The sequence below is a fragment of the Pongo abelii genome, chromosome 11, assembly GCF_028885655.2.
Source record: "Pongo abelii isolate AG06213 chromosome 11, NHGRI_mPonAbe1-v2.0_pri, whole genome shotgun sequence".
NCBI lineage: Eukaryota > Metazoa > Chordata > Mammalia > Primates > Hominidae > Pongo > Pongo abelii.
This window is the reverse complement of record NC_071996.2, coordinates 69,950,310-70,470,556: the sequence shown is the minus strand read 5'-3', so window position 1 is coordinate 70,470,556 and position 520,247 is coordinate 69,950,310. Positions and strand designations below refer to the sequence as shown.

General features: G+C 37.6%; 1 protein-coding gene, 1 non-coding gene and 1 pseudogene across 5 annotated transcripts; 2 read left to right on the top strand and 1 right to left on the bottom strand.

Annotated features, from left to right (window-relative positions):
- Positions 1–65,264: 65,264 nt before the first annotated feature.
- On the bottom strand, positions 65,265–436,612 carry B3GALT1 (beta-1,3-galactosyltransferase 1). Of its 4 annotated transcripts, XM_054549436.2 has the most exons (5): positions 436,529–436,560; positions 282,044–282,101; positions 115,210–115,331; positions 102,856–103,016; positions 65,265–71,526 (listed from the first exon to the last, which is right to left on the bottom strand). In XM_054549436.2, the coding sequence occupies exon 5, from the start codon at positions 71,295–71,297 to the stop codon at positions 70,317–70,319; it is 981 nt and encodes a 326-aa protein (XP_054405411.1). In that variant the 5' UTR covers positions 71,298–71,526; positions 102,856–103,016; positions 115,210–115,331; positions 282,044–282,101; positions 436,529–436,560; the 3' UTR covers positions 65,265–70,316. The 4 variants fall into 4 exon arrangements, with proteins under 4 accessions (XP_054405411.1, XP_024099686.1, XP_054405410.1 ...); XM_024243918.3 differs by lacking the exon at positions 102,856–103,016; XM_054549435.2 differs by lacking the exons at positions 102,856–103,016; positions 436,529–436,560 and adding an exon at positions 393,019–393,675.
- LOC100451034 (cTAGE family member 9-like) lies at positions 217,743–220,455 on the top strand (annotated as a pseudogene).
- LOC112132459 (U7 small nuclear RNA) lies at positions 297,514–297,575 on the top strand. Its single transcript, XR_002914226.1, has one exon. It is a non-coding gene; the product is annotated as a U7 small nuclear RNA (small nuclear RNA).
- Positions 436,613–520,247: the final 83,635 nt, after the last annotated feature.

Sequence of the window (520,247 nt, the reverse complement as noted above, 5' to 3'; positions counted from 1 at the left end):
ATTGGTTGTGCTATGTGACTTGGTGGCTTATTAAGCTCTGCTATGACTGCATTAGACCTGGGAAAACAAACTACACCTAGCTGCTGTGAACTGCTCATGTGAGGCTAATGTCTGCAGGGACTCCAGTCATCCGTCTCACTGACCACTACTTCCCTTCTATTGTCATTTGTTTCTCTCCTCCCCAGCTGCCTACCCTCAGGGTCACTCACTCTTCCAAAACCACCTGCTCCTCGCTTTTGGGTTCCCAGGTGTCAGCTCTCTAAGATCTGACCTTCGGGAACTGCCAACTCAGAGCTGAGACAGCTTTTCCCATCTGCAGCAAAAGCCATTTCAAAAAAGCAGGGAGAGATCTGGGCTTCTCATATTTTCCTTGCTGGATGTGTTTGAGGCTGCAAAAACCAATTACTGAAGCTCAGCTGTAAGATATGAAATGTATTTAATCACAGGTAAAGTTCATGAACACAGTATTAGCTGCAGAATGTGTGTGGTGGCATCTTTTGCAAATTAATGCATATCCTAGATCCTGCTCCTTTTACAAATAAGCCATCTCCAGAGTGCTGTTGATGGCAAAAACAGAATCAAGTATAATGGACTGGCAGCCTCAATGCTGCTCAGAATAATGAGCTATGGCACACAGCACTTTGTCTTCATCAGATTTTTCCCTCTGCTTGTTTAAAGCATCAGAAGTCCCCATATTCTCTTGGGATCAAACAGGCTTGTAGCCCTGCAAAACAGACTCATTCCTATACACTCTCTGAGTTAATATTTGAAGCTGTTGCACCAAGAGAAATCTTGGGTAGAGAACTCAGAAGGCAGACAAAGGCACATATGGACGACACTTTGGCTCTACTAGAACCGTTTCTGAGAATGATCGTATGTTCCCCTCCCATTGGCCAAAAACCATTTGGGAAGCAAGGAACCAAGCCACCAGATTTAGTTGACTTGTTCACATCTGATGTGAACTTTGGTTAAAATGATTTTTTTTTTTAATTGAGAGGGAAAGTTGCTTTCGATGATTTGTGGTTTCATAAAGAAGTTAAACCCAGAAGACCCCTGAGCATTGAATGGTATTCTAAGTGAAAAGAAAAACTTTCTAATATCATAGATCTAAAAGGATCTTGAGAAATCAGATTTTCCAGGCCGTAGGCTCACCATTGACGAGAGGTGTTTGTGTGGTTCCCTTAGGTCTTTGATGGAGTCCCGGCCTCTGCTGTGGCATGTTCTCCTCAGTTTGCCTCCCGTCAGGAAGCGAGTGGAGTTATTGGGTTGAGGGCTGATTTACACTGCAGCTCCCTATCAATCCTGCTGGGTGGCGCTAAATTAATCCTACAATATTTCCTGATTTTTTTTTTTTAACTCTCCTTTGTTCTTTACTTTCTACTTGGAATCATGATGGAGTAAAAGTCTTGAAAGGCAGTTTAAACTTGAAGAAAATAGAAGTTGTTATGAATCTTTGCAAATGCTTGCAGAGACACCCCATCCCACTCAATTCTTCTCACTTGGGGCCAATGGCCTCATTGCTTCTTTTACTGGGACTTGTTCTCTCTCTGATCTCTTCACATTTCCAACTTCATCTAAATCCTCTTCTCCCTTTTTTTTATTTTGTTTTGTTTTTTGTTTTTTGTTTTTTTGTCTCAGATGGTATCTGACCCTTCTTTCCCAGATTGATTAGTCACCTGAGACCTGTTTTCTTTTTTTTCTGAGACAGAGTCTGGCTCTGTTGTCTAGGCTGGAGTGCAATGGCACAATCCTTTCTCACTACAACCTTTGCCTCCTGGGCTCAAGCTCAGCATCCTGAGCAGCTGGGACTACAGGCACATGCTACCACGCCCAGCTAATTTTTGTACTTTTTTGTTAGAGATGGGGTCTCGCCACGTTGCCAGGTTGGTCTCGAACTCCTGGACTCAAGCGTTCCACCCGCCTCAGCCTCCCAAAGTGCTGGGATTACAGGCGTGAACGCAGTGCCTGGCCCTAGTCACCTGAGTTCTGAAACTCCTGTTCTCCTCTTCCTCCCCTCAGGGACTTTGCTCCTTTACATTTCTTCTTCCCCTTGGCGTCTTTAGCTTCTACTCTTGCCTTGGCTCCTTCCCAGTTGCCTCCAGCTATGCACAAACCTCCGCCTGGGATGACAGGCCAAACTATCCCACTAGTTTACCTCTGCTTTTTCCTATCAAGATCCTTGGCCAAAAGCCACGAAGCATTCACTTATAATAAAAGTAATACTAACAACAAGAACTGATAATATGGAGCACCTACTCTGTGCCTACACTGCTAAGCAATTTGCATACATTGCCCTTTAGCCTTACAAAAACTCTATAAGGTCAGTACTATTATTACCATTACCATCCCCATTTTAAAAATGAAGAAATGGAGGCATAAAAGAGTTAAGCAGCTTGCACAAATCACAAAGCACACTTGTAGCAAAGATAGGATTGAAACCCAGGCAGTCTACTGTGGTTTAAATATTTGTCCCCTCCAAAACTTACGTTGAAATTTAATCCCCAATGTGGCAGTATTGAGAGGTGGGGCTTTTAAGGAGGTGATTGGGTCTTAAGGACTGTGTCTTCATGGATGGACTAATCCATTCATGGATTAATGGGTTATCATGAGCGGGGAACTACTGGGGTGCCTTTATAAGCATAGGAGGAGAACCAGGTATGGTGATAACTGCCTGTAGTCCCAGCTACTTGGGATGGTGAGGTGGGAGGATCCCTTGAGCCCAGGATATTGAGGCCAGCCTGGGCAACATAGCAAGACCCCCATTTCTTAAAAAAAAAAAAAAACAAAACACCAAAGGTAGAGAAGAGATACCTGAACTAGCATGCTTCGCCCCGTTGCCATGTGATGCTCTGTGCTGCCCTGGGACTCTGCAGAGGGTCCCCATCAGCAAGAAGGCTCTCATCAGATGTGCCCCCTTGACCTTGAACACCACAGCCTCCATAACTGTAAGAAATACATTTCTTTTCTCTATAGATTACCCAGTTTCAGGTATTCTGTTATAAGCAACAGAAGATGGGCCAAGACACAGTCTGATCTCAGGGCCCGCTGCTTACGCCACTATCTTGTACTGCTTCTCTATCCCATTCTGCAATCAGCCTTCCTGGTATTCTGAACCCATATGCAGAAAGTGCACTGATCTCCTAAGAGCTGAATCCATTGACATTATCAATTTCTCATTCTCCTTGACCTTTCTGCAGTATCTGATATGTGGATCTTCTGTCCCTACCTTCTTTCTGACCCTCTGCACTCATTTGGCTCTCCTACTACCATACTCTTATAGTTCTTATCCACTCTCTCTGACCTTTCTTTTTCTGTCTTCTTCACTAGCTCTATTTCCTTCAAATAAATATGAGCATGATCCAAGTGTTCGTTATTGAAACATTGCCACTCTCAACACGAAGTCTCTTGGCTCACCTCATGCCTCCAGTGGTGTCATCTGCTAATTAATCTCAGTTCTATAGCCCCAACCCTGTTGTCCCTTGTGGTGCTAGGCTAGAATTTACAAGTGCACAATGAACTTTTCCACTAGCTTATCTCACCTGCACTTCAAATTTAGTATGAATGAATACAGTTGACTCACATTTCCCCCAAAGTGCTAAGCTGTTGTTCTTCTCTGCCCTCCATCTTTGCTTTTGTTCAGTGGTACTATGACTTGTCCAGTCACCCAGGCCTTCAAATGTGTACTTCATCTCTGAAGACTCCCCCATCATCATCATGTCAGCACTATCTAATCAAAATTATGTGTTTTTCAGTTCTTTCTTTTATGTTTCTCATATCAGTCTCCCCTATTTATTCTCTTTTCACTGCTAGCACACTAGTAGGTGCCCTTATTAGCTAATGCTTGGCCTACAGCCTAAGCCAGTCTCCGACATTCTTGCCTCTCGTGCTGACCCCAGGCTATATGGCTGGCTGCCAAACTGTTATCAATCTGAAACACTATTTCCATCATGCTATTATCCTGCCCATAAATCTAAAGAAGCTTCCTATGAGCAAAACCCAAACTCATTAGCCTGGCATTTAATGCCCTCTCTAATCTGACCACAATATATCTTTCCAGCTCTATGTCCTCCACTCCAGGCGGGCCCTTGCTTATATCCAAACATTTTCAGCTCACTTCTGCATCCACCCCATTGCTCTCCCTATCTGGAATGATACTGCAACTCCTTTCCACAGACTACTTACCTTTCAGGATCTAGCTTTAGTTCTTATTTCTTCAATCAATATGTTATGGCCACATTCCCCTAGAAATGATCTCCTTCCTCTGAATTCTGTAGTAATGATTGTCGATGCTATCAATTTAGTGCTTAGCATTTCCTGCCTGTATTTTCATGTGATATGTATTTCTTCCCCAACTATATTTTTAAACAGGAGCAGTTGTTACAGTCTGGGCCCTATATTAGTTACTTTAGAGTCACCTTATTTTAACAATAATCTTGAGAAGTCAGTATTTTATCTGTATTTTACCACCCTGAGGCCAGTGTGCCATTTTCTACCTCCTTGTATACTCTAGGATACCCAGCACAGCTCTTGAACATATTCAGTGCTAAAAAATTTTGCTGATTGAAAGATATGCTGCCCCAAAATAAGAAAATCCAAACGTGATAACCCAAACATGATAACCCATTCATAAAATTAGAAGATAAATTTTGAAAGGAAACTTTATTGTCACATTGAAAAGGAAAAGCATTAACGTCAGTAACATAAAGGGAAAAGACTTAAAAGACTTTTAATGTAAATTTATTTATTCATTTATATAAATGTTCAAAAAAAAGATTCAAAATTCAAAAGGTTCGAAAGAGCATTGTCTTAGGTTTGGTTCTGGAGGGAAACAGAATGGAGGTTTGCATGTAGGAAGTTTATTCGGGAGAGCCCTGGGTATCTCCATCAGAGGGGGTGTGAAGGAAATTGAGCTGGGCAGAAGGAGAAGCTGAACTGTGATGCAATGAAAAATAAAGGCTTCAGTTGATAGCACAATCTGTGACCTGTAGGGAGTCCTAGAGCCGAGATAGTACTTCAGATTTGTTCTGTCCTGAGGCAAGGGGGCCAGCCTTTATAACTCCTTCTCGCCATCAGCTTCATTAGGGCAGGCTGCCCTGGCCAGTTGAGGGCAATTCCCAGGGAGCGACTCAGCTGAGAACCTGACACTTGTGGCAGGTGGGGAAATGAGTGCCTCTGATACTGAAGCAGGTGATGGCTCACCACAGCATCTGCTCCTGTTACACAGTGAATTGTCTCCTTCCTACTCATGTGCCCCAGGCACAAAGTTGCCTCCCCCAGCTGTAACTGGTGTCATCAGTTTCTTTGGTATTTTTCTAGAAATATTCTATGATATTTAAGAAAACATGCATAGATATTATTTTCCTCCTTTTTACACAAATAGTAGCAGACTATACATATTGTTCTGATTCTTGTTCTTTTCATTTAAAATACATTGGTTTTCAGTCATGTCAATTTTTTAAAGAATGTTCTTCATTTTAAAATAATTTTTAAGGGCTGCATTGTATGTGGATGTATAACAATTTAACCCATTCCCTATTGGTAAATATTTAGATTGTTTCTAATCACTTGCTCTTACACTGCTGTAATAAATACCATTGCACTTGCCTTATTTCATCCCTGTGAGGGCCTATATGTAGAAGAAATTCCTAGAAGTGAAATTGATAACACACCAGGTATGTATAGCTGTAATTTTGAGTTTGATGCCTATGGCTAAATTGCCTTCCATGCAGTCTAGCAATGTAGAAGAATGCTTGTTTCCTTGGACCTTCACCAACACAACGCATGATGAAATGGTTTCACTTTTGCATATCTGATAGGTAAAACAATGACAAATCAGTACAATTTTAATTTGTATTTATTTATTTCATTTCTATAACATTATATGGCTTAGTATTCTTAGTATTCTATTCTTAGCATATGCTAGAACTGTCAGAAGCATTTTACAAATACCAACAAATATCAACTCATTTAATCTTCAGAACTACCCAAAGAGATAGCTTCTACTACTTACTGTCCTCAATTTATTGATATGAAAACTGAAGCACACCAAAGTTAAGTAACTTGCGCATGGTCAAAGAACTAGTAAGAAGAGGTGCAGCTGGACGCGGTGGCTCATGCCTGTAATCCCAGCACTTTGGGCGGCCGAGGTGGGCGGATCACGAGGTCAGGAGATCGAGACCATCCTGGGCTAACACAGTGAAACCCCGTCTCTACTAAAAATATAAAAAATCAGCCGGGCGTCGTGGTGGGCACCTGTAGTCCCAGCTACTCGCGAGGCTGAGGCAGGAGAATGGCATGAACCTGGGAGGCGGAGCTTGCAGTGAGCCAAGATCGCGCCACTGCACTCCAGCCTGGGCGAGAGAGATACCCCGTCTAAAAAAAAAAAAAAAAAAAAAAGACGTGGAGGCACCGTCTCAAAAAAAAAAAAAAAAAAAAAAAGACATGGAGGCAGGATTAGGACCAGGGCTAGAAAGACTGGCTCCAGAGTTCATGTCTTATTGTGAGTGAGGTTGAACTGCTTAATTAAATTAATTAATTAATTAACTTAGAGACAGTGTCTCACTATGTGACCTGGGCTGGTCAGGAACTCCTGGCCTCAGCCTCTTGCAGTCGTCCTACCTTAGCCTCCTGAGTCTCTGGGATTACAGGTGTGAGCCACCGCACTCAGCTCTGAATATCTTTTCATGTAAGTTACTTGAATTTTTTTTCCTGCAAAGTCTTTTTATAGCCTTATTGTGTCTTTTAAAAAATTGATTTGTGAGCTTTTTATTTGTTAGGAAAATTAGCTCTTTTGCCTACTCTTCCGAGGTTTTTTTTGTTTTTTTCTTTTTTTTGTTTTTGAAACAGGGTCTTGCTCTGTCGCCCAGGCTAGAGGGCAGTGGCATGATCACAGCACCTGGACCTCCTGGCTCAAGTGATCCTGTGGCCTTGACTTCCCCAGTAGCTGGGACTATAGGCTTGCCACCACACCTAGCTGAATTTTTCTATTTTTTTGTAGAGGTAGATTCTTGCTATGTTGCCCAGGCTGATCTTGACTTCCTGGGCTCAAGTGATGCTCCTGCTTCAGCTTTCCAAAGTGCTGAGATTACAGGTTAGAGCCACTGTGCCTGGCCATAGCTGCTTCATCTTCTTTCTATTTTTATATTTAAATCTTGATGCATTTTGAATTTATCCTAGTGTAAGGTAAGAGGTGTGAATCTAGGCCTAATTTTTTTTTAGTTGGCTTACCAGTTGTTTAAATGACATTTACTAAAAACTTTCTTCCCCATGGATTTTAGATGCCACTCTTATAATATATGAAATTTCTTTATGTATTAGTTTCTGTTTCTGGATTTCTTTTTTCTTTTTTCTTTTTCTTTTCTTTTTTTTTTTTTTTTGAGATGGAGTCTTACTCTGTCACCCAGGCTGGAGTGCAGTGGCGCAATCTCTACTCACTGCACTCTCCACCTCCCAGATTCACACCATTCTCTTGCCTCAGCCTCCCGAGTAGCTGGGACTACAGGTGCCCACCACCATGCCCGGCTAATTTTTTTGTATTTTTAGTAGAGACGGGGTTTCACCGTGTTAGCCAGGATGGTCTCGATCCCCTGACCTCGTGATCCACTCACCTCAACCTCCCAAAGTGCTGGGATTACAGGCATGAGCCACCGCACCCGGCCTTCTGTTTCTGAATTTCTATCACTTTGATTCAACTCTCCATACATCACATAATGTTTCCATAATTATAATTTTTGTCTTTTTGTGTCTCATAGAGCTAGTTGCCCCTCACTATTCTTTGTGTTTTTGGTTTTTTTTCTCCCAGACTTTTCCTGGATATTTTTGCTTGTTCATTTTTCCAATTGAACTTCATAAAATTCATTTTTTCTTTATTTTCTCTCCCTCAAATTATATTGTAATCACATTAAATTTATTAATTAATTTAGGGAAAATTAGTATCTTTATGATGTTCAATTTCTATCAAAGAACAAGTTATACTTTATTATTATTTCAAAATTTTACTTGTTTTACTTAAGATAATTTTCAAGTTCTAGTCATAGAGATTTTATACATTTATTTTTAATTTTACTACTAATTATTTTGAATTTAAATCGAAATTATAAATGGCATCTTTACTTCCATTTTATTTTATTCCTAGTTCTTATTTGTTATCCAAAGATTGTTAATTTCTGTATATTAGTTTTATGTCTGATACTTCACTCAATCCTCTTATTTTTGTAGCTAATTTTCAGTTGATTTGCTTGTGTTTTCTAGGCATAATTTATATAATCTGTATTTAGTTTTATCTTTTACTGCATAGTTTTTATACATATAGTTTATTTTGAATCTCTAATTTTATTGTCTAATACCTACAAAAAAGTTAGGTAATGATGATAATGAAAACATTTGTTTTATTTCTAAATTTAATGAGGATGATTTTAGTATTTCTTCACTGGTCTAATGATAGAAGAAGTATTTCAGCAAGTAGAGATTCAGCTATTTTTAGTTGATTGAGATTCTTTAAAATCACAAATGGACTTTGAAACTTATCATATGCATTTTCAGAAAATCTGAAGGTGTTTATATCATTTTTCTCCTGCTTAGATCTATATGTGTACTGAATTAATATAAATAGCTTTCCTAATACTGAAAATTCTTACATTACTGGAAAAATCTTAATTGGCCAGTATGTAGTTTTCTTTTAATGGGGTGCTTCAGTCTGCAATATTTTATTTAGAGTATTTTGCATTGATAATCATAAGAGAGATTTGCCTATACAATTTTTTATTTGAAATTTTTGTTGAATTTTTGTATTAATTGTTGCTTCATAAAGAAAACATTAAAATTTTTCTCCTTTTCCTATGCTACAGAATTATTTGCTCTTTGAAGATTTGTCAGAAATCCCCACAAAACCATTTGGTCCTTTGTGTGTGTGCTTTTATTGGGGGGAGGAGACTGCCGGGAAGCTTTATGAAATGGCTTTCTATTTTTTTCTATTTAATTAATATGTTTATTTATTTTATCTATACTTGAGTCTGTGTTGGTAAGTTATATTTACCTAGAAAGTTATCTATTTTATCTGAATTTTTAAACAATTGAAATTGAGCAAAATTATGTTTCATGATTCCTTTAATTTTCTCTGTAAATATAATGTCTTCTTCCTCATTATTTCTTATTTTGTGTATTTATGCTTACTCCTATTTTCTTAATGCATTTGTTATGGGTTTATATATTTTTTCAAATAAATAGCATTTGTATTTCTTTTCTCTCTTTTTTTTTTTTTGAGATGAGTTTTGCTTTTGTTGCCCAGGCTGGAGTGCAATGGCGTAATCTCGGCTCACTGCAGCCTCTGCCTCCTGGGTTCAAGTGATTCTCCTGTCTCAGCCTCCTGAGTAGCTGGGATTACAGGCACATGCCACCATGCCCGGCTAATTTTTGTATTTTTAGTAGTGATGGGGTTTCATCATATTGGTCAGGCTGGTCTCAAACTCCTGATCTTAGGTGATCTGCCTGCCTTGGCCTCCCAAAGTGCTGTGATTACAGGTGTGAGCCACAGCGCCTGTCCTATTTGTATTTCTTCATTAGTTCTATTATTCATTTGTTCCTTAATTGATTACTTTCTACATTCATCTGTATTGATTGTTTTATTCTGCTTTCCTTTGTTTTATTTCACTGCTCCTTTTCTAAATTCTTATGTTGAATGTTTAATGAAGTTGTTTTCATTCTTTTTCCCTTAATATAAGTATTGAAATCTCTGCATTTTTCCCAAGTATTGCTTTAGTCCATCACACAGATTCTGACATGAGTATTTATATTCTTATTATTTTCAAAGTATTCTAACATTCATTTTGGAGTTTCTCTTTGTTGCAATAGTTAAGACACAGTGTGTAGATTTCCAGCTAGTAGGGCTTTTAGTTTTCTGGTATGGTTATTAATTTCTGGTCAGTGATTATACCATTTCTACCTTTGGAACACAGTTTTTCTTTATGATCTAATTAAATTTTATGAAAAATATTCTTTAGATTCTTGAAAAGTAGAAATAGTCTCTGCTTCCAGGATACAGATTTTGATATTACTATTTATTGTTTTATCCACTTATTTAGTCATTGCCTGAGAGAAATGAATTAAAGTTTCTTCTTATTTATGTATTTCTGCCTTTATCTCCTTAAATTCCTGAAGTTTCTGATTTATGAAAGTTGCTACCAAGTTGCTTGCTTCATAGATATTCATACTTACTACAATTTTCTTATGCACCTTTAATACACACAAAGTACCCTTCTGTGTCTTGTTTATAGCTTTTGGTCCCAAATTATACCTTTTCTGATATTAAGTTTGTGACCTTTGCTTTCTTTTTGTTTGCATTGCTCTGATGTTCTCCTTTCATTTTCATTTTCAATCTGCCTGAATTACTTTTACTTTTATTATTATTTTTTTGAGACAGGTTCTCACTGTCACCCAGGCTGGAGTGCAGTGATGCACTCCACTGCAGCCTCCACCTCCTGGGCTCAAGAGATCCTCCCATGTCAGCCTCCCGAGTAGCTGGGAGTCCAGGCACGTGCCACCACTACTGGCTAATTTCTTCTTTCTTTTGTAAGTGATGATACCAGCCATTTAGTCCATCCCTAAAGAACTGAGGGTCTTGGGAATTTAACCATATCAGTGGAGTTTTTTTACATTATTGACTGAAGAAAAATGGGCTTTTTAACAGATTTTTAAAGATTAGGAAACAAAAAAGAATTCAGAAGAAGCCAAATTAGGACTGTAAGGTGGATGCCTAATGATTTCCCATCTAAACTCTCACAAAATTGCCCTTGTTTGATGAGAGGAATGAGCAGGAACATTGTTGTGGTGGAGAAGGACTCTCTGGTGTAGCTTTCTTACGCATTTTTCTGCTAAAGCTTTGGCTAATTTTCTCAAAACACTCTCATAATAAGCAGGTGTTATTGCTCTTTGGCCCTATAGAACATCGATAAGCAAAATGCCTTGAGCATCCCCCAAAATTGTTGCCATGACCTTTGCTTTTGACCAATTTGCATTTGCTTTGCCTGGACCACTTCCACCTCTTGGTAGCCATTGCTGTGATTGTGCTTTGTCTTCAGGATCATACTGGTAAAGCCATGTTCCATCTCCTGTTGAATTCTTTGAAGAAATGCTTAAGGATCTTGATCCCACCTGTTTAAAATTTTCAATGAAAGCTCTGCACTTGTCTGCAGCTAATCTAAGTATGATAATTTTGGCACCCATCAAGTGGAAACTGTGCTCAAGTTTAATTTTCCAGTCAGTTGTGTAAACTGAACCAATTGAGATGTCTATGGTGTTGGCTGCTGTTTCTGCTGTTAATCTTTGGTCTTCTTGATTTAAGGCATGAACAAAATGAATTTTTTTTCTCATAAATTGATGTGGATGGTCTGCTGCTGCAGGCTTCATCTTCAATATGATCTCATCTCTTCTGAAAATGATCACTTGTAAACTGCTGATTTTGGTGGGGGGGTATTGTCCCCATTAGCTTTTCATAAAGCATCAGTGATTTCACCATTCTTCCAGCCCAGCTTCACCATAAATTTGATGTTTGTTCTTGCTTTAGTTTTAGCAGAATACATGTTGCTCTGCTAGGGGCTCTTTTCAAATTGATGTCTTATCCTTCTTAGTGCCTCAAACTAGATCCTCTTCAGAAACGTTATAACAAGTTAGTATGAGTTTATTTTGATGCAAAAAATGTTTGAATCCATGCATAGTGTTTTTTTGTCTTTGTTTTTGTTTTTGTTTTTGAGACAGTCTTGCTGTGTCACCCAGGCTGGTCTGCAGTGGCACAATCTTGATTTACTGCAACCTCCGCTTCCTGGGTTCAACAATTCTCATGCCTCAGCCACCCGAGTAGCTGGGATTACAGGTGTGTACCACTTCCCCTGACTAATTTTTGTATTTTTCGTGGAGATGGGGTTTCGTCATGTTGGCCAGGGTGGTCTCAAAATGTTGGCCTCAAGTGATCCTCCCACCTCAGCCTCCCAAAGTGCTGGGATTACAGGTGTGAGCCACCACGCTCTGCCCATACATAGTATTTTTATAATATGCATTTTCCATAAGCATTTGAAGATCCCTCATAGGTTGTATAGTTTGATCCCAATATCAATATCCATATCTTTAATCATACCTATATAACTACATAAGACTGGAAGATGTTTATACACTATTAATAGTTGTTATGCCTAGATGGTAGTATTGCAGATGGTTTTAACTTTCTTCTTTGTGCTTTTCTATATTTTCTGAAGTTTTAATATTCACATATATCATTTGTATAATCTCAAAAAATGATGTTTTTTCTAAAAATGAAAAACCTTTTAAAGGTTCTAATTATTTGACACTAAAATCCTGGCATCAATTAAGGACAGGACTCCCAGCTGGGCATGGTTGTGCACACCTGTAATCCCAGTACTTTGGGAGGCCGAGGCGGGTGGATCACCCGAGGTCAGGAGTTTGAGACCAGCCTGGCCAACATTGTGAAACCCTGTCTCTACTAAAAATACAAAAATTAGCCGGGTGTGGTGGCAGGTGCCTGTAATCCCAGTTACTCGGGAGGCTGAGGCAGGAGAATTGCTTGAACCCAGAAGGCGGAGGTTGCAGTGAGCTGAGATCGTGCCATTGCACTCCAGCCTGGGTGACAAAAGCGAAACTCCATCCAAAAAAAAAAAAAAAAGGATAGGACTCCTTATTACCTACCATTCTTCCCAGTACTCTGGCAGAGGTCTACAAGATATATGGTTTTCCTTGAATGGAATCCTGAAGACTTTGACACCTGAAGAAAACCCAGTCACTGTCCTTGCTTGTCCTGAGGCTGGGCGTGACTCCCTGGAATGGGGTGCAATGGCTCTCTCCTCTCCTAGGTTCCGCATGTTTTCTTGCAGGCATATAGCCTCATTTTATCTGCAGGTTTCTGTAGCTGCTCATTTCCAAGAATTTCTCACAGAATAGTTCCCAGGAGAATGAGAAGTTCTTTTTCTTCTTTTTATTCGCTCACTAGTCTTTGTTTACTTGGGCAACATGAACATTCCTCTGACTAAAAACCTCTCAATTTGCTTTTCTACTCTTTCAATGGGTAATTTAACTGTCTCATTAGTGTTTTTATGTGTGGATTTTACTAGAATTCCTCTGAGTTTTTGTTGTTCTTTTACTAGCTGATGTGGAGATACAAGCTATCATTATAAAGCCTCTTAAGAAATTAAACCTATTTCTCTGCAACAATCTCCTGAAGAACTCCCTCAATTTGTGTTTTACATATCAGGCAGGACTTGTCTTTGATTAAATTCTTCATTTGTCAGTTTCTGAAGCTGAAATGAAATTCATTGGAATGAAATTTCAAATTTTGAGAGGGGCATGAAAGCACTCACGGTATTCACTTATTTGCTGGTTTGCTTTTTGCTCTCGTTTTGGTTTTGTTGTTGTTTTTCAAGATCTAGCTATTTCCATATAGGTTTGGGCAATTACATAACCTGTAAAGGAAAAGAACTGTCTGAAAACGAAACTTGACAAAACAAAATGAACATCCTCAAACCATTAGGCTCCACATCTCTCAGTATAATTGGGCATTGAGTTGACATTCAGAGCAAAAGCCTGTAATTTTGTTGAAAATTTATTATACTCCTTCCTCTTGTGAAATTTCTATATCCAATTCTCCTGTAAATTCTTAGAGCAAGCACTGTATTAAGTTTTCATATAAAATCTGCTGCTAGACTGAGATGAAACTGGCCCAGCTGAGAAAACCAAGTACTTCCTTCTTTTTTGTCTTGTAACCAGGACCAGATCCTGAGAAACAAAATAAAACAAATAGGCACAAGGTGTAACTGTCTCTCCTCCTATTTTGACCCTTGCCTGGGGTCCCCACCAATAAACCTGAAGCATCTGTGATGCCTTGGATGACACCCTAAAGCAAGCACTGTCCACAGCTTTGGCTGACAGATATATTTTGTGTAGCCTCTACAAGGTTAATAATGGGTAAATGTCACATCAAAACTCAATTATCCAGAATCTCTTAGAAAACGTAAAGATTTGGCCTGGTGACAGTGACAAGAACTCAGAGTGCAGAATAGCAGTTTACCCTTGAGGCTGAGCATGGACTTTGCCACAGTCCCCACCACTCCTTCTCATTTTATACCTGTTTCCTTTATACTCACTCATTTATAAAACTTTCATTATCCTTGTGGGCATTTGGTCTGTGTCCTCTGCCTTAATACAGAAATTGAGAGGGGAGGAGCCAAGATGGCCGAATAGGAACAGCTCCGGTCTACAGCTCCCAGCGCGAGCGACGCAGAAGACGGGTGATTTCTGCATTTCCATCTGAGGTACCGTGTTCATCTCACTAGGGAGTGCCAGACAGTGGGCGCAGGTCAGTGGGTGAGCGCACCGTGCGCCAGCCGAAGCAGGGGCGAGGCATTGCCTCACTCGGGAAGCGCAAGGGGTCAGGGAGTTCCCCTTCCAGGGGTGACAGACGGCACCTGGAAAATCGGGCCACTCCCACCCGAATACTGTGCTTTTCCGACGGGCTTAGGAAACGGTGCCCCAGGAGAGTATAGCCCGCACCTGGCTCAGAGGGTCCTACGCCCACGGAGTCTCGCTGATTGCTAGCACAGCAGTCTGAGATCAAACAGCAAGTCGGCAGCGAGGCGGGGGGAGGGGAGCCCGCCATTGCCCGGGCTCGCTTAGGTAAACAAAGCAGCCTGGAAGCTTGAACTGGGTGGAGCCCACCACAGCTCAAGGAGGCCTGCCTGCCTCTGTAGGCTCCACCTCTGGGGGCAGGACACAGACAAACAAAAAGACAGCAGTAACCTCTGCAGACTTAAATGTCCCTGTCTGACAGCTGTGAGGAGAGCAGTGGTTCTCCCAGCAGGCAGCTGGAGATCTGAGAACGGGCTGACTGCCTCCTCAAGTGGGTCCCTGACCCCTGACCCCCGAGCAGCCTAACTGGGAGGCACCCCCCAGCAGGGGCAGACTGACACCTCACACGGCCGGCCAGGTACTCCAACAGACCTGCAGCTGAGGGTTCTGTCTGTTAGAAGGAAAACTAACAGAAAGGACATCCACACCAAAAACCCATCTGTACATCACCATCATCAAAGACCAAAAGTAGATAAAACCACAAAGATGGGGAAAAAACAGAGCAGAAAAACTGGAAACTCTAAAAACCAGAGTACCTCTCCTCCTCCAAAGGAACGCAGTTCCTCACCAGCAACGGAACAAAGCTGGACGGAGAATGACTTTGACGAGCTGAGAGAAGAAGGCTTCAGACGATCAAATTACTCCGAGCTACGGGAGGATATTCAAACCAAAGGCAAAGAAGTTGAAAACTTTGAAAAAAATTTAGAAGAATGTATAACTAGAATAACCAATACAGAGAAGTGCTTAAAGGAGCTGATGGAGCTGAAAACCAAGGCTCGAGAACTACGTGAAGAATGCAGAAGCCTCAGGAGCCGATGCGATCAAATGGAAGAAAGGGTATCAGCCCTGGAAGATGAAATGAATGAAATGAAGCGAGAAGGGAAGTTTAGAGAAAAAAGAATAAAAAGAAACGAGCAAAGCCTCCAAGAAATGTGGGACTATGTGAAAAGACCAAATCTACGTCTGATTGGTGTACCTGAAAGTGACAGGGAGAATGGAAACAAGTTGGAAAACACTCTGCAGGATATTATCCAGGAGAACTTCCCCAATCTAGCAAGGCAGGCCAACATTCAGATTCAGGAAATACAGAGAATGCCACAAAGATACTCCTCGAGAAGAGCAACTCCCAGACACATAATTGTCAGATTCACCAAAGTTGAAATGAAGGAAAAAATGTTAAGGGCAGCCAGAGAGAAAGGTCGGGTTACCATCAAAGGGAAGCCCATCAGACTAACAGCGGATCTCTCGGCAGAAACCCTACAAGCCAGAAGAGAGTGGGGGCCAATATTCAACATTCTTAAAGAAAAGAATTTTCAACCCAGAATTTCATATCCTGCCAAACTAAGCTTCATAAGTGAAGGAGAAATAAAATACTTTACAGACAAGCAAATGCTGAGAGATTTTGTCACCACCAAGCCTGCCCTAAAAGAGCTCCTGAAGGAAGCGCTAAACATGGAAAGGCACAACCGGTACCAGCCACTGCAAAATCATACCGAAATGTAAAGACCATCGAGACTAGGAAGAGACTGCATCAACTAACGAGCAAAATATCCAGCTAACATCATAATGACAGGATCAAATTCACACATAACAATATTAACTTTAAATGTAAATGGACTAAATGCTCCAATTAAAAGACACAGACTGGCAAACTGGATAAAGACTCAAGACCCATCAGTGTGCTGTATTCAGGAAACCCATCTCACATGCAGAGACACACATAGGCTCAAAATAAAAGGATGGAGGAAGATCTACCAAGCAAATGGAAAACAAAGAAAGGCAGGGGTTGCAATCCTAGTCTCTGATAAAACAGACTTTAAACCAACAAAGATCAAAAGAGACAAAGAAGGCCATTACATAATGGTAAAGGGATTAATTCAACAAGAAGAGCTAACTATCCTAAATATATATGCACCCAATACAGGAGCACCCAGATTCATAAAGCAAGTCCTGAGTGACCTACAAAGAGACTTAGACTCCCACACATTAATAATGGGAGACTTTAACACCCCACTATCAACATTAGACAGATCAACGAGACAGAAAGTCAACAAGGATACCCAGGAATTGAACTCAGCTCTGCACCAAGCGGACCTAATAGACATCTACAGAACTCTCCACCCCAAATCAACAGACTATACATTTTTTTCAGCACCACACCACACCTATTCCAAAATTGACCATATACTTGGAAGTAAAGCTCTCCTCAATAAATGTAAAAGAACAGAAATTGTAACAAACTGTCTCTCAGATCACAGTGCAATCAAGCTAGAACTCAGGATTAAGAATCTCACTCAAAACCGCTCAACTACGTGGAAACTGAACAACCCGCTCCTGAATGACTACTGGGTACATAACGAAATGAAGGCAGAAATAAAGATGTTCTTTGAAACCAACGAGAACCAAGACACAACATACCAGAATCTCTGGGATGCATTCAAAGCAGTGTGTAGAGGGAAATTTATAGCACTAAATGCCCACAAGAGAAAGCAGGAAAGATCCAAAATTGACACCCTAACATCACAATTAAAAGAACTAGAAAAGCAAGAGCAAACACATTCAAAAGCTAGCAGAAGGCAAGAAATAACTAAAATCAGAGCAGAACTGAAGGAAATAGAGACACAAAAAACCCTTCAAAAAATAAATGAATCCAGGAGCTGGTTTTTTGAAAGGATCAACAAAATTGATAGACCGCTAGCAAGATTAATAAAGAAAAAAAGAGAGAAGAATCAAGTAGATGCAATAAAAAATGATAAAGGGGATATCACCACCGATCCCACAGAAATACAAACTACCATCAGAGAATATTACAAACACCTCTATGCAAATAAACTAGAAAATCTAGAAGAAATGGATAAATTCCTCGACACATACACCCTCCCAAGACTAAACCAGGAAGAAGTTGAATCTCTGAATAGACCAATAACAGGAGCTGAAATTGTGGCAATAATCAATAGCTTACCAACCAAAAAAAGTCCAGGTCCAGATGGATTCACAGCCGAATTCTACCAGAGGTATAAGGAGGAGCTGGTACCATTCCTTCTGAAACTATTCCAATCAATAGAAAAAGAGGGAATCCTCCCTAACTCATTTTATGAGGCCAGCATCATCCTGATACCAAAGCCTGGCAGAGACACAACAAAAAAAGAGAATTTTAGACCAATATCCTTGATGAACATTGATGCAAAAATCCTCAATAAAATACTGGCAAACCAAATCCAGCAGCACATCAAAAAGCTTATCCACCATGATCAAGTGGGCTTCATCCCTGGGATGCAAGGCTGGTTCAATATACGCAAATCAATAAATGTAATCCAGCATATAAACAGAACGAAAGACAAAAACCACATGATTATCTCAATAGATGCAGAAAAGGCCTTTGACAAAATTCAACAACCCTTCATGCTAAAAACTCTCAATAAATTAGGAATTGATGGGACGTATCTCAAAATAATAAGAGCTATTTATGACAAACCCACAGCCAATATCATACTGAATGGGCAAAAACTGGAAGCATTCCCTTTGAAAACTGGCACAAGACAGGGATGCCCTCTCTCACCACTTCTATTCAACATAGTGCTGGAAGTTCTGGCCAGGGCAATTAGGCAGGAGAAGGAAATCAAGGGTATTCAATTAGGAAAAGAGGAAATCAAATTGTCCCTGTTTGCAGATGACATGATAGTATATCTAGAAAACCCCATTGTCTCAGCCCAAAATCTCCTTAAGCTGATAAGCAACTTCAGCAAAGTCTCAGGATACAAAATCAATGTGCAAAAATCACAAGCATTCTTATACATCAATAACGGACAAACAGAGAGCCAAATCATGAGTGAACTCCCATTCACAATTGCTTCAAAGAGAATAAAATACCTAGGAATCCAACTTACAAGGGATGTGAAAGACCTCTTCAAGGAGAACTACAAACCACTGCTCAAGGAAATAAAAGAGGATACAAACAAATGGAAGAACATTCCATGCTCATGGGTAGGAAGAATCAATATCATGAAAATGGCCATCCTTCCCAAGGTAATTTACAGATTCAATGCCATCCCCATCAAGCTACCAATGACTTTCTTCTCAGAATTGGAAAAAACTACTTTAAAGTTCATATGGAACCAAAAAAGAGCCCGCATCGCCAAGTCAATCCTAAGCCAAAAGAACAAAGCTGGAGGCATCACACTACCTGACTTCAAACTATACTACAAGGCTACAGTAACCAAAACAGCATGGTACTGGTACCAAAACAGAGATATAGATCAATGGAACAGAACAGAGCCGTCAGAAATAATGCCACATATCTACAAGTATCTGATCTTTGACAAACCTGACAAAAACAAGAAATGGGGAAAGGATTCCCTATTTAATAAATGGTGCTGGGAAAACTGGCTAGCCATATGTAGAAAGCTGAAACTGGATCCCTTCCTTACACCTTATACAAAAATCAATTCAAGATGGATTAAAGACTTAAATGTTAGACCTAAAACCATAAAAACCCTAGAAGAAAACCTAGGCATTACCATTCAGGACATAGGCATGGGCAAGGACTTCATGTCTAAAACACCAAAAGCAATGGCAACAAAAGCCAAAATTGACAAATGGGATCTAATTAAACTCAAGAGCTTCTGCACAGCAAAAGAAACCACCATCAGAGTGAACAGGCAACCTACAAAATGGGAGAAAATTTTCGCAACCTACTCATCTGACAAAGGGCTAATATCCAGAATCTACAATGAACTCCAACAAATTTACAAGAAAAAAACAAACAACCCCATCAAAAAGTGGGCAAAGGACATGAACAGACACTTCTCAAAAGAAGACATTTATGCAGCCAAAAAACACATGAAAAAATGCTCACCATCACTGGCCATCAGAGAAATGCAAATCAAAACCACAATGAGTTACCATCTCACACCAGTTAGAATGGCAATCATTAAAAAGTCAGGAAACAACAGGTGCTGGAGAGGATGTGGAGAAATAGGAACACTTTTACACTGTTGGTGGGACTGTAAACTAGTTCAACCCTTGTGGAAGTCAGTGTGGCGATTCCTCAGGGATCTAGAACTAGATATTCCATTCGACCCAGCCATCCCATTACTGGGTATATACCCAAAGGACTATAAATCATGCTGCTATAAAGACACATGCACACGTATGTTTATTGCGGCATTATTCACAATAGCAAAGACTTGGAACCAACCCAAATGTCCTACAATGATAGACTGGATTAAGAAAATGTGGCACATATACACCATGGAATACTATGCAGCCATAAAAAATGATGAGTTCATGTCCTTTGTAGGGACATGGATGAAATTGGAAATCATCATTCTCAGTAAACTATCGCAAGAACAAAAAACCAAACACCGCATATTCTCACTCATAGGTGGGAATTGAACAATGAGAACACATGGACACAGGAAGGGGACCATCACACTCTGGGGACTGTTGTGGGGTGGGGGGAGGGGGGAGGGATAGCATTGGGAGATATACCTAATGCTAGATGACGAGTTGGTGGGTGCAGCGCACCAGCATGGCACATGTATACATATGTAACTTACCTGCACATTGCGCACATGTACCATAAAACCTAAAGTATAATAATAATAATAATAATAATAATAAAAGAAAAAAAAAAAAGAAAAATCATAAAAAAAAAAAATACAGAAATTGATTAAGACTTAACTTTAAATTTGTAGTTGTAAAACTTTAGCATTTAGTAAAATCATCTGAGGAGTTTGTTAAAACACAGATGGCTAGGCTTAACCCCTAGAGTTTCTGATTCAGCAGGTCTCAGAGAAGGCCTGAGAATTTCCACGTAAAGCAAGTTCTTAGATAATGCAGTTACTGCTAGTCCAAGGATGACACTTTGAGGATCACTGCTTTAAGGTCTTACTCCTCTGAAGGATATCGTATGTTCATTCATTGATATATACAATATTTATTATAATGTGCTTTACTCTATATTGAAGATTCAACAGTGATCAAATATATATGGTTCTTGTCCTGATAATCAGGCAAAATTACACAATTTTGTTTAATTGGTACATAGATATAGAGTTATGGCTGTGACAGTGATGTGAAGAGAATTCAGGCATGGCTTCCTTGAGGAATGACATCATGCTAAGCTAGGAAGGGTAAGGGAGGAGAGGGGAGCTTCCCAAGTTGTAGGAAGAACATGTGTGAAGCAAGGCAAAGCTGCCTCCCAGATCTAATTCATAAATCTCTGATGAGATTTCAGAGACTGAAGTCTTTCAGGTTGGGGAGCTTCCTGGTCTTTATTCCAAGGAACCAGCGCCCATTCTGATGACCTCTGAGAGGCTGATTGTTTCCAAAGCAGCAGGAGAGAAGGAACCACCAATACTGGTGAGGGGATCCAACAGCCCTAATGAAGTGGGCTGCATCAGGGAGCAGTGGCAGTTATTTTGAAATCGTCCTGTTCTGGGGTAAATCCCAGTGGTATGTTGGCAACTCATCTTAATTTCTCTCTACTTTAGTTTCTGGGCAGCTGAGCATTGCTAGGGGGAAAAAAAAGAAAAAAAAAGATATCAAATTGGAAGATCAGATAGATCATTGACATTTCAGGCTCAGTTCAGCTGCGTCTCTTCCCTGCTCATTGGGCCTTTTCTTCTTCACTGAAGCTAGCTGGTAACCTCCCACATCATCTGTAGATTCACCTTCCATAAAATCTGAAATCAGTTACTTTTCTTTATTTACCCCCTAATTCTTTTCTTCTGATTTTCAGGGTCTAAATGTAAAAACCTTGGTTTTTGTTTGCTCTCTGATTTTTCTTTTTCTTTTTTTGTAGCAATCTATAAACAAAAATACTTCCTATTTTTAAAAGGTCTTCATTTCCTCTCACATTTCTTCATTTATATTTTCTATTTATGCACATAATAAATTCACTTGGAAATAAGAATAACTAATTCACTCCTCTAAGCCTTTGCTTTACTCTTTCTGTTGAGAAAATTGGATATATGAAACATGACCAGCCACTGTTGGCTTTTTTTTTTTTTTTTTTTTGAGGCAGAGTCTCGTTCTGTTGCCCAGGCTGGAGTGCAGTGGCGCAATCTCAGCTAACTGCATCCTCTGCCTCCCGGGTTTGAGCGATTCTCCTGCCTCAGCCACCCAAATAGCTGGGATTACAGGCACCCACCAACATGCCTGGCTAATTTTTTTGTATTTTCAGTAGAGACGGGGTTTCACCATGTTGTCTAGGCTGGTCTCGAACTCCTGGCCTCAAGTGATCCACCTGCCTTGGCCTCCCAAAGTGCTGGGATTACAGGCATGAGCCACCATGCCGGGCTGGCTATTTTTTTTTTTTTTTTTAAGAGATGCAGTCTTGCTATGTTGCCTAGGCTAGAGTACAGTAGTTATTCACAGGTGCAATAAAGCCTTGAGCTCCTGGGCTCAAGCAATCCTCCCACCTCAGCCTCCTGAGTGCTGGAACTACAGGTGCACACCACCACCCTGCTTGTTGACTATTTTTTTAAATTTTATTTTAAATTTTAGTTTCAGGGGGTACATCTGCACGTTTATTCCATGGGTATATTGCATAATGGTGAGGATTGAGCTTCTGGCGTAACCATCACCCAAATATTGAACATTGTACCCAACAGGTAATTTTTCAACCCTCACCCTTTTCCCACCTTCTCCCCTTTGGGGAATGGAAATAATAGACACCTGATATATATTTTTAAAACTGATTTGTTTTCTCCCCTTCATTACTTCTCATAGATTGTTTTATGTCTTCATTTTCTAATACAGTAGTAGTATGAATGTCCTTTGAGGTCTCCTTTAGTTCTGAAATATGATGATTACAAAGAATGTTCTCCTCTTCCATATGAACGTTGATTGAATTCTCAGCTTTTAATAAATTAATTTTCATCTTTTTCATAACATCATCAAAAAAAGATCATGCCTTTCACTTTACATTTTACGACCTCTCTCCTACCTTGTAAGTTAACTATATTAATACTATTAACCAACTTTCTTTTATGTAATTGTATTCTACAGACTTAAGATGGATACCTAAAAATATGTCCTTTCCTAAAAGATGTATCTTACACTTCAAATATTTAACTTTGGAGATTTTTTTGTTTCCATCCAGGTTTTTCTCAAGGCAGTGGACTTCTGCCATCTTTCTTGTATGCAGAAAGCATAGCAGAGTCTTAAATAACTTTCTTTGTACATTTCTTTTGGGAATATATGTATTTTACCAAACTGAGCATGAGTCCTTCCCAGTTTATATCTGTGTGCTCTAGTTTTAATACGGAGCTTATGGATCTTTCAGTGTCTGACTGATTATGCACAGCCTCACTCAGGAATAAGTCCCTGAGCTTCCTCTTTTCCTAGTACGTAGTTGAAGGAGTTGCTAATCCCCATTCCTAGTTTCCTTGTATCAAGTACATGGTTCTCAGTCTCCTATCTCAAATATAACACTTGCCTTTTTTTTTTTTTCTCATGGCCTGATAGCATGGGCAGTTTTGAGCTTCCTTAACCTATTTGTAATTATTTCTTTCTGTTTGGGTAATTTTTATTTATTCAGATAAGATTTCTTTTTGACCTAACCCTTTTCTCTTTGACTCCTTGGGTTCTTTGGCTTTATTGAGGGTGCTGTGTTCTTCTCTTCTTTCATGTTTGAATTTCTTTTGTCATCTGTCTTATTATTTTCATTTTCTTTCATATTTTTCTCAATGTTCTTACCTTTTCTTCCTCTTCTAAGGATTTCAGGTAGAGAGGTATCATTATTCTCTGATTACTTGTGATGTATACACATACTTTTAAATTCTGTTAGTAGTAATCTTTATGTCAAACATGTTTTGATTGATATTTCTTGAATTGTCAAAAACAAGAAAAGGATAAAGACTTTTGACTCTTTTCTACACAGGCTAAAGACTCTAGCAAATCTTTATTTCCTCTAATTTTTTTTCTAACACATTCTAGTGTTTGTTATAAAGTCTGAACTCTTTCATTCAGATCATTTTCAAATCATTATTAATTGATATTAGATTTTCTCCTTCAACTTCTATTTTTGAAATATGTTTAGTTATGTAGCCATGTTACGACAACTATATTTATGTAATCTTTTGTTTAAACACTTTCAGTGCTAACTATCAAGACTTATACAACCTTGAATTCAGTATTTTTATTTCTTTCTAGATCAACTCAAATATGCATCTAATTTTATCAGAGTTCAGTTAAAATATCTGAGAATCTCTTACTATTTATTTCTCCTTAGAAAATTTGGAAATGAATAGATTTAGGGGGGATACAAATTTTCTCCCTTCAAAGCTGCTAAGTAAAAAGAGCACAGATATATTTAGCATGGGGTTAGTTAACTGTATAGTGGCCCATCAACTCCAAAAAAAATACAGTGACAATATTTTTAAAAAAGAAAACCAAAGAGCTCTCTGCCCATCATATTGAAAAATCTCCACATTATAACCTTGATGAGATGAAAGCATCAGTATGTTATATGTCCATGTTAACAGCAGCACTGTGCACAATAGTCAAGAGATGGAAGCAACCCCAGTGTCCATTGCTGGATGAGTGAATGAATCAAATGAGGTATAAACATGCAGTTGAATATTATTCAGCCTTAAAAAGGAAGGAAATCCTGACATGCTACACCATGGATGAACCTTGAGGACATTATGCCCAATGAAAGATGCCAGTCACAAAAAGACAAATATTGTATGATTCCACTTATATAAGGTACTAGAGTAGTCAAATTCATAAAAATATAAAGTAAAATGATGATGTCCTAGGTCTGAGGGGAGGGGGAATAGGAAGTTGTTGTTTCATGGATAGAGTTTCAGTTTTATAAGATGAAAACATTCTGGAGACTGGTTATACAACAATGTGAATATACTTAACACTACTGAACTGTACACTTAGAAATAATTAACTTAAATTTGATGCATTTTTTTTACCACAATAAAAATTATAGTACAGAGTATGCAAATTTAGGAGTCAAAAATGGGCTATAAAATTTTCAGCTGGTGCTGGAACAACTGGACATCTACATGCAAAAAAAAAAAAAAAAAAAAAAGAATCTAATCTAGACCCAAACCATAAAACTCATAGAAGATAACATGGGAAAATCTAAAGGACCCCAGGTTTGGTGATGACTCTTCAGTTGCAACATTAAAGGCACAATCCATGAAAAAAAGAATTAATAAGCTGGTCTTACTTAAAATTAAGTACTTATGCTTTGGAAAAGACACTGTCATGAGAATGAAAACACGAGCCACAGGATGAGAGATAATACTTGGAAAAGACATATCAAATATAGGACTGTTATCCAAAATATACAAAGAACTCTTAAAACAACGATAAAGGCAGGCACAGTGGCTCATGCCTGTAATCCCAGTACTTTGGGAGGTCAGGTGGGCTGACTGCATGAGCCCAGGAGTTTGAGGCCAGCCTGGCCAACATGCCGAAACCCCGTCTGTACTAAAAATACAAAAATTAGCCTGGTGTGGTGGTGCAAGTAGTAGCCCCAGCTACTTGGGAGGCAGAGGTAGGAGAGCCTCTTGAGCCCAGGAAGCTGAGGTTGCAGTGAGCTGAGATGGCACCACTGCACTCCAGCCTGGGCAACAGAGAGCAAGAACCTGTCTCAAAAAGAAACAAACAAACGAAAAAACAAACGAAAACAACAACAACAAAGAATACACAGAAAACCGAACTCAACAATGAACACAAACAAGATTTAAAAATGAGCCAAAGACCTTAAGAATTATTTCACCAAAGAAGATTTACAGATGGCAATAAAGCAGATGAAAAGGTGCTCCACATCATCTGTCATCAGGTAAATGAAGTGAAAACAACGAGATACCACTATGCACCTATTAGAATGGCTAAAATCCAGAACACTGTCAACACCAAATGCTGTCAAGGATGTGCAGCAACAGGAACTCTTGTTCACTGCTAGTGGGAAGGAAAAATTGTAGATCCACTTTGGAAGACAGTTTGGTGGTTTCTTACAAAACTAAATATACTCTTACCATAAGATTCAGCAATTGTGCTCCTTAGTATTTACCCAGAATAGTTGAAAACTTACGTCCACACAAAAACATGCACATAGACAATTACAGCAGTTTCATTCGCAATTGCCAGAACTTGGAAGAAACCAAGATGTCCATCAGTAGGTGAATAAATATACTGTGATGCATCCAAGCAATTGAATATTATTCAGCACTAAAACAAAGTTAGCTATCAAGCCATGAAAAGACATGGAGGAAACTTAAATGCATATTGCTATGTGAAAGAAGCCAATCTGAAAGCCCCCATATGATGTTATTCCAACTACCTGACATTCCCAAAAAAGGCAAAACTATGGTGAGAGTAAAAAATCACTAGTTGGCAGGTACTGGGGAGTAGGGAGGGAAAAACTGGCAGAGAACAGAGTATTTTTAGGATAGTAAAACTACTCTGTATGACACTATATTTTTGCATTGCATGCATGTCCATATATTTTCATCACTATCCGTAGAATGCAGGACACCATGAGTGAATCCTAATGTAAACCATAGACTTTGGGTGAATATAATATGTCAATGTAGGTTCATCAGTTGTAATAAATGTACCACTCTCATGAAAGATGTGATAATGGGGGAAGCTATGCATGGGTGGGGCAGGAGGTTTATGGGAAATCTCTATACCTTAAGCTCAATTTTGCTGTGAACGTAACATTTCTGTAAGCATATAAAATCTATTTATAAAATATAGATATATTTGTAATTGTGTACCCAAATATGCATAAACTGTATAGTATGCAGAAGAATATGCCAATAGTAGTTGTATTCTATTTTCCAACTATAAGAATAGATTAGTAATTCATTTAAAACAAAGCAACAAATCAAATCCATGAGTATATGGTTCTGTTGTTTATGTTCCCAGTAATCAATCTCCCACTTGCCAGTGAGAAAGGCTGTGTATCTGATAGTGAGGCGATGCTTTTTGGAGCTTCCATACCCAGAATTCAAGACGTTTCTTTTTACTGATAAAACCTGCTTAATGTCTGCAGTAGGCAGAATAAAGACGGCCCCTCTTCAAAGATATCCTGATCCTAATATCCTGGACTTGTGAATACTGTATGTTACTTTACATGGCAAAGGGGAATGAAGGTAGCAGGTAGAGTTAAGATTGCTAATCAGTTGACTTTAAGACAAGGAGGTTATTCTGGATCATCTGATGGGCCCAAAATAATCATGAGGGCTCTTTAAAGTGGAAGAGGAAGGTGGAAGAGGAGGCCAGAGTGATGCAATGTGAGAAGTGGTTAAAGAAAAACTGCAGCTGAATTAAATTTAAAGGAGACTAATTGAGCCTGCAGCTGAATTAAATTTAAAGGAGACCGAGCAATGAATGATTCGTGCATCCGGCAGCCCCCAGAATTACAGCAGATTCAGAGAGACGCCAGGGATGCCTCGTGGTCAGAACAAATTTACAGACAAAAGGAAGTAATGTACACAAAACGGCAGTCAGGTACAGAAACCGCTGGATTGGTTACAGGTTGGTGTTTGCCTTATTTGAACACATTTTGAATACTCAGCAATCTATGAATGGTTGAAGTATGACCGCTGGGATTGGCCAAGACTCAGCCATTGTTACAGGTGCATACTCCTAAATTAGGTTTTCAATGTTGTCTGCCTATTAAACTAGGTTATGATTCATCTGCAAGGACTCAGATATAGAGGTAGGGAGTCCTTCTCAGGCCATATTTAGTTTGCTTTAACAGAAGTCAACCTACTGTTGCTTTTTTTTTTTTTTTTTGAGATGGAGTCTTGCTCTGTTACTCAGGCTGGAGTGCTGTGGTGCGATCTCGGCTCACTGCAACCTCTACATCCCGGGTTCAAGTGATTCTTGTGCCTCAACCTCCCTAGTAGCTAGGACTACAGATGTGTGCCACTATGCCTGGCTAATTTTGTATTTTTTTTAAGTAGAGATGGGGTTTCCCTGTGTTGGCCATGCTGGTCTCGAACTCCTGACCTCACGTGATCACCCACTTTGGCCTCCCAAAATGCTGGGATTACAGGTGTGAGCCACCGTGCCTGGCCTGTTGCTGTCTTTGAACATGAAGGAAGGGGGCTGTGATCCAAGGAATGCAGGTGGCCTTTAGAAGCTGGAAAAGGCAAGGAGATTGATCCTGCACTATCCCCAGAAGGAATGCAGACCTGCCAACACATTAATTTTAGTCCAGTAAGATCCAGACAGGACTTCTGACCTACAAAACTGGAAGATAATATAATACATCCATACTGTTCTAAGCTGCTACATTTTGGTAATTCGTTACAGCAGTAGTAGGATACCATGGCTGTGGGCTGAAGAGATGACCGGGAACAAAATAATTAAACTCCAGCTAGTCTCTCTAGAAATCTGTTGATACATTTTTGGAACTAAATTTGGATAAAGATGAGGGAGAAGTCTCTCTCCTTCCCTTATCCTCCCCTCCTTCCCTCCTACCCCATCCTTTCCTCTCTCTCTCTCTCTCTCTTTTTCTTCAATTTGGAGCTACTCTTCCATCTCACCTGGTAAAGTATTTGTTTTCCACTGTCATTTCCACTACTTGGCCTCACCTGGGATTTGTCTAGTAGAAATTCCTTCCAGAGTGTCAAATTGTTGGTAAGTATTTCTAATTTTCAGTGCTGACACAACTTTGTAACTCATTATAGCCTTTCATTGTTATTGCAATAGAAGGTTGAGGAGGGTGAATTGGTACCAGGACCATAACAGGAAGTCAGCACCACCAAGATAGGTTTCTCTAAGTGCTTCTTATTTTTGTCCTCAGCTGGAGCCATCATCGCTGCATACCATTTTCCATTCCTAGCTAATTGCTCTATTTTCCTTTACCTTCCTCTTCTTCATTTCTTTCTGAAGCCCACTTAGGCTATGTGTTTATACAGCACCAAAGGCTCTGTGTTTAGCTGGGTAGCCATTTCTCTTATCACTTGTCATCTTTAATTGGAAATGTTTGAAACTGGCACTGATTACCTATTTCCCATTCAGGACCTTGAATACTTTGCTTATAGGTGGCCCTCTTTCTTTTTAAAGGTTGAACACAATGACTTTTTTCCAGGGGTTCCAGGTGTGTCCTTTTCTCCAAATCTAATGTGTTTTCCTGACTATAGGTTATACTCAGGTGATTTATTGAGCCTCATCTGTAATATGTCTTTGATTCTCTGAGAACCTTCCATATCCCTAAATGAAAAGCACTTGGCAGGTAGTTAACCTTACCTTCCTTTGCCGCAGTTCTATTTCATGCTTGTGTCAATGAAACCAACTCCTAAACTATCTGCTACTTTTACCAAAACCATCCATATGTCACAATCTCTCTTTAACAACTCATGGAATCTTTGATCCTTAGGGTTGAGAAGGACCTTGAAAGTAACTCAGTTATATGTAATGACATGAGAATAGCATGATATGAAATTAAGCAAATCACGATGTAAAATTACATATACAATATGATGTGTGTGTGTTGTGTGTCCTGGAGGAGTATATACTACAATGTTAATAGGATTGTCTCCGGGTGGTAAACTTACTGATGCTTTTAATCTTCTTTCTTAAGATTTTCCACAATTTCCAAATTTTCTATAATAAGAAATACTAGCTTATAGAAAGTAATGGAAAATTGCTTTTAAGATTCCAAAGGGAAAAGTTTTCAGCCTAGAATTCTCTTATGTAATTACAAGTAATTATGATCCAATTATGTATCAATAGCAGGCTAGAATAAAGACATGTTTAGACATGAAAGTACTGAAAGAATTTAGCTTCAATGTGTTCTTTTTAGGGAACTCAAGGAAGATGATTTATTATAAGACAAGGAAATAAGCTAATAAAGCAAAAGGCACAGGATGTGGGAAACAAAACACCCAAACCAAAAAAGCATTTGAAGAAATTCCTAGGATAACAGACCTGCAACAATCATGGAGAACCGTCATCTTAGAAAGGAACAAGAGCTGAGAAGGATAACTAGTTTTTTTCCTTTGGAAGAAATAATTAGGAAGAGATAGGAAATAGATAAATAATTAGGAAGAAATATGTCCCTAAATATGTTTCCATAGATAGTGTTATTCACACATTTATTCATTCAGCCCTATTTATTAAGCAAGCACTATGTGCCTTTGCTATGTAAGTGCTGGAGACATAATAGTGAACCAAAAATATCCTCTTTTTGTGAAACATAAGAAGATAATGGCTATTATCTCCTTTAATTTTGCCCACAGCCTCATTTTATAAATGAGGTATTCTTCCCATGTTATAAATGAGAAAGTCAAGTTCAGAGGATTTACATAACTTGTCAATTAGCAAATGCCAGGTCTGGAAGTTAAACATGAACTAGAAGCTCATACTTTCTTTGCTGTGCTCAAAGTGGTCTCTTCTGCAGGGAGAAAAAAGTATTTGCCAAGAAATCTACTTTCTTAGAATTGTATACTTAGCAAAAACGGTGAGGAAAATAATTTTGAAAGCTCTCTTGTCTGGCCATTTTGCGGATGGTGTGTCTGGATAAATCTGCACCTGATCGTCTGTGACAAGACACTCCTGTATAGATGGGGGCTCAGCAGATGACGCTGCAGCGCGGCGCCTGAATTACTGCCGCGTGGAGCAAAATGTCTGCTCAGCATAACCTCAAATTGAAAACAAACTTGTAAACCACTGTCAGTGATATAGCTCAAAGACTTTATGTGCTGAAGTGTCTTTAAAGTTGTTTTTCATTACAGTGTGCCCTTTTTCAATGGGCAGAATTCATTTTCTCCTCTTTAAGTGTGCTTAGTGAGGGGAAAACGGATCTTGGAAGGAAAATAGATCTGATTTTCTGGAGCTGTGTGTGAAATGCATCCCGTTCTTCAAAGCTGGGGGTCAATGTTGTCCTTCCTCCCCGGGACTTCATCTCGCCCCCCATCTCCTTTCCCAACAGCCTATCACTGCTCAGGCAAGCAGCTTCAAGGTGCTCAAGCTTGGTACTCTGTCAAGAGACATTTATTTGCAGGGGGTGGACAGATGTCTGCTCAGTCCACAGCCTCCCTGAAGTTAGGTTTGATATCAGCCCCTACACCAAGCTCAGGTTTGGTTAGCACAGTGGCTTCAGGCTTTGGTTCTGACACCAAGACCATCTGGGGTCTAATCCTAGCTTCACCTTTACCTAGACCTTAGACAAGTTACTTAGTGTCTGTGTGCCTTGGCTTTCCATAAAGTAGGAAAGATAATAATAGCCCCTTCTTTGTAGGATTTTAATGAGAACCCTGGTGTGAGTGATTTGGGGTTTTAAGGAATGATTTCCTCACCGATATTCTTTTTACCATGTTTTTCTATCCTCAATATAATTCACCCCAAGATTTCAAATAAAAGATTCCCAAAGGCCAGCACAATTCATCTACATGTCGACTTCGGATGTGAAAAGCAATCAGTTTTCATTTCCAATCTGTTCTCCCTGGTCACACACCGAATCCCCTTAGGAAATGCAGTCAGCTCAGATGCCTCATGTCTGGTGGGTTTCTTCTCCTTGCTGGTGTTAAACCCTTAGCTGCCACACTCTTCCTTGTAGGAGAGTGAGCACCTTTCTCTTTCTAGGGCTGCTTTATCCCCAGCACCTAGCTGTTTTCTCATAATACCTACTTGGAAAATCTGTTTCAAGGATTCTGGCAAGCATTTAATTGGTAACTTTCTCAAAGTTTTAAATCATTAAGAGATTTGTAATGCTGAAGCCAGATTTCAAAGAAAATACTTCCTTAGTAACTCAGAAAATATAACTAGTATTCTGCATTAGCTGTAGGGGCTACTGTGGCTTCAGTCTTGAACACACAAGGTGGTTCATCCATTTGTTAAATCTTCTCTGTGCAATTCTAGGCAAGCTCAAGTTCCCTGTGGTTGGCTAATCAGGAATTAAGAAGAGAAGATGGTGCAAGCGTGGTATTAACCTTCAGAGACTTTGAAAACCAAAGCCATCAAAACCTGTGAAGGAAAAGAAAGCCTGCTCTTAAAGTCTGGGGCTCCTCCAGCATGTGTCCTAGACACCTCTCTATCTCCTTTCATTCTTCTTCCCTCTCGTCCCCTTTCTGCCGTTTACACACTCCTGAGAACTGTACTTACATCCATGGCTTCAGAAATCATCTCTAAATTTGTAGATATTTGGAAAAGAATTCTCCTTGTTCCTCTCCAAGGCAGATGGATACTCATCAGATGGCTGGCCCCCTTTCAAAGTAGGCAAAATCACTGCATACTGAAAGATCAGGTCATGAGAGTGCCTCTTTAATTTGTTTCTTCCTTTCTCTTGGCTTGAATATTAAAGACCAATACTCAATCACTCATGAGAGGAGGCTCTGCCACCTTGCTCTGTCTCTTCTTTCCACGCAGCTGGCTTGATTGGCTGCTCGAGGGCCTACTACTTCCAAGTAGACCTGGCCACCACCACCATCTGGTTGTTGTCAAATTTTCCTGGACTTGCTTCTTTCTCTTCCCCATGCTTGGTATAATTAGGGCAAGGGCCCACTTTGCATGGGGCAGAGATTTAGCCTTCCATTCCTCCCTCTCTCTTTCTGTCTCTTTCTGTCTCTCTCTTTCTGTCTCTCTCTTTCTGTCTCTCAGTTTGGTATTTAAATGTATTTTTTTGGCTACTGCCTCTCTCTCTCTCGCTCTGGATCTGATGAATATTTTTTAGTTGTATTTTGCATGAAACAAATTGAGATTTGTTAGCTTAGAAAGATAGAGTTATAGTGGACCTCTGTTGTTTTTACCTCCTAGCACCCATTTACTCTTCTGGAAATAGTTACCCAGTGTCTGGGAAACTACCCTCTTCCCACCCTCGATTCATGTTCTTTGTGTGTTCATGGAGCATGTGACTCCAGCCTGGGCAATCAGAGCATTACATTGGCCTGGCCACAGCACTTGTTTCAGGGATCAGAAACCAGTGTAATTTTTTTTTCAGGGCTGTTAAGCAAATGCTCTTTTCCACTAGACTTGAGCTGGGAAGATGTGGTGTTGGAACTTCTGGCAGGCATTTTCCAATCACAAGGAGACAGCCTACTTGAGAACAGAGCCAGTACACAGGGTTGTGTTAAGGTATGAATGGAAAGATACCTGGTCTTGTGCCATTGAGCTAAGGATAAAGTACCCCTGAAGCCAGGCCCCTGTGAACTTTTTTTGAGACAGGATCTCACTCTGTCACCCAGGCTGGAGTACAATAGCACTATTTCCGTTCACTGCACCTCTGCCTCCTGGGCCCAGGTGATTCTCCCACCTCAGCCTCCTGAGTAGCTGGGACTACAGGTGTGTACCATGATGCCAGGCTAATTTTTGTATTTTTTGTAGAGACAGGGTTTGGCCATGTTGCCCAGGCTAGTCTTGAACTCCTGGGCTCAAGTGATCTGCCCATCTCAGCTTCCCAAAGTGCAGAGATTTTTGGAACGAGGCACAGTGTCTGGCCCCCCTGTGAACTTTTCATTTACAATCTAGTATATTCTCTGTTTTCTTAAGCCAGTTTAGAGATCATCTGTCACTTAAAATGGGAAAATACCAATTGAAGAAGGGGAATGCAATTTCAAGCTCTCTAGGTTACTAGAGTTTTCATTGTTCAGATTTGGGGCCCATCCCCAGTTAATTACTAAATGGTGCTTTGATTTATTCAGCTATTTTTCATTGTGTTTATATCTTCCCCAGGTTGATGGGGACAGGGTTTGAGTGTTCTTAAATTCCCTAGTGACAATATCATATTGACAAAACCAAAGTTTCATCCCAGTTTGAGAATTCTGAAATTTGTTTTCAGACTATACTTTTGGCTTTTACATTGAGGTCTATGATCCATTTCGAGTGTGGTGTGAAGTAACAGTCTAAAATCTTTTTCCTTTTTTTGGGGGGGGGAGGAGGATGTCTAACTATTGCAGACCCTTTATTTTTTAGGAACCTATCTTTTCCCCATTAGATCGCCTTGGCACCATTGTTGAATATCAATGCACCATAAATGTAAGACTTTATTTTAATTCAATATATGTGACAAACCCAATAAAATAGTGTTACAATTATTTATTTATGCAATCATATCTTTTAACATCATAAAGAAAAGAAAACATTTATATTAGGTTGGTGCAAAAGTAATTGTGGTTTTTGCCATTTTAGTTTGGCGCAAAAGTAATTGCGGTTTAGAAGTAATGGCAAAAACTGCAATTACTTTTGCGCCGACCTAATACAAGGTGTTAACAGTTTTCATTTCTTTCTGTAGAATCCTCTTAACATCTGATGTTATTCCCTGTAATCCAGATAACTTCAGTGTTTATTGTAAGGCAGAACTGATAGCAATATATCTCAGTTTTTATTTATCCAGAAATGTATTTACTTTCATTCTTGAAGAATAATTTTGCTCAATATAGATTAATTCACCAACAGTTAAGAATGTTGAATGTTGTAACAGTGCTTTCTGGTTTCAGATAAGAAGTCAGCCATTAATTAACAATACTGTTGTTCCTGGTGTGTGATGAGTTAGTTTTCTCTTGCTCCTTTTAAGATTTTTTTCTATGTCTCTGTCTTTCAACTGTTTGACTATGAGATGTTTAAATGTGGATCTCTTTGTATTTGTTCTTTTTTTTTTTTTTAAGATTCTTGGATCAGTAGATTGTTTTCATCAAATTTAAGAAGGTTTAGCCATTATTTTTAAAAACAGGTTTCCGTTCTCCTCCCTTTCTAGAACTCCCATTTCATTTATGCTAGTAGGGTTGTCCCACAGGTCTCTGAGGGACATTTTTCTTCAATCTTTCTCTGTGTTCTTCAGGTTACATAATTTCGAGTAACCTATTTTAGTGTTCATTGTTTCTTCTGCCATCTCAAATCTGCTATTAATTTTTTTTAATTTTTCAACTGTAGAATTTTATATTTTATATTGAGTTTTTCTATTCAAGAACCATTGCCATCACATTTTCCTTTAATTCTTTAATTTATTGCCTATATTTCTATGCCTTGAAGCTTTCTGCTAAATCCAACACCTAATGCAACTCAGGGTCAATTTCTGTTGATTGCCTTTCCCCTGATTGTAGGTAATACTTGGCTATTTCTGTTCATTTCTTATGATTATTTTACCTGAACACTGGACATGATAAATAATATTTTAACTACGCTGGATTATGATGATTTTTTTCCCTGCTGGTTGTTGATGGTAATATTTTGTCTGCTTGGATGATTTAGCCCTTTAGAATCTTTCTTTCCTGTGATTTGTGGCTGCTGATGTCTCTGCTCAGTTATTGTTATTTTTTCATCCAGGGTTCTCAGAGGTCACATTTATATCTATATAGCTTAGTGGTCAGCTAATGATTTGTTAGAGATTGTACTCAGACACTTTGAGCCTATAATTCTTCCTCCTCAGCTCATGGGTCTGTATGTGGACTTGGGAAGTATTTTTAAATTTCAGTCAATTGTCCAATCAGTCTCAATTTTTATTCCTTTCTAGGTCCTCCCAGATCTACAGTGTGAGTGCACACATCCTTCCAGTCAACCAGAGGTATGTGGAGAGTTTGTGGCTCCTCTGTGGTGCTCTCATTTCAAATAACTTCCTATTAAAGTTCTGGACCATCCGCTGGTCACATGATTCTTTCCAACTGGAACTATAACTTTAGGCTGCCAGCGTTGCTGACTTGGCATTGGCAGAGCCACTGATTACCAGTGCTGTTACTTTTTGCTGATGGCATAGTGGGATGTGGATTTCCTTGTTCTACTCCAAATCAAGTCATCCTCCCTCCAGCAATGAGGCTCTCACTTTTCATGGCCAGCCTCACCCTGGCACAGTTACTGCCCTGACTGAGCTGGGGAAAGGGAGGAGGGAATGTGAGCCACCATAGGCAAGAAAGCCACAGACTCCTAGTGTTCTTATGTAGAGTTCCAGCAGCTTTTATGAATAAGCATTTCTCAATTTGTTGTTTACCTTTAGTCAATTACCAGAGCTCTGAAATGGTTGTCTATGAGAATTTTAGCCCGTATTATAGTTGTTTTTTGGGGGAATGTATTTGCCAACCTCTTTATTTAGTTGTTTTGGGGGGAAATGTATTTGCCAACCTCTTTACTCTACCACAGCCATTGGTCAGTTGGTTAGGTGTTTTGAAATGCTAAAATTATATCTACTTCATGAATATATTCATATCTTTAATTTCTCCTACCATTTTGAATAAATAGGAAATTCCTCTTGGTCAAAACCATTCCTTTGTAATTATATAAAGGCTTTAAAAGTTTGGTTTCTCCTGTAACCCACTCATCAAAACACTCGCCATACCAAATTGCAAATTACCTACTTAATTATCTTTAACCACCACTAAGCTGTAAGCTCATTATGGTAGAGACTAGGTCTCTTTTGTTCATCAGCTATATTTCCAAGGCCTAGCACAGTCCGATAAGAGGTATCTAGATTCATTTATAAATATTTGCAAAGGAAATGAGTAAACTTCTCCTGCTCTTATGGATCTTCATCTCATGTAGGTGAGGCTGTGCTGAGGTAAAAGGGAGTGCATAGGACATGCAGAAGGCACTGAAACTAACATTCTCCCTCTAAGTAATCAGTTACCTGGGTTTTCTTTGTTTAGGAGAACACTCCTTTGCTCTCCAAGTGAGTGAACATTTAGCTCATTCGCATTTTACTTAGTGAACCCTCAAATTGTTTTTGAGGGCACTTAGCAAGTAGTTATAGTTTTAGGAAGGCAGTGTGATAGAGTGGAAAAACTAGGGCTAGAAATTTTGATCTTGCCTCTGTAAGTAGTTGAATGTCATCTTCTCTGGCTCTCTGTTTTTTCATTTGTAAAATGAGAAAGTTGGACTATTTTATTGGTTTTCAAACCTGGCTGAGCAGGAGAATAAACTATGAGCATTGTTCTGTTATTAGAATCCCCAGGTCTGAGTTGTGGTAATCTGTGTTTGTAAAAGCTCCAATGGTGGTATTTTTTTTTTGTAGTGAGTTTGCACTGGCAAATAGAAGCCATTTGAGAATCCTTGAACTAGATGATCTCAAAGACCCCTTTCAGTCCTAACCTGATTCTCTTCCATTCCTCTCAACAAAAGAGAAACTCTATTTGGGTTATGCACCCAGGGTTACTCCAAGCCTCTGTGTGGGGAGTGTGTCTTTGAAAATGTAGCTTATTCAGAGAAAAGAAAAGACAGTTTCTGGCTTGATTTTTGTGTAGTCACACAAAACTGAGGTTGCGTGTGCCCCCCAGGGTGAAGAACTTAATGAGAAATGGGAGTTGGATAAATAAAATTTACATTGTTTTTGGCTGACTGATAATTGATATAGGTAAGATACTGCCACTTATCTAATAAATGAGGCTAGCAGTGTATTTTGATTTCTTTATCTTTCCAAACCTGCAAGTGAATGTCTGCTATTGTTTCTTATTTCCCAGGCTTTAGAAAAACAGTCCTTCCCAGCATGTACTTACTTTTAAAAATAAATTAAATGAGACCTTGCCTGCAAAGAGGGTACACGGTGTGCTATAAACAGGACTCCTCTTAACCAATTCCCTGCTCTGTTTTTCTGGGAACAGAATGAAATAAACTTGAGCAAAGTATGGCAAATAACTGCCTAGGCCACATAAATGTTCCTGTTCAAATACAGGCATTGCGTTCCTCTTTGTCTGTGAGAAATAAAGACCCACCTAGGTCTCTAAAAGGGAAGCTGAGATCAGTGGAATATTCTGAAAATGCTAGCGATCTCTGTGATGCCAGAAAAGAATGCCTTATCTGGATGCCACAGGCCAGTATTTGCTAAGTCAGGCTTTCACCAGGCAAGCCTAGTTTGTGACACAAGGGATGTTCTCCAAGTAGAACTGCAGACTCTTATTTCCCTACTCAAGGATCCCCAGTGAACTTGATGCTATCGTTTTGCAGGTAGCGATTTTATTTTGAAGGCAGGAAAACAATAAATAGTCTTAACATATAGTTTCCTAACCCAGTGATTCTCAGTCTTCTTGAACTCATAAACCACTTTATTTGATAGAAATATCTGATAGTAGTAGACATTTTGATTAAATTATAACATGTGCCCCAGCAGAAACATAATGTATCCACTAAAAATAATACAGGTTGGCCGGGCGTGGTGGCTCACGCCTGTAATCCCAGCATTATGGGAGGCTGAGGTGGGCAGATCATCTGACGTTGGGAGTTCAAAACCAGCCTGAACACCATGGAGAAACCCTGTCTCTACTAAAAATACAAAATTAGCCAGGTGTGGTGGCCCATGCCTGTGATCCCAGCTACTCGGGAGGCTGAGACAGGAGAATCGCTTGAATCTCCTGGGAGACGGAGGTTGCAGTGAGCCGAGACCGTGCCACTGCATTCCAGCCTGGGCCACAGAGCAAGACTCTGTCTCAAAATAATAATAATAATAATAATAATAATAATAATAATAATACAGGTTGAGCATCCAAAAATCCAAAATCTGAAATGCTCCAAAACCTGAAATTTGTTGAGTGCTAACATGACACCACAGGTGACAATGCAACTGTGCTGCTTAGTTACCTGGAATGCATTCTTTTTTCACTGCATTAATGGTATTTCTTATTTTTATTGTTAAGTATTTGCATGTGAAAAGGTAAGAAAATGATTGCTTATTGCTAGCATATCAATTCAGAGTCAGGAAGGATGGTGAGACCAACTAACCACAGATTGCCCAAATGGGTGGCTGACACAATGATACCTTTGCTTTCTGATAGTTGAACGTACACAAACTTTGTTTTGTGCACAAGATTATTAAAAATATTATATAAAGGTAACTTCAGGCTGTATGTTTAAGGTATGCATATAACATAAATTAATTACATATTTACACCTGGATTCCATCCTTAAGATATCTCATGTATATGCAAATATTTCAAAATCTGAAAAAAATCCATCATTTGAAACATTTCTGGTCCGAAGCATTTTGGATAACAGATATGCAACGTGTATATACAAACAGTGGATCAATATATGAAATGCTTTTGTCTTCAAATAATAAAATGGGATTCAAGATAGTATGGAAAATATTGCTAATACATAAAAATAGACAAAGGAAATTATTTGAAAGGAATGTGCAGTATAATAACTGCATGAGAATGGCAGTATTAATAGGTTTTTCCTTTCTCATACTTCCTGTAAGATGGTTTTAAAAAATTTATCATATGGTTAATTAACAATGAATGGTATTTAAGTGAAGCTCATCTAATGGTCTCAGCAGCCATCTCTACCTCCATGTCTCCTCTTTCCTCATGCACTCCTTCAGTCAAAGAGTAACAAAGAAACAGGACAACTGCTTTTTTTTTTTTTCCCCAGACAGAGTTTTGCTATTGTTGTCCAGGCTGGAGTGCAGTGGCACAATCTCGGCTCACCGCAACCTCCACCTCCTGGGTTCAAGCGATTCTTCTGCCTCAGCCTCCTGGGTAGCTAGGATTACAGGCATGCACCACCACGCCTGGCTAATTTTGTATTTTTAGTAGAGATGGGTTTCTCTATGTTGGTCAGGCTGGTCTTAAACTCCCAACCTCAGGTGATCCACCCGCCTTGGCCTCCCAAAGTGCTGGGATTACAGGAGTGAGCCACCACACCAGGCCACAACTGCTCTTATATGGGAAAGAGACTTACAGGTTTGAGTTGACTGTAGGCTTAATATGAATCTGGCGTTCTCGAGCTTAGGTGATTTTGGGGTGATGGACCACTAAGCACACCTAGACTATTGTACAAAGCATGAACTCATCTATCTCACAAAGAATATTAACAAATTATATTGACAAGGAGGAACTCTGAGACATGAATGCTGAAAATGTTGTTCTACCTGCTCACTCGGTTCTGCACTTGAGTCACCACCTAAACCCATTCTATTCGAGTCCAAATATAGCTCTTTAATCTATTCCAGTCTTCACTACCATACTACCTACTCTGCTTTAAAATCTTTCAATACTACCTATTTTCTGCAGCAGCCAACTTTCAACACGATGTTTCAGTCAAATGAACTTCTACGGCATTTTCGTCTCTGTCTTTGCTCACACCGTTCTCTCTATCTGGTGTATCTGCTCTCTTCCTTGATAAACTTTTACTCATTTACTCATTGGTAAAAAGCCTCCTTGATAAGCTTTTACTCATTTACTTGGCTTAGAAAGTACCCATTCTATAGTGGTTACCACAAAGCTACCATGGAATGACTTGCTCCCCATTTACTCTTCCATTATATTCTTTACATATTGCTGTTACACAAATCATCATGTTATACCACCAGGATTTACTTCCAGTGTTTTTGTTTCCTCTGTTCCCATACATTCAACTCCCTTCGGGAGGGACCCTACCTTGTTAATCTTTGCATACCCAGATTATGAATATACTTCTGACACACAAATAACAATAAATATTTGTTGAATGAAAAAGCATTGATTTATCAGTCACTGTGTGAATGAGTGAATGAATCAATGAAATGGCAGCAATCATTCTCCAGAATAGTGGAATAAGGACCTCTGAAAATCTGCTCAGCTGGGTGTGGTGACTCATGCCTCTAATCCCAGCACTTTGGGAGGCCAAGGTAGGAGGATAACTTGAGCCCAGGAGTTTGAGACCAGCCTGGGCAACATGGCATGGCCTTGTCTCTACAAAAAAAATAATAATTGAAAAAATTAGCAAGACGTGGTTGCATATACCTGTAGTCCCAGCTCCCCAGGAGGCTGAGGCAGAAGGATCACCTGAGCCTGGGAGTTCGAGGCTGCAATGAGCCATGATTGCCCACTGCATGCCAGCCTGGGCAACATAGTGAGACCCTGTCTCAAAAAAAGAAAAAAAAAGAAAGAAAAGAAAAGCTGCTTCTCCATAAAAGCAATGAAAATACTAGCAAAAACTGTTAAGTGTCAAAATTAACTTTGTCAGAACTTTGTAAATTAACTAAAGGCTTGCAACAATTTGAGGACTGTTTATTTAGGAAATATGGCTGACTCTTGATAGGAACAGTGAGCACTGTGGGGTTTTAATTTGCCTAAACCCATCCCTTTCCTCCTATCTCTGCAGTAGTCTTAAAAACCAGCATCCTTACAACTATGTTCACTATGGAAACAAGTAGTCTAGAAGTCATTGGAGGAGACATAATGAATTTGAAGCTCCCCAAATATCCAATAACCAAAGAATTGTCACTATTTGACCTTTCTGGCTCCATTCTCAGGGCTTGCATTAGTTGGACCTGACACAGTTCTCACTTTATGCAAATAGCCCTACATACAGAGCATTTGTCAAAGATAATCAGCAGCAACTGCTTAACAACACAGCTGCCTGAGGCAGGGTTACCAGTTGGGACTAACAAGAGTCTGACCAAAAATCTTCAAAGGAAAACCTTGAGAATGAAATGTCCATAGAGACTTTAAAAAGCTTCAGCATGGCTGGCTGTGGTGGCTCATGCCTGTAATCCCAGCACTTTGGGAGGCTGAGGTGGGTGGATCATCTGAGGTCAGGAGTTCGAGACCAGCCTGATCAACATGGTGAAACCCTGTCTCTACTAAAAAGACAAAAAATTAGCCAGGCATGGTTGCACATGCATGTAATCCCAGCTACTCAGGAGGCTGAGACAGGAGAATTGCTTAAACCTGGGAAGCGGAGGTTGCAGTGAGATGAGATCATGCCATTGCATTCCAGCCTGGGCAACAAGAGCAAAACTCCATCTCAAAAAAAAAAAAGCACAACATATTCCTTGGAATCTGAAAGGCCACATGCATGTACCAGGCTATGCACATGCCCAAGTAGGCCTGATGATCACGCCTCTGGATAACTTTGAAGCTCTCGATAAGCAGGAAGTAAAGGCTAAGGCGGAGCTATAAAGTGACTGCCAGAGCATTGAAAGCATGGCCCATCATACACAAAGGTCCTTGACAAAGTCTAGAAAATATATTGATTGGTTCAAGACATTTAAGGGAAGCTCTGTTCAATCACTAGCTGGTCATTAACCTTACTGATTGGAGACTTCAGTGGCCACACACAATAACAAAATTGAGTATTTTACAGAGTTAGTTCAGGAAAGCCACTAAACAAACAAATATATTAACAACTACCACAACAAACAGCAATAACAACAAACCCTGTGGAAGGAAGGAAGGGAAAATCTGATTTCTTGAGTTGGCACATTATATTATTTAAAATATCCAGCTTCAATAAAAGGTTATGACACATGCAAAGAAACCAGAAAGTATTGCTCATTTAGAGGAATAAAAACAGTCAATAGGAACTGTCCCCAAAGAAACCCATATGTTGAATATACTAGGCAAAGACTTTAAATGAGCTATTAAATATTATACATATATTCAAGAACTAAAGGGAATTATGTATAAAGAAGTAAACCAAAACATAAGAACAATGCCATACCAAATAAAGAATATCAATTAAAAAAAGAAAAATTATAAGAAAGAACCAAATCGTAATTATTTTCAAGAGCACATGAAACATTTTTCAGGATAGATCATGTACTTGGCTACAAAACAACAAATCACAATAAATTTAAAATAAATAAAATCATTCAAAGTATACTTACAAATCCCAGTGCATTTTAATTGGAAATCAGCAATGGAAAGAACATTGGGAAATCATCAAATATTTAAAAACTAAACAACACACTTCTAAAAAATTTGAGTCAAAGAAAAACAATCATGAGGTATTAGAAAATATTTTGAACTGAATGAAAAGAAAATGAAACATATAAAAATTTATGAGATGTGGCTAACACAGTCATTTAAGTGAAATAGCCCAAAGTTGCCCATATTAGAAAAGAAAGAAGGTCTAAAATTAATAATCTAACATTTACCATAAGAAACTAGAAAAACAGCAAAACAAAAACATAAACCAAAAGTAAACAGAAATGTGGAAATAATACAGACCAAAATGAAGATTAATAAAATAGGGAAATAAAATCAATAGGGAAAAATTAATGAAGTCCAAACTTGGTTCTTTGTGAAGATCAACGAAACTGATAAATCTTGATCTAGACTGACCATAGAGAAGACATAAATTACTAAAATTAAGAATAAAAGAGGGACACATCACTACCCAAACTACAGACATTGAAAAGGTTTGTAGAGAATACTAAGAAAAATTTATGCCAATGTGGTACATCCATACAATGGAATATTATTTTTTTTACATGCTACAACATGGATAAACCTTGAAACATTGTACTAAGTGAAAGAAGCCAGACACAGAAGACCATATATTTCATGATTTCATTCATATGAAATGGCCAGAATAGGTAAATCCAGAGAGACCAAAACTAGATTCATGGTTTAGAAAGAGGCCAAAAGGAGGGGAAAAGAGGCAGTGACTGCTGATGAATATGAGGTTTTATTTTAAGGGGTACTGAAATGTCCTGAAATTAGTTAATGGTGACTAGTGTACATTTTATGAATACACTAAAAGGCCTGAATTGAACACTGTAAAGGGGCCAACTTTATTGTATATGAATTTTATGTTGATAAGAATTTCACAAGACTATAACAAAATTAATGGGGAAAATAAAGGCCTCCCTCAACCCCTCCAAAAAAACCTCAAGTGCTTTATATTTGCTTCACTTGAGTCCATTTTCTTTTTTTTTTTTTTCCCTTTATTAGTATTATTATTATTATACTTTAGACTCTATGGTACATGTGCGCAACGTGCAAGTAAGTTACATATGTATACATGTGCCATGCTGGTGCGCTGCACCCACCAACTCGTCATCTAGCATTAGGTATATCTCCCAATGCTATCCCTCCCCCCTCCCCCCACCCCACAACAGTCCCCAGAGTGTGGTGTTCCCCTTCCTGTGTCCATGTGTTCTCATTGTTCAATTCCCACCTATGAATGAGAATATGCGGTGTTTGGTTTTTTGTTCTTGCGATAGTTTACTGAGAATGAGGATTTCCAATTTCATCCATGTCCCTACAAAGGACATGAACTCATCATTTTTTATGGCTGCATAGTATTCCATGGTGTATATGTGCCACATTTTCTTAATCCAGTCTATCATTGTTGGACATTTGGGTTGGTTCCAAGTCTTTGCTATTGTGAATAATGCCACAATAAACATACGTGTGCATGTGTCTTTATAGCAGCATGATTTATAGTCCTTTGGGTATATACCCAGTAATGGGATGGCTGGGTCAAATGGAATTTCTAGTTCTAGATCCCTGAGGAATCGCCACACTGACTTCCACAATGGTTGAACTAGTTTACAGTCCCACCAACAGTGTAAAAGTGTTCCTATTTCTCCACATCCTCTCCAGCACCTGTTGTTTCCTGACTTTTTAATGATTGCCATTCTAACTGGTGTGAGATGGTATCTCATTGTGGTTTTGATTTGCATTTCTCTGATGGCCAGTGATGGTGAGCATTAAAAAACAAACAACCCCATCAAAAAGTGGGCAAAGGACATGAACAGACACTTCTCAAAAGAAGACATTTATGCAGCCAAAAAACACATGAAAAAATGCTTGAGTCCATTTTCGACACAGCCTTCCACGTGGTTAAAACTCAAGTTATGTTGTTCCCCTACTCAAAACCCTTTAAAGGCTTTCCAAGTGTGGTCTGTACCCAGTTGAGATTTCTATTAAAAATGGAGATTCTCAAACAGAATTCTTATTAAAAATGCAGATTGATAGTAGATTAGAATATTTTCATCAGAATCTTCATTTTCCAAGACTCTCTTCTTTTAGTTCTTACTCATACTAAGTTTTAATAACCATTGATCTAAACTTAGATCTAAAAATTACTAATTTGGCTTACAGGGATTTGTATGGCTTGGTCTTCCCTCCTGCTCCAGCATCACCTCTAATTCCACTTTTGGTTTACTCTGCTCTACCCACATTGGCTGTCTTCCATTTCCTTGTATGTCTAGGCTCTTTCCTGATCCAGGACCTCTCTAGATGCTGTTTCCATAGCCTGGAACACTCTTCCCACCATTTTTCACCTGGAGAGCTCCTCTTCTCTGACAAATTTGTAGAGGTATATCTCTTACAAAGTTGTGTGGAAGGCAGGTAATGGAGACAAATCAAGTGAGCTGGGGTGGATAACATCAGGGAGAACACACAGCTCATCTAAAGGACACAGCAGCTACTCATTCCTGTCTACTAAGATTATGCAAAGTGCTCAGGCAGGGTTGACTCATGTAAATTTTATAATGCAGGCTAGAGAATGTGGAGGATTGGAGAGGATCATGGCGGACGGGAGGCAGGACTAGATTGCAGCTCCAACTGGGATGGACAGAGCAGTGTGTGGAGGCTTGCATTGTGAATTTTTGCTCCAGTTCAACTGCAGGAGTAAATCAGGAAACCTGAGAGGACCCACAGACCCCCCTGAAGGAAGCGGATTACTCCTGCAGGACCTGGGAGACACCACAAATACTGTGAGAGCCCAAACTGTGGAAGTGGGAAAGGGAGATCGTCCACCCCCAAACACACACACCCCACTGGGGGAACTGAAGGCCTAGATTACTGGAGAAGATTTTGACCTTACCTGGAGCTGAGTCAATTTAGAGAGCTGAGTGAAATACAGGGGTAGAGGAAGCAGCGGGAAATGCCCTGGGAACTCACTAGGTCCCCAAGCAAGCCGTTTTTGTCTGGCCTCACAGGGGTCCTTCTGGAAGGCAGGCAGAGGTGCTGGGAAAAGGCCACAGAAAGAAGGAAATCTCCAGCTAAACATGTAAAAATTTGAACTGATAGAGAAGCCTCCTGGCCAGAACTCAGGGGAAGGTGTGAATCTGGTGTGCAGACTCCATAGGTGGGGAAAGAAGGAAAGCCATGTTTGTTTTCACAGCTGGAAGGCGGGTAGCCTGGGGCAAGTTCTCAGCCCTGCTCACCCACTGCCTGGAAACAGACTTAGTGCTGTTGGCAGGGGCATGGTGAGAGTGAGACTGGTCCTTCGGATTGCATGGGAACTTGGTGAGGCCTGTGACTGCCGGCTTTCTCCTACTTCCCTGATAGCAGAAGCAGTCATAATCCTCCTAGGAACATAACTTCATTGACTTGGGGCCTTACCCCCATCCCCCACAACAGCCACAGCAAGAACCTCCCAAGGAGAGTCTGAGCTCAGACATGCCTAGACCTGACCCAACCCAAGTGGTCCTTCCCTACCTGCCCTGGTTACTGAAGACAAAGGGCATCTACTCTTGGGAGTTCTAGGGCCCTGCCCACCACCTGTTGCTCCCCATGCTACCACAGCTGATACTCTCTGGAAAGCGCCACTTCCTGGCAGGAGGCCAACCAGCACAAAAATAGTGCATTAAACTACTAAAGCTAAGAACATTCACAGAGTCCTTTTCACCACTCTGCCACCTCCACTGGAACAGGTGCTGGCATCCATGGCTGAGAGACCCACAGACAGTTCACATCACAGGACTCTGGGCAGACAATCCCCAGTACCAGCCTGGAGGCTGGTAGACTTGCTGGGTGGCACAATCCAGAAGAGAGAAAACAATCACTATAGTTCAGCTCTCAGGAAGCCACATCCATAGGAGAAGGGGGAGAGTACTACATCAAGGGAACAGCCTGTGGGACAAAAGAATCTGAACAACAGCCTTCATCCCTAGACCTTCCCTCTGACAGACTACCCAAATGAGAAGGAACCAGAAAACTAACCCTGGTAATATGACAAAACAAGGTTGTTTAACACCCCCCAAAATTCATACTGCCTCATCAGCAATGGACCCAAACCAAGAAGAAATCCCTGATTTATCTGAAAAAGAATTTAGGAGGTTAGTTATTAAGCTAATCAGGGAGGCACCAGAGAAAGGCAAAGCCCAATACAAGGAAATAAAAAAATGATACAAGAAGCGAAGGGAGAAATATTCAAGGAAATAGATAGCATAAATGAAAAACAATCAAATCTTCAGGGAACAATGGACACAATTATAGAAATGCAAAATGCTCTGGAAAGTCTCGGCAATAGAACTGAACAAGTAGAAGAAAGAAATTTAGAGAGCTCGAACACAAAGTCTTCGAATTAACCCAATCCAACAAAGACAAAGAAAAAAGAATAAGAAAATATGAACAAATCCTCCCAGAAGCCTAGGATTATGTTAAATGACCAAACCTAAGAATAACTGGTGTTCCTGAAGAAGATAAATCTAAAAGTTTGGAAAAAATACTTGGGGGGACAATCGAGGAAAACTTCCCCTGACTTGCTAGAGACCTAGACATTCAAATACAAGAAGCACTAGAACAACTGGGAAATTCATCGCAAAAAGTTCGTTGCCTAGGCACATTGTAATCAGGTTACCTAAAGATGAAGGAAAGAATCTTAAGAGCTTCGAGACAAAAGCACCAGGTAACCTATAAAGGAAAACCTATCAGATTAACACCAGATTTCTCAGCAGAAACCCTACAAGATAGAAGGAATTGGGGCCCTATCTTCAGCCTTCTCAAAGAAAACAATGATCAGCCAAGAATTTCGTATCCAGTGAAATTAAGCTTCATATATGAAGGAAAGATACAATCTTTTTCAGACAAACAAATGCTGAGAGAATTCGCCACTACCAAGCCACCACTACGAAAACTGCTAAAAGGAGCTCTAAATACTGAAACAAATTTTGGAAACACATCAAAACAGAACCTAAAGCATAAATCTCACAGGACCTATAAAACAAAAGTACAATTTAAAAAACAAAAACTAAAAACAAAAAACCAAGGTACACAGGCAACAAATAGCACAATGAATGGAATGGTACCTCATATCTCAGTATTAACATTGGATACAAATGGCCTAAATCCTCCACTTAAAAGATATAGAATTGCAGAATGGATAAGAATTCACCAACCATCTACTGCCTTCAAAGACTCACCTAACACATAAGGACTTGTACAAATTTAAGGTAAAGGTGGAAAAAGGCATTTCATGCAAATGGACACCAAAAGTGAGCAGGAGTAGCTATTCTTATTTCAGACAAAACAAACATTAAAGCAACAGCAGTTAAAAAAGACAAAGGGGAACATTATATAATGATAAAAGGCCTTATCCAACAGGAAGATATCACAATCCTAAACATATATGCACCTAATACTGGAGCTCCCAAATTTATAAAACAGTTACTAATAGACCTAAGAAATGAGATAGCAACACAATAATAGTGTGGGACTTCAGTACTCCACTGATAGCACTAGACAGGTCATCGAGACAGAAAGTCAACAAAGAAACAATGGATTTAAAATATATCCAGGAACAAATGGATTTAACAGATACATACAGAACATTCCATCCAGCAATGACAGAGTATACATTCTATTCAACAGCACATGGAACTTTCTCCAAGATAGACCATATGAGGGCCACACCACAAGCTTCAATAAATTTAAGAAAATTGAAATTATATCAAGTACTACCTCAGACCACAGTGGAATAAAACTGGAAATCAACTCCAAAAGGAGCCTTTAAAAACATGCAAATACATGGAAATTAAACATCCTGTTCCTCGGCGATCATTACGTCAAAAATGAAATCAACATGGAAATCAAAAATTCTTCGAACTGAACGACAGTAGTGACACAACCTATCAACACCTCTGTGACGCAGCAAAGGCAGTGCTAAGAGGAAAGTTCATAGCCCTAAATGCCTACATCCAAAAGTCTGAAAGAGCACAAACAGGCAATCTAAGGTCAGACCTCAAGGAACTAGAGAAACAAGAACAAACCAAACCCAAAACCAGCAGAAGAAAGGAAATAACCAAGATCAGAGCAGAACTAAATGAAATTGAAACAAACAAAAAAAAATACAAAAGATAAATGAAACAGAAAGCTGGTTCTTTGAAAAGATAAATAAAATTGATAGACCATTAGCAAGATTAACCAAGAAAAGAAGGGAGAAAATCCAAATAATGAGAAACAAAATGGGAGATATTACAGTGGACACAATAGAAATACAAAAAAATCATTCAAGTCTACTATGAACACCTTTACGCCCATAAACTGGAAAATCTAGAAGAGATGAATAAATTCCTGGAAAGATAAACCCTCCTAGCTTAAATCAGGAAGAATTAGATACTCTGAACAGACCAATAACAAGCAGTGAGATTAAAGTGGTAATTAAAAAGTTACCAACAAAAAAAGTCCAGGACCAGACAGATTCACAGAAGAATTCTACCAGACATTCAAAGAAGAATTGTTACCAATCCTATTGACCCTATTCCACAAGATAAAGAGGAAACCCTCCCTAAATCATTCTATGAAGCCAGTAGCACCCTAATACCAAAAACAGGAAAGGACATAACGAAAAAAGAAAACTACAGACTAATATTGCTGATGAACAACTCTTACCACTCCTCTTCAACATAGTTCTAGAAGTCCTGATTTAAGCTAGGAGGGTTTATCTTTCCAGGAATGTATTCATCTCTTCTAGATTTTCTAGTTTATGGGCATAAAGTTGTTCATAGTAGACTTGAATGATTTTTTGTATTTCTATTGTGTCAGTTGTAATATCTCCCATTTTATTTCTCATTGTGGTTATTTGGATTTTCATATATATATGTGAAGGCATATTAGCCATAAAAAGGAATGAATTAATGGCATTCACAGTGACCTGGATGAGATTGGAGACTATTATTCTAAGTGAAGTAATTCAGGAATGGAAAACCAAACGTCGTATGTTCTCACTCATAAGTTGGAGCTAAGCTAAGCTATGAGTATGCAAAGGCATAGAAATGACACAATGGACTTTGGGGACTCAGCGGGAAAGAGTGGGAAGGGGGTGAGGAATAGAAAACTACAAACTGGGTTCAGTGTACACTGATTGGGTGATGGGTGCACCAAAATCTCACAAATCACCACTAAAGAACTTACTTATGTAACAAAACACCACCTGTTCCCCAATAACCTATGGAAAAAAAATTTAAAAAAATGTATAATGCAGGCTAGAAATTCAGATTTTAAGGGGATTGGGTGGCAGTCAAATTCACATATTTTAAAAATAGTGTCCAGACAAAAAGATCTGCACACCTCTGGGGCAACATGCAGCCAGAATCTCCAGGTAGGATCCCAAATTTGATTGTTTTTATGTCACTTCTTCAGAGTCCACCTCAAACTCTTTAATCTGAAATATATCTCCTCATAGCATCCATAACGCTTTCTTGTATATCTCTTACTGCAATTTGTATTTTTTTTTATTTTATTATTATTATACTTTAAGTTTTAGGGTACATGTGCACAATGTGCAGGTTTCTTACATATGTATACATGTGCCATGTTGGTGTGCTGTACCCTTTAACTCATCATTTAGCATTAAGTATATCTCCTGATGCTATCCCTCCCCCCTCCCCCCACCCCACAACAGTCCCCGGAGTGTGAGGTTCCCCTTCCTGTGTCTATGTGTTCTCATTGTTCAATTCCCACCTATAAGTGAGAACATGTGGTGTTTGGTTTTTTGTCCTTGCGATAGTTTGCTGAGAATTATGGTTAGCAGTTTCATCCATGTCCCTACAAAGGACATGAACTCATCATTTTTTATGACTGCATACTATTCCATGGTGTATATGTGCCACATTTTCTTAATCCAGTCTATCGTTGTTGGACATTTGGGTTGGCTCCAAGTCTTTGCTATTGTGAATAGTGCTGCAATAAACATACATGTGCATGTGTCTTTATAGCAGCATGATTTATAATCCTTTGGGTACATACCCAGTAATGGGATGGCTGGGTCAAATGGCATTTCTAGTTCTAGATCCCTGAGAAATCGCCACACTGACTTCCACAATGGTTGAACTAGTTTACAGTCCCACCAACAGTGTAAAAGTGTTCCTATTTCTCCACATCCTCTCCAGCACCTGTTGTTTCCTGACTTTTTAATGATCGCCATTCTAACTGGTGTGAGATGGTATCTTATTGTGGTTTTGATTTGCATTTCTCTGATGGCCAGTGATGATGAGCATTTTTTCATGTGTTTTTTGGCTGCATAAATGTCTTCTTTTGAGAAGTGTCTGTTCATATCCTTTGCCCACTTTTTGATGGGGTTGTTTGTTTTTTTCTTGTAAATTTGTTTGAGTTCATTGTAGATTCTGGATATTAGCCCTTTGTCAGATGAGTAGGTTGCAAAAAATTTCTCCCATTTTGTAGGTTGCCTGTTCACTCTGATGGTAGTTTCTTTTGCTGTGCAGAAGCTCTTTAGTTTAATTAGATCCCATTTGTCAATTTTGGCTTTTGTTGCCATTGCTTTTGGTGTTTTAGATATGAAGTTCTTGCCCATGCCTATGTCCTGGATGGTATTGCCTAGGTTTTCTTCTAGGGTTTTTATAGTTTTAGGTCTAACATGTAAGTCTTTAATCCATCTTGAATTAATTTTTGTATAAGGTGTAAGGAAGGGATCCAGTTTCAGCTTTCTACATATGGCCAGCCAGCTTTCCCAGCACCATTTATTAAATAGGAAATCCTTTCCCCATTGCTTGTTTTTGTCAGGTTTGTCAAAGATCAGATAGTAGTAGATATGCAGCATTATTTCTGGGGGCTCTGTTCTGTTTCATTGATCTATATCTCTGTTTTGGTACCAGTACCATGCTGTTTGGTTACTGTAGCCTTGTAGTATAGTTTGAAGTCGGGTAGCATGATGCCTCCAGCTTTGTTCTTTTGGCTTAGGATTGACTTGGCGATGCAGGCTCTTTTTTGGTTCCATATGAACTTTAAAGTAGTTTTTTCCAATTCTGTGAAGAAAATCATTGGTAGCTTGATGGGGATGGCATTGAATCTATAAATTACCTTGGGCAGTATGGCCATTTTCACGATATTGATTCTTCCTACCCATGAGCATGAAATTTTCCTCCATTTGTTTGTATCCTCTTTTATTTCATTGAGCAGTGGTTTGTAGTTCTCCTTGAAGAGGTCCTTCACATCCCTTGTAAGTTGGAATCCTAGGTATTTTATTCTCTTTGAAGCAATTGTGAATGGGAGTTCACTCATGATTTGGCTGTCTGTTTGTCTGTTATTGGTGTATAAGAATGCTTGTGAATTTTGTACATTGATTTTGTATCCTGAGAATTTGCTGAAGTTGCTTATCAGCTTAAGGAGATTTTCGGCTGAGACAATGGGGTTTTCTAAATATACAATCATGTCATCTGCAAACAGGGACAATTTGACTTCCTCTTTTCCTAATTGAATACCCTTTATCTCCTTCTCCTGCCTAATTGCCCTGGCCAGAACTTCCAACACTATGTTGAATAGGAGTGGTGAGAGAGGGCATCCCTGTCTTGTGCCCGTTTTCAAAGGGAATGCTTCCAGTTTTTGCCCATTCAGTATGATACTGGCTGTGCGTTTGTCGTAGATAGCTCTTATTATTTGGAGATACGTCCCATCAATATCTAATTTATTGAGAGTTTTTAGCATGAAGGGTTGTTGAATTTTGTCAAGGGCCTTTTCTGCATCTATTGAGATAATCATGTGGTTTTTGTCTTTGGTTCTGTTTATATGCCGGATTACATTTATTGATTTGTGTATGTTGAACTAGCCTTGCATCCCAGGGATGAAGCCCACTTGATCATGGTGGATAAGCTTTTTGATGTGCTGCTGGATTCGGTTTGCCAGTATTTTATTGAGGATTTTTGCATCAATGTTCATCAAGGATATTGGTCTAAAATTCTCTTTTTTGGTTGTGTCTCTGCCAGGCTTTGGTATCAGGATGATGCTGTCCTCATAAAATGAGTTAGGAAGGATTCCCTCTTTTTCTATTGATTGGAATAGTTTCAGAAGGAATGGTACCAGTTCCTCCTTGTACCTGTGGTAGAATTCGGCTGTGAACCCATCTGGTCCTGGACTTTTTTTGGTTGGTAAGCTGTTGATTATTGCCACAATTTCAGAGCCTGTTATTGGTCTATTCAGAGATTCAACTTCTTCCTGGTTTAGTCTTGAGAGGATGTATGTGTCCAGGAATTTATCCATTTCTTCTAGATTTTCTAGTTTATTTGCATAGAGCTGTTTGTAGTATTCTCTGATGGTAGTTTGTATTTCTGTGGGATTGGTGGTGATATCCCCTTTATCATTTTTTATTGCGTCTATTTGATTCTTCTCTCTTTTCTTTTTTATTAGTCTTGCTAGCGGTCTATCGATTTTGTTGATCTTTTCAAAAAACCAGCTCCTGGATTCATTAATTTTTTGAAGGGTTTTTTGTGTCTCTATTTCCTTCAGTTCTGCTCTGATCTTAGTTATTTCTTGCCTTCTGCTAGCTTTTGAATGTGTTTGCTCTTGCTTCTCTAGTTCTTTTAATTGTGATGTTAGTGTGTCAATTTTAGGTCTTTCCTGCTTTCTCTTGTGGGCATTTAGTGCTATAAATTTCCCTCTACACACTGCTTTGAATGTGTCCCAGAGATTCTTGTATGTTGTGTCTTTGTTCTCGTTGGTTTCAAAGAACATCTTTATTTCTGCCTTCATTTTGTTATGTACCCAGTAGTCATTCAGGAGCAGGTTGTTCAGTTTCCATGTAGTTGGCGGTTTTGAGTGAGTTTCTTAATCCTGAGTTCTAGTTTGATTGCACTGTGGTCTGAGAGACAGTTTGTTATAATTTCTGTTCTTTTACGTTTGCTGAGGAGAGCTTTACTTCCAACTATGTGGTCAATTTTGGAATAGGTGTGGTGTGGTGCTGAAAAAAATGTATATTCTGTTGATTTGGGGTGGAGAGTTCTGCAGATGTCTATTAGGTCCGCTTGGTGCAGAGCTGAGTTTAATTCCTGGGTATCCTTGTTAACTTTCTGTCTCGTTGATCTGTCTAATGTTGACAGTGGGGTGTTAAAGTCTCCCATTATTATTGTGTGGGAGTCTAAGTCTCTTTGTAGGTCTCTAAGGACTTGCTTTATGAATCTGGGTGCTCCTGTATTGGGTGCATATATATTTAGGATAGTTAGCTCTTCTTGTTGAATTGATCCCTTGACCATTATGTAATGGCCTTCTTTGTCTCTTTTGATCTTTGTTGGTTTAAAGTCTGTTTTATCAGAGACTAGGATTGCAACCCCTGCCTTTTTTTTTGTTTTCCATTTGCTTGGTAGATCTTCCTCCATCCCTTTATTTTGAGCCTATGTGTGTCTCTGCATGTGAGATGGGTTTCCTGAATACAGCACACTGATGGGTCTTGACTCTTTATCCAATTTGCCAGTCTGTGTCTTTTAATTGGAGCATTTAGCCCATTTACATTTAAAGTTAATATTGTTATGTGTGAATTTGGTCCTGTCATTATGATGTTAGCTGGTTATTTTGCTCGTTAGTTGATGCAGTTTCCTCCTAGCCCTGATGGTCTTTACATTTTGGCATGTTTTTGCAGTGGCTGGTACCAGTTGTTCCTTTCCATGTTTAGTGCTTCCTTCAGGAGCTCTTTTAGAGCAGGCCTGGTGGTGACAAAATCTCTCAGCATTTGCTTGTCTGTAAAGTATTTTATTTCTCCTTCACTTATGAAGCTTAGTTTGGCTGGATATGAAATTCTGGGTTGCAAATTCTTTTCTTTAAGAATGTTGAATATTGGCCCCCACTCTCTTCTGGCTTGTAGAGTTTCTGCCGAGAGATCAGCTGTTAGTCTGATGGGCTTCCCTTTGTGGGTAACCCAACCTTTCTCTCTGGCTGCCCTTAACATTTTTTCCTTCATTTTAACTTTGGTGAGTCTGACAATTATGTGTGTTGGAGTTGCTCTTCTCGAGGAGTATCTTTGTGGCATTCTCTGTATTTCCTGAATCTGAATGTTGGCCTGCCTTGCTAGATTGGGGAAGTTCTCCTGGATAATATCCTGCAGAGTGTTTTCCAACTTGTTTCCATTCTCCCCGTCACTTTCAGGTACCCCATTCAGACGTAGATTTGGTCTTTTCACATAGTCCCGTATTTCTTGGAGGCTTTGTTCATTTCTTTTTATTCTTTTTCCTCTAAACTTCCCTTCTTGCTTCATTTCATTCATTTTGTCTTCCATCACTGATACTCTTTCTTCCAGTTGACCGCATCGGCTCCTGAGGCTTTTGCATTCTTCATGTCGTTCTCGAGCCTTGGCTTTCAGCTCCATCACCTCCTTTAAGGACGTCTCTGCCTTGGTTATTCTAGTTATCCATTCGTCTAATTTTTTTTCACAGTTTTTAACTTCTTTGCCATTGGTTTGAATTTCCTCCTGTAGCTCGGAGTAGTTTGCTCGTCTGAAGCCTTCTTCTCTCAACTCGTCAAAGTCATTCTCCGTCCAGCTTTGTTCTGTTGCTAGTGAGGAGCTGCGTTCCTTTGGAGGAGGAGAGGTGCTCTGCTTTTTAGAGTTTCCAGTTTTTCTGCTCTGTTTTTTCCCCATCTTTGTGGTTTTATCTACTTTTGGTCTTTGATGATGGTGACGTACAGAAGGGTTTTTGGTGTGGATGTCCTTTCTGTTTGTTAGTTTTCCTTCTAACAGACAGGACCCTCAGCTGCAGGTCTGTTGGAGTTTGCTAGAGGTCCACTCCAGACCCTATTTGCCTGGGTATCAGCAGCCGTGGCTGCAGAACAGTGGTGGCTGTAGGACAGCAGATCTTGGTGAATCGCAAATGCTGCTGCCTGATCGTTCCTCTGGAAGTTTTGTCTCAGAGGAGTACCCAGCCGTGTGAGGTGTCAGTCTGCCCCTACTGGGGGATGCCTCCCAGTTAGGCTGCTCGGGGGGTCAGGGACCCACTTGAGGAGGCAGTCTGTCCGTTCTCAGATTTCCAGCTGCGTGCTTGGAGAACCACTACTCTCTTCAAAGCTGTCAGACAGGGACATTTAAGTCTGCAGAGGTTACTGCTGTCTTCTTGTTTGTCTGTGCCCTGCCCCCAGAGGTGGAGCCTACAGAGGCAGGCAGGCCTCCTTGAGCTGTAGTGGGCCTCACCCAGTTGGAGCTTCCTGGCTGCTTTACTTACCTAATCAAGCCTGGGCAATGGCAGGCGCCCCTCCCCGAGCCTTGCTGGTGCCTTGCAGTTTGATCTCAGACTGCTGTGCTAGCAATCAGCGAGACTCTGTGGGCATAGGACCCTCCCAGCCAGGTGCAGGATATAATCTTCTGGTGTGCCGTTTTTTAAGCCTGTTGGAAAAGCGCCGTATTAGGGTAAGAGTAACCCGATTTTCCAGGTGCCATCTGTCACCCCTTTCTTTGACTAGGAAAGGGAACTCCCTGACCTCTTGCACTTCCCCAGTGAGGCAGTGCCTCGCCCTGCTTCAGCTCACACACAGTGCACTGCACCCACTGTCCTGCACCCACTGTCTGGCACTCCCTAGTGAGATGAACCCGGTACCTCAGATGGAAATGCAGAAATCACCAGTCTTCTGCTTTGCTCACGCTGGGAGCTGTAGACTGGAGCTGTTCCTATTCGGCCATCTTGGTTGCACCCCCCTGTAGTTATATTTAATAGGATTTTTTCCAGCATCACCATCCCCAATTCCCCACCCACAGAGAGGCCAAACAGACCTGCAAGAGTTAATCAGTTCCATATCAGGGATTGTTTGAGTAGTTGATGTCATTGAAGGGTAAGATGGGTGATATGAACCTAGCAAAAATAAACCAAAAAACTTTTTGCTCACTGACTTCAGGGGACATGGAAAGAACTTGCTGTATCCTTTCTCAATATAGAAAATAAAAATCCATTTACAGGAGACGTACATATATGCATGCTGTACTGGATCTGGTATTTAAACAGCTGAAGTGTGATCATCAGATTTAGACAGACTGAGTACTTCAGAAGGAAAGAAAAAGAATGTGGCTTAGAATGAGTGGAGAGGGTGTCAGGAAGGGCTTCCAGAAGGAAGGTCTTTAGAGCTGAGAACTAAAGATTGAGAAGCAGATACTAGGTGAAGAGGTGGGAGAATGGAAGAGGGAGGAGGGAGGAGGAAAGTTCCAAGCAGAGAGGATAACATGTGAAAAGCCCTGGGAGAGACAGAGCATGTATTCAGTATGGCCAGAGCACAGAGGGATGGCAGAGACTTGAAGAAAGCAGGGGACAGCTCCTAAATGGCCAGGTAAACTCTGTTAAGGCGCATTTGGTCTTTGTTCTTTTTCTGCAGACATGGGGAACCTTTGAAGAGGGAAGAAGACCCTGTTCACAGGAGGGATTTATGGGTAAAAAAGAAGATTAAGGGTCAAAATGATACATTATTTTATAATAGCTAGAAGAAGGCCAGTGATCTGCCCAGAAAGGGAAAGCGTATCCTTAGGAAGGAATGAGCTCCCTGCATCTGGAGTTAACTAATCAAAGGTGGATGTGCCATTATCTGGATATTGAATATGTTTAATTGAGACACAGAAGGCCCTTCCAACAACTTAGATTTCATGACTTACAACTTTTCTCCTATCAGTCTTAAAGAATAGAATAATTAAAAGGAGAATTAGAGTGCAAGAAAATTGACTTCGTTTTGAGAACTGTTTGAGACTTTGGAATTTCTCTTGAAATAACAGAAAACAGTTAATTTGGTTATTCAACAAGTGCCTTCTTTGTCTGACTCTGTGTTTGGTGTTGAACATACAATGTGGGCTAAGAAGATCTGGTCTCTGCCTTCATGGAGATTGTGGGCTAGCGGGGGAGATAGACTTTAAACGAATAAACACTAAAATAAACATACAATTATAAATATTGGTGCATGCAATAAAGGAATATAATAAGGTGCTATGCAAATGAGTGACACAGGAACTAATTTCAAGTGGGAGAGTCTGGGTAAGTCTCTCTGAGAAATGACACCTCCACCAGATTGTGGATGGAGGGGAAGAGTTTTCGAAATCGAGGAGGAGTAGAACTGTGAGGGAGAAGACCATGCGAGCAGAGCAGAGTAGGGGCTGAGGAAGGAGAAGGCTGGGCAAGTTCCTGGAAATGGAAGTGGGTCAGTGTGGTTGGAACATGAGGAGGGTGTAGTGGGATGAGATGAGGTCCCAGATGTCATCAGAGATCCCATGATGCAAGACCATATTAGGGATTTTGTATTTGATTTTACATTGGAAAATCAGTGAAATGTTTTAAGTTGGGGGGATGATGTGGTCTGGTTTTTGTTTTAAAAAGGCCTCTCTGGCTGCTGTGTGGATGAGGGATTGGAGAAGGGAAAGTGGGATTAGAGAGATGATCAAGCAGGCTACTAACTAATAAAAACCAATCATAACAATAAAAAGAGGACCTCCTGATGAACTCTAGCTGTGGGTAAGGTAGAAGCAGATTCCAGTTGCAGGTGGGAGGAATTCCCAGAGTTCTAACTTGAGCAACTGAGACTTGAGAGCCCAATTATTGAGATGGAAAAATGGGGCAAAAAGTAGATTTTGGAAGAAGATAAGTAATGTCCACAAAGTCCAAGGTTGCTAATCATTGCTTTGATCCATTCCAAAGGAGCTCATCAACTCTTTAAACATAAAGAGAAATAATTCAATAAACCCTTCCCTTACACCAAAGGATTGACATCAGGGGACCTTTGTGACTTTGGCATTATATTTGGTAAACTTTGTATTTAGAGAGTAAGGAGCCTCAACAAATGCGTTGAGAAGCCCTACAACCGTCATAGTGTATGAGTGCCCACACACACATGCTTTCTTGGAATTATAAAGAATTTCATAAATGAATAGCATTTGACTTGGGTCATGAAATTTGGGTACATGGGGATGTGGGGTGAGGAGGTCATCCCAGACCACAGAGCTGCTACCTTGTATGGGGAGAAGACTTTAAACAAGTCCTTATTGAGCATTCATGTGGAGTTCAGTAAAGCTAAGTGAGAGATGCCTCAGTCCTATTGGGGCAATTGATGAAAGGTCTAAAGATTTCAACCATGTTCAGCTGCACATTCATGGCTGTGAGTGCAGATTGGATACAGAGGCTGACTCTGGATAGGTGACAGAGATAGATCTGCTCACCTGAAGCTTTTCAACAAATTCTATTGCTCATTGTGCTATATGCTTATCTTAATTTCACAGAAGTGCATTTTTATTTTAAATCATGAAAGCTGTCTAGTGTTCTGTATAATCTTCCATTTGTTTGAAGAAACGAAAACATCACCACATAATGTAATTGAACCTATTGGTTCTTGGGTGGGGCTAGATCTCTAACACAATTTACTTTGATGAAAACGGGTTTAGTAATTGGAGACCCAAATATATAGGACTAAATATGTGTTACTATTTTTCTTTTTTGGTTAACAGGCACTAATTTAACCTATATGCTAATCTATTAGGTTTACTCATAAAATAAAAAAAATGTTGATTCCAAGAACCAAGTTATAAAGAATTCTGGCTTGGTAAACTTGGAATCACAAGTCCTATTAGCATAAAGCATCATCTGAGAAGACATTCAGGGATTAGGAATTCTAGGAAGCAATTTCTGATTTTGAATATTATAACAAAAAACTTCAGCTTTGAAAAGAATATTGAACAATCACCTCCTAAATATATAATAACACTTGGTGCTAACAGTGTGTCTGGTCCCTGGTCAACCTTCAAGGAATATTTATGAGTGAACAGCTGAATGAATGAATGAATGGATATGCCTTCATATATTTCCATCAACATTCTGCCATGTACCCAAGGGTAATAAAAGCAAAATGACAAGTTTCTCAATTGAAATGATTTTATAGTTTATCAGAAACCTAATGTGAATCTCATTATTTTGACTTTAATGCTAAGTTTAAAGCTAGACTCTAAAGTGAGATTGCTTTAGTTTGTAACAGGCTTCTAATGTTGTAGAGAGAAAGGTCTCCAACAATCTCCTTCTTCACTTAAATCAGGGATTTCGCTTATTATTTTGCCCTTGGAAATCCAAACATGTATAACCTCTGGGATCTAATCTGTAGGACATCTGCAAAATTTAATGCAAAACAATGTTCTGTTTCTGGAATGGGAATCAGAACCAACTGAGTATAATAACAAGGGAAAGGCAAGAAAAGCAAAACAAACAGGCCACTAAAAACTAAACTGATATATGAGAAAATATGGGTTGGTGTCTGCCTCTGGGAAACACCTCCCCCTACCTTTTTTTGTACTCTAACTGAAAGAGAATTTGATGGAAAGTGGACTGAAATTTATGATAGATAATTTTTACAATGGCAAAAGCAGAGAAACATTGGTCAACATAATCTGAAAACAGGTGTGGCTCTTTCCCCATCTTCCGTCTCCCCGTAAATTAGTTCCTTTTGCTCTCTTACTTCCCTCGTCTTCCTGCTTCTTGCTTATTGTCTCCTTAAATTCTCATTGTCTCTACTGCTGATTCTTCTCCTTTGTTGCTTTGGAGTCATTTTCTCTTCGTTTCTTTTGTCTTGGAAATAAACTCATGCAAAGCTATTGTAAAGTGTGTTTTGTGTTCTTGTTGAACACTTATTTTATTTGTGGCGACATCTGATCTAGATTATGTCTAGATTCCAAAGCATTGGACTTTGCGGATCCTGTAGTCAACCCAATTAATGGTAATTAAAAGGTTTCCTGGATGAGAGCTCTGCCTGAAAAATCAGGTTCACTGTGTTGTGTTATTTGATAGTAAGTAAACCTGATGCCTGTTCTGAACCTATTTATCTGACTCTTGCCTAGGTTTTGACCCTGTTGTCTTAGCTATTTGCACACTCTTTGAGCTGCATATCTGGACTCGGGATTACTTATTTTTCTTCTGCTGACTTTTCAGATTTGTTTGTTACTTCAAGCACTGACTGCTCATTTGACCTTGGATATATTGCTGATTCTAACCTTTAAAACCAGGGAGGGTTTGCCCCTACTTGTTTCCAAATTGCAAATAAAATTTAGAGCAATATGACATAATGGAAAATAAAAAGACGGGACTCCAGTCAAAATACCTGGGGTTTGAATAGTATCTTTCCAGTTATTGATTTTTTACATTGAAAAAGTCTCTTGATTTCTCTGACTCCTGGATTTTTCAAGCCCAAAATGGTGACAATAATAAATGCTGGATTCCTTGTTTGGGAGGGACCACTTAGTTTCTCATTAATGCCAAAAAAACAAAAACAAAAAACAAAATAAAACAAAAAAACTTCCTTTCTCTCATCCTAATGATGTTCCTCTGAAAAGGTCAGATTATAAACTTTTTTTTGAGATGGAGTCTTGCTTTGTCACCCAGGCTGGAGTGCAGTGGCAGAATCTTGGCTCACTGAAACCTCTGCCTCCTGGTTTCAAGTGATTCTCCTTCCTCAGACTCATGAGTAGCTAGGATCACAAGTGTGCACCACCACACCTGGCTAATTTTGTATTTTTAGTAGAGACGTGGTTTCACTATGTTGTCCAGGCTGGTCTCGAACTCTTGACCTCAAGTGATCCACCCGCCTTGGCCTCCAAAAGTGCTGGGATTGTAGACGTGAGCCACCGCGCCTGGCTATAAATCTGAATGGTTATATCCTATGACAATAATTTGGCCTCATCTATGCATATGTGGGGTTACTGTTTCTTGCAGATGACATACTTGCGTGGTTCTCTCTGCTGCTTTCCTTCTGTTCCTGTTGTCTCCATTGTCTTGTACCAGAAGCCCTGTAGCCTGGCTCTACATACTTCTCTCTGTCTCCTTTCTGTGCTATATAGTATGCCCACATACTATAAATGGTGGTTGGTGGGAAGATAAAGCCATCAGGTCCGACTTTGACCCGGGGCTACATCATAAGCTCCAGCCTGGTTTTAACATAGAATCCTATATTGGGTTACTGGGTACTGAATCAGCAAAATAATAGTGCGGTATTTTGCTTCCCATTGTTTTTGTTTCTTTGGTGTATCGCTTCCTCTAGGACCTCACCCTTCTCCCATAAGGTCTTAGAGAAAGCTACGCACAAGAAATAAAAAGAGTGAGTTTCTAACCTAAAATTGTACTACAGACTCAAACCTCACTTTAATCCATAATCCCTTCCAACAAGTTTTTATGAATATTTAAAGAGGTAACATAGGCAAAAGTCTCTGGTATGGTAAGCATCTCTGGTATAGACGCTTATTGAATACTAGTAACCCTAGGCTGGGTGTAGTGGCTCACGCCTATAATCCCAGCATTTTGGGAGGTCTAGGAGGGTGGATCACTTGAGCCGAGGATTTGAGACCAGCCTGGGCATCATGGTGAAACCCCGTCTCTCTAAAAACAAACAAATAAACAAACAAACAAAATAATTAGCTGGGCATGGTGGCTGTAGCCTGCAGTCCCAGCTACTCAGGAGGCTGAGGTGGGAGAATCACCTGAGCCTGGGAGGTCAAGATCATGTCACTGCACTCCAGCCTGGGTGTTGGAGACCCTGTCTCAAAACAAACCAAAACCAAACAAACGGAAAAACTAGTAACCCTGTCTAGAATCTAGCCTTGAATTCCAGAGCCCTGTTACTCAAAACACAGTCTATGCACCAGTGGCCTCAGCATTGCCTGGAAGCTCACAAGAAAGAACTGTGGGTTAGACTCCAGAACTACAATTCTGCATTTTCCCAAAATTCTCAGGTAATTACTTGGCATATGCCAGTCTGAGAAGCATTGCTATAGAGTCTCCGTGTCCCTCATCCTGTCCTTTCTGCTCCAGTATCCTATTTTGCTTCCATACTTAATGCCGCCTATGGCTCCAACTCCTGCTAGGACGGAGAGGCATTTTATTGTAAATGACATGCTTTCCAGGTTAACTCAGATGATTCTATTGATAAAGTTTGAAGAGAAGCTTGTAGTGGTGAAATTATCTTTTCCTAAAGAAAATTTGGACTAGCATATGTTGAAGAAACCAACAGTAAGTCAGAAAGCACAAGCAGATACAGAGGGAGAGCTCATCAGAGTGTGGTTTGCGACAGGTGTGGAGCCATAGCCTTGAGTGTAAACAGGGCCTGCCTTTTTAAGGAGCTAGCTAGTGATGGATACCTCTCCAGAGGATCCTTTGCTTTCAAGAGGGAAAAAGGCATAATTGAACTTATAGATCGTACTCTCTATAGAAATGTGAGCTCTGAAGGATAGAAGCTTTGTTAAAGTTCCTAGTGAGCTGGTCTAAATTTTGAGTGACTGAGGTGGTAGATTTTTGACTGGCATCTTCTTATTAATATTTATGAGATTTGGATATTATTGAATTAATGGTGGTTTATTTGTAAATTCCTGAATCTTTTATCTATATTTATGTGTTGCTTAACTATTTTCTTAAGATTCTGTTTTCTTGTTTTATTCTCTTCTTTTCAATTTTTTGCCTTGTTGGATGCTAAGGTGTCATGATGGGTTATTTGAAGAAACTTTTTCTATATATTAAACATTATAGATGATGACTACTAAATAACATGTAAATCTCAAGTAAAATAAAAATTTGGAAAGAGACCAGTGATTGCCAGAGGCTGGGGGAGGGGGCTGATTACAAAGGGTCATGAGAAAATTTGGGAAAGTACTAGAACTGTTGTATTTCTTATTATGGTGGTTGTTACCTGAATGTACACATTTGTCAAAACTCATAGAACTGTACATTTAAAAAGAGGGAATTTTAAAGTATATAAATTATAACTCAGTAAAAAGGGGGCAAAAGTTCCAAACTGAAAAACAAATTAAAATAGCTACAGTGAATTCTGCAGGAACTGGGGCCTGGGGCAGTGTGGAGGTGGGGCGTGGTGTGTGTCCTTATTTTTGAGAAGCAAAATGCTATGTTGGTGATGAACACGGCCTCTAGAGCCAGAGGGCCTGAATTCGCCCTGTAAGTTACAGAAGCCTCTGTTGCCTCAATTCCCTAATCTGTCAATCTGAGATAAGAGCAGCATCTACCTCATGAGGCTGTTGTTAGGATTCAGCAACAACAATGACAAAACAAAAGAATGGGCACTGAAAATATAAGGTTTTGCAATTGGAGAAATTCTCTGAGGCTTTCTTCCCCCTCACCTTATGCTTGGTGAGGTCATCTTCACTTCTGCTGAAAAATAGTCTTCATTACAAACCCCCACACGTAACTCGGCCCAGCCTGCTGTATCAGGCAGCCACTGCTGAGAAAACACTAGAATAAACCTAGAGAGAGAATAAATCACCTCTTGTGCCATTTTCCCTCCAGGTGAGGCCTGAGGTCATTGCAACAGGCCTAACAAATACTTGACATAATGTACTAAAGTGGTAGATTCTAGAAGGTAAACTAAATGGAAAAATTTTCTTGAGCACTAGGCACCGCTGGCTGAAGAGAGTGTGGAGCCAGCGTTATTATCGATGTGGTTGAATCAATAACACTTTTTCATTCATTTCTTCTTCATTTCACAAAAATGCCCATTTTAACCAGCAAGGAGGTAAGGAGATCTTATCGAGGGCGATTTTTCATGCTCACATGGATTATATTGTGGGGCACATCGCTCTTTTAAATATCCCCATTTCTGTTTTTGTTCATTTTTGTTTTTTCTCTTAAAAATGTATTCAATTTTCTCCCAGCAGTGTGAATTCATCTGGAAATCTATGACAATCAATTAAGTAAATGAGAAAATAGAATACTTGCAATTATGATAATCAAGCTATATGAAACCCACCCTTTTAGGTCTAATATGCACACATCTTTAAGCAATATATTAATTAAGATGTGGGTAATTGTGACAATTAGAATCAAGCTTTTAAAATTTAAAAAAATTACTCAGAGAAAACAAGGAAATATTTCAAAAATATATGCAGCTGTTGGTTTTTAATGCAATTCATTATCATGACTACATCGTCATTTTCCTGGCTGCATGGGAAGACATTTCCAATGCTGATGTGATTTTCATCCGTAACTGGAAACGTTTTGTGTGTAGCACCTTTTTCAGATGTTTTCCTGTTTCTCTAGGTCAGAGGCTGACAAACTTTTCCTATAAAGTGCAATAAATATTGGAAACATTTTGTGTGTAGCACCGTTTTCAGATGTTTTCCTGTTTCTCTAGGTCAGATGTTGACAAACCTTTCCTATAAAGTGCAATAAATATTTTAAGCTTTTCAGGTCAAGAAGCAAACTTGAAAATATGTGATAGTACTGGCCGGGTGCAGCGGCTCACGCCTGTAATCCCAGCACTTTGGGAGGCTGAGGCGGGCGGATCATGAGGTCAGATCGAGACCATCCTGGCTAACACGGTGAAACCCCGTCTCTACTAAAAATACAAAAAATTAGCCAGGCTTGGTGGCGGGCGCCTGTAGTCCCAGCTACTCGGGAGGCTGAGGCAGGAGAATGGCGTGAACCCGGGAGGCGGAGCTTGCAGTGAGCTGAGATTGCGCCACTGCACTCCAGCTTGGGTGACAGAGTGAGGCTCCATCTCAAAAAAAAAAAAAAAGAAAATATATAATAGTACATTACATAACAAAAGAAAAAATAAATTTCCTGTTTTTGTATTGATGGGATTCAAAATAATAACTGAGTACAATTTTGTTTATTGGTAATACACATCTACTAATGAGAGGAATGGCATTCTTCCTATTGGGCTAACGTCCTGCTTAGTTGGAGTTCCATGTTAGCATCTGCTGTCATCAAGTCATTGCAGCTGTTCATGGGAACCACTCCTAGCTTGTGGACAGCAGGCCAGATGGAGTTCACAGACTGTAGTTTGCCAATCTCTGCCCTGGGTCAGTGTTCTCAGCTCCAGCGGGCGTTGGAGTTACCTAGAGGGCTCATTAAAATGGACTGCTGAGCCACACGCTGAAGTTTCTGGAGGGACTTGAGAATTTGCTTTTCTAGCAAGTTCCCTGATGAGTCTAGTGCTCCTGGTCTGGAGACTATACTTTTATTTATTTGTTTGTTTATTTATTTATGAGACAGAGTTTTGCTCTGTCACCCAGGATGGAGTGCAGTGGTGCAATCTTGGCTCACTGCAACCCCCGCCTCCCAGTTCAAGCGATTTTCCTGCCTCAGCCTCCCAAGTAGCTGGGATTACAGGAGTGTGCCACCATGCCCGGCTAATTTTTGTACATTTAGTAGAGAGAGGGTTTCCCCATGTTGGCCAGGCTGGTTTTGAACTCCTAGCCCTCAGGTGACCCACCACCTCAGCCTCCCAAAGTGGTGGGATTACAGGCGTGAGCTATCATGCCTGACCTGGAGACTACATTTTTAGATCACTGCTCTTGATGTTGGTCCCTTGAAAAAGTTATGTGGAATACAAATCTGTATATTTTATGTTTTTATTGTTTATTCACATAGTTCCACTCACCTGATAAACTTTACCTTTTTGAACTCCAAGGTATATGGGGAGTAAATCAAAAGTTAAATTTCCATTAAGTAGTGAATATCTGGAATACTATGCAGCCATAAAAAGGAATGAGATCATGTCCTTTGCAGGGACATAAATGAAGTTGGCAGCCATTATCCTCAGCAAACTAACACAGGAACAGAAAACCAAACACCACATGTTCTCATAAGTGGGAGCTGAATGATAAGAACACATGGACACATGGCGGGGAACAACATACTGCAGCCTGTCAGGAGGGGTTCAGGGGAGGGTGCATCAGGAAGAATAGCTAATGGAGGCTGGGCTTAATACCTAGGTGATGGGATGATCTGTGCAGCACACTACCATGGCACACGATTTCCTATATAATAAACCTGCACATCCTGCACATGTACCCCTGAACTTAAAATAAGTTGAAGAAAACAAAGAAAAAAGTGAATATCTGTTTAGCTAGATCAGGATTGATAATAAAAGGAACTTTTGTCTCTTAAATAGCTCTCAGTCTCTTGCTTACACAATCAGGCATCAGCAATCAACATCTACTTGGCTGCTGTGAAGGATGTCTGAATAAATCTTTTCTGATCCAATTAAACTTCTAAAGTAACATGCAGTATTCCAAAGGATACATGCAGATGAAACAGGAATGTCATTTTTGCCTTAGATTTAACATGTCCTAATTTGCCAAACACATTATTAATAGAATGCCCCCCCTGAGTTGGAATTTGTTGGCATGTTTAACCCATAGACTTTAATACAGAGGCTGGTTAAAATGATTCCTTGAGGCCGCCAAGGGGCAAGTGAATCCCTGTTTCCTAAATCCCAGAGTAGCCACTGGTCTACTTACTAGATGGAATAGTCTCTGTGTTGACTGTTAAGTTGCACTGGGCTCTTGAGGGTGAGCTCTGAATGGCATGAACTATTACCTACATTGAGATTGTAGAAAAGGTTAATGGTAAATGGCAGGGCATCAGCTTTTAACAATCACGTCTCACCAAAGAGATTCTTTCTAAAAAAGAAAAGAAGTGAGACGTTTGTTCTCCTTCTGTTTATTTGTCCCAATGGTTTAAAAAAATCAGCTTTATGGAACCATAATCTTCCTCATGACAGATGGGCCTGTACAGAAGCATCGTGCTTTCAGTCAACAGTTTACATTTCAAGAGGAAGGTGAAGAAAATGTAATGATATCTTCAGTGTCTGTCATTTTTAGTTTTATAACATTGATACAAAAAATAGTATTCTGATTAGCAGCTTGATTGGCAACCCATGTAACCCTAAATAGTACTACAAACCTGGAGAGTGCACTTTTACAGACAATTACTTTTGGCAAAACAGTATGTACAATTTTGACAAATAAATACATAAATACAATCATTCATATATAACGTTATACCTAAATGTCAATTATCATCAACAAGCGTTGTTCTAGTAAATTACTTCTTTCATTCACAAGTTACTTTGTTGTTTATAAAAACTATTTTCACCTTTACAGAAGAAATGACATAATCAATTCTCCCACTAAACCCACATATTAGGAAAGGTAAAAAATGAATCCCAGATGCTTTAGGTAAATATTCCATTGTCTTTTGATAGAAGAGATTTGATTGAAAAACTTCTTCCTTGGCTCCTCTGTAAAAAGTTTATTTTCCCCATATCGTGTCACGCAAAGGGGTTTTATTCTTCTGAATTGAATCCAAATTAAAAGTGATCTTCGTTTTGTTGATTCTGGTTATTTAAAAATACAATATTATATATTGAAAGGGACACTTGTTCCAATATAAGAAGACACAAAGCCACCTAAACTAGCCACCGAAGAGAAACTTTTTTCCAAAAAGTAAATTAAAAAAAGGAACTTTAAGAACATAGACACCGATACTATTATTATCCAGTGCATAATGGAAAAAAAGAGTTTTTGTAAAAATTGTCTGAGAGACTCTTGGTAGAATACTGTCTAAAATGTTGCATATTTTATGTCAGGGAAATGAAAAGAATGGCTCAACAGTAATTGAAACAATATTTTGGCCAGTGTCATGTCATAAAATTAACAAAAGTCGAAAGTTAGAGCTTTTTCTTGATCACTTAAACATTTTTTGAACATTCAAAAAACGAAGGGCAAACATGCTTAAGGCTATTGAAACACTGGACAAATGGCCCTGCTTCACCAAAACCTCCATGCAGAAGAAAATGTTACACAGCAAGCAGATTCTAGCTATACATACAGTTGGGGAGAAGAAAAAAATGCCTTTAAAATATATACATGTGGTCTTTGATGAATATTTACATGTTTGTCACATGGGCATTACCTAGCATAAAAAAGTAAGGAAATAGTTCTTTAAGACATATGATTCTCTGATTTTTGCTCCTTTTAAAGATTAGGGCTGTATCATAATGTATGCACACACATATAAAATGATTCATAGGTGTACATAGATGATGTTTATAATGTGTAATTTCTTGACACTAGAGGTGGTTTGACTGAGCATGGGGTAGATGCAAGGCAATAGTATGAGACAGAGGCTTGATTCAGCTGCACAATTCGAAGGTAAACCAAGTAAGAAGTCGTGATTGGAACTCACAGCAGTTGAGACTGCAGGTTGGAGGGTGGTTCACCTTGTGCTGATCCATCTCTCCCCAGGTTACCTAATTGCTATTGTCTAATCAAAACCAGCAGTCCTGCTGACCATAAGATGAAGATGTGTTAAGGGATGGGAAGTCTTGTCTCATATCGAGTCCTTTAGGGTGGGGGATGAGAGATCGTGTTTTGCAGAAACAAGCCATGACTTCCACTTGTTCATTGTGTCTATCTGTTTGCTATCAACTCCTACGGGGGGCTCCAGGGGTCAGGTTAAAAAATAAGTAAATAAATAAAAAAGGTACACTCTTTCAGCTGTGAGGCTCTCTTTGAGAACAAACAGGTGTTTTCTAATAAACGGTAGAAGATGTGCAATGTGCAGGTTTGCTGACTGCCTATTCTGCTGCTTCTGAAAGAGGTGAACTAGCTTTACCTGCGCTCAAAGTTCTTAGAGAGAATTCAGATTCAGTGGTTCCTGAGATCTAAGTTGTCGTGATGCATTTTGCAAAGCATATGCTTCATTTACTGTAATATACCCCCAACCAGAGGTTCCTTTCCAAAGAAAGGCAGTTGCCTCTACTTTCAGCACCTTGGGATATCAAGGCAACACACTGACCTAGTCACTTATTCATTGAAACCAGAAGAAATCGCAGAGAAATGGAAGCTTTCCCAAACACCTAAATTACAGCCAAGGAAAAGTCAAAGCCTTGGCAGAATTAGGTGCAGTGATAGTTCACAGCTGATCTTTAGTTCAGCAGATTTTATATTAAGATGATATTACTGCTACTGATGACCATCATTGTAATTATGCAATTATTTTAGCATTTAGCATAATGCATGATACATTGCATTATGTAGCACCTTTTAAGCTAAGGATCTCAAAATACTTAGCAAATGCCATTTGCTCTCACAGCACCTGTGAGGTAGGTGTTTTTTACAGCCATTTTTATAAATGAACACATTGAAGCACAAGATTATGATGCCTACTCATATGGCCCAATAAGTATGGTGGCATCAACGGGACCCGAACCTGGCCTTCCCCATCCTTCCTCAATCACAGAGCCCCCAGAATACCTCATAACAGCATTGCTGCTGAACATGCTCTGGTATTTTCAGATGTTAGCAAGTAGGGCCAAGTCTTTCAATAATATTGACACCCTTAAAGATTTTCTCATGTGCTTTGCAAATGTGTGTGTGTGTGGGGGGGCATCTTATACTATTGCTAAGCTTATGTTAATTATAATGCATACTTAAATTTGTATTTTCTCAATGTGATTTATTGGTCTCTGGCCTCCAACCAACTTATTTTCTACACAGAGACATATGCCTACCAGATCCAAAAACTGTGAAATGCACTTAGCGACACTGTCTGGAAGGAAGCAGGTGAGATTACATTTGGCAAAGTTTCCTTGGAGGCACCATTTAATGTTTGTTCTGAAAGAGCAAAACAAAAAAGAAAGAAAAAAAAGAAAAAAAAATCTTTTGTTTACTTTGTTAAGTAGCATTTTATACACATTCCACCTGCTGACCAGATTTAATCCTTGGATGAGCAAGCAGAGTTGTCTTCCAAACACATAGAATGTTCGATTCTCAAATTTAAACTCCCATCTATTTAACTGCAGCCACTGTGCAGGTACCAAGTTCATTTCTTGGTGGAACTGCAAATACTGTACATATTACATGGCAATATATGTAAAAATATAATGTAACAACACACACAATATTAATAATCACATCTAATGTGTCTTCCTGACTGTGCATCCTTTCTGAATTGCTTTTGAAAATGGTTTCTATTTGTGTATTAATTTTTGCAGGGATGATATGACATATTACTGTGAGTTTCAGTTTCCCAGAACCAAATTTTTATCTCAGATGCACAGTACGTCAATCCTAAGAGTTGTTTGGAAGTCACTTTTTGAGATAAATAGCAATGCTCTGGGACTGAGAATGAAATCTGGCCCTTCTAACTCATTTATTGTTTCTATGACCAGAGTGTAACATTTATAAATTGATAATCCAAGAAAAGAACTTGTAGCAGGAAGCAAAAACTTTACAAAACCCCTTCACCAGTTCAATTCTTCCGACACCTGGAAAATACCAACACCTTAGGTCCCATTTCTTAAAAAAAGAAAAGAAACATATTTACATTGGTAAAAATCCTAACATCTGAGATGTTTCTTGCTTGACATGTCATTCCAGATTCTGTGCATTTCTTCTGGAGAGATCTGATGCACGGTGATAACTCGGCGATACCTACACAAACTGTAGGCCATTTTCCAGTGATTGAAGCCACTGTTCTGGAAAGGATGTATGCCCAGCTTTCGAAGACACAGTCCCACATATACGTCTTCAAGGTGAAGCAGTCTTGTGTGGAGTGAGGTCTTGTAAATGAGTTCAGCCACATCGGCTGAAAAGATGTAGCCAGTCCCCGAACAGAAAGGTGGGTAGTTACTGTCTGGGTACAAATCCCTGGGCATATACCACTTACTGCGGACGTCCCGAATCGGTCCTCCATTAATGACATATCCAGTAAAATACCTTCTTCGTGGCTTGGTGGAGGGTTTCAGTAATTTATAAATAAGATTGTCCATGTTTACAAAAATGTCGCTGTCTGTTTTCATGACATACTTGGCTTTTGAACAAAAAGTGGCCACCCATCTCATCCCCATTAATGTTTTGAGGGTAAGGTTATGGTAGGAGTCAATAAAGTCCTCCACGATGATATCATGGAAGATTTGGCTCTCTTGCTCCACCATCTGATTGAGAACAGGATCAGCATTCTTGCCCAGGAGGAAGAGGGTGGCTATTTTGATCCCCTTAAAGTTGTTCTCATCCCCCCACGTCTCTCTGATTGCCTGACGGGCATCGAATTCCTTGTGAGTGGTGCTGATGAGGATAACAAGAAAAGGAATGTTTTTCTCACATTTATTGGGCTCGTTGATAAGAAATTCAAAAGAATGTGGGTTGATAGGTCGAGTTCTTATGTTGCCAAAGGTGAAGTTTTTCCTGGCAACTGTTAGGTGGCTGAATGGTTTGGAGCCAGTGTAAGAAGAAGTAGGACGAGTTATACTCAAGTACCAGAGAGCGCTGGCCCAGCACACAACTGTCAAAACATACAAACAGGAGACCTTTGAAGCCATTGTCTTGAGAACACGTCTATTCCAAATATTGAAGAATACGCCTCCTTGGCACTAGTTTCTTTTCATCTTCCAAAGGCAGCATATTACTAATAAATCTTAAAGTTTGATAGAGAAGCGTGAGGTGGAGATTGTCCATGGGCCTCAGTGGCTGTCTGTCACCTATGCGCTCACTCTACTTTCTTCCAAATCTGATGGAGGGTTCCATGCCTCATAAATCTTCCTCTTAACTCTGCAAAATCAATAAAGTACAGTTGTCATTTAGATTTATGTCATCGTTCTACATCCTGAAATAAACATAACAAGGGTATAAGAATTGCCCACAAGGATTAAAATACACATGATCATTCATTTCCATCAGTACCAAAAACTTCCTGTCATAACCATCTCCCCTTTTCCTCTCTCCTTGATAGAAGTTGTGTATGTATATTCATACCCAATTAAGAAATACATAGATTATAAATTCTAGATGAAGATGAAGTAAGTGGTACATTAGTCATTTTTAAAAAAGAATTCCCCCTCTTCACACAGGAATTTTTTTTTTTTTTTTTTTTTTTTTTTTTTTTTTTTTTTTTTTTTTACAGTGAAATACTTTCTGGCACTAAAGTCTTCTTTCAAGATAGGAAATCTCACCCATGGCCTCATATCTCTTTTCCAGTTTCCGAGCCTGAGCTTTTGTTTGCTTGATTCTGGTGAAGGAATTGATTCTCAACATTTCCTTGCTTTCTCTAACTCTCTATTTGAATATGTGTTTATCACACTGGAAAATCTCTGCTAATGCTGTGTCTCTCTTGGTTCAGACTTAGAAGTCATTCCCAACTGTTCCTCCTTTTCTCCTTACTTTGGCTCCCACAACTCTTAGCTCCTAATTCTGGTTTTCTATGAAACTTCATGCAGAGGATATGCTGACCTCTCAAGCATGGAACCCATCACTCAAGTGACCTTTCAGACAGCTGGAAGCATTTATTTTGGAGTTGATCTAAACAGTGTCACTTTTTATGGTTTTCAACAATTCACCCATGTGTTCCCTTGATGAAATTATACTGGCCCTTTTAATTTTTTTTACCTAGTTACATTTGCCTATAAACCCAACATGAGTATAATGAGAGGGAAAATTGAGTTTGGGGGCCACAGATCCAATGAAGATGTGATGGAGACTTCAGCTGGTGTTCAAATTTAGTTTTCCTTTGGAACTCTCATTCTTTCTAGAACTTCTACTGCTTTCTAGAACTTTTAAAACTTCGTGCCAGTTCCTATATGCCTGGTTATGAAGTCCGTTCATGTAAAAAATTGTTTCTTCCTTTCTCGTTAGAGCAGAATGTGGTAGTCCTGGAAGGCAGAGATAGTAGAGAATAGATATCAATTTTAACAAAGTCTGCTTCAAAGAAAACTATGTGCTTACATGTACAGACTGTGTAGAAATAATTTAATTGGGAATATAGATTGAAAATCATGCTTCTAAGCGCAATAGTCATAACGAAATAAAAATACACGATGTGAACAGCAGAGACAATATGTATCTTTTTGTCTAAGCGAAGAGCTGACTGTGAATATATGATCCATATGAGACCAGCAATAACTCAGTGTGGTTACCGTTCTAACTAAATGAATATTAGAATGGCTTCAAGCAGCTTGACTCTAGGCATAGTTAGGCCTTCATCCAACCCATATTAAGTACTTTCTAAATATAGGCTCCTGTATCCTGTCCTCCCGGGAGAAATTTCTGTTCTAAGGTGCACCAAAGCTGATAAAAAGAAGGATGTGATGTGCAGCAAGTTTTGAAACTTTAAACAGTAAGCAAAAGGAAGTGAGAGAAACTAGGAATAGAAAAAAAGAGCTTCTCGGCCGGGCACTGTGGCTCAAGCCTGTAATCCCAGCACTTTGGGAGGCTGAGGCGGGCGGATCACGAGGTCAGGAGATCGAGACCATCCTGGCTAACACGGTGAAACCCCGTCTCTACTAAAAATACAAAAAATTAGCCGGGCGTAGTGGCGGGCGCCTGTAGTCCCAGCTACTCGGGAGGCTGAGGCAGGAGAATGGCGTGAACCCGGGAGGCGGAGCTTGCAGTGAGCCGAGATCGTGCCACTGCACTCTAGCCTGGGCGACAAAGTGAGACTCCGTCTCAAAAAACAAAAAAAAAAAAAAAGAGCTTCTCAACTTGGGATATACAGACATGGACTCCATTTCAATTACAAAAGGTTATAAGTAAGTCCCAAGATGGTACTAGAAAGCAAACTTTCTCTGCCATTGTCCTAGGCTATGTATCTGATTCTTACTGTACTTTTGTCATTATATTGCTCTGTCCTTTTGCATACTTTTCTACTCCATTGTGAGCCACCTCTTAGTAAGATGTTAAGGGCCTCCCCAAAAGCCTCTCCTGGAAGAGGCTCCTGTCAGGTAATATTTGGGAGCCAGTAATCAGGCTATTAATGGAGGATTTTTCCACTTTACATTTTGATCTCCTTTTTATTGTTCCTTCCTCATCTCTGCAGAGTTCATTTCACAAGTTATCCTCTATCTCTATGGTTAAGCCTTCATTCAACTCTTGAATTTATTCATTCATTTGTTAATCCATGCATCCATCAATCAACCAATTAATCAAATGTTTATTGAGTGCCAGTTGTATGTGAAGTATTGGACAAACAGAAACAGAACCCATACTCCTCCCTTAAGAAACTGCTAGACTAGGAGGAAAGGTTTCAAGTAAATGGATAAAATGGTGGAATAAAAATTTACATTAGGAGGCTACTGGAATACACAGGGGAAGAATGCTGGGCAGAATGTGGGAGAACAAGGTTAAGTCCTGCAGACTGTCCACAGTACCACTCCAGAGGGTGCCATTCACACAGGCCGTAATGTGAATCTCACTCCTCCACCCATGCCAGAGTCAAACAATGAGGGAGTCCTGGGGAAGATGCTATGGCAAGTTCACTAAAGGGAAGCCAAGTTGAACCTTTAAGGATGGCTAGAAATTATCTGGATGGGGGTCAGGCATTCTGGGCAAAGGAAACAGCATATGCAAGGGCATAAAATGAGAGAGAGCATGGTGTGTACCAGGACTAGTTGAGTAAAAGAAGAGTATAGGATGATGGGGAGGAGGATGGGGGAAGGCAGGTGGAGAGATTAACAGGGGTCAGATGGTGAGTGGCTCTCAGACACGGTCCTGAGCTGAGTAGCTAGTTACCCATCTGTGAAATCTAAAGGGTGTGAAGGAGGATCTTATCTTCCCCAAATCCTGTTCCATTTATTTATTTATTTATTTTTTTTGAGACCGAGTCTTGCTCTGTTGCCCAGGCTGGAGTGCAGTGGCGCAATCTTGGCTCACTGAAAACTCCGCCTCCCGGGTTCACGCCATTCTCCTGCCTCAGCCTCCCAAGTAGCTGGGACTACAAGCACCCACCACCACACCCAGCTAATTTTTTGTATTTTTTAGTAGAGACGGGGTTTCACGGTGTTAGCCAGGAGCATCTCGATCTCCTGACCTTGTGATCTGCCCGTCTCAGCCTCCCAGAGTGCTGGGATTACAGGCGTGAGCCACCGTGCCCGGCCCCATTTATTTCAATAGCAGTTCACTCATTCATATTAAGGATTTCTCCTCTTGCATAGTTCTATTTCTTAGAAGAGTGAGAATTTGGTTTTGTTTTGTTTTGTTTTTTGAGATGGAGTCTCACTCTGTCACCCAGGCTGGAGTGCAACAATGCGATCTCGGCTCACTGAAACCTCCTGGGTTCAAGTGATTCTCCTGCCTCAGCTTCCCGAGTAGCTGGGATTACAGGCGTGCACCACCACGCCTGGCTAATTTTTGTGTTTTTAGTAGAGATGGGGTTTCACCATGTTGGCCAGGCCAGTCTCCAACTCCTGACCTCAGGTGATCTTCCTGCCTCGGCCTCCTAAAGTGCTGGGATTACAGGCATGAGCCGCCTTGCCCAGCTGAGAGTTTGTTTTATCTGATACTTTTCCGCATGATTTTCTGGGGGAAGGGACTGCATAAACATAGGTAGCTGGGAGGTTTAGAAGGAGCTAAAAAAGGAGAAATATAATAGAAATAGAGGAGAACATGAAAAAAGTTTATAAACACCTTTTTTTTTAACAGAAGATTGAGCATTCTTTTCTGGACAGGTAATAAATATAATACTTCTTACCATTATTACTGTAGCTCTCATTTTAAAAGGCCTATAGGAAGCACTGTGCTGTGTGCTGCATTCCATGCCATTCTATTCTGTTTATATTTTAGAGTTTCATTCCTTACAGTGTTATAAGAGAGGTACAATTTTCTCCATTTGACAGGCGAGAGAATGGAAACTCAGACACATTCAGTAGCTTGCTCAGATCACACAGCTAGTGAGTGACTATATAAATAGCCACTTCCAAGCTTCCTAAGGCCTGTTGAGACATAGGCAATATCTTGGATGGGAAAGGGCAGGGAGTCAGGGAGCATCTCAGGCTGCTATTCGCCCAGTGATATATGCATTTATTTTTTATTAACTTGTTAATACAAGGTCTCACTCTGTCACCCAGGCTGGAGTACAGTGGCACAATCACAGCTCACTGTAGCCTTGACCTCCTGGGCTCAAGTGATTTTCCTGCCTCAGCTGCCTGAGTAGCTGAGATTACAGGCACATGCCACCATGCCTGGCTAATTTTTTAAAAATTTCTATTTTTAGTGGAGACAAGGTCTCACTGTGTTGGCTAGGCTGGTCTCAACCTCGGCTGGGCTCCAGTGATCCTCTGGCCTTGGCCATCCAAAGTGCTGGGATTACAGGTGTGAGCCACCACTCCTGTCCTCATGCATTTATTTTCTTAGATGTGTTTCCATTGCTTGGATTTTTTCTAGTTCATTCTAGTTTCCTACACACTGTGCTATACCAATTCTGTAGGGATTCTTGATAATCAAAAAGTGCAAAAAGGGATGATTTGCAAAGAGCACATTAAAGCTTGAAGATGCTGAGGGCAGGGTGGGGAAGCTGAAACTGTTAAAGAGGTTTAGAAACACGTTGCAGGTTCTTTTCTATGAAGACCTGAAACATACACACACACATACACACACAAACGCATGCATGCACACAGAATCACTATTTCTACTAACCTTTTTTCCTGTTGTCTTCAGATGTGAGAACAAAAGTAGGCACAGTATTACATCTTAGACAATACTGAATGCAAATTAGAATCTAGTAAATCCTCTGTTAAAAAAGCAGAGAATTTGAAGTGTGAAAAGAAACTCCCTTAAAACCTAAAGAGTGGCTAAGGACAATAAGAACTCATAGCAAGGGGTACTAAAAAATAGCCTTTTTGCTTATAACCAAACAGATTTCTCAGGTGGCAAAACAGTACAAAAATATGTCCATGGGTCAGAAATAGTAATGTAACTAAAGACAAGAAAGAGTAGCATGATGCATGGAACTCTAAAGATTCATTTCATGTATGTTGGATAAAGTAGTTGGTAATGGGTATGTCCGTGGTTACTCCTTGAGTAATTCTGACTTGTGGTGTGGATTTTCTGTGTCTCAGTAGCCTTAAACATAAAGAGAGGGCACAAATAAATCTGTTTTATCTCCAAATACATCACAGGTATTAACAACCATTGCCAAATCATTTGAGCTTCCAGGGAAAGGGTTCTGTCCAGGCAGATGGTATTATGATACAAAGTGCAGGATCTATTGTGAGTGAGAGGATTATGTCAGTTCATCAGTTTATGGTTTTAGATCCTGAGGACATATATTGATCAATTCTTCTAAAGAAATAGTATTGCTGTTAGTGTTTTGGTTTGTTCATCCAGCTTAGTGAGTATACTGTACAGGTTTTTCTGCTTGAGAAATCTGTCTCCTTCCTGGAAAACTCAAAGCCAAAAGCCCACTGAAAAGAAAAAAAAAAGAGAGAATACTGCAGAAGCAGAAACCTCTGGAAAGTTCTCTCAGTTTTACAAGATTAAAAAAAAAATCCTTTTTAACAGACCAGTTAGTGTATCAGTAAAATAGAAAGTTGCATGTGTAACACTTGTCATTTTCCTAGCAGCTTCACCACAGCCACAGACACTGATGACACATTAACTTGTCATCCATTAAATACAAATCCCTCTAAATAGACACACTCAACTGGAACACTTGAAAGACTTTTTCCCCAGGGGCCTTACTGTATTTCAGATTACCTCATTCACAGAACTCTTCAGTAACTATCCACCTTCATCTTTCAGGAAGTTAGTGGGGCAGAATTTTCAATTTAAGAAGCACATATTTCTCCTAGAAACTGCATGGTAGATTGTCTGTTATTCTGAATAATTTATTTCAAGAAACCCACAGAATTGCTGAAATTTTTTTATACAGCCAGAGGTAACGCCTAGGAGCGGGTGGGTAGTGTGTCTCTGGTGAACTGTGCATTGTTTGGGATGCCAGCTTCATGTCCATCTTCATGGTTCAGGCAGTGTGATGGTTAATTTCATGTGTTAACTTGACTGGGCTAAGGGGTGCCCAGATAGCTGCTGAAACATTACTTCTGGGTGTGTCTGTGAGGGTGTTTCTGGCAAAGATTAGCATTTGAATTGATAGGCTGAGTAAGGAAGACTGCCCTCACCAATGTAAGTGAGCATCACCTAATTCACTGAAGGCCTAAATAGGACAAAAACTTAGAGGAAGGGCTAATTTGCTCTCTCTGCTTGAGCTGTGACATGCATCTCCTCCTGAGCTCAGACATCAGTGCTTCTGGTTCTCAAGCCTTTGGGCTCAGACTGCGATTTACAACATTGGCTCCCCTGATTCTCAAGTTTTTGGGTTTGGACTGAAACTATTCCACTGGTTTCTTCTTGGGCCTTCAGCCTGCAGAGAGCAGATCATGGGACTTCTCAGCCCTCATAATCTCATGAGACAATCCCTCATAATAAATCTCTTTCTCTATATCTAACTATATCCTATTGGTTCTGTTTCTCTGGAGAATCCTAACTATAGGCAAGTACAAGTCGACACTGATTTCCTATGTCTTGGTTGCCAGTTACACCGAATTGGCTTGGCAATCATTTGAGCTTCCCTTCACCATGGGCAAGGTTGCAGGAGCCTCACCAAGCAGCTTGCTTCCATTCTCTGGTGTCTCAAGGAATGTCTCCAGTTTCTTATTTCCTTTGCATTTCCAAATCTACTTCATTTGTTCATGAAGGATGCACTGAACACTACTAGGTGCCAGGCAGTGAGCTGGTAAGACATCTGAAATATGTTGAAAACAAATCTACAAATGAAGTAGATTTGGAAATGCAAAGGGAATGCAAATGTCTCCTGTCTCTTACTTTCTAGGAGAGGCAGAAGATAAACAAATGCAAAAACAGTTTCAGGTAGTGGTAAGTGGGGTAATCTGATAGAGACTAAACAAAGGTGGGATGGGGGAGAAGGGCTACCTTAAATTAATCACTCTCTAAGGACGTGACATCTGAGATGAGAACAGAATGACTTGCTATCTCTGGTTCAGTCTTTGAATCTTTTACTAAGTTTTTGTCTCCTTTGCTTGGCTTTTTTTGATTCATGCTATATTACGAGCATCTTTTTGGTTTTTGACCTCTACCCCTACTGTTTTTTTGGCTCTTGCTATCTTTGTGTTTCCCAGCTGTGGCCATTCTGCCCACTCCTGCAAACTCTTCCAGCCTCCAGAGCCACAGGTTATCTACTGTATTAGTTTGCTAGAGCTACAGTAACAAAGCACAAATGCTCCTCTATTTATGATTGGGTTACATCCCAATAAAAACATTGTAGATTGAAAATATCCTAAGTTGAAAATTCATTTAATACACTTAACCTACCAAACATCATAGATTAGCCGAGCCTAACTTAAACGTGCTGCCTGGTTGGACAAAATTATCTAACACAAAGCCTATTTCTTAATAAAGTGTTGAATAACTCACATAATTTATTGAATGCTGTACATTACTTGAAATCATGATGGTTTGACAGCATGGTAATGTCAAAAAATCCTAAGTCGGCTCATCAAAGTGGAGAACTGTCTGTACTTTGCTCTGCAAGACTTCACTCCTTTACATTTTAATTTTCCTGATTTGAGCAAGTAATTTCTTGGGTTTCGGTAAACCAACTTTCAAAGGGTGAAAAATTTGTAATTAGCATTCAAAGAAGAATGAAGCACGAGTGTGAAAAGGGATGCAAAATTTGCTTTATTTTTAGATGAAAAAAAAGAATAGCCAGTTGAGATTCTTTTCCTAAGACCATGTGAAGAATATATCATAGTTTAAAGCGATTCCTTGTTCCTGCCACCTTCTTTTCTCTGATCCCTTTAAAAACTCAGATTAGTTGAGAAACTCAAGCTGGGATTGAGGCACATTTCCCAAACCAGCAGTTCCTGATGTACTGGCTTGGTTTTGGAGGATACAAACAATTCTCCTGTCTCACTGCAAACTACTACTACATCTTATACTATCTCAAACTACTACTCAGAATAACTTCTGTTAAAATTGACTCTGAATAACTTCTGTTAAAATATTTACAGATCACATATGGCATACACAAGTGGCTTTAACATAGAGATTTGCATAGTAACTTTAAAAACATGGTGAAGAAAGATAAAGCAGTTGAAAAAAAATAAACCCAACATTAACCAGCTAAAAGGGAGGCAAGACAGGAAAAGAAAGAGCGCGCGCAAGAGAGACAGAGAGAAAGGGTTAACTATTTGTGCTATGAAATGGTCTTGAAATGAGTGAGGAGCTGGCTGTACAGTACATCATGATATTGAAAAGGGGAAAAGAGACCCTTTCTGAAAAATGTTTTGATCTCAAATGACTTTCCTTGGAGATGGCATATGAGTGAAATCAAAGTATCTTCATTCTGTGGGGAAAAACAGAAACTCAGATTGTAACAGAACTAATTGATAAACAGGCCCCAAGGGCCAGAGATTCTAGTTGGCTGCATTAGTTTGGCATATGGTTATTGTGATACCCAACTCCTCCCTTTTTTCTCACTCTTCTAATTATGCTGTAAATAAGCACAGGAGAGGAAGACATAAAACACTATTAGCACTAGATAACGGTCCTTGAAGGAAGAATTTCATAAACCATTATGCTATCCAGTTTGCTAACTTATTATCTCTCCAAATCACAGAGGGCTGACTCTCTCTCCTAGCCTTTCTTTTAAGTCAGCCTCCTTGGCTATTTAAGGAAATCTACCCATAGATGTTGAAATCTCTGAACGCTCATAGGAATAAGTGTTCTGACTCCTCTGCCTCAGATAGACAAAGAGCTAATTTGTTCCTTTTAAAAATTTAACTATGAATCTTTTCCAAGAGACCCCATAATTGAACTTACCTAACTCACTCATTTGCGATGAGGCAGTGGTGTAAAGCAAAAGGTAATATTCATCATGACTTGGCAGTTGAAATCATTTCCCTCCCAAATCTGGAAGAAATGATTTGAACCTTTCTCTTTTTTAGTTCAATATACCTTGACATTTATTGAAAAGGTCTTTATAAATCCCTGCCTTGGGAAGAATGGGGCCGACCTGAAAGAGGAGTGGTTGGGATGAGGATGTCTTTGTGTGTGTGGGCCTAGGGCTCTTGCTATTCTGAAAGCCACACTTTATTTCACTGAGGAGAAAGTACACTTCAAATTAGAAGGGAAGATTACAGCTTTCTTCAAATCAATGTGTTGCCCTAGTTCTAGAATTCAGAGAATTTTTTAACATCACTACAATCCTCTCAGGGAAAAATGAAAATGAGGATATTTCATTATTTTAAATAAATGCTTGGCTTCCTTTACAGTGATGGATATTGTGTCTTGACTGCCTTATATAAGACACATTTTTAAGGCTAGGCAGAGCAATCACTTATTTAATCATTAGAGCCTAGAAGCCTGGCAATGTGATTGGGCTTCGGGTGGGGCTTCTCCACTGGGAAAGGAAATGCCAGTATTTTTTATTAGAAATGTGGAAGAGGATGAGAGGAAAGACATCCTACTAATATAAACAGCAGCTGGGAGAATTTAAAAATGATGAACTATGTGATAACAAAAAGAGTATTCATTTGGCCCATTATTTTGGGGGAGGCTGATATTAATGGATATTCTTAGAAACCAGAAAGCTGTTAGTGTATTCACTAACTAAAATTTACAAATTCTAGGGAGGTATTTCTCAGCTCACCGCAGAGAGGTAGTATTATTTTAGATCATATTTCAAAGAATGATATTGGTACTATGCAGCGACTGATAATACATGGAACAGACTTGGCGATTTTTCTTTTTTCTTTTCTTTTCAATTGTTCCTTTATATAATATCGATTTATTGGAATCCATAATAGCCAAACATAATTTTATGTAGCTGCTGTCAGTGGAAATTATTTTGGAGGCAGTCAGCCTTATGGCATTGGAAGACCCAGATTCAAGTTCTAGATTTTGAGTCATCAGCTCTGAAGCCTGTGCAACTCTATGCCTTTGTTTCCTCATCTATAAAATGAGAATGATAATGTCTGGCCAGACTTTGCCAGTAAGGATCACTGTAAAGATCAAATGAGATAACGTATTTGAAAATACTATATAAGTCAAATGGTGCTACATGAACATAAAGTATTATCATTATTAATGTAAACATGATAAATAAAGACAAATTCAGAGAGGATTGCCTGTAAGATGTTTCATAAGGAATGATCAGTCAATGCATCTTGACTAATTCGTGCAAAAGCAGTTTTTTTTTTTTTTTTTTTTACTTCGCTGTTGTTCAAAAGAAAAACAAAAACTTGGCACCTCCAGTTGACTGTTTTCATAAGAAGCTTTCAATTTTACTTGACAGAGCCTATATTAAAAAGTCTTGCACTGTTGTAAAAAAAATGGGGAGGACATATACAAGTTAGAGGAAATGTCATTATGACTATTGTCATTACTAGCACTAATGTGACATAGAATTATGTTTTCTCAAATATAACTTTAGGATATTAAAAATCTACCAGATTTAAATAGCCTTCCGAATAATATTTACATAGCCATAATTAACATTCTGTGTGTATGAAAACAGCCTGAAATGGCTATACCACGATTATTTTACAGAGGTTTAAGACAAAGCCACTATAAAATATAACTTTGTGATTTTGTGATTATTTTTTCCTCATAGGCTTGTCAAGGTTGTAATGAAACTTAATCCGAAGTGTAATCTTGCCAAGAGAATCATCATTTAATCACTTAATGGAGGGACTTACCAATTTTCAGCACTAGAATCAGATTTATAAATTGTTCTAGAAATGCACCCAAAGGAATGCCTGGGTGACAATGACAGATAGTTTTATTTGGCAGAGTAGCTTTTTAACCAAGCCTTTTTGTTTCTGAAATCTGTGGTTATGTGTACAATTTTCCTAAATTAGTACTTACTGGCCAATCAGATGAAAATGCTGTGCTTTGTTTTGTTCCCATGCTCAGTCATTTATGCTGGCTCTCCACAGTCCTCCCCGCTGCCAATCTCCAGCATTGCTTGGATTCACAAGCTACACACCAAACATTTGCTCAGCTTCACTCTCACTGGATACCATTTTATGCTTGAGATTTCTATTTCTAGGCATTCTCCTCTTTTACAATTTCCTTTTGGCTAATGATTCTTACTGCCCCTGTGGCTAGAGACAGCCTGCCAGTTTTCATCCTACTGGTGCCTTGAACTCTTCGCCACAGTCTATTCACATTGCTCTTGAAACTCTTTCAGGCTACGTTGGACTCTTCTCATTTGGACTCTGTGAAGAGGGATTACAATCTTAATCTCTCCCAAGGCCTTTGCTTTTCAAAGCAAAGGAACTCCTGTTCCTTTATCACTTCTCTATGCTCTCTTCCCCACTGCATCAATTCCCATTACTATCCATCATCTGTATTTTTACTCTTGAGCCTTAAAATATTCTGGGGTTAAGGTCTCATAATCAAAGAAACTTGAAGGTAAGTTGGTCTGCTGGACAAAGCACAGGGTTGTCAGTCAACAGAAAACTGGTGGTAGCTCTGCTATAAAACCATAAAACCTCTTTGGAAATGTTTTCCCCTTAAAAATATCTCTTAGTTTCAAAATTGCATTATTCCTCATGGATCAGAAACTCTGTCACTAGTACATGCTTTCTCAGCCCCCTTAATGAAGGACTCTTATATTCTGTGTTTTTAGTCTCTCCATTTCCATTGGCTCCTGTTTTGTCTCTAGAAGTGCTTGTCTTCCTTTGCTTAGAAAAATAACAAGAACAGCAAAACCTTCCCTTGACCCTGGCATCACTGCCAATTACTGTCATGCTTTCCTCCTAGGTTTCATAGCTAGGGGCCTTAACTGGGTACTCTCTCCTGCTTTTTCCCATTTCCTTACCAATTTAACTCCTACAGTAGATCAACATGGCACTTGATGCTATTCTCAGTAAAGCGTACAACTTTCCCAGTCCAAGCTTTCCTGGTCTCAGCTGCTTTGGACACTCTGAGTCACTCTTTTCTTTCACTCCCACTTTGGATTCCTTCCGATTGCACCCTCATGTCCCTCTGCTCACTTTGCTGGTGGTCCTATGTGTTTTCTTCTCTTCACACCTCCTCAGCCTGCTTTTTGCAGCCTCCAAACCAGTGCTCATCCCTCCTTCCAGTCTCATCAGCATGGAGTACTCATGCTCTTGAGAACAAGACTTCTGCTATTGACTCTCCAACTATGTTCACCAGCAAGGTGGATCAGAGACCAATGCACTTTATAGCCCTGCGCATTTTCAGCACTGCTTTCTTTCTCTCTTAAATGGTATAAATGTAAGTTTATACCAAAGGAAGGAGAAGTTTGCCTTCCTTCTGCTTTTTGCTCTTGTTTTTCTTAAATAGAAAACATATTTTAGAACATGAGTGTTTTGAGTTAAATTTCTTGGGATATTTGTATCATAGACAAACTTAGTAGGCATATAAGACAGGTTTTGCTAATGACAACAAAAGGTCAAAAAACAATTCTGTAGTTTTTGTTCATCAACATAGATGTGAGTTTTATTTTTCTTTATATTTTAGATGTCAGCTTGTTTCTGAAATTGTTAAAATGTTGTAAAGTCCCATTCAAAGGATGTTTTTACTTGACCCTTTAGAGATGACTTTCCATGAAATTCTGAGGCTATTTTTTTGTTGTTGTTTAAAGACTATTAAAGAAACGACATTTTAATAGTCATTTCTTCAGTAAGTTCTGAACAGATGGTATAGGTGATTTTTCTAAGAAATTCCAAGCTATTTGCTTTCCCTTTCCCTTAGTACATAATTTGAAAGTCCATCAGACAGTTTGAAAGTTTGGTAGAAGTAGAATTTAGGGAAGGTCTCTAAGTATGACTGCAAACAGGTCAGCTGTGAAAGGAAATAGTCCTTGTTTTAAACACATGAAACCATACAAACTATCAGAAATCAAAGGAAAAATATCTCACTTGCCGTTCTCTATATCTGTACACTCATAAGGTAACCATTTTCATAGCTGGATAGATTACTACAGCACATATTTTTAAAGATTTGTTAAATCAATGTTGTGACATTTAGTAATTACTTCTTTTAAAGTAATGTTAAACAGTAACTTCTATTTAATCAATACCTTCTGTATGTGACACTCTATAAAGTGCTTCACAAATAATGTATACAATCTCACTCATAATTACTTCTACTAAGAAGTAGGCATGGTTCCCATTTTACAGAAGAGAAAACTGAGGCCCGGAAAGATTAAGCAACTTGCCCCAGCTTTACATAGCTAATGAGTGATTAAACCTGGTTGAACACTAGTCTATCAAACTGTAATATGTAGGTCCATATACCATATTCTGCGTTTCACTTTTTACATGGTCATCACAATCAAATTTATTTTCTTATTTCCTTTAATTATCCATGAATTAATGTGACAGGTAGGGAAAATGTAGTCCAGCGCTGTGCATTTCACCTTGGCTTAAGGGTTCATCTAGCTCTGAGCTTCTCAGTTTCACAGTGTAGGTGTGCTAGTATTTTTAAATGAAAACTGGACAGAGGATGAAGAATTCATCCCCATTCACTGGGCTACTTCCTTAACAATATCAAGATATCTACAAAGCCAAATCAGTAATGACACTTGCAGTTCATGCAATCCTAGGTTAAAAGGCAACAGTTGCTCTTAAGGTATATTTCAATTAAGCTCTGAGAGACAGGTGACCTGCTCATCTCTACTACAATGAGGCACTCATTTTATCTTGGGAAGAACCTAAGAGATGGCATCAGAAGGCTCTGCCCCTTACTAGCGATGTGACTATGGTCAATAAATTCTCCACTTATGGCCGATTTGGCAGTTTAGCCAACTCATCTCCTGTTCCAATTCCCCTTTAGCTTTTCTTCCTGGAAATGGGCCAGTTGTAAAAGAAACTGACATCCATAATGAAGTCTCCCAGGCTCCTTTACAACTAGGATAAAAGTAAATGACCTAGTTTCCACCCATCAGATACCTCTGGGCGAGACACAGATGGAGAAGTGAGCAGCATGAGATGGCAGCTGTTTTCTGGTTATTTGGATGTTCCAGAAAACACATGGAGTGACAAAGGTCCCTGGTTCTACTGAAGCAGCTATGATAGAATTTGTAGCCTCCAAATGTGAACATCACAGTTGTGAGTAAAGGCAATAGAAGCAATAATGTGTCCACTAAAACAACTCCAAAGAATTATCAGGTACTTTTTGGGCTGCATTGTTCATGGCCATGTTGTTCTGGCTGGTTAGTTAATAAATCCAGATCAAGCCCTTCAAGAGAGTCCATGAGCTCCTTGACACTTTTTGATAAGTCCCTTTCTCCTTAGCCTGGTTGAATAGATTGCCCTGTTTACAACCCTTAGCCACACACCATTGTCTCTATTTCCTTAAGTATAAAATGAGATGAAGATAATCTAATTTACAGGCTGGCTGTGAGGTAAATAATAAACTTTAATATGGTACAGAGTTTAATTTTGGCTATTATTAATTGCTGGTCATTTTGGCATTGTCCAAGAGAAATATCAACCACCATAAACTAAATAAATCAATCCCTACTGTGCTCATCTTGGAAAATGCTACTTAGCATTGTCCATGTGAGGAGCAGCACTTTGAATTGAAGATTATATCTGAAAACCCTATTTCTCTTTTCATGTTGTCTAAAAATGGCATGTGTCTTTTGACTGGATGTCACATGGCCCTCTTGTGAACTTGTCCTGGATGACAACTGATTACCTCTCTCAGGTAACACTTGCACACCCTCCCCCTAGGTGAATTAACTGAAAACCACAGAATCTTCATTTTAAAGTAGGCCACCATAAATGTACTCTCAAAGATTGCTGAGAATTTATTTGGTTCATTTATTGCGATGTGTTAATTTTTATTTATAATTACATGTGCCAACATACATGTGCCAGTTGGTGAGTCTGGAGACATGCTGACACCTTATTATTCTCTTTCCATTTTTTGGTACTGAAAACCACTATGCTTTTGTTTGCATTTATTAATTCATCATATTTGATAATCCCACTATTAATATTTATTAACATTATAATAAATATACAAATGAAAATGCAAATTTCCTACCTTTAAGGAGCTTCAAGTTATATTAACTATAATCTATATGGGAAAAAATAAGGAATCATGAATGGTACCACTTGTATGATACTACAGTTGAAATAGTTAATTATTGATAAGGATAATTGTGTTAGATTCATGGAAGAGACAATATTTGACTTGATTCTCAAATTAAAAAAACAGAGAACTCTCAATAGGAGAAAAATCGATTGTGGGGGAGAGACATTCAATGGTAAGGTAAGAACATTTGCAGAGACACAAAGGTGTTAAATTATTTGATTTATTTCTAGAGCAGGGAGCTGAGTATTTGATTTATTTCTAGAGTACGAGAGAATGCTGGATTCATGGTAGAATAAAGTTGAAATTGACAATGCGAAGGGAGGTTTTGATCATCTGAATATTTTTTCCTCCACCATACCTACATCATTTTTTCCTTCAGTAATCCTTTGTAGCTTTACAATTGATTGTATTTTAGGTTGGTTGTTTCCTTACATCAAATGGGAAAATAACTCAATTAATAGGTTAATTTTTCAATTGCTTTGAACTGTGACTCTTTGATAAACTTTAACCTCTGTAAGGGCAAAGATTTAATCTAGTTTTATCATTATTTTTGTCACTCTCATTACTATTTCTATCCTTATCATTTTTGCCTTTGCATACTAGCACAGTGCAAGAAACATTGTTGAGGAAGAAATAATCTGAGTAAATGGCTTCCAGATAGCCATAAACAGCAATTCATCATCCAGTATTAGCTTCAACAAGAGTCCTTTGCTGAGATATCATAGAAAAGTGGACTATATTCTAGAGTAAGTTTTTATGTGATGTGCTGGAAAGGTGTATCAAAAGATGTTTTATATTCATATTTTGAGTATACAGTATCTTTTCCCATGCCTAGCCCTTTTCACTGTGCCATTCAAGGCAAATTTCTGCCTCTGATTTAATTCTTGAACTCATATAACTTCATTATGTTTGTAGATTAAAAATAAATTTTCCAATAAAATAAAATTTCCTGTGTTTAGGAAAATAATCCTAGTGGAAGATGATAAGCACGTGCACACACACACACACACACACACACACACACACACACACCCCATCATGAATGAAAGAGACAGTTGGGAAACCTAATAGAAAATCTGAATCTTTTCTGTGATGAATGGTTGTCAACTGCCAAATCCTTGAATTATTCTTTCTTAAATGTCTTTCTGAGCTGATTTTTAATAAATTTCTGATTTGCTGTTGTGGTAGGTCATTTGTGATTATATCCATCTTATCCAGTAAGAGCAGTAATGTGTAAATTGCGTCTCTAAGAAGTGATAAAGTGCTGCAAATGGTGCTTTTCACCTTGGATGACCATAGCCACAGTCATTATTTGCAATAGCTGCTGTGCTGTCTTCTCTGAAATCTCCTAACAAGATGCTTCACCTCATGTCACACCCAAGCTACTGATAAGAATATATACATTGAAAAGTTTGCAGACAACATAACTTCACTGCCAAATTGCCCTTCCAAGAAGTTATCAGCAGAGCTATTGGTAAGTTGGTTTTAATATGCTTGAAAATTCTTTACATAGGCTGAATTGCATTTTCGGGTAATAGGAGCAGGGTGAAGAATAACCGTCCAGCAACTGGAAAGTTTTCAAGGCATGATGCACAACAGCAATAATGTGCTCCGTGTCTCCCCAGGCACATGTCAGTCTCAGAAGACTAGTAGAGAAGTGCCAATGTTTCTGGTTCCCCGAGGAACTCTAGGCGATGGTTCCCGGAACAATTGTCAGAAATCAGGATTATTATTTATCTTCTGCTTGGGCTGGAGAGCTAAGCACATAAGTAAATGCTCAATAGAAGTAAAACATTCATGGAGTTCTAAAAGAAGTTTTTCTAGTGCTGGCTTATAGCTAGAGTGTATTCCAATATCCTTATTACTTTGGGTAGTGAGGTGCTAATGGGTAGAAACAACGAGTTAAACAATGTTCATCAGATTTATTTATGGAAAGACTGCTTAGAGCCTTTAATATGATCCATTCCTTTGAGAAACTCAAGACGGAGACATAACATGGCTCACAGATTTTTGTTTTTACTCACAGCTTCTTGAGAAGACAGTTTGGGGTGTCATGCCCTGGTGGACAGTTAAGATGTTCTGTGACTTCCCTTGTGGAATTGTAAATGACTGTCATCACTTTTTTGTTATTGTGTTTTTTGCTTTTTAAACAAGAGGTCTAATAAAATGTGGGGCTGGTTATCACCTTTTGGTTTGCCTTATGGGGTAAACCTAATCACATGTATTTTTTTTAATTCTTGTAAATTTAGTAGCTTACTATTCTTGATTTTTTTTAACCTCTCTCTAACAGTGTATTTGACGACTTTATTGCCTTTGAGAAAGCTTTTGTTTTAGTCTTACAAAAATGATGCATGCTCAAAAACAGAAAATCTAAAGGATAAAAACAAATAAAAAGAAGAAAATAAAAATCACCCATAATCCTATCAAGTATATATAGGCACTATTGACAAGTAGATGTAGATAATTTGCTTTTTTTGTATCTTATATATTTTCATTTATTTATTTTTTGTATTTATTATTTTTCCATAAGTTATTGGGGTACAGGTGGTATTTGGATACATGAGAAAGTTCTTTAGTGGTGATTTGTGAGATTTTTGGCACACCCATCACCCAAGCAATATACACTGCACCACATTTGTAGTCTTTTATCCCTCAGCCCCCTCCCACTCTTCCCCCCAAGTCCCCAAAGTCCATTGTATCATTCTTACGCCTTTACATCCTTATAGCTTAGCTCCCACGTATCAGTGAGCACATGCGATGTTTGGTTTTCCATTCCTGAGTTATTTCACTTAGAATAATAGTCTCCAATATCAGTTTCTTTATCCATTCCTTGATTGATGGGCATTTGGGTTGGTTCCATGATCTTGCAATTGTGAATTGTGCTGCTATAAACATGCGTGTGCAAGTATCTTTTTCATATGACTTCTTTTCCTCTGGGTAGATATCCAGTAGTAGAATTGCTGGATCAAATGGTAGTTCTTTTAGTTCTTTAAGGAATTTCCACTCTGTTTTCCATCATGGCCGTATTAGTTTACATTCCCACCAGCAGTGTAGAAGTGTTCCCTGATCACAGCATCCATGCCAACATCTTCTGTTTTTTGATTTTTTGATTATGGCCATTTTTGCAGAGGTAAGGTGGTATGACATTGTGGTTCTGATTTGCATTTCCCTGATCATTAGTGACATTGAGCATTTTTTCATATGCTTGTTGGCTATTTGGATATCCTCTTTTGAGAACTGTCTATGCATGTCCTAAGCCCACTTTTTGTGGGATTGTTTGTTTTTTTCTTACTGATTTGTTTGAGTTTGTCGTAGATTCTGGATATTAGTCCTTTGTCAGATGTACAGATTGTGAAGATTTTCTCCCACCCTGTGGGTTGTCAGTTTGCTCTGCTGACTGTTCCTTTTGCTGTGCAAAAGCTCTTTAGTTTAATTAGGTCCCAGTGATTTATCTTTGTTTTTACTGAATTTGCTTTTGGGTTCTTGTCATGAAATCCTTGCCTAAGCCAATGTTTAGAAGAGTTTTTCCAATGTTATCTTCAGAATTGTTGCAGTTTCAGGTCTTAGGTTTAAGTCCTTAATCCATCTTGAGCTGATTTTTGTATAAGGTGAGAGATGAATATCCAGTTTTGTTTTCCTATCTGTGGCTTGCCAATTATCCCAGCACCATTTGTTGAAAAGGGTGTCGTTTCCTCACTTCATATTTTTGTTTGCTTTGTTGAAGATCAGTGGCTGTAAGTATTTGGGTGTATTTCTGGGTTCTCTATTCTGTTCCATTGGTCTATGTGCCTATTTTTATACCAGCACCATGCTGTTTTGGTGACTATGGCCTTATAGTATAGTTTAAAATCAGGTCGTGTGATGCCTCCAGATTTGTTCTTTTTGCTTAGTCTTGCTTTGGCTATGCGGGCTCATCTTTTGTTCCATATAAATTTTAGAATTGTTTTTCCTAATTCTGTGAAGAATGATGGTGGTATTTTGATGGGGATTGTGTTGAATTTGTAGATTGCTTTTGTCAGTATGGTCATTTTCACAATATTGATTCTACCCATCCATGATCATGAGATGTGTTTCCGTTTGTTTGTGTTGCCTGTGATTTCTTTCAGCAGTGTCTCATAGTTATCCCTGTAGAAGTCTTTTGACTCCTTGGTTAGGTATATTCCTAAGTATTTTATTTTTTTTTGCAGCTATTGTCAAGGGGTTGAGTTCTTGATTTGATTCTCCACTTGGTTGCTGTTGTTGTATGGAAGAGCTACTGATTCATGTACATTAATCTTGTATCCAGAATCTTTGCTGAATTCTTTCATCAGTTCTAGGAGCTTTCTGGAGGAGTCATTAGGGTTTTCAAGGTAAATAATCATATCATCAACAAACAATGACAGTTTGACTTCCTCTTTACCAATTTGGATGCCCTTCATTTCTTTCTTTTGTCTGATTGCTCTGGCTAGGACTTCCAGTACTATGTTGAAGAGGAGTGGTAAGAGTGGGCATCTTTGTCTTGTTCCAGTTCTCAGACGGAATGCTTTCAACTTTTCCCCATTCAGTATTATGTTGGCGGTGGGTTTGCCATATATAACTTTTATTACATTGAGGTATGTCCCTTATATGCCGATTTTGCTGAGACTTCTAATCACAAAGAGATGCTGGATTTTGTCAAATGCTTTTTCTGCATCTATTGAGATCATCATGTGAATTTTGTTTTTAATTCTGTTCATGTGGTGTATCACATTTATTGACTTGCATATGTTAAACCATTCCTGCATCCCTGGTATGAAACCCACTTGATCATGGTGGATTATCTTTTTTGATACATTGTTGGATTTGGTTAGCTAGTATTTTGTTTAGAATTTTAGAATCTATGTTCATCAAGGATATAGGTCTGTAGTTTTCTTTTTTTGGTTATGTCCTTTCCTGGTTTTGGTATTGGGGTGATGCTGGCTTCACAGAATGAATTAGGGAGGGTTCCTTCTGTCTCTATCTCGTGCAGTAGTGTCAAAAGGATTGATACCAATTCTGCTTTGAATGTCTGGTAGAATTCTGCTGGGAATCTATTTGGTCCTGGACTTTTTTTTGTTGGTAATATTTAAATTACCATTTTAATTTCGCTGCTTGTTATTGGTCTGTTCAGGGTATCTAATTCTTCCTGATTTAAGCTAGGAGGGTTGTATTTTTCCAGGAATTTATCCATCTCTTCTAGGTTTTCTAGTTCATGTATGCAAAGGTGTTCATAGTAGCCTTGAATAATCTTTTGTATTTCGGTGGTGTCAGTTGTATTATCTCCTGTTTTGTTTCTTAGTGAGGTTATTTGGATTTTCTCTCTTCTTTTCTTGGTTAATCTTGTTAACGGTCTATCAGTTTTATCTTTTGAAAGAACCAGCTTTTTGTTTCATTTATTTTTTGTATTTTTTGTTTGTTTGTTTCAATTTCACTTAGTTCTGCTCTGAATTTGGTTATTTCCTTTCTTCTGATGGGTTTGGGTTTGGTTTGTTCTTGTTTCTCTAGTTTCTTGAGGTGTGACCTTAGAATGTCAGTTTGTGCTCTTTCAGTCTTTTTGATGTATAGGTGTTTAGGGCTATGAACTTTCCTCTTAGCACCATTTTTGCTGTATTCCAGAGGTTTTGGTAGGTTGTGTCATTATTGTCATTCAGTTTGAAGAATTTTTAAATTTCTGTCTTGATTTCATTTTTGACCCAGTGCTCATTCAGGAGCAGGTTATTTAATTCCCATGTATTTGCACAGTTTTGAAGGTTCCTTTTGGAGTTGATTTCCAGTTTTATTCCTCTGTGGTCTGAGAGAGTGCTTGATATAATTTCAGCTTGCTTAAAGTTACTGAGACTTGTTGTATGGCCTATCATATGACCTATCTTGGAGAAAGTTCCATGTGCCATTGAATAGAATGTGTATTCTGTGGTTGTTGGATGAGATGTTGTTTTTGTTCCAAGGTATAGTTTAAATCCATTGTTTCTTTGTTGACTTTCTGTCATGATGACCTGTCTAGTGCTGTCAGTGGAGTATTGAAATCCCCCATGATTATCGTGTTGCTGTCTATCTCATTTCTTAGGTCTACTAGTAATTGTTTTATAAATTTGGGAGCTCCAGTGATAGGTGCATATATGTTTAGGATTGTGATATCTTGCTGTTGGACAAGGCCTTTTACCATTATATAGTGTCTCTCTTTGTCTCTTTTAACTGCTGTTGCTTTAATGTTTGTTTTGTCTGATATAAGAATAGCTAGTCCTGCTCATTTTTGGTGTCCATTTGCATGAAATGCCTTTTTCCACACCTTTAGTTTATGTGAGTCCTTATGGGCTAGGTGAGTCTCCTGAAGACAGCAGATGGTTAGTTGGTGAGTTCTTATCCATTCTGTGGTTCTGTATCTTTTAAGTGGAGGATTTAGGCCATTTACATTCAATGTTAGTAATGAAATGTGAGGCACCGTTGCATTTATTGTGCTGTTGGTTGCCTGTGTACTTTTTGTTTGTTTTTGCTTTTTTAATTATATTTTTGTTTTATAGGTCCTGTGTGATTTATGGTTTAAAGAGGTTCTGTTTTGATGTGTTTACAGGATTTGTTTCAAGAAACAGAGCTTCTTTTAGCAGTTCTTGTAGTGGTGGCTTGGTAGTGGTGAATCTATCATTTGTTTGTCTGAAAAAGACTATCTTTCCTTCATATATGATGCTTAGTTTCGCTAGATACAAAATCCTTGGCTGATAATTGTTTTGTTTGAGGAGGCTGAAGATAGGGCCCCAATCCCTTCTAGCTTGTAGGGTTTCTGCTGAGAAATCTGCTGTTATTCTGATAGGTTTTCCTTTATAGGTTACTTGGTGCTTCTGTCTCACATTTCTTAACATTCTTTCCTTTGTCTTCTCTTTAGATAACCTGATGACAATGTGCCTAGGTGATGATCTTTTTGCGATGAATTTCCCAGGAGTTCTTTGTGCTTCTTGTATTTGGGTGGCTAGGTCTCTAGCAAGGCGGGGAAGTTTTCCTCGATTTTTCTCCCAAATATGGTTTCCAAGCTTTTAGAATTCTCTTCTTCCTCAGGAACACTGATTATTCTTAGGTTTGGTCATTTAACATAATCCCAGACTTCTTGGAGACTTTGCTAATATTTTCTTATTCTTTTTCTTTGACTTTGTTGGATTGGGTTAATTCAAAGACCTTGTTTTTGAGCTCTGAATTTTTCTTCTACTTGTTCAATTCTATTGGTGACACTTTCCAGAGCATTTTGCATTTCTATAATTGTGTCCAATGTTTCCTGAAATTTTTATTGTTTTTTCTTTAAGCTATCGATTTCCTTGAATATTTCTCCTTTCACTTCTTTTATTGTTTTTTGATTTCCTTGCATTGAGCTTTGCCTTTCTCTGGTGCCTCCCTAGTTAACCTCCTAAATTCTTTTTCAGGTAAATCAGGGATTTCTTCTTGGTTTGGATCCATTGCTGGTGAACTAGTGTGATTTTGTTGTAGGAGGGCGGTGTTAAAGAGCCTTGTTTTGTCATATTACCAGGATTACTTTTCTGGTTCCTTCTCATTTGGGAAGGCTCTGTCAGGGGGAAGATCTAGGGCTGAAGGCTGTTGTTCAGATTCTTTTGTCCCACAGGATGTTCCCTTGATGTAGTACTCCCCCCTTTTCCTATGCATGTGGCTTCCTGCGAGCCAAAATGCAGGGAATGTTATCTCTCTTCTGGGTCTAGCCATTCAGTAAGTCTACCTGACTCCAGGCTGGTACTGGGTGTTGTCTGCACAGAGTCCTGTGATATGAATCATCTATGGGCCTTCCAGACGTGGATACCAACAAGCACCTGTTCTGGTGGAGGTGGCTGGGGGGTGCAATGGACTCTGTGACGGTTCTTAGCTTTGGTGGTTTAATGCTTTATTTTTGTGCTGCTTGGACTCCTGCCAGGAGGTGGCGCTTTCCAGAGAGCACCAGCTGTGGTAGTATGGAGAGGAACTGGTGGTGGGTGGGGCCCTAGAACTCCCAAGATTATATGCTCTTTGTCTTCAGCTACCAGGGTGGCTAGGGAAGGAGCATCAGGTGGGGGCAAGGTGAGGCGTGTCTGAATTCAGACTCTCCTTGGGCAGGTGTTGCTCCAGCTGCTGTGGGGGATGGGGGTGAGATTCCCAGGTCATTGGAGTTGTGTACCTAAGAGGATGATGGCTGTCTCTGCTGAGTCATGCACGTTGTCAGGGAAGTGGGGCAAAGCCGGCAGTCACAGGCTTCACCCAGCTCTCATGCAAACTAAAGGGCCAGTCACACTCCCACTGTACCCCCTAACAGCCCCCAGTCTGTTTCCAGGCAGAGGGCGAGCCAGGCTTGAAAACCTGCCCCAGGCTACCTGCCTCCCAGCTGGGAAAGAACAAGGCTTGGTTCTTTTCCTGCCTGTGGAGTCTGCACACTGGATTTGCGCCCTCCCCTGAGTTCTGGCCAGGAGGCTTCTCACCCCATTCAAATTGTTATACAGTTCAGCTAGAGATTTCTTTCTTTCTGTGGAGTTTTACCTCCTGCTCCTCTGGCTGCCCTCTCGATGGATCCTTGTGGTGCCCAGCAGGAAGGGCCTGTTTGGGGACCCAGCGAGCTCCCAAGGCCTTTCTGCTGCTTCCTCTACCCCTGTATTTCGCTAGGCTCTTTAAATTGACTCTGCTCCAGGTAAGGTCTGAAGCTTCTCCTGCAAACAGACCTTTAGTTTCTCCAGTAGGGGTGTGTGTTTGGGAGAGGAGGGTCTCCCTTTCCCACTACCGCAGGTGGGGCACTCATAGTACTTGGGGTGTCTCCCGAGTCCTGCAGGAGCAGTCTGCTTCCTTCAGAGGGTCTGTGGGTCCTCTCGGGATTTCTGGTTTGTTCTTGCAGTCGATCTGGAGCTAAAATTCATAATGTGAGTCTCTGCATGCTGCTCTGTGTGGAGCTGCAATCTAGTCCTGCCTCCCGTCCACCATGATGATCCTTGCCTCCTCTTATATATTTTCATTTATTAAAACGGGATCATGTAGTCTGCAGATTTTCATGTGCTTTTCCCCCACTTGGCAAGCATCATCAACACTTTTGCATTTGACTATGTACTCTTGTGCCATTCATTTTCAATGACTGCCAAATTCCAATCATGTAAGCATCTCTCCACTGTTATTAGATATTTCGTCTAATAGGCTTCCTATTCTTCCCACATTTACTCTGTGAGCATTATCAGAGAATCCAGTGGTATGAATATTGGGACAGATGACATTGTTCTTGGTTCTATAAAGCCTTCTCCTAGAAACTTCACATGCCTCAGTTTTGGTGTCAGAGAACAGAGGCACTAACAGTGATCTGCTGTCTGGAGTCCTCAAATCATACTCATAGTGCCACTGAAAGTCATAACTTCCCAACCTGGCTCATCATTCTGCAACTTCAACTTATTCCCAGGCCACTAATATTTCAGAGGAACAATACAGGCAATTGAAACCTGCAGTTTATGGGTCAAGTACACAGAACGGCACTAAGTCAACCCTTCTGATGTTAGGATGACAATAGTATGTGATCTGGGGTCTTTAGGGTGGCAGTATAAGACAGTACCATGTTTGGTTTGAAGTCTTCCTGGTTATTTATCTCAGAGCTCGTCCAGGAATGACAAAGACACATCACTTCTATCCTAGGTAGTGTCTCCAGCACCATAGCGGCAGTTATTAAGAGGCTGAAATCAGCAATCCTGGCAGTCCGTCTGATTAGCCAATAGAATAATGATTTGACCTGACTGCCAAGCACTGAGGATTCCTATCTGGGGATTCACCACAGAGGTCCTTCTGGGCATCTGGTCAAGTGTGGCATGATGGAGTCTGACAGGCTGGATTTCCCTGGTCTAAATGGAGTTCTACTCCCGGTATGTTATCTTGATTTCCTTTCATCTTACTTTCGTGAACTGTGAAGTATTTTGAAATAATCTTTCATATACAGGCAGTCAAATTAGACCAAAAATACATCAGCTTTCTCTAAGTGTTAAATACTTATGAAAATTTACAGCTGCAAACTTTTATTTTTTACTTATCAGGATTTTTAATTTTGTCAGTAATTTTGAAGACCATTTGTTAAGGGACTTATTCCAGGAGGCAGTATTGTGAATTGCTAAAACTACAGACCATGTGGTCAGGCATCCTGGGTTCAAATCCTGCCATTTACTAGCTGTATCACTGCTCTGCAATCATTTCTTCAGCTTCAACATGAGAAAAGTGTGCCTATTTCAGGTTCACGAAAATGAAAGAAATAAATGTCAGAAAGGCACTTAATATCAGCCTTGGCACCCAATAGTGCTCAATACATATTATTATTATTATTATTATTATTATTATTGATTCAGGGTCTGTTGTGCAGGCTGGAATATGGTGGCGTGATCCTACTCACTGCAACCTCCACCTCCTGGGCTCAAGTAATCCTCCTGCCTCAGCCTTCCAAGCAGTTGGGACTACAGGTGTGTGCCACCACACCCGGATAATTTGATATTTTTTTGTAGAGACGGAGTTTCGTCATGTTTCCCAGGCTGGTCTCAAATTCCTGAGCTCAAGCGATCCTCCTGCCTCTGCCTCTCAAAGTGCTGGGATTACAGGTGTGAGCCACTGCACCCAGCCAAATATTAATATTATTAATTTTAACATTTAAAGAAAATTATACATACAGTTAAATATTTAATACAACTTATTAGCAATCTAGGTGCTGTTATTACTATTGTCTCTACTAAGTGCAGGTGCTCCTGTCCTCTAAGGAGTTGAAGTCTAAACAGTAGTCACTTACGATTTATTTCAGTATACATTCTACAGAAACTGATGAAATAATGACATAGAAGTAAGTATGAAATGTGAAGATGCACTGCTCAGCTTGAACAGATGTGGGAAAGAATTGCTGGAGTCAAAAGGCACATTGCGCAGTGGAGTTTTACTTGGCCGGGCAGCAGCATGGGTAACTGAAAGTTCGTGGTTGCTACTTCTCTCTAGGATTTTAAACTCAGGCTCAACTCTAAAGACCTGGAGAGAACTCATGTGTTTCTATTTTGCTTTGTTTTGACCATTGGCTTTTATTGTCTGGAAGATATGATAAAATAGGTCCCTACCATAATAGGTGAAAAGTAACTTTTGTAATAATATGTGTCTTTATATAGCCCAGTTCAGGGAATACATTTTAATTCATTTGGTCTTTTTTCAGCTTCGTTAATATTTATGCTAAACCATGTTCTAATAAAGTGCTTAAAAACCTGGATAAAGTCAAGTTAATAGGTAATAGTGTTGAAGTAAAAACAAGCAAAAAATTTTATTGTTTTTAAAGGAAGCACATTATTGTATGAAAAGTTACTTAAATATAGTCTTTCTATCATTATTTCCTATGGTTAACCTTATTTTCCCCTTTCCCTGAAATATTCACTTGGCAAATATAGAATCTGAAAAGCTATATTCACTGTAACCATTCTGATTTCTAGTATCTTGGTCAGGGCATTTTACTTTCCTAATTAGGAGCATGGCTCAGTGGCTTCTGGCTAGAAAAACAAACAAACAAACAAACAAACAAAAACAAACAGCCTGGAACGCGCTCCTTATTCTCTTAGGAGAAGGGGGAGGCTGGAAGGGGCCTTCTATCCTCATTAGGTGGTGGATACATTTCATTTGTATATTTCACCGATGCTGCTCAGGCAAGTGTGGTCACATCATTGCAGCCAGGTTTGCTAATTGGAGAATGTGAAAGAGTATACATATAATCTCAGTATCTCTGGAGAATTTGTGAAATAGGAGGTTTAATCCCATTGTCTTTATTGGCCCAAAGGCATAGAAAGGTACCAATCCAAATTTTGGGTCTCCATTTAGACCCTGAGGTGGTCACAATGATTAAATGTCAGATGTGAGGAACCAGAAAGTCGACCTTCCTGTTGTAAGGCTGAGCATGTTGTGCTGACCTGTATTGTGCTCTAACACCGTGGGGCAGGAGACAGCTCTTGAATGGCTTTTCAAAAAGGCTTTTCAAGGAGGTTATGACTATCACATAGGCATATCTATCAAGTTGTCATTTTCAGTGAAATTAATGACAAGATGTAAGATAGAGGCATAAAAATGTCAGCCCTCTCCTCGGGCACAGTGCTTGTATCAGAGGATCTCAACATATTTATGAGTGTAACTAGTTTAGAAACTTTATTTTTTTTGAGGTGGAGTTTTGCTTTGTTGCCCAGCCTAGAGTGCAGTGTTGCAATCTTGGCTCACTGCAACCTCCACCTCCTAGGTTCAAGCAGTTCTTCTGCCTCAGCCTCCTGAGTAGCTGGGATTACGGGTGTGTGGCACTGTGCCCTGCCAATTTTTGTATTTTTAGTGGAGATGGGGTTTTGCCATATTGGCCAGGCTGGTCTCAAACTCCTGACCTCAGGTGATCCACCTGCCTCAGCCTCCCAAAGTGCTGGATTACAGGCGTGAGTCACCATGCCCGGCCTAGAAACTTTATTACTATATCTTATGGGGAGAACATGTGTAGAAGGTCTAACCATTTGTAACCAAAGTAAAAGAACCAGCAGAATCTAACCTAGAACTGAAGTCTCTATCAGGAGACTTGTCATCTTCTGGAAAAGAGACCACAATGGCTTTCAAGGATAGACAAGCCAGGATAAGCCAATCTTTCTCCATCTTCTCATTTTATGACCTTACAAAGGATGCACAATAAGGAAACCATTATTCAGACGCTGCTGGCTTTTTATAAAGAAAAACCTAGGCTCCATTTGGGTGCTATTTATTATTAACTTCAAGCTTAAATTTTCTACTGTGGGCACAGATGTTTATACCGAAGACTGTGACATGTACCCAGTCTTCATGATACAAAGTGGAGGCTCCTTTTAATCTGAGTATAAAGACATGATGACCCACAGGAACACCACAGCTCAGATCTCATTCTGTTTATTTTTGAACTCTGCCGTTTGTTAAAGACAGTTTTTGAAATAGAGACCAGCACACCCTATTTTGTGCAGCAAAGTTCCTTTTTTAGATAAGAATCTACTCTGCAATAGAGTTCTACTCCTCACTGATATAGAAATCCAACATTGAGCTTGTTTTTTTAATCAAAAATTCTGATTTTATCCTTACACCTCAAATTTCAGTGTTCGAAGTAGTCTTAGAGATAATTTATGACAATTATCTACTCTAGGTATAAACAGCACCTTAGATACAGATGTATCTTAGGAATTACAGCAGGAGCTTCCAGTATTTCCTTTGGGAATTTGTACTCAGATCTGATCATATTTACTTAAACATGTCATTTTTTTCATGGATAGAATAGCTATTTGTGTAGTTTGAGCATGTACCTTCCAGTTTTATTTTGGGACTTGGTCCAATCAATTATCTTTTTATAGTACCTATGTTTAGATAAATAGGTAACTTTCAGTTTTCCTTTCTCCAGGTTAAGACATGCCCATTTCAATGGTGGGAGAAAAGAAGAATTTACATCACGCATAGTTTTTCTGTTATTGCCCAGTGTCACTTTTCAATGAGCAAATCAGGAAATAGCTACCTTGGGGAGTGATTTTCATCTGATTCGTTATCACTGAAACATCTTTGGAATCTTTCTGAATCTTAAGGAATTGAATTTCCCTGAGATATCCACTGTATGACCTGCAATAATCCCTAGTGCCTCTATTTTTGTTTTTGTTAAATTAATTTCCTAGCCTGTGAGTTTCATATTCATAACCTCTGCAGGAGATACTGCCATCTGCCATGCAGCTAAGCCTCTGAGCTGTGGGCTTGAAAGAATCTATATTTATTTCAAGGACAAAGAAGCCAAGGAGGGAAGGGAGACATGTTTATTTTCACTTTTCCCAGACCACAGTGAGAGTGAATCTAAACTCTGGCAGGGAGACTGCATTAGCTGCCAAACTGCCACAGCCATTTGCATAATGTGTAATCTAAGGTGTTGATCATCTCTGATAAACAGGCATGTTCAGTGAGGGGAGGAGAAATTACACATTGCCCCTCTGCCTGTGCCTTAAGAAACCAATCACACTGCTCTCCATCAACTCTGCAGAGCAGAAACCTTTTTGCTCCATTGAACTTGCTTCCCATTTCTACTTAGCAAACTGACTAATGGCCCTGGCTCGTTCCCTGCTGTCACCTCTAATGGTGCCACGTGCAGCCGCTCCTCCCCCAAAGGAAGGAACCCATGTTCATATAATGGATTGCTTTGGGCTGCATTTTTACTTTACGTTGCTTTGTACATTTAACTACTACACTGCACTACCCCCACTTGCCCCTATATAGAACTTTTGAAGATTGTGAAGGAACATGTTTGTTAGGAAAGCACTTTGCTGTTAAAAATCTAACCATTTGATGTTAATGCAATTTTTAATAGAGCATTTGTTGAGGGTGGGTGTTCAGCATAAAAATTTGGTTTTAGAAACTGGACATATATTTGTTTGCGTAGTTATGCAAATGCCTTTGCTTTAACAAGTGAGTCCTCATATTTAGTTGAAAGTCCTCATATTAACTGTTCAGTGAAATTTGTATTTTTAAGTATATGGTGGTTAAAAGTGAGATTCTCATAACTTTGGATTTTGCTGCATTGACTTATTTTGTCCCCATTCCCATTATACAGTAATGGTGTCATTTTGCTGGGGGATTGACAGTGGGAGGTTTGTACACCTCTTCTGGCATGTGTTTATGTGGTAATTACAACTTGTAATAACAATACTACTTTTGCTAATAATGTGTAGTACCTTGGTGTCAGAAACTATTCTGTAATTCTCAAGTTATCATCCTTACTTTTAGAAATAATGAAACTGAAGGCTGGAGTATTTAGAGACTTCTAATTCCATTTGGTGGAAGCCCATGAAATTGTCATTTATGTAGCTTAAAAATGGTTGAACATCAGCAGCTCTCTATGGCTCTTCAGGAGAGCCAGAATTCAAATTAGTGTCAGCCACAATCTATAGTCAGCCTTCCTTCCATGGTGCCATGCTGCTGCCTTATTTATTTATATTTTGTCTTATTTCAAGAATCTCACCTTGTATACATTACACACAATATAATATATGGCTACTGTCTGTTGACTGGCTTTTTAAAAGGGAGTTTGGAGAGTGCCACAGATTCGTGTTTGGTAACCATCTGGCGAACTATTAGGTCTCAGGTTTTACCACTGTAAATCTAGATGATTATAAAGGACTATTAGACATTATCTTTTAAGTCATTATTTTCTCTCCTCTCTACTTATGTTGCAGTTTTCCAAAGTCCAAATAGCTGTCACCAGTGATGGGCTCTTCCTGAGACAGGTAAAATCTTGCATCTCTGTTCTCTCTTCCTCATTTATATTTTTCTGTGTTTTCGCCAACCAGTGAGGCTCAAAAATGTCACAGATTTCATGAGATGACTGAGAAAGCACTTAGTAATCCACCTTTAAAGAGTCCCTCCCATCTCTTTCTCCCTCTATTCATATCTCCTTTCCACATTCTCATTTCTTCCCGCTGCACCACTTTCTCTTTCTCTCTTCTGGAGATAATACTCTAATTTTTTGGCCACAAGTGTTTACCTCAAATCCTTATTTTGGCCATTTTAAGAACATACCTGCCCATTTTGAAAGAACCCAGGTGGTTTTAATATTGAGTATGTCCCAAAGATATGAATTTTGAGAGCAAACCAGTGACTACACAATTCATAGTGTGATTACATAGTAATTACTCAATTTGCTTATGAACACTGAATCCTCTCCATGGGTTCCAGACAGATGTCACAGCAGATGCACCTCATATAAAGGAGAATTTCCATTAACTGCAGTTGTAGTTGGGCTTATAACTAACTATGGGAGTGCTGAATTACATTGTTAATAAAGGGCACTGTTGAGAACTATTAGGAAGTATGATTCAGACAGGAGATGGACAGCAGTTGTTAAGCATGGGAAGGTTCCCGTGAATAAGTGTGTCAAATATAATGCTGACATTTCAAAGAGTTGATGAATACTTGGCTTTGGGGCTATGTGACAGTTATTGATAGTAATAACTGGATTTTGTAGAGAACTTGGTAGCATACCAATTTATTTCTACTTACACTATGATTATCGCCAGAATCCAGGAGGTAGAGGCAAATGTCCAGAGGCTCAGAGGCTCACCCATGTTCTTATAACTGGTGTGCAGTGGAGTCCAAACCCATGGCAAGGCTGCCCTGATATTCAAGCCACTTCTCTTAGCATCACCTCACGCTGCTTCTTCCTGGGAATGGTCAGTTCAGTCAACCAATCAATTCGACTGTGCATGTATTTTTAATGAAACTGACTTGTTGACTTGCTAATTTAAAATCAAAGTGATTGAATCAGCTGTTTGTGAAAACACAGGTTAAGGAAGCACTTGCTTATTTTTACATCAAACTTTTTGGTAGTATATATTTTCAAATGGCTACAGTTTGAAATCAATTCTTTGTGCAACAGAGGAAACAGCTGAACATGCAGCAGTCTTTTCAACTAAATTCATACACATCCAGGATAATCAACACTGGTAGCATCTTCAAATAGGCAGCACATGGGCCCATATTGATATTGACAGTTCACAATTGTGGACAAGTTTGAAGTAAATTAATGTACAAACTTTTCAGGTGAAAGCCTGAAAGCATTTCACTGAAGGCTGGGAAACATTTGCACGTCTCCTTGATTTTCTCACAAAACTTTTTTTTTTTTTTTTAAAGTATGAACGAATCCCTACCCTGCCCTGTTCCCACTTAATGTCTTTCCTCATCCAAATGACAATGGTATGTTTGCCACACAGCCTGCCCACTACTGACCCCTGCTCCCAGGTCTGTGAAAAAGACCTGGCCTTAGTGAGGTTTGTCATTCAGGAAGCTGCTCAAGTGTTGAGGGCTGCAGAGAATTCACTTCTGCTCAGTCCTTGAAGACATTTCTCTGGGCGTGACTTCCAGACTCTGGTGGGCATTGGTGAGAACGACAGAGAGAAATGATGCAGTGGTCAACAGGACTTCCACACAAATGTCAATGCTTGGTGAGGAAAAAACTGCTTTTAATCTTCCTGTGCGGTTCTTCTTCATAAAAGAACATCCGTGCTTTCTAGACATTTCTTTTGCCTTTTCCTCTCCTCCCAAAAGACTCTGTGGTTACTTGTAGTCAGCCCCTTCTCCTGGCCTTTCCACTTTCTCCTCAGAAGGACCACCACTCCATTTCATTTACCTACATGGGCTTTGCACCCCTCCTTGGAGCACTCGCCCTGCTATGGCTTCTCTTTCTCGCATAACTTCCCACCCCATTCTCCCATGAATCTCAGAGGACTGTTCTCCCAGATCATCTCATCCTGCCCAGCAGGAAGCCACAGCTCACATCTCAGCCAAGGGGAGGGGTAGAGATGATGCCAGTGGAGAAGGATATCAACAAAGGAGGAGAGAAGGAAAGGCATCAACTGAGACTTTTCAAGAGTGGTCAAAAGAGACATGAAAGGCCTCTGGAGCCTGAAAAATGAAACTCATAAGTGGGGAAAAGACTTGGCTCCCCTTTCTGTCCTGCTCCAACTTTATTTATCATACTTTAGATATCTATTTTTTTTTCTTTCTTTTTTTTTTTTCCTTGAGATGGAGTCTCGCACTGTCACCCTGGCTGGAGTGCAATGGCATGATCTTGGCTCCCTGTAACCTCTGCCTCCCAGATTCAAGTGATTCTCCTGCCTCAGCCTCCTGAGTAGCTGGGATTACAGGCACCCCCGCCACCAGGCCCAGCTAATTTTTTGTATTTTTATAGAGATGAGGTTTCACTATGTTGGCCAGGCTGGTCTCGAACTCCTGACCTCATGATCCACCCAACTCGGCCTCCGAAAGTGCTGGGATTACAGGTGTGAGCCACCACACCTGGCTTGGATATCTATTTTTATTAGAAATAATTTTTGAAAAATGTCTGATATAGTGAGTAGGACATTACAGACAATCAGTAAGAGACAGTTATTAACGTATTGCTTTGTAAGACCCAAGTAACTCAAATCAATATAGGACAATTTGGTTCAAACCATGAAGCAAAAAGTTAGTTTTGATAAAAGCAAGACCGTACTTTTGGTAAAAGTTTCTCTCTGTTATAGTACACAGATTGTGGCAGTCAGTTGTGAGGGACAGCATGACAACTTATGATGATAGTCACCAAGTACTGAAATTTGAGTATGATAATTTTAGAGACAGGACAGTGTTAATGTCAAGACCTGCATTTCAGTCCCACACACATATTACTCCTGGAAATGTTCTGTAACCTCTATAGGTTCCTGTTTCCTAATCTGCAAAATGAAGATCCTACAAAACAAACCACACAGGGTTGGTTGTTCCTAGCTCAAATGGGATCATATATGCAAAGCTCATGACACAGTGCTTAGCACAGAGTAAGCACTCAGTAAAGGCTGTCCATTATTAGGATTGTGATTTTTAAAAAGAGAGCACATTCAAGTTTGTCCTTGTGAAGATATCAGTTTTATGCATTTGCTTTCTGATTTACTTTCCTGAGAGACAAAGAAAGGGACATGGTTTAAGCGTGCCTGTTGAGAATGTAGGAGCCATGAGAAATTCATCTCTTATGCAGACTGTAGCAGGAAAAATATCAGAAACCACACTGGTAGGTTTCCCATCCACTCTATGACCTCTGCCAATCATATTTCTGACCATGTCACATTCCCACAGAACACTTGCCATGAAGTGGTGTTTATTAATTCATTTGGCAGTTCATCACAGGTTAGACTTATCTTACTCGAGCTTGAGAGCAATTTTGTGCTATTAGGAAAGATGTGAGAAGTTATTTATGGGATGGCAGGTAGACTCAATTGGTGACAGGGGATTTGTTGACCGTTTCACATTATAGGGCGTTTTCCAAATTCTGGGACTAGATGGTGTATGCTAATTCATTCGACTAACAACTGCAGAGCATCCACTTCTTTTAGGCCCAAGAATAGGTGCCAGGGAATCAAAGGTGCATTACACAGCATCACACTCTGGTGAGAAACATGAGGCCTTATACACAGCTGAATAAATATTTGTTGAGGCAACTGGGAAATAAACCCTTACTTAATTCTGTGTGTTTTTAGAGAGCTTAGAGCAACCTACCCTAAGAGGGCAGGGGAGGGGGCGGAATGCTGTGGTTGTGATGGGTTTCTTGCCTGTCTCTGCTGTGCTTCGAGAGCCCTCTGTGTTGACCTTCTAGCAGTCTCTCTAGGGCTCAGTGAAACCCTCTCAGAAATAGCTGTAACAAAGTCCCAGAAAAGCACACTGGGATGTGGCCAGTCTCAACCCCAACAAACCACTCTTGGTGCCTTTCAAAGTCTGTAAACCCAGGAATTGTGTAATGCTCTGGTTTCCATTCCAGTTTGTTCAATGGCTGAAGCACAGCTTGCGACGGACTTTGGATATAGAGCATCCGAGGCCATAAGCAAACATGCCATCAGAAAGTGCACTCTGTACAGCAGCCACGCACTGAGCAGGGACTGCCGGAGAGGGAAGGGGTGGGGTGGGCGCTATTTGCAGAAAGCAGGCCTGACTCCCTGCTCCTTAGCTCACTACTGCCCATAGCGAGAGCTGCTTGGCTTCATCTTGCCCATTCAGTCTCACCTAGGTGCCAGTCTAGACCAATGCAGTTCCCTAGTTAGGGAGAATTTAGGGGGCCCAAGGGCAGTAACACAGTGGCAAGGATCTTGTCATATTTCCAACTGACCGTGTGCTCAGCCTTTAGGAGCTGAACCAACTGCATTTTGTTTTGTTCTTTGTGACTAAATAGACCACCTTGTACCCTGCTTACTGTGACTGGCACTTGTCTTGTTCTTTGTACCCCAATCTTTGGAGCCTTGTTTCTTTAACTGGCAGGTGAATCTTTAAGCACTGACTTGAAGGGCTGTTTTGGGCAGTAGATGAAATAGCTTGTGAGGCATCTGGCACACAGAATATGTGCCATTTGTGCTGGTGTCTGAGTCTTGACCTTTGTACATTCTGTCCCACTGGTGTTCTTGGAGCCTGGAGTTCTGCCTCTGAACAGGAAGCATGATTGCTTTGGTGTCGAGGACATTTGGTAGAGTACAGTGGAAAAATATGTGATTTATTTACCAATACTGTCATCCTTGGTATCTGATGGGGATTGATTCCAAGATTCCACCATACAAAATCAGCAAATGCTTAAGTTCCTTATATAACATGGTGCAGGATTTGCATATAACCTACATGCATTCTCCTGTGTGCTTTAAATCATCTCTAGATTACTTATAATACCTAATACAATGTAAATGTTATGTAAATAGTTGTTATGCTGTATTTTGTTATTTATATTATCTTTTACTGTTGTATTGTTATGTTTTATTGTTTCTCTTTTGCAAACATTTTCAATCCACGGTTGGTTGAGGCCTCAGATGTGGAACCTGTGGATATGTGGATTCATATGTGCCATAAACATCCCTGACTCTCACCCCATCCTTGACTCCTTCATTCCTTCTTTGAGCCTTATTCAATACTGGCCATCACCTGATCCCTTACACTCACCCCATTCCTGACAGGGTGTCTTCTAATCAGTGCTTGAGTTTCTTCAAGGGCTTAAGCCTCAGAGACCTCCTCAGGGGCATAGGGAGCACTAGGCTGCTATGCTAATGTGCAGGGAATTGAGTCTAGCCCAGCATCTCCTGTAGCCTTCTCTTCCTCAGCTCTGGCTCAGCTGCTTGGGGAGATGTCCCAAGAGAGATCAGGGACCAAATGACACTGGTCCCTGTCCTTCCTGTCAACTCCTCTTCCTTAGGCTCTGGAGGCTTGAGGGGAAACCTGGCCAGGTTGAGGCTGGAGAGGATCAAGCCATGAGCCCTGGAGGGTGGAGTGTTAGAGAGGACTGAGCGCAAGACCGGGAGTCAAGTGACCTGACCCATTCCCCGCTGTGTGACCTAGGCTCACCCCACATCACTTTAGGAAATGTAGGCAAGATGTAGAAACCAAATGCAGAGGTGGGGTCTGCTACTCTGTTCAGCTGAAGAATGTCAAGGAAAGCCCATCTTGAGGGAAATTGTATGGCACCAATCTCTGCTCTGAATAAAAATAAATGATGCTGAAATTAAGGCCTTAGCTTACCGGACTGAAAGAGAAGGAATCAGAGGGAAAACATTTGTAACATTGGCACTGAATTTGTCATGGTCTAAGATCTTTATCAGTATTTAATTTAAAAGGAAAAATAAAACCACCTGGCAACCTCACAGTGGATATTGAATTACAAGCTGGATAAGTTGTTAAACACCTATGCAAGGCTACAGAGATAGAAGAGTGGAGCCAAGGGCTGTGGCACAGACTCCCTGTCCAAGCCCAAGATGAAGTCAGAGGGGCAGATGCACAATCACAGTGTCTCTAACTTGTACAGCAGCTGGAGTCAAGAGTGGTGTGCTTTCTGAACAACTGCCCTGGGTGGGTCAGCGAAAAGGGATCGATCCCTATCTCAGAAGTGAAAATGAAAAAGGTGCTCTAAGGGGAAGAGTCTGACAACATGGAATTAGTAAGAGAATTGTCTTCCATTGGTAGCCTGTATATATAATTTATATATAATCATATATATGATTTATATATATGATTATATATATGATTTATATATAAATTCTATATATGATTTATATATAAATTCTATATATGATTTATATATAATATATAATTTATATATATGATTTATATATAATATATAATTTATATATAAATTATATATGATTTATATATAATATATAATTTATATATATTTTTTATATATATATAACACACACACACACCCCTGCATATATCTTATTGGTTCTTTTTCTCTGGAGAGCCCTGACTGACATTGTCTCCTTTGCTAACAAGTTCCTCAAGGCAAGGTCCTAGGCCTTCTTTTCTTCTCACTCTTAGTTTTGCTTGTTTTCTTTTTTCTTTTTTTGAGACAGAGTCTTGCTCTGTTGACCAGGCTGGAGTGCAGTGGCGCGATCTCGGCTCACTGCAAGCTTCACCTCCCAGGTTCACGCCATTCTCCTGCCTCAGCCTCCTGAGCAGCTGGAACTACAGGTGCCCGCCACCACGCCTGGCTAATTTTTTGTATTTTTAGTAGAGACGGGGTTTCACTGTGTTAGCCAGGATGGTCTCGATCTCCTGACCTGGTGATCTGCCCACCTCGGCCTCCCAAAGTGCTGGGATTACAGGCAGTTTTGCTTGTTTTCTATGCAATTTTTTTTTCTGCCCATGACCTCAGTTGCCATCTGCATGTGAATAACTCTTACGTTTATATTCTAGCTCAGAGATCTCTCTCTAAGGATCTCCAGACCCATGCATCTAATTGTGTACTTGGATATCTGAAGGGCATCTGAATGCAACATATGCAAAGGTAAATTCATGATCCTGCAACCCTGATCTTCTTTCAGGGTTCCCCACTTCTGTGAAATGTACCTCTCTGTATCGGAAAGACCTGGAGCCATTCCTAACAGCTCTGGCTCAGCTGCTTGGGGAGCTGTCCCAAGAGAGATCAGGGACCAAATGACACTGGTCCCGGGCCTTCCTGTCAACTCCTCTTCCTTAGGCTCTGGAGGCTTGAGGGGAAACCTGGCCAGGTTGAGGCTGGAGAGGATCAAGCCATGAGCCCTGGAGGGTGGAGTGTTAGAGAGGACCAAGAGCAAGACCGGGAGTCAAGTCCCGGTTTCCCCCCGTAACTCTGTATGTACCTAATCCATCACCACATCCTGCCAATGTCACTTCAGAAATTTCTCTTAAATCTCTACTTCCCTCAAGCTCCACTACCACTACTTAAGCTATGGGTATCTCTTATCTTGACTCCTATATTAACTTTTCAAGTTGCAAGTTCCAAGTAGCTATGTATTCTCAGTCTGTCCTCTAACTCTCTTTCTTTACACTCCAGCTACAGTGATCTTTCTAAAAACTAAATCTGATCCTATCATTCTGTGCCATTACCCGTTGGAAATCATACCATGATTGGTCCCCAAGGCTCTGCATGGTCTTATCCTGCTGCAGTTTTCCCCTTGCTTTCTAGACTCCAGCTAAAATAGCTTTTTCTTTTAACTCCTGAAAATGAAGTCCCCATCATGGGTTCTTTGAATATACTGTTTTTACTCTAGTTTTAAAAATTTGGAATATTCTTCCCAACTTCTCAACTATCAATATCAGGAGCCATTTCCAGAGGAAACTGTTGTGTTCCACACACCCCTTCCTCAGCCTAGTCAGATTCCTTTATTATACAATCTCATAGTATTTCTCTAAATCAAAGCAAATAGTAATAGCTAAGAATTATCATGTGCTTGCCAAGTTCAAGTGTCAAACACACTGCTAAATATTTTATAACTGTTATATCTAAATATTATCTAATTAAAAATTAGAGAAATAGCCAGTATTATCATTCTTATTTTCCAAGAGAGGAATCAGAGAACCTGGGTGATATGCTGAGAACATATTCAGCAGTGTGATGAGTTTAGTGGATATTTGGTTCCCCCACTGGCCTGTGTACTAGGAATGAGCTGGGGCCACTGTTAACGGATCAGCACTGTTAGAGGACTCCCTCGCATGTAGAATGTGTTCCATGTGTACTTGTTGATTGAAATAATGAATATTCGAATGAGAAATGAACCAGGGCACATTTTAACATGAAAACTAACTAGGTATTCCTTTTGTTCTCTATACCAAATTAGTCACCTATGAGATTGTTTACAAAATTCTAGACAGCTGCTTGCAAATGAGAAAATGGCATTCCCAATATTGGAGATGCTTTAGAGTATCCTCCACTCTTCATTTTAATGACCATCTGCTCCATTTCCAAATGAGGCACCAATTCAGTTTAATTTTACACACAGTTAAGAATGATTTTTTTTAGTTCCAGTCCTTTTGGGGCTTATAAAAGCACACACACTCAAGGACACACTTAGAAAGATGCATACTCTCTGTTAGGTCCACACCAGCAGCTGTAACAAATAAGCCCTAAATTTTTAAGCCTTAACACAATAGGTGGTTATTTCTTATTTGTGCAACAACCTAGCGTTGCTGCTTGGCCAGAAAGCTGCTTTTCGACTGGTGATTTGGGAACCCAGACTTTCTTCACTCCATGGGGCCCCCACCTGGGGGGTCTCAGAGTTCCTTTACTGATGGCAGCAAGGCAAAAAGCATAGAGGAGACATACCTCCTTCCTCAAAACCCTGGCTTCCAAATGAAGCATGTCACTTCTACTCATTTTGCATTGCTAGAAATTTATTATGTGGTCATGCCCAACTCTAAGGAAGGCTAGGAAATGCTATCTATCTATATGCCCAGGAAGAAAAAAGAGAAAACTCATTTGATTGAATCATCAGCATTCTCTGTCCCACCCTTGTCCTCATAGTACAATGCAGAGGGATGCTGTAAGATTAGTAAAAAGTGCTCTTGGGTAAGGGAAGAAGGAGCTTAATTTTCACTGTGGACATCTGAAAAGGCATGTGGAGGAGTAAATTTTGAGTGGGGCTTGAAGAATAAGCAAGTCCTTGATAGGAAGAGATGGCAACAGGCATAACTGAGATGAAAACCGGTGTCACGAGAGATGAGGTCTGAAGCCAGGTGGGAGTGAGTGAGAAGGTGAGGAGAAATGTATGCCTGTGCCTTGGCCTGTGTGTAGGCAACTCACAGTCAAGTGTAAACATTATTTTAACAATCTTTTTGTCTTGGTTTTCCTGTGCTCCTTCTTTAAGTAATTAAATAACAAACAGAATTGCACCCTCCACCATGAGTATCTTGGTCCCTAATGTGAAGATATGAAATAATTAGAGGGTGTGCTGTGTAAGAATTTTAATGTCATGGAAACTTCTACTTTCAAGACTGTGCTAATTACACAGGATGGGGCGGAACAAAGGGAAGATGCACAATTAGCAGAGCACAGCTTATTATAACCAGCTCTGTTTAGAGCCTCTTCTGAACCTGGATATGTAATAAATCAATATGTAGTAGTGATCTAGCATTTATGTTTTAGAGAACTCTTAAATTTTGGAAATGCAGGATTTTTGGAATGCGAGATTTGGCCATTTTGGATTTGACTATGGGGATGGTACAGGAGACGTTTACATTCTAGTCTACATAATAAAGAGGAAAAAGCAGGGTCTTTAGAGGGAGAAGACCTCTTCCTTGGTCTGCCACTCACTGGCTGGGTGATCGTAACTTCTCTGAGCTGCTTCCTCCACTGTGTGGGGAAAGGGGACAGTAATGCATATGAAAGCACCTAGTGCTAAGCCTAGACTATATTAAGGGCACAATTTTAATTTTAGATCCATTTCCTTTCCCCTTCCCAACTTTCCTTTTCTTTAGTGAGATTTCACTCATCTCAAATAAAAATCCTTAAGACTTTAAGAACTGTACAAGAATGACTATAATAACCGACAGATGTACTTCCTCTGAAGCTACCAAACTACAATAAAGGCAGTTATAATATCAGTGTCAAGGATAAAAAACAGTGTCAACTATCTGAGCAGTGTCAAGGATAAAAAAATACCTTCCTAGGCTGGGTGCAGTGGCTTACACCTGTAATCTCAGCACTTTGAGAGGACGAGGCAGGTGGATCACCTGAGGTCAAGAGTTCCAGACCAACCTGGCCAACATGGTGAAACCCTGTCTTTACTAAAAATATAAGAATTAGCCAGGCATGGTGGCACATGCCTGTAATTCCAGCTACTTGGGAGGCGGAGGCAGGAGAATCACTTGAACCCGGGAGGCAGAGGTTGCAGTGAGCAGAGATCACGCCATTGTACTCCAGTCTGGGACACGAGTGAAACTCTGTCTCAAAAAAAAAAAAAAAAAAAAAAGTACCTTCCTTGTCAAATCTCATCAGGGCTGACTCAGCTCTTCTTTTCTTCCAAAGAAGACAAATTGTGTATCATCATGCAATTTGCTTTCTGCTCGGGGGTTTGGTTTTGTTTGCAAACAAGATCTTAAGTGCAAAAGACTTAAACAAACATTCAAGGGCCTATGATGAGTCCCATAAAAGTTGGGCTTTTCACTAGCTTCTGTTGCCAGAATATTAGAAATGGATATGAAAAACTGAGAGCTTAAAAATTGCACAGTATTACATATGATTCAATTGCAAAGTGCTGTGAACTGCCCATCCCAAGCCTCAGCTATGAATGGCCTATACACCCAAGTGCATCTCAGTATTGACTGAAAGGATAGAGGCTCTTAGCTCTTGGGAAGGCATTAGGATTGCATTGTCATATCAATAGCCCACATGCAAAGTTCTTGATAAAAACTATCATAATCCAGAGGCAGAGATAAAATATGAGAGTTTGATTTGTGTAAACAAATCAAAAGCATTTAGAGTCAAGCTACTTAATCTGTCTTAAAGCATTGCCAGGAATATAAACATCAGAACAGCCTGAGGCAGGCAGCCTGTAGTAGAAGGAGAACTCTAATTTGCTACTTTTTCTTGCTGTGCTATAATCCAGCCATACTGGCTATCTTTCAATTTTACAAACCAGCGAAGCTTAACGCTTTTTGTCTTAAAGCCCCTAATAATAATAGTCAGGATAGTCTCAGTTACGCTGCACTAACAAATAGCTTCCATATTTTAGTGGCTTAAGACAATTAAAGTTTGTTGTTTGCTCAGGTTACAGGTCCATTGTGGGTCCATGGGTGGAGGGGACGGAGGGGGGCACTCTGTTCTTTGCAGTCACACAGGCTCCAGGCTGAAGGAGAAAACCACACCTTGAGCCACATCACCAGTCAGAATGCCACAGGGAAAGGGAGCCAGGGAGTCTTGCAACAGCAATTAAATGCTCCAGCATGGAAGTGCCATAGATCCTTTCTACTCACAACTCACTGGTCATCCCTCATCCCATGGCCCCAAGCTGTCTGGTCCTTTCATGTGCCCAGAAGGGAAGGAAAGCAGGGAGAGCTCTCTTGACTCTCACACCTCTCCTAACCACCCTTTCTAAAGCAGGTTCCACCTCTTTACTACCTGAGCACCCTGTTTGTTTTCTTCTTCATAGTGCTTATCGCAATTTGTAATTGTATTATTTATTTATTTTCTGTTTTGTTTTTAGTCTGTTTCCTCCATTGGATGCTAAGATCCCTAAGAGGAAGTATTATTTATACCAGCAGGCTGATTCCATAAAGCTGTTCTCAAAAGTACCCAATCGGCTTCATATATTTAAAATACTCAGTATATTTGTCTTGAACTTAGAGAATCCTTATGAGCATAATCTCATGTCTCTTAGTCTGTGTCCACCCGTTTAGGCTGTGTGCTGACCCTGCTCCACTGCTCCTCATCAGAGGGTCCTCTTGCTACTCACTGTCAGGGGCTGAAACAAACTGCACATTCCTTCCAATGCTGTCAGTAAGATGAGGGAAAAAAACTATCAACTGAAACCTTATGGAAATCTCCAAAGGCTGTGAAAACCAACATATCCAGTGCAAATTACTATGAATTTTATAAATAAGGACCAGGAGAAAGGCATTGGGTGAACTGGAGTTTTGTTGAACTTGCTTTTGGCAAAATAGCTCACAGAGAATTGTCTCAGAGCTACCCGCCACCTTCCACTAACAATTGTATTTCAGGGTCCAATTCGGCTTGGCATTTTGAAGACACTGAAATAACTGTCAATTTCATGGACAAGGAAACTGTAGTTTAGAAAGGTTAAGTAAGTGGCCCAAAGTCACAGAGGCTATGATGGGAAAGACAGGAGTGTCATCCAGGTGACCTCTTGCCAGCATGGTGCTTCTTTCCCTGAATCACAGTCCGGATAGGCTGCAATCATTTTTATTTATTTAATGTGCCATTTAGTGTATAAAGGAATATTCTAAGTATTTATCTTGCTTTTTATCACTTTAAATAAAAACATTTTAACAATTATTCACTATTTTAGAGACTTTTAATAACTGTACCATCATTTTCTAGGCAAAATCCTATTATTTTCAACTGAAGTAAGAAATGATTGAAGCACAATTGCCTGTGGGATGAGTTTACTTCAGCAAAGAAGATTCAAGAATCAATTAGTGATGGCCTTGGAGAAATGGGTTTTAAACAGGAATTGTCTTAGGTCATCTAAAGCATATCTTCAGTTACCTAATAGTTTATCTTAAAAGAGGCCACCACTAAAATGTTTCATAGACACTTGTAAGTATGAATTTTTTAAAAAGACACTTTTTTTTAAGCTATGAGTTTTTTTCTCCTGTATCTTTCCAGAATAAAGGCTTTTTCCTGCACGTCCTACACATGTATCCTGGAACTTAAAATAATTAAATAAAAATTTTAAAAAAGAAATAAGGCTTTTATAGCAAGGATATTTTGCATACTATAGCAGGTAAACATGAATAAAGAAAAAAACCTAGACTTTTCTCTCTGCTCATTAGTCCTTAGACGCTGATTTCTGATTTTGTAGAGTTGCTGTTATTTTTCCTTGACGCTGGGCTGCATAACTGAGAAATGTGTTTCTCGCCTACCTGTTGGCCCCAGCGTGCTGTGTTTTCCTTCTTCTTACTACAAGTTCAGGAAATCAAGCATGGTCTCCATCTGTGTGAGGAGGAGATTCAAGGTGCCCGTGCCAGGAGCAAGCTGCGTAGCCCTAAGTGGACACCAAGAAGAGAGAAAAATTTAGAAATAATGGAAATGAATTGGGTTCCGAGAAATGAAAACAGAACTGCCACTTAAAAAAAAATATTTCTATTTAAGTACAATACAATACAAAGAATGGCATGTGGGTAGGTGTTGAATAGAGGTGGACTGAATGAAAAAAGAATGAAGAAATTAACCTCATTTAGGGTTTCAACTGGTACTAGGATTACAAACTCAGACGCCTTCAAGCCCATGCAGGTGGTATCAATGAGCCAGCAGACTGGGTGTGAGATAATAAGGAATGGTGGGCACTGTGATGAGCTAGTGAGCCCATGCCCCATCTGAAGGGGCAGCTAGTGCTCAGGTCTAGTTGATGATTTTGACTGATGCCACAAAGATAAACAGGCCCAATGATGTCACAACGTCCAATTTTTAGGGAAAAACAAATACAGATTTTTAAATGTGAAATATTTTGAGTTTTGTACTTTAGGATCTAATTTTAAAAATAAAACAAACAAAACTGCACAGGTCAGACAAGGCTAAAACCAAAGTCCATGTGAGGGGTCAGGATTGGCACATGGATGGCCAGCTTTTACCTAAGGTCTACTGCAACATCTTAACTTTCCAAGTGATAAAAAAAGGTCCAGAAGGCTGAAGCTGCCTTTGGGCAAAGACATTTGGTTCATTCACGGCACAGCTGGGATTTTAGGCATGCGCACCTTCCCTTTCACTTAAGACCTTTTAGTGTCACTTATGACCACTCTGCCACTGGCTGAATCTGATCCAGACCTGTTTAAATAACAGGATGGAAGCCAACTAGACCTGCCTTCTATTGATCAGATTCTTGGGTCTCAAGCTATATGTGTACAAAGCTTCATAATAAAAGGTGGAATGTTCTATTCTAACTGTGCATGTATATCATAGAGTGAGTTCTGGGTAATGCTGAGTGACTGAAATGTGATGGGTCCTCATATGAAATAAAACTCTTATTAAAGGCATTTGTTTGGGATGGTGTTTAAGCATTGTGGCCCCATGTGAACAATATGGACGGAGGCACAAGTGGGTTCCAGTGGATCCATTTGCTGGTTCCAGTTTCTGTTAAAACACTCTCTGTTTCTATGATAATCAATCACTGTAGTGTGATGGGTAAGTGTATGGGTTGGGTTTAGAGACTGACTCAGCCACTGATGATACTTAACCTCTCTAGGTCCCATGTGCAAAATCATGATAATGGTACCTGAATCCTAGAGTTGTCTTGAGGTTCAAATAAATGAATACATAGAAAGTGCTTAGGATGGTGCTTGCATAGATAGTCATCAACGTTAGCTAGTATTTGTAACAACTACCAACATTTACTGAATGCCTACACCAAGTTACTTATACGTATTATCTGTCATCATCTCCGCAATCCTCTTAGTTTTGTATTACTACCTTCATTTTAATAATAAGAAAACATGACTGAGGGAGAGCAAGTCTATTGTTCAATGTCATCCTGGGATTAGTGGAGCCAGTGTTTGAACTTAGATCTACTCAGCCTAGACAGTTGCTTAACCTACCTCTCCAGTGCCTTGTCATTTGTTCAATTGAAGACAAATTTCAGAACTTTAAAGGAGAGCACATCTATATGGCCAAACACCAATTGCTTATCAAGTCAAATACCAAAGCAAAAGAAAGAGTCCCAGAAACAATCAAAAGTATTGCAACACTTAGGAATCTTTTGCCTTATGTAAAAAATGTCTTATTCTAATAATGGGAGTGTACCATGTAAGTAAGCATAAGACAGGAGAGCATGTAGTCAGTTTTTAGTCTGCATGAACCCTCATTCTGCTCTTTAAAGTGCTATATCTCTTACTAGATTATTTGCTTAATATTGATAAAATAATGGAGGTAGCTTTTAAGAATTTAAACATGTACTGAATGTTGACATTGGAAAAATAGCACCTGAAAGATTTTACTCTATGATATTTTTAAAACATTTCCTTGCTTTTGTAGAATTTACTATGGAAAGAGTGGAATAAAACATACACATTATTGAAATATATGAAGCCTTAATATGAAGCATCCTCTATAAAATATTATTGAACGAAGAAAAGGGAAGCAAGGAATGAAAGAAATGAGAAGTTACTGAATGCCGTCATGAGACAGACCCTATCCTAGGTATTATTATAGTCATCATAGCATTCACTGAGTGAAAAATAACCAAACCAGGGCCAAAAAAAAGTGTGGAAAATGTGTAAATAGCTAACTCATTTTTCCATGGGCAGATGCAGGTTTAAAACTTAAATCTTACTTAGATATAACTTTTATCTTGAATATCCATTCTGTTTTGTTTTGGGATTTTTCTTTTCACACATTAAAAAATAATTTTAGCAAAGCAGAGGCAGGAAAGGAGGGTGTCCTTTTAATCAAGATACTTAATTGCCATCAATGCAGGAAAATATACATGCAAATTTTCTCTGCCTTAGAATGAACTGAACATTATCCTAAGAGATAATGACATCTATTCACAGGAATAATATAGAAAGTGGGAATGTATCGTACAAGAAAAGATGAAAAATATAAGCTACTTTCTTTAGTCTGATTTCTAAAGTGTAATTTTAGTACTTACATTAGAGGCACTGCAACTTTCCAGAATATAAAATGCATCTACATTCAAATGTTGGTTTTAGAATACAAAATAATATTTCAAAGTCAAGTAGAAATGAATTTGTTCATTATCTACTCTTTTGGATAACTGCCATTATTGCTATTTCTCCTTGGGCAGATAATTGAAAATTGACTATATAAATTGTTGTGTTTTTCTGGGGAACTAGCTTAGACTCAACATTTGTCACCCACATTTTAATCTAGTTTACAATTTTACCAGGTCTAAAAATTACAGCTATTCTAGCACATTATTCCATTACATTTCATTAATATCACCCCTTCTTTTTAGCTTCATGTGGCCAAAAGGAATTTTGCTGGTGCTGTTTATGGCTGAGAAATCCATTCTTTCTGTATACCGACTTATGAGTGCTAGCTATGGGAGAATTTAGTGACATAATAGGATAAACAAGACAGTAATAATATTTGGACATGAGATTTAGTCTTCCCAGTTTTGCTACAGCCCTCTGTGGCAACAAAGGACTTTATACTGTGGATCTCTAATGTCAGCATCTGGCTACATTTGATCCTGGTTTGTGTGTGGTCTGTTTGAGATAAAGGACTTAAATAAAGACAGACCAACAGAACAAAACACAAAGCGCCACTGAGTTGCCCATTTATTAACTTATCAAGGTAAATTCTATGACTCATTAGGGAACCAGGTGGAGGCCATAGTTGATCTAATTAGTTAATGAATTTAGGAGAGAGAACAGAGGACTTTCGCTCTCTATTTTTCAATGATCATGAACTTAACTTTCAATTTCTCTTCACTGTAGGTGGGATCGCTTTGGGACTCTGAGATTCTCACGCAGGAAGTTTATTGGAGCATGTTCTTAGGAACAACACCTGTCTCTAATGTGAGAGGAGAAAGAAGAAGGCAAAGGGAGAGTCTGAACCTTGATGCAGTCACAGCACAGACCTGAGCTGACCCTGCAGGGAGCTCTGGGGCTGGGATGGTTCTGCAGAGTCCAGTGGGTGCCAGGCCAGCTTGCATGGGCTTGGGCAGAGCTGGTGGTACACACTTCTTCCCAACTTCACATTCAATGACATCATGTTGATATCTTGCAACTGGTGGCACATACATTTATAACACAGTAACAGGCAATGCTGGAAACCAGGGGTTCTCCCACTTCCCTTGCCTAGAAAGCTGGTTTGCCAGAAAACCCACAGTGAAGAAAGATTGCTTCCATATCTCTGTGCCCAAATTCATGCAATAAGTTCTTCGTTGTTGTTGTTGTTGTTTTTGAGATGGAGTCTCACTCTGTCACCCAGGCTGGAGTGCAGTGGCGCGCTCTCGGCTCACTGCAACCTCCGCCTCCCGCGTCCAAGCAGTTCTTCTATCTCAGCCTCCCAGCTAGGTGAGACTACAGGTGTGTACCACCAAGCCTGGCTAATTTTTTTTTTTTTTTTTTTTTTTTAGTAGAGACGGGATTTCACTGTGTTAGCCAGGATGTTCTCAATCTCCTGACCTCGTGATCTGCCCACCTCAGCCTCCCAAAGTGCTGGGATTACAGGCGTGAGCCACCGCGCCCAGCCCCAGTAAATTCTTCATTGTTAGCAGCGCCAGAGTAGAAGGAATTCTATACAATAATCCTAAGTCTTGTATTGTTATAGCTTCTCTAGGCCAAGCCTCCTCTGTTCTACCAAGTATTAATCTAATCTCAGGATTTCTATCCCTGCCATGCTATCAGTGATTTTTCTTACTGCCTTTCTGAAAGAGGTAACTAAGCTCCCATGAAAATGGAACAGTCTCTTTAAGATACAACTTAGTGATATGACCTCCCAAGCCCAAGTGACAGAGTTATCAAAGAAGTATTTAATAAGTACTAAAATGATCAAACAATATCCTGAATAAAGTACTTAGAAAGAAAAAACAAACCCAGCTGAAATGATTACTGAAATGATTTTGTTTAAATGTATTGCTATGCCTTTACTTGTAAACATGGTCATTCATACTAATGAAGGAGAATAAAAATAATTATGGCATGTATTTGTTTAATGAAGTCATAAAATATTTTTGCAGCCAGTTTAGGGTGCAGAAGGTAGGAGAAGATTTTAGACACATTAGCTAAGAATTCAACCAAAGAATTTCAGTTAAAATCACTCCAGCTATTTTAAAAGTTGATTTTAAACTTAGTCCATCCTGAGAAGGATATTGCTGTATGCAATTCAATATCCAATTGCTGTATGCAAATACTATTATCTTTAGGAAACTCAGAGAGTTGGTATGGGAGAGTTCATCATCAGCTTGGGTAGCAGAAATATTTAAGGGTACTATTCTGAACAAAGCTGCACATGTATCAGAGTTCTTTCTTCTTCTGAGCTCTTTACAGAAAAAGGCAACTAAAGGAAGATCCAAGATTTGACTGGCACAGATTATACAGAATTTCTTCTCAGCTTTGCACCTTACATCCTATACCCATATTAACTCCTGGCAGTGTGGTAATTGCAAAAACATCAGTTAGTTAGGCAATCAATTTATGAAAAAGAAATAGGCATAAAATGGGGGTAGGGGGGGAAGTTGTCCTGATTTTAAATAAGGCTAGAATGTGGAAACTCAATACGACAGGCATGGATGATTCTGAAATTTAGCAATTAAAAAGTGACTCCATATTGACTATTCTATCGGCTACCACATTTCTACAACAAGCATCAAAGAAGACAGAAAGTGAGGACTCCAACAAATATTCTTCCATGACATAAAATCATTGTGAGCAAACTGTCTTACACATCACAACTCAGCACAGAGTCTATTTCAATATCTTCTTAAATGAATTGATGAGATATAGCTAGGGCCACATTTGGATTCTGTAATCAGTTTCTTATTTCCTCTCCTGTTATATTCATTGCTTCATTCAAAAAAACTGTGTTATTTTCTGTACTGTCATATTCTACTAGGGGCTAGGGATACAGAGAATCTTGTGTCTTTCTGGAGACAGATATCATCCAGATAATAAAGTATAGTAATGGAGATAATAAAAAACAGAGGGACCCTGAACTGTGTGGTGTGGTGGTGGTGGTATGTGTGTGTGTATGTATGCATGTATGTCTTGGTGTGTGATTAAATGCATTTTTCTCTTGAATGAGGTATTCAGAATATTGATAATTAAGAGCAAAGCTTCCCTTTTTTGGACTGTAAAATATAAATCCAGTTACTGTTTCTGCTGATCAAACAGGGGATATTGAGAGGATGAAGGAATGTAGCCTGGAGCCCTAAAAATAATCTGGCCTATTTTTCCTGATTTTAAACTGAAACACATCTGAGCCAGTCTTTCAACAATTCAGCAATATTTTTATTTTCCTTTTACATGGAATTCACATACTAGGTGCTGAGGACTTAAAGAGGAATGGAGAAAACCCAAGTTGTTCTCAAAGTCTTACTAAGCAATAAATTCCAAATATCTGGCATACCATGAGCCTTTTAAAATTTTGATGTAATTTTATAATGCCATTCAGGAATATAAATGTTCTAATTTATATCTACCTATAAAATTTTAGCCTAGATAAATGAGTTGTTTCACAAATAATTTTGGTAGAACATGCATTTACCTTTATAACAAGCAAACAGAACAATGGGATAGATCCTTGTTCATGTCTGGCTGTCAAACTTTTTACATACAGCTTTAAGTCTCTGCCTTTACAGATGGAAGAAACTAGTTCTTAAAATTAAGTCCATTCCAGGGCGTATGTACAAATGAGTTTTGGAAAGTTTACATATTGACTGAGTCTACTTCTGCCCAGCTGGATTTCTCAGGTCATGCTCAGCATATCTTGCAAACACTGTTATAGGAAACTATGCCTTGTAAGCTCATGGAATTTGAATATGACTTCTGATTTTAACACAGGCTCTCTGCAGCCAGTTAGCTCCAGTGAGAAATGACACTGACCATCTGTGGGCAGTTGTTTTGCTTTTGCTTATTTTTCTATAGGCATTTTGTTCTAGATCAGTCTTTTTAGAAATGGATATTGTATCTGTTGATAGGGAAAATGGGCGAGAGAATAGTCCAACATCTGTACACATATATCACCACCACTGAAAAACAGCAAAACAAAACCAAGAGCTTAATGATTATGCCCTATAACAGCTGAAACAGCAACAGTATCTCTTAATTTAAAGGATGGCCTCTTGACCTGATATGTGCTTGGAAAACAATCCTCCTCCTGACTTCAGTGGTTCTCCATTATATATCCAGGAATTAGATATCCAGGAATATTTGGTACAGATGCTGGCAGCTGTATTGACCAGAGAGGCATAACAGGGAAGCTGCAGTAGCCCCCAGAAGGTAGGAGATTGGGAGGTGGCGCTTACAAAGAAGCCACCCTTTGCCCTTAATCAATCGTACTAGATGGGGATTTGTATTTTGCAAACATCAATGAGATCAATGAGATCTTGAATGAGAATTGATCAAGATCAAGGAGATTTGTTGAAGTTGTACATGGCAAGCAATAGGCCTAGTATAAGAGCACAGTGCCCTTTCCTCTGAAGCATAAAGTTCTTTCCTCACCATAGGTTTTTATTGATGAGCACTAGAAAGTGAACAGAAAATGCACATCTGTTACTTCCAAATTGGACACATTTTCCTTAGTAGACCTTCAAAAGAAAAAGGGAGTTAAATCTGCCCCTGTGAAAGTGTTTCCCATGCCCTGGCTAAGTTGTGAGATAAATCAGTTTAGAAATGCCATGGGTAGACAGAGAAATGGTTAGAACTCATGCTCAAAAACACAAGTCCTTTGATTGGAAAACAAAGATAGGTAAAGCCTGTAGACTGAAGATCCCAGAAGAACTTGATCTGAATGTCAGACACTCAAGAAATAGGTTTATAAAAGAAGGCTTACAATTTTCATTACAATTAGGTGACATGAATGCAATTCTATACCTATTCAGTACTTTGATTAATGCTATTTTTTCCAGGTTTTTTGATCTAGAATCTCTTCTTTGCTAAGCGTCCAGGATGCCACTTCTTGCTACCTCCACAGCAATATATCACCTGGACAGCTTGCCACTCTTTGTTGCCTCGAACTTCTCTGATGTTTAGGCAGCCCATTCTAGTACTGAGAACACAGTGAATGAGCTACATCCTCCTGCTTTCTTCTTCTATTATTACTTTTACCTGATTTCTTCCCAGGAGGAAGCTATACATTTTAACAGGACAGATAGGAGGGAAAGCAACTATTTTTCTGCTGAGATAACAATCGACAACTTGGGGCAGTATGTGCAGAGTTTTTCTGGAGTTCTATTAAAAATTATCTGATAAGCTGCCTTTGGGTCTGTGTGTTGTTTTCTTTGTGTGCGGCAAGCAGTGGGATCTATGAGGCTTAGCAAGCTTAGTTGGATGTTAAACTTAGGTAGTAAACAATGACGTACTTTGTAATACACAGATGGCTGGAATGGTCAATGTTGGAGTTAAAATTTACATTAAGATTCCTGTTGCTGCCTACATTCATTAAACTTGGCACAACAGTAACCCCAAAGATATGATACCTTAAGCAGTCAATCTGTTCCTTCTTTGTCTGGCTCCCAAATACCAATCTGTTCACTTTTCTCTTTCAATGAAAAAACAAACAAAGGGTGGAGCCAAGATGGCTGAATAGGAAGAGCTCCAGTCTACAGCTTCCAGGGAGAGCGACGCAGAAGACGGGTGATTTCTGCATTTCCAACTGAGGTACCAGGTGGGTGCAGGACAGTGGGTGCAGCGCACTGAGTGTGAGCTGAAGCAGGGCAAGGCATTGCCTCACCCGGGAAGTGCAAGGGGTCAGGGAATTCCCTTTCCTAGTCAAAGGAAGGGGTGACAGATGGCACCTGGAAAATTGGGCCACTCCCACCCTAATACTGCGCTTTTCCAATGGTCTTAGCAAACTGCACACCAGGAGATTATATCCCGTGCCTGGCTCAGGGGGTCCTATGCCCACGGAGCCTCGCTCATTGCTAGCACAGCAGTCTGAGATCAAACTGCAAGGCGGCAGCGAGGCTGGGGGAGGGGCGCCTGCCATTGCCGAGGCTTGAGTAGGTAAACAAAGTGGCCAGGAAGCTCGAACTGGGGGGAGCCCACCGCAGCTCAAGGAGGCCTGCCTGCCTCTGTAGACTCCATCTCTGGGGGCAGGACATAGCCAAACAAAAGGCAGCAGAATCCTCTGCAGACTTAAATGTCCCTGTCTGATAGCCTTGAAGAGAGTAGTGGTCCTCCCAGCAGGCAGCTGGACATCTGAGAACGGACAGACTGCCTCCTCAAGTGGGTCCCTGACCCCTGAGTAGCCTAACTGGGAGGAACCCCCCAGTAGGGGCAGACTGACACCTCACACGGCTGGGTACTCCTCTGAGACAAAACTACCAGAGGAAGGATCAGGCAGCAACACCTGCTGTTCACCAATATCCACTGTTCTGCAGCCTCCGCTGCTGATACCCAGGCAAACAGGGTCTGGAGTGGACCTCCAGCAAACTCTAACAGACCTGCAGCCGAGGGTCCTGACTGTTAGAAGGAAAACTAACAAACAGAAAGGACATCCACACCAAAACCCCATCTGTACGTCACCATCATCAAAGACCAAAGGTAGATAAAACCACAAAGATGGGGAAAAAACAGCAGAAAAACTGGAAACTCTAAAAAGCAGAGCTCCTCTCCTCCTCCAAAGGAACACAGCTCCTCACTAGCAACAGAACAAAGCTGGACAGAGAATGACTTTGACGAGTTGAGAGAAGAAGGCTTCAGATGATCAAACTACTCCGAGCTAAAGGAGGAAGTTCGAACCCATGGCAAAGAAGTTAACAACCTTGAAAAAAGATTAGACAAATGGCTAACTAGAAAAACCAATGCAGAGAAGTCCTTAAAGGACCTGATGGAGCTGAAAACCAAGGCACGAGGACTACATGACGAATGCACAAGCCTCAGTAGCTGATATGATCAACTGGAAGAAAGGGTGTCAGTGATGGAAGATGAAATGAATGAAATGAAGCGAGAAGAGAAGTTTAGAGAAAAAAGAATAAAAAGAAATGAACAAAGCCTCCAAGAAATACGGGACTATGTGAAAAGAGCAAATCTACGTCTGATTGGTGTACCTGAAAGTGATGGGGAGAATGGAACCAAGTTGGAAAACACTCTGCAGGATATTATCCAGGAGAACTTCCCCAATCTAGCAAGGCAGGCCAACATTCAAATTCAGGAAATACAGAGAACACCACAAAGATACTCCTCGAGAAGAGCAACTCCAACACACATAATTGTCAGATTCACCAAAGTTGAAATGAAGGAAAAAATGTTAAGGGCAGCCAGAGAGAAAGGTCGGGTTACCCACAAAGGGAAGCCCATCAGATTAACAGCTGATCTCTTGGCAGAAACTCTACAAGCCAGAAGAGAGTGGGAGCCAATATTCAACATTCTTAAAGAAAAGAATTTTCAACCCAGAATTTCATATCCAGCCAAACTAAGCTTCATAAGCTAAAGAGAAATAAAATCCTTTACAGACAAGCAAATGCTGAGAGATTTTGTCACCACCAGGCCTGCTGTAAAAGAGCTCCTGAAGGAAGCACTAAACATGGAAAGGAACAACTGGTACCAGCCACTGCAAAAACATGCCAAACTGTAAAGACCATCGAGGCTAGGAAGAAACTGCATCAACTAATGAGCAAAATAACCAGCTAACATCATAATGACAGGATCAAATTCACACATAACAATATTAACCTTAAATGTAAATGGGCTAAATGCTCCAATTAAAAGACACAGACTGGCAAACTGGATAAAGAGTCAAGACCCATCAGTATGCTGTATTCAGGAAACCCATCTCATGTGCAGAGACACACATAGGCTCAAAATAAAGGGATGGAGGAAGATCTACCAAGCAAATGGAAAACAAAAAAAGGCAGGGGTTGCAATCCTAGTCTCTGATAAAACAGATTTTAAACCAACAAAGATCAAAAGAGACAAAGAAGGCCATTATATAATGGTAAAAGGATCAATTCAACAAGAAGAGCTAACTATCCTAAATATATATGCACCCAATACAGGAGCACCCAGATTCATAAAGCAAGTCCTTAGAGACCTACAAAGAGACTTAGACTCCCACACAATAATAATGGGAGACTTTAACATCCCACTGTCAACATTAGACAGATCAACCAGACAGAAAGTGAACAAGGATATCCAGGAATTGAACTCAGCTCTGTGCCAAGCGGACCTAATAGACATCTGCAGAACTCTCCACCCCAAATCAACAGAATATACATTCTTCTCAGCACCACATTGCACTTATTCCAAAATTGACCACATAGTTGGAAGTAAAGCATTCCTCAGCAAATGTAAAAGAACAGAAATTATAACAAACTGTCTCTCAGACCACAGTGCAATCAAACTAGAACTCAGGATTAAGAAACTCACTCAAAACTGCTCAACTACATGGAAACTGAACAACCTGCTCCTGAATGACTACTGGGTACATAACGAAATGAAGGCAGAAATAAAGATGTTCTTTGAAACCAACGAGAACAAAGACACAACATACCAGAATCTCTGGGAAACATTTAAAGCAGTGTGTAGAGGGAAATTTATAGCACTAAATGCCCACAAGAGAAAGCAAGAAAGACCTAAAATTGACACACTAACATCACAATTAAAAGAACTAGAGAAACAAGAGCAAACACATTCAAAAGCTAGCAGAAGGCAAGAAATAACTAAGATCAGAGCAGAACTGAAGGAAATAGAGACCAAAAAAACCCTTCAAAAAATCAATGAATCCAGGAGCTGGTTTTTTGAAAAGATCAACAAAATTGATAGACTGCTAGCAAGACTAATAAAGAAGAAAAGAGAGAAGAATCAAATAGATGCAATAAAAAATGATAAAGGGGATATCACCACCAATCCCACAGAAATACAAACTATCATCAGAGAGTACTATAAACACCTCTACGCAAATAAACTAGAAAATCTAGAAGAAATGGATAAGTTCCTTGACACATACAACCTTCCAAGACTAAACCAGGAAGAAGTTGAATCTCTGAATAGACCAATAACAGGCTCTGAAATTGAGGCAACAATTAATAGCTTACCAACCAAAAAAAGTCCAGGACCAGACTGATTCACAGCCGAATTCTACTAGAGGTACAAGGAGGAGCTGGTACCATTCCTTCTGAAACTATTCCAATCAATAGAAAAAGAGGGAATCCTCCCTAACTCATTTTATGAGGACAGAATCATCCTGATACCAAAGCCTGGCAGAGACACAACAAAAAAAGAGAATTTTAGACCAATATCCCTGATGTACATCGATGCAAAAATCCTCAATAAAATACTGGCAAACCAAATCCAGCAGCACATCAAAAGGCTTATCCACCATGATCAAGTGGGTTTCATCCCTGGGATGCAAGGCTGGTTCAACATACGCAAATCAATAAACGTAATCCAGCATATAAACAGAACCAACGACAAAAACCACATGATTATCTCAATAGATGCAGAAAAGGCCTTTGACAAAATTCAACAACACTTCATGCTAAAAACTCTCAATAAATTAGGTATTGATGGTACGTATCTCAAAATAATAAGAGCTATCTATGACCAATATCATACTGAACGGGCAAAAACTGGAAGCATTCCCTTTGAAAACTGGCACAAGACAGGGATGCCCTCCCTCACCACGCCTATTCAACATAGTGTTGGAAGTTCTGGCCAGGGCAGTCAGGCAGGAGAAGGAAATAAAGAGTATTCAATTAGGAAAAGAGGAAGTCAAATTGTCCCTGTTTGCAGACGACATGATTGTATATCTAGAAAACCCCATCATCTCAGCCCAAAGTCTCCTTAAGCTGATAGGCAACTTCAGCAAAGTCTCAGGATACAAAATCAATGTGCAAAAATCACAAGCAGTCTTATACACCAATAACAGACAAACAGAGAGCCAAATCATGAGTGAACTTCCATTCACAATTGCTTCAAAGAGAATAAAATACCTAGGAATCCAACTTACAAGGGACGAGAAGGACCTCTTCAAGGAGAACTACAAACCACCGCTCAATGAAATAAAAGAGGATACAAACAAATGGAAGAACATTCCATGCTCATGGGTAGGAAGAATCAATATCGTGAAAATGGTCATACTGCCCAAGGTAATTTATAGATTCAATGCCATCCCTATCAAGCTACCAATGACTTTCTTCACAGAATTGGAAAAAACTACTTTAAAGTTCATATGGAACCAAAAAAGAGCCTGCATCGCCAAGTCAATCCTAAGCCAAAAGAACAAAGCTGGAGGCATCATGCTACTTGACTTCAAACTATACTGCAAGGCTACAGTAACCAAAACAGCATGGTACTGGTACCAAAATAGAGATATAGATCAATGGAACAGAACAGAGCCCTCAGAAATAAGGCCGCATATCTACAATCATCTGATCTTTGACAAACTTGACAAAAACAAGCAATGGGGAAAGGATTCCCTATTTAATAAATGGTGCTGGGAAAGCTGGCTAGCCATATGTAGAAAGCTGAAACTGGATCCCTTCCTTACACCTTATACAAAAATTAATTCAAGATGGATTAAAGACTTCAATGTTAGACCTAAAACCATAAAAACCCTAGAAAAAAACACAGTCAATACCATCCAGGACATAGGCATGGGCAAGGACTTCATGTCTAAAACACCAAAAGCAATGGCAACAAAAGCCAAAATTGACAAATGGGATCTAATTAAACTAAAGAGCTTCTGCACAGTAAAAGAAACTACCATCAGAGTGAACAGGCAACCTACAGAATGGGAGAAAATTTTTGCAATCTACTCATCTGACAAAGGGCTAATATCCAGAATCTACAGTGAACTCAAACAAATCTACAAGGAAAAAACAAACAGCCCCATCAACAAGTGGGCAAAGGATATGAACAGACACTTCTCACAAGAAGACATTTATGCAGCCAAAAGACACATGAAAAAAATGCTCATCATCACCACTGGCCATCAGAGAAATGCAAATCAAAACCACAATGAGATACCATCTCACACCAGTTAGAATGGTGATCATTAAAAAGTCAGGAAACAACAGGTGCTGGAGAGGATGTGGAGAAATAGGAACACTTTTACACTGTTGGTGGGACTGTAAACTAGTTCAACAATTGTGGAAGTCAGTGTGGTGATTCCTCAGGGATCTTGAACTAGAAATACCATTTGACCCCACAGTCCCATTACTGGGTATATACCCAAAGGATTATAAATCATGCTGCTATAAAGACACATGCACACGTATGTTTATTGCAGCAGTATTCACAATAGCAAAGACTTGGAACCAAGCCAAATGTCCAACAATGATAGACTGGATTAAGAAAATGTGGCACATATACACCATGGAATAGTATGCAGCCATAAAAATGAGTTCATGTCCTTTGTCGGGACATGGATGAAGCTGGAAACCATCATTCTCAGCAAACTATCGCAAGGACAAAAAACCAAACACCACATGTTCTCACTCATAGGTGGGAATTGAACAATGAGAACACATGGACACAGGAACATCACACACTGGGGCCTGTTGTGGGGTAGGTGGAAGGGGGAGGGATGGTATTAGGAGATATACCTAATGTTAAATGATGAGTTGATGGGTGCAGCACACCAACATGGCACATGTATACATATGTAACTAACGTGCACATTGTGCACACATACCCTAAAACTTAAAGTATAATAATAATAAAAAAAAAAACCAAAAAAGAAATTTTGAGGGTGGGCATGGTGGCTCATGCCTGTAATCCCAGCACTTTGGGAGGCCGAGGCTAGCAGATCACTTGATGTCCGGAGTTCGAGACCAGCCTGGGCAACGTGGTGAAACCCCGTCTCTACTAAAAATACAAAAATTAGCTGGGCGTGGTGGTGCCCACCTGTAATCCCAGCTACTTGGGAGTCTGAGGCAGGAGAACGTCTTCAACCTGGGAGGTTGCAATGTGCTGAGATCACGCCTCTGTACTCCAGCCTGGGCAGCAGAGTGAGACTCCATCTCAAAAGACATTTTGAGAAGAGTCATAAATCAGGGCAAATGTGTGTATACTTCATGCAATACATATTCCCCTGGAAAAAAGTGGTCACAAATACAAAAGGACCTGTGAAATATGCCTCCATTAAAGTAAAATACAACTCTTTCATGGGGCTAAATGCCTACCCTAGAACTGCTCACTACTCAATAGGATTGTGCTGTGTGTGACAGAACGAGAGTGTGAATGGGTCAGTAAGAGTGTACTTTATATAAAAAAAGTATTCCTTAGGAGAGTTTTGGATAAATGGACTGAATGTTCTTTCATTTATAAGGCTTTTGCTCAGGAAGCCAGTGATGCCAAGTACGCACAGCAAAACCATCTGCTAAAGGTCAAAGGGATGGGTGAGCTGCTACATACAAGACCCTGTTTTGATGAGGCTCTGCAGAGTCACAGAACCAGCATATTTCTCCTCTTCCTTACCTGGAAGACTGCAGATACCTTAAATCATCCAGAATCCAACAACATATTTTCCAAAAACAATAGAGCTACGCCTGTTGTGAAATCTCAGGGACGACAGAAAACTCCACATATGCCCATACTATACCACTGCCACAGCAAGTTTTTATTTTTGTAAAGTAATGATCAATTTATGTATAAATGATTACAGTATTTGAGATCCAAGATCCTTGGAAAATCTGATGTTGCAATCAAAACATAATTGAGCTATTTTGGAATAGGAAGTCTATTTGTTCTTCAAAACGCATAAGTATCTAAAAATTAAATGATGACCCATTTAGCCATCTTGTTTAGTGCACTGTTGCTTCACCGCAATTTTTTTAAGGATTGGCTCTAAGTAGACTTTCCTGTTTGATGGAAAATTTCTGTATTCTGAAACCATTCCCCATCCCAACCAAGGGGTGTGTGTGTGTGTGTGTGTGTGTGTGTGTGTGTGTTAGGGTCAAATGAACATTGTCAGCAGTGATGAATTAATTAATTTCCTCAAGTTACCTCAGAATCCATCTGCACATCAATCATTTTTTGCAGCCTAAATAACACATGTGTAGGTACTATTATTTTTTCCAATGTGAATATATACCTTTGTGATAAAAAAAACTAATTTATTTAAAAGTGTTGTCAACTTCATTGTACATTTTTGTTATTGCTATTTTTCAATCCATCGATTAAAAAAACATAGCAACTATCTATGGGCAATCAGAACAATTTAAACGTTAAGAAAGGGCTGTCCTTCTTGGATTAGATGCATTGCTCTAACCTGGGGTAATGTATTTCAAGAGTTACTAATAAAATAATTGTAACAAGGGCTTAATAGGGGCATGTAATACGATGGAGATATGATAGATATAATAGGATTTTCAATTACGAATGAGTTCCATTATAAGAATCATTAAGCCATTTGGTTATACTAAGATGAAACGTTTAGGCTTAGCCCCAAAGTAAAACATGTGTAAAACAATAGGTATTAACTCTGAGGATAAAAGTGAAATTGTGCGAGGAGCTGGTGGTGCACAGGGATTTCTTTTCATTCTCTAGACCTCTGTATTGTTTGAGGTGTTTACAACAATCATGCATTCAAATATTACTTTATAATTTAAAAAATGATGAAAAACCACCACACAAAATGAGATCAATAGCCTATTTGGGGGCCAGTGAGGTCCTGGCTCCAGGGCCCCTCTCTCAGTCTGTTTTCTTCCACAAGGCTTAAGTTCAGATGCTGAGAATGTTTTCATTCCTTGTAACTTCAGAGGCTGCCCCCCAAATTGACAATCATGTTCACCACATGCTAAGTCTGTGTGCTGGACACTTCACAATGAAGTCTGTCTGAGCTCACAGGGAGGACTGCAGTACAAGCTGTCATCTCAATACGTCACTTGTAGTGTGGCTACAGGTCTACAGTATATTCCCACCCAACTGTGCCCTGTGGCACAGCTGCCTATGTGTGCAGAGAGAAAGAATGATTCTTGCCTCCTGCCTCCAAACATGTGAAGGGATACCCCACAAAGCTTGTATAAAATCCCAGTCTGTCAGACACCAGGAGATTGTAGTTGGCTGATCCATGGTAGCTTCTCCTCAGTGTAACTCTATGAGAGCTGGTATTTGGTGTTAGGGATGCACTGAAATCATGTGACATTTAATGCCTTTAAACTTGAGAGGCTGTAGCAAATTCCATGCAACACTTGCTAATATGGTAAATCAATCTAAAATACTTGAAATTCTTTCCCCACAAATGTTGCCATGCTGAATTACTCCAGGTTAAGTGTTGTCATGTTGTATTATGGCATGACATTCAGGTAACTCATCATAGCAGATAAAAACATTTATGTCCTTTAGAAAATTTAATGGAAAGCAAATGCACTATTATTTTTTTCTGAAGAATCCAGTCAGATTTTAATAATGCATTATTTGCTACTTGACAAAACACACTCTTACCTAGATTGCAGAGTCATAGTACAGTCTTGAATACTGTAGTGCAAACATCAGGGCCTGGGGCTTTGACAATATAGGTCCTTCAGGGCAAAAGTGAAAATAAAGCCAGTTGAATGAGACCAGTCTTTGATGTGAAGTGAATGAAAACATCACAAATATAAGACTCAAGTTTCTCATTTTATGTTTAAGCTACATCTTTAAATTTAAAGTGTGGTCTGGAGGAAATGAATTATTTAAAATGAAGATTCACATTTTTTTCTTCCATCTCCTATGTCTACAATGATTTCTCTTATTCATTCAGAAAGAATACAAACAAAATGGGGTGAATTTTCCAGGGATGGGTTCTTTGATAGACGACAAATACACATCAACTGGTTTTGTTTTCACTATTGCTCTGAAGGATCTATATTCAGGGCTTCAGGCCCGGATGTTTGCAGTATAGTATTCAAGACTACGTCTATATGCATTCTAGCCAAGAGCCTGTTTTGTCAAGTACTAAATAATGCATTTACTCATTATTTACATGTCTGATTGGCCCCTTCACCTTTCACCCTGATGAATTTCTGTCAAATAGAAACAACCCTCAATGGATATATTCACTGAGTGGCTCTTTTGAAATCATTTCTCATGTATGGTTTCCAAACATGGGTGTTTAGACACTGTCTCCTTTCTACAAATGCTTTCTCTAGACTCTGCCTGTCAAAGCTAAATGAGCTTGGGACCTCTAGGCGAAGACATGAAAGCTGTCCATCTACCCTCTTTATGGTCTCTAAGGACTCACCAAGAACTGGTCTCATTCATTCAGACAACAATTGCCCATCCCCAGTCACTGACAGAGACAAGGATCAACAGACTTTTTTTGGTTCCTCAGTGGAAACCTCTCTTTTGTGAAACTGAAAAGATGAGTTTAAATAGTGTGGGGCCAGGTTTCCAAAGGCTGTCCAATAGTGAAGAATCATTTCAAAGTCTCAGGGATCTGTGGTCAGGTAGGGAAGCTGAGATGCAGATACTACTAGGCAGATAGTACTTTTAGTGTATTAAGTACTTTCTTTTAGGTTGGAACTTAATTGTATTTGTATGTCTTTATGCTTTATTTGATCTTGCTCTGTTGAGAAGAAAGTTTCAGGGGAAGGTTGTGAACAGGGTAGAGTGATAATGGTGTGGGGAGGGTAGCTCAGGTGGGAGTTTTTCCTTCCTAAACATTTTACTTAATGGTGAGAAAGTGTTCCAGAAATTATTTGATCGTGGGGATAAATAATCTTGGGGTTCCAAATTTTTGGAGGCATCATAAAAGGATGCTGAGCACTGACTATTCTGGGAGCTACTTGTATATTCCACGTTTCTCCTCTGGGGCTTCCTGTCCCAATGATTTTATGTCCATGGGAAAAGTTTAATTGGACTGCATTAGAGCTAATAGTGAAATTCTATCTTTCACTCAGCATGAACTTTTTATATTCATTCAACAAATGTCTACCGAGAATAGATTCATGTCAGGTCCTATTTTAGGCACTTGGAATAAATTAGTGTACAAAACAGATAAAAATCCTTGCTCTGGTGAAGCAAATGTTCTAGCGAAGAGAAACTATGTGTATACATATGTGTGTACATACACATTGCATTAATAGAACTTCTATTGAAGTCAGACAGAAATTTTGTTAAAACTAAGAACCTTTGTCTGTGGGTCTTGAACACATTTCACATTTCACAAAGTAATTAGATTGCCCTTTAACATTTGCTTTAAACTTGCCCCTCATTTCTTAATGAGATTACAACCTCTTCACAGCTTGACAGGAACAGAAGAAATAAAGACAGGCACAAGAAATAAAACCACTAAGAGCCATTTAGAGTGCTCTAGAAAGCATGACTTCTCAAAACTTAAAATTGGGTTTAATGATTTGGTTTGAAACAATTGTTCAAACTCTCTGTTTATATGTGCTGGATAATCACCACTATTTTTAGGAAAAGTTAGTATAGTAAAAACAATCCTTTGCAATATATTGTGTTAATTTTTCTTGGGTTCCGAAGATGACACAGTCTGTCTTCAAGAGTTGATTTTGGTATATTTCATCAACAACGAGAGAAATGCTTGGATGCAGGCTTCTTTTAATCTGAAAATGTCCTACTGCATGTTCTCACGTATAAGAGGGAGCTAAGCCAAGGGTACACAAAGGTATACGAAGTAACATAATGGACCTTGGAGACTTGGAAGGGTGAGGGTGGAGGGGGCTAAGGATATAAAAATCACCTATTGGGTACAATGTACACTGTTCAGACGGCAGGAGCACTGGAATTGTATAGACTTCACCACTATACAATTCATCCATGTAACCAAAAACTACTTGTACCCCTAAAGCTATTGAAATACAAAAATCTGATAATGTCTTGCTCACAGGTGAAATGATTTCAAAACCAAGGGACTGCATCAAGTACTATATTAAGGAAATGGTATCTATGGCAACATAAATAAGAGGGCATTCATTGCAATCACAGGATTGGAAAGCACCTTGAAACATTAAGACAGGAATGCCTCTGAATATATGAAAACTCACTTGACATTCAGAAATATTTATTGAAGCCCTACTATGGGTCACATATTGTGGTATCTACTGGGAATGACTAAATCACGGGTCATACCCTCAAGAAGACAACAGCTTTTAGAAAAGTCAGAAATATAGACAATCTGACTGTAATTTAGTGGTATAATGATGGCATATTTAAGGTGATGTGAAAAAATTGCCAAAACTATCCTTTACTTCATGGCCTCTTGAAAATGTTCCTGCAAACCAAAAAAGAGCTTCAATAGCCAAGACAATTCTAAGCAAAAAGAACAAAGTTGGAGGCATCATGCTACCTGATTTCAAACTATACTACAGGGCTACAGTAACCAAAACAGCATGGAACTGGTATAAAAATAGACACATAGACCAATAGAACATAATAGAGAACTCAGAAATAAGACCCACACCTACAACCATCTATCTTCAACTAACCCAACAAAAACAAGCAATGGGGAAAGAATTCCCTATTTCATAAATGGTGCTGGGAGAACTGGCTAGCCATGTGCAGAAAATTAAAATTGGACCCCTCCCTTACACCTTATATGAAAATTAACTCAAGATGGATTAAAGACTTAAAGGTAGAACCCAAAACCATAAAAACCCTAGAAGAAAGCCTAGGCAATACCATTCAGGACATAGGCATGGGCAAAGATTTCATGATGAAAACACCAAAAGCAATGGCAACAGAAGCTAAAAATGACAAATGGGATTTAATTAGACCAAAGAGCTTCTTCACAGCAAAAGAAACTATTATCAGAGCAAACGGACAACCTACAGAATGGAAAATTTTTGCAATCTATCCATCTGACAAAGGTCTAATATCCAGAGTCTACAAGAAACTTAAACAAATTTACAAGATAAAACAACCCCATTAAAAAGTGGGCAAAGGACATGAACAGATACTTTTCAAAAGAAGACATTCATGCAACCAACAAACATATGATAAAAAGCTCAGTGTCAGATCATTAGAGAAATGCAAACCAAAGCCACAATGAGGGGCTGGACATGGTGGCTCACGCCTGTAATACCAGCACTTTGGGAGGCCACGGCGGGTGGATCACGAGGTCAGGAGATCGAGACCATCCTGGCTAACGTGGTGAAACCCCATCTCTACTAAAATTACAAAAAATTAGCCAGGTGTGGTCGCGGGCACCTGTAGTCCCAGCTGCTCAGGAGGCTGAGAAGAATGGCATGAACCCAGGAGGCGGAGCTTGCAGTGAGCCGAGATTGTGCCACTGCACTCCAGCCTGGGCGACAGAGCAAGATCCCATCTCAAAAAACAAAACAAAACAAAACAAAACAAAACCCACAATGAGATACCATCTCATACCAGTCAGAATGGCGACTATTAAAAGCCAAGAAACAACAGACGTTGGTGAGGTTGTGGAGAAAAAGGAACACTTTTACACTGTTGGTGGGAGTGCAAATTAGTTCAACCACTGTGGAAGACAGTGTGGCAATTCCTCAAAGATCTAGAAGCAGAAATACCATTTGATCCAGCAATCCCATTACTGGGTAATGGAATATAATCATATAATCATATAAAGGAATATAAATCATTCTATTATAAAGATACATGCACTTGTATATTCATTCCAGCACTATTCACAATAGCAAAGACATGGAATCAACCCAAAATGTCCATCAATGATAGACTTAATAAAGAAAATGTGGTACATATACACCATGGAATACTATGCAGCCATAAAAACGAATGAGTTCATGTCCTTTGCAGAAACATGGATGGAGCTGGAAGTCGTTATCCTCAGCAAACTCATGCAGGAACAGAAAACCAAATAATGCATATTCTCACTTATAAATGGGAGCTAATGATGATAACACATGGAGACAGGAGGCGGGGAACAACACACACTGGGGCCTGTTGGGGGATAGGAGGAGGAAGAGCATTAGAAAGATTAGCTAATGGATGCTGGGCTTAATACCTAGGTGATGGGTTGATCTGTGCAGCAAACTACCATGGCACACGTTTACCTATGTAACAAACCTGCACGTCCTGCACATGTACTTCAAAACTTAAAATAAAAGCTGAAGAAAAAAATGCTCGATTTAAAAAGAAAAGAAAATGTTCCTGCAGTCTCCCTCATCAACCTAGCCTCACTGGAGAAAAATCTTTAATTTTACTAATTGCTTGTTAATGTCTACTATAATCTATCATATTCATTTCTATTCTTCAATATTTTTAAAAGATAAAATATTTGATTACAATTTCTTTATAAAACCTTCATATGTTTCATTTTATTATTATTATTTTTTGAGACAGAGTGTCACTCTGTCACCCAGGCTGGAGTGCAGTGGCGCAATCACAGCTCACTGCAACCTCCGCCTCCTGGGTTCAAGCAATTCTTGTGCCTCAGCCTCCCGAATAGCTGGGATTACAGGCAAGCACCATCACACCCGGCTAATTTTTTTGTATTTTTAGTAGAGATGGGGTTTTGCCATGTTGGCCAGGCTGGTCTCGAACTCCTGGCCTCAAGTGATCTGCCCACCTCATCCTCCCAAAGTGCTGGGATTACAGGTGTGAGCCACCATACCTGGCCTATAAAACTTTCATATGTTTTAGAATGGGAAAATGTTATTATGCCAAGATAAGAATAATTTAATTTTTGCATTTTCAGACACATCATCTCTTACCAAAAAATATTTCAAGGATATAAGGCAGAAGAGATAATCATAAGGCACATAAAAAAGTGAAAAATCAGACCCGATTTAGGAAACAATCAAATAAGTTAATCATAAAAATTATTATTGTCATGAATGGCCACAGGCCTTGTTTAGATTTGCATTGAGCTTCCTGGCAGCCAGTGCAAAGGTGAGAAATGTGACAAGTTAGTCACATATTTTTTAAAAAATCTGAAAGTAATAAACGTGTTTCTCACAGGAGACTAAGTTATTTTGACATTAAATTCTAGAATAATTTTTGCATAAAGAGGGAAGATTAAATTATATAATGAGCACTATCCAAAAGTTGAAGTGTATTTTACACAACCAGTTATTAAATCAACTGAAAGCCATGAGTAAACATTAAAGCACAATTTAGTGAAGGCAGTTCCAGGAGAAACCAGATCATTATGATATGAATGCATTGCCCAGGATATGAATACATGAATCAATCAATTACCCTCCATTTTCTCTTAAATCACTCTTTTATCTGGTGCTAGAAATATCTGCATTGCTGACCATTCAAAGTTCATTTTCTGGAGGAAACCTTGGAGAGCTAGTTTTCTATAATGCTGATTGGTGATGGATCTATAAGCTTCAGAATTTAAATCAACCGGTGGTAGGACACTCAGTTTCCTGTGAAAAATGAGAAAACCAACCAGCATGGATTCCTGTTGGTAGAGGTTGTGGGGGCAACCTATCTTAGCACAGAAATAAGTGAAGGCATCAGGATTCTCCTCAGAGTACAGCATTGGATTGATTCTAAGATTTGAGGAAATGTCCTGAATATTACCAAAGAACAGAGGAAAAAAATGGTTTGGGGAGGGAGTTATTTTTAAGGCAGATATAAAATAACTGATTATTTTAGTGAATTCAGGCAAATACAAGGGCAATTCTGCCAAAAAAGCAATGATGACTTTAACCAGGGCAGAAAGGAAGCAACCCATAGGCAAAAGTGAGTTATTTGGTGGCTTTTCCTAATTAAAATTTTCAAAAGGGAGCATTGGTGTGATGTGGTCACAGAATACTCTTCCCCTTAGATTTCTGTTTTGGAGAAAATAACATGAAATTATTTCTGTCTTGCCTTAGAGTTTTGGCTCTCTTTAATTCTCTTAACCATGTATCTTCTACATAGGTTCATGGGAAAGTATAAATGATAGTTTTCCAATAGAACTTTAATTGAAATAATAAAAAAGCAAAGGGCAGCTGAGTTTGGTAGTAGAAACCTGTCCAAAGTGCACCATGCTATCGTGGTACTCACTGAGACTACCTAGTAACTGGGTTACCTCGCCTTCTACTCATCCATGTTATTTGTTCTTGTTCAGAATCAATTGTTTGCAATCAGAAATAAAGGACTTGAGGCTATGAAATGTATTTTACATACATCCATACATAATTTCAAAGATAGGAAAGGAAAGCTATTTCTTTTTTATCTTGATATTGGTAATTGGAGCTCTGTGTGACTGTTTACCTTCCCTCTTCCATGGAGGCAGCAAGATTTTTAAAGCAAGGTGAGAAATCACTTCGTCTTTGATCATTTTGACTTTGTGGAATTAAATGACCAGGATGAAAGTCAACAGTTTATCACATTAGTGCATTCCAAACTAAACTTTTTTGGAGGAGAAATAAGAAGGATTTGCTCAACAAATAGCATGTTAGAAAAACAGTGACAATGCAATTGACCTTTCTATTACATCAAAGGGGCTTTACTAATGCCTTATGTATAAATTTCAAGGTTGAGGAAAATAACGGGTATGCAGCAAAGCTTTCTGGTTTTCTCTTCTGTTAGGTTGGCTAGGGAGGAGTCAGAATTCTAAACTATCACTTAATATCACTTAAATTGGTTTCCTGCTAAATGAGGGAATTTTTGTTTATTAAATGCTCTGGTTATTGTTATACGAAGTACAACAAAGTAGCTGGCACTTCTACAATTTTTTATGCAACAGTAAATCAACAGAAATAATTTTATTCTTTTACTTCCTGAACTAAAGCAACATGTTCCAGACCGTGTGTTTCTTTATTAAAAACATCAAATTCAACCAGACTTATTTGAATAAAACATACATTCATTAGGCTCACTGTAAGGTTTTAGTTTATTCAGTGATAATAAAGCTGAAAAATAATTGAATCAGACTAGTGTTAAATGCAGAAGAACACGTTTGTGTTTCAAGAAATACTAGAAATATTTCAAAGCAGTTAGAAGCAGAGTCTTAGAATGTGAGAACGGCTCAGAGGACTGAGAATTCCAAGGTGCATATGGGGTTTGAAGAGCAAAAAGTGCATCATATGTTTGCTGTGGCTCTTCCACTAAAATATCTGGTGGTGGAGAATCCTAAATTTCCCCTTTTTGGAAAATCTCATTTGAAACATAGGCTGGTTTTGAAGTAAAAAGGGAATCAGCTGAGTGGTAAAGTGGGGTCTGATTGCTTCATCTCTTCCCTATGCGGAGGGTGTGAAGGGAAGAGTCTTTGAAAGAGGAAATGTGTTGAGGGAATTTATAGAGAGACACAGTCTGTGGTCTGTAACATTTGCAAAAGGCAAATGAATGTCCATTATTCATATGTTTGCTAAGTATTTGGGACTAGATGCCATGCAAGTCAAACATTAGGTTAGGGGGCTGAATTTTTTGTTTCTAAAAATAAAAATGATTGAAGATGCCTGCTTTATCTCCCGAGTCTCCAAAATATTGATCATGTGGGTTATTTATATTGGGGAAATTTTACTTAACACTTTACTTCAGAATTTTCCTTTTCCTCCATGCACCTTGCCTACACAATTGGAAATGTGGAAGAAAATCCGAACTAATCATCTTCCCAGCAGTAGACCAGGTTAATTCTAGTTCCTACCTGGTGTTATTCTTCTCTAACCCTTCCTTAGTAATAACAGCATTTTGTTCCTATCTGTACCCTCCCCGTGATCCAGGACGGGGCGAACCCAGCCCCAGCAGTCACAGTGATCTAAGCCACTCTGGGGGCATCGTTTCCTTTGTCAGCAATTGGGTGAGGCAGGAGCATTTGACTCCATTCTGGCACTGTGACTTGAGATCTGCTGTGAGATTCTGGAAATGGCTTCCTTTATCTGAAAAAGAAGCACTAGGTGCACGATGCTCCCTTTATGCTGTCACGTGTTGATGCTTGGAACTGTGGGCACTATCCTGTGCCTGCGAGCAGCATGGAGAGTGAAAAGATGGAGGGAAAGGAAGCCTGGGCCCTGGTGGACTTGTTCAGTTGACTAATTCTGGGCTTACTTGACTTCCACACTTGTGGTTGAGATAATAAACTCCTTTTCTGTTTATATCATTGTCATTGAAATTCCTGTTATTTGCTGCTGAAAGCACCTTAACTGATAAATTCTGTCCTAAGCTCAGAGAATAGCACTATTCTCCCAGAACCACATAAGTGAGTAGTCATCTTCCTTTATTTCCTCCTTCTTCATCTCCCCAATCCTATCCATTTTACCTCCTTAGTTAAAAAAAAAAAAAAAATTCTGTTCCCCATCTTGCTTTTGTTCCTGAATGTCTTTCTTTTCAGCTTTTAGAATATTTTCTAACTGACCTCCCTGTCTGCAGGCTGGGGCTCTGTGTCTATCCAGCAATTGTAACCATAATATCCTTTCCAGAAGGGAAACTAAATCCCATTATTCTTCCACTCAAATTCCTTAACAGTGTCTTACTGTTAGAAGTGGTCAACAAAGTCCAAACTATTTTCATGATATTTACAAGGTGTTCTACCATCTGGTTCCTGCCAAGTTTTGTATCCTAAAATGCTCTTTTAGGACACTGTTCAACTGGCTCCTACTTATCCCTCAAGACCTAACTAAAAAGAAAGAAGTGCCCTGTACGCTACTGCTGACCCATTCTGGTCAATGGATTACTCCCTCTTTGTACCACTTCAGTATCTTATAGGTAACTTTACCAGTACTTGTATCAAAATATCCTTGGTATTTGTTTGTAATTCTGTCTTTTTCAGTAAACTACAAACGCCTTGGAGCCAGGGGCCATGACTTACTTATTTTGGAATCTGTAATGTGCAATCTAGTGATCTGCTTATAGTAGGTGTTTAACAAGTACATTGTGATTGATTTTGGAGAGATGTCTACAGGGCAAAGTGGGAAATTTTAGCTCAAGAGGGCTTAAGTTTCAATGTGAGAAATGTATATAGTATCTCTGCTTTCTTCACCTTTAGTTAATAATGCCTGTATCATGATCAGGTACGATCAATACCACAATAACCAGGATCCCATCAAAGAGATTATATTGTTCTTTTTTTTTTTTTTGATTTGCACTTGTTTTGGAAAATCATTCAGGAATTACTGATAAATGGCCTCTTAAAAGTCATAAATTGCACTGAATAATGATCAAAGTATGAACTGTTCAATAATTCAATCCATAAAGAAGTAGTTACTGCATGTCTATTACATGCCCAGTATTTTTGCTTTTTTATCTTTTTTTTTCCTAGGAGCAGTTTAAATGACTGTATACCTTTGTGAATTCTTTTGAGAAATATATAAATAAAATACAAGATCTAGTGATTGATCTAAAGGTCAAAACAATGTAATTTTCATCCTTGTTTACAAGGAGAAAATACAATTTTGGTTAAGGGTAAACCACAATGCTCATAGGAATATAGCAACCTTGATCTATGCTCACTTTATGTGGAAATAATTTATAGTTTTCTCTATATTTTACAAAATGGATTAATTACAGGATCCTCTGGGCACATGCGCTCTGCATTAGTTAAAGGTCTGATCAAATGACTGTACTGATAGCAAAGTCAAGTGAGGAAATAAAATTCTATAGCAAAAATTCCTTCATGTTTATCTTCAGAGACTACATTGAGTAGACCCAGGCAGGCAGAAGGCAGTCTACTGTAGCTAGATCGTGGATTTATACAAGCACTTTTCTGAATTTGAGATTTGGCCAATTGTGACTTGGAAAAACCATGTAGCCATTTTAGAGTCTAATTTCCTTCCATATCTAAAAACAATGATAAAATTACCTACATCTGGATTTTTTTTCAGTGTGATAAAAACTGCGGAAGTAGTTTGTATGACAAAGCCAGGCAAAATAGTCTACTGGTCAAAGCTGCCTGAATCCTACCACTCACTAGCTGTGTGACTTTAGTTGAGTTACTTAACCTTTCTGTGCTTTAGTTTCCTCATGTGTAAGTGGGGGTGATGATAATGCCTATCTATAGAGTTTTCATGAGGATTAAATGTGCTAATGTTTATAAACACTTAGACCACAGCCTGGCACATAGGAAGTGCTGTGTAAGTGTTTGGTGGATAAATAATTTGTATTCATCTCCTGACAGGGTTCCAGCGAATAGAAATCTAAAGCAGAGCCTTGAATTTTGCCACATCAACATAAAAGGGCAACTAGAAGAAAATAATGTAATAATATAACTAGGAAAAAAGGGAAGCACCTTGTTTAAGACTTAATTAGGTCAATACAAAATATTATTTCAAAGTTTGGCTTGGTGTTTTTGTAGCATAGGGAACAGCCATTAAAAGGTACAAAATTGACATTAAAAAAAATCCTGTTAGAACAATAAATGGCAAATTAGACAGAAAAAGGAGGAAAACGTTTTGATGGAAGGAGCTAACCAGGCTTTTGAACAATGAATGGCACAATTAGACAGATAAAGGAGGAAAAGATTTGGATGGAAGGAGCTAACCAGGCTTTACACAAGAATGCGGACACTAATTCCATTTTGAAGAAGAGATAGGAGGGATGGGTCTTTCACCTTTCAGAGAAATGCTTTACTTCCTCCATGCTTTCCAAGCCTTGCCTCTGAGAATGTTAGTTTGTGCGTGGAAAGCGTGTGGTTGTGTGTCGAGAGTAGGATGGGGATGATGGTAGAGACGGACAGTCCGAACAGTTATCTGTTAGAGTCACGGAAGAATAGGAAACTGTGGCCACAGCTTACCCAGGTGGAGACATCTCAGATGAAACCAGACTCACAGTGCCCCTCCTGGACTCTCTGTGCCAGCAGATGTAGACTACCAAAGCCCACCCTGAATTCCTAGTTTGAGTCCCAGTGGAGGGTAATTCTAGAGTGAACAACCCAGGCTTGGGGAAACAGAGCTTCAGAAAAAGGTGAGTCTGACTCACTGGGTAGAATTATATTTCTCAAAAGGGGGGTTGACATGGTAGTAGATACGTAAAAGGAGAGGCAGACAACCTGAGTGAAGAGAGCAAGACTAGGAATTGAGCGTGCCATCAAGGTGCAGCAGTGAAAAGATTTATCGGACTAGGGGATAGTCTGATGAAATAAACAGTTAGGTTAAACAAAACAAAACAAAACTCCTGTCTCTTGTAATTGTCTTTAGTTAGTACTAACCCCCAGAGAAGTTTGAACCACTTGTCTGTCTTTGCGTGGTGGTGGTTGTGTAGAGAATAAAAGAATAAGGACAAGAGGAGTGGGCCTACCGCACGGTCACCCTTCTCTCTGCAGATTTGAAGGCACTGTTCCAAGGGGCCTGTGTCTATAATTTCCAGACTGTAACCACTGGGCATAAGTGACTGCTGATCCATGGTGAAGCTGGGAGCTGTGGGGGAGGAGGAAAGGTGGAGAAGCTGTGGGGGGAGGAAAGGAGGAAAGGAATGGAAAACTCTGGAGGGATCTACAATAACATTCCTCTTTCCCAGTATGTACTAAAGGAAAGTGCCTTTTTTGGGTACTGGGTATTGGCATTGGCATTTGGTATTGGTGTTATTATTACCTCAATAATGAATACAGCAGTTTGCTGTGGCAACATCCTTTCAATAATAATTGTTATTATTATAACTATCACCATCATCATTATTATATTGGAATCCACTGTTGTCTAGAATTTATGAACCATAGAGTGTGCCAAAGGCTTTATTTATACCCTATCATTTGATCCTTAAGACAATCCTATAAAGCAGATATTATGCTCGTGTTGTTGGTGAGAAAGCAAGGTTAGAGAGGTTATAATTAGTGACAGAGGGTTAAAACTCACATCAGTCTGACTCTCAAACCTATGCTTCTAACTTTCTCTACATACCTGTATAAATAATGAGCTCAGGACTGTCATCAGGAGAAAAGGGCTATACGACAAAGCCACAAAGTCATGGTGATATCTTTCTGCTTAGGCTGCAGAAAAGAACTAGAAGTGATGTAGTGACCTATCTTCCGATGCCTCAAATTAAGTAAGAATTAAATAAGTTATGTGACATGCGAGTTAATGGCTCGCACCAATTTAAAAAATGTCAGGGAAGTCTTTAGCTTGAAAGAAATCGAGGGAGCTGTTACAGGACTAGAATGATATGTGTCAGAAGAGTCCTGATGCCATTTCAAGTCATCTCTGGAAGTGCCAAGGGACCACTGACCCTCTGCCTGGGAGAAAATGTACACAGGAATATGGAATGGACTAGGCTGGGTAGAAGACAGTCACGAAATATGATTAATTATTCTGACACTATTTTGCTTTGAATCTGTTGTATTGGTTCTCCCTTCCTCTCCCTTGGTCATTATCTTAGGTTCATCCCACAAATTTTCTGGTCACTTTGGGACATTAGAAGCGTCTCATTTTCAAGTTATGGAAAAGCCAAGTATCATCTAAATTAGGGTTCCCCAACCCCTGGGCCATGGACTGGTACCAGTCTGTGGCCTGGCTACACAGCAGGAGGTGAATGGCGGGCAAGGAGTGAAGCTTCAACGATATTTACAGCTACTCCTCATCGCTCGCATTACCACCTGAGCTCCTCCTCCTGTCAGATCAGCAATGACATTAGATTCTCATAGGAACATGAACCCTATTGTGAACTGTGCATGTAAGGGATCTAGGTTGCATGCGCCTTATGAGACTCTAATGCCTGACAATCTGTCACTGTCTCCCATCACCCCAAGATGGGACCGTCTAGTTGCAGAAAAACAAGCTCAGGGGTCCCACTGATTCTACATTATGGCAAGTTGTAGAATTATTCCCTTATATATTACAATGTAATAATAATATAAATAAGGTGCACAATAAGTGTAATGTGCTTGAATCATCTCGAAAACACCCCCCCACCCCCACCCACCTCTGGACTGTGGAAAAATTGTCTTCCATGAAACTGGTCCCTGGTGCCAAAAAGGTTGGGGACTACTGATCTAAATTAAAACTCCAATCTCTCATCTAATTTAAAGAAACTCTGTTTCCCAGCTCAGACCTGGTCAGGAGTCAGAAAGGGATGGGGCATCTCCTTTTGCACCACGATTCCACTTTTCTCTTCTCCTCTCCACTATACCCCACTCACTGTGCCACTTCTGGCTCCACCAGGGCCAGGAAAATGTCTAGGCATTCAAGTAAGACAACAAGGTCCAACCTGAATGGGGCTACTGTAATCTGGTATCAACATTTTTGGAAGTTGCCCAAATGCTGGCTCTTTGGCTCTTGGGGCACGTTCAAGGTCTCCCCTCTGCCTACCACCACCCACTCGATTCTGCATCCCCAGGATCCCCTGAACAGTACTCATCTCTGACAGGTGACAGACTCTCCAGCTGACCTCCTCTCTGCTCCTGACCTTTGGGTTAAGGCAGCTCTACCCTCAAGGGAGTCGTCTTGGGAAAGATCCTTTAAAGATGGCTCTGGTTCAGCAGCATTTGGCAGCATGCTCTGTCCTGGAATGGTGCTGGGATAGGGGTCATAGAACCAAGTTTGCTCTACCATGGCATGTCCAGAATGGATGGGGAAGCACCTCTCTTGAAAATGTGATGGTTAGTCTTAATATGTCAGCGTTGAGGCTTCAGCAGAGACTTAAGAAAAAAAGAGAAGTACCATTTATGCTCTCATTATTTCAAGACAAATAGAATCAAATACATAGAACCAGAAGGTTTTTATTCAATTTGGCTGGTACATCCTACTCCCTTGCATTAGCACTGAGGTCATTTTTTTCTGACCTACTTATTCACTTTGTTCATTTCTGATGAGGAAATAGGGACCTGGTTTGTTGCATTACTTATCTAAGGAGCTATCATTTTTTAGCACCTGCTAGTACATATACTTCCTGATATAAACCTTACAGCAGCCCTACAAGCTAGGTGCTCTTATCTCCATGTGACAGATAAGACACATTGAGGTCAGGTCACTTGTCCATAGCAACACTGTTAGGATGGAGCAAATCCAGATTTGACCCCATGCTGGCTCCAAAGTCTGTGTTTTTCCTGATATTTCACACTTGCCTGTCCACAGCTGAATTTAGGCATCCTGGCTACTGATGGCCTTCTTGCTGGTCAAAATACAGACTGACCAGGCCATAATCAGATCTCAGGGATTTCCTACTTCTAGTTAATCAAAATGCAAAGTAGTGGGCCTCAGTCTTAACTGTATATTTGAATCACATGAAGAGGTTAAAAAACCAAACCAAACCAACCAACAAACAAAAACACACCACTCCTGAGACCTCCTCCAAGCCAATTAAATCAGAATCTCCATGTCTGGGAACGGACTCACGCATGGTGTGTGCCACGCTCGTCAGATATTTCTAATTGCAGCCAGGGGTAAGAACCATTCCTGCTTACTTCAGTACTTTCTGGGTTGCACGTGAGAATTAATGTTGCTAAGAAAGTAGGTTTTGAAAAGAAATACTATGAGATACTTCTATGCAATGAAAAGGGAAGTTACCAAAGAGTACATCCTTGATATTTCAGTTACAAATATTCCATGTGCCTAAATGCCACTCTGCTAACATGAGACAAAGGAATAAAGATATAGTGGGTTATATTTATTACTGCCTGTCTCTTAACTATGTCAAGTTACCATTTAACTTACTAAAATCATTATTATAACATAGAAAGAAGACCAAAAGTAGAAGTAGAATTTTCTGTCAGTAACCTGAGGTCATATTATTAAGTAAGCTCGGAATAAGGGTAGTACGATTGCAGCCAACATAGAAAATGAACACAGTAGCTACCAAAGCACCATTCTCTGAAAGAGAATCAAATGATGCTATACAGTTTAATTACCACTTCCCCATATTTATTTCATTTGACCTTCATCACAGTTCTGTAAGATAAGTGATGCTATTATTCCTGTGTAACAGGCAAGGTTTCTGAGATTCCCTGTTGTGAAAAACTTACCCAAGGTTGGAACTAAAACCCAGATTTTCTAAAAATTGTCTTTTTTATACTACTTCACACTAACAGGAATGGGCTAGGGTCAACAGATCTTTTGTAATTTCAAAGCTGATCCAAATTCAGGGTAGGAGGCAGACCTGCCATTTGCATCTGTGTTGATTTAATAGCTACAGTGACTCAGAAAAGCTGACTAGTGGGAACAATTGGAAATGAGCAGGGGAAATTGCTTTCAACGTAGCACCCATGAATCAATGGTTGTTGCTGATTTGAACAGTTGTTAAGAGTTTACTGCTATGAAATCGGAAAAGCAGTCATAGAAAAACCCCAAGGGTGAACAGAGCTTTGTCAACCTCCAACAGAGGGCTTTGACTTCTCTTCTCTCATAGGACTTCACGAACAGAGAGCAGAGTAAAAATGCATGCTGCTTCCCAGAGGAGAAGCCACACAGAGGGAGTCTGGAGTCTGACTAACCACTGCATTCATAAGGAAATCCCTGCATGAATAATTCTAGATCCAAACACTCCTGCTAAATGCTCAGTGAAGCATGACATTTGAAGGTTTTATGCATTTTGTTCCAATTAGCTATGTGATTTATTCCAGGAGTAGGAAATAAAATATTGCTAATAACATGACATAGACCATACACCACGGTGTCCATCATTGAAAATTATACTGTTCATCTGAATCTCAGAATTCACATGGCCTCTTACCTGCAACACAACCTAATTAGAACGGTATGTGGATCCTTTCTAGAAAACTTAAGATGGGTCCTTTCCAAGGGGTAGCTGTGGCACTATTGTCTGAAATCTGAAAAGAAATACTAAGGAGAATAAAGCTGCCCCTGGGATAGCCCAGTGCATAAAGCCCTGGATGAGGTCTGCTTCTCGGTCAATTCTCTATTCCAGTCTTTGGGTCTGGCTGTTCCCTCCCTATCTGTACCTCTATGATCCCAACCATCTTCCCACAGATCCCTCACCTGTCCTGTGCTTCTAACTCAGATCCAGTCTTCCGACTCTGAGTCTCCCTTTGCTTATTTGTCTATAAAATTCTTGGCCTTGATTTGTATCTTGATTCAAATGGTGAATATTATTACCGAAGGCAACGTTAAGTCTTACTTTTAGGTAAGGCCAATTATATATCGTTTTAACCTACTGACTTCTCCAGGGTCACCAATTCATGTTGATCCTGTGGTATAGGTCAGATGTACATGGCAGATAAGTGGCTAGACTATATGGACAGTTTCAATGCTTTCTATGCCAAAGTAATGATACTACCTTGAAATATTACATTTTAAAATAGCTTTATATTTTATGTGAAAAAAAGACCACCTTAAATTACCTTAAAAATTCAAAGTCCTCATTCGCTCTGAGAACTAATTGTATGAGACTGTGGTCTTTTCTATTCTTATCATTGTTAAGCTATGATATTCATGTCATAATAACATTTTATATTATACTTGGAATATTGTGTGGTCTCCTTTTTAATACAGCATTGTTTTACATAGGCTTTCTAAGTATTTACATAGTCCAGATATTCATCATTTTCATTGCCACAGACTTTATTACCATATTAAAGTTCTAAAGTTTGCTTAATCACCCCCTAATTGTTGAGCATTTGGGTTGTTTCCAGTTATGTGCTATTACAAATAGAGTGGCTATAAACATCTTTGTACAAGTAGGCTTAAATACTATTTTCTTTAGACAATTCCCCAAGGTGGGAATACTTAGCTTAAGGGGCATGATCATTTTATTTAGCTCTTTCAGTGCCAGTATACTCTTGAAAAATAACAATGATTAGCAGTGCTGCCCTTAATAAATGGGAGCACCTGGGGATCTCTATTCTTTTACTACCTCGATGAACATTTACACTGTCATGAAAAAAATGACATGGCTGCAAATCTCTACAAAAACAATGGTCTGTGGACAGCATCTTCAGCAGCCAAGCATGGTCACAGGACTCTGCAGGGGTGCACACCTCCTGGTAATCGGAAGCCAGCAATCTGCAGATGCAGTGATGGGGGTGGCTGGGTATTCTGATGATTCAGCTTCAGGCCCTTTGTGTGTTTTAGCTGACCTGCTAGAAATCAGTACCCTGGGGACAGCGAAGGGGAGGGGACAGAGTCAGGGGGGCAATGGTTTGGAGTTTGAAAAAAAAGAAGTCTAGATAAGGTGGCTTGGAATTCTTCTGGCATTCCCAGATTCAAATTCCTCAAAGCCATCTATTTCATAGCGTTTTACAACCACCACTGCTGGCTCCTCCCCAGACCTTGCCACTGTGGTCACTGCAGATGATCATGCTTATTTCTGTTTTACACAGTCATCAGCCCTGGATTCCTCCAGAGGTTACTAGCCTGGAAAAATGGCTTTCAAATCTAATGAGATGGGTGTTCTCCTCAAGACAGAGTAAGTTAATGACCACAGCAACTTTGCTGAATTCCATTTCACCTGACTGCAGGACTTGGCATTTGAAACCGAGATTAGCTAGAGGCGTACACTGCCTCTTTGACCTCTATTTCCCCCTGCCCCCTGCCGAGTCACCGGGGAGCCATATGGACAGGATCACAGAGTTTCCTCCTCCTCTTCCAGCCTGCGCTAAATAGTCATCTCACCCTTCTTTCCTATTTGCTCTTAAAGCTGTCAGCTCTGTTGTAGATAAGAAAATAAATTCCCAACTTGCTTCAGGGTAAAAAATTGTGTGGAAAATGTCTATTCCTTTTTTTCTTCAGATTCCAGAAAAATAACTCCCACTCTACTGGTGGGAGCATCACATAGTGACTCAGAGTCAGGCGTTAGGTGGAGGAGGGAAGGGAACATAATGGATTTTGCACCTCACTTGGCTCAAGGAAATAATAATTGCATGGACTCTCAGCTTTTACCATCTCCTCACTCACCACCACCAGTTGTAGTTGACACGAAGATAAACAGAAAAATGTCCTCATGTGGGCCACAAATATTTGACATTTTTTCCCTCCATGTATTCTTGTTGAGTTCAATGATTAGCCTTATTGAAAGAGGCATTACTTTTTAAAAAATACCTCTTTATTCTTTCTAATCATTTTTGCTTTTCTTTCAAACTTCACTTGTTTGCCATGAGATTGGGGGCATCACAGGAGGAGGCAGAAGTGGTGAGTTTAAAATTATCCACCTTATTCCCCCACGAATTCAGAATTCACAGCAGATAGCCTATTTTCTTGTTCTCTGCCGATTCACCATAAATTAAACATCTCACCAGATTCTATGCCCATACATTTGTGAGAGCTCCCTAGCGATCCAATAAATCATTCAGTCAGATGCTTTGTCTAGTATTTTATCTAAAATGTTTATTTCTTTAATATATTCTTATTATTCTCTTTTTACTCTTCATACTAAAATAATTTTATGACCTTATAAACATGGCTTTCAAGGGGACTTTGGTAGAGACTATAATTGTACATATTTAGGAAGGTTTTGTAAACAATTTAAAGTTTTTAGAAATCATGTTTAGAAAAATGCTTGCATACTTTTCTACTAAGAATCTTAACATGCACACCCTGTTAAAATAACTTTCCCCCCAGGAGCTGGGAAGGGTGTATAATTACCTATTTTATTTATGGAATAGCTGAGATAAATATGCCACACTCACTTGGATGAGCAAATCCTTCTGTGATATTGTTGGATTTAAAAGTCTGAAGGTGATTTTGTTTGAAAGGAATATTTGTATTCTTTTCTTCTATCAAGAAAATCTCTTGTATCAAGAGAATCAAGAATACAGAGTATCAAGAGTTGTGCCCAATCTTATCAGACAGATGCTGACATTTCTTGAGGTATATTAGATGATGCCAGGTCTTGACTCCTGGCCCCTTTGCTGGGTCTTAAGAGTTCCCCATATCTGTACCACTGGGGTCCTTTACGACAACCCTCAACCCTGCACACCCACCCAGACCCATGCGGGGATGTTCAATAAAGTCACCAGGGGCATTACCATTCCCCTTCAGGATTCCCAGGCCACTTTCATTCACCTGCTCTGTGAGTGCTGCTCACCTTCTCAGCTTCTTCCTTAAGCATGGAATCTCCGTTAGTGTACTCCACCCAGGTCCCTGCATCCTGGACACAGTGTGAGACTTACTATTCTAGTTTTAGCTGTCAGCTCTCTGTCAGAATTACAATTTCTGGTCTCTTATCTCTGGCTTCCCCCAACACAACCATAAATAAAAGGCAGCTGGCTGGGTATGGTGGCTTACACCTGTAATCCTAGCACTTTGGGAGGCCGAGGTGGGCAGATCACTTGAGCTCAGGAGTTCGAGAGCAGCCTGACCAACATGGTGAAACCCCGTTTCTATTAAAAAGTACAAAAATTCACTGGGCGTAGAGGCACGCACCTGTAGTCCCAGCTACTCAGGAGGCTGAGGTGGGAGGATTGCTTGAATTCAGGAGGCAGAGGTTGCAGTGAGCTGAGATTGCGCCACTGCATTCCAGCCTGGGCAACAGAGTGAGACCCTGTCTCAAAAACAAAAACAAACAAACAAAAAAAGAGGCAGCCAACACCCCCCACCTCCAACCACAAGCCCAGGGGCCCAGGCTGGAAGAAACTGACCATGGTCTATTCCCTGCCTGAGAGGGAAAGGGGGTCAGCCACTCAGAAATAATCTGGAAATACCATGAGGAAATAACACCAAACTTTGAGCCAAAATCGTTTTGATTTTTTTTTTATATGCTTTGTGTCTTCATCTTCCTCTTTGGTTCCAGAAGCTTTACACACAGATATAACTTTCAGAGGAATCGCAATGTGCCTTATTAAATGTAGTATTGTACCCATCCAGCAGCCTTTAACTTTAAATAGAAACAGGAGATGAACCCCTGGCTTTGAGAAAGTTCCTGTGAAAAAACCAATTAGATTTTTCCAGGGAAGAGAGGATGTCGCCATATTTTCTAGGAGGAGTCACTGCCCAAGATATTTTAAAAACATTCTTTGCTGTGCTGGATCCAAAAAATGGTCAATCATTCTCCTTCTCACCCTTAAATTTAATAGTATTAAAGAACTCTGCATATTAAAAAAATACTAAAAATTCTTAGTAGGGCTTATTTAGAGTCATTCATTCATTACAGATGACCAATAAACTTTCTTATGCTTATGTATCAATTAACAGAAATTTTGCATATAACTTTAGTAATTCTGAGGGGTGCTCTTCCTCAACTATGTGCTGGACTAGGTGGGCTCCAAGCCCTCTCTAATATTACATTTCTCTGATTTCAAATGTTTAAAAAAAATTTTTTAATTGCAGTGAAATTCACATGACATAAAATTAAGTCCTTTAAAGGGAACAATTCAGTAGCACTTAGTACATTCACAATGTTGTGCACTACCACCTCTATTGACTTACAAAATATTTTCATCACTCCAAAAGGAACCCCTCTTGGTGTATTCTGTCAATGACCATAGAGTGACACTTTACACATTAATTCAGGCTGCCTGTCAGATACAATAACACCTGCAGAGCAGAAATCAAGTTTCATTAAGTGAAATACCTGAATCAATAAAGTCCATACCTGAAACTTCAGCATGGATCACATCTTTGGTTCCAGGAAAGTAGCATTTTGGTGGTGTCAGGAAACAATTCCAGAGGACCATCATGCATCCAGAATATAGCAATCTAGTCAATAATTCGGGCTTTACCAACAAAGTGTGCATCTCTAAGAGTTTGTCAAGATGCGCTAACAGAAAGGTATGACAGTTCCTAGAAGCTTTATGGGCAGAGTAGTGTTATTGGAATTGACTACCTATTTGAAAGTGCCTGCCAATGAACAAGTGTGTATAGACGCCATCATAATAGCTGTCTTCTCTTTGTTAGTGAGTTCTTAGAATTTCAGTGGTCCTTGCAGAGTACAAAATGCTTTTCTTATGATTACTAAAGTTGATTGTTGAAAGCACACTCTCAACCTTTTCCTTGCCAATACACACAGAAGAAATGAGAGTTCAATCTCTCAGCATACCACCTTGGAAGCTCCAATCTAAAACATTGTGTGCAATGCAATAGCTTCCATAAGTATTTGTAATTCAAGATTCTCTCAGGTGCATAAAGTTTGTGTTTGCCAAAACTTATTTGAATTCTTGAATCACTGTCTTGAGGCACTCTCTAGAATACGGTGGAGGTTACACAGCGAAGATAAAAAATAAACACTTGTAATATATTTTCTTGAATCTTTTTCAAACCTGCTTGAGATTTGTGATATGGGCAGTAAAATAGACCTTGGCAGTTAACAAATGGCTTTAGCAAATAATCTTTCTAACATTCACATTGACATTTTGATATACATTTTAAAATGCTGGATGTTTTTAGGATATGTTATATCAAGTGGAAGAGACTGCATATGTGGTAAATCTTTTAATAGTTTTCCTCAATTCTCTGAACAGATGGATAGAACTCTTATCATTCAGTGATTACTCTGAAATTAATAACAGTTAGGAGTTTTGAGTGGCACTGTGAGAACAATGCAATATGTAATGCTCCAGTTCTTACTGTTCTTTTTGATGGTTGTTTTCATGAACAGACTTTCAAATTTGGCCCTGTGCACTGAACTGCAGAGCATCTAGACAAATAAAATGACCAGTACCTACAAATTAGTGCAAGACACTAATAGTCCATCAGAGCATGCATCTTGATTTGTATTTCAACAGTCATTCTCAGTGTAGTAGCTATGATCAATAAATACTAAACAACAACCCAACAAAAGCTTATTTATTGATCAGGGCTAACTGCATCAGAAAAACAGGAAATGACTTGTGGATATATTTTATGCAGGTCAGAGCCATATTACAGTGGAAAGAAAATGCATCTGTCATAGCAGGTAACTTAAAGAAATCTGTTGGCCTTAAAATATTTACCAGTCTGAAACATTTCCACTAGCTTCCTGGTGAGTCTGTCATTCCCTTCTAATCATGCAGATCATTAAATTCAGATTATATCTACATATGGCAAGCAATTCCAAGTGGCTCCAAATGTCTTTCTTCTGCTACGTGGCTTGTTTAAACAGCCTCCAAAAGTGTGTAGAAAGAGAGAAAAAGGGAGAAAAAAAACCAAGACATGTTACCCAAATACTTCACTTACATCTGGCATATATGTAGTAACATTCTATGAATGGGTGAAGAAAAGTGAGTGAAAGAAAGAAAGATGTATGTCTATTTTGTAAATTCTTCTTAATGCTTTCCTGGGCTTTCCAGTAGAGTGCGTCTGCATAGATCTAGCCACCTTCCAATTCTGTGGTCAAAATATTTGCATCCAATGTCATTCTTAATGGGTAGGAATTGACAGGTGTCACAGAAAAACCTTATTACATCCTCATTGGGAGGTAAAGAGAAGTTGGCTGTGAAAATGATCCTATGTATCTTAACCTTTCCAATGAGGTCTGAGAGTTGCTCTGTGTGGTCCCCTCCCCTCAGTCCAGCAGAATGGGATGAGTTAGAGAAAATGGGTTGCTTTAATATTTTATCAATTCCCAGAGGATTTCACGCCAAAGGATTTGCCACCCACACACATTTGTACAGACTCTTTATAAGTTGTTTTTTTCTTGTGAACATGTGGTCTAAAAGGAAACATAAGATTCTGTTTGTTAAAAGGACATAAGTTACTTATAAATCCAAAGCTTTTTCAAAATACTAACAAAAGAAGAGAATAGCCAAAATATTGTAATAGCTATTGGGTCTCTATTCTGAGTGCTGATGAAAGAAGTCTGCAGTCTCTTCTTCCTGTGAGAAGAGGGAGCTGTAATTGTAGTTGTATCTCTACAAATACAACTTGGTTTTGCATTTCTACATAGTTTATGCATTGATTGGAAAGAATGTTTAAATACTTGAATCTTAGAGGATTAAAGTAAACCCTTTAAAATTAAGAAATTAAAAATTAAAAAAGATAAAAGAATAGAAGACAAAAGGTATAGGGTAGGTGGTAGGGAAACAAAAGGAAATTGAAATTGGGGAGTTGGTGGAAGGGAGAAATAGGGGGAGGAAAAGAGAAAATAAAATACAGAGGAGACAGTAGAACACAAGGAAGATAAAGTGAAGAAAGTGATAAACCAATTCAGAGTTAAGGAGAAAACCTTCTTACTATCTTATTATCTAACTGCAAATGTTCATCTGCAAAATGTCTAACTATTTGTGGCACTTTGAATTGCTGTTAACTCCGTATGGACTGAATAAATGGATATGTTACAGATTATCCCGAAATTCATTCTTGTGCTAAGCCAGTGTTTTTCAAGCTTAGAACTATTGACAACTTGGGCTAGATAATTCTTTGTGATACTGGCTGTCCTGTGCATTGTAGGATGTTTAGCAGCATCTCTGGCCTCCACCTACTAGATACCACAGCACCATGCTTCCTGTCGGATGTGACAACCAGAACTGTCTCCAGACATTGCCATATGTCCCCTGAGGGCAAAGAATTTCTTGTTGAGAATCACTGTCCTAGTCCTATGTCACACTGTAATATATCTACTCAGTGCTATGAAATGTACTTGGTAATTAGTGACAATGAGATATTTAGACATCAGGATAAAAATATGTCACATTGTAATTGAGAAACCAGGATAGTTATTTGGGCTCAGGGGATTGAAAATGTACTCCTTTGCAAGAATGCTATAACAATATAATAGGTTTTGGCCACGTGTGGTGGCTCATGCCTGTAATCCTAGCACTTTGGGAGGCCAAGGCTGGTGGATCACCTGAGGTCAGGAGTTTGAGACCAGCCTGGCCAACATGGCGAAACCACGTGTCTACTGCAAACACAAAAAATTAGCCGGGCGTGGTGGTGGGTGCCTGGAATTCCAGCTACTTGGGAGGCTGAGGCAGGAGAATTGCTTGAACCCAGGAAGCAGAGGTTGCAGTGAGCCGAGATCGTGCCATTGCACTCCAGCCTGGGCAAAAGAGCAAGACTCTGTCTCAAAAAACAAAACAACAACAATATAAGAAGTTTTTAAAAAAGAAAATTGTTTATTGGTAGACTATGATGCTTCATAATGATTATTCATAATTATATTGATAAGTGTTATTGGGTGTCATTTTCATATTAAATATATGGTTATTTATTCATTTTATGATTGTGTTATTATAAAACTCTATTATAAACTCTATTTTTTCCAAACTCTAATGAACAGTGGGGCTGTATATTTTTAGTTGCAAGAAAGTCAAGTATATGCCTGATACTTAGAAAAATTAGAGAGTTTGTCTATTCTTCTTCTTTTTCTCTCCAACAGTCACTGACAAGTTACTGTGATATATTTTGTTCTATATGAATAGATCATTACTTGACCGTAAAAACCAAAACAAACACAAAGCAGAACAAAAAAAAACCTTAGTCTGTGTACACACAGAGAAGCAACACACATAAGTGGAGACCAAAACCAGTAAGACTTTAAAAGTGAGTTTTTTTTTCAAAGACAAAACGAAGCTAGATAACACCAAACTCAAGGTGTACAACTATAGAAGTTATTTAGAAAGTTTTTCTAAATGTTATTCTCAAATCTCTTATGATTAAATTCAGATTTGCCACTGTAGTTCCTCAGATGTTTAAAAAACAGACACTGAAGTTATATAAGTTCCCATTTCATAGACCTGGACAACCTCAAGGCAGGGGCCCATGAAAGTAAATTCTTATGACATGTTTGCCAAACAGTGTGTCAGATACAGAGAAGCAACCAAAGTGGAGTTCTTGGCCTGTCCACTCCTGGTTAGTCCACATCTAGGTTCTGCATCTAATCTCAAGTAAACGTATTGAGTGCCTGCCATGGGTCGGCACTCCGCCTAGCTCAGTCACTCGTGTTCTCTGCTTTACTGCTCAGAAAACCCTATGTCATCAGTTCTGTCTTTCATACTTTAGAGAAAAGGTTTAGTAAGGTAAAGTAATTTAAGAAACCCAGCCAGTGGCAGAACTCGGAGTGGGTGGGAGTCTTTGAATTCTAAGGTCACGGTTTTTCCTCTACACCATGTCCATTTCTGTGGAAGCATAGTTGAGGAAAAATAGTGTGGAAGTTTCCTAACTAAACACTCCCCTCACGTAGTTTACAACTCCGGAGTCCCTTGTCATTCAATAGTAAAGTATCTTTAAGTTATGTTAATTGCATAAATGCTCAAAGATTGGAGAGACCATATCCAGGTCTGCAGGTGCTGGGTACTGAGTACAGAGGTCAGAAAAGTCTCTGTGAAAATGGGAGAACATTCCAAATACCTATAATTGTGTGTGTGTGTGTGTGTGTGTGTGTGTGTGTGTACAGTTGCATAGCTATCTACTTATATAGTTACCTAATACATGTTCTGTATTTGGTTGGTTGTTTTTGGGGGTACTGTGGTGTGTTTCATTTAGTTACAGGTCCCTGAAGATTAAGGACTTTGTTAACTGTCTCTGTTGTGTCTTTTGACAGTTCCTGGAGTAGAGCTCTGTATTTGACAGTTCCTGGAGTAGAGTTCTGTATGTAGTGAAAGCACATTTCCTGTTATTGTCTGATTTATATAAAGATGTTGCTGGTCATGTAATCAGTTGTGTAGAAATTGGTAATACATGCCATACTGTTTCTTCATGTATTTGAGTATGGAAGCACCTGTTTAAGTTTGTGTGTGTGTGTGTATACTTTCAAAAATGAATTGGAGTTATACTTTTCATAGTCTATATTTTTATAAAATGTTATAACATCATAACCATTTCATTATGTGTTTTTTTTTGTTTTGTTTTGTTTTTTTTTTGAGACAGTGTCTCACTCTGTTGCCCCAGCTAGAGTGCAGTGATGTGATCTCGGCTCACTGCAACCTCTGCCTTCCGGGTTCAAGCGATTCTTCTGCCTCAGCCTCCCGAGTAGCTGGGACTACAGGCACACGCCACTACACCCGGCTAATTTTTGTATTTATAGTAGAGATAGGGTTTCACCATATTGGCCAGGCTGGTCTCGAACTCCTGACCTCGTGATCCGCCCACCTCGGCCTCCCAAAGTGCTGGGATTACAGGCGTGAGCCACCGCACCCAGCCCATTTCATTATATTTTAAACACACCTTTTATCTGCATGAAATATATGCCATCATTTGGATGTACCATAATTTATTTTGTTTTCATGTTGTGAACATTCAGCTAGCTTAAAATTTTTGTCTGACATAACAGTATAAAGAATTTTCTTATTAACAAATCTTTGTCTGAAAATATATATTTATCTTCCCTCTTATAGAGTTCTAGAAATCAGATTATTGGATCAAAAGGCAAAAACATTTTAATGACTTTCCAAGGGGTTAAATGTACTACTACAAGTTACACATGGGAGTGATTATCTAAAGGTAATCTCATCAGCATTAAACATTACCATTTAAAAATAAGTGCTTCTGCTCTGATAGGCAAATGATAATATCCTATTGCTACTTTAATTTGCATTCCTTTGATTGTTAGTGAGTTTGATTTTTAATAAGTTTATTAATGTAATTAAGAAAATTTGGTTCATTAGCTTAAGTTCAAATTTTAAGAATAAACATACAGGCCGGGCGTGGTGGCTCATGCCTGTAATCCCAGCACTTTGGGAGGCTGAGGCGGGTGGATCATGAGGTCAGGAGTTCGAGACCAGCCTGACCAACATGGTGAAACCCTGTCTCTACTAAAAATACAAAAATTAGCTGGGAGTGGTGGCGCATGCCTGTAATCCCAGCTACTCAGGAGGCTGAGGCAGGAGAATCGCTTGAACCCGGCAGGCGGAGATTGCTGTGAGCTGAGATCACGCCACTGCACTACAGCCTGGGTGACAGAGCAAGACTCTGTCTCCAAAACAAACAAACAAACAAAAAAAACAATAAACACAGAAAAACTACAGAAGCAGATATGCAAAGGATACTAGGTTCTCCAGGTTCACATAGAAAGAAAATAGTCTTGGAATGACAATGCCAAAGAAAATGATTCTTCAATCTTACCTGTTTTCAGTGATGTTCTCATTTTGATATGGATTATTGGTGTTTTCCAGGGTAAAGAAACATAGGGGACTTTGACTCTTAAATACATATGTATTTTAACATTAATAGTAAATATTCAAAGAATGACTATTATAGAATTTGAACATACTGGGTCACATGGTTGATTTATTGTAACATGGGATTCTTACACCAAACCGAAATTACTTTCTTGGTGATTGCATTATATCCACAGAATGGCTCAATAAATAAACAAGTGAATATCAGGTTATGAAAAAATGTGCTCTACATTTAGGCATAATAAATTGTCTTTCAAATACTGTAAAAAATGGAATGCCACTTCAGTTGGAATATCTGAAGTATGGCTCTCTAAATTGAGCATTTAGAATAACTAGCTATCAGTTTAACCTTTCAATTAGCTCATTGAAAACACATCCAGGCTTGGGCTGGCCATCCTCTATGTCAGAAGACAAAGTCTTGTCCAGATTAGTAGACTGGCAAGAATGAATGACCACTTGGACTTGGTTGTGGTTGCTCCCACTTGGTTTTACTTTGGAGCCAACTAACAAGCATATAAAAGAGAGATGAGAGAGCAGATTACATGTGGTTGCATGTGGCTCCCACTGCCTTTGGGAGAAACACAGAAAGTATAGTAGTTGAGCAGTCTCCATGCAGTAAGCACTTTGCCAGGTCAACGGAGCCCAGAATTATAGGGTCTCTAACTTTTGTAACTTTATCTGGGGAGGGTCTTGTAGAATTGAAGGGTCTGCCACTACAATATAGTCAGTGTCTTGCTCTTCTGCAGTTAATTTCTTCCTTCTTATATTTTTAACTTATCTTTAGTCTATACAAGGTCCCAAACCTAACATGTGACTGCTGCTTATTATTTTATGAATCTTTTATGCAGTTCTTTTATAAAAGTGATCTAGTTTATAGTAAACCATTTAGAAGTGTTAGTCATGAGGACATATCCATGAACTATAAATGTAATATCATGAAAATGCATAGTAAATTAGGGTAAATTAAACTTGATACTGTTTTTCTTAAAAATATGTATATACATACATATATAGACAACACATATTTGCATTTTTATATTCAAATACAACATATAATATCAAAGATTGCTTCTAAATTATCTCATTCTAAAATTCATTCTAAATGGGTTAAACTATTATTTGATATGCTAAAATTTATAAGTAGATTAATAAATTCTCAATTCATCCATCCTAAAAATACTTATTGAATTAAAAATTTCCAACAGACTCATTCATTCATTCATTTACCAACACAACAAACATTTATCATTTCTCTCCTGAAAGGTAACGCAGTGTGCCACAATAAATAGGATATTTTCCTTTCCTTATGAAGCCCATAGAAATTTCTGATGAAAGTGTTATTAGAGGCTTCAGATCCCTTTGGCCTAAGGGGTAAAGGAAATGTTTACTTTTGGCTGGGGAAATTCTGCACTTAGTAAATTAGGAAACATTTGGACAGCTCTGTTAAATGATAATTACCTTTTGACAGGTGTCAGTAATGTTTAATCAGCATCACTGGATATGTTTATATGAGCTTGGGAAGAATAACATAGTGTGTCATACATTTGAAAGTGCTAAAATGTTCAGAAGATTAATAAAGAAACATAAAACTAGAGTGACCTTTAATCTGGTAATTGCAAATTGAAATATATATGCACCTAATCAAAAGGACTTGTGCTGCATATCTAAAAATGAGGAACACTACTGATTCGCCAAGTCTCCGAAATGAAGGCTGCATGTTTTAGAGCATTTCTACAAGCTATAAACCATGCGGGGTAAGGTGATAAAGGATAGCAGTTATGAACAGTGGCTTTCCAGTTACACTGCCTTGAGTTCAAATTCTGAGTTAGTCATTTTCAGTAGTGCAACTTTAAGGCAGATATTTTACCTAAGCCTGCAGTCTCCCTGTTCATAAAATAAGGAGACTAATTGCACTCACTTCACAGGGTTGTTATGAGAACTAAATTAGATAATACACAAAAACCCTCAATGACACTGGCTTTGAGCATGCACTTAATAAATAGCACTATTACTAGGGAAAATATCGTTGTGACTTTCCTTTCAGGTTATTTTTTAAAATAATCGATTTTAAGAGTACCTCAAGACATTAAATCGGCCTGTGCTTCTGTGCTAACTAATTTTGGTGTTTACTTGCACCTTGTCAATTAGGCACATGATAGTTTAGTTTACCAACATAATGTCTGGGACTAGAAACCATGGCAGCCTTTTGGATTCCCCTGGTCAGTCATTAGTGAGCCCTTCTAACTAGAAAAATCCTCTTAGTTCAGTAAAAGTTTCTGGTATTTTAAAATAAAATGTAGCATAACTTACAATGGTAATGATCTGGTAAGCAAACATGAGCAGAACCATTCTCCTCCAGTCTGTATTTCATTATTGGTTAGCATATCTGCTTCCTGGCCCTGATTGAGCCAAATGCCAATGTGCATGAGAAGGGACTCTCCCATGGATGCTGCACTTCAGGATTTCCCCTCTGCCTCCTCCCCATCTCAACCTGGCCCCTTTTCATTCCCTCTACTTTTGCACAGTAGAAGGGTAATCCTAAGAAGAGAACCTATTGAAAATGGCTATGTCTATCTGAGTTGTCTTACGTTAAAAATGCATGTATACATGAAACAATACACTCAAAGGGCAAATATGGAATATATTCATTCATGATATGATAGTTTTCAGTTATTCTAAACCAGAGATACTTGACTGTTTTTTGTTTGTTTGTTTTTGTTTTTTTGAGACGGAGTCTTGCTCTGTTGCCCAGGCTGGAGTGCAATGGCGCGATCTCAGCTCACTGCAACCTCTGCCTCCCGGGTTCAAGCGATTCTCCTGCCTCAGCCACCCGAGTAGCTGGGACTATTTTTTTTTTTTAAATAGAGATGGGGTTTCACCATGTTGGCCAGGCTGGTCTCAAACTCTTGACCTCAAGTGAGCTGCCCGCCTCGGCCTCCCAAAGTGCTGGGATTACAGGCATGAGCCACTGCACACGGCCTACTTGACTGTTTAAACACACACATATGTAGGATTTGGATAGAAGAGAAAAAAGGGAGAAAATAACTCTTCACAGGATGCCAATATATGTCAGGCACTATGAAGACACTTTCACATGTTACCACAGTTAATCCTCACTAAAATCACAAAATACATTATTAGTCCATAGTTTAAAGTCATGAAACCCAGCCCAAAGAACTGAAATATGAAGCTCCTGCCTAAGGACATACAGCCAGCAGGACACGGAGCTGTAATTTGAATATACAGCTACTAAAAGCTTATTCTTTCTGTACTACACAATGCTAAATAATAAGTTAGCTTCTCCAAGAGGATTTATTAATTCTTAATAAGTGTTTATTGAACATCTAGCTGCTATCAAAAATGGAGATAGGGCAAGGCACAGTGATATCACTGGGAGATGCAACCTTTGCTTCATTGAAATAAAAATCTAATTGGGCATTTAAAAGTTTCCCTGACATCTTAAATTTTCTATGTCCATTTATAATATTCAGAATTCACAGAGTACTTCCTGGCCTCATTAAAATAGGACACTGATATGAAAAACTATAAACCTTTTAGAGGAAAATATAAGAAAAAATCTTTGTGACCTTGGGTAAGGCAAAGATTTCTCAGGTTTAGTGGAAATAGTATGATCTATGAAAAAAAATTGGTAAATTAGACTTTATCAATGTTAAAAATTTTTGCTTTGAGAAAGACACCACTAACAGATTGAAAAGACCAGCCATACACTGAAAGAAAATAATCTCCAAATCATACATCTGAGAAACGACTTATATGCGGAATATCTAAAGAACCCTCAAATCTGAACAATAAACAACCTAATTAAAACATGGACAAAACAGTTGAACAGATATTTTACCAAAAAGAATATACAAATGGAAAATATATGGAAGACTGCCCAATTTCATTAGTCTTTAAGCCCGATTTCATTAGTCTTTATGGAATTGCAAATTAAAATCACAATGATATATCACAATACACCTATTAGAATGGCTAAAATAAAAATGAAACGAAACAGCCAGGTGTGGTGGCGCATGACTGCAGTCCCAGCTACTTGGGAAGCTGAGGTGGGAGGATCACTTGAGCCCAGGAGTTCAAGGCTATAGTGAGCTATGATCACACCACTGCATTCTAGCCTGGGTGAGAACGGGAGACGCAGTCTTAAAAAACAAAACAAAACAAAACAAAAGCCTAAATAAACATACAAACACAGCAAGCAATAATCAGACAATACCAAGTACAGAGAAGGATGTAGACCACTTGGAAATTTCATACATTGCTGGTGAGAATGCCAAATGGTATAGCCACCTAGAAATCAGTTTGATAGCTTCCTACACAGTTAAATACACTTACTGTATGACCCATACATTTTACTCCTACATATTTCAAATGAAATTAAAATTCATGTTTGCACAAAATCTTGAATATATTGCTCCTATATGTCTGATTCTGGCAAAAACCCAATGTCCCTCAGCTGAGGAATAGATAAATAAACTGTGGCACATCCATCATCCATATAATGGAATACTACTCAGAAATAAAAAGGAACTAATGATTAATAAAAGCAAGAATATGGGTTAATCTCAAATACATTAAGCTAGGCAAAAGAAGCCAGACTCAAAAGACTATATGTTGTACGATGCTATTTATATGATATTCTGGAAATGATAAAACTATAGGAACAGAGACTAGTTCTGCTCAGTGTTAATGATGGGTGAAGGATTTGACTAGAAAGGGGTTGCCTGATGGATTTTGGGGGTCTCAGAATGACAGAACTATTCTGTAGTTTAATAGTGATTGTGGTTATGAATTCCATGCATTTGTCAAAATTCATAACCGTATATACCAGAAAGTGAATTTTACTGTACATACACTTTAAAAAGATGAAAATAAAAATTCAAAGTACCGAAAAAAGAAGGCACCGAGATTGATGTAACTCAGCATAAGACTTCCTTGGTTAGCTTTGGTGAAGCATGGAAGGTGTTTGGAGGGGGCTAGGATTTGGCTTTAGTCATAATTCTTGCAGCACACTACATCTTGTGCCCACTAGGATTTGTGCAGGCTGAAATAACAGCTGTGAGGTCTCAGAGCTCAGAGGCTTCTCTGCTACAGCTGAGGCTGGCCCAGTACCCCAGAGAGGTTGCTTGGCCCTGGGCACCAGGTACCCAAGGGAGAATGCAACTAATTGAGTGCAATTTCAAATACATTTTTTTCCTGCTTCTGCCTAGCCATTTAGATAGATTCAATAGAAACATTTCTCATGTTAGTCCCTTAAAGGTGAGAACATTAAGTAATTCTGGAAGGATATTACTTTTCTAAGATGACTAGGATCCTCTTAAGCAATACTTTCCTAAATGGAATAGCAAAGGTAACAAGATTCTAATTTATGGACAAGGCATTAGGGAAAGCAAATAGGATTCAAAGGCACCTTGGCTATTGTTAGAATCTTCACATAATCACTATCAAGCACAGTCAGACCTTGTGATTTCTGAATGTGTCTCATACACTTTAGGCAACCTTAAATGCATTTAAAAAGTAGGGAAATTTCAGGTGTCTGCATGAGTTTTTGGTGACGATGCCAAGAAAAGGATGCATTCTATGAACTTGTCAGAGGCAAATCTCTACTTTACACACTGGGAATAACCTTTGTTTTTCTAGATGTCAGTTTGAGTATCTAACATTTTAATTTATGTTCTGATATCTTTGAGAATAAATGTGTTCCTGTCATCCTCCTATTATCAGTGGAATTTATAATTACATCATCCCATAGCCTCTGCACTAGAGTGGATATGCCATGCAAGTTAACAGGCTTCCATCAGAATGTAGCATCATAAATACTGAGTAAGGAGGTTTTTTTGCCTACCATTTTTCAGACCATGATGACTATTCTCTTTAAAGAAAAAAGAAAGGAAGGAAGAAAGAATTCCAGCCAGATGCAAAATAAATCTAGTCCTACTATTCAGTGTAGAGAAAAATTTTTGTTGTTGGGAAGCATGGAGTAAATATATTGCTACAGCGTGAAGAAGTTTCTCTACATATTTTACAAATACCTTTTGTAATGGTGAATTTTAGGTGTCAACTTGACTGGGCCAAGGGATGCCAGGTAGCTGGTTAAACATTATTTTTGGATGTGTCTGTAAGGATGTTCTGACAGAGAGATCAGCACTGGAACTGGTGGACTGAGTAAAGCACATGGCCCTCCTCAAAGTGGGTGGGCCTCATACTTGAGGGCCTGAATAGAACAAAAAGGCAGAGGAAGGTTGATTTCTTTGTCTGCCTGACTGCTTGAGCTGGGACATCAATCTCCTGGTTTTCAGGCTTTCAGACTCAGACTAGAATCTACATCATCATCTTGTCAGCTCTCAGGTCTCTGAACTACACCACAGGCTTTCCTGGGTCTGCAGCTTGCAAACAGCAGACCATGGGACTTCTCAGCCTCTATAATTTTGTGAGTCAAAACTTTATAATAAATTCCTTTACATATATTGTATTCGTTCTGTAGAAAACTTTCCTAGTTAGAACTATAAAGCGTTATAACCATTTTTCATACAATTCTCCCTTTGAGAAGATACTTTATAATAAAATTTACTTAATTAAGGCTAAATTCAAAGAAACTGCTAGATTTCTCCCGTACCTGACACATTAACAAATATGTGGTGTCTTCACATTGCCCATGGAAAATGTGTATTATGAAAAACTATACATGAATTTCAAATTTTTTTTGCACAAATACAAACTTGTACTAACTTGTTATAACATGTCTGAGTAGGATCTACTCTAAGGCATGAAGAAGGATGAGACGGCAGTTTGAAAAGAGCCCCAATCAGAGAAACATGAATTCTGCTAAAATTGAAGCAGAAACAACATCAAATATGTGGTGAAGATTGGGTGAAAGAATGGTGAAATCATTGATGCTTTACAAAAAGTTTACAGGGACAATGCCGCAAAGAAATGAGCAGTTTACAAATGGATAACTCATTTTAAGAAAGGATGAGATGATGTTGAAGAAGAAGCCCTCAGCAGCAGAACATCCACTTCAAATTTGTTGACGCCCCAATTGAAGAGGACCAACAACAGCAGAAACAATAGCCAACACCTCAATTGGTTCAGCTTACACAATTCTGGCTGAAAAATTAAGATTGAACAAACTTTCCACTTGATGGGTGTCAAAACTGTTGTACCCAGATCAACTACAGACATAAGCAGAACTTTCCAGGGAAATTTTTAATAAACGGGATCAAGATCCTGAAGCACTGCTTTGAAGAATTTTAATAGGAGATGAAACATGGCTTTCCCAGTACAATCCTGAAGACAAAGCACAATCATAGCAATGGCCACCAAGAGATGCAAGTGACCCAGGCAAAGCAAAAGTGGACTGGTCATGGGTAAAAAGGTCATGACAACAGTTTTTGGGGGGATGCTTAAGGCACTTTTTTGTTGACTTTCTGGAGGGCCAAGAATGATCATGCCTGCTTATTATGAGAATGTTTTGGGAAAGTTAGCCAAAGCTTTATCAGAAAAACTCCCAGGAAACTGCACCAGAGAGTCCTTCTCCACCACAACAATGTACCTGCTCATTCTCATCAACAACAGCAATTTTGTGAGTTGTGATGGGAAATCATTAGGCGTTCCACTTTATAGTCATGATTTGGCTCCTTCTGAATTCTTTTTGTTTCCCAATCTTAAAAAGTCTATAAAGAGCATTCATTTTTTCTTCAATTAATAATGTAAAAAATATTGCATTGGCATGGTTAAATTCCCAGGACCCTCAGTTCTTTAGGGGTGGAATAAATGGCTGATATTATTGCATACAAAAGTGTCTTGAACATCATGGAACTTATGTTGAGAAATAAAGTTTACATTTTAAATTTTCATCTCTCAATTCAATTTTTCCATGAACTTTTTGAAGTCCCCTAGTACACGTGATTTTCCTATGTGGCTATGATTTCTACAAAAAGGTTTTTCTTTGAGTTTTGTCACAATTTCTAGTAGTGACAAGTAGACGTAATGCTAGAAGACTTGTGCCATTAGTGCATTCAGATCACTGAATTTTTCACAATCCTCCTGCCATTCACAAATCCTTTATTTTATACTGGTTCCAACTTTGATTTTCCATTGGTAGTTTTGTCAGACCAAGCCATGTGAATCTTTCTTCCTTGGATACAAAACCAAGTAGTTGGAAAGATCTTTAGGGCATCTGTAATCTATGGGAATCAAATCACTATGCCTCCAACCTGTAAATTTATGTATGTGTTTGGAGAATTCAAACACCCCAAAATGTTTAGAAAAATTCTGTTCAATAAGCTCTCCTTCCTCTCATTATTGGGCAGAGGGGGTTAGAAAACTAGTTGGCAGCCAAGCAAAGGAAGTATGCTTTCACTTGGTCACAAAGGTCTGTTCATCTCTCAAATAGTGTATTAATAGATGGCAACAGAGTTTAAATGCTTTTGGAAGATCCTTAGCCGGGTATGAGGAAAGCCTCAAGAGGGTGCAAGCTTATTATGGTGTTATAAGGTTTATTGGTAAATAATACACATTAGAGAGTGAATGTTCATGATTTATCTTCATCTGATGAAGAAAAGACATTTCCTAACACGCATTATCAGAGTTAAACATTGGGGTATAAAGAATTTTTATGTCTATGTATTTTATAGTCAAATTTGGTATCCTTTTGTCATGAAAATTTATTTGCTCCTTGTATTAATGCTGGTTTTTAATTCATTCATTAATTACAGCCAAATAAGAGAAGAATAATGTTCATTTGGCCAATAGGCAAATTCTAGTTATAAACCCAATTGTTTAGAAATAAAACCTATTATGAATTGCTTTGGACCAAGAACAAGAGATTTATGGACTATTTCTATTTTCCCACTAGCAATGTGTCATTTGCTCCAACCAACCTTGACAGAACGTACACCTGAGGAGCTCCCACTTCCTCCTGGACTCACAAATTTGCGATAGCTCTGAATGGAACAAGAGGATTCTTGTTATACTCTACCTGGGCTTCAGTTTCCTTTTAAATTATTATGTGGCTGATTTTGTGGATTGTTGTTTGTATACACGTATGGAAGCAACTGTTGAGCTTCCATCCATCCATATAAACAGTGCACACAATCGGCCAAATAATAATTCCACAGTGAGTCACCAGTCAGAAGGCAGTCCGGTTTCAGGCAGTAACTGCTGGGTCTCCAGGCTGCGTTTATACTTAAGCCACTTTACACAATCATAATGGTCAAAGGGTAATAGTAAGCCAAGAATAGTGACCTTAGAACTGGACGGAGTCCCTACTCCTTCCAAAATGCCAGTGTGAACGGTTTTCTGATGCAGGTGGGTAAAGGTTCCCATCTCCATATGATCTGGAGATGAGTCACTTAAAGGCAGGGAGTACCAGCTCTTTCTAAAGAAAGAGCTCATCCTAACCTATCCCGAACTTCCTTTTCTCTGGCCTTTGTAAAGCAAGAACTACCAAGGCTTCCCTTGTTTACCCCCAAGCAGTCAGTCTACTACTAGCAGGGATCAAGATCTAGTGTAGAAAGCCGTTAGTTATTTTCATATCCTTACGTTCTAATAATTCTGTGGCCGAAGGAAAGCAATCTGTGGAGTCCTTCCTTATTTGCATTCATTATTTGCTTTGTTATGTTTTAGGCCCTTTTGCTAATGTGAAATAAATCAGAAAATAATTATTTTTCTTGTCTTTCTCAAAAAGTGCATTTATCTAGAAATATAATTATAAAACTTATTAAACTCTCAAAATGTGTTCATTTTACATATGTATAAAAGTGTATTCAAGATGCATAAATAAAAATGAATGTTTTGTTGTACTGATGCCAATCTAATTTAGACCTTTATTAAACAATAGCAAGGTAGGACTATTCCTGGGAATAAACCATTTATGTCTCTGGGATTCAGTATGCATCTGCATACCTACACTGAATATGCAACTTTTCCCCAGCTGTGCAGAAAATTGCCATCTAAGATCCTTATATTATTAATAACTTTAATGAAAAGTGTGGACTATGTCACATAATTGAAAGGGAAAAAATGAGACGAACTGTAAACCATTTAGGATTAATTTCTGAATATGACAATGGGGACTAATGTTGGTAACCCAATGTGCATTATTTGGAATTCAGTGACTCAAATAAACCAGAAAACTTTTGTGAAGGGAACGGGGCACTTGATGCTTAATGTAGGCTACAGTGCTATTTGGAGCTCTTAAATCTAAAAAAAAGATAACTTTTCTATTGCAGCAAATCTGTTGAAAATTGAGATGAAAGTAACTTTGCGTCTAAATGCACTCTACCACTTCCTATAGCACTTAAAAATTTGAGACCTATATATTGCATACTTTCAAGCATGGAGTGATTTCATTTCCAAAAGCATCAACTATACTTCCAGGTAAATACCTCTAGGTCATGTTTTACCTCACACTTTTGGTCCTATCTGAATACTCATCAGGATGAGGGTCCTTTGTCTTCCAGCAGGTGCTTGTAGGCCATGTTTTCCTTTGACGCTCTTAGACTATGTAGTACTTCTCCTTACAGGCTAGAGATGATTCCAGTGATCAGAAATCTATTTTATTTTGAACACAAATAGACTAGCTTCTATTTTCATACCTGAATAGTTTACTAGAGGTTTTTTTTTTTTTTTTTGACAGAGTCTTGCTCTGACACTCAGGTTAGAGTGCAGTGGAGCAATCTCGGGTCACTGCAACCTCTGCCTCCTGGGCTCAAGTGATTCTCATGCCTCAGCCTCCCGATTAGCTGGATTACAGGTGTGTGCCACCATACCTGGCTACATTTACTAGAGATCTTAAAATGAGTCTGTTGGACATAGAGGAGGCTCTAGTGAAGGAAGAATGGACCATAATTTTTCTCCTCTTTTGTCTCAACAGATGCTGTCCAGTCTATGTTTAGTTTAAAACATGCAGCTCTTATCTACCTTCCAAAGTGTTTACTTTTTTATTGATAAACTGATTAAACAAAGTTGTCCCTTTATGCCCTTCCAACTGCTAATTAGAGAAAAGGCCAACTAAAGGTTGAAAGAAGATATTAGTTTCTCTGATCTTTACTTTCATGAATACTTTTAGCATTTATTTTCATAATTCAAGACAGAATCTGCATAGTTATTCACTTGTGGCATTTTCAGATACCTAGTATAACCCTGTATACATTCTGGGTACTTCATAAAAGTTCATTGTTTAAAATTGTTTTAACAATAAGTAAATAAATAAAAACACTTAATAATTTTGAAACCTAGAGATCACTTATGGAGTATTTATTAAGACTCTCTATGAAGAAAAAATGCATTTTATTACAAATAGACGTGCTTTTCCTACATGGCTGATGAGTTTCAGGTCTATTCACCCTCTGGGCAAGAATAATGGTAACTGTTTCAGAATCACAAATCTAACAGCATTCTTTTTGTGCCCTAAAGCAAGCATTTTTGGCAAAAGATTAGTTTTTACAGAAGAAAGAATGTTGCCTTTGGGATCTTACTCGTTTTCTCACTATTTCAACCTTAAGTTAGCTAAATTGAGCCACTTCTGAAGTCCTTCATACAAAATGTTCAATTCAAATTCCTCTCCAGCCTCTCAGGAAATTTGGTGGAGTTCTTTCTCCAGAAAGGAGCCCAGTCATACCCCAAACTCTAAGTGTAAAGAGGCTTCAGTCCCATCGTCACCCAAGTAAATCATTAAGCAAGAATTAGCTGTCTTTTTCAATTTTATCTTTTCAGTTCATTAGTGGTTTTTTTATTTTTTATTTTTGGTACTGACTTCCTTTGTATTCACAAAGCAATTTCTTTGGCCTTCTTGAAAGGTATCTTAAGACTCCTAAGGTATCTGTTTGACCTGAGTGCAGAGATAGTAGTGGCCTGCTCCAGAGGAAGAGGACCTGTTTTTATTCTTTCGGATGTTTCTGAAATGTTAATCCCAGCATTTTCATAGGGATGGTAAATTTTCTCTCAAAATATAATTGTAAATACAAAGGAATCAGAGTAGAAGAATAAATAATTCTCATTCAAAATGCCATATTCTTGGTCTAGTAATCTGAATTTCTTGTATGTATTGATATTGTTTTAAATCTTATTTTCATCTCAATTAAACATCAAGTGACGTGTCATTGTGCTAAGAACTGTAAGGAATAAAACCAAACCACTTTGAAGCCAAAACAAAGAGGCTGAAAACTCCTGGGTGTTCACTTTTTAATTACTTGCTAAATGGCATATTTCTATATTTTATGTACCTTTCCCTATGTACATATATTTTTTAATTAGAAAAAGGAAAAAGAGAAGTTGTACCCTCTGATAATTTCCAAGTCAAATCTGGGAATTCTTACTCTCTCAAAGTTCCAACTTAGTTTGACTAGTACTTATTTGTGTGCCTGCTATGAGCCAGGCATTGTGGTGGGAAGTCAACAATGAAAAAGAGGTGAGTTATTTAGAACTTGGACATTTAACAGACAGAGGGACCATGAGATTAGACCCTGTCCTTACATGTGTGTAGATTAAATGTCTTGGTTGAATGTGTTTGTAGGACTTAGAGACTTTTTATCCTGTGGAGATGTTGGAAGTGGAAGATAATCAATTTCTTATCTCTATTTCTAGATGGTGAACTTCACAGCTTCGGAAAGACTTTGACCTCTGAACAAAAAGCCAGAAGGCTGCTTAAAGAAATAGTAGGGGTTTCACTTGCCCTGGATAGTCACAAATCTAGGAGTACTGGTTCACTGCCTTGGGTTACCAGGTATCAGCTCTTTCACACAATCTCACCTCTTCCCATGCTTCCCCTTAAGTGTCCAGTTGACAAATGAAAAAAAAAAGGCCTTGATTTATAGTATTGCCAAACAACAGCATAAGAAAGGGTAAAGTTACATACACACATACATAGAGAAGGAAATAATGCTGTGAATCTACTGAGCTAGAATGCATGCTACCTAGGAACATGTGCCCAACCTGTAATTTTATTTCTAACTTTTATAAATATACTCCTTTTTCATGTATGACATTTCTCCAACGAGGGAGGATCTGATAATGGCAACTGCAGCAATGTTCTGAGGGAAATGATGCTTTGTATCAATCCAGCATCATAATTTGAAAATATATCTTCAGCTGCAGAAAAAAGACCTGCTACTGATATTCAAACTTGGACTTGTTTTTATTATTACAAAAAGGGTGCTGATAACAGGCTAAACTATCACTATGTGATTGCTGGTAAAGTATTTTCTATTACTTTTTCACTTGGAAAAATGATCTAGAACCTTGAGACCATGCTGCCAATGAATGCCCCATAAGAGAGTCTGTTCTCAGGGAACTTAAGGTCAAACAGGCACACGTAATACTGAATTATAAAGCACCCTGCTGCACTCCAGGCTCACATATGCCGTGTTCCAAATCCTGCCTCTGATGTATTCAATGGTGCATTCAGTAAAAATGTTATAAACTCTTTGATGAATGCCAAAGATATGGGTGACATCTGTATCCTCTTTTTCTTCCTTTTCTAGAATTTCTAGTGCCACATGACATGTATTAAGCATTTTAACGCACATATAGGAGTTCTATTTAGTAGGTAGCTTGAGAAACTAACAAAAAAGCCAAAGTCATGCAAGCACCAGCTGCTATTAGATCAGCCCGTGTCTTAAGAAATGTGTATGGTAAGATTGAGCTGATACCAAAAGATAATTTTCTTATGTTTAGAAGGAAGATGGTAAGAACTGTAAAAAGTTCAGCATTTCATTTTATCTCAGACTAAGGTGGGGACTGTGATGTTGTGGGCCTGATTTTTAGCAGATCCTTCTTGTCATTTCAATGCATCGCACTGTTCCTGATTACCTACTTGCTCAGTATGTTGCAGGCAGTGGCTTGGCCAGATTATTACAGAGGACAATTGCTGCTGTAACATCCAGTGTCTTCATTCATCAAAACAATGCATTTTCCCATACCCAGTGTATGGAAATCCTTATACTCAGTGATTCACAAAAATTCACTGCCATCATAATTCTGGTCAAGTTAATATTATAAGTTGTGACCTCTACTCAAAAATGAGTTCTCATTTATTATGAAAATTTCAGGGGACCTTTTACTTTAGTCCGAAGCTTAAACAAGTATAGTTTTCCTATGTGGTCTAAAACAATTGCATAGCAAAAAATGAATCTTTCTGGCTAATAGTTTTGGGTTTAATTTTTTACATGGAGTAAACTAAGTATGGCAGTATCCTTAACTGAACTCTCAGGTTCTTCTCTAATGACCTTCTTGACTGTTAAGTAGATGATCAAACTAGTACCTTGGGTTGAGACTCCCTCAATGATTGAAAAACTTGAGCTAAATAAATCCAAGACCATAGTCATGTATTTTTCATTCTATGCTTTCCCTAGGAGGAGTTAAACTTAAGTAAACAAACCCTCAAAATGGTGGCTCAGCTATAACGACACCCCAAAAAGCCTAGATGAACACAAAATCCATGCAAATCTATAGAAATTCTGAGCTCTCCTATTATAAGAAGATACACACTTTGCAAGATAACAGAGTAGCTTACTACAGACATGGCTGCAGTTGCCGCCTAGCACAGTGGCATGTATCAGTTTTTCCCTGCAGAGTTGCCTCTGGCTCCCCATCAGGATGGGGAGAGAAGCTGCAACAGCTCAGGACAGCACAGTGGAAAAAAATCAACACTGCCCATTAGTTTCATCACCAACCCTGCCAATTACCGGCTTGCTCCTAACAACTAGCTCTCAGTAGAGGCTTCCCTGGCCCTCATTTTGTCTTTTTTTCCTTCCGTGGCACTTTATGGTTACTTTCATTTTAACTTTTAGGTTGCATTGGAAAACACATTGCTACCCTTCAGTAAGATCTCTCTGTGCTCCAGGCACTGTGCTAAGTGATTATGTGCAAACATCATGCAAGTTAGGAATTATTGCCCCCATAGTCTAGTTCTCCACATAGGATCAGACTATGTAGCGGTTCAACCCATTTCCTTGGTATCTTTCCTTTCTTATTTATTCCCAGTGCAAAGCCCTACTTTAGAGACAAGGAAACTGAAGTCTAGGCAAGTTAAGATCAAGTAGAAAACTGATAGTCTGAAGTGGTGTTCAGTGGCCCACACTCTTAGCCACAGTCATATGCTGCTGGTCTTAGGCGCTCCTACTGTCTTCTGCTGCTGGTCTGTGGAAACCTCGAGAATGGGGTCAGTGTTTCGTCAGTCATTCTCTTCTCTATGTCTTGCACAGCATTGGCATTTGGAAATGTGTTCTGGTTTGTGCTTGTCTTTAAAAGAGGTCTATTATTTGCCATGCCTAAAGCAAAGGGCCAGCCCCCAACACCAGTTGACCATCCAGAAAACATTTTTGGAGAGCTTATCTTCTTGGCTGGAGGAAAGGTGCTGCGAGGCTGAGGACCTACCACCACGAAAGCTTCTTTCCATACAGAGTACCCAGAAACACACTGGGCCTGGTGGACACATTTTGTCCCAAGTAACAGTTACCCTGGACCACAGCTGACTGGGTCAGGGATCTCAGCCTGACCACCTGTAGACCAGCCAGCAGCCCAGGGAGATGACTTAATATAAAAACCCTTTATAATAATTTAACAAATCGATCTGCTCCCTGAGAGTCCAAATATGAGGCACACACGAGGAGTCACTGATGCCAAGAGATTCATAGGGAAAAAAAAAATGCACGAAACAGGCCAGGAGACAATGGACAGGCATGAGGGAAGAGAAGTCTTAGGCAGAAAGCAGAGCAGTGGTGGGGAGCACCGTCGGAGGCAGCAACGTCAAAGAGGAGGCCGGAGTCACTGATTGGAGCCCAGAGGTGCTGATGTGTCCTTAGTGAGGATCCAGTGCTCAGATCCAAATTGCCGAGCCCATTCCTGGGCTTCCTTTCTTTCTTTGTATCCCCAGCACTATGTCCTATCGCTGAGATCATCTCAGAATGTCTCTGAGCCGGGGACTGGGGTAGGGAGGATTCAGGGCTGGGAGTAAAAAAATGATGCCAATACACCATCCCTGTCTATAGGAGCTGTGATCTAATGAGGCAGATGCAGATATTCACAGGTGATTACAACCAAAGGCTATGCTTGGGCTCGGCTGGCCTATCTATCAGAGGGCTGTCTAAAAGAGACTCCTGGGATATTGTTATACGTTCTTATTACAGTCCTATTCGACAGAGCTGAGAAAGGAGGGAAAGGAGAGGAAAGAAAAAGGGTGGAATCCGGGAAGCCTAAAAAAACCAAAAACCTATTATAATTCTACTCCCATTTGAATTCATACATTTCAGTAATTGCCTGCAGTGCTAAAAGAGAAGCTAAACTTTTTCTTAATATCATGTTTAATAAAAACGATCTCTTAGTATATTTTGAGTGAGTTCAGTGCTCATTAGAGTGAGGGACAAATAGCAAATGAGTTACAACACTGCATAATGAAGAGGGAACCTGCATGGCTTCCTCAGTCCTGAGCTGTGGAATTTGCTCTTTTCCTTCATCTAGGGGAACTGGAATTATACCCTGAATTATGGGCTGGCTTTATAAGGTGCACCCCAGATGTCCTCATGCTGGACATGGCCCACAGTTACAAGGCAAATGGGAAATCAAATCAAATCAGCCATAGGCTGACCTTTATATATATATATATATATATATATATATGTGACTTAGATAAGAGGGGGGCCCTTCTCTCCTTTTCAGATTGTGATCAGTCCTGTCCTAAGATTACAATGAAGATGGCCACATCCTTCCAGGAACCTAACTGGTCAAAAAAAGTCCAGCCTGAGACTAAGGTACCTACGCCTTTTTCCCCCCTTTAAAAAAATTTTAGATTTAGGGAGGCACTTGTGCTTGTTACATGGGTATTACAGTGTAATGGTGGTGGTTGGACTTCTAGTGTGTACCCATCTAGAAGTTGCTCACCTAACCAAACATTGAACATTGCAAGGTACCTGTACTTTCAGAAACTTGAGGTCACTGAAAGGCAGCTTTGAGAAACAGTGGATTTTGTCACCCTGGACACCCACCGTCATGGGGGTGGCAGAGTTGGCATACAGAGTAATGATTATGTCTGGATGGGTGGGCTAGGATGCTATTACCCACAGCCCATTATTACACTGAACTGAATGGGGCACGGCAGCAAATTATTTCCTTCAACCTAATAACTGCTTACACATGGTGAATGCTGATAGAGTGCCAGGCTTCTTCAGGCATATCTTCTTCTGTACCACTTCCTCTGACGTAGTGGATGATAATAACTATTATTAGTCCCGTATGATAGGTGAGGAGAAGGATGCTTGAGAGAATAAGTAACTCGTCCCAAACAAAATGGTTGAGAAGTGGAGAAGAGGCAGGATTTGAATTCACTCATTTGGACTTGAGGACTTCAGAACCCCCTCTATTTATTGCTCCATCCCACCACCTCCTAACACTAAAAAGAGGCATTTCATCCTCTTACAAAGACAGTGGAATGAAACCAGATGAGTGTTCAGCTTCTGCAGTAAATGGCAGTAAATGGGCCAGTCCTTCTGGACGACTTCTACTCCAAGTCCCAAGATTCTCTTGGACATCCACATAGTTTCTTTCTCTTTCTGCCTCTGAAATTCTTCTCCTGCAGTGATTATGTTTTTCCCTCTCTGCAGAGGTTCTCTGGTTGAAACACATCAACAGAAAGAGGTGATGTGAGATGAATTATCCACCCCTGGAAGCTTAGCCATTCACTAGTTTGGTCCGCAAGTAAAGCAATGCATATTTCAAATTCCATTCCCTGGGTAGCTACAGTCTGCTGTTCTAGCCTGCCGAGCCAAAATTAATTAGAGATGAATATCATAATAGAACAGTATTGATCGTGGCATATCACTGAGAAGTGTTGGTCTGTCTTAATTAACATGATTTGCCATCAACACTCAGTGTATTTATATGCAATCAACAAGAGTATTTGTCTACATAGACCAACATGTTTTTCAGTAGTGGTGAAGCTCACCTACAAATGATCTGTATGTTCAAATGTTTGTCCCTTTGGCTCCACCCAACCCCTGCTTGGCACACACCTATGGGTGGTCTCATTGCCTTCATATTGGCTACCTCAAAACCTAACGCATAACCTTTGGAATATCTTAGCAGTTGGAAGTAGAGAATTAGAAGTTGTTGGTATAAATGTGAGAAGCATCCTGGGGAGGTGGGGATGGGCAGGCTAGGGGAGGATTCTTAAGTAAGTGTAGACTATCTATAATGTCCCTTTCCTCAAAAGAATCTGAATATTTCCCTTTTATGTTCATGTAGTCCTAATATTATGCTACACTGCCTCCCATTTCAACAGTTAGAGATTCATTTTATAAATATAAGCAGTCTCTTTTATTTTATTTATTGTTTTTTTTAGAGACGAGGTCTCACTCTGTTGCCCAGGCTGGAGTGCAGTGGCTCCATCATGGCTCCTTGCAGTCTCAAACTCCCGGCCTCAAACGCTATTCCTGCCTCAGCCTCCTCAGTAGCTGGGACCACAAAATTGTGCCACCATGCCTGGCTAATTTATTTGTGTTTTTATTTTTGTAGAGATGAGGTCTCATTGTGTTGCCCAGCCTGGTCTCAAACTCCTGGCCTCGACTGATCCTCTTGCCTTGGCCTCCTGAGTCACTAAGAGTACAGGAGTGAGCCACTACACCCAGCCAATGGTCTCTTTTGAAAGGCAAATAGCTCCTGGAAGGTTAGGGGACTCTCAGCCATTTAGTTGCTTAATCAAATTTGTCCACATTTCTCTTCATTATATTTAGTTCAGACCAACTGCAGTTAGGTGAGTGAGGTTTGCCTCCCTTTCCCTCCAAAATATCCTGCCTCCCTTCCTTACCCCTCATTGATTGGAGGGATGAGGAAGGGAGGCAGGATATTTTGGAGCATAGAATTCTTGGGAAGAAATGGAAGGGCAAGTTTGGAGGGAGGAGAGTATAGAAGGCCCTGGGACGCAACACTAGGAGGGTAAACAATGCAACATCAACCAATCATGTTCTAGTCAACATTCTGCCCAGGGTCCTCCTTGAATACAGGAAAGAAAAAATTCTTCCTCTCCTCCTCTTCTTCAGTGCTTCATAAGGGCATCGTACTTCCAGCACTCATCTGGGTATTTTAATCCGTATCCTACTTTAGCTATGTTATGGATTAAAGAGCCTTCTGTGGACTGGCATCAGTAGTTAACCACTGCACGTAAAATGGTTTCCAGAGGAAACTGTGCTTCGAATTTTGAATTGTAAATCAACCTGTGGGACAGAATCTGTTTGAAACTGGGGGCCACCTGTGCATGGCTCTAGGCTGCATCATCACCCCATCCCCTACAACATACTCATTAGACACTGACTGCTCAAGAATGAAAACACGTATCAAAAGAGAAGGCTTGAATGCATGGCTCGGCTCTGTACACAAAGCCAAAACATCTGGATAAACTGTTGACTAAGTATGCTAACCAGATGTTTTAAAATAATTGGTAGGGCAGACAACACATTTGTGTGATTGACATTTTTATTTTTTATTTTATTTTATTTTTTGGTGTTGAGTAGCCTTCCTTGGTCTTTGTAACTGCAGGGTTGCTTACTAAAACCTGTCTTTATTTCTGAGAAGCAGAGAGTGTTGAACTCAGTGGGTGCTTATAGACTTGGGGATTAGTGCTGGGTTCTCTTGCAAGATGTGGACTTGATGTGGAAAGCGAGCAAGGTGAGTGGCCTGGCTATATATATTCTTTTTTATCTTTTTCCTCTCTTTTGGTACTCTAAACCAGAGGCTTGATCTCAGTTGATTTTAGCTATTTTAAGCCTCTTAACTTTCCTTCCTCTTTCTGTGAAATCTGATTCAAAAGTAGGATGCACTCTATTGCAGGTTGTCTCTAACTATAATCAAGGGTGATCAGCATAGAAATACATGGGGTATTTCGTGGAAATGCAGATTGCTAGACCCTCCTATAACCACTGAATCAAAACCTCTAGAGGATATGGTAGTGGGAAACTGTCTTTTAAATAAACTCCCCAGGTGAGTCTAACTGCAGACTTAAGAGAACTGCTGCATTATAGCCTCATTCTGAGTCACGAAACTTTCACTTTTCAATTTTATTAACCTGTAGAATCTAGAAATCAAGTAACATAGGAAAATTGGTAAGTCGAAGTACCAGGGTGCTTCTGAAAATGTGATATAAGCAAGTTAAGAACTTGATAACAATTCATCACAGATACTTGCCCTGGAATCTATTCTTAAGCATGTCAGGCATTTTTCTGTCTGAAATCTGATTTTCATAGAAGATCAATAAGGGAATATTTACATTGCCAATATGGCAACCATTTATTATTTGATTTTTACAAAATCCTTGCCTCTAAGCAACTGGAATTCGAAACAAATCAGACCTTCATCAGCCATAATAATAGTTCATTGTCTTTGTTCTGAGGTATGCATTGTATTTCCATTATCCCTATTGAATAAAGCAGGCATAAAACTAGCAAAGCCCAGTTTATCACAGTGCAAATTGAGTGGAGAGGCTAAGTGAATGAATCTGGTGGGTTTCCCTCAGATTAGCAACCAGAGGAGTTTAGCTTCTCTCAGAACCCCCACACTGGGCTGTGGTGAAGCAGTGTGAATGAAAGGTCTGCAATGTAGAACGGTAACATGCAAAATCATTGGCAAGCAAATTTCGTGTGATTAAAACAAAGACAAAGCGGGTTGTCTGGAATCAAGGCATCTCCCCAGGATGCCTTCTCAGTGGAGACACAAGAGCTCCCAGAAATGAAAAAAGCTTCACAGGGGCTTTTTAGATGTCTGAATTCTCTCTGCATGTAAAGTGGGAGGATCACCAAATGGCTTAAGGACCAGGAATCTCAGAGCCTGACCATGGTTTCACTCCTCAGCAGGTTGTGTGCTTGGGTTTCACCTGCTGGTCAATGGCTTTAGTCCCATGGCTAGCGCAGATTGACGGGCCTGTCTGTTGCTCACAGTTTCTGCTAAGGGGCATGGCTCTGGGTATTGCCCTAATCTGGACAAGTGTGAGAGGGCTTTGCTGTTTACCTTAGTTTTAATTTTCCTATGTTTTTCTTTATTTAAAATGAGTACTGCTCATAATCCTAAATTTCAAACTCAGGTGTATGATTGCATTTGGGCTCTCAGTTTCCATGGCAATGGCCCCTCTCTCCAGTGCAATGCTCTGAATGCAGTAGGACCTTCATTAACACTGGTGGGCTGCGCCATTCATGGTTATTTCCCAGAATCACCATGGACCTATAGGCAGATGTTCTATCATGTCTCCTCTCCACATTCCACTATTCACACGCAGAGTTATCCTTCTTCTTGAAGGAATCAAGCACAATGAGTGCTGCACGCACTCAGCTGTTGCATCTCTCCTGGCTCACTCAGGAGACAGTTCAGTCAGGTTTATCTCAAATTCACTTCCTCTGCCTCTGTCAGTTCAACCGCAGCTCCCCAAATGCCCTTGCCAAAGAGCCATGTGACTAAAGGTGACAGTCCTGCAGTTTTCAACAATTGTGAGTTGCTGAGTTGAGGCTTTTTGTTTTTTCCTTTTCAGAGCTTTGTTCACCTAGGAGATGTTAATTTCCAAGAATCAGAGTGCACTTTTCCTCTCAGACAAATCTTATCTAGAGAAGCCACTAACTGTGACATTAAAGCAGGGAATGGGGGGGTGTGGGGGGAGGGGTGTGGGGGGGAGGATGCTATTATTCTGCACTGATGGAAAGGTCTGCAGTTTATTTAAAAAAACAAACAGAGTACCTCTTTTTGGAAAGTTTACAATAAATCTACATACATGGTATGCAACGTCACGTATGTCTCCTCATGGCTACAAAAGCAATATGCTTTACATTTACACTGCCTTTATAAAATTACTATTAAGTATTCTCCTTTACTTTCAATTGTAAGTACACTGCAATTCTCGAATTCTTGTCATAAATCGTAAAAATGTTTTATGAGTGTTTAAATATACACATAAGGTTAAAAGTATTGTTCTTTTTATTTAAAAAAAAATAGTCTACATCACTCTAACTCATCTTAACTGGAAGTGTCTACTGTGCATAATAGCTATTGTGCTGCTCTTTGTTTCCACTTTTCACCTTGAAAATGCTGCAATTTCCAAGTTAAATTCTCACTGCATCTCATAAAATCTTTTTACAATGTAAAAGTTCTTTATGTGTCAAGAAAAAAAAGGTAGACAATACGACTTTCAGTAGCTAAGACTCTCCTGGAACAATGCAGTGTTATGCATAGTGTCTGATTTTCCTATGGAGGTATAAATGAGACTTTATAAAGAAAGAGTTCAGTTTTGGCTCTTATAGTGTTTGCCATATATGAGCAAAATGACTACAGTAGTAATGTGGTCAGCCCCTACTTGGTTCCTAGGTCTTGAAGATCTCCTTTCCTAGACTGCAGCAGTATCTGCTGACATCTACTCATCGTTTGATCAGAAACGTGGGCACACACTCCAGAGGTGCCTTAACTAAATCTTGCAGTACCCCAGGAATTGTCTGAGATACACTTGGATGACTAAATGAGCTGTGAAATAACACAAGCTTCATCTTTCTGAATGTCTCACCCACCACTCCCTCACCTCCACTGACCCAGCACACATACCTTCTATCAGTCCAAAGTGGTGCCTAGTGGGCAGCCCAATATCTCTGCTGGGACTGACTGTTTTCTGAACTGACTACGAGGCTAGGGTCCAATTATCCTCATAACTCCTAATTCCTTAAGCCCCTGGATGGAGTCTTATTTAGAATGGACATATTGGCAAAAATATTCTGTTCTGAAATTCTCCCTCATCCAGACAATTTCCTCCACTCCATTCCACATTATTAATACCTGGGAAAACATACCAGGGCAGATTGGTGCCTTTGTCCAATCTCATCTGGTCCTCTTCTGCCTTTTACTCAAGTACTTGTTGCCTAGGGTCTTCTAAGCCTTGGAGCAAGGGTTTGCTGGTATTATGACACATTTTAAATACTTTTCAGTATCCAAAAGAGCCACAACACTTTCTCTGTATTATGTGTCAGGAAAATTTGTATTGTCACTATTTCTTTAGTAATGTGCCAAAATATAATCCACAGAGGAGTGATATCTTACACCAGGGGTCAGCAAACCATGATGCACAAGCCAAATCTATCCTGCTATTTTTGTAAATAAAGTTTTATTTGAACTCAGCCAAGCTCATTCATTTATATGTTGTTTATGCCTGTTTTCTTGCAGCAACAGCAGAGTCGAGTAGCTGTGACAGAGACTGCATGGCTCACAAAGCCAAAAATATTTACCATCTGGCCCTTTATAGAAAAAGGCTGCCTACTTCCATGTTACACTCACCCATTACTTAATCTCACTGCTTGGATCCTAAATAGATTCCTGCCCATGGCATAGGATTCTGGGACTTTGAGTGAGAGGAACAGATGGTCAGGAAGACTTGATATGTAGGTACCAGAGAAGGGATATGACACTCCAAAGATCCCCGAGTGTTACCTGCAAGGTGCTTAGTTTTGTTTTTTTTTTCGCTCAACCGTCCTTTAAGGTATGTGTCCTTAAGGTTAACTTGTTACACAATATCTGTCTATGAAAAGGTTGTGAACCAAAGGACTTTCATGATTAATCACGACACCTGAGGGGACAGTACCAGGTACCCAGGTACCAACCTGGTTGAACTCCAAATTATTTTCACCAAAAAGGATGAAACCCATTTTCAAATTAGTGATATCTGACTCAAGACATTAGTGTATGTGAAAGAAATAAACAGAAAACTCGGCTCTTCTAGGCTCTAGAAGTCTAGAAGTTTCTCTAGTTTCTAGAAGAAACGACTTAAAAAATGCCACCAAGAGAGGAGCAAGCTTGAGATAAATTGTTAATAATTATTATTGTCCAGTGGGGATTCAGAAATACAAATCCCACTCCTTCGTGAGTGTTTTCCTTACAGTCTATTTACTCTGGCCACACCCTGCTGCTAGACAAATTTTGCTTTATTGGATTGGAAATACAATTAGCATAGATTTTTTTCCCATTAAGTAAAATATTATAAAGCCATGCTTATAAATGTCTACATCACTCAGGCTTGGAAATAGACAAGATAAAAACTTTTCTTAGCCTTATTTGCTAAATTGAACCTGATAGCAAAATTTCTAATGTAAATCAAATGATGGATGTGCTGACAGTTAATGTCACAAAGTAGTCATTCGACAAGAATACATACATAACTAGTAAAATTTAAAATGGCCAAAGGAAGGGGTTTTACACACTCTCATGCCAAATTTTCTTATTTTTTTCTTAGCACTGATTAAAATAAAGGAGTCATCATTGCCAAAGGGCAGAGCTGTTACATTGCTTTTATCAAATGCAAATAGGTGTAAATACAAACTGTAAAACAGAAGAGAAAGATCATGACTCACCGTCTGACAGCAAAGCTTATTAAACATAATCAAAGACTCAGAATGAACTCATGTTGCCTTTCAACACATTGCTAAAGAATCCTTTTTGCTGTAAAACTAGCATTAAATGTCACAATCTTGAAACCGCTGTTGGAGAAACTTAGTTTAAGCCATTTAAAACAACTTCAAGACCTCAAGTGGAGAGGGTTTACTTACCATAGGATAAATCATACTGCATTTAATCTGGACATAGCACCCCTCAAACTGTAGTCAATAACTGAATAAAAGTTGATCCCTCAGGGCATTAGCGTCTGAAATTTTAGGACACTTATTGGTGATTAAAATATATAGTCTATTGGATGAACGAAGCCTCACATACGTTAACAACAAAATCAATGTTTGTTGTCTCTTATGAAATATAAGGACAATGATTTGTTTCTCAGCAAGTCAGTTGGACCATGAGGTGAGGTACATGGGTCTATATTGAGAGGTGAAAATCCTGCCCATGGCGTAGGATTCTGGGACTTTGAGTGAAAGAAACAGATGGGCAGGAAGATCGGACACATAGGTACCAGAGAAGGGATATGACACTGCAAAAGTTCCCTGAGTGTTATCTGGAAAGAGCTTAGGTTTTTTTTTTTTTTTTTTTTTTTTGTTTGTTTTTGCTCAATAGTCCTTTAAGGTATGTGTCCTTAAGGTTAACTTGTTACACAATATCTGTCTATGGAAAGGTTGTGAACCAAAGGACTTTCATGATTAATCATATGACGTGTGTGGGCTGCTTAGTCATGACTATTTAAAAGTTGAAGCTAGTTCTAAGGCCAACCCTTGGCCAGCCTCACAAAAATACATGCATTTTAGCTATGCCTGGCTTGTCTGTTTTTTATTTATATAGGTGTTTTTGGACTCTACGTTCTGGAGTACCAACTACTTCTACTTGAATCTCTGTGCACACTCAGCATGGAGCCTGGAACATAGTAGTTGCTTAATAAATGTGTGTGGCATGAATGACTGCAAGAATGATTCTCATCACTTATTATTGAGCAGTGTGAGAACACAAGGACAGAGATGCTGATTTGTCCAAGGAAGACTGGCTTGTCTGGCAATATCCACTCAGTCCGTGGCCTTTCTCCCACAGACTCCTTAAAAGCAAGTCTCAAACACTAAAATTCATTGTTCAATGTGACTAACAGAATTCTTCAGTTAGGCATTATACTTTGACTTTAATACCTGCCTCTGGCTTCTTCTAATTTGTGGTCCATTAAGTTTTGCCTGACATTCCGAGTCATGCACTTCCACATAGTTGTCCACTTTGAACCTTCCTTTTGCCTTGGTGCCTTCTGATACCTCAGCTCAAAAGTCCCTACAGGACTGTGAGATCTCTCAACCCCCAACTCTACTTTACCATGACAAGGAGAGATCCTGACCTGAAAAGAATAATCTCAGGAAAAGCTTCAAGAGATATTTTGATTTCCATTTTCTTCCTTGAAGACTTAATGAACGTGTGGAAATTGCTAGTGAAATTGGGAACAGAAATTCTTTTCATCAATGATGAATCCCAGGATTTGCAGGTTATCGCTCATCTCAGTGGATAACTGATGGCTTGCCTTAGGTGATCTGCATGAAAGTAATTGTCACCCCCAACTGCCAATCTTTACAGCAATGGCTGAATAAGTTATTTATAATGATGGCATTGAGCATTGTTTAACACTCCCCACATATCACATTGTGCTTCATCTGTGCTTCCCAGAAAGCTCATATCATAGTCTAACTTGCATTATAGTTATTATTTTCTTCTTGCAGCTTTGTAGTAGCTACTTGGAGACAGCTTTTTTGTATTTCTTATTCTTTGTATTCCCCAGAATGCTGGCAGTAAACTTTGTACAAATATGGATACTAGAAATGCTTACTAAATGTAAGAAGAGGAAAAGGGAGCATATGCAGACATATCTAATTAAAATTTGGTGAAATAAATACTTAACCATTGGCCTGAAATGAGACTTTTGACCAGTTCTGCTCAGTTTTAATAGTCATGATCAGAATTACACATTTGTTTTGAAATTTTGCAAATGCAATAAAAAACCTCTAGCCCATTCTGACGCCTTCATACTTTTGATCATCTACAAGTTAATTTCTGTAGGTACTTCCCATTCTCCATGACTATTGTGTATATAGTGATCCCAGATGAAATTCTGCAGGAAACTATGTTCCCTGGGCTAGACTCACAGGGTATTCATGTGGATGTTTGTTTTCTTCACTTAAACTTAAAATCACACTTAGGACCGAGGTTGGGCAAAACGGTGAATTAGATGAGTTTCTCTTGAGCCTCTTTAACCTCTAGTTGTTTTTCCTCTCCCTCTTCTCTGTCTACAATGGCCTTCTACTGCTCTCTGGATGTTTAGTGACCTCATCTAGCTCTGAATCTCTTTCAAGCTGTGTCTCTCTAGTTTTTCTTAAAAATTGCTGTCAGCCTAATTCTGCTGGAATGATTCCAATACATGAATTAGTTGTATGATGTTAATGAATGATAGCAGCTTAGGCATTTTCTGGCCTTGAGGGATTTGCATTTTGATAAGGGGCAATGCCCTAATCCAAAGGAATAAATTGCGATTGGTAGAATTTTAAGTCTTCAAAGGTGGCATCAAGGGTCAGACAGCCTTCCGACCCCAACATCTTGGCTGCCTGCTCTAAGAGTACTGGGGACTCTCCTTCCCACAATGCTCTCCCCCTTTATCACCATGAATAATCAAGTCATTTTACATATAAGCCCCAAATACTGACAGTGGCAAAAGCTGAACTCATTATAAAAGGGAAAAACGTCAACACAATGCTTTAAATCATCTGAATTTAGTGGGCTGGAGGTACAATATGGGGAAGGGGAAGAAAGCAAAGCAGAAAGGGAGGGGAAAAAGGGCAGCAACATAGGGCACAAAAGAATTATCTCTTTAATCTGAATGTTATCACAATATATTATTAGATACATAGAATGCATGCATTTTCAATACCTCTGTGAGATCAAATTATATGTACTAACCCAATTTTTCTATAAAATGAAAAAAGAGATTGATTCACAATCTGTGGGAAAGGCAGACTGCAAAGACATAGCAAACTTAAGGGCTATTACACATAATATGTTGAGCTTTAAAAACACATTTCATAATGGTAGCTCTGTATTTTTAATTAGTGTATAACATGGAATACTAATTTTTACAAACAAGTGCCTCAGGGCTATTTACCAGATATTATTAATTGAAGTGTATGACCAATTTGTCATTGCTAAGAAGAGTGGGACAGCGGCTCCATTGTCACATATTTCTGAAGCAAGTCAATAAAATAAATTTGTTCAATAGCAGGAGAATTCAGCTGTATTTGTTGAACCCATGACTTTTTTGGAAAACAACAAATCACATGCTCACGCAACATGATGCTGATCTTTGGTTAGGTCATGCATGCCCTATCACAGATGTGAGAAAAAAGGCTTGAGAGGGCTTGGAAGATTATTCTATGTCAAATAAATCAATGCAGTAAGATTGCAAATGCATGTTACTGCATTAACTTTCAAGTCCCTTAACTAAACTTTGAAACTTAATAAAGATCTCATTTTATTTGACTTTTAAAAAGAAAAATTAATGGCCTCATACAATACCTGGAAGGGCAGTTAAATTTCTTTTAAGTGAACAAATCAGTTGCACAGCATGAATTTTATAGATATTTCACAACAAACAGAACAATAATAATAACACTTTTAATGTAAGTTATCTAATAGAGGAATTAATTTATCTCCTTTACCTTTGAAATGACTCTACCACTTTCTAAATCATCCCTTACTTCTCCTTTTCTAACCACAACAATTCATCTGACTCAGGAGATTAGACAAAGGTGAAGACGTAGATCTGATATCATTATGTAGACATAAGAAAATGAGAATTATTAGAGAGAGTTAAGAGATATGAAGAATAATATTAGGATATTAATCATAAATATACAATTCAAGTGCCAGTAAGACAGACTAGAGATAACAGAGGAGATATGATATTTAAATTCAATATTTAATTGAAAAATTTCTAGAACTGATGAAAAACATGCATCCACAGATAGATAATGGAACCACACTATACGTCACTAGAATAAATTTTCAGAACTCTACAGCTACACATATCCAGTAAAACTGCAGAACACCAAGATAAATAGATGGTTTTCAACATAACAGAGAGAAAAAAACAGAACTGCTAAAAAGGATGAAAATGTGATAGTCAGATTCTCAACAACAAGGGAATCATAAGCCAATAGACTATCTTCAAATTGCTGAGAAAAAAATAGTTTTAAACATAAATATCAAAGCCATCTTTTAAGAATGAGGATAAAATAGAGGCATTTACATTAAAAATAAGCAAACAACAAAATGGAGTTTCTAATAGGCAATCACTATGGAAATACTGAAGTTATATACTTCACAGAAGGAAAATGATCTCAAAAGAACAGTATGAAAGGCAAGAAGCAACAGTGAGAAGAAACTGTTTAATAAACAAATAAATCAAAATAAACAGTGTCTACATAGATAACCATAATCGTGTCTAGTTTAGGGAATTAAAACAAGTAGAGAATAATGTAAATGTTAGGAGAGGGGGTGAGCAATAATCTACATTACATGTTTCAAGGTTTTGTATGGTTTTAGAGTAGAATTAATATATTGAGGAAATATCAGACTTTATTAAATATGCATATTAAAACTTCTAGGGCAACCACCAAATTCATAAAGATAACTTCCACACCAGTTGATAGAAAACAATAGAATAAGACAAAAAATAGTTTTCATTAATTCAAAATGTAAAGGGACAAAAAGAGAAAAAAAAAGAGGCAGAGAAATTATAAAGCAAAATAACACAAATAAGTCCAAGTATATTAGCAATTAAAATAAATGTAAATGATCTTAAGTTGCCAATAAAAAAATCAGAGATTATTTCATTGAATATAAAAACAAAACCAGACATTTACTGTGTATAAATGGTATGTCTGGCCGGGTGCGGTGGTTCACGTCTGTAATCCCAGCACTTTGGGAGGCCGAGGCAGGTGGATCACGAGGTTCAAGACCAGTCTCACCAACATGGAGAAACCCTGTTCTATTAAAAATACAAAATTAGCCAGGTGTGGTGGTCGGTGCCTGTAATCCCAGCCACTTGGGAGGCTGAGGCAGGATGATCGCTTGAACTCGGGAGGTGGAGGTTGCAGTGAACCGCGATCATGCCACTGCACTCCAGCCTGGGCAACAAGAGCATAACTCTGTCTCAGAAAAAACAAAGAAAAAAAGATATGCCTATAAGAAAACAGAAAATTGAAAATAAAAGGATAGACAAGGTTTAACAGGTAAATATTAACCAAGGAAAAGCTGAGGAATAAAAAGTATTCTTAAAGACAAAAAGCCTTTGAGAATAGGAATGGACAGTACAAACTAATAAAAAGGTTTAATTCATGAGAGATCTATAATAATAGTTGCAAACTTACATTAATCTAATAAAATAACATGAAAATATATTTTAAAATTGCTAGCACTACAAATAGAGATCTCTTATTATAATGAAAGATTCCAAATACAACCCTTTCAATTATTAATAGATGAAGCAGATAAAAGTGATGAATATATGAAAGATTTGATCAATACAATTAACCAGCTTGATTTATTGACTCCTGCACACAACTAGTGATATTGCATTCTTATCAAGAAACATGAGACATTTAAAAAATTATTCACATAGTAAGCCATCGGTACTCATAGACCATTTTCTCTGACTGCAATTCAAATAAATTAGAAGTTAATAATTAAAGGATTAATTTAAAACTCCCCCCATAATTGGAAATTAGGCACACATATAGTATTGAATAACTCATAAATCAAAACCTTTTTAGTGGAAATTAAAAATATTTCAGCTGAACAATAATGTTATATTGAAATAATACTCAATAAAATTTTGCAGTCTTAAATGTTTGTAGCTAAGCCATCAAATTAAGAAGTTAGAAAAACAGAAGAAGTCCCAATAAAGCAGAATAACAGAGGTAATAAAGATGAGTTTTTCAAAAACACCACTGGAATAAGAAACAGATTAAAATAGATGGTCAACACAGCCAAAGTTGTTTCTTTGTAAAAACTGTTTAAATAGATAAAATGGTGCCCAGATCGATTAACAGAAAAAGAGAGAAGATACAAATAGAAAATACTTGGGATATAAATGAGAACATAAACTACCAATATATCAGAGATTTAGACAAAATAAAGAGAAATATATTATTACCAAAACTGATTTAAAATATAGAAAAGTGAAATAGTTCTATAACTACAAAGACATTTCAATGGAAAAATGGGCAAAAGATAAAAACAGACATATCTTACAAGAAAAGAAATAATAGCACACAAATATATTTAAAAAATTTCATTAGTAATTGGAGATACAGAAATTAATACTACAATGATAAATATTCTATTGTTTTCTTATTTAGCAAAAAGACAAGAAGTCTGACTATACAAAATACTGCTGTTCTTGAGGCTCAATGCTGTTGGGGGTTTAAATTGGTTCAACCTCTTTAGAAAAAAATTGGTTACTATTTTGTAAAATAGAACCTTTATAAACTTAACTCCCAGCAATTCTTCTCTTAGGTACATACTCGAGAAACTTTTGTTCATGCACACCAGGATATATTGCTTGTTATAACAAAAAAGGAAAAAATCTATTAGTAGGAGTTTGGATAAATAAATGTGATATATTCACATTGGCATGTTATACATTGAAAAAATGAGTGAACTATAGCTACAATAACAATTATATATGGATGCTCCTTAAAAATAATATTCATAGAAAAAGCACATCATGAAGGCTATATGTAGTATGATATGGTTTTTAAAATGTAAAACCAAGGAAAACAAAGCAATATGCATATTGTTTACGATATACATGTGACACATTTTTTTCTCTATAAATAGCAAATAAATGATAAAACAAAATTCATTATAGTAGGTTACTTTGAGCAGGAAGTAAAGAGCAGATTAGAGAAGAAGCAGAAGAAAGGCACAATGGTATTAGAATTATTTTAGTTCTTTAAGTTGGGCAACAATTTCGTGGATATTAATCATATTATTCATGACATATTTGACATAGATTTCTGAATGTTCAAATACTATACAATAAAAAACTGAAAAACAGAATTACATCATTTCTGTGCTCATACTTAAAAAAAAATGGGTTCTTATTACTTAACAAATAAGGTCCTAAGTGGTTAGCATGAAGTTCTAGATGCAACTTCTTTCTGCTATGTTGTCATCTTTCTGCTGTGATAGAGCAGATTTCTTTACCTCACCATATGCCGCTATACACCCATATTTTGGACTTGCTGCTTTTTTACTGTCTTTACTGAATACACATTTTTTTTGCTCTTGTGTTTTTTTCTTAAACTATTTCCTAAGCTTTCAATGCCTTCCCTTTCTTAAAGATTTTCTACACAAATATTTCTCATCTCTCAGGAACCAGATCTGCTCTTTTGCCCAGTGAGGACTGACTTCACCAGCTTCAGAACTCACACTACACATTACCTGTCCCTACACTGCAGTGTACTCTGCATCCATCAGGCAGGAAACAGCCAAGCAAACAATAATGGTGAAGCAACTGTCTCTCATACTACAATGGATAAAGACTACACTTAAAGCAATCTTAAAGCAAGTATTTCATCAAAAACTGAGAGTGAAAAACACTGATATAGTAAAGTGACCTTCTGGTAAGGACTCCTCAATTACACCTGGAAAGGTAGATGCACAGAAGAGCATCGGTAAATTAAATTACTTTAGTAGAAACTTCTAGAGTCATTTGGAGTCTGTTACCCACACCTGACTGAGAGGTGTCATCAGTTTCTCAGTAAGGGCAAATTGAAAGTTCATATCAACTCCCACTTTACAGTATTAATACATTGTGGTATATTATATTCCTTATCCTCTTATGTATCTTCATATACTCTCAGTAAGTTATGAAGTTGCCTTCACATAGCATTGAATTATATACTCTCTGTTGCCAACATTATAAAATCTAGATAGCTCAACTCCATTATTGTAGTCAAGATTTTGGTTCCCAGTATGGTCAAAGAACAGCATACTTTAGGAAGTTTATTTCTGTAAAGGTGAGCTTCAAGGTCAAAGATGTTTAGTGTGATTTATAGATAGTTATTTAACAACCATTGTGGTTACAAGGGCTGGGGACCTGAAGGAAGGAGCACGGTCCACCCTGGCAGGGAGGTATATTTTCATCACTGGCATTGTTTAAAATTGGCAACATGGTGATAATAAAAAGTATGCAAATTTCAAATCTCTATTATTATTATATTTTAAATCATTTGGAAACAATGCACCCCCTTATCTCCCACATCTGTGATGGACCACTCTGGCTATATCCACCCCACCTTGGTATTTTCTTGTTGGCGTTTCCTACCAGATTGTAACTTCTCTGAGGGCATGGAAGATGTTTTAACTATCTTTGTATACTAAAGTTTAGCACTTAGTAGATGTTTGTTGAAGAAAGGAATTTCATTTGTTAGAATGTGCTCGGTGGCAAGTAACCAAACACCCAATTTACATTGATATTTACAATAAAGTGGATGTACTGACTCAAGAGAGTCTTGGTTCAATGACTAACAATGTCATCAAATGCCCACTTTTTTTTTTGCCTCACCATCCTACATTCTGGGGTGTCATCTTGCCTATATAGATACAAACTGGCTGCCAACAACACCAGAGGCTACAGAAGTCCTTGTCCATGACAGAGAGAGACAAAGAAAAGTGATTCCAGAAGCATTCTCGGAAGAGCAAGGAAGCTACTTTTCCAATTTCTGTTCTCTATTCTCATTGTCTTGGCTTGAGTCCTGTGCTTACCCCTGAATCATTGACATCTAGTGGCAGGGAAGGAGGGAGCTACTCCCAGAGACTGGCTTATTTACCAGGTGAAGTGGGCCCAGAAATTGAGAAGTTACCACAGTGCCTGCCAAAAGACTAAAGTGTGGTTGGTTGTATAGTGGGGTCTGAAGGCAAGTTTGACTTATGATGATATATTGAACAAAATCTAAATATGACCCAATGTATATGAACTATTCCTAGAAATTTTTTATTACTTATTTAAATTGGTAATATTTTACTTTTCAGAGTATTTGCACAAAGATGAATTTCATCTGCTTCTTACTATCATTTAGAGGGGTGGCCAGGAAATACATTTCTATTTTATACTCTTTTTATTATAATTTACTATGTGGGCCATTCCTATAATACATTTGCCAAGTATCTACAAAATAATATAGTTATTTATTATCATCCTATAACAATATTGTTTTATTTGCCACATTTATTTGATTAAAATAAAGTCCACAAAAGACTTTTTTCAATATCATTTTGGATCCAAGTCAGGAATGCCAGCTGGGCCAAAGACATCTCATTAAAGGTGGTTTCACTGGTGTTCAGGAACTGCATGTACCAACATTCCTGGAGAGAAATAGGCCAAAGAACTCTGAAAATTCTGTATTTACAAATTAAAATATATGCTTCATTTTCTGGCATGAAATTAGAGATGGTAGGTACCATCTACCTTCACTGTTGTTAAAAGTAGACCCCTCAGAGAACCTATTAAATGTGTTCCATTTATCCTAATCTGAGCAGCACCAAACATTTTGCTTTATAAGCTTCTCTAGTAGAATTTCTTTTCCATTTATTTATTTATTTATTTATTTTTTATTTAGAGACAGAGTCTCACTCTGTTGCCCAGGCTGGGGTGTGGCAGTGGAATCATGGCTCACTGCAAGCCTTGAACTCCCAGACTCAAGTGATCATCCCACTTCAGCTTCCCAAGTAGCTGAGTCTACAGGCATGCACCACCACGCCTAGATTTTTATTTTTATTTTTTTGTAGAGACAACTTCTTACTGTGTTGCCCAGGCTGGTCTCAAATTCCTGGGCTCAAGCAATCCTTCTGCATTGGCCTCCCAAAATGTTGGGATTACAGGTGTGAGTCCCTGTGCCTGGCCTAGAATTGCTTTTAAAGAAATGTGGATTATATTTTAAAAGGTTGTCTCACTATTCATTCACTCATTCCTTAATTTCACAAATATTTATTGAACTTCTATGGGTTAATCTTTGGAATGATGGGGAACTTAACAGTCCAGTGATATGAAAGCTGATAAACACATAAATACGTAATATGTTAGGAAGAGAAAAGCACTATGGAGAAAATAAAATAGGCTACAATCAGAAAGAAGAAAGAAAAATGCTAATGCTAAATACCCAAAAATATGTGATTGAAGGCAGCAGAAGTCACTTTCTCAAGCTTTTCTAAATATGAGAAATAAAGCCATTTGGACCATGGTCCTTCCGACAGCAGCCTTCAGGAAGAATCTTTGGCCTTGGCACTACGAACAAATATTTCCTAATTCCCATTTCCATCCATCCTCCCCTCTGCTTTCTTTCTTTGGACCAAGGAAGCTGTTATGTCTTATGAATAGGTTTCTGGGCTTTCATCTGAGGGATTATTTAAACTTTTCATCACTTCACCAAGCTATCTTGAAAGTTAGAGCAGAGCTACATGTGAGTCATAAATTCAGAAATTACAGGTGTTTGGAAAAAAGTTAGAAACAACAATTTAATTTAAAAATCTCCCCATTCAACAGGGTGTAGCTTAGAATGATAGCCAATTTATTTTTCATTACACAATTCCAATTCCTATAGCTAAGGCAGCTGAGAGAATATCAATCCAATCTAGAGCAGAGGGGCAGAGGAAATGGAATATGGACTGGAACTGACCGCCATAAAACTGAAATGTAGGGTAAGTGCAGCATAGGGAGACAGAATATTTCATTTCCAACCATAAAGGAATGACTGTTTATAATACTGTCTTAATAGCTGTACATTTCAATCTAAGTGTTGTCAAGGGAAACCTGGAAAGATAACGTATGTCAGAAAATGGAATATATCCAGGATATATGGAGCTCAACATGCAACTAATTTTTGGTTTCAAATGTAGTTAAGAGTTGGTCCCACAATAGAAAGTATACAAATAACATCAGAAGGAAGAGTTTGACTTTTCTCTGAAACTTCTAGTTATTCTAAAAGGCTAAGAATCTTGAGGCATTACTTGAAATCTGAAATCTCTCTTTTTAGTTTTGAATTGTAACCCTGTTTCTCTGAGAGGGATCTTACGGTATTTTTTTGTTTGTTTGTGTATCCATATTCATGTTTCACACAGAAGATACTAGTAGTATTTGAAACTGAAAGAGGAAAAAACATAAGAACTCCATTGTGGTGACTTCTAACAACTGTTTGTGCTTGTCTAGAAAAAATATCACTTGATAAAAACTGAAAATGAAACTGATTCCACCTTCATGGTATTTTCTGAGTGGGTCCTGTCATTGCCATTCTGTCCAATATCGACTGATTTTACTACACTTTAAAAATGATTTTGATCTTTCATTTCATTTGAATTTTCCACTCCTTGGCCCACTCCATACATAGATGCACAATGACATTTAACCAAGAAAGATTCCCTGTCAATGAGGACTGTTGCCTCTCTAACTTGCTAGTATTACTTTTATTCCCTATAATTTCAATGGTGTTTTGTGCTTCTCGAAATTTCTTAGGAGTTATCTCATTAGTTCTTGCATGGATTTTCTTACAACCTTGTCTGTCATTTTAGAACTCAAGTGTAAGATCTGAGAGCTTGCACTACTGTCATTGTAAGTTATTCTCTCTAATCTTCCCTTTCAATGAGAGGCTTCTCTAGAAGAGCAAAAGAAACACAAATCTCAGGCTCTGAGGAACTTCAGCAGATAGTCTTGGGGTTTGTCATCACAGAGCATTTATTTGTCAGTTCACGGCTCTCTGGTCCGGGAAAGGCATTTAGTTTAATCAATCATTCTATATTTAAATTTCCTTCCCCAAATTCCCACCAAGTGTTTTTCTGGCCTATGCTAGAAACTCCACTGATGGGTTAAGTCTGAGGCACAACTGCCATCATCAGCTTACTCTAGTAAAAATTCTTTCTCATGTTCAGCTAACATGTAGCTTCCACTGACTCTACTCCTTGGATTCATGAGGAAATACATCAGAGAATCACAGATTGCCCAAGAACCTTGGAGATGGTCTCTTACAGGCCCCTCCATTGACAGGCTCATTTCACCTCCTTCAGGGCAGTTCTCCAAATGTCTGAAGACAGGACCATATTGATTTTTCTCTTCTTCAAGCAAAATGTTGCTGGCCCCTAAGACTCCTCTTCAACTGAAGTGGTTGTGGGCCCTTCACCCTTTAAGTTGCTCTTTTCTGAGCACACTTCAATTTATCTGTACTACTTTTAAACAGCAAGATCTGGAACTGAAAACAATACACAGCCCTTCCATGCTGGAAATGATGTGTTAATCCACAGCTATTGAATATAATTATTTGATCAGCTATGAATTCAATGAATGCTGATTAAGAGCTCAGGCTTTGTAGTCAGAAACACCTGGATTTGAAGTCAAGCTCTCTTTAGTCATGTGATAAAGGAAAATTAACTAATGTCATTAAACCACAGTTTCCTCATCCACTTAATAGAGATTAAAAAGTACCCACTTCACATAACTTAACTGCAAGCAAAGTACTTAACATGATGCCTGGCACACAGTGAATACTCAATGAATGTAAGCTCCTGTAAGTCCATACTCTCTTCACCTCCTCAAAATTAATATTGTGAAAGACAAGGAGATCTAAACAATTAAAGGGAAAGGTAATTATTGGAAAAAAATAGATTTTAAAATCTGCATTCCTTGAAAGCCTACTTTTAACAAAGGAAATACTGACATCACTAATTGCTTTAATGCTGTAAAAGGGATTTATTAGAATGAGTTCATTGGTTTAATTCTTTTTTTCGGGGGATGGGGGTGGCTCAAAGTCTCACTCCATCTCCCTGGCTGGAGTGCAGTGGCAAATTGGGCTCACTGCAACCTCCGCCTCCCAGGTTCAAGTGATTCTCATGCCTCAGCCTCCCGAGTAGCTGGAATTACAGGCATGCACCACCACACCTGGCTAATTTTTCATGTGTATATATATACATTTTTTTTTCTTTTTTTTAGTAAAGACAGGGTTTCGCCATGTTGGCCAGGTTGGTCTGGAACTCCTGACCTCAAGTGATCCACCCACCTCAGCCTCCCAAAGTGCTGGGAGTACAGGCGTGAGCCACTGCACAGCCTCATTGGTTTAATTCTACTGGGAGTCCTAACATCTGAAATCTATTCTAGCTGAATTCTTGCAACCTTTTGAATGTATTAGTACAGTTCAATAGCAATTTAATTCTGCATGAGGGATAGAGTTACTGGATATGCTGAGCTTGCCATTTTAAGACTGCTCTCTTCTCCCCCACCCACCACTGCCTTGAACCCCTAAGGCAATCTGAAGGAGTCCTACATGTTCTATAGTGATGAAAAGATGTTGATGAATACATCCCAGACATGCTGAATTATCTTTTGACATAGCCTTTCAGTATTTGGGCTACACTGAAATGCTATTTTTGAATGAAATAGAATTTCTATTATAATATCATTACAGACATGTCATTTTTCTTAAATGTGGCACTAAAATATAATTTTGATGTTGGATTTCCATTTTGAATATCTCAAGAGACATGGTTATATAGTGAAAAAACATGGATTTGGGATTGACGCTGTGGAATCTGAAGTGGTTCACTGTGGTTCAGATCCTGAAATTTCTACCCACTAGCTCTGTGACTTGGACAAATTATTTTACCTATGCTATGCTTTGGTCTTTCATCAATAAAATAGAGGTATCAATATTGTTTGCTTCAGAGAATTTCTGTAAATGTGATAATTTATATGAAATGCTAGTATAGGGTCTGAGCTTGATAAACATTCTTCCTCCTCCTCATCCTTCTCTTCTCTTCCTCTTCCTTCTCCTTCTTCATCATGTGGATTCATTCATAGATAACTCTACCACTTACTAGGTGACCACTGGCAAGTTACTCAATCACCTTGCTCTTCTATTTTTCTATCTTTTAAAAATGTTTATTTTAATGTATTCTTCATTGGATAATTGTGAGATTAAATGAGATAATATATCTAAGGCACTTGGGACAGAGTAGAGGTTCGATGAATCATTATGCATTATTTCGTTTCCTTTCTGTCCTCTACCCCTCTTGTATTCTTTACTGATACAAATCTATATCCATATATATCTATATCTGTAGGAATATATGCAGAAGAGATACATTTGTTTCCCTATTTTTAGGCAACTAGCTTTGAGCCAGTGAAGATGTTTCTCAAATATTATTCTACACATTATCAAACATAAGCAGTTCCTGCTAAGAGAGCAAAGCACAGGGAGAAATAGATTGGAATTCTCACACTCATTGCTCTCCCTCTGTGGTTGGCCCATTGAGATGTTTAGCTGCTGTAGACGCAGGAGGTCTCTAAAGAGTCTAGTGAAATTTCATCTGCCAAACTCTGGAGTTGGTAGAGATCTAGGAAATACACTAAAAAAAGCATGGCCCCCAGAATTTATTGGCAAGTCCAAAGTAATAAAAAAGCAGAATCTGATATAACCAGGGGCTCTTTGCACTATCATTTTTCACCTTTGCTACCTTCACTGTAGCTGACCTAAGCTATTTCTCTGTGTGGTTTTGGAAATTGGAAGGGGAGATTTAATGCTTCGCTTAAGTCTGCTTTCACTTGGCTCCAGCTGATTTATATTTACGATTGTATGCCTTCCCCCAGCGACAGCTGGAATATTGTTGGAGTGATTGTTTAAAATATAAAACCATGTGCAAATCCAGTTACTTGAACAGAGTGAGAAAATGATGGCAGCATAAGCAGAAAGGGAAGAGAAATAAAAGACTGAACATATTTAAAATGAGGAGGGGGCAGAAAAATGGGACTTATGAATAAGGTATTTGAAAATAGTTGGAAATCAAGCAAAGAAAGATGGATGGAAAAAGATATAAAAGAGAAAATTGGAAGATAAAAGATGCAGAGACAATATGATGAACAGAAGTCAACAGACTTGGAACACGTCTCTCAGTCTCCCCTTTACATTATCAACTTAATTTAATAGAAAAGCAGTCCAGGAACGATACTTGGGGAATCAGATTGTTAGAAGGAAATTTTACAAGAGAAACTTTCATAATTTATTCTCTGTTCTCTGAAATCCATATTTGAGAACTTTAAAAAAGTGACTGCCAAGGCTGTTGGGACTACCTGCACATCTTTTGGTGTCCTCAGGAGCAAATGGATCATGGGGTTGATTTCATGGCCAAGGACTCACATGGTGCACGGGGGTCTCACTCTTGTCATTCATTTTTGGCTCTCTGAGTAATCTCTATGTTCCCACACATTCAGACCACGTCCACAGAAACTGAAAAGTTGCTATTGACTTACAGCAAAAGTGGCCTGGAAATTGATTTAACTTGATGTTACAGTGGCAGCCACAAGCAAACAAACTTGTAAACTGGTGGGAAATGAGATCAAAGACTACTTCTACTTTTTTTTTTTTTTTTTTCCTGTACCTCCTGGCTTGGGTGAATAGTGACCAGACCAACATACATTTACTTCCTCACTGATTCACTCTGAAAGTATCATAGGGAGTTTCTTCTGCAGAACATTCCCTGGACTTTTGTTACTGAATTTTTATAGCAACCAATATTTTTTTATAGGCCTGTAAATATGACTCTTGGATGTCAATAAACGCGTTAGTTCCATGTCCTGCCTGTGCACAGGGAAAGTGACATGTTCTCTTGGAAGTGAGCAGCCTGGGATCTTCTCTCTGACTCACTCTATGACCTTCAACTTAAACTGTCTGCTTCTTACTTTCCTGGCCTTGAAAGCTGAATAGCCGCAGTTAGATTAAACCGGGAAATGGCAACGTGCTTGGTACTTTCAAGTGAATTTGGTCATAACATCACCATGTTATTGGAGGAGGACAGTGTGTCATGGATCCTGTCAGTTGCCACACAACATCTCCTTAAGACCATCAGAGACACAGTGAAGCATTCCTGTTAGCCTCATCTATGGAAACCTGAGCCAAAGGCAAATGGCTTTGAAGAACGTTAAGTTCCATGGGTCATTTAATGGTAGAACACTGTTACGGAGATCTCATACTGACTTCACCAGCAACTAGCCTTCCGTTCTTGGCAAGTCATTCGGAGCCTCTCTGTGCCTCTGCTGGTAGTCTGTAAAATAGAGCTGTGTGTCTTACAGGATTGTTGAGGCAATGAAATTGTAGGCAATTGGACTTGTTTTAGAAAGTGAGAAACTATTCAGGGCTGTCCAATCTTTTGGCTTCCCTGGGCCACCCTGGAAGAAGAAGAATTGTCTTGGGCCACACATAAAATACACTAACTATAGCTGATGAGCTAAAAAAAAAAAAAAATCTCAATAAAACTCATAATGTTTTAAGAAAGATTAAGAATTTGTGTTGGGCCGCATTCAAAGCTGTCCTGACCTGCATGAGGCCTGTGGGCCATGGGTTGGACAAGCTTGATTTAAACAAATAACGCATCACATGGTAGGTATCATAATGGTTAAGAGTGCACTGGAACTAAACAGCCCGATGAGAAGTATCCAGGGTGCCATCCATGTCAGAGAATGTTAAGGTATCCATAAGTTCCCCTCATGTCCCTGCCTCTAGACATCCTGCTAGTAAGAAAATCAGATTCTCCTCCTGCTCCTAACAAACAATGCTCCTAAAACTGCCCTCACAGGGGTCACAGATAAACCCCTGATGGTTAGATTTAGTAGATCCTTTTCAGTCCAGCTGCCACTTACCAGCTGTGTAACCTTCTGCCTTATTTCTTCCAGTGTAAAATGGAAATAAAAACAGTATCTGTCTCACAGGATATTGTGAAGATTAACAAGGCAACATATCTAAAGAGTCTGCACCATCCCTGACATACTGTAAACACTCAAAGTGCTGGCTGTTAACAAAGCATAATCTTCCTAAGTCATCAAAAGAATATTCTTTGCTCTTCTTTTTCCTTCCATTTAATTATCTTCAATGTAAGGTCCTGATAGATTATTGTTATGTTACCAGAATACCACTACTACATGTATAAGAGAAATACCTTTCTTTAAAGAACATTTTACTTTGCTTACACAAATAATCAATTCAGAGGAAACATTTACTTCCCTTTTCTACTCCCTCCCCCACCTTATTCAATTATTGGTTTCCCTTGCAATCAGCCATTGTTTTGGTTCCATGCTGAGACAGTGGGAACTCACAACGGAAGCAGTTGTTCTGCCGAAGTCACAGCCACACCAATATCAGATTCAGCAGTTTCCGTCCCACTAGCTTATTTCCAGGTGAAGTTCAATCTGTGCCAGTGGCATAACCACCGCATGTCGGCTCCAGTGCTGTGGAAAAGGCTCACCAGGACTTAATTCTGGCCATCTGCTGAAGGTTTAAAAATGTAATTGTCTGGAGTGACCACTGTGAATCCAAACAGATTCAACTTCTAATTATGTCAGTACTACTCACAACTCTGTTTTTTAATGTGGTGCCAAAAATGAGGAGACTCGACAGAAAGTCTTATCATAATATTTTACAATATCAATAAAGCTTATCCACATGTCCAATTTACAATTTTATGCCTCTTAATGTATTCTAATTTTGGCTACACTGGCTGTGTGGACTGAGTTTACAGAAATATTGAGATCATAAAATGTCTGTTCCAATGAAAGGCATTGTGTATTTGTTTATCAGAATGGCATCAGGTTTGACACTGAGCTTAGAGTATTTGTTCTTGGCCATATTCGCATAGAAATGTATTATATAGGTTGTAATACTGTGTATAAAAAAACTGCCCTTCCAAGTGAGTACAGCCTGGCTTAACAAAAGTGTTTCACCAAATCGTCGTAAGTCAAAAGCAAAGTGAAAGTCTGTAGAATAAGTTCTAAGGGCTGAGGAATGGGAAAAACAGTATCTTGGAAAAGACAATTAATAGTTGGGGAAAGGGGGGTCTGGAAATGAATCTCCTTAAGTGTAGAGAGCCATCAAGCACCACTGCTCTGACTTTGAAAGGACAGTCCATGATCCAACCTATCAGAAGAAAAGACGGTGGAACAGGAAACAGAGGCTGCCTTGCAATGGAAGCCTTTAATTTTAAATTATGCCATGTAAATGGGAGATGCCTGCAGTAAAACCTGGTTTCCTTCATTCACACAGAGGGTGTGCTCAAATAGCCCTAGAAAATAATCGAATGAATTCCAGCATTTTGAAGAAAAAGATATTGGGAAAAGATAGACTGGTAGTACTGTCACAAAACAAAAGATGCTGCAGTTGCAAACTCATTTGAAACAACAGCAACTCACACCAGGCTCAAAGTGAGTAATCCTGACTCCATATGGTGTTCAAACACAGGAAAGAAGGAAAAGTGCCTGGTTAGCCTTGGGCGCTGATGATCTTGGGGGTACACAAAATATGAAATCTTTTAAAACTAAGTGTGCAGAGAAATATCGTCTGGCACACACAGCAAGGAAAGGCTCAATACCTAGTTGAGGAATAAAGAAATAAACGAAGAATGTAGCATCAGTAGAATACAAGCTAACATTTACTGACGACTAGCTAGGTGCCAATTTTTGTTCACTTATTTAATCATTTCACAGATGAAACATTGATCTCCAGAGAGATTAAATATTTGCCCAAATTAATGCAGCTAGTCAGTGTGCAGCTGAAATTTTACCTTAAGGCTGGTTACAGAACCAGAATTCTATATCCTTATGGTTTAGTGGTTAAGAGTATGCTTGCTGGAGCCATGTTTCCTGGGTTCAGGTCCCTACTGTACCACTTACTAGCTTGAGGGGCTTACATGATCTCTTACAACTCAGTTTCCTCATCTACAAACTGAGGAGGATACTAGTACTTTCTTCATAGGTTTCTTCTTTGGATTAACTGAGATAGTATTTGGAAAGAAATTCGTATGGACTATGGCACATTGTTAAGTACTCAATAAATGACAATTATTAATATCTTTAAAAGTATCTGCCACTGATTTTGTGTCTTGTTTTCATGTTGGCAGAGACATAAGAAAATATTTCTGACCAAAATCTATGGTCAGAGCATCTTTCTAGACATTTATTCAAGTTATTGAATTTTATTCAGTTTCCTGCTAACTAATAATATTTGCCATTGGTAACTGCTTGTGTAGAAATACATAGACAGGAATTAGTAAAGAAGGGCGCCAGCTCTGAGTGGTATAAAGGACATGGGGTCTGGAGCCAGAAAACCAGTTTCAGTCTCAACTTTGTTAGTAGCTGTGTAGCTTTTGACAAACCAATGAATATCTTTGAGCTTGTCTCTGCCTTGGTAAAGAGAGTTCCTGATAATATAATAATACTACCTCTCAGGAGATAATGGGTTTGAAAGTATTTTGTAAACTGTAAAGTACTAGACAAATATTAGTTATTATGTTAGCACAGTGAGAAGGTTTGAAAAAAGCAAGAAAACAACACTTTGCTAGTGAAGTTTGAAGAGCTTTCTAATTTGGGAGTTGTTGCAGACACCATTAAGAATTGAGACACACTATGCTAAATTTAGTTTAAAACAAACAAAAAAATGAAATGCAATTCAACCTTGAAAAAAAATATAGCTTGCTGTATGTGTGGAAAGGACTCAAACAGATTCAGAGAAACCTAGAGAGCAACATTGTGGATGAGCGCCCCGGTGGTTATAGTAAGCCAGAAAATAGATTGGACCATTTACAATGTTGTGCAGTATTTAAAAGGGCAGTTCTATTTTTGGCTGTCATAAAGAGACAATGGACTCCTTTCTTTCTTTTGGAGCTGGAACAATGCTTGTGGTGCACCCTTCTGGGCACTGCAGGTCAGCTATAAGCCAGGATGGCTCACATACTACACACACAAACTCACACCCCCTGGAATTCCCCCTATGAAGGAGAAATGGGTCTAATTGGAGGAGGAAGACCTGCGGTGGGCTTGGCCACCACCTGCAGCTTGGCAGGTCAACAGGAAGCCCCTTAGCTCTTTTCATGCTTTTATCAAAGGGATTTTGGCCACTTCACTTCTTCACATGACTTTTGGTTCTGCTTGAATCTATTTTGAGTCTAAGCATACAGACAGTGGGTAGGAAACAGGAGACTGTTGGGAATGCATTAGAAAGGACGGACGGATGTGATGATTGATAGAAATGAATCATTAAAATTTGGTAGGGAAACACGTTGAAGAATGAAACCAGACTTTATTAAAGATTTAAATAAAAATCTTACATAATAGAGAGAGGAAGAAATACACAGAATTGACAAGTTTTACTCACAGCAGAAGTTCCCACTGCAGGCCCTGGTGAGGTGTGACATTATACACAATTCCAGGCTATTATCGCCTTTCCATAATTATGAACACTCAATCTCTGAGCTGGTGTTTCAGGGGACTACGTGCTCCTCCATTTCCCTACAGCTCTTCTCTAATTCCTTGACATCATCCTAGTGTTAACTATTTGTACTTGCCCTTTGTCAGGGGAAGCATAGTAATGAGTGTGCCATTCAGGTGAATCCCTAGGGTAAATTAAGAAGCAGACAATGTTTGTCTTCCACCATCCTCCATCATTCTTGTTAGCACCTGTCCTCACCTGCTCATTCAACAAGTTACCCCTTAATGATTTTTAGGTGTCCCTGTGAGTGAGCAAGACTGCCTTTCCCTGATACTCATTCATGGTCCAGGACTTTCCCCATCATCCCCACTCCCTCCCTCACAGTTCACCAGGGCTGAGCCTTCTTCCTCAAGTCTTTCTTTCCAGTGTACTGAAACACATATAACAAACAACTATATATGTAAGGTGATCATGACTTAATGGGATAGACAGTCAATTTATTCAACCAATACATTAAAATAAGGGCTAAGAAAAAAACACGTCAGAATCTGAGATAAAAAAGCATTTCCATTTGTGTATTAATCCAGGGTATCTTCTTAATTCACAGTAAGATACTTTCTGGAATAAATGTTAAAACATCTGAACTCCATTTCAGTACAAAGGTATACACTGCAAGCCCCAATTAGAGAAATTTTGAAAAAAACCTAAATATTCAGTAAAAAGTGGTTGTCTGTATACAATTAAACAATATGCAGTCATTAAAAATGACTCTATGAAAGGATATTTAATGATATGGAAATACCACATCATCTTAAGTCTATAATACATAAGGTTTGCTTTTTAACATTCATGAAACTGGGAAATATTTCACAACAAACCCCCAAACAAGTCAACAGTTACTAAGCAGATCAGACAGTCGTGACATAAAAGGTTGCCTGCATGAGCAAATGTAGCTATGAAAGAAAAGTTTCTGTTTATCTGTGTGTCACCTCAGTTATTTGTAATGGTATAGCCATATATATTTAATTTTCACTTGTTTGTACCTCTAATTGTCATTTTATTTGTAAATCTGTCTTAAAATATATTTTGCTGCAGCTTTACTTATTTATTTATTTTGATGGAGTCTCATGCTGTCACCCAGGCTGCAGTGCAGTGGTGTGATCTCGGCTCACTGCAACCTTCACCTCCCAGATTCAAATGATTCTCCTGCCTCAGCCTCCCGAGTAGCTGAGATTACAGGTGGTGCCACCATGCCTGGCTAATTTTTGTATTTTTAGTAGAGACAGGGTTTTGCCATGTTGGCCAGGCTGGTCTCAAACTCCTGACCTCAGGTGATCCGCCCCTTCTTGGCCTCCCAAAGTGCAGAGATTATAGGCATGAGCCACCATACCCGGCCTGGTGCAGCTTTGACATGAAAAATATTGCGTATACAGAAGATTGTGTTTGTCACATGGCAGACACTGCGATTAAAGGTACTAGAAATAGCCAAATCTCCAGGACTAGATTGCAGAAAGTTCAAAACCAGAAGAAGGTAGTGTGAGTGTGACTGATTCAGACAACATGAAGGACTCTCATTCAGACACCAATGTATCAAAAGCTTCTAGCTGACTTTCAAGACAAGCTGCTTAACTTTCATCCATTTGTAATACAATTAAGCAGAAAACAAAACTGAATCTAGCCAAATAAAAAATTCCTGTGAGGCCTTGGAAGTTCTTTGATTTGCCTCACAAGTTTAATATCAACCCTGAATGTAAGAAAGATGTCTTGATAAAGAGCCTGTTATGAGAAGCAACAACGAGAGGAATTCTGCCGTAGGATGGAATGTACCCAGCCTCTCAAATATACCTTATTTCCAATGATTTTGATGATAATTCTAAATCACCTTGGACTTCTTAGGCGCTGATATTTAGATGAGATTTGGATAAATTTTAAACTGATGCAGTAATGGGTTGAGATTTTGGGGTATGCTGGAATGGGTGAATGGGTTTTGCATGTGGAATGAACACGAATCTTTGGGAACCAGAAGATAGACTGTGGTAGGCGAAACAGTGCCCCTCCTAAAGGTCTATTTTCTTTCTAATCCTAGGAGCCAATGCATATTATCTTGTATGTGATTAAATTCAGGTCTTTAGAAGAAGCGATTATCTAACTAGTTGGCTGGCCAAGTTAGTTATTAATGCAGAGTGAGTTAGTTCTCTGAGCCTTGGAACTTTGAAATTAGAAGGACTGAAGATTAAAACACTAGAAAATGAGCTATAAGAGTGTGAACAAAAGCTGATGGAGATAATCACATCTAGCTTCCAAAAGACAAAGGTTAAATTCATCATTTGCAAAACTGTCCTTCGTTTTGGCTATGGGGCTCTGTGACATTAATGGTATCTCTAAGATAAAAAAAAAAAAAAGTAAAGATGCCTTGTGCTGGTCAATGATCTTCTGGCCTGAAGCAAACTACTCTGATTTAATTGCCTGTTACCTGGGACAAAGAAAGGGGTTAAAGGTTTTTGATGACATAGCTTTATACCTGTACTCAATCAGTCAGTTTGCAAAGAACATATATCTTCCCTACCCTTGGTCAAGGGTGAATGAGCATGTGACATAAAAATGATAAAGTGCCTAAATCAAAGAGATATTAAAAGCCAGATGCCACATGTTGCTTACATGTAAACAACAATGAATCTAAGGATGCTTGAGGTTATTTCAGATTCTATTCTGCAAGGCAGAAAGCACTGGGTATACAGCCAGTTAGACTGAAGTGTGAAACTGCCTCTGCTACATATCAGTTGTGTTAAATTAGACATGTTATTAATTTCTCTGGGCCTTGGTTCCCTCAACTGTAAATTGGGGATAATGATTTTTATCTCCAATTAGAGATGAAATCCATAGAGATGTTATGGATGTCAACTAGACAAAGTATATAAAATATTTAATCCAGTGCCCTGTGCAAATCCAGTCACATTGTTCTTTGTTGCTACATTCCCAAATAGGTTTGTCACATTCCAAGTCTAAAATGGAGGAATACTTTGGGGGCAGGAAAGGTTTTCCAATCATCCTTAAATCATGCTTACTGGTTGCTTTTAAGGTTAGTCTTGGTTACTCTTAAAGTCAGTCTCTGTCTTGGGCAGGGCAATATGCCTGGAACAGGGGCAGGTGGGCGGATTCCTGGCAAAGATGGGGCTAGCATAAAGAAGGCGATGAATAGGTAGAGGGTAGGACTGGAAATATTAACCTGCAGTATAAGGTCTCTGGGCATGAAAAACATAGGTACCATTTCAAAAACTAGTCATAGCAAGACTCACAAAGAAGCTTGGTGTGCTAGAAGTACTTAGCAGGGCAGACCTAAGCTGGCAAAGCAGGCTAAAAACATGAGTCCCTTAGATAAGTTCCATGGATAGCTCCAAGGGAAGCCATTTCTTCCTCCCTGTAAAGGAGACAACTCAGACTTATCAAACTGATTTTATGGAGAAACAAACATATCTCTGTCTTAAAGGACCAAGATCTGGTAAAGCATATTTGATCCCCAACACCAGAGAAAATTTTAATTCCATAAATATTTTTAAATATAGGTCAGCAGTGGCATAATATCTGCACAGATGTCTTCTGAATCGGTTCTTCTGTATAGAGAAAGAAGTCAACTGTCACTTTAATTGGTTTGACTTAGGGTTACCCTTCCTTCTTAGAGATCCTGAACTAACACATGGTTCTGTTAGGAAGGTCTTCATCTCCCTGAACACTACTATGATGCTGGAGTTTGGGGTTCATGGGGTCAACTGTGGAATGTTTCAACTAGATGAGGTCATGAGTGTGGAAGAGGGTTTTTGGGTATATTTTTCCAGGGCCATATTTATTTCAGTCCATTAGACAGTCTAACCATACTTATATTAAGGGTCCAAAAAGAAGTGGACTTAAATTCTGCCCTACTTTCCGTGTACCCTTGGGAAAGTATTTTAGTCCTTCTTAGCTTCTGTTTTCTAAAAACTGAAGGGACTGAACTAAAATACCTTAGGAATAGACAAGAAATTTTATTATAAAAGATAAGAAATTTGGAGTATTTGGCTTAACATTATTAGTTTTTCCAGAGATGCAACATTTATTACTGAGGAAAATGAACTGCCAAAGTCTAAATAATCATGACTCAACCAAGCACTTCCAGGACCACACACAAAATATATATCAAGGTATCACTGGCATGGTTGCAAAGTACCACAGTGTCTTAGAACTGGGACAAGAGTATAGAAGCCAGTCAGTGCTTCTAGGACAAGAATTGGTAGAAATATATGCTTCATATACGGCTTTGAATTGACAGTTGTCCTCCAAGTTTTGAGGCTTCTAGATGACAGACAGTAGGGTTTTATAAGTTCAAAATGCTGAAGGGCAGTACATCAGAATACAGGAGAGAGCTGTGGGCTAAAATGCCCCTGCTGGAACATACAGGTTTTGTATTATAGGAACCTCTCTGACAATGAAGTGTTTGACTTAATAGTTTTTACATTCTTCTGGACAAATGAGTCTCATTGTCATTTCTGAATAATAAAACTGGGGTTCTCCAGTGGTCATGTTCTCCAAGCACTGAATGGAAAAAGGTATTGTCTTTTCTGGAGCTGTGATTCTCAAAGTGTGGTCCCTGGACCCCTGTAGGTCTCTGATACTATTTGAGGAGGTCCTTTTGCAACTGCATATCTCCATGAAGCCTGAGTTTTTTTCTTATACTCCAACCAAAATAACAGATCATGGCACACTGATTGCAAAAGCAGGTATGAAAAACCAGCTGTTTTCCTCTGGGCCAGCCACTGTCATCTTCTCATGATTTGTAAAGTATAATGCTTTTTCTTAAAAAGATATTACTTATTTCTAACATATAATGAGTGTATTGCTTCTTTAAAATTCAATAAAAGGTGTTAACATTATCAGCTTTAATTTATAACATGGTAAATGTTGATAAATATAACCCATATAGTAAAAAGCTCTTTGGGGTCTTCAATAATTTCTAAGAGAGTAAAGGGTCAGAGATCAAAAAGCTTGACAAAACTACTATAGAGGCATAAGAATTCAAGTTCTTCTGAATAAGTAACCAGTCCTTTAATAACAGCTTAAAGGTGAACAAACACGTTTGGTTTCCGAGTTTGTAGACGTTAAGTTGTCTGGGAAATACTAGCGCTGCCCTCGGGGTGTTTAGATTATTTACTTGTTTTGATGTGGGGCTGGCTCATCAGGCATGTGAGGTTTCCCCTGTAGGACTCTGAGTCCCTCCACTGTGGACTGAATTTAAGCTTTGGAATAAGCCTTGTGGATAATATTGATGGGCATTACAATATTCACTTACATTTCAGCCTCTGGAGTAAAACAATAATCAAAGAGAGTGTTGCACAACCAGGCATCGTTGAACTGACTGAAGAAAAATTTAACATAAATGCAAGGAGAATGTTTCTATTGATGTTGGTGCCAAATATTCCATTTTGAAATGTTATCTCTAGGTAACTGGTTGAAACTTCATCACTTAGATGTATCAAATGTAAAAACTATCACTCAATATTTCACTAGAGTGTAATTTATAGGAAACAGTAAACAATACTGTTAAGCTTTATATTCAGAGCAAAAAGACTTATGACTGTAGGCCAACCTCAGCAAACTAGGCTAATGAGATGAAGTTCAAACTAAATATATGAAAATAAATTGACAATGGGGTCAGGCATGGTGGCTTAAGCCTGTAATCCCAGCAATTTGGGAGGCAGAGGTGAGCGGATCACCTGAGGTCAGGAGTTCGAGACCAGCTTGACCAGTATGGTGAAACCCTGTATCTACTAAAAATACAAAAATTAGCTGGCTGTGGTGGCATGCACCTGTAGTCCCAGCTACCTGAGGGGCTGAGACAGGAGAATTGCTTGAACACAAGAGGCAGAGGTTGCAGTGAGTTGAGATCACACCACTGCACTTTAGCCTGGGGGCAACAGAGTGAGACTTTGTCTCAAAAAAAACAAAAAAAAAAAAGGAAAGAAAGAAAAGAAATTCAGAATGGTAATATGTTCAAATAAAATATTTAAATTAATTAAATCTTAATATTTTGAAGTATATGTCAAATTTCTGGTTAATAGATACTAGTATTTTAAAATACATCTATTGTTGGACTTATTTTAATGAAAGCAAAACTTCTGCTTTGAAATTTTCATTAAGTCCTGTAGTTTCACTCCTCTTTAGTTTTTACATCTACTAAATGAGAAGACTGCATCAATAATCACCAGCTCTAACATTCATTCCAATGTAAGCCATAAACAGAGTAGGTTTCTTAAGTAGAGTCTGTTCTCTCAGGTAGTTTAAACATGTCACCTGCTGTGCTTTATTTCTTTTTGTTTGCCCTATAAACTATATTTGCTATGAAGTTCTACAGTGAAATTCATCACAACCTTAGAAAAGATCAACCCAAAATAGTGACTGCTGACACTAGTTAAGCGATATTAAGTGGTATTTTACAGAAAACTCTGAGACTATCTTCACAGAAAATTATAGTATTTCAGGAAAGAGTAGAATTTTTACCTGTAAGGAATTTAGACCTTTCAATAAAATAATGTTGGACTTACCTATCATTGAACTTTCTCTCTTCCTTTACACTTTTCTTCTGGGTTACCTTGAAGGTGGTGACAGTGGAGTAGAGATAGAAGCCAAAGGAAGAAATCATTTTGGGGCCAATTCAGTTTTATGTCCCTGGTTCACTAAAATTCATGTCACTTGATGTAGGAATTTGAGCTTTTACTACTTCTGATTTTTGTCCAATTCTAAACAAATCTTTCCTAAAGCATATGATTCACAGGGCATTGGAATAAAGCTCTTATCAAAGACCACGCTAAATCAAAGCCATCAGCTTACGGTTTGTCTACCATGCTATTGCATTTTAAGTAACCAATTATTATGTAAAATTCTGGCTTCAGTGGTATTAAGGATACGCAGGAGTCATGAACTCTGTATGATTATAAAAAACTCGAATCTTCATTAAAGGACATAGAAAGTTAATTAAAAGCTAATTAAAAGGAACGAAGATTTCTGAATATCTGATATTCTCTACTTATTCAGTACATTTGGAAAGTTGAAAACTGTGGTCAATGTCAGGTCAAAGACACTAAAGTCTTTCTCTTGGGGTAATTGCAGCCTCTTGACTTTGCTTGAGAGGAGCAGTCAATTGTTTATATAACTTGTAATTCACTGTTATGTCAAAAGGAGAAAAAAGTATTCAGTCCGTAAAGTATTACATAGATTCATTATCTTCGGAGTATCTGTGCAGAGAATTCTCAAATACAAATGGAATTTATACTTATATTACAGTGCATTTATACTATAGCCTACCTCAAAGCCTATGATCATTATACAAAGATTCCAAGTAAATGAGTACTGGTACTACTCATTAACATTTGAGAAGACTAATTAGTTGACTCCTTTATCCTCTTTACACAAAATAAATTTCTTCAACAAAAGCAATTTGGAGAGAATACTACAGCCAAGGGTGATAATTTGAAGAAACAATCAAAATAAATGAAAAACACTGGATTCATCATTACAGAATATTTATCATTAGAGACAAATAATTGAATCCCCCAAGAGTTCAGAAAAATGAAAAGAAAATAGTGCCACTAAAGTGGCAAATGCCAGTCCCTGACTGCTCTCAACCTCTACTTTGCTACCTGGCCGGAATTTAATTTGCCTACAGGACCAGCCCTCCCCAGATTCAGAGCCATTGCTGCCTGACCATCAGGGTATGCTCAGAGCCCTAGGTAGCTCTCCTTGGGATGTCTCAGCCACAGTCAGGTCCCCGAGATTCTACATTGATTTCTTCTTCTTTTCTGAGTTGGATGTTTCTTGTTTTGAAACATTGGCTTTGTGCCCTGGCGCTTTGCACAGCTTTTCCCAGTTTTCTCCTCCTTTCTCTATTTTGAGGTCTGATTTTTGTTCTATCAATTTCTAGCTGCTATGTTCTTGTTCCCATAGGCAGTGCATCCAGAAAGAAAACACAATACTGTTATACCTCTCTTAAGATACATCTGGCATTTTCTGATGGAAAAAAAAAAATCTAACTTATATGGCTATTTTCTGTTTCTGCCTCTGTCCACAAAGAGGAATTTTTACAACAGGGAATGATCAAAGGCAATACAGACAGTGAGATCTACCAACTCTCCCTTTTCTGCACTGCTTCAATTGCTCACAAATGGTTTCCCTTTCCTCAGCTTTAACTGCATATAAACCTGCTAAATTCTTTCATGTTGTCCAAATAGAAGCTCTGATCAGATACCAACATTTCTTGGTTGCATTAAATAAATTGTCTGTAACTGTGTATTTGCTTTAGCACATAAACTAAATTGTCTGTAACGGAGTGTATTTTCAATGACGAATAACACCTACACAGCATTTTCTGGCTGAGATGAGACAGAGAAGAGAAAGAGAGAGAGAGGGAAGAGAGAGAAAGATAGAGATATATAGAGAGAGACAGGGGGAGAGAGAGAGAGAGAGAGAAGGAAGGAGGGAGATGAAGAAAGAATGCTGAACAATAACAATAACAATAACAACAACATACAATAGAAAGTTGATTTCATAGAATGGCTCATGTGAGATTCCCAATGCATCTTTTGTACCTCTTCTCTAGGGGAAACTTGAGAATATTATACTCTCAGTGTTCAAAAGGCAGAAACATGCCAGTCAGAAGGCCCCATGTAACATCCTCAGTAAACAAGTAACCAAACCAAAATTTCAAGAATGGTTATAAAGAGCATCAATGTGTAGCAGGGGTATTTTCTCTTGGAGGAAATTTAAACAACACCACACTCCAATGCACCATTTCCAAAACCAAAGTCTTCTTTCAACAGCATTGCATATATGTATTGAATGACACTGAGTAGATGAATGAATGAATAAATGAGGTTGTCACATGTCCTGTTCCTGGGATTCTTCTTTGGTGACTATGCAGCTGTGTAAAAACCTTCTTTTTGTTGAACTCCCCAACTGAGATCCTCTTCATGGATCTTGCAAGTTGTGTGACTGTGTTACTTTAATGCAAGTGGTGTTTACTGACAGTGACTGAGTTTGGCACCATTTGTAATCATCTGAATACAAAAACTGGGAAAAATTTCCAGTGTCCAGATGTTTGCCATGCTGTAGGTGAAGCAGACAGATAATGGAATGTTTTAACTTCCTCCCAGATGTTTTAGCTAGTGTCATCATAATATCCCCTCTACCAGCAAAGACCAAATAAGTGATTAAATTAGTAGACAGCATCAAACCACAAAATTAAATAAACAAAAATCAATTTCACCATATAAAAGCCAATTCCTAAGTAGAAAATGTTGATATAAAACAAGTACTGTTTTTATCAAAATGTTCAATCCCGCTTTATCTCTAGAGTTGCATTACTGAGAAAGCCCATTATGTAAAAAAATATATATAACATTTTAATCACAACATATGATGTAAAGGAAACCACACTATAGTTTGCTAGAATTTTAGACATGGTACAACTCAGTTTGCTCAAGTGCAGCGGTTGTATCTCCCCATTCACCAAAGGAACTGTTACTGGGCCAGGCTTCCTGGACTTTCTTTTTTTTTTTTTTTTTTTTGAGACAGGGTCTCACTCTGTCACCCAGGCTGGAGTGCAATGGTGAGATCTCAGCTCACCGCAACCTCTGCCTCCCGGGTTCAAGTGATTCTCCTGCCTCAGCCTCCTGAGTAGCTGGGATTACAGGTACGTGCCACCATACCTGGCTAATTTTTGTATTCTTTAGTAGAGATGGGGTTTCACCATGTTGGTCATGCTGGTCTTGAACTCCTGACCTCATGATCTGCCTGCCTCAACTTCCCAAAGTGCTGGATTACAGGCGTGAGCCACCACGCCTGGTCCCCTGTGCTTTCTTATCTATCACCTTTGTTACCTACTGCTCTGATAAACAAAAGAATCAAGCCTCTCAAACAAAGCAGTTGTATCTAGTGACCAACCAGTTTTTCCTCTGCAGGTATAAAGTTGGGACTAGGATTCTGTTATAACAGATGGCAATCACAGACATGAAATCCTATTTTCTGTAAATTTGATAAGCTTGTGTTAAATTATATTAGGTAAACTTTAGTGCAAGAAGAGCACTTGCAATCATTTAGTATTTATTATTACTCTTGTAGCACATCAAGCACACATTCATGGAATCTGCCTGTATGTCAAGCATTATATTATTTGCAAAATTCATAACTAAAAAGGTATTTTACACATCATTTAAAAACATCTAAAAAATCAATGCACATACATGAACACATATGTGACACAAAAACATAGAAAATGTGTAAACTCAAAGAAAATTATAGTCATGAAGCTTGGGATAATTTCAAACTCTCTAAATAGAAATGCTAGTGTGCTTTGGTAGTCAAGCTGAATATGCCACTATTTTACTTGACCTTGATTGCTATAATAACTAATGCTATTTTTTAGATTAATTTGTGTATTGATAATAAATCTATTACTGAGATGATGTTGCATTAATCAAACATCTTTCCTACTGAAGTGTATATTGTTAAATTGTATACTAGAATTCCTATCTACCTATTGACAGCATTCCAGATATGCTACCCCAAAATAAGGCACCTTGGCATTTGAGAAAACAGCAGAAACAGGAAGTTCTCTGCTGTCCTCCCCTGAAGCAGGCCATAAAACTTAGAAAGGTCATTTTCTGACCTTCTCCCTCCTTTCTCCCCTGAACACCCTCATGTGACAGGTGTCCTACCCTCTACCAGAAAAGAAGGAATGTCACACAGGGACACAAAGAAGAATCGAAACAAACAGGCCTTGCTAAATCTCCCCTGGCCCAGTTGATGACCATTAGATCATGCCCTTTTGTCCTCCCATCACACTTCCATGCAACTGTTTATAAAAACACACAGTTTTCCTGTTTCTTGGGTCTTCAATTCTGAAGGCCTTGTGTCACATAAAACATAATAAATACATTTGTATGAAATAATTTAAAATTTATTAAATAGATTTGTATCTTGTTAATCTATCTTTTTTATAGGAGTCTCAGCCATGAACCTAGCAATCAGTGAGGAAAAATATTGCTTTTCTCCCCTCCACTATTCTACACTTAAAACTCAGTGATTGCAAAAACTAATATTGACACTCAAAAGCAATATTTATTAAGAATACATTCGGCATATGCAGAATGACACTAACATATTTATATCATGTCTTTGCCCTGCAGAACAAAGATGATATTTGATTGTTTCACGGATCATAAGAAATAAAGGTTTGAAATTGGGGATTTTTTTTTTGTTTGTTTATGAACCAGTTTGGATAAATCCTGTTTAATAACTGTTAATCCACATTTAACACAACTCTTGCAAGAAAAGAATCTTAATTCTTGCTGAGAAAGTTGCTCTTCCTTTCCTGACCTTCTGTAATTTGGCCACAGTTTGATTCATGCTTGTTTTTCTATTCTCCTCTCTTGTGTAGTCTATAATCCAAACAAATCAAAATACTCTGCATTTCTGCCTTCATCAACCTGAGTTTTCTCATGAAAAGACCTCCCCCTAACTGGACAAACTCATTTAAAAAACTGTAATAGATCATACAAAAGGAAGAAATATAATTATTCCTTAACATGTTAAAATGATTTCACTAGTAAACAAATAAAAATGAAAGCATGAAGAAAATTGCATTTTTTAACCTATTAAATTGCAGAGAGACAGATGGATAGACATTCCTTTGCTGACAATATTGAGGTGAATCTGGAAACTTCATGTATGGCTGGAAAAACAATTAATTATCTTGCCTTTGCAAAATAAATTGGCATCATATATTAACAGTTGTAAAAATGTTCAGAAGCATAGATCTCATAATCCCACATTTATAAATTTATCCTAAATAAAGAAACCAAAGGAGGAGGAATAAATCTTATCTGTAAAGATATGTTTTTCTAATATCATAACTTAACATCAAATAATAGTGAATAAACTAATTAAATTATATTAAGTAGAATATTATGTTGCAACCAAAAAAATGACAATTATGAGGACAGATGTGGCGACAAAGGAAAGTACTTTTAATAAGTAAGTTGAAAAGTTAAAAAAAAAAGCTATATATAACAACGTGACTATCACTGTATAAAACATGTATAGTGGGGGGAGGGATAGCATTAAGAGATATACCTAATGCTAAATGATGAGTTAATGGGTGCAGCACACCAACATGGCACACGTATACATGTGTAACAAACCTGCACGTTGTGCACATGTACCCTAAAACTTAAAGTATCATAATTAAAAAAAAACTCATAGATAATCCAGATATTGGAGTTAATAGATAGGGCATCATAATATCTATGATCAGTATAAAGGAAAGAAAGAAAAAATGAAAGACAAAACAGGTTGTGTCAGATTTCTTTCTGGCAGTTCTAAAATGCTCACTTTATTTTCATAGATTCTAATTTCCTAAATTATGTTTGATGTCTCAAGCAAAAATCATAGCATTGTCTAGTGTTATTCTAAATGTATGTAAGACAATTATACTACAAATTTGAGAGGGTAAAGAGACAATATGACAGAGGGTTGCTATACTTCACTCAAACTGGAATAAAGATGATACCAATTGACTGTGATAATGTATACATAAAGGAATATACACTAAGCTATAAAATGCAACCACTAAGCTATAAAATGCAACCAAAAAAACTATAAAAAAGAAGATACACTATAAACACTATGAATAACAAAATGGAATTCTAAAATAAATGTTCAAGTGACCCACAGGAAGTCATGAAAAATAAGCAGAGAAACAAGAATTGATACAGAAAACAAAAAATGTCAGGCTTATGCGCTAAAGTATCAACAATTAGTTTAATTATGAATGATCTACCAAGAGACAGATAATAGAAGAGTGCATTTAAAAGTATGACCCTTTCTTATGTGTTTCTTGTATGCTGTGTACAAGAAACTCACTTGAAATTTACCAATACAGGGCAGGTCAAATTAAAAGGATGAAAAAAGATATATTACACAAACATTAATGAAAGGAAAGCAACAGTGCCTGTATGTATATCAGATAAAGCAAAGAAAATTACCAGAAACAGAGACATTATATAATGATCAAAGGTTTAATCCATGAAGAAGACAGCAATTTTAAAAGTGTATTCACCAAAAAATAGAGCTTCAAAATATGTGCTGTGAAAACTGCCAGAACTAAGGCGGGTCAGGCTCGGACCAGCGCTGCCTCAGGATGTAAAGTGTAACAAGGGGGCCGGGGGAGGGTGCGGGGGACAGCATGGGCCTATGAGGCCTGTGGGTGCCCGCATTCCCCAGCTATCCCCGCAGCCGGCTCCGCAGTGGTCCATTCCGGTTGGTTGCCGCGTGCGGATTCGGGTTCCAGACCCAAGGCTGCGTGTTCTCCACCGCTTGTTGTGGCCAGTGTTACTGCGGTGACCGCCAGAGCAGCTTGGCGCTATGGAGGAGCCCAGCGCTACCCCTCAGACCTACTTGGGGCTGGTCCTGGAGGAGCTAGGCAGAGTTGTGGCAGCACTACCTGAGAGTATGAGACAAGATTCGAATCCTTACGGTTTTCCATGGGAACTGGTGGTATGTGCAGCTGTTGTTGGATTTTTTGTTGTTCTCCTTTTTTTGTGGAGAAGTTTTAGATCGGTTAGGAGTCGGCTTTATGTGGGAAGAGAGAAAAAACTTGGTGAAACGCTTTCTGGACTAATTGAAGAAAAATAAACTACTTGAAAAATTTAGCCTTATTCAAAAAGAGTATGAAGGCTATGAAGTAGAGTCATCTTTAGAGGATGCCAGCTTTGAGAAGGCGGCAGCAGAAGCACGAAGTTTGGAGGAAACCTGTGAAAAACTGAACAGGTCCAATTCTGAACTTGAGGATGAAATCTTCTGTCTAGAAATAGAGTTAAAAGAAGAGAAATCTAAACATTCTCAACAAGATGAATTGATGGCAGATATTTCAAAAAGGATACAATCTCTAGAAGATGAGTCAAAATCCCTCAAATCACAAATAGCTGAAGCCAAAATCATCTGCAAGATTTTTCAAATGCCTGAAGAACGATGGGCGATAGCAATAAAAGATGCTTTGAGTGAAAATTCTCAACTCCAGGAAAGCCAGAAACAGCTTTTGCAAGAAGCTGAAGTATGGAAAGAACAAGTGAGTGAACTTAATAAACAGAAAATAACATTTGAAGACTCCAAAGTACACGCAGAACAAGTTCTAAATGATAAAGAAAATCACATCAAGACTCTGACTGGACACTTGCTAAAGCTGAAAGATCAGGCTGCTATGCTTGAAGAAGACACAACGGATGATGATAACTTGGAATTAGAAGTGAACAGTCAATCGGAAAATGGTGCTTACTCAGATGATCCTCCAAAAGGAGCTTTGAAGAAACTGATTCATGCTGCTAAGTTAAATGTTTCTTTAAAAACCTTAGAAGGAGAAAGAAACCACATTATTATTCAGTTATCTGAAGTAGACAAAACAAAGGAAGAGCTTACAGAGCATATTAAAAATCTTCGGACTCAACAAGCATCTTTGCAGTCAGAAAACATATATTTTGAAAGTGAGAATCAGAAGCTTCAACAGAAACTTAAAATAATGACTGAATTATATCAAGAAAATGAAATGACACTCCACAGGAAATTGACAATAGAGGAAAATTACCGGATAGAGGAAGAAGAGGAACTTTCTAAAGTGGAAGAAAAGATCAGCCATGCCACTGAAGAGCTGGAGACCTATAGAAAGCTAGCCAAAGATCTTGAAGAAGAATTGGAGAGAACTGTTCATTTTTATCAAAAGCAGGTTATTTCCTATGAGAAAAAAGGACATGATAATTGGTTGGCAGCTCGGACTGCTGAAAGAAACCTCAATGATTTAAGGAAAGAAAATGCTCACAACAAACAAAAATTAACTGAAACAGAGTTTAAATTTGAACTTTCAGAAAAAGATCCTAATGCACTTGATGTTTCAAATACAGCATTTGGCAGAGAGCATTCCCCATATGGTCCCTCACCATTGGGTCGGCCTTCATCTGAAATGAGAGCTTTTCTCTCTCCTCAAACTTTGTTGGAGGATCCACTCAGACTCTCACCTGTGCTTCCAGGGGGAGGAGGAAGAAGCCCAAGTGGCCCAGGGAATCCTCTGGACCATCAGATTACCAATAAAAGAGGAGAGCCAACCTGTGATAGGTCAACTGAGGCTCACAGGACTCCTTCTGACACTGGGTCCCTGTCATCTCTGTGGGAACAGGACCGTAGGATGATGTTTCCTCCACCAGGACAATCATATCCTGATTCAGCTCTTCCTCCACAAAGGGAAGACAGATTTTATTCTAATTCTGATAGACTGTCTGGACCAGCAGAACTCAGAAGTTTTAATACGCCTTCTTTGGATAAAATGAATGGGTCAATGCCTTCAGAAATGGAATCCACTAGAAATGATGCCAAAGATGATCCTGGTAGTTTAAATATGCCTGATTCATCTCTCCCTGCTGAAAATGAAGCAACTGGCCCTGGCTTTATTCCTCCACCTCTTGCTCCAATCAGTGGTCCATTGTTTCCAGTGGATACAAGGGGCCCGTTCATGAGAAGAGGACCTCCTTTCTCCCCACCTCCTCCAGGAACCATGTTTGGAGCTTCATGAAGTTATTTTCTACCAAGGGATTTCCCAGGTCCACCACATGCTCCATTTGCAATGAGAAACATCTATCCACCGAGGGGTTTACCTCCTTACTTTCATCCAAGACCTAGATTTTACCCCAACCCCACATTCTGAAGGTAGAAGCGAGTTCCCTTCAGGGTTGATTCTGCCTTCAAAGGAGCCTGCTACTGAACATCCAGAACCACAGCAAGAAACCTGACAATATTTTTGCTTTCTTCGAAAGTAATTTTGATTGATCTCATTTTCAGTTTAAGTAACTGCTGTTACTTAAGTGATTACACTTTTCTCAAATTGAAGTTTAATGGAATTATAGTTCTCAGGATAGTATTTTGTAAATAAAGATGGTTTAAATATGAAAAAAACAAAAACAAAACATGTATAGTGATGTAGAAACATGTTTGAAAGATATACAATACAGATAAGTTTGTTAGGATGGTGCAATTACATGTGTTTTCCCATGTGATTTCCATTTTATAGAATTTTCACTTCATTTTGTGATAATAATTAATTAAAACAATTAAAATTCATGTTTTATGTCTCAGTTCAAACAGATCTTCCTTCCAAGAAAACCTTCATAATGCCTTATTTATATTTTATTCTTGGAATTTATACATGTTCCTGCGGTAGAGCTATCAGTGAACTTGTAGTAAGTTAATAAGTTGTGTAATTACTTGTTTCTAGATTTTGGAAATGGGCACAAGAGTTTGTAAATAGATCCTATGTTTCATTAGTAGTAAGAATTGTGACTAAAATTTTGAGATGCACTCAGTTGTCTATTCTGCTCAGAAGGGATAATAATTGCCATGTGTGCACCTGCAAAATCCATGGGCCTCTTTCTCCAAAGACTCATTGTTATCTAATATTCCCATATGGACATTATCCAAAATGGTCACTGATTTCACTCCCTTACATGGTATTTTTCCCCCTATTGACAGTAGAGAAACTAATCATTGCAGCTATTTAAATAAATTTAACATTGAACGCATTATTTTTCTAAATCTCTGCTATTAGAGATGGGGTCACTTCCAATAGGGAAGCAACACTTTTTCCTAGTGCTTAAAATGGAGATAGCCCTAACAGATGCCCCAGGTAATTTCAATGGCTCAAAGAATTCCAAGTGCAGTAGAATCCACAGTAGGATCTGGAAGAAAAACAAAAGAAAATGGGTCTTGTTTCAAGTCCAAGTTCTCTCAAGTAAGCACAGAGTAATCCAATTTGCTAGAGATTTAATCTAATAGGGTCAGTGAGCAAGGCACCTTCAGATTTAAAAAGCAAAAACAAACCCCGCAAAACTTAAAGACTAAAAAATCATTACTTAAAGCATTTCAAGCATGGGCCAAGCTGAGGATCAGGCTCCTGGAGGAAATGCTGGGTTTTGCTTTCCCCCAGGCTGCCATCTGGCTGTGCTCTATGGCATGCTAGATGCTGTGAGTGTGAGTTGCTATCAGCAGGCATGTGGACTCACTGGATTCCACATTATTTTTATTCCCATTTCTTCATCCAACACTAATCACATGTGTTTGTACTCCAGAAACCATCTGGCAGGTATGGCTACCTACCACGGCTATGTCATGCTGCAGCATATTTAGAGGCTCTCTTAAAAAATACAAATACAGTAGTAGGTTAAATTGAAGAGGTAAATCCAGGTACTGGACCATATTTCCTTGACCATTGTCTTTTTTCCCACTGCTCCATTATTAAAAGTTTGGATTAAAATTGGGGAATCAACCCACATAACCATTCAGAAAGAGATGCTTCCAAAAGGCTTAAAAGAAGTAAGGAATGAAAGCCAAAAACACAGAAATAAACTGAACATTGGGGAAAAAAATCTATACACTAAAGCTAATAAGTTTTGCATTGTATTTCCAAGGAAATGGTGGAAATTTTTTATTTTTGAGACAAAGTTGCACTCTGTCACCCAGGCTAGAGTATAGTGGCTTGATCTCAGCTTACTGCAACCTCCACCTCCTGGGCTGAAGCAATCCTGCCACCTCAGCCTCCCAAGTAGCTGAGACCACAGGTGTGAGCCACCACGCCCAGCTAATTTTTTTGTATTTTTAGGAGAGATGGAGTTTTGCCATGTTGCCCAGGGTGGTCTCAAATTCCTGAGCTCAAGCTACTCACCCACCTTGGCCTCCCACAGTGCTGGGATTACATGCACGAGCCACCACTCCCAGTTGGAATTTTTAAATTATTATTTTTATTTACAAGACTTAGGCTACTTATGTAGAACTGGTAGTGATGAAAGTTCCTACCACTTGGAAATTACCAGATTCAGACTCAGAAAAAAAATACTGAATGATTTTATTTTAGACCTTAAGTCAGAATAGCATTTAGTGCTTTAAGTTTCTTTCTTCTCTACTCTTGTCAGTCAGTAGTTCCTTCAGTGACTCAGAGGACCATCAGGTACTACCTTTTTCTACCTGCAGTGCCATTCATTCATCCATTTGTTCATTCTAAAAACATTCATTGAATATCTGCTATTGTCAGACATTAATGCAGGTGCTGGGTTACAGTGAAAACCAAGCAAGTAAATAAAGCATGAACATATTAGATGCTACAATAAATATAAAACAGAGGAGTGATGTGATGGAGTGCGACTAGAGGTCTTGTTTAGATTGGATCAGGGAATGCATCCTTGAGGAGGTGACATGTAAGTGGAGATGGGATTGATTAGATATTGGAGGCTTTGGTGGAAGAGCATTCCAAGTAGATGCAACACAGTATTAGGGCCCTAAGTTGTTCAAGGAAGAGATAAAGCAAGAGTAGCTGCAGCATAGGCCCAAGTGGAAGATGGGTAAAAGATGAGTTTGAGTGGGGAGAGAGGGATCATCTTACATAGGGCCTTGTAGGCAGAGTGAGGCATTTGGATATCATTCTAAATGCAGTGGAAAACCCTGGGGGGCTTTACACAGGGCCACTAATCTGATCCACTTGAAAGATTGCTGCCATTAGGGAGACAAGATAAAAGCAAAGAGACCAGCTATGGGCTATTTATTAACTTAGCCCACGTGAGAGATGATGGCCTCTTAGACCAGGATGGTATGTCTTAAAGGCAGATTTAGCAGGTCTTGCCTATTGATTTGAAGGGGCCAGGAGCAAAAGGAAAAGAGGAACCAAGGATGATCACGTTAAACAGACTTAAAAACTCAGCAAAAATATTCTCAGCTCTGCAAAATGAATGGGAAACAGGGAGCTCACTTGATGAAATTCCAGTGAAGTAACATCTGTATTGCAGTAGATATATGCATTTCCTTTTAGACATTAATGCCCTAGGAGGTTGGTCTATCGTACATCGAGGAGGACCTGCAGACAACGCTTTGAGAAGCACAACCAATTCTAAATGAAAGGCAGGACAAACTCCTAACAGAAACTTCCCCAGCAGTTTCGCCACCCGTGGGTAGCTTTGGAGCACAGCCAGGATTTTCACTGCAAAAGAGCCACGGTTTTCTCATCTGTAAAATGAGAAGTTTTAAATGAGATGTTCTCTAAGGTTGCTTCTAATTGAAAAATGCTGTGGTTTAACACCCTACTGGGTCTATTCTAGGGATCTTGAGTACATAAGCCATACACAAGTTACAGTAATAAAGATACTTCAGGCTTTAAAAAAATTGTTTCATTCCTACACTTAATTCTGTATTTAAACTAAGTTTTTCTTGGTTGAGTATTTATAGTCTTTCTGAAGTGACAGCAAGTGAAGATATTTTTTGCTTGAACATTAAGTTTACCCTTTGCACCTGGGGTAAAAATTCTTCTCTTTAGGGGTAAATAAACCACAGTTAGCATGTTTCCCTTTTTTCGAATAATTTTTTTTTCTGGGTACCCGGTGTGCCCGGGTCACTTCCCTGAGTGGAAAAAACATATTATCTGTACTTACACAAATATATACATAAACATATATTTGCTATTATTGGGCATGTGCTACGTGTCACACTTTGTGTTGTGATAAGTGATTTTCACATATTTACTTATTTAATCCTCACAAGAATAAGTTGTAGGAATATTTGTCTCATTTCATAAATGGGTGAACTGAGTCTTAGCATGTTGTAGAGCTAGAATTTCCACCCAGTTCTGCCAGACTTCTTAGTCAGGCTCTTATCTTTGGAAATGAGAGATATATACCTACCACTTCTCGTGGCGAGGATTAAATAAGTTGATATGTGAAAATCACTTATCATAACACAATGTGTGAACCCAGCTGTTCCATGTAGCATTCTGATGTACAACCATCACTATGCCTTTTGTGCTATTTGAGGCTGTAGCCTTTCTAAATTTCTCTCATTATTCATAACTCTGCTCCACTCACATTTCCTATCAAGGCTTAGTACATCTTCCCAAACAAATATTAACACAATTTTAGCATACTCAAAAACCCAATGACATCTTGAGCCCTGGGGCACCAGTTAGAATAGGGGTTTATGCTACACCTGTGGATTTTATTAAAGGTTTGTTTCTTTCCCTAGTCACCTTCCTTCCCTCTCTTTCTCACCTCATCCAAAATTCAGCAGAAGTCCACAGGGCACAGTGCTCAGAAGGTATTATCTGGTTATTAGTTTTTAATTTTCCTTGGAAACTCTAAAGCACTGCTGCAGACTCTGGATTCCATCTGGGTTTGTTATCCTTCCTCCCTTTGGCACCACACTGCTCTGGGCCTAGGCCAGCTCATGGCAAAAACATCTCCTTTTGTTTCTCAAGCACACATCACCAGGTACTTGCCCTGTTGATGAGCAGCCTCTCAGTCTGCTTGCTTTGTCTGCTTTTTGGTCTCTTGGTCACAGCAGGGCATGAAATGGGCAGAAGCAAAAATACCCAACAAAACATTTATCCTAAGGTCTCCAGACTCCTGAATTCACAGGATTCCCCAAATATCAAAGTTACATAAATATTTTCTTTATGGTCCTATAACCAAGCGGAGGAGAAAAAATATTTTAAAGCAAAATAGCCAGTAATCTTTTCTGCCTTCTTACTGGGGGAGATGGAGGTGGTGGCATTATTTATATTATTCTAGAAATAAATCTCTCTCTCTCCATTCCTCTTGAAGACACTGGTGAGGGAAGGAGAAATGAGAAACTGGGCACATCAATAAGCTTGGTGTATACAATGGGAGGGCTAGAGCTGAGCTTGGGGCTGGAGCTAGAAGGAGCTGCCTGGTTCAATCTGCATGAAGTGATAGGATGATACCATTTTCTTTTCTTTTTCTTTCTTTTTTTTTTTTTTTTTTTGAGATGGAGTCTCGCTCTTGTTGCCCAGGCTGGAGTGCAATGGTGTGATAGCTCACCGCAACCTCTGCTTCCCAGGTTCAAGTGATCCTCCTGCCTCAGCCTCCTGAGTAGCTAGGATTACAGGCATGCAACACAGTGCTGGCTAATTTTTTGTATTTTTAGTAGAGACGGGGTTTCTCCATGTTGGTCAGGCTGGTCTTGAACTCCCGACCTCAGGTGATCCACCCACCATGGCCTCCCAAAGTGCTGGGATTACAGGCGTGAGCCACCGCACCCGGCCTCACTCTTTTCTTATGTTTTGCTCCAGAAGAAACCACTGAGCCATGCAGGGAGGCTGGCTGAGCAGAGTTAGCAGAACTGGTATCCAATCAGAATGTCTGAAGTGTAACTTTAAGTTGTTCTTCTTATGCACACCTTCTGTCTCCTCACACTTCAGGTAAAATTTGTCTGTTGGCTTTATTATTTCCTATATTTGATTTGCTATTTTGTGGCAATCAAGGAAAGGAGAGAAATTGTATCTAAGTGAGATGTAGTACAGAGCAGAGACACCATGTGTGGGATGGTGAAAAAATCCATAAACTTAACAAATTTAGGAGGCATGGGAGTGTAAAAATAGAGGTGACTGGGAACAATGTAAGTCATCCTCTCCTCCACTGGAATTCCTGAAGTGATTGGAAAGAACATTGAAACCCACACTATGCATGATGTTTGAACCAATTTTATTTATGTCTCAATGGATGTGGTGCCCTGGATAATATCTAGAGGCCATTATCAATGTAACTGCTATTTAATAATTATAATGCAGGTTTCATTGGTTCTTGCCCTTATGTGTTGTGATAGCAGAATAATGGCCCTCCAAAGAGGCCCACATGCTAATCCCTGGAATCTGTGGACGTGTTAGGTTACATGGAAAGGGGATTTAAGGTTGCTGCTGGAATTAGGGTTGCCAATCAGCTGACCTTAAAGAGGAGATGATCCTGGATTATCTGGGTGGGCCCAATCAAATCACAAGGATGCTTCAAAGTGGAAGTGAGAGGCAGAAGCAATGTCTTGTGAGAGAAGGCCTCCACCATTTCTGGTTTTCCAGATGGAGAAAGGAGAGCACAGGCCAAGGAATTTGGGCTGCTTCTAGAAGCCGGAAAAAAAAATAAGAAAAATAAATTCTTCTGCAGAGTATAAAGGAAAGAACTCAAACCTGCCAACATCTTGACCTTAGCTCACGGAGACTCATGTTAGACTTCTACCCTACAGAATGGAAAGACAGTAAAATTGTGTTGTTTTAAGCCACCAAGAATATTATGGCAGCAAACGCATATCTGTCAATAGTTATCTATTGCTACATCATAAACAACCCCAAAATTAAGTGGCCTAAGCAAAATGAATCATTTATTTTGCCTGGAAACCTATAATTTGAGCAGGGCTCAATAGGGGTGTTTGTCCCAGTGCTACACACCATCATCTTGGGTGCTTCTTTTGGGGCATGGAGAGTCCACTCTCAAGGTGGCTCACTCCCATGGCTGAAAGGTGTGCACTAGCTGTCAACCAGGAGGTGGGCTGGGAAGCTCAGCTGGGGCTGTGGGCTTGGGAACTCATTCCCTTTCCATGTTTCTCTCCACAGGCTGTTTGGACTTCCTCATGGCATGATGCAAGATGATTGCAAAATCAAGCATTCCAAGAGAGCAAAGGAGAAGATTTAGGCCAAAATGTGACATTGTTATGACCTAGCTTGGGAAGTAATATACTTTCACTTCTGTCAGATTCTACTGGTCTGCTCAGGTTCAAGAGGAGTAGACAGAGATTTATCCCTTGGTAACGAATGGCAAGTTTGTAGTAAAGCATGTGAGATGGCAGACAGTTGTGAAGCCATCTTTCGAAGTTACAATCTGCAATACTCACTTATGTGAAACCTCATAAGTGAAACCTGCTTGTGCACTGTATCCCAAAATCATTGCTGGGGGACCACTGGGGATATTCCATGTGTACTTCAAAGTAAGCTTTGCACTTACCACCTACATGCACTTTTAGTTTTCATCTCCCGCTTCCAACACTTGTTTCTGACTACAGCTGTGTCTTCTGGATAATGAAAAGTCTGTTGTTATTCCCATCTCACTATCACCATTGAGGAGTGTGTATGTTAGGTTGTAACAAAAGAGGAATGGCAGCTCTTGGTCTCTCTGCTTTTGGTTTTCCTCTGATAAGGAATACCCAAATAGGACATTTTCTTTGAAGGTCCTCAATGTCTTATGCAAATAGAGTCTAGTGAGTCCAGACCTAATTGAACTCTGGAGTATATACATTAGGTTCAGACTCACAGTAACAGAACTACGATTTAGATGACCTTTGGAAATTTTAATTACTCAAGGTACATCATCCCACATAGTCTTAGCCGATTTGCAATTAGAAAGATTGGTGTCCTCTGCCTTCTTTGCCACAGTTTCTTTATATCTGTGTTTCCTAGCTGGAAGATTAAGCTTGGTTGAATGACAAATAAGTAGATAAAATGAGGGAAGTTAAATTTTCTGTATCTTGTGCTCTTTTATATCAGTTAAAGTAGCTTCTGTATAGAGAGCTCAGTTACTGATTGTCTCTTCTTTTCAGCCTCCCCCAACCCCCTTAAAAAGTGTTTAAAATCCCAAACCTAGATTGCTTCAGGCTCTTGATTTTAGAACTAATGTATGGGTCCTCTTGCCTCTAGTCAATGCTATCCAACAGAAATTTCTGCAATGATGAAAGTGTTTTATATTTGTGCTGTCCAATATGGTGTCCAATAGCCACATGTGGCTATTAAGCATTTGAAATGTGGCTAGTGTGATTGAGAAAGTGAATATGTAACTTAAAAGTAAATAGCCACATGTGGTTAATAGCTACCATATTGTAGAATGTGACTCTGGATGTTGGAATATGAGTGTGACTTTTATGTCCTCAGTTTCTGAAAACTGCCTACAGCCAAAGAAGAAGGTTTGAGGCAATTAGAGTCCCAATTAGATTTAGGAGTATGTGGGTCTATTATATATTGTTATAGCTCTAGCTGCATCACAGAATTAAAGGCATGAAGAGTTTAACTGGACTCTGACTTTACAATCTGATCAGTTTTATTTTATGAGGTTAGCCTCATTTACCAAAGACACAGCTATGTCAATTATCTTGTTTTCATGGACTTCAAGGCACTTTACTAGAAAAAAATAAAGAATTAAGAAAAAAGCATCTTGATTCTTCTTATAAGCTTCCCCAAGCCTTGCCTTGACATTGATTAAGTCTGCCCCGGGCCTGTATTGCCTTTCTCTCATTTTTTCTAATATGATGAATAGCTTTACATACTGCAAAAGAAGGGTTCTTCAGGGATTAAAGCTGTGACAAGTTTTTCTTTTGGGTCTGCTATAATAGCTATCATAAGTCAGCTAATGCAACATCATGCTGCGTAACAAATCACCCCACAAGTCAGTGGCTCACAACTCAAACAAGTATAGGTTGACTGGGTTCAGCTCACCTAGGCTGAGTACAATGAAGTTTGGCTCGAGGCTGTAGGTTGCTCAGGTCTGCTTATGTCTGTGTATCTCAGGGCATGTTCTCATAGAGATAACAAATACACAAGCAGGTCACATAGCCAAGCCAAGAGAGAAGAGTGGGATAGCACACTTTTCCCACTAGGAGGGATGGATGATGAATAAGAGTGAAGATTTATGACCAGTAACTCAATTTATCACACCTATCCCAAACTTTCTCTCTTTCTCTCCCTCTTTATCATAGTGATGATAAAATCAATGCTTTTTAAAAAGCTTCTATCCTTGGAAAAATGATGCTCTGACTTTTATAGTAAATAAATCAGTGACTTGGGGTATCTGGAAATTAGATTACCAACTGTGATCTTTAATAACCTATTTTATATTCCAATGAATGTGGATGGGATAATTCATCTTAATGCATCAATTTGATGACATTTTCTCTTTTTCTTAAACTTTCATGTTCATTTACTTAAAAACAGATCAACTAATGTACCACTGATCTCTCTGGAACTACCCACTTGGAGCTCTACAGCATCTGTCTACAGTAATTCCAGCTCAGTCTAATCCTTTAAAATCTTTAGAGGCCAGATCTTTAACATAAATGAGGCATTCCTAGTTTTTTTTAAAAAGTAGGCTAGAGAATAATATGTGGGTATATGTGTGTGGGTGCAAGGTATGACACTATTTTTGCAAATAAATATATGTGTATATCTGCTTAGAAGGATTAGGAAGGTTAGATGATCTCTAGGGAGTGTTAGTGGTGTCTCATTTTCACTTTTTCCTTTACATACTATCATATTCTTTGAATATTATTCGGTAAGCAGGCATTATTTTTATGACAAAAAGTTGTTAAAAATAAAAACTACATCATTATACTTCTAATATTTTGACAGGCTGTCACAGTTGGCAGGATAGAAACTTCATAATTCCATGACTTACCAGTTTATAATTGAGTTACCTTTTTTTTTTTTTTTTTTTTTTGAGACGGAGTTTCGCTCCTTTGCCCAGGGTGGAGCGCATTGGAGCGATCTCGGCTCATTGCAAGCTCCGCCTCCCAGGTTCACGCCATTCCCCTGCCTCAGCCTCCCGAGTAGCTGGGACTACAGGCGCCCACTACCACACCCGCCTAATTTTTTGTACTTCTAGTAGAGACGGGGTTTCACCATGTTAGCCGGGATGGTCTCTGTCTCCTGACCTCGTGATCCGCCCGCCTCGGCCTCCCAAAGTGCTGGGATTACAGGCGTGAGCCACCGCGCCGGGCCCTGAGTTACCTTTTCAGAGGAGAAGAGAAAGACATATGGGGTGCATTTGAGGGGTCAGTCAGTAGGAGTCTTTTAGGGTTCAGTAGGAGATTTTATTTTGTATTGCTCTAGTTTCAGTTGACGTTTCCCTTAGCCCTTTGTTTTTAAATATCTCTTACTCTGAAATGATCTGCCCTTGCAACCATTTATAAGCATTCCAGATTTAGTACAGCTTCCAATAAAGGGAAGTCACTTAGCGGAAAAGTGACCAAGCGTTTCTGCTTTCTTACAAAAGCTCTGTGGTCTCCATAGCATCATTTTGTGTTATCTTAAAATGACTTGTAGTCAGGCAGCAGATGTCATCTATTCTAACAGCAAAAGCTTTTTGCAATGCTCAACCATTCCTGTTTTTAACCTTAAGATAATTTTAATCCTTCAGTACCAACTGTTAAAGAGAAAAAAAAAATACAAAACGTAAGTTTCCCAGGACCAGGCTTTTCCTGAGTCACTTCAGCATGGGTCAGGGGCTCATACATCAAACTCCCAACCATTCATGGAAGTCGGTGCCCCGACTCCAGCCACTTGCATACCTTCTAGGCATCTAACGTAGGGAGAGTAGCCCAGTAGTCAGGGCAGCCCTGTTGATTCCTGAGTTTGAAACCTGGCTCTTCATGTATGACAACCAGTAAGTTACTAAAACCTTGCTGAGCCACATTTTTCTCCTCCTGCAAAGTGTGGATGAAAATGACACCTACTTCTTCAGGTCCTGTGAGAACAAAATGAGAGGGCATTTGAAAGTATTTAGGAGAGCATCTGTCAGGTAAAAGCACCCAGTGAACCTAATCGATTGTTCCCCTGATGCCCTAAGGGGTTGGTGCATATCCACCAGGTGAGCATTCACTCTCTAGAAATAGACAGGAGCAAGTATGGTATTTTACTTTGTGAGAAAACCCATGATTGACTGGGATCTAAACTAGATGCACTTACATAATTTACATGAATATTTCATAGCCACAAGATGCTTAAAGCTGAAGTTTAAACTGGAACAAACTTGGGAGCACATCTGCTTTGTAATGTTTCTTTTGTAGCTTTTCTTGTCATTATAAACTACGCACGAGATTGGGGATAAGGGGAGAAAGAATATCTTATTTTTGACATGAAAATAGCTTTAAAAGCCTGAACTAGAGGACTATAAATCAAGTAACATTGTTTCAGTTTTATTATAATGTACTTCAGGGAATAAATTTGATTTTCTGAAATATTTCATAGGAATGGTTATATTATTCACTTTCCAGGGTTCTAGCTATATTGAATTACACATCATGTAATCATCACGTAATGTTACTGAATTTTATTTTCATATTATATATTGTCCCTCTGAAATCAATATCTGGAACATTTAATTCCCATAAATGGGAATTTGCTCATTAAAAATGCATAGAATGTAAAACAAACCAATGACTATTTCATCTATATTGTGCAATACCATCCTCTGCCCTTCAACATATATGCACATTATTTTAATCATCCTCATCCAGAAATTGAAGATGGAAGAATATTGCTTCATTGAGAACATTTCTCAGAGAAATAATGTAATGCAGGAATAATATACAATATTTGGCAGGTATAGGAATGACTCTGACTTAGGTTTGACTATATGAGATCCTTTTTCTTCTTCCCTGGTTGCTTTTCCACAGAGTTGCTGCTGAGTGACCGAGGAAGATTTCGGGCTTTTGGCATGTTGGGATACTGAGTGGGATAAGAGTTCCTCAGGAAGCCATGAAGGGAGGACTTCTGGTGGAAGACTGCATCACACAGAGATACTTATAAGCCACTGCTCTGGGGTTTAGTTAAAAGAATTACAGATACTAACGTTATGAATGTATAATGTTTTTTCTGCAAAGGATTCCAGAAAGTCTCAACTCTTTTAAAACTCAAACATAACTCAGGGTGGTAGCTGACACGCCAAATTTTAGTGGGCGTAATTTGAAATGGATGAGAAATTATCATAGGTGTTAACAGGTCCAAATGCAGTGCAGTAGTAAAGCACCAAAGAGCTCACAAAGGACTTGAAAGATGTTTGATGTAGCATGTTGATGGCTGCCAAATAGCATCTGTCCTCAAAAATGCCTGGCCAGGAAACGTTATGCCAAATTTGAAAGCTTATCTGAATGTTAGTCAAAGAAAAAGATAGCCTTGCATACTGCATTTTATTTGCAATTATGCAGAACCACTGATTTATATTATAACTAATTAATTTTTGATCAAGGACATCTGCCTCAGTAAAAACAAAGGAGCATAAAGAAGTCATAGATCTTGAAACTTTTTTCAATTTAACAATCCTTGGGGGAAAAAATCAGGTTCAAGACATAACTTATTTTTATTGTTATGAAACCCAGCCTTCATTACTCTGCTGATGCACTTAGAGAGGAAACTTTATGACCATCATAGGTATCTTTATAGGAAGCAGATCATTTTCTTAAAGAAAAATGTTGATGACTTTGGCCATTCTAAGCTTCAGTGCCTGTGGTCTCTGTCCACAGGCTGCTGCACTGGAAATCTTCAGCTAGTCACACCGCCACACCTAGCACCAAGACTCTTCCCCAGGAACTCACTCCCCCTCACCATATCTGGTGGTCACGCCCCTCCTCCTCCCATAAGAAAGCTCAGGAATTAGTGTTTTGGCATTTGCTATCTCCATTCTCCTGTAGCTTCCAGACACTTCTGAATTTCTGTCTACTCTTAGTCTTGGTAGAACTCATTGCACTAGTGAGGTCTTGCCAAGCTGCTAAGTGAGGTGGTTTCATCTTTTTTGTTAATTTGTTTTTTTGTTAATTTGTAATTTTGTCTTTTGTAAAATAAAGACAACAAATAGTGCTTTTCTTATAAGGTTGACATGAATATTAAATTTATATTGTGCTAGGCACAATCCATGGTACATGGTAAACATTCAAGAAGTTACTATTATTACGAGGTCAGGTGCTGGGATCTTGGTTCTGGGAAAGTTCAATCTGTTGAATCACGATCCTATGTGATTACAAATGTCACACTTTCTTGGAGATATCTTCTTCTAGATCACTCTCCACCCCTCCCCTACCCCTAGGTGAACCCTGGAGATATGAGTGCCAATCTGGGCCCAGGCTTGCTATCTGATTGAGCCTGTGGGTCACACTATTTGCCATAGTAGTTCCACGCCGTGGTTGGCTCTTCAATCTTAACCCTACCCGCACTGCACCATTATTTTCAGTTTACTCCTCTTTCTTTTTTTTGACTGTACTGAGAATCCAATATGCCTTTCTGAAACTATTTGAGATATAGCAGCAAAGGGTGTTCCATTAATTTATTCCCTCTGTTTCTCTTTGAAGACATACATTTCTATCATACTAATATACTTTAGAGACTAGTCCATTGAGAATTAGACTTGAAATCTCAGAAAATTCACATTTTCTAAGCAGATCAGTTCCCAAAATTGATGTTCCAAAAATTTTTATCTCTTTCACAGGTGGCCATATCCTTTTGTTTTTCAATGAAGAGGAGTGACTTCTTTAGATTATTTCTACAGTGGTAATAAATTAGGAAAATAACAAAAAACTCTAACAGATCAAGAAAAGGTAACCTTTCCCATATAGATTGCTAAACTACTAATATTTTACTTAATAAAATGTCATATGGCAATAACTATATATTTTATTTATTTTTTGAGACAAGGTCTTACTCTGTCACCCAGGTTCGAGTGCAGTGAATCAATCATAGCTCACTGCATCCTCTTAGGCTCAAAGGATCCTGCTGCCTCAGCCTCCCAAGTAGCTGGACAAGTGTGCACCACTGCACCTGGATAATTTTTAAAATTTTTTGGTAAAGATGGAGTTTTACCATGTTGCCAAGGCTAGCAATAACTATATTAAACTCTAACTAAAAATTTGTCTAGGCTGCACACAGTGGTTCACGTCTGTAATCCCAGCACTTTGGAAGGCCGAGGTGGGTTAATCACCTGAGGTCAGGAGTTCAAGACCAGCCTGACCAACATGGTGAAACCCCGTCTCTACTAAAAATGCAAAAATTAGCCAGGTGTGGTGGCGGGTGCCTCTAATCCCAACTACTTAATAGGCTGAGGCAGGAGAATCACTTGAACCTGGGAGGTGGAGGTTGTAGTGAGCCGAGATTGCATTATTGTAGTCTAGCCTGGGCAACAAGAATGAAACTCTGTCTCAAAAAAATATATATTGTCTAAAATATATTGGTTCATATTCTTGCCTATGTAAGGTAAGTGGACTCTATCTTCCCTAACATTTTATTGATGATTGAGATGCTATAATAACTAAAAGTAGTTTTCATGAAATTCAATTCATATTTTTTAAACATTTAGACATAAAAATTGTAGGAGACTAAATACATACTTATAATATTACATGTGAGAAATTTAATTTTTGCAAAAATTTTCTATTCACCAAAAATGTCATTTACCCTTTCAACTAAAGGAGAGTATATAATGTTGTGGTTAACTGGGGTTTTAGTTAATAGGTTTTCTTCAAAAAAAAAAAAAAAAATAGAAATAATGGCAAAAAACTCCCCCAAACATGTATTGTGCCCTTCCTGCAACAACTTCTTTAAGGCGATGTTATATAAATGTTTACAAACCTATCTTTATAAAGATATGCCTCTGCTAAAGAGTCATTATTAATTGTGAGAAAAAAACAAAATCAATTATTATTTTAATACCATTAAAAAAACCACTTATTACTGATACCTCAGAGTGGGGAAAACCCTCCAGATCTTTGCAAATTCACAGTAATTCTGTGGTATCTTTCCCGTAACCGAAAAAGTTAGAAATTCCCTTTTGGCTCCTGATGGGTTCTTTAGATATTGAATAAAATATGTTAAAAATTATTTTAATACTAAGAAAAAATATTTTCTTTTAAGATCTCTTTATTCTCTCGTCATTTTTGTTCTGAACATTAAAGGTGGCTTCCCTTTGGGGATGGAAATTCCACAAACAGTATCCTCTGAAGATTTATTATGTATTCAATGATAAGTAGAGAAAAATTCAGCTGTTCTGAAAAGTTCAAAATTCCTGCCTAAGAGCATGTGACGGCCCATCAGGGTCAAAAACGCAAATGTCAAACCTCCAGAGGTCAAAGACTTATTGAACGGCAGTGTTTTGTTTGTTAGTTATTTTATTGTGCATAATCATCCTCTAACATTTCTATTTCAACAAGATTTTTTGGAATAGCTTACCCTTGAATAAACTTGTCAAAGTCTTGTGCTTCATGTAACTTTCAGAAGCTCTAAAATAAAAGCCAGTAAGTCTGTCTCATTTTCTTTGCCCCTTAATCAGAAATGACAATATGGTGTGGGGAAGAGCACAGGGGACTGGTAGTTGGGTGACCTCTCCAGCTTAGGTCCTGCCTCTGCCTGGATTGGGTAGATACCTTAACTTTGAATTGCCGTGATCATTTGTAAAGTGAGGGACTTTGAGGGAGATAATCTCTAATCCCCATTTTTTATATCTTTTCTCATTTAAATCCATTAACACACTAACGGATTGCAAAATAGGAAGGAGATGATCTTAAAATAAATGCTTTAAAAATAATTTTGTATTTTTTCCTAAGTTTATTTCTCAGAGCATTTTTGAACCTGAAAGTATGGCTTAATGAGTCATAAATAAAATTCCAACCACAACCTTGAGTTGCTTATAAACAAAATATCCACAATGACCAAAATGTTTCAAAATACTTTCGTTCTTTCCATAGAACTACTAACTTGCAAAACCATGCAGCTAAGTGATGTAACTAACTCCCTATAGAACCATCAAGCTTCCTAAGACCAGCCTAGAAACCATAGCGCTGGCATAAATAAACATGGTCTTTTTAAAATTCACAGTTATGAAGTGCAATCATGATAATACTCAGAAAATAAATACATTTCCAATGCTACATAATTTAAATTTTTAAAAGCTTTTCTTTAGGAGATAAAACACAACTGAAATTGCACAACTTAAGTGTTTCTGAGGCAAATGTTTTGATGGGTAAAATATCAATTCAAATGGTAAAACTGTGCTTTCCTCATGACCGCCTAGCTCACTTCCACTTTGCTTGTTTGCTTGTTTGTTTTCAAGGATCACCCTAATCAATGCTTTCACTTATCTGCTTCTTGAGCTGTGCTCTCATGGGAAAAATGTGTGGCATCTCTCGGCTGATACTTTTTTTCCTTTTCAAACAATCAGTACCTACTTCCATGAGAATACTTACGTATCATAATACTTGATTTCCTGGTTAATTCTCACTATCTGTTAGCTCCTTGAGGGCAGAAATTAAGTCTTAACTTTAATTGTAAATGAAGGTTTTGTTACTGAGACGGGCACATCAACTAGGACTCACTGACAAACTCCTTGTAAGTGATAGCAAGCTGATATGTTGTGTGGAAGAATCCATCAGTGTAGGAGACTGAGCATATTTCTCAAATGGGAAACCAGAAACAGTTGGGTTACCTTGTTGAACAGGACCACAAATTGCCCAATGCAGCCATCTTACTGGAATGCAAACAACCATCACAGCCCAGGTGTGGAGCTTTGATGCTAGGATGAAAGGAACTGGTCCTTCACAATTGCATGGGCATTCATGGCATGGCTTCTTTTCCCAGCTAATTCACTCCTTGTTTATTCATCTCAACCAATCCTCTAATCACGAGCAACGTCACTGATTGCATTTAAACTTTGCAAGTGGGCATATAATTGTTACAACCACTTATTTTCACAACATAGTTATTTCTATATAATATGTTCAATTTTATTTAATCCAGGGCAATGCCGTGCCTTTTTTGAGGTCTACCACATCTGAATCAGTCAGTCAAGGCAATATCTGTCTTGAGAGCAATGCATGAACAACAGAAACAGGAACAACTGCTCAAGATTATTAAACTCTTACTGTGTTCAAGACAGCATGCAAAGTAATTTATGTGCCTTCACTGATTTAATCCTCACGATAACCCAATGTGTTAGGAATCACTATACCTGTTTTTGTAGATTATAAAACAGAGGCCCAGGGGTACTAAGTAAGTCCTCAAACTCAGATTAAATCAATCAACAGTTGTTGCTGCCAAGACTTACCTCTTGACAGAAGAGATGGACGAGTCTTCTTGAAAGTGTCAATATCTATAGAAACCTGCTATACAATACTGCTATTATTTATGTTACCATTTACATCATGATGCGTTCTTGTCTCTTGAGTCCCAGCTTGAGGTTGTTCTACATTAACTTCAGTTCGGATATTATTTGACCAAATATTTTATTATATGTGAGGTTGGCAAAGTGGGAAAAGTCTATAGAACTGAGATGATATCATGTCTGTTCTTAATTGGAGAGAGAGTAACACTACATAGGAAACCAGGGCAGACCTGTTTGATGGCATGGAACTGATTGCTAAATGTGTAAAACTGGAATATAAGGACAAGGCATTCCTTGAGGGTTAAGACAGTCAGCAAAGCTTTAATGAAGAAAGTAGTACAACATAATCACCATAGTAACCATCATTAATTGAGCACCTACTACATGTCAGATACAGTGCTAGGTATTTTATATGTCTTATTCCTCTTGATAGCTTTGACAGGTAGGTACTTGTTTTTTTTTTTTTTTTTTTTTTTTTTTTTAACCTCTTACCAATGAGACTAAGATGTTAAATAATTTGCCTAAGGTCTCACAACTAATAAGAGGCAGAACTGGTATTTTTATATTACTCTGTCCAACTCCAGAATATAAGTTAGGTTTTGAAATCTATATATAATAAATATATTTTTAAAAGTGTGACAGGGACAACTTTTTATTCCAATGTCCATTCTTTCATTCTTTAGGAATAGAATCCTCAAAATGTGGTAGGGCACATGGATGCCAGTTAAAGGCTATTTTTCCTTGTTGCAATGTGTGGCCATGTGCTTGCATTCTAGCCCATGAAATATGACCTAAGGGATATGTATAACTTCTTAAAAAAGAAAATACACAACAGACAGTATACAACTGTCGCTTCCCCTGCCTCCTTTCCCTCTGGTTGGAATGCAGACATGACGGTGGGAGCAACGGTAGCCATCGTAGGTCATGAGATGAAAGCTGCTTGTTGAGAATAGGAAGATGTGAAGTTTCCAACACCATGGGCTTGTAGTATTAGCCCTAGAATCATTATGTTTTGATTATTATTTAAGAAAGAAATAGCTTCCCAACTTAAGTCATTGTCATTTCAGACTTCAATTTGGATTCTGACCTGTATCTGAAAGAATTCATCAGGTGGGACCACAAAGGTTAAAAGGCAGAAGCAGTAATAAAAATAATTGTGTTGAGAAAGAAAATAAAAGCTAAGGGCGCATGTGATAAACAGCAGGAAATATTCTTAGACGTATAGGGAAGTCAGGTTATGAAGAGATTTCCCTGGTTAGGCTGAGGAGTACAGATTTACATTTTAGTAAACAAGAGCAACTGAAGAGTTTTAAGCAAGAGTTTGTAAATTTATTAATTCATTAACTTGCTTGTTTCATCAAATATATGTTCATTACCTACTCTGAGTGTTATGGTAAAAACTCTTTTCTCAAAGATTAATCATTGACTAAAGATAACCAATAATTAATCACTTGGGGAATGATTAGTAAGAAACAGCCAGGAAATAGGAACAAAAGGTAGAAGATTATCCAATAATCTAGATCAGGAGTGCTGATATACAAATTAGAATCTGTCACCCCAGAGTGAACTGAATTTGAGAATAAGAGAGAAAATGGAATGCTATTGGAGTCCATAGAGTAAAACTTACTTCTGATTTGGATGATCATTCTAAAAGAAGTGATGCTTAATTTGAGACCTATAAGAAGATTAGAAATGAATCAGACGAGAAGACAGGAGTGATAAGGTAGAGAAGGTTTTGGGCAGAGCTCAATTGAGAGAGCATGGGAACAAGAGCAATCCAGAATGGTCAGACTGCAGGAGGTGTTGGGGGATACTTAAAAGAGTTTTCAGATGAAGTTATCTAAGCAAAGAAATTTAAAAAGAGAGAAGTAGACAGTTAAGATTCAACTCTTCAGCAATGGAAATACATATTGATTGGAAGGACAAAAAGGAGTAGATGAAAGTGCTTTATAAAGAGACTGCAAATTTTTTTGCCATTGTTACCATTAAGAGGTAGGGTCTTTGACCTTGAATCTCGGCTGCCCCTTGAATCTGGCCACCTGCTTTCACCAATAGAATGTGGTGGAAATAACACTGAAGAACTTTATACTTAGACCTTGGAAAGTCATGCAGCTTCCATTTTTGTTATCTTAGGAAAGTCATGCAGCTTCCATTTTTGTTATCTTAGTGGCTTGTGCCATCTCCTTGCTGAACAGAAAAGGCCTAGCCAACTTTTTTTCTTACTTTTTCTTTAAAATTTATTATTTCACAGATTACTGAATAATTATTCTTTGCTAGAATGAGATAAATTTCAGCATCAATTCTACTCTGATTTTTAGTTCTTTAGATAGAAAACATTGAGAGCCTTGTTTACAAAGTTAAGTAAACAAAATGGAGGAAGTTTTGTTACAGCAATTTCGCTTGATTATTTGACCTCTCTTGAGGTATAAGCCAAAAATAAATATCTAACAACAAAATTATTTTAAATGATCTATTAATTGAAACTTAAATTATCATTCAACTCCACAGAAAGTAAAAAGCTGGCAAAATAATCCATTACCTACTTATTCAGTCTTTGGCTATACAATTTCTGAGAATTATGCCTGCAATAGATCAAGTGTTTATATCCCCACAGAATTTATACATTGAAACCCTAACCCCTAATGTGATGGTATTAGGAGGGGGGCCTCTGGGAGGTAATTAGATCATGAGGGTAAAGCCCTCATGAATGGGCTTGGTGCCAAAAAGAACCTAGCCAACCTTAACCTGCTCCAGTCACCATAGCTTTTCCAAACATGTGAGTGAGGCCATCTTAGACGGTCCAGTCCCAGCTGAGCTCTCAGTGAATATAGCTGCATAAGGAACCCCAGACAATAGCACATGGAAAAGAAGAACTGCCCAGCTCAGACCAGCTAACTAGTAGAACTGGGAGAAGTAATAAATTGTGTTAAGCCTCTGCATTATGGGGTGGTTTATTATACAGCAATAGCTAACTGATATGGTAGAAGAAACAGAAATCTGAGAGGGTTGGAGATGGTTTAGAATCATGGAGTGTTATAGAAGAATAAGGAAGAGACCATTTCAAGTAGGGGATAAACTATAGTACCAAATGCTGTAAAGAGAACAGATAGCATGTCAAATTTAGAAAGTGTAGACATCCATAGTGTCAATTAGCAAATTGAAATATCTGAACTTGTCATTAGTGTATTGCGTTTGTAAAAGGGGCATTTTCTTTCTTTTTTCCTATTTATGAGGCATTACTCTGAGAATTTCTTTCCCCCAAATAACGGTTTCTGCAAAAGATTGTAGATTGAGCATCTTACAGCAGACAGTGTTTGCCACTCTCATGAGGTTGGATGAAGCCTACAGTTCTATTGATTCCCTTGTCTATTCAATCTTGTTGAAGCTCACTGAATCTTTTCCTATGGGGCTTTAAAATGGGAAAAGCACAAGGGTCTCTGCCTTTTAACATCAAGTTCCTGCTTCCTAGGCTATTTTGAGAGACTGCCACACTCATTGGCATCTGGTGCAACATCTGCTGACATCTCTTTTTTTGTTTCTATCTCCCACTGTTTTTCAAGTTGGTATTCAATTTCAAGTCTGGCTCTTCAAAAAGAGCCTCTTGAAATACTGAAATTAGGTAACCATTTCCCCATACTCTGTAAAGGGTATTGCACCGGGACCTTGGGCACTCTTGTGTTGTGAATTCTCATTTGGCTTACCAACATCTCAATGCTCCCACTGAGAGCCCCAGAAGATTCAATCACGAGTTCAGCAACCCCTTATGTTGCTCTTGCTTCCTCAAGGGCTATAATTTTACTTATAATGCTGTCAGCTTGAGTTCTTGCAGTCTTCCTTCATTTTCTTGGCTCATCAAACTTGTTGGAAATTGGCCTGAATTGCATATCTGGGGAACTTGAAAGAAGAGCCCATCTCATCAGTTTTCTCCCAGATTATCCACAGGCCATGAAGAATTCACTGAGTTAAAATAGCAGAGCCCCAGTGATTAAAAAAATTAAGATAATTAAAAAAAGTCATTTATTTGTAGTTATGTTACTGAGTAGATGACACTTGGCATTTGATTTTTATGATTTGGAGTTATTTTAAAACTCTTGAAAAGTTCTATTATTAAGTTATTATTAATCAGAAATATATCCAAGCCCATTAAAGTGAAAATATCTGTTTAAGTGCAAAGAAAGACATAAAATTTAAACCACAGGGCACTTACAAAGCTTGCACCAAGTTAATAATAAATGCATGTCAGTTCTCAAACCAATTCAGTGGAAATAAGGGGGAAATGTGCTGAGCTCTAAAATTTTTTAAAAATGAGTATGCATACTCTTTTTATTACAAAGTGATAAATATTTACATATATACTAATATCATGGAAATTATGCCATATGGGATATGATGCAAGGTAGACTCTAAGTACATGATTAAGCAAATTACCCCAAAGGCCATGGAATAGAAAGGCTCATAGACCAAATTAAGATGCCTGACTTACTTGGTTCATTGACTCAATTTAAACACATAGAAGAAAGAGGCAAGAGATAGGCAGGAAAAGTGCAAGCAGAGCAGGAGTCTGCTGCCTTAATTTTGGATTATACAATGTTCTATATCCACTCTCTCTCTTCCTGCTAATTGTGTGGTCATGAGGATCAAGGATGAGGTGTGAGCAAAGGGGACCTGGCAGTTGGAAGGTGCCTAGACCAACATACACATCTTACAACAGAGGCAAATATACCTGGCCGCAGCTAGAGGTTACTAATTAGCCTAATGAGCAGCAATGGGTTTTATTTGCTAAAATGTGTGCCACTCAAGGGAGGCCAACTAATATATACGTGAATATTGAGGACATGTCCCACATAGGCCTCACATATATTTAGCATGTGATGCACATCAGGTACTTACAAGCTCTACTTACTTTATGCATGACTAATATGCCTCGTAGGTTACTTATTTACTTATATATGCACATCTTATAGGTCCTGCTTGTGCTTCACAAGCTGCCTACTTGTTATCTTTATCTAACACAGCTTATACATTTTATCCATGCCTTTTAAGCTACTAAATTAATTATTTATGTTTAACACATTCATCTCATCTTTTAGTCTTCCATAGAAGAACTGAATATTCTCAAATGCAGCAAATACACATTACACAACATTTATTTAGCAAATCTGCTACGCACCAACAAAATGCAAGTGCTGGTGATACAGCAGAGAACAAAGCAGACAAAAACTGTCCTCCTGAAGCTTTTAGTGAATTTTGAGTGGCCAAAACTTTTCATTCATGGTGACACAATACCATTTTGTAAAAGTTTTTTGTGATGATCTTAGTTTGTTGGTATTAATTTTTACTAAATGTGAAAAAATACAGGTAAAACTGTATATGTTTTGATGATGAAAACAAAGTGATTGCACAGTTAAAATCAAATGTCACTTTTCAATGTTAGTTGTGAGCAAAACAGGTAAAAACACTTTAAGATGTTTATTTGTGATTAGAAAAAGAGGCCCATTCCACATGGGAAGGACTAAATGGGCCATTTGAAGCCAGTTTAAATTAAATACACTTTGAAGCAAAGGTCATATGCATACAGAAATGAAAGTTCTGACCAGCTCTGAAGAAGGAAACAAATGAAACAGGAAAGTGATCTAGACCTACTTATAAGGATTTTAGTTTTTGAAAAGTTCAGCTGTAACTGCTTAAAAATATACTAGAGTGGAAAATTACTTATCATTGAATTTAAACATCAATTATTTATATTCAAGTGTTCTGGTATTTTGTATATTTTAAATAATTGAAATACTGATATTTTTGTTTGCATTCTTATTGTTATTTCCCATTTACAAAATATGAAATTAAGACTCATTTCCATGTTGCAATTCAGCCAGAGAGTTAAAAACTGATGAAAATTTTATATAAACAAAGGCGCACCTGCTTAGAAAGCATTCTTCTGCATGCAAATAATTTCCAAAGGGAAGAGAACAATGAAAATCGGCAAAGCAAAGCTTCTATTGAACAAATAATTCTTACTTCAGATCAAAGACTTTCTGAAAAGTAGACCCTGCATTGAATAATGATGAAACTAAGGGACGATAGATTGGCAATACATTCTTTGAAACACAATTGCAGCTTTCACTCAATAAAACTATTTCAGCTCTTGTAAATAACAGAAAGTTGTTATAAATGATTTCCAAAGGTATCAAACAAGACACAGAATTGTTTGAAAATGGAGTCACAGGAAAATATTTGGAATTGGTTTATAACTGTGTTTTCCCTCTTCCCTAAGCCCTTTTATGTTCAGAAAGACTTTTTTGTAATAGTGAGAAAATCTGCACCAGAAATAAAACTCAGCAATGACAATTCTGTTTTTTAAGGATTTCACTTTTGAAAAATAGATATTACTTCACTTTCTTTTAAAAAATTATTTGTTAAATGTTATTTTTTACTTTATAAATAATTTGTTATTTTTGAACTATTTTGTAATTACTTTTACTGAGTAATTATTTTCATTGGAATGTTAAGTTATGCTTAGCATTTATATTTTATAGTTAACTTTTACTTGATGTTTTATGTTTATAAATGTTCATATTTTATAGCATTATTTATTTTGATTTTTTTAAATCATAAATTTTCAACATTTTAAAATGATTGTTTTTGTCATTTTTCTCTTGTAATAAATCATTGTTTACATATAGCTAAAATCACAGTTAATGGTTTGGATTATTTCCAAATCTCCAAATTTCAGGATGTCTCTAATATGCAAACAGATAAATGTGGCTTTCTGCATGTCTGTATGAGAACATAATTAAGGAATTTAAATTTTATCAAATTTTACTTCTCGATGGCTTCTTATGAAGCTCATTCCCTTCTTCCCATTTCTGCTCTACCAGAAGCCTTTTCAATATCAAGTAATGCCAACCTTATGCTTCCAGTTGTTGAAACAGAAATCCTGGCACAGTCCTTAACAAAACCTCTCTTTCCGTCTTCCTCTACAATCAATGCAACAGCAGATCCTGTTGATTCTTCCCTCAAAATATATCCAGAAATAGATCATGTCTCATCCCCTTCTCTGTAGACATCCTGGTCTGGGTCCCTGTCATCTCATTCTGGGTGATCATATGCCTGTCTCCCTGCTTTGACTCTGGTTTCCCGACAGCAGCCAGGAAGATCCTCTTAAAGGCCGGATCAGATCACACCAGTCCTCTGCTTCCGACCTTAAAATGGCTCCCCCTATCTTCTGGAATCCAGAAGTCCTTATAAGGCAATCAGTCATTCACTCCTTTCCTGAAGACTCAAGAGGAAAAGAAAAGCCTATTATTGTATTTAGCTGTATCTTTGCTTATCATGTTCTTTCTTCCTCCTGGATGTTCCACTATTCCTCCTTTTATTCTTTTGATTCTATTTGGAGAACCTCCTGTAATTATTCTTTTCAGGTATGTCTGTTGGTGACAAGTTTTCTTACTTTTTCTTTATCTGAGAATGTCTTGATTTCCTCTTCATTCCTGAAGGATATTTTTGCTGGATATAGGATTCCAGATTGTTAGTTATTTTCTTCTTTCAGCACTTTCACAATGTGTTCTGGCCTCCATGGTTTCTGATGAGAGATCCACTGTCATTCGAACTGTTTTGCTCTATAAGTAATACATTTCCCTGTTGCTGCTTTCCAGGATTTTTTTTTTTATCTTTTTTGGGGCGAGGTTTGAGAATGGTGTTTCTATTTGATGATTTTGTTTTTATTTTCAACTGAAAATAACAATACTTTAGTAAGATTTAACTTCTCCTCAAAGCCAGTCAAGTTTTCTAAAAAGTATTTAAGTAATGTGGAGTGTGCAAAGTCACTGTGTTGGTTCTGTTCCAGGTTCATGTCAACATGTCTATGTGCACATGTACACACATACACACAGAGTAAATACATAAGGCTCCCAGAAAAGAGGTGAACAAGTATAAACTTGTGGATGCTGACTACAGTGTTATGAATTTCTTTAGGCCTATCCTATTTGGGGTTTTGCTCAGTTTCATAAATCTATAGGTTTGTGGGGTTTTGGGTCAAATTTGGGAAAAGTTCAGCCATTATTTCTTTGAATGCTTTTTCAGTTTGGGCCCCTTTTTTCTCAGTTCTAAGACTCTGATGATAAAGATGTTAGATTTTTTTTTGTATTAGTCTCACATGTCCCTGAGACTCTGTTCATTTTTTTTTAGTTGATTTTCTCTCTGTTGTTCAGACTGAGTAACTTTTATTGCTTCACCTTTAACTGATTTTTCCCTTCTGTCCCCTCCATTCTATTGTTAAGCCACCTATCGAGTTTTAAAAATTTCATTATTGTATTTTTCAGTTCTAAAATTTCCATTCAGTCCTTCTTCATATTTTATATCTTTTGATGAGACTTTTAATTTTTTGCCAAGATTCTTATTTTTTCATTTGTTTTAAGTGTGTTCATAATTGCTTGTTGAAGCATTTTTATGACAGCTGCTTTAAAATCTTTGGCAGAAAATTCTCACATTATGTCAGATCTGTTTTGGTATCTATTGATTGTCTTTTTCATTCCGTTTGATATATTTTGGTCTGACAATGGTCCTTTGCTAAGGTGCTTTTATTATGTCCTCTTTTTCATATAAGGGAAATGAGGCTCAGATGGGCCCCAAAACACACCTTCAGAAATGGGACTGAGAGCTGAGTCTAGAATCCAAGTGTATCTGATATCAAAGCCAGGTTTTTAAGCTATCAAACTGTAGACAAATATGTATAGTGTGATTATATTTTATAAGAAAAAAATTCACAGCTAGCTATGAATTTCTAGCATAGAAAAAAGTTAAGAACAGACCTCAAAAATATTAGCTGGGATTTTTAATGAATATAAAATTTGGACGATTTCTATTTTTGACTCTCGGTACCTTAAACTATCTACAATAATTTCAATTTAATCGCCTGTCTATCTTATGATTTTGAATAAGGCTCTGACTAGTTTGTATATTTGTTTAAACTTATTTAAAGTTGTGCTTTTGGGGTTTTGTTTCTTATATGAATAGTCAAAAATTGTGTGTTCTAAAAGCAATTCATTTAAATGGTAAAAAACATGAAATTATTCTCCCCTTCTAGATTCTTTTTTTGAAGGAAACAGATTTAACACATTTTTGTAAGGAAGCATATTTGTTTTTTATTTTTCTTCCATGTTCTTTATTTTTAATATCAATTTTGTTTTTAGTCAAATTTATTTAGAATTTAGATCATGTTATTTTCAAACCAGTATTTTCCTAATAAAAAAATGTTAAATATAATCCTTGCCCCTCTATTCTCTTATCTTCTTCTTTTCTTTCCTCCTCTACAGTCAGTATTTAAAGTAGCAACGAAAACCTTTGGCATAATAATTTATTTTTTTCTAATAGACTTGAATGACATGGTATATTTTCACATCATGTTGCCATGACTACCAAACCCTTTAGCTTATCTTCACTTAAATATGTTCGCTGTTAAATTAGAGATGTGGTTTCAGCAATTTGGGATACTCTATAATTTTTGTTTAAAATGTTAGTTCTCTGATAAGTCCTCAAGTTCTCTTTTTCAATGAGAATAATGCAAGAGAGTTGCTGGCTATGAAACATCTATTTTCCATAATTCTTTCAAAGCCAGCTAAAAAGTCCAACTATTGTCTAAGAGAGCTTTTCAGGTTCTGTGCAGGAATTTGTCACTCAGGGTCAGAGCACAATTTATGTGTGTTGTGAAATAAATCAGAGAGCTTTTCCTAAATTCCAAGATGTCTAGGTTGACATTGAGATCTCTGAAACACACCCACAGGAGAATATTGAAAAGTATTATATGACAATAAAGATCTCTTCCTGGCAGATTAAGTAATGTCTCTCCGGATGTGGGTCCACTTCGTCCTCTGGCTGTGTGAAGGTGTGACTGTCCGCGTTGCAGGAATCAGCAGACGGCCTGACGTGCTGCTCAGGGATGAGCACTGCAGAGAGAGAAAGCAGTGGCTCTACGTGAAGAATAGTCAGTACCCACAAGTTTATGCTTGGTCTCCTCTTCTCTTGGAGCCTTACATACTAAAAACTAAAGAAATATATTTACTCTGTGTGTATGCGTGTAAGTGTGCACATGGACATGTTGGCATGAGCATGAAATAGAAATAATACAGTGACTGTGAGTTTTAAATACTTCTTAGAAAACTTGACTGGCTTTGAGGAGGAGTTAAAACTTACTAAAATGTTGTTCTTTTCAATTGAAAATAAAAACAAAATCATCAAATAAATAACAATATAGCAAGGGGAAGGAATTGGTTTGATCTTGAGAACTTACAGTAGATGTTTAAAATGGCACTTCCTTTAAATTTTATGATATTTGGAAGCACAAAAAAAATCTAGATTCCTCTAATGGCTAGTCAGATAAAAATACACATGAATGAATAAGCATTGCTGAATTTTCTAAGATTATGTTTCATTCTCCAGGAAAAATCTTAAATAGGTGAGGTTTTTGCCTAGGTGGGAACTATAAAATCAAGTTCTAAATATGCTATAAAACTGTAACCTAGTATATAACTGTGGGTAAATGTGTGGGAATGTGGAGACGAATGCAGCACATGATTTTATTAGTAAATCTAAATTTTGCATAAAGTATTAAAAGATTTTATTAAAATCAGCTGTTCATAAATCCTAATGTACTATCTAATCTATCTTTAATTTTTCTCAAAATGAAATACTAAAAACAATGAACAAGTCAAAGCAGGGTTAAAGAACTCTAACAGTCCTTCTCTTTGAATTCCAGGCTCACAGACTGACAGTCACTGCTTATTGCAAATAACTCTTGATCTTATTTTAGTTTTCAGTAAAGCAAACCAATAATAAATAAATTAAAAGTGACCTTTTTTATTTAAGTAAAGCAGGTGAAGTAAAATATTTAACAGGTTTAAGAAAGCAAACAAAACAGTGCGTGTCCTTAGCTGATTTAAATTTGCCTGAGAGACTGCCTTTCGGCTTGTTCCTCTAAGGAAAAAAGTAGCTAAAAGAGCAGGGTTTGGGGGCCATTGAGCATGTGGCTACACTGCTTTAGAATTCTCTGATAGTATTCCACTGCAGAGAATAAAATCCAAACTCTTCACCTTGGTCCACAAAGCCTTATAAGATCTGGCCCCTGCTCTCTCTCTGACTCATATTCCACCTCTTGGGTGTCACTCTCTATTCTCTACCTTCAGCCTGTTTCCATCCTTTAAATATGTCAGGCTCCTTCGTGCCTCAGGGCCTCTGCATCTGCTTGGGATTCTCTTCCTCAGATTCAGAGCTCTCAACTCCAATCGCAGGCCTTTCCTGAGCTTCTTTTTGCTAAAGGCCTTCTCAGAAGCTCTGAAAACAATTTTAATACTTTGTTTGTTTTCCTATGTGCTTGTTTTCTATTTACTCTAACTAGAATAATGGATAGCTAGGCACTGTGGCATGTACCAATAATCCCAGCTCCTCAGGAGGCTGAGGTTGGGGGATCACTGAGGTCAGGAGTTCAAAACCAGCCTGGGAAACATTGCAAGACCCCATCTCTTTAAAAAAAGAATAATGGATAACATTCTTTTAGAACCATGCCAAGTGCTGTGTTTGACACTTATGTGCTTAATAAATATTTACAGACTGACAGACTTTCAGGTTATTTTAAAGGGAGGCTCCATGGCAGTCTGAATTTGTCTAAGAACTAACATTTGCAGCATCATTTTACAACTTACCAAGATTTCCATGTACAATATCTTGTTATATCCTTAGACTCTTATACAATCTGAGAGGCAATTAAAGTAAGGTGACATTATCCTTATTTCCACAGTTTAGAGTAGGAAGTAGTTATGTTGGGACTCATTTTCAGATTTAAGTGGTTGTGGTTGATGTTGTTTATGCCCCTAACTGTCATGTGTCTATTTTTCACGAGCCCCAGATGGCTATGATTAACTGATGGGACAGGAGTGTGGACTCTGTTAGCTGATCCTTCAACATGTGGCATCACTGCCACCTGATCTGACTGCCAAGCTGTTGCCATCACCATTAGGTATGAGTTACCTTTTCTTTAATATTCAAATTAAAGAATTCTAATAATGAGAATTATTAAAGTAATAATTCTGCTTAGAATAAAGAGGAAAAACACTATGTGGCTAAAGCCATTGGATTTTGATTAGTGTTACAAAATATCATTATAAAAACTTTTATCACACCCTAGAAGAACAAATGAGGCTTATATTTATCATGGGAGCAGGTATTTTTCCTGAAATATGAAGACTATCTTTTTGGACTCATGGAATCTCTGGGCTGGAAATCAGCTTTCTGGGGTAACAAAAATAGGACCAGAAAGGCATAATGATCTGAAAAAAGGTGAGAGGGTTAATTAGTAAGAGAGCCAGGACCGAATGCAGATTGTTGCTCTCTGGCTTTCCAGACTATACAATTTATTCCTCTATTGAAATTAAATCAGACACTGGGTAATGTTTCAGGCTTGGAGGGAAGAAAACAGGAACATGGGAAAAATTTAGGTAACTTGTAGCCTGTGACTATATTCAGTGATTTTATTGAATAAACATACACAAATCATTGATTCACCTAGCCAATGTTTATTCCTTGCCTATGTTATTGGAGGCTCTTTTCTAGATACTGGGGTACAATGGAGACTGCAATAGCATTTCTCCCTCCAAGAATTCATAGTTAAATGGAGAGACTAACCAGTTAACGTGAAATTTTGATGCCTTGCATTAGGTGCTGTGATAGAGACAGGCTCTGGAAGACACAGAGGGTGTCAATTAACCTAGGTGGTAGAAGACAGAAAGGTTTGCTGAAGAATATGGCTTCTAAGCTAACATGTGAAGGATGAGTAAGAAAGAGATTGGTGAAGAAGGAAAGTGTTCCAGAGAGAAACAAGAACATGGATGTCCATGTGAATGCATTAGTGTATCTTGCCATCCAACAGGGCCAAAACACAAAAAATAAAATAACAGTTATGCTTATTCTCCTAAGTTCTTTTGAAACATAGTTCCTCCTGAGGAATCACAAAAGGTACTTCAGAAGCTGGACTGTCTTTGATGTATGTGTGTGTGTGTGTGTGTGTGTGTGTGTTTTCTTTTTAATTTTAATTTTAATTTTTGAGACAGACTCTCACTTTGTCACAGGCTGGAGTGCAGTGGCACAATCACGGCTCACCATAGCCTCGACCTTTCAGGCCCAGGTGTTCTTCCCATCTCAGCTTCCTGAGTAGCTAGGTCTACAGGTACCCACCACCATGCCCAGCTAATTTTTGTATTTTTTGTAGAGATGGAGTTTGGTCATGTTGCCCCAGCTGATCTTGAACTCCTGGGCTCAAGCCGTCTGCCCACCTAGGCCTCCCAAAGTGCTAGGCATGAGCTACTGTGCCTGGCCCCTCGGATGTGTTTTATCTGAGCTATGACTGTATACCAAATCCAATGCCCTGGCAAAGTGGGCTATAGACAGCTTCCACTGGCTGGTACTGCAGAGGGGCAGGGCTTTATGAACTTTGAAGAAGACTAGGTTCATAGTTATTTTGATCACCCTGCACCTTCCTTGGAAGGTCTTTGGTGTCTACTGCCACCTTGTAATGTAAAGAAGTACAGATATCAAGGAAGTACTGTAATACTAACACGCTGTCACAAATGATCAACAATATTCTATTCTTGCTCCAACTGCTTAAAGTATTTAGGGAATCTGTGCCTTGGTCAATGAACAACCCTGAAAATTAAAAGCAAGTCCATTGTTTTTCTAAAAATCTACATGTTTATGAGTCATCTCCATAATAAATCATAATAGTAATAAATTAGAATTTCCTCCTCTAAGGGTAACCAGAAATAAATATTAATCAGAGCCAAAGCTGAATGCTCTGTATGATTTCTTTCAGTCTTCAACAATTGATGCATTCATTTCAGACAGTTGTCAAAAACTCACAAATTTCTAATTTTATCAAATCAGACAGTTACTTTGAGTATGCATATTATTTCCTTCTTTCATTTAAAAGTAATTATGAAGAGCCATCCATTCCCTAAGGGCTCTACCGGGTTCTGGGGACACAGATTCCTATTTGCAAGGAATTTACAGCAAGGGGATAGAGGGAGAGACTAGGTGGGGAGGGCGAAGTGCAGATGCTGCCAGGAAAGAAGGACACTAGGACAGAGGGCACCCCGGCCATGCTAGGCTGGATCCCCACCTCTACTCATCAGAATCAGAATCTCGGGAGGGCTTGGCTTTGAGAATTTGCATTTTTAAAAAGCTCTTCAGGTTATTCTCACACATATTCAAGTTTGAGAATCTGCTGCAGTAATAGGTCATTGAAGACTTTAAAGCAAGAGAGAGGGATAACAGGTTAAACCTTTTAGAAGGAATGCTCTGTTAGCTGTGCGGAAGAGGGCAGAGCATTTTAATTTTGCAATGCAAATGGGACCATTTTGATAACATGGCAGCAGAAATTACGAGATGAGAGATGCAGATATCAAACAATATTTGGAATTTGGACGAAGAATTATTTTCATAGCTATTTGATAATTTTAATTAGTTGAAAGGTCATTATCTTATTTATTTTCTCTTTTGTAAAAGCTCATTCCATTGGATCAAAATGCCACAGTTAAAATATCAAACAAAAAAAGACAGTAAATTGGAGCTAGCCGGGAATAAAGACAGGGAGGATGCAGCAGTCTAAGCAAGAGAGAAGAGGATGGACACCAAGGCAATAGGAACAGGATGGGGCATAGAACAAGGGGAAAATTAAAGGACATGCTCTCCAATTAGATGGGAAAGGCAAGGAGCAAAAATAGCTGTGGCATTTTCTTAAAAAAAAAACAGAAATTCATTATTTTAGAATTATTGGAATATGGAACTGATTTAATATGATTTGCCTTAATGACATCACTTCACAGATGTGGGACGATAGAAAGCAAGCCAAAAAAAGGACAGCTCAGCATAATTCTTCATTGTTCTGAAAACAACCTGCACTACTGACAAAGGCTTTGTGCATCCTCTTTAGATTTAGGGCCTGCACGGTGCCATGAGCATCTTGGCTATAGGATCCACATTCTTCTTATGTTGTTACAGTGACTTGCACATAGTAGGCCCTACATATATGGGTTTAGAATATACAAACTCATTAATTGTGGTACTGATTGGAAGTAGCATTTTCTGGCTTAAAATAACTTCTAGAGAAACAGTGCATGCCTCTGCTTTCGAACAAGGTGATATGTAAATCAACCACTGAAATCAGTTGTCTTCTTGCTATATTTTTACACTGGAAAATCCAAACGAAAGGTGCTTCAGTCAGTGACACAGTTATTTAGGACACTGTATATCATAGCAGGTACTAGTTTGAGTCTGAGATTTCCTGCATGAACTGTAGCAGATGGCTTCCAGATGTTTTTCCTGGTTAAAAGCAACCATCAGTTTGACTTTGGAGAAATGACCTATAAGATTCACTGGGGTTGAAAGGATGGGGAGGTATTTCACAAAGGAGATGATTTCACAGATGATTTGGGTCATTAAAACAGAGATAGGGCAAAAATAATAACTTGATTTACAACAGATTTTTGGGATAGATAAAAAAATATATATATATATCTGATGGCTGCAACTTCACTCCTTGAAAGCAAAATGCTATGCTGGGAGTTAATATTTCTATATCATGTGGCCCTCTCCCAAGCTGTGTGCTTGCTGCTGCGCGGTTGACATGAGCTCCTCTCCTCATTTCTATTCCATCCCCTTCCTAACCTCATTTCTGGTTATACAGAGCTCCTTGTCACAGCCTTTGTTGTCATGTTTTATGCTTTCTGGTTAAGCAACAACAGTAATTATAGCAACCTTACAATTACAAATTTTAAAAGAATTAATCAGCTTTAGAATTTTTTAAATGACTGGAACACATTCACAGAAAAAATTAAAAAGTGCCTTATTTCTATTTCTGATATCGGATCAGATTTTTGCAAATATGAGCAACTTACTTTGCATTGTATGTCATTTTATTTTATCTATTTCATTTTATCAGAAGTATAATAAAAATTTCTTAATGGTTTCAGTTCTTTGAAAGAAATAAATTCTGCACGAATAATCGGAGAGAATATGAGGAATGTCTCCAAGTCCTCATTCTAGTGCTACATTTTCAACAGCCTTGGCTTAGACAAATCCCTTAACCTCTTGAGATATCCATTTCACTTACTAAAAACTACATAAATCACAAATAGCTAGCTCTTTCAGAATCTGTGAATTTAGAGAGTGTTGGGAAAACAGTTTGACTACTTAAAAACAGGATAAAAATAGAGGGAATAGGTTTTTAGCTCCCCCCTACCAAAAAAAAAAAAATTCTCATCCAGTGTCAAATGCTTTGGAGGCTTGGTTCTTTAGTGATTTGGTCATTAGAAAGGTTGCCTTCCCACTCCATGTCATGCAAACCACCAGGAGATTTTGATGTGTACTTGTGAGTGCATACAAAGTTCTCTCTCTCTCTCTCTCAATCTGTTTCTCTATTTGAAATCTTTATTTCTGGATTTCAACACAAAACATTTTGACAGATTGACTTTTTGTTAATGACTTTTTACGTATCAGCTTACTGAAATATAGAAACAGAAATCCCCCTGTCCTGGGCTTTTAGCAAAGTGGTGACTCCAAATCACTGATGCATATTTATAAATCTGTTCCGTGCATCTGAAGCAAAGGTTTAACTTTTTACGTGATATTTTCCATTTACAAAATATTTATGTAGAACTAATCCTACATCAGAAGCGTGTGTTTGGAATGAATTACCAAAGTGAGAAAAGAAAGCCATTAGCGTTTAGAAAATGCCAGGCTGTAAGTTTTCGCCAAAAAGTAGTGGAAAAAAAAGTAATTTAGACATTGATACAGTTTATTAAGTAGAAAAAACCCATGTTTATGAATTGGAAAGACCAATATCAGATAACTCATTCTATCAATAAAGGAAAACCATGAAATAAGTATATCACCAAGAGAAGTGAAAGGGATACTCACTTTCATATCTAACAGAAAGTTGAGACATTTATTTTTAAAAAGCAGCCTCTGCCCGTAAGATAAATATGAAATTTAAAAGCAACTAACATTTGTTGAGTATATACTATGAGCCAGGCATTAAGTGTTTTGAAGATGCTGAGGTAGAGAGTATTAAAATTTGCTTTTACATGTGAGAAAATGAATACTCAGAGATGATGGGTGACTTTGCTCACTCTCATTCAGTTAGTAAAAGACAGATCTAGAGGCTGATGGATTCTGAGACCCACAATTTTAACTACTGGGAGCTCTGATTTCCCAAGACCTGGAAAATTCTCAGAGGCCACTACAATGTTCCGAATTAAGAACAACGTTGAAACCGGGTACGGTAGCTCACACCTGTAATCCCAGCACTTCGGAAGGCCGAGGTGGGCGGATCACCTGAGGTCGGGAGTTCCAGGCCAGCCTGACCAACATGGAGAAACCCCGTCTCTACTAAAAATACAAAAATTAGCCAGGTGTGGTGGCACATGCCTGTAATCCCAGCTACTCAGGAGGCTGAGGCAGGAGAATTGCTTGAACCCTGGAGGCGGAGGTTGTGGTGAGCCGAGATTTTGCGTCATTGCACTCCAGCCTGGGCAACAACAGTGAAACTCTGTCTCCAAAAACAAAACAAAACAAACAAAAAACAAAAAAACAATGTTGGGGAACAAGAAATGTAGTTATTGTGAACAGAAGAGGTACAAAAGAATAGGTATAAAAAGATTGGAAAGGTTCAAATTACACACAGTTAATTTAAAAAAACTCCAAGTCTTTGGAAAAATAGAAATAGAAATGCATACATTACTCATTTTAAGATATTTTACAGGAAAAAAGCCACTTGAATATCACAACATGAAAATATACATTACATGAAGCAAACCGTCTACCAAATAAGCATGTTTAATATATTTACGTAAAGTGTATGCAGAAAACAATGATAAATCTATTAATTGAAATTACTTTAAAGTCTTTTAAATTTTGATTACCATTTGAGCTGCAAGCTGCTATACTGTGATCTAGCCTTCTTAGTTTCATCAGTTTATAAGAAGGTAAGGAAAACTGGAAAATGAAAATTAATAGAAAAGCCAACAAACACTTAATAAATTTTTGAGTTAAAGTTTATCCGTGGACTGAGCCCATGAAAAAATCTCTCATTTGATTTTTTTCAACAGCATTTCTGAGTGGTGGGTATTGTAAGATGTATAAGATGGGAATGGTGCTTAGGGAGGTCACAGTGTAGAAGGCAATAGGTGCTAAAAAAATAATAAGGTGCAGTCATCTCATAAGGCAGACTACTTAAGCTCGGATTGTGATGCTCCCACTTCCTAGTCATTGAATAACCTCGGGGAAATTGTTTAGCTTTTTTGGGCCTCAGTTTTCTTATCTGTAAAATGGGAACACTATCAGTACTTATCTCACAGGATTATTATGAGGAAGAATTATTAAAACGGAAAGGGGATCGAACAGCCCCGGTACAGTGGAAACTATCTACCAACAGCAGTCGCTATTATGAAACCTGTGATGGATGTCAGAACAATGTGGAATGGGGGCACAAAGATAGAAAGGCTAATTATCTAGGGATATGAAGGAAAACATCCCAGAGAGCAGATAGAAGGTGGGTAGGTATTTACCTGGGTGACTGGATAAGGGGGTGATATGGTTTGACTGTGTCCCCACCCAAAATCTCATACTGAATTGTAATTTGAATTATAATCCCCATGTGTTGGGGGAGGGACCTCCTGGAAGGTGATTAGATCGTGGGGGTGGTTCCCTCATGCTGTTATCATGATAGTGGATGCATTCTCATAAGATCTGAGGGTTTTATAAGGGGCTTTTCTCACCTTTACTCTGTACTTCTTTCTCCCGCCACCATTTGAATAAGGACCTGTTTGCTTCCCCTTCTGCCATGATTGTAAGTTTCCTGAGGCCTCCCAAACCATGCAGAACTGTGAATCAATTAAACCTCTTTCCTTTATAAATTACCCAGTGTCGGGTAGGTCCTTATAGCAGCATGAGAATGGACTACACAGGGTCCAGGGTAGAGGGAGCAGTGAAAAAAAAAAATACAAAGGCAGGAGACATTCTGAGGCACTTGGTGAACTGCCCCTAGCAGTGCAAGGTGGGATGCTACAGTGTGAGGGTGTCTATAGTGATTGAGGGGTTCTGGGATCAGAGCCTGGGGGCCTTATAGGGCCATGCTAAAAATCTTTCATGAATCTTGGGGTCAGCAGTTTCCTGAGAAAGAGGGTCCTGTGGAATTGCTTTAGCCACTGTGAAGAAGAGGTTAGAGTGGGATGGTGCTTACGCCAGTTCTAGCCAGAGCAAAACTGCTTTTCTCTCTTTTATATAGTGTGTCTTCATGTAAGATTTTTATGTGAAGAAAAGAATCTGTTCCTTAAAAATACTTTAAATATGTCTTATTGTGTATACTTAAGGTATACAATGTGGCATTATGAGATGCATACATGGTGTTATGAGATACATACCCATCATCTCAGTTACCCATCTCCCCTGTAAGAACAGCTATAATCTACTCATTTTGCAAAAACTCTGAATACACTGCTGTTAACAACAGTTCTCATGTTGTACATGAGATATTTAGACTTGCTTATTCTACATATCTGATACTTCATATTAATTGACCTACATCCCCTTTTTCCTACCCCTCACCCAGCTCCTGATAACCACTATTTTATTCTCTATCTAGGTATACTTATTTGACTTTCTTAAAAAAACATTTGAATTTAAAATAAAAATCCACTGAGGTTTTTGATCAAGGAAGAAACAGGACCAAATTTGAATTTTAAAATAACTTTGAGAGTACTTGTTTAGTTACCTGGTAAAGACTATATAGAACTTATAATGTGCCACACACTGTTCTAAACATTATAAATATTAATTATTGGGGCCAGGCGCGATGGCTCATGCCTGTAATCCCAGCACTTTCAGAGGCCTAGGCAGGTGGATCACTTGAGGCCAGGAGTTCGAGACCAGCCTGGCCAACATGGAGAAACACGGTCTCTACTGGTGGTGGGCGCCTGTAATCCTTGCTACTTGGGAAGCTGGGACAGGAGAATCGTTTGAATCCACGAGGCAGAGGTTGCAGTGAGCTGAGATCACACCACTGCACCCCAGCCTGGGCAAGAAAGCGAGGCTCTGTCTCAAAAGAAATGCATACACATATATGTGTGTGTGGCGTGTGTGTGTGTGTGTGTGTGTGTATATATATAAAAACATACACGTGTGTGCGTATGTGTGTGTGTATATATATACATATATATGAGGTTAGATGGGAAGAGTTGATAAAAATTCAAGGGGTTCTCTCAACAACTCATCTGATGCATCTTTAGCTCTGAAAGCCTTTACGTATTCACTTAAAAAATAAATGTCACTGTCAGTACTTTCTGCTTCTCTGAAACCTTACATTTTTTTCTTCATATTTTTGTGAGTATAAATGTTAAAAAAGCAAAACAAAACCAAACCTTTGGGAGAAAAAAGTTATTTACGAGTTTGCATGTTGCACTTGGTAAGAATTACTCGTAAAAAGAGAGGGGAGTGTTGAGAACAGTGTGTGTGAGAGGAAGCGCCGGGTGCTGCAGCCTCTGGGAGAGGGAGGAGCAGCACAGCATCTAGAACCATGAGATTCGCTCCATCCTGCATCAGGAGGGGCGTGGTCTAGGCCCTTAGGGGGCCAACGCAGGGTGGAAGTAGTGAGTGATTCTGTGCCATGTGGAGAACCAGGTGTGGCTCTCAACATCCTCGGTACCATTTCTGGGAGCTGCTTTGGAAATCTCTGGAGATGGCTTTGGTAGTCACCAAAATGGAGAGGGTGCTACTGGCATTTAGTGGGTGGGGGCTAGGGATACTAGATACCCTGTAATATACAGAATATTCCTCGATCCTGCATGGGTTTCCATATGCACTCAGGTGAAATACCTGGCTGCAATTACAGAAGGTTGTAAACCTAGTATTTTCACATGAAATCACAAAGTATTTTTAAAAGCATGATTTTAATGTATATTGAATTTCTCAGTAGTGGAGCTACTGTGTAAAGAAAGGAAAGTCTGTATCTTGGTCAGAGTTTTTGGGGTTTGTTTTTGCTAGGAGTTGTTCACTGTTTTGGAAAATAACATCACAGGACAGTAACACTGCTCATAGCATTTGAATTCCCATTCCAATCACCTATATCAGTCTGCCTGCGTAGCTGCCACATTCACCATGAGCCGACAGCCAGTCTACCTCTGAACGGATGCAAGTGTCTGATTATTTCATTAAGTCACCACTGTCCTGCTCTGAGGCATTTATATCTTTTTCCTTTAGATTACATGTAGGGCATTCTATTTATTTCTTTGAAATAGTCTGTGTGGGTAGTTTATCTGAATTTCTTTGAGGAGAATACAGGTGTGTCATAAAATATTTGCTATAAAAACGGGGCTTGGAGTATGACAGCGTTGAGAGCCAATGTGACAAAGTAACATAAAACTGTTTTCAGACCACCCAGTTTCTCTTACACTACGGCGAACTGGGAATCTAGTCCATTTCTTGATTTGATTTTAACGTTTCCAAGTAGAGGCCATTTTAATTCACATACTGTGGAAAATTGAGGATGATAAAGCACACCATAAGCAAGAAGACCCTTGTGTGTGCTACACAAGAGTTCAGCCATCAAGGTGCACAGGGGCTTATCTGGCAAGTCCAGACCACAGTCCTGGGCAAGATGCTTAAGGCTGTTATGTGTCTGTAATTTTGGAAAATATACTTCCAGGGTCAGGTCCCATGCTGGCTGCTTGTCTTGAAACCCAGTCAAAAATAATTTCAGAAGGTGATATATTACAGTTTTGCCTTTTTGTATTGAAGAAAAAATGTTTTTAAAATAATTTGATAATATATTTTATACACATATCACAAATACGCAACTATTCATCACATTTAATGTCAGATTTCCCAGTATTTAAAAATAGTCAGAATCCAAATTCTTAAAAAAATTTGTATTTCTTAAAAAACAGACAAAGCTTGATTTTTCTTCCCTGGTCCTTCATGTCTTTGGCTTAATATTTTCATCAAGTACTGTTCAGTTTAATCAACGCATTTGCCAGAATGTCATTTACATATGTCCAAAACAGGATGTAGTAGGCTCCTTTGAGATACCTGGGTCTATACAACTCTGAACAAATTGAACTCTGGATGGACTATTTAGTTAAGTCATATGCTTTTTATTCTTTGAGAAAAGCTTCTCTGAAGGTTGCATCAAAATGTTTTTCAGTCCAGACATGGCCCCTTGCCTCGTAACTAGCCATTTTATGTTACAAGTATATTTCTATTTAATCTTTTGCTTACATGAAACAAATTGGAACACCTATTAAACATTTTTTTTCTAAAGTAAATGAAAAAAATTTAGTAGCTATAATGGGATAGGATGCAGGGAGAGGTAGAGACAAAGACCATGCTTTTCCATTAATAAGCTAAAATAAATTCTTGTTTTATAACTCTAATGGGTATTTCTGAACAGATTGTTGGCAGGCACCATCTTAATAACAAGTAAAAATATTGCATTCACAGTTACAAAGGCCCTAAATACAAATATAAATTTTCTTCCTCTTTTAATACCAATATTAGTTGTATTTAATATAAACTAAATTCTGGTAACTACTAGTTCATGTAGATCCTGAGACCACTTATTGCAATTTACTATGGCTGTGTATTTAATTAAAATAACAATTTGCATGAATAAATAGAATAGCGAAGCTTAACTGAGAACCAGTAAATATAACTTCCAACTGATCTAACTATATGATTAATCATGCATAGCTAATGTTACAATAATTAGTGATTACTTTATATCTTTGTTCAGCAATGTAATGAAGGGGACACATTTTCTGATTAGTCAGAGGTCCATGAAAATATTTCACCCCAAAAGGCTTTGCTAGATAGCTAACTGTATAAATCTAACTGTATTCCAAATATATTCTAAATATCTAACTAAATAATTCTGAAGTAGATAATTTTTTAACTGTTATGATTACCAATTGGATAATTTGGTATATTAATACTATCTTGAAAAGTATTTTTTTAAGACCCTTTTGGGCTCTCAATATAAGGATTTTAGTGTTGATTTTATAAATACATATTTATAAAATATTTGTTTACTATGGGCAAGGTAGTATGCAAACACTAATCTTATTCAAATATATCCCTAAGTGCTTGGATCATTGGAAGTAAATGGGTAGAACTAAGGGATTTAATCTAATTAACAGCAATTTCTTTTTCCAAAGCTACAGAATCTAATAAGTATCACCTTGATCTCTCATAAGAGTTGGTGCTATTTTCTGTTATTTCAAGACCTAATTATTTTCTGCCTTTTCTATCTTTAGAAATAATGCATTTCTATCATTAAAAATAATGCATTTTCTATCTTTCAATTTTTTATTCTGCACATTAACAAGTACAGTGCTTTGGTTTATTGTTTATGACTCACAACAAGGTGATCAGAAACCTGCTTTTTAATTAATTTTCCTCTTTCCCTCTCATACTTCATGTCATCACCTTCTGCACAAAGCCATCTTTGAGATTTTCTGGTAGAAAGGGATCTTTCCCACCTTGATGCTCTATAACATTCTCCCATGCCTTATCATAGGAATCACATTTTATCTACTATATCAACTTCTGTTTCTCAACTCCTGATTGAGTCTACTTTTTGAGAGCTTTTTTTTTATTTTGCACCTTTATTAGATACCCCCATATACCCCCCCTCCCACACACACACAGTCTCTCCCTCTGACATTCCTAGTCAATTTTCAGTAGAATCTACTGGTGTTTTACAGGCCTTCAATGAGGTCTGAAGAATAATTGCAGTGAAATTAATAGGTTTGCCATAAAATATAGTTATAATTATTCAAACTGGACAATCTGAGTCCCTTATCTATATTTATAAATTAGGGTTAGTACCTTGTGACCATTTCTGAGTTTATAAAATTAATTTATGTACAAATCTTATACAGCACTTACTATGTACCAGGCACTCTTCTGAGTGCTTTACAAGTATTCAATTATTTAATCCTTATCACAACCCTAAAGGTAAGTACTTTTGATTATCTCTACTTTATGAGTGAAGTGATTTGGGCACAGGGGGATTAGACTTTTGTCTAAAGTTGCACAAGTACATGGCAAAGCTGGCTACACCCCAGAGTATCTGGCTCTTAATCACCGTATCAGGTTTTTTCTAAAAATCAGTGCAATTGTTATTTCCTCAGATCTTTGAGTCTCATGCTGAGTCATGTAGAAGAAGGAATGAAGATGAACATCTTCCATTAGGGCTGTGCATTTTTAGGGCTAGATCAGAGGATATAAACCCAAGCTTTTTCTTATTCCTGTTTAATTTCAGTGTAGTACTAGCTTTTCTTGGTACATGAAATTTTTTTAGTAAATTGAGAAAATAATATTTTAAATTTAGGTTGTGTTGGTATGCAGCTGGCACCATGGTTCATAGGGCTAACATGACAACATCTGAAAGGTAGTTGGGGATCGTAAGGAGGGTGTCCATGAAATGAGCTAATGGCAGGTTTCTCCAAAAGGGAAGCTGGAAACTTTCTGAAAAATTTCAGGTTAAAATTTTTCAAATGCTTTATTTAGTTTGGAATATTTTTTAAAAATAACAGAAAAATTTCCATGACAAATTCAGCAACAATGCCAATACTGTATTTCCAGGAATTTATCCATTTCTTCTAGTTTATCCAATCTATTGGTGTATGATGGTTCACAGAAGTCTTTTATGATCCTTTGTATTTCTGTGGTATCAATTGTGATATCTCTTCTTTAATTTATGGTTTTATTTATTTGAGTCTTCTCTTTTTTTCTAAAAAATAGTCTAGCTAAATGTCAATCTTTTCAAAAAACCAACTTTTAGTTTTGTCAATCATTTTTATTTTTATTAGTCTCTAATTTATTTTTGCTTTAACCTTTATTATTTCCTTCCTTCTGTAATTACTTTGCGCTAAGTCTATTCTTTTTTTCCCTAGTTCTTTGAGCTTTAAAGTTGTTTGAGATCTTTCTTTTTTCTTTATGTAGGTGTTTATCACTGTGAACTTTCCTCTTAGAAATATTTTTGCTGCATCCCATAGTCTTTCCACTTTTGTTTGTCTTAGGATATTTTTAAATGTCATTTTTGACTTCTTCTTTGACATATTGTTTAGGTGTGTGTTGTTTAATTTCCACACAGTTGTAAAATTTCCAGTTTTTCTTTTATTCATTTGTCTTTTTATACCATTGTGGTTAGAAAATATACTTGATATGATTTCAATCTTCTCAAATTTGTTAAGACTTATTTTGTGGCTCAACATATGATCTAAGCAGGAGAATATTCCCTGTGCACTTGAAAATAATTTGTATTCTTTTGCTGTTGGATAGCATGTTCTGTATTTGTCTGTTAGGTTCATTTGGCCCATAGTGTTATTCCTCCCACCGTTTCCTTATTGATTTTTTTGTCTGGATGATCTATACATTTTTCCATGGGGGTTATTAAAGTCTCCTAATACTATTGTATTGCTGTCTATTTCTCTCTTCCATTCTGTTAATATTTGCTTTGTCTATTTAGGTGTTGCAACATTGGGTTCATATATAATTGTTACATCCTTTGTCATTATATAATGATCTTCTTGGTCTTGTCACAGTTTTTTACTTAAAGTCTGTTTTGTCTGATATAAGTGTAGCCATCTCTGCTCCTTTTTGGGTGTCATTTGCATGGAATATCTTTTTCCATCCCTTCACTTTCAGCCTATATACATTCTTTCTCTCTATCTCTTCCTCTGGAACTCCCATAATTTGTATATTGGTTTGCTTCATGGTGTCCTAAAATCCCAGAAGCTTTATTCACTCTTCTTCACTCTTTTTTTCTCCTCTGATTGAATAGTGACTTGTCTTTGAGTTCACAAATTCTTTCTTTTGTTTAATTTAGCCTGCTATTAAAGCTCTCTATTGTATTTTTAATTTCACTTACTGTATTTTACAGCTTCAGAACTTCTGTTTGGTTCTTTTTCATGATTTCTATCTTGTTAGACATCATTTTATTTATATACTGTTTTCCCTATTTCATTGAGTTATCTGTGTTTGCTTATAGCTTGCTAAACTTTCTTAAAACAATTATTTTGAACTACTTGCCAGGCAGTTCATAGAGCTCCATTTCTTTGGGGTTGTTACTGGAAAATTATTTTATTACTTTGGTGGTATCATGTTTCCTTGATTTTTCTTGTGTGTATGTTCCTTGAAATCTTGCACTGTTGTTTTTGCATTTAAAGAAGCAGTCACCTCTGCCAGTCTTTATTGACTGGTTTTGGGAGAGAAAGACTTCTACCATCAGCTTGGCTAAAGACTTGGAGGTCTCAGAGTTTTTCTATGGGTGTGCCTACTCTACTCCCCTTTTTCCTTTTTGGAAGGTAATTCTTAGGATTGCATGTTTTCTCTAAATCCTGAAAAGCTAGGGTGGGGCTGAGAGCCTCCTTTTTATTTTTCCTAGGGTAGTGCTCTGAAGTGTTCCAGGTTAGGCACCTTCTTCCAACCTAGCAGAGTCAAGCCTCTCTGCATGAACTCATGCACAATCTTCAGAGGCTCATAGGCACCATCAGTTAGTGCACACACAGGATGCCAGCTATATAAGACATGCAGAGTACTGGAAGCATGGATAGGCTAGCTTGGAGGGGGTCTGCAGGTGATGTATCCTCTGAGATTTTTGAATGAGTCTCTTCATGAAGTCTCTCAGGTAGTTAGAATCTGTGGCTTGTTGTTGAGTTCTGAACCCTGGTTCCTGTGAGCCCATGCCCGTTTTCACTGCTCCTAGCTGCCTACAGACTATTTAGCTGTGTTTATCCCCTCAGTGTTCTGGGTGGGGTGAGAAATAGGCAGGCTTCTTGGGCAGTGTCCCACATGGCTGGGGAAGCCAGGCACTGTCTCATTTTCCCTGATAAGATAAACTGTAGGCCAAGGGGATCTCTCTTATATATATCATCTATAGATGAAAAAAATTGGTTACCTTCTCAGAATATGTTTTTCAAAGAATAAAATATTTGAAATAATAAATTTTACATACATTTCTAAAGTGTAAATGTACAAAATATATGATAAAGTTTAGATACATTTCTTTTTCCTCAATTTGATTAAAGCCAAGTTAATAATCTAATGATTGATATTTTCCTATAAAGTATACATATACTTCAAAATCATGATGATTTAAAACCATTCAATAAATTCCATATTTCATATTTCACACTGAGAAATTCCTTGAATTGTCCATTATTCCTCTCCATATCTGATTTCTTTGTTTCTTGGGAAAACAGAGAAAAAAACCAGACCATATTCAATATAATTTGAAACTCTGTCCTCAAGATCTCTTGAAACTTCATGAACTTATTTGAATTTTACACTTTGAAAATAAATTTTGATTATAATATCCATTACTTATTTTCATGAGTTTCAAATGATGCCACTAGCGTACCTTGAAACTTATTATGGAACCATTCAATAAGTATACATCAGTAGCCCTTATGAAGCTTTTGTGATACAATAGGAGAAAAAAACAGTAAAAAGTATGTCTTCATTCAATTCTGTTCTTAGGAGGAGTGAAGGATACAGACCAAAACAAGGAATTAATATATTAGAAGCTACATGTTTTGAGGAAAAAATAAGAGAAAGATAAAGAGAAAGGCAGTAGAATAGGGAGGGAGTGGGACAGCAACTTTATATAAGGAAGGCAGAGGAGGCCTCATTAGAAAGTGACATTAATGCAGACTTGGAGAAGACAAGGCAGTCATATGCATATATATCTTTGGAAGAGCATTACAGGCAAAAGAAACAGCAGATGCAAAATTCCTGAGACAAAATTGGTATGTTCTAAGAACACCAAAGGGGTCAATGTAGCTGGAGAGAAGCAAGCAAAGGAGAGAGTGATACGAGATGAAACCAGAGAGGTGGGGCCCTACGGACCATTGTATGGTCTTTAGCTTTTCCTCTACGTCATACGGGGAGCCATTGAAGGCTGTGAGCAGAGGAGTTACATGATGCTGTGATGTTAAGAGGATCTTTTTGTCTGTTACAGTGGAGAATAGACCTTAAGGGACAAGGTGGAAGCAGGGAGTAAATCGGCTATTATAACAGTCTTTGGGAGACATGATGCCATTCCATGCTGGTGCCAAGTGGGCACTGATTGTTGGAGGGGATGACAAACTTAGTTTTTCACACCACAGCATTAGGGACAGTGGGATGTTGATGATGTGGGAGGCTATGCAAGTGTGGGGACAGAGGGCATATGAAATATCTCTATACCGTCCTCTCAATTTTGCTGTGAAACTAAAGCTGCTCTAAAAAGAAATCTCAAATAAAATGAGAAACCGCAGTCAATCATGGCTTAACTATTGAATTACTAAAGAACAGGCTATTTATATACAAAAAAATGTACTTGTGGACAAGCATCTGGATGACAAATATTTTCATGTGATGGACAAACCATTCATGGGGAAACAATAATGTTATTATAGCAATATTTTTATTTGAATTATACCACAGAATTTGTTGTTTCTCTTTGTTTTAATTCTCTGTCTTGTTGAAAAACTTGCTGCTTTTTTTTTTTATCTCTGTATATCTCTGAAAACATATACAGGATCAAGACAGAGTAAAAAATAAAGAAAGTAGATTTTGTATTCTTTTGGAAGCTTCTTCACATTTCTAAAGGTTTTATTTCTCTTTACAGAAAATGTCCTAGAGTGAGATAGGTATATGCTATCCTACTTGTCTTCAAACCCACCCCTGACACTTAGTTATCTCATAGTGTAGCTTCATGTTGTGATATTGAGTCCGGAACCTGAAAGCGTCTGTTTTACTGCTTTTATGGCTTTTCTATAACCCCTGACTAATTTATCCTTTGGTTTCATATTTGATAATTATCATCACATGGATGAGAACTAATTCTCAAAGCACCTTATTCTCTCAGGGCATATTTAACTTGGAAAAGAGCACTCCAGAACAATTATTCTCAACCAGAGGTGCAATTTTATGCCTCAGGGGACATTAGACAATGTCTAGAGATATTTTTTGTTGTCACTTTTGTGGAGATGGGTGCTTCTGGTACCTAGTGGCTAACAATGCTGCTAAACACCCACAGTGCACAGGACAGCTCCCATCTACATAGATTATCTAGCTCCAAATGTCAATAAGTTAAGTTTGAGAAACTTCTCTTGAACAACAGTTTAGAATGGAGCGGCTAGCATTCTAAGCAGGCAGAATTTTCATCAGTTTGAAGAAATCAACCTGTAAAGATTGGTTTTCTTGGGGCTAGAGACAGTTAAAGCTGCTCCATAATGGGCTTTTCCAAAGAGTAACTCAAGCAGCAGTTCAGCACCTACCATAGTATATTATAGAAATTGCTTTGGGGCTTAATGAATCACAAAGAGCTATAAAAGCATCTTCAATAAAATACTAACAAGATTTCACACATTGTAATTGAGGGATAAGAGAGTGACAACATTGCCTCCAAGATTTAAAGGAATATTTTTCTACTTATTCAATTAATTTCTTTTGTAGGATGAATGATGGTGGTGAATGTCCATCCTGTATTAAGGATTTAAGCTCCACTGCACAATGAAGAAAATCCAGAGATTACAGTGTACCCTTCTTTCTTTTCATTCCAGTTGATCAAACACACATCTGATGACTACAAATTTCATTAACAATGCCAAACTATCAGCAACAATTCTTCAAAGGCTATTTATCAAATTTGTAAATGTGTTAGGGTAGTCCAGGAAATTCTCTCTCATTACTTTATTCTATTGATTTTCAGCTGCACATATTTTCACTTTTTAACCTCTCTGAAACAAGGTTTATCTTGCAATGCAATGCAATCGTACAATCACTGTCAACCTATAGTTATGTGAAAATCGTTTGATAAGCTAAAGAAAATGTCAGCATCAGTGCATCCTACATTCAATAAAATAAGGAGGATTACCTAAATATCTGCTTATAGGGGTGTGGCTAACATCTTCTAGTGACAGTGAGACTCAACGTGCATACTGAAAGGAAGGTCCAGACCCTTACGATTTGTATTTCGAAAGATTCCTCACAGATACTAATTCGCACAGTCCATTCATGAGTTATTCTAGAAATAGTGCGCAAGCAATTAGGATATGGAAAACACTCAGGCCCCTGAGACCTTAAAAGCCAAATTACAATAATAGAATCTTCCCTCACGATACCTTTGCAATCTTAGAGAACATTAAGCTTGTTCCTTCTACTGAATCCTCTTTGAACTTATCTTAACTGCATTAAAGTTATTCCCTGACATACTGGACTGTTTCTAGACCCTTAAAGCACAGGCTAAATACACACCACAGTACCTATCACTATTCTCATTTCCATAAAGTGGAGAGCCACACAAGCAAGAAAGAGGGCAAAACAGCAATTAGAGGCAACTTCCTATAACTTCCAGGGTTTGCATTTTTTAGTTAGAAATAGCTATGAAAAGATATAGCTCTCAATGCTCAAGTGATAAAATTCACTTCCTGAACATGCTGCATAAACTTCAAATTTTCCTGCCAAAACATCCTGCTATGTTTATGAAATGTCACCTAGTTTACAAATTGGCACACTTTCTATGAGGAGTTGGGGCAGTGATACGAAGAGTTTTATGGGGTCCTTTCTAGGAAATACTTCTTGGGGTAGACCAGATGCAGACCACAACAAACAGACCTGAAACTGGGATAAAAATTTGAAATGAATACGAATCAGTTCTGGAATTGGGGGAAATAATCACTACCACACGGTGACAGGCAGCTGGTGCTCTGGTTCTAGGGTAGGAGTAAAATTATTTTCTCCACTCGAGGAAGAAGAGAGAAGATTCTCTCTCTTTGAAATGCCCTAAGACTCAACTATTGGTGATCTGGCAGGGATATCAGCTACATTAGTGTCTCCTACAAAGGAGCCCTCTCATAAGCAAGTCACGAGAGATTAAAGAAATATCTTACAACTGGAGTGGCTAAAATGGTCTCTTTACAAATGTTTCTGTGGCTTTATCATGAAGCACGAAGAAAGAGCCCAGCACAGGTGGACTTTTCAGTATTTGCATCTACTGTCCACAAGCCACATGAAACACTATTTGGTATTACATTTTTGCCTCCTGCCTCTGTACAATGTATGTGACTGAGGAATAAAGATCATCTAGACAGTGTTGATGAAATAATAAATATTCTACAAATTTTATTTTGATAAAACTTCAATGTTTTCATCTAGTAAGATTTCAGTATTGAAGTTTTCATCTATCTAGTCACTTGTCAAAAGGCTCCTAATAACAAATATTGAACTATCCCATAGTACTTGCACTGCAGTGTGGAGCCAAAGGAACATAACAGAATAACTACTGACAAAGGGTAACAATTTTAAAAATTAATTACAACACCCCCACCACCACCAAAAAAAACACATGGAACTAGCTCAAGATGCTTTTCTAATTAAAGCTTTTATATCAGTTTCTTAATGTCAACTGTTCAGGTATATATATCTTGTTTATATCTCTGAGTTGGCTTTTTGGTTTTTCCAAATTGCAGTCAAGTTCTAAATCATGGAATTACAGACTTTTCAAACTGAAACTTAGTGTGCAATTGAATAGTAGTGATAACTAAAATAAGAAAAGTGGCAAGTGATTCTTATATTCATATTTACAAAACTCGAGACAAAAAGTGGACTAGAATTTGTTCTTTCTTAGCAATCACCTTAATGATAAAAATCGTATAGTCTTAGAGTTTGGTAGGTCTGTTGGTATCATCTAGTTCAAAGTTTTACCAGATACACAAATCTACATGGCCTTGATGAACAGCAACTATCCAGATTTTATTTAAATGCCTCAAATATCCTATATGTCACTCCTATATGTCATATTGTACACTATAATCAGTTTTCCTTTTGCTAATTACCTTGCATTATACTTCATAGAAATAAGTAGATACGAGCAGTAAATGCCCCATCTTCCTGTGATGAACTGTATCAACCTATTCATACAGTTTCCATTAATGTGTTGGTAAAGGTATAACAAACAGTAGTCCAAAAAAATTAAAAGCCCTTATTTCTATTATTTGCCAATTTCAGTGGTATAAATACTAATTTCAGGAGACCAACATGAAGCCTCTGAAAGTGGAGTTAGGAAGAGATGCACATAATCTGTTCTCAGGAGCAAACAGTTCTTCTCTTTTGTTATTATGATGAAGTTGTTCTACAAAGGCCAGTTCCTCAACTCGGGATTTGGATCCAATCTCTTTTAATTTTCTAAAAACTTCATTCCTAATTAAACTTCCCCTCTTACTAAATCATCAATTTTTTCATTTTTGGAGGATTTTTTTTCTACCAGCATCTAACAAGCCATGTATAATCACAGCATTCTTTTTCATTTCTCTCAATAGCATTTACTATTTGATATTTCTTTCTTACATGTTTAGATTTTTAATTGTGTTTATATTCTGTCTCCCTCAAATAGAATGGAAGCCTTACAAGTGCAGGAGCCCTGTCTATCTTGTTCTTTCCCTTTACTCCAGAACTTATAATAGTTCTAGGCACATAGCACATACTTACCAAATAGTTGCTGGCTTATGAAAACAATAGGGAACTTCGTAGAAGAGCCTTTTATCTCTGGCAACACTTACTGTTAGAAATTTACCTTTTACAGTCCCACCAACAGTGTAAAAGTGTTCCTATTTCTCCACATCCTCTCCAGCACCTGTTGTTTCCTGACTTTTGAATGATTGCCATTCTAACTGGTGTGAGATGGTATCTCATTGTGGTTTTGATTTGCATTTCTCTGATGGCCAGTGATGATGAGCATTTTTTCATGTGTTTTTTGGCTGCATAAATGTCTTCTTTTGAGAAGTGTCTGTTCATGTCCTTCGCCCACTTTTTGATGGGGTTGTTTGTTTTTTCTTGTAAATTTTTGTTTGAGTTCATTGTAGATTCTGGATAGTTGTAGATATGCGGCATCTGGTTCAACCCTTGTGGAAGTCAGTGTGGCGATACCTCAGGGATCTAGAACTAGAAATTCCATTTGACCCAGCCATCTCATTACTGGGTATATACCCAAAGGACTATAAATCATGCTGCTATAAAGACACATGCACACGTATGTTTATTGCGGCATTATTCACAATAGCAAAGACTTGGAACCAACCCAAATGTCCAACAATGATAGACTGGATTAAGAAAATGTGGCACATATACACCATGGAATACTATGCAGCCATAAAAAATGATGAGTTCATGTCCTTTGTATGGACATGGATGAAATTGGAAATCATTCTCAGTAAACTATTGCAAGAACAAAAAACCAAACACCACATATTCTCACTCATAGTTGGGACTTGAACAATGAGAACACATGGACACAGGAAGGGGAACATCATACTCTGAGGACTCTTGTGGGGTGGAGGGAGGGGGGAGGGATAGCACTGGGAGATACACCTAATGCTAGATGACGAGTTAGTGGGTGCAGCGCACCAGCATGGCACATGTATACATATGTAATTAACCTGCACATTGCGCACATGTACCCTAAAACCTAAAGTATAATAATAATAAATAAATAAATAAATAAAAAATTAAAAAAAAGAAATTTATCTTCCATGTTGGTTGGAATGAATCTCTTCCGAATTCCACCCACTGGTCTCAAATATTCCCTGGGTCTTAAGACAAATGAATAGATTTTGATTCATTTAAAGAGTATGAAAAATAATACTGTATGCCTGGGTCATCAAAATACTAGAGGGACTCATATCAGTTTGAAACTAATAAAATAATGTTTAATGATTTTTATATTATACAGTCTTATAAAATATACCACATTAATTTAAATTGATGTTTATTGGTAAATGTCCTGACAATTAATGTTTAGGAAGGGTTCAAAAAAACCTTACACACCACAGTACCTATCACTATTGATAGGTACTGATCACTATCAGTCCACTAGACTGATACCTAAACAGAATACTACTTGTTCCTTGGTTGTAAAGTCTTGGTAAATGAATAATTAGATATTTGTCCCAATTTGATAAATCATATATTTCACAGTAGAAACTAAATTTATCTGATAAAATTTTCTATGAATTACAAGAAGATGTAATAGATGGCTACCTGTATCAGCAGGGTGATCCCTGTTCCCTCTGTACTGTGGGGACATGCCGGCAGTGTCTTTCACCACTGATAATGCCCCTTTCAGGCTGTCCTGCAGGCTTCCCTTCCCCAGCACACCCCTTGAATGGTAGTGACCCTTAAGGTTTCCTTCCTGGGCCCTTTATTTTTCTCTCTCTGTATACTCTCCTCTGTTGAACTCAGCCAGTCCTGAGGATTCAATGATCAAAAGCTGATAATTCCCTAGATCTTATTCTTCAGCTCAAACATCTCTTTAGCTTTAAAATTTGCAAACTCAACTGTCCACCAGACATTTCCATTTGAATATCCCCTGGGTATCTCAAAGGAACCGCTCTCAAACTGGATACATCTTTCTGCACTCCCCAGTAAGCACACTTCCATTTCCCAATGTTGCCTATCTCAGAGAATGATACCAGTTGAAAAACCATTTTTTCCCCCTATCATTGCCCTTTATTATACTCTTTTCAGGGATGCCTCTTTCCTGATTTCTCTCCTCACTAGAAGGTGAGCTCTGGCTTCTTCACTGTGGCATCTACAGCTGCCAGCACTGTGCATAACAAATATAGGTTCTCAGTATTTGTTGAATACCACTATTTCTCTAGTTAGACAAAAAATCTATTCATCCTTTAGGGGTTCCACCTCTCCCCCAAATCTAGACACTAAATCTATCAGGAAAGTGCCAAAATCGAGTATTTATTAAGTGAATATGGTCCAATTTGGTATAGATTATACACTATAATCAGTTTTCCTTTGCTTCACCAACAATAAGCTGTAGGACAGCTAATCCAGTATAAGTCACAACTTTCAAATATGCCAATTGAATGCCTGAATGCCTTGTCATTATTGTCATTTTTGATGCCTTTTTCTTTCCAATTACATGCTTGAAGTACAAGATACAGTAAATATAATTCTTCTTCCTTAATATCATAGTGGTTTAAATTTAGATTCCTTAGAGCTTTCAGGAAAATGCATGTAAAAGAGGATTGAAAAAGTTGTTAATACTTTGTAAAAATAATTCAACTCTACTAAGTACAGTTCTTAAAGAAAAAAGGTCCTGAACATTTATCTTTTCCACAATGAGCATTATGCCTAAATTTGCTGTGGTCACTTTGCTTGTTTTTGCTCTTTGTCATCAAGTTTCCATGGATCTATTGTTATTAGATACAAGTGTTGAAACATAAGGAAGACCCAAGAATGATTACTTTCTCAGAAGTGAAACTGAGCTCTATTAGAACTTGCGAGAGTGGGAGGGCACTCTCTAAATAGGAAAATTATGGGCAGGAGGAAGATTACAAAGTGGTTTTCAGTTTGAAGGCCTCTACTGTCTTAGAAAGCCCAACATTCTGTCCTCACATAAATCTGGAAGATGTCTATGGGATGGGAAGAGGACACCCCATCTGAGTCCACTAGACTGATAACTAAACAGACAGCGAGACTGTCACTGTCATCAGGAGAAGAGGACTTCCAGATGGGCTGACACAACGTATGGAATACTTTGACACTTTCTAAATTGAATACATTTTTACATGAATAAAAATGCTAGTGGTGTGTGTGTGCATGGATATTTATATACTCAGGCATTTTCATTAGTTTGCTGACATTTGATCAGACATTTAAAAGTCTTTTGACTAACTCACAGGCCTACATTGTCAATTTCTACAAGTACTAGACAATATAAAACAGTACTAATAACAGCTGTGACAGAATTTAATAAGGCATACGAATAAAATGTGTAGTTTTCACAGGCTAATTTACACATATATATAACTGAGAAATGAATTTGGAAGATGTTAGCCTCCCATCTGTACCACACAGATAAAGATAGGAAAAAATGATTTACAAACTGTCAATGAACAATTTTAAATGAATTCTCACGTTCCAACTGAAAGTAAATTTCCAATGCCCTAAATATACTTTCTGAGCTCCCTTGCTATGGGTGTTATTTTATTTCCGTATGATTCCATAATTTCTATGTACATGTAACAAGATGTTGATTTTCAGGCTTTAAATTGTTAATTTTTAAATTTGCATGGTAAAATTTAGTCAGTGTTATTTATGGTTGATTTGTGTGAGGTCAAATGCTCAGGATCTTTCTTCAGTTTTACTTTTCTTCTGAACTCTTGAATTCTCACCTCCTTCACTGAGTTAATTTCTGCTCTGATGAGCTATATTATGAAATTGCAGTACACATGCCAGCCCTAGAGTTGTATGTTATTTAAGTTGAGACTACAGATTACAAAGATAGGCAGTCTTGTTGTTAATCTTCCTGCTTGTTTCAAGATCCAACTTAAAAACATATGTAGCCAATAATTTGTGCTGCATTCAAATGGAATTTGTGTATCTCATTAAGTATAGTAAAAAAAAAACCAAGATTAAGTAGGTTCAAAGAATAAGATATTAGTATAAATCTCTAAGGGGAAGTGTAGTTCCAGATTTATATGATGGAATTTTGTTACAGGGAATATTAATCAATTCCCTTTACCTCCCTTTTATTCATGGAATTTGTTCATTAGTTCTCTTACGTGGGCCTTCATTATCTTCCCCAGATAATTACAGGCACTAACTACTGATTTAGTGGGTAGTTACCTGGGGGAGAGGGAATATAAAAGGTATTATTACAGAATCTGAGAGTCAAAAATTACAGTCTAAAGTTAAGTAGAAAAAGAAAAAGAACGAGGCTGGGCATTGTGGCTTATGTCTCTATTTTCAGCATTTTGGGAGGCTGAGGTAGGAGGATTTCTTGAAGCCAGGAGTTCAAGACCAGCCTGGGCAACAAAGCAAGATCCTGTCTCTACAAAAAAATTTTAAAAATTAGCTGGGCATGGTGGTGCACACTTGTTATCCCAGCCACTTGGGAGGCTGAGGCAAGACGATCCTTTGAGCCCAAGAGGCTGCAGTGAGCTATGATTGAGCAACTATACTCCAGCCTGAGTGGCACAGTGAGGCCCTGTCTCAAAAAAAAAAAAAAAAAAAAAAAAAAAGAGAGCGAGAGAAAACGAAAAGCAGTTGAGTTTGGCAAAAGAGAGAACATTCTGACGCAGACTCTCAGAGTTAGTTTTTAGCTCCCCCTTCTCACTCATTCCTAGGCTGGGAGAAGTGGGGAGCAGAAAGCCTGGAATAGATTTCACAGGGTGAGGCCTCTGAGGTCAGCAGAAGCTGGTAATAAGGAGTTAGTTTTGTCTTTAGTCCTACCCGATGAGAGACTAATAGTAGATAGCATTATTATTAAATATATTCTAAATGACTTGCAGTCTAAGTGTGTTATGAGTATTAGCTCATTTAATCTTCACATAATCCAATAAGTGCTCTTATTATTTCCATTTTCTGGAAGAGAAAACAGAGGCACAAAAAGTGATATACCCAAGGTGTAATAAGCGCTGAAGCCTGGATGTCAACCAGCCAAACTGACTCCAGAGGCCACACTTTAACCACCACTGTACTGCCCTTCAGGATGGTCCATTCAGGTAGCCAGCTTGGCATCTCCTGTTTCTTGTCTAAATGGAGTCACATCCAAGACTTTGCCTACCAACCCCACAGATCTACTGTGAATAGGTAACTTCAACAGCTCAGAAAAATAACTCTTAAGACTGAAGAATGCATGGTGGGACCTTGGATGGCTGCTGGTGATGAACTGAGCAAAGGAGGACTAAATGGAGCCAACCAGTGAACTCCCACCAGGGCACTGGCAGTGGTGGCACATATATTTGCACCTTTTAGCTACTGAGGTGGTTTTGCTACTTTAATTCTTGTGGTGTTAAGGGGACTCAAGCATAGACCCTCGACACTGGGTGCAGGTACTGCTCGGCCAATGAGGAAGCCTATTAGGAGTGTGAGCCTGCAACATCTCCTGTAAATATCATGGTGAAGGAATGCAGTGCACAGGGAAGGAAGTTGAGCCTGCTGACCTCTAAAGCCTTTCATTTTAGAAGCCTTGATAATTCTGTGATTCCAGAGAGATATTGCTGCTCTTTCTGCAATTTCTATCTTTTAACGTTGGCAGCTCAAACAGGTTCTCAGATGCTTGGAGTGAAGCTACTTATTAAAAAATAATTAACAGTGAGATCATCATGGGCAAGGCTGAGTTTTAACAAAAGAACTCATGGAATTTTCGGGGTTTTAAAACTGCTATATATAAGTCTGAAGACTAAAATTAGCAATAATCATTAGGAAATAAAGCACTGTGGTTAATGCCCACATTGACCACAACTGGGTAGCTGCCTGCTGTTTTGAATCCTAATTTCTTCAGACCTTTTTGTACTAAATACTTTTTAGGTGATAAATCAACAACTGACACACAAATTAAATGACTACATTTTATTTTTGAAGCACAGAAGAAGAGTTTTCTTTATGTGCTTTTACTGTCATTGGCATTTAACATATATACACATTTTTACAAATCCCATTTGTAGATATTCCCTTCAATAAATGAGAAAGGTATTCTCCACAAATCCTTAGGATGTGTAGGCACTCAGGTATTAATAGGGGAGGTGGTTTTTCTTTTTCTACACATAAGACACACACGTATGTGCATACATAGGTACACATCCATATAAATACACAAACAACTTCATTTTTCTTATGGTATGACTTTTTAAGTTAAAAGATGTATGAAAATGTGGCATTTAGTGATAAAAAGAAAGACATACAGAATATTAAATATATATATGTAGCATACCTACTATGTGCAAAAACTACCACAGTCACTGGGGACAAAGATGAATGAGACATGGGTCTGGCCTGAAAGAGCACCTATTATAGAGGGTGCATGAAGTGGGAGACATGAAGTACACAGATAAATATATCATTAATATGTAATAAGGGCATCATAAGGTGTACCACATTTAAGCAGAAATAAATCATTTAAAAGGAATCTGTAAGGCAGGCATCCTGATTTCACACCAGACTCTTAACAACAAAAGATAATGTTGGAACTTTAAGAAGACTACTGAGGAATTCATTTGTGATGAATGAACAGATACTTCAGAATAAAAGTAGCTGCTATTTATTGAATGTCTACTTTATATTTGTTTTCTCTAATCCTCACAATGCTGCACGCTTGTTTTACAGATAAAACATCCAAGTTTCAGAGAGGGTCAGTGAGCTACATAATGTCACACTGGGATAGTGGCAGAGCTAGAATTCAATCCTAGGGCCACCCACAATTCCACACCACTAAAACAAGAACAAGCTTGTATGGCTTTGGCTCTGCTGGTCATCTTTTCTTTAGCCAGGACCACTCTTTTCCCAAGCTGTCTGTTCTGAGATTGGCTGCTTTCTCCTTTCTGTGCTCTTAGCTGTTGGTAAATTATCTCACTCTTGGCTGTTGAGATTGTGCTGGGTACAGCCTCTGTCAATGGCTTCAAGGTTTTGCTTCCCCCCAATATGTTCAGCAAAATGTTGGCTTCCTGCTTTCCTTGTTAAACCCTGGGGTGGCTCTTGTGGGTTTGGTTGACCCTGCAGTCTTCTGTCTATTGTAAGCATTCAGAATTCTCTGCTTGATCAGTGGTGTGGGGTGTGCTGGGGCAAAGGGAAGGGATTTTTCTACTCCCTTTGGCAGGAAGAATTGCTTCTTTGTCAGGGTTAGAGTTGCAAACAGATGCCCCTTTGTAAGGTGTCATGATACTTCCTGGGTAACACCATTAAATGTTTCCCAGGGAGCAGAACTCTAGGGTCGTTGCTGAATTACTATTTAACTTCCAAGGGTATGTGAGCCTTCAACTGTTGTTCAACTGCACTATTGAACTCAGCACGTGGTAAAAGTAAGATTCTCATGAACTGAGTCTTTGATAAAAGGAATCATGGGCTGAATCTTTCACAGAACATGTCTGTTTTGTTAAACATTGTGTACTCAAAGTCTAACATAATGGATACATGGCACACAGTAGGTGTTCAATAAAAGTTAATTGAATGAATGAACTTGGAATAGAAGCAGCTGGCTGTGTGTGGTTATCTTAGCACTTACCTCTTTTTTTCTCTGAATGAAGAAACATAACTATGTTGACTGCACAGGTTAAAAGATAATTTAGTGACTCAGGTTATAAGAGGTAATGAATATACAGGGAAAGTAATGAAGATGTTAAGTTATCGGAAGACAGTTTTGGGGTATGGGTAGTACTGTCTGGACTAAACTCTACCTATTCTTAGAGTGACTAATAATCACAAATAAAGTGTCTACTTTTCTCTTTCTCACACACACACACACACACACACACACACACCCCCACACAACCTTTCTGCTCTTCCAGGAATATACCTGGATACACATATAAAGGTGCTACAGAATTTCTAGGGAAGGCAACATGAGAAGGACTGGAGCAATTGTATTCTGAGTTCCCTAACAAAAGTTCATTGCATAAATACTGAATGCTTTTTTCACTGAGAATCTCAGGACAATTTATCTTTCTAGAAAAAAACAGGTTTAGAAAAGGCTTTGAAAGGTCAAATCTAACATCTGTTTCCTTAAGAATTTTGTTTTAAAGCATGGGGAACACATAATTAAGGAGCATTTATTATATGAAAGGAAGAGATATTCTTTTGTCTCATTTGGTTTGTTTTGGTGAAGAAATTGGCTTACTTCTGTTAGCATATTTCCATTTAGATTTACTTTCAGAGAGGGAGTATTTCTTCTTTGAACTTCAGCTTTATTTAATCTTTGAAGATGGAAGAAGAAATAAAATGTGATGAAGAATAATAGTAAGGGATTCTGGAAGCACAGAAGCTACTAAATTTGCTTAAAGAGAAATAGAAAATCTGAGTAGACCTATAACAAGTAAAGAGATTGAGTCAATAATCAAAAACCTCCAAGCAAAGAAAAGTCCCTGACCAGATGTCTTCACTGATGAATTCTACCAAACACTTAAAGAAGAGTTAATACTAATCCTTCTCAAACTTTTCCAAAAAATGAAGGAACACTTTCTAACTCATTCTATGAAGTCAACATTATCTTGATACCAGAGCCAGATAAAGATATCACAAAAAAGGAAAACTATAGACCAATATGACATATGCATAAACATGTAAAAATTCTCAACAAAATACTTGCAAAATGAATCCAGCGGCTTATCAAAGGGATTATGTATATATAACATGACCAAGTGGTTCTCTGATATATATTCTCACTATATATATATATACACATAGTGTGTATATATATATATACACATAGTGTGTATATATATATATACACATAGTGTGTATATATATATATACACATAGTGTGTGTATATATATACACATAGTGTGTGTATATATATACACATAGTGTGTGTATATATATATACATAGTGTGTGTATATATATATATATATATATACATAGTGTATGTATATATATATATATACATAGTGTATGTATATATATATATATATACATAGTGTATGTATATATATATATATACACACACACAAAGATCAAGTGGTTTCTTTTGTTGAACCACCCTTGCATTTCATTTGTCCCCTAAATGCAAGGGTGGTTCAACAAAACAAAACCAATCAATACAATATATCACATTAGTAGAATGAAGAGAGGAAAAAACATGGTCATCTTAATTGGTGCAGAAAAAGTATTTGAAAAAATCTAAACTATTTCATGACAGAATCACTCAACAGAGTAGATATAGAAGTGAACTTCCTCAGGCACATAAACGGCATTTATGAAAAAGCTAGTGCTAACATCATATACAGTGGTGAAAAAACTAAAGCTTTCCCCCTAAGGTCAGGAAAAAGACAAAGATGCACACATTCATTACATCTATTCAACATTGTATTGTAAATTCTAGTAAGATCAATTAGGCAAGTAAAGAAATAAAGGACATTCAAACTAAAAAGGAAGAGGCAAGAATATTTGCTGATGAAATGATCTTACCTATAGAAAATCCTAAAGAATCCACAGAAAACAAACAAAAAACGATTGGAGCTAATAAACAAATTTGGTAAACTTGTAGGATACAAGATCAACATACAAAAACAATTGTATTTCAGTACAAAAGCAATAATCAATCAAAAATCAAATTAAGAAAACCATGCTAGTGTAGCGTATCCATATAATGGAATATTATTCAGTCATTAAAAAGGAAAAAATTACTGATACATATCCACTGGTATGGATGGCCCTTGAAAACATGATGTTAAGTAAAAGAGTCCAGACACAAAGGTCTGTATTGTATAATTCAATTTACATGAAATATCTAGAATTTGTAAATTCTTAGAGACAGAAATCAGATTAGTGTTTGTCAGGGGCTAGGGGAAGGAGAGAAATGTAAAGAGACTATTTAATGGATACTGGGTTTCCTTTGGGGGTGACAAAAATATTTTAAAACTTTAAGGTAGTTATGATTGCACACCATTGTGTATGTACTAAATGCTACTAAATTATACACTTTAAAATGGTTAATTTTATGTTACATGAATTTTGCCTCAATAAAAATAAAAACAAGAGAAGGAAATTCTGTGTTACATTTGTTATGCATGAATTAGAGTAAATGCAAATGAAAAATGCCAAAGTTTATCTTTGAAAAATTGACTAATATTAAAAAGTAAATCAAACAGTTTTAAAAAATGAAAAGTAAGGGATTATCTGTGGATAAGGTAGGAGTGGTAAAGCTGTGTTGATAAAAACAAAAATCTTTTCTACAGGCCCAGTGAGTCAATAAAAAACATTATTTGCTCTTACTATGGTCACAGTGTGACACTATATAGTTTGAGCAAGTGAAAGGCTATAAAATCTACTGTCATCTCCTCTGCCTGTCGTGGAGGCAGGCAGAAGCCAATGCAATTGACCTAGAAAGAATATTCTGAGTCTGACTCAGGCATGGAGGTGGGTTAATGGGGGTTAAAAGGAATAATAAATGGGAAAACCAAACTGAAATCCAGGGACCACATCCAGTAGTAGTCAATCTAATGGAGAAAAAACAGAAGTATGAGGCAAAGCAATTAAACGGGAGCTACTGGATGAAATAGTTCCCATAAAAGAGGATGAGTTGGTGGCATATGGAAAAATAAAGATAAGGTAATTAAAGGCATTTATAGAGCACCTGTGGCCTTTGATGGCTAAACAAAATGCCACTAAAAGCACCCACTTAGCTTGAACAACAAATACACATGAAGCAGAAAATAATTTGGTGTTAAATTATACTTAATTTTAACTGAACACAAGAGAAATCTATACATTAGTGTGGGGCAAAGATGGGTAAGAATATTCCATATGGCAAATTGGATTTATATTGTATCCTAAGAAATGGGTAGGAATTGGACAGAAATGGGATGAGTAGAGACATTTCCTTTAAGAAAGGAGCATAATGAGATGGACATGGGAAGGGGGATACATGAGACAGTAAGGACTTTGCTTAGTGTAATAGTTTATGTTGTACAAAAAAAAAAAATCGAGTTTGGATATGAATCTTGGGACCAGATCAATGAGGTTCTTAAACGCCTGTGTGCACAGTTTGGACATTATCCTTCATGCTTTGAGCAAGGTTATCATATGATAAGAGCAGAATTTTAGAAGATAAATTTAATGGTATTTATAATGAACTGAAAATTCGAGATATCATAATAGGGAGATGACTATTCAGGAGGTTTTTAGGGTAATCCAGGTAAGATTATCATGAGGCTAGGATGATTAGACTGAGATTGAAAGAAAAGATTATATAAGCATAAAATTTAGTGGCAGATTAATTAAAAGGACGAGTTAGAGTTGAAAAATTCATCATGATTCAAAGTTTTGTAAGATGAGAAACTAAAAGGAGAGTAGATAATTGTACATTTTAGAATAACTTAAAGAGCGAAATTAGGTTGTTTGTAGCTCAAAGGATAAATGCTTGAGGAGACGGAAACCCCATTCTTCATGACATGCTTATTTCACATTTCATGCCAGAATCAAAACATCTCATGTACCCCATAAATACATACAACCACAATGTACCCACAAAATTTAAAAAATAAAGAAAGAAAAATACAAGGCGAGCAGAAACACTATAAAAAATTGAGTGACTGGGAAAAAGAACTAGATTTGTGGCATGAACAATGAGTCCACTTGAACATTCTGAGTTTGAGAGCCCAGATGCATATCTTAATGATTTCCTCTAGGGAAGACATCCAGAACAGGAAGTAGAGAGAGAATCCAGGTCAGAAAATACAGATTTGAAAGTCATTGTTTCACCACCTCTAGTACTCTTTCAAAGGGTTTCAAATGTTAAGGATACTCTGGAAAAATTAGTCAGCATATTGCATCATTATTTCATGGAAGGATTCTGCCTTTCTTCTTGCATTTGTCTATTTCTACAGAAGGATGAAGAAACAAAGACTTATGGGATGAGAGAAATGCTGTTACAGGGTACCACACAGCACGTAAGCTGCTGCTTTAAGGGAAGTATACCCCTCAGGGCTTCCCTTTCCTGTTCATGCTCAGCTTAGTGCTGTAAGAAATATAAGCCAGGTCAAGTATAAACTCAAATGTAAACAGTCGAGTTGGATTTTCAGGAAAATTTGTGCATACATGCATCTGGGGTCCCTACTAGCCTCATTGTGTAAGCTGTGTAGATACCTTCATGGGGAACATGGCCACTTCCTTTCTGAGATGTACATTAAATATACTTGAGAAGGTTCATGTCTAATTTTTAAGCTGGCTTTTCTTGCAGGTGATTTCTCTATTCTAATAAAAGCAATTTTCTAGTATGGAAGGTGAGATGAGACCACTGAGGATCAAAAGCAACCAAAATAAGAAACTACAGTAAGCCAAATAAACTTTACACTTACGCTTTCAAAGAGGCGATCTCTAGAACACTTCTGAGGACCCAGCAGCACAGCAAGAGAACTTTTTCAAGAGAAGAAAAAATACATTTAGATTAAAATCTTATAAATGCTGCAAATAAAAAAGCCCTACACAAATCTTATAATAATATACAACCAATTTCAAAATTTATTGTCACAAAAATGGTGCATTTCACTAACAAATGATTGCTGACCAATCATTTGTTGGGCCATTACTTTCTCTTCTTGTCATTTTTTCTTTCTTTTTCTTCTCACAAGGGGGAGTGGGTCCTTACTCACCCTCAGGGAATAAATGGTTTCAGAACTGTGCCAATTCAGCTCTGTTTGCTAGATGCATTTTTACAAGTATCTGATTTTCCACTGCTGTGGCTACGAGTATCATTAGAAGATCCTGTGATGGCAGGTGGGGGGAAACAGAGCAAAAGAGAGCAACTCACAAAAAGGTAGTTTCAGCTGTGTAAGCAACTACACTGGTGAGTTGGACGAAGAGAATCTGAGGTGGGTAGGCACTAGGAGAAGGAAGAGGAACAGGGTAATAATAAAATAGTTCTCTCTTGCTCCCTTCACACCAGGAAAGAACTGCTTTCTGATCTGGATGACTTAGAGGGGAGTTTGGCAGAAACCCTGGGTCCTACCCATGAGTGACCCGGAAGGCTAAATCAAGGAGGCCTTATCTTCCTTTACCCAACCTGCTGGTTCACTTAGAACAGCTCCCACATTTTTACTAGGTCTGTTGTAATGCTTTTTGAGCTTGTGGTTGTCTTTCCTGATTTATCCTCAGGAAATTTAATTTGTACCAAATCACTTCTTTGCACCAAACCTCAGATGCCCATAAAAAGAGGGGTCAAAAGAGATCATCTCTATGCTTTCTTTCAACTTAATATTCTGTGATTTCAGAAAAGGTACAGAAAACTGTTCACCAGGAAAGGGCATTCAGGCTGACACAATTTACTCAGAAGTCACTTCTGCATTTCCATTTATAGCTTTTGAAGCCATTCGCCTTATGGTAAACTCACACAGACATTTCACAAACACTGCAATCACCCACTCCCACCTCAAGTATACATTTTTATTGGGCCTGGTGTGGTGGCTCACACCTGTGATCCCAGCACTCTGGGAGGCCAAGGCAGGCAGATCATTTGAGGTCAGGAGTTTGAGACCAGCTTGACCAACGTGGTGAAACCCCATCTCTACTAAAAATACAAAAAAATTAGCCGGGCATGGTGGCTCATGCCTGTAATCCTGGCTACTCAGGAGGCTGAGGCAGGAGAATTGCTTGAACCTGGGAGGCAGAGGTTGCAGTGAGCCGAAATCGTGCCACTGCATTCCATTTCCAGCCTGGGTGACAGAGTGAGACTCCATCTCAAAAAAAAAAAAAAAAAAAAAAAAAAAATTATTGGCAGTGGCCAAGGGTAGAACAAGTGTAAACACTTCTAAAACCAGTGAAGTGTCATGAGATGTATTGACAATTTAGTCCTTAGTCAACCAGTGCTTATGATTTCTGATAATATTCACAGCTTTACCTTTCTGTGTTCATAATTTGATAGTTAAATATTTTATCTTGTCTGCATCACCCTGCTCCTGCAAAAAGCTATTAATGACTTTTTGGAGAAGAATTTAATATTGCCAGGAAATTTAAAAATTATCTTCCATTAGAGTAATTCTTGTTTCATAAAAGTATTGCTAGAAAAGATCTGGAAGAGCTGTAAAAAATAAATCAGGTTGGGGAGCATTTGGTGGTCAATTCTGCAGGCATCCTTTTCTGAGCAACGGTGGATGGCTGAGTCCATTCAAAAGTCAGCACCCTTAGTCTTGCCTGCCTCAATAGGAGTTTTGCTTTAAAGATAACAAGAGGGATGGATTATGGTGAAGATAAAGAAAGCTCCTAGTACTCTCTATGGTGCTGTACTCAGAATAAATGGGAAATATATTGAAAAATATTCTGAAAGTGAAGTTTCAGACTTTCTCTAGTAAATATTCAGTTGCAATTAAGCACTTTAGATCAACACGGCTCTGAGTCTGAATGGTGCTAAGCTTAGATAACAATATGGCAAATTCTGGAAAGAGGGCCCCTGTTTGGAAGTGCAAAAGAAAATCTATTAGGAATGTATTAGCCAGAATAAAAGCTAATAATTTTTTATTTTTTATTTTTTATTATTTATTTATTTTTGAGACGGAGTCTTGCTCTGTCTCCCAGGCTGGAGTGCAGTGGTGCGATCTCGGCTCACTGCAAGCTCTGTCTCCTGGGTTCGTGCCATTCTCCTGCCTCAGTCTCCCGAGTAGCTGGGACTACAGGCGCCCACCACCATGCCTGGCTAATTTTTTGTATTTTTAGTAGAGATGGGGTTTCACCATGTTAGCCAGGATGGTCTCGATCTCTGACCTTGTGATCCGCCCGCCTCAGCCTCCCAAAATGCTGGGATTACAGGCGTGAGCCACTGTGCCCAGCATAAAACGTTTTTTAAGATCAATACGTGAGCTTGAAAAATGTTTCCTTTAGCTACTCTGGGTACAGGGTTTTCAGGGCTTTTTACTGGAAAATTATGTCAGTCAAATAAATGGTGGTGCTCCTTTCAAGTCCTCCAGGAAATTGTCCCTTCCCATTTTTTTTTAAAGATATAATGAGGTTTTTTTGTTTGTTTTCTACTGGTAAGAACTTGCTTTCTCTCATCCAAAACACCTTAATTAAACTCATTCATCTGTGTTCTTTCTTTAGACCCAACTCTGACTTTTGACCATTTACTCCAAAACTGGCCTTCCAATGAGTATCCACTTCTGCCAGTATGGAAACTAATAACTATCATGATACAAAATAATTATTTCTAACAATTCTAAACACCTCCTTAAAACTGTGAAAACTGAACTCTTATGGTTATTTTGTGCTCTTTTATCTTACTTTACTTTTTAATTTTGGGTTGTATTTTGCTCCTCTTCTCTCTCTTTTCTGCATTGCTAATCCCACCCAATTTACAATTGACACTGTCTAAACATGAAAGAGAGAGAGAGGTAAAGACAAGACAATTCAAAACAACTTCTTCAGTTCTCTGGTTCACTTGGCAAAAAGAGCTATCCCCATAAATAACTTGTATGATAATAATCAGGAGTATAACTGCTCCCACAGACCAGTCTGCCTATGGTGTCTGAGGTTCGCCAACCTATATAAATCATACTGCCAGTTTACCCACACCTTATACATTTGTAAACAGATACTGTTCAGTTTAAACAAACTTCATAAAAGGGAAGATTTTAGGAAGGATGTGTTAATTCTAGGAAGGCTGGGTGTATGGAGACCTCTCCCATTTAGCATGATGACTACGGGAAAAGAAGTTATGACATGTTTTGAATCATTTGGGATTTTTGCTTTTTTCTTTTCCTCTCCTTTTCTATTATCAGTGGTCTGGGCCAGCATCCCAAATTCAAGTTTTCTATGACTACTCCAATTCTTCATAGACTACTTTGGTTTCACATTTTTTCTTTTCTTTCCCCTACCACTTAACATGAGACGGTTGCATCAGATCCCAAGTCATGCCAGTGCACCTCTCTGGCCAGCAATGCCAATGGATGGATGATGTAAACCACAGATGTGATGCCTTTTGATCCAATCCCAATATGTATTATTAAATGCCACTTATAACACGATCAATTTCGGCATATACACAAAGAGATAATATCCCCCAAATTTTTGAATCATCAACAAAGAGTAAAAGAAGGCTCTGAATGTCTCATTCTTAATGTAGGTAAACTCAAACACAGATTTAATGTATACTAGTTTTATCTTTTGTTTGTAACAGAATTTCATAGATGGTATGTGCACAAAGCTTATCTTACTTATATGAAGAATTATCTTCATAAAAGTTAACCTACTCCATTGTTATATGTTTTTAAAATTCTTATAAAGTAAGCTGCAGCTCCAAGCAACTTTATAATTGGCAGGTTCTTTACATCCTTACACATAACTATGGTCTTAGTTTTTTTGTTGAAATAATGCAGGATGAGTCCTCTGAAAGTATAAAAAATATATATTTTTATACATTTTACACATTAATAGGATTCATTCACTTATAAGTTTCTATTTATTGGATGCCTAATATTATATTAGCCAATGTTTAAGTGCTGGGAATACAATAGGAGCACAAAATATGAAGCCCCTCTTCTTGCAAAGTTTACACTCCTGAAGAGGGAGACAGATATCAACAACAACCACAACAACTCAACAAGTAAATATATAATATATGAGAAGAAAAATAAGGCAGGTTATACGCTATATTTAGCCTTGCTCCTCTCCTGAGTGAGTATAGAGTGATGGAGTGCCAAAGTGCTGGGATTACAGGCGTGAGCCACTGCGCCCGGCATAAAATGTTTTTTAAGATCAATGTCAGATCAGGTCAGGACCTTTCCTAATAGGGTGACATTTGAGCAGAGATTTCAATGGAGCTCTCAGGAGGACAAGTTTGAGGTTATTTTTCTTCTGATAGATTGTAGTCACACAGCACTAATCCAAGAAGGCAATCAGAAAATAAAATTATTTCAACTAATTAGTCCATTGAACATGGACAAAACAACTGGTTTTATAGTCCCAAATTTTTACTTTTTATACTGGCTGGTTTTTATGGCACATGAATACAAACTAAGATATAGCTTTAGGTTAACTATCTTCTAGGGCAAAATAAAATCCCTGACTGGACCCCCCGACGGTGAAAAATCTTTGGTGATTATCACCCTTTTTTATTCTAAAATTTGAGTAGCAAGTGATAAACCCAGGGAGTAGTTGAAAACTGTGATGGCTGTTGAGCTCTGTCTCCCCAAGTCTGTAGTGAGAGTAATCAGCCAGCACACAACCAAAGGGATGATGGTGCTCACAGCTATCTGTCAACCAACAGAGATGGACTGAGTGATCTGAAACTTAGAAACAATCATTGTGCTATTTCATGGAGAACAGAACCTCTGAAGAGAGAGTCAAAATAGAAGGAACAGATGTGTGAAGGAAACTAGGAGTTCCAATGAAGGATGCCTGATAGATATGTTGAGAAGGCACTTGGCTATGCAAGCCTAAAGCTTAGGGAAAGTCAAGGATGGAGATAGAAGTTGAATATTCATAAGAGCACAGATGGCACTTAAATCTATGATTACTATGGAGAAAAAGTAGACAGGAATGAGAAGGGGTCCCACCACTGAGTCCTTGAGCACTCCAACATTTGCAGGGCTGACAAGAGAAGGAGCCAGTAGAGAAAACCACGGCCAGTCCCATTACAGGGGAACCAGGAGACTGTAATGTCATGGAAGGCAAGCCAAGAAAAGACAGCGCTTTAAGAAGAATGGAATACCCAACTGTGTTAAATGCCACTGAAAAAATAAGCAGTGATTGTGTAATAAAAATAATAGCAGCTAACATGTGTTGTACCTGTATTATCTGCAAACCATTGTTTTGAGAGTTTATACAGATTATCTCATTTAGTGTGCACAATACCCATATGGTAAGTAATGTTCTAGTCACAGTTTTACAGATGAGAAAACTGTGGAAGAAAACATTAATAACTTGCCCCTGGTCATGAAGTCTGACTATTGGATTTAGAAAGATGGATAACGTTGATGGCCTTCAACAGAGCTGTTTCAGTAGAGCAGTGAAGCACCTGGAGTAAATGAAGTGGTTTGAATGGAAAATGGGAAGTGAGAAAGTACAGATATCAGGTATAGACACGTACAACGTTACTATGCCTAGCACTTAGAATATTCCACATAGGCAGAGGTTATTAAAATAGTGCTGGTAATTGTAAGTATTATTTCTGATAACTATCTTTCCTGCTGAATCATAAGCACTTTGACAGAATACTTTGTATTTCTTAATCTCTATATTTTAGCCCTTACCCAAATTTCTCAATTACTTTTTACGAGGTGTAGGATTAGGAAGAGGTTAACGGAAGAGATTCATTTTGAGATGCTTTTATAGATAGGTAGGGTTTGAATAGATAGAAGGTCAAGTATAATGTCCCAAGGATATTCAGACCATTGTTGAGCTCAATATATAAAATTTTATGAAATGTTAAGTCAATAATTTATCCCAAATATTCATTTATGGGATGATAGCTCTGTCTGTCTAGGTTGAAAGTCCAAAGCTCAAAAGCCTACAGAGACTAGGCTGCAATGGAAATGAGCACCATGAGCCAGTTTTAAGCTTTGGAATAAGAAGACTGGGGCATAATAAAGAAAAGCCAGAAGTCAAGAATTTTCCTGTGAAATCTGCCTCATTTTTTAAAGTGCCGGCATCCAATTCAATGTTTTTAATAATACTGTTCAGTGTAAAACGAACATGGCTATGGGATATACCTGGTCCGATGGCACTAGTTTGTGACTTCTGATCTGCACAATATCTACTCAGCTAATGCGGAGAGTTGATTCTGAGGTGGAAAAAAATCAAACTTACAGTAAAACAAGTGAATTAAAGACTTTGACATAGTTTATTAAAATTTTAGATAGCAAGGCAACTGATAGTTTAAAAATAAAAGCCACAAGAGAAAAAAATATATTCCAAGGCCTTTCATGAGAGTAGAAAAGAAAAAACATAGGTAACCTGTTATCATTAATATTTACAATAGATCTGTCTGAAAAACTGTGTGGTCTAAGGAAAACTCCACTGCATGGGGGTGGCTCTGAAGACTACTGTTAAGGTGAACAATGTGTTATACTGCTCACACTTTCCCAATTCTGAGGCAATAGTTGAGGTGACAGCCTTAGGCAGCATTAATAGAAGTGGGAGGATGCAACATCAATTTTTTTCTAAGGGAAAAAACGTATCTTCTATAGTCGGTAAATATTTTATAACTGCTTGGCACATCTCACAACATACTGCTTACATCAAAGGAATGTTATCTACAGAGATGTTATTTGGAACATCATATTATACAAAACTATTGCCTGTAGCAGTGCTGACAAATAATATTCAAATCCATCATTTAATCTTAAAATAATTTTCTTAGCATCTCAAATTACAATGTGTCCCAGATAACCTCAAAAGAAATTTTCTGTCATCCACTTTCACAAGTGACACTATTTCTCCTGGTGGGGTCTTTGGGATTTGACATCAAGGAATTATGGAATTGAGGTGCTAACCATATGCAGGGGCCAGTTAATACTTCAATGATTTGGATGTCAACTTAATTATTTCTTTTGATCAACAATGGCAGCAGACTGCTTTGTTGTCTGGATCTGTGAAATGATACATCATTTACACATAGATAGACCAAAAGAAAAAAAAATTTTTTTAGTGTATTGGTGCTTCAAGGTTACTTTATTTGCATGAGTATATGTTAGAAGGAAACTGATTTGCCATAATATTGCCCATCTCTGTATCTCTGTCTATCTAAGTCTCCAGTAATCACTAATATAGCTTTTGGATTAAATTAAGGTATATAGAATTTCAATTTACTAAAAAATTTACTATGAAAACAGTTATGAAGGAGTTACCAAAAAGAATGGGCTTTCTTTCTTTAATGTGTTTCTGCTTGGACTGAAGAATCTTTACAGGTTACTGGATATTTAAAAAATAAATGATTTCTATAAGCTTCGACATTTAGATTAAGAATACAAACCCATTACTAAAATGTAGATTAATTCTCAAATCATAGGCAAACCAGGTATCAGAAATCTAGGAGGGTACTGTGGAAATAGTCAAATTTGCAACATGACATTTCTTAGGCTGGATTTTACAATGATCCATCGCAGCTTACACTATGTAACTTTCTATATCTTAATGACCCATGCTGGTTTATAATGTGTAACTTTCTATCTTTATTTCTTCCGGAGACATTGTATGTTCCAGAAGGGGAGATTACAGGCATACTTTATATTTGAGCTCCTATAGCTACTTTTTACCTCTAATCATTTTTGAGCATATGTACAACTTACATCTTAATTAGAAGTTCAAACTTGTGAAAATATTAACTAAGCATACTCCTTGCTCTCACCATAGGCAGGCCAATGGAATTAAAAAATACAAGCACAGAATGATGGGACAGAATTGTTAAACCAGGAAATTAAGGACCAGAAAAGTAATTTGCCGAAGTTTACACAGCTAATCAATATCAGGGTTGCAACTAGAATCCCAGATTGGTGCTCTTCTCACTGTATTAATGGACTCTATTAACATTAAAACCTTGATATTAAAGAAAGACTTGAAAACCATCAATAAGATTCTATTTAAATTTTTTCTTATTTACCATGAATATAGCCTAACCCCCTCTTTTTTAATGAAGGCACAAAAACACAATAGAATTATACAACTTAATAGATCCAGTGTTAATATCAAATTTATTGTTCCGGAAAGTAAAAGTGTCAGTTCCTACATCTCTAACATTTTGCATGTTGGGTAAAATTTCCTATTCTGAGCTCTAACAACCAGATCATTCCTTTGAGCCACTGGAGTATGTGTTCTCTCTTTTAGTTCCCTCTCTCTGACTTAAGAAGTTTCAAACACAAATCTCACTGCGTGGTACAGTGACACATGAAACGCGGCAGACTGCTGACTATGGAAAGCCAAAGGGCATTAAAGCTTGCTTTAAACAAGATCATTGAAAAATCAGTTTTCTTTTAAGTTCATACAATGTCATATCATTAAACTGTGTTTTCATTTATGAAATATGACCGCCGTGCCAATGCTATTTTGTTTTAGCAGTGCTACTGTACGGCGAAAATGTTTCAATATCATACAATAGCCTAAAACACATTTAAGTTAAACTTTATTGAAATATTTATGAAATTATGGATCTCTGAGCTTAATTTTCAAATTGATTAACTAAAATTCATTGGGTTGCTCTATCCATGAGCCCACATCAATAGTAGATCTACAGGGCTAGAATTTTCAAATATGCCACTTATTGGTCTTATTCTGTATCCAAAGAAGTATTATATAGTGTCTTGTGCATAACAAATACTTGCCAAATGTTGACAAAGGAAGCAGCTTTGCTGATTCTGACTTCTTGCTTTGTTCACTATAGCCACTACTATTGATGTATTCTGTAATTTGTTTCTATTATTGGCCCAGCAACTATGGGCACAGACTTCAGAGAGGTGAGGCATACAAACAAGGAATGAGTCAATTGTGGAGGTATCCAAAAGAAAAGAAAAAAAAAAAAGAGTGGAATCATGTCATTTGTAGCAACATGGATGGTCATCATACTAACTAAAATAAGCCAGGCCCAAAAAGACAAATACTGCATGTTCTCACTTGTATGTGGAAGCTGAAAAAGTTGATCATATAAGACAGAGGGTGGAATGACAGTAACCAAATACTAGAAAGGGTGTGTGGATGGAAGGGGGGATTAAGAGAGGTTGCTTAATGAGTACAAGCATATAGTTAGAAGGAATACATTCTAATGTTCAATGGAAGAGTAGGGGGACTACAGTTAACAACAATGGATTGTATATTTCAAAATAGTTAGAAAAGAGGACTTAAAACCTTCCCAACACATACAAATGAGAAGTACTTGAGGGTGATGGATACTGCAAATACTCTGATTTGATCATGACATGTTCTATGCATGTAACAAAATATCACATATGCCCCATAAATATGTACAAATATTATGTATCAACAAAAAAACAGGTAGAGACAACTGACTTCTCTGGGCATTAGTATAACGGTGCTGGTGCTGCGGCCATCAGAACATTGGTGACAGAAGAATCCCCATGATGTTTTAGTCTCCTAAAGAGTAGCAGAGTGATTTCAAGCCCTTCTATTTCATTTAAGTACCATATACGCGCACCACAAAGTAGAAGTGAAAGCAACAGAAATCCATCTTGATTCAGAACAGGAGTTGGTGTCTGAGTTTGCTTCCCATACATATTCCTGCAGACATGGGTGAGAGCCAAAATATCTAACAAACTGGAATAGTATGGGCACTAATTAATCAGGGTAGCTGAGAGCAGCCAGAAGGGCACACTACTGAGTACCTACCTTCTATTTTTTTTAATTATTATTATACTTTAAGTTCTGGGATACTTGTGCAGAACAATGTCCAGTTTTGTTACATAGGTATACACATGCCATGTTGGTTTGCTGCACCCATTAATCCATCACCTACATTAGGTATTTCTCCTAATGCTTTCCCTCCCATAGCCCCCCACCCACTGACAGGCCCCAGTGTGTGATGTTCCTCTCCTGGTGTCCATGTGTTCTCATTGTTCAACTCCCACTTATGAGTGAGAACATGCGGTGTTTGGCTTTTTGTTCTTGTGATAGTTTGCTAAGAATGATGGTTTCCAGCTTCATCCATGTCCCTACAAAAGACATGAACGCATCCTTTTTTATGACTGCGTAGTATTCCATGGTGTATATATGTCACATTTTCTTTATTCAGTCTATCATTGAGGGGCATTTGGGTTGATTCCAAGCCTTTGCTATTGTGAGTAGTGCCACAGTAAACATATGTGTGCATGTGTCTTTATAGTAGAATGATTTATAATCCTTTGGGTATATACCCAGTAATGGGATGGCTGGGTCAAATGGTATTTCTAGTTATAGATCCTTGAGGAATTACCACACTGTCTTCCACAATGGTTGAACTAACTTACACTCTTACCAACAGTGCAGAAGTGTCTGAGTACCTACCTTCTTACAGAGCATGTCTTCAGCTTGGTGAAGAGAGGGTCTTTCGAATTTCTAGGTGGGGGTAAACTAATCCCCTTTATTTCACCATTATCAGAAGGTGCTCTGCTCTTGCTCTGCCATGCTCACCTGCCAGGCAGGAGTAGAACCAGTGATGGTTAAAGTTAATATTGCTTTGAGAGTCTTAATCTCCTCAGCTGCTGACAAAGTTGCTTTTACTCTGCTCATTACTTAGTTCAGTTCAATTTCTTTTTTAATCTCTTTAGAAAAGATGAGGTTGGTTTTTGTCGGGTTTGTCAAAGATCAGATGGTTTTGGATGTGTGCCATTATTTCTGAAGCCTCTGTTCTGTCCCATTGGTCTACATCTGTTTTGGTACCAGTACCATGCTGTTTTGGTTACTGTAACCTTGTAGCATAGTTTGAAGTCAGGTAGCATGATGCCTCCAGCTTTGTTCTTTTTGCTTAGGATTGTCTTGGCTATATGGAGTCTTTTGGTTCCATATGAAATTTAAAGTAGTTTTTTCTAATTCTGTGAAGAAAGTCAATGGTAGCTTGACAGGGATAGCATTGAATCTATAAATTACTTTGGTCAGTATGGCCGTTTTCACAATATTGATTCTTCCTATCCATGAGCATGAAATTTTTTTCCATTTGTTTGTGTCCTCTCTTATTTCCTTGAGTAGTGGTTTGTAGTTCTCCTTAAAGAGGTCCTTCACATCCCTTTTAAGTTGTATTCTTAGGTATTTTATTCTTTTTGTAGCAATTGTGAATGGGAGTTCACTCATGATTTGGCTCTCTGTTTGTCTATTATTGGTGTATAGGAATGCTTGTGATTTTTGCACATTGATTTTGTATCCTCAGACTGCTGAAGTTGCTTAACAGCTTAAGGAGATTTTGGGCTGAGACAATGGGGTTTTTTAAATATACAATCATGTCATCTGCAAACAGAGACAATTTGACTTCCTTTCTTTCTATTTGAATACCCTTTATTTCTTTCTCTTGCCTGATTGCCCTGGTCAGAACTTCCAATACTATTTTGAATAGGAGTAGTGAGAGAGGGCATCCTTGTCTTGTGCTGGTTTTCAAAGGGGATGCTTCCAGCTTTTGCCCATTCAGTATGATATTGACTGTGGGTTTGTCATAAATAGCTCTTATTTTTTGAGATACATTCCATCAATACCTAGTTTATTGAGAGTTTTTAGCATAAAGGGGGTGTTGAATTTTATCCAAGACCTTTTCTGCATCTATTGAGATAATCATGTGGTTTTTGTCATTGGTTCTGTTTATGTGATAGATTACATTTATCAATTTGCATATGTTGAACCAACCTTGCATTCTAGGGATGAAGCCAATTTGATCGTGGTAGATAAGCTTTTTGATGTGCTGTTGGATTCAGTTTGCCAGTATTTTATACAGGATCTTTGCATTGATGTTCATCAGGGACATTGGCCTGAAATTTTCTTTTTTTGTTGTGTCTCTGCCAGGTTTTGGTATCAGGATGCTGGCCTCATAAAATGAGTTAGGGAGGATTCCCTCTTTTTCTGTTGATTGGAATAGTTTCAGAAGGAATGGTACCAGCTCCTCTTTGTACCTTTGGTAGAATTAGGCTGTGAATCCATCTGGATCTGGGCTTTTTTTGGTTGGTAAGCTATTAATTGCTGCCCCAATTTCAGAACTTGTTATTGGTCTATTCAGGGATTCAACTTCTTCCTGGTTTAGTCTTGGGAGGGTGCATGTGTCCAGGAATTTATCCATTTCTTCTAGATTTTCTAGTTTATTTGCATAGAGGTGTTTATAGTATTCTCTGATGATAGTTTGTATTTCTGTGGGATCGGTGGTGATAACCCCTTTATCATTTTTTATTGCATCTATTTGATTCTTCTCTCCTTTCTTTGTTAGTCTTGCTAGCTGTCTATCAATTTTGTTGATCTTTTCAAAAAACCAGCTCCTGGTTTTTTGAACCAGGATTCATTGGTTCATTGAATTTTTGATGGATTCATTGATTTTTTGAAGGGTTTTTTGTGTCTCTATCTCCTTCAGTTCTGGTCTGATCTTAGTTATTTCTTGCCTTCTGCTAGCTTTTGAATGTGTTTGCTCTTGCTTCTCTAGTTCTTGTAATTGTGATGTTAGGGTGTTGATTTTAGATCTTTCCTGCTTTCTCCTGTGGGCATTTAGTGATATAAATTTCCCTCTAAACACTGCTTTAGCTGTGTCCCAGAGATTCTGGTATGTTGTGTATTTGTTCTCATTGGTTTCAAAGAACTTATTTATTTCTGCCTTAATTTCATTATTTATTTAGCCAGCAGTCATTCAGGAGCAGGTTGTTCAGTTTCCATGTAGTTGTGTGGTTTTGAGTGAGTTTCTTAATCCTGAGTTCTAATTTGATTGCACTGTGGTCTGAGAGACTGTTTGTTATGATTTCCATTCTTTTGCATTTGCTGAGGAGTGTTTTACTTCCAATTATGTGATCAATTTTAGAATAATTGTGATGTGGTGCTGAGAAGAATGTATATTCTGTTGATTTGAGGTGGAGAGTTCTGTAGATGTCTATTAGGTCTGCTTGGTCCAGAGCTGAGTTCAAGTCCTGAATATCCTTGTTAATTTTCTGTCTTGTTGATCTGTCTAATATTGACAGTGGGGTATTAAAGTCTCCCACTATTATTGTGATTATTGTGTGGGAGTCTAAGTCTCTTTGTAGGTCTCTAATAACTTGCTTTATGAATCTGGGTGCTCCTGTATTGGGTGCATATATATTTAGGATAGTTAGTTCATCTTGTTGAATTGATCCTTTTACCATTATGTAAATACCCTTCTTTGTCTTTCTTCATCTTTGTTGGTTTAAAGTCTGTTTTATGAGAGACTAGGATTGCAACCCCTGGTTTTTTTGTTTTTTTTTTTGTTGTTGTTGTTGTTTTGCTTTCCATTTGCTTGGTAAATATTCCTCCATTCCTTTATTTTTAGCCTATGTGTATCTTTGTATGTGAGATGGGTCTCCTGAATACAGCACACCCATGGGTCTTGACTCTTTATCCAAGTTGCCAGTCTGTGTCTTTTTATTTGGGGCACTTAGCCCATTTACAAGTCTGATGGGCTTCCCTTTGTGGGTAACCTGACCTTTCTCTCTGGCTGCCCTTAACATCTTTTCCTTCATTTCAACCTCAGTGAATCTGACAATTATGTGTCTTGAGGTTGCTCTTCTCAAGGATTATCTTTCTGGTGTTCTCTGTATTTTCTGAATTTGAATGTTGGCCAGTCTTGCTAGATTGGGGAAGTTCTCCTGCATAATATCCTGAACACTGTTTTCCAACTTGGTCCCATTCTCTCCATCACTTTCAAGCAATGGGGAAAGGATTCCCTATTTAATAAATGGTGTTGAGAAAACTGGCTAGCCATATGCAGAAAACTGAAACTGGACACCTTCCTTACACCTTATACAAAAATTAACTCAAGATGGATTAAAGACTTAAATGTAAGCCCTAAAACCATAAAACCCCTAGAAGAAAACCTAGGCAATACCATTCAGGACATAGGCATGGGCAAATAATTCATGACTAAAACACCAAAAGCAATGGCAACAAAAGCCAAAATTGACAAATGGGATCTAATTAAACTAGAGAGCTTCTGCACAGCAAAAGAAACCATCATCAGAGTGAACAGGCAACCTACAGAACAGGAGAAAATTTTTGCAATCTATCCATCTGACAAAGGGCTAATATCCAGAATCTACAAGGAACTTAAACAAATTTACAAGAAAAAAATAAACGAATCCTTCAAAAAGTGGGCGAAAGATATAAACAGACACTTCTCAGAAGAAGACATTTATGCAGCCAACAAACATATGAAAAAAAAAAACTTACCCTCTCTGGTCATTAGAGAAATGCCAATCAAAACCACAATGAGATACCATCTCATGCCAGTTAGAATGGCAATCATTAAAAAGCCAGAAAACAACAGATGCCAGAGAGGATGTTGAGAAATAGGAATACTTTTACAATGTTGGTGGGAGTGTAAATTAGTTCAACCACTGTGGAAGACAGTGTGGCAATTCCTCGAGGATCTAGAACTAGAAATACTGTTTGACTCAGCAATCCATTACTGGGTATACACCTGAAGGATTATAAATCATTCTACTATAAAGACACAGGCACAAGTATGTTTATTGCAGCACTATTCACAATAGCAAAGACTTGGAACCAACCCAAATGTCCATCAATGATAGACTGGATAAAGAAAATGTGGCACATATATGCCACGGAATACTATGCAGCCATAAAAAAGGATGAGTTCATGTCCTTTGCAGGGACATGGATGAAGCTGGAAACCATCATTCTCAGCAAACTAACACAGGAAGAGAAAACCAAACACCACATGTTCTCACTCATAAGTGGGAGTTGAACAATGAGAACACATGGACACAGGGTAGGGAACATCACACATCGGGGCCTGTCGGTGGGTGGGGGGCTAGGGGAGGGATAGCATTAGGAGAAATACCTAATGTAGCTGAGTTGATTGGTGCAGCAAACCAGCATGGTACGGGTATACCTATGTAACAAACCTGCGCATTCTGCACATGTATCCCAGAACTTAAAGTATATTAATAATAAAAAAAAGAGATTAAGTAAAAAAAAAAAAAGAAAAGGAGAGGTAGGTAAGAGAGAGAGAGGAAAGAAAGCTAGTATTTGTAGTTAGCCTATTCTAAAAAACTACTATTCAACTAAGAAAACTAAGAAAAATATATTCCAATAAAAAATTTTAAAATTACATTATAAGGGTGAACATGACTATTTAAACAATCTGTACTTTAATTAATTAATTAAGAATCCAGATTAGTAAAAAAATTTTTAAAATCCAGATTAGTATTAGACCTCTTTTAGAATTTGTCTAGCAGGTTTTACAGTTTCCACCAGAAAACCATAAAAATACTTATCTATTGCGTTATCCTGCTAGACAAAAATCTCAGAAAGCTCTAACATTAATCTGGAGTTTTTAAAAGGGCAAATTGTAGAATCTAAGGAGCAGGTATCTGAAAATGTCTTCTATTCATGTGAATGGCAGGTGTGTATGGCAAACTTTTCTCTTCTACAGGTGTTTTGTCCTGATCAACCCTTGTTTTCTTTATGGTCAAATCAGCATCTTCAGTAGGCACTCTGCACAGAATCATTGGTTTCAGAACATGATGCCCTGTTTATTCAAAGGAAGAGTCTCATTCAGAGAAACACTAATAATTTTGGCTAAATAGCTAATAATAATTAACTTAAAAATACTTGGTTGTGACTTTTATTTAAACATTAAAAAAGAGTTAAAGCAACATATGAATATGCTAAAAAATTCAAATAGTATTGAGCAAAGTTAAATGAAAAGTAAAATCCCCCCCCCTTTTTTTTTACCCCCAATCCTAGTTCCTCTTCTGAAAAATAAATGATGGTTGATAGTTTCTTTTTCATTCTTTGAAAATAGGAAGAAAAGGAAAGAAGGCAGGAATGAAGGAGAGAAATAAGGAGCAAGAAAGTCGTACACAATGGGACTATTCTGTACACTCCTTGGCATTTTGGTATATTTGTTCTACAGTATTTCTTGGAATCTGTTCCCTATCAATGCATTTGGATCATTCTTTCAAAGTTTGTATTATGACAATTTTCAAATATACAGAAAATTACAAAGTTTGGTACAATAAGCACCCACACACCCCGTCTTGATTAAAATTATCAACATTTTGCCCTATTTGATGATTCTTTCAATTATCTATCTAGCTTTTTTTTTTTTGCTGAATAATTTCAGTATAAACTGCAGATATCATGACACTTCACTCCAAAATCCTTCAGCACTTAGTGCTTAAAACCAAGAACATCATCTTGTACAGCCATTTCTGTATCTAACAAAATTAACAATAATTGTCAAATATAATAATAATTAATAATACCCAGTGACTACCCAAATGTCTCCAATTATTTCACAATTGTCATCAATTGATTTCTGTAGAACTTGTATTTAATTAATGATGACATCTTGAATTTAGATGTCAAGTTTTTAAAATCTCTCATAATCTAGAACAATAAGCTTCTTCATACATTTTTTAAGGATGACATTGACTTTATGAAGAGATCAACCCTGTTTGGTTGTTTCCTCAGGATGTCATTTAACTTGTTCCTCTACTCCCTCATCTTCTGCATAACTAACCAATACGCCTACATTTAATGCATTGTGGTAAGTGTATTTTGTGTATCTAATCTCATTTAATCCTTACAACAACCCAGAGATGCTAATTATACTAGTACACCTATTTTACTGATAAGAACGTGGAGGTTAGAGAGCTCAATTCAATTCTCTAAGGTCAAATATTGTCTCTGTTCTCTTTCCTGTTCTTTCTATGTATGTCACATATAGTTTTGTCTAGTGTCATAACATTTAGAGTTGGAAAATGCTTAATTTTACATACCAAGAAAAAAATGCCCAGAGAGACCAATTGTGTGATATGGCTAGTCATGTAATTATTTAGTACATAATTTTCAAATGCAAAAAGCACTTAATGAGCTGGTGTCACCACAAAAGGTCAGCTGGCTTCTCACAGGGTGGCATTACATTTGTAAATCTGCCAAGGTATAAAGCAGTGTTTACAAAGTGTGGCATGCAAGGTAATTTTTGATCCATGCACAAAAAATTTTTATTTCTGTAGTAATTTATTCTAATGTGTCTTAGGGAAATAACATAACTAGTTCACTGACCTCAGATATTAATCTTTAATCTGAGGCTCAGTTTAAAAAAGGGATGAGTTAATTTAAAGAAAAATGTTAATAAAACAATGGTTCAGAGGTTCAGAGGATATTACATAGTTAGAGCAATAAAATTATGACAGAAGAGAATGAATCCATAGAGGACCTTTTTTAGGATGAGCTCATGTTAACTTAATTCATGTATGAAAATGGAGTGTATATTAATTAATTCATGATGAGAAATAAAACAGTTGTGTGCACTCGAACTCTCATCTATGTGATGAATAAATTATCTGCCCATAGGCTGACCTCAAAATTAAAACAAGGGAAAATTATTTAAATGATTCCAAAGTTTAATAACTTCAGGCCAAATATGTGCAGTTCATCCCTGTTCAGAAAAGTTCTGGCCTTGCCAATGGGACTTTTACACCAAAACTCCTCTGTTAAAATTTACCTATCTCTTAGACATTACAAGATCACCGATTTTCTCTTCTGGTTGATTAGGTATGCTTATATTCAATATTGTTACTGGAAAACCATATCTGAAAAGCCATTTTGCCTCTCTAAGGAATCACTACATATCTCTGCTCCAATCCATCCTCTGTTGGCTATACAATATAACTCACAGAGGTTATTTTTACTTCCCTTATGTCCAATTTATGGTAGGCTCCAAATATTAATAGTAGATACTAGTGACCTTGACCTAGATTGCTAGATTCTGGCACATTTTCTTCTATACCATGTGCCCTATGCAAGTAACTTCCACAGAACAAATAACATTTCCCACACTAATAAATCTGAAACCTATAAAATTTATGATATGACATATCACCACCTCACTCCATTGAATATATATATTTTTAGTAAAATATAGGCCTTTACTGCTTACAGTTAATACAATGAAGATGGAAGCCTGACAGCTTGCTCCCGAAGTCCCATAGAGAATTTATTCCCAGGCCCATGCCTCCACCTTCCACTTTTTTGTTATGTTTACCTAGTTCAGTGATATTAGAGACACAAGAGAATTTGAGTGAATTCTTACAATGATTTATACTCAGACCATTGATTTAAAAATAAGAATTATTAAATCCACTAGCTCGCTTATCTTTTATTTTTACCACTCAACAGAAATCCTGCTGGTGGCTGAGGATCAAGGTGAAACTGGGAGGCCAGGTAGGTTCATCTTCAAAGTTTGTATCTTAAAAGATTGGCCACATATCCATCCATGATTTGGGTAGAGGTTAGATATACAATCTGAGTTTTTATTGAATGGTACTACAAGCCAAGTTTCGAAATAGGAAGAATGACTGTAGAAGGAATCATCTCAACTCTGTCTCCTAAAAGTTTACTCTCATAGATCTTAAATGGAATTAAAGTGAAATCATAATGTATACTGATACACAAAGGCCACTTCCATGTAAAGGGTTTTAGTTTATTCTCTCCAATTCACAATGGAACAACAGGCTAAAAACATCATTTGGAGTCAAAAACACAATGTACACTGTTAAGAAAATGAAGAGACAGGCCACAGACTGGGAGAAAGTATTTGCAAAACATATATATGACAAAGGACTTTACACCAGGATATGTAAAGAAATCTCAAATTGCAATAATAATAAAACAATAATCCAAATTTTTTTAAATGGGCAACAAAGTAATATGGACACTTCATCAAAGAATTGAGGCAGGCAGAAAATAAGCACATCAAATGTTATTCAAAATTATCAGTCAGCAGAGGAATGCAAATTCAAGTCACAATGAGATACCACCACACACCTTTTAGCATGTGTCACATATTCATATGAATACTCATAATGGGTTAAAAAGTCTGACAATAGCAAATGCTGGCAAGGATGTAGAACAACTAGAACTTTCACATATGGCTGGTGGGAACACAAATGGGTTACAGCCACATCAGAAAATGATTTGGTAATTTAATATTTAAAAAATTTAGCATACACTTCTTATACGACCCAGTTGTTTCACTCCCAGGTATTTACCCAAAATAAAAAAAGATATAAGTTCACATAAAACCTGTACACAAATATTTATAGCAGCTTTATTCCTTATTGCAAAAATCTCGCAACATTTCAAATGTCATCAAGTGAAAAGGGAAAAACAAACTGTGGTACATTCATACAAGGGCATACTACCAGCAATAAAAAGGAATAAACTGCAGATACATGCAGCAACATGGATGAATCTCAAATGCATAATGCTAGAAGAAATATGCCAGACTCAAAAAGTTATATATTGTATGATTCAATTTATATGTCATTCCAGAAAAGGCAAACTGATAGAGACAGAAATCAGGTATCAGTTGATTGTCTGGAGGGGACAAAGGGGAGAAGTGGAGACTGATTATAAAGGAGCATAAGAAAACTTTTCAGTGTAATGGAAATACTCTACATCTTGATTGTGGTGATGCCTACACAGCTGTACAGGTCTGTTAAAATTCACAGGACAATATATTTTAAAAAGCAAACATTATAAAAAAACTGACACACACATACACACACACATTATAGATTAGATAAACTTGAATTATGAAGACCTGAGCCCTGGTGACCCCAAACCGCAATTACACCAAAGTGCACTATGCTGGGTACTGGAAATAAAATGATGAGGAAAAATACACATAGCCCTTGCCTTCCTGGAGCATTCATCTAGGCAGATATTAATGAAATCACTGTGTAAATGTGAAAACATACACTGTGATAATTGCTTTGTGTTTCGAAGAAAACTATCTTAGTAAAGAGTTTTAGGATCAAGAGACTTTGTACTCCTTTCCACTCTCTCCCCCACCTTATTAGCATGTTAATATGTTAAGAACCCCAAGAGTCTCTGCTGTGACTATAAATATGCTTAATTGAATATTTACTATATGTATTTGGTTGTGAAATTTTCCTATTAGCATCTTACAGAATACTTAATACTACATATAAAGAGACATAGGAATAAATAACCATATTATATTTTTTCAATGTTTAACTTTCTTCATTAAATTGATATTAACAGAAAGATAGCAAACAATCCAAAACCACTAAGAGGGAAAAATACATTTCCCTGTTTTGGTTTTTTTTTCTGGGTCTTTGGATAAGAGAATGAATCAGGAACTAAAAAGAACTGTATGTTCTCTCCAGATCTATTTCTGATGAAATCTGCCTGTTTGGCAACATTTTCAGCCTCAAAATACACTATCCAGACACCCAAATTCTTGACATGGAATCATAAAGCAATCTCGACTTTTACTTAATAGGTTTGTTGTCCTATATTGTAGGATGGAGCAAATGAGTGAATACATTGATATTGTTGAGTGCAAAGCTTCTTACTGTGAGATAAAGAAGATACACATATTTAATGGAGGAAGGCAAAGAAGATCTATGTGGGTTTGGATTAGAATTAGAGATTTCAGTATGATTTTATTATTTATAAATGTATTATTTAATTTAAAATTTAAAAAATCTTGATATGGCTAAGGTCCACTGCCACTTTAACACCAAAATATAAATATGGTATTTACTTAAATAGTTTTTATTCTGCTCATGACCAACTTCATGTTTCTTTTCAAATCACCTTCTCTTTTTCTTTTTCCTAACCCTTTTGCTGTACTTTCAGTTGAGCTGAAAATTGTTCCCTTCAAAGTGAAATTGTTTTGGAGTTTTCAGCAAATATTGCTGCGGCTTAGGTTATATATACATATATATCCTGGTCGTTGATTTTTCTGTCATCTAGGATGGTTTCTAATTTATATGACCTACCTTCAAGTAGAAAGCAGACATTACAAATATCTCTACACACATTACTACAGCCTCATTTTAATCTGTCACACCCAAATATAATTCTGCAGTCAATGGACAATCATTACATAAATTAAAGGGGGGGACAGAAACAAAAGCCAGTTTCCAAAGATTAAAAAGAAGAAAATTAATTACAAGTAAATTGCAGAGAAAGTATAGTTTGCAATGAATCATGCCATACAGTTAATTATAACACAAATCTAAAGCTCTCCTTTGACATGGAAAATAAAGAATTGGGTATTAGTGGATTTTCCCTTCTGAATGTGAAAATAAACATCAGGGTGTGGGTTGATTTGGTTTAGTGTTTTATATCCAATTTCTTCTTCTGACAGTCGGCCTTTTCAAAATTTTTATTTTACTAATCAAATAATCATATCATAGGAACACACACCTGTTTTGTATTGCTCCATTAAATACTGCTTGGTCAAGAAAATGTTTTTAGCCCATTACATAGTATTTAAAAGTACTCCAAATAAAGGAATGACAAAGCTGTTATCAAAGTACTGAACTGGTGAAGGTCAGAATTATTGTGGCCACGTCAGTACTTCCTCAAAGGTTAGCCATCCATTTTTATTTCTATGGCATTTTGTGGCATTTGGAGTTGCAGACTGGTCTATATTTTTTAAAAAATCAAAAAGCACATGACTTGGATTTTAAATTGTTTGAAAGAAAAAGAGGGAAGGGTTTATACTTTTCCAATTTACCACACTTTAGTCTGTAGAACTCCAATTTTTTCTGAAGTTCAAGGCACCTCCATGAGAAGTTATTTGTAGAAAATAAAATAAAATCTGTATTTCTCATGATGCATGCCTGAGATTTATTCTCCAATTAGGCCTAGCCCTCTATTCTTTATGGAATGAAATTTGACCCAAGGGAATGGTAAATTCTTTAGGCTGATAGAAAATCACTAGCCAGTTGATCAGTTAGAATTGACCAATCTTTAGACAGCTATTCAGTAATTTTTTCCATAAAGTAGGTAATTATAGGTTATTTCCTAGTTATAAATACTGGATGCTCCTCATGAGCATTCTTCATATGGTTTGATGCAAATAGCATTCCAAAGCAGAAATAACTTTGCAAAAAGAACAAATAAACTAAAAGAAAATAATGCCTCCAAATCCCTCCTTTCACATGGCAAACCAAAGAGCTAATCCCACCTATTTGAATCTGTACTTGAAAAGTGATTGGTAGTCATATAATATAGTGGATATAAATTTAAATTTGGGAGTTAGACTGTAGTAAAATTCTAGCTCTTGTTAACTAGTTGTTTGACTTTGGGCAAGGTACTTAAACTCAGCTTTCTCACAAATAAAACGCTCATGTCTGTCACAAAGTTGCTTTGAACATTAGCTAAAATATGTAAAATGCTTAGCACAGTGCTGGCATGTAACAAACACGAACTGTTTCGAGTTTCATTTTAACTGAAGTTCCTATGAGTGTTTAGTTACAATTTCCTTTCCTGTTCTTCAACATGCTGTCCTAAGTTACTTTGGAAAACTGTAAGGAAGCCTATTAAAGAAAGCTGAAGGTCAGTTCTTGCTTATGAGGGATTTCAATCTCCAGGGGTCTAAGATTAGAATGTCATCAACATGTCTTTCCGGAACACCTGAGAAAAAGAACTTGGTGGTGAAAATGCATCTAAACTTGCTTACCTGTCAACTCTATTTCCCATCATTTTAACATTTTTAACATCTTAGTTTGAGGCCTGTTTCTGGAAAATACTCTGGCCATTGCAGATTCTATGATTTTGTTCAGAATATTCTTAGCCCATTGAATCTTGACTTGTCTAAATTATATGCACCCTTCAAAACTGAGATCAGATGATTCCTCTACTTTAAGACTTCCCAATATCCCAGAAAAGCATCCATTTTTACTTCATTGGTGTTCTGGTAGCAGTTAATACCATGACTAAACACGGCCATGTGTTATAGTTACTTGTCTACATTTTTATCCTGCCTAAAATGTTGAGTTCATATATTAAATACATCCCTTATGTCCAGTGAAAACATCCTGCTACACAATATTCACAGTTGGCATTCAATTGAATTTATGTTCAATTAATCAGAAATGACTATGTGTTTTCTTTTTTGTTAATTATTATACTTTAAGTTCTAGGATACATGCACAGAACGTGCAGGTTTGTTACATAGGTACACACGTGCCATGGTGGTTTGGTGCACCCATCAACCCGTCATCTACATTAGGTATTTCTCCTAATGCTATCCCTCCCCTTGCCCCCTACTCCCTGACAAGCCCCAGTGTGTGATGTTCCCCTCCCTGTGTCCATGTGTTCTCATTGTTCAACTCCCACTTACAAGTGAGAATATGCGGTGTTTGGTTTTCTGTTCTTTTGTAAGTTTGCTGAGAATGATGGTTTCCAGCTTCATCCATGTCCCTGCAAAGGACATGAACATCCTTTTTTATGGCTGCATAGTATTCCATGGTATATATGTGCCACATTTTCTTTATCCAGTCTATCATTAATGGGCATTTGGGTTGGTTCCAAGTCTTTGCCTCAAATAAACGTATGTGTGCATGTGTCTTTATAGTAGAATGATTTATAATCCTTTGGGTATATACCCAGTAATGGGATTGCTGGATCAAATGGTATTTCTGGTTCTATATCCTTGAGGAATCGCCACACTCTTCCACAATGGTTGAGTTAATTTGCAACTCCCACCAACAGTGTAAAAGTGTTCCTATTTGTCCACATCCTCTCCAGCATCTGTTGTTTCCTGACTTTTCAATGATCGCCATTCTAACTGGCGTGAGATGGTATCTAATTCTGTCTTTGATATGACTATGTATTTCAAAGCAAATACCTTTTTTTTCTAGTGGAAAGAATGCTAACCATATATAACAATATATTTGAGGAAAATCAAAAGATTTTATAATCTTGACTGTTTCATCTTGAGTCCACGATTACAATTCACACTCCATAGTCATGTTTGTAACTAATCTAATGGGTGATGCATTATCTCATTTTGTATCAGATTAATACTGAATGCCCTAGGTTCCACCAATGACTAGATACCTTAGAATGTCATCAGGATACCTTTGCTTAACATAATGCTTTTGCATATCTTAATGTTGAATATTAAACTTATCACAGAAATAATTTTTTAGTTCATTGAAGCTGAGGTGCCATCAATTGTAAGATGCATTTCCTTTTTAGAGATATTAAAATGTACAAATATGTGTATCTTACAAATGATGAAGTATGAAATAATAAACTTCCTAATGGTGGTTCATATTAAGATGCTTACGACTCCAAGTTATAGAAGACTCAACCCAAAATGTCTTAAATGCTGAAAGCAATAAGCTGCAGATACAATTTCCTCTGTAGGTTGGTTAATTCGGTCATTAGATGGTGGCATCATATACCTAGATTTTTAATATATTTCCTCAGGGCATTGCCTTTTGTCCTCATGCTTAAACTGCTATAGCTACAAGATGGCTTAGACATCTCCCGGCACCACTGGCTCACTTAACCCCACATTCAGAGATGTATTTTTTTCCACGTATCTCTTTTCATCTGGAAAATCTTTCTTAGAAGTTATCACAACAGACTCAGGGTTCTTTGGCCAGAGTTGGATCACATGACTTTTCCCAAGCAGAGGGGATGAAATGATCATCATTGGCTAAAGTGGTTCAATTTCCAAACTACTGGGGCTGGTGATAGAATCGTCTTTCCCAAGAACATGGACATATGGAGGAGATTATGTGAACAATACTGAACTACTGCTAAGAAGGAAAGGGTAACAATTTGAACAGGTAATGAATGTGTATGATGTAATATGTTTATGTATGTCTCTGCTGATGTATATACTTCTGTATTAGTCCGTTCTCATGCTGCTAATAAAGACAAACCCAAGACTGGGTAATTTATAAAGGAAAGCGGTTTAATTGACTCTCAATTAGTTCTGCATGGCTGGGAAGGCTTCAGGAAACATACAATCATGGTGGAAGGGGAAGGGGAAGCAAACACACAATCATGGTGGAAGGTGGAAGTGAAAAAAAGTCATGATTAGTGGCAGAAAGGTTCATCAATGACTGCTTTCTTCTTAAAAATCCCTCTGATAAAATAATAACATTTTAATTAAATTGATTGAAAATAACTCACTGGCCAGGCAAGGTGGCTCACGCCTGTAATTCCAGCACTTTGGGAGGCTGAGGTGGAAGGATCACTAGAATTCAGGAGTTCGAGACCAGCCTGTGCAACATATCGAGACCCTGTCTCTATAAATAAATATATAAGCCAGGTGTGGTGGTGCATGCCTGTAGTTCCAGCTACTCAAGAGACTGACGTGGCAGGATTGCTTGAGCCCAAGAGGTCAAAGCTGCAGTGAGCCATAATTGTGCCACTGCACTCCAGCCTGGAGTGCCTCAAAAAAAAAAAAAAAGAACTGAAAAATATAAAAGATGGGAACTTCATAAATATCCCAATTGCAGCTAGCATTAAATATTTTAATATATTAAACTCTCTAATATGAAAATGAAAGAAAGCATCCTTCAGCTTGATGGTGGTGGGAGGGGAGTATCTTTTTGAGGCTCTCTGGATGGTGATAAGGTTAAAAAATTTGCATTTATAGGCTGATTAGTATTAACATTACAAGTTGGTGAGTAAGACATTTTCTGACAGATAATGATTTAACAGCCATTGAAAGCCTATTAAATATATGTCAAATGAATAAATGAATTAAGCACACATCTAACTAAAAGTTTTGAAAACATGGCACTAAATGGTCCATAAAAAGGACATTTGTTTACAGTATGAGAGCTGAAGCAGGAAGACAGGGCATTACCTTGTTAGGTCTCAGCTGGGAATGTGTGCATTGATTGGGTGACTCAAATTTTTCACCGCCCTGTGACTGTGAAAGTGCCACAAGTTTTGGGCGCATTTTGGGGTTACAAATAAATCTTAGTAAGTAGGTGAATTTGCAAATATAAAATTTGCAAATATAAATATAAAATTTGCAAATACTAAGAATTGATTGTACTTCCAATCCCATGATGCCTCTGCTTAAAACCACTAATGATTTTGTATTTTTCTCAGAAAAAAATACAATCCCAAATCCTTAAGACAGCCTACAAAGATCTGTATAATTTGACTCCAGCCCCTCCCTCTGCCTGTTCTCTAGTTACTTTCTCTTGTATACTATGGGTTAGCCACATGAGCTATTTATCAATTCAAGCTACCTTCTCTTTGTATTTATGGGTTAGCCATATGAGCTATTTAGCAATTCTATGGACATCCCAAATTTTCCCTACCTGCAGTCTCTCACACACTTTTTTACATTTTTACCTATACACTGCAATGCCCTTTTCCTCTTTCTCTCCTACACACATGTAACACAAACTGCACACACACTCCTCACACCGTTGGTTCCTTCTTGTCCATCAGATCTCAGCTAACATATCATACTCTTTGCAGATGTGATTTTCCTAACGATCCACTTTAAAGTAGGTGCCTCCTGTTAACATCCTTCATAAGATCCTCTTCGAGCTTTTTAAATAGCTTAATGTGATTAATAGTTCAGTATTTGTTTGTTTAATGTTTATCATTCTTACTAAACTTCAAGTTCTATGAAAATAGTTCCTTTTGATTACCAGTGCATACCTATCCCTAACATCATATCTGGCCACTGCAGTGCCTTAATAAATATTAGCTGACTGACTAAATGAATGAATAGTGCTTTTAAAAATTAATTAGTTTTCACTACACAGAAATTTCACAGTTGACAACTGGAAGCTGGACAAAACTTACTTATGTGAGACTTAAACCATTTATATTGAGACCTTTGCATATAAACATGTGCGATAGAATTGCCATAAAATATCTGAGAGATGCCAGTTTATCAAAATCATGAAACCAGTTAATATTATTTCCTAATTTGGTTTGTTAACCTTCATGCTTTATTTTCGTTCTGCACAATGTACTACATATATCTATATCTATCTATCTATCTATCTATCTATCTATCTATCTATCTATCTGTATATATGTTTAAGTCTTTAAAAATATATTCAGATACAGAAGTGTTCTCTCAAAAAGTAGCTATTATGGTTAGGCACTCCACTGGATGTCAAATGAATGAAATAGACCTAGTCCCTGTCCCCATGCAGTTTAATTCTAGAATGTTGGGGGGCAGCCATTAGACAAAGGATTATAGAAATTTATATATACATACTATAAATGATTATGCATACATATATAACTGCAAATTGTGATATGTGCTAGAGAGTAAAGTAAAAGTGCTAAGAGGGCATTCAATGGGGAGGGGACAGGGGGAGCCAAAAATATTTCTGAGTTGGAGTTGTACTTGTGAGAGCCATCAACAGTATAACCTATAGAATAAAACAAAAATCTAGGAATGCATACAGATAAAAATAAATGAGAGAGAAGAGAAAGATGTTTTTTAACGGAAGAATGCCAACTAATAAATGTATTGGGAATAATGGAATTAGAAAATCATTTGACAACTACCATAGTAATAATTGTTTCAGGCAAAAGTATTAGGTAGGGTAGGTGAGAAACATTATATTTACACAGTTTCAAAGTATTTTCCCATAAGATATTTACTAACTAGAAAGAAAAAAAAGGTAACATTAGGGTGCATGAAGCTAGCAAAAAATGTTAATCAAATGATCAATGTTAACATCATCAGGAAAGGAAAAAGATGTAATTTGGTTCTTGATGCACTAAGAAGGATACAAGTCCATTGCTCTGAAATATCCATCAAAATATTAACTTGAATCTAATCATAAGTAACAGACTAACTCTGAGAGACATTCTATTAATACAAAATAAATGACCTGTATTCTTTAAAAACAACCAAGAGTCTAAGGAATTGCTGTGGGTACAGGAGGTTAAAAAGACATGAAACAAAATATAATTTATGATGCTGAATTGACCTAGACTAGAAATTTTTTTTTGTTACGAAGAACATTAGTCTTATAATTAATGAAATTTGAGTAAGATTTGTAGATTAGATAGTAGTAATGTTTCACTGTTACTTTTTTTATTTTGATCATGGTTTTGTGGTTATGTAAGAAAATGTCTCTGTTTTTGGAAATACATATGGAAGTATCCTGGAATAAAAGCATGTCATATCTGTACTCTCAAAAGGTTCAGAAAAAGTTATACATACACATATCTAATATACCAAACATGCTAAAATGTCAATAGTTGAGTACTATGGATGAAATGTACATGGGAATTCTTTGTCCTGTCTTTGCAATCTTTCCGTAAATCTGAATTTAATAAAAAGCTTAACAAATATTCTCTGGTCCAATATGTTTCTCAGAAATTTTGTATTAGAGAAATTATTGAAGCATTAGCTGTTAAGAATCCAAAACTGAGTTAATATCTCAAGTAAGGAAGTGAAATAAAGGTTCAAGGAAGAGATTTTCATAGAGGGACAGGTAACAAGAAGGAAAATTAAGTTCTAAAGCATTTTCTACCTTCGCTTCTGTTTGTTTTTGTTGGTTTGTTTTCTGCCATGGTAAAATATGACAGGTTTCCACTTAGACTTAACAAGAACTAAAGTAAGAGAAAGCCAGGAAGTGGTAAATAAAAACTTCTAATCCAACAGCAAAAGATCTGACAAAACAATAAATGAAGAGAAGCCCATTATAACATTCCTTTTAATTATCTAGATTCAAATATGCTAAAGGCAAAACCATGGGAGGCAGTGCATTAAAGAGGAAATCAGGAGGCTGGGCCCAGCTCTTTAATTATAGCCAACTGGTGTGGAGTAGATTAGAACCTTGATGCCCCCCCCCCAACTTTCCTCATTAATTAATTAAGTGAATTAGGCTGGGTGATTTTTAAGGATTTAAAACTTTCCTTATGGTTCTAAATTTCTATGATCCTGTACCTCCCAAATTAGAACTGATAAAAGAATGTAGTTAACTAGAAAAGTGGGCTAGCCTATTTCTCCAATAAAAGTTTTACAAAGGTTTTTTGTTTTACTATATTAACAAGAAAATTCAGTTTCTATGGCAGATACTGCTTGTGGCCTACTTAACACCCCTTTTAACTTCTAATAGAACCCTAATTCTGTATAGGCGGGAGTGGAATAATGGGCTATTCCTTAACCACAACGAGGGTGAATCCTCTCCCAGCTCCAGGGGGTGACTCATAATTGTTCTAAGCATATCATGTCTCTTTGCCATTGATAGGTTTAAGAGTGAATATGTGAGTTTTGCCTATAATAAGCTGAAGTTTGCTGAGATGGAACAATTATGAAATAGATGTTCTTTTCAGATAAAAAGATGGAAACTCACAAGAAGAAAGCATTTCTCCTCAACCCTTCCATTATTTTTTCTGCCTTTAATGTGGATGATGAATGTGATGGTTACAGCTTAGGCAGCTATCTTATGACCATGAGGCTTTAAGTTTAAAGGAGAAAAAGCCAACACATGGAGGGTGGGACATAGGAAAACAAAAAGTTCCTGGGTGCTTAATGATAGCATATAGCTACTAGATCAAGCTTGAAACTGCCTACTTCCAAAAGTCAAGTTACTTGATGTAATCAAAAACTTTTATTTTATAATAGACCATTGTTTGGTTATTATATTTCTTTCAGCCAAAAGCATTGCTAACTGACATGACTGTCTGCTTCAAAGCTTTAAGTAATACATAACCTTTTCAGATAGAGGAGATCTGAATCAATTCAAAGTACTATCAAGAAAAATGTAGCTGTATTTTTTCTGATTTTATAAGAATTACACCCTAATTTCAAATAACCCAGAAAATACAAGAAAGTTTACAGGGAAAAATAAAGATTCCTGTCAACCAGAATTACCATTAACATTTCAGTATATATTCTTGTTATTTATTTATTTATTTATTTATTTATTTTTTGAGACAGGGTCTTGCTCTGTCACCCAGACTGTAGTGTAGTGGTGTGATCTCGGCTCACTGTAACCTCCACCTCCCGGGTTCAAGCGATTCTCAGTCTCCTGAGTGGCTGGGATTACAGACATGCACCACCACTCCCAGCTAATTTTTGTGTTTTTAGTAGAGACGGGGTTTCACCATGTTGGCCAGGCTGGTTTCAAACTCCTGACCTCAAGTGATCATCCACCTCGGCCTCCCAAAGTGCTGGGATTACATGTGTGAACCACCATGCCTGGCCTACATTTTATTATATATTCTTCCTGCAGAGACACAGATGTGCACGCGCACACACACACACCCTTGCTTAATAGTTTCCCCAGGGCAGTAATTACTGGGTCAAAGTATGTGATTTAAGTTATTTTTATACAGTTTGCAAAACTGCCCTCTAGAGATGTACTTATCTATCAACATAAGAGTTCCTATTACCACACTCTTCAGGAGATTTATTCAACATTTGAATCATTACTGCTCTGAAATATTAGATATTCAATCTCCTTTTATTTTTCAGTATTTGATAACCATTATTGTTTAACATTTTCTAAGGATTTATAAACTAAAGTATTCCCTCCTTCTTTTTTCTTTGTAAAGTGCTTTTTGTTTTGTTCTGTTATTCTACTGAACGCTTATCTTGAGCTTCCTGACCATGAATAACTCATGAATGTTGAGTGGCATATGTCAGAATGCGCAGAGCACAGTCTCAACAGCTAATCTACCTGTGTGCTGGGTTCAAATTCTGGCTTCACCACTTAGAACTGTCTAACTTTGGGCAACTAAAAACCTTTCCACACCTCAGTTTCATTGCTTGTAAAATGAGGATAATAAAGTACCTACCACATGGAGCTCATAGGAAGATTAAATGAGTTACCACATTAAAGCACTTATAGTAGTGCATGACACGTGCTAAACACTACATGAGACCTGGTTATTATTATTGTTACTCTTATTAGAGATATTAGTATTCTGTCCTAAATCTTAATTAACATTGTTTGCTTTTCAATTTTTTATTTTTATTTTTTAATTGACAAAAATTGTATATATTTATGGTATGCAACATGTTTTGATATATGTATACATTGTGGAATGGCAAAATAGAATTGACAAATTCATTACTTCGTATACTTATTTTTAGTAGTGAGAACATTAAAATCTACTTTTCTAGTGATTTTTAAGCATACAATACATTATTATTAACTGTCGTCACCATGCACAGTAGACCTTCTAAACTTATTTGTCCTAACTGAAATTTTGTATCCTTTGACCAATATCTCCTCAATTCCTACTCTCCTCATCCTCCACCAGGCCCCAACCCCTTGGTAACCATCATTCTACCCTTTGTTTCTATGAATCCGATTTTTTCAGGTTCTACATATAAGCGAGATCACACAGTATTTGTCTTTCTGTGTCTGGCTTGTTTTACTTAATATAACATCTTCCAGGCTCATCCATGTTGTGGCAAATGACAAGATTTCCTTTCTTTTTAAAGGATGAATAATATTCTGTTGTGCATATACACTACAATTTCTTCATCCATTCATACCTTGCTTTGTAACTTTTTAAGAAGTGTCATGTAACTCAAAGTTTTACATTTTCATGTGGTTAATCCAAGATTATTTTCATTTGTTACTTCTTGCTTTGGTACTATGCTTAGGCAGTCCATTTTCAAAACATTATTTATTTTTAAACTCCTATGTTTTCTTTTAGTATTTATATGTTCTTATTTTTAGCATTCAAATTAATCTGAAACTTCTTTTATTTAAGAGTAACCTATGAGCAAATCTATCTATCTATCTATCTATCTATCTACTTACCTACCTACCATCTACCTATCCATCCATCTATCTATCGATCTATTTTTGGCCAATTGTCTCTATTTGATTTACCGAATATTTTATCCTTTTCTAATGTATTTGAAATATGTTTATAACATTTTGCATTTGCATTTGCATTATAATTATAAATCCAATTTGCATTTAAATTTTAGTCAGCTTCTGGATGTTGCACTATGTCCCTCTGAAATATCTATTCGTTCCATACTGTTTCAAATATAAGAACTCTAGAATACATTTTAACAAGCCTACTTGCATTCATCTTATATTCAAAATGGTTGTTTTTAGCTGCTCTTGAATATTGATCTTGGTTGGATGAATTTAAGAATCATTTTTTCTATGAACTTTATATTTCCTCACAATTCCACTAAGATGTTCATAGAGATTTCCTTACAAATGGATTCATAGACAACTGAAAACTCTTAAACATTTAGGCTTTCCATTCAGTTTTGTTTTCTAATGTCTGTCCTCAAGATTTTGTAGTTTTTTTTCCACAGAGGCTTTGTCTCTTTTAAGTACCTTCCTAGGTTTTTCATATGTCAAGCTATTTTAAATGGAATGGCTTTTTTTTCATTTTCTTTGCTATTGATTATGAATGACATATACTGCGGTGTGGGACACTGAATTTTTGTATAAACAAGCAGTCTATTTACTAAATTTTTAAAATAGGGCATTTATTTGCTCATTTACTTAGGTTTTCCTTAGGCATCATAAATATTATGTACAAATAACAGTAATTTTGTTAATTTTTCTTTTTCCCCAATATGTATACATTTATTTAGTGTTACTGTTTTATTACATTTGCTAGAACATCTAGAAAAATATTGAATGACAGTAGTGTTCATGGAAGCTTGGTTTCATCATAGCCTTTAATAAACATGACATTAATATTTTCTTGTTTCTTGATTTCTGGTAGATTATAATGTCAAGGGAAAAAAACCTTCAGTCTTAGTTGACCGAAAAATGTATTGGAAGCGGATGCTTCATTTTTTAAATAATTTAAAACATTCTTGATATTTAAATATCTTTATATTCTTGGGGCAAACCACATATTTTGGAAGTTCTATTATACACAATAAATATTTCAGAAAATAAAATATAGACAGAGTATAGAGAAGTTTTGTGGTATCTTAACCTATTTTTACTCTGGCTTCTAAGAGATAAAGCACAGAAATCTGGGCTTTCTTCCCAACATCCTCAGAGGAAAAGTGCTTAAGTATATTTTTTAAGCATTTTTTTCTTATGGAAGTAACATGCATCCATTAATTTAAAAATTGGAAATATAAACAAGACTAAAGAAAAACAAAAACTCATGTTATAAACAGGAGACAATAAGTAGTCGATATCTGGTATTGGGTTTTCATATGTTTTGTTTCCTCTTTCTAGTATATTATATAAAATATTTTAAGAATATAATTATATTTTTTATCCTTATTGTTGACATAGCAATACATACCATGAATAGCTTTCAATGTCATAAAATGTTCAACTACAATTTCACGGCCTAGCCTCCAATATATTATACTATATGAATGTACCATATTTTACTTGATCACTTATCTATTACTAGGCATTTCTGTAGTATATACATTTCTTATATTATAAAAAAATCCTGTGATAAACAACTTCGTTAACATTAAAACTTTTTTTCAATGATTTACACAGGATAAAAATCTTAGAGATTGAACTGCAACGCTGAGCATGTGAACATTTATAAGACTTTGTAGAGTGTGCTTGCCCTAGCTCCCTTTCTCTTCTCCCTCAGGAACACAAGGCCCTGATTCTTTTCCCTCTCTCTTTACCTGTCCCCATTGCTTCTCTTTTGGGGAAAATGCCAGATGCTCAAATGTATAGGATACATTGAACAAAACACTACATTTATTTTTGACACACAATATGGACTTCTAATAACACAACTTAGCAATAGCAATCAATTTTGACAAACTCTTCATCAGGACACACAATTATTTCAATCTTGCTTTCTCAGTAAGATGAACCAAAATAGAAGCTGTTGTAGAAAGTGCAGAAAGGTTTAGAATTGCTCAAGCTAGTAAATCTTCACAATTTCTCCCATGATCCATGGTTAGATTCTGACATCATTATCAGTACTAACATGTTATTCTTCAATGCAAAAAGGATATTGTTCACAATTTTTTAAAATTCCATTGTAAAGCTCACACATAAGTAATTATAGAATAATTGGAAAATGGCAAAAAAATTTCATATTTTTAAAAAGCAAATAAAAAAATGTTGGAATTTTGAATATCAGAGTTCAAGCACAAAGAAACCTCGATCACCTATCCTATGCAAATCAAGTACACAGCTCAGTATACTCAATGTTTTAAAGGGAATTACAACATACAGGATTACCAGATAACTGGGTAGTTGTATTATGGAATTCTATGCTGATACACAATGCAAAAGTACAGTGACCAAGTTGTAGTAGGAAGCATGCTACAAAGTAATAATAATAATAATAACAATAAAGGCCTAATAATATCTGCTAAAACCATTTGACTCCTGGTTTTAGGCAAAAGATTTAAAAAGGTTAATGTCTCATTTACTGCAAACATATTACCACAGAGGAGAAATATTGAATTTTTTAGGTCCACTATTCATGAATTAACCATCTAGTGTTAAAAGCTACAAACTAGATCATTCAGAGAAATTGGTAATTTTCTTAACTGCCCTTTAACAGTGAAAAATGGATTTGCATACTGCTTTAGATTGAAGTACATTAATTCTTTTGTTTATCCACAGGCTATCACCAACCCTCTGAAAAAGTCCTACTGTTAATGATTATATATGAAGACATTTTCATCAGCTGTCTGCCAGTAATGTTAGGAACTAAAGCAATTCATCAACAGGCCACTTGTTCTCTTTTTCAAATTAAACAATCTGTTAGATATTATTTTCCATAGGAGAATAAATATGATGGATTTTATTTCTCAGATTGTAAATGATTTTTGAGTCTGGATGTCTGAAATATTTCTGCTTAAACTTGACAAGGAAATTTTTTTTTCATAAGGCAAAGTCATCCTTAAGGCCAAAAGTAATGTGGTCCAGGTGCATCATATTTTACCATTGCATCAACGGAATAGGAGGGAACTGAGGGTGGATATTGGCTGAGATGTAACTATGTGACCCCAGGGTGCTGCTCTTCCTTAGAAATTGCTTGGTACACAGAAATACTCACAGATATACCCCTTTTACTGGGCAATGCAAGGACATCATTTCTTAACTACAACTCGCTGGCAATGTCTATTTACACCATAAATAATCTTTATACGTATATTTCTATAGAAACCAGCTATCTTGCCAGGTGATAGCTGGTTTTTGCCTTTAATGCAAAAATGACTTTTTGTGCCTTTTCAACACTTTCATAATTGAAACTCCAACATACAGTCTAGATTTGGCCAGAGGGAGAATTTTGAGAAAATGAAAGAAAATGACGAAGGGCTCCAGGTAACCTCCAGAAAGGGCAGTTTGTTGTATTTTAACAAGTATAAAATATTATATTGTAAAAAGCTCAGTTATTTAAAAATGAACATATTTTGGGAAAGTGTACATATGCCTAGAATTATTCTACATAGGCAGTATGATTGGTGAAGCAACTTCTCAATTAAAATTAATAATTTAAAAAATTAAAAATTAACAAAAAATCAGATAACTGGTTCTCAATAGTAGGATTTTCTTTTTTTTAACTTTTATTTTAGGTTCAGGGGTACAGGTGCAGGTTTGTTGTGTAGGTAAACTGTGTGTCATGGGGGTTTGGTGTAGAGATTATTTGTCGCCAGAGAAATAGGTAGTTTTTCATCCTCTCCCTCCAGCCACCCTTCACCTCAAGTAGGCCCTTGTGTCTGCTGTTCCCCTCTGTGTCCAGGTGTTCTTGTTGTTTGGCTTTTCTCTTTTATTTTTTTTTTTTTGTACAAATAAACCAGGAAGAGAATTTCCTGAATTATTCCCCAAACAACTTCTCCTCTAAGGTTGGTCCTATGACCCCCAATACCTTATAGTTTGCTCGCCTTAAGACACAGGTTTGGTTGTTAGATTCTATATGGTTTTCTTTTTGGTCCCATTACTAGACACACACACTTGTTCCAAACACAGATACCTGTTCCTCATCCTAGATTTCAGATCTGGGTTGGTCCAGGATTAAACTTAAGGAGGCAGACATTTTGGAATAACTATCACTACCAGGTGTGGTTCTTATTTTCGGCTTGAAATGCTATTAGAATAAATATTATGGTTATCAATATTTAACTATGGCCTGCTTTTGTGATAGTTCCACCTTTAAGCAGGGGAATCTGTCAGTCTTCTAGGGTTGTGTACTGACATGTTTGGATAGTAATAGCGTACATTTTGAAACTATTAACTGAACACAATCTTGATTGTGAAATGGTAAAATCTCCCCTATAAACAGAAATCCAGAAAGGAATATGGAGATAGGTTTTCGACAAGGAACATGTTTTCCAATATGCATAAGAGAAGGCTTATTACAACCTATTACAAAAAGAAGGCCATTGATTTTAAGTACGGTTAAATTTCTCATTAGCTGTGCTCTGCCTGCTTGAAACAAACCATCTAATTAATATGTCAACATTTATGTGGTTAAATCTTTACATACAGACAAAATACATCCATTCAAGCAGGACCAAAAGGTTAGTCTTTCTTACAACTAACCTTCATCCTAAATCATGAGTTAACATTCGCTAAAAGATAGCACTGTCTCATTTTTCTTTTGTCCTCTTTAACTATATCCTCATTTTCCTCTCAAAAAATATTTTTTTTGCAAAAGTTTAGCACTATATATTTTTTAAATGAAATATTCTTATCTGTCTTTGATTTGTTCTTTCTTCTCTTCTTTTAACTTCATTCTTTTGTTGGTTTGTATTTTTTCTATTTCTCTCTAGTGAAAGGGTGGTTCCATTAGCCCCACAATACCTTTGCTCCACATCTATTTCTTTATTCTCTTCCTGCTTGCGCTTATACCATTGTGGTAAACGTGGTGGTTGGTAATGCAAAAATCATTCTCATTCATTTCCATGTGGAAGCAAAAATTCAGTTAGGGGAATTGATCTTTCTGTGATATGCCTTTGGGCATTCCATCCTCTTTGCCAGTGACCCTCTCAAGAACAGCGTGTAACACAATAAAAATGAGATACAGGGGATAGTTGCTGGTGACCTGTAAGAAAGTTCTTCCTAGCTCTTAGGAGAGATCAGCTGAAGCTAAGCTCTCTACCTCCTACTTGACTTGAACAATGCAGTATGTAATAACCACTGGAAGCTGTCCTAAATCACAGGGGAACTAGCCTCAGGATGAGGATGATGCTCTGGGTGGTAGAGTGGAAGAGAGAAAAATCGTAGAACCTTGAGGACACTATTGAGCCACTGGTCCCACCCTACCTTATGCTCTGTCTCCTTATTGCCTAAATCAGCTTAAGTTGGCTTTTCTATTATTTATGGCCAAAAGGATAGAAACTGACACAATTTCTCCACATTACTGGTTGGAACAGTAAAAGTGGTCACATTGGTAAAGACTGTCCCCAGTTGGGAGCTAAAGCTTTCCTTCTTTAAGGTTTCCCTTTAAATCTAAGTCATGAAAACATAGAACAAATACATTATTATTGGTCTGTGTTCCTAAACAGCTTAAATATCTAAAAATATTTATATGATCATGACAGTTGGTGTGGTTCTGACTATATCAACAACAATTAATTAGAAAGTATCCAAGAGGTTATAAATTCAAGTAAGTCATGGGTCCCATTTTCAAGAAGCAACATTTATAATGGAAATGAGCAACAGATACATCAATAAGTGTAGTATTTGTTTCTCTAATGATAAAATATTCCAGGGGCCTTAGGAGCTGATCCCATCACTGAGTCAATGAGAGACTTTTACGAGGCAGATGAGACCAAATCAGTCTAGAGGCCATAGTAGCATAATACAAACCTCTCAGCTTACCAAAAGATATGGCTTTTTGGTAAGAAATCTGGCAGCTTCTCTTAAACACTTTATGTTTCTGTATTTAAAACCAAAAACAATTGGAAAATTCCTCTTGGTCACTCAAGATTTAATGTAACCCTCCAAATGTATGATTTGCTGATTTGTTTTCCACCACATTTGATGGTTTTCCCATCATGTCAACAGTGTGAAGGTCAGAAATAAAAGTCCATATGTACCTTAACAAATACTGGATCAGAACTTCCTATGCCAAACAAATAGCTTAACAGGAAAATCCTAGAAAATTCAGAATAAGTGTTAAACATACCAACTGTTTGAAAGAAATACTTTATACAACCATTGATAGATAAAGTACACACACACACACTCACACTTAGACATTTGAGTATCAAAACACCTAAATTTAAAAGATTAAGAATTAAATCTTAAATACAAGCGTTTTAAACTCTCAAAGATAGGCATTTTATAACTCTAACATCAAATTAATTTAAATCTCAACAAATACTAAGTTATGCTATATGCCCAATACGTCAGATGAATAGGTATTATGACAAAAACTAAAATGCCTCCCATGGGACAGAAATAGCTTCCTGATTCCCTATTTACTATGCAACTCTCTATCTTATTAGTTGTCCACTTACGTTTGTTTAATTTTGTAATGGATTAAAAGCCAAGGTTGTTAATTCATCTTTCTTTTGTCTCAGGTACCAAGTAATCATAATATTAACAATTTATATATTTTGCTACACCTTATTTAATTTACATGGGCAGTTAGACATATCAGCATGTTGGAATGCCTTCTTTTCATAATTTTGTCTATGGGAACACTGTTGCATAAATCGTCTGCACTAGAGGTAGCCATGGGTGAAATGGCCTTTCTTATTAAATGTCACAAAATTTAATGTCGCAGTATAATTGGGATGGAAGGATAATTGCACTAAGCTCAACATGTCTTTTTCTGCTAACACATTATTAATCCACAGGAGTGTTAAAATGTGTTTAATAAAGGCTGCATTCACATGGAAATTGTTGGCACTTGCTAAAAATTACACTCTTTCATTGCTCAGCCTTAAGAGTTTCTAGTGGAATTTGCAGCAAGTTTGATTTTCAAGTGAAATTATAGTAGGAGTCCACACTAAAAATTCAACATTTGTTTTCAAAGTAGATTTTTAAAAGATTAAAAAAGGTCTTATGCTTGAAGCACTAATGCATTGTAGTATTACCCTGGTAGTGCCAAAACTCATGCTTAACAAGTGCTTTAAAAGAAAGTACATATAGATATATTCTCATCTTTGTTCCTTTCTCCTGCCTGCGTGCATGCATGTGTGTGCGCATGCGCGCACACACACACACACACACACACACACACACACACACACTCACACAGTACTTCTGGGCATACAGCTAAGTTATATGCACTAGCAGTAAGTTCGTAAGTAATAAGGTGGTGTCATATGATTGAGTTCTGACTAATTGCAGGTAGGCAGAAGTCGTGACCCAGAAAACCTACTCCATAATTCTACATATTCTTCTTGCATAAAACAAAAGACCCAGGAGAGACTCCAAAAGCCAATGCTTGCTGAATATTTGTACTGAACTATGACTGAGCAAAAAAGGAAAATGATAGCATTACATTTCTGAGAACGTAGGACTCATTGCAATGCAGTTAGATCATCCTGGCTTTCTTTTCTTTTTATTTCTTTCCTTTTCCCTTTTCAGGTAGAAGCTATGTACTGAAAGAAAAAAAATAATCATCTTCAAATAATCTGTTTTCTTCTTGTTAATTCAGTCAATAACCTTGATTAAGCTAATTAACTTTTTTGGGGTTTCATGTTCTCAATCATAAATCCAGGGATACATATCAAGCATTTCATAAAATCATAACCTGCAGGACCTTTTGTAGGTCAACTGCTCCACCTCCATGCCTTCATGTAGAATCCGTCCCCCTAAATGCTACAAACTGAGACTCTTCATTGCTTTTAAGGGAGCTGATGGTAAAAGATTCTACATCCTTATTTCGAAGTCTAAAGTTCTTATTTCAAAATCCTTATTTCAAAGTCAAAGTTCTTGGCAAAATTTACCTGTAAAGAAGTCTACCCATCCCATAACTGTCCTTTGAACACATTTTTATTTGTCTTACTTTCAATAGAGCATAGAAGTTCCTATTCATGAGAACACTTTAAGTTTTCCCCAATCTTTTCTTCTCTGGCTAAACTAAATCACAACAGCTTTTTAATCTTTACTTACAAATCAGTTTCAGAACGTCAAACAATTCCAACTTTTCTATATCTCTCTTTCATAAGCCATAATCACACAATTGATCTATTTGGTAGAAAAGTAAACGGAAGCAGAAAAGAAACCCATTCAACCAGCTATTTATATAGACAAAACTACTTTTCATTGAATGCTTTCTTCACATAGTTTCTGCAGCCTTAAATAACAGAATCTGAAACTGAGTACTCAAAGAAAATGACAATAAGTTTAAGGATATAATTTTTTCAGAGACTTAAAGTGTTAGATGTCTATGCATATTTTATAGTTCAATTCATTTGGATTAAATTTAGTTGTGATAATAGTTACTTTCAATTCAGCTAAGCACATTCCCCCATAGGTTTCTTTCAATTAAGTATATTTGATTAGGCCAGAACTGGACATAATTGAAAAACTTGGAGGCATATGATTTGCCCTAATCTCCCTTGGTAATTCCACGAGTGGCAAGAACTCAACAAACCCATTTCTTTGGAAGAACTAGGAGGAGCAAAGCAAGCTAGTACAGAAAATTGTTCCAATGAAATTTTGAAACAATTTAATCAACTTAGCCTTATACGCTTTAAAAAATATCTTTATTTTAAGGTGACAGGAATGGGGCAGGGAGGATATAACCAACAGTCTTTGCCAATAGAGCCATTCAATTGACCTAATACATGCACACAGCCTGTTACCATCCCTATAATCTTTCTCTATGGCTTATTTGGGCTATGGAGATAGAGTTATACTCAAATCCCATCTAATTCACTTATTAACTCTATAAACTATATCTCTGAGCATCAATTTTCTTAATTGACAAACTGAGCATATAACGTTTAACTTGCTCTGTTAACCTTGTTCTGAGGTTTACAGAAGATAAAAAGTACCTACCAGAGTGCCTGGAACAATAAAATAAAGATGCAGTAAAATAAAGATGGCTGCAAATTCTTTGCAACTCTCTCCTGAGACTTGCCTTGACCAAAAGAATATCACAGGAATATCACTGTGTAATTTCCAAGGCTAGGCCTTAACATATCTTCAGCTTTCATTCTCATGCTGGGAACACTTCTTTTTTGAACTCAGCCATCAAGCCATGTGAAACCCACAGGACATACAACAGGTACCCTGAGGACACACAAGGTACTCGGGTTGACAATGCCATCTGAGCCCTCAGGTGACAATCGGTACCAACCACCAACCATGTGGGTCAGCCACCATGGGCACCCCAAGCCAGCCACACCCTCAAGAGAACTACAGCCTTAGCCAACACCATGCAGAAGAGAAAAACCACCCAGCTGTGCCTACATTAATCCACATACTCAGAAGAAAAAGAAGAGTTTTGTTTTTTGAAGCCACGAAGTTTGGGGTAGTTTGTTACACAGCAAAAATATCCAAAAGAATGCTCAATAAATGAAGCAATTATTTTTCCCCAGTGATGTGGAAAAAAGCATATGTTGATGTTTCTTTCTTTGCTCTACTGAGAGGCTTTAGGGACAGTATGTCCCACACTGCCATCTAGTGCCAAAGCGTTGTGGTGGGGGGATAGGGAAGTAGGTGCTTTGCCAAAAAGAAGGAAAACTTGACTTGAATACAAGACATCTAGAAGAACTAGTGCTCTCTTTCCATTGTACACACTGTAGTGTGCATCCTCTCATTACATCACAACCTCTTGTGAGTTCTTAAATGACTATAAAAAGCAGGACAGAGAATATATTTGCCCTCAAATCAGATGTTACAACCTGTTTAAAGGGTGTAGCCCTGAAAGGCTCACTCTTCCTTGCCTATGATCTTCCCAGATTTATATTCTATTTGCTTCCCTGCTCCTCTTCCCATCTATCTTTGTGAACATCACAGACTGGGCACCAAACATGCCTGTCCCCATTTCCTGCCTGTGTAGGCTTCCTGCCTCTCCTTTTTGGTATTCTCTTAAGCTTCTCCTTATGATCACTGATGCTTCCCAACCCACTTACCCTTGGTCTTGACTAGTTATCTCCTTAAAGTCTATGACATCTAAGGGACACTCCTTTTAGATTTCCAGTTTGGGCCTTTCTTTCTCTGCCCTGAAGCATTGTTGCTACAGCCAGTGTGGTACTAGATACGGTACTGCAGGTGTACAAATGTACACAGTCTTTCCCCAGAACACAAGTGAATGAAAATTACAGTAATCTACAAAACAAAGGGATTATGTGATTCTATGTAAATTTCCTTACAGAGGTGACAGTATCAAAATACACAACTGCATACTCAGTAACCAATAATGTCCCTTGTTTTTGATATGTAATCAAACTCCTGAATCCTCTGAAAGTTCCTACTTCCAGTGGAGCAAATTCTTGTCATCTTTGGTGAGCTTTGTAATCACATATAATCACATGGGGGCAGCTGAGCAATGATCATGGCATACTTGGCATCAGTATATTAAAGTTTCCCTGTCTTTGGGAGCTACCTTTCCTTTACCCAGAGGCCACGATCAATTTAGGAACAGAATACTTATTGTGTATGTGCAATGTGAAGAAAATGATTACTGCAGATTATAATAATTTAAGATTTTTAGTATAAAAAGTACATTCAGTTCAGGAAATTTCTTTTTAGACATAGTAATTACTTTAATTATTTCTTTTCTGGCAATTTTTCTATAGAACATTTCTCATTGTGTTGTTTTAATTGAGATAACTCAATTAAGCCAATTTTAAATTATTCAAAATTGCAGTCGTTTTTGTTCTATGTGATTTGAAAAAAAACTTTTTCTTTTAAAGACTTCAGTTTGAAGAAATGTTTACATCTCACTCCTTAGCTATGTGTTTCTCAGCTGCCTGCATCTATGTGATGACAGTCTCTTGCGTTTCACGATAGTAAAATCTCCCAATGAGGACAATTTGAACTTTAAGGGAAAGAAGATGTGATTTGAGAGCCAGAAAGCCAAAAAGGTAAGAATCACATATAGAGGCAACTGGCTGCCAAATATGGATGTGAACAAACAGGCAAGGAAAGCAGTTCTAACAATTTGTTATTATGCTGGGTAGGCATATTTAGATAACCAGCATGTAACCAAGTGCAAAGGAAGAGGCTGCCTAATGAGGTTCCCTTCATCTTTACATTTCTATAGTAATGTTCAGCTTACACAGAACTTCCATCTCCTTTATTTCATTCAGCTCTCATAACAATCCCATGATGGATACCACGATAGTAATGTTTTACCTGTTTTACACAGGAGGAAACTGAGGCTTTCAAAAAGATTGCTGAATTTCCTAATATTATCTTTCAATAAGAGACAATCTAAGACATAGTAAAGAAGATGGAGTTGGCATTTATCTGTATCTTCTGACTCTTGGGCCTAGGTCCTTCCACTGCATCATTCTGTGGCTCTAATTTTGAGAGATATAAAGTTGTGAGTAGAGGTGGAAAAGCTGAGAAGTCACATGAAAGATGACATCTACCTGACACTGACAAAGAACTAGAATTGGTTATCTTAATAGGAAACATGTTTATAAAGTCCTCTTTATTAAAATCCTGATGACCTATATGCTGGAAACTACACTTGTGTGCAATCCCTGTTTCCTGTCAGAAGGAAAGCTAAGAAAGTTCTCCAAGCAGGAGATCTGGCAATGGTGCCATTTTATTTGATCCTGCCACTATTGAGTAAGGTGGTGGCTTCACTCATGTGGATGTAGTGCAGGGCCAAACAAGAATAATTCTCACTAAAGAAATATTATACAAGGGGTGCTGCTGATCTCATGTGCCCTAGTTTTCAGAAACTGTCATTTGGGACCATCCTACTAAACAGCCATCTCTAAAAATAGATTGATTTTTTTTTTTTTTTTTAACTCAAGATTTTGTGAAGGCAATAGAAAGACCGGGATGAGCAAATGATTACTATGGGCTAAGAATTCTAATAAAGATACAAATACTATTTGAGTCATAACAAACCACAGGTAACATGTATATCATTAGGCCAAAATATTTAATCCACTGTTCCTAGAAATTATGGAGATCTTTAAAAAATGTGGCTAGTAGCTTATCAAGACTAGTATTAGTATTATGCTTTTATTCCTAAATATTGATGTACTCTCTGCTTCCTGGAGTCCTACACTGATATATTAGAAAGCCATTTTCTTGTATCAAGGCCTGTACATAAATTGCAAAGAATGCTGCAATTATTTGTCTCTAACTCTGCAGTCATTTGAAAATAGAATCTCAGCCATATTTCTAAAGTGGTTTTAATTCCCCTAAATATGTTCTACAAATTGCCCACAACTAGGTATTGAGTACTCCAGAACTGTTCAATTGTGTGGCACTGCAGCTCTCTGTCTCTCTATATGCTCTCTTTGCTGGGAGCTTATTTAGCTCTGAAAAACGATAGCTGCAGCTCTCTGTACACTGCTGTTTCTCCAATTTGCCTGCTATTTTTTACTCAGCAGCTTCATGCTCTTATGGTAATGGGAAGGATTCTCACAGTTCCTAGCTATTTTCATAGTAGCTTTCAGGTCAGTCTGGAATTTAAAAAATATTCTGTCTCAATTGCAGATACTCTATATCAATGTTTTAAAAAATTGTGGTTAGAGACCTATGGGTCCTAAAATCTGTATGGAATATACATCCATGATTGAAACTTTTGTTTATAAGTAGTGTTCTGTTGTTTTGATATAAAACATGTTTATTATTTTGGACTGTGATAAAAAGAACTTTGAAAGTCACCATTTTATGCTATTTAACGTAGAGTATTAAGTATTCAATTATTTACAGATATTTGAGGTTTTTATGCATAAGCTTTTCATGTTCACTGCTGAGTGTGTCTATGTTGAAGTGAAGGGTTGAAGCAATCACATAGAGTTGTGGATAAATTATTTTATTTGGTGTCACTAGTCAAGCACTTCTCAATATGGAATTACCTGGTGTGTGAGAAGAACTCAGGTGTCTGAGCCATATGGACTTTTTCTAACACATTTCTGCCACTCAATTAGCTGCAGGCCTTGAATGAGTCACTTAATTTCTTTGAACTGAAGTTCCCTCACCTGTAATAATGGGATAATAATATTTATCTCACATGGTTGTAAAGTGGTCAATAAATGGACACCATAAGTCTAACAGTGGAAGGTTTGTTCATCAGAAGTGTAAAAACATGTAATGGAGATATTAGAGCGTTTTGGGCTAAAATAAATGACCAGAGCAACAGATTTTAAAAATCTGAACTATCTGGAGAATTGAAATCACTTAACCTAGAATTGAGGCAAAGAGGGAATGTAATCTTGCCTATGACCTGAGAATCAACTCTAAAGAAGGATCTAGGCCGGGCGCGGTGGCTCATGCCTGTAATCCCAGCACTTTGGGAGGCCAAGGCAGGCAGATCATGAGGTCAGGAGATGGAGACCATCCTGGCCAACATGATGAAACCCCATTTCTATTAAAAATACAAAAATTAGCTGGGCGTGGTGGCACATGACTGTAATTCCAGCTACTCGAGAGGCTGAGGCAGGAGAATTGCTTGAACCAGGGACTCAGAGATTGCAGTGAACAGAGATTGCACCACTGCACTCCAGTCTGGCAACAGAGCGAGACTCCTCAAACAAACAAACAAACAAACAAACAAAAAAAAGGAAGATCTAGTTGTTCTTTACAGAAGTCAAGACAACACTCTGATGGTATAATAATCTAGTTCAATTTAATAATAAATTTCATTTTAAAATCTAAAAGTGGCTAAACAATCCAGCACTTCTACTTCTATGTTTACACTAAAAACAATTAAAAATAAAAACATGCATTTATACAAAAATTTGTAAATGAGTGTTGATAAAACATTATTCATCATAACCAAAGTGCGGGGGAGGGGGGAGAATCCAAACTGTCCTTCGACTAATGAATGAACCAACAAAATATGATATATCCATACCATGGAATGTTATTCAGCCATGTTTTCAGCCATGAAAAGGCATGAAGTCCTGACACATGTCACAACCTGGATGAACCTTGAAAACATTACGCTAAGTGAAAGAAACCAGTCACAAAAGATCACACATTACATAGTTCCATTATATGAGCTATCCAGCAAAGGTAAATCTACACATAGAAAACAGATTAGTTGTTGTTTAGGGCTAGGGGGAACAGGAGTAGGTGGGGAGGATGGGGGAGCGGTACCAAAAGGGTACAGGTTTCTTTTCGAGGTGATGAAAATTGTCTAAATTGGATTGTGTTGATGGTTGTACAACTCAGTGAACAGATTATAAACCACTGAATCATCTTTTAAATGGGTGAATTCTGTGGTATAAGAATTATATCTCAATAAAATTGTTAGCAAATAAATAGTGACTAAAGATTGGAAAAGGCTACAAAATCCACAAAACCTTAATACTTTGCTAGACTACTGGCTGTTCTCAATAACATGGTGGCCTTGGAGTTGTAAAAGAGGGGTGATGACTGATTGTGGGATGCTACCATTGTGGTTACGGCTCAGATTTTTGCTGAATTTTGTCCTAATTTGGTTTTGAAGGTCATTTCACTCTTGATCATACTTGTAAAATTTTCCTCTTTTTAGGGATTTATATTATCCTGAATGGGCTGTCTCCATCAGAAAAGAAATAAATAATGCATCAAGTAACACAAAAGTAGATTGGTAATGTATAATATCAAGTGTCTACAAAGGCATTTAGCATATGGGAGACACATTTCTACTCCAGTACAGATAAAAATATGATAAATGTTTCATTTTTGCTTATTGCTGTCTTTTTCCATTATAGATTTCCATATCTACAATTAATCATCAACAACCAAGTGTTAAATACTCTGGATAAAACTAACTTTCCCACACAAATAATCTGTCAGAAATGGAAAAAAACATGCGTCCAGTTGGCAATGCATCAGAATTGTTCAATTCTGAAGCAATAACAATTTTGGCAGTAAAACAGTATATGTTGTGATAAAGAATCTGAATTTAGTTTATGTTTATCTAAAGTTAGGAATGTATAAGATGTGAAATGAAATGTTCTACCACAAACTGACAAACTGACACATAGTTTGGTGACGCACAACAAAAATGTTTAATTTGAAGATATTCTTATGACATATGGGAAGAAAACGCCCACAAAAATCACAGCTTTCTCCAACACATGCATCATGAAAAACTGTCTGTCCTTTGCTACCTATGCAATCTGAAGCCTAATCTATAACAGAGCTTGTAACTAGGCTCTTGAATGCGATGTGCAGATGGAGATTTTGATAATATCACTGGAAACCAAAACCAGAAATGTGATCTGTTTTTGGATTTGTTATCTATGTTTTTGGATTTGTTATCTATGTTTTTGGATTTGTTATCTTCATAAAGTGGAATCTCATTATTTTCCACTTCTTTGATTATTTTATCTTCTATTATGACTTATACTCCAGACTCTAAAAAGTCACACAAAACATAATAAAAAAGAATGAAATCCTTTTCATCATAAAATATTATTGGTTTTAGTAACTTCTGAATCAGAGAGAACTGCATATTTTGTAGCTAATAGCCACTACTGAAAGCAAATGCAGAGAAAAGCAGCTTACTGTAACAGTGAGGATTGTGAACCCAGGAGACCTAATTCTACTTGCTGTTGGCTCACCTTGAGCAACCACTCTCTGAGCCTCATTCTTCTCATTTACACAGAAAAAGGTTTGGACCAGATGATCTCTCTATATCTAATATTTTACAAATCTCTGGAAGTCTATGATTCTGTGATATTCTGTGGTACTGGATAGTCTAAAAGATAAAGAAAGAGAATAGAATGAGAATAGTAAAGAAAGATAATAGAATGTCCTTTTCTACCACATTATAATTAACCCACTCTTATGATTGAGTTTATCTGTGAAAAGCCTTAAGCAATTATAACCTGAAGCCAATAAAAATGGAATAATTGAAGCCATTTCAGGTATTGTTGCAAAGAGCCCTATTATATAATGTAACGAACACCTAGATTTAATAAAGGAAGCCTTATTCCACAAGCCACTGATACTGGACACATCACGTGAGAATGTGTTAGAGAAAACCAGTTTACTCCGGTTCTTCAGGGTCAACTAATTATACTTGAGTCTATATTTGAGCCTATAATAGAAATATTTTCCAAATATTGCTTTTGAGGTTTTTCTGAGAGAATTTTCTCTTTCCATTTTATAAGTACTTCCCTACAGCGACAAAACTTAAATTCTGCACAGCACCTGATATCTGAGGCAATTCATACTGAATCCTTTTGTCACTCACATTGGCTGTCTCCCTGATTTTGACAAATGAATAGTTTATCTTAAAAACTTCCTTTTGATATTAAAACAAATATATTCTATATTATGCAATATGTATATATAAATGCATATATACTAGATATAGTGTATGTATATGTACATATCACTCTCACACACACACAATCAGAATTGAGGGTTTGAACATAAACATGGCTTACGATTTCTGATTTCTCTGGTTATATATTTCAGTCTTGCTTCAATTTTTCAATAACAGAACAAATGTAGTTCCACCTTTCAGTCTAGATCCATATAATATCTGCTAGAATTCTTTAGTTCAACAAACGTGTGAATTCTGTACCAGATTCCAGGAACAAACCTAAAGATTAACTAAATACCAAAGCTGTCTGCAGATTGGTAAGTACGTGGTGAAATGACTTTCCATTTCTTTAGTTTGTGAAGGCAGTTCTGGGTAAGCAGGTCTATCTATGGTTTAATTTATGTCATATCTTACCTTCTCACCACTGCTTACTCCCTCATATAATATCTAGAAATCTGATGAGATTTAAGTTGCTAACTATTTTGGGGGAAGCAAAGCTGTTCCTTATATTCAAAGATGGCATTATTGCAGAGTCATTTTTACATGTTTTCCCCAGTAGCAGAAATCTACATCTATATCTACATCTACAAAATGGCTGCCTAGATTTGGAATCAACTTTTTCTTCTGAAGAAAGCGAGAAAACCCTAGAGCTTTGCTTCAAAATACCTCATTCTAATTCATGTATCAGGCAACATACAGGGCTTTGCAGACTGGAGCTAGTTCAGGGGAAACAGGTGATGTGGTAGGATATGGAAATCCCAAAGCTCCCTCATTTCTCTAAGACAGAATCAGGCCTCTTCAGTGCCAGTTGGCAGCACTATTTCATTCTGATTTTACACATTCTGCCCCTGAATGGTAGCTATAGCAATGGCGTATTAGAGAACTAGAAGGATACCAAATGGCCCATTAAAACTTGACAATGGGCTGGGCGCGGTGGCTCACGCCTGTAATCCCAGCACTTTGGGAGGCCGAGGCAGGCAGATCATGAGGTCAGGACATCGAGACTATCTTGTTTAACACGGTGAAACCCCATCTCTACTAAAAATACAAAAAATTAGCTAGGCATGGTGGCTGGCGCCTGTAGTCCCAGCTACTCGGGAGGCTGAGGCAGGAGAATGGCATGAACCTGGAAGGTGGAGCTTGCAGTGAGCTGAGATTCCACCACTGCACTCCAGCCTGGGCGACAGAGAGAGGCTCTGTCTCAAAAAAACAAAAACAAAAACAAAAACCAAAAAACAAAAACCAAAAAACATGACAATGGATACACATTAAGCAACCACAGTAGATGGAATAGCCACTAAATCTAGGCTTCTGCTCTGTCACTCACTAATTTCATGCCCTTGGATAAGTCACAAGTTCTTTAATTCTCACTTTTCTCATCCTTAACATAATGGATTTGGATAAACTCTAAAGTGCTTTCCAGAACCAATTTGACATTTGTATAATCTATAATTAGCAAAAAATTTCTACTTATGCCATTTAATTCACACTCTGTTATCTATGTCATTCCTATTTTACCAATCACCACATTGAGGGCTCCCCAAGAAAACTTTGTAATAAATGTGCCATCTAAGTTTCCTTTAAAATTATTCAACTGCTGTGGGCACTACTGTGGTCATCTTAATGCATGCTTTATTATTTAAGGGTATTAGGCTTTTCTACAAAAAAAAAATCTGTTTATTTTCATATTACTGGGGAAAAACCTAAGAGACAGAGAAATGAGGTGAATTTCAATAATAATAACAATGAAATTCTATCACTTATTGAAAATTAACTATGTGGCCTATACTATACTCAGTGTTATAAACACAGTATCTCTAATTATCCTTAGAGTGTGTAGTAATATTCTTGTTTTTCAGATGAGAACAATGAGACTTGGAATGTAGGTACCTATTCTAAGGCTGTGCATTTAATAAACGGTAGACTTGTGTTTGGAACTTAGAAATGGGTGTTCTCTGAACTATAGCACACTGCCTCTCTTTTTCACTCAAATGAACAAGGATGTAAAAATGTAACTATATCTAGGGTCCAATGTTAAGTCAGCAGGCACAGTTAAATAAGGCACCACACTTTAGGTACTTCCTGTTATTGACTGGCACACTCAGCAAATGACCTATTGTTCTCTGAGCTTAGGTTGTTCTCATTCCATTTCTCTCAAAAGCAGCTCAAAGCATTACCCTGAAGTCTAAATAAGATGAAAACATTCTCAAAATATCTATGCTCTTCTAGGCTAAAAGGAAGAAATTTAATTTCTCTCCTCGGGAGACCAAACTGCAAGTGCACAAACTAATTAACCACTACCTGCTGAAGAGGGAGACCAGGGAACCCTGCACGATTCTCTCTTCTAGGAAGGCTCCTAGGAGCTTTGCCTTTCTCTTACAAAATAGCAGTATTAGGAGGTAAGAAGATAAAGTTACAAGAACTGAAAAGCTTAAATCCCTCTGGAATAAATGAGAATAACCATTACATGCAGATACTAACACAGAAAGAGACAAACCAGCCCTCTTAATCTCTCTCACATGAGTCTTTGATATTTTATAACAGAGAAACAACTTTCATTTTCATTTTATCAAAGTATAAAAGCCCATATTTTAATTCACACAAGTACTGACTGTGTTCTCGTTCCATTTTGGTGGAATTAATGTTAAACATTATATTTCTAAAGTGAATAATTTAACCTCATCCCTTGTACCCATGATGAAGTCATCCATGAAAGACATTGGGCATTGCTAGGGGTTGCCATTGGTACTTTCAGTCTGGGATTCAATGATTCTCCATTTTATTTAAAAATGTAAAACAGAATGAAGAGTAGATTATTTTTGTAAGTCCCCCAAACATATGCATACACACATGTGGAGGAAGGCACAATATTTCAAAATTTTATCCAATAGTCTGAAGGCTTTTAGTCACCTGTGATTTAATGGGACTATCTTGCTCTAATTGTGTTTAATTCGAAGAAGAATTACGATACCAAAATGGATTAATGAGACAGCACATGATGTGGGTGGGCGATGTAGAGCAGACAGTCAAAACGACTTATTTTTGTCTGTTTTTGCTCTATTACCCCCAGAGAACTTTATAATCAGTGTTAGCCCCCTAGTGTTGACCTTCTTTCCTTGTCATTTCCTTCATGACTTCCTCTGCTGGTCCCCACAACACAGCACCCATCCTAATGTCCCTGCAAGGTGTCACACCCAGCCTGCTGCATCCTCTCCTGTAGGCTCAACTTCCAGCTCCACATTTGCTTTCCTGTCAAATGTTCACCCTAGAAGTCTACCCAGTTAGAAGCAAATACTTGGCTCCTTGATGGACAGATCAAGTGCCAAAGTAATATATAGGGATGGGTTTAAGTTGATTGTTAAATAAAGTTCGGAACAAGCAACTGCCCACAAGTTTGTCCATTATCCAAGTTTTTGTTTTTTATTCTTTTTATTTTTTTTGAGACAGAGTCTCACCCTTTCACCCAGGCTGGAGTGCAGTGGCGCAATCTTGGCTGATTGCAACCTCCACCTCCCATGTTCAAGTGATGCTCCTGCCTCAGCATCCCAAGTAGCTGGGATTACAGGCACCCGCTACCACACTCAGCTAATTTTTGTATTTTTAGTAGAGACAGGGTTTCACCACGTTGGCCAGGCTGGTCTTGAACTCATGACTTCAGGTGATTTGCCCGCCTCGGCTTCCCAAAGTGCTGGGATTACAGGCGTGAGCCACCGCGCCAGGCCCCTATCCAAGTTTTTATACACATTTGTAATTCAAGGCTGTGATGCCATAAGTGATTAAGTGGCCACTTGATTCCAGAAAGTTTAAAAAAACACTCTGGAAAAAATGTTCTTGACAGGAGAAGTGGTTTTCAAACCCCAGTTTAGTCATGCCACATAATGGGGACCATATGCATTATTTTACTGTATGGTGATTTAGTAATCCTTTACGGTGATATAGTATTTTAGTCAGTCAATTGATCTGGAATATTATTTCTTTATTTTTAGTAATGGTGCCATCCTGACTTTAAAAGAAATTTATAGAAGTATACAATATATTCAGTGAAAGCAAACGACCTATGGTTTACTGAGCACTATGTGAGAAGGACATGCAGTTTCTTAATTTGTCTAATGTCACCCCCAAAGGATGGAGCTAAGTCTGTGACCTTGACATCTACACTATGTAGCCTCCCATAGCAAAACTACTTCCACTCAAGATAACCACTATTAATATATTGCACCCTATTCTTCCAATCCTCTTGTCATGTTGAACACCTGTAATTAAGTGGCTATTTTTTGTAAGCCAGGTACATAAAAAGAGTTCATTTTCACCTTATAAATGTATAGAAAAGGCCAAAGCAAAGTAAGCACAGAATTTGTAAATATCTAGGCTTCTGTGTTTTTGTTTGCTTGCTTTTAATTCACTTTTGGGTGGTTTATCCATTCTCATAGTTTTGGCCTATCTCCTCCTGATAACTCCTCAATTTATATGACCAATAATTCCCTCCCTCACCTTCACTCTACTTCAGTTTTTCTCTATTACTTTCAATCCATCATTCCTGAAAGAGCCCTTGCCAAACTGGCTCCTCCCACTGAGCTCCGTGTTGTAGAACTGCACCGCCCATCACCCAGGCTGGGACCTTGGCTGCCCTTGTTCCTCACCCACCTCAGTTCATGCTGTTGGATTTTCATTTCAAATGGCTGTGTTCAGTTCTTCCTTTCTACCATATTAATTTACCTTAGTAATTTTATTTATTATAATCTTAAATTTCATAAGCACACATAACTCATTATTCTTTCTTTAAAAATTTGAAGTGTATCTACAAAACTGAAATCATTTGACTGCTATCCAAATTCTAGTTTCCTTGCCCATTCCCTGTAACCACTGTTATGAGTTTTGTGGATATAATTTTAGACTTTTAAACATTATTTCTAACACACAAACTTTGCACTGAACAAAACAGATGGAATTATTGTGTGCAGTTAGGAAAACATGCATTTAATATACAATAGTATTTTATACATGTATTACTGCAACTTGCTTTTTTCAGTCAATAATATATTGGGATCCATCTATATTGATACATATGGAAATAGTTCATTTCTTTTAACTGTCGTATAATATATCACATGAATACAGTATATTTTACCTAGCCTTTTCTTATTTATATGTATTTCAGTTTGCTATTTTTTCTATTATGATGAATGCTAAAAATAATATTCTTGCACAGCTATCTTTGTACTTGTGTTTAGATAATCTAAGAGAGGAAATGCTAGAGTGTATGGTATGAATATTTTCACTTTTCACATCCCCTCCAAAGAGGTTATGCTAGTTATACATTACCTGTATCTTGTTCACAGTCGTCCTATACCTTGGTCTCTCTCCTCACAACCTCTGTTAGTTTGACAGGTGACATGACTTCCCATTGCATTTATTACACATGACACTGACCATCTTTTTTCTTTTCTGTTTCTTTTGCTGTGTAGTCTCTGTTCTGATCCTTTGAAGTACTCTATATATAAGTTAAGGAAAGTAGCCCTTTTCCTGTAATATACTTTGCAAATGTCTTTTTCCAGGATAAGATTAACCATGCCCCTCCCCTCAAGCCTAGTGTTTTAACTTGTCTAGAGCCAGAAACCAGGGTGGAAACAATGGCCAACATAGAAACCATTAAACTGATGACTGGAGGACTGAAGAACAAAGAGCCTTTTTCTGTGACACAGACATTCACAGAAAGGGTTCTACCCTCCAAAGCCATGACTCTGCAACATTTCTGGCTTTGATAACTTAGCTCATAGAATTCAGTGAATGGAAAGAGATAGAAAGAGCATTAAACAATTGAGAGAGCTGTAATTGCAGAAAATCACTCTCTCTCAAACAAGATGGGTCTGCTATTTCATACTCAATGAAATTTCTATGTCCACAAACCTGCACCAATAGAAAGTGGGCTGATAAAGACATGCAGCATCTCCCTCCTATGCCTAGGGGCATCTTCCATAATGCCCGTTTCATGGAAGGCAAAGGGTGAGAGAGCTCCTCTTAGATTAGAGGCAGCAAGGTTGACTGACCATGGAAACTTCATGATTGGGGCAGACAGTCCTCAGTGACTGCATTAGCCTCATAGTTTTAAGACTATCTATACACTGAAAGCTCCCAAATTGATATCGCTATCTTAGATCTCCACTTTGAATTCCAGATACACATATTTAAGTACATAGTTGACATCTCCACTTGGTGTTCCAAATCTTTTGCCTCCAAACTTGCACCTCCCATAGACTTCCCCATCTCAGATAATGGTAACATTTCTAGCTCAGGCCAGAATCTTATCACTATCATCAGTACTTCTCTTTCTCTCAAACCTACACCTTACCCACTGTCAAATCCTATTGGTTCTACCTTCAATATTATATTCAGAATCTGACCACCTATCGCTACCTGATTTTTCCCCTGCTGTCACTCTATACCAAGCACAATCATCTCTCCTTTGGGTCATGGAAATAGCTTCCCTACTGGTGGATATGCCTCTGACCTTGTCCCTCTCTATTTACTCTCAACACAACTGCTATAATAACAACAACAACAAAAAGAACAGGTCAGGCCGGGTGCAGTGGCTCATGCCTGTAATCCCACCACTTTAGGAGGCCAAGGAGAAACGATCTCTTGAGCCCGGGAGTTTAAGACCAGCCAGGGCAACATAGTGTGACCTCATCTCTACAAAAAATAAAAAAAATTAGCAGTGTATTTTGGTGGCATGCACCTGTAGTTCCAGCTACTCCGAAGGCTGAGGTGGGAGGATTGCTCGAGCCCAGGAGTCTGATGTTACACTGAGTGTGACTGCACCACTGCACTTCACCCTGGAAGACAGAGTGAGACTCTGTCTAAAAATAAATAAATAAATAAATTAATTAAATAAAGTAAAACATGGATCAGATCAAATCTCTCCTCTGTCCTACATCCTCTGATGTGTCTGTAAGGGTTAAAGGATTTACAGTGGTCTACAAGGCCTCACCATCCATGTAACCTCATCGCCTACTGTTCTTCTCTACCTCACTTTAATTGAGCCATACTACCTCCCTGCTTGGCATGCCCCCAGATCATGACTTTTGAATGGGAAGTCTTTATTTACTCAAGTATCATCTTTACAGTAAGACTTTCCCAATAATCCTGTCTCAAATTTTTACTTTCTTAAACACACAGATCCTATCAACTCCCTAATTCTCCACTGTACTTAGCAACATCAGATTTATTTATTTTACTTATTGATCTCTTTTATTGCTTGTATCTTCCCATAAAAATGTAGGCTCCAAGAAGGCAAGGATTTTTGTCTGTTTTGTTCATGTTATAATTCCAGTGCCTATTGTGGTGTCTGTCACATAAGGAGCTCAATGTGTTTTATGAATGCATAAAAAATGAATGAATAAATGCCTGTCCAGCTTTATTTTGGCATCAGCCTTCTTACACATTAACATTTTAATTTTTCATATATTTCTTCAGAAAAATATCAAGAGTCATTTGGGTCACATGGATTTTTAAAGTAGCTTAGTGTTAGAAAATGTGTAAAACTGCATTCAATTTTGGCCACTAAGTCATCTTAAATAGTCTAGGACAGTTGTTCATAATCTTTATGGTCATGAATTCCTTTGAGACTCTCTCGAAAGCTTTTATGTATTTCTTCATGTTATTTCTTTTTTTCCCCCTTTGGGTTCTATTTTATTTTATTTTTCCTTCATCTTTTAAGTTCTGGAGGACACGTGCAGGATGTGTAGGTCTGTCACATAGATAAATGTGCCATGGTGGCTTGCTGCACAGATCAACCCATCACCTAGGTATTAAGCTCAGCATCCACTAAATGTTATTTTTTTCTTTTTTTTTTTTGAGACAGAGTCTCGCGCTGTCGCCCAGGCTGGAGTGCAGTGGCGTGATTTCGGCTGACTGCAAGCTCTGCCTCCCGGATTCACACCATTCTCCTGCTTCAGCCTCCCAAGTAGCTGGGACTACAGGCACCCGCCACCACACCTGGCTAATTTTTTGTATTTTTAGTAGAGACAGGGTTTCACCGTGTTAGCCAGGATGGTCTTGATCTCCTGACCTCGTGATCCACCCGCCTCAGCCTCCCAAAATGCTGGGATTACAGGCGTGAGTCACCGCACCTGGCCCACTAAATGTTATTTCTAAACAGGATGTAAGGTGGTTAGCAGCTGTCAACACAACACAAAAGATTTTCAAAGATAATCAAATTAGGCAATGGAGATGGGGAGAAAATGATAAAGTTAAGGATAGGGATACTATATAAAATGTGTACCTGAAAGCCCTCTAGAGTCACTGGAGATGAACCCAAGTTTTGTTGCTGAGCTTCTTATTATTCAAAGCATTATAACTGTCAATACTAATGAAATAAGAATAATGAAAAGTCTCTATTTTGTGCTATTAGAAAACTGCCAGTGTTTTATTATATCTATAATAAAAATACAAAGTAGGTAACAGTGATTTTTTCAAAATAATATATAATTTTAATGTAGCCTAATAAAAATCCCTAAAAGTAGTATTAGTGTCAGCATAAAAGACAGATTAATGAAAATAAATAAAAGTTCAGAAAGAGAATCAATTATATCAGAAGTATGCGATAAAACTGGAATATTAAATTTGTGGGCAAAATGTAGATTATTTAACAAATGTTATTAGAATAAACAGAGTTGTTTCAAACAACAAAAATTTTTCAATCTTTACCTTACACCTTGTAAGAACGTACATTTTAGCCAGGTTAAAATTTGAAAGTAAAAATAATTATAAATAATGTTCATGCCTGTGGTCCCAGCTATTTGGGAAGCTAAGTTTGGAGGATCGCTTGGGCCTAGGAGGTTGAGGCTGCAGTGAACTGTGATTGTGCCACTGCACTCCAGCCTGGGCAATAGAGTGAGAACCCACCTCTAAAAAACAAGGAGGGAAGAAGGAAGGGAAGAAGGGAGGGAGGGAGAGAGGAAAGGAGGGATGGAAGGAAAGAAGGAAGAAAGGAAGGAAGAAAGGAAGGAAGGAAGGAAAGAAGGAAGGAAGGAAGGAAAGAAGGAAGGAAGGAAAAAGAATGGTTATATAAAAAAGAATTATATATATATATAACCATTTTATTTTTGGATATACATATATAGACAGAGACCTTATAAATTATAAAAACATAAATAGCATAATAAAAAAACATATAAGCAAATAGTATAAAGAAATAATTCTTCCCAAAAGAAATTCAAATGCCAATAAACATGAAAAACACTCAACTATCTCAGTAATCAAATAAAGGCAAAGTAAAATATTGAGATGCTACTGAATCTGATAAATATAGAAAAATAATAACCATTGTTCGTATGAGTGTGGAAAACTGTCACCCTTATATGCTATTGTGGGGAGTGTAAATTAGTTCAAAATTTCAAGAAAGGGATTTAATAATATGTGTAAAATGTCTAAAGTTGTATTAGCTTCAGCAAGTCTTTCAGCATTTTATATACATAATAATTTGGCAATTATGCAAATGTGGAATCTATACTAGTACCTTATTTTTCCTTTTGCTTTAATTAGCAAAACAGCTTAATTTGTTGATGAAAAGAAGACAAGAAATATATACCACAATGTTATCAGTGGTAATCATGGTTTTTTTGAGATCACAGGTGATTTAAATATGTATTTGCATTTCCATATGTTTCGACTAGAAGCCCTAGTTGGAAATAAAAGGCATAGTCCTGAGCTGGCTATTTTCAGAGGCATGGTGGATTTCCTGAACACATTTAATACATGGCAGCTAAGAAGAGCAATGCCTGTTTAAAGAGGTGCAATGATTTCATCAGGATCAGTAAGCAAATTTTCATCAGTGCCAGTCAATTTCTAGTTCTCAAATATTTAACAGTACACTCAATTTCCATCAAATGAGCCTGTGTGATATAACATGGCAGCAATTTCTCTGTCTCCACAAGCTACGGAACCTGAATTCTGTTTCTAAAGGACAGTAAAATAATTAGTTAAGATTGTCTCTCCAGTTATATCCAAAAGGTTGTATAATATTTTTTAGAGATAAAATAAATGTATTGAATTATTAGACTGAAGAATTTGCAAACAGAGTAATTAGTGGTGTGCAGTTCCACACCAGTTACGAAAATTCAGGCCCAAATTTTGGTGATGTAATTCAAATAGTCTTGTGAAGAAAATATAAACTCAGTGTTCAAGGAGAATAGACTTTATGTGCCATATCTTGTGAAGTAAAGAAAATTTTGCTATGGTTAAAAAGTCAACGCTGAAGAAAATGCTTCAGATTCTTGGAGTACCTTGGAAGTGTCCTTTTCCTACTATGCTAAGCTGGCTTCAGTAAACAAGAGACAGCATTTGGTAGATGCAAAAATTTAGGTCTGGAGCTAGTACACTCGCTGTGACTTCCTCTAACCTATTCTCTGTGCTTTATTACCTAATTTGTAAAATGAGTATAATAATAAGTTTGTATGAGTTTTACAAGGACTAAATAAGTTAATGAGTATATTTAATTTGTAGCAGCTAAGAAGAAGCCGTGTTTACAAAGGTGCTGACAAATAAGTATTGGCTAAATAATAAAATGATAATATGGGTTTGATACATTTTACGTAAACATATGTTGAATAATACTTCCTGGACATGACAAGGTACCTAGGCAAGTAGTAAAATATTTTAAAGAAAAATAACATGCATAAAAATATAACTGGTCCAGCACAGTATATAGTTAGGATCAATTAAGTGATAACAAATAATAATCGAGCAGTTAGTTGAAGTTTAGACACGAGAGTAGTAATTAAGACTTCTTAGAGAGGAGGGGTTAAAATAAGCTCTAGAAATAGGAATAGAATTCAATTTGATGGGATGAAGGTAGGAGTACAAGACGTTTAACTGAAATTTATAGGTGAAGCAAATCAAGTTTTAACATCCAATGTTAGTAAGTATATTACTTCATTTCCTGACTCTTCTTTCTCCTCTCCTATATGAATCCATTTGGGATATAACTTGTTTTTTGTTACTCTCTTGAGTTTTAGTTTCTTTTGAATAGGCACACCCTTGTGTTTTCCTTCTCAAAAAAATTACATATTAAGTATTCAAACAAATATGAGTAGAAAAATAGTATAATGAAACACTATGTTCCTTAACTCATCTTAAAACTGGTTATCAATATTCTGACACTTTAATTCTATGTGACATATTGATTAGCATATAACTTCAAACACTCAGCTCTCTGTTAAAATGAACTTTAAATGTGCAGTTGAAAGGTATCTGTGAAAATATGACTTTTGGCCTGGCGTGGTAGCTCACACCTGTAATCCCAGCACTTTGGGAGGGCAAGGCGGGCGGATCACAAGGTCAGGAGATTGAGACCATCCTGGCTAACATGGTGAAACCCTGTCTCTACTAAAAATACAAAAAATTAGCCAGGCGTGGTGGCGGGTACCTGTAGTCCCAGCTACTCGGGAGGCTGAGGCAGGAGAATCGCTTGAACCCAGGAGGTGGAGGTTGCAGTGAGCCGAGATCGTGCCACTGCACTCCAGCCTGGGCGACTGGGCAAGACTCCATCTCAAAAAAAAAAAAAGAAAAGAAAATATGACTTTTTTCATTATTGGGCAAAATGCCCCCAGGGAGGCCTCCTGGACTTTGCACATTGCTGCTTCCTGGAATAAGGAAGGATTGAAGAATTTTTTTGAAAACAAAGAGTCTCTCATAAATTGAATCTAACTTTTAAGTAAACTTTTACAAAATCAAAGTATTATGAAAATATAAGAAAATGCATAAATCAAAGTGCATAGCTTCATTAGTGTTTACTAAGTGAATACACCTACCAGCCACTCAAAAAAATGGCGCTTTACCTAGACACTTCACTTGTGCTGCCCTAGGTATTAAGCCCTCCAAAGGGCAAATGTCTATTTTGACCTCTCATCATAGATCAGTTTTGTTTGAGTTCCATAAAAACGGATACATATATTCTTTTGTGCCTGCTTAACTTGCATAACACTATGTTTAAGACAAGCATCTATGTTATTTTTAGTTTTGTATATTCTTCCATAGTATTTATTCCTAAATTTTCTAGGTATTATTCCAAAAATTATCTACTCTATTATTGATGGATATTTGAGTTGTTCCCAATGTTTTAATATGAATGTGTTAATGAGTTCTTACATCTGCCTTTTGGAGCACATATATTCATTTATATTGGGTATAAATTTAGAAGTAGAATTATTAGATCATAAAAAATAGATGTTAAGTTTTGGTAGACTTGGCAAAAAAGTTTTCCAAAGTGATGTTCAAATATACGTTCCCACTAGTTCTCAATTTGCTCTAAATCCTTAGATTTGTCATTTTCTTAAATTTTAGCAATTCTAGTGGGTGTGTAGTTATATCTAATTTGGTTTTAATTTGTAATTCCCCAATGACCAATGAGGTAATGACTGTGAGCATCTTCTTGTATGTTTATTGACCATTTGGATAGCCTCTTGTAAAGTGCTTGGTTAAACTGATTGCCCGATTATTAAGGGGCTTTTCTAATGTTTTTGTTTAATAGATTTCTGGGACCAACATATAAATTTTGGACATGAATTTTCTGTCCATCCTGAATATAGGTACTGAACTCCCAATTTCGATTTGCTTAGAACCATGACACTACCAAAAGCTCTGATTAGCCTTTTAGCTTACTGTGATAATTGTAAAATTCATTTGGTCTTCCTCCTGTTTCCTGGCATACAGTTCCTAAAATCCTTTGAATTTTAAGAGCAAAAAGAGTGTCTTTGCCTGTTAATAAGATGACTGGTGGCTGGAGGCCCCTGGGTAGCTTCAGGATGAGGGCTGTTAACAGGAAAAATCAAGGCAGGAGTAGAGGATTGGGACATTCAGCTCCAGTGAGCACCCTCCTCTGGGGATGAGAGAGGGGGCAAAAGGTTAAGTTGATCACCAACAGTGAATGATTTAATCAATGGTCTTCATGTAATGAAGCTTCCATAAAAACCCAAAAGGACAGGGTTCCTGGAGCTTCTGAATAGCTGAACATATGGAGGTTCCTGGAGGGTAGTGTGACTGGAGAGGGCAAGTAAGCTCTGCGCCCCTTTCCACATACCTTGCCCTATGCATCTCTTCCTCTGTATCCTTTAGTCAACCAGGTAAAAAAGTGTTTTCCTGAGTTCTGTTGAGTCACTCTAGCAAATTAGTCAAACCAAGGAGGGGGTTGTAGGAACCCCGATTTATAGCCAATCAGTCAAAAGTATCACAGGTAAAACAACTTAGGGCTTGCAATTAGCATCAGAAGTGGTGGGCAGACTTGGGGACTGAGCTCCCAACCTGTGGGAACTGATGCTATCTCCAGATAGTGTCAGAACTGAACTAGAGAACACCCAGCTGGTATCTGCTATGAAACTGATTTCTTGCTTGGTGGGGAGAAGTCCCCACACATCTGATGTCAGAAATGTATGACTGTGCTGAATTGAGAGTGGAGAATAGGAAAAACATAGGGTTTTCTTCTATATCTCAGAGCATAGTTGGAAAAACTGAGTTTTTTCCCCATAGAAAAATTAGTTACTAGCAAATGTTTCAAGGGGATAAAGGGCTCGCATCTCTGTGTTTCCTTTTACCTGGAAATCTTGGCCCCTTAACACTGGTTTCATTGTTACTCTTAATTATAATTTTCATCTTCCTAACTTTAAGAATTGCTGAAAACTCCAGGACTGCTGTATTCTACTCAGCCTCTCAGCTCCATGCCATTTAAGAAATAGCAAGTATCTTGTGATGAAAAGTGGGAAAAAAAGCCAGGTCCACTTGACTACATTTCTCTTCTCTATGGGATCTTAGCTCCCTGGTCCCCCAGCCGGCCATCCCGCCGCCACCCCCAATCTCCAGTCCCTAGCTATCTTGAATTACTCTCCAAAGCCTTTGGACAGCTGGGTATTTGGTATATATGTCTAGACACAATTTTGCTATTACAGTTGTTTTTAGAGGCATGGTTAGTTTGGCTTAAGTTATTCTGTTACAGCAGGAGCAGGAGCTGACTCTAGATGTGGAGCTTACAGCCTGGGTTTTTTTCCAAAATTTAAGCAGAATTTCATTAGTCAGAAAATATTCATGGGGCAGAGAATCCAAAATTTCTGTCAGATTATTAAAAACGCTGTAAAATTAAAAAATTTAAGAATTACTGCCCTGGACATATAAAGTGATTAATTAAGATCTGACAAATTGAGTATATATGATCAATATCAAATGCAATTTTTAAAGAATGCTGACATCAAGTTTTAAGGCATTCAAATATCCCCGATAATGTTCACACTATCTGGAGAAATGCATATTAGTCTGAGATACTGATCTATAAAGATGAACGTTGAAACTAAAGTAACAGATATAATGTTTGTAAATATAAACAGCTCCACTGTAAGTTACCTTGTAAAAGACATTCCCCGAGTTGTCTAACTCCCAGAGAAGAAGTAGGTGAAAAAAAGGGAGAGAGGGAGAAAAAATGAATTTCTTAAATTTCTTTAACATATGAACAAGAACGTCTAATCACAAAAATGACAGATCATAGCATTTTTTCCCAAAATGTAGAGAAGATGCTTTTTTGCCCCTACATCATGAAAAGGAAATGACATAGGGCAATAAAAGAAATGTCTGCCCCTGCCATCCAAGGGATAAGGGGGGACAAAAGGAAAAGAAAGGAAAAATACAGCAATACAGCAATAGGGTGGTAGAGTGTCTGACTCATGAGGCTTAATCTTGCTCCTTTGGGCTGCAGCTGGAGATGTGTTACAAAAGTTTAAAGTAACACTGAGAGCAGAGGAGTTCTTGTTCCTCTTCCCCATGGGCCTTGAGAAAAGACTGTAGTGTGGGGTAGATGCTTACTAACAGGGAGCTGTTCAACCAAGTCACTGGAGGTGGGGTGGGATGGCTAAGCACAGAGCCCAGTGTGTAGCCCATGGCTCTTTCAGTGCCAATATGGCAGGAATGCTGAGCTGTGAGGTCTTGGGCTGCCTTGGGGAGCATGGCAGAAGCTCAACATGAATGTGAGACAGAGCTGGCCAGGATCAGTGCGGGGCCTTGATCTAGATGTGAGAGGTTAAACCATGGATTACATCAGCCTCTAGATCCAGCAGCACATCGCTGCAGAATGCCCAGGGATGGGCTTGGATGAATCCTTTCTAGACTCCTGCCAGCACAGACTCAGGGCTGTGCAAGGGGCTTAAAGGACCGCTCCTTACCAATGTACTAGATCACCTAAGTCCTGCCTCATCGCCAAACACCATCTTATGAAGGATCAAAATAAAAAAGGGAAAAATGAGAAAAACAAGTTATCTTTCTAAAGAAAGAGTTAAATCTAGAGAGACTAAATTACCGGCTTCAGGTTATGTTTGGACTATCTTTAGTATGTCTTTACTTTCTACTACTTAGTGTGTGGAAGCTAGTGAAAGACGTAAGAGCAGTTTTAGAGAACAGACACTATATTTTCTTGGCATATCTGAGTATAGTGTGAGTAAACTTATGATGCCACTGCAGTGCTAACCACAAAGCCAGTCTCATAATGCTTATTACTATTGTTAAAACAACTGCATGCCAAGTCTGGAAACCCAAGGCAGACAACAACACTCCATTTTCAAAACCATTTGAATTTTTTTTTTTTTTTTTTTGCTTCAGGGTGAGTTTGAAGGGAATAAAATTCCCATGTTGGCTAAAAGAAGAGGAATCTAGCCAGATTCCAAGATAATTAAACTGGTCAACCGGCTCTAAGACATTAACAGCTGGTGTTTTAATCACTAATGAGATAGTCAGTTTCTATAATCTGGGAGATGGACCAAAAAACATGGGCTTGGTTTTCCTTTCATTTTAAATCAGTTCATTGGAGAGGAGCTATTCTTCTATCTTAGTGCTGTCACTCTGCAAGCTGCTGATAACCTGTAGCAGAGAAAGAACATTGCAGTATCACCAGTACACATATGCACAGAAGACAGGGCACATTCAGTTAGACCATTCTTAACAAAATAAACAGAAAGCAGACCTAAAAATTTATTTCTCGGCACTCTAATTTTAAGGACCCATGTGACTCCCAACAGACAAATACATAAATAAAAAGGATAGCTACCTTCTAGAAATATTTGGAATGTGATTTCTCAAAAAAATTTGCAAACCTCTTTATGGTTTTTTAACAGCCTCTGCATTACTGAAATTAACGTTCTGATTTAATGGACATTATGTTGGTCTTGCAATACAGTTCTCTGTCATTACTTTGTTATTTCTGATTTTCACTTGATATAACTGCATGAATGGCACAGGAGGCTTGTCAGAGCTGGAATCAGAAAACACTTGTTCACAAGAACTAGGAGATCTAGTGATGTCCAGATATATCTGTTTAAGAAATGTTTTAAAGCAACAGGCAACCCAGCAGAAATACTGTCTGTTTCAGTTGTATTAAAGGCAAATTATTTTACAGTGGATTAAAAATTTCAGAGGAAGTATAAGGAAATGATTATAGGTTGTTGACTAATAATGGAACAGTCAGGTGGAGAAGTATGATTCTAATGATTATTAGCAATTTATTATAGCGTTTCTAAAGGCATATTACACTTTAACATTTTGTATGTACCTCTACCACAGCATACAGTTCATATATTATATTGAAATTGCCTATTTACAAAGTGCTTTCCATAGGTAAATGTGTGCATGCTTTGGACATGGGCAGTCTTTTAAATCTTTTTATGATGCTGGCATGCAATCAATGATGTTGAATTGATAATGGATGATCCTTTACTCTGTAGGAACAGAAAACCTTTAATATCAATCAAATTGGAATGCCATCAAATAATTTTAAGAGCTTATTGGGAAGAAATGTTTTGCAATAAATAAGATATTTCTTATATTGAGCCTAGAATGGGGTGAGTGGAGGAGGAGAATACAGTTTATAACAAAAGACTTAAGAGGCCATTCTGAGTTTCTCCCAAATTTTAAAAAATCAAATATATAATAGTAGAAACTGTAGTGAACACATATCAGTGTCTCTCCACACCTGTCTCTTTAGGCCCTTGAAGCCTCCTCCCTCAGATCACTGACCACTGCAAGGGTACACGGCTCCTAGAAAGATCTCTCACTCTATCTTCACCTGAGACCAGTAGTGTATTCTCCAAATAGACTATAGACATTTGATGAACAAAACCCAGTCCCTCCCCACCTTCATCCTGGATGTTGGTAAATAATTTTTTTTTAATCAGTTGGCATGACACTAACAGAACTGAAAAGCAGTGAAATTTCCAAAAGCTTATTGATATTTTAACATAGAGTCAGGCCCAACAGAGAGTGGTTTGCATTTCTTCAGGGAGGCTGGGTAGGGAGGACACAGGGGCTTTGGTCTCATTGTGAAGTTAGATACAGTTTCTCCTTGGGGCTAAAATGATTTTCTCCTTAAAGTCCCAAGGCTGGGGGATGTTTTCTGCTTGTTTGGTTTTGGTTTTTATTTTTTTACAGGAGGATTGGTATTTGGCCTTTTTTCCAAGAAAAAGAAAGAACTGAGCAGTTAAGTGCCAAGTTAGACAAGAGAAGTCGGAGGGGTTGGAGGGGAGAGAAAGTGTTAGATCAAGAAGCTACTATTGTTTTAGCAATAGGGTTTATTTTAGAGTAACTAATGCAAAATATATTTTTATAAGTATTTTTGTTTCAATTTTATCATCTTAAAAGATTATAAATTTAATGCCCTATTTAATTTCAGTAAGAGCCCAAGCATATTTTCAAAGGTATTCTTTCATGAGCCCATTTGTGGCTTACCACAGGACTTATCTTGCTGCAGAAGATGCAATACAGTACTGAGAACACTGAAATATCATTATTTTATCCAACACCGTGTTTCCCAATATCGTGAAGATGATGCAAGAACGATTGGCATCTGGGAAGCATTAACTTAATTTGTCAATTTCAACAGCTTAAGTTCAGTTAAAAAAATTGAACTCTACCATCTATCAATCACTATCAATCACCTATGTAAAGACTAGGAACTTAAAATATTTTTAAAAATCTAGTCTCTACATCTAGGAATTGATTTTTAACAACTGACTGTGTAAAGGCGAGGGACTTTAAAGACAGACAGATTAATGAAATCTAATCCCCGCCTTCTCTAAAGGTGAGAGGGAGAGACAAAAAAAAGAGCAACAATTTTGCTAAAATGAGGTATAAGATGAACCAAAGGTACCGACTGCAGTATCAAGAGGGAATGGCTTCCAATTAAGTTAAATTCCTTGTTTCCTCAACAGTGCATCAAATGGCTCTTTAGAGTAGCCTATGTACAATGTTTCCTACTTTTGAGGACTTTAACCTAGCAGTTATCAGGCCTCATTGAGTGTCAGCGACCTTGAAAACACACCTATGTCCAGAATGCTCAGGCTAGAAATCTAGAGATTTTTAGATATTTAAATGTTTTTGGGTGGAGACCGGACATCAGAATTTAAATGAAAAAAAACCCAAAAACAAAAGACAAAAAAAACCAAACCAAAACCAAACTATTCTCCAACGATTCTAATGTGTAGTTAGAATTGAGAACCACTTCCTTCTCCAGGTATTTCTGGTTATTATAAAAATTTTAAATAGAAAATAGTAATAGTCGAGGGCAAGAATTTGTTTCTATAAAATTTTATTTAAAAAGAGGAAAGGATTGAAAAGAGGGTACTGAAATCAGGATTGGGGTCATAAGGTTGAACAAATTCAGCATAGCACATGTAACATTAACAGAGAAAGGCAAAGTCAAGCTGCAAACTAAATTCAGTCTCTGAAGACTTATTAGTAGGCAAAGAAAGTCAATGAGCAATGTAAAAAATGATTTAAGCCCTGCCACTGCCATTTTATCTGGGGGCAAGCTCTGTCAAAGACTATTTAGTGCTTCGCCCTATTACCACAAACTTATCACCATCTGTTCCTTTTGTATCTTCCTCTTTTTCTGCTGAAAGGAAATGCTTCCCACTATATTATTAGGTTTCCTATTATATACGCTCCATTCTGTGGTTTGAATATTAGAATTTTGCAAGGAAAAAGCAGAATATTTGCCCTCCAAATATCCCCATAACTCTTGGTACCTGTTAACTTCCAGAGCACCACTGACTTCCAGCTTCTGGGATTTCCCTGGAACATGTTTAAATGAGAAAAATATTATGTTAAAGCTCAAGAGCTTAACTACTTTCCCACCCAGGCTATTTTTGTTTCTTCACCTGTATCAGGACATCTGTTATGATTTTAAGAGAACCCTTATTAGAACATCTGATTTTGGTTGCTTTGGTCTCTGATGAAAATACATTTATTACAGAAGCTGAAGATATCTGGGCTACATTTTCAAAGGTGAGCTCCCCTACCCTCCAACACCCCCCGGAAAACCTCAAGGAAAATTCATTTTGAATATATTGATTCAATCAGGGAAAATCCTGGCCTAGAACTCATTTAGTCATGATTCCAGCAGCAGTTTGAAATGCAGTTTCTCATTAGAGTAGTAACACTAATGAACACAGTGTGGGTCTGGGGTAATCTACAGCCTTAGCACAACCTACTGCCGTGGCATTTCGGTTCGTCCTTCGATAGTCCTAGAACTTTTCACTAACAAGTTTTCACATCTGTAATCAGGAAATGTTTCTTCTTATTCTGTTGAAATGATTTGGGTGTGTCCCTCTTGCTAGAGAGCTAGGCTAGGTGATATCTAAATGGCCCTTTCCAGAACTCAATACTATGCTTTACAACCATACAAGAGTAATTGCTCACATGCCAATATAATGCAGAGCACTCATAAAAAGAAAAAGTAATAAAATCCATTCACTAACATTTCTGTTGTTCAAGGTTTATGGTAGATTATAATAAATCTCTGAATAGAATTGTGCAGGGTAAAAAAAATTTTGATTGCTTTATGCAAGATTTTAATATACTCAATTTCAAGGACAACTTGACAAGTTAAGTGTCTAATAGGACTACAGGAGCAGAGTTTTCTCATGTGCGTATTCACTAAGAGACATCTTTCTTAACTTCTCTTAACATTTTTTTTCAGTAAATTACTATGGGGTAGCTAAGTTAATTTTAGTAATTCAGAATGTTCTTGAATGAAGTAATGTTTCTATGCTGTTTGATATTTCTTCCATAACACTGCATGACCTATAGGAAATTTATTTCAATGCCTGCAATCCCTGAAGCCATTTTCCACACCAAAAATATGCCACTGTGTTACATACAAATCAGAAATATGATTGAGCTTAAAGAAGTACAGTGAGTCAGGAAAAAAAATATTCATTATGAAAGAAACCTATTCATTATGAATCCATGCAACATGCGGTAAGTGATCCACTGATGCATCTGGATTAATTCATTGAAAGCAATGCCTTATTGTCTATCATTCTTAAACATATATTATTCTGCTACTTTATCCAAATGCTCATCATAAAAATAAAAATAAAGGTGTTCATTTTCAATTGATCTATATGCCATTATTAATCTAGTCCTATCTTTCCACTTGATAAATGAATACCTTGGGGGCACAAAGAAGGGACTTTTTCAAAGTAATTGTTAGCATCAGTATTAGAATTCCAGTTATTTGGTGTCAATTTAATTGCCTTCCTGTTTTACAAGTCCTACGTACTAAGGCATTTCTTAATATTGTAGTATGATGAGTAGGGTGCAGAAAGTGGTAGAAGTATCATATATCACATAAAGACAGAGAAGGGGATTTCATAATTGCTCCTTGAGGTTAAGACTTCATATTCAGTTATACCAAAAAGCCATCAGTTTCACAAACCGCTAATATTACCAAAAGGTTGCCTGTTCAAGAAGAAAGTGCTTAGTGTATGGGGAGAGGAGGAAAAAAGAGAGAGAGGACAATGACATGATGAAAGTCCTAGAGTACATTAAGCCTAGTGCTCCTGGGGACCTGGAATAAGGACAGATGGGAGAAATCAGGGATAGGATTTGTCTTTTGTTCTCTCCATTACTTTCTCCTTAAAAGCTGTGATATTTGGAGTTGAACGGTAGGTACCATCACACAAGGGTGGCAAGAAGATAAGGCAGGGTGAATGTGGTGAGAATCGCATTAATTTCCCTCATCCTCTCTCCCTAATAGTGAAGAGGCAGACTTGGAACAAATAGGATTTATGCAAATGGAGACCACACACCTTTAGAAAGAGAGAATAGAAATAAACCCAGGACAAATGGTCAATTGCTAATAAACACTGCTCCTCCAATAATTTATTTAGTCACATATTTAGTGACTATCTATCTTATGTATGTCACAGTGACTGGATCTGAAACCCTTTGCTAAGACCTTTGCCCTGAATTGTATCAAATGTTACTCAGTTAACTGAAACAAAACAAAACAAAACAAAACAAAACAAAAACGAGTTACTTTTACTCCTCCAGGAAACCACTAAACCTGTCCTCACTAAAAAATTCTCCTTAGCCTGTGCCTTTTCAGTGTACAATTGAGATCGGCAATTATCTAGCTAAAGCAATTAGAGCAGTCTAATTAAAGTTTCAAAGTACACTATTCTAATTGGAGAGACATTTCTCTATATACAATATTTCTGTGATTAGAAAAATATTTTTGAGGTAAGTTTTGACATTTTGATTTTTAAGGTAATAGAAAAGCACATTTCTTAAAAGGATCTAAATGAAACATTTTGAAAAGGGAAGTATTTTACAGAAATGTAAATAAAATCCTTAATTCAGTGTTTAAATAAAGAGGCCTATGGACAACTTGCAAAAATCACCTGGAGCAAAAATCCCCTGGAATAAAAATCAGAGTCCTGGGCTCCATCAAAACTTATAAAATTTGAAGTTTGAGAACCATAGTCCTAACTTAATTCATTGTGTACTGAGTAAATTGATTTTTATTTATGGGGTTATTAAAGGTATAAGATTATTGAGAGATAATTATATATTGTTGAAGAGGCAAAACTGTGAAACAAAGAGATATGCCTAAATGGCTCTATTTCATGTGTACCCTGAAAATTGAAAACGTGAACTCCCTGTTTTGAAAACATTTGGGGAAGCCATAAAAATCAGGTTATAATAATGATAATAATGGTTCATTCCTTTGGTTCACCCTCTTTTGTTCTTTGTATGTGGAAGATATAGAGATAGAGCGAAATAACTGAGTAAGCCTACAGATTGCCTATGTAAAACTTCAATTAAAAGGTGCTTTGGAGATAGGCATTGTTAGTTTTATAAAAATGCATTTCAGAAAGCCATTTCACAATATCTGTCATGATATCCTCAGACACAAGATAGAGACGTGTGAGCTGAATGACAGTCTGGTTAAGCAGATGCAAAGCTAGTTGATCCACTGTATGAAGAGTGTGAGATTAGTGGATCAGTTTCACCCTGGCAAGGAGCCTCTGCTGGTGTGCCAAAGAGCTCTGTACTCAACCATGTCTTGATGAACATTATGAATGACTTGTATGAAGACATATAAGGAAATTCTGTCATATTTGCAGATCTCACAGAGCTAAAAACTGTAAAACAGCATTAGAGTTCTATAGCAAATTGGCAGGTTGGAATGATGGGCTGAAATCAGCAGGAATGTATTTGTGGCCACAAAACGTCCATATCCAGGCTTGAGCCCAGACTGTAAAGTCAGTATTTGACAAATGAATCCCTCATATAAAAGGATAAAAGCAATAGCAATGTTTTATTTTAGCCATTACTGTGTTCAGCTATTCTTCTTCATGTTTACATGTATTACTTATTTCATCCTTGTAACAGGGCTATAAGATAGTTCCTATCATTCTCATTTTACAGATGAGAAAACCAAGGTAAAGAGAAGGAAGCTACTTTCTGTAAGTTGTAAAGCCAGTTAATGGAGAAGAGGTGTGAACAAAGTACAGACCATCTAATTCTAGAGGTATTATGCTGTAAAGTCTGCATTTAGGTTTCCAAAAACAAGTACATAAGCACAGGATGTTAGGGGAGACATGGTTTAATAGCCCTTAGTTGAAGTTTTCTTTGACAGACAGTTCAGTATGAGACATCAGTGTTGCCAGAATGGTTAATGCTATCTCAAGCAGCATTGGTGAAAGAAATGTATCTAGAATTAAAGAGAGAACATTTCTGTTCTTCTGTATGGTGTCATCTTGCTTCAAATTAATTCATATTCTAATTTTATGCCCTATACACTTCCTAAATTTATATGGACACTGATAAAGATTCTTAATTCATTAATGAAGAAACAATAACATAAAATCAAACATGGTATAATTTGAGCTCAATACAGAAAATTATGAGAAAATTTGAGAAATTCAATAAATCCAGTTGATGAAGGCAGCACTCTAGATAAAGTGAAATTGTAACCTGTGACTTAGTCCCTTCATTTCTTTTTCAAACATGTTAATGTACAATTACCACATCGTCAATTGATCAACTGGGTGATCCTCATGTTTCCCAAATAATCAGCCCTTCTTTCAATATTCACTTAATTTGATCAAATGGTCCCTACTCTGTCTTATTTTTAGTTGACTACTACTGGTATGTTTATGCTAAGAAAAAAGGAATTGGATGTAGATTTAGTGGCTTCAATTTACTCTGAATATACAAAACTAACAATTTTATCAGACTTCCGTTTTGGATTTTAAATTTAAGATTGGACTGCTGAACTCTCTGCTACTTTTTGAAGGTATCATTTGAATGCAAATGCCCTTGTAGACTGTTTTTTAAATATAGTATTATAGTACTAAGTGCAAAGCTTGTATTTTATGGTACTGAATTTGAAATTTATATTCTTTCTTATATTCTGAGGATTGATGGATGGTAAAGTTCTGTAAACAAAATGATTTTGAAAGTAAATTCAAAATCATTCTGGAAGCAAACTGAAGTTTAAATTTTAATCTTCTTAATTAGGAAGTTGTATTGGATCCCATATTGTTACTCTTACATATCCCTGTTTTCATAAATTCATATGGCAAATTTTGTGCACAATAAAAAAGAAACTTGTACATAGAATTCGGACTGTGTGTAGGATACACACGAGCTTCATCTCTTGAATTGCACCTTGTCAGATTATTTACTCTTTATCCCTCTGACCACCCCCCATAAGCCAATTGTCATGCTAAGTACACTTTTTTTTCTGGATTATTGGAATAGGTTATTTATGTAGCCTATTCCTTATGTAATGAACTTCAAAATCTATACATTAAGTGAAAAATTAAGTACAATAGTTCTATTTTTAAACATGAAGAAAATGCTAATTACAGTTCTCCAGATAAACATACATAATTACAGCAATTACAATTCAACAATAACTCACTAGTACTTACTATTATAAACCCATAAACTATTATTCAGTATCCTATAAAATCCAAAATCTAATAGAAAGTGCTAGTTTAGCATAATTCCCACAAGCCATCATTCTTTAATATTCTAGAATGAATGAGGTTTTCGTTGAGCTACTAATTGATACTGACAAGCAATAACCACTGGAATGAAACTGCAATTATGAGTGGCAATTAATCACATTTGCTGTCATCTCTGGTGTCAAACAGAATTCAATAATCTTCTAAATAGTTCTTAAAAGTTTATACCTTTTATTTTTCAACTCACTTAGTAGAAACCAAAAGCAATTTGGTGGGATAATCAAGTAACACCAAAAGACTATTTCTGTAAAACATAAATATTGTATTTTCTTGGTTAAAAGAGCTTTTATCTTTCTTCTGAAATTATTTTCAGAAGACTTCTATCTCTTTACATCCTTGATGACACTCCTCATCTCACCTCATACCTGTCTTATCTCAGCACATCTTTTTGACAGATCACCTTCGCACACAGCAGGAATTGCACATGCAGAAGAAACTCTTCTGAGCAGGAACTTGAGTAAGCATCATTAAGGACTTGGGATAATTTGAGAGGGAACTTTAGAAGCTTCAATTCAACAATGTCTCTTTGAATTGGGGCAAGGAGGCAGCAGGATTTAATTTACTTTCTCTCATTATTTCTAATTTAGTAGGGCAACTAGCAATATTTTTTTCCCGCTAACCCAAGGCATCCATACATCAGCATCTCTCACCAACCTACTAGTCCCTTCAAAAGTCATTGGAGGGCTCCTTTTGGCATCCAGTTAGTCACCTTAGGAGTAAAAATATGGACATATTTTTTGTAAAGTGAGCTAGGTCACCTACCAAATGATCACATCAAGGGCAGTATTAATAACAAAAGATCCAATTCCAGACAAATGAAACACTCTGTGCAAAGTGGAGGTAGTGACCTCAATCGGCAGATGTGTACCAGATATGCAAGCAGACACACAGCTTTCCTTAAATATTCATGACTTCCAATCTTTGTTTTGTTGGTGAGACATGGCTAAAATGAGAAAGTCTTGTTTCATTTTCTATGCTTACAGTTTGTGGCAAATTTAATGTACTGGAATAGTTAATCCTCAACAAACTAAGAAAGGAAGCAAAGCATCTGTTCACTCTACATCCCAAATCTGAAAAATGTTTTCTGGAAGTTTTCCCATAAAGCTGAAAATGTCAATAACTTTAAAAAGTGGAGGTTTGTAGCCTATAATTTACAACTTGAACAGATATAACAAAGTTACTTATTTAGAAATATTCCTGAACAGATAGCATTTACATATTTTCCGTGGAAAGTTATTAAAGTGAAGGAATTTACTAGCAAGCAGACATTTGGAGAAGGAAGGAATATTACATGAATAGCCTATATGTGTTAATAATGTAAATGAAATGACTTTTAATTATTGTTTTTCCCTTTACTTCTGTTTCTACTAACTGCATTTATGCTTATTATGCTTATTATTGACTTCTAATAACATAATATGATGTTGGCCAAGACTTAGACGCCATACTGATTTAACATTGCATCAGTATAAGAGACATTTTCTTTCTTGATGGTTCTGGTTCGGATACAACTAGATTATGGCATCTTTTTGTTTGATTGTAAAAGTTGTATAATCTATACTCTAATTTTGGATTCTTTTCTTTCTATCCTTCCTTTCACTGATTGTTTCCATAGTTATAATTTCATAAAATTTCAAGTGTCTAAATTACTCACTTCAGCAAGTCAATTATTTTCAGCTCTCTGGAGTTGCATGTTTTGGCTAACTCATGCCGGCATGTATACTGCAAACAAAACCTGCTTAACTTCGGAAGTGCTACAGAAAATGGTACTATAATTCTTATGGCTTACTAGAACTGCTAGTTACTTTTGACCTTTGGAAAGTCCAGGTTAAAATTCTTGAACCATAAACTGGGTGACTGATCAGAACCCATGTGTTTCTGGAGAGAACTCTGCAGCATGCCTCTGTGTGAGGTGCTATGGGTAAGATCCAAGCAAGGCTTCTCTTTTTTCCAAGTAAATGCTGAACCTGCCTCTGTCTACGTGCTGCCCTTCGATCAGAAACATAGAATACTCAAGGAGTATAATCCTCAATTTGCTCTTTCCAGGCATGTCAAACATCTGGCTGCCACAATAATAGTAAATAAAGAGAATTAAGGAAAATGCTTTTTCTAGGTGAACTAGGAATTCTAGTCTGTGCCTAAATCATTGGAGAGGTGCACGTTTGAGCCACATGGGATTCCCCCACTACAGAATCACCTATACAGAATTATGCTTTAATGTGAATGCAGAGACATTCATTAAGGGCAGATTCCCAAAATGATTATTCAAAGAAATTTTCTGTTGAAATTCCCATCTGTGGTGTTGTTGAATGTCCCCTGCAAAAGCCCTCTTTCACTCCATGGTGAATTTCTTTTAGAATGTGATACCTGGAAGAAATGTATTTCTTGAAGATAGAATCTTCCTTTCACCAGAATGAGAATTATGTAACTTAACAGTTTCCAAAATAGTTTTAAAAGAAAATTATTGTGGAGGATGTTATTATGTATGAGAATCAAAAAGTCTATACTTGTGAAACTAAATTTGTTTGACAATTGAACCAAGATTAAAAAATTGAACAGATTTCTTTTTAACTGCATGATGTCCTCAAGAATTAGATTTGCTAATGTGTACTGAGAGGCTCCAAAAAGAGGATTTTAGCAGCCACATTTTCCAAGCTCACTATATGATATAACCCCTTGTTTTCAGAACACTGTTTAAATTGGGGGGTGGTTAAACAATAGCAACAAAAGAACACTGATTAAAATCTTCCTAAAGAACTAAAGAGAAAAACTAAAGGACATGAATTTGAACATGTGTAAGTTTTCTGTATTTATTTTTTGACTTAACTGGTAAGAAGCGCAAAGCTAAAAAAAATGCTGAGTATTCAAAATAATGATTAATAGCTAATATATCATCCACTACATTAAAACTATAACACTGTTTTTATTACCCACTACAATATCTTAGAAGCAAATAATGCAAAAACATATGAAATCATAAAAAGATTTATAGCATTGTTGAAAATATTACAGTTCCACGAACAACTGTATGCTCACAGATTTGATGACCGAGGCGAAATGGACCCACTCCTTGAAAGACACAATCTGCCAAAACTCACACAAGAAAAAATAGACCTATATCTATTATAGAAATTGAATCAATAACTAATAACCTTCCAAAACAGAAAGCACCAGGCCCAGATGAGTTCACTGATGAATTCGACCAAACATTTAAGGAAGAAATTACACCAATTCTCTATAATCTCTTTGAGAAGACAGAAGCAGAGAAAGTAATTCTTAACCCATTCCATGAGGCCAGCATTCCACTAACACAAAAACTGAGAAAGACATTGTAAGAAGAGGTACAAACCAATATCTCTCATAAAAATAGAAGCAAAAATTATCAACAAAATATTAGCAAAAATTATCAACAATGTATGTAAAGAATACATTATGTTCAAGTGGGATTTATCTCCGGTATGCAAGCCTGGTTCAAAATTCAAAAACCTATTAACACGATCTATTACATACAGAGGCTAAAAGAGAAAAATCACATGATCATATTAATAGACATGATACACATCAATATAATCATCTGACATAATTCAACACCCATTCATGATAAACACTCTCAGTAAACTAGTAATAGAAGAGAACTTCCTCAACTTAAGAAGAATATCTACATAAACCTTACAGCTACCATTATACTTAGTCATCAGAAACTTGAAGCTTTCCTGCTAAGATCAGAAACAAGGCAAGGATGTCCCCTCTCATCACTCCTTTTCAAGACTGTGCAGGAAGTTCTAGCTGATACAATAGGACAAGAAAGGGAAAGAAAAAGTATACAGATTGGGAAGGAAGAAGTAAAATGCTCATTGTTTGCAAATGACATGATTGTCTAGAAAATTCAAAAGAATCAACAAAAAACTTCCAGAACTGATAAGCAATTGTATAAAAGTCAATTGCTTTCCCATACACTAGCAAGGCACAAGTGGAATTTAGAATTAAAACACAATACCAGTTAAATTAGCACCACCAAAAATGAAATACTTGGGTACAAATATTAAAAAAATTGTATAAGATCCATATGAGGAAATCTAAAAATCTCTAGTAAAAATATCTAAGGAGAATGAAATACATGGAGAGATATTTCATGTAAATAACCAGGAAGATAGGAAGATGTTGATGTATTGATAGAATACAGACTCAAACAAAACCCTAGCAACTTATTTTGTGGCTGTAAACAAACCAATTTTACTATTTATATGGAGAGGCAAAAAATCCAGAATAACCAATATAATATTGAAGAAGAACAAAGTTGGAGAACTGACATTATCTGACTTTAAGACTTACTGTAAAGCTACAGTAATCAAGATAATGTGGTATTAGTAAAAGCAAAGACAAATAAATCAGTGGAACAGAATAAAGAGCCCAGAAAAAGCCCATATAAATATGGTCAATGGATCTTTGAAAAAGGAACGATGAAAATACAAATGGAACAATGATGGTCTTTTCAACAAATGGTGCTAGAACAACTGCACATCCACATGCAAAACAATGAATCTAAACACATACCTTATGGCACCTTTCCCCAAAATTAAGATGGATTATAGATCTAAAACATAAAACTATAAAACTCCTAGAAAATAACATAGGAGAAAGAAAATCTTGATGATCCTGGGTATGGCAATGACTCTTTAGATAAAAAAATCAAAGACATGATTCATGAAAGAAATACTGATAAGCTGGACTTCATGAAAACTTAAAACTTCCCTGAAATACAATGTCAAGAGAATGAGAAGAGAAGTCACAGACTGGGAGAAAATATTTGCAGAAGATGCATCTGATAAAATATTGTTATCTAAAATATAAAAAAACTAAACAATAAGAAAACAAACAACCCAATTAAAAAATGGGTCAAAGTCCTTAGCAGGTAACTCACTAAAGAAGACATTCAAGAGCAATTAAGCATATGAAAAGATGCTCCACATCATCTGTCAGCGGGGAAGGCATATTAAATCTGTGAGAGACCACTACCTATCTATTAGAATAGCCAAAATCTAGAATACTGACAACATCAAATGCTGATGAGGATGTGGAGCAATAAGAACTCTCATTCATTGCTACTGGGAATGCAAAATGGTATAGGTACTTTGGAAGACAGTTTGGCAGGTCCTTACCAAACTAAACATACACTTACCATACAAACAATGGAGCTCCTAGGTATTTACCAGCAATTATGCTCATTGGTAATTACTCAAAAAAGTTGAAAACTAATATCCACACAAAGACCTTATAGCAGTTTTACTCATAATTGCCAAAACTTGGAAGCAACCAAGATGTCCTTCAGTAGGTGAATGAATAAACTGTGGTACAACCAGATAATGGAATATTATTCAGTGCTACAAGGAAATGAACTATCGAGCCATGAAAAGACACGGAGGAAATGCATATTACTAAGTAAAATCAGTTGATCTGAAAAATGCTACATACTCTATGATTCCAATTATATGACATTCTGGAAAAGGCAAAACTATGGAGACAGTAAAAAGATCAATGCTTGGGGTTGAGGGGAAGTGAGGATGAACAGGTGGGGCACGAAGGATATTTAGGGCAGTGAAACTATTCTGCATGATACTATAATGGTGAATATACATCATCATACATCTGTCTAAACCCATGGAATGTACAACACCAAGAGTGAACCCTAATGTAAACTATGGACTTCGGGGGATAATGTTGTTTCATTGTAGATTCATCAGTTGTAACAATTGTGCCATTCTGGTGGGGGATGTTGATAATAGGGAAGGCTGGCATGTATGGGGGATGGAAGTACATGGCAAATCTCTGTACCTGCCTCTCAATTTTGGTGTGAAAATAAAACTGCTCTAAAAAAGTAAAGTTGTTAATTAAAACAAAAACAAAAAACACCACAATAAAACAACCAAAACAGGCATAGTGACAGTAGATATTTTTTCAAAAGCCAATTTAAACATCACTGTCACTATCATTTCACTTTATTTAAAACACAAAACTTCGAGAATGCTCCCTTTTTTCCAATGGCACAGAGAGCTTAATACATCCTTGAGATGGCCTTGGATTATCAAAACTAAATAAAAATTCCACGCATAATAAAAGACAACTCCTATATTTAAATCAAAGGATTACAATCATTTGAACAGTATTTGAAATATAATCAGGTATTGTCATCTACATTCTTGCAGATTAATTCTATTTCTTATTTTTTTGAGTTTTAAAATACAGTTTTCTAATCACCAGTCACTGTTCTAATACCAATTTTATAGAGCCACACTCTCCTCAGCTTCAAGAAAAAGAGAGGAAGAGAAAGAGAGAGAAGATTCATATACTATGCAGGAAGGGGATCATAATTCCACTTTAAAATTCAACTTCTTCACAAGTGCTTTCTCAAACCTATGTCTATATGAATTACCAAAGAGCTTGTTAAAAATGTGATTCTCTGTGCTATTTTCCAGAGATTCTGATGCAGTAAGATTGCAAGAGGTATTGGAATTTCTACCCTTAATAAATACCCAGGGGATTCAGATGATGGTTCATGATCCAATATTCAAAAATTGCTGTTGAAGAACATGTGAAGGGGAGAGAACAATTTTATTGTATTTAAACTCAATAACCCTCCTACCCCAAGAGGGCACAGTCACTGGCACTGCCTATGAAAGGATTTATGAGTGACTCAGGACAGCATTGAAATTACCACCCTTTTGCACTTCATTAGCTCTTTTAGTCCCATTCTATCCATGCTCAAGCACGCTTTCAGCCTGGATGACCTGGGTGCTAGTTCCAACATTGGTATTAACTACTTATATGGCTCAATTAGCAAACTCCATAACTTCACTAAACCTCATGTTATTCAAATAAGGAGGCTGGACTACGTTATTCTTAAAATCATAATCAACTTCAAGGTTCTCTGAATCTGTTGTAAACTTGATTTTTCTTTTCATTTTCTCCATGTTATTTTATCTAAATGATCTGTTTTCAAAATTAGCTTTAAAGGTAGTTTTTCTGATAACCAAAGACTTGTCTTTTTCAGGTTGTCACACACTGTCTTCATTCTCCTTCAGAGATAAGACAAAAACAATGTAAAAAATTAGAGAGCACCTCAATTTTAACCAGAAGTCAGTATTACTCCTTTTATCCCTGCTTAGGTCAGTGAATGACCACCAGCCCAGAAGCAAGGCTGAGCATTCTGAAGCAGGAAATAATAAACATAGAGTGATCTTTCATTACCTGTCCTTCTGATTACCATTGAAAATGTGAAGCTTTATTGTGCTATAATTGTAAAAAAGAGCAATTCACAAGTCAGTAATATTTGGCATTGGTTCCTTCCAAGTTGTCCCTGGGATCCATAGAATAATCCTTGGAGATTCCATCCCATTGGCATAATTCGTATTTGGCTAAAGTCAATAGCTACAGAATGGTGAGACATGTATTCAGAGCCTCTGGTGTTTCATTATCCTCGCTGAGTCATTGTGCATGTTGGTATAATCAAAATCCATTCAGACTCAGATGATTATTCAATACACTTTTGAAGGATTCCATTCTCCTTTCATCCTTAGTGCATTCCCCAAGGAAACAGGATATATTAACACGCCATATGGTAAGTAGAACCCATCATGGTACCACATTGTATTTTCTATCACATGCTATTTCACAATGTGACATGCTCAAGTTCTTTTCTAATGAAGACTGTAACTCCTAATATAGATTTGGCAACATCACTCTTGCTTTTCTTCCCCCTTCGCAGTCATCCCTGTCATTGCCATTAGCCTATTTTTATGTCTGAATAAAAGCTTGTGTTTCTTCCTGGAATGCAGCTTTTATAACAGTGTATAAAAGTAAAATGTAAGCAAAAAGATAGCTCCAGATGTGGTAATTCAGTGACAAGTAGTTGAGCTATATGCTAGTAAGAAGAAAATACCCATAAAAGATTGAATTTTACTTTATCCTAGTAACACGGGATAGTGGAAAGAACAGGGACTTTGCAGTTCTATCTCAGCTTATGAGGAGTCGTGTGGCCTGAGGGGAAGTTACTTCTGAACTCAGAGATAAGGACACTCACTATGTGAGACTATGGTGAGATTTATGTGTATGATAATGTATGCAAAATTCCTAAAGCATGATGCCATGCACAAAGTTAGAGTGCAATGCATTCAATAACTATCTATTCCTATGCTTCTCTATCCTCTATTGTTTCCCTGAGATTTTCCCAATAGATTGGATGGAAACTGTGACTCTGAAAAGTGAAGCATATACATAGCAGTCCTATGCATTCCCATGGCATATAGTTCAGTTAGCTGAAATATAAGTCTATTACACACATTTGGATTTGTATATCACTCAGCACATATGTCATTTCTGTGTCATCTATTTTATGTTTGAAGACCCAGAAGACAGAGCCATCCTTCGTACCTTATGTTTCATTGCCTGATATCATGTATATGATTAATAAGTTTTATGATGAGTTACATGACCTTTTCTATGGTGATCAAATGGCAAGACATCTAAAGAAATAATATGAAAGGACACAAAGAATTAGCTTTGTCTACTAAAGCTAGTAGGTACCTTACAAGTAATCCAAACGTTAATTTTGCTTAATTGGACTAGCAGTTTAGTCTTATATTTTGGATAGGCTTAAAATAATCTTCAGGCAAATAGGCAAAAAATCTTTTGTGGAAGATGTGCTATGAGTTTTATGGAATAGCAATGAAAATGAGATGTGATATCTAAATGGCTAAAATAGTCTTTATTCTTGTTGCATACACTTAGTATTTTTCACACCAGCCCTGCAATAGAAGGGGAGGAAAAAGAAGAAAACTAAGAGTATATCTATTAGGAAAGAAGGTAACAGGCAGATTATGTGCATAACATTGGTTTCTAAAATAATGCTGGTTTTGAAACAATTCTTAGTGTTACCTTGGGCTGTTACCTGGTCATCCTACCACTGGTTCATCCACCACTACTTACAGAGCACTCCCTCAGTGAGGAGGCACCTGGTGAGGTGACTTGGCTTGGTGATGTCTTCCTTATCAATCACTCTTCCTTATAGATAGAAGGAGATGTACAAATTTAACAACTTGTACAGCATAGGAACTAACTATTCAGAAAGGACATATCTTAAGTGCTTACTACATGTTAAGCATGATGATAAACGTATCAATATATTATCACTGTATCTTCTCTTAAACAGCATAAGTTAAGTACAGCTCTTATTCCCATTTTCAATATGAGAAAGCTGAAGTTTAGGGAAATTGCTTGTTCAAAGTCATACAGTTTGCAGGTGGAAGAGCCAGAATTGGAATCTAGGCCAGTGACCAGCAGTCATGCTCTTAACTAGGTTATTCTGTTATTCTCCTAAAAAACATAGATCCCCAGGAGGCAAATCCATAACATGGTTAGTCAGGTACGGTTGAAATGCTTGATGGGTGCCTTATTTTTTTGACATTTTGCCTGTACAGTTGTTGACTAAATGTACCATATAATTATGCCTCTCATTTCTGTCCTTTTACCTTCTTTTTAATCACTGGGAAAAGTGATTGCAAAATTTGTTTTCTGAATTTCTGAAAATTGCATCAGCTTAAGTGTTTAGGAAAAATGCCTTGATGATTAAGAGCTTCATATCCATAGCTGTAGTTCCAAAATTACAAGTTTAAATTGTGCCCAAGAAAAAGATTTTGTTTCTATCACTAAGAAAAATGAACCATGGTGGGAAAACACAGCAATTTAGGTCTAAAAAAGATCTAAGCCCCTATATGGTCCGGCTGACCATTTTACAGATGAAATGGAGGGCTTAGAAGTGGTCTTGGATTGTATAATACCTAGGGCATACGTTTAGGTGGAACTGGGACTGGGATGCAGCCATGGGATTCTGCATGTTTTCTTGGAGGTAAAATACAAAGAAATCCTCACCAGTAGCCAGGGGTCCCATAAATCAAGATCCGCCACTGCACAGCTGTGCTGTTTTTGGGTAGCGCCACTTAGATTTTTCTCAGTCTCAATTTCCTCATGTGAAAAGAAGGGGTTCTTCTACTGTTGAATCTCTTAGTTTGCTCCTAACATTTTATTAACCCAAGTTTTATTACATCAGAGTCAATTTGGCTATGTCAGATAAACATTGTTATTATTTACTCATGTTTAAGCCTACCATGATGCTGATTCAGAATACTCCTCTCATTTACTTTTCTGATATGAACAGCTTTTATGCTAAGATCTAAGTGTTGTTTTAGATTTAGTTATCCTTGAAGCCTTTTTAAAAATCTGACATTCTTATCTAAAGCTCAGGTAGCTTAAAAATTATTCTCTGGATTGGAATTAAATATTTTAATAATGATGATACAATAAATATTTGACGACATGTTTTGATTATATAATCAGGGATAAAATAATACCCCCCCCAAGATGTGTACCAACACATTCAAGTACTGAAGACTTGATTAAAACTCCTATTAAGGAATCAGAAACAAGATGATAAAGGTGACCAATGGAGAAATTCAAGGACCAGAAACATATTTCAAAAAACAACAAGATGGGATGCACTGCATAATTAAAAATACAAAGAGAATATCTTGTTTGGAAATCCATGCCATTTTAATATTTGTAGTCATACACACTGGTTTTCCCAAAGGAAAAAGTATTTCAGGAAAAGCTCACTAGTATCCTTAGAGAAAGTCAAAGCCACATCAGAATGAAGGAATCTAGAAACTTATTCCAAACTCACTGAAAGGCAACTTCCATTTGGAAGAATTTTTTTGATTACAGTTAGACTATTTACTCTATATTATTGGTCCCAGTAAGAAAAAAGTGTTAATAATAGTAACAATAATAATAATGATAACATGTACCTACACTGCATTTGCTAAGTGACAAGAAGTATTCTAAAATATACACAAAAACATATCAAATGTTTTAAATTTGTTTTACTACTTATCTGCTTTATTATAGTATTACTAAGTTGTTTATAGAAGTTTAAATAGGTATTTTTATTTTTATATTCTAAATAAATACTTGTGTTTATTTTCATAAAAACAGATAAATGCAAGGTTGTACACGTCTGGGTCTCCTAAATTTTTATATGAAATATCTTTGTCTAAACCGCTGTGCTTGCTATTTACCCTAGAATCTGGAAATGTCAGAACTGAAGGAGAGGTTGGTAATCATATAGTCAAGGAATCATTGGTATTAACAAAATGAGTGCATTTTACAGATGAAACGATGCAGGGTCAAAGATGTGAAGACTCTCAAGGTCATCCAGTTAGTTAGGGGGAAAGTTAGACCCAATTCTCCTTGCTTCCAATACTGAGAATTTTCCACTGCAAGCAAAACTGATGCAGCTGCAAGCTCTTAGCAGCAACTAGCAATGAGAATAAGGCTCTAAGAAAAATAAACAGCCTCCTTACAATAAGTCGTTAAAACCCTAGAACATGACAGAAATGCTCCATGTCTGTTTAATCTACTGAAAAGGATTATTTCAAAAGAAATAGCGAAGTTATAATGTAAGGACTCAGCTCTGAGGACTCCAGAACCCTTCTCAAATGCCCCCTCCAGTGTGCTCCCAGACCTCCAACAGAGGAGGCATAGTGCCACTTCTCACATATCTACTTTGGTCTGGTCCAAGTCACCCCTACTCTTGAGCAGGGTTGCTCCTACCCCATATGGTGCCTCTGTGTGAATTTAAGAAAATGTGCCTTGTCTGGGTGGTTAAATTAGAAAAAGGCACCTCATCTGGGCAATTTGCATTTCCTCAGACTGGAGATGACTGCACCCCTCATCCAGGAGGATACAGACAACCCCCGAGGGCACTGCTTAGAGAGCAGGCTGTTGGCTGATTTCTATCATTTCCTGCTTTCCTGGTACGACATTTCTGTGCAACACACAAACTGCACAAGTCTACACAATGATCTTGATTTTGAATCTGTTGTCTGTCTCATTAGTTCTGTGAAGACTAAAATGTGATTTCGTGGTTGCAGAGTCCTCTACTGGGTACCTATCAACACTTATATTGCCTTCTCTCTAGTCTCAAAGAACAAATTTTTCTACCCCCTTATCCAAAGGCAACATCTCCACCAATGCCTTCTAGCTCATCTTCTGCCAACTCAATCAAACAACATATTTTTGCTTATTTATCTTCACCTTTTTATTTACACTGAAAACACAACTACCTTCCAGGTAACAGTAATTTGGTGGAAGAGGCTGGCTAGCTGTTCACCAAAACTTTTCCCCTTTCCTCCTGGGCACACAGGTAGACTACATTCTGCAGGCTCCCTTACAGTTAGCTGTGCTTTATGACTAACACCATAAAGCGATGGACAAACACCAGAGGCATGTGGGCCTAGCCTATACAATGTCCTGGGCAATCCGACATCACCACCATCTTTTCTCATGTGCAGAATATCCAGTAGAGGTCTGTGGGCCGTGGGGGATGGTAGGATCATTAGATTGAAGGAACGGGGTCCCTGAACAACTCCAGAGCTGACCAGCCATGCCAACCCTCCCTGGACTGTAACATATGTGAGACGGTGTTTAGGTTAAGTCACTGAAATTGGTGGTTTTTACAGAAGCTGGCCTACCCTACTTACTGCACATGTTCAAGCCTCTCGCATTCAAAAACTAAATAAAACATCTTTTAAGTGTATGTCACTTCATTCTCATTCTTCAGATGCAACTTCCTCTCTTTCATCCCTCTTTCAACAGAACGTCTTTAAAAAGGCATCACCAAAGCCCACTGAAAAATGCACCACTTTCCATTTGCTAGGCTCTAGTGAGAAGTCAGACAACCACTAGAGGCCACTATTTTTATATGGTACAGGAAATTCAATGCTCCCATGTTTCCTTTCTACATCCAAATGCATCAAGGCTACAGTAAAGTGAAAAGTAGCTCTGGTTTATCAAAATTTTAGAGATCGTCATGTAATTTCTACCTTCCCAGTTGTTATCATATAATGGATTTGGGCTTGGGGTTTGAGACACTTTACTGCTGGAAGACAACACATGGAGTTTGTTTTTTGCTCTTAGTCAAAATGCCACAGGTTCTTAAAGGAAAAGTAAGTTTCTGGAGACTTATGCATTTTAGGTCACAAAGTCCAGAGTGTATCCTTTAAACTCCACCACTTCCCTCCCAAGTACTCAGACTTTCATCTAAAGGATAATAAATGTAGTTAATTATTTTTTGAAATGCATGCACTACACAAAATTACCTCATTATCTGAGATTACCTTGCATATTCCATCTGCTTTCTCCAACTCCCTCAGTGGATAGCAATGCAAAGAGATGAGAAGGATGTTGACTTTTGAGATTAGAACCAATTGTTATGGTTAACGCAGAGTTAGTGATAAGCTAAGTACATTTAAAACAAAGTAGAAAATGGTATGAAATACTACTATAGATAATCAAAACTAGAATTGGAAATTGAGACCTGAAAACTAAAAACCTTAAAAAATATTATGGAGAATATCCTATTGCAAGGTAGGTCTGGTACAGCTATTTATATGATCAAAGAGTAAAAGTATAAAAGAGTATTTCCAAAGTATTTTTTTTCCTCAAAACTACTTTTGCTCTGGAATAACCCAATACAAACATTAAAAGGAAAAATAAAAATAAAATTACATGCCTTTAATGGTGATATTTGATGTTAATATTAGGTTGAGAGAAGGCAGCAAATTTCTGTAAAGTTTTCAAATCATCTAGACTCAGATTTATGACTATATTAAATACTAACTGAATGACATTTAGTCTGCTGCTGTGGGCAGGTAGAGAGGCTGCTTATGCCTACCCAGTGATGTCTCCACACCAAGGAAAGGGAGGGCACACTTGTCAGGTATAGGTAAGTCACTTCTGCCAGTGTTCATAAAGATGTAGGTAAGAGTTGAACATAGGAAGGGAAAGCAATGATTATTTGCTAATATGAGGGAAATACCATATTAATGACTTTAATGGGAAGCTTCTTGTTGTCAGGAACTCATCTGAAGTATGCCATACAGAGTGAAGAGCATACTGTTATTTGTGAATGTAGGGCAGCAGGGCACTGTGGAAAGTCTACATGTGTTCTGCAGGCCAGGGTTTGGTTCTGCTCTATCTCTTCCAAGATGGACATCCAAGGAAGGTTAGTATGCAGGTTATGAGCCTCTTTGATTCTGTTTCCTTCTTTGCAAAATAGGAATACTAACACCTGCCTAAGTGTTGAGCCGCCCGCCAACATACATACATGCATTGCTATTTTTAACTGTTATAAATAGCTAACAAACATTGATAATTCATTTAATACAATTCTCTAAATATTTTTTGAGAGGTTTATGTGTTGTCAGTAATGAGTTAGAAACTATAAGTGATTCTAAAAAGTGGTTGGACTTTGGTTTCAAGGAGATTACAACCTATTTGGATAGTCAACACATATTCAGGCATCAATAAACGTTAATATAAAATCATATGCCAGTAAGAGTATATATGGATTGTAGATTAATACAAAATGAGAGGTAGAACTTGAACCAGGTCAAATATATTCCTGAACAGAAGAGATTAAATTTTAGTTAAAAAACAAAAGACAAATAATAAAAAAAAGACACCTCAAGTTCTTTTTGGTTTGCTTTACTTCTTGAAATTTAATTGGACAGATTTGTCTGCATGAGACAGAAAACCCAAATAAGAGTAATCTCATTTAAGACTTAAGATAAAATTTTATTTCATACATAGACACACACACACACACACACACACGCTCTCACACACACACACACACGTCTGGACAGGCAATCCAGGGCTGGTATGGCATCTGCTCAGTGTCAGAAGCCAGGTTCTTTCTACCTTGATGCTTGCATTCTCACTGTTGCCTCATTGCCCACGATGGCTGCTAGAGCTCCAGCCATACCTATGCGTTCCAGGCAGCAGGAGGGAGGAAAAGGAGAAGAAGGGCCCATACCCTCTCTTTTAAAAAGACATCCTAGAAATGGCAAGCTATTTCCACTAACTTTTTACTATCAGAACTTAGTCATATGTCCATACTGAGATGCCAAGCATCTGGGAACTAGAGTCTTCAGGCATTTACGAGAGAGAAAGAGACCATGGGTATTAGGTGGGAGTGATAATGGAGGTGGAGTTGGGAAGTCACTGGTAAGTTTGATTTCTCTTTTTGATTTCCTTCTCTAAGGAGAAAACTAACACATGCCCATTCAAGAAAGAGGCAGGGAGAAGGTAGATCTGGGCTTCCATTCCAGCCCTGCTGCCCATTTGGTAAGGCTGCTGTCTTTCTCTCCACTTGCTTTTTCTCTTCTGTAAAATGAGGGCTAGATTCTTTAACTGATTTGAACTTCTATAATTCTATCATGAGTAAAAGCAGACTGGTGAAGCTGGACCCAGTGACTTTATGAAATGGGAAAGGTGCAAAAGGTTAACATTTAAAAGACTAGATTAATAAATTAGCTAGGTCATCGTTCTAGAGAAAGGTTTAGAATCCCAGAGTCATGAAGGGAGAGGTTTCCTTCCTTGGTGATATTGGTCCTAGTTTACACACAGCCAGTGGAAACTGTCATTTAGAGATTGTTGATATGATGTTTCATGAGCCTCTTAATGCAGAAAATTTCATATAGCAAGGTCTGCTGGATCCAATTCTTTTTGGCCGCTAGCCTAGTAAAGCAAGGAAGATATGTCAGAAGACCTTGATTTCTGTCCTGGCTTGGCCACTCACTGCCTCTGTGACTCTTTTTTGTTTTTGAGACAGAGTCTTGCTCTGTCGCCCAGGCTGGAGTACAGTGGCATGATATCGACTCACTGGAACCTCTGCCTCCCAGGTTCAAGTGATTCTCTTGCCTCAGCCCCCTGAGTAGCTGGGACTACAGGCACCTGCCACCATGCTCAGCTAATTTTTGTAGTTTTAGTAGAGAGGTGGTTTTGCCATGTTGGCCAGGCTGGTCTTGAACTCCTGACCTCAAGTGATCCGCTCTCCTTGACCTCCCAAAGTGCTGGAATTACAGGCATGGGCCACCGCGCCCGGCCCTCTGTGACTTTTAACAAATCATTTAACTTCTTAGGGTTTCAGTTTCACTAAATGTAATTTTTTTCTTGGTATCCCAAGAAGATAATGTAACCCAAAATCTTTCTGCTTCCCACTAAGGATGTCACAAATATTTTAATGTGCAGATGTACATTAAACGGGCAGGCTGACCAAGAGGGAAATAAATTGTGTATGGATCTGTTGAAACATGTGGCTGCTCTCACGGTGGAAGGTTTTAGTAGTAGCAGCAGCAGCAGCAACAGCAGCAGTACAGCATCTGCTGCAGAGCAACTGTGTGTGGTATTGAGAAGACCGAGGACATGCTGCCGTGGTGGGACTGAGCCAGCCCAGGTAACAGCTCAGCTTTCTGAGCTAGTGAGGGATCATTTCCAGCAGCCTGGGTGCCCAGCTCATGGAGGCTGGGCAGCAGAATCTAGGATGCAATGCTGGGAAAAAGGCCAGGGGCATAGTGGGACAAGGGAAAGTGAAGGATGAGGGTGCTTTCTGACCTTGAGGAGGTTTGGCTCAATGCAGAAACACTCTGGTGAAATAACATTTGTTTTCTGGTGCTAAGCATGCTTCATACTCCTTTAGGCTGGTGATGTTGAAAGATGTTTGACTGCACCACAGGGAAATATATGAGTGAGAGAAAAAGTTCAAGGCCAAAAATATATATAGGGGGATGTGCAGAGGGGGTGTTCTTCTACATTAAGCAGAAACCTTATACTATGAATTGGTGGGTGGTACATTTGGATGCCAGAAGTATGTGAGAACTGCAGCAGATCCTCTGTTCAATTCCCTTTGTGTAGTGAAGAATTAGCTTACCCAAAGGAAATTCTGGTCTCTGTCCTTGGCTGAGAGTTCGGGTGGGGGGTGAGATCTGGGTCCCCACAATGTCCTGACTAATAGGAGTACCTTTGTTTGCCTCAGGGCTTTGGTCACCACACAGCCTAACAATGTGATATATGATGGGGGCTTAGGACATACCTTATCAGTTGCAAACTCTGGAGGAACTAGCAACTAGAGGTATTTTCCTAAAACTCTGGGAGGAGCTAGAGACTAAAGATCAGCCACATGGGCAGTAGACTAAACTCCAGTAAAATATCTGAACACCAAGACTAAGGTGAGCTTCACAGTTGACAATATTCTCTGAGTTATGTCATATATCATAGCTGGGAGAGGGCAATACCATCCAGGATTCCACAGGGAGAAGGTGACTGGAAGCTCTGCATTTGTATCCCTCCTCTGCTGTGCCCTCTTTATTTGCCTGGTTCTAATTTGTCTCCTTTTACAGACCAAGCAAATCTTATCCCAAACTCCAAAATTCAAAATGCTCCAAAATCCAAAACATTTTGAGCACCAATGTGATGTCACAAGTGAAAAATTTCACACCAGACCTCATGTTTCATGCACAAAATTAGTAAAACTATTATATAAAAGTAACTTCAGCCTATGTATATAAGATGTGTATGAAACATAAATGAATTCTGTATTTAAAGTTGGGTCCCATCCCCAAGATAACTCATTACGTATATGCAAATATTCCCAAACCTTAAAAATTTCAGAAATTCAAAACACTTTGGGTACCAAGCATTTTGGGTAAGGGTTACTCAACCTGTATTATAATAAAACTGTAATTTTAAGTATAGAACTTTTTGAGTTGTGTGAGTCATCCTGACAGATTACTGAACCTGAGGGAGTCTGTGGGGGCTTTGAATGTGACCAGCTGGTCTGAAGTGAGGGTGCCCTGGGGACCCTTGAACTTGTGGCTGGTGTCTGAAGTCAGGGCAGTCCTGTAGAGGACTGTGTCATTGAGGGACTAAGTGGCTAAGTTGGCTGGACTTCCTTGGTCAATAGGGACTTCCCTAAGGGGTCTTTCCCCTAAGTCAAAATGAGTCATAGCAGCAAGATAAGGGATTGAAACTTCAACCAAGCGGGGAGGAGCCAAGATGGCCAAATAGGAACAGCTCCGGTCTACAGCTCCCAGCGTGAGCGACGCAGAAGACAGGTGATTTCTGCATTTCCATCTGAGGTACCGTGTTCATCTCACTAGGGAGTGCCAGACAGTGGGCGCAGGTCAGTGGGTGAGCGCACCGTGCACCAGCCGAAGCAGGGGCGAGGCATTGCCTCACTCGGGAAGCACAAGGGGTCAGGGAGTTCCCTTTCCAGGGGTGACAGACGGCACCTGGAAAATCGGGCCACTCCCACCCGAATACTGTGCTTTTCCGACAGGCTTAGGAAACGGTGCACCAGGAGATTATAGCCTGCACCTGGCTCAGAGGGTCCTACGCCCACGGAGTCTCACTGATTGCTAGCACAGCAGTCTGAGATCAAACAGCAAGGTGGCAGCGAGGCTGGAGGAGGGCACCCGCCATTGTCCAGGCTCGCTTAGGTAAGCAAAGCAGCCTGGAAGCTTGAACTGGGCGGAGCCCACCACAGCTCAAGGAGGCCTGCCCACCTCTGTAGGCTCCACCTCTGGGGGCAGGGCACAGACAAACAAAAAGACAGCCGTAATCTCTGCAGACTTCAATGTCCCTCTCTGACAGCTTTGAGGAGAGCAGTGGTTCTCCCAACACGCAGCAGGAGATCTGAGAACGGGCAAACTGCCTCCTCAAGTGGGTCCTTGACCCCTGATCCCCGAGCAGCCTAATTGGGAGGCACCCCCCAGCAGGGGCAGACTGACATCTCACACGACCGGCCGGGTACTCCAACAGACCTGCAGCTGAGGGACCTGTCTGTTAGAAGGAAAACTAACAGAAAGGACATCCACACCAAAAACCCATCTGTACATCACCATCATCAAAGACCAAAAGTAGATAAAACCACAAAGATGGGGAAAAAACAGAGCAGAAAAACTGGAAACTCTAAAAAGCAGAGTGCCTCTCCTCCTCCAAAGGAACGCAGTTCCTCACCAGCAACGGAACAAAGCTGGACGGAGAATGACTTTGACGAGCTGAGAGAAGAAGGCTTCAGATGATCAAATTACTCCGAGCTACGGGAGGATATTCAAACCAAAGGCAAAGAAGTTGAAAACTTTGAAAAAAATTTAGAAGAACGTATAACTAGAATAACCAATTCAGAGAAGTGCTTAAAGGAGCTGATGGAGCTGAAAACCAAGGCTCGAGAACTACGTGAAGAATGCAGAAGCCTCAGGAGCCAATGCGATCAACTGGAAGAAAGGGTATCAGCCATAGAAGATGAAATGAATGAAATGAAGCGAGAAGGGAAGTTTAGAGAAAAAAGAATAAAAAGAAACGAGCAAAGCCTCCAAGAAATGTGGGACTATGTGAAAAGACCAAATCTACGTCTGATTGGTGTACCTGAAAGTGTTGGGGAGAATGGAACCAAGTTGGAAAACACTCTGCAGGATATTATCCAGGAGAACTTCCCCAATCTAGCAAGGCAGGCCAACATTCAGATTCAGGAAATACAGAGAATGTCACAAAGATACTCCTCGAGAAGAGCAACTCCAAGACACATAATTGTCAGATTCACCAAAGTTGAAATGAAGGAAAAAATGTTAAGGGCAGCCAGAGAGAAAGGTCGGGTTACCCTCAAAGGGAAGCCCATCAGATTAACAGCTGATCTCTTGGCAGAAACCCTACAAGCCAGAAGAGAGTGGGGGCCAATATTCAACATTCTTAAAGAAAAGAATTTTCAACCCAGAATTTCATATCCAGCCAAACTAAGCTTCATAAGTGAAGGAGAAATAAAATACTTTACAGACAAGCAAATGCTGAGAGATTTTGTCACCACCAGGCCTGCCCTAAAAGAGCTCCTGAAGGAAGCGCTAAACATGGAAAGGCACAACCGGTACCAGCCACTGCAAAATCATGCCAAAATGTAAAGACCATCGAGACTAGGAAGAGACTGCATCAACTATCGAGCAAAATAAGCAGCTAACATCATAATGACAGGATCAAATTCACACATAACAATATTAACTTTAAATGTAAATGGACTAAATGCTTCAATTAAAAGACACAGACTGGCAAACTGGATAAAGACTCAAGACCCATCAGTGTGCTGTATTCAGGAAACTCATCTCATGTGCAGAGACACACATAGGCTCAAAATAAAAGGATGGAGGAAGGCTCAAAATAAAAGGATGGAGGAAGATCTACCAAGCAAATGGAAAACAAAAAAAGGCAGGGGTTGCAATCCTAGTCTCTGATAAAACAGACTTTAAACCAACAACATTCAAGAAACACAAAGAAGGCCATTACATAATGGTAAAGGGATCAATTCAACAAGAAGAGCTAACTACTCTAAATATATATGCACCCAATACAGGAGCACCCAGATTCATAAAGCAAGTCCTGAGTGACCTACAAAGAGACTTAGACTTCCACACATTAATAATGGGAGACTTTAACACCCCACTGTCAACATTAGACAGATCAACGAGACAGAAAGTCAACAAGGATACCCAGGAATTGAACTCAGCTCTGCACCAAGCGGACCTAATAGACATCTACAGAACTCTCCACCCCAAATCAACAGAATATACATTTTTTTCAGCACCACACCACACCTATTCCAAAACTGACCACATACTTGGAAGTAAAGCTCTCCTCAGTAAATGTAAAAGAACAGAAATTATAACAAACTATCTCTCAGATCACAGTGCAATCAAGCTAGAACTCAGGATTAAGAATCTCACTCAAAACCACTCAACTACATGGAAACTGAACAACCTGCTCCTGAATGACTACTGGGTACATAACGAAATGAAGGCAGAAATAAAGATGTTCTTTGAGACCAACGAGAACCAAGACACAACATACCAGAATCTCTGGGATGCATTCAAAGCAGTGTGTAGAGGAAAATTTATAGCACTAAATGCCCATAAGAGAAAGCAGGAAAGATCCAAAACTGACACCCTAACATCACAATTAAAAGAACTAGAACAGCAAGAGCAAACACATTCGAAAGCTAGCAGAAGGCAAGAAATAACTAACATCAGAGCAGAACTGAAGGAAATAGACACACAAAAAACCCTTCAAAAAATTAATGAATCCAGGAGCTTGTTTTTTGAAAGGATCAACAAAATTGATAGACCGCTAGCAAGATTAATAAAGAAAAAAAGAGAGAAGAATCAAATAGACGCGATAAAAAATGATAAAGGGGATATCACCACCGATCCCACAGAAATACAAACTACCATCAGAGAATACTACAAACACCTCTACGCAAATAAACTAGAAAATCTAGAAGAAATGGATAAATTCCTCAACACATACACCCTCCCAAGACTAAACCAGGAAGAAGTTGAATCCCTGAATAGACCAATAACAGGAGCTGAAATTGTGGCAATAATCAATAGCTTACCAACCAAAAAAAGTCCAGGACCAGATGGGTTCACAGCCGAATTCTACCAGAGGTACAAGGAGGAACTGGTACCATTCCTTCTGAAACTATTCCAATCAATAGAAAAAGAGGGAATCCTCCCTAACTCATTTTATGAGGCCAGCATCATCCTGATACCAAAGCCTGGCAGAGACACAACCACAAAAGAGAATTTGAGACCAATATCCTTGATGAACATTGATGCAAAAATCCTCAATAAAATACTGGCAAACCGAATCCAGCAGCACATCAAAAAGTTTATCCACCATGATCAAGTGGGCTTCATCCCTGGGATGCAAGGCTGGTTCAATATACGCAAATCAATAAATGTAATCCAGCATATAAACAGAACCAAAGACAAAAACCACATGATTATCTCAATAGATGCAGAAAAGGCCTTTGACAAAATTCAACAACCCTTCATGCTAAAAACTCTCAAGAAATTAGGTATTGATGGGACGTATCTCAAAATAATAAGAGCTATCTATGACAAACCCACAGCCAATATCATACCGAATGGGCAAAAACTGGAAGCATTCCCTTTGAAAAGTGGCACAAGACAGGGATGCCCTCTCTCACCACTTCATAGTGTTGGAAGTTCTGGCCAGGGCAATTAGGCAGGAGAGGGAAATCAAGGGTATTCAATTAGGAAAAGAGGAAGTCAAATTGTCCCTGTTTGCAGACGACATGATTGTATATCTAGAAAACCCCACTGTCTCAGCCCAAAATCTCCTTAAGCTGATAAGCAACTTCAGCAAAGTCTCAGGATACAAAATCAATGTACAAAAATCACAAGCATTCTTATACACCAATAACAAACAGAGAGCCAAATCATGAGTGAATTCCCATTCACAATTGCTTCAAAGAGAATAAAATACCTAGGAATCCAACTTACAAGGGATGTGAAGGACCTCTTCAAGGAGAACTACAAACTGCTGCTCAAGGAAATAAAAGAGGATACAAACAAATGGAAGAACATTCCATGCTCATGGGTAGGAAGAATCAATATCATGAAAATGGCCATACTGCCCAAGGTAATTTACAGATTCAATGCCATCCCCATCAAGCTACCAATGACTTTCTTCACAGAATTGGAAAAAACTACTTTAAAGTTCATATGGAACCAAAAAAGAGCCCGCATCGCCAAGTCAATCCTAAGCCAAAAGAACAAAGCTGGAGGCATCACACTACCTGACTTCAAACTATACTACAAGGCTACAGTAACCAAAACAGCATGGTACTGGTACCAAAACAGAGATATAGATCAATGGAACAGAAGAGAGCCGTCAGAAATAACGCCACATATCTACAAGTATCTGATCTTTGACAAACCTGACAAAAACAAGAAATAGGGAAAGGATTCCCTATTTAATAAATGGTGCTGGGAAAACTGGCTAGCCATATGGAGAAAGCTGAAACTGGATCCCTTCCTTACACCTTATACAAAAATCAATTCAAGATGGATTAAAGACTTAAACGTTAGACCTAAAACCATAAAAACCCTAAAAGAAAACCTAGGCATTACCATTCAGGACATAGGCATGGGCAAGGACTTCATGTCTAAAACACCAAAAGCAATGGCAACAAAAGCCAAAATTGACAAATGGGATCTAATTAAACTAAAGATCTTCTGCAAAGCAAAAGAAACTACCATCAGAGTGAACAGGCAACCTACAAAATGGGAGAAAATTTTCGCAACCTACTCATCTGACAAAGGGCTAATATCCAGAATCTACAATGAACTCAAACAAATTTACAAGAAAAAAACAAACAACCCCATCAAAAAGTGGGCGAAGGACATGAACAGACACTTCTCAAAAGAAGACATTTATGCAGCCAAAAAAACACATGAAAAAATGCTCACCATCACTGGCCATCAGAGAAATGCAAATCAAAACCACAATGAGATATCATCTCACACCAGTTAGAATGGCAATCATTCAAAAGTCAGGAAACAACAGGTGCTGGAGAGGATGTGGAGAAATAGGAACACTTTTACACTGTTAGTGGGACTGTAAACTGGTTCAACCCTTGTGGAAGTCAGTGTGGCGATTCCTCAGGGATCTAGAACTACAAATTCTATTTGACCCAGCCATCCCATTACTGGGTATATACCCAAAGGACTATAAATCATGCTGCTATAAAGACACACGTACACGTATGTTTATTGCGGCATTATTCACAATAGCAAAGACTTGGAACCAACCCAAATGTCCAACAATGATAGACTGGATTAAGAAAATGTGGCACATATACACCATGGAATACTATGCAGCCATAAAAAATGATGAGTTCATGTCCTTTGTAGGGACATGGATGAAATTGGAAATCATCATTCTCAGTAAACTATCGCAAGAACAAAATACCAAATACCGCATATTCTCACTCATAGGTGGGAATTGAACAATGAGAACACATGGACACAGGAAGGGGAACATCACACTTCGGGGACTGTTGTGGGGTGGGGGGAGGGGGGAGGGATAGCATTGGGAGATATACCTAACGCTAGATGACAAGTTAGTGGGTGCAGCACACCAGCATGGCACATGTCTACATATGTAACTAACCTGCACATGGCGCACATGTACCATAAAACCTAAAGTATAATAAAAAAAAAAAAAATCAGTGGTGCCAAGGTTGAGAAAACCTGTAAGGTATGCATTCCCAAAGGAATGAATAAATTAATGATGAAATGAATGAATGAAAAAAAAAAAAAGAAACTTCAACCAATCATATAGGGAGTTTAAGCTCTGGCTGCAGCCTGATGTTTTTAACCAATCAGACCTACCAACCCACAAGCGGATAGAAAATAAGCTAATTCTATAGGACAGAAAAACGAAAAGGGGAGGGGTCATAAGGGGATACAAGCATAAGACACCCAAGCCACACCCGCCAGGTGGCTCACGCCTGTAATCCCAGCACTTTGGGAGGCTGAGGTGGGCAGATCACGAGGTCAGGATATCGAGACCATCCTGGCTAACACAGTGAAACCCCGTCTCTACTAAAAATACAAAAAAAATTAGCCGGGCGTGGTGGCGGGCGCCTGAGGCAGGAGAATGGCGTGAACCCGGGAGGCGGAGCTTGCAGTGAGTAGAGATCGTGCCACTGCACTCCAGCCTGGGCGACAGTGCGAGACTCTGTCTCAAAACAAAAAAAAAAAAATTAAAAAGACACCCAAGCCAGAAACGACCTTCCGGGTCCCCTTCCACTGCGTGGAAGCTTTACTTTCTCTTTCATTTTACTTTCGCTTTAATAAATCTTGCCGCTGCACAGTCTGGGTCCACGCACGTTTCTCTAATCGAGCTGTAACACTCGCCACTGCGGTCCACGGCTTCATTCCTTGAAGCCCGTGAGACCACGAACCCTTCGATCGAGAAAAGACTTTTGATAGGGAGAAGACTTCTGGTCTCACCATCAGACTTATGTTTGATAACTAGTTGCAGGTTGGTGTCAGACAACGTCGGTGGAGTTGGCAATCTAGAAGGCTGTGCCTTGAACCTGGAGTTTCACTTTGGGCGCTCTTCATGTAAAGTCTCAGACCTTCCTCTTTAGGGTCTGCTGCATCCTTGTGGTTAACGCTGTTATCTGGCCATTAAATATCCGTCTAGGTGCAGAGGCTCACGCCTGTAATTCCAACACTTTGGGAGGCCGAGGTGGGTAGGTCACTTGAGGTCAGGAGTTTGAGACCAGCCTGGCCAACATGGTGAAACCCCATCTTTATTAAAAAAAGATACAAAAATTAGCCGCGCGTGGCAGCCTACACCTGTAGTCCCAGCTACTTGGGAGGCTGAGGTGAGAGAATTGCTTGAACCCAGGAGGTGGAGGCTGCAGTGAACCGAGATTGTGCCACGGCACTCCAGCCTGGGCAACAGATTGAGACTCTGTCCCCAAAACAAGCAAACAAACAAAAAATCCATTGTCCTTTTCTTGAACATTTTTAAGAGCAGCAATGTACCTATATGAGCTAGGGGTTGGATCAAGTTCGGTCAAAGACAATCATGACAATTGTATTTTCTGTTTCCCTTTAATCTGTAGGTCTTCATGTGACCCAGGTCTGACCGTTGAGCTCTAAGCAGATTTCTTCTGGGGGATGCATGTATTCTGGGGAAGCTTTTGCCCTCCTAATAAGAAAGTATATTGCTTTTCACCTGTTGCTGGTTTATCTGCCTTAAATGTGACACAATGCTTGGAGGGCAGACTGTAAGGCTATAAGCCAACATGCTAAGGAGAGCTGAATCGAGCCAAAGGCACTAATGACATTTTTAGGCCACTGCATTAGCCTTCTGCTACCTATTTCCAGACTTCTTGTTACGTAAGGAAAATAATTCTGTATTTGGTTACAGCCAGTATATGTCTGATTCCCTGTTGTTTGTAGCCAAATGCTCTTATAGCAGGTCCAAGTCCCTAAAGAAGGAATAAAGAGACGAAGCACCACATTCAAGGTCAGAGGCTGCACCAAGATAGTGCTCCAGTTTCCTGACTCCTACTCAACACTTTTTTCAATGCTACTTTTCCCCCCTATTTTGTCCCTTATTTTATGAATGATAATAAGCTTAATATTCTACATACTATTCTATAATGTAAATAGCCTTCCAGTTACATAAATAAATTATATATATACAGCTCAGTGATGTATTACCAGAGCCTCAAAACAATAATTTAACTTGAATGATCAATTTGCTTTTTTCATAATTTTTATTTTCTTATATTTTTCATACATCTTTTTATACTGACATTTACCAACTCCCATCCCAGCAAACCTTATAACTTCATATGTGGAGCATAATGATGTCATATGCATTTATACTAAAACTACTTTATTCTATCCACTGAAGCATTAATAATCTCAAAAAATATCAAAAAGTTTATTAATTTTATCTCAGTTGCTGGAAAGCATCTATATAATCTTTGCTCAAAATAAATTTGTTTATTTTAAACAAATATTAAATTGACTACATTTATGAGTAATTATTAAAAAGACTTTTCTCACCTTATTCTGTTTATTTAAAAAAAAGTCATCTCTGTTTTACAAGATAAATCCCATAGTTCTAGAGAATAAAGCCCATAAATTGTAATTTTCCTCTGTTATTGACCGAGCTGAGAACATAATTAGTATATATTTCCCTTCCAAAATGTCTGCACTAAACAAAAACCTGTAAATCAATCACTTTTCAGTCCCTCTAATTTCTTATTATTAATGTTTAATTAGGAAATCTCATATAAAAATATTTACATCTACATTTTCACGCCAAGAACTTTAAGCTCACACTTCAAAATGTTCCAGTCTGGAGTATTTTTTTAACTTATAGGGTACAAATAAGTAAACAATATACATCTAAATAATGTCACTGTTGGTTTTAGAATCTACCTGAGTTCTTTCTCTTCTTACCAAAAAAAAAGCTTTAATACAAAGATCTATAGGATATTACAGTACTGAAAAGATTCTGCCCATTCTATGTAAACTATGCATTTCAAAAATGCATAGGATTTTTCTCCTATCTGCACGATAGGAGAAGCAGAATTCCACTTTGTGGACTTGCTTTTCCATCAACATCTGACTATATTCTCAAAAATTTTTGAGAATAAAGTACCTTTTATACAAGTGGATCAGAATCATTCCAAATACTCTTCCATTTCTCTGTAAAAGCATTCTGCTGAATTTGTATCTCATTTTATTGGCATAAAACAAGCAAAAGCTCCTGAATCATAATATATATTTTTTCTGAAAGGAAGAAACTACGCCTGTGGCTTTCTCCTTCTTCCCAAAGTGGAGATTTTAGGGAAGAAATGATAGACCCTGATTTGGCCACATTTTAAACACAGAATAAGCATGTAGCAAAACCACCATCTGGGTTCCCCATTGTAGAAAGTTACTGTTTTGCAGGATACTTCAGAGCAGAATCACTTCTTAAGCCTTATTTTAAATCTCAAAACATCTTAGAAAAGAAAATTGAATACAACTGACTGAAATTTTAGAAAACACAAAGAGAACATCGATAAATTATGAAAGGACAGGTCCTTTCCTTTCTCTTTTATCAGGCAGAAAAATCATCTTACATTATTTATACAAGATAAGTGAAACATTTTAAAAAATATATAAAATATGTGATGGGATTCAATAAAAGCAGAAGAAAACAGTTATAGGATTTATTTAAACATGTAATAAATAAATAAATAGGTTCAGAAGGACTTAAAAAATAATTTAATGTCTTTTCAAAATATCCCTCTAAGTTCAGTGTCTGTTTTAATATTGCCATGTAAACGTGGAACGCAAGTAGCTCCTTTTAGGAAACTCACTCATCAAATAGCAGCTTCAGGACCAAAAGCTTCATGTTGTGACCTCTGAACCGTTTCAACTAGATGATTTGTCTTTCATGGGAATGCGTCATGTTCAAGAGATTAACTGCTATGTAAATTCAAAACAGGTTAATTAGGAATAATGAATTAAATAATTGTATCCTTATGTGGCCACAGTTGGGAGTTTGGGGTGAGCTGAGAGATATTCATGGAGGACAATATAATCAGCATAAAAATATAAAAACCTAATAGACAGGCCCCCAGTAAATGTTCAGCTGGCACTATTGCAGTGATTCCAGAAAAAAAAAAAAAATCTATCTGTACAGATAAACAGAAAGTAGAGAATTAAGGCAATTTCTAAATATTTTAGACTTTTCCTAAAATCACAACTGAAATATTGAGATTACTTTATAAAAATTTGAATTACTTAAAATCTTCACATTTCATCATGTGTACATAGTTTAAATCCTTGTGCGAGACATTTTCAAATATCCATAAGAAAAAAGTGGTACAGAGAAAAGGCCACTCACAAAAATTTTACAACTTCAATTTACCTAAAAAGGATTTTTCTCATCTGATGTCGTTTACATGTACATTGTAAGATAAATTAGTATTTAGATGTGAGGAGAAGAATAGAAATGAAAGAAATACAGGCTAAGCAAGAAACCGTATCTTTAATCAAAGTGAGTCAGAAAAGCTAAAACTGACGATTTATCCTCTTGATAATATAATCAGTAAAATCAGAAAGGAGAATACATTGTTTTCCACCTTAAAGGGAAGAATGTAGTGATAGAAAAAGAAGTAGCAGGTTTGAAAAGTAAGGCCTCAGAACTTACTCTTCAGTCAAAAAAGCTTATGCATAAAGAGACTTTAAAAAAGTAAGAATGAGCCATTATTTATAAAAAGGTTACCACTTGGCTAGAACAAAAAATTCCGTTTTAAAGTAATTTCAGAATTTCATCCAAACAAAGCATGCTTTTATTTTGGGTTGTTTTAATGATTGATTTATATGTGCCAAGGTTGGAAAGTGATCATTTCAATAATTTCATATTAACATCCACTGTTGCCATTTGGTTGGTAGCCTTGTTTGAATGAAGTCACTTTTATATTTCCAACATACCTACCTTCTGTTTTTCAAGATTTGATGGTGAAATTAATTTAATTCTCCAGAATTAGACTTAATGGGGAGTGAGATAAATAATGGTACATTAGAAATAACATATGTGAGGTGAGGCATGCTTGTCTACCAGACGGAGCCAATGGCATAAGGACAACCAAAAACAACAGTGAAAAAGAGACAAGTTGTTTAACATCAACTGGAATCTCTAAGATAGAACAGAAAGTAAGCACCAGGTTTTTGGCAGAATTTGAATGAAAGAAGAAGCATGGTACATAGTTTTCAATACTTAGAAGAAAACCAATGAGTGTCAGGTTTACTATCAGGAAGAGTACTCAGGCACCAAATAAGTAGCCTAGAGCAGTGCCTCTCTTACATGAATATGCTTGTGAATCATCTAGAGATCTTATTAAAAAGTAAATTCTAATTCAGTAGTTCTGGGATGGGGCCTGAGATTTTCCTGTCTCCAACAAGCTCCAGGAGATAAGGATGCTGCTGGTCTGGAAACCACTTTTTGAATAGCAGGGCACTATAGTTTGGAGTAGGAACAGGTGCAGGCACTTTCTTGGTGCATGCTTGAATAAGCTGTCCTGGAGTTGAGATAGTCTTGGCAACCCCTGGACTAGCTGGTTCTCTTTCCTATGGATGTCACTCTAGAGTGACGAGGCCACTCAGAGGGGAGACAAGAACAGAATATGCAGAATTCTCTTGGGAAGAGAAAGATGACTAGTGTTTTCCCAAGCACAAGACAGAAAATGATCATTTGGTAATTGCTTTAAATTGATTCATTTAAAATAGATTCTACCTGTTCCTAATAAATAAAATCTGAATCATATTCAGTATGCCTTTTCTCCTGAAGGAATAGAGTTATTTTTTAACTGTTGGAGAGAAAAAAATTATTATTGATTTGATTATTAGCCAAGGTTCAGAAAACAGAAAATAATTAAAAGCTTACAAGAAAGCCATTTAAATTAAATTAAAAAATATATTTAAATTATATCTCATTATTTCCTATTTTCAATAATATTTTGTGGATACCAAATTATATTATCTTCACCTTATATTACCTTCTAGTAACCTCAAATAAAGCTGTATAATAGAAAGAAGGCTATTTTTAGTTAACTAAAACATAGTTATATGAGAAGAGACTGAGTATAGCTCTGCAAGTGATTTTACTATAATTCAATTTTGCATGTTTATGTGACCTACCATTTATGCTGTAATGTTAAACAATAGTCAGCACTATCCTGTCTTCTCACAAAATATATCAGTACCAAAAGTAAGATCAATCTGAGGTTCAAAATAGATATCACTCTGTTGAAAGAGGGCAATCTGTTTTTGCAAAGTAATGCATTATTCAGGGTTTATTTGAGATAAAGAATAATTGTTGTCTAACCTTTGCTAGATGTATATAACTTTACCATTCGGAGAAATTACAGGTATTTTCACTTTATTTTTGTCCTTGGAGGTCTCATTTTTCTTCTTTTACTAAATTACAAAGATTTTTGTCATTGATAAAGCTAACTCTGTCCCAGTCCAATTTTTTTTTAAATAGAAAAATAACTATTTTCTGCTAAAGCTCTTTTTGAGAATTCTAATCCTGTTTACACTATTGGGGAAAAAGTAGAGCATAACATAATTCATAAGAGTTTAAGGAAATTAACCTATTTGTTACTCTTGTTGGACTGCTTTCATTTGTCATTAGTTTTTAGCATAGATTAACAATTAACAGTGTATTTATCTTTTTATAACTTTTACATTAACTATTATAAACTAAGTATAATCGGATGTTTCATTTGAATTTTTTATACAAGTAACAAGGCAATAATTTGGAGCACAAGAAATATTTATCACAGAATGTGAGGTACAATTAGGCCTTGTAGATAAATTACTTTTTTTTTCACATTTTTAAACACTGTATTACCTATCAGCACTCTGGAAGCAGGTATAGTTTTTGTGTGTGAAAACTAAGAAGACACAGTTAAGTATTTTAAATAATCTTCTACTAAAAATCTGTTTACTTTCATTTTAAATCCAGTAGTTTCTATGATTTATATAATGTTCTAAACTATTTGAGTTATACCAAGATAAACCGTAGTTATTTTCTTTATAATTTTTCATTTTGGTGAGCAAAACAGACCGAGCTTGGAGAATAACTAAAGACATCTCCTGTGAACAGAGTGATATACACTGCTCCATCCAGGATGATTCAAAGGGAATTTGCTCACCAATGTTTTAAAGTCTAAAGAGGTCAGGTATATTATACAGAAGCAAAAAGGCGAAACAATACTTACAGAGATTAAAATCACACCCTTAATACGTCCTCACCAATATTTCAGGTTTCATATCCTCAACCACCCTACTATTCTCAGGACTTTAAAAACATAAATATAGATACACACATACATATAAATGTAGATATATGCACATATATATATATATATATACTGATACACACTTTAAAAGCATATACACAGATATGTATTTGTATGCATGCATGTGTGTAATTTACTCAGAAATGTAGATATATGCACATATATATATATATATATATATACCGATACACACTTTAAAAGCATATACACAGATATGTATTTGTATGCATGCATGTGTGTAATTTACTCAGCTAAACCAAGTTTGTTTATAGTGTTTAAAATCTTTTGCTTGTTTGTTTTCTAGTATCTAGATGTGGCATAAATCTTAGTAGATCTAATATGACGTGAATCAGAGGAAGCCACCACAAAGTAATAAGCTGGGGGAACAGGTGACTTTAGAACAAGGATCCAGGGCCAAGCACGGTGGCTCACGCCTGCAATCCCAGCACTTTGGGAGGCCAAGGTGGGTGGATCACCTGAAGTCAGGAGTTCAAGACCAGCCTGGTCAACATGGTGTAACCCCATCTCTAGTAAAAATACAAAAATTAGCCAGGTGTGGTGGCACTTGCCTGTAATCCCAGCTACTTGAGGCTGAGCAGGAGAATGACCTGAGGCAGGGAGGCGGGGAGTTGCAGTGAGCCAAGAGCCAAGAACATGCCATTGCACTCAAGCTGCCTGGGTGACAGAGTGAGACTCTGTCAAAAAAAAAAAAAAAAAAAAAAAGAACGAGCATCCAGGAATTTAAAGATGAATGTTTGAAAAGGCTTCAGACTTTTAGAAATCATAGATTTTGGATCATTTTGAGCCACCAGTAGGAGCAGAAGTAAGGGAACAGTTTAGATAGGCGGAGAGGAGGTCAAAAAATTTCTGAGGTACAGTTGAGGGAATTTGCTGATGCTTTGTGATGGTATCAGGGAAGGGGCTCGAAAACAAGGAAGGAGAGGAATTAAGAATGACTCCTATGTTTGGCTTCAGCATCTACGTGGATTATTGTTCTATTTACGGAAATCTGGAAGGGGTAACTGAAGGAAGCATACATATGTTTAACTACCATCTCTAGATTTTAAGTCCTTTTCTTGATTATATCCCTTTCTATACTGTCTTTACTAGATTCTCTCAGAAACATACAGCACATATAGATACTGTAATTTTTTTTCCTTTTTGATCACTGATATGGTTTGGCTGTGTCCCCACCCAAATCTCACCTTGACTTGTGATAATCCTTATGTGTCAAGGGAGGGGTCAGGTGGAGATAATTGAATCATAGGGTGGTTTCCCCCATACTGTTTTCATGGTAGTGAATGAATAAGTCCCATGAGACCTGATGGTTTTATAAATGGGAGTTTTCCTGCACAAGCTCTCCTGCCTGCCATCATGTAAGACCTGACACTGCTACTCATTCAACTTCTGACATGATTGTGAGGCCTCCCCAGTCATGTGGAACTGTGAGTCAATTAAACCTCTTTCCTTTATAAATTACCCAGACTTGGAATTAGCAGTGTGAGAACAGACTAATACAATCACTACGTTAGGCTTCAGAGTCAGTTGGCCCAGGGATCCGGGACTTTTAGTAGGCTTTCAGAAATCCATGTTGGGCAAGAAGCAAGCAGATGGAGTTTACCTTCCAAAATAGAGTTTCAGAGTGTTGGAGTTGAAGGGCAGCTACAATTTTAATTTTCTTCTGCAACTTTAGTGGGTCAGTTTCTAGTTCCTTAGTCAATATGTTCCCCCAACAACTGGCAGGAGGTCCTTTCCCTTCTCCATGTCTGAGCAGCAGAGTGGAGGGGCCTGGGTACATTGGTTCCTACAGGACTCTTACCTCTCCTGGAGTCTTTAGGGGGACATACCCTGTGTAAGAGGGATCAGAAATGTTTACTGCTTTTCTTTCACATTTTCCTCTCTCTTCTAACACACAAATATATCCTTATCTCTAATGCAAGAATTGCTTTGGTTAAAGGATAGAGAATAGGAGAGCAGGAAGAGAAGGGCAGTGAGCCTTCAAATACAGATTGAAAGAAGTTACAGAGCAGTGATGAATGAGATCGTATATTTATGTTTCTTTTTGCACACTTACCATTTTAGGACAAATAAAATGTTTCCCAGTCTGCATTATAAAAAGAAACTGTCTTTTGTAACCACCAATGCCTCAGTTGCTTCCATGTGAGTTAATAATTCTTTAATTATTTCCATGTCTTTCTCTTTCTTTTATTCCCTCTTCCCTCCCTCCCTCCCTGCCTCTCTCCTTTCCTTCTTTCTTTATTTCCTGTCCTTGCTTTTTCTCTCTTTCTGGCTAACATTTAAGAAAGTGTGTATCTGGCATGAACTGCAATATCTAATTGCAATGCTTGGCTGGGCGCGGTGGCTCACTCCTATAATCCCAGCACTTTGGGAGGCCGAGGCAGGCGGATCACTTGATGTCAGGAGTTTGAGACCAGCCTGATCAACATAGTGAAATCACGTCTCTACTAAAAGTACAAAAATTAGCTGGGCATGGTGGAGCTATTCAAGAGGCTGAGGCACGAGAATTGCTTGAACCTGGGAGGCGGAGATTGCAGGGAGCCATGATCACGCCACTGCAATCCAGCCTGGGTGACAGAGTGAGGCTCTGTCTTCAAAAAACAAACAAACAAACAAACAAAAAAACTAATTGCAATGTTGCTACACTAGACAACCAATTTTGTTGAATAAGACACTTTTGAAACTGAACTTTTTGACCTTGTACACTATTTAAATACAAAATGCAGTTTGACTCATAACGGCTCTTATTATTGTATTCTATATAACAGGAGTTGTTCAATAGAAATGATAAAAACCACATTTTTTTAATACAGAAGAAAACCTTTCCAATCTTATTACTTTGAAAACATAATTAATGCCAGCCATTTATTCTTGGGAATTAACAAAGCATCTGTTAAATTGGAGGGATGACATGGTATGCCTCTCCTTCTTATGCCTATGTGTTCTGTTTTTTTTTTTTTTCTTTTTGTCTTCTTCTCAGACAACAAATTCAAAGGACTGAGCTGCCTCTTTCTGCAAGACATGCCAGTATAATACTGAAGCAGTTAGATTAACTCTGTTAGCTGACCAAGCTTGAATTTTCCCTAAGATTCAGTATCCCCACATCTGAGGTATTCCTGAAATTACATTGCAGGTGGCATCTCAGAGCTAGGAAGACCAGATGGCCATGTCCTTCCCTTGATGGGCTGGTACGCTGTATAGATTATGCACTAAACAACTCCAGGGTCATCACTTTCATAAGCTCCCTAAAGTTGTACACAGTTCCATCTCTTCAACCATGCTCAGCCTTATTGCAAACTCATCCCTACCATAAATGGAAGTCTCTTCCATTTAAAAAAAAATCTATAACTCTATGATTTACTGTTTTTATTCTTTACACTTTCTAATGACTTACTCTAAGATAATCCTTTTTCATTTGTTCCCTTGATGACTTAGCTTCATCAAGGGAATGGGACTTCTGATAAAACAGCATGGCTTTGTGAAAGATCATGGTCCTAGAAGTGACCCTTGGGTTTGAGTCTGGCTCTGCCACCTGCTAGCTTTGTAAACCTTAGTAGCTATACTCCTCCAAGATGATTTTCTTCTTTTTTAAAATGAGGATAACAAAATCTTAACCTCAGGACCATTGTAAGAATAAGTAGTGCCTAATGCAGAATATCACAAATGCTTAATAAATACTGGTTTCCTTCTCCCACACATTTGCCAGTCCAGATTTGATTACTAAAATTGTAAGAACAGTGGTAGTAACAACGCTTCACAAATTTACCTAAGATCACATAATTTAACTGTAGCTGTGCCCTCCCCTCATATAAATATCTAAATATCTATATACTTTCTCTTCATGTTTACAGTCATAGTTGTTTGGCAGAGAAATTAAAGGTTCTTATGGTAGCTTATGAGTCAGCTCAACTACTACCTTGGGATCTCTTTTTGATCCATTCCTTGTGATACTCATTGTACTTAAAACATCTTAATTTAGAAAAATATTTTTGATTTTCCATAGCTAGCAAAGATTTCCCCATTAAAAATGCCCACCCACAGAAATATTTCCAACTAGTATATTTTACATAAAAACAGGGCAAACTGTGAACAAATTCTCTTCCATTCCCTAATCCCCAAAAGTTTCAATGTCTTGCCTGTATTCCCTCTTTCCCCTAAAAAAAGCACTAATTGAACTAGATAACAGATATGAAGAAATTGCCTACTGTACAAAAGTAGAGAAAAAAGATACAAAATATAAAAGAGAAGTTAAGAGATGTAGAAGACAGAATATGTAGGCCCAACCTACATCAACGTGAGATTCCAGAGGGAAAGAAAAGAGAGGATGGGAGAAAGCAATGTCTTCGGAGTTAAGGGCTAAAAATGGTCCAAAAATGATGAAAGATAAGTATCTTCAAAAATAAGCTTTGAACAAGATTAATAAAAAGAAATACACCATATATATTTTGTAATGAAATAGTAAAAGCTCAGAGACAAAGACATTAATATCAGTCAGAATAAAGGCAAATTACCAAAAATGAATAATTATCATAAAACAAACTTTTCAACAGCAACAATGGAGTTTAGAAGACAGTAGAATATCGTTTTCAAAGTGCTGAGAAGAAAAAAAAACCCATTACCTTTGAATAGTACACCTGTCTAAACAATTCAAAGAATGACATTTCTAGGCAAACAACAAATTGAAAGTGCTATCACTAAAATAACTCACTACCAGACCTTTTAAAGGATGTACTCCAGAAGGAAGAAACATGGCTGCAAAGAGAAGGACTGAAATTAAAAAGGAATAGTGAGCAAATAAATTGGTAAAATGTAAGGTAATCTGAACAATAACTATCAAGCACAACAATAATAATGTCCAATTAGAGTGGTTAAAAATAGTACAAAAACAATAGGTAGTTACGTGTATAATGATAGAGCAATCATAAGAAAACTACAGACCAATATCCCTCATCATCAGGGACACAAAAATTCATAGCAAAATACTAGTAAATGAATACAGCAAGATAAAAAAGGATAATAGATCATGACAATTGGGGTTTGTCAGTGTAATGCAAGGTTGAATCAAATATCTAAATATCAAATTATCTAATATACAATACCAAAAATAATACGCCATATTAGTAGAAAGAAAAGTCAAACTATTAATAGATTCTTAAAAAGTATTTGATGTGTCAATACTCACTTATAATAAAAAAAAAAACTCTCAGAAAACCAGGAATAGAAATAAAAAGTACATATGAGAAAGCTACAGGTAACGTAATGGTGAAAGACAGAATGCAAAGATGATCATTCTTATTGTGGATAGTACACTGGAGATCCTAGCCAGTGAAATGAGTCAAGTGAAAAAATCAAGGGCATTTACATGGAAAAAGATGAAGTAGCCAGGAGCAGTGGTTCATGCCTGTAATTCCAGCACTTTGGGAGGCCGAGACAGGCAGATCACCTGAGGTCAAGTGTTCGAGACCAGCCTGACCAACATAGAGAAACCCCGTCTCTACTAAAAATACAAAATTAGCCAGGCATGATGGCGCATGCCTATAATCTCAGCTACTCTGGAGGCTGAGGCAGGAGAATCGCTTGAACCCGGGAGGTGGAGGTTCCAGTGAGCTGAGATCACGCCACCGCACTCTAGCCTGGGCAACAAGAGCGAAACTCCGCCTCCCAAAAATAAATAAATAAATAAATAAATAAATAAAAATAAAAATAAAAAAAGATGCAGTAAAACTGCCTTTCTCTATCTGCAGACATGATTATCTATATAAAATACTCTAAGAAATCTATAAAACAGGATATAAACAAAATATACAAACTCAATTGTAGTTTTATTTACTAGCAATTAAAAAAAACCTAAAAATGAAATGTTGCATTGTTTTCTTTAAAAATAAGCACTCAACATGCATAGGTTATACATAAGCATAACATATATGTGAGTATGAACGTTATTTTTTTTTCTCCTTTTCCAAAAACTAAGAGAAGCTAATAAATGATAAATAGTGCGTGTGTGTGTATGTGTAAGTGTGTGTGTAGGTGAGAACAGAGTGAAGTGAAGAAGTATATGAAAGTGTGGATAGAGAAAAACATTTTACCTGATTTCCTTGATTTAAAGCAACAAAGAAAAAATACAGAAAATGAATCTATGTACAACAGTATTCCCTATAAATAAAATAATTCTTGATATTTTATTTAGAAAATGTTTGGACAGGGCCTAAACAAAGAATATTTTCTAAGACATTATGTGGTATAATGGCCTTGAACATTTCTTTATTATGCTATAGTAATAAGTTAAGCCAAACAGCACTAAAATTAAATGTCTGGTGAACCTGATTGTTTTGTCCTGATTGCAGAAATTATTTATTAAAAAATTAATATGCTAGCATCCCAATAAACAAATTAAAATATTATATGACACAAGTCCCCAAGGAAGAAACATAAGTGGCTAATAAACAGGAGAAAATGTTCAACATCAGCTATAGCAAAGACATACAAATTAAAATAACAATGAGATCCAGTTAGCAATTTACATATTCAACTTAGCAATTTAAAATAAAAGTATGAGGAATGCATGGGATCAAAACAACCACCACTAATAAAAAGGCAAGTTTTCAGAACATTTGACCCCAAATTCTTCTTTGTGAAAATGAACTTATCCAAAAAATAATTTAAATGTTTTGTGCAATAAAAAACCCATTGAGCCAAAATATTCACAATAAGCAAATGGCTAAGTAAATTAAAATATCTTGATAAATTTTGAAGTATTATTTGATCATTGAAATTAGATGTTTGTAAGGAATGGGCATATATTGTCATAATAGTTAAAAGTTACGATACGTAATTATAGAGTACAGTTAACACGACTCTCAGTAACATGTTAAAATATGCATAGAAGATAGGAGAAACAAATAAAGTGCAGAAATAATAATGATTCTATCTAGATGGTGGCATCAGTGTTTTACTTTCTTTTTTAACTTTTTAGAACAATATATATTATTTTTATGATCAGAAGTAAGCTGTGTAGTAGTTAAAGAAAGAAATAATTGAATCAGACTTTCCTATCTTGGAAATATGCCTTTGTGACTGGCTTTAATAATGCTGTCCAAAGGGTAGTCCTACTCACCACAGCAGGTTCAATCTTCACACCTGGTGGTTGATCATTTGGGTTACTCTAACATATTATGAAAAAAAGAAAAGACTACATTATTAAAGAAGTCCCATCCTTCATTTAATTTCCTGACAGTATCCTTTCTGCTCTATCTCCTTTCCTTTTCCCCTGCCACCTCCACCCCAATCCACCCTCACACAGATTTATGCTGAGATTTATGCCCATCACCAGACAAACAGAAGAGCTATTATTTAAAATCATCACATGTCACTGAGATGAAGTAATTATTACTTTGACATTCAAGACCTTGGGATTAATATTTTAAGGTTCCCATTGCTCATTTGCTATGTGAACGTTGATGTCTGTGTTTGGCAGGAGAATGAAACGGTATTTAAAGCCAAGTAACAAAAATAGTTAAATGGATACAAACAGTCTCAAGATAAAAACCCTAAAGTACTTGAAATGGCTAAACAGTTCTTTCTTGTTCACATGCAATCCATTCAACTACATACAACAAGCATTAGTGCACCTATTATGTACCCTTGTACTGAATATGCAGGCTAATCTACCTAAGCAGATTGTATGCAGAAGTAATTTTCTATTTCCCCAGAAGATCTACAAAAGAAATCAGCTTAAACTGGTGTGATTAAATCTGACTTGATTTAAAAAAATAGATATTCAATTGAAAGAATAATTAAATATTGGAAAAGGTTTCCCATCAAGGTTGTGAATGGCTAAAAGAGTCGTAAAAATAAGACAAGCATTCAATAAAGACGGATGATTGCCTCAGTGCCATGCAGGCTACAGGGTGGTAGCTAAGTCAGCTGAGCATTTGGATTCTCTTCGATCCTTAATTCTCAATTTTTTAATAGCTGTTTTATGGCATCACTTTAACATCAAACATCAAAGAAAGTAGATTATTCAGTCCAATCCAGCACAAAAGAGGATTAACATTTTATTTAAGGAACTATTCCAGCATCGTGTATATACTGCATTGTAAGAAGACCATTCATTCTTTCATTCTTTCCTTTAGAAATGTTTAGGGAGCACCTACTGGCTGCCAAGCACTAATCTTAGGAGCAAGGGAGTTATAGGAAGCCTATGCCTTCATGCAACTTATATTCTAGTGGGGGAAACAGACAAAAAGAGATAAACAAAAATATGTAATATATAAGTGTAATAACAAAAATAGATTTAGAGAAGAGACAAAGGGAGATGTGAGTGCTATTTTAGTTAACACTGGGCAATAGGGGGTAGAATCTGTTTGAGGAGAACATTTGGAAAGAGATCTGAATTAAATGAGGGAGCAAGCTCTGCAAGTATCTGAAGGAAGAGGAGTCCAAGTAGAGATCAGTGGCACAGAGATTGGATTGGCTTTCATGATCAAGGAAGAAATAGGCACAGGGAGATTTGTAGGAAGTGAGTTCAGAGAAGTAAACAGGAGCTAGACAAGTAAAGTCTCATTGGCCATTGTAAAGATTTAAAATATTACTTTAAAGATGACAGGACTCCACTAGAGAACTGAGAGAAGGGGAGTGACATAATCTGATTTATGATTTTTTAAAAAACTGCTTGGGCTGCTATGTAAAGAATAGATTTGGGGGAAGGGTGGAGTCAGGGAGATGATATAAGAGACTACTGAAATAATTCAGGTGAGAAATGGTGTGGCTTGTACCAGAGGGGTAGCAACAAAGAGGGGTGAGAAGTGGTTAAGCTCTCGATATATTTTGAGATATAACCAACAAGATTTACTAAAAGATGAGATGTGAGCTACAAGAAAAAGAAGAATCAAGGATGAATCTAAAAGTTGTGGTCTGAACTACTGAAAGACGGAGGTGCTAGCAACTGAGATGGGGACAGCTGACGGTGGTGCCCATGTGGGAGGAGAGTGAGATCGGAAACAAAGTTTTCCATATGCTGAGTCTGAGAATTCTATCAGCTGTCCCCATCTCAGTTGCTAGCACCTCCGCCTTTCAGTAGCTCAGACCAAAACTCTTAGATTCATCCTAATTCTATTAGTTGCCCTCTTAGAGTGCCAAAGAGGCAAATGTCAAGAATGTGGCACTAGTGTAGAGGTATGGGCTGGAAGTATAAATTCAGAGATTGCCAGTGTATATAGATGGTATTTTGGTACATATGATAAGAAAATCGCCTTGCAAGATTGCAGATATAGAAGGGATCACAGGTTTAGTCTGGAAGGAGATATGCCAGCATTTAGGGTTATGGGAAAGCCAGTAACAAAAATTGAGAAGAAACTACTGGTGAGATAGGAGGAAAACCAGGAAGGTATGTGTTCCAGGAGATAGGCAGAAAATTTGTTAAATAAGGACGGAGTGATCAAAGTGTCAAATTTTTTTGACACATAAAGTAAATGAAAAATGAGAAATGACATGAGTTTCAATGAGATGGGAGACTACTGGACTGCAATGTCAACTGAAGCATTTCAATGGAGTGGTAGGAAAGAAAATGCTATTGAAACGGGATCAATATACAAAGGGAGATAACAGGAAGCACAGACAGAGCTCTAGAGGAGTTTTACTATTAATACAAAAGGGAGCAGAGAAGCCAGAAGCAGACCCAAGATCAAGGGCACAAAGCTGGGAAACAGGAGACCTCCTAGGAATCCTTGGAATCCTAAGATCTCTATGTTTAGAAAACAAAACAAAATAAATAAAAAGTATTACAACAATTAATGCCTTATTTGATGTAAAATGGAATAAGATTTCCTTTTTGTATCCTCCCATTATTCCACAAACCTGCATTAACAATAGAAGAATTAATGAAAAAACTGTATAGAGCATGTAGTTCTATTTCCTGTAAGAGTATTTTATTAAGTACATTTTATACATAAGGAAACTGAGACACAGAGAGACTAAGAGACTTGCCTAATGTCATGCAACCACAGTAGCAAAGTAGAATTTGGTCTAGGTTGTCTGGCTATGGACTATACACTCTTGTCTCCTTGAAGAAGTGAACATGGTCCCTCACCAACTAGTCATGGAAAGTGCTTTATAGGAAATAAACAGAGCAATATGACAGTGAATAAATGGAGGAGAGGCACCCTTAAATAGGGGACCAGAAACTCCAGAGGCACAAAACAGACCAAGAATTAAATAAAACCCAGATATTCAGAGGCCAAAGGGCAGAGTCTCCAGGTAGAAGAAATACAAAATGCAAAGTCTCTGACATGGAAATAACCTGACATTTTCTTGCAATAGAGCGGAGGCCAGCCCAGGATGCTTGAAGCACAAAGAGCAGGAAAGTCAACCAAATGAGGTTAGAGAGACAGGCAGAAGCCAGATCATGTCTGTCTCACTGGGCCACAGTAAACTGTGTGGCTTTTATTCTAAGTGCAGGTGAAGGATAATTTTTAATGTTCCACGCGGGCTGCAAAATGTATGGCCCATCTCTTGATGGTATATTGCAACATGCTTTTTCTCTTCAAATGTCCAATCTGACTTAACCTTATCTTTTATAATGTTATCCAATGTCTTCCCTCATCCAAAGTCAAAAAGGAGCAACAGTTTATTGAATTGCTCCCTTCTTGAAAAACAATTCTGGGAAAAATTTAACACAAACAAATAACTTTAATATTCTTTTTCTGGTTAGAGTAGACAAACTTCAGGTTCTAAACTTGACATTGACGTTACATATGCAGCTAGTCCTCAGAAAACCACTTGACCATATAATACCTCTATTTCTTCAACTTTTAGAGAGGAAAACCACAAGGTTTAGAGGGATTGTATAAGATTATGAATAATATTTTTAAACTTGTATACCAGTACACACGATTATTACGTTATGAAAAAAGCATGCAATATGGAGTCAAATAATTTTTTTGATGAATACATTTGAGTTTGAAAATAAAGTTTTATTATTTATGGTTTTGTGAAAAGAAAGTCAAATTATTAGTCAAAGTTATCTGAGTAAAAACATCTTTCACAAATAAATGACATGATTTTCAGTTCTGGTCTAGAAAAGTAATCATAAATGTATTAGCTTTTTTTCATTTCTATAAAATGAAGGTATAAATCACATAAGGGAGAAACTTATTTGTATCAAAGATAATGGATAAAGATTGAATATCTTTAATATGAAGAAAAATGATTAAAATCAAACACTGAAGCCAATAGGAAAAAAATGGGCAAAGGATATAATAGATTCTTCCAAGTTCATAATATTGAGAGAGTGGTGTGAGACGAGCAACTTAAATATCATTGATATGGTTGGTCACCTGAAATCTATATAAAAAAGACATTAATCTTTCATACCATTAACCATGGTAGTTTCATATTTAGGAATTCCTCCCAAGAAATGAGAAACAGGAAAGAAGAAAAAGTAGAAGGACTATAAACATCATATCATAGGATATGATTAAATAAGTTATGACAAATTCATAAGTTGTAATAAATGCAGATATTAAGGAAATATATTAGAAGATAATGGGGAAATGCTCTTTATTTAAATGAATTAGAAACAGTATATGCAGTATATATTAGTGATATAGTTGAACGCAAATCCTATAATAATCTGCATTCAAATACATATTCATAGAAAAAATTCTGAAAGGAAATGCAAGAAAATGTTAATAATAACTATTTGTAGGTAGTAGAAATATATGTAATTTATATTATCTTTCTTTGTTGTTTTCTAAAATACTGACAAAGGCCATGAATTGAATTTACAATTAGTAAGAAAGAACAATTTGTAACTATAAATTATGAAATAAAGTGCAGCCGTTAAAATATTCTAACTAAGCTTTGATACTGTAAAATGCAAATTACATTTGTGTAAGCACACCTATCATGAGTTCTTGGGAACTCGTGCCTATAAGAGGTGTGCATATATACACATACACAAATTGTGCATGACACAATGACATAACACTACACATATTTATGAGGACTTGAAGAAATAGGCCTAATTATTTTTTTTTCATAAACATGTATATCTCAACTTCTATTTACTGAGTTTGTCTAATAGCTTTATACACGGGTTGATAAGGTTATATTCTTATAGGGATACAGGTTATAATTCTGAAATGGCTTTATGTTTGTTGTGGGGTTGAATGAATAAGTAACGGGTGTTGGATGGAGACAGCCATGTTGTTCACACCCTCAGAGATGGAAGTTACAGAGAAGCAAAAGAGGAAGACTAGAATGTACTACTGGATAAGAGTTGGAGACATAAACAGGAATTCATGTATACCTTAATATATAAACACAGGGTTAGATACAGACATAATTATATATATATATGTGTGTGTGTGTGTGTGTGTGTGTGTCTGTGTGTGTTACCTAACTCTGTGCACTAAGATGGCTTTGAAGCAATGAATCTCCAGTAGCAACAAACATAACCAGTATACAGATTTTCATTTTTAAATACCATTCTCTAATAAAGGGAACCAGGGGTCCTTGGAGAAATGGTTGATTGCAGGTGTAGGCAAGGAAGTACAAGATGATCCAGGAGCATCTTGAACCAGAAAATAAAGAAGTGCTCAACGAACAAAATGTTGGGGACTGTGATCAAAAGGACATAGGCGCCAACCTGAAAGAGCTTCCACCAGGCTAGATGGCTCACACCTGTAATCTCAACACTTTGGAAGGTCAAGGCAGGAGGATAGCTTAAGATTTAAGCTGAGGAGTCTGAGACCTACCTGGGCAACATAAGGGGACACTGTTTCTACAGAAAAAAAAAAAAAATTAGCCAGGTGTGGCGGCATGTACCTATGGCCTCAGCTACTTGGGAGGCTAAGGTGGGAAGGTCACTTGAGCTTTGACGTGTCACTGCACTCCAGCCTGGGTGACAAAGTGAGACCCTGTCTCAAAAATAAATACAATTAAAAAATAAAAAAATGAAAGAGCTCCCAATGGCTACATCTGAAAGAATCTAAGCAACAAAATAAACAGCAGAGTGTTGGATTATGACCTAAAGTTATATAATATACATAAGTCCATAGCAATATAAATAAATGACTGAATAAATATATAAGTGAGAAAGAAAATACAAATGTGTTATCTTTGAAATATTTATGTAAATTTAAAAATATTACAAAATAAGTTTATTAAAATATTGTTTATAAAGAATAATAAATGTGAAATGTTCTAAATATTTTGCTAGATGAATAAAAGCAGACCAAAAAATGAAATAGACAATATGATTCCAATTTAGAAAATAAAAAGGAAAACATACCAAACAAAAAAAACTACAGCAAAACACAATTTCCTTTCTCAAAGACTGACAAATATAAAAATATTGAAAATACACTGGGTTGTTCAGGCTGTGTAGAAACATTCTGATATAGAGACATGTTGAAGTGAATGTATAATTGGCATCAATTGCCAGGGAAGGCAATACAACAACATGTGTTAACTGAAAATATACCTACCATTTTATCAAAGAGTTCTCCTAATAATTTATCCTGCAGATGCTCTTGCATATATGAGAAATGGCATGTGCACATGATAGTTTACTGCAACATTTTTGATGATGTAGGCAATTTGTGCTGCATATAATCTAAATATCCAGTATTATGGACTAAAGCATGTCTACCCATTAGAATACCACATAGCTGTTAAAAAGAATGATATGACTTTATACATACTGATATGAAAACGTCTCTAAAACATGTTGATATGTTGTCCAGAAGAACAAAGGCAAGGTGCTGATAGTGTGACTATTTGGCTTGATAACAGTATATACTTGCAAGCTTTCTCTCTGCCTCTCTCTTGCAAAGAAATTAGTTAAAGGTGTTTGTCTTCTGGGAGAAGTACTGTCTGATGGCAGATCGAGGAGCATAGATGAGTTACTTTCATTGTATACTGTTTAGAATGTGAATTTTGTAGATTGTTCGTGGTTTATCTATTTTAAAACCTGAAGAGTTCAACACAATCTCTCAAAAATGCAATTCATTTAACAAAGTTTTGATTAGTATTCTGCTAACAAGATAATCAACTGAGTTGACATTTTTACAAAACATTCAGAGGTTTTTAACAGCCTAAACTAATTAATTATACTATAAACTGAGTTTAGCAGTTTACAGCCATTGGGAAAGGAATTATTTACCCTGGAGAAGAAAATGTTGAGACAGTGTTTTCATGTTATAAAGAAGTCACTGAACAGTGGTTAACCTGCTATTTACAATAAATCTGCATTTTTTCTCAAGTGGTTAACGGTCACAGAATATTTTTCTTAGGGGTGCATAGATAAGGCCAGGTATTAAATTAGTATGATTTGAAGAGAAGCAATATATATGACAAAAAGATGTCCAACCTCATGAAAAGAAATTCATACTTAAAATACAAGATACAATTTTTGCTTCTCATGGGCAAAAATAAAAATGTTTGATGTGGTATGCTGGTAAGGATAAAGATAAACTCTGGTGAACTACTGGTACAATTTCTATGGAGGGCAATTTAGCACTAAATGTTAGAAGTTTTTAAAATGTTCACATCCTATATCAAGAAAATTCTACATATATAAAAGAATAATCATTTGCAGTATTGTTTATAAGAATAACAATTTGAAAATTTGCTAAATACCCAGCAATAGTGACTGATAAAAGAAACAATGCTCCATCCATCCAATGGACTATGAATCCATTAAAAAATGAGGCAACTTCATATGTGAGAAAATAAAATGTATTTGTGATATCACTATATTTCAAATAGCAAAGTACAGGACATTGTGTATATACTGCTCTTGTTTGTGTAGAACTTACAAGGAACTGACAGAAGTGCTTACAAATAAGGCTGGGTGCAGTGGCTCACACCTGTCATCCCAGCACTTTGGGAAGCCAAGGTGGGTATATCACCTGAGGTTAGGTGTTCGAGACCAGCCTCGCCAAGGTGGTGAAACCCCGTCTTTACAAAAAATACAAAATTAGCCAGGCATGGTGGCACACACCTGTAATCCCAGCTATTTGGGAGGCTGAGGCAGGAGAATTGCTTCAACCTGGGAGGCAGAAGTTGCAGTAAACTGACATTGTGCCAATGCACTCCAGCCTGGGTGACAGGAGCAAAAACTCCGTCTCAAATAAAAAAAAAAGGGATACACAAGAAACTTTTCATAGTGGTTACTCTTGAGGAGGGGAAATGGGTGACTGGAGTGGGTGGGCAAGAGCGGAATAGAGACTTTTCATTACATACCCTTTAATAATTTGGGATTTTGTAACATTACAGTTTTAATTAATAAAACTTGTGTGATTTTAGGCATTCATCCAATTCCATTATAGAAGCCATTCTTTCAGATTAAGATGTTCTTTCCAAAAATCTGACACACAATCAGCAATTTTAGTTTTAACTGCATGGAATTGTGAATGAAATAAAATTGAGACTAGAATTAAAGACAAGAAAAAACAGAAGAGGTGTGGAGGATGGGTGCGTATGGGACAGCAGATGCTTTTCTGGGGAGTCATGCGTATCCAGTGGCATCTAAATAGAGGGAGATCACCAACATGAAAATCACTGGTTTACCACTTATACTACTATGCTCTTGGCTAGTCCTAGGTTGGAAATTCTTCTGAAGTACTTATAGGGCTCTTCCTGTTTGAAAGCACCTTCATGCTTCAGAACACTTTTACTGTACATCCTATAGGCATGTATAGGCACAGGTGAAAGACTCCATCCAGTGAAGTCTATGGTTCATAAAGAACACTCATTCTTTAATTGAAAAACATTAAATCTCATATTAATATCAATTTAAGGAAAAACATTTTATTTTGGACTCGGGAAGGTTAGATAGGGACTTCATCTACTCTTTTTCAATGTGTACAGAAGTAACAATGTCAGTCTTTAGTCTTACTAAAGAACCAATGAAAAATTAGGCCACATTTGTAGACAAAGATGTTCACTGTGATATTATTTCTAATATAAAAAAACATAAATTCTAAGATTTGGATTGTAGTTAAGTAGTTAAATAAGTATATACCTAGAGTAGAAGATTATACAGCCATTAAAGTGGTATTTAAAAAAACTGATAGAAAATAATTATGAAATGGGAAAAAGTAGGCTACAGTTTTGCCTGTAAAAGGGATCTTCAAGAAGATCATGGAAAATATGTACTTTTTGCACTACAAAAAACTTTCACTCACTTGTTATAAGATCTCTGAACAGACTCTAGTTTGAGGCACTAAGAAGGATAAGACATGAGTTTTACAAGAGCTTCTATCAGAGCAACTTGAATTCTACTAAAATGGAAGCAAGAACAAACGTCAAGTGTATGGTGAAGCTTGGGTGGAAGAATGGCAAAATCATTGATGCCTTACAAAAAAGTTTATGGAGACAATGCTCCAAAGAAATCAGCAGTTTACAAATAGATAACTCATTTCAAGATGGAAAAAGAAGATGTTGAAAACGAAGCCCACAGCAGCAGACCATCTATGTCAATTAACAACAACAACAACAAGTTAATCTTGTTTTGTGCCCTAATTGAAGATGATCAATGGTTAACAGCAGAAACAACAGCCAACACCACAGACATCTCAATTAATTCAGCTTATACAATTCTGACTGAAAAAGTAAACATTGAGCCAACTTTCCACTTGACGGGTGCCAACCCATTGCTCCCAAATCAGCTGCAGGTGTGAGCAGAGATTTCAATGGAAATTTTAACCAAGTGGAATCAAGATCCTAATGCATTTCTTTAAAGAACTGTAACAGGAGATAAACATGGCTTTACCAGTATGATCCTGAAGACAAAGCACAATCAAAGGAATGGCTACCAAGAGGTAGAAGTCATCCACGCAAAGCAAAAGGAAACCAATCAAGAGCAAAGGTCATGGCAATGGTTTTTTTGGGATGCTCAAGACATTTTCGCTGTTGACTTTCCTGAGGGCCAAAGAATGATCACAGCTGCATATTATGAGTGTTTTGAGAAAGTGAGCCAAAGCTTTAGGAAGAAAACTCCTGGGATGCTTCACCAGAGAGTCCTTCTCCACCACAACAATGCTCCTGCTCATTCCTCTTATCAGACAAGAGCAATTTTGGGAGAATTTTCATGGGAAATCATTAGGCATCCATATTACAGTCCTGATTTGGCTTCTTCTGAATTCTTTTTGTTTCCTAATCTTAAAAAATCTATAAAGGGCATTTAATTTTCTTTAGTTAAAATGTAAAAAAGACTGCATTATATGGTTAAATTCCCACAATCCTTAGTTCTCTAGGGATGGAATAAAATGCTGGTATCATTGCTTTAAATAGTGTCTTGATGGGGTTTATGTTGAGAAATAAAGTTTATATTTTTATCTTTTAATTCCATTTAACACGAACTTTTCAAAGTATCTTTATGTATTTGATTCCATCTTTCATATTAATACGTTTTTCTTTCTTTTCTTTTCTTTTTTTTTTTTGAGATAGGGTCTTACTCTGTCACCTAGGCTGCAGTGCAGTGGCACAATCTTGGATCACTGCAACCTCTGCCTCACCTCCTGATTAGCTGGAATTACAGGTGCCCACCACCAGGCCTGGCTAATTTTTGTATTTTTGGTAGAGATGACATTTCCCCATGTTGTCCAGGCTGGTCTCAAACTCTTAACCTTAAGTGACCTACCTGCCTTGGCCTCCCAAAGTGCTGGGATTACAGGTGTGAGCCACCATGCATGGCCAATATATTTTTCTTGTATAGAGAAAAGAAACAAAAGGACATGCAATGATACGATTATGTGTATTGGCAGGAAATGTGAATACTTCATATTTTCATTTTATTTACACTTTTATATATTTTCCAAATTCCCTGCGGTAGCTACTTATTTCTGTAAAAATGCTATAGAGTTATTAAAACAATCAAATATGTGAAAAGTAACTTAACATATATAATAAACCTAAAAACAGGTTGAGTTTTTTAACCTGACTTTTAATACACCAACAACTGGCTAATATGCAGAAAACATATGGCACATATAAAATATACTTTCGAAATCCATGTTGATTAGCAAAGATTTGCCATATACAAAGCAAACTGGATAAAATTAAACTAAATTTAATTGTTTATCTTAGTAAATGTATCTAAACGAATGTGTTTTTAAGTTTGGTATTGCTCAGTTTGATAGAATATTTATAGCAATTAAATAATGAGTCTTAATAATTGTGCTAGCAGGGGGCCATTTCTCAATTATTCTTTGCATTCTGCAGCTCTGATCTATGTTCAGTATGCCCACCAGTTCCAAGTGATTTCCAATAGCATGGAGCTAAAGGAGAAATGAGCTGAGTCCATATTCCATTTAAGTGTTCACTTACATAACTATATGTAACATCATATAAAATGATGATGCTGCTGTCCAGTAGACAAGCTACATACTCTAAATTTACAAAAAAAAATTGTATTTGTTTTCTTTACCTGAGAAGTAAAGCCAGCTTTGCCTTGAGCTCTTCACAACTCATATCTTCATTCTCCTTTCATAAGAATTCCATTGGGGATCCAAATTATGGTCTTTGAATGGTTTTCTTCCACGTAAGACTAATTGCCCTATACAGGAATCAAACCTGCAATTGTAAACTCATTAGCACCATATTCTAACCAATGTGCTTCCATCAACAGAACGCTGACCATAAGTGGCTTTCAGGAAAAAGATACATTCCTGGGGTAAGGATAAAGTTTAAGGTTATAAGGAAAGTACTAAGCATTAACTTTTTTCCTTCAAGTGCATTGTAGCAAGTTGGCACACATTGAAGTCCTAACAAATAGAGGATGAGAACTTGATTCATTGACTGCACATCCCGAGATTTGGTTCTGGATTTGCATCTGAATAGACGCCCATCTTTCGAACACAGATAAAACTTTGTAAGAACAGTTCCTGAGATGATGCTGATATCAGCTATTGCATGCTGAATTCTTACCAAATGATTTGCTTTCTGTTACCTAAATAGAGCAAATATTCAGTATTCAGTATTACTTGTTTTATTCTCTCACATTTTACCCTAATGTCTAAAATATTTTTCTTTCTTATTCACTTATTCTTTAAATCAATTTTTACATTTATTTCTTGTAAGACTTCATACTGTTTATGAAAGGGTCTAGTAACTTCAATATCTATTATTGTGAGCCTTTTGCCGGAAAGAATAAAATGAGTAGTTTAAATTTATATTAAGCTTAAGAAAATAATTTTCCATTTGCTGATTTTTGAATAAGTAAATGGGAGTCAGCTAAATTGGTTAGAATATGGTGCTAATGAGATTACAATTGCAGGTTTGATTCCTGTATAGGGCAATTAGTCTTATGTGGAAGAAAACCATTCAAAGGCCACAATTTGGATCCTCGATGGAATTCTTATGAAAGGAAAATGAGAGTATGAGTTGTGAAGAGCTCATGGCAAAGCTGGCTTTACTTCTCAGGTAAAGAAAACAAATACTTTTTTTTTTTGTAAATTTAGACCAGGAAATCTCATGGCAAGGAGAGTTCATGGATATTGGGATCAAATGAGATTACACTGATACTATAAAATGTTTTTTATAGACTTGAGTGGCACACAATCAAAACGATAGTTCATAAAATTAGAGTTAAGGATTTCATCCTAGGATTGTTTGGGACTAAGCAATAGACTAATTTATGGAAACAACTGTTTTGCTCATACAAATCCAGCACTGTGGTGTCTGTGGAATTATTCATAAACCTGTCAAAGAATGTAAAAGTAAATCTAGAAGAAATGGATAAATTCCTCGACACATACACCCTCTCAAGACTAAACCAGGAAGAAGTTGAATCTCTGAATAGACCAATAACAGGCTCTGAAATTGTGGCAATAATCAATAGCTTACCAACCAAAAAAAGTCCAGGACCAGATGGATTCACAGCCGAATTCTACCAGAGGTACAAGGAGGAGCTGGTACCATTCCTTCTGAAGCTATTCCAATTAACAGAAAAAGAGGGAATCCTCCCTAACTCATTTTATGAGGACAGCATCATCCTGATACCAAAGCCGGGCAGAGACACAACCAAAAAAGAGAATTTTAGACCAATATCCTTGATGAACATTGATACAAAAATCCTCAATAAAATACTGGCAAACCGAATCCAGCAGCACATCAAAAAGCTTATCCACCATGATCACGTGGGCTTCATCCCTGGGATGCAAAGCTGGTTCAACATACGAAAATCAATAAATGTAATTCAGCATATACACAGAACCAAAGACAAAAACCACATGATTATCTCAATAGATGCAGAAAAGGCCTTTGACAAAATTCAACAACCCTTCATGCTAAAAACTCTCAAGAAATTAGGTATTGATGGGACATATCTCAAAATAATAAGAGCTATCTATGACAAACCCACAGCCAATATCATACTAAATGGGCAAAAACTGGAAGCATTCCCTTTGAAAAGTGGCACAAGACAGGGATGCCCTCTCTCACCACTCCTATTCAACATAGTGTTGGAAGTTCTGGCCAGGGAAATCAGGCAGGAGAAGGAATTAAAGGGTATTCAATTAGGAAATGAGGAAGTCAAATTGTCCCTGTTTGCAGATGACATGATTGTATACCTAGAAAACCCCATTGTCTCAGCCCAAAATCTCCTTAAGCTGATAAGCAACTTCAGCAAAGTCTCAGGATACAAAATCAATGTACACAAATCACAAGCATTCTTACACACCAATAACAGACAAACAGAGAGCCAAATCATGAGTGAACTCCCATTCACAATTGCTTCAAAGAGAATAAAATACCTAGGAATCCAACTTACAAGGGATGTGAAGGACCTCTTCAAGGAGAACTACAAACCACTGCTCAATGAAATAAAAGAGGATACAAACAAATGGAAGAACATTCCATGCTCATGGGTAGGAAGAATCAGTATTGTGAAAATGGCCATACTGCCCAAGGTAATTTATAGATTCAAAGCCATCCCCATCAAGCTACCAATGACTTTCTTCACAGAATTGGAAAAAACTACTTTAAAGTTCATATGGAACCAAAAAAGAGACCACATCGCCAAGTCAATCCTAAGCCAAAAGAACAAAGCTGGAGGCATCACACTACCTGACTTCAAACTATACTACAAGGCTACAATAACCAAAACAGCACGGTACTGGTACCAAAACAGAGATATAGATCAATGGAACAGAACAGAGCCCTCAGAAATAATGCCGCATATCTACAACCATCTGATCTTTGACAAACCTGACAAAAACAAGCAATGGGGAAAGGATTCCCTATTTAACAAATGGTGCTGGGAAAACTGGCTAGCCATACGTAGAAAGCTGAAACTGCATCCCTTCCTTACGCCTTATACAAAAATTAATTCAAGATGGATTAAAGACTTACACGTTAGACCTAAAACCATAAAAACCCTAGAAGAAAACCTAGGCAATACCATTCAGGACATAGGCATGGGCAAGGACTTCATGTCTAAAACACCAAAAGCAATGGCAACGAAAGCCAAAATTGACAAATGGGATCTAATTAAACTAAAGAGCTTCTGCACAGCAAAAGAAACTACGATCACAGTGAACAGGCAACCTACATAATGAGAGAAAATTTTCACAACCTACTCATCTGACAAAGGGCTAATATCCAGAATCTACAATGAACTCAAACAAATTTACAAGAAAAAAACAAACAACCCCATCAAAAAGTGGGCGAAGGACATGAACAGACACTTCTCAAAAGAAGACATTTATGCAGCCAACAGACAGATGAAAAAATGCTCATCATCACTGGCCATCTGAGAAATGCAAATCAAAACCACAATGAGATATCATCTCACACCAGTTAGAATGGCGATCATTGAAAAGTCAGGAAACAACAGGTGCTGGAGAGGATGTGGAGAAATAGGAACACTTTTACACTGCTGGTGGGACTGTAAACTAGTTCAACCATTGTGGAAGTCAGTGTGACGATTCCTCAGGGATCTAGAACTAGAAATACCATTTGACCCAGCCATCCCATTACTGGGTATATACCCAAAGGATTATAAATCATGCTGCTATAAAGACACATGCACACGTATGTTTATTGCGGCACTATTCACGATAGCAAAGACTTGGAACCAACCCAAATGTCCAACAACGACAGACTGGATTAAGAAAATGTGGCACATATACACCATGGAATACTATGCAGCCATAAAAAATGATGAGTTCATGTCCTTTGTAGGGACATGGATGAAACTGGAAACCATCATTCTCAGCAAACTATCACAAGGACAGAAAACCAAACACCGCATGTTCTCACTCATAGGTGGGAACTGAACAATGAGAACACATGGACACAGGAAGGGGAACATCACACTCTGGGGACTGTTGTGGGGTGGGGGGATGGGGAAGGGATAGCATTAGGAGATATACCTAATGCTAAATGACGAGTTAATGGGTGCAGCACACCAACATGGCACATGTATACATATGTAACTAACCTGCACATTGTGCACATGTACCCTAAAACTTAAAGTATAATAATAAAAAAAAAAGACACATGCACACGTATGTTTATAGCGGCACTATTCACAATAGCAAAGACTTGGAACCAACCCAGATGTCCAACAATGATAGACTGGATTAAGAAAATGTGGCACATATACACCATGCAATACTATGCAGCCATAAAAAATGATGAGTTCATGTCCTTTGTAGGGACATGGATGAAATTGGAAATCATCATTCTCAGTAAACTATGGCAAGAACAAAAAACCAAACACCGCATATTCTCACTCATAGGTGGGAATTGAACAATGAGAACACATGGACACAGGAAGGGGAACATCACACTTCGGGGACTGTTGTGGGATGGGGGGAGGGGGGAGGGATAGCATTGGGAGATATACCTAATGCTAGATGACGAGTTAGTGGGTGCAGCGCACCAGCATGGCACATGTATACATATGTAACTTACCTGCACATTGCGCACATGTACCATAAAACCTAAAGTATAATAAAAAAAAAATTGAAAAAAAAAAAAAAGATGAGTTCATGTCCTTTTTAGGGACATGGATGAAGCTGGAAACCATCATTCTCAGCAAACTATTGCAAGGACAAAAAACCAAACACTGCATGTTCTCACTCATAGGTGGGAATTGAACAATGAGAACACATGGACACAGGAAGGGGAACATCACACTCTGGGGACTGTTGTGGGGTGGGGGGAGGGGGGAGAGATAGCATTAGGAGATATACCTAATGCTAAATGACGAGTTAATGGGTGCAGCACACCAACATGGCACATGTATACATATGTAACAAACCTGCACGTTATACACATGTACCCTAAAACTTAAAGTATAATAATAATAAAATTTAAAAAAATGTAAAAGTAGATAGTCATGGTAAATGGCAGATGCTTATGTCCACTACAAAGCTAGTTTAAAGTTTCATTTTTAGTTGTCTGCTGACTGTTCAATCTTCAGAGAAACTTCCAGTTCACCTTAATTAAATTAGGTAATGCAATTCATGGGTTGTTTCTGGACCACTGCTGTTCTCACTCTAATGGTAATCAATGAAAAAGTATGAGGCTCACCTATAAAACAGAAAATAAAAAGTGCATATAAAATTTCAGAAAAGCAGTTCTTGATTACATGGGCAGTATACTAACTGGCTAAAATTGGTTAACAGTAGAAATCAGTTCAGTATAATAGTTGCTATATTTTTTAACTCCTTCTTTACTAAAAACTATTTTGCTTTGAGAAGATTTTCTTATAACTCCTCTCAACAAATTGTATCTTCATTCAAAAATACAAAAGCTTGCTTTGTACTTGACCTGAGGTTGCTGCTACTAATCTGTTAGCCCGAAGGAGAAAGGCAGGTTCTGAGTATTAGATTTCTTTTTAGATGCACTGAAAAAAAAACCTTAAAAATAAAACCCCAAAGTAGCAAGTGATGTTTCAACAGAGAGAAGAAAATTCAACTGAGGAGAGTCTGCTTGTCTCTATTTCACAAAAACAATTCAAATATTCATCAAATATTTAATATATGTATACACCAGACTTTGTTTTGTTAGAGGTTCAGGGATTAGAAATGAAAAGCTCACAACAAACCAATTCCTGACTTTAAAATATTTACAATCTTTTAATATAGATAACCAAGAAGCTTAAGTGTTTTATATATGTATATATATATATATATAGAAGTACTTGTATGTCATATGAGCAGGTAACCTATGTGGAGGCTGGTCACAGGATTGAAACATGAAGTAAATCTTGAAGAGCAAAAAGAAGTAATAAAGAGAGACAAAGGAATGCTAACTAAGTATGATCAGATCATTATGGCTGCAGCATTACATGTGTTTGTACTGGTTTCATAAGGCTATGATAGGAAAAATAAACATAGCAACAACAACAAAACAGCAACAACAACAAAACAGCAACAACAAAATAGTAACAGTGGCTAAAGTTATATAGTTTCTATTTTGTGCCAGGCATCATTCTGAGCATGTTACCTATATTAACTCATTTAATCTTCTCAACAATAACTTCTAAAAATAATACCATTATTTCTAATATTTTACAAATGAGTATATAGAGGCCTATGGAATTTAAGTGACTTAAGTGACTTGCCAAAGGTAATCCAACTAACTATTGAGCTAGAACTTAAACTCAGACACTTTGGTCAGAGTTGAGGATTAAAGAGGTAAGTATAATCTTGTATATCACAGTAAAGTTTGACATTAATTCTGAGGATGATACAGAAAAAATAAAAAATTTAAGCAAAACAAAAACAAAAGCAAAAACAAAACTCAGGTTTATATTTTAGAGAACTTGCTTAGGCAGAAGTGTTGAGGATGGCTTGTAAGGAAATGAGATACTGTCAGGGCCATTGGTAAGTTCTTAAATCAGTCCTAACAAGAAATCACAAGGGCCTGATAGAAAGCAGAAGGCAGATGACAAATATCTCTTAGCAGAAGAAAAAATTATGTTGAAATTTTCAGCATTTCTAACAGAATCTTCTAGCTAGAGATAGTATCACACCAGTTAAATTGCGGTGGTGGTGGGGGAGGCGAGTCTAAAAAATAAATAAGAAAAATGGGAAAAACTACAAATAGGCAAATATAATTTAAAATGATGGTAAATTTTGTTCAGAAGACAAAACTGATTCTGCCTAATCCTTGCTTCAGAATAGTATTGCTAGAATACACTGAATACATAGATAGGCCTAGAAAATTTATGAAGGTTTGTGTTGTGACCTAATCGAGTTGTTTTTTACAAGTCATTTGTTTGGCTAGAGTATTCTTTAATCATATAACATAAAAGTTACTTTGTAATAAAAATATCTTGATTGCTTAGTAAAGTGAGAAGGTTCACTAGGTAAGTATGTTCTGAAGAGGGTCTAAAATTTAAGTCATTACATCATGCATTTTACAAAAAAGTTTTCAGATAAACTTGCTCTATGATGGGTGTCATTTCCTTAAGAAAATAAAGAAATCGAAGGTAGTTTAAGATCAAAACAAAATATACATATATAGTCCATACTGACAAACAATAATGGAAGTGGCTTTATACTCAGTATAAAGACAAAATACTAGCAACACATCATCCCTGATGCTGTAATCTTTTGGCAGAGGAACTTTTCAGCATTTTGCTTTATGCTTCCCTATAATTTTATGGTTTATCAGTTGATGCTTAATCAGTAGGACTGTGTTAACTAACGCTATTCAGTGGCTCATCATTAAGAATTCTTTTTCAAACTCCAACACAAATAGGAGGACAATTTGAAGTAAAGACCTTCTCCATCTGAAGTATTTGTTTCTTGAAGGATGCTTGATTGGCCTTAAGCATAGTGAATGTAATAATAACATTTGAAGTAGATATGTGCATCAGTTCTAGAGGTCTCTAGCTGAAATCTATTTACTTACTTACCTCTAGAGGAAAATCTCTAATGTCTCTCTGAATTTTCTAAGCTATTTTAGGTTAGCTCCAGCTGAAAACATTATTTTTATTTCCCAATATTATTTTGATGACTAAATGCTGTATCATTAAAGATGATGACTTGTAAAATGAATGTGTGAATGACAATAATTAAAAATAGACAAATTAGCTTCAAAATTATCAAAATATTTATACTCAGTTTTTTACTAAGCTTTTGGTCTAAGTAAAACATAAAAATCATAATGATAATCATAAGATAATGATCACAACAAATTATAGCAGTTTATATTTAATAACCAGATCCTATTACCTATTTTTACATTTCACCTTTTCTTCATAACAACCTAATTATTATTTTCATGTTAAGGATGAAATGACTATGGCTTGGACAGTTTCAGGAATTTATCCATATTTCCAGTTAGAAGCCAGGATTAGCTTGCTTGAGTCTAAAGTCTACATTATTAATCATTATTCTGTGCAGTTTATTTGATGACAAACAAAAACTAAAACTGAATTAAACTTTAGTATATAGAATCACTAATACTCAGCTTGCCAGTTATTAAGTCTCAGCTCCAAATAAACTCATTTATACTTGGCTCTGATGCTGGGGCTGGGACTGTAAACTAACTTTCTCCTTAGCCATATGCATCCATTGAGATTCTTTCAATGGGGGACGTTAAAGAGAGATTGCAAGGCAGGAAGACAGAGAGGGGATATTCTTCCTGTTCTCTTGTAGGATATTACAGCTGTCTGACAATCATCTAATGTTCAAAAATTAATGTCATTTTATTCATAGAAAACTGCAATGATTTTGCTTATTCAGTTTCAAACATTTTTCTTTTACAAAATGGGATAATTGAGATCCTCTTTAAAATGTAGTTTAAATGTCTTAAAAAGTACCTTGTAAAATATTTATTAATTTTGAAAATTATTTTAAAGTTTAAAATAAACCACATGTGGCCGGGAGTGGTGGCTCACGCCTGTAATCCCAGCACTCTGGGAGGCCGAGGTGGGCAGATCACGAGGTCAGGATATCGAGACCATCCTGGCTAATATGGTGAAACCCTGTCTCTACTAAAAATGCAAAAAAATTAGCCAGGCATGGTGGCAGGCGCCTGTAGTCCCAGCTACTCAGGAGGCTGAGGCAGGAGAATGGCGTGAACCTGGGAGGCGGAGCTTGCAGTGAGCCGAGATTGTGCCACTGCACTCCAGCCTGGGCGACAGAGCAAGAATCCGTCTCAAGAAAAATAAATAAATAAATATATAAATAAATAAATAAATAAAATAAAATAAACCACATGTAATAGGGAAAAGCAAAGTAGATAAGTTTATAGCAGCAGTAAAAATAAAACTGAAGACTACATCTGTAAACCAGCAATTCTTTTTTATTCTTTTAAAAAATATTTAAACTCTTTTTATGATAGGCATTTCAACATACACAAAAATAAAAAAGAACAGTATATAATAAACCCACGTTACACATAAGTTTCAATAAGAGTTTGCTGATTTTGGTTCTTCTATTCCCATCCATACTATGTATTTTACTTTATTTATTTTCTGAAGTTTTTTAATCCCTGAAGACATTTCACTTCTTTTCAACATAAAAGACAGTAACTTTTTAAACTACAGAACCTTTAATATATCTAACATTAACCATAATTTCTTAATGTCTTCTAATATCCAGTTGATGTTCAAATTTCCATATTGTCTCAAAAATGTCTTCTGCCATTGATTTGTTCACATTAAAACAAAACGGCCCACACTTGTGTTTGTTGTCCTTTGTATGTCTCTTTCCTTTGTTTCCCCTTTTACAAAGTACAGTTACAAAGACTGTAAAAAGTACAATTTGAAATCGAAGCTGTGATAGCAAGCATCCTTATTCTCCCATTCTCCATATTAGGTGAAGAGATTTTAATATTTCAGCACTAAATATGAATAAGTGAGGTTATTTACTTTGTAAAATTTCTGTTATTTTATACATGGCTGACGACTTCTACATGTGTCATTTAACTTCCCTGAGTCTCCCAAATTTTCTGTAAGTAGTTAGATCTAGAGGTTTGAGTGATTCCAGTTTTTTTTTTTTTTTTTTGTGGCATGAATGCCCCATATATAGTGTTGTGAATTCTGCCAAACAGCAATTGTCTCACTGAACGTAAACATATTTAAATATTAAATAATAAATATTTACACAAATAATATATAAATATAAAATATAGGCTGGGTAGAGTCGTGATGCTTATAATCCCAGCACTTCGGGAGGCTGAGGCAGGCAGATCACATGAGCTCAGAAGTTTGAGACCAGCCTTGGCAACATGGCAAAACACCATCTCTACAAAAAATAAAAAAATTAGCTGGGTATAGTAGCACGCACCTGTGGTCCCAGCTATTCGGGAGGCTGAGGTGGGAGGATCATTTGAGCCTAGGAGCTGTAGGTTGCAGTGAGCCAAGATGGCATCACTGCATTCCAACCTGGGCAACTGAATGAGACCCTATCTAAAAAAAAAAAAAAATACATATATATATATATATATGCATTTATAATATAAATACAAAATACAAATATATAAATTACAGACTTGTATAATTAACATAGACAAAAGTGGGTTTATTTCAGGAAAGCATTGTTGGTTTAACATTATAAAATCATTCAATACATTTTATTATATTTATAGAATAATGATGAAAAATAGGATTATCTCAATAGACATATAAGAATTTGACAAAATTCAAAATGTATTCATAACTCATAGCAGCCTAGGAATATAAGAGATATGCTATAACTGATAAAGAATTTCTTTAAAAATATCTTTAGCAAGCATCATTTTTAATGGTGGAATACTAAATTTTTTTCAGCTAATATTGGAAATGAGAAAAGGATGCTCAATATTACATTTACTTCAAATTATACTTTTACTGTGATACAAAGTGTGCCATGAATTTGACAATTTGCCCTCTATCATGCTTCATTTTTCTTCATAGTACTTTTGAAGAAAATATTCAAATTTTCTAACTTCCTAACATATCATATATTTATTTTTATATCTCCTGTTGTCAGAATGTGAGCCCCAAGAGAGAAGGGACTTTGTCTTTTGTATTCATTGCTGTATTTCCTGTGCCTGGCACATGGTAGATGCCCAATAATAAATGTATTTTGAGACTAAAAGTAACAAGCCCAAAAATGTTCTTTATATATGAAAATCTGAGTCCATCTTATTATTTTTTCATGAAATTCATTTTCCTCTTCTATTTAGGTGACATTTTTCTGAGTACGTAATTTATGTAGAAAATTTGCAAAATACAGAAAAGTAGAAAAAGAAAAACCTACCATTCAGTGGCAATTTCTTGCTAACATTTGGAAGACTTTCCTAATTAAAAAAAAAAAAATCTGTGCAAAAATATATCCTTTTGGTGTATCTAAAATTAAGCTGATTCTAAATCTATTTTATTCTTTTCTGTATTAGACTGTTTTCATGCTGCTATAAAGAACTGCCCAAGACTGGGTAATTTATAAAGAAAAGAGGTTTAATTAATTGGCTCACAGTTCCACAGGGCTGGGGAGGCCTCAGGAAACTTACAATCATGGTGAAAACAGAAGCAAACACATCCTTCTTCACGTGGCAACAGGAGAGAAAAATGAGTGTCCAGTGAAGGGTGAAGCCCCTTATAAAACCATCAGATCTCCTGAGAACCAACAACTCTGTATCACAAGAACAGAAGGGGGAAAACTACCCCAATGATTCGATTATTTCCATCTGGTCCCTCCCATGAGGATTATGGGAACTACAATTCAAGATGAGATTTGGGTGGGGACACAGCCAAACCATATCATTTTCCATATCGTTTTAATTACTTAATGGATGAATGAACACAATTTAACTATTTTCTCTCATTTGGCTGTTTTCAGTATCTCCTTATTAAAGAAAACAAACACTAAAACAAACATCCTTCTGTATATCCACGATTATCCCATAGAGCAAATTACTGAAATGGAAATTTCTAACTGAAGTAGCATGCACATACTAAGGATCATGATTAATATTTTACTTTCTCTTTTTTTATTGATTCTAATGTTGCTATTTTAATTTACATTTTTTATCTAGTCTCATTCACCTGATGATCACATCCCATCTCATAGCTTTAAATATTGTCTATATGCTAATGATTCCCATATTTATACCTATACTTCAGATATCTCCCTGAATTCCAAATTCATAAAGTTAATTATCTAACTGACATTTCTACCTGAATGCTTTATTTTAATTTGCATCTCAAATTTAAACTGTGCAAAATTGAGCTCCTACACTTTTACTCCACGGGGATTGCTCTTCTTCCTGTCTTTACCATCACAGTTAATGACAATTCTATCTTTCTTGTTTTTCAGGTGAAAACCCCTGAAAATCATCTTTGATACTCTGGGAAGGCAAAAGTTAGCAGCAGGCTTGCAATTTGTTTGCCTTTGTAACACATCTGGGAAAGAATGAGATAAGCCAGTTTGATTCCTCTGTAAACTTGCCAATCACGATCCTACCAAACATACAAATAGTATTTACTACTGGGGAGTTCTTATCTATGGAATGCTTTTAGCAGGATGTATCTGGTCTAGTCTAGGATAACTTAGGCTGGAAAAAACAAAACAAAACAAAACAAAACTTGGAGTCTATGAATTTATAAGGCATGGTTCCATTAAAAAATCACATAAATTATATAATTAAAGAAATATAAAAAGAAGATGCTTCATAACTGAAATGACTCATTCTGTGCAAGCAATGTATCACATATATTTCTTAATCTCTCATGCTAAATTTGAACCAGAGCATGTCCTCACACATGAAGAAGACATTTTATGGAGTTACACCTGATGGTTTTACACCTTTTAAAGGGAAGAATGCTTGGCTCATGTCTGACTGCTACTTGTATCCATAATTTATTGGCAAACTTGATATTGGATAAGACCTATAATTCATCGTGAGTCTGCTTTGACAACCTGACTTTTATCTTTCAACATCTAATAGTCAGCATATCCTATTACTGGATTTCAAATCATATCTGCTTGTCTCCTACTTTTCTCGCTTCTCAGTATACCATTCTCATCTCTCTCTGGCACTTTCTTTTGTTTTCCAAATGCTCTCAACTTCCTTCATTTTATTCTCTACACAGCAGCCAGAGTAATAAATCCTTTAACAATGTAAATAGATCACGTCATTCCTTTGTTCTAAACCTTCCAAATGCTTTCCATCTCTCTGAGTTGAAGCCAAGTTCCTTTCAATGAACTACAAAGTCTTTCCCCTTAACGTTGCTGATCTCATCCTCCATTCCTCTCCCCTAACTCACACTGCTCCAGCCACAATGAATGTCCTGCTCATTGACCATGCCAGGCATTCTCTCGTGTCAAGGTCTTTGTACTTCCTAATGCTTTTAGTTGGATTTCTGCATGGTTTGTTTACTGTCTCATTTACTTCAAGACTTAAGAAAATGGCTTCTTTGGCCATCTTAATAAAATTGCAATTCTACCTCCAATATTTCTTATTCATCTTCCCTATGTTGTTTTTCCCCCTTAGCAATTATCACCCTTTAAAATACCTATGTAGTCTCTTTATTTATTACACACACACACACACACACACACACACACGTATATATATAGTCTCCTTCCACTACAGTGTTAAGCTCCTGAAACCAGTGATTTTTTATTTGTTGTTTATTATTATTTGTTGTTTCCAGATTCTACAAAGGTACCTGATACATAGTAAGTGCTGAATACATACGTGTCATTTCATTTGATATTTATTATGCATGAGGTTCAATTTTGTTATATGTCTATTAGCCATTTTACTTTATTTTAAATTAATTACTTATGACTTGGCTCATTTCTTTTCCTATGTGCTAACTTTCTACTGTTGCTTAGTAAGAACTCTCTGCATATGAACGCTATTAAATCTTTCTTAAATTGCAATGTATTTTGCTCCAAAGGGACTGCTCTTCTCACTTTTTCTCAGTTAATTGACATCCATCCTTCCTGTTGTGAAGGTCAAAATCCTGAAACTCTTCTTGACTCTTTGGGAACAAAAGGGTTAGCAGCAGATGCCTAATCTGTTTTCTCCCTTATCCCATTGGAAAAGGAAAAAAAAAAAACATGTTAAATTCCTATGTAAACATGTTAATGACAATCTGCCAATGCATTTTTCTTCAATTTGTCATCTACCTTTGAATTTATTTTGGTGTACTTGGTGTACAGAAAGTTGAATGGGTGTTTGCTAAATTCTACCAAACTTTTCCTTTTTTTTTTTTATGAAAAGTTTAGAAAATAAATTGTACTTAATATATATCATTTCCCAATTGTGTAATAACTTCATTTTTGTATTAAACTATTTAATACTTTTAACACATTTTGGTGTATGCCAGTCATTTCCAAAATTTGAGTATTAGAAACCCTAAAAAAAAAGTTCAATTTTAGAGCATAACTTTTAGTATTCATTGACTTAGAAAACACTATTAAGAAACATCTGGGCCAGGCACAGTGGCTCACGCCTGTAATCCCAGCACTTTGGGAGGCTGAGGCGGGTGGATCACAAGGTCAGGAGATCGAGACCATCCTGGCTAACATGGTGAAACCCCATCTCTACTAAAAATATAAAAAATTTGCCGGGAGTGGTGGCGGATGCCTGTAGTCCCAGCTACTCGGGAGGCTGAGGCAGGAGAATGGTGTGAATCCGGGAGGCAGAGCTTGCAGTGAGCCGAGATCACTGCCACTGCACTCCAGCCTGGGTGACAGAGCAAGACTCCATCACCAAAAAAACAAAAAAAAATTATAAAAATAAGAAAGAAAGAAAGAAAGAAAGAAACAACTGTGAAGTAAGAACTATTTTGAATAAATGGATTGAATGTATTGTGTTCACCTAAAATTCATACCTTCAAATCCTAACCCCAATGTGATGGTATTAGGTTGTGGAGCTTTGAAAGTGAATTAGCGTTCTGAGAGTGGAGCCTTCATAAATGGGACTAGTGTCCTTATAAAAGGGACTCCCAGAGAGCTCTCTTGCTCTTTCTGTCACATGAGGACACCAAGAGAAGTCAGCAGTCTGTAACCTGAAAGTAGGCTCCACCATGTTGGCACCCTGATCTTGGACTTCCAGCCTCCAGCATGGTAAGAAATAAATTTCAGTTGTTGATAAGCTACCTGGTCTATAGTACCTCATTACAGCAGCCTGAACTAAGACATTCACCAAGTACAATGTTTTGTCATTAGTAAGACAATTATGATTTGTCTTGCAATGTTAAGACAATTATGGTTTGTCTTACAATGTTAAGACAAATTAAGTAACATAAATGTTTAATTACCAAATATAATAACTAAGGGCTTTATGCACATAGTTTCATGATCCCTTCACAATACGTATCCGTCTCTTGGTGTTGGTTAGCTACTAATATATATTACTGTAATTTTCCCCCAAGGTAATAAACATTTGATCCATTAAGTTTTAGTAAATAATTATTTTCATTCCAACTATTCTTTTCTTAATACCACCTTTATCTTATTCTACTTGTTTTTTTTCTTTTTTTTTTTTTTGAGACGGAGTCTTCCTCTGTCTCCAGGCTAGAGTGCGGTGGCGCGATCTTGGTTCACTGCAACCTCCGACTCCCTGGTTCAAGCGATTCTCCTGCCTCAGCTCCTGAGTAGCTGGGATTACAGGTGCGTGCCACCACACCCAGCTAATTTTTGTATTTTTTTAGTACAGACGGGGTTTCATCATGTTGGCCAGGATGGTCTCGAGCTCCTGACCTCGTGATCCACCTGCCTCGGCCTCCCAAAGTGCTGGGATTACAGGATTGAGCCACTGCACCCGGCCTCTTATTCTACTTTTTAATATTCACCAAGATCTGTTATTGGAATTTCTCCTCTATTCCACTCATCTTTCTGTTCTTGTGGCAGAGCCACATTCTCTTAATAATGTATTTTTTTAAGAAATATTTGGCAAATTTTCTATTATTCTTTTTTATGTCAGTTTTACAGTTTTAGTCTTGACAAAACACACTATGATCATGCCCTTCAATTTTTAATGATTCTCCATTTTCTATTGAATAGAGTCTTCTTAGAGTGATAGCAGGGTATGTAAGGCTTCCATAGTCTTGTCCTGCCTAATCTTTTAGGGTTCATCTTCTACTCACTCACTTTATACATGTTACATTCCAGTCAATGAAATTTGATGTTTGCAATGTATACCATTAAACATTCACCCATACACTTGTTCTAATTCCCCTGCATGGATTAACTTTCTCCACCATCCAAATTCAACGCATACTTTAAGGCCAAGCAAGATGATTATTTTATCTATGTGTCTATTATGCCACATGCTACATATATTGTGGATATTTATTTGCATATTGTGTCTCCTGTATTAGAATATAAGGCCCTTGTAAATTCTAAGTCTTATTCACCTCCCAGAAATACTAGCACTTGCATGCCTCAACGCCTGAGTATATGTAATGTCTGTCATAAATCATAGTATGTGGTTTTACTTCTTTCTTTCCTCACCCCACAAAGTTTAAAGTTTTCTTTATCAGCTCATCGAGTTTCCTACATAACACTTTTCCCTAAGCATTCACTTTATTTGCCGTAAGTTCTATTTCTAGGGTGGTAATCCACTTTTCAGAAAACCAAATTGTATTCTAAATCATCTTTCTAAGAATTATTTAATTTTAGTCTCCTTTTTGCTTCAAAGTCATTCATTCATTGAACAGATATTAAATCTCTACACATTGTACTCTATTATATGCCATTGATACAATGGTGAAAAATAAAGACTCTTTAAAGACAACAATCACATCAAAAAATCTGCCAGCAGGGGCAGCATGACTTATATGAAAATAGAGATGTGCTATTGGTATACAGAGGAGGGAGAATCTACATTTGCTTCGGGGTATAAGGAAAGACATCATAGAGTTGTGTCGCTTGAATCATGAATGAATAGAATTAGTATCTCTGTCTCTTTTTTTCTTTTTTTTTTAGTGGAGTATCGCTCTGTCACCCAGGCTGGAGTATAGTGGCATGATCTTGGCTCACTGCATCCTCCACCTCCTGGGTTCAAGTGATTCTGCTGCCTCAGCCTCCCAAGTAGCAGGGACTACAGGCGCCCACCACCACGCCCAGCTAAGTTTTGTATTTTTAGTAGAGACGGGGTTTCACCAGGTTGGGCAGGCTGGTCTCGAACTCCTGGCCTCAAGTGATCTGCCTGCCTCAGCCTCCCAAAGTGCTGGGATTACAGGTGTGAGCCACTGTGCTGGGCCTAGTATCTGTGTCTTTAAGATCATTTACTCAGTAGAAACAGTCTAGATTTTTTTCCCAGTTGTATTATTTTTTTCCCACTTGGATCTAAAATACATTTTTGTGAACAGGGTATCAATGATTCTAGGTAGCTCTCCATTATGTCTTGAGTATGTGCTCAAACTCCACATACACTGAACACCTCATGATCAACTGCATAAGCTTTCCAAATATCTACTTTCATGCTCTTACATAGGAAATAATTTACCTTCTCCTTAGAGTCTTTTCTCCTTAGAGTCTCTAATCACATTTCTGTAACTTGGCCATTGATAAATTTGTGAGTGTTAATATCAAGAAGAAGCGCTTTGAAGATGTATTTCACATTGTTACAGGCTTCACACAAGTCTATTGCTTTTAGAAAAGCTTCACCGGCTCTATCACACTTAAAATTATTCCTTGCTTTTGTTCCTCCCCTTTTATCTCTATTTAAAAATTTTTAAAGATTATTTTTAGTTAAGACATCCACATGGTTCAAAATTTAGAAGATACAAAGTGTATTAAGTGAAAAATTTTCTTCTCATCTGTTCATTTCAATCAGCTCCACTACCCTCCAAAGATATCCAGCATAACCAACCCATTGTGTAATCTTCCCAATACATCCTTTGTATACATACATTCACCCATATTCCTTTTTATTATACATATGGTAGCATATCATACATGCTGATCTGCCCTTGCTTTGTTCACTTAATATATTTTGTAGATTTCTCTATAACAATACATACAGAATTATATACTCATTCTCTCTATAGTCATGCATCACTTAATAATAGAGACACATTCTGAGAAATGCATTGTTAGGTGATTTTGTCACTGAGCAAACATCATAGAGTGTACTTACATAAACCTAGATAGTATAGCCTACTATATATCCAGGCTTTATGATATGGTCTGTTGTTCCTAGGCTACAAACCTATACTGCATGTTACTGTACTAAATACTATAGGCAATTGTAACACAATGCTAAGCATCTGTGTATTCAAACATTTCTAAACATTAAAAAGGTACAGTGAAAATATAATCTGTGAGACCACCATCATATATACAGCTATCAAAGACCAAACTGTCATGCAGTGTATGACTGTGTTATGTTGCACAGATGCATCAATTTCATTAATCAGTCAGCTATCAATGAAGATTGAAGGATGCTACTCCTTTCTGATAAGTAATTTTCTTTTCACTTTTTCTTTATCACTAGTTAAAGGGAAAAGAGGCATTTTCATGGTCATATAGTCCTATAATTTGCTTTTCCATGCAACCCAATCACAAAACAGATCAAAGCAGGAACTCTGAGATGATTTATTTTGAGATCCTGAAAACTGGGTAGTGCTTACTTTCATGGTTGACATATAATTGCATACACTATGTAATCTTGAGCTACTTATAACTAATTCTAGGCTATAGACTCTAGGCTAGAATTGTATCCATTCCAATTTAATGTTCTGTCCAGTCTCAGGAAATGATTACCACTAAGTAAATAAGGCCAACTAAATAATAGAAGACATTCAATCTATGGGCTTGGCACAGAATTACAAAACTTCATTGTGATTCAAGTATAGCTTCTAAATTCTGAGAGTATTTTAACTTCTTCATGATTGGTAGCAATTAATCTGTTATGAAATTGTGCCCACTGCATATCTGCCCAGGAAGCCAGGAAGTTCTTGGTGTTGATGTGGTAGTTCTGTTGCTTGGTGGATATTGTTAAGTCTCTATCTCCTTCACCAACCCAGCACTGAAGATGGGCAAATTAAGGATTTAAAGAAAAGCCAGAAAGGAATTTGAAGCAAAAAAGACACCTAGAATATAAGAAAATATATGGGTCTAGTGTGTAAATGGAACCCATGCATACAGTAAAGATAACAAATTGCACTTGAAATTTTAATACCATGAAGGCAATGACCATTTCATAAGTGTTACCAAGTAGATGGGTATCCAGGAATATGGAATGGCATTAGAGAGCTCCTGTGATTTTTAAAATTGCAATTTAGAGAAAGAGTGCTCCGGAGTGAGGTGGTCAGTGCTGATATGAAGAATGAATAAACTATTCAAGAAGAGAAATGGAGTGGGCATTTTAGTTGAGGGAAATTTCTTGGAAATGCGATACTCAAGGGAAAAGTAAGTTTGGTCAAAACAGAATTTGTGTCAGCAGGTAGTGGATAATGATGCTGGAAATGTAGGTTGGCGATCACATTTACTGTAAAGAGTTTTTAGTGTTACGCTGCTTTATTTTGACATTATTTCATAAAATACATCAGTTATTGGAGGCTTTAGTCTAACAAGATGAAAGCTTAACAGTAAGCTTTTTTACTTTTTCCAGCGTTCAGGAACCAGCATAAGCCTGGCTGGTGGTCAGGTGAAGGGAATCCTTGTGGTAGCCAGACACTCTGTAGATACTGATTTAAAGTATACGCACCCTTGAAATTTTCTCAAAAAGTCACCCATAAATACCTGTCAGGTCTATTCACTGCTTGTAATAATTTTTATAATAGTTGAGTGAATCCATGATTGCATAGAAAGGATTATGAAGGGAAAATTTAAGAAGTTTCAGTGTGTCAATAATCTTAACTTTAAAAGTAACATGAAATAGTTTATATGTTATAAAGTAATAATACGGTTTGAATTTGTGTCTCCCCTCAAATCTCATGTCGAATTTTATTTATTTTTTATTTTTATATATTTTTTTGAGACAGAGTTTTGCTCTTGTCACCCAGGCTGGAGTACAATGGCATGATCTCGGCTCACTGCAACCTCCGCCTCCCAGGTTCAAGTGATTCTCCTGCCTCAGCCTCCTGAGTAGCTGAGACTACAGGCACCTGCCACCATGCCCAGCTAATTTTTGTATTTTTAGTAGAGACCGGGTTTCACCATGTTGGCCAGGCTGGTCTCGAACTCCTTACCTCAGGGATCCACCTGCCTTGGCCTCCCAAAGTGTTGAGACTACAGGCGTGAGCCACAGTGCCCGGCCTCATGTCGAATTTTAATCCCCAATGTTGAAAGAGGGGCCTAGTGGGAGGTGATTGGATCATGGGGGTGGATTCCCCCGCTTGCTGTTCTTGTAATAGTGAGTGAGATCTCACGAGATCTGGTTGTGTAAAAGTGTGTGGCACTTCCCCCTTTGCTCTCTTTCTCCTGCTCCAGCCATGTAAGATGTGCCTCCTTCCTCTTCACCTTTCTCCATGATTGTAAGTTTTTTGAGGCCTCCCCAGCTATGCTTCCTGTACAGCCTGTGGAACCGTGATGCAATTAAACTTCTTTATAAGTTTCAGGTAGTTCTTTCTAACAATGTGAGAACAGACTAATACAAGTAATAATTAAAATCCTATACATTTGTGATCCTACAGTTTTTTTCAGAAAGCATCCAAGTGAATATATCCCTGGAATATTGTGGTTGCTTTTCTTTGGATATTCCCCTTACTTTCACTGATCTTTCTCCTGGGAAGTCACCTCTCTGACTATGTCAGAGGCTAGTCAAAAGGCATTCTGTTATATTTGCTCATCTTACCTTGTTCTTTTCTTTATCGCATTTCTCATAATTATAACTATGGAAAGATTGGTGAAATTTTTTAATGCATGTCTGCCCTACTAAAATGTAAACTTTTAATAGCTTGTCCAGTGCCTTTCAGGAAACTTTCAGTAAATATTTGTTAAATGAATGAATGAATCACCATGGTCTTTTATTTTTCGTTTCCATTATAAAGAGATAAAAATAGGATATAGAAGTTATGTAAGACTTCATTTACAGTTATTTCACTAATATGCTTAAAACATGAAATGAATTAACACTTTAAGAGTATAAAACAGAAATGAGACACAAAGTCTTGCCATAAATGTCATATGCAATTCATTCATGTACTTGTCTCAAACTCAACACTACTTTAAAGGCTTAATGCCGAGAAACAAGTAGGTACTTCAAGATAAAGTTCAAGGTATTCAATTACTCCAAGAGTAGCCCAGTGGTTGCTCAGCCTCACTGACATTTTTTTTTTTTTTTTGTGCAACTGTAGATGTGTGAATTAACATTTCTGAGAACTGCCTTTAGGAGCAAAAAGTTTTCAAAATTTGGAAATGACCGAATTGATTTTATATTTACATTACAACTAGAAGTCTAATGCAAATTGTTTCATAATGTTAAAAATCTTTTTTGTGTTTTGTAAATAAAATGTATTGTTTTTATCTTAGTTTTGTTGCTGTCTTTTAAGATTAAACTAAAATCAGAAATTTTTTTAAAAAGCATATTTAAAAGCTTAAGTGGAAGCAACTGAAAACTTGATATTTGAACACTAGGAATTGCAATTGGACATCTTATGTATTATTATAGCTAAAACATTACCAAATTATTTAAAATTATAAAGTGATATTAATATAAATATTTTTAAATATTGAGTTAATACACTTTTTATTTGCTTTTATTTGCTATTTAATAATACACAATCAGAAAGAAAAAAAACAAATTTTGCCCCAATCAGACTAATAAAAATCAATTAGGAGTTCAACACACCCACTTTAAAAGAGTTTTCTGGATTTATGAATTCAAGGTCCATTTCCATTTACTTCTACCACACAACACCTTATACGGTTAGTTAAAAGAATAGTCATTTTTATTATGGCTGTATTTTAATTTATTAAAATACATCCTGAAGTTGGTTGTCTCATTGATTCGTTAAATGTCTATTTTAAATGGGTTCTCTATTGTTCTACTCTAGGAATTTAACAGCAAACCAATTAAAAAAAAATCGAAATTATCCAATTTATAGTTAATGGTCTCACTATCCCAGATAGTATGGTAGACTTGCTCTCAGTAAAGGATTATGGTTCTAACAATCAAAGGTTATTAAATAACCAATAATTAATTACCTCATTGGCACCAACTTCTTCCCATGAATCATTCTTCCAAAGATTGTTCTACTCTTACCCCAGGAGTAAGTAATTTAGCACGTGAATTAAAGGTCTCAATAACATTAGCCAAAAGATTAGTAATACTCATCGTTCAAGACTTATTGATGCTCATAAAGATATAGCAATAGGCAAACACTCCTGCCTTAATAATGAGCACAATATGTGCAGTTTTTTTTTTCCTTATAAGTCAAGTTCTATCTGAGATCCTTGTGTAGCACAGAGCCTCTTATCTGTCTGCGGTTACTCTAGGGAAGAACATAACCAGAAAATCTAGATATGGCCAAACTGAGAGGAGTGCCAACTCCAGTCCCCCGATTCATAGAACAAATACAAAGGAAGAGAATTTGCTGCAAAGGTCATTTCAATGACACCCCCACACAATTTTTTTTCTCATTAGTTATCATTTAAAGTGGTGATATAAAACTGGTCACATTGAACCCATGTTTTAGAAGAAGTGCCACTGAAGAATATCAACCTGTAATTGTCTGATTATTATTTGACTAGCATTTTAATAATTTCTAAATAAATTTTCTTGCCTTTTGGGACCTATGTCTTGATAAATAAGCCCATCTGGTTTTCAATTTGTTTAATTAAGATTGACAGAGGTTGAGAACTCCTTTGCAAAACTGCATCTTCTATCCTGAGAGTCCTTACAGGCTTTTACCAGGGACTATTAAATTGTTCCTGTGAGGCTATTGTGACATTAAGTGGATGTTTTTCTCAGAAAAATTCAGAACCAAGAAGGTGAAATGATGTTTCCAAAGGAACAAAAGCCATTTTGTCTCTCTCAGACTGTCTCTCTCGCATGCACAAACACACACACACACAGGACACACATACACACACCACCCCCGACCCACCAGTATTTTATTTAAACTTCTAGTAGTAGAAAGGAAAATCAAGTTAATTTAACTGTGATATCTCCAGATTCCAGCCCAGCTACATACTCTCAGTTGGCTCACTTATTTCTTCCACCTACATTGTTATTTTGTTGCTCTTTACTGGGGAAAAGAACTGTAATTTATTTTGTCTTTAATATACGGCATTGAGATGTTTCCTAAGTGTTATGTTCTCTCTTACTCTGCTTGTATCAAGCATACATCTTATGGATTTGGTGGGGACGGTGAAAGGGGGGAAAAAACCTATGCATATTTCTGTGCTTATAAAAATTAAGAATTCTGTTTTTTATGCAATTACAGTGACTAGTTGAAATAAAAAGTTTGTAAAAGGCTTTTAATTTTAGGTAACCACTTCTAGTGTTGCCAGATTTGCCATCAAATATAGAAATTCAATTCTCTTCCTCTTAATATGATATGCTCATTTTTTCTTTAACAAAGATTTCGTTTTACTGCTAAATCCTTGAGTCTCATAATACCAAATAAACTAGATCACTACCTTACTACTCTGACTGACATTTTTTCCCTTCCAAGAAATAAAACCAATAGTGCTATCTTTTAAAAAAATCATTTCTGGGGCAATGCCTCAGGGGAAAATGTGGTGATTTTTATCACAGAATATAAAATCTAGACCTGATTTTAAGATTTGTTTCATTTAAAACATAATGATGTAAGCATCAAATAGTAGATAGTAAAATCAACGTGCAACTAACGCAGTCAGAATTTTTCATTTGCTAACAAATTTAGCCAAGTTAATTGTGGAGTTGAGAAAGAAAAAAGCAGGTTAATTAAAAGCAATGAGAATCTCATCATGTTGCAATTATGGGAACTACAGAATTCTTTTAATATACAATGGAAGCAAAAATAAATATAAAAGTGTAACCACCAACTCAAAAAACGACCAACAAAATTCCCCAGGTCTTACATACAGACCGAGCAGGCTGTTTTTGTAATTATTTTAAATGGAGATACCACCCTCTTTTCCTGTTGAAAATGTAAACACTCTTCGGAGAAGTAACACACTGATTTAAATTCATATGAAGTTAGGAAGTTATAAAAGACTGATAGTGGGTCCTTTCTTGACAGTGGTTTTTAATAGGGGCAGCATGACGGGGATCTGCAGGGAAAAGAAAGGGAATGGGGGCAAAGAATTGACTTGGAATATGAATTGAATCTTTTTCAGAAAGTCCCTTATAACTAATCCTGAAATTCCAGATGACTCCTACCATCTATCACATCAACTTTAATACACTTTCTCAATTTGTTTCCCAGAATAACAAGCCCGCCTCTTTTCTTATATTAAGATCTGTTCCCATTCTTTAAATGTCTGATCTCCTACTTCTTTCAAAGTACTTTTTCTGGTATGCTTGCTATATAACATAGAAAGATATTTTAAAAAATGAATTTTAGGTCATGGCAGAGAAAGGAGGAAACAAAGCTTACTGTACCAATTTCATAAATCTCTGATTTTTGCATGCCTTTTTATTAACATTCTAATAGAAGTATACTGAGTTATTACTTATTGCTATGTTTTAATTTTTACAAACTTAAAAAAATCCAATAAGGAGTTATTGAAGAGACTCAATTGACAGGCTCCATTCTTAATGTTATAACCATGTGTTTCTTCCAGTTTTTTGAACGAAAAAAATCAACGTGTCCTATAAAAAGCCTTGATACATTAATAAAGCACAGCTTTGGTGATGACCTGACAAAAGCCATACTTCAGGCCAGGAAATTTCTGTAAATTGAGCAATCCTGCAACATCACTTTGCCAAAGCATGTGTAGACCTCAGTTCTTCAACATGTCAATACTGGGCTTTGTTATAAAATCAGAGCAGATGGTAAGAGCAAAAGGGAGCAGAAGTTGCACACACCTTAAGTATGAAGCCTAATACATTTAACTTTAGGCTTTCAAACTCGTCGGCACTTTTTTTTAACCAAAGACAGATTTCAAAACATTGTTAATATTTAACAGGCAGTTGAAAACTCATATACTCCTTGGTTAGTATACTACTAATTCTTAAAAGTACAGATTTTTCACTGTATCTAGTATAGAAAACATGAGCTGTTGGGTACTTGGGAATCCTGTGCTCTCCATCAATGGCCTCTCTCTAAGGTCATCAATGGCCTCTGTAAGCCCTGGGTTCTTTTTTCTCCAGTCTTTCTTCTTCCTAATCTTTTTGTTGCATTTGTCACCTCAGAGTCTCCTTTTCTTAGCCAAGCCTTCTTCGTGTAGTTTCAAGGACAGGCACAATCCTGGTTTTGCTGACTTCCCCAATCTCCCTCAAGTTCTTTAGCTATGGGCATGGCCCAAGGCTGACTCCTTAATTAACTCTTCTTTTTATCTCTTTTGTCCCAATTCAATCTAGCCTGAAGCAGAACTTCTAAGAAGGAACATACTTTCCCAGGAAAAAATCCTCTATTTTAGTAGTTGGTGATCGGTACAATTGAGCATCTTGCTTAAAGATTTATTTAAAATTCAAAATGTGGCTTTCGCTGAGACACCCTTGGCATATTACCACTTTGGAGTTTTGGCACTTCCTTTTCCTTCTGTCTGGAATAATCTCCCTTAGGATACTAGCTCATTCACTTTTTTCAGATATTTGCTCAGATATCTCCTGCTTCATGAAGCCTCTTCTAACCATCATATTTAATATTGTAACTGTTGCCCATCCCCCCTCATTTCCCTTCCTCTGCTCAACTTTGTATTTTTGTACATTTCTAAATTCACATTATACATTCTTAATTCTCTTTATTAGATATTGCTCTTTTTGTTTACCATTTTCTTAAGAAGTTCCAGCCATTATAACAAAGTATCAGTAAAAAGATGGCTTATAAGCAACAGAAATGTACTTCTTTTTTTTTATTATTATACTTTAAGTTTTAGGGTAAATGTGTACAACGTGCAGGTTTGTTACGTATGTATACATGTGCCATGTTGGTGTGCTGCACCCATTAACTCATCATTTAACTATCGCAAGGAGAAATGTACTTATTATAGTGCTGGAGGCTGGAAGTTTGAAATCAGGGTGCCAGCATGGTTGGGTTCTGGTGAGAGCCTTCTTCAGGGTTACAGAGTGTCAATGTTTCATCATATCCTCATGTGGTAGAAAGAGAGGGAACTGGCTCTTTGGCCTCTTCATATAAAGGCACTAATTCCATTCCTGAGGGCTCTACCTTCATGACTTCATTACCTCCCAAAGGCTTCACCTCCTAATACCATCACACTGAGAGTTAGGATTTCAACACAGGAATTTTGAGGGGGATACAAAACTTCAGTCCATAACACCCTGATAGAATATGCTTTATTTTGTTCACTGATGTCACAAAGGCCTAGAACAGTGACTGGCACTTTGAAGGTGATCAATGACTATTACCCTAATTAAGTTTAAAAACTTCCTTATAATATCCACTACCTTCTTTCTCTTTTCACTGCCAACAGCCTAGTCTAAGTTTCTTCTCATGGTAATTAGCCAATTAGCATGCTAATTACATTTCTTTCTACTCTTCCCTTTAATCCATCTCCTTTACTGTTGGCTGATTTTCCTCTTCAAAGCCCAAATTTATCTTCTCATTAACCTTCTCAGAAACCTTCACTGTAAGGCCAAGTCAAAAATCCTTATTCTGGAACTTAAGGCCCTGCTCAGTATGACTACCAATCATATCCAGCCTCATGGGCACCCACTCCCCAGTCAACTTTAGCCAAGCTGGTATTGACTTTTTCATTTAAGAAATAGTTGACCTCCTAGTCCTAGGTCCTATGTGTGATAAAAATAATTTACTGTCACTTTAGGCAAATGAACTGGAAGAATAAAAGCTTAAACAATATTTGTACTAAAAAAGAAATCGAAACCACAGAAGAAAGACACTTGGCCGATTTACTCAGGTACATGTGGTCCCATCACTGAAATGTCTCTTTCTTCTACTTTCATGTTCTGGAAAAGCAAATCGTACCTATACTTAAAGGTTCGAGTTCAACTTGCTCTGTGATTGATTCTATGCCTTTTAAAAGCCATAATTCCTTTTAATAAACATTAATAATAAATGTTTTGTCTTCCACAAATATTCTGAGGTGCCTTTCCTCACCTTCTTTCCCTTCACCACACGAAACATTGATTTATGGATTACATATACCTTCCCATCCCAAAATTCTAAGCACCATCTTTTCCCCGAAGGCATCCCTTGCCTCAAAGCTAGGATAAAACCTGGAAGGAAAAGCCTAGGAACAGATCTGGGACTCTGGGGAAGGAGTATAGGGCTTATAGATTGGTAAGAAAGCTGCCAAAGCCGGGCACAGTGGCTTACGCCTGTAATCCCAGCACTTTGGAAGGCCAAGGCGGGCAGATTACCTGAGGTTGGGAGTTCAAGACCAGCCTGACCAACATGGAGAAACCCTGTCTCTACTAAAAATACAAAATTAGCTGGGCGTGGTGATGCACGCCTGTAATCCCAGCTACTCGGGAGGCTGAGGCAGGAGAATCACTTGAACCCAGGAGGCAGAGGTTGCGGTGAGCCGAGATTGTGACATTGCACTCCAGCCTGGGCACCAAGAGCAAAACTCCATCTCAAAAAAAAAAAAAAAAAAAAAAAGGAAGCAAGCAAGCTGGCGAAAAAAGTAAAATAGCACCTCTTCTTCACCACCTTCTCTAAGTGTATCAAAATTTCACTTTCTCATCACTTCCCATCCACACGAAGGTTGTTAAATGATATGAAGCTTTTGGTTTCTGCATTCCTACGTCTGCCACCAATGCTTATGAGATTATTGTTCTAGAAGGCCCTCCCAAGTAATCCTCCTTATTTATGCTTTCTCTACTCTGAATTTTTGCTGTACTTTACTGTGTTACAAACATTAAACAGTTAAGAATTTGACAACATTTCACCTTATCTTTTTGTTTTTGTCATATACATATACATTACAGAAATTCCTGAAGACAGAAATTGTCTACCCCACAGCAGTGGTTGTCATCTTTCCCTTATCAGTAAAGCCAATGGTACAACATTTTTAAAAATCAGATTCCAGGGCCCCAAGTCAGTTCTGAAGAAATTGAACTACTTGTCTAGCTTTTGTAAGAAATCTACGTTTTCAAAATGTCTCCCAAATGATTCTGATAATTTGCCAGATATGGGTATCACTGCTTTAAAGAGTTTACCATGGGCTCATTAAGTAGAGAAATCTCAAAACACCTTTCAACTTTAAAATTATTTACTTTAAAATTAAAAACATATGACTAAAGCTTGTGATTATTAATTTGCCTCATCTAGATTTTAAAATCTAACATTTGATTTTGTGAGTACCATAAAATATCTAGGAAAATTTTAGAATCAAAAATACCTGAAATTTCACCACGTATGCTATTTTATGTAGATATAATCATATCAAACATACAGTTATAGATTCTCATTTTTCTTTGACATAGGTTTATTTTAGATACTTCTTACATGTTGTCATATTTTAAAACAGTGAAAATAACGTTCCATAGGAATGGGGGTACTAACTACATCATTTTCCTATTTTGGACTTCTTAGGTATTTATTTTTTTCCCTAAAATATAAATATCATAACTGATATCTTTTATATAAACAATTCATTGAATATAGATGCAACTGTATTGCATTTGATCTATTTATTAAATATTTATTCTATTTTAAAATTATATACTTCATTCTTTTTTAAAAATGCTGTAATCTTAGACACAATTTTTTGCTAGTCTCTCCAATTAGTTTGTTTTCTAATTTTCAGACTGTTAGGACAATCTGCAATCAAGTATACCACTATAATGGGCCATAAAGTTACTCAATCTTGTTGCCATATTCTCTTGGTTTCCTATATTTAGCCCAGATCTCCCTATTACTCTGTCTCAGGAGTACTTCCTAACATAAACCACACTGAAGGGATAAAAATTGTAACTGGTACATATCAGTTTCTTAAAGTGTAGCCTATAGATCACCAGTAATACAACAACATGAGGAGCTTGATAAAAGTGGAGAATCACGGACTACAAAATTAATCAGATATTTAGTTGTAAAGTCTAGGAAAACGAAATTTAAACAAGGATCCAAAGAAACTCTTCTGTATACTAATGTTTGAAAATCCAGCATTCTATATACCATGTTATCAGCAAATTTGCAGCATAGATTTAAGGTACTTCCAATGCCAACACACTTCTTTTCATCCTACTTCTTTCCCCACCCAACCCTCCTGCACTGGAGTCCATCTTTTATAGAAAGTAGAGAACGTGTCTATTTTATCTTTGCATTTCTGTCACTGTTGAGACTCTATTTTGCACATAAAAACTGCATAAGAATGTTAGTTGTTTAATTTTTAACCACATCCATACTCTGTGAAGTTAGTTTTGATCATTACACAAAATTACTTGCATGGCTTGAAATGGTTTACCTATTTTTTTCTTAAATTATAAAGCTTGTCTGGTATCTTTGGAACTTTGTTAAAATATTTCTATAGTAACTGATGTAGGGCTTTGTATATATTCACAAAATAAATGTGTCAGGCATTGTGATATATTTGAAAATGGAAATATTAGAGGAGTGATCCTTACACTGGAGAAAGTAGTCCTCTACCAGTGAAGTTGGTATCATCAGAAAGGTTTACAAAATAATATAATCAAATCTAAAGCATGCATCAAACATACAGAAAAATGACTATAATGTGAAAGGCTCATGAAGAATCTCTTTTCATGACTATATCTGCATGGCCAAATTTAACTGAATACAAAAATTGAGACTGCCTAATTTGATGTGGCTCATATATAACACTGTAGTTCATGCCAGAAAGCTAACTTTGAACAGCATCAAACATGGCCTATTTTAATATCAAGATCTATAGAATATGCATATTTAAACAAGCCAGAATCTTTTGTAACTTCTGCATATTTTTATTTCAATGATGTATTATTAAAAGAGTCTTTGCCTATTATGACCTCTTTCTATAACAGAGAATACTAGGTACACACACACACACACACACACACACACACATCTTGATATACACACACTTGGATATAACACACACTAATCTTCGTGCTGTCAGGGAAAACCTCAGATTCTTGATCACTGTTATTACAAAGTGAATACTGAAAAAATTCATAGTAGCTAAGAATTCAGTCTTTTGGGCAGTCACACTCTCTTTTACAGTTTATTATGTTAGAACATGAGACCATGAAAAACCACAACATACTTATTAGAATTGCTAAAACTCTAAGCATTGACAAAGCCAAATGCTTCTAAAAATGTGAAGCAACAGGAAGGTTCTTTCAGTGCTGGTGGGAATGCAAAATATTACAGCTACTTTGAAATACATTTTGGCAGTTCCTTATAAAACTACACTTTCTTACCACTTGATCCAGTCATAATACTCCTTTGTATATACCTAAATGAGTTGAAAACTTCTGTCCACACAAAAATCTGCAAACAAATATTTATAGTGACTTAAAAAAGTAATTCCCAATTTCAAAACAATCAAGATATCCATCATTAGGTAAATGGGTAAACTATGGTACATCCGTCCAATGAAATATTATTCAGTGATAAAAATAAATGAGTTATTAAGCCACAGAAAAACATAGATGAACCTTAAAAGCATATTGCTTTGTAAAAGAAGCCAAACTGAAAAGGCTACATACTGCATTATTCCAACTATGTGTCATTCTGGAAAAGGTCAAACTATGGAGGGAGTAAAAAGATCAGAGATTGCCAGGTTTCAGTGGAGGGAGAGAAGAGGGAATAGGACGAAGATGGGGGATTTTTAGAGCAGCGAAGCTATTCTGTGTGATACAGCAGTAATGGAAATTTGTCATTATATGTGTGTCAAAACCCATAAAATATCCAATACAAAGACAAACCTTATGCAACTATGGACTTTATAAGGCTCTATCAATATTGAGTCATCACTTGTAACAAATGTACCATGTTAATACAAGATGTTAATAATAGTGAAAACTGAGTGTGGATGGAGGGAGAAGATTATGTGGAAGCTCTCTGTGTACTTTCCAATTAATTTTTCTGCAAACATAAAATCACTCTTTTTTATTTTTTTTATTTTTTTTTTATTTGAGATGGAGTCTTGCTCTGTCACCCAGGCTAGAGTGCAGTGGCGTGATCTCGGCTCACTGCAAGCTCCGCCTCCTGGGTTCACGCCATTTTCCTGCCTCAGCCTCCCAAGTAGCTGAGACCACAGATGCCCGCCACCATGCCCAGCTAATTTTTTTGTATTTTTAGTAGAGACGGGGTTTCACCGTGTTAGCCAGGATGGTCTCGATCTCCTGACCTCGTGATCTGCCCGCCTCAGCCTCCCAAAGTGCTGGAATTACAGGCGTGAGCCACTGCGCCCAGCCCATAAAACTACTCTTAAAAAAGTCTGTTAATGGAAAAAAAAAAAAAAAAAAAAAGCAAAAGTCAAACCAAAGACACAGAAGTTGTTAAAATTAAATCAAACCAAACAAAGAATACAATTCTGGTCGGATGAGACAACTTCTAGAACTGTAACTGCAGTCTTTTATGGTGACACCCCTAGTTTCCCAGTTGTTACTTCTTATTCCCGAGGTGGTACCTGTGGTGGTATCTCTGATGATATTGGAATAAGGTACAGAAGAAATACCACAGAGTGTTCAGGCCTCATTAGCCTGAAACCTACAATTCTTCAATATTCAGTCTGGCTTTGAGTCAGGTCCAGAACCTGCTGAGCACTTAAACATTTTTTGAATGACTACTAACATAACAGAATCAGGAGTTACTCAGCCTAGTCTGAATATTGAAGTGAGGCCTAAAAGTACACACCTACCTCAGATTATGGGGAGTTCTCATTACCCTGGGGGCAAAATTTTGTCTTGTGTAAATTTCTCCAGAACCCTAAGAAAACAAGGGATCCTGCCAGAATTGAGATGTGCCCCTGGGTCCTCTAAGGAAGAGCTTCTTTATCATTTTGTTGACAGATAGGAAAAAGGAAAAGATTCCAAGTTCAAGTTTCTTGACACAAGATCAGGAATACTGGTCAATCTTTAGGTAAAATTAACTTCCACTGAAAAATCTAGAACCCAATGTCTTAATTTTTTCCTAAGAAAAACTCCTCTAAGTCCAGATTTCAATCATAGACATGCATAAAAAGCAGCAGACACTGTAGGGCTTTCCAAAAGGAAAGGTTCTATTGCTCAGCAGCACAGCTCCCCAACACAATGGTTTACAGATGTGCTAATAAGATGCCAAGGCTTCAGCCCTGGAGCTGCTCAGCAGTGCCAGTCATCTCTGCTTGTGAGCAGCCCCCTCAGTGTATCCTAGGAATATTACCATTTTCCATGTGTGTCACGGCAAGAAGCCTGACAAAACACCTTGCAATCTCTGCTAATGGTGCTTATATTCCAAAGTGGTCAGACTGATGCTTTGCAATTACTCGTTTCTACGTATCATCCTACTCCAAATGTGAGGATAATATTTGGTGACGAGTTATTTCTGATCATATTTCACATGAAAGGTATAAAGCATGAAATACTACAAAGCTATAAGCAAATTCAGAGCATACTTAACATTTTGGATAATATCGTCTATTTTTATATCACAGTTTTGTAAATATTCAAAGACTATCAAATCAAAAATAGGAATCGGCTATTACCCTATGATGAAAATTGCTGCACTCCTTTTAGGGAGCATCCGTGTCTTCACAAAATCCCTCCACTCCTGGATTGAGCAGCTCTTGAAGCGTTTCTAATGGGTCTAAAAGGAAAGAGAAATATATGAGTAACTTTGGAGGCACTTCAGCTGCCATTAGCACTTTGTTTCAAGTTGTTCAGGTTCTCTTTTTACCAGTTCATAAAATTTCCACATATCTTACATCAAATTATTCTGCACAAAACAATCAGCACTTGAAGAACACTTAATTTGAAAAGCAATTTTCTTCCTTTATATCATTATAATCTCCTCCTTATCTGTTTATTCAAAGACATCTGTCTTTGAATAAACGATGTCTTTACTGGTTATAAAGTCATTTTAACAATTTTCCACAATTATTTGCTTACTTTCCCTAGACATTAATTTTATTCTGCGGTCTCACTTATAATAGCAAGTGTTTCCACAAAAGAAGTAGAATACCGTTAGTTCTAAACAGTCTTGTCTGTGGCTTCCTTAATACTGTCTTGTTGCTTTACTCTGCTATGATAAACTAACACATTTGGTTCCTAATCTCCTATGCCTAATTTTTTTCTGATGTAAAAATCCCTACTAAATCCCAAAGTACCCCATCAAGTCTATAATAATACTGACCTGAGCCAGTGAAAAAGTGTGTTCTGCCAGCATGTTCTATAAGATAGCCTTCCATCAACACAAAGTCTCGGCACTCTTTTCTGGAACTCGCAAGGAAAATAAGCTGGCTTTGGCAGTTGATCACAGACTGTTCTAATTCAATGAAGCCATTTTCTACAGGCTTTACTTGGCAAGCTTCTTTGCACTGCCTGCAAACTGACTGTTTCTTTGTAAACCTCGTTGCAATTCAACCCAAACACCTCTACACCCCAGTTATCTGTTACTGAAAAGTCTATTTTGAAGAAGACTTTCAGTGGAATACCTAATTTTGGAGACTTTCCTTAACCTTTACAAACTGTTATGCATAGGTCATTATCTACAGAAGTGTGTTCTGGAAAACGGACGCCAATGGTGTAGTGATGTATAACAATGGAGAAGTCAGAAAGCCCGGGCTGAGTTACCTGCTCTAAAATGTGCCCCTCTTGATCTGCTTGGCTTATCAAATGATCTGCCTATGGAAGTTCATAGTACAATGACGTTAGTTTGATGGCACCTCTGAACCCTACTTCTAACAATCATTCTGTATATTTTTAGAATTCTTAAAAGCACATAGTTGTAGATTGGGGAAAATGTCATCAATAAATCCTCCAAGGAGGCACAAAGTATTTTTTTTTTGTAATATCATAGTCCTTCATTATTAATCTTATTTTTAACATGGCTAAGTTCCTGATTCCCATGAATTCAATTAAATATTATGGATAAATAGAAAAATCTTAAAGTTGCATGAAACAAGCCTGACACAAAAAAGTGCACACTATATAGTTACATTTATATGAAGTTCTAGAAAAGGCAAAAATAAGCTATAACGATCATCAGAACAGTGGCTGTGAGGAATTGACAGAAATGTAGCAAGAGGGAACTTTCTGGAATAATGAAAAAATTCTCCATCTTGATTGGATAATGGTTACATGGGTGTATACACTTGACAAAATTCATGGAACTGTGACCTTAAAATCTGTATACTTTATTGTAACTAAACTTGTACTTAAATTTAAAAAACAAACAGACAAACAATAGGACTGAGGCTTCTCGAGTTTTGGTATGATTTTGAGTGACAGAGTCTTTAAGATGAACTGTACAGTGAAAACCAATTCTTTATTCCTTCATTCATTTATCCACTTGAGAAAGATTTACTAAGCACAAATATACCCAGAATTAATACAATGGCAGTGTGCTAGAAAAGATAATGATTAGCAAAATAGACATAGCCCTTATTCTCACAGACATTAGAGTCTGTTGGGGGAAAATGGACAATTAAAGTAGACAAAAACAAAGAATTATCACTGTAGCATTGGGAGAAGGCCTATATTTTAACCAAGAGCTGCATCAAAACAGAATGAACTACTTTATACTAAACCCTAAGCCAATGTGCGCTGAAAATATTGGTGTTTGCTGAGTCATTAAAAGCGGATAGAGTGCTTAGACCAAAGCAAAACAAATAATGTTTTTCTATTAAACCAACCCTATATATGCTCCAAATCTAATGAATCAAAACATCAAAATACTTTTCAAGTCAAATTTCATTTGGCCATGGAAGACCTTTTTTTTTTTTTTTTTTTTAACAGAATTTAGGTCGTCTATGTCCTAAGGCATTTTACATATACAGCTGTCCACAGGAATAACATGGTGTTAAATGACCTTCTTTTCCATGAGCAAGTCCCAGCTGGGAAGACAGGTGCATCTACTTCTGGTCACTCTGCTGCCAATGGGGGATTTGCAGGCTTTCCCAACAGCAAGCATTATGCATACTCATGATAAATCCAAGCTTGTGACAGGTGCAGTATTTGATACACAAACAAAGTATAACCACGAATAGACCCGTTTTCCAACATAAAATGCTTTCAGATACATATATCCCCCTCACTACTACCAAACTCACACTTTAAAATGAAGTCCTTCTGTGGGCAATCCCATTTTTAAAGCACATGAAAATATTTTATAGCCTAACTAGTATTAAAAAATCCTCTTCTTTTTTGGTTTCCCAACCAATTTGTTCAAAATCTCTCCAAAATGAGAGGAGTCATAAGATTAAACAGATAAAAGAATATCATTAACATGAGAAAAATAAATAAAATATGAACCACATAAAGAGTTATTGGATTTTTAAGCCTTCTAAGGAAGGCTAACCTATTGTTATTTTGTGAAACTGTCTAGAAGGAAACCAGTATCTGTTAAAGAATACTCTAAGAGGAAACATGCTAATAACAGTGGGTAGTTCAAAAATACGCTTTGGAATGAGAAGCTTACTTTAAACCGAGGCCATAAAGGATGTTGAATGTTTTATATTTAATCAGCAAAACATTCACAACATTATCTTCCCAGTCTCTGACCAGACAACTTAGGGTTTGGGCTACAGTCTACTGGCAGGACAAAAAGTGGCCTTCTGAACAAAGTGGGACTTGAAACAACTAATTCAAATAGATGAGCCACTTTACACCCTCAGAAAACATGGTCAGATTTCAATCCTAACTCTACAATGACAGTTTCATTACTTTCTCACTCTGGTCAGTGATAAATTCAAAAGAAATCCTTTATTACTGATGAGGAATTATAGTTCCTGTTTGTATACATTCCACATATTTAATGTTTTTTAAAAGTATATATTTTAACAAAAATATAAACTTTTTTAAATCTCATGTTTTATTTTTTATTCTACAGCCAAATGGTTGATAATTAAAGGAGTTAACATAATGGAATATTTTCCCAACATTCTTGTGTGATTTTTCCTTCTACTTCTCCAATTTCTACTCTCCCAATCCCACTTTAATATTTTCGCTTTCTATTCTTTCTTTTGGCCAATGTGAGTATCAGTTCTCTGTATTTCCCGGTCATTCTTTCATATTTACTTTCCCATAAATATGGTACTTTTTTTTTTATTTTTTCTCGCTCTTTCACCAGGCTGGAGTGCAGTGGTGTGATCTCAGCTCACTGCAACCTTCGCCTCCCGGCTTCAAGCGATTCTCCTGCCTCAGCCTCCTGAGTAGCTGGGACTACAGGCGTGCGCCACTACACCCAGCTAATTTTTGTATTTTTAGTAGAGATGGGGTTTCACCATGTTGGCCAGGATGGTCTCGATCTCTTGACCTCGTTATCTGCCTGCCTCAGCCTCCCAAAGTGCTGGGATTACAGGCGTGAGCCACTGTGCCGGGCCTAAATACGGTACTTTAAAGGAAATGTGGTATTTAGTTTGTGAGATATAAAGAAACTTTTCTTTTCTTTTTTCTTTTTTCTTTTTTTTTTTTTTTTTGAGACAGAGTCTTACTCTGTCACCAGGCTGGAGTGCAGTGGCACAATCTCGGCTCACTGCAACTTCTGCCTCCTGGGCTCCAGCAATTCTCCTGCCTCAGCCTCCTGAGTAGCTGGGACTACAAGCATGTGCCACCACAGCCAGCTAATTTTTGTATTTTTAGTAGAGTTGGGATTTCACCATGTTGGCCAGGATGGTCTTGATCTCTTGACCTTGTGATCCACCTGCCTTGGCCTCCAAAATGCTGAGATTACAGGTGTGAGCCACCACGTCTGGCCTGAAGAATCTCATAAATATTTGCACTTAAGACTTTCTCAAATTTCAATCCGTTAGATACATAATTGTGGTACAGAATTCTAGATGATTTCTAATGGTTTTTCATGGCCATGGCTTTCTTCTCCAGTAACGCCCAAAGATATCACGACCTTCAGTCTGCAGGGCTTGTATCTAATGCTAAGACAAGCCTTTCCTCTGTGTCCTGAGAGCAAATTTTAAGCAGCTATAACTTAATGCATCTATTGACACTAAAATCTAACTAATGGCACTGAACATTTTGAAAACAGAAGTGAAATCTTTGGAACTAGTGACTTGGGAGTAAACTTTTCCAGAGGTTCAAATTTACAGATTATCTTTAATGCATACGCATAGTTTAGATTAATTCAAAAGCATATATTTAGCTCCTAGGATGTGGCAGTCTTCATGCAAAGTACTAAGGACACGTGGCCATTCCTCTAAATTAACTTCATAGCTTAGCCATTGAAGTCAAAGGAGACAAACACATACAAGATAACTTAATGCCATTTGTCAAGTGCTACGACAACTGTATACATAGCACTATGAAATATGTAGCCTGGACACTCAATTTCCCAGACGAAGTGAGAATGACTAGGACATATTCCATAAATATTGACTGAACATCTGACTTTGGGATAGCAAACCAGTTGTTCCATCTAATCTAATTAAGATACTATCCGGATTGTTAGTTACAGAAGACCTCATTAAATGTTTACACACTTGGTTTTGTCCTGTTTTTCATTCAAATAATCTTTTTTCAAAACTTGCCATGTGGGTGGTTCAAGCAGAATTTTCTCATCCATAAAATGTACACATTAATAGCATTATATTTTGATATTTAATGAAATAATATATATGCATGTAAACCAAAAATAAATTTCTAAGCCCTCCATCTAACTGAATGGATCCTTCCTCTTGGCCAAGAGGATTCCAAAGTAAACCTGAAAAACTTGTTCAGGCCATGATGGGAAGTGGGGGTTGGACATGCCTTACTATACTCTCTTCCCTTTGGAATTCAGGCACAACTGACCAGCATTAGCATTAAAACAGAGATCTTAAGAATGACAAAATAGACTCTTTACAGCGTAAGATACCGAATTCTAACTCAGTCTAGTCTAGCATCACATGACAGACTGTAGGCCCTGAAAGAAATTATTTTACCCTGAAATATATTTCTTGGACATATTTTGAAATGGCCACGGCAAAGCTGTCTCTTGTGAGGGAAGTGTACATTCTGTAGAGAATCCCCTTCCCTTTCTAGTTCTTTTTCTGATCCTGAAGAGATTAGCTGAGAGTCAAGCACCTTTTAAAGATCTGAATAGGAAACACTTGCCACCTATTGCCTCTAAGGGTAGCCACTTATGAGACTTCATCTACATAATAGAACCTTGGTCTCCGCAATCTCTTCTTAATCTAGACACTCCTTTCTATTGATTCCAGGTCTTCAGATAATAACTTAACTCTTTCAACCAATTGCCAGTCAGAAAATCTTCAAATCCACCTATGACCTAGAAGACCCTGCTTCTAGTTGTCCCACTTTTCTGGATTGAAACAATGTATAACTCATAGTATTGATTGACATCTGCCTGTAAGTTCTGTCCCACTAGAATGTGTAAAATCAAGTTGTAATACAACCACCTTGGGCACACGTTCTCAGTACCTCTTGAGACTGTCTTGGGCCTTAGCCACTCATATTTGGCTCAAAATAAACCTTTTTAAATACTTTATAGAGTTTGACTCTTTTTTTACTGACATAAAGTACTTAGTACAGTACCTGGTATAGTAATTGCTCTCCTCTCCACTCCCTCCCAAAAAAAGAAAGAAAGAACAAAACTCAATACATTTTGACTGAAGGCTTGGCTTATCATTGTAATTACCTGTCCTTAGGCAAAAATTTTCACATATAAAGATGTGAGATTAGTTGTCATAGTTATTCCCTCAGAAGAGGTCATCCAACTTATTAAAAGAGGTTGCTTATGTTTATATCTGAAGGAAGAGCCACATATTACTTAAAGACAATAGGGCTCATATGGAGCTTCTATATGTGGCTAGAGGTCAGTTCTTAACGGAGATAGCTCCATTGAAGACGCTTGTTGTGTGCAATAGAGACAGAGGGTTTCGGAATTTCCATACGATCCATGGATAGGTTCTATGGGGTCTGTACATTCCTCTTAAATATCCTGAATGAACAAATTATGAACCAAACAATGAACCAAAAGAACACCAGGTATCTTCATTGGAAAAGCAGGCATTATTTAACATATATATAACATATAGTTCCAAGTAATCTGATGCTATGGAGGGCTGATTGAGCTATTTTACAAGGCTATAAATTATATATAGATGATAGCAATTAAAATAATACTTATCCAAAGACATGTAAATTCCTTTTGGTGGAGGGACAACTGATCTTTCTCTCCACTGCAACCTAGGGGAAAAAGCCAGTTTTTCATCTATTTGGTAGATTCATTTAGACATTCCTGACTCAACCATATATGTGTATTAATTTGAATTCTATATTAAACCAGTTAACATTTTACTGGTTTCCTTGTTAATAACTGAGTTAAATAACATTTTGATAGTTTTTTATATTTGAATTTGTCCCTTTTGAAAATTACTTTTGAATATTTTTATTTACTTGTGTTTTGATTTCCCATAATAATTTAGCCAAGTACTGCCATATGAACCCAGTGTTTATGTTTGTAGATACTATCATTTTGGCCTCAAGAAGTTTTTATTGCTTTTGTTGTTGCTGTTGTTGTTTTGAGATGGAGTTTTGCTCTTGTTGCCCAGGCTGGAGTGCAATGGCACGATCTCAGCTCACCACAACCTCCACCTCCCAGGTTCAAGTGATTCTCCTGCCTCAGCCTTCCGAGTAGCTGGGATTACAGGCATGTGCCACCATGCCCGGCTAATTTTGTATTTTTAGTAGAGACGGGGTTTCTCCATGTTGGTCAGGCTGGTCTCGAACTCCCATCCTCAGGTGATCTGCCTGCCTCCACCTCCCAAAGTGCTGGGATTACAGGCTCAGTGAGCCACCCTACCTGGTCGTCAGCCTCAAGAAATTTTAATGAGAAAAGAACAGAGGTAGCAAAAGGCAAACAATGATACTGTGCAGAGGCTCCACAAAATGTTAGAATTATCATAATAGAGCACACTGCGTTATAATTATGTTTAGTGAGAGATATAAGCACAGAGTGTTTATGCTTGGCTTTCTTTTTTGAGACAGGGTCTGGCTCTGTTGCCCAGGCTGGAGTGCGGTGGCGCCATCTCAGCTCACTGCAACCTCCACCTCCTGGGTTCAAGTGATTCTCCTGCCTCAGCCTCCCTAGTAGTTGGGATTACAGGCATCCACCACCATGCCTGGCTAATTTTTGTATTTTTAGTGGAGTCAGGGTTTCACTGTGTTGGTCAGGTTTATGCCTGGTTTTGTTTGCATATTTTTAAGTAACAATGTAATAAAAACAATTTAACACTGGGGTTCGAAGAGAAGATTTTTGTACTAGCTTTTGCTTTTGTCTTAAAGACACAGCATATATTGTAGAAGTTTGAGAAACAATGGCCTGGAGGAGATGAACAATGTATACTTCAAATTTCACATTTGTGAAAATTTAGTGTCTAAGTTATAAAACTCTGGTGTCCTGAAAGAGTTAATTTATTTTAATCTCATGATCATCTTTAATTCACACCTACTTCCCATCAGATCATGTACTATAAGAATAAAGAAAGCTCAAAATAAATGTTTTTGTTTTAAAAACCTAGACATAATGGAGATTTGAAAGCCCCCCTGTGTAGCTATAAAATATTATTCATCTCTTCAGATTTTGATATATTATTCATTTGAGTTCAGTAATATTAGAGTCAGACTATGAGATTATCAACCAAGAACTGTGAGGAGAGATGTCCTTATGCTGCATCCATTTTAAAGAAAGAAGGCAGGAGGAAAGGAACGACACAAAATTTGTGCTGTTTAAACTTATAGAATCATTTCCTACCCTTCTACAGCTAACTGTATCTTGGGAAAATGACAGCTGTTAGGTTGGAAGTATGTTTTAATTGTTTTCTAAAAAAAAAAAAACAAAAAAAAACACATTGTTTTTCTGTATACTATTCACTTAAAAGAGACTTTTAATCTCTGCCTTCAAAAACAGGATTTTTAAACTCTGCCTTTAACTTTTTAACTCTGCCTTAAAATTGTGTATCCTAAAATAACTCTTTTGGGCATGTAACAGAGTGCTCTCTCTAGTGGTGGAGAAAGAAATACAAAATACACAATTAACTCTACCACCATACAGAACAGGTGAAGATTCCAGGTTTGGCTGTGAACTTCCTGGAAAGGCAAGCTTTAGGAGGTTCTTACTGTTTGAAAAATGATGTTCATTTGGTCAGAGAGGAATTCTCAGCATTTAGAAAATTAGGGACATGACCATCATTCTTTCTCAGTTACTTATACCTAGTGCCTGGCACATAGGCATTCAATATATAAATCAATCATGTTTATAGCTAAGATTGTACCAAGACAGCATGGCTGTGTTGAAACATTTTGGAAAAGCAAATTCAGTGATAGCATGTGCAGCTCTACTATAGCAAAAACATTTTAGCATTAATTTTGTTTTAATGGAGGAACATTATTTAAGTTAGACTACAGAGGTATATAATTAAAACATTTATTGTTTTGTTTTTATTTTAGCTTATGGAGATAGGCAAACTTAGATAAATATACAGGACAACTATCATTTTATTCCACTGTGGGTTTGTTCTGTAGTGGGGTATTTTGATATTAAAGTAAGTGAAGAATTTTTCAATTTATTTTAGTTATGTTTTCCTACCACATATAAGCAGCAAAGAAGACTTTATGCCTCAGGGTAAGGTTGATTCAGAAAGAACAAAGATGCACATTTTTGGCCTTTGAGCAATTAATTTGACCTTTGTAAGTCAACAGTGCAGACAATCGTCTTTAAAACCATGGTTTTGAATTGCAAGTACCAGCTGCTGGTGATAAAAAAAATTCCAAAAGCTTGGATTTAAATATCAAGAACCAAATCTTAGAGAACTGGGAGCAAAGGGTTCAAGGCCACAGTGAAGGTGGAAAAGATAAGTGATGCCATATGAGCAGTTTTTCTACAGCACTGAAGAGGAGAGATAGGGAAAGTGAAACAAAAGGAGTGTAGACAGTATGAGTTGCCCTCTTCCCTGAACCTACTCTGGGGTTGAAACTCTGGCCAGTTGGGTGATAGAAACTTCCCAAAATATTTAGTCACTCTTGTACTGGGGACTCACTCCAAGTGAACTCTGAAACTTGAGAAGAAAATAACTTTGCTGATTGCCTTCATCAAACTAAGCTGCAATAGGTAGAAATGTCAGCAGGGCAGGTCTGGGTAAAGAGAAGGCCTAAGATAGTCCCCACCCCACCTGTGGTGGTTTTGTTTGTTTGTTTGTTTTTTAGCACTCACAAGTTCTCAACACCATGGCTGAGGAACAAGATGGAGTTAAGGGTTGACAATCAGCAAGCCTAAAGAGTCACTCCAGCTTGATGTCATGGGAGTCCACAGCTGCACAAAGCTGCAGAGTGGGCAGCCCTAGCTGTGAAACCTCCTTTGCAGAGGTTATGACAGTGGGAGAAATTGAGCATGGCTGACTCCATTTTGCTTCTAGCCTCGCAGGCTGCTGGCTTCGCTCATTCCTGGGTGTGGGGCTGGCTAGGCATGGGAGGAGTTTAGTTTATCCTTTAACTTTGAAGCAAAGATGGTAATAGTCCCTCCCTAAAACTGATCCCTATCTGGGGGCTGAAACTGCCTTTGTAAGACTAATGGAAGGCTACAAGATTGGGTGGGAGGGGCATGAAGTCTGCTAAAATGTAGGCATGGTTTCTATAATCCCTTACTGCTCAAGAGTCATGTAGCCAGGGGTCACAAGATTTATAACTTCATCAATTGCTCCTATAGTTAACATCATGACTGTAGAACCCAAGATTGCTCTTTCCAGATGTTTTACAGACTTTTGCATTCCGGCAACTGACTGACTCCATCCAGACACAATCCACAATCATCCTGTGGCCCCATCCAGAGGCAGACTCAGCGCATGAGGACCATTTTCCACATGCCTATGATGTGGAAAATTGGTTCCCCAGCCAATAAGCAGCACCTATTCTGTAGTCTTCTGCCCACAAAACTATTTGAAAGCCTCTAACCTCTGAGCCTTTTGACTGATTTAAGTGATTCTACCACGTGGCTAGCATCACATTACTTAAACTCTTTCTTTATTACAATACCACGGTCTCGGTGAACTGGTTTTGTCTGTGCAGCAGGCAAGAAAAACCCATTGGGTGATTACAGTGGTGGGATATCCTGAATTGAACCCAAAGAGGATCACTTTGAGATAGGAGGTAGCCAAGTTACCTCAAATTGCAAGATTGAATTTTCTGCTACCAATAAAAAAAAGACCAGAGTTGAATTGTGCTTACTAGCAGAAATATGAAAGTTATGTTTTACTCGCTTGAATCTTGTTACATTTCCATCTCAGTCATACAGAGTTTTAAAACAAAAGCTAATACATTCAAAATATATGCTCTCCCACAAACATGTATCAGTTCACTCTTAAATAATCAAATAGTAACTAACAGGGAGGAGAAGAGATTGTTCTGTGGGGTCCCTAGCATTTAGTGCAATGCTTGATCTAAAATGTACATGCACATTTTTGAATTAGTAATTGAATACATTAATTATTGCCAATATCCATCTAGATAATAATAATAAATACTAATATTACTGAACACTTTGTTGGAACTAAACATTTGCCTGTACTACCTCCTTTAATCTTCAACTACCTATACACTAATATCAGTATTCTTGTTTTACACAGTGGGAAATTTTGGTTTATAAGGGTGAAGTGATTTACTCCATGTCCCAAAACTAGTAAACAGCATTTCTTTTATTTATTTATTTATTTATTTATTTATTTTTTGAGCCGAAGTCTCACTCTGTTGCCCAGGCTGGAGTGCAGTGGCGCGATCTCGGCTCACTGAAAGCTCCGCCTCCCGGGATCACACCATTCTCCTGCCCCAGCCTCCCGAGTAGCATACAATCCAAAATATTATAATGCTGAACCTTATATTTGAAAAGTTGTTTTCAAATATTTGAAGAAAATTTAGAAAGCTGGTTTCACACAACCATCATTCTCAGCAAACTATCGCAAGGACAAAAAAACCAAATACCACATGTTCTCACTCAAAGGTGGGAACTGAACAAATTAGAACACCTGGACACAGGGTGGGGAACATCACACACCGGGGCCTATCGTGGGGTGGGGGGACGGGGGAGGGATAGCATTAGGAGATATACCTAATGTAAATGACGAGTTAATGGGTGCAGCACACCAACATGGCACATGTATACATTAACAAACCTGCATGTTGTGCACATGTACCCTAGAACTTAAAGTATAATTTAAAAAAAACTGTAATAATCTTAAAAAAAAAAGAAAATTGGTTTCACTCTGCCATTTGCTTTTGTTTATGAGCCTTTATTTTAGTGTTCTCACTTAGCATCATAACACAGTAGATCTGGGAGGGACTTTATGGATTACCTCGTCCAGCCCCCATCTAATGATTGATGGAACTGACCTCCTCAAGGGCACAGAGCAAACAAGGAGTTCTTTCTTTTGGAATAGATCGCCATGCTCTCTTCTTTCCTCTTATTTCCTCACCCATTTAATAATTGTTAAAAGAGTTGGAAGGTGAAGTGGGTTGGTGTTTAGGATTATAAAGGATTGGGAACACAAGATCAGTGAATGAAGGTTGAAGGGAGAGCAGGTAAAGCAAACTCCTTTGCATTAATATATTACTATAAACTGTTCCTAAAGCTATGCTTTGAAAATGCCTGCTAAATGTATCCACTGTAAAGAAATTCTTTATAATGGCACGAATACTGCTATCTCCAACCTCAAATTTATTTCATTGCAAAGCAGATCTTCATATTTTGAAGATCTATTTTGTATATATTCTATTTTAATGTTCCGTGCCAACTTGCACAATACCCAAAATATAACAAAATATCAATCTTGTTTGAAACAATAAATAGACCTTTCAAATTCATACATCGTTAGTATTTTCTATTCTGCCACTCAAAATGTGTTTTTGTTGTTTTCTTTTCAATCAGCTTTACAGGAAAAGCATGGGTGGACAAATAGATGTACTCAAAATTGATGATTCAATGGAATGTGTCTGAGGAGAAATGATGTCTTTAAAATGTTGAACAGTTTCCACAACTACTCATTCTTTAAAACTGTTAGACACCAAGGTACATTGACAAATGGGTCTAATAGTTTCTCTGCAGTAGCCATGACAGCAGAATTGGTAATGTACTCTATTATTCTGTTAGATATGCACTTCTAGTGACATTATAGTGCCCATAAAATGGTCTGGTAACTTACAATCCGGATAAAACTAAGTAATATATTTCAGACTTAGTAGAAAGGTTTCTTTGGAACTTACTTTTGCATTATTATAGGATCTTACCGTATCATCCTTCCTCTTTCTTCTGTCTAATCACCTAATTTTATTCTTCTTATGATTCTTAAACTGTTCTTGCAGCTAGTTTTTGTTCAAAGACTCAGGTTTGACTATTCTATATGGTCAATCACTGCATGGCCTGGAGTGGCAAATGTGTAGCCAGGCCCAGGGTGTGGGCACAATGGAATATAACCTGAGATTGGGTCACATTACCCCAAGGATGTCATTTCATCCTGTACCTCCAGCTCTACTTGCCAATGTGGCTTTTTAACATCTTTAATTTATGTCCTTCTCCCCTTTTGTCCAAAAGGCTAACTTGTCAACCTCCTTCTCAAGCAAAAGGATTTAAATCTGCCCAACATTCAAAAGCACATATGCTTATAAGTGGGAGGAATTTGAAACATGAAAAGCATTTGCCAATGTCTTAGCTTTTGCTCCTCATTTTGAGTTATGCATTAGGATTCTTTGATGACTCCTAAAGCTTGAATAATTAATGAAAACATGGATATGATCAAACACTTTGAAAGGAATTGGTCAATCTGCTCCTTTTATCCTCTGCAGACAGAATTATTTATGGAACTTCAATACTTATTTAAGAGAGGCTTTCTGAAAATTCAGAAAAAAAGTATTTTTTCTTCATATTTGGTGATCCCCCTTTCTTCTTTTGCTTCTTTGCCATCTCCCCCTTAATTTCCTTCTTAATGATTCCATTTCATCAGCTAAAATTAAGAATAAATTATAGATGATGAAATGAATTGCTCAACTTTGCTCAAAAATTTAAGGAAGCCATTATCTCAGTGAGAGGTGTAGAGGATGGAATTTTCAAATTCTATTTCTAATGAAGTATCTATAGTTTGTTTTTAATGGGTGAGTACAGATTCAATATAGGATGTTTTATTAAGACACAGATACCCTAAATATTCGACAGAATTCCAAAACTGTCTACAGTATTCCCCCTTGAAAGGAAAACCCAAGAAGCTATGAAGGTGTAATAGGACAAGAAGGATAATAATTTCTATCTTTCAACATCAGCTGCTTTTTAAAAGTTTTCTGCTGCAGGCCCCAGAATTGAAATGTGACTTGAGGCTGCAACCCAGTGGGCAAGATATGATATTTTCTAAACTCCAGACCATAAAAATAATAAACGCTTATATTCATGTCTACAGACATTAAAGAAATGCTCAATACTTTTAGCTGTCCCAAATCTGCCTGTGACTACTGAAGATAAATACCTAGAGCTGCTTTCTTGAATGCTAAGCACTGTCTACAGCAGAAGCAAACCAATTAAATGAATGTTGACGTGTTCTTTCTGAACCATTTACTATCATGAATTGTTGTTATGGGTTGAATTGTATACACTGCCCCCCTAAATTCATATGTTGAAGTCCTGACCCTCAAGACCTCAGAGTGAGTGTGAACTAATTGGAAATAGGGTCGTTGCAGATATAATTAGTTGTGTTAAGATGAGGTCATTCTGGAGTAGGGTGGGTCCCTAATCCAATATGACTGGTGTCTTTGTAAAAAGAAGAAATGTGGACACAGACATGCACACAGAAAGAATGCCTTGTGACAATAAAGGCAGAGATTTGTTGCCTTGGCTGCTGCTGCTGCTAAGGAACAACAAAAGTTGCCAGCAAACCACCAGAAGCTAGGAGAGAGGCCTGGAACATATTCTCCCTCATGGCCTTCAGAAGGAACCCATCCTGCCTTTACTTTGATCGCAAACTTTCAGACCCCAGAACCGTAAGACAATTAATTTCTACTGTTTGAGCCCGCCAGTTTGTGGTATGGTAGTACCCCCTTATCTGTGGGGAATACATTCCAAAACCCCCAGCAGATCTTAATCAGAAGACATTTCTGGTCATGTCTTCCACTCACACACTTAATGCCTTTTCCATCTTAACTAAGTGCTTATCAGGCACTGTGGCTGTACCTTTTGTAGTTGAGGTTCAACAGCAAAACTAGCAAAAATTTCTTTTTCCTTCTTCACAATTTCACTAATAGGAGGTTTCTTTTTACTGTAGATTTTAGCAAAAAAAAAAAAAAAAAAAATTCCTCTCTTAGGTCAAAAACTTTCATCTTTAAAGGAAGTACTTTATGGCTTCTCTTTGGTATATCTGAAGTGCCAGCATCACTAGTTTTATACTTTTGTGCCATTAAGTAAAATAAATGTTACTTGAACACAAGCACAGTGATACCTTGAGAGTCGATCTGATAATGGAGAGGGCTACTAAGTGTCTTAGGGGTGGGGAGTGTCTCCAGTGCGGATATGCCGGACAAAGAGAGGGTTCAGATACCAGATGGGACAGGGAAGGATGGCATGAAATTTCATCATGTTACTCAGAATGATGTGCAATCTAAAACTTTGAACTTGATGATTTCTGAAATTTACTATTTAATATTTTTTGTACCGCAGCTGACCATAGGTAACTGAAATTGCAGAAAGCAAAATTGCTAATAGAGGGGTATCTACTGCACTTTGTTATGACAGCCCTAGTGAACTAATAAAGTCGTTTAGTAGAAAGATGTATAAAATCTGATATAATATTTACAATGCATAGCATGTATATTTATTTATTATTATGAGGAGACAAAGTCTTCAATCACCCAGTAATTATATCTGAATTGGCAATACAGAATTTTTAGAATCACCTTATAATCACATGTAGGTACCCCCTTTGGAGAGCAAACTACACCTTGAATAATTTACATTTTAACATCTGGGTGAAAAATCACATCAAAGTTTAGTAGTCTACCAAATGATGATAATGAGAAACTAGAATGTGGCTTCAAGGACTTATTAAAATACTGTTAACAACTATTTCACCTTGTGATGCACCTTTGGTGTCAGAGGTAACTGCAGGAGTAGAATCAGGTTTTATACGGCCTGAATCTTATACAACTTTGGGGTTCCTGTTTAAGAAAAAAGATACAACCATATGTCAAAAATTAGATCCACATGAAATGAGCCCAAGGGAAGTGATAGGTTCTGAAGCTTAGTCTTGGCTAATATTACCTTGAATCTACCTCTGGAGATAAGATAGTAACAATACAGCCCAGAGATAATACAACCAGTTTCACAGGAATGAAGTGATGTTAATATCAATACCATTTTGCTACACTTTATTTGTGAAAGAGATAGAAGGTGAAACACAAGGGAAAGGATAGATGACAATACCAAAAGATTGTAAATGTGCTAGATGGATCAGTTCAGCCTAATATCCAATCATCATTTCTTTACAAGCAACTAAGACTCTGTCACCAGACGTCAAGTCAATTAGCTGGTAGTGTGGCAATTTATGCTAAGAGTCAGTCAAACAGCTGTTAAAATTATGAACCATTAGACTGATTAGAAATTATCCATATTAAGATGGGGTATCCTATAGACACAGCTGCATCTACTGACATGTCCATGCCATTACATTTCCCTTCCCTCTGTACAGCTGTCAATACTAACTTTCTTAGAGTCAGCTTAAAAGCCCATGCTGTTTCATGTATTTATGCCTCTGCCATTCTGATTTCTCTGGTTGGATGTCACTTTCATCTTCCCACTAAATATCCACTTACCCTTCTGTGTCCCATATGGTTCACTCCCAGATCTGAAAATAATGGGTGGAACATTTATTACTTCAGGTGTCTCTACACTACTCCACAACATTTAAGTTCTTGAAGCAATAAATGTGATACATCATGTAGAAGAGCTACACTTTTTAAAGTCTGTACCTTTCTCTCCTGTTTATTCTTCTCATAGACAATAGCATCCCCTGTTTGTCCTCCTAAATTAACCCCAAACTCCTTTCCCAGCCTTGGTTCACTCATGTGGTCACCTTCTTCCATCTCTTGATTGTGATAATCAAAAAACTGATCAGCCAAAGGCAGCCCCTTTCTAGGAAGGCAATGGAGAGAAAGAAACTAAGAAAAGAACCTTTGGCTCCAGGTGGCAGGGGAAGTCTGGGAACACTCTGTGATGATAATATGAGTTCCTTCTTTTTTCAAAACTCAGGCACTTCAGGAAAACCTTCCTAATGATCCACTGCCACCTCTCTCACCATTAATTATTTTGTATCATTAACATGTTTACTTTATTGTATTTATGATAATACATTGAAATTAATTTTTAAGGCTTTTTCTGCCAGAAAGTGACCTTCCTGAGATCAGGAACTCTTTATTCTCAAGGAACAACAAAGTTTGTTGCCTAGCACAGTGATGGGCACACCATACATTCTTAAGTAACCCTTGTAAGAGAGTAAAATATCTTCACAGGTTGATTCTAATGTTTCCATTCTCTCAGGACATGTTTACATGATAACTAGAAATTTGACATGCTCACTTTTAGAAAGACTTACATGTAGTAGTTGTCCAATAAGTATTTATGGATTAAGAGATGAGTTCACAAGATTTGAACTTGGGAATCATTAATCTCTGCAAACACACTGTTAAGGTCCTAAGTGGAAATCACTGCAGATTTCTGAATAAAAAATGTGCCCAATACAGATTTATTAATTATATAATTAAGTAGCCAAATTCAGGCTAGATTTGTTTTTGGCAGCTTTAATGTGCCACATGGAAAATGACTTAATATTCCTTCACTTTTTCACAAAAAAATCGGAAGGACGTTTAGACTTCTCCCACATGTATACGATAATTTGTCATAAAGAAATCCAAACAAATGGAAATACTGATATCACTGCAGTTGGCTGCCATTTTTCACCATGTTTCACTTAACATTTGACAGCTCTGCTCCTTAGATACTGCCAAATAAAGACTATACTTCAATTACAAAAATGAAGAATGAGGAAGAGCACAGCAAGCGGAGGAAAGGATGAGGCAAAGACTCTGACAAAGGAAGAGCATGGAACATTCAGAGAAGAGAAAGGATATCTGAATGTTTTCCAGATAACAGTGACAATTTGGTAGATGAGATGAACTTGTATAGAATATTCTAGGTTGTGATTACAGACTTGAACTTTATGCTAAAATTTAATGGTAAGTAATTAGAGGTTCTACAGGCTAAGGTTACCAAAATGGATCCACTGGACTCAAGGGGTAGTGCCCACATTGAGATTAGAGTTTATGGGAAACACTGAATTAGACCTATGAATTGGGAAGGTGTTGGTAGGATGCTGAGATGGTTTGGAAAGGTCTAATACACTTGGGGGCCACAATCTTTGGCACAGGTATTTCTGTCCATTCTTGTTAATAGCCCCCACTTCCACTTTTATTCATACCCTTCCAAACACATGTTGATACAGCAGGACTGAGCAACTGAAAAATACATGTGTATGAATATTGACTTCAAGTCCCATAACAGCATCTTACCAGCATCAACACATAACGATTGTCTAATTTGTATATCCCTGTAAAACCTACAGTCAGATGTGCAGATTCCTGAAGAGCCAAACATGTACTAATTATATTTAGGATGAACACACCGAAATTAGCTGCTTAGTATATTACCATTCATGGCAAGAAAGTAAACTGCAAAACTGTAAGAGGAACCAGCCACAGAAAGGAAGTTCCTTACTACAGAGTATAAGAAATGTGAGCTTTTGTGGTCTGCTAGCACTTTCCTCTACTACAGTGTTTCACACTATCCCTCTGCTCTCCTACCTCCTGGCCAAAAGCCCCAGGCCTCTCACTGAGAGCCACTGTATTATCCACCGATTGTCTTAGGTAGCAATCACTAAAAAAAAGCCCAGCCATAGTGTTATGGTGACGAATGGACCATGTAAGCCACCCACCAAGAATTTAAGGTATCATCACTCCTACTTTAAAGGAATATGCATATGTGGTGTATTTATTAATAGGAAGGTAAAGTTTAGATATATTGAATAATATTACAGTAGGCAGTGTTTTCTTTTTATTTTTTTTTACACTGTCGAATAATCTTATAAGTAATTTGGAAAGGCTACTTCTGGTCAGTTTCCATGTTCCATCTTGAAGCTGGTTCACTACAGGTGTTAGACACCCTGTAGCTTTTATAGTAATCTACCAAACTCTGCATCAGCTGGGTTTCCCCAAAGCTCATTAGTTTCTGATAGAAGCTGCCAAAATCCCAGTTTCTACATCTGCTCTCTGAAATCTTCAACTCCTAAACCCATCTTTCATTTTCAATGGGGGTAATTTAGAAGATGGGGTTTGGTATACAGATTTTTTTTTTCCTTTTCAGTTAACTTTGAAAGGATAAAACTGTTCCGTCTGTGAAAGGATAGCTTGTGTATAAGAATGCTTCTTCCCACCAAGTCTTAGCTCTTCTTATGTGGTACAAATGAATCAAGTGTCGATTTTTATTTTTGAAATGCACATATTTTTACTATCTGCTAATTAATTCACGTGTCTTGTTCAGAAATAAGAGTTCCCACAGGCCTTTTTAGGAAACAAACCTAAAGAAGAAAGGGTCTCCTTATTTTGTTGATCCAGCATTCTGCTTATCTATTTTTAGCAGATTCTTCTTCACTTTTCCCCACTGGACAGGATGAAGGAGCTGAAACTATATTATAATGAATCTCTTCAATCAGCCTACTCTCCTTCCTACCTGCATAAAGCATAACAAAATATTAGGCTGCCAAAACCCATGGAAACTGTTTTCTTTGTAGAATAAGGAATCCTTAGAGCAGCAGCTCTGAATATGCCCCTATAATAGCTATATGAAATTGATCAAGGTATGTGGAAAAGTAGGTGTATGTTTAATTTTTAATTTTACATTTCTTCAGTGCTTTGCACAGTTCTTTAAATAGAAATCAGCTCTTAGAAACTGGTTTGCTGTATCTCCCAAAGTAAAACTAAAAGATGAACCCAATCTTAACTAATATTGTAACATTTTCAACAGAGTGAATGGATCATGAGCATACTATGCAGTGACCTGCGGAGATTTTGGGGGTAGGACAATCTCAAATCATAACCATGAGTCCCAGGCCCTCCTTCTGCTTCAGGAAAGATCCTTCTGTTTCTAAATACAATCTAGACATCAACATTTTGAAACAAACAAACAGGACTACTATATAATTATTAAAATAACCTCACAGCACTCCACACAGTATTATTTAAAATCCAATTCTTTACAGTATTCCAATAAATTGCACTGGATTACAATATGTTTTGTATTATTTAAAATTTAAAGTTAGAATGCCAAGACTAAAATCTATTTCCTAATTCAAGAAAAGGAAGACTAAAATATAAAAACTATGATTTCTATTTTTAATTGCTAAAACCCAGAAAAAATGAGTTAACAGATTTTTAGTGTTTTCTGGAATGATCTGACAGTAGAAAATGATTACTGGGACCATTCTTGGGAATGCTTATGCCAGTGAACTTAGTGGACCTTCTTGATATTATTAAATTAATGGCATCAAACACACACCCTATGGGTATAGCAGAAATCAGGTAGACAGACATGGGGTTTGAAGCTGGTGAGATGCACTGCTGAGCCCTTGGTACTAGAACTCACAAATATACATCGGGATGAGGATTCAGAAGAAGGATATAGTGATGAGAGTTTATTATTGAAAGGGGACAAAACGAGTGTTCAAGAAAAAAAATCGCAATTCTATTCTTGAGAATCAACATTGTGGGAAAGACAGTCTTTTAGGTCCTAAAAAATTTATACCATTTGCTATTAATAAGTGAACATAATATCTGACAATTTGCATAACATCTGACATAATAGGCTGGTCACTTTTTAATGCTGACCATAGTTTTTTCTTATCTGTCATGATTTTGTAATGATTGTATGTATTAATTAAATCATATGTTATACCTAAAGACATGAATGATAATTAGAAACCGCTTTCCAGTGTAGTTTCATGTTTCCAGGATGACAATTATCATTCAACAGTATGTTATCAAAGTTGTTTATATAAAACCAGTTTTAACTTTTACTTTACAATCATAAGTATTTGGTAGGTCACATTTTCAGTACTATTACTAGTGATTTAAGATGCATTTTATTAAGATTTAGAATGTATTCTTATCACGGGCACATTTGTTAACATGTACTACTTAAGTGTAACCATGTGATACTGATTATTTGGACAGACAATATAAGTGAATAAAACTGTTTTAATTTTCAACTTAAAATTTCAAAATTTAATAGTCCAAATTTTGTTTTTCCAAGTCATTATTTATTAAATGAATGCATACCACTTATGTGTCAGGCACTATTCTAAGTGTTTTACAAGCATTCATTTATTTAATCCTCATAATCCCATAAAGCAGATAATGTTATTCCCATTTCACAGATGAGAAACTGACGCACAGATTAATAAGTAAGATTCCCAAAGCTACTTAGCTAGCAAGAGGTGGCATAGGGTTTTTACACTCTAGCAGCCTGGCTCCAGAGTCCATAATTTTAACCACCACATCATGCTGCTTCTCAGAATACCACTACGTAGCTCACCTTACATATTTGATTTCTACAATTCTGTTATTGTAGAATAAGTGTTTCAGACTATTCAGGAATAGTGTCACAGGAGGTCCTTGCATCCTCATACACAACCATGCTATTTTTCTAATCCCTTGATACTTGTGTCCTTTTATTTTATTCAGTAAATACATGGTCCAGTACAATATTGGATATAAGTGGCTACAATGGTATTCTTGCCTTATGCCTGATTTTATGGAGTAAGTTTTAAGTATTTCATTATGATTATTATTATTATTTGAGATGGAGTCTCGTTCTGTTGTGCAGGTTGGAGTGCAGCGGCACAATCTTGGCTCACTGCAACCTCCGCCTCCCGGGTTCAAGCTATTCTACTGCCTCAGCCTGTCAAGTAGCTGGGACTCAGGCATGTGCCACAATGCCCGGCTAATTTTTGTATTTTTAGTACGGATGGGGCTTCACCATGTTAGTCAGGCTGCTCTTGAACGCCTGACCTCAGGTGATCTGCCCTCCTCAGCCTCCCAAAGTGCTGGGATTAGAGGTGTGAGCCACTGCGCCTGGCCAAGTATTTCATAATTAAGTATGATGTCAGGCACACTTTGTCAAGTTGGAAAAATTCGTTTTTATTACAAGTTTGAGTGTTTTTAAATTGTGGAAAATGTTAAATTCAAACAAATTTCTTTTCTGTATTTACTTAGAAAAACATTCATTTCTTCTTTTATTTTGTAAATATGGTAAGTTATACTGCTTTTTAATTTTCCATGATTGGAATAAACCCAACTTGATCATTATGTTCTATTTTGTAAGATTTTTTATATTTATGTTATGAGAAAGAGTATTATGTATTTATCTTTTCTTATAGTGTCCCTGTCCAACACTGAGTAGATTTGATTTTAAGACCATTTTATAGCCCACTCTCAAAAGTAATTTACTTTGAAAAATTGTTTATCATAGACCTGAGTCATAAGATCCTTTTCTATAAGATTACAGTTCTTCAGATAGTGCACATTAGTAGTCCATAGCATTTTTCCAAAATTGGTATCACTCCAGAAAAATATGCTCTTTCACTATTTCACGGCCCTTGGAGCCTCCTACTGAACAATAAGTGGCATCACTACCCATCCTTTTCTACCCCCTTACTAAACTTTATACTTCTTTCAAGCACTATCACCAACTAACATATTATATACGTATATTTTTGGTTGTTTATTATCTACTTTCCTCTACTGGACTACAACGTATGGTCTTTGGTTTACCCCAATGTCATAAACAGTGTCTGGCACATGCTAGATGTTTAATATATATTTTTGAATGAATGAATGAATAAATGAATCAATGAATACATTAATCTTACACTATGTACTCTAGGTTGTATCTATGTTTGTATGTTGTATCAAGCTCATAATGGTGTGTTGAATTAATTTGCTTGATTGATTGATTTTTTCCTAGGAATGGAAAACAAGTATTTTTGACAAACAAAATACAAATTCTACACAAAATGGCATTTTGATTTAAAAGCCAATTTGTTAATCTCCTCATTATCTTAACCACGGAATGGACTTCTGCTCCCCTGCTCTACAAGGAACACAACTCTGCCAGTCATATGTCATCATGTCAGACTCTGGCTGGCAGGACAAAACAAACAATCAGCAGCCAACAGTTTATAATATAGGGATTACAAACACGTAGGAGTAACTCAAAGAAATAAGGCAGTCTTCTTCCAAAAATCCTGATGTGACATTTTTGTTTTTTACTGTTTGCTCTATTAAGTATTATTATAACTCAACATGGTTGCTAAAAATCTATTTTTGAGTTATCAAAAATAATGCTCGAGGGAGGCCCTACATGAAGTAATAACCCAAAAGAATACTTGGGTTTTCTTCTCACTTTTTCTCTGGAGAATAAATAATAGTTATAGTTTAACACAGATAAAGATGCCTAGTATTAATGAGCTCCTGAGTGGGTCAGTTGGCTTGGCTCTTTTTCTTAACATCCCTTCCCGTCAGCTCCAGAATGTGAATGTCTCCTACCCTGCTGGTGATTACATTGACTAAAAAAAAAATTGTAGATAAATTTGCATCCATCTGGAGGCCTACTGCTACAACACAGTTGTATCATTTTTTATTATACATGAATGTGATAGGCCAGGAGTTGTGGCTCACGCCTGTAATCCTAGCACTTTGGGAGGCTGAGGCAGGCAGATTGCCTGAGCTCAGGAGTTTGAGACCAGCCTGGGCAACACGGTGAAACCCCATTCTCTACTAAAATACAAAAAAAAAAAAAAAAAATTAGCCAGGTGTGGTGGCGGGCACCTGTAGTCCCAGCTACTTGGGAGGCTGAGGCAGGAGAATTGCTTGAACCCATGAGGCGGAAGTTGCAGCGAGCCAAGATCACACCACTGCACTCCAGCCTGGGCAACAGAGCAAGACTCTGTCTCCAAAAACAAAAAAAAAGAGTGATAATAGTTAAAAATTATACAAACAAGGTACACAGCTTACTGAGAACAAGTTAACAGCTTTTATTTTCAAGACCATCTTTTTTTTTTTTTTTTTTGACAGAGTCTTGCTCTGTCACCCAGGCTGGAGTGCAGTGGCGGGATCTTAGCTCACTGCAACCTCCTCCTCCCAGGTTCAAGCAATTCTTCTGCCTCAGCCTCCCAAGTAGCTGGGATTGCAGGCACGTGCCACCATGCCTGGCTAATTTTTGTATTTTTAGTAGAGACAGGGTTTCACCATGTTGACCAGGCTGGTCTTGAACTCCTGACCTCAGGTGATCCACCCTCCTCAGCTTCCCAAAGTGCTGGGATTACAGGTGTGAGCCACCGCGCCCGGCCTCAAGACCATCTTTCTTGAAATATTCATAAATAACATGAAAATTTCTTAATGTATGCTGAATAGCTCCAAATCTGATTATCAAATGTATTGTTTCTTTTGATATTATCTTAGCATCTTATGTCTTTTCATGACAAAACAAAAACAAAAATGGCCCCAGGACACATCAATGAAGCTAGGCCATTATTAACATTTCCTTAAGAAGAATTCATTGAAATATTTCAGTGCAACTATAAGGCGTGAGGTTGCATTTATAGGAGAGTGAGCCTTCTGAAGTTGGGACACCAAGGTCTGATTGGGAGCAATGTGTTTCCTTGCCTTTAAGCAAAACCTGTGACTGACTTAGAAGCAGCAGATGATATCTACAGGCAATGTCACTGAGCTTTTCTTTCACAAAGGTCATTGTGAGAAAGGCCCTTGGAGATGGAGAAAAAAAAAAAAAACCTTATTGAAAAGAAGGGGAAAATCAACTCATATCTTCCTCAAATTGTCCACTTTCCCCACAGGTGTATGAAGTTATATTTTATCACTTGGTGCTACTGTGTTTAATAGTTTAACCTCAACTACTAGACCATGTTTTAGATAAGTAAAATAACTTATATTTGCTTCTTGGCATTCTTTTTAAAATACATGTAAATATATATGTGCTGTGGTCTAAATGTATCCCCTCAAAATTCATATGTTGACACCTATCACTAATGTAATAATTGTATTAATAGATGAGACATTCAAGAGGTTATTAAGTCATGAGGGTGGAGTCTTCATGCATGGAAATTATAACCTTATTAACAAGGTGCAAGGGAGCTATTTGCCCTGTCTGCCCTTTCTGCCATGTGTGGACACAGCAACAAAGCACCATCTTTGAAGCAGAAAGTAAGTTGTTCCCAGACACTGAATCTGCTGGAGACTTGATCTAGCATTTCCGGCCTCCAGAACTGTAAGGAAAAAAATTCTATAATTTACAAATTACCCAATCTAAGGTATTTTTGTTATAGCAGTAAGAACAGACTGAGACAATATGTTTGATCTTTTTATGAACACATTATGCAATATTAAAAACATACGCACTGTACTCCGTCACGGGCAACAGAGTGTTGGAACCCTGTCACTAAAAAATAAAATAAGATAAAATAAAATAAATACACAAACTCAAACAAGTTCAATGGACTAATTTTTCTCTTACTTTATTAACTATTTTCCTTTTGCTTAATACTTAATACTTTCCTCTTCACATTACAGCTTAGAAAGAAAATCTTGGTTTCATACAAAGGATTAAAATACTGCAGGTAGCAGGCACCTCCAAAGTAACTTGTGAGGATGCCTCGTCTGGAATCTAAATAAATTTATTTACTTATTTATTATTAAAAGACCTTCCCTTTCCAGAACAACTTGGACACTTTAAACTAGCATCTTGTTTATGTGAACACATAAACAATTGAGCAGAATGACTACAATGCCAATACAAATTTGAAAAACATTCTTGTGATCAATTATGCTGTGGATAATACATAAATAAAAAGCAGAGGGTTGAGTATATATAATATCACTGTAACTTCATTCATTGCACTCAGCATTTCATATCTATTTCTTCCCACATTGATATTTTGAGTCAATTGTCCATTCATATCCATATCAAAGATTTGCAAGTGGAGGTTAGGGAACTTTAGGTAACTTCAGTTCACTCAACTAATAATCAGAAAAGCTGAGTTTTTAATTTAAAAAATGTCACATCAACCCCCTGTGATCATAACCACTATCTTGTGTTGCCTCGCTCTACTTTATACTGGATGAATTCTGATTCTCCTAAACAGACGACTGACCACTATTAGCACTATACATTTTATTTCTAGAAATGGTTTGGATTATATTTTTCTTCTTAATTGGAATGTCATGAAACTTTCAGTTGATCAAATAAAATCTTCTGTAGCAAACAACAATTTTAACTTCTTACAGGAAAAACAATTCTACTTAAAGTAGGGTAAACTCTATTCTTGTCTGAAAAGAAGAATGATTATATTTCATACAGATCAAGAACTTGCATTTCCATTGTTTTGTTTTCAGGTGACCCCTTCAAGATACTACTGAAGCAGGGCAATGAGGACACTGATCATACCTTTGATGCTTTGGGTTTTTCCAATCATTAAGTGAAAATAAATCCTTTTTAAAAAAAAAAAAAACAATTGCACAGGATTCTTGGTTTTTAGCAATGAATTCCTCATATAAATCATTTAAATTAACTGCTTCAGAAAGTCCTTTTCAGTTTGACTTTTGTTAGAAATTATATAAAAGATTAAAGATGGAATAATTTAGTTTTTCAGACCTGAGTAAGGCAGAGCTCTGAAAGGATGGCATAGCCCAAAGCTCAGCTTGTCTTAGCTCTTGCTCAGATCATTGGGGTTAGACAGGTCTTGCCAACGATGTGAACTACAGTTCCAAAATGTCAGGTCTGATCTTAAAAATGCCTCCTGTCTTTGTAGTAAAATTTCAATGAATTACCATACAACTCTTATCTCTCACTTTCTAAGAGGCTCAAATCAAATGTCTATATTACTCAGTTTATTCTCATATGTATTTTTACATTTGGTCTTACACTTTCCATTTTCATATCTTTTACTTGGCTACTCTAGGAGTACTTTGGAAATTCTAAATTCCACTTTTACATAATCTTAAAAGCATTGAAGTCCATCAAAGTTGGGACTTTTTGTTGGCAGACATCTGAAACACGTGCTATTGCTTTATCATATAGGTATGTGAAATGGTTAAGTAAGTGATTATGGGTCCAGATTTCAGAGTCAAACTTTCTGGGTGCCAGTCCTTAACCCATGGGATCACAGGATATCTTTTTTTCCTATTACCTTGGGTTTGTAAGAAGAATTTTATAGACAATACAGGTAAAATACTTAGAATAGTGCTTAGTATTTAGTAAGCAGTAAACAATACAGGCTATTAATGTATTAGTAATATTATGAGGGAGGAGATGACCGTATAGACTCATGTGGAGAACCTTACACTTCTTTCTGACAAACTTTAAAAGGCACAACATGATACTATGTTCCTGATACTGCTAGGAATTATGGAGATATTAGTAAAATAAAAGATTCTGCCCTTATAGATCTTAAAATTTGGCCCAGATAAGAAGATAGTGAGAGAACAATGAAGTCCTAATTTTGCCACCAAGAAAATAACTATAATAGATATCAGAAACAGAGAAAATAAATAACTAGGACAACTCATTAGGAAAGATTTTGCAAGAAAGATGAAACTTAAGTTGTACCTTCAGGAAAAGGCTTATGGTGTTTTCCAGAAGCTTAAGTATAAACCAAATTTCATTAACAGATACGTTCTCATTTACTTTATCATAAACAATCTCAAAAACTCTGAGGAAAAGTGCCACAGAACAAATTTATATGGCACTTACCTTTTTGTCATATTTGAAATTTTATTCTCTGAAAAAGATGCTTCCTTTGGTATCCTTTACAGGAAACAGAAATAAAATGCAGGCAGAATGGGTATAATTAGCATTAGTTTTAAAAAATATATAATGTGTTATAGTGAGCTAAAGATTACTATGAGAAGAATCTATACTGAAAGAATCTTCAGAATGGTGAAAGTGATCCAGCCAACAGAAGCTAACTGCATTTAAATTATTATGATTCCTGTCTCCTCACTGAAGCTAATGATGCAAAATTACACCAACCTTTGAATGTCAGATGGTTTCCAACTCCTCTCTTCCCTTCAGTGCCCAAATCCAATTCATCAGATATACTAGGATAAAGATGGATACAGCTGCCAATTTTTAGGGGAAAAATAATTTGATTATGGAAAAGAGGAATGGATGGAAATGAGATTTTCTTCTTCTAATAAAGAAGCTTATGTAGTCCAGAGAAAGGATAAAGGTCTTGAAATCATTTATTACATTTGTCATTTTCTCTCATAAATTTTGAGTCAGCAGTAAGGACCATGAGGAACAGCCTAAATCAGGGGCTCTCAAATTTTAGGGCACAGTCCAATAGTGTGCTTAAGCTGGTTTATATCAGCTCTTGAGAGCCAACTGTTATATTCTCAGGAAGCTTGTAAGACAGCTGCTAAAGATGGCCATTATTAAAGATTCAATTATATAATTCTAAATTAATTATATGAAAATAAAAGTAATAAACACTCAAAACATATCGCTGCTTAACTCCTTTGCTACATTTTACTCTATGCTTCTGAGGTTATTTATGTCTATAGCATTTTTGTTGTGGAAATACACAATGGTGTGTATTGTGCATCTTGCCCAAATTCTCCTTCAGTGATGACACACTGGTAGCTCGACATCTGCTATGAAGGGGTGTGAGGGAAGTTATTTACTCCACAGAAACTGGCAAATACTACAACTGGGGCACCTTGCCCCCAGACAAATAGTTGTTAAACATTGTATATTGCAACATGGTAAAACATACATATTCACACACATAGGTACATATTTGAAAGGAAAGGTCACATTGCTACACTCTATTTTCCATTATATTCTCTACATTACATATAAAATATTAAAATATCTGTGATTAAAATAATTATGTAATTGCCTAAAAGAATCACAATCCAAAATTTGAAGAACAATGGTGTAAATAATCCAAATAGATAAGAATTTAGCTAATTTAAAATATACTCAAATTACATTTTACAACTTCATTTGACTAAACACAACGATTTTGAAAATTTTTCATTAAATATAATTTATAAATTTTTATAGCTATATGTACATTCCAAACCTTTATAATTAGTTGCCATGTAGTATGAGGGTTTGACTCTAGGTACAGAGGTGGCCTCTGATTAGTCAAAAACAGTAGTTCTCAAATTTTACTGTGCACAGAGGTGAGAGGGTTCTAGAAAGATGGTGAAGTAGAAAGCACCAGGAATCTGTCTCCCCACCTAGAAAACAATTGCACTGGTAGAATCTGTCTGCTATAACTATTTTAGAAATCTGGCGTCTACTGAAGGTTTGAAACTTTTAGAGGGATGGTTGAATGGCAAATTGTGGTTAATTTTGATCAATTTCAGCTATTAGCACAGTACTGGCTAACCAACCCCTAGACCTAGCCCTATGGCAGGCAACTATGCATGTGTTCTTGGAGCAACTGGTACATGGCTTGTGGGGCCAAGAGTGGGCAGAATGAACTCTGTCATCCAAATATCAGGAATCTGTTCTCTGATTACTGATTACTGCTTCTGATCACAGACGTGCAGACAATCAAATGAGTGGCCATTGCTGTATCCCCTCCCATTGTTGCAAGCCCTTCCTCCTCCAGCTGAAGTGGCTTCCAAAGGAATTAAAGGACCACTGACCTTCCTCCCCTTAATTTCTCTCTTTTTTCCCCTTTTAGGAACCAGGCATTAATGATTATAATATTAAAAAGCAACTGCATATATAGGGAAAATTAGAAAACAATTGTACATGCTCAGGGAAAGGCACAGGCTCAGAAAAGACCTAAGAAGATCTTAAGTTTACACTTCAGTTTAATCCTTGGCACAGAGATAGCCTACAACTTTTTTAACTTACAAAACAATAAACAAAAACAACAACAAAACCCAGAAAATCTTGGGAAAGAGGAAGAATCAATTTACAGAGTTACCACACTATTAGATTCAAATGTTCAGTTTTCAACAAAAAAAATCACAAGGCATAAAAAGAAACCAGAAAGTATGGCACATTCAAAGGAAAAAAAAAAATAGAAACTGTCCCTGAAAAAGATCTGATGGCAGATCTATTAGACAAGGACTTTAAAACAACTCTCTTAAAGTTGCCCAAAGGTTTAAAGGAAAATTTGGAAGAAATCAAGAAAATCATGTATGAAGAAAACGAAATATCAGGAAAGACACAAAAAAATCTTTTAAAAGGAAACAAGAAATTCTGGAGCTGAAAAGTAGAATACCTGAAATGAAAAATTCACTAGAAGGAGTCAAAGGCAGAGCAGGGAGAAGAAAAAAAAAATCAGCAAACTTGACAACAGAACAAAGGAAATTATCAAGTCTGAAAAACAGACAGAAAAATGACTGAAGAAAAGTGAACAGACCATAAAAGACCTGTGGGACACCATCAAGCAAAACAGTACGTGTGTTGTTGAACTCCCAGAAAAGTGAGAGGAAGGGGTAGAGACAACATTCAAAGAAATAATGGATAATTTTGCAAATTTGATAAAAGACATGAATATAAACTTCTATGAAACTCAGGTGAACTGCAAGTAAGATTAACTCAAATAGATTCACACCAAGAATCATTTTAATCAAACTTTTAAATTCCAAAGTGAGAATCATGAAAGCAGTAAAAGATAAATGACTTCTCACATACAGGGATTCTCAATGAGATTTTTGGTAGATTTCTCACCAGAATTTTAGAAGCCAGAAGGCAGTGAATCAACGTATTCAAAGGGCTAAAATGAAAAAACAAAAAAACAAAAACACCCTGTCAATCAAGAATCCTATATCAGCAAAACTGTCCTTCAAAATTAAGGAAGAAAGTAAGATATTCCCAGGTAAACAAAAGTTCATTACCACTGCACCCGCTCTGCAAGAAATGTTCAAGAGAGTCCTACATGGTGAAATGAAAGGACACCAGACAGTAACTTGAAGCCATATGAAAAAATAAAAAACTCAATAAAGGTAAATGCATGAACCATTGTAAAAGCTAGTATTATTATAATAATGATTTGTAAATCTACTTTTTGTTCTCCACATGACCTAAGAGACAAATACATTTGAAAAAAATTATTAGTCTAAAGCTAGTATTCTTATAACTTTGGTCTGTAACTCCACATTTTGTTTTCTACATAATTGAAGAGACCAATGTATTTAAAAGAACCATTAGTTTATGTTTTAGGGCAGGAAACATGCAAAAATGTAATTTTATGACATCAACAACAGGAAAAGGGTTGGGAACAAAGTTATTTTTATATCAGAGTTTTGTATGTTACTGAAGTTAAGCTGGTATAAATTCAAGTTATAATATTGTAATTTTAGGATGTTAACTGTAATCTTTGTGGTAACCACACAGAAAATAGTGATAGAAAATATGCAAAAGAAAATAAAAAAGTAATTTCAACACTTCACTACAAAAAATCAACTGAACTTAAAAGACAGTAATATAAGGCTGTGAGGAATAAAAAAATTAATGTATATAGAAAACAAGTGGAAAAATGACAGAAGTAATTCTCTCATTGACACTAATTACTTTAAATATAAATGAAATAATATCCACTCAAAAGACAGAGATCAGCTGAAGAAATGAAAACATAAAATCCAACTATATTCTGTCTACAAATGACTCACTTTTACATCCAAAGGCACAAATAGATTGAAAGTGAAAGGATGGAAAGAATCTTCCAGGCAAATACTAACCAAAAGAGAGCAGGGGTGGCTATACTAATATTAGACAAAATAGACTGATTTTAGCAAATAGGTAAGTTCAGTAAAGTATCAGGATACAAAGTCAATACAAAAAACTTAGTTGCATTTCTATATACTAACAATCAACAACAACAAAAAAATCTGGTTTAAAAATAGGCAAAGGACTTGAATAGACATTTCTTCAGATTATAAACAAATGGCCAATAAGCATATGAAAAGATGCCAAAAATCAATAAGCATTAGAGAAATGCAAATCAAAACTACAGTGACTTACCACTTCATACCCATTAGCATGGCCACTATCAAAACCACAGAAAATAACAAGTGTTTATGAGGGAGTGGAGAAATCAGAACCCTTGTACACTAGGAATGTACAACAGTACAGCTGGTGTGGAAGACAGTAGAGAAGTTCCTCAAAAAATTAAAAATAGAATTACTATATGATCCAGCAACTCCACTTCTGGGTATGTAGCCCAAAGATTTGAAAACATGGCCTCAAAGAGATATTTGTACACCCATGCTCATAGCAGCATTATTCACAATAGCTAAAACGTAGAAGCAACCCAAGTGTCCATGCGTGGATGAATGGATAAGCAAAATGTGGTATGTACATACACTGGAATCTTATTCAGCCTTAAAAAGAAAGTTCTGACACATGCTACAACACAGATGAAAGTTGAGAACATTTTGCTAAATGAAATAAGCCAGTCACAAAAAGACAAATACTATAAGATTCCACTTATATATGAGGTAGTTAGCATAGTCAAAATCATATAGACAAAAAGTAGGGTGGTGGTTGTTAGGGGCTGGGAAGGGGAAATGGGGTGTTATTGCTTAATTGGTACAGAGTTTAGTTTACAGGATGAAAGAGTAATGGAGATGGGATGGTGATCATGGCTGTACAACATTATAAATGTATTTAATAACATTGAATTGTATACTTTAAAATTGTTATCATGGCAAATTTTATGTTATATGCATTTTACCACAATAGAAAACAGAAGAGAGACAAATTAGTGTGTACAGAATCTTCTGTAGTGTTTGATAACATACAGATTGTTGGGGAGCACCCCAAGAGTTTCTAATTTGGTTCGTCTAGAATGGGGCCAGAAAATCACATTTCCAATAAATTCTCAGGTGCTGCCAGTGCTGCTAGTTCAGGGACCACGCTTTGAGAACTGCTCGTCTAATTTACTTAGAGTAACACCAAATGACTTGCCCCAGTGATTCAATCAAGATGAGCAGCCTACACCACAGCCATTCTGCTGGTCCTCAGAATTTGCTTGAGAAATTAGTGTATGATGATTTCTGCCCAAAAACATATAAAGACAAGATTGGTGATGGATTATGGAAAAGCTGCTACAGTACAATAATGAGTCAACTTTTGGAATTCACTCTCTCTGCCTCTGATCTGCTTGTAAATGTAAAACAAGGAGTACAATGGCCATTCTGTAAAGAAGCTGGTGAAGGCTGGGCATGGTGGCTCATGTCTATAATCCCGGCACTTTGGGAGGCCAAGGTGGGTGGATCACCTGAGGTCAGGAGTTCAAGACCAGCCTGGCCGACATGGTGAAAACCTGTCTCTACTAAAAATACAAAAATTAGCTGGGCATGGTAGTGTGCGCCTGTAGTCCCAGCTACGTGGGAGGCTGAGGAAGGAGAATCGTTTGAATCTGGGAGGTGGAAGCTGCAGTGAGCTGAGATTGTGCCACTGCACTCCAGCCTGGGTGACAGAGTAAGACTCCGTCTCAAAAAATAATAATAAAAAAGAAGTTGATGAAACTGACTGTGATAAATAAGAAACCTATATTGGGCCTTTGTCCCCAGTTCCTGCTACACAGCTCCTAAAAACGTTGGAATCTCAGGTGTGATAATAGTGTCTTTTGCATACTAATGAAATAACTAGTGGCTGTGAGCTCCTACAAAGCATCAGGATCAGGATTGGATCTGGCTGCCAGAAAGTGAGGTTAGCCCCACAATTTGACCTCCAAGGAGCGAAGGAGGCGGTGGAGTTTGAGTTAATTACCAATGATTTAATTAATCAGGCCTACATAATGACACATCCATAAAAAATCCTAACCTATGGAGTTTTGAGAGTACCTGGACTGATGAACACATGGAGATCTTGAGAGGATGGTGGGCCTGGAGAGGGTACAGAAGCTCCACATGCCCCCCACCCATATCCCTAATGAATGTCTTTTGACTGTTCTCGAGTTGTGTCCTTTATAATAAACTGGTAATCATAAGTGTCTTTCTGAGTTCTGTGAGCCATTCTAGAAAATTATCAAACCTGAGGGGGGATTTGAGGGAACCCTTGACTTTCTAGCCAAGACTGACAGAAGTATGAATAACCTGGGGACCTGATATTTGCAACTGGTCTTTGAAGATGTTTTTTAGTTTTCTTCTAAAAGTTTTATTGTTTTACGTATGATATACAGATTTGAAATGACGTGAAGTTGATTTATATGTATGGTATGTGTTAGGGGTCTGTTATGGTTTGGATGTATGTCTTCTCCACATTTCATGTTTAAATGTGATCCCCAATGTTGTAGGTGGGGCCTGGAGGGAGGTGTTGATCATGGGGGCAGATCCCTCATGAATGGCTTAGCTCCATCACGTTAGTGAAAAGTGAGTACTTACTCTATTAGTTCATGCAAAAACTGATTGTTTAAAAGAAGCCTTGTACCTCTACCTCTCTCTCTCACTCCCTCTTGCCATGTGACATACTTGCTTCCCCTTTGCCTTCTACCATGATTGGAAGCTTTCTGAGGCCCTCACCAGAAGCAGATGCTGGTGCCATGTTTCCTGTACAATCTGCAGAACCATGAGCCAAATAAACCTTTATTCTTTATGAATTACCCAGTCTCACACATTCCCTACAGCAATGCAGAACAGACTAATACAGGGTCACATTCATTTCTCTTATATACAACTGCTCATTTATACGAAGGTCACCCCCGCCCCCCAACTGTTCTGTAGGTCACTTTGCCATAAATTAGGTGATTATATATGTGTTGGTTGGGCCTCATTTTTAAGGGACTAAAACATGCTGTACTCTACAATTCAATGTATATTTATTAAGAGTACAGCATTTACAGTGATTCATTAAAAATAATGGAGAGATCTAGCCAGGTGTGGGGGCCCATGTCTATAATCCCAGCACTATGGGAGGCTTAGGCAGGCAGATCACCTGAGGTCAGGAGTTGGAGACCAGTGTGGCCAATATGGTGAAACCCCGTCTCTATTAAAAATACAAAAATTAGCTGGGTGTGGTGGTGTGTGCCTGTAATCCCAGCTACTTGGGAGGCTGAGGCAGGAGAATCTCTTGAACCTGGAGGCAGAGGTTGCAGTGAGCCGAGATCACACCACTGCACTCCAGTCTGGGTGACACAGTGAAATTCCATCTCAGAAGAACACATAAATAAAAATGAAAATAAAAAGTAATGGAGAAAGCTACTTCAAGATGATGGAGAAATGGCACTTTTATTTTACTCTCCTTCCTTAAAGTCCAGCAAAATCAACAGAACTAAATATATATATCCATATTTAATGAAGTAAGGAATGGGCTCATTCCCAAAATGATAAGATTTTCATAATCTTTTTCATAAGATTTTCTAAATATTATGAAACTTGGATTCAAATCTAGGAAAACACTAAAAGCTAATCTCGTTCTAGTTGGTCTGAATTTTCCCTAAAAGCACATGTCATCATTCCATAAAGTCCAATGTGTGAGCTTATTTTTTAGAGGTTCTCAATCTAGGAAAATCATGGGACACTGAAAAATATGGACTGTCCCATTTACGGAAATCCATATGTGGATAAGTTTCTATTTGGAAATGTTGAACTTACTTACGTACATGGAATTCTTGCAAATGAAGTTAGTCAGTAAATTGAACTAAAGGCTTGGCATTTTAAACATGTTCTTCAGAGAGAGCGTCCCCGGGCTTACTGCTGCTCTTTAATGGATCCCAGGCACAGAAATGCACAGCCAGCAGGCCCCTGTATATACTTCTGGATCCTCAGGGATGGCTGAGGCCCAAACATTGGCTGGAAAGTGGCAGGCATTCAATATATGTTTGTTAAGTTGATTGTTTTTAGCATGGTTAAGACTCACATTTATTGACCTTGATTTTCTCATATGAAAACATGGTATTACAGTAACAACTGCCATCTCACCTCAGAGAGATGTTCTGAGTAGCAAAGGAGATAACAGATGGGAATTTTGTTTATTACTGAAACTTCTATTTAAAGGCTTTATTATTTCTAACATTACTTCCTTCTCTTAGCATACTCAGTTTTCCAGGAGAACAAGGTTGACATTATTTAAATGAGCAAATAAGATTTACATTAGGCATATTCTGAACCACGTCTCTCCTGCTATATCAATTGTATTTGAGAAACTGGTCTCCAAACTTTAAAAGTATTTATCCTACTGTACAGCTCCCTAGATTCCTCTTTCTTTTCTTTTTGCTTTTATACAATGCTGAGGTTGGCTTTAGGTCTTCCAGGCCAGCAGGTAACAGAGTGAAAGGAAAATGAGGAGGACTGAGGGAGAAGTGGCTATCCATTCCCTGCTATGTACTATGGCTTCTCCAGGTCCGTCCTAGTGTTCCAAACCAAGCTGACATTCTATTCGCACATTGTTGGCTCTGCCTATGGTTTACGTGCACGTGCACACATACATGCACACGTGTGCACATGCACACACACACGCACACACATGCGTGCGCACACACACACTTTCTTGTTATTCCTATATCGGAAAACTGGTTCATCTAGTGTATAGAGAATATACAAATATAACCTAGACATGATTATGAAAAAATCTCAGTGCACAGATACAAAAATCAGAGAGCTTTAAATATGTCTCTGATGTGGATAAATAGAACTGTAACCATGCAAGAGTCTAATCTAAAAAATCTATAATTTGTATGCCAAACAAGTAGAAGCCAAGCTCATTTAAAGTCAAGGTAAATTACAGCTGTTACTTTAGCCGATGTATCAGTCTTATCATTCTGACAGACAGGAAAATTCAATGAGCCTGACAGAACTTCACAAAGAAATCCTGATCACTACCTTCCTCCTTTTACATGTTTGAAAATGATCTTGTTAAATTTCCACTGAGTTTAATAAAACTTTACTTGAAAAAAAGGATAATTCTTGGTCAACTATTTTCTTAAAATAGAGTCCCTTAAACACTTCATTGGCACTTGTTCAGTTTTTAAGTTGATGTGTCTTTGTAAGAAAGTGCCTTTGTAAACATAATTTCCCTTTTACATTAAACACTTTTTCCTAAACAACAGAAAAATGTAGTATTATTCTACAATCCAAAACCATTATATCTTATAAACAACCATGTTTCAGCTTTGTCTTCAAATATTAGAGCTCTTGCATTAACCTTGTGATAATTAGTAGAATATATACATTTAATGTCATACATTCTTCTAATTGACACTAAAACAAATGATTTAGGAAATATAAATGGGAATAAAGAGAATTATAATCTTTGTGTGAAACAATGTTGAAACTATGTCTTAAATAATTAAGGAAAAGATCAGAGGTGGGATTATTTGCTTTCGTGTAGAAAATGGGGGCTCAGAATGCAATAATACATCAATTGGAAAAGGGTCCTGGAGGGCATACCTGCACACTAGCCTCGCTAGCACATTTATCTTATAGTGAAGGTGTGCACATCAGGCCTGATTAGGCTAGATCCTCAGATTATCTCACTCCTTCTCTTGTGATTCTATGTTTCTCGGGCAAGCCACCAACTTCCTCTTGACTGCCTATGTAGACATCTCTTCAGGATTGAGAATGTGCTGATTAGCTAACAAAGATATCTACTTTACTTGGCATTACAATTCCCAATGTAACTCTGTGATCTTCAATGTGGCTCCATATTAGAACGATCTGGGAAATTTTAGCAACTACTGATATCAGGCACCATTTCAGACCAATCAAATCAGAATTCTCTGGGATTGGACTTAAGCAATGACACTCTACAGGTGACTCTCATGGCACCCACAGTTAAGAACCAGAGTTATATTAAACTGGCAATTTGGCTTCTACATCAGCCTCTTGTATCTTTGGTTGTTGTATATCATTTCCTCCTGATCAGATTTAATGTGATTTGGCAACATTAAGATTTTTGGGAGGAAAATGGTGGATACGAGGCAGGACTAATGGCAGCCCCCACTTGGACGAACAGAGCAATGTGTGGAGACTCATATCGTGTACTTTTGCTCCAAGTATGCAGAAACATACCAGGAAAGCCGAGAGAATCCACAGACTCTTCAAGGGAAATGGATTGCTCCTGCAGGCCCTGAGAGACAGCTGAAAACTGTGAGTGCCCAAAGTGTGAAAGTGTGCAAAAGGGATCATCTGTCCCCCAAACACACACTCTCACTGGGGAACCTGAAGGTTCAGATCACAGGAGAAGGATTTGACATTACCTGGAGCCGAGACAAATTTAGAGAGCCGAGTGAAATACAGGGATAGAAGAAGCAGCAGGAAGAGACTTGTGGGCTGTCTTGGTCCCCAAGGAAGCCATTTCGGACTGTCCCACAGAGGTCCTTGGGGAGGGCTGCCAGAGGAACTGGGAAAAGACCACAGGGAGAAGGAAACTCCCAGCTGAACTTTGTAACAGTGTTGACAGAATGTAAAGTTTTCAAGACAGAACTTGAGGGAGGGAGTGAATCAGGAGTGCAGACACAGCACAGAAGCCATGGCAGGAGGGAAGGCGTGAAAACTGAAAGCCCAGCTTGCTTTCTCAGCTGGGAAACTGGTAGGCCGGGGCAAGTTCTCAGCTCTGCTTACTGGCTGCCCGGAAATAAACTCTGTGCTGTTGGGGAGGCATGGTGGGAGTGAGACTGGCCTTTTGGGCTCCATGGGAGGTGAGTGTAACTGCTAGCTTTCCTCCACTTCCCTGGCAGCCTGCACGACACAGCAAAGGCAGCAATAATCCCCCTCGAAACATTAACTCCATTGGCCTGTGAACCACACCTCCATCCTCCACAGCAGCTATGGCAAGCCCTGTCCAAGGAGAGTCTGAGCTCAGACATACATCACCCTGAACTCACCTGACGGTCTTTCTCTACCCGCCCTGGTAGGCAAAGACAAAGCTCTTGGGAGCTCTAGGGCACTGCCTACTGCCTGATCCTCCCTAAACTACCTCAGCTGATGTTCTCTTGAAAGAGCCACCTCTTGGCAGGAGGCAGAGTAGCACAAAAATAGTATTAAACAACCAAAACTAAGGACCCTCACTGAGTCCATTTCACTCCCCTGCCACCTCCACCGGAGGGGGTGCTGACATCCATGGCTGAGAGACCTGCAGATGGTTCACATGACAGGACTCTGTGCAGACAACCCCCAGTACCAGCCTGGAGCCTGGCAGCCTTGCTGAGTGGCGAGATCCAGAAGAGAGATAACAATCACTACAGCTCAGCTCTCAGGAAGCCACATCCATAGGAAAAGGGGGAGAGTACTACATCAAGGAAATATTCCATGGGACAAAAAAATGTGAACAGCAGCCTTGAGCCCTAGACCTTCCCTCTGACATAGCCTATCCAAATGAGAGGGAACCAGAAAAACAATTCTGGTAATATGACAAAACAAGGCTCTTTAACACCCTCACGAAATCACACTAGCTCACCAGCAATGGAACCAAATCAAGAAGAAATCCCTAATTTACTTGAAAAAGAATTCAGAAGGTCAGTTATTAAGCTAATCAAGGAGGGATCAGAGAAAGGTGAAGTCCAATTCAAGGAAATAAAAAAATATATATATAAGAAATGAGGGGAGAAATCTTCAGGGAAATAACACAAATAAAAACAATCACAACTTCAGGAAAAAAAGGATGCACTTAGAGAACTGCAAAATGTTCTGGAAAGTCTCATTAATAGAACTGAACAAGCAGAAGAAATAACTTCAGAGCTCAAAGACAAGTTTTTCAAATTAACACAATCCAACAAAGACAAAGAAAAAAGAATAAGAAAAAATGAACAAAGCCTCCAAAAAGCTTGGGATTATGTTGTTAAGTAACCAAAACTAAGAATAATTGATGTTCCTGAGGAAGAAGAGAAATCTACAAGTTTGGAAAACACATTTGGGGGAATAATTGAGGAAAACTTCCCTGGCCTTGGTAGAGAACTAGACATCCAAATACAAGAAGCTCAAAGAACACCTGGGAAATTCACTGCAAAAAGATCACCGCCTAGGCACATTCTCATCTGGTTGTCTAAAGACAAGATGAAGGAAAGAATCTTAAGAGCTATGAGGCAAAAGCACCAGGTAACCTACAAAGAAAATCTATGAGATTAATAGCAGATTTCTCAGCAGAAACCCTACAAACTACAAGGGATTGGGGCCCTATCTTCAGGCTCCTTAAACAAAACAGTTATCAGCCAAGAATTTGGTATTCAGCAAAACTAAGCTTCATAAAGGAAGGAAAGACACAGTCTTTTTCAGACAAACAAAAGATCATTCAAGGCTACTATTAGACCTTTACATGCATAAACTAGAAAACCTAGAGGAGATGGATAAATTCCTGAAAAAAATACAACCCTCCAAGATTGAACCAGGAATAAACAGAAACTATAAATAGACCAATAACAAGCACTCAGATTGAAATGGTAATAAAAAAAATTGCCAACAAAAAAAAATATTCCAGGACAAGGCGGATTCACAGCTGAATTCTTTCAGACATTCAAAGAATTGGTACCAATCCTACTGACACTATTCCACAAAATAGAAAGAAGGAATTCTCCCTAAATCATTCTATGAAGCCGGTAACACCCTAATGCCAAAACTAGGCAAGGACATAACTAAAAAAGAAAACTACACACCAATATCCCTGATGAATATAGATGCAAAAATCCTTAACAAAATACTACCTGACTGAATCCAAAAGCATATCAAAAAGATTATTGACCATGATCAAATGGGTTTCACACCAGGGATGCAGGGATGGTTTAACAGGTACAAGTCAATAAACATGATACACCACATAAAGAGAATTAAAAACAAATTCACATGATTATCTCAATAGACACAGAAGAAGTATTTGACAAAATCCAGCATTCCTCTATGATTAAAACCCTCAGAAAAATCAGCATAGAAGGGACATACCTCAGTGTAATAAAAGCCATCTATGACAAACCCACAGCCAACATAATGCTGAATGAGGAAAAGTTGAAAGCATTCCCCTTGAGAACTGGAACTAGACAAGGATACTCACTCTCACCACTTCTATTCAACATAGTACTGGAAATCCTAGCCAGAGCAATCAGAGAAGAAAAAGAAATAGTGTATGCAAATCAGTAAAGAAGAAGTCAAACTGTTGCTGTTTGCTGATGATATGATCATATATCTAGAAAACCCTAAAGACTTTTCCAAAAAGATCCTAGAACTGGTAAATACATTCAGCAGTGTTTCAGGATACAAAATTAACGTACACAAATCAGTAGCTCTGTTATACACCAACAGTGACCAAGCTGAGAAATCAAGAACTCAACACCTTTTACAATAGCTTCAAAAACAAACAAAAAACAAACAAACAAACAAAACCTAGGAGTATAGCTAACCAAGGAAGTGAAGGACCTCTATAAGGAAACTACAAAACACTGCTGAAAGAAATTACAGATTACACAAACAAATGAAAACACATCCCACAGATGGGTAGAATCAATACTGTGAAAATGACCATACTGCCAAAAGCAATATACAGATTCAATGCAATTCCCATCAAAATGCCATCATCATTCTTCACAGAACCAGAAAAAAAATCCTAAAATTCATATGGAACAAAAAAATAGCCCTCAGAACCAAAGGAAGACTAAGCAAAAATAACAAATCTGAAGGCATCACATTACCCAACTTTAAACTATACCATAAGCCCACAGTCACCAAAAGAGCATGGTACTGGTATAAAATAGGCACACAAACCAATAAAATGGAATACAGAATCCAGAAATAAAGCCAAACACTTATAGCCAATTGATCTTAGAAAAAGCCAACAAAAACAAAAAGTGGAGAAAGCACATCCTATTCAACAAATGGTGCTGGGATAATTGGCAAGCCATATGTAGGAGAATGAAACTGAATCCTCATCTCACTTTACATGAAAATCAACCCAAAATGAATGAAGGACTTAAATCTAAGACCTGAAACCATAAAAATTCTAGAAGATACCATCAGAAAAATCCTTCTAGACATTGGCTTAGGCAAGAACCCAAAAGCAAATACAACAAAAACAAAAAGATAAATAGGTGGGACTTAATTGAACTAAAAAGCTTCCGCACAGCAAAAGAAATAATCAGCAGAGTAAACAGACAATCCACAGAGTGAGAGAAAATCTTCATAATCTATACATCTGACAAAGGACAGGTATCCAGAATCTACAAGAAACTCAAACAAATCAGCAAGAATACAACCAACAATCCCATCAAAAATTGAGCTAAGGACATTAATAGACAATTCTCAAAAGAAAATATACAAATGTACAACAAACATATATAGAAAAGCTACGGATCAGGGAAATTAAAATCAAAACTACAATGTAATACCACCTTACTCCTGCAAGAATAACCATAATTAAAAGATTTAAAAAAACAGATGTTGGCATGGATGTGGTGAAAAGGAAACACTTTTCCACTGCTGGTAGGAATGTAAACTAGTACAACCGCTAAGGACAACAGTGAGGATATCCCTTAAAGAACTAAAAGTAGAACTACCATTTAATCCAGAAGTCCCACTATGAGTTATCTACCCAGAGGAAAGAAGTCATTATACAAAAAAGATACTTCCACACATGTTTATAGCAGCACAATTGGCAATTGCAAAAATATGGAACCAGCTCAAATTCCCATCAATCAACAAGTGGATAAAGAAATTGTGATACAGGAGGTTCCAAGATGGCCGAATAGGAACAGCTACAGTCTACAGCTCCCAGTGTGAGCGATGCAGAAGATGGGTGATTTCTGCATTTCCAACTGAGGTACTAGGTTCATCTCACTGGGGCTTGTCGGACAGTGGGTGCAGCCCACCAAGCAAGAGCCGAAGTGGGGCGAGGCATCGCCTCACCTGGGAAGCACAAGGGGTCAGGGAATTCCATTTCCTACACAAGGGAAGCTGTGACAGATGGCACCTGGAAAATCAGGTCACTTCCACCCTAATACTGCACTTTTCCAATGATCTTAGCAAATGGCACACCAGGAGATTATATCCCGTGCCTGGCTCTGAGGGTCCCACGCCCACAGAGGCTCACTCATTGCTAACACAGCAGTCTGAGATCCAACTGCAAGGCGGCAGAGAGGCTGGGGGAGGGGTGCCTGCCATTGCTGAGGATTGAGTAGGTAAAAAAGCAGCCAGGAAGCTCGAACAGGGTGGAGCCCACCGCAGCTCAAGGAGGCCTGCCTGCCTCTGTAGACTCCACCTCTGGGGGCAGGACATAGCTGAACAAAAGGTAGCAGAAACTTCTGCAGACTTAAATGTCCCTGTCTGACAGCTTTGAAGAGAGCAGTGGTTCTCCCAGCACGAAGTTTGAGATCTGAGAACGGACAGACTGCCTCCTCAAGTGGGTCCCTGACCCCCGAGTAGCCTAACTGGGAGGCACCCCTCAGTAGGAGCCAACTGACACCTCACATGGCCAGGTGCCCCTCTGAGACGAAGCTTCCAGAGGAACGATCAGGCAGCAACATTTGCTGTTCTGCAATATTTGCTGTTATGCAGCCTCCACTGGTGATACCCGGGCAAACGGTCTGGAGTGGACCTCCAGCAAACTCCAACAGACCTGCAGCTGATGGTCCTGACTGTTAGAAGGAAAACTAATAAACAGAAAGGACATCCACAACAAAACCCCATCTGTACGTCACCCTCATCAAAGACCAAAGGTAGATAAAACCACAAAGATGGGGAGAAACCAGGGCACAAAAGCTGAAAATTCTAAAAATCCGAGAGCCTATTCTCCTCCAAAGGAACGTAGCTCCTCGCCAGCAACAGAACAAAGCTGGATGGAGAATGACTTTGATGAGTTGAGAGAAGAAGGCTTCAGACGATCAAACTCCTCTGAGCTAAAGGAGGATGTTCGAACCCAATGCAAAGAAGCTAAAAACTGTGAGAAGAGATTAGACAAATGGTTAACTAGAATAACCAGTGTAGAGAAGTCCTTAAATGACCTGATGGGCCTGAAAACCATGGAACGAGAACTACGTGATGCACGCAAAAGCTTCAGTAGCCGATTTGATCAACTGAAGAAAGGGTATCAGTGACTGAAGACCAAATGAATGAAATGAAGCGAGAAGAGAAGTTTACAGAAAAAAGAGTAAAAAGAAACAAACAAAGCCTCCAAGAAATATGGGACCATGTGTAAAGACCAAATCTATGTCTGATTGGTGTACCTGAGAGTGACAGGGAGAATGGAACCAAGTTGGAAAACACTCTGCAGGATATTATCCAGGAGAACTTCCCCAACCTAGCAAGGCAGGCCAACATTTAAATTCAGGAAATACAGAGAATGCCACAAAGATACTCCTCGAGAAGAGCAACTCCAAGACACATAATTGTCAGATTCATCAAAGTTGAAATGAAGGAAAAAATGTTAAGGGCAGCTAGAGAGTAATGTCAGGTTACCCACAAAGGGAAGCCCATGAGAATAACAGCGGATCTCTCAGCAGAAACTCTACAAGCCAGAAGAGAGTGGGGGCCAATATTCAACATTCTTAAAGAAAAGAATTTGCAACCCAGAATTTCATATCCAGACCAACTAAGTTTCATAAGTGAAGGAAAAATAGAATCCTTTACAGACAAGCAAATGCTGAGAGATTTCGTTACCACCAGGTCTGCCTTACAAGAGCTCCTGAAGGAAGCACTAAACATGGAAAGGAACAACCGGTACCAGCCATTGCAAAAACATGCCAAACTGTAAAGACCATCGAGGCTAGGAAGAAACTGCATCAACTAACGAGCAAAATAATCAGCTAACATCATAATGACAGGATCAAATTCACACATAACAATATTAACCTTAAATGTAAATGGGCTAAATGCTCCAAATAAAAGACACAGACTGGCAAATTGGATAAAGAGTCAAGACCCATCAGTGTGCTGTATTCAGGAGACCCATCTCACATGCCGAGACACACATCAGCTCAAAATAAAGGGATGGAGGCAGATCTACCAAGTAAATTGAAAACAAAAAAAAGCAGGGGTTCCAATCCTAGTCTCTGATAAAACAGACTTTAAACCAACAACATTCAAGAAACACAAAGAAGGCCATTACATAATGGTAAAGGGATCAATTCAACAAGAAGAGCTAACTACTCTAAATATATATGCACCCAATATAGGAGCACCCAGATTCATAAAGCAAGTCATTAGAGACCTACAAAGAGACTTAGATTCCCACACAATAATAATGGGAGACTTTAACACCCCACTGTCAACATTGGACAGATCGACGAGACAGAAAGTTAACAAGGATATCCAGGAATTGAACTCAGCTCTGCACCAAGCGCAACTAATAGACATCTACAGAACTCTCCACCCCAAATCAACAGAATATACATACCTCTCAGCACCACATCGCACTTATTCCAAAACTGACCACATAGGTGGAAGTAAAGCACTCCTCAGCAAATGTAAAAGAACAGAAATTATAACCAACTGTCTCTCAGACCACAGGGCAATCAAACTAGAACTCGGGATTAAGAAACTCACTCAAAACTGCTCAACAACATGGAAACTGAACAACCTGCTCCTGAATGACTACTGGGTACGTAACGAAATGAAGGCAGAAATAAAGATATTCTTTGAAACCAATGAGAACAAAGACACAACATACCAGAATCTCTGGGACACATTTAAAGCAGTGTGTAGAGGGAAATTTACAGTACTAAATGCCCACAAGAGAAAGCAGGAAAGATCTAAAATTGACACCCTAACATCACAATTAAAAGAACTAGAGAAGCAAGAGCAAACACATTCAACAGCTAGCAGAAGGCAAGAAACAACTAACATCAGAGCAGAACTGAAGGAGATACAGACACAAAAAACTCTTAAAAAAAATCAATGAATCCAGGAGCTGGTTTTCTGAAAAGATCAACAAAATTGATAGACAGCTAGCAAGACTAACGAAGAAAAGAGAGAAGAATCAAATAGACGCAATAAAAAATGATAAAGGGGTTATCACCACCGATCCCACAGAAATACAAACTATTATCAGAGAATACTATAAACACCTCTATGCAAATAAACTAGAAAATCTAGAAGAAATGGATAAATTCCTGGACACATGCACCCTCCCAAGACTAAACCAGGTAGAAGTTGAATCCCTGAATAGACCAATAACAGGCTCTGAAATGGAGGCAATAATTAATAGCCTACCAACCAAAAAAAGTCCAGGACCAGATGGATTCACAGCCGAATTCTACCAGAGGTACAAGTAGGAACTGGTACCATTCCTTCTGAAACTACTCCAATCGATAGAAAAAGAGGGAATCTGCCCTAACTCATTGTATGAGGCCAGGATCATCCTGATACCAAAGCCTGGCAGAGACACAACAAAAAAAAAGAATTTTAGACCAATATCCCTGATGAACATCAAAGCAAAAATCCTCAATAAAATACTGGCAAACTGAATCCAGCAGCATATCAAAAAGCTTATCCACCATGATCAAGTGGGCTTCATCCCTGGGAATCAAGGCTGGTTCAACATACGAAAATCAATAAACGTAATTCATCATATAAACAGAACCAAAGACAAAACCATATGATTATCTCAATAGATGCAGAAAAGGCCTTTGACAAAATTCAACAACCCTTCATACTAAAAACTCTCAATAAATTAGGTATTGATGGGATGTATCTCAAAATAATAAGAGCTATTTATGACAAACCCACAGCCAATATCATACTGAATGGGCAAAAACTGGAAGCATTCCCTTTGAAAACTGGCACAAGACAGGGATGCCCTCTCTTACCACTCCTATTCAACATAGTGTTGGAAATTCTGTCCAGGGCAATCAGGCAGGAGAACGAAATAAAGGATATTCAATTAGGAAAAGAGGAAGTCAAATTGTCCCTGTTTGCAGATGACATGATTGTATATTTAGAAAACCCCATCGTCTCAGCCCAAAATCTCCTTAAGCTGATAAGCAACTTCAGCAAAGTCTCAGGATACAAAATCAATGTACAAAAATCACAAACATTCCTATACACCAATAACAGACAGAGAGCCAAATCATGAGTAAACTCCCATTCACAATTGCTTCAAAGAGAATAAAATACCCAGGAATCCAACTTACAAGTGATGTGACGGATCTCTTCAAGGAGAACCACAAACTGCTGCTCAACGAAATTAAAGTGGACACAAACAAATGGAAGAATTCCATGCTCATGGATAGGAAGAATCAATATCAGGAAAATAGCCATACTGCCCAAGGTAATTTATAGATTCAATGCCATCCCCATCAAGCTACCAATGACTTTCTTCATGGAATTGGAAAAAACTACTTTAAAGTTCATATGGAACCAAAAAAGAGCCTGCATCACCAAGTCAATCCTAAGCCAAAAGAACAAAGCTGGAGGCATCATGGTACCTGACTTCAAACTATACTACAAGGCTACAGTAACCAAAATAGCATGGTACTGGTACCAAAACAGAGATATAGATCAATGGAACACAACAGAGCCCTCAGAAATAATACCACACATGTATAACCATCTGATCTTTGACAAACCTGACAAAATCAAGCAATGGGGAAAAGATTCCCTATTTAATAAATGGTGTTGGGAAAACTGGCTAGCCATATGTAGAAAGCTGAAACTGGATCCCTTCCTTACACTTTATACAAAAATTAATTCAAGATGGATTAAAGACTTAAATATTAGACCTAAAACCATAAAAGCTCTAGAAGAAAACACAGGCAATACCATTCAGGACATAGGCATGGGCAAGGACTTCATGTCTAAAACACCAAAAGCAATGGCAACAAAAGCCAAAATTAACAAATGGGATCTAATTAAACTAAAGAGCTTCTGCACATCAGAAGAAACTACCATCAGAATGAACAGGTAACCTACAGAATGGGAGAAAATTTTTGAAATCTACTCATCTGACAAAGGGCTAATATCCAGAATCTACAAAGAACTTAAACAAATTTACAAGAAAAAAATCAAACAACCCCATCAAAAAGTGGGCAAAGGATATGAACAGACACTTCTCAAAAGAAGACATTTATGCAGCCAAAAGACACATGAAAAAATGCTCATCATCACTGGCCATCAGAGAAATGCAAATCAAAACCACAAGGAGATATCATCTCACACCAGTTAGAATGGCGATCATTAAAAAGTCAGGAAACAACAGGTGCTGCAGAGGATGTGGAGAAATAGGAACACTTTTACACTCTTGGTGGGACTGTAAACTAGTTGAACCATTGTGGAAGACTGTGTGGCGATTCCTCAAGGATCTAGAACTGGAAATACCATTTGACTCAGCCATCCCATTACTGGGTATATACCCAAAGGATTATAAATCATGCTGCTATAAAGACACATGCACACATATGTTTATTGCAGCACTATTCACAATAGCAAAGACTTGGAACAAACCCAAATGCCCATCAATGACAGACTGGATTAAGAAAATGTGGTACATATACACCATGGAATACTATGCAGCCATAAAAAAGGATAAGTTCATGTCCTTTCTAGGGACATGCATGAAGCTGGAAACCATCATTCTCGGCAAACTATCGCAAGGACAGAAAACCAAACACCACATGTTCTCACTCATGGGTGGGAAATGAACAATCAGAACACTTGGACACAGGATGGGGAACATCACACACTGGGGCGTCTCATGGGGTGGGGGGAGGGGGGAGGGGGAAGGGATAGCATTAGGAGAAATACCTAATGTAAATGACGAGTTAATGGGTGCAGCACACCAACATGGCACATGTATACGTATGTAACAAACCTGCACGTTGTGCCCATGTACCCTAGAACTTAAAGTATAATAATAAAAAAATTGTGATATATACATATATATACACACACCATATATATACACACATATATATACACACACGCACACAACGAGTGGATAAATTGTGACATATATATATATATATATATATATGCACAACACGGAATACTATTCAGCCATTAAAAGGAATGAAACAATGGCATTCTCAGTGACCTGGATGGAACTGGAGACCATTATTCTAAGTGAAGTAACTCAGGAATGGAAAACCAAACACTGTATGTTCTCACTCATAAATGAGAACTAAGCTATGATGCAAAGCATAAGAATGATATAATGGACTTTGGGAACTTGAGGGAAGGGTGGGAGGTGGGTGAGGGATAAAAGACTACACACTGGGTAAGGTGTATACTGTTCCAGTGATTGGTGCACCAAAATCTCGGAAATCACCACTAAATAACTTATTCATGTAACGAAACACCAACTGTTCCTCAAAAACTTATTGAAATAAAAAAAAAATATTTTTGGATTTGCAAAGTTGAAGACCAGTCTCTAGATCTTTTGCTCCTTGAGGTGTGGTTCTTTGAATCAGCAGCATCCACATTATCTGGGAGATTCTTAGAAATGTAGAATCTCAAGGCAGACCCAAGAATGTGTACTTTACTGAATCAGAATCTGTATCTTAACAAGCTATTTTGTGGATTCTTTTGATCACTGAAGTTTGAGAACCACGGTGCTTTAGTGTTTCTCAAAGTACATATCTTGCACCTGGATATCTGAATGATGTGACAAATGGCCATTTCTGGGCCATACCCAGACTGATCACAATGAGCTCCTGACTATGCATCCAGCCAGCTTTCTACTGTGCCTACTTTGACACAAGTTTCTCTTTCATCATCAATATATATTGCAAATACTTATGAGAGACACAGATAACCATGGTCACAAATTGTTTATGAAATATGAACTATTTTGAACTTAATTATCTAATCCAAAAATACTAGAGTGGTAATTCTCTCCTTCATGAGTCTTTGCTGTTATTCAGCCACTAAGAACCAGCCTGGCAATTAAAGTAGTTATTAAAAACGAATAGGAAAAATATTTTTTAAAATAAATTTTACATTTTAAAAAATTTGTCACTGAGTTATTGTTATTTGTGCAGTTGGCAGAGGCTCTCTTCAGAAGAAAATAAACTACCTGGTGTTTACACAGAATTGGTCATTCTACCATAACGTACTGAATAATATATGAGGAGTCTAGGAAAGATTAATTTGAATAAAAATATTCACAGTAACTTTCACTTCTTGACTTACATCAAAATGGAAAACAATATTAATGCTAAATCATTCATTCACTTTTGTTTACATTCTGAAGCTCATATGGCTGGAAGTCTCCCTAGGGAAATGATGACAAGAGCATGTTCATTTTTCCTTCTTTGTTGGTAGACAGCAAGTCCCTAAATGTTCATGTCTGTAAACAGGAAGGGAATATAAGATCCTTCCACTACTTTAGGGAAAAGTTAAAGGTGGAAGACACTGGGTCATCAGTAAGAGTTCATGATCCTGACTCACGAAGTGCCTCAGAAAGAAAGAGCTATCCTTGGAAGCCCATTTGAAAGCAAGCTTTGCAGATATGACTCCCCAAAACACAATTGCTTGATAACAGAATAATTGTGTTTAGGATGCTATGACATGACTTTTTTCCTACTTTAAATCATATCATTAGTATTTGTTTGTTTTAATGAATTACAAGATGCAGATATGGGGGAGGGTCACTACTATTATTTGCCATTGGTATCAAAATAAGGAAAATTCTCTCTACCTTACACACTCTGCTGACCTTTCTTATTTGGGGAGGATTAAGGAATTTGACGGAACATTTTGATATGAATTCAGAAAGCAAAGGAAAAGGTACCTGATATTCTTCCTGGGAATCTCTGCTTTTCTTGAATGTGTTATTGTGGCAGATTTTCAACGTATCTCCCCAGTGAAAGTTAACAAATGTGATTAAGAGATGCCATAAAAACAAAACATCCTACTTTAACTATTTACAAGCCAAGTAGTTCAGAGAACTGGATATTAGAATAGCAAGGATCCCAAACAGTCATTTTGTAAATATTGATATTATATATATATTTAAAGTATCTGCTTTTTTAAAACATGGGATCTTGCTATGCTGTCTGGCCTGGGCTTGAACTTCTGGACCCAAATGATTCTCCCATCTCAGGCTCCTGAGTAGCTGAGACTACAGGTGCATGCCCCTCTGCCCAGCTCTGTATCTGCGTTTTAATAATCAGATATCTAAACGCAATAATCCAGGTCATTAAAACCAGAGAGCATCTGAATATATTTGTTCTTCTTAAACCCACTGAAGTGTTAAAAATATAAATTAATGTAAAAATAAACCCAGTACAGTAATGGTTAAGGAAGAGTGCTATCAAATCAAATCTTAAAGAGTTTCTAGAAGATAACACGTGTATCATGTAACATTGGTGGAGAAACCATATAAAATGTAAGAACTCACAACAGTAAAAAAACAGGATTGCCAAAAAATGAGCCTTCTGAGAAGATCCCTGTAACAAACCCAAGACCTGAGGCAGCAGAGACTGGGAGAAAGGCTGAAAGGTGGGCAATCAGTGGGCCCATTAATAAAAAGGCTGCAAAAAAATACCTGTTTAACTCCTCTGCTTTCAAAATTTCTCACTCCAGAGTTTGCTCCAGCTAAAGATGAAAGAACAACCCTCTAAAGTAATCAATCTTCCATCAGAGATTCAGACTGTGGGTGCTGGAATCCAAGTCAAAAGTACAATCATGTCCCAGGCAACTTTTGGATCTCTTCATGAACCTTGAATGTCAACTAGCCATGCACGCAATGCTAGAGACCATTCGGCCAAACACATGCCCCATCCAATCCTGACAGCCAGGGAACCTATAATCAGAATCTAGGTTCACTGTCCCTGAGGATCATTAGACAAAAATAAACCCAGTCTAGCAACTGGTGCAGATCAATCTAGACTCTATTCTTTATAATATCAAATGAATAACCATATTTCATTAGAATTCTCAAAAATTAAACTGATCATTATTTTAAAGGTCCAAAAAAGAAGTTGAATCTAATAACACTGAAGGCTAAAGAGAAAATAAATTGATTAAAAAATGAAAAAAAGATCAAATTAGGAATCTAGAAAGTCAAAACAAGAAATTATCTCAGAACATAATGTAAAGGAAAACTTACTTAAAAAACTATGATATAAGAAAGATCAATTTAAGAGATCAAATAACTAGCAAAACAGTCATTCCAGAAAGAGATAACAGAACCAATAGAGAGGAAAAATAATTGAAGAAAAAAATAGGGAGAAATATTGAAATTAAAAAAAACACTTGGACATAGCTAAGCTAAATTCAGAACCAAATAAAGAAAAAAATCATAGGGCCATACAAAAATTAAAAATGTGTTAATTTCCAATGCACAAGAATCATACTTGCATCAGACTTTTAATCTAAAACATGAAATAATTTTACAAAAAAAATAGCACAATCTCTATAAGGCATGAGGAAAGAATAATTCAAACCTCAGCTCTTCTGTCACATTAAATCAGTATTTTGAAGTCATATTTATATTCATGTATTTAAAGTTTCAAAATGTTAGGGTTTATGAACGTTTTAAATTATTTCTCTCTCTTTTTTTTTTTATAGACGGAGTCACGCTCTGTCACCCAGGCTGGAGTGCAGTGGTGCCATCTTGGCTCACTGCAAGCTCTGCCTCCCGGGTTCACGCCATTCTCCCGCCTCAGCCTCCTGAGTAGCTGGGACTACAGGTGCCCGCCACCACGCCCGGCTAATTTTTTGTATTTTTAGTAGAGACGGGGTTTCACCATGTTAGCCAGGATGGTCTTGATCTCCTGACCTCGTGATTCGCCCGCCTCAGCCTCCCAAAGTGCTGGAATTACAGGTGTGAGCCACCGTGCCCAACCTTAAATTATTTCTTACTGATTTTTTCAAAATAAAACAAAACAAAAATCCAAGATACAGGAATATAAGAGGTAAAAGAAAGGCAAACCAAGAGTTCAGGAAAATGTATTTAACTCCAAATAATTGTTTTATAATGTAGCTGTGAAGTATCTTGCTTTTATTACATAGAGATTCATGAAAGAGGGATAATGGAAAAATGTAGTTTAACATACTGAGGCTGAAACTGTAAAAAAAAAAATACTACAAAATCTGAAAAGTAAATAGGGAGGAAGAAGAAATAGATAAACATTTGCTAAATGTCTTCTCCTATTCACAGGAAAGTTAATAGATAGTGATTAGATGTTTTCATCAACAGCAAAATTTGTATTTAAATACATCTATTGAAAACTTAATGATAATTTTCAGTAGTAGAGAAATAAGCTAGAAAAATATAGCAATAATAAGACCAAAACATTTCTATAATTTTAAACACGAATTCTCAGACTGGGAAAAGTATATGCATATACACTCAAATCTAGCAAGTAAAACAAAATAACATATGCATTTGAAAATAAGTAAATACAAAATGACATATTAGGAAAATATGAATAAAGAATAGTCGACAATATTGATGTGAAAAATAGGATTCAAAGGATTGATGTGGCTTAAGATGATATAACAACTACAAACCTTTATGAATCAGACAACATAAATTTAAAGTATAGAAAGCAAAATCTGCTAATGTAGAAGAAAATTTGTAGAACAACAATATTACTAAATTTATCACTACTATTTCAGGTATCAAAGAATGAGAAGGCAAACTCTACTTAGGACATACAAGATTTGAATAGCAAACAAACAAACATTTGATGTCAAGAAAAAAGAAGCAATAATAAGGCAACTTTGTTCTTTCTCATGATTGCCTTTGAACAGTTATTCTGTGGGAGCCAGGCCTTTCTTTGTCCTTGGATAAAGTCTCAGGCAGAACCCATCTCTCATTTGCTCACTTTTAGATAATACAAAATCTTTCTATGTGCTATAGATGGACACACTTCCATGGGAGAGGGGGAAATAGTCACTTCCTCTCTTCTGACCACACCTGAAGCTGTTGTCTTTCTCCCAGTATCAATCCACTAGACAGCCAGTGTTCTGAGAAGTTTGAAATGTGGTGGGGAAAAGTAAGGATGAGAACAGATTCCTAAACTGAAAGAGTTGTAAGCTGGAATCAGTAGTCTTCTAGCTCAGTATATGCTTAAATATTTCTCTCCTCAGTCTGCCCCGTGGGGCCCTGGAAGAATACTTGTTGCTCAGGATCCATCACTGAAATTCTCTGATGCATTTTCCAGCTGGCTGCTTATGAGATGACCTCATCCCCATTCCCCACCACTTTAGATTTTGGTTCTCAGCAATTTATGCCCATCCAAAAAGTTTTCTTTTGGAATTCCACCAAATATCCAGGTTGTACTCTTAGCAAAAATCCCAATCAGACAACCCTAAGTAATTCTCTGTCTGCATATATCCACAGGGAACATGCGTTCTTTAAAATCAACCTTTGACAAAACAGTCATTCACCAATCACAGCCTTCTACTGAGTTGACACGAGTCACTTCCATTTCCTGCCCTTTGGTTTTCCAAGCATGTCAGGCACTAATCAACAGTGTGCCACTTGAGCTCCTAGAGAAACTTCTTGTTTTCTGAGTGGTCTCTTTGAAACCTCTCTTAAAATACTTGAGGCTGGAGGGCAAGTATCCCTCTTGCCCCTCTCATGGTCTATGTGGGGATACGCCACAGCATTCCAACAACTTTTTACAAAGAAATTATCTCTTTAATTAAGAATTTCTTTTCATCTTTTCTGTCATCTTTTATAGGTGGCCATAGAGCTGGATGTTAAAAACATCCTTTGTAGGATGTGTAGGTGGCATGTTACTTTAGAACATGATAGAAATTGTTTACTATTGCTTTCTACTCTTTTTGGCCTCACTAGAAGGGAAGAAGGTGCCATTTTAATATTTTGTTACACAGTGAATTGGCATTGGGGTCAATGGGTCTACCTTAACAGACTTTAATTCTCCAGTGGCCATTATAGATCAGATATCAGCAGAGAAGATGTGAATATCTCCAGTTCAGGTCATGGAAACTGTTTTCCATGACAGTCAAGCTAATCTGGGACTCAATGGCAACACAAGACAGTCTTAAAGAAGGAATGGCTGAGCATTTGGGGATTTTCTGTGGCTAACGAATATGTGATACTAGAAAAAATAGGCATTGCTTCCATCACTTCAAGTGACAAAGAGGAAGAGAAAAAGCCAAAAGCTGTTTGAACAGATGAGCCAGGGCCATTTCTAAGCCTCAAAATTTCATTTGGGCAATGAATTCATAAAATTCTTTCAGCTCAAGATCAGAGAACACAGTGGCTTTACTCCATCAGTACCTCCCGATTCTGAGAAAATTACATGGTGTTTTAGATATCTGAAGGGGACACAAATTTTAAAACTAATTTTGACAGTGATTTCTACCCCACCCTCCAAATTGCAGAAGTTATCAGATCCAAATGGAAAACTTGTGCCTGCTGCTTCTAGCAGAACACTCTGCCCACACAGGAAGCGTAACTTAAAGACAATTTAAACAGGAAGAATTGAAATTAGTGTGCATATACCTTTGTCCTCAAAATAGGGTAGGCAGAAACTAGGGAATAATATACTTGCAGTGACTGAACATTTCACCTTTCAGGCCTAAGCTTAGCCCATCCAAGACCACAACACACACTTACCCTACCAGACTAAATGACCTTCTGACTCAGTTAGGGACAGTATTTCCAGAACACTTTGGTACGGAAAATGCTTCACCTAGTGGGAATTCAGAAATCCACAGCTGTCACCTTCCATCTCCAGAAAGACCCTCACCAAAAGAAATTCAGTGAAAGTAGCTTGGGGATACACTCCCCCCCAAAAAGGGGCATAGAGAGTGTTTCTCCATAATGCCACAAGAACTTTAACATTGCTCCCCGCCTCCCAGTTTTTCACCTTGGGAAACATTTCTCAGCTGCCCATTTATGTCTGTATAGTGTAAATGGTCAAGATTCTATATCCAGAAAGCATGACACTAACCTCAGGGGCAAATTTCAGAAATAATACCTCTGACTATGAATGTAGTCGTTAGGCTATTTAACCAATGGGCACTACACTATAGTGAATTCCAGCACTCTCTTAACTGGGGGACTGCAGGATATAAGCAAACTAGATGACTACTGGAAGCCCACACCGTATCTTGTATTAGGGTGGTATGTATTTTACCTGTACACAAAGTAAGAGATGAAAGTGGGCCACATTTGTTGAAAAAATATTTATTAAGTAAATGTACTGTTCTAGGATCTAGGGATATAACAATGTAGTTTTCATCCCAATGGAGAGAGGCATGTAATAAACACAATTTGTCAATGAATTAATTAACATTTAGTGTTTCAGGTGGTAACTAACAGCAATGAAGACATTCAATCAGGGTAAGGGGATGGGTAGGTATTATTTTTGGTTGGTTGTCTAAGGAAGGACCCCTTAATAAGGACAAGTATTCGTAGAAACCTGAAAGTAATGAGGGAGCAAGTCATTAATACGTCTGGGAAAAAGTGTAGTAGAGAGAGGAGTGGTGCAGGCAAAAGACCTGAGGTGGGACTCTTCTTGGCAGGCTGAGGGAAGAACAGGGAGGCCGGCGTGAGTAGAGCAGTTCCAAAAAGTAGAAAGTAGTCGGAGAGGACAGAAGTGTCATCAAGAGCCAGACTGTACTTGTCATTCTAGGCATTGGTGAGCACTTTGAATCTACTTTTAAAATAAAGGTTTTGAGCAGAGAAGTGATGTTACATGAGTTGTTTTCAAAAAGATTGTTCTCACTATTAGATGAGGGTCACAAGGGGTCATATGTTAGGCAGAGGGATTAGTTCAGGTCGACTGCAGTAGTCAAGAAGGGATATAATAGTAACTTGGACTAGTGCATGCGTGTGTGTGTGTGTGAGTGTGTGTGGAGGGTAGAGATGGAGAAAAGCAGAGATCAAGACAGAAAGACAGAGAAATTCATACCCACCAAATAGGGACTAAATGTTCTTCTTCAAGCAATTATGGGACATTTATAAAACTGAATCACTTACAAGGATATCAATTAAACTCAGTCAATTCTAAAAACTAGAATAGAAACAGGCAACATTCCTCAATCACAGTGAAACTAAACTCAAAATTAACGATGATAGATTAGACACAAATTTAACCCATGGAAACATTTTAAAGTCGTCTATGTAACTTTGAGCTTATTATCTTGCTCTTATTAAATTAGGCGCCACACAGTCTCCTCTTGTTTGCCCAGGTACAGTAAGACTGCAAAACTAAGAGTCTTACATTTCCCAGATATACATCTAAGAACAAACATTTTTGGATATTCAAGGTTCTTATGATTTCTCCTCGCATCCTAACTCCCAGTATTTAAAAAGCATATATTTCTCTGCTTTTTTTTTTGTTGTTTTTGTTTTTTTTTGCAAGCATATGTTTCTAAAGCATACTAAAGAAAAAGGCTTTTCTGTCCTTTTTCCTATTTTAGGTGTTATTCTAGGTAAGAATTTTCTGTTCTTATATAGAACAGAAAATTGACTGTTAGAATAAAGATGTAATGCTCTTGGAAATGTTGAGTCCAGAATTTGGTAAGAAGTAATAAACAAGTAGATAAATCCTCTTCAATATATTTATACTTGCGATTATGTATCAAGCAAAGGTTGTTGAAAAGCCTAAAAAATGTATGTATCTTTCTTAAAATGTCTTCAGTTTCTTAAACTTTGCCTTTTTAAGTTATTCACTTCAAGAATAAAGAATGTGTTGACCACTGACTATGAAAAAATCAGTTTAATAATATGGTTTTATCAAAATCATTAAGGATTATGGACTCTTACATTATGATCTTTGCTTTAAGAACAAGCCCCAGTATTTTCATTCTACTTTGTAAGTTACATTATAATTTTAAGACTTAATCCTATTTTCACTGCCAGTTCTACATCACAACATTTCCATTTTGAGACTCTTTCTTTACATATGTTTTGTTTGCTGCTTTTCAGGAGAGATATATGGGTGACACATTTTCTAATTTCATGAACAAATAAATGACAAGTTAACTAAGTTAGAATTTTTAAATTACAGCATTGGCTCTTTAACTCTAGGAATAACTATTTCTTCAACAAATAAGTTGAAGGGAAAAAATAAGGGGAGGGGTCATTCATAGATTAAGTTATGCTTTAGAGACATATCAACTAAACAATTTGTGAATACATTTGGAATGCTGATTTGAATAAGCCAGAAGTGAACATATAAACTGGGGATGATTTATACCCTAATATACAGAAGTGTATTTTAGGTATGGTAATGGTTTGTAGTTATGTGTTTTTTTTTTTGTTTTTTTTTTTTTTTTACAGAGTCCTTACATTTTAGAGAGATATATTGAAGTAATTATGAATGAAATGATACAGTGTTTAGAATTGCTTACAAGATTGGGGGGTGGGAGAGTGGGTAGAGATATAGATGAAACCAGTTGGCAATGAGTCAATACTGTTTAAACTGGGGAATGGGTATATTTAGGTTGATGTGGAAGTCTTCCTACTTTTGTACATATCTGAAAATTTCTCTTGTAGAACAAATGTGGGATGGAAAGCTAGTTATTTATTCTTTTCTACAACTGTGAAAGAGATCTAAGAATATATGGTTTTCTTGGCAAGCAGTTTTATTTATTCACTATTTCCTGCCAAAATGTTAGATTCTTTTTGCTTAAATTTCAATATCTTGACTATGTCCATGTCTTGGTCTTTTAAAATTAATTTTATAAATTTTGTGATGTGCCAAATTATATCTTTAAGCTTTGACATGTTTCCTTCCATTACATGGTTGTTTTATTTATTTATTTATTTATGATAGAATCTTGCTCTGTTACCCAGGTTGGAGGGCAGTGGCATGATAACACCTCACTGTAAACTTGAACTCCTGGGCTTAAGCAATCTCTTCCCACCTCAGCCTCCCCAAGTGCTGTAATTACAGGCGTGATCCACCTCACCTGGCCTATTACGTGTTTTAACAGAATTTTTGTTTAATTTGTTCTGATTTCTTCAGGAATTATTTGTTGTTTTCCATACCACATTTTTTTTTTCTGTTCTGTTAAATGCTATTATCTGCATTCTGAAATCTATACACTCTTTAATTTTCTGTTGTGTAGTTTTTGCTCTTAATTGCTTTTAAAACATTTTGAAATTTCTTCCATAACTTCAGAACCTTAGTTTCTTATATTATTGATCTCTGAGAGGGCTCCATTTTAATAATCTCTCTTTTTTAACCTATCAACTCTTGTCCTATGTAGTCTACGTTTTCTTCCTTTGTCAAAAAGAGGAAGCAGATAGAATCTAGAACTTTTTGCCACACATGTAATTTTTTAAATAAGTTTTTGGATGTTTATAGCAGCTTTACCATAATTGCCAAAACGTGGAAGCAACTAAGATGTCCTTCAGTAAGTTAACAGATAAATAAACTATGGTACATCCAGACAATGGAATACCACTCAGTGCTAAAAAGAAATGAGCTAACAGGTCATGAAAAGACATGGAGGAAACTTAAATGTATATTACTAGGTGAAAAAAGCCAACCTGAAAGGGCTACATACTGTATGATTCCAAGTATATGACATCCTGGAAAAGGGAAAACTATGGAGGCAGTAAAGCCATTAGTGGTTTCCAGGAATTGGGAAAAAGGAGGGATGAATATGACTATTCAAACGCAGAGGTATTTTGAGGGCAGTGAAACTACTCTTTATGACACTATAGTGCTAGATACATATCATTATACGTTTGTCCAAACCCCTGGAATGTACAACACCAAGAGTGAGGCCCAATGTAAACCCCAGACTTTGGGTGATATTCATGTGTCAATGTAGGTTCATCAGTTGTAACAAATGTACCACTCTGCTGCAAGATGTTGATAATGGGGAGGTTATCTATGCATGTGTGGGGACCAGGGCATGCAACAGCTCTGGGTATCTCCTGCTCAATTTGGCTTTGAACCTAAAACTGCTCTAAAAAATAAAGTCTACTTTAAATTAATGTTTTTCCTCTGCCTTTTGAATACTTTATTCTCCATTTTATTGTAAAATCTTTTCATAGGCTCCACTTTGAGTTTCTTTTTTTAAATTTTTTCAAAGGTGGAGGACTATCTATGCCTGGTAAGAGCTCCACAAAAATAGGGCAGGGGATTCTTTGTAGGCTTCCCCATTTTCTACTTTCATGCTGTTAGAGAAGTTCTTTTAAAACTCAATCTAGAGGACTTGCTTCTCATGTGTTGACATAGTAAGTAAGACGAGTGAGTGGAGCTGCTAAGGCAATGAATGATCCCAGCAGGCCAACTTTGTCTCTGCATGCTTTCTTCCCTGTCTTTGCAGAAACCTCTGGGTCAGTGGCTGGATTTGGTGAGACCTGGAATCCTTCCAGGTGAACCAATTGTCTTATTTCTTTGGACCACTCTTATTACTTTTTCAGTTAACAAAACCTCCCACTCAGTATCAGAATGCCACTATTCCAGATCAACAGCCATTGGTGTCCCAATTCTATTTCATCTTGGAAGTCTGTCACTAGAGTGTTCAGCCAACTCTCTGTAGTCATCATTACTGCAGATTTCCTGCTCCTTTACTTTTCTGAGTCCCCAGATCCGGCGCCCCTGCAGTGTACAAGATCTCGGCTGACTCAATAGGGTTCTATGTAGAGTTTGCCTCATCAGCCTCACAGTTTACTCTTCCAAGCTCAGCAAGGCTTATGTCCCCCAGGGTATCTACTGCATACTCCTATGGGACAATCCTTCTCTTCTAGGCCCGTGATTTAAGAGTAAATTCGTTGTTCATGCTCCAGCTCCACTTATTCGAGTAGAAAGAATTTTAAATTAGTGGTAGTTTTGAGGCTTTATTCTGGAGTTTCCAATGTTGTGTTGTGGATTTTCTCCTACTTTTACATTTTCTAGATATTTTTCTTAGAATAGAGGGGGATGATCCCCTTTCCCCCAATTCCAAGCTACCTTCTTTTCCTAGAAAACTGACCAAATTTCAGGTAATAATTTTAAGTGGTCTGAAAGAGCAGGATGCTTTGTCCATCCTTTTAAAACAAGTATCCTAATGACTTGAGCTGATTTTGGCTGATTTGCATGCATGCACCTCCTTCACAGTAAATAGAATGTTGGCAATTTTATATTTTTATTATCCCAAAGCAAGAGAAGTCTCAATAGACAGACATGATGTCCAATTATTGTCAAGATAAATGAATTAAGGACTAATATTCTAAAAGCAAAACATATCTATTTGGGGGAGATATTTTTCCAACACTAAATTGTCATTTAAACATGACATAGAAAAAGTTAACCCACTTAGCTATTCAGAGATTTTAGCCATTTAATTATTCCTGAAGAATTCATCAAGAAGTTATATTACTTTAAAATTAAAACTCTCATGGCTCCATTACTGAAATTTTTCTATGGTCGGTGATTCGTAATGGTTCTCTGAAATTTTGCCAGGCTAAAATTATTAGAGCAATCCTCCATGGAAAAGAATTTCAGGGCTTTTATTTTCCCATTTACCTAAGTATTGTTTTCTGAGGAAAATATTAAATCTGACCATTTACTACTTCACTTTACTCTATGTGAAGGTCGGATGATTATTCAACCGAGACTGTTTCTTTCGTTTTCATTGTGGATAATTAATTGTACTATCCACTCAATTGGCTATCAACGTACATGGATTTTCCCTAGGCAGCAGCATAAAGGACATTACAGTTTCATGCCAAAGAATTCTCTGTTGTCCAAATATAAAAACTGCAGTTATAAGAAATAATATGGGAAACTGCCTGAAGGATAAGCAGTTCATTTATTCCTCCTAATAACCTAAATTTTATCCTGGCTTTAGTTAGGCCACCAATAAGTTGCACATGTATACTGCATTCTCTAAGATCCTCATTGAAGTGTTTTCTCTGGATCATAATTTGGGGGCATGCCATCAGTTTTGCTCTGAAGAAAATAGCACTACTACTGAGAATAATGATGATAATGTTGATGCCAATATTAATTTCCCCGAAACTGGCTCCTACAATCTTCCCATAATGCCCCTCTTACCTCATCTAGTTAGTATCAACTCCATTCTTCTATTTGCTCAAACCAAAAGCTTTGGGGCCATCACTTCCTCTTTTTTTCCTCTGACATCCAACATGGAATCCTTCATCACAGCTTGTTGATTCTAACTTCAAAAAACTCCAGATGCTATCTTTCACCACTTCCACTGCTACTACCATGATACAAGCTACGATTACTACTCACCTGGAAGCTTCCTGATTTCCTTTGACTCTTCCACATCCCTAACACACAGCCAGTTCTCAACTGAAAAATTAACATATGTCATTACAAATCAGATCATATCATGCCTCTGCTCTAATTCTTCAGTGGCTCCCATGTCATTCAGAAGGCGACAAGGTGTTTACAAGGTCCTACTGGGTCTGGTCCCTCATTAACTCCTTGACTTCATCTATCACTCTCCTCCTAATTCCCTTTCTTCAGCCAAACTGGTCCCCGTGTGGTTCCTTAGACAATCATAAACAGTCCATTCTGCTCCCTCTCTCTGGAGTGTCTTCCTCCAAATAGCCTCATGCCTATTCTCTAACCCCTTCTGAAGAGACCTCCTTCAGCCACCTTATTTAAAACTGAGACCACTGACCTTGGCACTGTTTATCCTCATTTCTGATTTTTCTCCCCACAGCATTTAATGGTATCCTACCATACTGTGCATTTTACTTAAACATTTTGTCTGTTGTCTGCCTCTCCCTAGTCTAATAAAACTCTCTGTGTGCAGGGATTTTGATTTGTTTTGTTCACTGTTGTATATCCAGGGTTTAGAATGGCATCTTGCATGTAGCAAGTGTTTAATAAATCTATTTTAAATAAATGATCATGAAGAATAATGATAACATTAGAGGCTAACATAAATTTGTCACTTGGTATTGGTCAGGCATTGTTCTTTACAGGAATTATTCATGCCTCACATCCCTATGACGCTGGCACTTTTATTCTTCAGAAGGGGAAACGGAGGCCCTTGGGGGAAACTTAGCTGAGGTCACACAGGTGGAAGTGACAGGCCTGAAATCCAAATCTAGTCTCTTCATCCTCAAAGCCTTTGCTTTTTAAATTACAACACTGTGCTTGCTTTTATCAGAAACTCATATGGCCATTGTATTTTTTCTTTTAAATAAAAAAAATTTTTCACTATTTGAAATAATTTACCCTTTCTGTCCCATAGGTAAAATTTCTCACATGTCTTAAGCTATGTTTCTCTAGATACTTGGTTCATTTTTATCTTTTGGACACTAGAGTGTTTAAAATGTTTGTTTCCATCTGGGTTCTTCACTAGGAAACTCAGAAATTTTCAGCTAATAAATTTTAGCATGCTAATGTTAATCTTGGCTTTATTCTACTTTCCAAAAGCTTCTGCCCCCATACACCCTCCAATTTTTAAAACATTTATTTATTTATTTATTTATTTTTTTTTTTTTTTTTTTTGAGACAGAGTCTTGCTTTGTCACCCAGGCTGGAGTGCAGTGGCGCGATCTCGGCTCACTGCAAGCTCCGCCTCCCAGGTTCACGCCATTCCTCAGGCTCAGCCTCCCGAGTAGCTGGGACTACAGGTGCCCATCACCATGCCCGGCTAATTTTTTTTTTGTATTTTTAGTAGAGACAGGGTTTCACCGTGTTAGCCAGGATGGTCTCGATCTCCTGACCTCTTGATCCGCCTGCCTCAGCCTCCCAAAGTGCTGAGATTACAGGCGTGAGCCACCCGTGCCCGGCCAAAACATTTATTTCTTTATTGTAGTGTATTGTATTTGTGTAACCTCCTCAAATCCCCTTTAGAATAAGATGGCATGTCGATAAATATATTTATTAATTAAATTAGAGTTGTGTTCTTGCATCAGATTATTTTGGCCTCTTATAAAATAGCCTGATTCTCAATAGTCCTTTAGTATTACACTCTCAGCTTGTATTGTGTGTGAAATACTCTAAGGAGCAGCCATGAAACTCAAACAACAACAATAAAAACAAGTAAACATCACCTTTGCTTATGTTTAATACACAAAAGAACTGTTGTCTGGATCATGTCCACTTTTTTTTAGATGGAGTCTTGCTCTGTCACCCAGGCTACAGTGCAGTGGGGCGATCTCAGCTCACTGCAACCTCCTCCTCCCAGGTTCAAGCTATTCTCCTGCCTCAGCCTCCCAAGGAGCTGGGATTACAGGTGCTCACCACCGTGCCTGGCTAATTTTTTGTATTTTTAGTAGAGACAAGGTTTCACCATGTTGGCCAGGCTGGTCTCAAACTCTTGACCTCAAGTGATCCTCTCACCTCAGCCCCTCAAAGTGCTGGAATAACTGGCGTAAGCTGCTGTGGGATCTTGTCCACTTAACACCAGTATTCTGTTGAATTAGGAATGACAGAAAAAATTTCTGGTATGCCACAGGGACTTCCAAGCAAGTGCTATACTTTTCTCCCATGAGGATTCACAGCTGTATGTTTTGCTCTGATTCAAAACCAAATTTTCTGTCTACCTCTCACAGTTATGTAAGATCCTGTTTAAAAGTGCTAATTTTATTTCTAGTTCCATTTGTTTGCCTATCCTTATCTTCTCATGTCTCTAATCATTAATTCATTTTCTTTTTTATCCCACAGTATTATCTGTATTTATGTGTGGCTTGATAACACTTAGTGGCAAAAACTCAATGTTTTTCCTCTCAATGTTTTCCCGTTTCCCTTTCATTCATTCGAGCAGGTAGCAGACTCTGTACTTTATTGCATTAGGAGAGGCATGGAGCATGGCAGAGAAGAGGAATAGCTTGCAACTATTTCTTGCTTTTGTTTTCCAAATATCTGTATCTTTGAAATAACTTAGAGGGTTTTGTGGAAGAGGGAAAAAGAAGGCAGAAGGGTATTTGTGGGCAAAAGTTGTGAGAAACATGGTGCAAGGAAGAGATGAGAGAAACCAAAGAATGGCCAGTGGGAGGCTGAGATTGGAGGACTGCTTGAGTCCAGGAGTTTGAGACTGGCCTGGGCAACATAGCAAAACTCCGTCTCTACAAAAATTTAAAAAATTAGCTGGGTGTGGTGTCTGCCTGTAGTCCTCACTATTCAGGAGGCTGAGAGGGGAGGATCACTTGAGCACAGGGATTCGAGGCTGCAGTCAACTGCGATCATGCCACTGCACTCCAGCCTGGGCAACAGAATGAAATTCTATATCTAAATAATATTACATAAAGACTATATGAAAGTATCCGAAGTGGCTAAAAATTTTAGGCCTAAACTCTCTTATACATTTATAAACTTCGAAGGAGCTATGGTCATGAACAATGACATTTTTTGTTGGTAGCTTCCATGGTATGAACCTTTTATAAATATTAACATTTATAAGGTCATATACTCTTTTTTAAATCAAAAATAAGTCAAAATTCACACTAAAAAAGAAAAAGCTAAATTCTTCATATTAAGGTCAATCTGTAACTTCATAGAAATCTCTGATAAAACTTCCAATAACTTAGAGACTGAGAAACTTTTTGTTCATAATGGGTTTCTAAACCCACTCTTTTTCATGTCAATTATACCACCCAATTTGTGTTTCTTTTGGGACACAGCATCGGAATCTTATGTGTGCTTATCAAGAAGGCAGGTTGTAGGACCTCATCTTAATCTATTATCGTAACCTTAGGCTCTTGGTAGTCTAATGGGCTTTTGTCATTGTTCAAGAACTTCTGCACCAATCTCAATCTTTCACCAAAATTTCCACCTGAGTGCCATCTGTGCAAAAACATCTTATTTTTCATCTTATCTATTTTGCACACAATTTAGTTCATAGTAGAATCAATAAATACTGTTAAGCCACAACCTTATCCTATTCACAGTACTGCGGCTAGACAACAGAGGGAAGAAAAGTTCAGAAAATAAGAAATATTGCAAGATACATAGCCATGTGGCCTCAAAGGGAAGAAACCTGGAGTCAGGCATCGAATGAGGGGTGAACATTTTTCCTATAACATCACTGACCAAAGAGAAATTTAGGAATAACATGTCATAGTATTAGGGAGAGAGACAAGGTGGGCATTTCTGATCTTTAACACTCAGATTGATCTAAATTTAACCAAGTCCTTTTGGTCTCAGTGGCCTCATCTGTATAGTGACATAAAGAGTTGGGACTACCTGACTGATTACATTAATAGTTTATGATTCCAACATTAAAGGTGATCATGAGGACTTGATAGTACAGTATGAATTATCAAGAGAAAGTTATTAGTGATCTGCTACTTTTTGCCAACAATGCCTTGCCCAGGTAGTTCATGACAAATATAATTTCCAACTGCTTTAAATAGATTCTGTTAAGTATGAGTTAGATTAAACTTTTCATTTGTTTTATCTTTTTAATGTAAAATATGTTGTATTTATATAAGAGTATATAAAACCTTCATAGAGAGCTTAATAACAAATTTTAAAGTGGTCACTAGTGTAGCAATCAATCATGTCAAAAAATAGAACTTCACCAACAAGCAGATGCTCTCCTCACCCTATGTATACTTCCACAACCACAGCTCTCTTTCTTTCCCATAGGGGTAACCACTGTCCTCACTTCAGAGTACTAATTTCCTATCTTAAGCTTGCTGCTTCTGTATAACTTACCTAAACAATAGTTTAGTTTTGCCTATTTGTGAGCTTTGGATAAATGAAATCACGTTGTGTGTCCCTTTGTACTTTTCAGTTTTGCTCAATATAATGTCTGAAAAGTTGAGCCATACTGGTTCTTTAACTTTCATTGCTATATAATATTCTACTCTATGACATACCACAACTTATCCATTTTGCTGTTGGGGAACATTTAGGTTGAATCCAATTTGGGATATATTAAAACAATGTTGCAATGAAAGTATATATTCTGTAGCACATAAGCATGATTTTCTCTAGGATATATACCTGTGGGTGCAATGCAAGGTTACAGGGTATGTGCATCTTCAACTTAACTTGATAATGCTGCATCATTTTGTGGAGTGGTTTTTGCCAGTTTATACACTTATCAGCAGTGCATGTGCATCCTTGAGAGCTCTGTCACTACCTAACTGTGTAAATTTGTCAGGTTACATAGCCATTATTTGCATTTATTTATCCATCCACTTATTTAATAATTACTAAGACTGTCTATGTTCCAGGCAATGTGCTGGGTAGTGGGAACAAAAAGGTAAATACAACAGACACTTCTTCACTGTGTCCATTATAAACTGGTCATGGCTGTAATCCCAGCACTTTGGGAGGTCAAGGTGGGTGGATCACCTGAGGTCAAGAGTTTGAGAACAGCCTCCTCAAAATGGGATGAAACCCCATCTCTACTAAAAATACAAAAATTAGCCAGGCACGGTGGTGGGCACCTGTAGTCCCAGCTACTCGGGAAGCTGAGCCAGGAGAACTGCCTGAGAGGCAGAGGTTGCAGTGAGCCAAGATTGCGCCACTGCACTCCAGCCTGGGTGACAGAGCAAGACTCCGTCTCAAAAAAAAAAAAAAAAAAAAAAAGAATGATAAACAAATCCTGAATGCCCCTGAAGTTTCAAATTTCTATCACACTCCGGTGAGCCAAGGAACTATGAACAAAATTTTTCAGGAGAGTCCTTCTGGAGAGGCAAAGAATCCAATGTATCATCCTGGTAATAATTGGAGATCACATTCAACAGCAGCTCAAATTTCCTTCCTCTTATTCTATTGGCTTAAGATGTGCATTGTATATGGAGGATATTTTTCTCTCAAGTTATAACAAATAATCCTTGGATTGTTTCTTTGAAGGTTATAGGTTACATGTCTTAGCTTGAAAAATTGCTGAGGGAATGAAAAAAAGGTGCTTTAAAGCAGCAAAAAAATGGTATATTATGCCTGATGTCAGAATAATATTTTTTTCAGTTCGACTTTTAAGTAGGAATTTTGATTTCATTTAAATTCCATGGACACTGGTTTCTGAGTGCTTCTGGTTTTGCACATGCATCTCCTGTGCTCATAATTACAAAATTAGTGTATAACTCACGTACAAAGGCAATAAATCATTATAGCCTGATATTCAGGTACAAACATATATTTGTGTGCATAAGTGAAAAATGAAAAGAAAAGAAAAAGAACCTGAGAAAAGCTGGCACTGAATATCAGGTAAAAAAGACTGTGGAGCATAACAATTCTCTTATTCCCATACTAATTTGCCAAGGAGTTAATTCTGATAATCCAAATCTGGCAGTGGTCTGCACAGCTTGCAAATGGAGAATTGTATATCATCTGGAGATGTATAAAAAAGTAATTTTTTTCTCAACTATATTACTGCACTCTTATTAATCCTTTAAAACCCATTATTTGAGATAAATGCTTTTTAAAAATAGGTGTAGTGATTTTTTTTCCTTTGCTGGGATTCATTCTTTAATACTCCATGGTGCAGAATCTCTTGATTATTTTATGTCACTTATTCAATACAAATATGACAAAAGTATGAGTCACACACAAAATAACAACCGAAGAAGTTATACTTCAACATTAAAGTGGTAAGCGGCAACTGCCAAAGGAATGTGTAAAGCTCACATTTTTAGATTTGCACTCTATACAGGACACAAACAGCAGAGTTCTGTCTGCTACCAACAAAGACTCTGCAGGCTCTGTCAAGTGCCCATCATCCAGAGAGGTTGCCAGCACTGTTTACAGTCACAAATACAAATTATTTACTGCTGCATATGCGGTAATAGGGTAGATTTATAGTAGCAGGAGAGGCTGATAAAACCACTGGCAGCCTCTCCTGCTACTATAGATGTAGATGTAGGAGTAAACAAATTAACCAGAAGGAGCAGCTGGGGAAAGAAGTGCAGGCATGTGTGTGCATTTGGTTAAAATACAACGTTGACTTCAAAATGATGGGAAAAAAAATTCTCTTTCTCCTCCTATGCTCGCCCCAAGGCACAGAATCTAAACGGGATACTTTCAAATTTCATTGTCTGTCTGCTGCTGGAAATCAGGTGTAGTACATGTAAGTCTTCTATTATTGTTATAATTCTATAATCCCTCACAAGAACCCTGTTGGCTATAAAAGGGAATGGCTATTACAAAAGTATACGTTCTCATTGTCAGTTATAGAAATACGAGAGGAGATGAGACAGCCCTAGGACTTACAAACTTGCCTCAACCTAAATATGGCTTGCAAACTATTTTGCTTCATCATTTTGGAAATCACCACACACACACATACACACAAACACACACACACACTAATGTAGAGAACACTTCTGAAAGTTTCAAGGTAGAAAAAAAAAGCTCTTCCTTGGATTACATAATTTTAATTATGTCTTCCTTCTGGCATTTTAGCAGGTGGCATTTCAGTGATCAATGAAGCCCCAGCATCTGTGCTTCCTTGTATATTATGTTAGTCTGCCAGTCCACTGATCTCAAATTACATTATTGTCAGCATCATTTTTAGATGCCTATAACAACCAGGTCTTCTGGCACCTTTCCTCATTTTGTAGCATGAGAGTTATCCCAAAATCCTTTTTATTCTATTCTTAGGAAGACATTGTTTTCTGTTGTTCCAAAATTTCTTTTTCTTTACCTCTTTGGTTCCTTTCAAGAGCCTTTCACTTATGGCATGTGTACTACTGGAATGAAAACATCAAAGCAAACAATTTAGCATGTTAGATGTTTAATAAGTTGCGGTTGAATGATTAGAGATGTTGAATCTGCTTGGAAAAGAATAGCATCTGGACATTTGAAAGCATTTCTGTCTTGTGTAATGATACTTTGTGTGTATCTCTGCTTTGGTGTCAGGCTTAAAAAACATGTTGTCATGTCTACCACCTCATCTTATCTTCACAGTATTCCTGGAGCTAGGCAGGAAAGGCATCCATTCAATATTTATTGAGTATCTCCCCAGGCACTGTTCTTGGCACTAGGCATAGAGAGATAAAAAGAGAAACCTCCTTGCTTTATGTGGGGAAGTGGGGGGAATTATATTCTAGAGGTTTTCATTGCCAATATGAAAATGTGGAAACAGAAGTACCAAGAGTTAAAGGCTGGCCTCTAGTTAGCAGTTATAGGGATTGCTATATCTAGCAATCAAGTCTTCTGGGTGCTGCTCTTGGTTGCCAGGCTACTTACAACCTCTCTTTGGATTGGGACTAATTGCTGCAAAGAACAATGACAACAAATCATGAGCAGAAATATTGTTTGTTAATTTGAATGGAAATCATCTGCTCATCCCTGACAATGTATTGTGTGCATTTTTACAGCTCTTTATTTTAAAATATAGTACTAATTGTTTTGGGGAGAAACATGTTTGGTATTTGTATCTGGTTAATTGCATAGATCAGTCCTGGTGGATTGCGAGTAGAAAGTCCACAGATTCTTTCTCACCAAGGCCCTTTCAAACAATCTGTTTAACATCTTTCTTCCCTTCTGCTTTTTAAAGTTGCCTTTTGGTATTTCAAAAAGCAGTCCAGTTAAATGTAATGACTCATCCAGCTGAAAATTTCTCTACTCTCCCAGCTCAGGGCTGACACTGGCTCAGCACCCCCATATGGATCGAGGTATAGTTAACTTCTTTACTCTCTGGTTCCTCTAGCCTTTTACCTTCATTTACAATACTGCCTCTTGATCCCCCAGGTTAGAGTAGGGAGACAAAGGAGAATAGCAGACACGTCTTACTTGACTGGTATGGGTATGACTTAATATTGGTGCTCTGTGGATTCTGATGCCCAAATGCTGTATTTTTCTCCTTTGAGAAACTTTTGAGGAATTTTCCTATTCTTTGCTGGGAATCTCCCAGCTGCAATTCTATGGCATGGATCATGTCTTTTCTGAATGATGTTTCTATAGCTCCCCTCAGCTCTGTATTTCAGTAGTTCACCCCATGATTTCCTCCATAAGATCACCTTATCCCCAAAGATTATCTACCCCAGGACTCTTGGCTGGTGTCCACTTCAGGATGACCTAAGCCTGACTCCCTTCTGTGGAGTCCACATAAGGCTCAGGAAAAAGTGCACCTCTGTCCTTCTAATCTCTGGAAGTGGAGGCCATTTCCAGAACATCAGTCTTGGCTCTGCTGTCATAGGCAACTCCACTCAGCTGACAGCCACCAAGCTTTACACTTTTACAGGCATGAATCAGGTATCCATAACCACTCTCCCTCCCAATCTCCAGGAGACTCAAGTCAAGTACACTCATGGTTTCTTTGGAATTGCCTCTCACTTGGCATAAAGTGGTGAGCGCTGCACTGCAGAGGGGACAGGCCACAACATTACAATCAGCTTGTCTCTGAAGAAATCCTGACTACGTAACCATGCTTCAGCAACTTGCAAGTCAAAAGGGGGTTGTCTTACTCAGCTCAGGCTGCTTTAACAAAATACCATAGACTGGGTGGTTTAAACAACAGAAATTTATTGCTTATAGTTCTGGAGGCTAGAAAGTCAAGATCAAGGTACCAGTAGATTCAGTTCCCAAGTGAGGGCTCTGTTCTTGGCTTGCAGGCTGCTGTGCTCTTATATCTTCATACAGTAGAGAGGGACAGAGAGGGGCAGAGGGAGAGAGAGGGAGCCGGGGGGCAAAGAGAGAGAGAGAGAGAGAGAGAAAGAGAGAATGCTCTCTTATGTCACTGTCATCTCCTTCTCTTTCCTTCTCCTTCCTCTTCCTCTCCTCTCTCCTCCCCCCTTCTCCCCCCTTCTCCCCCCTTCTCCCCACTTCTCCTCTCTTCTTATTCTTTCTTCTCCCCTTTGCACTCCCCCTCCCCCTCCCCCTCATCCTTCTCCTTTCCTCCTCCTCTACCTTCATAAGCTAATTACCTCCTAGAGGCCCCATTTCCAAACACCATCACACTGGGAGTTAGAAATTCAAAATCTGATTTTAGGGTTGCCTTTTTGTGTGATAATATTTGAAAGCAGAGTTAGTTCCTAATAGGTTAAATTCTAGTGCTTACTACTTCTTTACTACTACTTCTTTCTTTGATAAGACTGTGGATCTTTTCATTTAGATATATTCTCTTAAGCTATGGTCAAGCTGTTTTTATTTCATACCTCAGTCCATAGCAGAGGTTGATGAGCCAACATTCATATCATCATCTTTTGGCCACTTCTTTGGAAGAACTGCATATGCAATTTAGGACCTCCCTTTCTGGTGGGAGCACTTAGATTCATTTTTATCAGCTCTGTGGATTTAGCTGAAATAATGAGACTGGAAGAGTGACATCTGAATACCCTTTTAAAGATGTGAATGCTTGAAATACTAACCCCTTTCTTCCATTTGTAAAGCTTTGTCTCATTTTTAAAATTCCAATATTCATCTGCTCCTTCACGAAGGATTTGAGGACAACTCTACATACAAAGAGTAACTACATTAAGTTCAATAGAATCTGAGAGCTTACTAAATATTTTTACACTGTGTTATTAACCATTTGTGTTTGCTTGACTGTTTTGTGTTTCCTGTCTTCTTCAGGTATACAGAAACCATTTAACTCTAGGCTCAACCACTTGTCCAATACAACTTTTTGTGATAATGGAAAGTTCTTCCTTGTTTGATGTGGCAGCCAGTATCCACTTTTGGTTACTGAGCAATTGCAATTTGACTAGTACAACTAAAGATCAGAATTTCTAATTTTATCTAAGTTTAATTAATTTAAATTAGAAATATAATGAAATTTAAATAGCCATATGTCATTAGTACTTGCCACAACAGATAGTGAGATACCAGATAATTAGCATCTTGATTTCTAATTATTTTCCTTTGAACAATACTCAGAATGATGTCCTACTTATAATGCATTATATTGTTCCACTCAGTAAATAGTGAATGACTGTTATTTTATCATTTCACATTAGCAAATATTAGCACTTAAATATGTCTAGCTGGTGATATTAGTATAAGTCACATTTTTTAGCTACTTACTTTTGATAACATTCCAATATCGAATAATGTCTCTTTCTATCTGCCACCACAACTATGCCTATGTCCTTCCTCTGCTTCATGCAATCAAGTTAAGTTTAGAAGGCAGACCTTCACAAAGCACGCATCATTTGTCCCTCAAAAAAGCAGCTTTGGGGCAATGACTACGTATGTTCTGAGAATGAGTCTAGGTGCAACTGATAGAATGGACAAGAGTACAATGGTTCATATAGTTTCCAACACCAATCTCATGGATGATATGGCTTACCACGGCCATGCTAGGCATGAGGTAATTTAAATTTATTTCAAAACACCCTAGATATTCAAAGCATATGCTCACGTCATGAGGTGCTCACTAGTCTTTTCTGAGGTTAACCCCATGTGTAATGAGTTTTTCTGATTTATGGATCTGTCCTTGTTTCTTGAAATACACAATGTTTATAAAAACAAAACCACACCATCTTTGGTAACTGTATGTTGAACTAGCTACTGCTGAGATTTACTAGGAGTTCCCAGGTTATTTTTAGTTCATCTAATAAATTTACAGTTGTTCTTCTTTTCTTGTAGTTACATTTGTTAGTTTGCCAAGCAATCCAGCTGCTATCCATTTTTCACCAGTTTAAGTGGAATGTCACTGAGATTGAGCTTCAGTGGGTCTTATGGGCATATTCCAGCATTTATCTGTTACTAATCCTGTCATTTTGAAACTACGGACGACACAGAGGTAATACTGATGCCAATGCACAGAAGTCATAAATGAATTTTGATGCATTACTAAATCTGCACTATATACAGCACTCTGGACTGCCGCAAAATGAACCTTCAGCTCATTCTAGAGCTTCACTTTGGAATGATGCTCTAAGGGATGGAGAAAAGACAAATATCAGTTTGCTGGACTAATCTTATAAGAGGGATCCCATCAAACTGATACTTAATTGTGTTTTAAATACTCAGAACAAATTCCAAAGGAAAAGTAATATGTTTTCCTTAGCATGAACTGCTCTCATTATAGCAGTGGCTTTAGTCCAGTCTGATAACTTTACCTGATACAGTATTGTTGAAATCTACTGGGAAATAATATTACTATGAGACTCACTGGTTTTGACACAGACAGGCCCAGGGGACTGTTTCTGAATAAAGGTGGTGAATAAAGTAAACAGCCACTGAAAATAGCAAGCATAATTATCTTTGTGCATTTTCAGAGTTGCAGAGAGACTATCAGATGATTCTTCGTGCATTAAGACACTAATTCAGGGATGATGTAAAATTCTCTATTCTTTGGGTATGAGTGATGATACAAATAAAGGCTTTCTGTCCTTACTTTCCCTGAAATACCATCCCAGATGCTTTACCTCATAATTGTCTTTTATATTTTCTAAGTTCCTATGACAATGTAATGATGTCTTCCATTATTGCCTCTCAAATACAGACTGTGCTTATGGACAGGGGATATACCTCATATATTTTCTGTATTTTTCATAGTGCCTAGCACCGGACAAATAGAAGGCACCTAATACATACTTGTTTATCAGCAGTATGTATAATGTCAATCATTCTTGGGAAGGAAAAAACACAAATTAAAGGTTGTTATGTTTTAAGGGCAGTGATTAAACTCTAATACCTCATTTACTGATGGTAAGCTAATCTATGCTTTAAATAACTTTGCAGTTGTCTTTTTGTGTAATAATATTTGAAATCACAGTAGTTCTCAACAGATTAAATTCTAGTACTTATTTGCCAGTTCTTTATTTGATAAGACTATGGATTTTCTTATCATTTAGATACATTTTCCTAAGCTACGGTCAAACTGTTTTTAATTTCAATGTACTATTCCTAAACTAGAGGATACAGAGTCACTTCCCTAATAATATTTTTTTCTGGTATAGTAAAAAAAATCATTTTACACACAGAGCCATCTCATTCCTACAGTGAGACTCTAATGGAAGCAGCCTGGGGCTAAGTGGTGTCTGTGCTGCTGCATGCATTTACCAAAGGCAATAACAGTACTCGCCAATGAAGTCAGAGCCTCCCAGTTAATCCTCCCACATCTTCTTGCTCAGATGGGTGGAAAAGAGAGAAGAAAGCAGAAGAGGCTGGGCACGGTGGCTCATGCCTGTAATCCCAGCACTTTGGGAGGCCAAAGCAGGCGGACTGCCTGAGGTTAGGAGTTCGAGACCAGCCTGGCCAACATGCTGAAATCACAGCCTGGGCGACAAGAGCAAAACTCCATTTCAAAAAAAAAAGAGGAATAAATAAAGGAAGAAATTGGGAAAGTGGCTTCAGCCACAGCCTTTGATAAAATCAGAGTCCTGTTTATGAGAAAAGGTTGAGGAACCACTACTGAGTACAAATTTAATTCTACAATGGCCTTCAAGGTTGTTGGGGTCTATGGAAGGTCTAAGGTAAGTCAATGGAAAATTGTTTTTTTATGGCACTGATGCAACTGGCTTCCCTTCTGGTAAGCTACCTTCAATCACCTAGAAAAACATGAGCTCTTTTTTTTTCATCATCCTTTCCCCACACATGCCTTACGCCCCTACCTCTGCTTCCCCTAAGGTACTAAGGACAACATTATGCTTTGCATGAAGCTGTTTTCCCTCAAGTCTCTTATAAGCATATCTAAGAAGAGAAAGTGAAAGAAACTAGAAGTCAGAGAGTTAATTCACAAATTTCTGGAGATATGAGCTTTCAAGAAATGCTAGAAAAGCACAGGGACTGGGATCGGTAACTTTGAGAGTCAGTGGCTTGATGGAAACAATAAACGCAAGTGACTCCTAAAATTGCTTTCAAACGAAGGAGCATAAAATGGCCATGAGGTAGAGGTCCAAAACAAAAAAGTCACATGCAATCTCTAAGTGAATATTAAAAACTATGACCAAAGTCTGCCATTTTTAAGGGCTAAGAAACTCTTCTAAGCTGCAGAACACAGCAGAACTTTTGCAATGCAGTAAACAGTACTTAACATAAAAGAGTTAGGAACTACTATTGCAATATTCAACTGATTGTGCTATAAAATTTATATTGTACAGCTTACCAGATCAAGATCTGCTCATCAATGCTCATTATAGCATCTGAGTCACCAGAGCAATGGGAAAACTCATTTTGTCAGAGAACTCAATATTGTGTGAGTAGTTAACACTTTCAATGACCATTATTATAATAGTCTGTGACTCACTGGGCCTGATGGGTGAAGTGACATTATAAAACTATTCACTTGTAGACTAACCCTTATTCCTAAAGCCACCTCTTAATGGTGGGCCAATGAGTCCTAGAAATTTCCATGAAAACTTTGAATAATACTAGTTTCCTTTAACTACTTCTTAAAAAAGCACAGATCTTGACTTGGCAATTGACTAACATAAGTCTGGTCAAATGACATAACTACACTGTCTTAGTCCGTTTTCTGTTGCTTATAGCAGAATACCTAAAAAGGAGTAATTTAGGAAAAACAACCAAAAAATTATTTCTTACAGTTATGGAGCCTGAGAAGTGCAAAGTTGAGGGGCCACATCTAGTGAGAACCTTCTAGCTGGTGGGAACTGAGCAGAGTCCCAAGGTGATGCAGGCATCACATCACACCATAAGAAAACTGAGTATGCTAGCTCAGGCCTCTTTTCTTCTTGTAAAGCCACCAGTCCTATTCCTGTGACAATCCATTAATCGATTAATCCTAGAATGGATTAATCTATTCATAAAGGTAGAGTGCTCATGACCCAATCACCTCTTAAAGGCCCCACCTCTCAATACTGCCACATTGAGGACTGAGTTTCAACATGAATTTTGAAGGGGACAAACATTCAAACTATAGCATCCCACCCCTGGCCTCCCAAAACGCATGTCCTTCTAACACATGAATATATTCATTCCATCCCCATAGCCTGAAAGTCTTATCTTGTTCCAGCACCAACTCAAAAGTCCAAAGTCTGGTCTTAGCTATGAGCTTATGAAATCAAAACAAGTTATCTACTTTCAAGATACAATAATAGTACAGGCATAAGACAGTCATTCTCATTCCAAAAGGAAGGAGGAGGCAAAAAGAAAGGAATAACAGGCCCCAAGCTAATCTGAAACACAGAAAGATAAACATGAAGTCTTAAAGCTGGAGAATAATCCCTTTGATTTCATGTTCCACCTTCTGGTTATCTTGGGGCATGAATTGGGACCCAAGGCTTCAGGTAGCCCCATCTCTATGGCTTTGCTGCATGCCAGTCACATGGTAGCTCATACAGGTAGGAATCCAGTGTCTGAAGCTTTCCCAGGCAGGTGTTGCTTGCTACTGCTGACTCTACAGCTCTGGAGTCCCAGTGGTGCTTCCATGGCTCCACTCAGCATTGCCCTAGTGGAGACTCTGCGGCAACTCCAACCCCGCATTTCCACTCAGCATTGCTCTAGTTGGAGCCCTTTACTGGGGGCCCTGCCCCTGTGACAAGTCTCTGCCTGAGCCCCCAGGCTTTCTGCAGCATCCTTTGACATTTGGGTGAATGTTGCCAACCCTTCACAACTCTCTTTCTGCAAGCCTACAGAATTTGCACATGGATGCCACTAAGGTTGACGACTTGTATCTTCTTAAGCAGTGAGCTGCTCAGTGCCTGAGGCCACTTGAGCCACAGCTGGGGTGGCTGAGGAGGACTATGTTGGAATGAAGGGAGCAGAGACCTGAGGGAACCCTGGACAGCAGGCTGAGTCTGTCCCCCAAACCACTCTGTCCTCCTAAGCCTCTGGGCCTGTGATGGAAGAGATAGCCTCAAAGATCTCGGAAATGCTTTCAGGGTCTTCTTCTACCACCTTGATGGTTCCTTCTCTCTACTAATCTTAGCAAAAGTTGCTCAGCCACTTACTTGGTTTCCTCTCTTGAACAAGCTTTTTCACTTCTTACATGGCCAGGCCAAGAGTTTTCCAAATCTTTTTTTTTGCTTCTCTTTTGATTATAAATTTCAGCTTTAAGTCATTTTTTTTTTAACTCACAGCTTAATGTAAGTGGTTAAAAGTAGTCATGCAGCAGCCTGAATGGTTTGCTGCTTAGGTATTTGTTCCATCAGATATCCTAGTTCATTGCTCTTAAATTCTACAATCCATAAAGCCCTAACTAAGGCACAGACACAATGCAGCCAAGTTCTTTGCCAGTTTACAACAAGGATGGACTTTTTTCCAGTTTCCAATACCTTGTTCCTCAGTTCCATCTGAAATCTCATCAGAACGTTCTTTGCTGTCCCTATTTCTATTAGTATTCTGGTCACAACTAGTTAACCAATCTCTAAGGAGTTACAAACATTTCCTAGTATTCTTATCTTCTAAGCCCTCCCCTGAATATAAGCGGTATTAGTGTGCTTCTTCAAACTCCTGTAGGTGCAGCCCATTGCCCAGTTCCAAAGCTGCTTCTGCATTTTTAGTTATTTATTATCAGCAACATGCCACTTCTCAGTACCAATTTTCTTGGCTTATTTTCCAACATTTATAAGAGAATATTTGAAACTGGGTAATTTATAAATAAAAGAAATTTACTTCTCCCAGTTATAGAAGCTAAGAAGTACAAGGTCAAGGGGCCACATCAGGTGAGGGCCTTCTTACTTGTGGGGATTTCCTGCAGAGACCTGAGATGGCTCAGGGCATCATATAATGAGGGAGATGGGTAGGCTGGCTCAGGTCTCTCTTCCTCTTCTTATAAAGCCACCAGTCCCACTTTGATGGTAACCCATTAATCCATTCATGAAGGCAGCACTTTCAGGACCCAATGACTTCTTCAAGGCCCCACTTGTCAGTACTGCCACAATGGGGATTAAGTTTCAACATGAGTTTTGGAGGGGACAAACATTCAAATCATAGCACACTCTGAGATGCAGTTTCTTATTTGCAAAGAAGGTATAACATATCTGTCTCATTTGAGTTGCTACAAAATTAAATGAGATAATGCATGTAAGACATCTAATAAACACTCAGTAAATGTGAATTTCCTTCTCACTTGAAAAGCATTAACGTACATTAAGTTTGAAAAATATCTGTTAAAGAATTAAAGCAGAAGTTTGGGCCATGGGTTAGGGGAATATAGCTCATAAACATCATACCTGTGGCTACTGAGATTGTTAATATTTCACAATATTTGTGAAACACTGATAAAAGATGGAAGCAAATTTGAATGAATCCATATTACTGCAAACTTATTAGTGGCATCAAAGAGTTGTTGATTGAAGGTTTCCAACAGTGTTTACAGTGGGCATTACCCTAGGTTCATAAGATTGAGTATGCATTCATTTCAAATGTAATGTGTCTTTAATATAACTCATCTCTTTAAGATTCCACAGTTCCTATAAATGGCTTTTCTGGAGAAAGTTCCCTTTACTTTTCTGCATTGAAATACAGGATTCAGCACTGTTAATTTATTGTGGATCTTATGAAAAGCACTGAACCAAGAAGGGAACAAATGGTTAATTATGTGGTACTTTAGCACTAATGTAACACATAGTGAACAAAAATGACTTCCATAAAGTGAACATTATAACCTAATTGGTTTCTTGCACCTTATAAATTAGAGCTAATTAGCAAAAAAGAAATTTTTACATCTCAGAGTCACTTGGCCAGAATTACATAGTCAACTGCCAAGTCAAGATAAAAGCACAAGTTTTCCTGATTCAAAGTTAATATTCATTCCTCTTGCTGTATTCTCTTAGGAAGTAAAGACACTAATAGTATTCAGGGTTTTCCATTCATACTTCTGCACAGCTGTCTACTCTTCAACAAACCTAAGCATAAAAAATACACAGGTTTACTTCTTTCTCTGGGTCTCCATTTCCTAATTAAGGCCCCCCATGTCATGTTAAACTTGTATTAAATAAATTTGTATACTTATGTCTTTTTAATCTGTCTTTTGTTATGGGGCCTTAGCCATGAACCTAATATAGAAAGGAAACATATCTGCTTTCCTTTACAATACTGATATATTAAATATATCAGTTGCGGTAAATAAACTGAACATGGTTCTTTAGTATATGGTAACTATCATAATATGTGAAATTAGAATGTATTCCTTTTAAACCAAGAAGAAAAAACTTTAAGTATTCCAAGAAAGCAAAAATTAATCACATTGAGGCAAAATGACAGTATAGAAACTTAAAAATACAGGCAAAAACCCTAATAAAACAGCAATTACAATATATGTAAATGACATAAACCAAAAGACATGGAAACCATGATATTTTGATATATCAGGTGAAAATAAACCTGAAGAAATCTGTAGTAATATTGACACTTGAAAACATAAAATTTAAAGCAAAGAATGGGAGATAAAAATGCTATACACTTTTAAAATGAACAGTAGATGAACAGAATGCATTCATTATAAATACATATGCCTTCAACAATACAGCTTCAAAATATATAGGATTAACTGACAAAATAGGAGGAAGTAATTTATGAATTTAAAAATTGGATTGAGGATTTTATAATACCCTTTTCCAAAAATATAGATCATGCAGAAAAATTACACAGTGATATAAGAAAACCTCAAAAATATAACTTAACCACTGTTATGTTTAAACCATGAGACATAATGAAATATTGTCTCTCAAAGCAGAATACACAATCTGTTTAAGTACACATAAACATTTACAAAATTGGTCATATATTAGTTCAATAAAATAGCTTCAGTACAATCCAAAGGATCAATATAATGTCTTATGTTCTCCATTTTTTTCTATCCCCCCATCTCTCTCCTTGTCAGCTTTATTGCAGGACAATCTATACAAGTGCACAATCATTGTACACCCAATTAATGTTCACAAAGTGAATAAATTATTGTAACCAGTCATCCAAACAAGACATAGAATATTATCAGAATCCCAGAAGCCCCTTTCTGCTACTCTTCTAGATGTTATCCCTCAGCAAGAGATACTCTGATTTCTATCACAATAGATGGAATTATAATATGTATTCTTGTGTATAATGTCTTTTGTTCAACATTGTTCTGGTGAGATCCATTAAGTTTGTGTCTTATTTCATTTCCCATTTCTATTCATTTTTGTAAGGTACTCAAATGTGAGAACATACCAAAACATATTTGTAGATATTTCAGTTGTTCATAGCTATTTCCAGTTCTAGTGATTCCATGAATACACTTATACATGCCATTTGATGAAGAGATGTACACATTTATTTTGTCTCTATAATAGGTGTGCAATTTCTGGGTCATATGGAATACATATACAATATGTTCAACTTTAGTAAATAATTCTAAGCAGTTTTCCAAAGTGGTTATACTCTCATTATCAATGAATGAAAGTTTCAGTGGCTTCACATCCTTGTCAACACTTACAAGTTCTTTCTTTTTCATCTTAGTCATTTGGTATGGTATGTCGTAGATTCAAGTCTTCTTTTTATAATGAAGTTGAATATATTGTCATATTTTTATTTGCTATTTGTATATCCTCTTTTGCAAAATGCTTGTTCCAGACTTTTGCTCATTTCTCTATTTGATTGTCTGCATTTGATTATCAATTTGTGAACATTCTTCATGTATTCTAGATATGAGAGTCCTTTGCTCGATAAAGGTTTTGCATGTATGTTCTCCATTCTCTGGCTAGACTTTTTCACTATTTGATGTCATGTGATGAACAGAAATTTGTTATTATGATATGACTCGATTTACTTCTTTCTTTATAACTTTTCTTCATGTTTAATGACTTTTTGATGAAAAGAGACATTGTGATTCATTTTATTCAAAATATATAGGTATTTAGTTGTTATGGTTAATGTTTTACTTATTTATTTGTTCTACTGTGCCATTTAATTATCTTTTTGTGGTAATGAATACATTTGTATTCCTTTTTTCTCCTTCATCCCCACACCCTACCCTTCCTGACCTCTGGTAACCACCATTCCACTCTTTGTCTTCATGAGCTCCTACACATGAGTAAGAACATGCAATATTTGTCTTTCTGTGCCTAACTTATTTCATTTAATATAATGGCCTCCAGTTCCATCCATGTTGCTGCAAAGGACAGTATTTCATTTGTTTTATGGCTGCATAACATTCCACTCTGTATATATACATTTTCTTTATCCATTCAACTATTGATGAGCACTTAGGTTGATTCCATATTTCAGTGAATAGTGCTACAATAAACATGGAAGTGCAGATATTTCTTTGATATACTAATTTCCTTTCTTTTAGATATATGCCTAGTACTGTGATTGCTGGATAATATGGTAGTTCTATTTTTAACTTTTTGAGGAACATCCATACACTTGATAGTAGCTTGATAGTAGCGGGGATTTACAGTCCCGCCAATGGTGTATGAGGGTTCCCCTTTTCTACATCCTCACCAGCAGATGTCATTGCCTGTCTATTGATACAAGCAATCTTAACTGGGGTGAGATGATATTTCAGGATTAATGATGTTGAACATTTTTTCATATACCTATTGGCCATTTGTTTGTCTTATTTTGAGAAATGCCTGTTCAGATCTTTTGCCAATTTTAAACTCAAATTATTTGTGTGGGTTTTTTTTTGTTTTGTTTTGTTTTTTTTTTTTTTGCTATTGAGTTGTTTGAGCTTCTTACATATGCTGGTTATTAATCCCTTCTCAGATGGATAGTTTACAAATATTTTCTCCCATTCTGTAAGTGGTCTTTTCACTTTGTTGATTTTTGTTGTTGTTGTTGTTGTACAGAAGATTTTTAGCTTGATGTAATCCCATTTGTCTATTTTTGCTCTGGTTCTCTGTGATTTTTTTGAGGTCTTCTCCATAAAATCTTTGTTTAGACCAATGTTGGAATGTTTCCTCAATCAATGTTTTTTCATTTTTTTTTTTTTTTTGGTAACAGTTGTGTAAACATTTTTGGAGCAGGTTTATATATTTTTTTTGATTCAAACTTTATTTTGTATGGGTATCTTTATAAAATTATTTGATATATGCTCCTTTTTCTTAAGGTAAAATACATTTGTATAGCTTCAACATTTTCTGTTAGCTCTATTAAGAACCTCATTTTATGACCTAAGAGGTCATAAGTGACACTTATACAAGGTCAATCTTAATGACCTGTATAAGAACCTCAATTATACAAGGACATTTTGGGGGAGTATAATTTGCATGCCCCTTTGCCAAAAAGCCTCACAGCTCTGTGCTTTTGGAGGTATTTATTTTATTTTTTTACTTTAAGTTCTGGGATACATGTGCAGAATATGCAGGTTTGTTACATAGGTATATATGTGCCATGGTGGTTTGCTGCACCCATCAACCCATCATCTAGGTTTTAAGCCCGTATGCATTAGGTATTTGTCCTAATGCTCTCCCTCCACTTGCCCCCCAGCCCCTGACAGGCCCCAGTGTGTGATATTCCTCTCCCTGTGTCCATGTGTTCTCATTGTTCAACTCCCACTTTTTTTTTTTTTTTTTTTTGAGACGGACTCTCGCTCTGTCGCCCAGGCTGGAGTGCAGTGGCGCGATCTCAGCTCACTGCAAGCTCCGCTTCCCGGGTTCACACCATTCTCCTGCCTCAGCCTCCCGAGTAGCTGGGACTACAGGCGTCCGCCACCGCGCCTGCCTAATTTTTTGTATTTTTAGTAGAGATGGGGTTTCACCATGGTCTCGATCTCCTGACCTCATGATCCACCTGCCTCGGCCTCCCAAAGTGCTGGGATTACAGGCGTGAGCCACCGCGCCCGGCCACAACTCCCACTTATGAGTGAGAACACACGGTGTTTGGTTTTGTGCTCCTGTGTTAGTTTGCTGAGAATGATGGTTTCCAGGTTCATCCATGTCCCTGCAAAGGACATGAACTCCTTCTTTGTTATGGCTGCATAGTATTCCCTGTGTATATGTGCCACATTTTCTTCATCCAGTCTATCATTGATGGGCATTTGGGATGGTTCCAAGTCTTTGCTATTGTAAATAGCGCTGCAATAAATATACATGTGCATATGTCTTTATGGTAGAATGATTTATCATCTTTTGGGTATATACCCAGTAATGGGATTGCTGGGTCAAATGGTATTTCTGGTTCTAGATCCTTGAGAAATCACCACACTGTCTTCCACAATGGTTGAACTAATTTACACTGCCACCAAGAGTGTAAAAGCGTTCCTATTTCTCCACACCTTCGCCAGCATCTGTTGTTTCCTGACTTTTAATGATCACCATTCTAACTGGCACGAGATGGTATCTCAACAAACAACTCTGAGCTAAAGGGGCATGTTCTAACCCAATGCAAGGAAGCTAAGAATCTTGATAAAAGGTTACAGGAACTGTTAACTAGAATAACCAGCTTAGAGAAGAATCTAACTGACCTGATGGAGCTGAAAAACACAGAACAAGAAATTAGTGAAGCATACACAAGTATCAATAGCCAAATCAATCAAGCAGAAGAAAGGATATCAGAATTTGAAGATCAACTTACTGAAATATGGCGCAAAGACAAGATTAGAGAAACAAGAATGAAAATGAATGAACAAAGCCTCCAAGAA

Coding starts and splice junctions, on each gene's coding strand:
- B3GALT1 (XM_024243917.3), bottom strand. CDS start 71,297: ATGGCTTCAAAGGTCTCCTGTTTGTATGTTTTGACAGTTGTGTGCTGG.